The sequence below is a fragment of the Microcaecilia unicolor genome, chromosome 6 (assembly GCF_901765095.1).
Source record: "Microcaecilia unicolor chromosome 6, aMicUni1.1, whole genome shotgun sequence".
Classification (NCBI taxonomy): Eukaryota; Metazoa; Chordata; class Amphibia; order Gymnophiona; family Siphonopidae; genus Microcaecilia; species Microcaecilia unicolor.
The window spans coordinates 114,183,334-114,629,393 of NC_044036.1; the positions used below are offsets into that span (position 1 = coordinate 114,183,334).

A 446,060-nucleotide genomic window follows, 5' to 3' on the forward strand; every position below is an offset into this window, starting at 1 on the left:
TTTTACATCCGTAGCAAGATATGGCCTCCAAAATTGAACACAATATTCCAAGTGAAGCCTCACCAATAAGTTGTACAAGGGCATCAACACTACCTTTCTTCTGCTGGTTATGCCTCTCTCTATGCAACCTAGCATCCTTCTGGCTATGGCCACCGCCTTGTCACACTGTTTATCACTTTAAGATCTTTAGACTCTATCACACCAAGGTCCCTCTCCTTGTCTGTGTATATCAGTCCCTTGGATTTCTACTCTTCAAGTGCATCACTCTGCATTTCTTCACATTAAATTTTAACTGCCAAACGTTAGGTCTTTCTTCTAACTTTTGTAGATCATTTTTCATATTGTCCATTCCCTCTGGGGTGTCCACTCGGTTGTAAATCTTGGTATCATGAGCAAAAAGGCAAACTTTACCTTCTAACCCTTTAGCGATGTCACTTACAAATATATTGAATAGAATTGGCCCTCAGTACCAATTCTTGAGGCACTCCGCTACTCACCTTTCCTTCCTCCAATTGAATTTTGCTAACCACCACCGTCTGACATCTGCCTGTCAAGCAGTTTCTAATCCAGTTCACCACTCTGTGTCCTAACTTCAGCCCGATGAGTTTATTCAAGTCTATTATGAGGAATCGTATCAAAGGCTTTGGTGAAATCCAAGTAGATTACATCTAGTGCATGTCCTCAAACCAATTATCTGGTTAACCAGTCAAGGAAATCAATCAGATTTGTTTGGCAGAATTTATCATTGGTAAAACCATGTTGCCTTGGATCATGTAAACCCACTGGATTCCAGGCAGTTCACTATCCTTTCCTTCACAGTGCTTCCGATACTTTTTCAATGAACAAAGTGACGCTTACCAGACTGAAGTTTCCCATTTTTCTGACACACTTTTGTGAAGAGGGAACAAATCAATCCTGCAGAACCTCTCCCATTTCCAAAGATTTATTAAGCCAATCTTTAAGAGGACTTCCAGAACATCTCTGAGCTTCCTCAGTATCCTGGGATGGATCCAGTCCAGTCTCATGGCTTTGTCTACCTTCAGTTTTTCAAATTGTTCATAAACACTTTCTTCCCTGAATAGTGCAATATCTACTTTATTCTCATATGAACCTTTGTCAGCTGACTGTGGTTTTTCCAGGATTTTCTTCAATGAACACAGAAGTATTTGTTTAGCATGTTCACTTTTTCCTCATCGCTCTCCATATAGTGCTTCACAGCATCTTTCAGTCTTAAAAAATGAGTTGCATTCAGGTACAGTAGGTATGTTCCTATTCCCAAATGGCAGCATTCCCTTGTTTGGCAGCCAGACCCCTACTGGCAGTACCAAAAAAAAACAATTACTAGGGCTCCAGTGGAACCATTTTTGAAAATGGAGCTGCTAGGGCGGGAGCAACCAGGAATCATTCTTGTCCCCACCCCCACCCCCACCCCCTTTCTCCTAGATACCTTGATAGATGCCAGGGGTGTTCTGGGTGTTGTTGCACATGTTATGTGATACAATTGGCAGCAACCTGAGTGAGAAATTTTCCAGTGCTGAAATTATGAAATAAGCTCCCTGTCCAACTTTGCCAAGAATGAGATCTTTTAAGATTTCAGAAACATTTGAAGGCTTATTTATTCAAGATACCCTATCCTGATTTGGCTTGTAAATTATAGTTTTAGTTTTATTGCTATAAAGTGTTTTAGTTTGTGCATATTTGTTTTATTATTTAATATAAATCTATATCTGATAATGTGACTCCATGCTTGATCTTATTACATTGATTACCTATTGAGATATGTATTGAGTTTAAAGTATTATGGGGTCCCTTACTAAAGTGCATTAGATTTTGTATTTACTGTGATTTATCGGAGGAAATTATTGCATGCCAAGTGAAAAACTAACGAGGTACGAAGTGGACTAGTGGGGGGGGGGGGGGTGTACTGTAGGCGGATTTTCCAGATAATAAATTACCTGAAACAAGGTTTCCCAACAGAACTATCCGCAAGCAAAATATTCTGTTCTCTGTCTAGGGGAAGGGGGAAAACCTTGGCTATGGCCCTACATGCCACTATTTCGGTCAGAGAGAGAGCTGAGAAATCAGGCTGATATATATATTAGCTTTATTATGGATAATATAAAAAAAGATATACAAAATAAAAATTTGGCAAAGCTTTGGCTGAACAAAAATACTGGCAGTAATTCTTACAACTATATTCTCACACTACACACATTTATTACTGGTTGCTAGGTAAACTTGCACACTGATTAGAATGCATAACTATGTTACGAGGTAGTATGGTAATTAGCAGCTTCTTTCCCGACCAAGGTTATGACTAACACCAGCCTTATGCTCAGGTAATCACCACTCGCTAACCCAGACTAATAGGAGATAGATCACTGTGTCTCTCACCAGGCAACCTCCGGGGATGCCTCTCAGGAGTAGCACAGGTTACTTCCCAGACTCAAGCTGAGAGATCAGCGAGTCTTCGTCAGAGCCACGACAGGCACTCTGCAGCAGTCAGCAAAGGCACAGGTCACACCTTGCAGGTAGCTGAACCACACGGTACTCTTCCAGATACACAGTTCATCAGTTGGTGGACCTTCTTAGGTCACTGGTCTTCTTTCCACCTCCACCTTCTTCCAAGGATTCCGACTAACTAACTCCCCAACTCTTCCCGCTCTTCCAGCGCCTCTCGGTCAGGTGATACCAATTATCCTCTTGTACCGTCCTGTGCATGGGCAAGAAGAGTTCTTGTTTATTTTCTTTTGTGACCTTGGAAATGGTAACTTCTGGTGCCATGCATGCCTCCCTTCTCATCATCTCCGAGATAGAAGGGGAATAATTGGAGCACAGAGTGTCCTTGGCTTCAGCAAGCCTGTCAGTGATTTTCCACAAACTGAAGCTGACTCTGACACAGAGATGTGCAGGTCAGAGGTTTGCAGCAGCCATCTTCTAGTAACAAGATGTCATAGGCTTGTATAGGCCAAGACCAGCAAGGGAGACACAGGAACATACCCCTACAGTACCCAGCTTATAACTTGCAGTTACTGTGTTAAACTGCCCTTTATCATGCAGTACTCAGCTTGCAGTTACCCCTTACTTCTGTTAAAGTCACCAAACATTGTGCGTGCAAATTTAGGCATATGTCAAGTTTGCATGTGCAATTTAATTAAATAGCAAGCTAATTAGTGGCAATAATTGGATCCCTCTTATTCTATAGAATAACGGGGATCCACGCCTAATGCAGGTGCGTATCGTTGGTGCAAATGGCACGATCCTCAAGCATAAGCGCTATTCTGTAAACCACTCCTAACTTTAAGCACAGCTTATAGAATAGCGTTTTTTTTTCGGCACCAATGTTTTTGGCACCATATATAGACTCTAGCCCTTAGTGTGGAAGCACCTAGCACCTCCTATTTTGGAAGCAGTACGTGCTCCTGACCTAACTACATGTCAGTTAGTGCACAGTAAATGCAGTGCATCAAGTGCCCAATACTCTCCATTCCCATTCTCAACCCCTGCCCCATTCAGTTCAACCCCCTTCCAAAAAATGACCTTAATCAGTGACTTACTATGCACTAACTTTAAATATACCATGTAGACTATTACTGCATTTGTTGGGTTTTTTGGTTAAAAAAAGGATACTTTTTTTCAGAGAGGAGAAAAGGACAGAGGCTGTGCTCTTAAGCCCAAGATGGAGAATTCTGCTCTGCAAAGGGGGGTACAGAGAATACCTATAAGAAAAGGCGTATAGTAAATGTATTTATTTATTAGGATTTATTTACCACCTTTTTGAAGGAATTCACTCAAGGCAGTGTACAATAAGAATAAATCAAACATGAGCAATAGACAATCCACAATTCCAGGAATAACATGTATAGAATGTTTGTACGTTTGGGAAGCTTGCCAGGTGCCCTTGGCCTGGATTGGCCGCTGTCGTGGACAGGATGCTGGGCTCGATGGACCCTTGGTCTTTTCCCAGTGTGGCATTACTTATGTACTTATGTAATTACAGCAGTAAAAATATTCAAGTAGCAATAGAAAGTATGTATACTACTTACAATGTCAACACAATATGTAATAGAACTTTTTAATTGACAGTGTAAGGTATAAGCAAAGATGGAACATACAGATAGGTAACAGAGCAAGCGGAGTTAGAAAATAAGGTGACTAATTTAAAGAAAGGTGCACATGAGGTCAGAGAGATGGTTAAATATTATCTCAACTAGGGTAGCAGTGGACAAACATGTCCTGCTGCAGTATGTGCAGCCTGTGTCACTCCTTGTGTGTGTGAGTGAGACTAACAAATTAGTTACTTCTTCCATTAAAGGCCTGGTTGAAGAGTCAAGCTTTCACCTGCTTCCTGAGGTAGAGATAGTCTTGTGTTCAGCGGAGCCTTTCAGGGAGTGCATTCCAGAGTGTGACCAATTAAGTCAGAGAATGAAGATTGGACTGAAACCTGATTGTGGTAGGTATCTGACTGATTGAAGGAAATGCATCACATGCAGAGGATGACCTATGAAAACAGAAATTCTAAGGCTTACCAAGAAATCACTGCTAGCCTGAATTACATAATATAGATATAAAAACAACAAATGTAAACAGGGGTACACAAGTGTGTGTTGGTGTGCACTGGGGATCAGAAACATTCCCTGCCTGATATCAGTATATACTACTATTATTACTCTTATAAAGAACCAAACATACTAAAGACATGAAAAGTCCATAATATACAATCAATATTGCTTTGTTATCCAAGGAATTTCTTCTTCATTTTGCAGGAGCTGAAATGATACACAGACAACAACAACAACATTGAAAACATAGAAAGAGTCTGAGTTCTTAGACTTCTGGAGCAGACAGCAGCCCATAAAGGTCCTGTGCCTTTATGAATCATGAAGACCACACTCCAGCTCATTTTCAAAAGAGAAGGGCGCCCATCTTTCGACACAAATCGGGAGATGGGCGTCCTTCTCTCAAGGTCGGCCAAATCGGCATAATCAAAAGCTGACTTATTTTTTTTTTGTTACATTTGTACCCCGTGCTATCCCACTCATGGCAGGCTCAATGTGGCTTACATGGGGCAATGGAGGGTTAAGTGACTTGCCCAGAGTCACAAGGAGCTGCCTGTGCCGGGAATTGAACTCAGTTCCTCAGTTCCCCAGGACCAAAGTTCACCACCCTAACCACTAGGTCACTCTTCCACTTGGCCGTTCCTCAACTGCTTTCAGTCATGGGGATGACCAAAGTTCACGGGGGCGTGTTGGCAGTGTACCGAAGGCGGGACGGGGGCATGGTTAACAGATAAGTGTCCTCGGCCAATAATGGAAAAAAGTAGGGCGTCCCTGACGAGCATTTGGCCGACTTTACTTGGTCCAATTATTTTCACGTCCAAACCTTGAAAAGGTGCCTGAACTGACCAGATGACCACCGGAGAGAATCGGGGATGACCTCCCCTTACTCCCCCAGTGGTCACCAACCCCCTCCCACCCAAAAAAAAATTAAGAAACATTTTTTTCCAGCCTCTATGCCAGGCTCAAATGTCATACCCAGCTCCGTGACAGCAGTATGCAGGTCCCTGAAGCAGTTTTTAGTGAGTACTGCAGTGCACTTCAGGCAGGCGGACCCAGGCCCATCCCCCCCTTACCCGTTACACTTGTGGTGGTAAATGGGAGCCCTCCAAAATCCACCCGAAACCCACTGTACCCACATGTAGGTGCCCCCCTTTACCCTTTAAGGGCTATGGTACTGTTGTACAGTTGTGGGTAGTGGGTTTTGGGGGGGTTGGGGGGGCTCAGCACCCAAGGTAAGGGAGCTATGCACCTGGGAACATTTTCTCAAGTCCACTGCAGTGCCCCCTAGGGTGCCCGGTTGGTGTCCTGGCATGTGAGGGGGGGATCAGTGCACTACGAACCTTGGCTCCTCCCATGACCAAATGGCTTGGATTTGGTCATTTTTGAGATGACCGGCCTCGGTTTCCATTATCGGCGATCTCAACATTTAGGTCAACCATCTCTAAGGTTGACCTAAATGTTGAGATTTGGCCGTCCCCGGCCGTATTATCGAAACAAAAGATGGCCGCCCATCTTGTTTCGATAATACGTGTTTCCCCGCTCCTTCGCCGGGCCGTCCTTACAGATGGGCGCCCTTAGAGATGGGCGTCCCCGTTCGATTATGCCCCTCACCATTTCTTATAAATATCTTTATTGTCAAGGTCCTGAGTGGTGCCAGGTTTTCACTGATGATCCACAATACTCTGATAACTCGTTCTGTGACACATTGGTTTTGTGGTTTAACTTCTTCATGGTAATAATGCACAAGCAAAGTGGACATGTGATGCTGACCATGAATGATCAGAGGAATCCTCTCACTCTTACCTATTTCTGCATGGTTGAGTAGACCACTAATTCTCAATAGACCATTGTAATCAGCAAACTTGTAACTTGCTTTGAATTTTGGCTGGCTGTAAACAAAAGGACACTTACAAGTATAGGTACAGTTCTCATCTCTGCATTTCCCAGTGGCTCCTCACAGTCCCACATCACCCTCCCCTCCTCAGGCTCCCAGCTATTCTTCCTTTATGTGATGTTTAAATAAAGCTTGTGAAATGTAGTTTCCTTTCAGGGCTGCTAGTATGATATTTGATCGGGAGCTTCATTTCTTTCTGCTAATGGCATGAATATTTCTGTTAGGCAAAAAGAGCAGCCATGTCCTCTTTACCTCCACTGAAATGTTACAGAGGAGTCTTCCATGTGAGACACTAGCCAACTGAAGGACACCTTCATAAAGATAATGTCTGAGAGTCTAGAGTCCCAGCCAAGGCATATAGAAAAGACAGGTTGGATTTATAACTTGGAAGAACTGGATTTTACTATCTGAAATGCCATCTGAAAGCAATTTAGTTATACAGTGTGGTTTCTGATTGGTACTTGAATGACTGCCAGAACTTTATTTCTATCCTACTCAAAATGACTTCAAGGATCTCTGTTTCTGTCTGATTTCTTTCTTAACTCAGTCTGCCATGTGGAAATAAATACAGATTCATGCAGGTTATATCATATGGTGAGTCAGTCGACATGTGATATGTGTAGGCAACTAAAGAGCTGAGCAAATATCATGTCCTTTAACAAGTCGCTTGGTCCGTTACATGCTCAGTTGATTGATATCACATACAAGTAATGCGCCCTGTAAGGGGTCATTTTGTATGTGATATGTGTAGACAATGCTACATGATAAGTCATTTGGGGTGTGATGTGAATTCTTTTGAAGTCACAATGCCTTCTTTGGAGTGGGGGGGGGGCATCTTTAGAAATCTTCAAAGATTATGTTGTTATGTGAACGTTTGTAGGTCCCTTAGATGTACCAGCAAAGTTGAAGATAAGAAACATGTGTACTTTGGAAGTGTGTCAAAGAATCCAAGTCCCACTGTGCTGGGATTGAGGAGAGGTCCTATCATGATAAAGTTAACATCAGTTAGCAGAGATTCATGGATGGGCTGGTAGAAATACTATGAACTTAGGAAGGTATTAGGTTAACACCTGATTTTGAAGGGTTAGTAGAAAGGGTGGAGGCCTCCTATATTGAGTCTTCTTGAATCCAGTATTTCTGCCCAGTCCATTATTTATTTTAATAGATCAGGCATTACCAAGATCTTCAAGACAAGGGCCACATATGATATTTCAAATCACCAAGGGGGCAATTCTACAACTTGGCACCTGGAGCACAAATTCCATTATAGAATGCTAGCATAAGTTGGCAGACACATGTACATTTAAACATGCTCACTTATGCCAGGTCTATGGCAGGCTTAAAAGGACATGCCTAACTGCATTCACAGCGTTTTCATGAGAGACTGATCCCAGAATCTTGCTTGCTATGTTTTACCAGCTGCACCAGCCAGGCTGATTTTGAAATTTTACATCAGTTAGTGACCTACTGCCCCTGATGCAGCCATTTTGTACTGGTGAAACATGGCCATGTCAGGCATTTTATGCTGAAATTCTGGGAGCTTTTAAGTTATTAATAAAGACTATGTTTCTTACAAGGTCTGTCTTGTTTTATCTTTCATATTGGATTGGCGGACCCCCTTCCTTGACTAACTGCAGCACTTATATGCATAACGTACAGTGTACTGTAAGTGGCAGACACACATATGTCCTGCTCATGCTCCACCCATATGTACACCTCCTTGCATTTATGCAGTAAAGCAGTTGTGTGTGTGTGTGTATGTTAGCTGTTTTTTTTAATGATCTACTGTACTTTCTATTTTAATTATGGAATTCCCTTCTTCTATTTTAAGCATTTACACTCAGATTTACACTAAAATTTGATATACCAATGGGCAGTATATCAAATTTTAAATAAACTTGGAAACTTACCACTGTGCGCAAAGCTTACACATATGTGCGTATGTGTACAGTAGACATATGTATGTTAGTATTCTATAACATATGTACACAAATGGCACCTAACTTTAGGTGCCCTCTTATAGAATGAAGTGATAAGAAAACAGAGGAGGATAGGAGGGGTCCCTTCACAATTTGCTGAGTGGGCAGTGGGATGGGGGAAGACATGTCTGGTCTTTTTTTGAGTGGGGGGGGGGGCAATGCTTGGAAAGAGCAGAAACAGGAGGCAGGGTTCTCAGAGGGTTGGAAGGCAAAGTGTTGTCTCTGGGAACCCTTCCCCTGCCTTCCCTTTCCCTTACATTTCCTCCTTGAGTTGTGGCTAAGTGTGTGGGTGACACATTCTTTCCTCCCCCTTTTCCCTCCCTCTCCTTCTTTGCCTTCCCTTCACTCTCAGTTTCTCCCCCATATTCTCCTTTCCTCGCTCCTCCAATTCACTCTCACCTTTCCCGTCCCTCTCTCATCTCTGATCTTTTTTACAGACTACTAAATCAATTTCTGTGGCAAGGTAAAGTCCCCCGAAAAAGTGTGGAAGAAAGTGCAGGCACTTAAATAATTGATTGGTTTTAAATTACTAAACTTTAACGTGTATCATATGATGTTTCTCCTTATTGCCAGATCTCTCTGATTATTATCAGATATAGCATTGCACTTTGACCTCAGTGGCTATAAGCAGAGTCCGATTTAGTTTTTCCCTTTGTAAAGTTCTTGCCAGGGATGGATATTCCTAAACAATATAGACAAAATAAGATTATTTATGAAACATACTTGGTATTATGGGAACTAGATAGCAAATTACATGTACCTCGGAATAAGACTAACCGGATAGTTTTATGGTCTAATAATAAGTTCAAAATGAATAAAAATCCTTTATTTTAGAGGCAATGGGATTATAGGTCAAATTATGCAGGATGGTGTGCTTCTAACATTTCCATTACTGTCTCATAAATGTGCACTACAGCCGATGTTAATCACAATCTTCTTTGCCAGTAAGCCCACACAAAGTTCTCTCCTCTGTCCTTCCACAGTGGTGATGTGATTTTAAAGAGGAGATAAGAAATTTGTGTGAGCTTACCGGCAAAGGAGATTGTGAGTATCATCAGCATTCCCTCCTGGAGTGGACATGTTGGGAGCTGGGCATCTGACATCATCATAAGCCTCCACGTATTTCCTCTTTATAATCGACTCACCACTGCAGTGCACAGCCATGGGCACATGGCTGGGTGTGGTCTAAGGGTCACACCAGGCCCCTTGGGAGCTCCTTGGAGCACCGAGGAGCACCAAAAAATATAAGGAGATATTATATATTGTGGGTGATCAAGAAATTGCTCTGACTTTGCAGAATTGGTGACTCCTGCTTTTTGTTAATTTTGTGTACTATGGGAAAGAAAAGAAAGAATAAGACAGGTGGGGGGGGGGGGAGGATTCCACCCTAAAGTTAATCAATAGAAATAAAACAAAATAAAACATGGAAAATAAAATAAGATGGTACCTTTTTTATTGGACATAACTTAATACATTTCTTGATTAGCTTTCGAAGGTTGCCCTTCATCAGATCAGAAATAAGCAAATGTTGGTAGATGACAGTATATATAAGTGAAACATCAAAGCATTTCAGTGGCAGTCTAACAGGATGGGGGTGGATAGGTGAGAGACAGGGAGATATGCATGGAGACAGGAGGGTGACAAACAAAGCAGTACATTTCTATGGTTTATAATGGGCTAGAAAACCCAGATCTTTGTTAAATCCTGTCTGGTGGGTGTCAAAATATTTACTCATTCTGACTTCAAAGGTCTTACGTTCCTGTATTATTTTAAAGTTACCTTTCAGGATTCTTACTATGAAATCACCGGTACAGTGTTCTGGTTTTGAAAAGTGCCGCCCCACAGGTGTGACATCCTGGCTGGCACTGGCATTTTTCATATGGTGTCTATGTAAATTAAATCTTGTCTTTAGCATCTGGCTTGTTTCTCCAATATAGCACCCTTCGTCACATTTTTTACACTGAATGATGTATATCACATTGGAAGATGAACATGTAAAAGATTCCTTTATGATGAATATCTTTCCTTTGTGAATGACCGTGGCGCCCTGTGAAATGTTTTGGCATAGTTTCCAGCTGGATATATTGCAAGGATGTGTGCCATTCTCTTCTTTTGGAGTCTGTGTTGGGAGCTTACTTCTAATTAGCTTGTGTTTTAAGTTGGGTGGCTGTCGGAAAGCCAGCACTGGTGGGGATGGGAATATCTCTTTCAGTAATTCATCCTCCTGGAGTAGAGGCTGCAGATCTTTTATGATTTTTCTTAATTTTTCCAGCTCTGGGTTGTATGTCACTATAAGAGGGATTCTGTCTGTGACTTTTTTTTCTTTGTACTGTAGCAGATTTTCCCTGGGTGTTTTGAGGGAGAAGGCAATATTCTTGAAGATTATTTGGGGGTTGTAGCCTTTCTGTTCAAAGGATGCAGTCAGGATTTCAAGATGTCTGTCTCTGTCCCCTGGGTCAGAGCAGATACGGTGGTATCTTGTGGCTTGGCTGTAAATAATGGATCTTTTTGTATGTGAAGGATGGAAGCTGGAGTTGTGGAGGTAGCTGCATCTGTCTGTGGGTTTCTTGTATATAGATGTTTGTATATAGCCATCGCTGATTGAGACCGTGGTGTCCAAAAAATTTACTTTTTCTGGGGAGTAGTCAATTTTGAATCTGATTGTAGGATGGTATGTATTGAAGGAATTGTAAAATTGTTTCAGAGTTTCTTCCCCCTTGGTCCAAATCATAAAAATGTCATTGATGTACTGGTAGTATTTTAGGGGTTTTGTGTGGTATGTATTCAGAAATATCTCTTCCAGCTCAGCCATAAAGAGGTTGGCATATTTGGGTGCTGTCCTGGTGCCCGTTGCAGTGCCCATTATTTGTAGATAGATATCATTGTTAAAGTGGAAATAGTTTCGAGTTAAAATAAATTTGATTAATTTTGTAATAGTTTCTGGTGAGTATTGATGGTCCAGTGTGGATGTTTTTAGGAGCCTCCCACACACAGCTATGCCATCCGCATTGGGAATGTTGCTGTATGGTGATTCTAAACCCTAAAGTTGTAAGCCCCATGGATTAACATTTAGCTTCTGGCTCTAAAATCAGGGAATCTTCATTATCTCCTTCAATAGAGGGTGATTCATTGAGCCCTCCTGCCAGAACTCCACCTCCCCAGCTGACTTCTCTGGTTTATCCTATGGCTGAAAATGGGTTCACTCAGGAAAAGGAGCCCCTCCTTAGAGTCTATGCCTTTACCTAAAGAAGTGATTTTTCCATCTGAACTGGTTGCCAAGACTTCTGTGCCTGAGTCTGTAATTACTCTTAAGGATATTTGGACAGTTGGGTTTCAAACAGAGACACTGCTGAAAGATGTAGTGCTTCAACTTTGTTCATTTACCTCAGACGCTATCCTTAAATTTAAACAAATTGTTTCTAAAATACAGCTATCTACTTCTATACAAAATGTTGAAAATAAGATTTCTATTATCCAAGGTACTAGTACATCTCCAGTTAAAGATAGCCTCTATTTGCATCACAAATTGGAGGCTATGGAAAATTTATTTAGAAGTAGGAACCTCAGGTTCCTTAATTTTCCTATAACCCAATATTTATCATCAGAGATACTGATTAGGAAATATTTTAAAGAAGTTCTTGGCCTATCTAATTCTGGGGAAATCTCCCTGGTGAGGTGGTATTTGCCTAAGAAGAAAATGTCACAGGGTGCTCAGCAGGAAGATCTGATTGAAGGTGGCTCTTCAGAGAGTGTGAATTTGACAGCTTTTTTAGATGATTCCACTGATACCATCTCAACCAGGGCTACCATATTGGTTACTTTTATGAAGGTGATAAATCAGTGGTATTAAGAGCATGTTTTAAGAAAAAATGTATGCTTATTTGTGGGAAGACCAATCAAGTTTTTCCAGATGCAAAAGAAGGCCTTTTTGGCTTTGAAAAATAGGGTGGTGGCTTTGGGGCTACCTTTTTTCCTTGCTTCCAATGCAAGTAATTAATCACCTTCCTGGACAAGCAATATATTTTTTTCAGTTCTACACATCTTGAAAAAGTTTTGCAGGAGCATGAGACTTTAGGAACCTGTTAGTATTTTTTTTTCATCTTTGTAATTCCTAATGTTCAGCAAATATTTATGTTCTACAGTTTCCATGTTCTTTGTTTCTATGTTGTATATTTCTAAAAATGCAATAAAAGATATTGACCTTAAAAAAAGAATGGAAATTATACACACACGAAAAGGGCCACAAAACATTTAGTCCACACCAGAGGATAATTTTAGTAAAAACACTTTTATTTGGTGAAATCCCCCAAACTAAGTATATATCATGGTGTTCAGCCTGGGAAATATGAATCCCTATGCTGAAAGAAAGCTCAGACTGGAGCTGTGACTGCTCAGTCCACCTTCCTCTCAGGATGGGCCTTAAGATGCTGGCAATCAACACCAAAGATCTAGCATGGGCAGAGCAAGGATTCTTCACAGGTGCATTCAGGAAACTGGAAGTCATACAGAACATAATTCAATGACCCCCCACATAAAGGACATAGGCAATAGCCAAGTTCTGCCAACATGCATGCTGCAGAGCTAGAAATAAGGAGGTTTAATGACAGGAGATGGCATGACATCAAAAAGCTGAAGCCGGTTCCCCCAGCAGTCGCCATCTTGATATGTCCAAAACAAACTATCAGTTGCTGCATCCATGTTCGTTGTGCATTGTTATTTTATCTCAGTTATAGCCTCCGTAGCTTCAGAACCTGGGGACTATTCTGCGGACTGAAATATTGTAAAGACAGGGAGAGAAAACCAAAATCCCCACACATCCATTGGGAATAAAACTTCTGTTGCAACTCCACATCCGACTACTTCCCATGACTTGTAATCCTTACTTACCAGTCCCTGGCAGATAAGGGTCCTTTCCGTGCATTTTATTTGCACTTTGAGCTGCTGCCTATGCCACTGCTGTCACCAAGCCAAGCTGGGCCGGGCTGCAGGGGGATGCAGGCACTCGGGGGGCGGTGGCAACCAACAAGCTAGACTGGGTGTCTGAGTTACTATTGCAGCCCGAGGCTATTGTTGGCTGCAGAGGGATGCGGGTGCTCATGGGGTGGCAGTAACTGAGTTGGACTGGGTATCCAAGCTGCTGTTGCTGCAGCCCGAGGCTATTGTTTTTACGTAGAAATATTATTGTCACCATAAGCAAAAATAAAGGCATATAGCGCAGTACTGAAATCCACAATGCAGCATTACAAATAACAAAGCAAGCTCTGGAGCACTGACAAAATCATTAACCCTCTCTCCCTTCACAGACCCCTCAAAAACTCCCCAACCTCCCCCCCCAACTCCCCTTACACCCCCCCCCCCCCCTCCCAGTCCCCTCTGAACAGAAAGACTGCAAAGCCTAGGAGGTTTAATACAACATTATAAACCTCACAAGTTTGCAGTTGTTTTCAATAGCAATTACTATTGTTTTGGACAAACCAATACAGTGGCAAGCTCTACCCACTGTCATTAAACCTCCATGGCTAGAAATATGTATGTCCTTGGCAGGAAGCAAGATGGCTGGCAGCAGGAAATCCATGGCATAGAACTTAGAAAGAATAACAAGTAATCTCAATGGCTCACAGCAGCCCCTGCTGTCGGAAGGCAAGGACTGCCTATCAGGATCTTACTGCAAACAGCAAAAATAGAAAGTTAAGTTAAATAAAATCCCAATTCCTTTTTTCTCTTGCTGATTTGATCCCTGGCAGACCCTTTCTTGTTCTCCACTTTACTACTACTACTACTACTTAACATTTCTAGAGCGCTACTAGGGTTACACAGCGCTGTACAAAATAAACAAAGAAGGACGGTCCCTGCTCAAAGGAGCTTACAATCTAAAGAACGAAATGTCAAGTTGGGCAGTCTAGATTTCCTGGGTAGAGGTGTAGAGGTTAGGTGCCGAAGGCGACGTTGAAGAGGTGGGCTTTAAGCAGAGATTTGAAGATGGGCAGGGAGGGGGCCTGGCGTATGGGCTCGGGGAGTTTGTTCCACGTGTGGGGTGAGGCAAGGCAGAAAGGGCGGAGCCTGGAGTTGGCGGTGGTGGAGAAGGGTACTGAAAGGAGGGATTTGTCTTGAGAGCGGAGGTTACGGGTAGGAACTTAAGGGGAGATGAGGGTTGAGAGGTAAGGAGGGGCTGCAGATCGAGTACATTTGTACTTTAAACCTCTTTTGGTAACCTGGATAGATACCCCATCTACTTCTTTACTTCAAGGCTCCAGACTGGGTATCATGGACTCACCTGTATTCTCCTGCAAGACATTCTCACAGAAACATTCTCCAAAGATCACAATACCTTCCTTGAACTTAGACCAAGTTCATTCAATGTCAGTGCCACTGGACCTTCAATAAGAACAATTCCAAAATACTCCTCAAAGGTACCTCCAGGGAGATACAAAATAGGAAAAAATGATTCTCTTCCCCAAAAGACAGAAATTTCAAAAGTGTCTTAAAATACTTCTCAAAACACTCCGTATTTTAAAAATCACTCCTCTGGGTGCCAGGGATTCACTAGATTTCAGTTCCTCATATTCCTTCCTAGGGTTAAGACTGGATGTGTCATGTCGGTTCCACTATCCTCCTGAAGAATACTCAAAGTTAAATTGGTTCTTATCTTCCCTTAGATCTACAGCTCTTAAACTCTTCTTCTCTGGTTAAGTGAAGTCAGCCTAGGGAAGGACCTCTATAGTAAGTATATAAGACCTTAACCAGTTCCCCCCAAACCTTACAAAGATGCACCCACTGCCTAGTGATGGACATGCAGGCCCATCTTCCATTGCATCATTTTAAGCAAAGGTTACATTGGAGTAGGGACTCCAGAATTTTCCTCATTGTAGTTACAGAGGGACAATTTATAGGGTCCTGCTACAATCACATTCCCTTCCCTCCCCACATCCTCTGGCATAATTTCCTCTCCTTCCCTCCCACTATCTCCTGGCATCTTCAGCTTCCTTTCCCTACCTTCCATCCTCTGGCATCATCACTTTCTCTTCCCACTCCACCCCTATTCAAACATCACCCTCACCCCTTTGGGATTACCTCTGGCCAGTAGGAGAAATCAGACAAGCGGCATTTCATACCTGCTTCTACTGCTGTTTGCTCCTCTACCAACTTCCCTGTGAAGTCAAAACTGCATGGTGCCTGACAGAATCATGGCACTCACTGGCCCCACACAGGTTCAGTCTCAGAAAAACGTTGGCAGACGAACAGTCAAACTTATTTTTGCAGCTAGAAAGTGTGTAATCTTGTCCCTTGCCCCTGGGGAGGGGAAAACACTTCAGCCCTAGAGGCTGGAATAAGAGAGACAATCAGACTTAGGTATAGGCGTAACCAGTAAAAATCTTTATTGGTATCTCACTAAGCCAATACAAAATAATTGTTCTCTCTGGAGCAGGTTGTCACCCAGTAGCCAGACGCACAGATGGATACAGAGAGCAGGAATGCCTCAGCCATGCAGTCAGCTTCAGAATGTTGGAGGTGCGTTTTATTATATAGAATATATAGGATGAGTTCTAAAGATTATCAAGTTTCATATTAAATATGATCTTTCATAAACAATTATGTTCAAGCATGTCTAGCCAGTTAATAAGATGTAACGTAATATTGTTTATTGTATACTGAACAGATCCACTGTAAGTTATTACTAATTAATGTTAGCTAATCTTTTGATAACATACTGTTAAATGTAAACCGCTTAGAACTTGTCGGTAAAGTGGGTTATAACTGCCAAATTAAATTAAATTTATTCTGCATCCCTTCTGTATAATTCCTACCATTCTGCTTGCTTTTTCTTGCCACTGCCGCACACATTTATTTGTTTACTTATTTATTTGGATTTTGCTCACACCTTTTTCAGCAGTAGCTCAAGGTGAATTACATTTATGTACACGGGGTATTTTCTGGCTTACAGTTTAAGGGGCCTCTAGTGTTAGTATACCTTAGTAAACAGGACCCTAAGTTTTTACCTGAGACAATGGAGGGTTAAGTGACTTGCTCAAGATCACAAGAAGCAGCAATGGGATGTGAACTGGGAACCTCGAGATGTCAAGACCGGTGCTTTAACTGCTAGACCACTCCTTCACTCCACATAGCTGATGATGTCAACTTACTGCCCACAAATAATTCCAAGAGCCTTTTCCTAATATGGAACACAGCTTTTATTTATTTACAATTTCTTATCACTCACCTTTCCACAACAAAAGTATAGTCATATATATATATATATATATATATATATATATATATATATATATATATATATATATATATATATATACTCATTTAATATCAAATACATAACTTAAAACAATACAAAAAATAAGTCTCATGGGGGTAATTATAAGACGGTGCTTACAAAAATGTCCAAAACTACGCCTATTTTATAAAAGCACCTGTGTGGCTTTATAAAATAGACTTCCAGAACCAGCCTCAATAATGCACACATGCCTATAAGGAATTATACTCCTGCTTCAAGCCAGATCTAACTATGTGTGCATACTCTGTGCAACGGGTGGGGGTAAGTACTCCCCCTCGCATGGCCACGAGATAAGAACAATCTTACCATATGGCCATGGCTATTTTCAGCCTTTCTTACCTGCTGCGGCAAAAAGGGCCCCCGCCGCTAGCGCATGGCCATTTTTACCGAAGCTTAGTAAAAGGGTCCCTTAATGTAGATTCTTCGCCCATCTTTAGGCACCAGCATTTACACCAGCTAAAATGACAATGTTCTATAACATCACACCTAACTTCTAGGCACACCCCCAATCCACCCATTCGCCTCCCATGGCCACATCCCTTTTGAGTTGCATGCTAGAAAAGTTAGGTGCAGACATTTTAGAATAGTAATTAGGGCAGATGCATGTGCAAATGCAAATTGTTGCTAATTAACTCCAATTATTGATCTTTAATGCCTTGTTAATTCACCCAAATTTAGGCACCCAGAATCTGGGGGTTAATGTCCATGTCTTCAGTCTAAATGTGGTTTCTGCATGATTTGTGCTAGTACTTTATAAAATTGCAATACACACCAGTATCTCATCTTATATGGCAAAATTACATTGGCTTCCAATAGGTGAGAGAATTTTGTTTAAATTGGCTGGTCTGTTATTCCACATCCTATATAGAACTACTTCAGAAATTAGTGGTAAATTAGAAGTTGTAAAGTAGAAGTTGATTTTTTATGTAACATGATATAAATAAATTAAAGTCATAAATAAATAGTTACTTAATTTTCAATATTATTCAATGAATATTCATGAGATAGATTTGCATGTAGTGGAGGCAGTACATGCAAATCTCTCTCATGAATATTCATTGTGGGTATCTTGCAAGTGTGACTGGCTGGGATGCCTACAGGGCCAGGTTTGAGAACCACTGCACTACCAGATTAGAAGAATGTGTTCTTAACCCCAGTTCTTGAGACACATCTACTACTCAGGTTTTCAGGATACCCACAATAAATATGCTTGAGATACATGGAGGTAGTGTATACAATTTTATCTCATGCATATTCATTGTGGATACCCCGAAAACCTGACCAGCTGGATGTGTCCCGAGGAATGGGTTGAGAACCCCTGGTGTAAATGAAGCCCTGGAGTTTTCCTGTGTGTCAGTCACATGATCCTTGACATATGCTGTTCTTACTGCATTGCAATCATCCAGACAGGAACACAGAACTCGGGGAAGCCTTCCTGTTTCTCCTCACAAAGGATTCGCAGTCCACTCTTTTCTATGATACTGTGAAGAATGTGCAGGTCTCTAGTTACACTGCTGTCCAAGATGTCCAGCATACAGCCCTCTCGAGCCACATTGTCTTTCAGAACAATAATGCCATTATCCCGCAGTCCAAATTTGCATCTGATCAGGAACTCCAAGAGGTTTTTATCTGTCAAATAGCCTATGAGACAAAAAGAGAAAACCAGGGCAGCAAATAAATCCTAAGAAAGGGAATAAGAGGAAGGCAAGAACTAAAAGAATAAGGTCCATAATAAGGTAATAAAGTAGATGGAAGTTACATAGAGATGCCGATTTACCCTCTAATGTGGTATAAGTGGAGCTTCTTATTATAAATTTTAACGTATAAACATTGATCAAAAACATCCAATCAAAAAAGAAAAAAAAACACACCATTTCCCCCAATATTTTCTCCTCCCCCCCCCCCCCCCCCCCCTCCTTGGTTTGTCTTGTGTTCTGTACTGACGACTCTAACTTGACAGAGGTGTGAAAACACCGATATGCACCAATTTTTGTACCCTCACAGATCCTCTAATTAGATTAAAAATAAACTCCTAAATTTACAGGGCCCGATATTCATAAAAATGCTGAGTGCCTACATTTAGGCTCTATTTTCAGTCAAACTTAAAAGCTTAAGGATCCCTTTCACAAAGCAGCCATATAAGGTGGCCAGCGATGGCGTCAGCACATGGGATTGCTGCACACCAAAGACACCTTTTATCGCTGCGGGTAAAAGGATTTTTTAAAGAGGCAATAAAGAGCCATGTGCTAATTAAAAAATTGGCATGTGGCCATTTACTGCCAGAACCCTTACTACCTCCTATGTAGATACCGCCCTCCCCCAACGCTCTGCCCACGTATATACCCCTCCTCGCACAGATGCCATTTATGTGCCCCTTAAAGATTAGTGCTTAGAGCAAGTGTGTGCATAAGTGTGCCCTAAGCACTAAGGCACTATTCATGCACGCCTAACTGCAGGCACACAATTATAGAATTACCTTCATAGTATAATTCAATACTGAGATACAGAGAGGATATTATTTACAATACTGAAATACAGAAGAGCTGTTAATAGCCATGAAGCTCCATTTTACAGAATATGTCAAGGCAAGAACTGGAATGTCCAGGTCAGAAGTCCCATTTCAGAAAAATATGCATAGAAGTGACACCAATTAAGAAGAAAAGCCCCAAAAGGTAAAATGTAATATTTTGAGCTAAAAAAAAAAAACAGGAAGTTAAGCACTATTACCTCCCTATCTGTTCTGCCCTCATATTCATGGATCCAATAAAAAGGACAAAATATTTAATTGTGCAGGGACGTAATTATTATGCTAATCCGTATCCCAGGTAACCTTTTAATTCAACACAATTCAACAATGCAGCAACAGAATATCTCTTGATTTAATCTATACTCTGTTGGATTGTGTTGAATTAAAAGGTTGCTTTTGATAAGGATTAGCCTCATATTCATGGAGGCAGGGTGCATTGTTATATATATTTAATATGAGTATTAATTGTATTTTATTGCACTGTCTCTGTAATAGACATTACTGTGTACTGGGGCTCCCTCACCCCCTTCTATAGTTTGTAGTTCCTGTGATTGTCTCCTTGTGAGCTTTCCCTATTGGTCATTAGCTCTGAGCTAGGGCCAACTCTTGCAGGATGTGTGAGAGAGCCCAGCCTACCTTGCATGCTTTTGTGATAAGCAGCTTTCTAGGGGCTGATCGCTCCTTAATTTACTATAATTCAATCAAATATTTTTCATCATCTCACCAAGTTAGTCCCCTTTTATTTACCCTAAGTTTCTCTCCTTTATTTCCTTTGAGAGTTACAGCTTTTTCTCTCAGCTGGGCTGAGGTTCTGGCCAACCCCTTGCCTCTGGAGTGGTTAGATGCAGACTCTGTGCAGAAAGCAACAATTCTGTTTAAGCGACTGAAATGTAAATTGGATTTTCTTTGTTTATTCTGAGTACTACAATAAAGGTAAAGCTTCTATTTGGCAATGGTTTAAGCTAGCTGTTGAAGCTACTCTACACTTTGCCGAGAACAGCACACTATCACTAATTTTAATGCATTGCTGAAACTTTGGTACAACCTACAAGCCTCGGAGCCAGTAGAAGAGCCAATGGGGAAATTTTTAAAACATACATGTATTCCTATTGTAGATAAAGAAATGCATATACAATTTTTTGGTCCACCCATATTATGCCTAGACTATGCCCCCAAAAGCTTTACATCTCAACTTTCTCAAATTGTTGTTTGTATATATAGCCAATCTATAAGAGTAAATGCTGCTATTTCCATGTGTAGGTGCTTCTAAGATGACTTCCATGGTGTTATACCATAGCTCTGAGATCATGAAAGGGAATTAATGAATAAAGTGCTGTCCATCTACAATTTTCTGTTTTCAAGTGCATCCAATACAAAGATTTTCTTTCCTGGTGGCTCACAACTTTCTTATATAGTACATAAGTATTGCCATACTGGGAAAGACCAAAGGTCCATCAAGCCCAGCATCCTGTTTCCAACAGTGGCCAATCCAGGTCACAAATACCTGGCAAGATCCCCAAAAAAGTACTAAACATTTTATACTGCTTATCCCAGAAATAGTGGATTTTCCCCAAGTCCATTTAATAAAGGTCTATGGACTTTTCCTTTAGGAAGCCGTCCAAACCTTTTTTAAACTCCGCTAAGCTAACTGCCTTTACCACATTCTCTGGCAACGAATTCCAGAGTTTAATTACACGTTGAGTGAAGAAAAATTTTCTCCAATTCATTTTAAATTTATTACATTGTAGCTTCATCGCATGCCCCCTAGTCCTAGTATTTTTGGAAAGTGTAAACAGACACTTCACATCTACCCGTTCAACTCCACTCATTATTTTATAGACCTCTATCATATCTCCCCTCAGCCGCCTTTTCTCCAAGCTGAAGAGCCCTAGCCACTTTAGCCTTTCCTCATAGGAAAGTCATCCCATCCCCATTATCATTTTCGTGGCCCTTCTCTGCACCTTTTCTAACCTTTTTTGAGATGCAGCGACCAGAATTTAACACAATATTCACGATGCGGTCGCACCATGGATCGATACAAAGGCATTATAATGTCCTCATTTTTTTTCCATTCTTTCCTAATAATACCTAACATTCTATTTGGTTTCTTAGCCACCGCAGTACACTGAGCAGAAGGTTTCAACATATCATCAATGACGACACCTAGATCCCTTTCTTGGTCCGTGACTCCTAACATGGAACCTTGCATGACATAGCTATAATTCAGGTTCCTCTTTCCCACATGCATCACTTTGCACTTGCTCACATTAAATGTCATCTGCCATTTAGACACCCAGTCTCCCAAGGTCCTCTTGTTATTTTTCACAATCCTCCCACGATTTAATGACTTTGAATAACTTTGTGTCATCAGCAAATTTAATTACCTCACTAGTTACTCCCATCTCTAGGTCATTTATAAATATGTTAAAAAGCAGCGGTCCCAGCACAGAGCCCTGGGGAAACCCACTAACTACCCTTCTTCATTGAGAATACTGACCATTTAACCCTACTCTCTGTTTTCTTTTAACCAGTTTTTAATCCACAATAGAACACTACCTCCTATCCCATGACTCTCCAATTTCCTCTGGAGTCTTTCATGAGGTACTTTGTCAAATGCCTTCTGAAAATCCAGATACACAATATCAACCGGCTCACCTTTATCCACGTTTGTTCACCCCTTCAAAGAAATGTAGTAGATTGGTGAGGCAAGATATCTATCCCATGGTCCTCTGTTAATTGATCATTACCTCTTACCTTCTTTTGATCCCTTCCTTTCACATGATCTTTACATCATGTAACTCTATTAATCTCTTAGCCCTCAACTCAGCAAGAAGGGTGAATGTTCCCAGATTCTATATGTTTTTCCCATTTTATTTTCCATAAAATTAGAAGTCTTCCTTGTATTCAAGTGCCACTGTCTCTTCTGAGATCTTTTCATCACCAGACCTGGCTATTGTAATAGTTTACCTGATGGATTTTCTATCTCCTGTCTTTATCCCCTTTGATCAGTCTAAACTTGACTACTCAACCATATTCTTCAGCAACCTCACTGTTCATGGGTATCACTATTCTGGCTTCTAATGAATCTATGGTGTCACATCCAAATACTCAGGTTTACCTACAAATTTATCCACATTCTTGTCCCTTCATCATTCACCACTTCCAAGCCCATCAACCACCTCTCCTCTAGTCAGCTAATACCCAATACTATTGCCCTGTTTTCAAGCATTTTCTTTCCTGATACTTCATTTCTGGAATTGTCTCACCTCTGACATTCAAAATTATTTCCTTCTCTCCTCTTTCAATCACCATCTTAAAACCTCACCTCCATAACTCTGCCTTTAATCTGTGGCTTCTCTGAAATCATCATGTCATGCACTCAATACAACATATATATAATAGACTTTTAGGTGTCCTGAGTAAGTGCATTGAATAAATGCCTAATTAAAAAACAACAGTGAGTTACGGAAATGTTAGTTTTATAACCCACATTTAGAGAAAGCATGAAATATAAGAAATATTATCTCTGTCTGAAAATATATATGTGATTTATGTGTAAAGAAGAGCCTAAGCTGAATTAGTAAGAGGATTCTTTTCATCCGCTGAGAGAGCAAAATCAAAGGAAACTTTCACCAGTCTGCCTCAGTCTGCATTGACTTTAGAGGTATCAAAAGCCAGTGGGAAGGGGAGGAGAGGAGTTCCCCAGGGTCTGTCACAAAGCCAGACAAGATCATTTTTTATCAATTCCATATTTATGCAAGAAGGGTGAATGTCCCTGGATTCCACGCTTTGATGAATAAACTCACTGCCAGATGTTTCTCTGTATTGCAGCTGGATTCTTCCAACATATGATATAACAGAGTCCATTACTACCCGCAACTTCCTTTAGACTGCATTAGGCCCTTCTCTTCAAGCAGGGCATCCTAAGCAAAAATAAAGCATCAAAGCAATGGACAACTGGACATGTCTCAAAATGAAAACCATACAGTATTCCCAGATTATTTTCCATACAGAAAGTTTAAGGAAACTACGTACTGCAGAAAACATTTTTTCCCTGTAGCATACTTTGTAGTATTGTACACACCTCAGCTCACCTCTGTATACACTTTGTATTACTGTATTCTCCTCATCTCTATATACTCTGTATTACTGCATAAACCCCATCTCCCTCAGCATACCTCTACACACTTTGGGGCTCATTTTTGAAAGAGAAAAATGTCCAAAAAGAACTTTCTGCCTCTTCAAGCCTTTCATAGTAGAATTCTCTGTGCCTTTCAGTGACCATTGTCATTATTTATTTATTTACTTGTTGCATTTGTATCCCACATTTTACCACCTTTTTGCGGGCTCAATGTGGCTTACATTATGCCTTAATTGCGATCGCCATTTCCGGAATGAGAAATACAAAGTGGTATTGCATTAAAGTTCATAAATGATAGAGTAAATTATAGAGTAAGTTAGACAATCAGTTCATTTCCGGCATGAGAAATAAAGTGGTAGTGCGTTAACATTCATTAGTGACAGAGTGAATGGAGCAGTCAAGTGTAGAGAGTTCGGTTTTGTCTAGTTCTGGTAGAGTTTCGTCCCTTTACCTCTTCCTAGCCCCCTTCCTCTCTTTACAGTTCCACTTCCAGTACATCTCCCACTAGGGTTACCATATGGCTCCAGAAAAAGGAGGACGGATTGAGCCAGCCGGGTTTTACTTCCATTGCTTTCCATTGAAAGCAATGGAAGTAAAACCCAGCTGGCTCAATTACTTCCATTGAAAGCAATGGAAGTAAAACCCGGCTGGCTCAATCCATCCTCCTTTTTCTGGAGCCATATGATAACCCTACCTTCACTGCCTGCCAGTCAGCGTCGGACTCAGAGGCGAACGGTGCAGGCAGCGATTGGCTGGCAGCGTCATAGCTTCCCTCTGCAAGTCCCGCCTACAACTTCCTGTTTACGCATAGGCAGGACTTGCATAGGGAAGCTACGATGCTGCCAGCCAATCGCTGCCTGCACCGTTTGCCTCTGAGTCCGACGCTGGCTGGCAGGCAGTGAAGGAGGACGGCTGGGGGACGAAGAATCGCTGGATATGGGAGAGGTGAGGGCAGGGGAGGGACAGAAAATCACTGCACGTTGATGGGAGGGCAGGAGAGAGGCGGAGAATCGCTGGAAATAATGGGAGGGGAGGACAGGAGGAGAAAAAGGTGCCGGTATGCCGTACCGTTGCGTACCGGCACAAAAAAGCACTGGATAGAATCATTTTCTACCAGAAGAGTTCCAGAGGACTGGAAGCAAGCCATATTAAGACCAAAAACAAAAGATTTGACTAAGCACATGTCTGATGTAAACAACTACTACCCTATTTGCAATCTCCCATATTTGATCAAAATTGTAGAGAAAATAATCCAACACCAACTACAGGACTTCCTAACAAAAACAAATACGTTACATCCAAAGCAAACAAGTTTCCGACCTTATCACAGTAATGAATCTGCTTTGCTATGGATTACCACGACTATTTGCAGACAATTAAAGCAAAACAAATCAACTCTTCTTTTGTCATTTGAGCTATCAGCTGCATTTGATCTAGTGGACCATAGCGTATTTCTAACAAGGTTACATCAAATAGGAATCCAGGATTTGGCACTTACTTGGTTCGAATCATATCTTACACACCACTCGTCCATTGTTCAATACCAAGGAAAAAAACCTATGCCATTCACACCTGACTCTGGAGTACCACAGGGATCAATTTTATCACCCATGCTATTCAACATCTACTTGGCACCACTTCTTACACTTGCTCAGTCTCTTGGGTTTACACCATATGTGTATGCAGATGATATCCAACTGTTACATCACATTGATTCAACAGACATACAGATGATTTGCAACCTTAAATGTACCTTAACCCAGATCACTAACTGGTTAGAGCAAAACAAGCTGATTCTTACTCTTGCAAAATCAAAATGCATCCACATCTCTAATTCATCGAACAGAACCCTTGCACATCCCATCATTCTAAATACTTCTATTGTTTTACAAATACAGAACCCAAATGTTCTGGGGATCATTCTGGATGAAGCAGTCTCTTTTCAACTTCAGATTTCCAATGTAACTAAGAGCTGTTACTAGAAACTTAGACAAATATGCTTTATTTCTTCGTTTCTAGATCAAGCGGTGTGCAATACTCTCGTCCACTCCTTTGTAATCAACAAACTGGATTACTGTAACTTACTTAACACCGGCCTTAAATTGATAGACATCAGATGACTACAATTTGTGCAAAACACAATTATTAAACTAATCACGAGCAAAGAGAAATAAGATCATGTTACTCCACTACTGAAAGCAGCACACTGACTACCCTTATCCTACCACATCATATACAAGGCTTTATTATTGGTCTACAAAACTCATTCATCTGGTGAACCGCACACTTACTGACTCCATATGCAAATCAACAATCTCTCAGATCCTCCTCCCAAAATCTATTAATAACACCATCCTTTCAGGAAACTAGGCATGAACACATTTGGAAAACAATCTTCTCAGTCCAAGGTCCAGAACACTGGAACAAACTGCCACAATCACTTCACAATCACACATCGCTTCCGACATTCAAAGCAAAACTGAAGACTTCCCTTTTAATAGACACTTATTTATAATCCCTCTCCATCCCTAAAGGGATCAGACTGATTAACAGTACAGTTGTGAAATATCTCCTCACCCTTTTCCCCACCCTCGCCCTTTCCCCCACCCTCCTATCCTATCTACATTGTATTTCTACCCTCCTTTCCTTTCTGCCATGTTTTGTAATTGTCTGTCTTATTACTAATCTTGTACTTTAGAATGTAAGCTGCTCAGATACATACTTAATGGGTGGGATAGGAAGTCCTAAATAAACTTGAAACTTGAAAGGAGAAACCACCTTGAGGAGATCTGGGGTAGCATTTTTTATATCCAGCTGGTTTTCATCAATTGAGTTTGCAGCAAGAGGTACAGAGGAACCCAGACCATGTCCACTTGTTTTGGTATAGCCAAGGGGGTTTGTAGGATCAAGAAAATGCATCCTAGAAAATACCCTGGGAAGTCCATGCTGATCTGTGACACACTTAACTCTGGTGTTTCCTGAGGCAATAAGGAGGTACAGGGAGATTTGGGGAATTTTGTGTTTCTTCCCTTGTGCTTTTTCCCAAAAGTACCTATTTGAGGAGAGTAATTTTGTGGGATTATTATGTGGATTCCAGAGCATATGCACAGTAAACCACTTGACTAAGTAATAGTGAGAGGTTTGGAGAATATGTTGAGTTGTATTCATTTTTGAATGCCTTTCAGAGCAAGACAACCCAGGACCTATGTGAAGAGGAGAAGAGCCAGTCTGTGTGCAGGCTGGCATAGTGAGGATCCAGGAAGTAGTCAGCCTGAATACAAAAGCAGTAAGAAGTACTTGCTTGATTAAAGTGAACTTTAAATAGGACTTTGATTTAAAGGAACTAATCTGGGCTATTTTTCCCTTTTTGAACCAGTAGTGTTTTGGTGGTGTCTTTTCTGCATGCACTAGAGAATGACACGGGGACGGGGACCCGCAGTAACCGTGGAGATGGGGACAGGGACAGAGCTTGCAAGGACAGATCCCACAGGGACAGGGACAGAGCCCACAAGGATGGGGCAGGGATGGGGACAGAGCCCACAAGAATGGGGACAAACTTTGTCCCTATGTCATTTTCTACTTTGAAGTCTGTTAATGAACTGGACTGTTATTTATGTTTGAGTGATGCAGACAACGATATTTTGACTTTTTGGAAAAACAAGCAAACATGCTGGCCACAACTAGCAAAGAAGACATCTTCTATTGAAGGAAGGATTGTGGAAGACAGGAGAGCTAGACAATGCTTCATAGGGCGTATTTCTCCCCTCTAGGGTGTACAGATCGGGTTGTACTTTATATCCCTGGACATTTTAACAGGGTGGATTAGGATTCCTTGGGGTAGTAGTAATCAGCTATTGTTGGGGTTGGAAGGGTAGAAGGTGGTGATGAGATGGGTTATTATAGCTGCTCACTATTATTATTGTTTTCTATTTGTAATTTATACACAATAATTGCACAGCATATTATTCCTTTATATACTTTAATAAAAAGATTTAAATACAAAATCTTAATTGTTCGAGGCTTCTGCAGATGAGGACAGAGCCCATGGGGACAGAGACAGAACATGCGGGGACGGAGCGGGGACAGAGACAGGGACTGCGGGGATGGGGCGGGGATGGAGACAGAACCTGCGAAGATGGGGACAAACTTTGTCCCCATGTCATTCTCTAGCATGCACTATTACATTTGGCGGTTTTCACTAAAATAAATCTGAATTTTATTTTTAAAAAATGAAAAAAAAACCATGTAGCCTGCGGACTTGTCCTTGTCAGTGGTGTGGACTTTATTTTTGGTATTTTACAAGTCAGGCAGCAAGGGCCTTGGGACATTCTATGTCCCCCATCTACCAGGACTCACATTCACTTACATGTAACCCCCATGGTATGGCCACACAATTCCCATTAGAGACCACTGTTGCATTTATATTCTTAGCTGGCAACAAAAATCTATGAATAGCAATGAACCCAACCTTACCAGCAACCCACTGAATCCAGATAACATCATATTTCCCTATAGCTGGGCTGAAGTCTTGCAAACGGTAACAATATAATCTTTCCACTCTGTCAGCTTCTTCCTCTAGGTAGCTTTGTGCTTCCTCTAGGAAAGGCTCCATCATATCCACCAGTTCAATGTTACTGAAAACAGGCAGCAGAACGTTCTTGCTGACCCTTCCGATCCCAGAGCCGCAGTCCAGAGCAAAGTCAGTTCTTGCTTTCCCGGGACCCTGGCAATAACAAACAGGTTTCCAGATCACTTCTTAGCATTGTGCTGCTCACAGAAATGTTTTTTTTTTGTTGTTGCATAAGTAAAGGTTATTTAACAAAAATTTATTTTCATATATCAGAAAACACCACAGCTAACATTTTTCAGTCATGAAGTGAAACCTACAGGAACGATGAGAATACTGACCATTGGAGCCGACTCTGTGGGTGCTGTGGGTGCTTGAGCACCCCCTATATTGAGAAAATTCCTTGTATGTGTCCAGGGAGGGGTTATTTCCATTGGGCTTAGCACCCCCAATAATTTTTAAAAGTTGACTCCTATGATACTGGCCCATTATAGATGGAAGAAATAATAAAACAGACCCCCCCCCCCCCCCCCCAATATTCAAAACTATTTAAATAGTCCTCTTAATTAGCAGGCCTAACTTTTAACCGCTAAAAAGTTAACCAGGTAGCACTGAATATCGGCATAGCCAGTTAACATTTTAGCAGCCAAAATAAACCCGGTATTCAATGCCGGTTGCCAAAAATGGCCTGGCATTGAATATCCGGGTTTAACGCCGGTGGCAGACAGCACCACTGGCTGAATATCAGGCCCAACACCTTTGCATTTCATGTGAATATCTCTAGCAGCATCAGGACCTTCCCTGGCCAAGAATGTAGATGAAACAGCTAAGCCTCAAGTGGGTCATGGAGGACAGGCCATGGAGGACAGATTGAGCCAGTCCAGGTTTCACTTCCTTTAAAAGCAATGGAAGTAAAACAGGACTGGCACAATCTGTCCTCCATGGCCTGGAACCAGCTGGTAACCCTAGAAAAACATCATGAAAATATTTCCCCTGCACACCCTTCTTCTAATGCTCATAATATACTTAGGAAGATCCTCCAGACACTTTCCCAACCTTTAGTTTCCTATAATAACAGCAATAAGAACATAAGAATAGCCATACTAGGTCAGACCAATGGTCCATCTAGCCCAGTATCCTGTTTCCAACAGTGGCCGATCCAGGTCACAAGTACCTGGCAGAAACCCAAATAGAAGCAACATTCCATGATACTGATCCCAGGGCAAGCAGTGGCTTCCCCATGCTGTCTCAATAGTAGACTTTGGACTTTTCCTCCAGGAATGTATGCAAACCTTTTAAAACCCAGATATGCTAACACTGTTACCACATCCTTTGGTAACCAGTTCCAGAGCTTAACTATTCGTTGAGTGAAAAAATATTTCCTCCTATTTGCTTTAAAAATATTTCTATGTAGCTTCATTGAGTGTTCCCTAGTCTTTGTACTTTTTGCCAGAAAACTCTATTTCATAATCCAGAGGAAGGCAAAAAGGTTGCCATACTTTATAACTAAATTCTGCAGCATGATGAAAAATCATCCTACCCTGTCCCAGCTACAATGGTTTAGCTAAAGTCTGTTGATCAACCCTTTCTTCTAATATCTGTCTTGAGTATCACACCAACTCATGTTCTTTTCTTCCAAAAATATATCCAATTTTGGGGAGGTGAAAGAAAGAATTATTATTTAGCTGGAATAAACTTCAAACACATGCAGACAGGAGTTGCAAACTCCTGCAATTGAATACAAGCTACTAGTAGGGGATCAGACACCTGCTGTACTCAGATTAGATCAGAGCTTCCCAAACTGTAGGTTGCAAATTGAGTTTGCAGCTGTAGAAACACTGGTGAGTGCTTCACCCCAACCAAAAGGATAGCAGTAAAGCCCAGATCAGCTAGGTTTCCCACTGAGTGAAAAAAAGGCTACTGTAGGAGATAATTTGTACAAGGTTTCTATGTTGTCTTGTTTGATGCTTAGCTTTTTGGCTAAGAGAACTCAGTCAGCTAGAATAATTGAGAATGACAGTAAGAGCTAGAGTTCCTTCGCTATGAAACTACTACCAAGGGAGAAGACCTTTCCTCTAAAATTTTGAGCTATTGACAGATGACCACAGATATATGTTGGATTGACCCAGGGTATAATAGGGCTGAGAGGTAGCAGAACAATGAAAGAGCTCAGGCAGAAGAAGTCTGGACAGCCTTTAGTGAAAGGGGTCCAGTGGATGAGAGGCACACAGAACTGCTGGCCCAAGGAGGAAGTGGTCCAGCAACTGAGAGGCACCTGGAGCCATTTTTGGCAATTACAGTTGCGAAGCACTGTGAGTTGATTCAAGCCGGTTTGACTTGGACTGCATTCAAATGACATTAGTTGGATCTCTGTTTTTCATATGTGACCTTGACGCAGGCATTGTGATGCCAAAACACTGTCCTTGTTAGGTCTTTGAATAAAGAATCGATTCTTATTCCAGTCTTGAAGGCCCTTTGTGCAGTCTTTTTCAAGCATTCAAGGTCCAGCAGGGCCTATCTGAAAGGGACTTTTGCCAGGTTGGCCCCTGACCCAGGGATGCCCTGCAAGAGGGTGCTACATAAAGCTATAGCCTTACTGTAACTGCTGCCAAATATTCCTCAATTTCACTACTGACTGATAGAGCAGAGGAGCATAAACTGCACTGATAATACTGACAAGGCTCCACATTTCCTGAAGAATGTACAATGCAATGATAAAACTCTGGAATTTGTTGCCAGAGAATGTAGTAAAAGCAGTTAGCTTAGCTGGGTTTAAAAAAAAGGTTTGGATAGCTTCCTAAAAGAAGTCCATAAGCCATTATTAAAATGGACACGGAGAAAATCCATTGCTTATTTCTAGGATAAGCAGCATAAAATGAATTGTACTGTTTTGGGATCTTGCCAGGTACTTGTAACCTGGAAAAGACACTGTTGGAAACAGGATTCTGGGCTTGATGGACCTTCAGTCTGTCCCAGTATGGCAATAGTTATGTACTTATGATAACACTAAAAAGATGCTGACTTACCAAGGAATAACACACTGCACCCATAGCTCTGAAAAAAAAACATTAATTTACCAAAGAAGTGCACATTGCATTGATTACACTGAAAAAGTGCTAATTTACCAGAGGCACACATTGGCCCCGTAATTCTATAAAAGTCGCCAATACTTCTATATGTGCAAATATGGGTGCACACCCAATTTGTGCATACAATTTAATTGAATAACAAGCCAATTAGTGCCATAATTGGCTTTTTAACATGCAATTATTGGCACTAATTGGAATCAATTAAAATGTACACATGTAAATTTAGGCGCATCCCAAAAAAAGGAGACACAGAAATGGGAGGGTCATGGGTGGTTTGGGAGTTACGTGTGCAATTATAGAATAGGGGATTTCCGTATGTAAATTTAGGTGCATCCATTTCCACTAGAATGCTATTCTATAAACTGTGCCTAACTTTAGGCACGGCTTATAGAATAGCACTTAAGTGGGAGGTTTTGGCTCTGATTTGTTAGGCACAATTTATAGAATTCACTCCTGAATGGATAACACTGAAAAGGCACTGATTTGCCAACAGATTATATACTGCGTTGAAAACACCAAAAGATGCTGATGTGGCATCCCTCAGGGCAAACGTCTTTCCCCCATATTATTCAATCTATCAACCTATTTATGTCTCAGCTGGCAGTTCAACTGGCATCAGCAGGATTTCTTTCTTATATTTATGCTGATGATGACCAGCTTTTTTCCTCTTGATAAAACACTTTCATCAATTTCTGGGCTAACTGATGAAGAATTTGAAATTCTTTCTTTGTGGGCAGTTGCTTTTAAGTTAAATTACACAATGATAAAACCAAATTTTTGGTGTTAGGAAATTCACATAACCCATTTCTGGAAACATATTTAGTGATAAAGGGAAGTTTATTTCATTTGGGAAAACAACTCAAAATTGTTGGGGTCATCTTTGAGGAGAATTTAACATCTGAACCCCAGATTAAACTACTGACACACAGGGTTGTTTATTCTAAGGAAGTTGTGAAGAATTAGATCTTGTTTTAATTTCACAGCCTGTAAGCTGCTAGTTCAGTCTCTTATTGTATCGCACTTTGATTATTGCAACTCCTTTTATGTGGGTTTAAATGAGCGTCTTCTGTGAGAATTACAGACACTCCAAAATATGGCTGTTCGTCTGATATTTAGTTCTTCAAGATATGAATCTGCTTCCCCTTCACTGATGAAGCTCCATTGGCTTCTGGTGAAAGAGTGAATGATTTTTAAGCTCTGTTCAATGACTTTTTAAAAAAATTCTCTATGGCTTTTTACCAATGCTTTTGGCTAATTTAATTCATTTATCTTATAGGAATCTGACTTCAGCTAGTAGGTTGGCTTTGATACTGCAATTTCCTAGCCCAAAATGGGTAATTTATATGTAATGGAATGTTTTCCTATCTATCCCCACTGTGGTGGAATTCCTTGTCTTTATTTATATGGAAGATTTAGAAAGGCTCTCAAAATGTATATTTTTGAGTTTTTTTTAATAAATAAAAAAAGTCCCTGTTGAGCAGGGACTGTCTTTTTATGTTAATTTGTATAGCGCTGCGTAAGTCTAGTAGCACTATAGAAAAGTTTAATAGTAGTAGTAGTAGTAAATAATGCAGATTTGTATTGGAATTCTTTTTTGTGTTCTTGTTAACCTGTTATCCTGTAAATCCTGGGGCTGTCCAGTATCTTTTAGATTGTACACCACATTGAACTCATTTTTTAGGGAACTTGTGGGATAGAAGTAATTGTGATTGATGTACGAAAGGTGTATACACTATACTAATAACACTAAAAATGTCAGTAGGTAGGTGTATCTATAGGCAGCATAAACTGAGACTTACCCCTACAAGCCTCCTCAGAAATTCTTTTGAGGATTCTAGATCTATGTCCGAAAGCTCCAGGAAATTGCCCATCATGCCCTCTTCAGTCGCTGGCACATCCTGGTAAAAATTCTTTGCTCTGGCATAAAACTGCATTTCCCCATCAATAACTTCACTAGTTAAGGTATATAGTTTCACTACAAGTTAATGAAATGAAGAGAATTGCCACTAATTGATAAAGTAAACAAAATCACATGTCACTGAACTGGAGCAGGTGCAAAAGCTGTGAGTGGACATCGGAAGAACAGGATTCAACACCTGCCCCGTCTTTTCACTCACCTCGCTGGAGCATTCAGCCTTTGCCATCTCATTAGAAACATACAGGAAACCTAGAAGCAGACATCAGATCCCCATTCTCCTTCTCTCAGCTTCCATGCTGACAAATTAAGCTCAAAGGACTGCCTTTTTCACAGGTACTGAAAACCCTGCTTAGTTTGCTGTGTTTCACAGAAAGATGCTTCCAGATCACTGTGACAGTCAACAGGAGATACTGATGCAGTATATTGAGGGCTTCCAATTTTAGATATTAACTGATAAACACTGATAAAGCATCCCCAATGCAAAAATAATTAATGTAGGGGTTTGTTGGATTAACACTGGGAAAACACCCCTTTCATTAGTACTCTCTCGCCCCTCCCCTGGTTTGTCTTATATCCTCAGACAAAATAAAACATGGAAAAGAAAATAAGATGATACCTTTTTTACTGGACAGGTGATTCTTTACAACATCCGTAAAATCCGCCCCTTTCTTTCCGAGCACTCTACCAAAACCCTCATCCACACCCTTGTCACCTCTCGTTTAGACTACTGCAATCTGCTTCTTGCTGGCCTCCCACTTAGTCACCTCTCCAGTCGGTTCAAAACTCTGCTGCCCGTCTCATCTTCCGCCAGGGTCGCTTTACTCATACTACCCCTCTACTCAAGACCCTTCACTGGCTCCCTATCCGTTTTCGCATCCTGTTCAAACTTCTTCTACTAACCTATAAATGTACTCACTCTGCTGCTCCCCAGTATCTCTCCACACTCGTCCTTCCCTACACCCCTTCCCGTGCACTCCACTCCATGGATAAATCCTTCTTATCTGTTCCCTTCTCCACTACTGCCAACTCCAGACTTCGCGCCTTCTGTCTCGCTGCACCCTACGCCTGGAATAAACTTCCTGAGCCCCTACGTCTTGCCCCATCCTTGGCCACCTTTAAATCTAGACTGAAAGCCCACCTCTTTAACATTGCTTTTGACTCGTAACCACTTGTAACCACTCGCCTCCACCTACCCTCCTCTCTTCCTTCCCGTTCACATTAATTGATTTGATTTGCTTACTTTATTTATTTTTTGTCTATTAGATTGTAAGCTCTTTGAGCAGGGACTGTCTTTCTTCTATGTTTGTGCAGCGCTGCGTATGCCTTGTAGCGCTATAGAAATGCTAAATAGTAGTAGTAGTAGTAGACATAACTTAATACATTTCTTGATTAGCTTTCGAAGGTTGCCCTTCTTCGTCAGAGCTGACGAAGAAGGGCAACCTTCGAAAGCTAATCAAGAAATGTATTAAGTTATGTCCAATAAAAAAGGTATCATCTTATTTTCTTTTCCATGTTTTATTTTGTTTGATTTCTATTGATTACCTTTAAAAGTGGACTAACACGGCTACCACACCACTCTTATATCCTCAGAAAGTGAAAATCAACCTCAGATCCTCTTTACTTCCAACAATATGAAAATGTTCAAAGCACACAAAGTACACAAGTGAAAGATGGAGTCAACCCTTACGCTTTTATCCAAAAATAAAGGAGGAAAAAGACCTCAAAATGCTGTGGCAATCCTTGAAAAGGAACCCTGCTTCAGCTTTAGCGGTTATCATTGTACGCAGTAAAAAATGATTAATCATGGGTGTCAAAAAACCTCCTTTCATTAATATTTCATTATATATTTTTCTTGACAAGTGCTTGTTTTTTGGGACTATGAAATTGAAGATGTTTTGCACAAAGGAGGTTTTTTGAGACCCATGATTAATCATTTTTTACTGCGTACAATGATAACCGCTAAAGCTGAAGCAGGTTTCCTTTTCCAGGATTGCCACAATATTATGAGGTCTTTTTCCTCCTTTATTTTTGCATAAAAGTGTGAGGGTTGACTCCATCTTTCACTTGTGTGCTTTGAACATTGTCTTATATCCTCCACTCAGTTTTGTACCTTTACAGCATGGATGATTCCTAGGTGATACAAACGCACATTTTTGATTCCACCAGAAAAGCATTACTACTATGCTGTGAAAACGCCAATAAGCACACATTTTTGTACCCTCAAAACCCCACTACTTAGCTGGAAAATAAACACCTATATGCACAATTTATAAACACCTATGAATACAAGCTCTAAGTATAATTTAAAATAATGTTAATTCAGTAGCAACAGAAAATTTGGAATTGTACAAAACATTCTACTTAGGTAATAGTAAAAAAATACTAACAGGAAATTGTCGATTTAATGAGATTCTGGAGGGCAATAGCTCTATTTGCTACAGAACAATGTTTATCCCACCATGGCAATATTTCTAGATTCAGTTCAGATTTAAGGGTTTAGCTAAAATGATATTGCTGCAATATTAACACAAAACAGTTGCTTGCAAAATATTTTCTGTGGAATTTTTCCCCCTTTCCAAAGTTGCCAGAAATTAAGGGGGAATTTGATGAATTCATCCAGCAGTGTTATGGCCTTAATGCACCTCAACATGCATTAAGGGAATTAGCATGTGCTAAGGGGTCTTTTTACACAGCAGTGGTAAAAAGTGGCCTACGGTAGTGTGGGCACATCTTTTGGGCACACGCTGGGCCACTTTTTACTGCAGCTGGGAAAAAGGACATTTTTTAATGCACCGGGAAATGGGCGTGCGCAAAAATGAAAACTAGCGTACACCTATTTACAGCCTGATCCCTTACCACCAGCCATTGACTTAGTGATAAGGGCTTGTGCAGTAACCAGGGTCGGTCTTAGCAATTGCGGGGCACTGTACAGACCAGTCCAGTCGGGCCCCCACCCGCCTGCGCCTGCCACCATAAGCCATAATTTATCAGAGTTTAAAAGGAGGTTTAGAGCTCTTGAACCCCAACTTACCCCATACCTTGATGTGCATCCACCATGTTTTATAAGAGAGCAGAAGACAGCGGTAGTGATTTTCATATCCTGTCAGCTACCGAGCGCAGAGCCTCCTCGATGCTGCATCCCACCCTTGCAGAAGCAGGAAGTGACATCAAAAGGGAGTGGGACACAGCAGTGAGGAGGCTCTGGGCTCGTCAGCTGATGGGATATGAAAATCACTGCTGCTGCCTGATGCTCTCTTCTGAAATATGGAAGCACGTTCAGGTACGGAGCAGGGAGGTGTTCTGAGACAGGAGGACAGATGTGCCAGAGATGTGGGGCCCCTAGGAGCGCGGGGCCCTTGCGACTGCCCCTGTCGCCCCTGCCTAAGACTGGCATTGGCAGTAACCATGCCAAATTTGGAATTACCGCCAGGCGCATGCGCTACCCTTGCGATAGTGCTTTGACATGTGCTACCTACGCATTAGTCCTCCTGCAGCTTTGTAAAAGGGCCCCCTTAGTGCATGCTAATTCCTTTAATGCACATTAAGGCCATAATGCCGCTTAATGAATTTCCCTCTAAAGCCATTGGCAAAAGCTGCAATCCCCTGCAAGGAAACTGTGTGCATCTTTGGCCTGATATTCAGCCGGCATGGTGACCAATGACAGTGTTTAATTTATTATAGAAACAATGTATGGGTAGAGGATGAAATAATCACAAAAGATATAATTTAAATACAATCCACAATTAGAGTGTATTTAAATTATATCTGTAATGCAGCGCTACGTACATCTAGTAGCATTTTAGAAATGATAAGTAGTAGTAGTAATGCAAGCGGAATGGCTCTGCACAGCAACAGTGAAAGGTTCTCACCTAACGGATATTTCTCTAGCAGATACAGATAACTCTCAAAGAAGTCCGTGTGGATGGCCTTGTGCAGGATGAAAGACATGCTGTGCTTGCAAAGATCATTGTCCATCTTGTACCAACGTGATCGGAAGGCTAAATGGGCTCCCAGGAACTCCATGTCGTTCTTTCCTCGGGGCTTGGAACTATGCTGCTGCACCGAGAGACCCAAAGCTGTACCAGCGTACTGCTGGGGGGCTGCTCTGGTAACTCAGTACTCACAGATCATGTTCTTGTGTCTCGGGGGGGAACTCCTGGCATGTGTATAGAATATTCTTAAGGGAGAGAGAGTGAGATAAAGAGCCTTCAGTCAGCAGGTGCCAAGAGATCCAGGACCAGCCAAGGACATGGACAGGCAGCCACAGTGCTTAGCAAGGGAAAAAGAATCTCTTTCTGTTTAGGACTAGTTCAATGTGATTTTAAGAATGCAGTCTATTTTGGGATTACAGTATATATGTATTCCATGTGATGCCTTTTATATACGGCTTCTGATTTTAGGTTTTAACTGATAAATACAGATAGTGCATCCCTACTGCAAAAAAGTTAAATAGGTGTTTATCCAATATACTCTTTCAGTTCAGTTATGACTGTTTAATGTTAACTCATGTTATTATGGCACTCTTTCAGTTCCCTGTAAAATGACCATTTTATTGTGGATTCTCAGTTGATTGTACTGCACCTAGAACTTAACGGTTATGCGGACTATAAATGCCCAAATTAACTTGAATTAAATCTCTCCCCTTGCTTGCCTTGGATTCTCCTCAGCTGTAGAAAAAGTATGCATTTGATATTACTGGCAAAGATACCCAGCACTGATGCACTGATGCACTCTCAAAGAACCGCTAATTCGTTGGAAAATAAATACCTACATTTACAATTTATAAACACTGAAGAACAGAAGCACTACTTATATCAGACCAACATACACATTTGGTGCAAAGGGCACTTTAGCCAATCTAGGAATCACCCCACGGGAGTTCAGTGCACACAAAAGAACTCCAAAGTGTCATTTTAATTGCTTTGTGACAAAGATTAAGGAGGCCCTTTAATATCCAAGAACAGATTTAGCAGTTTAGAACGTACTCATTTTACCCTTCCTCTAGGCTACGTCTCTCAGACCAAGGCCCGACTGGAGAAGAGATTTAAACACCAAAGAACTTTGTATTTGATTCTGAAATCCCCTGGAAACCAATGAGATTCCTAAGGATGAGTAACACAGGACCATATGATTTCTTACGTGTTTGGAACCTGGCGGCTGTATTCTAAACCGGCCTCTACAATATATATATATATATATTTTTTTTTTTTTTAGTAAAGCCACGAAGCAGAGCATTAGCAGAGTCTATTCAAGATGTGGTGCCTGCATGTACAACTGTTGCCAGTGCTTTTTCTTCTAGAAAATCTCAAGCTTTCTGTAAAATCCACAGCTGAACCAATGACACATAAACTATACCCAAAGTCTGGCTTTCCACTGAAAGATCGTTCTAATTGCACCCCCAGGTTGCATATATACAACTGAGCTAGGGTGGCCCACTGTACACTTAAGAATCAGGCAGTGCAAGTTGACAATCAGACCAACTCACCCATAAAATTTGTTTTAGCAGGATTGAGTTTTAAATGTTGGTCCTGCAGCCATGCCATCGCTACCACCAAGCATCAGTTTAATGTACTGATGCCATCAGTAGATAAAGTTATATGTCATCAGCATGCACGTGGTACTTAGCCAAACTGTCACTGGAACTAAAGGACTCAAATATGCATTAACCAAGAGCAGCAGCAAGATGGAATCTTGAGGGACCCAACAATGGAGTTCCAAAGTTCCAGCTGCATCCCCCTCAACCATACCATTTGCTTATCAAAACAATACTACAATTAAATTCAATCCTGCCAGACAGCTTTAGTCTTAAATATTGCCATATCCCATTGACAGTATCTGTCTTAAAGCTCAGTTCTTCTTTTATATCTTCAGGATTTGATTTTAATTTGATTTATTCATCTGATATACTGCATTTACACCCAAAGGCACATCTCCTTGTGATTTGGACGCACTGCAGATGAATTTCATAGATAAATGTCTGCAAAATAGGTTTCAAAAATACAGATTTGGACATTTTGAGAAGAAATTCATCTAAATGCTGCTTTATGACACTTTTCGGATGTTTTTCTCTTTTGAAAATGAGTCCCTAAGTATAACACTGAATATAGATTTCAGAGCTTTACAAAACTGCAAATAGTTGGTCAGGCTTCTAACATCCTCAGATAGCTGATTCCAAAGCAAAGGTCCAGTGTAGGAAAATATTCGTTCATAGTAGACGTCAGCTTGATCATAGACAAAGGGAGAAGGTTTAACAAGGTTAATTGAGAAGATCGTAATTTCCCATAGATGGAACATACTTGTTGGTTAATGCAGTAACGTAACCAGGTACATCCAGCCAAAAGGCTTTATAAACCAAACATAGAATCTTGAAATAGATTTGGTTGGTACAGGCAGCCAGTGCATAGTAACATAGTAAATGTACGGTCCATCCAGTCTGCCTAACAAGATAAACTCATTTTACAGGGTATGTGATACTTTATATGTATACCCGAGTTTGATTTGTCCTTGCCATTCTCAGGGCACAGACTGTAGTAGGCTGACCAGCACTCTTTTTGTACTAAATGTTCTGAAGCTAATGTTGAAGTCCCTTAAAATTTACACTCAAGCCCATCCTTATCTATTCAGTCACGATCAGTGCAGCTCAGCCAAGACAGGAGTGATATGATCAAATTTGTTTTTACCTGTAAGCAGGTGAGCTGCAGTATTTTGTTCTAACTGTAGTCTCTTTAGAAGAAGAGAAATTCAGTAGTCCAATCTACTGGTAACTAGTGCATGTATCACTTTTACTAGATTTGATTTGGTTAAAACAGACCTTAAGTGTCTTATCATTCTCAATTGAAATTAACAAGATTGTTCCACTTTTGTGACTTGGAGATTAAATTTCAGTTGGTCATCACAAAGGAAACCCAATGTCATCAGTTCATACACAATAGTAACAGCAACTACCAGTTCTCCTTCATTCCAAAAATATATGAACCTTCATTCCAAAAGGTACATATAGTTCCTATGTCCAATTCCTTGCCATAAGCTTGCCCAAATAAATTTGTTTGTAGTTCTTTCTTAAATATTTTCATATTCCAAATAACTCTAGAATATATACCTAACCCCGTGCTTTTTTGGGTCCTGTCTTGCTGAAATGTTCTTTGTTATCTTAAGCTGCTTGTAATACATCTGTTTGCTGTTTCTGAACAAAAGGCAGTCAATCAAATCAGTAAATATTAAACAGTAAACCAAGAGAATCATACAATATCCAAACGTATGCGTCATTGCGGCAGGGCATACTTTTCCAGGCAACATGTGTTTTACATATTGTTAAGGGCATTTCAGTTCCAGTCATTTTTGCATGTGTTGCAAAAAAGATATCAAACATCGAATTTGATATCCTTTTCTTCACTATTGTTTTTCTCACTATCTGATCATTTTATTTGAGATAGATTGATAGACAGACATTCATTTGATGACAGACAAAATACAAGAAGAAATATTTTCAGGTACTATATAAATTCATTGAAGATTTAATTAACTTCACGTTTTGTTTTACAAATTGTATAGAAACACAGAATTATGGCAGATAAAGACCATATGGCCTATCCAATCTTCCCATTCCCACCAACTAGTAAGCTCTACAGTCCTCTCTCTCAGAGATCCTTTCTACTTGTCCCATGCTTTCTTGAATCCAGTTACTGTCCTCATCTTTACCACCTCCACTGAGTGCACAAATTTGTGAGCCCTTAATAGAATCTGGGGGCAAATTTATAAGCAGTGTTCTAAATCTACTGGTGTGCTGGAGCCGGCTGTTAAATTTTTAAAGCTCTTGCGAGCCGGTTGTTCTGGCAGGCGAGCCGGCTCCCAGGGGCGGCACAACCCAGCGGTAAGCGAGGTAAGCATGGCAAGAGGGCGCCACAAGCCATGCTGCTTACCTCACCTCCCGCCGCCCTGGGGGGTTTAAATCTTTGATTTACTTCCGTCGCAGCAGCCGCAGTGAAAGCCCTGCCCGTCTCTAGTCTTCCCTTCATTCCCATCAGTGTCCCGCCTTCTTCTGAAGTCATTTCCTCTTTCCACGAGGGCGGGACACTGACAGGAAACAAGGGGAAGGCTAGAGATGGGCAGGGCTTTCACTGATGCGGCCGCTGCGACGGAGATAAATAAAAGATTTAAACCACGCAGGGTGGCAGGAGCAGAAAGACGGATGGGGGGAGAAAAGGGCAGGCAGGAGGACATGGGAGCGGGAGGGCAGGGGAGAGAGGAGCATCGAAGCCATCGACGGACATGGATGGGAGGGCAGGGCCCATGGAGAGAGAAGAAATTGCTGGACATGGAGAGGAGGGCAGGGGAGAGAGGCGAATTGCTGGATATGGATGGATGGAGGGGGGCAGGGGAGAGAGGAGAATTGCTGGATATGGATGGATAGATGGATGGAGGGCAGGGGAGAGGACAGTAGCTGGACATGGGTGGATGGAGGGAAGGGCAGGGGAGAGTTGCTGGACATGGGTGGATGGAAAGGAGTCGAGGGGAGAGTTCCTAGGCATGGGTGGATGGAGGGGATGGCAGGAGAGAGAGGAGGGTTGCTGGACATGGATGGATGGAGGGGAGAGCAGGGAAGAGAGGAGAGTTTCAGGACATGGATGGAGGGGAGGGCAGGAGAAATTCTGGGCATGGATGAAGGGGAGGGAAGACAGGAAGGAGATGCACATGGCTGGAGGGGAAGGGAAAGAGAGAAGAAATGCTGGACATGGATGGAGGGGAGGGAAGAGAGAGGAAGTGAGATGAACATGAATGGAGGGGAGAAAGGAGAAATGCTAGACATGGATGGAGGACAGGGAAGGGAGAGAGAAGAAATGATGGACATGGAGGGAAGAGAGAGGAAGGAGATGAGATGAGGGGAAAGGAAGAGAGGAGAAAAACTGCACATGGATGGAGAAAATAGGCAGAAGCTGGATCCACTGGACAGTCAAGTCTGCAGAGTACCCAGCTTTTACTTATGGAGGGCAAGAAATGAAGAAGAAAGGAGGAAAGAAAAGAAATAAATGGAAAGGAAGCCCTGGAAACTGAGTCAAGGGAACAGATAGAGAGCAGCAGAATCAGATACTGGGCCAGCATGATCAGAAAAACAAAGTCACCAGACAACAAAGGTAGAAAAATCATTTTATTTTCATTTTTGAGGCTTGGTCGTAACAAAACATGGACTAAGTAAAGTCGCCCCAAGTACTCGTCAGGGATGCCCTTCTTTTTTCCATTATTAGTCGAGGATGCCCATGTGTTAGGCACTGCTACTACTATCATTTCTATAGCGCTACAAGGCATACGCAGTGCTGTACACCATACACAAAAAAGACAGTCCCTGCTCAAAGAGCTTACAATCTAGATAAGACAGGCAGACAGACAGACAGGCACGCCCCAGTTCGCTACACTTCCGACATGCCCTCGTGAACTTTGGTCATCCCCACGACGGAAAGCAGTTGAGGACACATTTTTTATCAATTCCATATTTATGCAAGAAGGGTGAATGTCCCTGGATTCCACGCTTTGATGAATAAACTCACTGCCAGATGTTTCTCTGTATTGCAGCTGGATTCTTCCAACATATGATATAACAGACAGGCACGCCCCAGTTTCGCCTTCGCTACACTTCCGACATGCCCTCGTGAACTTTGGTCATCCCCACGACGGAAAGCAGTTGAGGACACCCAAAATCGGCTTTCGATTATGCCGATTTGGGCGACCCTGGGAGAAGGACACCCATCTCCCGATTTGTGTTGAAAGATGGATGCCCTTCTCTTTCGAAAATAAGCCTGAAGGTCTATCAAATCAAAAGCCGCCGATAAGTCCAATTGCATTAAAGATATTTGAGTCCCTTTATCAAAAACCGGCCTGGCTTCAGTCAGTAGAGCTGCCAAAACTGCTTCAATAAATTGTGACCTAAACCCTGATTGCATAGGGTCTAGTTTTTGATGACACTCCAGGTAATCCTGAAGTTGTTCAGCTACCACGGCTTCCATCTTTTATTTACTGTTTGCAAATTGGCAACCGGGTGGTAGTTACTGCACTCATGCCTATCTAAGTTGGAATTCTTTAGCAATGGGGCCAAAATAATTTTCCCCATCTATTCTGAAAAAGTCCCTATTTGTAATGATAAGAGTTCTAACCAAAGAATCAGACAGATCTTTTAATAACTATGCTGAGCATGGGTCAAGTAGACAATTGCCCTTGGCAAATCTTTTTATATATTTTTCCATTTGAAGTTTAGTGACTGAAAAAAAAGTATCCCAACAATGATCATCAGGGACTGTCAGCTTCTACTGTTTGTTTAAAAAGGAATGCATCTATCTCATGCTGCTGGATCACAGAAATTGTTTCTATAATCTTTGGCATTTTACCTTGGAAAAAAGTAGCAAAATCTTGAGCTGTAGCATCTTATATCTGGTTGTTTAATCAATGGAGTTGTCAGATGTTTAACTAATCTAAACAATTCTGTTTAGTTGTATAGTACTTCCTCTTAGCCAATTCCAATTGTTCTTTATAATATTTAATCATGACTTTCCACTCTTCTTTAATATCTGTACTTCCTCTCTACTTCTTTTGATTTCAGCCATTATTTTTCATTTTTGAAAACGTTACAAAAATGATCAGTTTTAAATGTTAGTCATTTTTTTAATATCTTTCTTCAGTTTTATCAGTGTTTTTATTTACTACATAGCTGGAATTCCATTTTCTATAAACATTTTGTTCCTTTCAAATTATGATTGTTTTTTTTTACTTGAAGACTCTAAACATTGACCTTTGACCCTAACCCAGTATTTATAAGCCTGATGATCTCAAGCCTGGTTGATTTCCTGTGAGAGTTTGGATGGAGAATTGATGTGGCTATAAGTAACTTATAACTCTACATTTTGAATATTAAAATAGAGGCAGTCTCTCTTTGGTACCTAACCTACATAAATACCTTTTGCATATATTTTTTTAGATCTGTTATTATTATTATTATTGTTAGCTCCAAGGGGAAGTGTGTTCCAATTTTTCCCTCTAGGTAAGTGTCATAGCTGGTTCTTTTATTCACTATCTTAAAACTACATATAGAAACAGAGAAAATGACAGCAGATAAAGACCATATGGCCCATCCATTTCATCCACTAACTCTTCCTCCCCCTAAGAGATTCCATATGCCTTCCCCATGCTTTCTTGAATTCAGATACAGTCCTCATCACACCACCTTCACTGGGAGGTCGTTCCACACATGCATACTATTATGGAGCAGTATAACGAATCACAACACTTTGCCATACTTTTAAGCTCACATTGTTTTAATTGTACTAACAATTGTTTTAATGGTTGAGGCACACACATGCATGTTCATTATGATCTTTTTATCTATGTGTTTTTAAGTAATCAGTTGGTTGTTACAGGTTTCTGTACTGTATTTGTCTTATAAATTAACTGTATTGTAATCCTCAAGTTTAATAATTAGTGTTTTTTATGATTTTTTTTTAATTTCATTTATTTTTGTTCAAGTTATTTGCCCCTGATACAGCCTTTTATAGGTGAAATGTAGCCATGTCAGGCATTGTTATTTGATCTTTTCCATTTTAATAAATTTTAACACCTTACCATCTGGTTTATGTGGGAAGATCATTTTGGCATGATGCATGTGCTACAGTGAGTGTTAGCAGTAAATTTGAGAAACTGAGATCATACTGCACATACCCAGACTTAGGAGTCGGAGTCATTACTAGCATGGTATGTGTAAAACAAACCCATTTGGAGACATTGACCTTAGGAGAGATTTGGGAGAAGAGGGATCCAAATGTAAAAGCATCTTCTTTCTCTTCTTCCCCTTACTCACCTTTATCTTGATATTTCTAGGGACTTTGTCTTTTGTTGTCTTGGCCATTCGTGTAGTTCCTCTGAATCTTCTTTTCCAAAACTTAAGAAAGCAGTGACAGCAGGATTTTTTTTCACTTGGACTTCAGGCAAGAGTAAGTCTATTTTCTATGTATCCTCGGTGGTCCCTCCACTTCTTATGCCTCCACTCTTTTCATCTTGAGCATTGCATTCAATTCTGGTTGCCGTATCTCAAAAAAGATATAGCAGAATTAGAAAAGGTTCAAAGAAGAGTGACCAAAATGATTGAGGGGATGGAACTGTTCCCATATGAGGAAAGGCTAAAGAGGTTAGGGCTCTTCAGCTTGGAGAAAGACAGCTCAAGGGGTTTATGACTGAAGTGTATACAATCCTGAGTGTTATGGAACGGGTGGAGGTGAATCGATTTTTCACTCATTCAAAAAGTACAAAGACCAGGGGGCGCTCAATGAAATTACATGGAAATACTTTTTAAACAAATAGGAGGAAATACTTTTTCACTCAAAGAATACTTAAGCTCCGGAACTCGTTACCAGAGGATGTGGTAATAGTGGTTCATTAGCGTATCTGGGTTTAAAAAAGGTTTGGATAAGTTCCTGGAGGAAAAGTCCATAGTATGTTATTGAGATAGACATAGGGGATGCCTTGCTTGCCTTGGGATCGGTAGCATGGAATGTAGTTACTATTTGGTTTTCTGCCAGGTACTTGTGACCTGGCTTGGCCACTGCTGGAAACAGGGTACTGGGCTAGATGGATCATTGGTCTGATCTGGTATGGCTGTTCTTATGTACTCTTCCCTTTTCTTCTCCAAGCACCCTCCTATATATCTGCTTTCCTTACCCCCTCTCCTCTGCAGCCTCCTCCTCCGTTTCCTCCTCTGTCCTTCTCTCTTTTGATTTTATTGTAAGTCACTGTGCAGCAGATTCCCACTAATGGCACCTAAAATGACAAATAAATATTTCAATAGGAAAATTAACAAAACAAATACTATTATTCCAAGAAATACTCTCAACTCTCAAATTTATTTTGCTGGTTGTATTCCTTTTAACTAATGCAAGGCTAGTAACTTCAAATGTTTATATTTTTTCCTGTTGCCTTTGAATATTCCAGCTATTCAACTCAACAGCTTTATCAAGAGATTTGTATGCATTTTATGATATGATGGTTGATTTTTAAGGCTCTTCGGGGGATAGGGTCCCCAGTATTTAATGGGGTCCCTGCAGCAACATGAGCTGAGTCAGATTGTGGTTGAATGATTCATGCTATTTGGCATTGTCTGTTGCCAGAGATGTTTGTCTTATTTGGATGCAGGTAACTTGTTTTTTCCAGCGTAGAATTAGGGTTTTGGAATAAATTGCTGGGGGTACTGAAAGCAGTTCAGGATCTTGTCAGTTTTAGAAAGCAGCTGAAAACTTCACGGTCAATATTCAAAGTGAATTAAATGGTGTGCATAAAATTTTTGCTGGCTTTCTTAATGTGAACATAGGCTATCACCGCATATATATATATATATATATATATATATATATATATATATGTTGAATGATATTGGAATTTCAGGCAATGTATTAAATTGGTTTACTGGCTTTTTGAAACTGAGTCATCCAAGTAAATTGGGGGAGAAAACATTCAAGTGAATGGAGAATAGCCCAGGGAGTACCTCAAATCTCCCCACTTTTGCTAATTTTATTTTACATCTACTTGAGTGATTTGGGGAAGATATTTCAGTCAATGAAAATACAGTATTTCTCGTATGCTGATGACATAGCTTCTTGTTTCCCATGTGTTCTGATTCATCATCAGTGTATAGTGTGATAATTTGACAGGATTTATATATGGATGCCATTTCATCATTTGAAGATTAACCAAGATAAGACAAATATTTTGTGGATGGGGAATCGTAAAACAACCCAGGCACCTACTGAATACAGTATTAGCAGGTTCAAAGGTATTAATCAAATCAGAAATAAAACTTATAGGAGTGTCTCTTGACTCTGGGTTAACTATGGAGTCTCACATTAGTAGTACAGTACAGAATGCTTTTTTAAATTGAAGATGTTGTGAAGGCTGAAACGATACTTAGAAGTGACTCATTTTCAACTGATAATCCAGTCACTCATTCTTACTACACTAGATTATTGCATTGTAATTTTTATGGGTCTTCCTCAAAAGAAACTAGATAGGTTGCAAGCAGTTCAGAATGCAGTGGTCAAGTTATTTTGGACAGAAGAAAATATGATCATGTGACACCTTGTCTGATTCAAATTCACTGGTTGCCATTGCTGGACAGAAATGAATTTAAAATTCTAATTTTTTTTTTAAATTCTTTATGGTTTAAGTCCTGGCTATCTAAAATATTCTTTGACAATTGGAATTGGCTAAGAAATTTCCAATCTATCCATAATTTGAAACCAATTAGATCATCAAAAACTGTGGTAACAGTGGCATAGTCATGACTGTACCCAACCCACCCAATTTGGGCTCAGTTCACATGATCATATTTTCCGCAGAAGTCTTGCAAGGTCACTGCTTGAACTCTCTGCAGCCATTTTGAATCGGCGCCAGGAGAAAGACAGTCTGTAGATGCGCCAGGCAGAAACGAGGAGGCTCTTTCCTGCACCAAAGAGGTCACTAGACCACCAGGGCACCACACTAAGGTAAAGGAGGGAAGGTGAGGGGTAGGGAATGGAGTCATGTGGGCGGAGAGAGGCTAGAAATTTGGGAAGGGGATCTACATGGGGGGAGAGAGTGGGGAGGTCAAAGTGACAGGGGCGGGGTGGGGTGCGACAGGGGGTGGGGCAAGTGTCCTCTTCTTTTCTTAGTGCAAATATGGCAACCCTATGTGCAGCACAACTTTAAGCATATGTCATTTGAAGACTTTCACACATACCTCAGTAGCCAGCCAAAGTTGCTGAGTGTACGCTTGGGCTCAGACTCAGTCAAACTCAAATCCAGAAGTTCTTGAAAAGGAGATTATCTACTGCTGTACTCTAAGTAAGTCACTGTTTGATGTGTGTTCATTAACTATGATTAAATATTTCTTTAGCAAAGGTAGCAACCATTTTTATTTTTTCTGTCCTCTTTTTTGTCTCCGCAAATATGGTAACCCTGATCAGACTGTCAATCCCTGTACTGAATTATTATCGTCCCTTTTTCCTTAGCCTCTTCAGTAGGGAACTAAGACTCTAGTCACACCTGGGAGGGGCAACCTACTTCTGCTGTTCTGCTTGCTCCTTCCTCTGAGCAGGAAGGCCCGGATCCTTCCTCCTTGTACTTGAAAGTATTATGTTTTCCTCCAAAAGCTCGAGCTGAAAATGTTATTGGGTTATTTGCTATTTTCCCAAAATAGACCTCTCACTATTCAGACTTGATTGGCACCTTTCTGGAGCAGGGGTCCAATGCAAAGAACATTTTGACAGCTTGATACATATATGTACTGTATACTGTATGTCTATATCTGTCTATATATATTTAGGAATAGCAAGAGGTTAATGCTCCTGCTTTTGGAATGGTCATAATATCATCAAGTTCCCAAAGGAGTCAGGTGGCAGGCCATTAACCTCCTAGTTCTCAAATTTCAGTCAATTGGCCAAGAAATGACTGCCCTCAGTTCATAGCTCAGACCCTGGGTTTGGATCTTAACCAAAAAGACCAACAAGCAATCTAGATGACAGGAAATTGTGTATTTGAAGGGTAACATATTGTTGAAAATATTGGGAACAGTGAATATTCCACACCCTTTTAAATTCAGGGTGAGCAAAGCACTAAATTTGCCCTGCATGCTTTTAAGTGATCATTTCTTCAGGCTCATTTGAACATACTACTACTACTACTTAACATTTCTAAAGCGCTACTAGGGTTACGCAGCGCTGTACAGTTTAACAAAGAAGGATAGTCCCTGCTCAAAGGAGCTTACAATCTAAAGGGCGAAATGTAAAGTTGGGGCAGTCTAGATATCCTGAATGGAGGTATAATGGTTATGTGCTGAAGGCGACATTGAAGAGGTGGGCTTTGAGTAAGGATTGGAAGATAGGCAGCGAGGGGGCTTGGTGTATGGGTAGAAATTGTATCAGTAAGATAAGTCAGCACTACATACATGAAATACACACACAAAAAAAGCATTGTGGATGTGGAGGGCTGTGCAGGACCATTAAAACAGCTGAAGAAGGGGAGGAAAAAGGAAAAAGATGTGCACCCCATTTCAGAAAGGAGCTAAATGTCACAATTAAGATGTCCAGATCAGGATGTCTCAAGTGTCACTAGTATTTTAGAACAGAATCTGCTGAAGTAGAAGCTGTTCTAAATTTCAAGAGAAATGGGCATTTATGCACCAAGTGCATGCAGCATAAACATCCATATTAGAAAACAAAAAAAGCAATAAACCGGCTCATATACAGTTATGTTGTAGAATAGTAACATAAACATGTATGTGATTATCTTAGTCAGTTTAGAAACATAAATGTATATTTCCCTGACACTGGTCACAAAAGGGTCCTTTTAGTAAATTGTGGTAAAAAAAAATAGCCTTAGCGTCCCCTTATGTGGGTTTTCCCATTCTTACCACAGCCAGAAAATGACCAATTTTCCATTCTCTGAATTAATGGCCATGCACTAATGTTACCATTACCAAAAATTAGCGCATGAGCCATTACTATTTTGTAGCTGGTAAGGGCTCAAGCAGTAATCCCACACTAGTCAGTTAGTACATGGTAATGCGGTTGCGTTAATTCACACTATCACGCCTACTCCCACCCCCCAGAAACACCCCCTCTGAGAAAAATAAAGAACAATTTTTTAGCATGTAAGTTTTGGGCATGCCTTGGTCTTTTGCCACAGGACTCCTCAACGCATCCCACGATAAGCCACTTTAAGCTGTGGTTAGACACTTACCACAGCTTAGTTAAAGGAGCCCAAAGACTGTTATCCCTTGCTAGTTTGGCTTTTGGGGAGTATAAAAACCACTTGGGAATTGAGGGGGCAACCTCCTCTAATCCCTCCACTGCAGTGCTGCTCAATCGGAGCAGTTTGCCAAAACCTAAACAAGCTTGGTAACAGATGTAAATCCTGATACCGATCTGTTATGACATTGACATTTATTCCCCTTCTGAAATGGGGTATAAATGTGTATCTTCCAGGCATGCCCTAGGCCTGCCCAAAACTAAAAAAAATGTATATTAATAATACCAAATGTGCTCATAATTGAAATTGTCCATAAACAATCATATAACCATTGCACACATGGTTTTACATGTGACACACCCACGTGCCTTATTCCAAAGATAAACTGTGTCAATAAACATATAAACCAAAAAACATATTTATATATGAAACTTTTTTATTAACCAAGCTTTCTGTCATGGGTCCCGACATGGTCCATGTTTCGCAGCAGTTGTTTCAAGGAACCCACACTGTCAATAAGCTTGAACTGTTCGGTGTGAAAAAATTCTGAAAATAAAAACAAAATAGTTAATATATCAAAACATAATTAACTGATATATTCACAACTCTTATTTAAAGGCAAAGACAAATGGAAAAGGGAATAAAACACCTCTCATGCAGTCTGTCTCCCATGCTTACAGAGCTGCCGGAAGTGGGCATGGTCCTACTTAAAAACAAGAGGACACACTCAAAAAACTGGCAACTGCAACCAATAGGAAGGCCTAGAATGTCACAGGACCCATGGTTCATAGACACTATTACAAAAATGCCTACCACTCCATTTCCCTGTTGAGTCCCTCCGGTTCCACTGTATTCCAAAGACAAATCCATTTTTGTTCAAGTCTCCACAGCAATTGTGACATATGTCCTCTGCGTATCATCTCTGATGCCTCCAATACCAAAAAACACAAGTCCTCCAGATCATGACTGCAGTCAGTCCAATGCTGCAACAGGGGGGCATCCATAATCTTTCTGCAAAGTCTACTTAGATGTTCTATAATCCTGACACGTACTGGCATGTAGTGTGCCCCCCATAAACTTTTGGGCACAGCCACTTTATTAAATACACAACCCCACTTGTTGAACAGTCTCTGCATGCCTGCAAAGTGTGCCATCTCAAGATAACACAATACTGAATGTGGCTGGTCTCCAAAACATAAAACAAACAGAGCAGTACATACATCTCACCTGATCTTTCCCTTCAGGGAACCAAGATAAAGGCTGTGGGAACAGGCAGGATAGGGAGAAATGGATGGGGACAGAAGAGTGAGAGGGACAGATAGACTTGGGGGAAGGCAGGGAGAGATGGTGAAGGAGGGTGGAGGGGTGGAAAGGGGACAGAGAAAGAAGGCAGAGGGTGGAGGGGTGGAAGGTGGACATGGATAGATGGACGGGGAGAACAGAAGGGGTACAAGGTGGTCAGGAAGAGATGATGAAGGATGGAGGGGTAGAAGAGACAGGGAGAGATGGGGAGGAAGAGGAAGAGAAAGATGGACTCAGTGGAAGACAGAGGGAGCCGAAGGGGAGAGGGAAAATGGAGTTGGGGAGGATGGAGGGGAAATGGGGAAAAGAAAAGGGATTCAGGGGAAGGGACAGAAGTGGGAGATGGAGAGATGGATGGGGAGGGTGGGGACTGGAGATCGAGAGGGAGAAATGGACCTGGGGGAGGGCAGGAAGAGATGGTGGAGAGGGGTGGGGCTGAGAGATGGCAGAGGGTGGAGTGGTGTAAGGGGGACAGGAAGAGATGGAATTGGGGAGGGTAGAAGGGGGACAGGGAGTGATGACAAAAGGTGGAGGGGTGGAAGAGGAAGAAAAAGATGGACTCAGTGGAGGACAGAGGGAGCCAAAGGGGAGAGGGAAAAATGGAGTTGGGGAGGGTGGAGGGGAAATGGGGAAAAGAAAAGAGATTCAGGGGAAGGGAACAGAAGGGGGAGAGGGAGAGATGGATGGGGAGGGTGGGGACAGGAGAGCGAGAGGGAGAGATGGGCTTGTAAAGGGCAGGGAGAGATGGTGGAGGAGGGTGAAGAGGTGGAAGGGGGACAGTGAAATATGTAAGAGGGTGGAGGGGTGGAAGGGGGACAGGGAGAGATAGACTTGAGGGAGGACAGAAAGGGGACAGGAATAAATGATGATGGGTGGAGGGGTGGGAAAGGTAGAGATGGGGAGGAAGAGGGAAAGAAAGATGGACTCGGTGAAGGACAGAGGGAGCCAAAGGGTGAGAGGAAGAAATGGAGTTGGAGAGGGTGGAGGGGAAAGGGAAAGAGATTCAGGGGAGGGGACAAAAGGGAGAGAGAGAGAGATGGATAGGGAGGGTGGGGGCAGAACATCAAGAGGAAGAGATGGACTTGGGGGAGGTCAGGGAGAAATGGTGGAAGAGGGTGGAGAGGTGGAATGAGGACAGGGAGAGATGCTGGAGGGTGAAGGGGTAGAAGGGGCAGGGAGAGATGGGGAGGAGGAGGGAGAGAAAAAATTGACTTGGTGGTGGACAGAGGGGGCCGAAGAGGGAAAGGGAGAAATGGAGTTTGGGAGTGGGAAAATGGAGAAAGGGAAAGAGATTCAGGGGAGGGCACAGAAGGGGAGAGGGAGAGATGGATGGGGAGAAGTGGAGGACAGATGGACTCAAGAAGAGCAGAGGAACAGAAGGAAAGAAGAATGGGGAGAGGATGGAACGGGGAAAGGGAGGAATGGACTCAAGCAAAGCAGAGGAAGGGAAGGACTTGGGAGGGTAGTGGACTCAGGGGGAAGAAGGGAGAGGGAGATATATCAGAGGAGGGACAGAAGGAAGGGAGGGAGAGGTTTCAGATTCAGGAGGAGGGGTAGAAGAGCAGGAAGGAGAGATTTTGGACTTGGAAAGGGGTGTCACGTCTGTGGTCGTGACCACCCTCAGACTTACCCTATTTCTGGGAAACAGTGTCTGTGCTGGTTTCTGTCTACTTCTGAGTTGGCTCTGTTTCTGTCTCTGGGTGCTAGCCACTTCCAGCATGGCGCTGATTGCCTCAGTATACTGCACCTGTGTGGGTTTAACCTCTCTGTGCTTCAGTATACTGTTCCTGAGTTAGCTCTATCTCTGTCTCTGTGGGCTGGCTGCTCTAATGGCTTCACTACTCTACACTTGTGTGTATTGGGCCTCTCTGTACTTCAGTGGGCTGTTCCTGAGGTAGCTCTGTCTCAGGCTGGGTGGACTGGCTGCTTCCAGCCTGACACTAATTACCTCAATAGACTACACCTGTGTGGGTTAGGTCTCTCTGGGCTTCTGTATGCTCCTTGCCTGTGGCCTGAAGGGGTGACCTCATCTGTCAGGGCCTTCTTAAGGAACTGGTGTTTTGGTCTTCAGTGACTTTGCATTGCCAATGCCTACGCAGTGCCTTAGGTCCCAAGGTTAGTGTGCTGTTTGCACAGTTAGCTTTCCTTGTCTTTTCTTGTGGGCTTCCAGCCCTTCTGCTTTGCTAGTGACTATCACCTGTGGGCCTTGCCTTCTGGCTCAGGGTATTATTGCTCGTAGGCTTTCTGCCTAGTCTATTACTTACCTGTGGGCTTCTTGCTTTCCTGCTCTGGGTATTATTGCTCTGTGGGCTTTCAGCCCTTCTGTGTCTATTGTTCTGTGGGCTTTCATCCCTTCTGTGCCCATTGCTCTGAGGGCTTTCAGCCTTTCTGTGTATATTATTCTCTGTGGGCTTCTAGCCTTTCTGTTAGCCCTGTGCAGTGGCTCTGCTCCCTGTCTGAGGTTGGTTAGCGGCTGATGCTGCAGCCATTTCTCTCCTTTCTATCTGTTAGCAACTGTAGCTCCAGTCTAACCCTTCCTCTGGCAAGCGTATCTGTCATTCCCATTCCCTTGAGCTTAGCTTGTATGTAGCTCCTGTATCCTGCTTCTCAAGCCTGAACCCTGCTGTAGGACGTTGTTCCTGGATTCCTTGTTGCTTGCCTCTTCAGCTCCAGCCCAGCCACTCCAGTCCTGTCTACTTCAGCCCATCTTAGGGTTGCCTGTCTCCTGTTGGGTGGTTTTGCCTGCTGCTGCCACCTCCGTGACAGTGGCCCAAGAGCTCACATTTCCCCGAGAGACCTGACAAGGGGAGGCAGGTGGAAGGGAAGAAAGGAGAAAGAGAGAGCAGGAGGAGATAGTGGATTATAAGCGTGGAGCGAGGGATAAGGAGGGGAGATGCTAGGAATGGTGGATCTATATGGGAGAGACCATGGAAGGGTTGTCAAGGAGATGCGTGTGAGGAGGATAGTGCATACAGACAGTAGAAATATGGTTATGGGGAGCAGATAAATGGGAATAGGAGGATGGGAAATGTAAGTGCTAGGGGATAAGACAAGGAGATAAAAAGTTGATAAGTAGATTAAAAGTGAAAAGGAATAGAAATAGAGCAAGAGTGTAAAATTTGAGTGGACAGAGGCAGAAAAGAAAAAAAATGGAGGCGAGAGATTTAACAGAAAGATCAATATGTCAGAGACAGATGTAGTGATGGAATAGAGAGGAGAAATAAATGGACAGCAGTTGCTGGAAACAAAATTAGCAAAAAACAGGAAAGCAGAAAAGAGAAACTGAGACCAATGTGATGGAAAAATAAAATGCCCAGACATACAAAGTAGGAAAAGGTGTTTTATTTTGAATTTATTAACTGGAATATGTTAGCTTTGGGAAATGTGCATCGCAGATGTTTATGCGTTATGTTCAGTACAAAAGGAAATGCATTTGTTTTTCTTTTTCCAGTGTGGCAGTATAGGCTCAGCTTAACTTCTTGGGGTTCCCAGTTCAATATTTGTCATCATATTACTATCTCTAATTTGGGATCCTTTGTTCTGTATTTGGTGAGGGTGTGTCTGTGTTTTGCATGTGACTGAGGTGTGATATTTGTTTGTATATAATTTCTGTGTTGAGATCTGTAGCAAACCCACTTGTTCTGTTGTACTTATATAGATGTTTTAGTGTTTTAGGGTCCAGTGTAATATTTGTAGTGCTGCCTATTCATAGGTTATTCCTGGGGGAATTCTGTGCCACTGTGCAATGCAGAATTTGTGCAGAATTCTGTAATTGCTTTGCAGAATTCCACACAGGAAATAGAAGATAACAAAATAATTATCAGTTTCTGATCACCTTCCCCTTGCAGCACACACCCATAGCTGCTCGTACAAATCCACTCCTACCCTCCCGGCTTACCCTGTCCTCCCGTATCATGTTGCATAAGGAAGAAACAAGCGGCTGTGCATCAGTCCACTTCCTTCTGCTATGCTGGTCTGGGCTCAACTGCTGTGCACAGTCCTGTATGGTTCAAATAAGCAGTGGGCCCAGGTCAACAGTGGAGGAGGAAGTGGTCTGATGTGTAGCAGCTTGTTTCTTCCTTATACCACATTATCCAGGAGGAAAACACGGTGATAAGGAGGAAAGGAGAGAGAGAATGCAGAGAGGTAGGGTTAGGGACTAAGGGAAGAGAAAGAACTAGGGGGCAGAAAAAGCTATGGGAAGGGAAGGGGTTCAAGCTAAATCAGAGTGGAGAGGGTGGCACCTGGATAGCGATATTACTGGTGAAATTCGGCATTAACAAATTACATATAAAAATGCAAAATTTTAAAATATCATCCACAAATATTCCATTTGTGCCAGATTTCCCCTGGAGTAATAGGTAGGGTACTTGCTATTTGAATCATAGCATTAGTGCTACAGTTGTTTTAACATATTTGCTAAATGTATGTTGAATGGATTTTCTTTAGGTTTTGCATTTCACAATGTGCCTGGTACAGAGATTTATGTTGCTACTGCTCCAATGACATGGAAATGAAGAATATTTGTATAATGACTTCCATGGAGAAATATCCTAGTTATGATCTGCACTTGTTGGAGGGGAGGCTGGACTTTTGTGGATGTTACATTTAACTCATAAGAACTGCTATATTGTGCAAGACCAAAAGACCCTGAGGGTCATATATACAGTGTGTCACATATACGAGCAGTGTCCACCTGGGAACGAAGCAGGGAAGGCAGGAGGAGGCGAGCCTGGTCCTCTTATGAACACCGACGGGCGGCAGGAACAGAAAGAAGCAGCTGGGGAGCCTCGGAAAAAAGGTGCCGGTATGCCGTACCGATGCGTACCGGCACAAAAAAAGCACTGCTACTAATAAATAATTGAACATAAAAACACATGCGTAGTTTCACATGAGAACAATTACGCCTGCTTGGTGCCACTTTGCCACTAGTATTTTATAAATACATAGGGCTAGAGTCTAAGGGCCCTGTTTACAAAGGCGCACTAGCATTTTTCATGTGTGCTAACCGTGTAGATGCCCTATATATGGTGCCAAAAGGCTGGCGCCAAAAAAAGGGCTATTCTAAAAGCTGCGCTTAAAGTTAGGTGTGGTTTATAGAATAGAGCTTATGACTGGGAATCACATCTAACTTTATGCACACTCACTTGCACCAATTGAAATGTGATGCAAATGTACTTGCCTACATTAGGCACATATCCCTGTTATTCTGTAACAACGTGCGTTAATTTTTTAGATCGTGTGTACATATTAGGCACGGATCCCGCACCTAAATTAACATGCATAAATGCCAATTAAATCTTGTTATTAAGCCAATTATTGGTGCTAATTAGCTCATTATTCAATTAAATTGTGTGTGCAAATTGGGTGTCTTTTATAGAATTAGGGGGATAAGCACCTATGTGTCTTTTTAAAGTAGAGTAGAAATAGATGCCTACTTGGTCTATACACATAGGAGACCTTTTATAATATTATCCTGCTATAGGAAACGCTGAAAAAGAAGAAGAAGAAAGGGCTGAAAACACACAGGAGAGTCAAAAGAAGGGTGCATGTTTTCTGTGTAGAGCAAAAGGACACTTCAAAAACCTGAGATCAATTTAAAACAATCTCTAGTAGTTCTTTTTTCAATATAATTGCTCTGCTGAGCTCTGATTAAGAATCATAATTCCAGCACGGGCTGCATATGAAAGCACAGGAAAAGCTTTGATAAGGCATGGGGTATTTCTGCCCAAAACATCTGGTTTCTGTCCAGGGATGAAGAAAGGCCCTGCAGGCATCACTCTCTAACTGATGAAGTTTGATAGCAGCACTTAACAATCAGAAATGTATTAGTTATGATGTGATTGCATGTTAAATAAAATACTAGTATTTTTAAATCTCCTGGGAGTTTACTATGTATTTGAAGGCACTGCTTTCATTTCATGATCAGTGACTTAATGGTTTAGTCATCTTGCTTTTATCAGTTCTTAATTTCAATATAAAGATCAGGCTGTTGGACGCAGAAACAATTGTGTTGGTAAAATCAACCTCATTCTTTGTGAATACTTTTTCTCTCCTGAACTATATTGCATTTTCAAATCTCAGGCATCCTCAGGAATGTACGCACATGGTCATTTCCTTCCTGAAACTACACTGTATTTTATTATCTTAAGCATTCCTACAGGTATGTTTACATGCATACATTATTCCCCCAAATTAGACTGCATTTTCAAATCTCCGGCATTCCCAAGAGTGTGAGCATGTGTTCCTCTCCTTTCCCAAACTAGACTGCATTTTCAAATCATTGTGTGCACTTTTACATCACAAAAAAGCAAGTGACTCACATGCGCTTTCTGCCTGCGGAATCTTCAAAGTGAAAATATAAACTCATGAATAAGTACGGTCTTTGTGCTAATGCATTCTGAAAATTGCTCCCCTTGTGGTCTGTTTGTACAGTATGCCCTTCACAACATGAGACTGCATATTGCATATTGTTTATTTCTGTGTCCCAAATTCTTTTCTTGTGTTTATCCACATTAAATGTCCTCTGCCACTTTTCAGCCCATTTCTTTATGGTATTTCTGTCCTTTTGTAATATAAGTTAGTTCCCTGTGATATTTGTGGAGGGACATTTTCGATATGACGCCTAAGTCCGATGTTGGACATTTTGCACAAAACATCCAAAATCTGAATAGGAAAGAAGGTCATTTTCAAAAAAGAAAAATGTATATCTTTTTATTTTTTTAAATACTGTTTCGAACAAGATTTTGTGCTTTGGACATTTTATTTTTTGGTCCATTTTCGAAAAAAAAAAAATGAATAAGTGCAAAATGTAGAGATTCATGCCATTGGGATGTAGGAGAAGCAAGCATTCTTAGTAGACTGGTCCCCCAGACATCCCAGGAGAGCAATAGGGCACCCTAGAGGGCACTTCTGTGCATTTCATAAAAATGTTCCCAGGTACACATTTCACCTTTGCTCCCTAATCTTGTACCCTGAGCCCTCCAAAATCAACCCAAAACACACTGTCCCCTACTATACATCACTATAATAGCCCTTATGGGTGAAGGGGGCACATATATGTGGGTACAGTAGGGTTTTGATTACTTTGGAAGGAGTCACAGTTTTCACCACAAGTGTGACAGGTAGAGGGAGATAGGGACCTGAGTCCCCCACTCCATAGTGCACTGCACCGACCACTACACTCCAGGGACCTGCACCTGTATGCTGCTCTAATAGACCTGACTTAAGCATCTGAGGCCACCATAGAGGCTGGTTAGTCATATTGATTCACATTTTTTTTTTTGGGGGGGGGGGGGGTTGGAAGGAGGTCAGTGACCACTGGGGGGGTATTGGGGGGGGTCACCTCTGATTCCCTCCAGTGGTCATTTATGGCACCTTTTTGTGCCTTATTCATTCTGAAAACAGGTCTAGACCAAAACATCTTAGTTTTAGTCCTGGACATTTTTGTTTTGTTCCATTATGGCTGTAAAATGTCCAAGCGTTAGGTATGCCCTATTCCTGCCTTCAAAATGCCCCCTTGTGATTTGGACGCACTGCAGACAAAGTGCATAGATAAACGTCTGCAAAATAGGTTTCAAAAATACCGATTTGAGCGTTTTGAGAAGAAAAACGTCCAAATGGTACATTATGACACTTTTTGGACATTTTTTTCTTTTGAAAATGAACCCCATAGTGGAACAGTTTGGTGGTACACACAAGAACTGCAATATTCTTGCTTGCTTATTTATTTGTCCATATTACCAAAAAAAAAGTGTCAGTAATATGGAATCTGACCTTCATATAACCCAAACTTGTCATCTTCTTTCAACTGGAACATATGCTCCTAATTATGATTACAAATATTCTTCCCGTTTAGTCAACACCATGCCTACTTGCAGATGATACCTCTCAGCCCTTAATAAATCCTCAGTGGTGTACTATATCTAAAGCTTGGGTAAAATACAGATAAATGTTATCAGTCATAATTTGTTTTTAGGTGTTCATCATTTATAATTTTCAGTATTTAATGTTAGCTATTCTATTCCAGCGCTACCTAGATACAAAAACAGGTATCCCATCCCAAGCACTCTCTTTCTTCTCTTCCCCAATCAAATCATTAATACCAGCTTTCTTCCCACCAACTAATCCATCTCTCTCTTTCAAACTCCTACCACTTGCTTATTTCGTTTTTAGCACGTGTACAAAATTAGCGCTCGCTAACTGTGTAGATACCCATAGGAATATTGTGGGTGCCTACACAGTTAGTGTGCACTAATGGTTAGCGCGTTTTAAAAGCACTAATGCGCCTCTAGCGCGGCTTAGTAAAGAGGGCCCTTGATTTTGAGAGAGTAGGTCTTATTTCTTTCTTTCTCTCATCTATTCCCTGCCCTTATTATCCTCCCCCACTCCCCTCCCCATCCCAATCCCATGAACACTGTGGACTGTGAGATATTCTGTAGGATTGTCTCAATTGATTTAATCAATACATAATGATGGAACAACCTACTGCAGATAAATAAATAAAAACAGGCGTTTATTAGATTAACACCAGAAAACCAGCTCTGCCCCAGTATTCTCCCATCTCCACACCCCACCCCACCCCTTGTGCTTGCCCTGGGTCTTGCACACTATTTTCCCTTTCCTCAATGACAACTCTCAGCTGCATAAGGTCTTTATCATCTGTAGGCATAACTTTGCTAAATATGCAAGAAAAACATATTATTTAACAAGGACTGTGGGAAAACAATCATTTCAAACTATGTAAAAATAATAAACCATCTATCTGCAAAGCCAGAGCTCAGTTCCATTCTACATTCCTTCATTGTTCATCCTGAAACTGAAAAAGAACGTTCTGATGATGTCCTGGTGGCAGGAGTTCCAAGAAGGGAACTGGCAACATTTGTCAGTTTCGGCCACATATGGGATGTCTGTTGCCAGTAGTTAGTAAGAGATGAGTAGAATTCATTGTCTGAGCTCGATATATATGTATCCTCTTCATAGTAACATAGTAACATAGTAGATGACGGCAGAAAAAGACCTGCATGGTCCATCCAGTCTGCCCAACAAGATAAACTCATATGTGTATACCTTACCTTGATTTGTACCTGCCTTTTTCAGGGCACAGACCGTACAAGTCTGCCTAGCAGTATTTCCCGCCTCCCAACCACCAGTCCCGCCTCCCATCACCGGCTCTGGCACAGACCGTATAAGTCTGCCCTCCACTATCCTAAGTCTGCCCTCCACTATCCTCGCCTCCCAACCACCAACCTCTCTTCCCCCACCTGCTCCGCCACCCAATTTCGGCTAAGCTTCTGAGGATCCATTCCTACTGCACAGGATTCCTTTATGCATATCCCACGCATGTTTGAATTCCGTTACTGTTTTCATCTCCACCACCTCCCGCGGGAGGGCATTCCAAGCATCCACCACCCTCTCCGTGAAAAAATACTTCCTGACATCTTTTTTGAGTCTGCCCCCCTTCAATCTCATTTCATGTCCTCTCGTTCTACCGCCTTCCCATCTCCGGAAAAGATTTTTTTGCGGATTAATACCTTTCAAGTATTTGAACGTCTGTATCATATCACCCCTGTTCCTCCTTTCCTCCAGGGTATACATGTTCAGGTCAGCAAGTCTCTGCTCATACGTCTTGGAACGCAAATCCAATACCATTCTCGTAGCTTTTCTTTGCACCGCTTCCATTTTTTTAACATCCTTCGCAAGGTACGGCCTCCAAAACTGAACACAATACTCCAGGTGGGGCCTCACCAACGACTTGTACAGGGGCATCAACACTTCCTTTCTTCTGCTGATCACACCTCTCTCTATACAGCCTAGCAACCTTCTCGCTACGGCCACCGCCTTGTCACACTGTTTCATCGCCTTCAGATCCTCGGATACTATCACCCCAAGATCCCTCTCCCCCTCAGTACCTATCAGACTCTCACTGCCTAACACATAAATCTCTCGTGGGTTTCTACTCCCTAAATGCATCACTTTGCATTTCTTCGCATTGAATTTTAATTGCCAAACCTTAGACCATTCTTCTAGCTTCCTCAGATCCCTTTTCATGCTTTCCATTCCCTACCGGGTGTCCACTCTGTTGCAAATCTTAGTATCATCCGCAAATAGGCAAACTTTACCTTCTAACCCTTCGGCAATGTCACTCACAAATATATTGAACAGAATCGGCCCCAGCACCGATCCCTGAGGCACTCCACTACTCACCTTTCCCTCCTCCGAGCGAACTCCATTTACCACCACCCTCTGTCGTCTGTCCGTCAACCAGTTCCTAATCCAGTTCACCACTTCGGGACCTATCTTCAGCCCATCTAGTTTATTTAAGAGCCTCCTGTGGGGAACCGTGTCAAAAGCTTTGCTAAAATCTAAGTAGATTACGTCTATAGCACGTCGATGATTCAATTCTCCAGTTACCCAATCAAAGAATTCAATGAGATTCGTTTGGCACGATTTCCCTCTGGTAAAACCATGTTGTCTCGGATCTTGCAACTTATTGGCTTCTAGGAAGTTCACTATCCTTTCCTTCAGCATGGCTTCCATTACTTTTCCAATAACCGAAGTGAGGCTTACCGGCCTGTAGTTTCCAGCTTCTTCCCTATCACCACTTTTGTGAAGAGGTACCACCTCCGCCGTTCTCCAGTCCCTCAGAACCTCTCCCGTCTCCAAGGATTTATTAAACAAATCTTTGAGGACCCGCCAGAACCTCTCTGAGCTCCCTCAATATTCTGGGGTGGATCCCGTCCGGTCCCATGGCTTTGTCCACCTTTAGCTTTCCAAGTTGTTGATACACACTCTCTTCCGTGAACGGTGCTATATCCATTCCATTCTCAGGTTTACTTTTGCCAGTCCCTCGTGGTCCTTCTCCAGGATTTTCTTCAGTGAAAACAGAACAAAAGTATCTATTTAGCAAATTGGCTTTTTCTTCATCATTATCTACATAGCGGTTCGCTGTATCTTTTAGTCTCACAATTCCCTTTTTAGTTATTCTTCTTTCACTAATATACCTGAAGAAAGTTTTGTCGCCCCTCCTTACATTTCTAGCCATTTGTTCTTCCGCTTGCACCTTCGCCAGACGTACCTCTCTCTTGGCTTCTTTCAGTTTCATCCGGTATTCCTCCCCATGTTCCTCTTCTTGAGATTTTCTATATTTCTGGAACGCTAACTCTTTAGCCTTTATTTTCTCAGCCACTTGCTTAGAGAACCATATCGGTTTCCTTTTTCTCTTGCTTTTATTTACTCTCCTTACATAAAGGTTTGTGGCCCTATTTATTACTTCTTTCAGCCTGGACCACTGCCCTTCCACTTCATGTTCGTCCTCCCAGCCCATCATCTCCTTCCTCAGGTATTCCCCCATTTTACTAAAGTCAGCACGCTTGAAATCCAGGACTTTGAGTTTAGAGTGGCCGTCCTCCACTTCAGCCGTTATATCAAACCAAACCGTTTGATGGTCACTGCTTCCCAGGTGTGCACCCACTCGGACATTTGACACACTATCCCCATTTGTGAGCACCAGATCCAGCATCGCTCCCTCCCTCATGGGTTCCATCACCATCTGTCTGAGCAGAGCACTTTGGAAAGCATCCACGATCTCTCTACTTTTTTCCGATTTGGCAGACGGAACCTTCCAATCTACATCCGGCAGATTGAAATCTCCCATCAACAGAACCTCTTTTTTCTTTCCTAATTTTTGAATATCTGCGATCAGATCTTTATCTAGTTCCTCTAATTGTGTCAGGGGTCTGTAGACAACACCCACGTGGACAGAGGTTCTATCTTCTCTATTTAAGGTGATCCATATCGCTTCTTCTTTTCCCCAGGTCCCTATCATTTCAGTTGCCATGATATCATTCCTCACATACAGAGCTACTCCTCCACCTTTACGACCCTCTCTATCCTTCCTAAATAGATTATAGCCTGGTATGCTTGCATCCCATTCGTGGGAACCGTTGAGCCATGTTTCTGTGATTGCAACAACATCTAAGTCTGCCTCCAACATCAGGGCTTAAAGATCATGAACTTTATTGCTTAGACTACGAGCATTTGTGGCCATCGCTTTCCATCTATATTTCTTGGTATGTGTTTCAACATTAGTGATTTGGGGGTGTCTTTTCACTTTGGGTACCTTCATGTCTTTTTGTTCCAACTCTATTGCTTCATCGATCACTGAAGCTGTTTTCTATCTCTTGAATCAATCGCAAAAAAAAAAAAAAAATCTGCCTCTGATTCTTCTCATTGTGGCTGTTTTGTTGGCAGTTCAGCAATTGGCTGCACCTCGACTACAGCTTCATCTGCTGTCAGTGTTCACTGTCTGTTTATGACACTGTTGTGCCCTTTGACTGTGAGTGGAGGAGTGGCCTAGTGGTTAGGGTGGTGGACTTTGGTCCTGAGGAACTGAGTTCAATTCCACTGAGTTGACATGCACTGTTTGAGCGTTTTCTTCAATGAATGGTTGACTTTGTTCACTGAGTGAATGTAAGCATTTCTTTACGTAATGTCATAAGCTCGCCTATCTTACTAGGGAGGTCATTTGGATCAATTTCAGTTGGTCTTAAAGTTGACTCGTTCTCCGTATGAAACCTCATTGGCTCCCTATTAGAGAACGGATGTTGCACTTTCGAATCTAGGCTTCCCATAGATAAGTAAATATTAGTTACTTATTGTAAAATGCTTAGTTGGACTACCAATAGGTGGTATATCAAGAATGAAATAAACTTGAAAACTTGAAATATTATGGATAATGGCTAAATATCATGGGCTATCCTTAACTTGGGAAGACCCTCTGCTCTTGCTTCACCTGGCATTATACAGATTATGCTAGTGTGCTCTGCAAGACTTTTTGCCAGTACTATAGTACATCTGAAGTTTATACATTTAATTTAGCAGCTGTTGCTAGATTATAATTGTATAATAACAGGCCTAAAGCTCTTGTCCATCTTATACAAAACATAAGCAAAAATCTTCACTACTACTCACTTCTTACTGAGGTTGAACAAATTCAAGGTGGTTCCCAATCTTGGTGCTGGAAGACTACACACACTAAAATAAAGGAGCAGAGGTCTCCGACTATCACTGAGCAGTTCCCACCTGTTTACAATCCAACATATCAAATCAATGTTAGTTAGCTAGAATGCATATGGCTTGGTTCCCTCATCCCAAATGAAGATCAAGAAGAATTCTAGAATCAGCTAAGAAATGTTCTAAGAATCCTATATGCTAAAATCTGTCTCCAATAACTAATAGTTTCAGCCTGCAGTCTGAAAGACGAGAAACAAGACTTACCAGAACTGAATTAAATTAATCAGTCTCTCTCATAAGTACATAAGTACATAAGTACATAAGTAGTGCCATACTGGGAAAGACCAAAGGTCCATCTAGCCCAGCATCCTGTCACCGACAGTGGCCAATCCAGGTCAAGGGCACCTGGCACGCTCCCCAAACGTAAAAACATTCCAGACAAGTTATACCTAAAAATGCGGAATTTTTCCAAGTCCATTTAATAGCGGTCTATGGACTTGTCCTTTAGGAATCTATCTAACCCCTTTTTAAACTCCGTCAAGCTAACCGCCCGTACCACGTTCTCCGGCAACGAATTCCGTAGCTCTCCTTGGAGATAATTCACATTTTTTCACACGGAACCTCCTGGAAACACTACTTTCTCCAACTAGAAACAACTCTCAAGGCATCAGCTTCTGTCGTGTTTCTCTATGAGGCATAGGAGCCAACTTTTCACAATGATTGGGGTGTAAACCCAATGGAAATTACCCCTCCCTGATGCAATAAAACAGTTTGCTTAATATAGAGAGTGCTCAAGCGTTCTCAGAGCTGGCTCCTATGCTATGAGGTACTGCATGTCACTCCTGATTTCCATCTAATAATCCTCTACAGACAGGTGCTTGGAACTAGGGACTCTTACTAAATTCATACTGGATCTGTTATCCAAATCAGAGATAGTATGACCCTAGTCCCAAGACTACCTGTTTTGATAAATGTCTTTCAGAGGATTTGAAGATCTCTAGAGGGTTGATGAGTTCACTTTTAGGTTTGGAGGGGGGGGGGGGGGGAAGCAGGATCTTTGTGTAATAGTTCACTTCTAAAATGGACAAGCATAAAAAAAGAGTTTCTCTGGAAATAACTAGCATCAGAAGCTTATAAAAGATAGCAAGGATATATATACCACTTCATTCTTCCAATTTGCTGCCTCTCTCTCTCTTCACCTTGGTACATCGAGATGTCTATTCCACCCTGTTTCAGTGTGGTTGGCCTCGCAGTAACCATGGATGTAGCAACACTGGGTTTCATAATCCTTTTTGTCCCCTGTACCCATTCTCCCATGAGGTGGCATCAGGAGCACCATTTAATTACACATTCTGCTGCCATGGCACCAGTTCTGTGTATTAGTCATATATTACCACTCGTGACTCTGGACAGCTGGGGTTGATTTGAAAAATTTTAATACTGTGGTGGGAAGAAAAATATTTTAAAATTTGTTGTAACCAATAAAGTTTGATCTATTGAATGGATAAATGGTTCAAATGGTGAGATACTTATTGTGATTACTGTTTGGTATTAGATTGTGTGGTATTAGTCATGAGATCTGTGCTGCTCATATTGCAAGACTAGTCCCATGTGGCAGCAGATAGCATGCAATTAAATGCCGCCGCTTCTTCTGCTGCTGGCTGCAGAAGGGAGGTGTAAGGAAAAAAAGCAGAAGAGCTGCACTGCACTGCAATCCATTGCTTCGGGGATCAGGTAGTTTGGGTTACCTTGGCCTGCCAGGAGATGTTCATTGCAAAGGTATGTGAAACTGAAGTGGCAAAAAGGGGACAAGACTTTTTTGAGTGGGATCATGTCACCCTTTTTCTACCATAATGAAACTACTGCCACATTCCCACAGCCCTCCAAAGCAAATGCTCTCCTTCCTGTCATAGCCCTTGACCTCACAAAAAACTTAAGCCTCCCCCCATCCTTGGCTGAAACCTCACCCCATCCAAAATGCCTCTTTTCCCCTTCAGGCCTCCTATGCTCCTCATCCCCAGAATCTTCATTGCTTAGTTTTGAATGATTACCCCCGGACATGCTGTATGGTTGCCCCTACTTCATTTGTATAATCACTCAAAATGGCACTAGCTGACCAAGGTTCTCTTTTGCGCTTCATGTATCAGCAGGATAAATTAGGCAGTGCACCTGAATGTAACACACCTTGAGCTACTACTTAAAAAGGTATGAGCAAAATCCAAATTTGAAAAAAAAATGGAGGGAGTTTTCTGTAATGGAAGAAAGTGAGTGGGGGAGAGTCAGACAAACAAGACAAGAAAAGATAAGCCATGAACTGAATGACAGACTAATAAAAGAAAACTTATAAAAAAGAAAAAATAATTGAAGAAAGTCAAAGAAGTCTGACATAGAAGAGAGATAAGAACATAAGAATAGCCGTACTGGGTCAGACCAATGGTCCATCTAGCCCAGTATCCTGCTTCCAACAGTGGCCAATTCAGGTCACAAGTACCTGACAGAATCCCAAATAGTAGCAAGATTTATGCTACTGATCCCAGGGACAAGCAGTGGCTATCCCTATGTCTATCTCAATAGCAGACTATGGCCTTTTCTTCCAGGAACTTGTCCAAACCTTTTTTAAACCCAGATACACTAACTACTGATACCACATCCTCTTGCAACAAATTCTAGAACTTAATGATTTGTTGAGTGGAAAAAATATTTCCTCCTGTTCATTTTTTTATTAGTAATTTAAATATAATACAAACAAGAAATAAACATCTTGATAAAGTAAATAGATAGCAATAAAAAGTAGTGGAGAGTGGAAGCTGCTTGTGGAACCAAAAGAACAACAGCATGTACACAGTGACCCAACACAGCCGTGTTTCGGCACAAACATTGCCTGCATCAGGGGGCTGCACACACTTACACAGATTGAGTTTGTAATATGCTGCAAGAGTGAACACTGGTAAAAAATATTCAAACAACTGTTCTCAAGAGTACATGTTGAACATACAGCTCCTGCACAAATATTGATTTATCAATGCTGAACATGCAGCTCCTGCACAGATATTGAAAGTCTATGTTCAACATGTACCTTTGAAAACAGTTGTTTGAAGGTCTTTTACCAGTGTTCATTTTTGCAGTATAATACAAACTCAATCTCTGTAAGAGTGTATAGACCCCCAGGCAATGTTTGTGCCGAAACATGGCCATGTCATGTCACTGTGTACATGCTATTGATGCTGATAATAAAATGTCCTTTGACTCCACAATTGGATCCCACTTTCCACTATTTTTTTTATTGCTGACTTTCCTCGTGGGGATTTGTTTCCTTCTTTGATAAGTCTGTAAAGTAAATAGGTTTCAAACTCCAGCAAATATGTAAAAAAAAAAGCAGATTATTATAATAAGGAAAAGAAAAAAAAACAGCAATTAAAGAGTTGAAAGCCTCTTATAGTCCGTGTCACAAAATGCCTAGCCACCTGCCTGGGGTTACCTCGCAGCCACTTAGAGGGTCTATCCCCAGCACAGCTCAGGTCCGCCTGTACCTGCCACTTGTGCTATACACTAGCACCCTCCTCCCACCAACTGGGTCACAACTGCCTCTGGACAAGTCTCCCACTCTCAAATTATCCCCAGTGATTTCTAGGTTACTAGAGGCCACACTCCCAGTGGTCCTACAGTTCCCAGAAAGCACTCACAGACCTAACACACAAACTACCAGGATGCTTTATCAGTCCAGACAGCAGTGTCAACAAACTAAACAGGTTTATTGTCATAAACAGAAACAGAAAAAGTGCAATCAGCAAACAGTAACAGGTAACTGAAATATGGATCAATTATAAAACTATCTAAACATTTGCTTACTTTCTAAAAGGTACCTGAGGAAATCAGGAAATATGCTGCTCACAGATTATCAAATATAACTGATCACAGGGCTTCAGCAGAGACATTTCTCTCTCTTCCCCCTAGCTGAAAGGGGGGCAAAACCTAGTACAACCAAATGAAATTGAGCTCCTGGGCCAATCAGATCCTAGAACAACAAGTTTGATGGTATACTGCAGACTGCTTTCCAAAATGTTTAAACAAAGAAAACAGCCTTGGTTCTGCAGCAACTTCAAAACATAAACATACTCCACCTGCTGGCCATACTAGAGAAATACACTTCAGGAAATGCCCAATACACTTTACAGGCTTAAAACACACTGTTCTGTCACAGTCCCCAAATACAAGAGGAAGAAGACCACAGAAATTCTAGCAGGGATATATGTCGCAGAAAACTAAGGGCTCCTTTTACAAAGCTGCGCTACCAATTAGCATCATGCTAAATGTGAAGAAGCCCATTCTATTCCCATGGACTTCTTCACATTCAGCACACCACTAATGGAAGTGCAGCTTTGTAAAAGGAGCCCTAAGTTACAAAGGAAATAACAATGTGCAGATTTTACATCATCCTCGTCAAATCTAGCCAACACATATACTCAAGATTCTATGGAGTTCCTTTCCTCAATTTGTATAAGAAAACTTATTATCTACAAATTTTTTAAGTTGTCCTGGGCCATAGAATATGTACATTCTGTAGTTTTATCAAATATTTTGAAGGAAAATGAAGAAAAATGTCTCCAACTGCTTGACGAACTCTAGAATGAAGAGCCAGAAATAATTTCTGCCTCTCCTGAGTCTCTGCATACATCAGGAAAACACCAATTTTTTTGACCCAGGAATAAAGCTGTACAATTCTTTGAAACACATCTTCAACATCCAATAATGACGCTAAAGTCTCAGTTACATTTAAAATATCTGGAGATGTTAATTCCTCTTCTACATTAGACACTGTCCAAATAGGATCAGTTACTTGCCATTTCTTTGAGGGGAGATAATATACCCTATTAACAGGTGGTATTGCTTCACAAGGTATTTTCAATACTTCCAGCATGAAGTTTTTAAAAAAGCTCTCTAGGAAATATCATCTTAGGAAAGTTCAGAAATTGAAAGTTAAATGCTCACATTTGAATTTCCAGCAGCTCCAATTTTCGCTGCATACCATCACATCCATGCAAGATCTTTATTTGATTTTCCGGAGTCTATTTTAACCTCCTCCTCCATGCTAGAAATTCTCCCCTCCACCTCTTTCCCTCCTGTTCATTTTAAAAGTACTACCATGTAACTTCCTTGAGTGTTCCCTAGTCTTTGTACTTTTTGAAAGAGTAAAAATTAGATTTACGTTTACCTGTTTTACACCACTCAGTATTTTGTAGACCTCTATCGTATTCCCCCTCAGCTGAAGAGTCTTAACATCTTAAGCTTTTTCTCATAGGGGAGGAGTTCCATCCCCTTAATTATTTTGGTCACCCTTCTTTGAACCTTTTCTAATTCTGCTATAGCTTTTTAAAAATATGGTAACCAGAATTGCACACAATACTCAAGGTGAGGTCGCACCATGGAGCAATACAGAGGCATTATCATAGTCTTGGTCTTATTTTGCATCCCTTTCCTAATAATTCCTAGCATTCTGTTTGCTTTTTAGGCCGCGGTCACACACTGGGCGGAAGATTTCAGCATATTGTCCACAATGACACCTAGATCTTTTTCTTGGGTGCTGATTCCTAAGATGGAACCTAGCATTCTTCCAAATGTGTATCACTTTGCAGTTATCTACATTAAATCCCATCTGCTGTTTGGATTCACAGTCTTCCAACTTCCTAAGATCTTCCTGCAATTTTGCACAATCCGCATGCATTTTAACAACTTTGAATAGTTTGTGTCATCTACAAATTTAATCACTTTACTCATCGTTCCCATTTCTAGATCATTAATAGATCCCTGGGGCACTCCACTTTTCACCCTCCTCCACTGATAGAATTAGCCATTTAACCCTTCCCTCTGTTTTCTATTCATCAACCAATTCCCAATCCACAACAGAACATTGCTTCCTATTCCATGGGTTTTTAATTTTCTCAGGAGTCTCTTATGAGGAAATTTGTCAAATGCTTTCTGAAAATCTAGATACAGTACATCAACTGACTCACTTTTATCCATATGTTTATTCACACATTCAAGAAATGAAGCAAATTGGTGAGGCAAGACTTCCCTTGGTTGAATCCATGTTGACTCTGTTCCATTAAACCACGTTTGTCTATGTGTTCAATTATTTTATTCTTTTTAGTTTCTACTATTTTCCCCAGCACTGATGTCAGGCTTACTGGTCTGTAATTTCCTGGACCATCCCTGGATCCCTTTTCAAAAATAGACGTTAGATTGGCAACTCTCCAATCTTCATGTACTATGAACAATTTTAAAGACAAGTTACAGATCACTATCAACAAATCTGCAATTCCTTATTTGAGTTCTTTCAGTGCCCTGGGGTGTATATCATCTTGTTCAGGTGATTTACTACTCTTTAATTTGTTGATTTGGCTCAGAACATCTTCCAGGTTCATCGAGATTTCATTCAATTCCTCTGCATCATCACCCTTGAAAACTATCTCTGGTACAGGTAGATCTTTTAGGAGCCATTTTACTAAGGTGCGTAGGTGCCTATGCACATCCAATGCATGCCAAATTGAAACTACCACCCGGCTACTGCGTGCCCCAGGCAGTAACTCCATTTTTGACACACGTCCAAACACGGTGCTTACCTGGCAGTAATCAGCAGTTTACACACGCTGGTCGCTTACCACCCAGTTAGCGTGTGAGACCTTACTGCTAAGTCAAGGGGTGGCGGTAAGGTCTCAGGCCAAAAATGGACATGCACTGGTTTTAATTTTGCCGCATGTCCATTTTCAGCCACAAAAAAATGCCTTTTTTCCAGATGCGCTGAAAAAATGACCTGCGTGTGTCCAAAACATGTGCCAAAACAAGTGCAGGCCACTTGTAGGTGCGCCTTAGTAAAAGGGCCCCTTAATCTTCTTCAGTAAAGACCAAGAAAAGAATTCATTCAGCCTCTCTGTTATGGCCCTGTCCTCCCTGAGTGCTCCTTTTACTCCTTGATGATCTAACGGTACCACAAATTCTCTTGAAGGCTTTCTGCTTCTGATATTCCTGGAAAGTTTATTACTATAAGTTTTTGCCTCTGAGGCAAGTCTCTCTTCATATTCTCGTTTGGCCTTCTTTATCAATGCTTTGCATCTAACTTGCCAGTGCTTATGTTACTTCATGTTGTCTTCATTCAGATCTTTTTCCATATTCTGAAAGATGTTATTTTGGCTCTAATGCCTCTCACTTCTCCCTTTAACTATGATGGCTGTTGTTTGCTCTTCTGTCCACCTTTAATGATACGTGGAATACATCTGATTTGGGCTTCCAAAATGGTATTTTAAACAATGTCCATGTCTGATTTAAAGTTCTAACTTTTGCAGTTGAGCATTTCAGCTTTTCTTTTTTTGAAATTTAAAGAAGTATTGTAAGGAGTATGAAGGAAGGAAAAAGGTGGAGAGGAACCCCAGCTTCCTACAGGGGAAAAGAGAGCTGGAGGGTAGGAGGGAAGACCCTAGGGGGGCTCCGGTTTTGCCTAAGAGGGTCATACCAATAAGAAACTACAACTCCCAGAAAGCCCCAGGAGAACCCCGGGTAAGGAGAAATAGGGTGCAGAACCAAGAAGCTCCAGAAGAGGGCTGCCAGAAAAGGGGAAAAGCTGAGTCACCACCCTGGTGGAGGAGGTGGCTGAACCGGGTGGGGGGGGGGGGGGGGGGGGGGGGGGGGGGGGGAAAGGAAAAGCAGCCTAGCCCGGTTAATGAGAAAAAGAGAGATCAGCTGGAAAAGGGGTGGGGGGAGGAGAAAATGGACTGGGCTCCAGAGAGAGAGGAGGAGGAGGAACAGGAGGCCATGGAGCTAGAGGAGCCAGAGAATGTCTCAGAAGAACCGATGGAACTCTTGGCTCTGCGGCAGCCCGAGCAGGAGGTATAGTGGGAATGCCCGGGTCAAGCGGGAGGAGGTCAGGAGAGTAAGGCTGACCTAGAGGGTGGGACCCAAGGCTTTGAGCCCGCACAAAGCCTGGCTATATTGAACTGAGTGGAGAAAAGCCTGGCTGTATTTTGGACTGTGGTTAGCACAGCCTGGCTATATTGAACTGAGTTGAGAAAAGCCTGGCTGTAATTGGGACTGTGTTTTGAACAGCCTGGCTATATTGAACTGAGGGGAGAAAAGCCTGGCTGTATTTTGGACTGTGTTTAGCACAGCCTGGCTATATTGAACTGAGTTGAGAAAAGCCTGGCTGTAATTGGGACTGTGTTTTGAACAGCCTGGCTATATTGAACTGAGGGGAGAAAAGCCTGGCTGTATTTTGGACTGTGGTTAGCACAACCTGGCTATATTGAACGGAGTTGAGAAAAGCCTGGCTGTAATTGGGACTGTGTTTAGCACAGCCTGGCTATATGGAACCGAGTGGAGAAAAGCCTGGCTGTATTTTGGGACTGTGTTTAGCACAGCCTGTCTATATTGAACTGAGTTGAGAAAAGGCCTGAGGAATAAAGAAAAGTAAAGGAGGAAACGGAAGCTCTATGCCGGTGGAGTGGCAAGGCCTTCCTGGACTGGGCCAGATAAGAGACCTTTTACAGTATTTATTAAATGAGAAGAGTTATCACCAAAACAGAAATTCAAAGAAATACAACTTCATATACAAATAATACAGAACATCCCCAAAAAGAAAGTAAACATCATAAACCAGTGTTACAGAACATCTGTTAGAAAGTGAACAAAACAAAAATCTCTCATAAGTTTTCAAGTACACCGAAAAAAATTACTTCTACAGTATATTTTATTTTAGTTTTTATTAAAAGTACCCCCTTACCCATTCCCCCCAAAAACATTTTCCATACTTTATCACAGTTACTCTTTTGAAAATGAAATGCAGCTACAGTAGATTTCCTTAGTGACTGCACACCACCGTTATCTTTTGTACTAAGCCCTGCATTCCACAAAGCCTACATCTAAAGTAGCTCCCCGTCTTGTTGGTTCTTGGACCAGTTGCTCCAAGAAGCAGTCATTTATTACGTCTAGGAATTTTACCTTCCTAGCAGGGGACTATTAAGACTTGCAACCAGGGTTGCCAGCTGGGAAAAATTTTCCCAGCCTGAAACTAGCCGTAAACCCGCCCAAAAACCGCCCGTAGCCAATCCCCATCTTCCGCGTCACCGAACCCCGCCCCTCGCGCCACTAACCCCGCCCCCACATCACCTAACCCCACCCCGCGTCACTAACCCCACCTCCCACGTCACCAATTGAAGCCCCGGAAAAAAACGCCGAACTCGCACAGCGGCGACGGGAAAACCGCCCAAAAACCGCATCCTGCGGCCAGCGAAATTTTCCCGCCGCCGCTGGCGAAAACCCGCCCAATTGGGCGGTAAAACCGCCCACCTGGCAACCTTGCATGCAACAGTTTTATGCTTATTATGAACTATACTAGTTAAAATGTACATTCCAACCCCCCTGGCAGAAGTTAATAATGGTCCAGCCTGGCGTGTTGTAAGGCTATGCCAATAGAAGGCACTTTTTCCTGTCTGTGTGGTTAGATGAGTTGAGCAGAAGGCCACTGGCATTTTTAATACTTGTGTAGCAGAGAAGATAACTGCTTATAGTAGCATGCAGTACAATACCAGGCAGGCAGAATCAGTGTGTCAGCAGTAGGTGACATACGGGCTCAAAAGAGAAAAACATCCAAAATCAGCATTTTCGAAACCTATTTTTAGACGTTTTTCTCTGAAGTCCACCAGAAGTGCATTCAAATCTCAAGGGGGAGTGCCAGGGGCGTGTTCGGGGCAGAACTTGGGCATTCCTAAGACGTTTTTCAGCCATAATGGAACAAAACTGTCCAGGACTAAAACTTAGACATTTTGAGCTAGACCTGTTTTTATTAGGAATAAGCATAGGCGCCCGGTATAAGAGGCTTGGGGAGGCTAAGCCTCCCCAGCCAGAAGTGCAGCAAGGGCAGGGCAGACTGGACCACCCCGGGTGCAGCTCCCGCTGCCTTGAACATCTCCCTCCCTCCCTCCCTCCCGTGGACCGCCGCGATCATTACCGCCACCCCCCCCCCCCCCGACTACTGCAGTATCGCTCTCCCCCTCCGCTCCTGTCCTGTCACGTCGTCTTTGAATGTCAAGGATTCCTTCCGGTAGCAGCAGAATTGGCAATGATGTAAGTGCTGCTTTCAGCCTGCCCCGGAAGCACTCTCTGTACAGTTTCCCGCGTAGGAAGGACGCTGTCCAGAGAAGGCTTCTGGGGCAGGCTGAAAGCAGCGCTTACATCATTGCCAATTCTGCTGCTACCGGAAGGAATCCTCGACGTTCAAAGACATGACAGGAGCGGAGGGGGAAAGCGATACCGAACTAGTCCGGGGGGGGGGGGGTGAGCGATGCATCATGCCAGCCAGCTGCTAGACCAAAGGGAAAGGGGGTGGAGAGAGGAGGATGTGAGGTGCCACATCTAAGGGGAAGAGGGAGGAAGGAAAGCAATGGCAGGGAATAGGAAAAGGGGGGTGGAGAAAGGAGTGAGAGTGATGGGAGCAAGAAGGGGAGGGAAGAGAAAGGTGGGATGCATGAGGACATTGGAGGAGAGAGAGAGAAAGTGGAAAAGTGCAGGGGAGAGCCAGGGACATGCAAAAGAGCAGGGGAGAGTCAGAGAGAGATGGGGAGAGAAAGAGGGGACATGGAAGAGAGCAGGGGACAGGCAGAGAGAGATGGGGAGCGAAAGAGGGGACATGGAAGAGAGCAGGGGAGAGCCAGAGAGAGATGGGGAGAGAAAGGGGGGACAGGGAAGAGGGGAGGGGAGAGCCAGAGAGAGATGGGGAGAGAAAGAGGGGACATGGAAGAGGGCAGGGGAGAGCCAGAGAGAGATGGGGAGAGAAAGAGGGGACATGGAAGAGAGAAGGGGACAGCCAGAGAGAGATGGGGAGAGAAAAGAGGGGACATGGAAGAGAGCAGGGGACAGCCAGAGAGAGATGGGGCGCGAAAGAGGGGACATGGAAGAGAGCAGGGGAGAGCCAGAGAGAGATGGGGAGCGAAAGAGGGGACATGGAAGAGAGCACGGGAGAAGCCAGAGAGAAGATGCTGGATGGAAGAGGAGAGAGAGAGAGATTAGTGGAAAGATGGGGAGAGAGAGAGAGAAGCTGCTGGGGAGAAACTGGGGCAGACCCTAGCTGTCAGACGGAGAAATGCTGAATGAAAGGAGGGAGAAAGAGGGAAAATGCTGGAAGGAGGGGGCAGAAAGAGGGAAGACACTGGACTTAAGGGTAGGGAGGGAAAGAGGAAAGACACTGGAAGGATGGGGATAGAGAGGACATGCTGAATGGAAAAGGGTCGAGAGAGAGAACTGTTTAGAAGGAAGGGAGATAGAGGGAGACAATGGATGGAAGGAGAGGGAGACAATAGACGGAAGGATTGGGAGAGGGTAATGGGTAGAAGGATGGAGAGAGAAAGAGGGATGACACTGGATGGAAGGGTAGAAGAGAAGACATGGATGGATGGAGGGGAGGGAAGAAGGAGATGCACACGGATGGAGTAGAAGGGAGAGAGGAGAAATGCCGGACATGGATGGAGGGGAGGAAAGACAGAGGAAGTTCATGCACATGGATGGAGGGGAGACATGCTGGATTTGGATGGAGGGGAAATTGCTGAATTTAAGGGCTGGATTGGAACACTTTGAGGGCAGATGCTGAAACTGGAGAAAGGATAAGGACAGGGCTACAGATGGTAGACAGGACGCATAAGGACACAGGAGGATGGTGGACATGTTGAGAGAAAAAATATCAAATGGAAAGAAGACACTGGGACCAAAGAATAGAAAAACTAAATGATCAGACAACAAAGGTAGAAAAAAGTATTTTATTCAGAATTTATTAACTGGAATATGTCAGCTTTTGGAAATGTGCATCTGTGATATTTTGCATGTAAGTTTCAATTTTTCTAGTATTGCTGCATGCTGAGTCTGACTTCTTGAGGTAACTTTCCAGTTTTGCCTTCATATCTGTTGTGTCATGTGTTTTTCATGTGTAATCAAGGTGCAGTATTCTACTAGTGTGTAGTATTTACAGCCCTTTTTTTTTTGTTTTGTTTCAATAGGTTGTGTACTGGTGTTTTAGAGCCCGGTGTAATTACAGTGCTGCTTTTCCACGCATAAGGTTGTAGCTCATCCTGTCCTTGGAATTAGTGCTGTTATGGTTTGCTAAGGTTATGAGTGTGTTTTTGCACAAGTTTGTGTATAGTGTTTTGCAGTGGAGAGATTGTGTATTGGCATTACTGAGGTGGCACCAAAACATCGGAAAGGGTTTTAGAGCCTAAATCATGACACACTACCTCTTGAAGGATCTATATATAGTTGTTAATAAAAGGAGCTCATTGTGAACACTATCCACCCTAAAAGGGTGTTTTGTGGCTCTACATGAGAATTGTGATATTATGATCCCTTGTTTCATATTGTTGATGGTCTGCATTTTCTATATGGGTAGTATATTGGTGTATTAGGGTCTGCCTAGTGTTATGGTACAGTAAGGTTTGAGTATGTTTTTGCACAAATATGTGCATAGTGTTTTGCAGTTGAGCGATTGTGGTTAGTATATGCTTTGAGCAACCACTTTATTCTTTGACATATGATACATATCTAATATCTAAATTTAACAAAAGGTATTGTGACTATTTTATTTTTACTTATTTTTTTTTTCTGTGTTAATTGTGGCTATAAGCTCCGCCCCTGGCTCCACCCCTAACCCCGCCCCCTTTAGCCTCCCCAAACAGTTGGGCCACCGACCGCCTATGGGAATAAGACAAAAAAAAGGTGCCCTAAATAACCAGATGATCACTGCAGGGAATCAGGAATGACCTCCCCTTATTAGTGGTCACTAACCCTCTCCCACCCCCCAAACATGTGATGAAAAACATTACTTACCAACCTCTATGCTGGCCTGAGATGTTATACTCAGGTCCATTAGAACAGCATGCAGGTCCCTGGAGTAGTCTAGTGTTGGGTGTAGTGCACTGCAGACAGGTGGTCCCAGGCTCCTACCTCCCCCTACCTGTTACACTTGTGGAGGACACTGTGAGCCCTCCAAAACTCACCAGAAACCCACTGTACCCACATGTAGGTGCCCCCTTCACCTGTAAGGGCTATGGTAGTGGTGTACAGTTGGGGGTACTGGGTTTTGGGGGGGGGGGGCTCAGCACACAAGGTAAGGGAGCAATGGTGAGATGTGTTCCTGGGAGCATTTTATGAAGTCCACTGCAGTGCCCCCTAGGGTGCCCTTTTGCTGTCCTGTGATGTCAGGGGGACCAGTCTACTAAAAATGCTGGCTCCTCCAACATCCCAATGGTTTGATTTTGTGCGTTTTACACTTGGACATTTTTTTTGGACCAAAAAACAAAATGTCCAAATCACAAAACGTTGTTCAGAACAGTATTTTTTTTAAAACAAAAGATAAACGTTTTTCTTTTTTGAAAATGACCTTCTTTCCTATTCGGATTTTGGACGTTTTTTGCAAAACGTCCAAAGTCGGACTTAGACGTCATATCAAAAATACCCCTCATAGATATTCACAAAAAAAAAACATATTTGACTGTATTTTCTTTCCTTTTTTATATATTTTTTTCACTCCACTTGTTCTGCAATCTATTGAAAGAACAGAAACATAACATACATCACAGACCTGTGAGTCAAAACAATGTACAGTATCAGCTCTGGCAACTTCTGAATATATGAATGTGAGTCACAGATCAGTAGTCCGTATGTGTTCATGGAGCAGAGATCAGAGTTTCGACCAATAAAACTTAATAACTATAAGGAAAATAGCTTTCAGTTATAAGGAACCTTCATTGTGGAATACATTGCTACATAACATTAGTAGCATGACTGAAAACTTGGATGTTTGAAACTCATTTTCATTAGTCAATGGTATGACTGCCATCATGTTTTGCATAGTTATCTACAGCCCTGTTTACTAAGCCGCATTGTAGGTGCGCTAGTGTTTTTAATGCTCGCTAAAAATTAACACGCTAATGCTAGAGATATCCTTATATTCCTATGGGTGTCTAGAATTAGCGTATGCTAATTTTTAGTGTGCGCTAAAAACGCTAGTGCACCTTAGTAAACAGGGCCCTTAAAGTTTTTTAGTTTATTTTAATTGGCTATGTGCTTTATATTTAATGTGCACTGCTTTAAAACTTTTGTATTAAGCGGTATATCAAACCAATAAATCCAATCTAATCCAATCAATCTCTATTTTTGAATCAGTGGAAATGCTATAATAAGAAACACTTTTGCTATTTTCCCCACCCTTTGCTTCTCCCAGAATCATGCTGAGGACAATATTTTGATAGGGAGTTACCCAATAAAACAAAATGGTTTATAAAAATGAAACATTCACATTAATGGAAAACATATGAGCCAATTAAGTCACCGTGACATGGTATTACAGGCAAGAATCCATTTCCTATTTGGTTCTTATATACACGGTTGCATGCATTTAGACTTTGCTTTTATGTGGAGGCGGAGAAGAAGGTTGAAGCCATATCTGCAGCGAAGCAGCCGCTAACTGGAGCCAAAGCTACTTCAATAGCCACAGTACAACACTTCAGTTCCATTATAAACATATTAGAGAAACTCAAAACATCCCAGATACAATTAAAAAGTAGAAGAAGGGACAGAGGTTAAATATGCTGTAAAGTTATTTAATAATAGCAGCATATTACTGCAAGATGTTCTCTGAAGAACAGAAGTCTAGTATACCTCAGAAAGATTTAGGAAAGGAGGCCCAGATGTTGCTCATGAAAATCTGCCAAGATGCAATGGAGAGAAATGAGAACCAGGGCCAGTGTTAGGGGTTGGCAACCAGGGCAATTGCCCTAGGGTCCCTAAGCCAGAGGGTGTTAAAGCCTGCCTCAAGCTGAAGGAGGCCATTATTGACTATAGATTGGTTCTTCTGGGACCAACCAAGGCAACTGTCTTTAAATCAATCACCTTACTTTCTAACTCTTCCTACTTTCTTACCTATCTATATGTTACATCTTTACTTTACCCTTCACTATCAATTACAATGTTCTATTATGTATTGTGTTGACATTTGTAAGTAGTATACTATGCCATACTTTGTATTGTTTTCAAATAATTTTACTGCTGTAATTGCCTATTGCTCATGTTTGATCTATTCTTACTGTACACCGCCTTGAGTGAATTCCTTCAAAAAGGCGGTAAATAAATCCTAATAAATAAATAAGATGGGAAAACACCAGAAATATGATGTCTTTCTTGTAGCTCCTTCCCTTTGGAACACTTTACCCATTACATTTCAAAATTAGTTTAACCCACTTTAATGCTGCCCTGAAAACTCATTTTTGTCAATTAGCCTACAAGGACATCATCGGGTCCATGACAGATGACAGGCGATGGATGTGTTTGATGTAACCATATTTGTTTTGCAAGTCTTGTTATGTGTTGGTGTCATTGGCCTTGATGTGTATGTGTCTTTCCTATTTTTATTAGTGTTCTATTCTACTTTTATTATTATGTGTTATTTTTATATATTTTTTGTAAACCACCTAGACTTGCACGCATATTAGGCAGTATATAAAATCTCAGAATAAACAATAAACATAAGTTGTGCTTTGAGACCCCCTTCCCCAGTTTCTACCCTGGACTCCTGAATTTCTAAACACTGGCCATGATGGCAACTTGGAAAAGACAAAGGGGAATGCTAAGATACTGCCTCTAGGAGAGCGGAGTATGAGCCCTGTTGATTGTGATGGATGAAGCAAAGACTGGGTGACAGAGGTTCTGGCATGACATCATGAAAGAACTCAGCCTCTGCTAGTCAAACATGCATAGTTCTGCACAGGAATGTATAAAACCAAGATGCATCAGCCAAAGTTTACATATAAACGTGATTAACTGTCTTCTAAGGATACAACAGAGTGGCATACAATTACAAATAGAAATAAAAAGACAGAGATTAGAATATAAAGGAAAAAGTGACAAAGAAAGAAGAGGTACTTAGGCATATCCCAGAGACCTTTGAAAATGGCAGTCCTGTCACGTGCTAGTGTGCATTAAATATGTGACAAATACATGGGACATATGAGTCTTTTACCAGCCAAAACACAGTACAAGGTTGAGTTTTATGTATTCATCCTTAAAAAAGGTTATCCAAATGTTAGAAAAGAACAAAAAAAATCTCCACAGGGCTAATAGGGCTAATGTATGCTGACAAAGTGTGTAAGCTGGAACTATTTTCATTAGAAACAAGATGACTGAGGGAGGATTTTATTACAATGTACAAATATATAATAGATCCTTTAGGGATATTTGTATTCCTAAAACAACAAACAAAACAAGAGGTCATCGTCTCAGACTAAGGAGAAACAGATTTCAGCACCTTTGAAGACAGGGATTCTTTCTTCAGAGTACATGAATTATGGAATATATTAGCAGGGGAGAAAGTCATGCCTAGAACACTGAGGGTCAGATTTAAAGATTAAGCAAAAATACATCAAAGATAGTTTTAAAATATATAAACAGCAAAATTGTTGAGTACTTTATATGCACAGTTTCTCACAAAAACACAATTTCTACCACTCTACACAGAAATGTTTGTACAAATGTGCAAAGCAGAAACAAATTGGGTAGGTCCTGTGGCTCAGCCAAAGCTCCGAGATGCCAAATTTTGCTTATTAGGAGTGTGTCGCCCTCATTTGAAAGCTCTCTCACTCTCAGTATCTTCATTGGCTCATCAGAGTAGAGGTGTTAATGGGGACATAATCTGGTCCCCATCCCCAGTCAATTCTTTTCCATCCCCACCTTATCCCCTTCATATTGCTACCATCCCCTCACCATTCCCATAGTTTTCTTTCCCATCTCTCTACCCAACCCACATTTAAAAGATCTTCTAAATTCAAAGAAATCATAAAATGTATCCTATAACTTGTTAAAATATAACACAAAACAATATACATCATTTTGTTAAGTATGTAAGAAAACCATATTGCTATTATTATCATTGTTTTCTTAAATGTCAGAGTCCCTAATGGTCTTATAGTCCATCATTTCAAACTATATAAAAATAATAAATCATCTAAAGAGCCAAAGCTGGAGGAGTAGCCTAGTGGTCAGTGTAGTGGACTTTGATCCTGGGGAACTGGGTTCAATTCTTGCCCCAGATACAAATAAGTATCTGTATATACTATGTAAACCACTTTGAATGTAGTTGCAAAAACCACAGAAAGGTGGTATATAAAGTCCCTTACCCTTTCTACATTCCTTGATTGTTCGTCCTACAACTGAAAAAGAATATGAAGTGCTGGTGGGTATGCATAGTGACATAATCTGGTCCCCATCCCCAGTCAATATTTTTTCCATCTCCACCTCATCAATATCAATAATATAAACTGCAGTTTCCACCAAAATGGGCCAATCAATACATAAAACTAAAATACAAAGGTCAATTCAAATCAGATACAGTAAAACTCAATAATACAGGAATAACACAAACTTAAAAAACAAGTAATTATAATTCTTCAAACATCCCTATCATATTGCTACTCTCCCCTCATCATCCTCACAGATTTCCTTCCCATTGACCCCATCCCCGTGTATACCTCTACATCACAGCCTCAGTGCCAGTGCACTCATCCTGCTTACTGCTTTCATGAAAGAAAAGCCTAAGAGTAGAAAAGCCAAGGGGCCTAACCATTAGGAAGAAATAGGAGCATGCATGACTTCTTATGTACTGTCTCCCCCTGTCCTATCCCTTTTCCATGCACCTATAAGTACATGTGTTCTGAAACTTGTGTGCATACTTTTAGCCATTGAATGGAGGGTAATTTCCAGCCTAGAGAATCTACCATATTGTCTCCACTCTATACCCTTTAAGAGGTACCAAAGAAAGATAAATAATTTATGCTGCCTGTTTTCTGTAGTGGAGGAGTGGCCTAGTGGTTAGGGTGGTGGACTCTGGGCCTGAGGCACTGAATTCAATTCCCACTTCAGGCACAGACAGTTCCTTGTGACTCTGGTACAAATAAGTACCTGTATATAATATGTAAGCCACATTGAGCCTGCCATGCATGGGGTACAAATGTAACAAAACCAAACATCATGGTGGGATACTTTAAATCTTTTTCAGGACTGTTTGTGAGGCCAGGGCTGGGACCAGCAAGCTGGGAGGCCAAAAGGTACTACAGATCCACTCACTCAGCATATCCCTTTTATCCAATAAGTCAGTCCAGACCAGAGATTGCAAACTGTAACCAAAGGTTTACTTAAACCTTGATGAGGTAGGCAAAAACATAGGACAACTTCTTCAATGTCACCTATTTACAGTCATTACTAGAATAAAGGTGGTAGCCAACACTTACAGTCTTTTAATGGAACTTCTGATGAATACTCTGCCTTGGTAGGGATAAGTCCTTTGTGGCTGGACACACTACTACTACTACTACTACACTGACTCTGTCTCTAGGAGGAGCTATAGGGTAGTAATATCTTTCTGACAGTAGATCTCTCTCAGGGAGATGGGCTCTGGGAGCCTGCAGGTACCAAGTCCTTTGTAGGAATTCCCTTCCATGCTGGGAACTCAACCACTGGGGTTCTGTGATGTTTTTCCACTGCTTCTCTCTTCCTCCTCTGAAGAAAGTGTTGGGGGTCTGGTCTGGTTCCTACTCCAGTTCCACCAGGGAATTAGTACAGACCAATGGTCCATCTAGCCCAGGATCCTTCTTCCAACAGTGGCCAATCCAGGTCACAAGTACCTGGCAGAAACAATTAGTAGCAAACTTCCATGCTACCAATCCCGGGGCAAACAGTGGCTTCTCCATGTCCATCTCAATAACAGACTATGGACTTTTCCTCCAGGAACTTGTTCAAACCTTTTTAAACCGAGATACGCTAACCGCTGTTACCAGATCCTCCAGCAGCAAGTTCCAGAGCTTAACTATTCTTTGAGTGAAAAATATTTCCTCCTATTTGTTTTAAAAGTATTTCCATATAACTTCATTGAGTGTCCCCTGGTCTTTGTACTTTTTGAAAGAGTGAAAATCGTTTCACTTCTACCTATTCTACACTACTCAGGATTTTGTAGACCTCAATCATATCCCCCCTCAGACGTCTCTTTTCCAAGCTGAAGAGCCCTAATGTCTTTAGCCTTTCCTCATATGGTCACCCTTCTTTGAACCTTTTCTAATTCCGCTATATCTTGTCTGCTTCTCCTTCCACTATCCTTTTTAACGTTGTATTTTCCTTTAGCTTGAGGCCTTTTCCTCTTCCTTTTCTGTTCTCTCCCATTTTTTACTTTCTTTCTTTCTATTATATTTAGTTTGTGTGCCGCTTGGATATTTGCTTAAGGAGCGGGATAGAAAGTCCTGAATGAAACTTGAAACACAGTTTTCTCCAAAAGTGTGTCTCCTCATCCTACTGTCACTCAAGAAGGAAAATCAGGCCTGGTTTCTGGAAACTGTGAGATCTTTCCAAGTCAAAGGTTCACATACCTAATAATTGATAGAGACAATAGCGATCACTACCAAGCTGTTTCTAACAGGCAGAATCTGTATGCCCTCTACATTGTTTTCTTTGTTTGCAAAGCAATACAACACTTAGGGGACCTTTTACGAAGCTGCAGCAAAAGGGGGCTTGTGCTGGCGTCGTCACGTATGTTTTTGACACGCGCCAAGGCCCTCGTTTACCGCAGCAGGTAACAGGGAGGTCTTTCTTTTTTTTTTTTTTTTTTTAAAGAAATGGCCATGCAGCAAGGTGAAGCACTTGCTGCACAGCCATTTCGGGGGGAGCACTTAATGAGGTGGCAGTTAGGGCTCCCATGCTAACCCAGCGGTAACAGGGCTGCGCACGGAATTGCCCAATTACCGCCGGGTACACACTGCTGTTACAAAAATATAAATATAAATATTTTTGTAGTGCTGGAAATGGCGTGTGCTGAGGATGTGAACTACCGCTGGGCTGGTGCAGTAACCCGGCGATACTTCCATTTTAGCGAGCGGTAAGCCCATGTAGGGCTTGCCACCGCTTTGTAAAATGACCATTTAAACCTCATTCTTTGGAGCAATAGATCCACTCTTTGAGATAGTCCAGCCTTGACATCTCTGACAGTGCTGCGCGCTTTGGCACAGGACCAGTCAGTGTGGTGGAGGATGCAGATGAAGGCTCCTGCTACTGTGGTGGTTCTTAGCTCTCAACAAGCAGTGCTTTGGGCACGGCTCAGAGGATCCTCTGAGTTACCTAAGAGGGGAGAGTGGCACAGATTAAGAGAAAAAGGGAGCAAAGACCAACTCTCCACTCTCCCCCCCCCCCCCCCACACACACACAAATACCTACTGTAAATCGTTGTTTGTACCATTCTGAAATAATGCAAGTTTTGCCCTATCATTTCATGCGGTACAAAAATAATTGTGCATGTGTGATGAAAAGAAAAAGTAGGAAATTGCAAGGGAACATAATACTGGGGAAGGAAGACAAAGGTCTGATGAAAAATAACAGAAAAAAAGGGTGACCTTGAAGCATGAGCTCAGGCCAGGAAGAGATCAAGATCCTGCCAAACTGATTACACTTTGTTGGGCCCAGAAAAACAGAAGGCAGCAGAGATGAGGGCAGTTAGGAGCAAAGTCCTGCAGGTCAAATGACACCATGAACACAGAGGCAAGAAGGAATCTCTTCACTTGGGACCAGGAAGAGAAGTAAACTGTGAGAAGGCTGGATCTGGACTGCATAACAGGGGGAAGTTAGGTTTTGAAGGGGCTAACAGGTTTAACCTGGCACCAGTTAATTAGACAACATCTAATCAAAGTTTAACTAGAGATTAGACAGAGCTAAGCTTTTGATTACAGTTAATTGTTTGTCGCTGCAAGTAAACTCCTTTTAAAAAGCAATGTTGCACTCGATCCCATAGAAACAGGACTGTGGTACTCTTATCAAGTCCTCATGTCTGTCCCTAACTCTGTGTACACATTTTTGTAGAGAAATAAGATGTGTGATCAATTTTGAATATCAATTTATTGTTTATATACCACTATATCCCCGAAAGGCTTCACCACAATTTGCAACAGTTACTACAGAACATTCATATAATAAATGAGTCAGAAATGATGCATTTAGACTCTGGGGAAAAAGCGTAGTTAAACTCATCACTGGTACATTTGATTATATGTCAGGAGTGCTGTTAACCAATTAGAGGGGTGGATTTGAAAAAAGGGAATCCCAAGTATTTGGTGATTAACAGGCTGCAGACTTATTTAGAAACCATAACTAATTCTGCTGTTTTAATACCAAGCACAGAGGTTTTGATTAGGATCTGCATCTGAAGGGCATGCTTGCATTTTAACTCAAATGAGATTTTTTTATCCCTCTCCATTACTATGCACTAAGGTGATATATGCATAGCAGTCTGCTTCTTACGTTAGGATTATCACCTGCAAAGCTGAAGTTCTTGTGGGGGGGGGGGGGGGGGGAGGGGGGAGAATACTCTCTGAATGATTCTCTTCTGGGGGGCTCAGTTCTTCCCTTTCACCATGTCCTTCAAGAAGAAATGCATTTGGTGAGCTGGTACAGTAAGTAAACTCTGGGAATTTCAGGCCTAGCCAACCTTGAACCTTTAACCCATTGATTTGCTGGTCAAGAGCAGTGGCGTAGCTATGGGGGGCCATGGAGGTCTGGGCCCCCCCAAAATTTGCTCTGGGCCCCTGGTTTGGTTGGCAGGGGTCCCCAATCCCCGCCAGCTGAAGCCTTTATCCAGTGCTGGTCTCCGGCGTGCTTGTTTTAGTGAAACTGAGCATGTGCACGTGCTCAATTTCCTTAAAAACAAGCATGCCGGACGTGAAGGGAACAGAGAACAGGGCAGGCAATGTGGCAGCACCGGAGACTAGCGCTGGGTGAAGGCTTCAGCTGGCGGGGGTTGGGGACCTCTGCCAGCCAAGGTATGTGCGGCGTGGTGCTTCAGCTGGCGGGCATTGGGGACCCCCGCCAGCCACGATATGTACAGCAGTGGCAGTGGGGGATGGTGGACCAAAATGTGCCCCCCCCCACCTTGGGGTCCAGCCCCTTCCCACCTTGAAGTCTGGCTATGTCCCTGGTCGAGAGTTTGCTAAATTGGTTGCTAAAGATCTAGCAGAATCTCCCTGTGTATCCTCACTACACCCTTTTCCACTCTGGGCCTCTGCTGGTAAAACAGACTTCCTGGATCTGATTCCTAAGTGCCAGTTCATTCTTACCCATTCCTTGAACTGTATCATACTTATCTTGGACCTGATTTTGGCTGCTCCTGTGGCTTCAGTGACTGTTTTCAGATTGTTTGAATTTGGTTGCTTACTCCCTGACAATGCAAAAAATGGAAGAAGCAATCATCACAGAAAATATAGAAACACCAAACAGTGGAGATAACCAAAATGTCAAAGTGAAAAAAAAACTCCAGTGTGCATGCCAAAGTCCTTAAAAAAACAACTTTATTTCAGCTGTTCTTAGTCAATTTCTGTACAGGACTTGACATAGACTGTGTTTCAGCATAACTGTCTACATCAGGAGTCCAAACAAGTCTGCAGTGCCTATAATCGGGTAGCTAATAACCCTGTCCCAAAGACAACTAGGACAATTATTATGTGATTGGAACGTGAAATCACAAAGTCTCCCAATAAAAAGCGAAAACGGTGCTTGATGCAGACAGTTATACCGAAACACTGTCTGTGTTGAGACCTGTATAGAAATTGACTAACGTTGGCAGAAATAAAGTTCTTTTTAAGGACTGCAGCTTGCACACTGTTGTTGTTGGGGTTTTTTTTCATGTTGACATTTTGGTTATCTCCACTGATTGGTGTTCGGCATTCCTACTCCCTGACAATACCTTACATGTGAAGAGCGGAGAGACTCCTTTACTCAGTGTTCCCTTCCTTTCCCCCACAAGACTTGAAGATTGTGACCTTAAGAACTATAGGCAAGGGAAGAGATCCTCTGCTCTTCACTCTTCGGGTGTTAGATTTGGTATGGCCAGCCCCCAACGCTTCTGTAGGTAGGAGAATCTTCTCTCCTTCCTGCCACCAGAGGGAAACCTTGTTCACAGAAGAAATGCTGCTGCCAGTGGTGGGTGAGCGGGAGGGAGAGGACAGATGTAAGAAGGAGAGGACATAAAAGATTGTGGAAAGGGAGACACAGATAAAGGCAAGAGGGAGAGAAGAAGCAAACATAGAGAAAGCCTCTTTTTCTTGTGCCTGTCCCTGCTTCACAGAGGTGTATCTTTTGTGAAAAGCGGGAAATGAAGAGCCACCTTCTACTCTCTCACCCCCAGATCTGCCCCAGGGCCTGCACTTCCATCTCACCCTTAGTCTAAGGATTGGAATGGAGATAGAAAATAAGGAAAAGAGAGTAGTGAATAGTATAAGGACTAAAAGACAAAAGAGGATAGAGAGAAGAGGAAAGATACAAATAAAGGGGAAGAGAGAGAAAAAAAAAGAACAGAGAGTACAATAGAGAAGAAACAGAAAGAATAATATAAATAAACAGCACATGAGAAAAGAGGCTGGGAAACCTTATTTTTAGACCAAGAATTTTTATTCACTAATGCATATCAGATGCTTTGTGGGATTCTGTGAGCCTAAACTGCAAAAACATGGATTTTTTTAAAGAGTAGATACAACCAAAATGTGCTTTTATTTTCTTGGAATGTCCCCCACCTCACTACTCTGCTCTTTCCTGATTTCCCCTGGGTGTTAGTGATAATTGATTCCTTTTGATGCATTCACAAAGCCCAAGGAGGCTGCAATATTGTCAACCAAACTCTTACCATCATGATACATGTGATCCAACTCAGAGTTTCCAAAACCTAGAAACTAGAAATGCACAATTATGACATGGAATGAAGCTGTCAACACTGATAGAGCAATCTTATACAATGTGATAGCATCTCTCATTACCATTATTGCCACCAAGACCTGTGCAATCTAATCCCATTTGAATTTCAAGAAAATGAATTAATAGCTTTCACCAATGACCTCAATCTCACTGAACCAATATCAGAATAACTATATAGTGTCCGGAAAAAATGGGATTCCCAACATTTTTCCAGATAACCCCAAAATGCCTTACTGCAGCAGAAACTTCTGCCTGAAATTCGAGACATTTCTGAGTACTTTATTTTTCTACAGGATAGAGCTCCAGTGCATTGAACTCACAAAACAGTTCAGTTCTTAATGAAACCCCAGAATTCATTGAGCCAACAGTTCAGTGGTGTCAAAGATTTTGTGAATGTGTCAAGGTTGAAGGAGGACACTTTGAACACAAATTATGAATTAACTAAGAAAAAAACTATTATACTATACAAAATACATTATACATGTATTTTCAAAGGTCATACTACATGTTTAAACATTGCAAAGTATTTTGAAACTATGAAAGGGGTCCCATTTCTTTCTGGACGCCATGTAGTATAACAACATAGTTCAAGAAGCAGAAGCATATGTTTGAAGCAGATACCCTCACAGTTGAGGAAGCTCTGGGCTCCTCACTAAAGGAACAAAAGGTTAGAAGTCAAAATGGATTCTTGCTGAGAGCAGCTAAAAAAAAAAAAAGCATGGTCACTTGCCTGAAAACTCAACAACAGCCTAGGCCAAAATACGGTATCCACCAAAGAACCCAAGAAATTACTTAAATACCAAAATGGCCAGATTACTAATAGTTTTGGAGCATGCTACACACAAGGTGAATTTGTTCCCTCAAGAATGACAATGCCACCAGGTGAGATGATGTCTGTATAAGGGGTTCCCTAGGGACCCTAGCCCTAATTAGGTGCCTGTGCTTTCCCACAGGACAGCATAAATATAAATTACTTGAATAAAAAATATCATCTTGATTGCTACCCTTATTTTCATATACTCAAGTAGAGTAACATTAACCACAATCCTTTGTGGGTAAAATTTTCAGTGGTATGCAAAGTTCCCATGATAATTTTAAGGACACGTAAACCAACCAATTTGCAAACACAAGACACCTGCATAAATTTGGTCTGAATACTGGATTGTGTGGCTAAATAGTAATGTGTAACTCTACCTGTTGCAAATAGAGCATAACGTTTTGCTCATAAACAGCAAGCTATGCATTTTCCTGAAATTATGGATATGAACAAGTCCCTGAAATGCCTTCCACAACATCTCTTATAGTTGGATTAGGGCTGTTATGGTTTGAAGTTTGCTAAAATCTTTTTGCATTGTTTTGTCTTATTTTGCAAATGTCTAGCCCTATTTAAAAGCAGACTCTTAGCACCTATATATAATAGAAATGCTCAAGCCTAGTGGTCTCCACATCCCGTAAAGCAGAGCTTCCAAAACAGTGGGTCGGGACACCACATGGGGTCACAAAACCCACATTTGGGGTCATAACCTGGGTGGGCTCTCCATAAGTGCATCATTATTATGTACCTCTAGGGGGTCACACAATTTGAATTGGCTGTTATTATGAGGTCATGGCCAAAAAAAGATTGACAAGCACTGCAGTAGAGTCACCACACAAAGAAAAACCCATCTGATTCAAACAGTGTTCTCCTGGTACCTGTTACTATGTAAACTTGATTCTCATTCGTCATAGCCAGTGTGCAGCTTACAGGAATGCATTTGTGATAGCCCAAACCCCTTGGAAAAGAATATAAACCCTGAAATGTTGACTTAGTTTATTCCCACTTCAGCACTGTGTTGCAGTTTGAAACAAAAGGGAGAAAATTTACGACAAGAGATGCTTCTGTCTGAAATTTTCAGTAGTGAAATGGTGATTATCACATATACTCTTTAATATGTGAAACACAAGAGAAACTTAATGTGCTTGTTAGAAAATTGTGTAAAGTGTGGTATGGTGTTGTATTATGTGACTAAAGGTTTAGTAGTCCGTAGATGGTGGTGCCATAAATGTGATATATTGGGTAATCAGTACTGGCTGAAATAAATAGGTAAGCCTAATCTGAAGATTTATGCGTGTATGATATTGCCTTGTAAAGCACATGTTTAAAACTGGTTGTATTGGAATGAGTTAGTGAAAGGCTGTTATTGTTTGGTATCAGGACACAGAATTATGGTCGGACTTGTGAAAGTGAAACGCCGCGTCTTGCTGAGACTGCTGTAACAGTCATAGAGAACAATTTGTTTTACTTATGATTCTGTCTGCAGCTTGGATAAAATCTGATGCTCTCTGCTTCAATGACAGATTTTTCTAGTAACATTCCATAGACAGCAGACGCTAAACCATTAATATTGTTATGTTTGTATTTCCTGCACAGTTCTTGTGTTCTACAGCTTGCATGTTTAGTCCAGGCACTTCATCTCCAAAGATTCTCAAGGTCTCTGTAAGGTCCTTTTGTGTAGATGGATTTTTGCCATGCTGTTCATTATGCAATGAGCTGCCTTACTGAAGGCTGTTGAGCCCCTACGTCTTGCCCCATCCTTGGCCACCTTTAAATCTAGACTGAAAGCCCACCTCTTTAACATTGCTTTTGACTCGTAACCACTTGTAACCACTCGCCTCCACCTACCCTCCTCTCCTCCTTCCTGTACACATTAATTGATTTGATTTGCTTACTTTATTTTTTGTCTATTAGATTGTAAGCTCTTTGAGCAGGGACTGTCTTTCTTCTATGTTTGTGCAGCGCTGCGTACGCCTTGTAGCGCTATAGAAATGCTAAATAGTAGTAGTAGTAGTAGTAGTCATAATCACAATCTGACTATTTTTTGTATGGTGAGTTGTAACGACGATGGCTCCATTTTAGGGAATATGGAGTTTGTGATAGAGACCTGGAGGTTCAAGGTTTATACTGAAATTCTGTCCAACCCTACAGAAAATCCATAGTTTACTTCAACAAGAATTTGTTGAATGATGCTATCAATTATGATAGCATTTTTATGTAGTAGCTTAAACTAGCTGGAGGGAAAAGGCATCGTTATGTATAGAAAACCCTGGTGTCTTATATTGCTAATTTAAAACGTGTGGGGGGGGGGGGGGAGGGGTGTGTGATGTGGTGGTAGGCATAATGTGTGAATATGTCATAGAAACATAGAAACGCTTTGGCTTGCCCTCCTGTTACTACCCCAAATATTTCTGTCTAGAGACATCACTGCCATACCCCCTCTCCAGGCTTGCAGCAGCAGCAACCAAAACAATAATATGTGCAGGAGTCTTCCAGCATATGTGCGCAAAACTTGTGAAGACCCCGTTTGTCCTACCTCCTGACCATGGGAACTTTGTGACTGAGGGGACAGGACCAGCAGGGCACTCACAAGCTGCAAGCATATGGGCAAGAAGAATCTTCTGCATATATTGGTGTTTTGGTTGCTGCTGTGAGCCAATGGGCCTGGAGGCATGGCAGTGGGGGGGGGGGGCAGTGATAACCACAGCGGCAACAGCAGAAGGGAGGGAGGTAAGGAGGTTTGAGGGAAAATGCTGAATGGGTGAGTGGGAGGGATTAAAGAGAGTGTTGGACTAGGGGCAGGGGAGAGAGAGTGGGTGATGCTGGGTAGGTGGGTGGCAGGGGAGAGAAAGAGCTATGCTGGATTAGGAAGGGGAAGGAAAAGGGAAATGCTGAATGGGAGGGAGAGAAGAAAAGAGAAGAGGAAAAAACAGAAGATGCTGCATGGGGAGTGCTGATTTATAGGTTGCAGGGGGGGGGGGGGTTGGCAGAAACCCTATCACCAGCCCTGGAGGAGAGAGAGAGGGAGGAAGAGGAGGAGGAAGCTGTCCTGCCCTTGGCTCCCCCACACCAGCCAGCCAGCCACCACCCCACAGCCACCCACAGAAAAGGACAACCAGCAGGAGCTAGTGGTCAAAAACCCTGGCCAGTAGCAGATTCCCTACACCTCACCCCAGGGTCCAACACTGCAGGAGCCAGAGGAGGAGAAGGCGGCTGAGGACATCTATGCAGACATTCCCCTGCTGAAGGGGGATGAAGGGGCAGCAGAAGTGTCATTTCAGGCAGCACTCCTGTTAACACTGCAAGCAACCTCCAGTGGCACAGCTGCTAGGACAGATCCTGCTGCAGTTGACTGGGCAGCGCAGAGACATGCAGCAGGGTTTGCTGCACTCCAGGCCACTCTCAACAGCCTCACAGAGGCCATCATGAGGCAGCAGTAGCAGTAGGGGCTGCAGTAGTAGTAGTAGACCTAAGGAGGAACCCACACCTCTGTATTTCAATTGAAAAAAGTTTATTTTGTTCATAATTAATACAAAATTGTTATTTTTTTCATACCAAGCTGTACAACTCTATTATTATGAAATATGTGGCAATGCCATGCGATGCTTACAATAGCTGTGGTCACCACAGTCATAGCACATGGCTGTGGAAAGGAGACCTCAGATGATGGGGTGGGAGAGAAGGGATATGAATTGTACAACTGTGTCACAGTCATTCTAGATACTCTGCATTTACAGGTGCCCCTTCAGAATTCAGGCAAATGAAGGGTGAGGATATATGGGCAGTGTTGGGGAGGGGTGCTACCCCCAGATAACCCCAGGTCAGTGTCCAAGAAATGGCTGCAGCACCACAGTAGCCAGAAATATCATCAGAAGTCTGTGTCAACATCACAGCACCTGACAAAAGGAAAAGGTATGTGGGAGCTGCTATCAGGTTCCTCCACAGTGTGGGAAGGTATATATCACTGCAGTCTCCCCTCCCAGACCATGGCTGTACAGCAGCTGCAAGTGGGGCCTTTCCTTGCAGTCAGCATTAGGCCTCTGCTACCCCTACCTGCTTCTGGGGGCATCCGGGCACTCACGTGTTCAAGAGGTGACCGACCAGGAGGCACTGGGTGTGATGCATGCACAGAGCTGGCATGATGGTTCTATGTGCATATTCTAAGCCCCTGAGTTCCCAGGATGAAATCAAGGACTGCTTTATGGAGCAGCTGGTACAGGAGCCGACGAGAGAAGGAAAAATTCTAGACCTAGTCCTTAGTGGAACACATGATCTGGTGCGAGAGGTAATGGTGCTGGGGCCGCTTCATAACAGTGATCATAATATGATCGGATTTCATATTAGCTTTGAAGTAAGTATACGTGGAGGGGCATAATCGAATGCGAATGCCTATCTCCATGGGTGTCTATGTCCGAAAACAGGTACGTGAAGAGGCGGGACAGACCGTATTTTCGAAAAAAATGGACGTTTTTCAGCTGGGCGTTTGTTTTTTTTTAGCGATAATGGAAACTAAAAATGCCCAGCTCAAAAACGTCCTAATCCGAGCCATTTGGTCATGGGAGGGGCCAGGATTGGTAGTACACTGGCCCCCCTGATATGCCAGGACACCAACTGGGCACCCTAGAGGTCAGTGCGGTGGACTTCAGAAACAGCTCCCACATGCATAGCTCCCTTACCACGGGTGCTGAGCACCCAACCCCCCTCCCCCAAAACCCACTACCCACAAATGTACAACACTACCATAGCTCTTAGAGGTGAAGAGGGCACCTACATGTGGGTACAGTGGGTTTTGCAGACCTCCCATTTACCAGCACAAGTGTTACAGGTAGGGGGGGATGGGCCTGGGTCCACCTGGCTGAAGTGCACTGCGGTACCCACTAAAAGTGCTCCAGGGACCTGCATACACACAGGCCTCTAGGACTTGTTGCTGCTGTAGAACCTTGGCACACCAGTTGACACCTGAAGACTAATCTCTCCGAAAACGTCCTTTATCGGAATAAGCATGCTTACTCACAGTTAACTGCAGATCAGAGGTTGTGCCCCACTGGCAATGAGTCTCCCTGGTACTGAGATGAGCAGTAGGTCAGAGCTGGCAGAATGCTGTACAATGCCCTCTTTCAGCCACATTCAAGGTAAGAACTAAGTTCTCTAACGTGGCTAACACGTGAAAGGGATCTAAAACTGGCTTACAAAAATGGCCACTACCTCATGGACTACCGGAAACAAAACAGGGCACACTCTGACCCAGTAAGCAGGGGGAAAAGCACCATGGGAGTAGAGCCTACCAACTACCAACATCGTGAGCATTTGCCACAAGCTAGTGGAATCACGGAGCCCAATACCCTACACCCACATAACAGAAAAGGTGTCACACTCACCCGAGAGCCACATCAGAACCAGGAAAAGGCTGTCACAGGATAGAACACATTTTGCTGTCATGGAGGTGGGTACGGCATTTGAGGCTGGCATACAGGCTGGAAAAAAAGTTTTTAAAGTGTTTGTTTTGGTGGGAGGGGGTTAGTGACCACTGGGGGAGTCCGGGGAGGTCATCCCCGATTCCCTCCAGTGGTCATCTGGGCAGTTGGGGCACTTTTTTGGGACTTGTTCGTGAAAACAAAGGGTCCAAAAAAAGTGACCCAAAATTGCGGTAAAAATGCCTTTTTTTTCGATTATCAGCTAAAGACGCCCATCTCTCCTTGGCCGATAACCACACCCCAATTCCGCCTTCACCACACCTCCGACACGCCCCCGTCAACTTTACCCGTTTCCGCGATGGATTGCAGTTGGAAACGCCCAAAATCGGCTTTCGATTATACCAATTTGGGCGCCCACGGGAGAAAGACGCCCATCTCCTGATTTGGGTCGCAATATAGGCGTTTTTCTCTTTCGATTATAAGCAGGATAGGAAATCAAATACGTTAGCGTTTAACTTTAAAAAAGGAGGCTATGATAAAATGAGAAGAATTGTGAAAAAAAAACTTAGAGGAGCAACTGCGAGGGTCAAAAATTTACATCAAGCGTGGATGCTGTTCAAAAACACCATCCTGGAAGCCCAGGCCAAATATATTCCACGTATTCAAAAAGGAGGACGGAAGACCAAACGATAGCCGGCGTGGTTAAAAAGTGAGGTGAAGGAAGCCATAAGAGCTAAAAGAAAATCCTTCAGAAAATGGAAGGAACCGACTGAAAATAATAAGAAACAGCATAAGGAATGTCAAGTCAAATGCAAAGCGCTGATAAGGAAGGCTAAGAGGGACTTCAAAAAAAAGATTGCGTTGGAGGCAAAAACACGTAGTAAAAATTATTTTAGGTATATTAAAAGCAGGAAGCCGGCAAAAGAATCAGTTGGACCGCTAGATGACCGAGGAGTAAAAGGGGCGATCAGGGAAGACAAAGCTGTAGCGGAGAGATTAAATGAATTCTTTGCTTCGGTCTTCACCGAGGAAGATTTGGGTGGGATACCGGTGCCGGAAATGGTATTCGAAGTTGACGAGTCGGAGAAACTTAATGAATTCTCTGTAAACCTGGAGGATGTAATGGGGCAGTTCTACAAACTAAAGAGTCACAAATCTCCTTGACTGGATGGTATTCATCCCAGGGTACAGATAGAACTGAAAAATGAGCTTGCGGAGCTACTGTTAGAAATCTGCAATTTATCCTTAAAATCGAGCGTGGTACCGGAAGATTGGAGGGAAGCCAATATAACGCCAATTTTAAAAAAATGTTTCAGAGGAGATCAGGGAAATTATAGACCGGTGAGTCTTATGTCAGTGCCAGGCAAAATGGTAGAGACTATTATAAAGAACAAAATTACAGAGCAAATTCAAAAGAATGGATTAATGAGACAAAACCAACATGGATTTAGTGAAGGGAAATCTTGCCTCACCAATCTATTACATTTCTTTGAAGGAGTGAACAAAGATGTGGATAAAGGTGAGCTGGTTGATATTGTGTATCTGGATATTTAGAAGGCATTTGACAAAGTACTTCGTGAAAGATTGTAGAGGAAAATGGAGAGTCGTGAGATAGGAGGTAGTGTCCTATTGTGGATTAAAAACTGGTTAAAAGATAGAAAACAGAGAGTAGGGTTAAATGCAGTGGTGTGCTGGAGCAGGCTCTCACAGGCTCTCGAGAACCGTTTGTCAAGTTTTTAAGAATTTTGGGAGCCGGTTCTCCATGGCTACTTTAACAAATGGATCCCAAAATGTGGGCTTGGGCCCCTCCTGAATTCTCTTTTACTTTGCTGGCGAGAGAGAGCCCCCTGTTAACAATTTACCAGCATATCCCTGGAAATGGTCACTATTCTCAATGGAGAAGGGTAGTTAGTGGGGTTCCCCAGGGGTCTGTGCTGGGACCGCTGCTTTTTAACATATTTATTAATGAATTAGAGATGGGGGTAACTAGTGAGGTAATTAAATTTGCTGATGACACAAAGTTATTCAAAGTAGTTAAATCACGGGAGGATTGTGAAAAATTACAAGAGGACTTTAAGAGACTGGGCGTCTAAATGGCAGATAACGTTTAATGTGAGGAAGTGCAAACTGATGCATGTGGGAAAGAGGACCCCGAATTATAGCTACATCATGCACGGTCCCACGTTAGGAGTCACGGACCAAGAAAGGGATCTAGGTGTCGTTGATGATAAGTTGAAACCTTCTGCTCAGTGTACTGCGGTGGCTAAGAAACCAAATAGAATGTTAGGTATTATCAGGAAAGAATGGGAAAAAAATGAGGACATTATAATGCCTTTGTATCGCTCCATGGTGCAACCGCACCTCGAATATTGTGTTCAATTCTGGTCGCCGGGTCTCAAAAAAGATATTGTGGAATTAGAAAAGATGCAGAGAAGGGCGATAAAAAGGATAGGACGACTTCCCTATGAGGAAAGGCTAAAGTGGCTAGGGCTGTTCAGCTTGAAGAAAAGACGGCTGAAGGGTGATATAATAGAGGTCTATAAAATAATGAGTGGAGTTCAACGGGTAGACGTGAAGCGTCTGTTTACACTTTCCAAAATACTAGGGGGCATGCGATGAAGCTACAAAGTAGTAAATTTAAAACAAATCGGAGAAAATGTTTCTTCACGCAACGTGTAATTCAACTCTGGAATTCATTGCCAAAAAATGTGGTAAAGGCGATTAGCTTAGCAGAGTTTAAAAAAAGGTTTGGACAGGTTCCTAAAGGAAAAGTCCATAGGGGAAATATTTCTGGGATAAGCAGCATAAAATGCTTTGTACTTTTTGGGGGATATTGCCAGGTATTTGTGACCTGGATTGGCCACTGTTGGAAACAGGATGCTGGGCTTGATGGACCTTTGGTCTGTCCCAGTATGGCAATACTTATGTACTTATGAGTGGAAATGGCTACTGAAGCTACCAAGGCTTTTACATTGTGATTAAGTATCCCTAATCTGTTAGGGTCAAAGGATGCAAAAGCTGGGACTACTTCCTATGAGGTTTTGTACGCTCCATATAATACGCTAGAGCATGCTTGTAGTCTGAAGTATACAGTGCTGTTTCTCCAGGATTAAAGTGTGGCTTAGGGAAGAAGACAAGAAGTACAATGGACTGATTTAGGTGGAACTCCAATACCACTTTAGGGAGGAATTTGGGGTGGGTTTGGAGTACAACCCTATCATGGTAAAACCTGGTGTAAGGTGGGTCTGCAGCCAGGACTTGAAGTTCGCTTACTCTTCTGGCAGAAGTGAGAGCTATTAAGAACCTTATAGGTGAAGAACTTCAGAAAACAGCAATGAAGTGGTTCAAAAGGAAGTTTAATGAATCTTACTATCAAGGGATGAACACAAACTGGTCAACTTTGAAGTGAAATGCACTAATGGCACTCAAGTGTACTCTGAGTTAGTTTTGAGGTCAGAATCCGAAAGACGGAGGAGGTACTCCATAAGGGTAGGCAGAGAGCTCCTAGCAGGGTCGAGTGCCCTGGTTGCACACCAGAAGTAGGGTTACCATATGGCTCCAGAAAAAGGAGGACGGATTGAGCCAGCCGGGTTTTACTTCCATTGCTTTGAAAGCAATGGAAGTAAAACCCGGCTGGCTCAATTACTTCCATTGAAAGTAATGGAAGTAAAACCCGGCTGGCTCAATCCGTCCTCCTTTTTCTGGAGCCATATGGTACCAGAAGAAAAATCTTTTCCACTTGAAATGGTAACATTTCTGTGTTGAATGTTTCCTACAGACTAAGAATATCTTAGAGACTCCTTCAGGAAGGGTTAAGCAACGTAAATCCAGGGGTGTAACTATGGGTGGGCCTAGGCCCACCCAGGCAGTTGACAACTCTCCAGTCCTCTTCCTCTTACCAACCACATTTTTTTTAACGTGCGGAAGTGGGTAGGTGTAGGCGGTGGCCATTGTAGCACTACACGTCGGTACCGCTACTCTGTCGCTCACTCCCCGTCTGGTTTCACTCTGGAATCTGCTGCTTTGCGCTCCTTCTCCACAGTGCACATAACGGCATCGTAGTGCTGCATGGGAAAATCTGCTGGCTTTCATCGCCATCGGTGTCGTGTTCCTCACTGACCCCTTGATGGATGAATCAGCCTTTTTTGTTGATCTCCCGCCCCCCCTCTCCCCCGAGGCCTTAGCCTCAGCACTCCCTTGCAGCCCCACAACAGCGCACATGGAGTGGAGCACAGTGCTTTCTGAGTCTGCACCAGTGCCTGCCACCACCGAAGCCCAGCTACCCAGCCCAGGTAAAATATATTTTTAAAATTTTAATGTGTACAGTCTAATGTTGGCTGATGGTGGGGGTGGGCTCTTCACTGCGTAGGGCAAAAAAGATATATTTAATCATTAAATACACCTTTTTTTTCCCTAGGCAGTGAAGAGTCTACTCCCACCAAGAAAACCATCAACAATAAATTTTAATAGTGCCCAGGTTGGTGCCTTTGTGGGTTTTTGGATGGGGTTGGTCTTTGCAGTGTAGTGCCTTGGTTAAAATAAAAAAAAAAAAATTTTAATTTAATGTAGGTGGGTTTCTGGGTGGAGGTGAGCTCTGCAGTGCCCAGGACATTAAAAAAGGTCTTATATTTAATGCCTGTGTCCTTCAGGGTGGGGGTGGGGAGATGCCAGACCATGGGGAGGGATGGATGAGGGTAGGGCAGGGCTGATGCTAGGCTACAGGGAGGGGTGGGGGTAGGGTAGGGCTGATGCCTAGCTATGGGATGGATGCTGGGCTACTGGGATAGATTGGGGGGGAGTAGGAAAGGAAAAGAAGGGCAGATTCTGGGCTATGGAGATGGATGGGGAGGATAGTGAGGGGAAAAGCTGATGCCGGGTTAAAGAACAATTTATAATTTTTGGTCCATTATTCTGTAATTGATGAGGGTTGGTCTTTGTATGTCCTGCATGCGTCCGAGTAGGTGAGAGATTCTGCTGGCATGTGGTTTGTGTGGGGATCTATGAGTATGACTTGCCTGGCTTTTCCAATGGGATGTGTAGTGCTGTTGTGTATATTCACTGCTGCCTTTGTAAAGGTACTGTTATTGGAACTGGTGTTAAGGTTTACAACATAGGATCTGAGAAGCCTCTTTGCAGGATTTAGTGTTACTTTACGAAGTACCTGGCAGTGAAGGGATTTTGTTGCTATTACTGAGGTGCTATCAGAATTTGAATACATTGCTATAGGTCATTGCTGTAATTATATTGCAGGACCCTGTCATGCGCATTGAGATGTTTGCCATTATAGTAGATCTATGTCTGGTCAAATTTGATATGGCATAATGTAAATATATTTAAAAACATCAGGTTTTCCATTAAGTATGTCTGTGGTTCATGTCAATGCAGGCCAGCTGTTGGGCAGACTGCTTAGAAATTCATCATCGAGTGCATTCTAAGGCATTATTTTGCAGTATCTCAATAAACACTATTCATACCTATATGCACAGTGCCCACCTATATTAGTTATAGGCCCACCCAAAATGTCAGGTCTGGCTATGCCACTGCGTAAATCTATATTGTCAGGAACCAAGTCATCACGACTAGAGAGTGAGAGTCGATGTAGGAGGGACCCATCGTTCTGTGTTATTAGGGATGGAAAAGGCTCTAATGTCAATAGTTCCTTGGACAAATAACTCTAGGAGAAGAGGGAGCCAGATTTGACATTACCAGTAGGAAGAAATTAGAATTATGGTCCCTTGGTATCAACGTAGTTTGAGAAGAGTTTTCCCTAAGAGAGGTATGGGGGAAAGGTGTAGAGAAGGTCTGTTCCCCAGTGGAGCAAGAAGGCATCTGAGGCTGCACGGTTGGGAGCATAGATTCTGGAACAGAAGTGGGGATGCTTGTTGATCTGAGGAGAAGCAACAAGGGTCTAATGCTGGGTCCCCCAATGCTGGAATATTTGACAAACTACAGAGATGCTGAGGGACCATTTGTGAGGCTGTAGTACTCTGCTCAATTTGTCTGCCACAACACAGAGATGAGCAAGAGCACCGGCAATCTCAAGGGGACCATCCAGGGATTCCCACTCTGCCCTCATCAACTGGATGAGGGCCTTATGGAGCAGAAAATGCTTCAGGGCCCCAAGGGGCCCGCTATGGGAGGATTAAGCACAGTCAAAGCCCCTGCAACCTCATCTGAGACAAGACAGCTCCTCATGACAAAGGAGCCAGAACCCATGGGACTGCTCCTCCACAGCCTGCCAACATGGAGAGTCCTCGGAACCGGAGTTCATGGGGGACTGGGAACCCAAAAGGCCATCTGAGTCCTCCTCTGCTCCCTCTGAAGAATCTGGATCCTCCGGAATAACTAGATGTTCCACAGCACTGAGACCCCAAAACGGGGCCCCCTACCCTACCAAGAGGATGGGGGTTAGGGATAGGATTAGGTCCCAAGAGGGGACCTTTGCAGGGCCTGCTTAACCAATTGGGTCAAGCTCTGGAGCCAAAAAGCACCGGGGCTCATAGGGACCACCAGGAGCCCCACTGGGACTCCCTGCAGAAGGACCCATGGTGGATTGAAATGTAAAAGCTCATCATATGACCAGGGAATTATTCTCTGTATGACTGAATTGAGAGGGAAGAGAGGATTCTAACTGCTGCCAGTTTGCCCTGGCAGGAACACAGTGTATGAGAGGAATGTATCCATTTTAGCTGAAGGGTGGGAGGGAGCAACATATGTAAAATGCTTACTGAGAGAAAGACAGACAGACTGAATGAGAATGAGCTACATTTACACAGTACAAAAATAAGAAGACAGCACCTGTGTCGCCAGCATGCCCTACATGCTGGCCTGCCTGACTGTCCTGGGCTGGGGCTCCAGCATCTCTGCTGCCCAGGGTTGCCAGGTGGAAAATTTTTTTCCAGCCCGATGGAGCCCAAAAAACAGCCCAAAACCCGCCCAAACACAAACCCCGCCCCTGACACCCCCACCCCCGTGTCATCAACCCCGCCCCCGCTGTCATCAACCCTGCCCCCGCCGTCACCGGCCCCGCCTCCCACGTCACCGGCCCCGCCTCCCACGTCATCGGCCCCGCCTCCACGTCATCGGCCCCGCCTCCCCGTCATCGGCCCCGCCTCCCACGTCATCGGCCCCGCCTCCCACGTCACTAACCCCGCCCAAAACGTCATTAACCCCACCCAAAAACGTCACTAACCCCGCCCCCCCGCGGCCGAAAAAACCGCCCTGAAGGCCAAAAACAGCCCAAAAAACCGCAACCCGCCGCGGGCAAAAATTTCCCGCGGCGGGTCGCGGAAAACCGCCCAATTGGGCGGTAAAACCGCCCACCTGGCAACACTGCTGCTGCCCCCAGCTCTCTCTGGTGAACTTAAAGGGAAATTCCCTTCTTAGTTCTTTACCATAGCATTAGCCCCTGACAAAGGGTATAACAATTTTTTTTCTTTTTGAATATGTGCTGCCTAGAGAATGGCACGGGGACAAAATTTGTCCTCGCAAGCTTGGTCTCCATCCCCGCCCTGTTCCCGTGGGCTCTGTCGTCATCTGCAAAAGCCTCGAACATTTATTATATTTAAATCTTTTATTAAAGTATAAAATGGAACAACATTCTGTCAACTGCTATATATAAATCACAATTAGAAAACTATAACAAGAAACTACAATAACCTCCCCCCACCCCACCACCCTCTACCCTTCCAACCCCAACAATAACTGACTTCTACTACCCATGGACTCCTAATCCACCCTGTTAAAATGTCTAGGGGTACAAAATACAACCCATTCTGTATGCCCTAGTGGGGAAGAAATATGCCCTATGAAGAACTGCTATGAGATGAATAAGAAGTCATCAACAATCTCAGGATTCAGTCTAGCTCTCCTGTCCTCCACAGTCCTCCCTACAATAGAAAACGTCTTCTCAGAAGATATGCTGGTAGCAGGAATGCAAAGGATCCCCTGTGCAAATTTTGCCAGTTGTGGCCAGCACTTTTGCTTGTTTTTTTTCAAAAAACGAAAACACCATCATCTGTATCACTCAAATATAAATAACTGTCCAATTCATTAACAGCCTTCAAAGAACAAAGTTTGTCCCCGTCCCCATGGGATCTGGCCCTGTGCTGGACCCACAGGCTCTGTCCCAGTCCCCAACCCGTCCCTGCCCTGTCTCCGAGTTTACCGCAGGTCCCCGTCCCCATGTCATTCTCTAGTGCTGCTGAAATGAGCACTTTTGGAAAGACTGGGAGTTGAAAGGACAGCCTGTGGGGAGTATACCCAACAGGCAAGGGGGTAGGGGGATGGGGACCCGCACCTCTCAGGCGAGGCCCTGCAGGACCGAGCCAAAGCCTCACATCCCGCCCTCTCTGAAACAACTTCTTGCTTTCTTGAGGGCGGGATGCATAAAGACGTTCTGTGTTCTAACCGATTGGTTGTTCATGCCTTGAGACAGCGAATGCTACATACCTGTAGAAGGTATTCTCCGAGGACAGCAGGCTGATTGTTCTCACTGATGGGTGACGTCCACGGCAGCCCCTCCAATCGGAAACTTCACTAGCAAAGTCCTTTGCTAGCCCTCGCGCGCCCGCGCGCACCGCGCATGCGCGGCCGTCTTCCCGCCCGAAACCGGCTCGAGCCGGCCAGTCCAGTATGTAGCAAGACAATACACTTCAAGGGAAGACACAACTCCAAAGGGGAGGCGGGCGGGTTTGTGAGAACAATCAGCCTGCTGTCCTCGGAGAATACCTTCTACAGGTATGTAGCATTCGCTTTCTCCGAGGACAAGCAGGCTGCTTGTTCTCACTGATGGGGTATCCCTAGCCCCCAGGCTCACTCAAAACAACAACATTGGTCAATTGGGCCTCGCAACGGCGAGGACATAACTGAGATTGACCTAAAAAATTTACCAACTAACTGAGAGTGTAGCCTGGAACAGAACAAACAGGGCCCTCGGGGGGTGGAGTTGGATCCTAAAGCCCAAACAGGTTCTGAAGAACTGACTGCCCGAACCGACTGTCACGTCGGGTATCCTGCTGCAGGCAGTAATGAGATGTGAATGTGTGGACAGATGACCACGTCGCAGCTTTGCAAATTTCCTCCATGGTGGCTGACTTCAAGTGGGCTACCGACGCTGCCATGGCTCTAACATTATGAGCCGTGACATGACCCTCAAGAGCCAGCCCAGCCTGGGCGTAAGTGAAGGAAATGCAATCTGCTAGCCAATTGGATATGGTGCGTTTCCCTACAGCCACTCCCCTCTTGTTGGGATCAAAAGAAACAAACAATTGGGCGGACTGTCTGTGGGGCTGTGTCCGCTCCAGATAGAAGGCCAATGCTCTCTTGCAGTCCAATGTGTGCAGCTGACGTTCAGCAGGGCAGGAATGAGGACGGGGAAAGAATGTTGGCAAGACAATTGACTGGTTCAGATGGAACTCCGACACAACCTTTGGCAGAAACTTAGGGTGAGTGCGGAGGACTACTCTGTTGTGATGAAATTTGGTGTAAGGGGCCTGGGCTACCAGGGCCTGAAGCTCACTGACTCTACGAGCCGAGGTAACTGCCACCAAGAAAATGACCTTCCAGGTCAAGTACTTCGGATGGCAGGAATTCAGTGGCTCGAAAGGAGGTTTCATCAGCTGGGTGAGAACGACATTGAGATCCCATGACACTGTAGGAGGCTTGACAGGGGGCTTTGACAAAAGCAAACCTCTCATGAAGCGAACAACTAAAGGCTGTCCTGAGATCGGCTTACCTTCCACTTGGTAATGGTATGCACTGATTGCACTAAGGTGAACCCTTACGGAGTTGGTCTTCAGACCAGACTCAGACAAGTGGAGAAGGTATTCAAGCAGGGTCTGTGTAGGACAAGAGCGAGGATCTAGGGCCTTGCTGTCACACCAGACGGCAAACCTCCTCCAATGAAAGAAGTAACTTCTCTTAGTGGAGTCTTTCCTGGAAGCAAGCAAGATGCGGGAGACACCCTCTGGCAGACCCAAAGAGGCAAAGTCTACGCCCTCAACATCCAGGCCGTGAGAGCCAGGGACTGGAGGTTGGGATGCAGAAGAGCCCCTTCGTCCTGCGTGATGAGGGTCGGAAAACACTCCAATCTCCACGGTTCTTCGGAGGATAACTCCAGAAGAAGAGGGAACCAGATCTGACGCGGCCAAAAAGGAGCAATCAGAATCATGGTGCCTCGGTCTTGCTTGAGTTTCAACAAAGTCTTCCCCACCAGAGGAATGGGAGGATAAGCATACAGCAGACCTTCCCCCCAATCCAGGAGGAAGGCATCCGACGCCAGTCCTGCCGTGGGCCTGAAGCCTGGAACAGAACTGAGGGACCTTGTGGTTCACCTGAGATGCGAAGAGATCCACCAGGGGGGTGCCCCACGCCTGGAAGATCTGTCGCACCACACGGGAATTGAGCGACCACTCGTGAGGTTGCATAATCCTGCTCAACCTGTCGGCCAGACTGTTGTTTACGCCTGCCAGATATGTGGCTTGGAGCACCATGCCTTGACGGCGAGCCCAAAGCCACATGCTGACGGCTTCCTGACACAGGGGGCGAGATCCGGTGCCCCCCTGCTTGTTGACATAGTACATGGCAACCTGATTGTCTGTCTGAATTTGGATAATTTGGTGGGACAGCCGATCTCTGAAAGCCTTCAGAGCGTTCCAGATCGCTCGCAACTCCAGAAGATTGATCTGTAGATCGCTTTCTTGGAGGGACCACCTTCCTTGGGTGTGAAGCCCATCGACATGAGCTCCCCATCCCAGGAGAGACGCATCCGTGGTCAGCACTTTTTGAGGCTGAGGAATTTGGAAGGGACGTCCCAGAGTCAAATTGGAGCAAATCGTCCACCAATACAGGGATTCGAGAATCTTGTGGACAGGTGGATCACGTCTTCTAGACCCCCGGCGGCCTGATACCACTGGGAGGCTAGGGTCCATTGAGCAGATCTCATGTGAAGGCGGGCCATGGGAGTCACATGAACTGTGGAAGCCATGTGGCCCAGCAATCTCAACATCTGCCGAGCTGTGATCTGCTGGGACGCTCGCACCCGCGAGACGAGGGACAACAAGTTGTTGGCCCTCGCCTCTGGGAGATAGGCGCGAGCCGTCCGAGAATCCAGCAGGGCTCCGATGAATTCGAGTTTCTGCACTGGGAGAAGATGGGACGTTGGGTAATTTATCACAAACCCCAGTAGCTCCAGGAGGCGAATAGTCATCTGCATGGACTGCAGGGCTCCTGCCTCGGATGTGTTCTTCACCAGCCAATCGTCGAGATATGGGAACACGTGCACCCCCAGCCTGCGAAGCGCCGCTGCTACCACAGCTAGGCACTTTGTGAACACCCTGGGCGCAGAGGCGAGCCCAAAGGGTAGCACACAGTACTGGAAGTGGCGTGCGCCCAGCTGAAATCGCAGATACTGTCTGTGAGCTGGCAGTATCGGGATGTGTGTGTAGGCATCCTTCAAGTCCAGAGAGCATAGCCAATCGTTTTGCTGAATCATGGGGAGAAGGGTGCCCAGGGAAAGCATCCTGAACTTTTCTTTTACGAGATATTTGTTCAGGGCCCTTAGGTCTAGGATGGGACGCATCCCCCCTGTTTTCTTTTCCACAAGGAAGTACCTGGAATAGAACCCCAGCCCTTCTTGCCCGGATGGCACGGGCTCGACCGCATTGGCGCTGAGAAGGGCGGAGAGTTCCTCTGCAAGTACCTGCTTGTGCTGGAAGCTGTAGGACTGAGCTCCCGGTGGACAATTTGGAGGTTGAGAGGCCAAATTGAGGGTGTATCCTCGCCGGACTATTTGGAGAACCCACTGATCGGAGGTTATAAGAGGCCACCTTTGGTGAAAAGCTTTCAACCTCCCTCCGACAGGCAGGTCGCCCGGCACTGACACTTGGATGTCGGCTATGCTCTGCTGGAGCCAGTCAAAAGCTCGCCCCTTGCTTTTGCTGGGGAGCCGCGGGGCCTTGCTGATTCGCACGCTGCTGACGAGAGCGAGCGCGCTGGGGCTTAGCCTGGGCCGCAGGCTGTCGGGAAGGAGGATTGTACCTACGCTTGCCAGAAGTATAGGGAACAGTCTTCCTTCCCCCGAAAAATCGTCTACCTGTAGAGGTAGAAGCTGAAGGCTGCCGGCGGGCGAACTTGTCGAATGCGGTGTCCCGCTGGTGGAGAGACTCTACCACCTGCTCGACTTTTTCGCCAAAAATGTTATCCGCCCGGCAAGGCAAGTCCGTAATCCGCTGCTGGACTCTATTCTCCAGGTCGGCGGCACGCAGCCATGAGAGCCTGCGCATCACCACACCTTGAGCAGCGGCCCTGGACGCAACATCAAAAGTGTCATAAACTCCTCTGGCCAGGAATTTTCTGCACGCCTTCAGCTGCCTGACCACCTCCTGAAAAGGCTTGGCTTGCTCAGGGGGAAGAGCATCAACCAAGCCCGCCAACTGCCGCACATTATTCCGCATGTGTATGCTCGTGTAGAGCTGGTAAGACTGGATCTTGGACACGAGCATAGAGGAATGGTAGGCCTTCCTCCCAAAGGAGTCTAAGGTTCTAGCGTCCTTGCCCGGGGGCGCCGAAGCATGTTCCCTAGAACTCTTAGCCTTCTTTAGGGCCAAATCCACAACTCCAGAGTCATGAGGCAACTGAGTGCGCATCAGCTCTGGGTCCCCATGGATCCGGTACTGGGACTCGATCTTCTTGGGAATGTGGGGATTAGTTAATGGTTTGGTCCAGTTCGCAAGCAATGTCTTCTTCAGGACATGGTGCAAGGGAACAGTGGACGCTTCCTTAGGTGGAGAAGGATAGTCCAGGAGCTCAAACATTTCAGCCCTGGGCTCGTCCTCCACAACCACCGGGAAGGGGATGGCCGTAGACATCTCCCGGACAAAGGAGGCAAAAGACAGACTCTCGGGAGGAGAAAGCTGTCTCTCAGGAGAGGGAGTGGGATCAGACGGAAGACCCCCCAGACTCCTCGTCAGAGAAATATCTGGGATCTTCCTCTTCCTCCCACGAGGCCTCACCCTCGGTGTCAGACACAAGTTCACGGACCTGTGTCTGCAACCTCGCCCTGCTCGACTCCGTGGAACCCTGTCCACGATGGGGGCGTCGAGAGGTAGACTCCCTCGCCCGCATCGGCGAAGCTCCCTCCGCCGACGTAGTCGGGGAGCCTTCCTGGGAGGTGGCCGCGGTCGGTACCGCACGCGGTACCGACGTCGGGGACCTCAACCTGGGCGATGGGCCAGCCGGCGCCACGCTCGACGGTACCGGTGGCGCAAGCACCGCCGGTACCGGAGGGGTAGGGCGCAACAGCTCTCCCAGAATCTCTGGGAGAACGGCCCGGAGGCTCTCGTTTAGAGCGGCTGTAGAGAAAGGCTGAGAGGTCGATGCAGGCGTCGACGTCAGTACCTGTTCCGGGCGTGGAGGCTGTTCCGGGCTGTCCAGAGCGGAGCGCATCGACACCTCCTGAACAGAGGGTGAGCGGTCCTCTCGGTGCCGATGCCTGCTGGGTGCCGAATCCCTCGGCGACCCAGAGCTCTCGGTGCCGACACGGGGAGGAGACCGGTGTCGATGCTTCTTCGATTTCTTCCGAAGCATGTCACCGGAGCTCCCCGGCACCGACGAGGAGGACGTCGAATCCACCCGTCGCTTCCTCGGGGCCGAGACTGAAGAAGGTCGATCTCGGGGGGGCTGTACCGCAGGAGCCCTCAGGGTAGGCGGAGACCCACCCGAGGGCTCACCGCCACCAGCAGGGGAATGGACAGCCCTCACCTGCACTCCACCCGATGCACCACCGTCCGACGACATCAGCAGACGAGGTCCTGGTACCACCGACGTCGATGCAGCTATCCGATGTCTCGGCGCCGATGCAGAGGCCCGATGCCTCGATGCACTCGATGCAGGGGCGGCCGAGAAAGATGGTCTGGACGCTGACGACGTCGATGCACTCGAAGATCCCGGTGCCGATGCCGACGAAGAGCCCGAGAACAACACGTTCCACTGGGCTAGTCTCGCTACCTGAGTCCGCCTTTGAAGCAGGGAACACAGACTGCAGTTCTGAGGGCGGTGCTCGGCCCCCAGACACTGAAGACACGACGAGTGTCGATCAGTGAGCGAGATAACCCGGGCGCACTGGGTGCACTTCTTGAAGCCGCTGGAAGGCTTCGATGTCATGGGCGGAAAAATCACGCCGGCGAAATCAAAAGCCGAAATGGCGAAATTCGAAGCACCAAATTTAGAGGGAGAAAAAATCTCGACCGAGGCCGAAAAAAGGCCTACCCCGCCGACGAAAGAAAACTTACCGGGGCAAAAAAGCTGGAAGTACGGGGAGGATTTACACGAAACCCGGCGGGGGGTTTGCGGAGCACTTCCCGACAAGGACAAAGCTTTCCCGAAGGAAAAAAACACGTTCAAACAAATTGGACGCGCGAGGTCGACTTTCCGGGGCTCGACACGGCGAAAACACGACCGTACCGAGTGCGGACAAAAGAAGACTGGCCGGCTCGAGCCGGTTTCGGGCGGGAAGACGGCCGCGCATGCGCGGTGCGCGCGGGCGCGCGAGGGCTAGCAAAGGACTTTGCTAGTGAAGTTTCCGATTGGAGGGGCTGCCGTGGACGTCACCCATCAGTGAGAACAAGCAGCCTGCTTGTCCTCGGAGAAAGCTGATTATAGAGAAACTCTGGCCACAGTCAGTGTGATTGACTTTATATACATTTTTGAATCTTCAACTAAGTCAAAAGTTGTGTTTGCTTTTTTCATTTGTTTGCCATGGTTTGGGGTGGATCCATTAAAATTGAACATTCCTTGGAGTTTTAACAAAATTTTGTATAAAAGGGTTTTTTATGCCGATAAAGAGAATGAAACCCAGTTTTAAGTCCTTTCTACCCTGTTAATGTCTGTTGGGTAGAGGCATGGGTTCTGAGGCTTTTTCCCTTTCTTACTTTTTTGTACTCCATAGGAATATAGTGTTTGAATAGTACTTTGCATGAGAGCTATTTGGGTTTCTGCCAGGTACTTGTGACTTGGATTGGCCACTGTTGGAAACTGGATACTGGGCTAGATGGACCACTGTTCTGACCAAGTATGGCTATGCTTTTGTAACCCTCTAAACCATATGGATGTAAATGATAGTGGTGATTCTTTTCCCAGCAGTGGGGGTCAAAACATAGCAGCCAGACTCATATTTGGGAAACCAAAATATGAAAGCGCCAAACCCCTAAGAGAAAAACTGCACTGGCTCCCAGTAAAAGAACGAATTGCGTTTAAAGTCTGCACCCTGGTTCACAAAATCGTTCACGGGGAAGCACCGGCCTATATGTCAGACCTTATAGACTTGCCTACTAGGAACGCAAAAAGATCAGCACGCGCATTCCTCAATCTCCACTACCCAAACTGTAAAGGGTTAAAATATAAATCCACATATGCAACCTGTTTCTCCTACATTTGCACTCAATTATGGAACGCACTACCGAAGGCCATAAAAACAACACAAGACCTAACTATCTTCCGAAGGCTATTGAAAACTGATTTGTTCAAGAAGGCATACCAATAACATCTATCTTCAATACTAAACAATAAGACTGCATATGAACCTGAAAAACTGAACTCTTAATCACTTGACTGATTAACCTTTTTGCTATTAATGATCAAGCACTACCATTGTAATCCTGTGCCAAATATGATCCCCCTATAGTCGACGACCTAATGTATGTTACAATCCAATCTTTCACTTAGGAACCAATATGCATTACCATAACGTATTCTTCTTTACCATGTATGTATGCACCTTAATGCAATGCCTTTTGTAATTTTGCTATCCGGTAATGGCAACCGCCATTACAGCAAATGTAAGCCACATTGAGCCTGCAAATTGGTGGGAAAATGTGGGATACAAATAAATAACTAAATAAATAAAACAATTTGCATATCCCGCCCACTATAATGTCCTCTAGTGTGGGTTCAGGAACTACCTAGTTATCTGCTCTCATGTAGTTTATTCCAGCCCCTTCCTTTATTTCCCCAAATAGTTTATTTCAGTGGCAATAATCCTTCTTCCACCCAAAACTCCTGGGGGCGAGCGGTTTTCGGTTTGTACCTAAGGCAATACAAAATTGTACGTGATCTACCCAAGCTCACAAAGATTACCATTTACCAAAGCAATTTGAACCCTGGCTTCCCTTGGTCTCAGACCGCTGCTCTAACCATTTACGCACGCTACTCCTCCAGTCACACCCCCTAACACTCCTTCTTACGAAGCATGAGGTTACAATCGTCAGCTGAAGAACAGAAAATGGACAGAGGCAGCTAAAGTTGCTAAGTCAGCATCCGTTTCTCTGTTGTTTTGATTACAACTTTCCTGCAATACCCCCCAACCCCCTCATATCTAACAGCGTCAAGCACCTGACCCTCCGGTATCCCGTTGTGCGCAAGCGCAGTTCAACGCTGCTGAGAATTATTTCACGCTGCCGACGTCGACTCTCACTCTCTGTCAGCTTGCTCAACTTTCCGCAGCGTGAAATCACGACCAAGATGCCCAAGCGCGCGTGCGTTCCGGCCGGCACCGAAGGCGCAAACGCAGTAGAGACGACCGAGAATTCTTACTCGGAAAGACGGCGCGATACAAGGCGCTAGCAGAGCGCAGATCGCATGCGCGGGAGGTGGTTCGGTGAGCGCGGTGCAGTGTGGGAGGAGCCCGTGCTCTCCCAGGTAACTATAGTGTTGCTATTAGAGCAGTATCGGAAAGATTTTACCCCCTCCCCTGCCTCACCTTAAATAACGCACAGCATGCAGACGGAGGATGCCCGCTACCTAAAGAGGTAAAGTAATCTCATTATTTTTGTACGGGAGCGAGAACGGGCCGCCGGATCTGGGGCTGGGATACATGGAGGACCAGAGGGTGGGGATGGGGCTCGGCATGGGAGACCCGAGGGAAGGAGGACGGAAGGAGGAGGAGAAGAAGAAGAGAGTACAGTAGATTAGATGTAAGATAAAGGGATAGGTAAATTTGATGGGCGGGGTAGGAGGGCAGACAGAGAGGGAAATGGGATAGAAGGGTGGAGAGAAATATTGAGGTAGGAGAGGGGAGGATAAAGCTAAGAGTGGATGAATGGAAGAAAGAGGAATATATGAACTGGATGAGAGAGAAATAGGTGGTGTGAAGTGGATGGGATAGAGAAACAGAAGTACTGATGGGGGCATGAGGTGGATGGGACATTATCAGCAACACTGTGTTCTATCAATTTTGTAGGATTGACCAATGTCTTACAGCAAAAATAAATAAATAAATATATTTATTAATAACTTGTTCTACTGCCAAATACTAACGAACCTAAAAGTATCTAAGCAATATTACAATAAAATCACAACAGGAAAATAGAAAAGAATGCCAAATTCAGATAGGATATGAAAGACAAATGCACACCCATGGTGAGATTATATATATGTATATATATATGTATATATATATATATATATACTTTTTTCACAGAATTAATATATAAGTAATTTAAAATGTAATAACTCACAAAATCACAATAATGCTCAATATAAATAAGGAAATAAAAAATGGATAGCTCAAGTTTTTATAGAAGGGACATGAGTTCAAAGGTTCTATAACCCAGTTTGTAAGATTGTGATTTATTTTCATAAATTATGTTTTACTAGTAAAAAAGGCCCGTTTCTGACACAAATGAAACGGGCGCTAGCAAGGTTTTCCTGGGAGTGTGTATGTTTCATAGAGTGTGTGTGAGAGTGTCTGTGTGAGTGAGAGTGTGTCTGTTTCAGAGTATGTGTGTGTGACTGAGAGTGTGTGCGAGTGCGTATGTGAGGCACAGTGAGTGAGAGAGTGTTTCACACAGATACAGTGTTTGAGACTGTGTGTGTGAGACAGAGTGTGAGAGAGTATGTGTACGATACACATACTGTCTGTGAGATCGAGTGTATGAGATTGAGAGTGTTTGAGAGTGACTGTGTGACAGAGAGAGTGAATGTGATACAGTGTGAGACATAGCGTGTGTTGTAGAGAGTGTATGAGAGTGAGAGAGACACTGACTGTGAGTGAGAGAGAGAGAAATTGTGTGTGTGACAGAGATACCTCGCCCCTGCCTCTCTGTGTTGGGTAGACCCGCTCCCCCTGCCTCTTCCGCTGTGTGGTCGCAGGACCCCTCCCCCATGCTGTGTGGTGTGTCTCCTGCCCTTCTCACAGGTCTCCCTCCACCCCTCCTGTCAGGTGTCTTGATCCGCCTTTCGTCTTTGCTCTCAGGGCCCCCTCCCCCCCCATCTGTGGTGTGAAGAGCCGTTGTGGAGCTCATCCTCCCTATGCCCCCTCCCTCTCATGTTTATTTCCCCCCTCCTGTGTGGTGTGAGGACCCCCTCCCCTGTGGCCTGAGGACCCCTTACGCCTCTGTAGTCTGAGGTCCGACCCCTGCCGCCACGCCCCTGCCGAAGTCGCAACCGCTGATCCCCCCCCCCCCCCGACAGGGTGCCATCGCGCCTCCCCCCCTCTTCTTTCTTTCCATGCAGCTTCTCCCCTCTCACCTCCATCCAGCATGTCCCCTTTCTCTCTCTCTCCCTTACACCAACATCTTCCTTCGCTCTCCACCTTCTGTCCAGTCACAAACTGAACAGCTCAAGGGCACAGTGGGGCAAGAGCTGAGGCGGTAGAGACGTACGTCCTGTCAAGGTATTATTGTAGTGAAATATGGGGTTTCACAGTGCCGAGGCCTTATAGTGTGCTCCGCATGAGGTGGCACTGGTCTGTACCATCCTTCTGTCTCTCAGCAACTGGGCCCTGTCACCTCTCTCGCGATCCTACCTGACTCCACGCTGCCCTGCAGACACTCGGCTCCTGGCACTCTCCATCTGCCGTTGCTAAGCACTTGGCTGCTCGCTCTTCTGTGTCCCAAAGGCCGCCGCATTCAAAGTGAAGGCAACCACAGATACAGTCCCGTTTGAATCCTACCAACCGCACCCTGCAGCAACAGCACACGCCATTGGCCAGGAGTGGAGCCATGAAGCGTCAAAGGCGATTGGCTACTGCACGAACAGAGCGTTTGTGTATGAGGGTTTCTAGGCTATTACTGAACCCCTCCTCGTTACAGTGAGGTGAGCATCCTTGAAAGAAGAGAGTGGGGGATTTTTTCCTGTTGGATCATGAATGGGCGGGCCAGCAAGGAGGGTGAGGGAAGATGGGGTGAAAGTTCCTGCACGCCACGGGGGAAGGGATGATGGGGACCGGAATCGCTGTGCTGCTGCTGGCTGGACCTGACCCCAAATTGGGTGGGCCCAGGCCCACCCGGGGCCGCACGTGGCTACGCCCCTGGGACTCATGCGGCTAGTGGGGGGGGGGGGGGGATGTCTATGTTTGGCTGCTCCCTGATACTTACTCCGGTGCAGTGACAGCTGATGTCACTCCTCCCCTTTGGTTTGGAATCAGCTGTCACAGACGTCAGTGCGTTGTAATCTGTGTAGGAGACGACGTGTACGTTGTGAAGCTGACTGTGGGCGGGCACGACGTCACCGCGTTTTCACGCGAGGGCGGGGCACTTTAAAAGTGGCTACAGAGCTTCGAACTTACGAACCCTGAAGCCACAAAGTGTGCCTTAGAACGTTGAGGGTGCGTTTTATGTACAGATGGGGCGTGGCTGAGGGCGGAGCTATGAGTGAGGGTGAGTGTTCCTGATACCCTAGCCTACCAAGAGTCCTACCAAGAGTGCAGGAGTTCAGTACTTTACTGCCACGGAGTGAGCTTCAGAACATTCGAGGTGGGTTTTATTTATATAGATAATTTGAACGAAAAACTAGTTCTGAGGAAAATCCTTTCCATTTTAAAAGAATATATAAACAAATTAACTTTTACATATTTTTCAAGTCTGGCTTATTTTGTCTTTACTTTCTGTCATTTTTTTCTTAACCCAGCTATTGCAAACTGCCCCTTCCTCACTATCTCTACCCCTACCATGGAATTTTTAGTCTTCTCTTGCATATTTTGTTCATGTTCGTCTTTTCCTTCCAGTCTCCTCCACTTTTGTTTCTTATCTGCCCTTGCTGGGTCTATGTTCATCCCTATACAGTTTTTCTTCTTCATGTTTTCTCCTCCCTTCCATTGTCTGTTCTTTCTCTTCCCCATGGTAGTTGTTTTTTTTCTCTCTTCTTCATCCTGTCTTCTCATCTCTACCTCTCAAGTATCTTCCCTACCCAGTTTTTTTCTCTCTTCTTCATCCTGTCTTCTCATCTCTCCCTCTCAAGTATCTTCCCTATCCAGTTTTTTCTCTCTTCTTCATCCTGTCTTCTCATCTCTCCCTCTCAAGTATCTTCCCTATCCAGTTTTATTCTCTCTTCTTCATCCTGTCTTCTCATCTCGCCCTCTCCACATACCTTCCCTTTCCAGTATTGTCTATCTTCCTCTTTCCCATATCTCCTGTTCCCCACCCAGTTCTCTCTTCTGTTTTCTTCCCATTTGCTTTCTCCCCCTAAATCCCCTGGCTTGCAGCCACTCTGCTGATCCTGTCTTCAGCCGTCCTCACAAAGAGACTGGGCAGGATCAGGGTGCTGTAAGAGAGAAGGAGTAGGGAGCATGAGTGTTTGTGTCAGCTGTGGCTACAAGGAAAGGAGCCAGGGACAGAGTGAATATTGGCTGTGGGAGGGGGTGCAGCAGCCAGGGCCATTTGTCATGATCCTGTAGCCTAAAGTGTTTACTATTACTGTAGAATCTTAGAAAATTGTGGTGTCTGAATATAAACCCTATTTGAATTGGTTGATTTAGAACAGCATAACAAAGTAAATCATGAAGAAGTCACAGGTGGTGATAGCTCTGGGTAAAGTGTGTTCTACTATTCTAAGTTCCACAAAATGCGACTGTGACCCCTAAACACCTCCTTAGCATGTCACTGCATGGAAATGCCCTTAAAGTTCCTTGAGGTCAGCTGTTTGTAGGTGTTGTATCCCATGATGATTGATTGGTATCCTTGATATGTCCAGTTTTCTTGGTGTTTGTTCCTCCATGGACAGTGATCTTTGCTCACCAAGGTATCTAAGCACTAAGGCTTTGCTCCTTTGTGCTTAGATATCTTATAAAGATATTGGTTACTGAACCAGCAAGCAGTATTACCTTAATTCTGAGACCACACAAGTCAGTTAAAATGGGTATGTTTTCAGCTCTTGTTCTGAGTCAGTGACCTTGAATGATCAGAAGCAAATGTGTGTACTATAGGCCAATAGCGCCGTATTAGCGCCTACATTTGCTCCCACCTAACAATCAGTGCTGGTGAGCGCATGTAACAATGCGCTTGTCAGCTTTGAATGCAATGAGCATGCAAATGCATCCTAAACAGTGCATTACCTATTCGTCTCCAATGCTCAGCGGGCAGCGTTCCAAATATTGGCGCTGGTCCCGTAGCAAACCTTACGCCAGCTCACAAGAGAAAACAATTTTTTTACTATTTAAAAGAGCCGTGCATACTAATTTACTATAATGGCATTTCCAGGCTTAATTAACTTTTGTTTTATATTGGTTATAAAAAGATTTCCAAGAAGACTTAGCCACACAGTCCTATTTTTTTCGCCATTACCTCTCAAGACAATGAAGGCCCTGCTTTAAAATGCTCAGTTCTTCTGAAAACCCTGGAGACTTCCTTACCATGCTAACGTTTTTAGTAAATTCTGGAGCTATCCTGTCTAGGATAGAAATAACAGTTGCATCCCCGCAAGTCTTTAACGAATCAGTGTTTGGCCCAGTTGATGGCAACAAGGTCACCATTTCTGACCAGAAACAGGCTGCATCTATCTTGCCTATAATTAAAATCAATTTTAAAGGCCTTTTTACAATTGGCTTGGATAAACAAATATTCTTAGTAAACCTCAACTGAAAATGGTCTGACCAGGGATTAGGTTTCCAGGAAAACATATCTACCATGTTTGAGGGATAAGATGCAAGAAAATCCAAAGAATGTCCCTTCATTCACAAAGAGAATTAACTCACAGGAATCTAAAAAAGATCTAAAAGATAAAACATCAGAATCAGAAACTTCTCCAGATGCAAATTTACATCCCCCTAATATAACCACCCTTGAAAATTGACAAACAGCATACAAAATAATATAAAACAGAGCAGACTCTGCTTTGGCCCAGGATCCTGGGGGATGATATATAAATAACAACCGTACTGAGCTACAACCCATAGAAGAGTCATCCCACAAAAACTACATAATTCCAATTCAAGAGAGCTCCCAGAATTGATCACACAACATCCAAAAAACTCTTAAAAATCAGTGCTAACCCACCCCCTTTTTTACCTGCCTCGGTGAGTGAAGTACATCCGATAGCCAGGGGGGCATAAATGAGGAATTACTGGACTATCTGTTTTAGTCAACCAGGTTTCTGCATAAATAGAACGCCTAAATCTAAGGAGATGAACAAATCATCCAATAATAAAACTTTGTTATTATTAGATCACACATTGACATGATTGCTGGAACAGGGGTAAAGATGTGCCCCAGCATTGGGGAAGAATCAGCCCTCACCAGATTAGATAGCACATGGTTCCCAGTCAGTTGATGATTAACAAATCGCTTTGATTCCCTCTCAAATATATGGGTTTTCTCCGGTTACCTATAACCACATTGATACTATGAGGGCATACCAAAGCACAATCCAACAAACTTGTGTCATAAAAATTAACATATTTATGCTTCAGTTTCCTGTCATTAGTGACCCATTCTGGAATTGAAGTATATTCAGCCACACTAGTCAGTTGCCCATTAAAAATCCCCAAAGGGTCAAACACAAAAGTAAAAACCAACTCATGATTAAAAAACCCCAAAATATAAGTCAATAGATTCAGTAGCTCACAGAGTGGCATAATAAGAGGTGTACTAAAAAGCAGAACCCCAAGGCCCTTGATCTTAAAGTAGCAAATACCTCAGGTTACAGCGTTGATTAAGTAAAGGTTGCTGATGTCTGCCAGCGACACCAAGATATTCTCAAAAGGTCCAAGATATTACCTGAATCCTGATATAATTTACTGGTCAGTCTTTGCTGAGTTGCTGCGCAAAGGAGCACACCTTCGGCTTGTGCCTTAGGCGACGTGCTGAGTGGCCGCGCCGTTAGGTGCTAGGTTTAAATAGCGCTGTGGATGACATCAGAGGAGGGGCAGAGCAAGCTCTCACACCTGGAACTCCAGTGCAGGAATGGCACAGCAAAGACTAAAAAAGCAGCAGTACTTGGTCAGGTGGAACACACTGGATGCCCACAAACAGTTTGGATGGAACAGCTCAGATGGACCGTACCCTAGGGTTACAGATCATGGGAGACTTAAGCCTATACATTGAATCTCCAGACTCCACTACTGTCTTCCTTGATATTGCAGTTCTAGGATTCACTCAGGTGATCAAATCTTCAACCTATAAAAAAGGGCCATATGCTAGACTTGGTGTTTTGCAAAGAGGTTAGGGTAGTAAGTATATGGTAGAGGGTAGCCACATTGGGTTCTGAAAGTATCTGTTTAGAGTAGTAGTTTTGTTTAGCAGATTGCAAAGCTATCTTATAGGGTACTGCAATGGCTCGGTAAGCTTCCAGAGACACAGGAGAATGAGAGTGCCGCCACTGACGTTCGGCTTGATGTAATTGTCAATGAAAATGAAGCAGGTATGGGGTGAACCAAGGTACCCTACTAGTTGCAACAGCCAGGGGTTGTCAGGAGATAGCTGGTACTAAGTGATCCAAGCCTATGTGAAGCAAAGCCCGTGTTTTGATCCTGTCCTCCAGGGAGAGATTAGAAAAAGTATGTAGGTCGAGTCCTGAGGATGCGAGGAGGGATGCAGCATTAACTTGTTGTAGAACCCTTTCCACTGTGGGTTTAGTGAGAGTTCACGGTGAGACAGTGTGGGAAGAGTAGGAAAATGTTATTAGAGAGTGGTCAATCCAGGGGAGTGGGAAAATCCAAGGATTAATTTGAGAACAAATTTGTGATGGACTGGTGACCATGGCATCCAGAATGTGCCTGCCAATGTGGGTTGGCCCCTGAACATATTGTTCAAGACTGAGTTCATCAAGTAAATGAAGAAAGTCTTGGGCTGTCCTAGAAAATCATCAAGGAGGAGGTTAATGTCACTGAGAATGATCCAACGGGGAGCCTTGAGGCTACAGTTACCAGTGGGGGCTGATATAGTACACAGAGATCTAGTGGGGGAAGGGAGCTTATGCGGAAGGACAAAGATTCTAGGTGCAGGTGGCAGCTAGGTTCAAAGTTATTCAAATGCAGATGAGAGGTGTAAATAATTGCAATCCTCCCTGTGCATCCAGAAGTGTGGTTACTCATGTAATTCATGAAACCAGGCAGAGTGATAGAATTGAGGGAGGCAATATCTATAGCAGTCAGCCAGGTTTCTACCAGGCAAAGGATAGATAAATTGTGGGTAACGATAATATCATGAACTAAGTGAGGTTTACCATGAAGTGCATGAGGATTTAGAAGACCAATATATAAAATCTGCAAAGGAAGAGGATCGTTTCTTACTACAGCCGGGAGCGGATGTAAAAGGGAGAGATTTTTGTGTGAGATAGGGGCAACCTGGTTACGCGGGGCTAGAGGCCTACGCCCCCAGAGCACAGGAATAGAGTATGTTATGCAAATGGGAAGAAAGATTAGAAGAAAAAGAAGACTGAATAAATCCGTTTAACCAGAAGAGTCATATCATATCCTGCTGGTGAGTAGAAGATGAAAGCGAGTGCACATGAAGGGGCATGCACCGCTAAGGGCTAAAGATTTAAAGGGTCTAACTGCTGACGTCACTTCCGGGAGGCGGAGAGATCAAGCTGACCGGGAGGGAATCACTTGCACAGTACTGGAGAGTGCCTGAAACACATAGAGCAGTAGCAAACAGTTTACAAAGAGTCAAATACACAGAGTTCAACAGCAAGAAAAATTATTAGGTTTCAGTTTGCTGTTTCCAAGTTTCTCATTTATTGTATTTGTTTATATTTGGTCATTTTACTATTATGCTGTTAACAAAATTGTAGGTTGTACGTTAAACCATACCCACTGTGCACCACCTTGGTGAATCTCTTCATGAAGGTGGTTAATAAATCCCAATCAATAAATAAATAAATTTAGATCCAGGATTTTCAATAAAGGTATCTCAAGAGACAACCATTAGTCTGCAGTATGATTCATTTCTGTTGTAGTGGAGAGGTATGCTGTGTGCTCTCTCGTTCTCAAACTGCATCACAAACTTGAGCTTCAGAAGTTTTGGCTGATTGTTCCCAGGACCTTCCATTTCTCTTGGAATCTCTAAAAGTCACATTACTCCTTATTCTATAATTTTGTGCCTGTTGTTAGGTGCCAGTGGCACACTGTATGTTATAAAGTAATAGCACATGCACATCGGAGGTGCTGTTAGTTGACAGTTATACTCATAAGTGCTAGGTATTTACCCCTGAAATCTCTATATGGTGCCGGGATTTCAAAAATTTATATGCATGTTAATTAGCTTAGAAGCCATTTAACTGCAGTTAGTTGATATTAACAATTTATTTTATTTATTGGAATGTATTAACCACCTCTATGAAGAGATTCACCCAAGGCAGTGTACAGCAGGTATAGGTTAACATACAACTTACAATTTTGTTAAGAGCATAACAATAGTAAAATGATCAAATACAGGCATACATACAATCAATGAGATAAAATGGCAATTCGTGCCCTAGTCTATAATCCCACATGCCCTTAGATCCCTTAGCACGCAATGGCGATCAACCTAGAGCTGATTTTTTTTCGGCACCAAAATTTTGACACCATTTATAAAATACCTTCCTTAGGGCCTCTTTTACTAAGGCACTCTAGGGTTTTAGCGCGCGCTAATATTTAGGGTGCGTTATATGTTAGAGATGTCCATTTATTCCTTGGACTTCTCTAATGTTTAGCGTGCCCTAAATATTAGTGTGCGCTAAAAACACTAGCACGCCTTAGTAAAAGAGGCGCTTAGTGTGTACTACAAGAGGAGTGTACACATGGGCGGACTGTAGGTGCCAGGCGTAGGTTGCCAGGCGTTGTGTGAAGCTTATAGAACATTATCAGTTGCACATGCTGCCTGGTGTACATAGGTGTGCCAGCTTACACCAGCCATTGACCTGTTGTAAATGGCTGCATGCAACTTTGTGCTAGCATTCTCTAATCGCTTAAGAACACCTTGAAGCCTTTATAGAATTGGTGCTAATTAGATTGTAAGCTCTATTGAGCAGGGACTGTCTCTCCATGTTCAAGTGTGAAGCGCTGCGTACGTCCGGTAGCGCTATAGAAATGATTAGTATTAGTAGTAAGTGTGCCCGATTGTGGCACCTGCATCTTGTCACTAATTTATAGATTGCCCCCATTGTTTTTTTTCTCTTATAATTTTCATCTTGGAATTCCTTTTCTATTCAGCAGCAGTTTAGACTTTTAGCAATACCTTCCATCTAGGATATCCTTTGTCTAATTTTTCTAATTCTTGAAATGCAGAGAATTGTTCCGTTTAGAAAGTCGCCTCTATTAGAATTTCTTTAGTTATACCATAGTTCTCTGCCATTAGTATCTTTAAGGATTGCAGTGTCTTAATGATCATATAGGGGGAGTTTCCGTTTTTATGCTAACAGCCATTCACTGTGGTGGTGGTGGAGTGTCCTATATGATTTATCTTTGAGTTAAATCTTGGGATAAATATTTGGAAGAGAGAGCGATTTTGCTTGCAGGGTGTAGTTATTTCTTGGCTGTTTCCTCCGTAAAGGGATCTTAGCACCCCATGGTTTTCTTAATGATGAGAGACTGTACTAGATGCTGTGGGTAAACATCTAACACACTATGGGCATTTCCTTGCTATTCAGCACTATTGCTTGGACAGCTCCTGTAACAGTCACCTGTATCAAAATTAATAGCAGTTTTCACATTTTTGGAACTCTAACCCAGTTAAGTTTTTGATTCTGTCTAGGCATCAGTGTTGTGTTTTGTAGTAGGGGAAACCAGAGCTTGGGGCTCTCATTAGTAGGATATGTCTCTATCCACTTGCAGGGGTGATGCACTCAAGTGGGAGAAGTCCTAGTAGACTTCTGGCTTGGGAAGCTTCTCTTCTTTGTTCTCTACCATTAGACAAGTTGGGTGTGTTCATAGAAATGTGCAGAATGATAGCAGATGAAGAGCATGCAGCCTATGTAGTCTGCCTATCCATACTGTCTGCTAAGCTCTGCAATCTCTTCCTCTCTTGAAGTTTTTTTTTTGTGTGTGTGCTTGTCTTCAAGCAGTTTTCTTGTCTCTTCCACCTCCACTGGAAGGCTGATTCATGGATCCACCATACTTTCCATAAAGACACATTTGTTTAGATTACTCCTGAGTCTCAAGTATAAAATTGCTTGATTTGTTAACTAAAGAATTTCATAAATAAAACAATTAAAACAAAGAGATTACTCCCCCTTATTCTAGAGTTTGTTTCCTGTGTGTTTACATTTCTCTATCATTTCTCCTCTCTCCTGCTTTTCTTCAAAGCATAGATATTGAGATACATAAATCTGTTCCTATATGCTATATTGCAGACCATTGATTAGTTTGGTAGATGTCCTCTCGGCTGATTCCATCTTGTTCATATCGTTTTAAAAAATATACATCCAGGTACACCAAGCATTTAATGACATCAAATCAATTTTATCCCAGTGTGATAGCATGAGCAAGAGTTGGGCATGGGGTCTCCACCAATCACAGCCACACAAAGGGTTAAAAGTAAAACAAAAGCTCTTTATTAACATTTAACAAAGTATGCTGAAGTCTATACATTTGGCAAATTATTATTGACTTTAAAGAGACTTTCTTTTTCAATCTTCACAAGGGCCTGTCAGGCCCACACTCAGTGTTCTTTTGACTTCAGTATTAAACAAACCCAGGCCTGACTGGCCAGGTCTCAAAGGATGACATCTTTCACAGGGTTCCAAGATAGGGCTTTTCCTACCTTAGCCAGTCTTCACTTTTACAAGGTAAGGTATGCTTGAGGGCTCCTCCTGTCTTCCCCAGGTCTCTCTGGCCATCTCTGCTCATTTGTGGGTAACAGCCTGCCCAATAAAGCTACAATAAAATTCTACAGTCACCTTCCTTATGTCTTCTGTTTTACTGACCTGACTGGCACCATATTAGAACATATACTGTACTTTTAATTTTCCCTATGCCTTGGTTTCAGAAAATTAGCAAACAGTTCTTGTTAAATCCAGCATAGTATTTCATGTTATTAAAGAAAATGTCTTGCAGGTCTGTTGACTGAGATGAATGTTGTGCTGGAATTTAAGTTTTTAGAATTGAGGGATAAGCACTTTATCGTTAGTTCAAATAAGCTGGCTCTCCAGTCTCTGTATTTCAGTGTCTGAATGCCTAAGCTTGTGAGTTTTCTGCTTATTCTTTGCAACTGGGTAGCTAATAACACCCCTCTGATATGATTTAAATGCATCCCAAAGAATACTGAAATTCTACTGTCCATTAATAAATTGGGAAAACTATCCTCAGTTTTTCTTGTCTCTGATGCATACAAATTCAACGTAATTACCCATCTTCTATTCTGATACTTCTGCATCCAGGGTTTTTGCAGAAAGAATGGCTACCTCATTCTTATTTCTTGTGGGGGAGAAAACAGGTTCCTATATCCGGGCCCGTTTTAATTTGTGCAGCTCGGTAGTAGAGAGAACCATTTCCTGCAGAAACACATAGTTTATAATGCTTCAGGTGTGTCAAGACTTCCTTTCACTTAATTACATGATTCAGCCCTTTAACATTCCAGGATACAACTTTAACTGAGCCAGCCATTACCATAATTCGCATTACAAAGTTTACCATCCTGTACCTTGTCTTTTGTACTTCACCACACTTCCAAAATGTTATCATCATTGACCTCGGTCAAACTTCTCAACCCCACCTGAGTTGACTGGGAGAGATTCCTTATCCTCTTTCCCAGCAATCAGAAAGTAACCAACTCATGGTCTGACCAAGGCATTTCCACTCCCCTTACCACTTCAATATTTTTTCCAGTCACAAAACCCTGCTTAAAAAATAAGAGTCAACATTGAAAGGCCGTCAATTGCTGAAAACCCAAAGACAGTATCAAGAATAGCAGTTCTGCTGAATGTGCCTGAATCATATTTACATTAACATCTCAATTCTATTTATATTTCACTAAAGTTATTGACTTATGCTAACAAATAATCTGTCAGTTCAAACACACTTGAGGGTTTCTTTCCTGGAGGGCGTTAAACTAAATTAATTGACTTCGGATTTCTTGTATGTTTTTCACAGGTTTGTGTTCATACATCCTCATCCTACTACTCTCTAACCTGCGCTAGCGCCGACATAGCCCATTCACTTTGGATGGACTGTGTCCTTATTGCCGTGCGGCAGCTGCTAGCATGGCTTAGTATGCAGGTAAATTAGCAGGGAATAAGGCTGTATTCCCTTAGCATTATCCTACAAATTCATAGGATCAGATTTATAGGGATCACCAACAGTAGAATTTGATTTTTCTACTCATTCAGTCTTGAAGGTCATCCTGAGGAAGCATGTGTTGATCTGTGAAACATTTTGGAGTGGTTCTATTTCTATCCTCTCTGGGCTGAACTGGACCTACTTGTACTGCTTTGAAATAAAAGAACTTCAGGCTATCCTGAATGAGAGAATTCATGCTTGCTTTGCTTGGCCTTTGGCAGTCTCACGGTTCTCGAGCGTGAGATGCCCTGCAGTGAGAGAATGAAGGCGGACTGCATGTCTCCAGACTTGTATAGTCTAGGTTTAAGTCTTTAATTCAGTGCTTTTGATTGATTTCAGGAAGGTGAAAGGAGGGAACATAGATGTTCATCCGACGGAGAAAGCCCTCGTCGTCCACTATGAAGTTGAAGCAACAATCCTGGGAGAGATGGGGGATCCCATGCTGGGCGAAAGAAAAGAAAGCCAAAAAATGTAAGTCAGTCAAACTGTCTTCCCCCCCCCCCCCCCCTCTCTCCTTTTCAGCATTAAATTTAGGGAGTAATTTTAAAACGACTTGCATAAGTGGCAATTGCCAGACTTTCAAAGCAAAGGGTGGACATAATTTTTACATTTTCTATTTGGAGTATATAGTTTATATACACATATTTGCAGCTGCCTTGGAGCAGTGTAAATTGTGCATTAGCATTTGTTTGCAAATTGAAGATACTAGTTAGAGCACTAACAATGGCATCTGTTTTGGATATAATTGATACTTACCTTAGCTCTATATTTGGGATGTGCTACATTTGTGAATATGAAGCATTGTTTTGGTGTTGGTGTGGTTTACCTTTTATAAAATAGACAAAGGACACACATTTGAAAATTATTATGTATGTTCCATTATAAACTTGAACTATTAATGTTCAAAAAATATAAATATTACCATTTTGGATTACTGTACATTAATTATTCCCTGTCCAGCTGTAAACATGTATATCTTGGAGGAAAGGAGAAATGGGTGATGTGATACAGACGTTCAAATATTTGAAAGGTATTTATCCACAAACAAACCTTTTCCGGAGACGGGAAGGCGGTAGAACTAGAGGACATGAATTGAAGTTGAAGGCGGCAGACTCGAATAATGTCAGGAAGTATTTTTTCATGGAGAGGGTGGTGGATACATGGAATGCCCTCCCACGGGAGGTGGTGGAGATGAAAACGGTAATGGAATTCAAACATGCGTGGGATAAACACAAGGAATCCTGTTGAGAAGGAATGGATCCATGGAATCTTAGCAGAGATTGGGTGGCAACACCGGTAATTGGGAAGCAAAACCAGTGCTGGGCAGACTTCTGCGGTCTGTGCCCTGATTGTGACTGAATAGATATGGATGAGCTAGAGTGTAAATTTTAAGGGGCTTCGATGTTAACTTCAGAAATTTTAGTACAAGAACAGTGCTGGGCAGACTTCTACAGTCTTTGCCCTGATAATGGCAAGGACAAATCAAACTCGGGTATACATATAAAGTATCGCATAGCATGTATAATGAGTTTATCTTGTTGGGCAGACTGGATGGACCATACAGGTCTTTATCTGCCGTCACTTACTATGTTACTATGAGTTGCATTAAACAGTGAGCATAGGCAGTGTCAGTGCAGTCCTCGCTTTTTGTATTCTAGACTGCCTGGTTTCACTAGTTTGTGTTCACAGCTGTAGTTGTGGAGTTATGTATTTATTTATTTTTTTTATTTGTTGCATTTGTATCCCACATTTTCCCACCTATTTGCAGGCTCAATGTGGCTTACATTATACCGTAATGGCGATCGCCATTTCCGGATGAGAAATACAAAGTGGTATTGCATTAAAGTTCATAGCTGATAGAGTAAGGTATAGAGTTAGTTAGACAGTCAAATATAGAAGTTCATTTCGGCGAAATGTAGTGGTAGTGCGTTAACGTTCATTAGTAACAGAGTACATGAATCAGTCAAGTGTAAAGAGTTCGATTTTTGTCTGGTTTTGGTAGAGTATCATTGTTTACTATTTAGGATGGATCATTGTGGATCATGTACTGTTGAACTCAGTGCTTTGTGCACTTTGATTCACAAATATGGCCTTCGCCCTTCTCCATCATATGGTGAAGCTGGTCTTTGTCATCTACATTATTGTGACCATAGTCAAGCAAGCTCTGTCAGTGGGTATACATCCACACTGAATGTGGATTTTGGATCGTGATGATTTTTCCACTGCCTTCTAGTACCTTTTCAAAATTGAATACTGGGCTACACAAAATTATCACTTTGTTGTAGCCCTCTTACGTTTTTATTATTGTTTTATAGCTAGTCACTTTATTTTTAGTACAGAAATAAATGTTAGAAAACAAATATAGCTGATAGTACTTTATTGAACTAGTTTAATATATTTCTCAATATCCTTTAGAGATAACATCCTTTCCGCTACTCAGAAGAGAATGACTAAAGAATGATAATATTTATGCAAAAGTGAAACAAAGCATTCTAATGATGGTCTGGAAGGGGGGTAGGGGTAAGTGGTAGGTGATAAGAAAGTGGCATGTAGTATGCTTTTTAATGGCTCATAATATATGGGAAAGCTCAAGTATTTGAGTGTTTTTTTTTTTTTTGTCTGTCATTAGGTCTTGTGGATAGTTTTGGAATTTCATTGAAGAAGTGGTCTGGTCCCGCAGTATGTCATTTGGAGATATCTCGAATTGATTCTTATCTTTAATATCTGGTCTGTCTCACAAGTGTAGCATCCCTCTTACATTTTTGTACTGAATCATTTATACTACTCAGAGTGTTGGTAAATACAATGACAAACAACCACTTCAGTAACTATTTACTAATTATAATGGCAAAAGATGGTAACTGACAAGAAAAAAGACCTTGGAGCTTTCATAGCTTTGCACCACTTGCACAGGTTGAGTTGAAATCACTAATCCAAAATACTGCCATTAAATTGCTTCATATTGCTTTAGCTCAAACACAGAACCTCATTTTTAGAAAGGACATGGAGATGGGATTTGAGACATCCATGTCAGTACATGCACAGTTCCCTCTACATTTTACAAAGGCTCTGCCAAGCGCTGAACCTCTTGTTAAATACTTGTAAAGATATTTAGGACTATATATCCATGTTTAGCATGAGCATCCTGTCATCAATATATCCATGTTTAGCATGAGCATCCTGCCATCAAAATCCCCATAATGGCTCCCCCCCAACAAGATTAATCCTCTGATTCCCACCCCAACGGTCCCATCTCTGGATCTTACTGGAGGACTCTGATAGTATAGTGGGAACAGGAGCCAGCCCGAGTTGCTCCTAGTCTTGTGGTTCCGGTTTCAAAATAGTACCCGTAACCAAAGTTTCCTCTAAGTAGTGGCCTGATGTGTGCAAAAAAATTTTTTCTCGTGAGGAACAAGTTTTAAAAACCAACAATTTTTGAGCGCCAGTATTAGCAATGCATTTCTGTATATAGCACCAAAAAAAAAAAAAAAATTGTGACCAACCATGTAAAATCTGTGAATGACACTCCTAAAATGTTGTAATTGCTCACGAGCTCCGCTTAGAGGGAACATTGCCCGTAACCCATAACCCTTAGCCGTTTTCCTGCAAGTACTACTGCAAGGGGTCAAGCAGCCCAATAAGGGCTGTGGATTCAAAATGGCACATGTAGGGATCATGAGCACCATTTTAAACCAAAAGCCAGATAGACTGGGATTTCACCTGCTCCCACTTCACCACCAAGGATCAATTGTCAGGGGGCTCATTGGAGGATTGATATTGTATGGGGAGAGGACCCTCAGGTAGGGTATTGATATTGGGGGATGTTGGCGTGCAGGCCTCAAACTTTGAACCTGTCCCTTCAGGCAGGTACTTATGCCTGCCATGGGGCAGGTGTAAATGCTGATATCTAGGTTTTTGTCATATCTACATGTATTCTTCTTTTAAAATGGGGAATGCACTCCAATTATGTTAGACCACCCAAACCATTCCCTCTCTATGCCCTTACCACCCACCTCTCTGTCACCTAGACATGTTGTGTATAAGTACATGTAGATGGTGCCCTTCTAAAACCACATGTACGACAAGCTACATGTTTAAAAGCTGCTGTTTACACCAGGGGGATCCTTGTAAAATAAGGGTCCATGTTATATCCCTTCTGGCTAGTCATAGCTGGCTTCTTATAAGATTAAATTTGAACTTCTTATGCTAGCTTATCAAGTTATTTATGCTGGTATTCTCAGTTACCTTTCACATTTACTCAAACTATACATGTTATGCCATTCATGTGTTCCTGCAGAATCTGGGTGCAGCACACCTTTCATTCTGCCCCATCTGTCATAAAATACCTTGCACAAACAAAAAAAGCAACACTGGGCCTTCAAGACTGAGTCAACAGGAGTATTTTATTGATAAATAACCCGACATGGGCCGTGTTTCGGCATTAAATAAAGCCTGCCTCAGGGGTCAAGGTTTGGATGTAAATAATATAAACTGTGTATGCATCCAGTACCTCCGAACGGGAACGGAGAAAATCTTTAAAGCCAAGCGTGCCTTACAGAAATAACAGCCGCAATATAGGAAAAACTCCTGCATATAGCCTTGTATTTTGCAAAATACAAGGCTATATGCAGGAGTTTTTAAAGATTTTCTCTGTTCCCGTTCGGAGGTAATGGATACATGCACAGTTTATATTATTTACATCCAGACCTTGACCCCTGAGGCAGGCGTTATTTAACGCCGAAACACGGCCCATGCCGGGTCATTTATCAATAAAATACTCCTGTTGTCTCAGTCTTGAAGGCCCAGTGTTGCTTTTTTTTGTTTGTGTACTTTCTATGTATGCTGGTTACCCTCTCTGTTTGGCTTATAAAATACCTTGCTGCATAATAACCTCAGGATGGACCTGTTTTCAATTTAGGGATATGATTACTAAGGTGCGTTAGAAATGTATAGGTGCGTTAAAAACAGTATGGGCGTGTTAGCGTTTAACGCGCGTTAATCATTAACGCACATTAGCAGCACTAATGCGCCTATAGTGCACTTTAGTAAACATAGGCTTTAGAAAGTTATTCTAAAAACTTTTTCTGTGTCCAGAGTTAACTCTTCAAAGACCAATGCGGCCAGCTCTGTGCGCTCTTCCCTTCTTTCTTTCTTTCTTTCTTTTTGTTTCTGTCTTTTTTTTTTTTTTTTTTAATATCCTGTCACTTGTATTGCACAAAAGCTGATTAATTGAATTTCTAAATAAAGTTAAATATTCCATTTTTTTCTACAGTTCCTTTTCTATTAAAATTGGGACTTTGAGCAGTTTGCAACAAAAAATTAAAATACAGTGCAATTAGTACAATAAAAACAATAAATAATCACTAATACAGAATAAAAGGTCTCACAAAGTAAAACAGTCAATCTGTAATAAACACTCTCTCTCCCCAGAGTTATACATAATTAAATGGCATACAAAAAAAATCTCAAAATTAGGCTCCTGAAAAACCACAATAGCAGAAAATGAAGAATATCTGTCTGCCAAAAACCCTGGTCCTCTTTGTCATGCCTACAGTGTATGACCAGTAATCTGTTTGTATGCCTAACTGTTAGCAGTTTGGATGTTGTTTTTCTAATTAAGGGGGTCTTTTACTAAGCTGTGGTAGCATTTTTAGCTTGCAGTAGAAATCAGCTGGCGGTAAACACCGAGACACCTATTATATTCCTATGGGTGGCTCAGCGTTTACTACCAGCTGATTTCTACCTTGAGCTAAAAATGCTATCACGGCTTAGTAAAAGACCCCCTTAGCGACTCAAAATATATTAGACACCTTCAGTTTAAGCTGGACCAGCTGGAATGCTGGTGTTCTCCATTGTTCTGGTTACTGGCTAGCTCTCTTCTGTCCTGTTCTGCCCTTCCTCCTTTCCATTTGGTTTCCCCATAGTTTCTAGTAGAGAATTGTGATTGATGTGTTAGTCCACTTGGATATATGAAAATAAGGGTCTACCAACAAGTTCTTATTGGACTAAATTAATGTATCTTTGACAAGCTTTTGAGAGTTATCCTTTCTTCATCAGGCCAGTGAAGAAACAGTTGTTAGATCATTAAAGGAGCTTAAAGGAAACTTCAGGAATACCTAGGAAGGGAATATTTTTCAATGTTATAATACTTTGAGCCTGACACAAAAAGACTCAATAGAGACATTGGCTTTCTTATCCATTAGCAGTTATAGGGTCTTTAAAACTTAATGTTACTTTCTTTGTCACCTCTGTCTGTCCCCCCACCCCCTTTCACTGAGCTATAGTAACATATACAGACAATGTATTACTATTTCTTCATTGATCTGACAGAGAGGATAACTCTCAAAAGCTTGTCAAAGATAACCTTTTTATTGAACTAACTTAATGTATCACCTATAACTCTGTTCTTGACCCTTACTTTCCCATAACCTGTGGATATTTGTTGCTTCTGCTCTGGGTTCACTAGCCCATCTTATTTTGTAGTCTCCATTTTGAGCGTCTCATGGTCCTATGTAGTTAACCCTGTATCTCCTGATTGATTTGTTGAGGACAATGCTTTTAAGTAGTATTGGGCATGGTACATTGTAGAGTATTGTACAGTGGAAGTTCACCATGTAAAGTACGAGTTTGGAGGCAGGCTCAAGTATGATTTGATGATAGTATAAGAGATCCATAGGCAGGACTGACAACTAGATTAAAAAGCTAATAAAAATAGTATTTTCTAATCTGTTTCCTGGATCCTGTTTATCCTTTAAATTTTAAGGTGAAATGGAGTTTGCAAGAGAAGATGTGTGTTAGTACCTTTTTATGTTCCAACAATTTTTATTGATGCCATTCCGTTATAACATTCACAATTGTATCTGCAACCATTACAGGCATATCAAATTAAACCATATACAATTCAACGTTGAACCTCATCAACAACTTTTATATTAACTGGCCCTAGCCTTCCCTCATCCCCTTACCCAAACAAATTAGAAATTTTGCCGCTACACAGTGGTCTCCAAGGGCCTTGTCTCTGATAGCCCTCCGAGATCCCTCAACCGCTTATTGTTGTTTATTCAATAATTTTGGTGGTATCCCCTGTAACTTAATCATCTATTGCTTACATCTCTTTCCAACCATTATATTAACCTTTTATTATTAAACATTGAGTTAACACATTCCGCTGTACGAGTCACAGCAATACTGTACAGGCAACGCCCTTTCCCCTAAACCATACTTTGAGACCAACGTTCTGCAGGGAATGCCCTAAATCTGTGGTAACCATCCCTCCCTTACCTCTAAAACTCCCCCCTCCCCCCCTCCTACCCTCCCCCATCCCCTCCCTTGTTCCCAACCAGGTCAAGTGTCTGTCAAAAATTTCCTTCTTTATGGGTTAATTAACATATTATGCCCTTTCGGACTAAGAATTTGCAAATAAGGTGACCATATCTGGAGAAAAAGCTTTCTGCGCCTTGGTGACTGTCTCACCTCTCTGGCCTCCCAGGACGCCAGAAGGTGTACTTGGTTTCTCCAGTGCCAGAAGGCGGGAACTTCTGGAACAGTCCAATATTGTAAAACACATTTCCATATCATCATGCTGATCAATCCATAGACTGGTGGGTTGTGTCCATCTACCAGCAGGTGGAGATAGAGAGCAATCCTTTTGCCTCCCTATATGTGGTCATGTGCTGCCGGAAACTCCTCAGTATGTTCTCTATCTCAGCAGGTGGTGGTCACACACAGCAGCAGCTCTGGCTAGGTCTCCAAGCCTAATTTTTAGGTTTTGTTGAGTACCTGGGGTTGAGGGCTCTTCTTGAGCAAGTGCAAACCTGGTGGCGCCAGGTCCCTCCTTTTCTCCCCCCTCCCGCTGGCTCCGTTAAAAAAAAAAAAAAATTTTGGACGTCCTTAAGGGCGTTTATTTCAATGTTTATTTAAACGTTTATTGCAGCTACTCACTGGGACACCAGTTCGTTACAGCTCGGAGCGAGAAGCAGGTAATTTTTACCTTTTTATAGCGGGCAGGGGGTTCCCCGATCGATCTCCACATGGCCTATGGCGTCAGAGGGCGAGGGCACGAAGAATCGCTTCCCGGACCGCGTGTGCGCTTCTAGCGGGGATGCGGGGGTCTTAAAGTCTGATTCGCCCTTGTTGGGTGTCAGTTTGGAGGCCGGTCAGTGTCCCGGGTCTTCCTCCGGTGCGGCGGTTTTTCCTGCCATAAACGCCCATCCCCCGCTGCTCGCCTCCGCCATCTTGACCGGCCACTCTGCTCGGACGGCTTCTTCTTGGGCCGCCCTTGAGCTGGGAGACGTTAATGCCATGGCCGCCCTTGATTTGGGCGACGGCAAAAAAGCGGCCAAAGTTAAGCGCCGTTCTTCCTGCGCGGCTCATTCGCGGAGTGTCGCGCCGGATGCCATCTTGGATGCGCAGCATGTTTCTCCCCCGCTCTTCCGAGCGCCGGTTGAGGGTGCGTCTAGGGCTGTGGCCCAGGCTGCTGAAGTGCACAGTCTGGGGGGTTTCTCCCCCGAGTTTATTTTGCTGCTGCATCAGGCCTTCCTTATGCAAAACGCTGCCCCTGCTCCCTTGTCCGATAAAGGGGTTGAGGCCCCCGGAAGGGCGTTTACAGGCCTTAGAGGACTCTGTCTCCTCTGATGTAGATGAGGGCAGCGTATCTGAGTTCTCCCAACGGTCCTTTGGGGATTCCTTGGAGGAGACGGATTCCCGCTCGGATGGAGCGGATGACCCCTCTGCAGCGCGGATCTTTCGCTCAGAGGATTTGCCCAACCTGTTAGTGCAGGCCATGAGCATTTTGAACATTAGATTGTAAGCTCTTTGAGCAGGGACTGTCTTTCTTCTATGTTTGTGCAGCGCTGCGTATGCCTTGTAGCGCTATAGAAATGCTAAATAGTAGTAGTAGTAGTTTCCTCTCCAGAGGACGTCTCTCCCTCAGCCCCTGTTGGCTCTGCCATTATGCTGGGGACGAAGCGCCCGCCTAGAACCTTCCACGTGCATGATGCCATGCACACCTTAATTTCGGCTCAATGGGATGTCCCGGAAGCGAGCCTCAAAGTGGCTAGGGCTATGTCCCGCCTCTATCCTTTGCCTGAAAGTGAACGGGAGGCCTTTCTTTGGCCTACCGTGGATTCTTTAATCACTGCGGTGACTAAGAAAACGGCGTTGCCGGTGGAAGGTGGCACGGCCCTAAAGGACGCCCAAGACAGAAGATTGGAGGCAGCCTTAAGGTCGTCCTTCGAGGCGGCTGCCTTAAGTTTGCAGGCCTCAGTTTGCGGCTCCTATGTGGCCAGGGCGTGCCTGACGATTGTGCAGCGGGCTTCCCCCTCGGATCCTTCCTTGAGGGCTGATTGGCCGGCCCTGGAATCGGGCTTGGCTTATTTGGCAGACTTACTGTATGATGTCTTGAGAGCCTCGGCTAAAGGTATGGCTCAGACAGTCTCTGCACGGCGGTGGCTTTGGCTGAAACATTGGTCTGCTGACCATGCCTCTAAGTCCCGCCTGGCTAAGTTGCCTTTTAAAGGCAAGCTGCCCTTTGGGGTCGAGCTGGACAAAATTGTGACCGATCTCAGCACGTCTAAGGGCAAGAGGTTACCAGAGGTCAGGGCTCGGGCCAGTGCTCGCCCCGGTATCTCCAGAGGACGGTTTCAGGAAGCCCGTCGGTACCGCCCGGGCAAGTCGGGCTCCTCTGCCCCCTCTTCCTTCAAGAGGAATTTCTCCCCCAAGCAGCATTCCTTTCGCAGAGACCGCCGTCCCGGAGGTGCGCCCTCCGGTCCTCCCCCAGGGTCTAGTGCCCAATGACGGGGTCCTGGTCCATGGCCCAGTGCAGATTGGAGGACGCCTGTCCTCGTTTCTGGGCGAGTGGACCAGGGTAACTTCAGACGCTTGGGTGCTGGAAGTCATCAGAGACGGCTACAAGCTAGAGTTCTGCCGACCCTTAAGAGACGGGTTTGTACTCTCTCCCTGCAAGTCTCCGGTCAAAGCTGTGGCAGTGCAGCAGACCTTGGACAATCTGATCCGCCTGGGTGCGGTTGTTCCGGTGCCAGAAAATCAGCTTGGCAAGGGACGTTACTCCATTTACTTTGTGGTACCAAAGAAAGGAGGTTCTGTCCGGCCTATCCTCGACCTCAAAGGGGTCAATCGGGTCTTGAAAGTTCGGCACTTTCGCATGGAGACTCTCCGCTCTGTTATAGCGGCAGTGAAGGCAGGGGAGTTCCTGGCATCCTTGGACATCAAGGAAGCATACTTGCATATTCCCATCTGGCCGCCTCATCAACGCTTTCTGCGTTTTGCAGTCCTGGGCCGACACTTCCAGTTCAGAGCCCTCCCGTTCGGGTTGGCTACTGCTCCGCGGACCTTCTCCAAAGTAATGGTGGTCATCGCGGCCTTCCTACGAAAGGAAGGAGTACAAGTCCATCCTTATCTGGACGACTGGTTGATCCGAGCCCCCTCTTATGCAGAGTGCGGCAAAGCTGTGGACCGGGTGATTGCTCTTTTGAGCTCCCTGGGGTGGATCATCAACTGGGAGAAAAGCCAGCTGCGCCCGACTCAGTCCCTGGAGTATCTGGGAGTTCGATTCGACACCCAAGTGGGCAGAGTGTTCCTGCCGGACAATCGGATTGTCAAACTTCAGGCTCAGGTGGACCAGTTCCTAGTAGCCTCTCCGCTTCGGGCTTGGGACTATGTGCAGCTGTTGGGCTCTATGACGGCCACGATGGAAGTAGTGCCCTGGGCCAGGGCTCATATGAGACCACTACAACACTCTCTGCTGCAGCGCTGGACTCCGGTGTCGGAGGATTATGCTGTGCGCCTTCCCTTGGACCCAGCAGTGCGCAAGGCGCTGAGCTGGTGGCTGAAGACAGACAATTCTGCAGGGATGCCTCTTGTGACCCCGGAGTGGATTGTCGTCACGACGGACGCCTCTTTGACGGGCTGGGGAGCCCACTGCTTGGGAAGGACAGCGCAGGGGCTCTGGTCTCCTGCAGAGGCAAAGTGGTCTATCAACCTCCTGGAACTCAGAGCCATTCGGTTGGCGCTTTTGGAGTTCCTCCCGGTACTGGCGTTGAAGCCAGTACGGGTCCTGTCGGACAATGCCACGGCTGTGGCCTATGTCAACCGCCAGGGAGGTACCAAGAGCGCCCTTCTAGCCAAGGAAGCCATGAATCTATGCCAGTGGGCGGATACGAACCTGGAACAGCTGTCAGCGGCCCACATTGCCGGAGTCATGAATGTCAAGGCGGACTTTCTCAGTCGCCATACCTTGGATCCCGGAGAGTGGCAGTTATCGGCTCAGGCGTTCTTGGACATCACGAAGCGCTGGGGCCAGCCGAGCCTAGATCTGATGGCGTCATCGGCCAATTGCCAAGTGCCGCGCTTTTTCAGCAGAGGACGGGACCCTCGATCTCTGGGAGTAGATGCTCTTCTCCAACAGTGGCCGACATAGGAGCTTCTCTGTGTTCCCGCCCTGGCCCATGTTGGGCAGGGTACTAGACCGGGTGGCAAAGCATCCGGGCCGAATAATCCTGGTGGGTCCGGACTGGCCCAGACGTCCCTAGTATGCGGACTTGATCAGGCTCTCAGTGGACGACCCTCTGCGGCTGCCTGTGGAGCAGGGCCTGTTGCATCAGGGTCCCGTGGTGATGGAGGATCCCTCCCCCTTTGGTCTTACGGCCTGGCTATTGAGCGGCAGCATCTGAGGAAGAAGGGTTTCTCAGACAAGGTCATCGCCACTATGCTGAGAGTGAGGAAGCGCTCTACTTCTACTGCTTACGCCAGGGTTTGGCGTACCTTTGCAGCGTGGTGTGAAGCAGGCTCACTTTCTCCCTTCACTGCTCCAATTTCTTCAGTGCTGGCGTTCCTGCAAGAAGGTCTGGAGAAAGGCCTGTCGCTCAGTTCCCTTAAAGTCCAGGTAGCGGCTCTGGCTTGCTTCAGGGGCCGCCTGAAGGGTGATTCCCTGGCTTCGCAGCCAGATGTGGAGTTAATCACCTGCGCCCTCCTCTGCACTCAGTAGTGCCTGCGTGGAATCTCAACCTGGTGCTAAGAGCCTTGCAGAAGCCGCCTTTTGAACCCTTGTCGAGGGCATCTCTGAAAGACCTGACGTTGAAAGCAGTCTTTTTGGTGGCTATCACTTCAGCCAGAAGAGTTTCCGAGCTCCAGGCACTCTCATGTCGAGAGCCTTTTCTGCAGTTCACTGAGGCAGGAGTGACTATTCACACAGTGCCTTCCTTCCTGCCCAAGATTGTTTCTCGCTTCCATGTGAATCAGCAGCTCTGTCTCCCTTCCTTTCGTAGGGAGGACTACCCAGAGGAATACTCTGCTCTGAAATATCTGGATGTGAGACGAGTCATCATCAGATACTTGGAAGTGACCAATGATTTCCGGAAATCGGATCATCTGTTTGTCCTGTTTGCAGGTCCTCGTAAGGGTCTGCAGGCTGCTAAGCCTACAGTGGCAAGATGGGTCAAGGAAGCCATTGCAGCGGCTTATGTGGAGGCGGGGAAGGTGCCGCCTATTCAGCTGAAGGCTCACTCCACTAGAGCTCAGGCGGCCTCGATGGCAGAGGCCGGGTCCGTCTCCTTGGAAGAGATATGCAAGGCAGCAACTTGGGCATCGGCCCATACCTTCTCCAGGCATTACCGCTTGAATGTGGCTGCTCGGGCGGAGGCCCGGTTTGGAGCTTCAGTGTTGCGGTCAGGGATTTCAATGTCCCGCCCTGGGTGAGTACTGCTTCGGTACATCCCACCAGTCTATGGATTGATCAGCATGATGATATGGAAGGTAAAATTATGTATCATACCTGATAATTTTCTTTCCATTAATCATAGCTGATCAATCCATAGCCCCTCCCAGATATCTGTACTGTTTATATTCTGGTTGCATTTCAGGTTCAAGTTTAGTCTTCAGTTCCTGTTCAGGAGGACTTCGTGTTCAAGTTTTTTTTTCAATTGGATTCTTCAAGAGTTGAGACGAGTTTGTGTTACAGTGAGCTGCTGCATTCCTCTCCCCTCCGTTTTACGGGGCTGGATTGAGACATAAATTCTGCCGGCGCTCCCTCCCGCTTCGTGCGGCTGTAGGGCAGCTTTGTACCCCTCCCGCTTCGGCGGTGTTAGGGTCAGTCAGCTCCTCCCGCGGTTGCGGTTGCAGGATAAGCCAGATCCCCCCGCATCGGCGGGGTGGTGTCCCTCCCCCGCTCCGCGGGGATGAGCTGGACGGATTCCCCTCCCCCACTTGTGTGGGGATGAGCTGGGTTAATTCCCCTCCCCCGTTTCGGCGGTGGTGAGCTGGGCAGAGTGTCCCTTTGTGGGTGTAATTCTCCTAAGTGCTGAGTCCTGCGGATGGAACTTGGATATCGACATACTGAGGAGTTTCCGGCAGCACATGACCACATATAGGGAGGCAAAAGGATTGCTCTCTATCTCCACCTGCTGGTAGATGGACACAACCCACCAGTCTATGGATTGATCAGCTATGATTAATGGAAAGAAAATTATCAGGTATGATACATAATTTTACCTTACGACCTACCAAGCTCAGTTTCCTACATAGCAGACCTGCGTGACGTCCCAGGGGAGCAAAGGCTCTAGGTCTATCCAACAGAAACTGCTCTTCCGTACCCAGGATCTTATGCCCCAGTCTAATCAAAAAACTTACCCTTTGCCAGAAAGTTCTTACCGCCGGGCATTTTCATATTGCATGATAATACGTACAGGGCCTCTCCCCAAACTTCAGACATGTCGAATCACCTTCTCCCGCTATATGGGCTAACTGGGCTCTCGCCATATAACCCCGCAGGATCACTTGGTATCCACATTCTCTCAGTCGTTCATCCATCACCAGTGCCCTGATACCGTGCAGCGCAGCCCTCACGTCCCATGATGCAAGCGAGACCCCCAGATCTGTGTTAGTACCTTTTTAAATTCCAGGTAGATTTGAATTGTGGCTCCTGATTGACTGATAGGTTGAAAGATACCAGCTGCTTCTTGTTAATGAGGAAACTATGTTGATTGATTCCTGTAGCATTCGACTGAAGTGCTTGAATTCCAACACTGACATTGCTTCCCTGGCTCGCAAGGTGGTGGAGGAGTGCAAGCTCATTCATCCTTCTAAACTGGCAGAGGTGGAGCAGCTGTTGTATTACCTTCAGAATCGCAGGGACTCGCCTTCAGGGAAAGGTAGGGCTGTGTGCAGAAGTGAAGTGCATTTTAGCAGGAGGGACAAAGATGATGTTCTCCCGCTGCCTTACTCACTGAGGTGTCGGTACTTCCATACATTTTGGAAAAATCTTGGAGTCGTTGACCATGTTTACTAATAACTCATTCTCCATGGTTTTACCACAGAAAAGAAAGAAAAGAAGACTAGCAAGCCTAAAGATCCACCCCCTTTTGAAGGCATGGAGGTAAGGTCTGTTCCTCAAGTCAGTCAGCGTGCCGTACAGATCTGTGTACCCTGTGAAATATGGTTTTACTGGTGGGGGCGTACTTTGTATCTGGGCACCCAGTATGATAGAAACGGTAGGATGTATCAATTCCAGAAAGGAAATGCTATGCTCCATGGGGATATTATAGGTTAGCAGTACTGTGAGGTTCATCTCTTCTGACTTAAGAAATATTATATTGTGATTGTGCAAAAAGAAGTGAACTAAAGAGTTCATTCTGGTTGAGGCAATAGGAGCACGTGTCTGTTTCCCCGGAGAGGTAATTTTCAGAAGCATTTCTGCAGGTAAAACAAAAGCTTTATGTGTGGAAATGAGCTGTTATAAAACTGCTGCCTGCTGAATGGATAAATGTAAGCATTTATATCCTTTATGCACGTAAGTTTACTCAGACTGAGTGGTGGTATTCCTGGGAAAAGGGTTTTCACTTGTGCATATATCTTCAAAATACAAGTGCATGCCCATAAATAAACCTGTGTGTGCTAAAGAGCAAGTGTAAATGTGAGTTTCCTTTTCTTCCATAACCAGACCAGTCCAGACTGAATTATGTAGACAGAAAATCCATTTGGTTTGTTTACATGAAACATGGATGACAATGGGCACCAGAAATTGCAAAAATATTGGGTATGTGAAGTAGACTATACCTCCTCTGGGCAACGAAGAGTAGGAGTGGCAATTTTGCTTGGCAAGACTCTTTTGGGTGCAGTGGAGAAAGTTGTTAAGGATCTGGAAGGCATAGGTGGTAACCATTTTCTGTTGCACCTTTCGCAGAAGTGTATGGCATTTGGGGATATACCTCTTATTCTATGTGGTGATTTTAACATGGTGATGGATCCTGTTGTTGGTTAACATCCCTATATATCACATAATGATGGAAATTATTCAATGCTCTCAGTGCACAAGTGCTGTTAGAAAAACTTTTGTTTTTAAAGTTTTTTTTATGTGCTCCTAGGTATTCTTAAGGACTGTCACAAACCGAATCGTCTTTATCTTGTCCATTGGCCGCTAATCATTGCACATATTTTTCCTATTTGCGTGTCAAAATGTGCAGTCTTATAAATGATATAACAATGATCAAAAAACGTAGCTTAATGGTCTTAGAGCCTAAGACCATTAAGCTAAGTTTTTGACTTATCTAAACAGATGCTATGTAATTGGATGAATCTAGCCTTATCACTGTTGGGTAGAGTAGCCCTTTATAAGATAGCACTCCTCCTGAAGTGGCTATATTATCTAGCAGTCTGCTCCACTGTACATTTAGCCACCTGATAAAATCTTTTTTGACAAACATTGGAGACAATTTTTATGGTATAGTAGGAAGGCTCGGGTGCGATGGAAAATATTGAGACATGCCCATACAAGGTGGGAGGTGGGGGGTGGGGGGGGGGGTTAGCTGTTCTGGACTTGGATTGTGTTTTTTAAAGCCTGCCACTTAAGTCAAATCTATGACTGGCTAAAGGACACAGACCACTGTTTGCTGGGTGTGGAACAGGGTTTGTCTAGCCTATTACAGCTTAGTTACATACTTCTCACCCCAGTGTATTATTTGTCACAGACAAATATTATTTGTCGATTTACCCTGGCAAAGTCTATGCAGAAACCATGGAAATGGATTCATAAGAAAAAGAATATGAATTGGTGCTGTTCTAGGTGGTTGGTTGCCCATGATAGGAAATGCTGGATTTCCAGCAGGAATGTCCTCTGGAGTATTTTGTCAGTGAGAATAGCGTGGGTTCATCTTGCTTAGGCATTTGGTGGGGGAAAATGGGAAAGTCCAACCCTTTCCTTCTCTGAAAGAATGGTACAGCATTCAATTACTGGGCAGGGACTTGGTCTAGAGACCTGGGGGGAAATTATAGAATCAGACCATCGGTATGCCATTATTTCAAAACCACCAGCCAAAGAACTGCGTGCTGCTCTTCAGGAGCAGAACTATGTCTTTCGTGCATTTATATCCCCACGCCAGGCAGAAAAATAAGCAATTTAATAGCGATATGCATTTATTTGATGTGACATGAGAACTATCAACGACACTTCCTATGTTTCATGTCATTTTTAATTCTGAAACGGGGAAAAAAAACCCTCAGACATTTCAGATTATCTCCTATGTTGTGACGAGTTAGCATTATTAACATTGCTTCCTGAAACAATAGGAAAATAAAACTAATTAAACAAAATGAAACAAAAAGTCTTTCAAATGACATGGGAAATTAAATACTTGTAGCTGTAATACCTTGTCAATATATGCTGCTATACCCTCCCAAAAAGACTGGAGCTTTTACAGCAAGACCAATAAGTGAGACCCCACCTCCTCACATTTGAGACAAGCACTAGAGTCTGCAACACCCATTTTCCTGTGTCCAGGTTATTCTTGCTGTTTACTACTTTGGGAGAATTTCTTTAAAAAAAGGCAGTAAATAAATCCTAATAAATAACTAAATACTTATCAACTAATCAAAGTGCAGTTCCTACCACCAAAAGCAAAGGTTTTACATGAGATGAAAGGTAATATGTGAAGGTGCCTAACTTTCCTTGTGTCACATTTGCAGATTGATGAAGTAGCCAATATTAATGATATGGATGAGTACATAGAGTTACTGTATGAGGATATTCCTGATAAGGTGCGCGGTTCCGCACTCATTCTGCAGCTGGCACGCAACCCAGACAACCTGGAGGAGTTACTGCGAAATGGTGAGTGCAAGCTAGACTGGGCACCACTCTGCCAATAGCACAGCTCAGACGAGGTGGGGACAAGGGCAGTCAGGTGGTATTTGGTTGACAATTATAGAAAAGGCTGGGACCATCCTATCACTGTGGGGAGGGTGATCTGAAAGCAGAGCAGACAGAGAGAGGGAGAATGTAGGAAGGGCATGCTCGGGTGCATATGCTTAAGGATAAGAGCATCTCTTATTTTTTTGTGGGTGTCGTCGTCGATAACACACTGAAACCTTCTGCTCAGTGTGCTGCTGCGGCTAGGAAAGCGAATAGAATGTTGGGTATTATTAGGAAAGGTATGGAAAACAGGTGTGAGGATGTTATAATGCCGTTGTATCGCTCCATGGTGCGACCGCACCTTGAGTATTGTGTTCAATTCTGGTCGCCGCATCTCAAGAAAGATATAGTAGAATTGGAAAAGGTGCAGCGAAGGGCGACTAAAATGATAGCGGGGATGGGACGACTTCCCTATGAAGAAAGACTAAGGAGGCTAGGGCTATTCAGCTTGGAGAAGAGACAGCTGAGAGGAGACATGATAGAGGTATATAAAATAATGAGTGGAGTGGAACAGGTGGATGTGAAGCGTCTGTTCACGCTTTCCAAAAATACTAGGACTAGGGGGCATGCGATTAAACTACAGTGTAGTACATTTAAAACAAATCGGAGAAAAGTTTTCTTCACCCAACGTGTAATTAAACTCTGGAATTCATTGCCGGAAAATGTGGTGAAGGCGGTTAGCTTAGCAGAGTTTAAAAAGGGGTTGGACGGTTTCCTAAAGGACAAGTCCATAAACCGCCTGGATTGGCCGCTGTCGTGGACAAGGTGCTGGGCTCGATGGACCCTTGGTCTTTTCCCAGTATGGCATTACTTATGTACTAACCTATTGACCTAAGAGGTTTAGTGATATGAGTGGTTCCTTTTCTTTTTTTTCTCCCAGAAACTGCACTGGGAGCTTTAGCAAGAGTATTAAGGGAAGACTGGAAGCAGAGTGTGGAACTTGCTACAAACATTATTTATATTTTCTTCTGCTTTTCTAGGTAAGTTATCTATAATAAGCCTTCTTTTGCCACTGTGTCCCCTCAATATTATTTTTATTCTTCTGTGGATATTTCCTACTTCCCTATGCCTGATTTCCCTATTTTACTATTCCTCCCTGCCTACCACCACTCCTCTTCCATCTCTGTTGCGAGCTCTGATGGGTGTGTTGTCATGGATGCAGAATTATGATTGTGTGATCATAACTTTAGTTTTTATGTTTTGTCAGAGAGAATTTTATTCATGTTTTGTCCAATTTGCATTTTATTCATTTTTAACAATTAGAAGAAAATGCAAACTCTCCAAGTGCTATCAAAACAGAAAAATGGAGCCTGATCACATAGTATGAGGAAAAGCAAAGCAAAACAAAATATATATAATCACTACCAGCTCAAAATATATCAATATATATGAGAAGAGAGAGAGAGAGATTTTAAAATTTAAAGAAGAAAACAGGTCAAGAGCAATTTCCTCAGTTCGCCCATTTACAATTTTAAAGCATTTAATTACATCAGGTGGTATGGGGGAGGGGAGTTAAGATATTCCTCTCAACATTCCAAGTTTTACTCCTCCTGTGCCAGGGACATTTAACCCCTAAAGCAACCTCAGTGAATCAGAGGGCACCCCCTGTCTGGAGTTATGCTGTTTGAAAAGATATTATGACTGACAGTACAATGCATTTGGCAAGATAAATTAAATAATTTTAATATAATTTGTGGTGCCTTTTGAAGACATTGCTGTGAGTCAGAAAAGTGCTATGGGACCCACCTTTGATGTTTGGTATTTGAACTGGGACATCCTTTTTTCCCCAAAACATTTTGTTGAAAATTTTAACAAGTATTTTGTAGAGTGGATTTTTTGACCTATGATTCAAAATGTTTACCTATAGAACCAGATGGCCAAGTGTGTGAAACGTTTATACTGAGGTCTTTTTTACCACTTTTTTGTTGAGTTGATTTATTAAATTATATTATATTATTTTGTTTAGGTAACCCAAGTTCAATAGCATTTTTATGAGTAGCTTTTGATGTGATGTTTGACTTTCTGCTTATTTCTCCTATCGTAATATTTAGAAACATTACGTCAGGCCTATATTCCTTTAATTTGGGCTCCACCCTGATGACCGTAGATGCCCAGTGTGTGAGCTGACCATTATTTGTCCTAGCTGGAGGACTGAGATGATTCTGTACCCATCTTGGCCCAGTAACAAGGGCAGTTTGCATCATCGGTTACTGTGCAAAATGACCTTTTTTTTTTTTTTTGTTACATTTGTACCCCGCGCTTTCCCACTCATGGCAGGCTCAATGCGGCTTACATGGTGCAATGGAGGGTTAAGTGACTTGCCCAGATTACCAGCTTTATTTATTTATTTGTTGCATTTGTATCCCACATTTTCCCACCTATTTGCAGGCTCAATGTGGCTTACATTGTTCCGTCATAGCGATTGCCATTTCCGGAGTGAGAGATACAAGTGGTATTACATTAAAGATGCGATGAAACTACAGTGTAGTAAATTTAAAACAAATCGGAGAAAATTTTTCTTTACCCAACGTGTAATTAAACTCTGGAATTCGTTGCCGGAGAAAGTGGTGAAGGCGGTTAGCTTAGCAGAGTTTAAAAAGGGGTTGGACGGTTTCCTAAAGGACAAGTCCATAAACCGCTACTAAATGGACTTGGGAAAAATCCACAATTCCAGGAATAACATGTATAGAATGTTTGTATGTTTGGGAAGCTTGCCAGGTGCCCTTGGCCTGGATTGGCTGCTGTCGTGGACAGGATGCTGGGCTCGATGGACCCTTGGTCTTTTCCCAGTATGGCATTACTTATGTACTTATCATGATTGACATAGTACATTAAGCAGTCAGGTATAAAGAATATAAAATCTATTCTCATTTCAGTTGTAATATTGACCCAAAATAATTGTAGAGGTGGCCCAAGATCTTCTGGTACTGTGCAGAAAGCAGTAACCCAGGTGTCTGGTTTTGTGTGCTTTCTTTATTAGCAGTCCTTCTCCTTCTGTCCCCGACTGCCTCTGCTCAAATACATGCCAGAATATCATCCCAAAATCCCGTTCTGTTTGAGTGTTTAGAAAATACTTTTGGTGTATATCTGAAGGAATAAAGGAAATTAATAGAAACGAGGTTATACAAAGATATAACAAAATAAAATTTAGGGCCTTTTTTATTAAGCTGCGCTAGCGGCAATGCTGATGAAGCCCATTTACTTTGAATGGGCTCCGTCCAGATTGCCGAGCGGGAACCGCTAGCGTGACTTGATAAGAGTGCATTCAATTATTTTTGTTTTTATTTCAGTACTACTACTACTTAACATTTCTAAAGCGCTACTAGGGTTACGCAGCGCTGTACAATTCAACATAGAGGGACAGTCCCTGCTCAAAGAGCTTACAAAGTATATTCCCTGATCACTTGGAACAATGGGAGGATATACAGAGCTATGAGTGACGCATACACAGAGTAGATCACCAAATAGAAAACAGAGACGTAACCAGAGCCGGAATTGGCCACATTTTGCCAAATAGCTGATACTAAGCTACCTAATTTATTCATTTTTGGTTGCTGCTAAGACTGCTGGTACTTGGATTATATGAATTTTACTTAAATTGTGGCTTTGGATTTTAGATTTGCCAGTTTTCTTTACTAGAGCGAAGCAAGTGTGATTTGATTCCCCTCTAGGTAGGTGCCATCATCTACTTCATCAAATACATTGTTTGAGTTAGATCCTTTACAAAAAAGCACACTGCATGGAACACATGTACTGCTCTAGTATGTCACTATGAGGACATTTGCTATTATATAAGCATGTAGACACTAGACTCTGCTGTGTGGTTTTTGCATGTCTCTGTCACTAATGTCTTTGGCTGTATTCTTGAAGGATCTGTACTCGTCTGACTGTTTGTGTATTTCAAATTAATTTTTAAGCAGTTGTGTCACTGTTGTTTTAATGTACACTGTGAAAACTTTGCTTGTACTGTTACATTTTGACTAGAATGTCACTACACAATCATGCTAATATTTTATGTTATGATCATGCATACTTATTTTCTAAAAGTTTTTATGATTTATTTCAGATTTTGTTTAGTTATTTATCTTTAACAACTGCCCCTGATGTAGCCGTATACGTATAATGTGGCCACGTCAGGCTCTGGTTACATTTGTGCATTAGTTTTGAAATTTACTTCCACTACATCTACGTCTTCTGTTTGGTGATCTTACTGTGTGTATGTGTATTCCCTGGTGCAGCCTTAGGGTGAAACATGGCTATTTTAGGTACTGTAGGAATTATTTATGGATGTTGAATTTGACAATAATGGACTTTGCCTATATCCAAGGTTACTTCTTTTTTTAAAAATGTTGTTTACAGTTTGTCATTTCACTGTTATGCTATTAGCACAACATAAGCTGTACCTGTTGTCCACCACGTTGAGTGAATTTTTTTATAAAGGCAATTGATAAATCCCATTGTGCCTGACAGGGTTCCCCCCCATCGAAACTTAATTGAGCAGGTCAGCTAGAGGGACTGCAAAATGATGAACAAACCATTGATAAAATTTGGACATAAAGCTATCTAGCTGTCTACCCCTTCCTCACATAGCAATCTCACAAACCATAGGCTCTCTTCTTTACCCCACATTCATATTGTATTACCCCCTTAATTACTTTACCCCCTTATTCACACCAATGAGTTCCACGCCCCAGCTTCTTTGCATTCAGCTGCTGTAAAGTCCAGGCCCTGAAGTCCAGCTGGGAGTTCTTTTTACCAAAGGTGAACAAACTTCAGACACACAACGTCTCTCCTCCTTCCTCGTCTGGAGCTCCTTCAGGCTCATGCCATAGTTTCCTCTTGACCTGCTATTTGCACAGAAGTGATTTTATTTTATTTATTTTTTTGACTATGCAGGCTCCAGTCTGGGTAGCCAGGACAGTTCAGCCTCCTCCATGGCCTGGATCACCTCTTCCCTCTCACACAGCCTATGTTCTGCCACTGACACTAAAGGCCATCTCAAAGGGACAAGTTCTTTGTACCTAATGGGTTTTTTTTTTCTTTTCTCTCAGCTTCGTTGTAATGTGCTGCAGATCTTTTCTTCCCGGGCTGGTGGGGGGAAATATCCACAGAGTGAGAGTACCACAGAAGTGACCCCATGCCTCTGACTTTGCTTGTAATCAGTTCTTTGGTGGTATAGCTATGAAAACAAGTATTATGCTTTTAGGCAGGTTTGTTTATTTATTTAAAACAATTAACAATAAAAACATACATAATATAAAAAGACCACCAATAGTAACAGTCAATAAAATTTCATATAGTCGATACATCATTAACATAGACACAAGAGCTGTTGAGATAATCAATCCCTAATCATTCATATATGCTTTCATAAAACAAAAAGCCTTCAACAGTTTTTTAAATTTCTGAAAACCTACACAAAGTCTTAAATAGCCTGGCAGACAGTTCCACAAACAAGCTCCAGCATAGAAAATGCACAATTTTTTTTATTGCAGGCAAACAATTTGCAGTTGTTTCTTCACCGTAGAGTGTAATTCTCATTGCGACGCATACATGAGTAAAGAATCCACAAAATATTGTGGAACTTTACCATAAATGCATTGATGTATCAAAGTCGGAATCTATTATTGTACATGAAATCTCACTGGTAACCAGTGTAAGCATCTCAAAGTGGGAGAGAGATGCTCAAACCTCTTTACTCCAATCAAACGTGCTGCTGCGTTCTAAACAGTTTTAGTCGTGTTTAGACTTAAGTAAAGTGAATTACCAGATGTTGCACTACTATATGAAAATTGTATGCTGGTGTCATTCCTTTTAGTTTACTCAATACTCGTAATTGAAAAAAAGCAGTAGAAATCACATGATCTGTGTATGCTTGCATATTTAATTCACAGTCCAACATTACACCCAAAGTTCGAACGACAGACTTGAATCTTACTTCACCCAAGGCCCAGTGCACTCACTCTGGTTTGACAGACAGTGCCTCCCCTACCCGCTTTAATGTCGCCAGTATGACCTTAAATTTCTGTATAACATTTTTTTTAGTCAACATCAGTTTCAGGGATCCCCCAATCAAAAATTACAGCACTGGTTTTGAGGTGCTCAGTTTTAGCCACCACCTCACTGTTCTTGTTTTCTAAATTAGCCATCTGTTTCTCTAAGTCTCAGTCGCCTCTGCATGCTCATCAGCACTTGCTTTAGCTTCATCCAGATGCCAGCCCACCGCTATGACGTCTGCCCTGAGATCTGATGCCATTGCTACGTTCTTCACCCGAGCAGCTGAAATGTCACCCTTGATAGCAAGTAGCCATTCTGTAGCTATCCCAAGGGAAATTAGGTTTGCATCTGTCTCCCATGGCACCCACTCTCTCTCTCATGGTTGGGCTTCCTGTCATGTTCAGGCTATCTCGTCAAACCGATTCCCGCCAGATTAAGAAAATGCTGTTAATAAAGGTATCGCTACAAAAATGGGTGAGATATGCTTCGGCAAAGCTTGGATTTAATGGAGTTTTTTAGGGGCCCTGCAGGGCACATGACTCATGCAGCCATTTGAGCTGATGATAACACCCCTCTCATTATGACAACATTCCTAATCGTTTTTTTCAGTTGCTAGCAATGGCCACTATGATCTTTAATGTTTTCTGTGTTTAACATTCGCTGTATGTCATACGTGCTGGTAAAGGACTTGCTTGGCAGCTACATTTCAATATCTCTTAGGTAAAAGTGCTGGCTGGTTTGCTGTCCTGCATGCAACACTGGTGTGATCTGTTCCTCTCTCTGCAGCTTCTCTCAGTTTCATGGCCTAATCACACACTACAAGATTGGCGCACTTTGCATGAACATCATTGACCATGAACTGAAGCGCCATGAGCTTTGGCAGGAAGAGCTCTCCAAGAAGAAAAAGGCTCATATCCTTTGTGTCATATATATGTGGTGGATGAAAGTGGCCTATATACTAAAATGGATTACAGCTAATGCAGTATTAATGCACTTTAAAATGTGTTTAATTAGCTTTAACGTACTTGTGCATTAATCTGTGTTAATATTAACACTGAGTTAATGGGACTAATGAGATAATGTTAATGAGTTGCATAACATGCAATGCAGTTAATTAAAATGGGGTTAATCAAATTGCTTTATGTGCTGTGATTTGCATTAACTTCCCTCTCTCCGCCCCGTGCTTAAGTTAAAACTTACCTAGAGCTCCCTGAGGTGTAGTTATTATTGAAGTTTTTTTTTTTCGTTATTGCATGAAGTTGTCCACGATATAATCCCACCTTCCATAACTCCTTACTACTACTACTTAACACTTCTAAAGCGCTACAAGGGTTACGCAGCACTGTACAGTTTAACAAAGAAGGACAGTCCCTGCTCAAAGGAGCTTACAATCTAATGGACAAAATGCGCAGTCCTTCCTCCTAGATTGAAAGAATCCCCTTCAGAGTTGATCCCCTCTTTGCTACTCTGAAAGATATAGTCTATGCAGACTGCCCAAACCCTTTTTTGTCCCCTTGCTTATACCATATATAGCTCAATAGCAGTTTATGGGGACAGAGAGCGCTTTGTTGACACAGGCCCACATGAGGATAACTAGTAGAGTACGATATAGTTGGTTAAGCTGGAGAGCAGTAGTGATTTTGTGCATTTTTCAGTTGCTTGTGAGCTTTAGATAGGATCCTGACCTGGAGGATGGGAAGGAGAATTTGGGAAAACCTTTCATTCTGATAGGGTGGAGTGCAGTTGCAGGGCCAGAGAATTAACTTACAGTGGATGAGGTGGGAGGATAAAGGAATGACATATCAGGTCTTGCATTACAGGTGGTAATACCACATCAATGTGTTAATCTGCCACAGAATACCAGCTTTATGCCCTTATGTACATTGACCATTTAGGAGGCAGGTCTATAAGTGAGCCTCTCCATTTAAGTCTCCAAGCCAAACAACAAGAGCCTATTATTCAGTGGCATTTGGGTGCTCAAATTCCATTATAGAATGATAGTGTAACCCGTATCAGTGCACCTTATATTTTTTGGACCCGCAGTTATACAAGGCGTACGCAGCGCTGCACAAACATAGAAGAAAGACAGTCCCTGCTCAAAGAGCTTACAATCTAATAGACAAAAAATAAATAAAGTAAGCAAATCAATTACTGTGAACGGGAAGGAAGAGAGGAGGGTAGGTGGAGGCGAGTGGTTACGAGTCAAAAGCAATGTTAAAGAGGTGGGCTTTCAGTCTAGATTTAAAGGTGGCCAAGGATGGGGCAAGACGTAGGGGCTCAGGAAGTTTATTCCAGGCGTAGGGTGCAGCGAGACAGAAGGCGCGAAGTCTGGAGTTGGCAGTAGTGGAGAAAGGAACAGATAAGAAGGATTTATCCATGGAGCGGAGTGCACGGGAAGGGGTGTAGGGAAGGATGAGTGTGGAGAGATACTGGGGAGCAGCAGAGTGAGTACATTTATAGGTTAGTAGAAGAAGTTTGAACAGGATGCGAAAACGGATAGGGAGCCAGTGAAGGGTCTTGAGGAGAGGGGTAGTATGAGTAAAGCGACCGTGGCGGAAGACGAGACGGGCAGCAGAGTTTTGAACTGACTGGAGAGGGGAGAGGTGACTAAGTGGGAGGCCAGCAAGAAGCAGATTGCAGTAGTCTAAACGAGAGGTGACAAGGATGTGGATGAGGGTTTTGGTAGAGTGCTTGGAAAGAAAGGGGCGGATTTTACGGATGTTGTAAAGAAAGAAACGACAGGTCTTGGCAATCTGCTGGATATGAGCAGAGAAGGAGAGAGAAGAGTCAAAGATGACCCCAAGGTTTCGAGCTGAGGAGACAGGGAGAATGAGAGAGCCATCAACAGAAATAGAAAACGGGGGGAGTGGGGAGGTGGGTTTAGGGGGGGAAATGAGAAGCTCGATTTTGGTCATATTTAATTTCAGGTGGCGTTGAGACATCCAGACAGCAATGTCAGACAAGCACGCTGAAACTTTGGTTTGGATGCAAGGTGAGATATCAGGGGTAGAAAGGTAGATTTGGGAGTCATCAGCATAGAGATGGTAGGAAAAGCCATGGGATGAGATTAATGAACCAAGGGAAGAAGTGTAGATAGAAAAGAGGAGGGGACCAAGAACAGAACCCTGAGGTACGCCAACAGGCAGAGGGATAGAAGTAGAAGAGGATCCACCAGAAGTCCGGTTTTACTAAGCTCCCATTTTTCCCCAGAGACCTTTAGTAAACTATTAAGAAAGGTGTCTGCTAAATAGAAATTCAAGAGCCAGCACTGACTATAGGGATGTTTGTGTTCTTATAATTATTTCCCATCTTCATTGCAGCTTCTATATGAGATGGCGAATCTGTGTGTGTTTCCTGTGTGTAACTTATTCTGCTGTCATCTCTTAGGATGAACAGAAGCTATATGCTGTGATATGCTAAATTTAACATTTCTCTTCTCCTGATGCCAGCTGTTCATCTTGTAAGAATGCATATTAGGCTTAAATTGAGATTAGAGGAGTTGGCCGAGAACCAGGGAAGTGAGGGTTCAAATCTCACATCACACCTTGTGTCCTTGGGAAAGTCACTTAAGTCCCTTAGTTACAAACATAGACTGCAAGTCCTCCACATACAGAGAATGCCTACTGTACCTGAATGTGGCTTGTCTTGAACTACAACTGGAAAGGTATGAGCTAAAGTAACTAAAAAAAAAAAGTTGCCACCTGAATATTGTAGATTTTACATATGCTGCTGATAATTTCCATTACACACAGAGTTATCCAGTTCTTTCCTAAAAGATGACCAAGCACTGAATACTGAAGGAAAATACAGTTACTTTTAATTTCTTAAGGAACACTGATGGTCAAAGCTGCTTTTTCAAAAAATTAAAAATATTTTGGGCTGTAACTGCTTTTGGCTGTTACCATCAGTCTTGAAGTGGTTTACTATAATAACAACTGTGTTTTCTATCTTTTCCTTGTTCTGAGAACACCGTGGATCTTTCCAGTAATTTCCAGCAGCAGAGTGAGCAAGATCAAATTGAGCCAGCATGACTTTAGGGAGGCTACCACAAGGATATTTCCAATCTGAAATACTTTATAAACACAGCTGCATGGGTATACTGCAACTGCATATCTTACAAAGGACGCACAGTCTATGTGGAAAATTATGGCTCTGTAATAGGAGGGTCTCTATCAGCCTGTGCAGCTTGTATGAAATAAATGACTGCTAAAATGCTTCCTTTCTTTGTGAAGTTACTGAAAACAATGAGTGTTTAGAAATACAGAAAATGATGGCAGGTAAAGACCGTAAGACCCTTCCATACCATCTACTATCCCTTTCTCTCCGTTAGAGATCCTGTGTGCCTTCTCATGTTTTCTTGGTCAGAAACAATTGTTCTCCATTGGGAGGCCATTCCACTCATTCACCACCCTTTCTGTGAAGAAGTATTTACTATACCCTTTCATCTTCATCCTAAGCCAGAACTTCCTTTCAGTTGAACGAGACTTGTCTCCTGTGCATTTGTTACAAGAAAACACATTTATGCCTTGGTGGTATTTAAATCTCTCTCTCTCTTCCGCCTTTCTTCAAGAAATCTTAAGTCTGATCCTACGAGGGTAATTTTGTATAGGTCACCAGCATTTAAGGGTGAAAATGCATAAGAAATGGTGTGTGCTAAATGCTGTTCTATATGGCATCTGGGCACTCAGAGATTATACAAAAATTTTTTTTTGTGACAATCAGAATGTGTTGAACACACGGCATTACAGATTTCGTTTTATGCAATGGTTGCCGAATCATCATTGGTCAGATTTACATTTTTTTTCAGAACACTTTGTATCAAATTGGTTTCTTCTTCAACTGCATTGCACAATATTTAACTTCTTATCATATCAGCTTTAGTACTGAAAATGAGATTCGGACTTGCTGTCGACATGGCCAAGTTTCTATCCTTCTTCATGGAAGCTTTCCGAGCATATCGAATCAACTCTTTGACATTTAGGTGCGAGTATTTATGCCTGGTCTACAGCAGATAAAAATGCGCCTTGAATCTTAATGGATATAAGGTGAGCTATTAGTACCAGAATAGAATAGAAACAAGTGATAGCAAGTTCAGAGATCAGGTTTTATGAGAATTTCCTATAGTCCTTGACATAAGATTTACATTGAATAATATGGAGCAACTGATTTGCTATTAGTGATCTGGAATCTTCTGTCTAGTGTTGTCAAAAGTAAAAGTTAATTGAAAGTATGTAGGACATATTTTTAGGGGAAATGATATTGGTAGATATGAGGCTATAGCTATTGAGTATGGGGAAAAATTCTAATCCAGCTGTATTAGGAGTTGGAAAAGCATTTGTAGCTCAGTAACTTTGATCTGTGTTCCATGCTTTAAATGTGTCGAACTAGTTGAATGCACTGACTTACTGGAAGACCAAGTGCAGGAATATCTAGGCAAAGTTGAAAGTTGCATTTCTGCCCAGTGGCTTATCAGATTTTTCTGTTCTATTCTTGCACTTGGATACTGCCTCATTCCCAAAAATGAGGATACAAAGCAGCTTACATCAAAATTAATTTATTTTAGTTCATACATTTTCGGTAGTAGCTCAAAATAAGTTACATTCAGGTACACTAGGTATTATTTCTGACCCCAGAGGGCTTATAACCTGTTTGTACTGGCAATGTAATATAATGCATACTACAAACCTACAATATCTCTTCTCTCACTATGGAAGTGAAAAGCCACATGATATAACTAAACACTCCAAATCAGAACAGAAAAAGCTTACTATATATTATCATAACAAAATAACAGCAATTATAATACAAGCAAACACATTCAGTAACAATAAAATTGATTTATAACAAGCTCAGACTAGGTCCATGAGAATGTGCCATCAAGTGAGGAGAAGGAATCCTCAGCTGCCATTAACCCCCAAATTCTATAAAAAGTGCTAAAAATTCCATGCACAATTTAATTGAATAATGAGCTAATTAGCTCCAATAATTGGCTTTTTAAAATTTTGCTATTAAGTTGTAAGTACATTACAAAAGAAAATCCAAACCAAGAAATAGAAAAAACTTCTTTACATCAATTTAAGGACTAGATCACATTATGAGGATCATATACTGAAACATAATCTGAAAGTAATTATATAACTAAAAATCTCCACAGAGGGCAGAATATATATCATCTATCTTTGACTTGTGTTCGAAAGAGGTGGTATATCAAATGAATCAAATGAATAAACGATAATTTAACACTCCCAATTCCAACAACCTAAACCTATTCAGTTACTTTGCTGAAGAACTAGTTTATCCTTAAGAAAATGTTCTAAATGCATAAGGTCTTAAAACACACAAACGTATTGCTTCCATATGTGACCAAGCATTTGCACGGACATCTTAAGAAAAAAGTGAAACCTACAGCAAGGACTTTAGGCTTTAAAGACAAAAAAGCCTTCAGCCTCTGCTGTGTCTGCTGTGCTACATCAGGAAAAAATAGTTACTACCTGGCCAAGAAAAGGAACACTCTCCTTAGAAAAATAAAGTTTACAAAATGCTTTCTTCTCAATCTCAGTAATAATTGGCTTTTTAACAAGCAATTATTGGCAGTAATTAGAATTAATAAAAATGTACACATGTAAATTTAGACATGAGTCAAAAAAGTGGGCGTGGAAATGGGAGGTTCATGGGCAGATCGGGGACGTTCCTTTCAGTCATACACGTAATTATAGAATAAGGTGGGATCCATGTCTAATTCAGGCATGAGCATTTGCATTACATTTCAATTGGTGTAAATAGCCATGCCTAAATGTAGTTGTGGTTCCTTGAGCATAAGTGCTATTCTATAAACCACGCCAACTTTAATCATTGTTTATAGAAGAGCGCTGAGCAGGATTTTTTCCATGCTGATTTTTTTAAGGTGCTATATATAGAATTTTTAGTCCTAAATGTTTAGAATGTGAGCATTGTGTTTTCAATATTCCCCTGCTTTGCCACAGGTATTTTCCTTAACTGCGCTTACTCGATGAAGATCTAGAGAATCAAACACTAAAAAAGGAGTATGAGAAAACATTCAAGAAGTACCAGGGGCTGGTTGTGAAACAGGAACAGTTACTGCGAGGTACTGTGCAGCATTCTGAGGAGGTGCCGCTCATAAGCAGTTCATTAGGGTTTAACCCTCCTGATAAGGCAGTCAGGCTTTCTCATGTAATTGGTCTCCACAACCTGCAATGGCAAAATCTCCCTTACTAGAAGCAGCAGGAAGGTATGTTTATAAGACTAAAGATGAGGAGTGTTTGGTGGTGTCTTAATCTCCTTTTGACACAGAGAAAGAAGAAAATGTAGATAAATGTAGCATTTATTTAAAAAAATGGAGTCTCCAACTGGTAATTCTGTGTTCAGAATATTCCTGTATAGCTAGACGTGTCACCTTTTTATCTGAAATATTGAATCTACCTTTAGGAAAGATACAGTAGAGCAATCTCTTGTTTTATAGCAGCTCAAGTAACTGAATCTACTTTTTGAGGCATAAATTTTGATGTATGAAATGAAGACTTGTTATAAGAGAAGAACAACATGAACAAAGAACATGAAAAGAAGTAAATCAAAAGTGACTGATAAAATGCTGATCAACTTTATTTATTCATTCATTGGAATTTATTGTCCGCCTTTATGAAGAGATTCACCCAAGGCGGTGTAAAGCAGTTGTAGTTTAACATAAACAACTACTACTACTTATCATTTCTATAGCGCTACAAGATGTACGCAGTGCTGTACACTTGAACATGAAGAGATAGTCCCTGCTCGACAGAGCTTACAATCTAAATAGGAAAGACAAACGGGACAAATAAGAGATAAGGGACTAACTAATGTGAGAATGATAAAATACGGGTACTTAACAAGTGAGTAAGGGTTAGGAGTTAAAAGCAGCATCAAAAAGGTGGACCGTTAACCTAGATTTGAAGACGGCCAGAGATGGAGCTTGACGTACTGGCTCAGGGAGTCTATTCCAGGCATACAGTGCAGCAAGATAAAAGGAATGGAGTCACAGAGTTAGCGGTGGAGGAGAAGAGTGCAGATAAGAGAGCATCTACTCAGTGAACAGAGTTCCCGGGGAAGAGTGTAGGGAGAGGTAAGAGTGGAAAGGTACTGAGGAGCTGCAGAGTGAATGCACTTGTAAGTCAATAAGAAGAGTTTGAATTGTATGCAGAAACAGATAGGAAGCCAGTGAAGTGACTTGAGGAGAGGGCTATTATGTTAACAGCATAACAATAGTAAAATAACCAAGTATAAACATAAATACAATAAATGAGGTAAATTTGAAAACAGTAAATTGAAACATAATATAACTACCACGAAACAGTATCAAAAATATACACGTTTAACACCACTGGAATTCAAATACCAGAGAGATAATACAATGTTAGCATAATACTAATTTTTAGGTTGATCTAATGCTGTTGATAGAAGAAACACACTGCAAATGCAGACTTCTACATATGTAGAAAAATTTGTAGAGATACTACTTATTGTACAGGAATATTGTAGAGGTACATTCCTGGATTTACTTGGTTTCTAAAGGAAGACCTGGGAAAATAGGTTCTAAATATGGAAGTCTGATAAATAGAAAAATCAGAGGGACATCTCTTCTGCACATTGAAAAATTGTTGTTGCATGGGTAGTTAGCACTACCAGGATTTAATGCTATGAGCCATCAGAGTTTTCTTCTAACCAGCAGTACTTGACAGGTCTGTAGGAATATTGCTTGTAACACTAGTGCTAATTGTGTGCCTGAGTCTGAAGAATTATTTGGCTGTCTTTTGAACTGGGCTAGTAGCCCACTGGATCTTAAGATTTCATAGTAAACAATTCCTGCTACATGAAGCTTACAGTTAAATAAAGACAGGCAAAACTTGTATGGGAGGAGTCTTTGAGATAAAACAGAGAGGCCAATTGCAGAGAGGAAAGTGGATGGAAGATGCTGTTCTTGCAGCTGCTGTGGTGGGAAGGGGTAGACCATTACATTTGGCCCCTGGGATATAATGTAAATTTGGACAATGTTTATGACTATTGAAAGATTTTCCTTTTCCAGTTTTCCATGTTCTAAATAAGCAAATGCATTGGAAAACTGTTAATCTTCATAGTTTGACAAATATATATAGAACGTTGTTAAATATTGATAAAGGTTCATTCACAAGAAATTGTAAAGAGATTTCTGCTCACAATTTAAATTTTTGGCTCACAACCCACCATTCCTTAGAGGGAGCGTTGCTGATGGTATTCTATAAGTTGTGAGCATTACTTAATGGCATGCCTATGACACGCCCATGCTCCATCCATGGTAATGCCCCTCTGCAGTTATACAAATTGGATGCACTGTTTATAGAATAGTGCCTTGCACTTACGTAACTGCCAGTTATTAGCGCTAATTGTGCACGTAAATATTCTATAAATGTGGCACGCTATTGGTGCCAGCTTATAGAATGAGGGAGATTGTACATACATAATTTTATCAGAACATTGTGCAAATTTCTCACTTGTATTGCAAGATGTGGAGACCTAATTTGATATAATGCCCCTCTTCTTACCAATTTTCCTTATTGCCTTTGTTATAAAATACCTATTTTTTCAGTTGTTTTCCAATTTAACTATTGCAGTACTGTTGAGTTTGCGTTTTATGTTCAATCATTAGATTTGTACCAAGGCTTTCAGCTGGGCTGAATCTTTCTACAATTGGTCTCTACCTTCGTATTAATACTGTGCTTTTATTTACAAAATTAGAGTGCATATGCCTTCCTTGACCCCCTTCCCCCCATGTGTCTCTTGTCCGATAGTTGCACTTTATTTGCTACTGAATCTTGCTGAAGATACTCGAACTGAACTGAAGATGAGAAACAAGAACATTGTACACATGCTAGTGAAGGCCCTGGATCGAGAGAACTTCGAGCTGCTCATCCTGGTGGTGTCCTTTCTCAAGAAGCTCAGTATATTTATGGAGAACAAAAATGACATGGTAGGTCCTGCAGAGCATTACGTGACTGCTGAGGGAAGGAGAAGGCTGTGCTGACAATAAATTGGTCTGTAGTCTACTGTGATGCTGCTGAGGGAAGGGAAAGGAAGGGTCTGAGATTTCATGGAAAATTTTTAGGGTGATCTAATGCTGTTGATAGAAGAAACACACTGCAAATGCAGACTTCTACATATGTAGAAAAGTTTGTTATTGGAATGGAGCCTTCAGGACCAGCATACATAGTTAGGATACTTGCAATATTTATGCACCCTGTGTCCTCTTTCTCGTCTTTCTCATCTATGATAGTGATTGTTTACTCCAAATTTACTGGCCTTTACTTTCTCATAATAATTCTACTACTAATAATCTCTGTTAGTTTTGGTCCCCAGAAGTCAGATGTCAGCTTCGGCTTTCGTCTGGTTCTGGGCTCTTTTCTTTGGTCCTGGGTCCACTTCTCAGGGGCAGTGGGTTTTGTAGCACAATAGTACAACACAGGGCTATGGCTTGGACAAAGGTATTTTATATAGAATAAGGCTTACAGCACTTAGAGCAGAAATGTATTACATCTCCTTCTGTGTGTCTCAAGATCTTTGTTCCTCTGATTCGGTATTTGTGTCAGTTCATGAATGAGTGTCTGTCCTTCTGTCGGGCTGAAGGGAGGGGTGTATCCTGTGTCTGAATGTGGGGATATCTGAAGGTGTGTGTGTGTCTGAGTGTATGTGTTTGTCTGGAGGGGGGGGGGGGGGGTAAGTGTCTAGGTGTGTGTGTGTGTCCTGTGTCCCTCTCTGGGTTTAAATATCTGAATTCTTTTTTCCCAGCACCAGCCTGTTATAATTTGGTTTGTTTGATCTGATGTCTCCTGATTGATTACCAGAGAGGTGTGGATTCCTTTGAAGGTCCAGTTCTCAAAGATAGCTTTTCTGGCTACCCTTTGTCAACTAATCCATCAGACTAATTAATCCTATCAGTTAGAGAGACATCATATCTACCTACAGTGACATCACCAGGGATCACACCAGGAGGGGAGGAATGTCAGAGCTGCTTGCATTGTTTCCCAGAGGCCTCTAGTGAACTCTCTGGGTAGGCCCTGACTCTTCAGTTAGGCTTTCAGGTTGGGCGCTGCACAGCAAACTATAATGCGGACAATCTCCATCTCCCCTGCTTCCAACATCTTGACAAATGTGTCCTCCTTATTATACATATCCTTCCTTATCCAGGTCTTCTTTCTCTGTTCTAAGGATAATGGAGGACTTGGGAAACATCTTCCCACTCCCTGGGATAATGTCTCTGTACATTTTTGCAGTTAATCGGTGGTGCGTTTCTCACTGCTAATTTTGCCTGATTCTCTCTAAACCTCTCAATCATTTGCTTTGCGATACTTGGTCTTTTACTTTTTATTATGTGAGCTGTCTTGGATCGCTCTGATTTTTATTTTGAAAATCAGTGTCCTCAATTGCTGCATTCTTGTATTGACTTCTGGTAATTTTTAGAATCTAAGCTACTAGAGATATCTCCATGGCATTGCTAATGTTACTTTGTGATGGCTTTTTCTGTTTTCTTTCACTCTCTTTATGATGGGAATTGTGAAAGTCACCATTTCTTTTATTTTATTTATTTGTTACATTTGTATCCCACATTTTCCCACCTATTTGTAGGCTCAATGTGGCGGAGAGGCCTTTGCAGGCTCCAGTATGAACAAATACAGGGTGATGATGTGGTAAGATCAAGTTCATGTGGCACAGCCACATTAGGGAATTGGAGAACGGAAGAGTTTTGTGTTATGTCCATTACGTGCTTTAGTTTGGTTGTGTTGCAGAGATTAGGCATTTAAGTTGGATCGGTAGGGTATGCTTTTTTAAACAGGTTGGTTTTTAGTGATTTCCGGAAGTTTAGGTGGTCGTAAGTCATTTTCAAGGCTTTTGGTAATGCGTTCCACAGTTGTGTGCTTATGTAGGAAAAACTAGATGCGTAAGTTGTTTTGTATTTAAGTCCTTTGTAGCTTGGGTAGTGCAGATTTAGGTAAGATCGTGTTGATTCAGATGTATTTCTAATTGGTAAGTTGATCAAGTCTGTCATGTAACTTGGGGCTCCTCTGTAGATGATTTTGTGAACCAGGGTGCAGATTTTGAAGGCGATGCGTTCTTTGATTGGGAGCCAGTGTCGTTTTTTGCAGAGGAGTTTTGCGCTTTCAAATTGCGTTTTACCAAATATAAGCCTAGCTGCCGTGTTTTGAGTGGTCTGAAGTTTCTTTATGGTTTGTTCTTCACATCCCGCATAAATTCCATTGCAGTAATCTAAGTGGCTTAGTACCATCGATTTGTATCAGGTTGCGAAATGTTTCCCTCGGGAAGAATTGCTTCACTCGTTTGACTTTCCACATTGAGTGGAACATTTTCTTTGTTATGGATGCCATTTGGCTCTCTAGTGTTAAGTTGCGGTCCATTGTAACGCCGAGGATTTTCAAGCTGTCTGAGATAGGGTGTGATCTGGGGTGTTGATACTTGTGGGGATGCCCACGTTGTGTTGGGATGAGAAGATGAGACTATGAATTTTTTCTTTATTGAGTTTTAGTTGAAATGCATTTGTCCATGAATCCATGATGTTCAGGCCGAGCTTGATTTCGTTGGTGATTTCTATCAGTTTGGTTTTGTTAGGAATGTATATTGTGACATCGTCTACATAGATGAAAGGGTTAAGGCCATGGTTGGATAGGGACTTGGCAAGTGGAGTCATCATTAAGTTGAATAGGATCGGTGATAGTGGTGATCTTTGTAGTACTCCACAGTCTGCTTTCCACTGTGATATGTTTGAATTTGATTTTACTTGATATGTTCTTGTGGTTAGGAAGCCCTTGATCCAGTTAAGTAAGTTTCCACCAATCCCGAAATTATCTAGTAATCTTATTAATAAATTATGGTTTACCATGTTAAATGTACTAGACATGTCGAATTGGAGGAGAAGGATGTTTTTGCCTGTTGCTATTTCCTGCTTGAATTTGGCTAGAAGAGTGAGTAATACTGTTTCCGTGCTGTGGAGGGGGCGAAAGCCTGACTGTGATTCGTGTAATATTGAGAATTTGTTTATGTAATCTGTAAGTTGTTTGATTACCATGCTTTCCATCAGTTTGGCCACCAACGGGATAGTAACATAGTAGATGACGGCAGAAAAAGACCTGTATGGTCCATCCAGTCTGCCCAACAAGATAAACTCATATGTGTATACCTTACCTTGATTTGTACCTGCCTTTTTCAGGGCACAAGACCATACAAGTCTGCCCAGCAGTATTTCCTGCCTCCCAACCACCAGTCCCGCCTCCCATCACTGGCTCTGGCACAGACCATATAGGTCTGCCCTCCACTATCCTCGCCTCCCAACCACCAACCTCTCTTCCCCCACCTGCTCCGCCACCCAATTTTGGCTAAGCTTCTGAGGATTCATTCCTACTGCATAGGATTCCTTTATGCATATCCCACGCATGTTTGAATTCCGTTACCGTTTTCATCTCCACCACCTCCCGCGGGAGGGCATTCCAAGGATAGATGCTACTGGACAGTAGTTAGTGATTTCATTTGTTTTTTTCTTGGTATCTTTTGGTATTGGGGTGAGTAGGATACTACCATTTTCCTTAGGGAAGAGGCCTTGCTGATGCATGTAATTTAGGTGGGATGTGAGGTTCGCTATGAAACGGTCAGGGGCGGATTTCATTAGGTAGCTGGGACAGGTATCTAGTTTACAGTGAGTGTTGGAAAACCTACTAATCGCCTGGGTAACTGTTTCGACAGTAAGGAGAGCGAAGTTTGACCAGGTCCGATCTGCTGGGTATTCTCCAATGGTTGGGACCACTTCATTAAGGAAGTTTTCAATGTCGGTGTGGTTCTGAGGTAGCGTTTTGCGTAACATAGTAAGTGACGGCAGATAAAGACCTGTATGGTCCATCCAGTTTGCCCAACAAGATAAAACTCATTTACATGCTATGCGATACTTTATATGTATACTCGAGTTTGATTTATCCTTGCCATAATCAGGGCAAAGACTGTAGAAGTCTGCCCAGCACTGTTCTTGTACTAAAATTTCTGAAGTTAACGTCGAAGCCCCTTAAAATTTATTTATTTTATTGCATTTGTATCCCACATTTTCCCACCTATTTGCAGGCAAAATGTGGCTTACATAGTTTTAATAGCATAGTCATTTCAGGATATCAGATACAGTTAGTATTGTGTAAAGATTAAGTAGGGAAGAGAGAGGAAAGAAGGGATTGATTAGGGTAGTTATAGAAGGTGGACTTTCATAACTGAGTAGGTTGGTGGGGTGGTTTAGTGAGGTTATCGATTATCGGTTCTCATTGTAGGTTTTGTTGAAGAAGTGTGTCTTCAGAGCTTTGCGAAAGGTGGTTATTTCGTTGATTGTTTTCAGGTCTGTAGGTAATGCATTCCATAGCTGTGTGCTCCTGTAAGAGAAGGTAGTGGCATGCACCAGCTTGTATTTTAGTCCTTTACAGCTGGGGGGGCGTAGGTTGAGAAATTTGCGGGATGATCTTGTGGCGTTTCTGGGAGGTAGGTCCATGAGGTTTAGCATGTGTATTGGGGCATCTGCGTGAATGATTTTGTGTACAATTGTGCAGATCTTGAATGCAATTCGTTCCTTGAGTGGGAGCCAGTGGAGTTTCTCTCTTAAGGGTTTTGCCTCTGCCAACAACTTTGTCTGGGAGCTCCATGCCCTGTAAGTTTTCTTTTTCTTTCACGTTCTCTGTGCTTGTTGGCTACCCTGGCAGAAACAGTTAAACGCCGCTCCTCGTGTGATAGGTCCCAGTGGGTTGGAAGGGCCACAGGCAGTTATTTTGGCAGGCTGTGTGGTACCTCCCTCGAAGTGTATGACCATGGCCACTGCCTTGAAGTGCCAGTACACTTTTTTTCTTGAAACCTGTTGCCACGACTGTGTCAGTTGGCGGGGAATTTTTCTGCGGGTGCCTTGCAGAGACTGGATATGTCTGCATTCAGGGATTTAAGACAGGACTCCTTAGATACACCTCTTTCCTCAGAATTTGTTCTTTTAATGCATCAGGCATTTTTATTAGAGACCTCTATCCTTCCAGCCCACTGTTTTCCCCATCCCCACCCTTCTGTGGTTTTGTCTGACAACAGCCTAAACGGGCCCATCTGGAAGTTAAGAGGGAGGTGAATGAAATTTCTTTACCCTCAGAACTTGGGTCAGATATTTCCCCTCTCTGTGGCTTAAAGGTCAACCTGATTACTTGGTATTTTGCAACAGACTGAAAACCAGGGCTTTTTTCAAGGGGGTACTTGGGGGTACTGAGTACTGGCACCTTTTCCATTGTCTGCTAAATTTCACCCATATACCCTAAGTTTTAATGAAAGAGCTCAGGCTCTACACACCTTGCCTTGTCATAGGTTCTCTGACTGGTTGCAGGGGGGCCTGGTTATTGTGGGGTGGGTCCCTGAGTGATCATCCCACCCCCTGAAGGGTGGCCTAGCATTTGAGTACCGGCACCTTTTTTGCTAGAAAAAACGCACTGCTGAAAACTATCCTCTTTGAGAGATTTCTATTCAATGATGGGAATGTGTTAGACTGTAATTGGTCATCAGTGGTTTATTATTTGGTTCTTATTTGTGCTACTCTGCTCTTACTTGATATTTTGTTTATGGTATTGTAAACCTTGCCTGTCGTTTTATTTGTTGTAAGCCATATTGAAGAGTATGTTTGGGATAATGTGGGATATAAATGTCAAAATAAATAAATACCCCTCGCTGTCTGACCTTTTGGAGGAAAGTGAGCTTCCTTCCCTGATTACAACATCTTTGGAGGTTTTTAACATCTCTTCTCCTGAACCCCTCAGTTCAGAGGCGACCTCTTATCTATTTATTTATTTATTTATAGCATTTGTATCCCACGTTTTCCCACCAATTTGCAGGCTCAATGTGGCTTACATTTGCCATAATGGCGGTTGCCATTTCCGGGTAAAAGAATTACAAATGGTATTGCATTAAGGTGCATATGTACATAGTAACATACATGGAACATAATATATATGGAACAAATCATGATTTATATATATACCATGTGCATACATATATGGTAAAGAAGAATACATTATGGTATTGCATAAAGGTTCCTGAGTAATAAATTGGATTGTAACATACATTAGATCATCGACTATAGAGAGATCCTATTCGACATAAGGTTTAAAGTGGTAATGCTTGATCATTAATAGCAAAGAGTTTAAGCAGTCATGCGATAACAGTTTGGTTTTGTATAGATCGTGTATAATGTTATTATTTAGTATTTAAGATGGATGTTTATGGTATGCCTTCTTGAAAAGATCTGTTTTCAGTAGCCTTCGGAAGATGGTTAGGTCTTGCGTTGTTTTTATGGCTTTCAGTAGTGCGTTCCATAGCTCTGTGCAGATGTATGAGAAACTGGTCGCATATGTGGATTTATATTGTAGCCCTTTACAGTTAGGATAGTGGAGATTGAGGAATGTGCATGATGATCTTTTTGCGTTCCTAATAGGCAAGTCTATAAGGTCTGACATGTAGGTCAGGGCTTCCCCGTAGACAATTTTGTGGACCAGGGTGCAAACTTTGAACGCGATTTGTTCTTTTAGTGGGAGCCAGTGTAGTTTTTCTCTTAGGGGTTTGGCGCTTTCGTATTTTGCTTTCCCAAATATGAGTCTGGCTGCTGTGTTTTGAGCGGTTTGAAGCTTTAATGATTTGTTCTTTGCATCCAGCATAAATGGCATTGCAGTAGTCTAGATGACTTAGCACCATTGATTGTACTAGGCTACGGAATACTTCCCATTGGAAGAAAGGTTTGATTCTTTTAAGTTTCCACATTGAGTAGAACATTTTCTTTGCTGTATTTTTCGCATGGTCTTCAAGTGTGAGATTTCGGTCAATTGTGACTCCCAGAATTTTCAGGCTATCTGAGACCAGAAGTGTGTAGTCTGAGGTGTTTATGGTACTGGGTTTGTTTGTGTTGTATTGTGAGGACAGGATGAGACATTGTGTTTTTTCTGCGTTTAGCTTTAGTTGGAATGTGTCCATTGATGAGTTCATTATTTGGAGGCTGTGTGTGATTTCATTTGTGATTTCGGTTATGTCTTGTTTGAACGGGATGTATATCGTGACATCATCAGCATAGATGTACGGGTTGAGTCCTTGGTTGGATAGCGATTTGGCTAAAGGTGTCATCATTAAGTTAAAAAGGGTTGGTGAGAGCGGTGATCCTTGTGGTACTCCACATTCAGGTTTCCACGGTGTTGACGTTTTAGAGCTGGAAATCACTTGATAAGTTCTTGCTGTTAAGAAACCTTTAAACCATCTTAGTATGTTTCCTCCAATCCCGAAGTAGTCTAGGATGTTTGGGAATATTTGGTGGCTGACCATGTCGAACGCGCTGGACATATCAAATTGTAGGAGTAGCACATTGTTTCCAGTTGCAATTAGTTGTTTAAATTTGGTTATGAGAGTGGTTAGCACTGTTTCAGTACTATGGTTGGATCAAAATCCTGACTGTGATTCATGTAATATTGTGAATTTGTTTCGGTAATTGGTGAGTTGCTTGGTTACCATACTTTCCATTAGTTTTACTATCAGGGGGATGGATGCTACTGGTCGATAGTTGGTTGTGTCATTTAATTTTTTTCTTTAAGTCTTTGGGTATGGGTATAAGTAATATATTTCCTTTGTCATTGGGGAAAAGTCCGTGTTGTAACATGTAGTTCAGGTGTGACGTAAGGTCTGTTATGAAGAGTTTGGGGGCGAACCTTATTAGGCTGCTGGGGCAAATATCCAGTTTGGAGTGGGTTTTGGAGAATTTGTTGAGTGCTTGAGTGATGGTTTCTTCGGTTAGCAGATCGAAGTCATTCCAGGTTCGGTCTGCTGGGTATTCACCAGGAGTAGGGTCCAGGCAATCCATAAATGTTTCGTGATCAGTGGTATTGAGTGGTAATGTGGATCGAAGTTTTATAATTTTCTCATTGAAGTATTTGGCAAGTTGGTCTGCTGATGGGGTGTCTGTGCTGGCTGTGGTAACCGGTGTGGTGTCTATTAGTTTATTCACGAGTTGGTAGAGTTTATGTGCGTCTTTGTAGTCTGGTCCTATTTTGGTTTTGTAGTATGTTCTTTTGGTTTGTCTTATTGTATATTTGTATTTTCTTTGCATTTGTTTCCAAGCTTTGAGTGTATGTTCATTTTTTGTTTTTTGCCATGCACGTTCGAGTCTCCTAACTTGTGTTTTTAGTTTTTTCAGTTCAGAAACCACCTAAAATGTTTCATAGTCATGTTGGTATGTGGGTGGTTATCTTAGTGCCAAGTTTCCAAGTTTATTTAAAATTTGCTTTATGAGCGGCATATCAATTTGAGCGGTTAGCAATAATAATAAAAACAATAATCTTAAGAGAAAAGAATGCTTTCATAGACAGGAAAGAGAGAGAAGAAAGCACACACTGAGCCCGCAAATAGGTGGGAAAATGTGGGATACAAATGCAAATAAATAAATAAATCATATCAGCAGATACAAGAGAGCCCACACAGTGAATTGGGAATCACTGAAAAAAGGAAGGTGGCTTACCAAAAGCAGCTGTAAATTAAAAAAAAAAAAAAGTGTTCAGTTATTTCTTAAAAAGTGGTAAGGATGTTGCTAGATGTACATCTAATGGCAATGTATTCCATAAATTTGGACCAGGAACGTGAAATGATTTAATGTGCAATAAAGTAGAAGTGACTACCCGAAACAAGGAAACTGCAAGTTGGTTCTGTGAAGCTGACCTTAACGTTTTTACTGGAACGTAGGGGACCAACTGACTTGAAAGATAAGGAGTTTGAAAGGTGATTGTGTTATAAACCAAAAGAAGATTCTTAAAAGTTATCCTGTAGTTAACAGGGAGCCCCAGTGCTTGTCCATCAACAGGGGGGTGATATTATATTTTGTAGAATTTGTCAATTTAACCGCTAAATTTTGAACTGATTGTAAACATTTAATGTTGGGTAGTCGCAGACCATGATATGATATATTATGGTAATCCAGTCAGCTAAGCACAGATGAATGGAGCAGAACTCAAGCTGAAACAGAGAAAAGATGGCAAACTGAATAAAGAATTGAAGTTTGTAGAAACTTCTATTTATAACAGCAGAAATCTGGGGCCTCAAATTTTGGTCCAGTATGACAGTGGGATACCCCTGATGCTGGTTTTGTGTGGCCAGGGCTATGTCTCAGCTTTACCTTCTTCCTTCTCAGGAGTTTAGAGTTCTTGCAGTTGTCTGAAAGTATACTCTTTTGTCATTGTAATAATCAAGAAATTACTCTTCCTGTGGAGGGTGAAACAGCTCTCAAGGACGTCCAGGATCAGAAGCTGGAATCCTCCCTTAAGCTGTCCTTTGAGGTGGCAGCTTTGTGTTTACAGACCACAGTTTGTGGCTTCTACATGGCCCATGCTTACTTGAATTGGTTTCAGAAAGCATCTATGGATGAGGATTTGGTGCAGTCCCTGCGTTCTCTGGATGCCAGATTGGGGCAGATGCAGCCTCCAAATCCAGACGCTTAGCTGCTTTTTTGCGGGAAGCTTCTCTTTGGTAAGGATTTAGAGAAATTTGTCAAAGATGTAGGTGAGTCTAAAGACCTGCGCTTGCCAGAGGATAAATCTAAGGCTCTGTTTCATTCATCTCGGCCTTGTGTTTTATTTCGGTATTCAGGGAAGTCTGGCTCATTTCAGAGGTCATGCTTACAACAGAAGCAGCAGTCTTTTTAAAACGTCCCTCAGCTTCCAAGGCCAGGGTGGCGCCAGCCGCCTGTGCTGCCCAGTGATGGGTTGCAGGTCCATTCTTCATGGGTCCTCATTGGAGGAAGTCTCTCCATCTTCCTTTGAGGAGTGTGCCAAAATCGTGTCAGACTAATGGGTTTTAAATATGATCTGAGATGGCTACAAATTGGAGTTTGCTTGTCCTGTATGTGTTGCATTATGCAGATAATTTGAAAATTGGCCATTATAGCTCTGAACAGTCTTTATGCCAGATTGTTCACCACATCATCAGTTCGTAATCCTCAACTTTTTGAGTGTTTGAGTTACCTGGTTTTCTGTTGTGAAGTTTCATAACTCACTGGACATTCTGTTTCTTTATTTCTGCATGACTTAGTTCTGAAATCATTTCAGATTTTCCTGGCTTTCTGCTGTTTGTTTTCTAACCGTAATTCTTCTTATGTGAACATCATACTGATTTTCTGCAATTCTGTCTTGGTCTTTTCAAACCTTACAGATTTTAAACATTAATTTCAGCATTGCACACTCGGTCATCTGAGGTTCTCTTGCATTTCCCTCGTGTATCTCTCTACACGTTTATTGCTGGGTCCTTTGGGCATATATAAATTTTGATTATTTTTTGTGTTCTGTGATTGTGTTTTGGCCTAAATTTTCTCACCTTGTTTTTTCAGTATTTCTGGAAAGTATGATTCTTTTTTGTCTGTCTGTGAGGTCAGTATTTCTTTTTTATTTTTAATCCAGATTTGAATATATCTCTCTATATAAAACGCACCTCCAACGTTCGAATGAAGCCTCTGTTCGCCAAAAGTGAAGGGGTGAGATCGCATTGTGTCTGCCCACGCCCACGCGTTCAAACGTGATGACGTCGAGGGCGGAGCAATGACACTCATCCAATCGCAACGTTCGGCAGCGAAGCGTCAGGGACAGGAGGCGGCGCTCTCAACGTCTAGCCTTCCTTCGCTGTTTTCCGCCTTCTTCTGACCTCACGGATGACCGTCAAAAGAAGGCGGAACACAGCGAAGGGAAACCTAGACGTCGGGAGCACCGCTCCTTCCCTGACGCTTCGCTGCCGGAACCGCACGGAGGTACATTTAAAAACAAGAAAAAAAAATAAAAACCATGTTGGGGGGAGCGAAGAGGGTGGCCACAAAAGAAAAACAATGGGAGCGGGAGGGCAGGGGAGAAACGACACCATGGATGCGAAGGGGGGGGGGAAGAAGAGGGCGGCCCAGGCTGGGACATGGGAGAGAGAGGAGCATGGATGCAAGGGGGGGTCATGGAAGGGAGACAGGGGACTTGCTGGAAAAGGATGAATGGAGGCGGCAGGGGACAGAGGAGCATGGATGGCATGGATTGGGAGGGCAGGGCTCAGGGAGAGAGGGCAATTGCTGGAAAGGGATGAATGGAGGGGGCAGGGGACAGAGGAGCATGGATGGGCATGGATTGGGAGGGCAGGACTCAGGGAGAGAGGGAAATTGCTGGATAGGGATGAATAGAGGGGACAGATGGGCATGGATGGATATGGATTGCAGGGCAGGCCTCAGGGAGAGAGGGCAATTGCTGGATAGGGAAAAATGGAGGGGCCAGGTGACAGATGAGCATGGATGGCCATGGATTGGAAGGGCAGGACTCAGGGAGAGGGGAATTGCTGGATAGGGATGAATGGAGGGCACAGATGGGCATGGATGCATATGGATTGCAGGGCAGGCCTCAGGCAGAGAGGGGAATTGCTGGATAGGGATGAATGGAGGGGCCAGGTGAAAGAGGAGCATGGATTGGAAGGGCAGGACTCAGGGAGAGGGGAATTGCTGGATAGGGATGAATGGAGGGGACAGATGGCCATGGATGGATATGGATTGCAGGGCAGGCCTCAGGCAGAGAGGGGAAATGCTGGATAGGGAAAAATGCAGGGGCCAGGTGACAAAGGAGCATGGATGGGCATGGATTGGAAGGGCAGGACTCATGGAGAGGGGAATTGCTGGATAGGGATGAATGGAGGGGACAGATGGCCATGGATGCATATGGATTGCAGGGCAGGCCTCAGGGAGACAGCGGAATTGCTGGATAGGGATGAATGGAGGGGCCAGGTGACAGAGGAGCATGGATTGGACTCACACTTTCACTCTGACTCTCAAACACTCACTCTCACATACACTCTCCCAAACACACACTCCGAGGAAAACCTTGCTAGCGCCCGTTTCATTTGTGTCAGAAACGGGCCTTTTTTACTAGTTTCTCAATAAGAGGCATTCTTGTAAATAGCATATCATACAAGGAAAACACATATAAGGAAAAAAAATAACTCATCCAAATAGCAATACTTTACAGCCCTGTCATGGTTGTGGCCGTGCCATTATGTTCAGACCTACTATTTCTCTGTATCTAGCTCTGTGACCTCTCCAGTCTACCTTTTTCCCTGTTGTTCTTCCTGTTAGGCGAGCCTCGCTTTGCTGTCCCTGAAGCCAAGCCTGTCTTTGGTCTTCCTGTTTCTGCTTCATTTCCTACTTGTGACATCATCAGCCTACTCCTTTTTAAGGACCCAGGGAGCTTTCCTGTTTTTCCTTTGCAACAGGTCTATTTTTCTTTTTCTTGTTGTACTGTTGTTTGAGTCTGAGGAAACTGGTCTTCTTGCTATGCTGTATCTATGGGCACAGCCCTGAGCCCTGCGTGAGTGGTTTTGGTTTGAATCTGTATGGATTATCTCCCTGTTAGGTTTGCTCTCAAGCAAAGCCCTCTTCTGTTTCTCTGTGTGTGTTGTTCTGCTTTAAACCTGTATGGATTACTAGCTTGTTAACTTTGCTTCCAAGCAAAGCTCTGTTCTGGTTTGAATCTGAATAGAGTCCTTCCTTGTATTCTAGGTTCTCCAGCAAAGCCTGTTTTGTTGCCTTGTATGGTTTCCCTTGTTACCTTCACTGTTCAAAGAGCCGGTTGTTGCCAGCCCAGCTGCTTCCCTTGATTTACCTTGCTCCCATGCAGCTGGGTTGCTCTGTCTCTGCCTGCCTTTCCTTTCCCTTCCTGGCTGAGTTCTGGTAAGAACATTGGTTTTTTTTTTTTTTTTCCCGTTGTTTGCTTTAAACCTTTGACTGCAGTGTAAGCCCTGCTTCTTTCTGATGTGTTTTAGAAGCAGCCCTTCCCGTTAGCCTGCTTTAACTCTTTGCTGTGTTTATCTCCTGATTCTTGTGAGCATTGCTCCTTATCTGATCTGTGTATGTAAAGGCAGCTTTCCCTGTTAGCTTACTTTTCCCTTTGTGTCTAGTGTCTGTTATTTGACTCTGTGGCACAGCCTTGTGTATTCTTATGAGTGGTTTCCCTTTACTGTTGAGTCCTGTGTAGCCAGCCCTGTGTATTCCTATGAGTGGCTTCCCTTTTCCCTGAGAGCTGTATGGTACAGCCTAGAGTGTATTTCTATAGTTGGCTCCCCTTTACCCTTGAGTGCTGCGTCGCCAACCTTGTGTATTTCTATGAGTGGCTTCCCTTTTTCCTTGAGTGCCTAGTGGCACACCCTTGAATATGCCTTTGAATGGCTTCCCTCTTCCTTGAGTGCTGTATGATACAGCTTAGAGTGTTTCCTCATGAGTGGCTTCCCTTATCCTTGAGTTCTGTATGGCATAGTGTTCCTTTGTGTGGCCTTGTCTTGAGTTTTTCCTGTGTGCTTTCTGTTTGAGTTCTCTTTGTAAGATTTCTGGTTGTGTTTGAGTGGATTGCTTGTTTGTTTAGCTGTGACTACTAGCGCATTCTTGAGCAGTCTCTGTGTGACATGAGTGGGCCATTCTTCCGGTTAGCTGTGTCTACTAGCACAATCCTGTGCATCCCCTCTGTTTGAGTGGGTGGTTCTTCTGTTTGCTGTGACTACTAGCTCAGCCTTGAGCTGACTCTGTGTGGCATGAGTGGACAGCTCTTCCGTTTAGCTAGGACTACTGGCTCAGCCTTGAGCTACCTCTGTGTGTGATTTCTGTGTGACTTGGTTAGGATTATTCATTTATAGCTGTGGATCTAGCACAGCCCTGAGTGTCCTCTCTGTTTGGTTCTGTTTGTGCTTGAGTGGGCGGTTCTTCTGTTTAGCAGGGACTACTAGCCCAGCCTTGTGCTACCTCTCTGTGTGATGTCTGTTTGACTTGGTTAGAACTATTCATTTACAGCTAGGGTTCTAAGCCTAGTCCTGTGCTGCCTTCCTGTGTGGTTTTCTTATCTTTTACTTGTGGTTTCTACCATGTGAGTCTAAGTGGGGTTGTCTTTTTCCCCTTCAGTTTCTTTGTGCCTGTGTGTAGGGTCTTTTGACCCCTTGTTTGTGGCTCTGTTTAGTGCAGTGTGTGTGCACTGCTTGAATGGTACTTGCTCAAGAGATTCTGTTCTGTTTCTTTTCCCTTCCCTCTGGTATGATTCGGTTCCAGTTCAGCTGTGAGGCCCGTACACTTGGACTCTGTATGAGTGGGTTCCGGATTGGCCGTGAGGCCCACCTGAGTGGTCTGTCTCCTTTTTCTGGTGGTGCTTGTTGTTTGTCTTGAGTGTGCTGTGTCTATTTTCCATGTCTGGTATCCTGTTTGTATTCAGTGCCTGGTTCGCCTCTGTTCTGCACCCTCCAAGATGACTTGTCTGCTGCAGCCCAAGGGCTCACCATCCTGGGTTCCGTGATAAGCCCTCTATAATAATGGGTGAGCAGAATTCCACAATTCAAGGAAACCAAATCTAAAAGAAAACACGGGACTATATGATGAGGTTGCTAAATCTGTATCCAGTGCATATCAGTTACAAGGGAGTAAACCCCGTCTGCCATAATATACTCAGTATATCACTGATGTTAATTTATTTCAGTCTACAATGCTGGTTTATGATGACATCCAAAATGCACCATACTCTGTGACTGAAAGACTTATGCCTGTGTGCATCTATGAAGGACTCTTGACTGTGACCCTGACATATGTGGCTAAATCCAAAGGCATGTAGTAACCTTGGGCAAGGACAATTGGTTATTCAGCTCCAGACTGCTTGGAGCCCCAGAATTGGGGAAATATCCAAAATGATGTCAAAGACATTCTTGTGGTTCACCATAAGTATAACAATAGAGCACGGACTAATCACCTGCCAAGACTGCATCATGATTTCAAGGCCACTTCTGATAAGAACTTGTATAAAGATGCACCTACAGAAAGCACAAGGATTATCATCTACTGCACTTACCCAGAACACCAAAAATATCTACACTCTACATCACATGACCATGAAGCAGGCCATATTAATCTCGCATGTGGGTGTCTTCCACAGAGCCTGATGTGAAAAACGCTGCCCAGAATACTTTCCCTTTAAGATCTTAAGGCAGCGGGCAGGGGTCCAGCACAGTGCCCGGCGTCAAGGCAGGTGGAGACCCACTCGATGTACATCCACTACCAGTGTCGGCCACAGGCCTGGTAGCCATAGGGATCGACTCTTCCAATGTCTGTGCAGATACCAGTGCCGATGTCAACGATTTGGACCTAGCTCCAAAAATCTTCTCTCTTTGAGCCTTTCTGGACTTCTGGGTTCTTTTCTGCATACGCAAACAACACAATTTAGATGATTATGGTCTGGCCCCAAACACTGGATACGCAAGGAATGGGTATCAGCTCCAAAGATGGTCAGATTGCACCAGGTACAATGCTTAAAGCCACTGGGAACTTAGATGACATGGAAGGGAAAATGGACGAAGTGAAATTAAATGGCTCGTGATGAGATAATAAAATGAAACTTAATAACCACTAAGTTATAGGCTTTAATCACAATCTCTAACACATCAAATATATCGACAAAAAGTAGACCGTTCGTTCACTGTGTTTTCTCTTATTGTGAAGTCATGTAGAGAGGTGGGGGAAAAAAGTCTCATTAATCACCTGGTCATGTAAAGACCTTTACGGTGTTGAGTCTGATCTTCAACAAAAAAAACCCCTCCATCCATTTCCTGTGACTTAACTTGAAGTGTTTCAAAATAGGTGCATGCAACTCTCATGAGAGAGACTTGCATGCACTGCCTCCACTGCATGCAACTCTCAAAGAGTATTCATTGTGGATGTCCTGAAAATCTGACTGGCTGGTTAGCCCTCGGGTCAGGTTTGGGAACCACTGTCCTACACCATCACTTTAATTTAGTCTGTGAGTAGGGGAGGAGAATTTCAAAAGTTGGGGTTTGGCTAATTTTTTTTTTTTTTGTTACATTTGTACCCCGCACTTTCCCACTCATGGCAGGCTCAATGCGGCTTACATATTGTATACAGGTACTTATTTGTACCTGGGGCAATGGAGGGTTAAATGACTTGCCCAGAGTCACAAGGAGCTGCCTGTGCCTGAAGTGGGAATCGAACTCAGTTCCTCAGTTCCCCAGGACCAAAGTCCACCACCCTAACCACTAGGCCACTCCTCCAGATGGACAAACTGTTTGAATGCTGACTTTTTGGGAGTTAACTAGTTTTAAAAATCCATACTCCTCCTTTCCCTTACCATCACCACCAGCATAGACTGGATAAATTTTGTCCAGCTATCAAGTTGGCTGGGCAAAATTCATTCAGTGAAGAAGAAAAGTATTTAATTAATCTGATTTGAATTCAGCCTGATAGCTCTAAATATCAGTTAAACTTCCAAACAACATTGATTGTGCTGTAGGGCTGACTTAAAGTTAAGCTGAATATCTTTACCCAGTTAACTTTAGCTGGTTATTTTCAGTGTCACGTTAATCAGATAAAAGTCATCCAATTAACCTTTCTGTAATGACACCACTCACTACGCTGATATTAATCAAAAGTGCCCAGGTTCCAGACAGTGTTGGATCCAATAATTGAAGCAAAATGACATGTTGGTTTCCCTCTGATTATTGCATTAAAGAAAAATTCTCACAAATGCCTTGAATGTTCTTTTGTCTAGGTAATTTTTTTTTTTAAGCACGTATAAGGTGAATAATTTTGACATGCAGCCTTGTCCACACTGAGGGTAATTACGAATATAAGAATAGCCATACTGGGTCAGACCAATAGTCATCTAGCCCAGTATCCTGTTTCAAACAGTGGGGCCAATCCAGGTCCCAAGTACCTGCCAGAAAACCAAATAGTAGCAACATTTCATGCTACCAATCCCAGGGCAAGCAGTGGCTTCCCCCATGTCTGTCTCTATAGTAGACTATGGACTTTTCCTCCAGGAGCTTGTACATACCTTTTTAAAACCCAGATAGGCTAACTGGTGTTAATACCTCAAGGTGAGTTTGCACCATGGAGCAATACAGAGGCATTATATTATTCTCAGTCTTATTTACCATTCCTTCCTAATAATTTCTTGCATCCTGTTTGCTTTTTTGGATGCCGCCGCATACTGGGCTAAAGATTTCAGCATATTGTCTACAACGACACCTAGATCTTTTTCTTGGGTGCTGACACCCAAGGTGGACCCTAGCATCAGGTAACTATGATTCGGATTATTCTTCCCAATGTACATCACTTTGCATTTGTCCACATTAAATTTCATCTGCCATTTGGGGGCCCAGCCTTCCAATTTCCTAGGTCTTTCTGCAATTTTTTCACAGCCACATGTGTTTTAACAACCTTGAATAGCTTTGTGTCATCTGCAAATGTAATCGCCTCACTTGTCATTCCGATTTCCAGATCATTTATAAACTAGTAAAAAGGGCCCATTTCTGACACAAATGAAACGGGCGCTAGCAAGGTTTTCCTCGGAGTGTGTATGTTTGAGAGAGTGACTGTGTGTGAGAGAGAGAGTGAATGTGCGAGTATGTGTGTGTGAGAGAGACAGTGAGTCTGGGTGTGAGTGTGTGTGTGAGAATGAGAGTGTGTGCAAGTGTGTATGTGAGATACAGTGTGAGGGAGAGAGAGAGTGTGTTTCACACAGATGCAGTGTGCGAGAGAGAGAGAGTGTGGACACAGACTCTCTGTGAGACTGAGTATATGAGACCAAGAGAGTGTGAGTGACTGCGTGACACATAGAGAGTGAAGGTGATACAGTGTGAGACGGTGTGTGAGAGAGAGAAAGACATTGAGAGTGTGTGTGTGTGACAGAGATACCTCCCCCCCCCCTCTGGTGTTAGGCCCCCTCCCTCTCTCTGGTGTCAGGCCCCCCCCCTCTGGTGTCTGAGCGTTACTGTGCAGGACGCTGAGCTCTGGCTGTGCTTCAAGGAACTGACATTCTATTTAATAGAATGCACCTCCAACATTCTGAAGCCGAGAAACCTCGTGTGGTTGGTCACTTCTGCTTGTGACGAACCCAGAAGTACATGATGGCAATTCAGGAGATGGATACAGAGAGCAGGAATGCCTCAGCCATGCAGTCAGCTTTAGAATGTTGGAGGTGTGTTATATGATATAGGATATGTTAAATAGCACTGGTTCCTGTACAAATGCCTGTAGCACTCCACTAGTCACTCTCCTCCATTGAGAGAAATGGCCATTTAACCCTACCCTCAGTTTTTTTGTCCAATAACTAATTTCTAATCCACAACAGAGCATTGCCTCCTATCCCATGGCTTTTTAATTTTCTCAGGAGTCTGTCATGAGGAACTTTATCAAAAGCTTTCTGAAAATAAAGATACCCTACATCAACCGACTCACCTTTATCAATTATTCACGCCTTCAAAGTAATGAAGCAAATTGGTGAGACAAGACTGGCTGAAACCATGCTGAGTTTGTCCCGTTAAACCATGTTTATGTGTTTTTCTATAATTTTATTCTTTATAGTAGTTTCCATTATTTTGTATGGAACTGATGTCAGGCTTACAAGTCTGTGATTTCCCTTCCCTATCCTTCCTACACCATACCCCTCCCTATCTCTTTATCCTATCTTCATTACTCCTTCCCATGTTAACTTACATATTCTCAAATACTTTTATTACTATGTTACATTACAGTTTGTAATATTCTCCTTACTGACTCTTAGCAATTGTAATTTTGTTTACTATGTAAGCCACATTGTACCTGCTTTTGTGGGAAAGTGCGGGGTATAAATGTAATAAATAATAATAATAAATAATTTCCTGGATCTATTCCTGGAACCCTTTTTAAAAATAGGTGTCACAGCTACCCTCCAATATTCAGGTACTACAGGCGACTTTAACAACAGGTTAGATTTTAGATTGTAAGCTCCTTGAGCAGGGACTGTCCTTCCATGTTTAAATTGTACAGCGCTGCGTAACCCTAGTAGCGCTTTAGAAATGTCAATTAGTAGTAGTAGTAGTTACAGATTTCTAACGGCAGATCAGCAGTTTCATGTTTGAGTACTTTCTGTGGGCTTGAATGCATGCCATCTGGTCCAGGTGAGTAAGAGTTCATTTCAGGAAATAGTTTTGAATATTGCCTGCCAGTATATGTAACTCCTCTGTTGGTTAACGGATGCACCTTTTGGATTCTGTGGACAGATATTCACAAGAGGCTTTTATTTTACATGCATCATCTTCCCCTGTTTGGGCTGCATTGCATCATTGACTTTGGTAACCTCTCTTTGCTCTCAGAAGAGCATATTTAGTTTGTAAAGAACCTTTCCCTCTGGCATGCTTCATTTGGAGCCAATCTTGCGTATCAAAATCTGCATCGTTACTTTACTGGTTTTCAGACTTCTCCATCAAATTGCTGTGCACTGCAATTTTCTTCTTTCTCCCATGCTTTTACCACTGTAAGTGGAAGTAGGTTTTCCTACTATGCCCCTAAAATCTCAGCATGTCTAGCTTTCATGTGATTGGATTCTGTTGTGAAATTTCCATTGAAAACTCATTTTCCTCCCTTTATGTTGCCTTCCTGTTGGTTTAATCAGAATTTTTACACTTCCTAATATTCAATCGCTCAGTCAACTTCACTGTATCTTTCCTATTATTTTAACCTTTTGACATTTATTCTGTTTAGTTGTCTTTTCCACAATTAAATTAAAACAGTTGGAATATGTTTGTATGAAAGTTCCTATATAAAATCAAACTGAGCAATCCACTAGTTTTGGAATTTTATATGCGCTCTAAAATGTTTGTATTCTGGTTGCCTGGAGCTGTGTGTGACCAGTATCAGCTGTTAAGGCAGTGATGGTTGCTTAAAGGCTAGGGGATGCATTATTTTTGTCTCCACATAAGTTATCCCTCTTTAGAAAGACAACTAAGTTAAACCTTCTGCCCTTAATGATGAAGCAGTGTAATATATCTGAATTACCCCAACCTGTTTACCGATGCTACTTTACTGTACTTGCCACTGTAATAGTACCCTTATACTGTATTTGTTCACACTGGAGTCTGTAACCACCTCTCTGGAACTATGTAAGCCACTTTGAGCCTACTAATAAGTGGGGAAAGGTGGGATACAAATGTAACAAAATAAATAAATAAATATGTAAATACAGACTTGAAAGTCTCCCGCTTTAGCGGGCCATCTGCACTCCCACTAGGAAAGCTTAAACTCATGCTCAGTCTCAGCTCACAGTTCTGCCCATCTTTCCTCTTCCCCCTCTTACATCTTCCCTTCATGATACCCCTCTGTGGCCTGCCCTCTCCACTCAAATATTCCTTTTGCACCTCCTCCTTAATTTCTACCGCAACAGCATCAGTACCGTAAAGAAGAGCAGCACTGCGGAGCTTCATTCTCAAGTGTGCTGAAAGTCACTGTTGAGTCCCACTCCCTTGATACACATTTCCTGTTGCCATGTGGGTGGGTCCCTGTAGTGGCTTTCCACGTGCTTGAGCGTCCTTTACGGTACAATATTGTTGCAGTAGAAATTAAGAAGGAGCCAGGAAAGGAACATTTAAGGAGAGAGAGCAGGCCACAGAGGGGTGTTGTGAAGGGGAGATGCAGGATCACATGGGGAGGGGAGAAGGAGAGGAAGGATACTCTGACCATGTGGTGGAAGGGCAAGGAAGAAAGGATGCTTGATAAGAGGAGGGGAAGGAGAGAAAGAGATATGCTGGACCATATTGGAGGGGGGGGGGGGGAGGAGGAGAGAGGGGAAAGATGCCAGACCATGTTTGGGGGGAGAATGGACAAGGAGTGAATAAAGACAGGAGAGATGCTGGATTGGGGAGGGGAAAAGAGAGAGAGAGATGCTGGACTATGTTGGGGAAGAGGGGGAGGAGGACAAGGAGTGAATAGAGAGAGGTCTCTCTCTCCTCCTCCCCCCCCCCCCTCCCAAGTCCCACAGGGGAGGCTGATGGTGGTAGATGAAAGGGTGGGAGAGGGTCTGATGCTAGAGGATAGGGAGAAGGCGACTGACCTGAAAGATGTTTAAGGATGGGAGAAAGCAACAAAGGGGGAAAGAATGGTGAGATGGGTGGAGAGGTGGTGTTAAGAGATCAGAGGGGCAGGGGGCCTAGGAAGCAGTGTAAGAAAGAGGTCTATGCAAAGGCAGGGAGAATATGAAAATGGAGATAAATTGAGTTAGGATGGAAAATAGCCTGATGTCAGGAAGGGTTGAGTTACAGGGAAGGAGCTGGTGAGGGAAGATAGTGTCAGAGAAAAGTAGATGAGGACTTTGGGAAAGGATGGAAATGGGGGACTAGGAGTGAGTGAAAGACAGTGGGAGAATAGGCTGGGACAGGAAAGAGAGAGAGAAGAGACCGGACAAGGGGAGGCTGGGAAGGGTGTAAATTGGGAGATGGAAAGATGATAAGTAGGTGGGTGTGAAAGAAGGCAAAATGAGCCTATATTGTTAACTCGGAATAGATAGAAGAGGATGAGAATGAAAAAAAAAGAAAGATATCATTGTTCGACAGATGTATAGAAAAAGGGAAAATGACAGGGAGAGAGAAGAAATGTAAAGGGATACTGAAAACAGGAATTTGGAGAGAATCACACAAGGAAATGGAAAATAAGACTAGAATTAACCTGGTCAGAAAAATTAACTCAGACAGCAAAGGTAGTAAGGAAAAAATTAAGTTTTTACTGGAATATATCAGCTTTGGAAAAAGTGTATTTTTCCATTTTTGTATTTTGTAGCAGAGAAGGAAACATTTCTGTTTTTCTTTAGTGGTTCTGCACTGCTTACAAAGTCTGGTTTTCTTAGAGGTTTTGATTTCAGTTTTTAATTCCCTGTTTATTTCTAATTTTTGGCTCCTTATATTTTCTGTTGGATGAGAGTTTATCTGTATTCTGCATGTGTGACAGTGGTAAAGGATTCTAAAAGTGTGCAGTTCTTGTGTAGGAAACTGAACCCTTCAGCTTGTCCTGGTTTCCCAGTAGTAGTATATGGTGCTTTAGGGCCTAGTATATTTACAGAGCTGTCCTACATCTAACAAAAGGAAAGCGACTGATAGGGAAGCTAAGTTACAGGAAGAGTTGAGTAGAGATGACAGGAACAGGAGAAATGGTTATCTGTAGTTCTTCTCATCCATCCCTGTTGTCATCAGTGTAAATAAGATAGTTTCTGGAATGAGCATGATATAGAGGTGCACCAAGGGGTGGAGCCAGGAGACAGTGTGTGGGGCTGGGCGTGGGGCATTCACTAAAAATGTTCCTCAAAAATTGGATCCCCTTGGCAGCTCTGTAAATTTGCTTTTCATCTAAAGATTGTGTTAATTTTTGCTTCCTGCCGGGATGATGCTGAAATCTACCAATATGAAGTTGTAGAAATGGTGCAGACAGCACCCCAGAACTGGACTAGTTATTGCCTGTCTCTTCATTCTGCCTTCTACCTCTTTTCAGAAAAGTAAGTTACATGAGGAGGAATGTGTAGAATTAAAAACTCACACTATCTCAAAAAACAATGGGCCCAATATTCAAAGCGATTTAAATGGGCAGGATGATGATCATGATGGTTATGATGATGATGTCTACATATAACTTGCTTCTATCCTGCCTGCTCAGAGGGCCGGCTACTGTTATTCAGCAGCATCTAACTGGACAGTGCTGCTGAATATTGGCACTAGCCAGCCATCTTGGAACCAGACAAGAGAGGGGAGGCGCTGACAGCCTACAAGTCCCCAATAAAAACTCACATTTTATCCACATTGCAAGTTTCTTGGCTTATCCTTCTAGGCCAGCGGTTCTCAAACCTGTCCTGAGGGCTCCACAGCTAGTCAGGTTTTCAGGATATCCACAATGAATATTTATTAGAGAGATTTGCTTGTACTGTCTCCACTTAGCGCATGCCTTTGTGTGGTTCCTGAAGTGGCATTTGAAGCTGATATCCAATTTTGATTGTCTTAGCTGAGTAGGAGCCTTGCTACTTTGCGAGTAAGTTGATTTTTGATCGAATATGGCTTTATTTGTTTATTTTTTTATCTTGGGAGGAAACTATGAAAGTATAAATGTTGGGTGTGGGGTTTACCTACTGCACCTTATTTTAGTTCATACCCATCTAATCCTGTGATTAGGCAATCAGGCAAATACTTGCTAGACTGTTCTTATTATAGTGAATTCCTTCAAAAAGGCGGTAAATAAATCCTAATAAATAAATAAATATGTCTAGATCTATTGTTATGTTAACAAGAAATAGAAAACAGCGTCTATATAAACAATGATCTAGGCATATTCATAAAAAGGGGAATGAAAGATATCTTAAACAGGTCTCTTTAGAAAGTTTTCAAAATCCTGATTCTGTTCCTATTCTTTATTATGTGAATGCTCGCTCCTTCAGGAACAAGGTTAATATTATCAGAGATGGATAGTTGAGGCTCAACCTGGTTTTATGTTTTTTTCTGAAACATGGTTGTTAATGAATAATGATCCCATATTGAATGACCTTTGTCCATTAGGGTATAAATTTTTGTCTTTGGGTCAACAGGTGTCACGTCTGTGGCCGTGACCACCCTCAGCCTTACCTTCTTTCTGGGGGTCAGCAGCTCTGCTGGCTTCTGTTTGTGTTTGTCTTGTCTCTAGTCTCTGGGCTGATTGGTTCACTAGACCTCACCTGTGTGGGCTATGCCTCTCTAGGGAGCCAGCATCTAGGATGGCTGCCACTAGCTCTGTGCCAGCTTCCAAGATGGCTCCTGCTTGTCTTTCCTGTGGGCTCACTTCCTATGTGTGTCAAGCCTCTCTTTGGGGTCTGTGTACTTCCTGCTTCTGCCCTACTGCTGGTGACTCATCAGTGAGAGCCTTCATAAGGAAGTGCTGTGCTTGCAGTCGAAGCCTTTTGTATAAGTGTTATGTTCTTAGGCCAGGTCAGGTTAGTAAGTGTCTGCTGCACTACTGCTTAGCCTCTCTCTGGGTTCCAGCCCAGTTTCTTTCTGTGTGTCTGTTGTCCTTCCGTGGGGGGTCTTCCCTGCCACGGTCTGTCTGTGGACTGCGGGTCCTTCTTGAAGCCTCTGCTCCAGGCTTACCCTGTGTTGGGGTGAAGCCTCTGTTCCTGGCTTACCCTGGGTTGGGGTGAAGCCTTTGTCCGGGTTTGTTTTCTGTCTGTATGCGAAGCCTCAGCCTTTGTGGGTTCCCCAGTCAGTGTGTGGAACGGCCGTGGCTTCAGACCCTTGGCCTGTTCTTCCTGGTTACTCTGTTTGCTGTGCTGCCTGCCCAAGACCCTTGGCCTGTTATTCCTGGTTTGCTCTCTTTACCCTGAACCCTGCCTTGCCTAGCCTGTGTGCCTACCCTGCTTGTATATCCTGAGGGTATATCCTGTATCCTGTATCTGTCTGACTAGTGTGTATTTCCTGGGTGATTATTCCTGAATCCTGTCTCCACCTAGCTAGAGAGTTTACTCTGTGGGTATTCCCGGATCCCCGTTCTGCTTAGTGTGTATGCTGCCCTAGTCCTTGCTCCTGCTAGCTTCTGTACGCCTTGTGTTCCTTGGTCTGTCTTCTGGGTCTTGCTAGTGGCTGTGCAGCAGCACACTGTCTGAGTGTAGTTCCTAGTCTAGTCTCCCTCGTGTATCCCAGACCCAGGGTGGGTCCTCTGGATCTTCAGTTCCTGCCTTATCCTGCAAGTCCTGCCGGCCGCCTGCACTTCGGAGCTCAACTCCGGAGGAACGGTGGCTAGGTGCAGGTGAAGCTGTTCCTGTCTCATCTGTTCTAGTTGCCTGCCTTGTACTACTCCAGTCCAGAGTTCCAGTACTGCTCTTCTGTGTTTCCAGTCCCCAGGTGGTCTTGCCTGCCGCTGCTGCTCCTCGGCAGTAGCCCAAGGGTTCACGAACTCCAGTCCTGCCTCGAGGACCTGACAGAATGCCAAGGCCCTCGAGAACGCGACAACAGGGTAGAGGAGAGGTGGGATTGGCATGGTATATAGGAATTTTTAAAATATTTCCTTGGAAGAATCCTTTACCTCTTCATTTTTAGAGATCTTATGTTGTAAAATTTATGATCCTTCCTTAATAGGTTTATTATCCTGTATACTATTCTACTGTTTCCCAGGTAAATGGACAGGTGTAAAAGATGATTTTTATGACTATAAGGAAAAATATGCTAAATTCCTCTTATAATTTACTCTTGGACGATGTAAAGTTACATTTGGAACAACTGGACAATAATAAGGGAGAATTGAGGACATTTTTAGATGATCTGAATCTTGTATTACCCACGTTACAATCTACTCATGAAAAAGGACACCAATTGGATTTTATCTATTTATTTATTTATTTATTTGTTACATTTGTATCCCACATTTTCCCACCTTTTTGCAGGTTCAATGTGACTTACATAATACCGTGAAGGTGTTCGCCAACACTGGTAGAGAAACAAATACAATAAGGTGTTGTGTTCAAATAAGGTTTGTGTGTACAGACACATTTAGGAATCATGAAGAGGAACAGAAGAGTTAATTTATGACATTACGAGCTTTGGTTTCATTGTGTTTAATTTTTCAGGCGTTTAAGTTGGGTCGGTTGGGTATGCCTTTTTCAACATGTTGGTTTTTAATAGTTTTCGGAAGTTTAGATAGTTATACGTTGTTTTCACGGCTTTTGGTAGTGTGTTCCATAATTGTGTGCTTATATAGGAGAAGCTGGATGCATATGTTGATTTGTATTTGAGTCCTTTGCAGTTTGGGTAGTGGAGATTTAGGTATGCTCGTGTTGATCCGATTGTGTTTCTGGATGGTAGGTCTATGAGGTTGGTCATGTATCCCGGGGCTTCGCCGTAGATAATTCTGTGAACCAGGGTGCAGATTTTGAAAGCTATACGTTCTTTTATAGGGAGCCAGTGCAGTTTTTCTCAGAGGGGTTTGGCGCATTCGAATCGCGTTTTTTTCAAATATGAGCCTGGCTGCCGTATTTTGAGTGGTCTGCAGTTTTTTTATGAGTTGTTCTTTGCACCCTGCATAGATTCCGTTGCAGTAGTCAGCATGGTTTAGTACCATTGATTGTATCAAATTACGAAATGTTTCCCAAAGGGAGGAATCGTTTCACTTGTTTGAGTTTCCACATTGAGTGGAACATTTTCTTAGTTGTAGATTTCACTTGGCTCTCAAGTGTAAGGTTCCGGTCGATCGTAACGCCGAGGATTTTCAGGCTATCTGAGATGGGGAGGGTGTAATTCGGGGTGTTTATATTTGTGAGTTTGTACGTATTGTGTTGGGATGAGAGGATAAGGCAGTGTGTTTTTTCTGTGTTGAGTTTTAGTTGAAATGCATTAGCCAATGAGTTCATGATCATGCTGAGATTGATTTTGTTCGTGATTTCGGTCAGGCCATGTTTGTAAGGAATATATATTGTGACATCATCTGTTTAGACGAATGGGTTAAGGCCTCGATTGGATAAGGACTTGGCTAGTGGGGTCATCATTAGATTGAATAGGATTGGTGATAATGGGGATTCTTGAGGTACTCTGCAGTCTGCTTTCCATGGTGATGATATTTTTGAATTTTGATTTCACTTGGTATATTCTGGTGGTTAGGAAGCCCTTGATCCAACTGAGCATGTTTCCACCTATCCCGAAGTAGTCTAGGAGTTGTAAAAATATATTATGGTTTACCATATTGAATGTACTTGACATGTCGAATTGAAGGAGAAGTATGTTTTTACCTGTTGCTATTTCCTGCTTGAATTTGGCTAAGATAGTAACTAGTACTGTTTCGGTACTGTGGAGGGGGCGAAATCCTGATTGTGATTCTTTGTAAAATTGGGAATCTGTTTATGTAATCATTCAGTTGTTTGGTTACCATGCTTTCTATCAGTTTGACAGCCAGTGGGATAGATGCAACTGGGCGATAGTTTGTAAGTTCGTTTATTTTTTTTTTGGTATTGGGGTGAGTAGGATGTTGCCTTTTTCCTTGGGGAAGAAGCCGTGTTGGAGCATGTAGTTTAGGTGGGATGTGAGGTCTGCTATGAAGCGGTCGGGGGCAGATTTTATAAGGTAGCTGGGGCAGATATCCAATTTGCAGTGAGTGTTGGAAAACCTATGAATCGCCTGGGTAATTGTTTCGACGGAGAGGAGAGTGAAGTTAGTGCAGGTTTGGTCCGCTGGGTATTTGCCCGTGATTGGGTCCAGACCGGTGATGAAGTTCTCAATATCAGTAATGTCCTGGGGTAGTGTTTTGCATAGGTTTACAATTTTTTCGTTGAAGTATTTGGCGAGTTTATCTGCAGATGGGATGTCTGTATTCGTTGTGTTGACCGGGGTTGTGTCTAGTAATTTATTAACTAGTTGGTATAGTTTCTTCGTATCTTTGTAATCTGGCCCTATTTTAGTTTTGAAGTAGGACCGTTTAGTCTGTCTTTGTGCTTGTTTCCATGCATTGAGTGTGTGTTCATCTTTGATTTTTTTCAATGCTCGTTCAAGTTTCCTGGATTGTGTTTTTAGCTTTTTCAATTCGTCATTGAACCATGGTATTGAGTTATGTCTTTGGGAGATTCTTGTTCATAGGGGTGCTAATTTGTCTAGTATACTTTCGCATCTTTTATCCCAGTCTAAGAGGTAGTGTATGGAGTCCATTTGTGCTGACCATTCGTTGTTGTAGATCTGTTGCCAGAATATATTCGGGTCTATTTGGCCTCTTGTGCTGTAGGTTGTGTGTTCTTGTATGAGGTGTGAGCCCTTCTTCCTCCATTTTAGGGATAGGTTTAATTTGTAGTGATCGGACCATGGGGTTTCTGTCCAGTTAATGTCTGTTATTATTAAGTTTTGGTCTGTGGACAGTTTGTGTGCGATAAGGTCAAGTCTGTGCCCTGTGATGTGGGTTGCCTGCATGTGTGGCCATTTGAGATCTCATAGGTGGAAGAATTCTATGCATTCTCGTGCGTTGGTGGAGTTTGTGTCTTCTAGGTGGAGGTTGATATCTCCTAGTACTAATATATTGGAGTTGGATACACAGGTAGTTGAGATGAAGTCCATGAAGTCTGATTGGCTTTCATTCCATTTGCCTGGTGGTCTGTAAAACAAGACGCAGTTTAGATGATCATGCAGGAATTTGTTTGGATTCTGATGGAGGCAATTTCGAGTTGAGTTGTTATGGATTCGACAGTAGTTTTGGTGGTAAAGTGGGATCGGTAGATTAGTGCTATGCCTCCGCTTCTCTTTACCTTCCTGGTCCAGTGAATGATTTTGTAATCTGAAGTGCAAAGATTAAGGATTATGGGGTCCTTTTGATCATGGATCCATGTTTCATTGATGAAAATTAGGTCGAGTGGTTTTGTTAACTACGGATCTGGCGTTGATGTAACCCACCTGAATTTTTTGGTAAGGGGCTTCCGTGTTTGGTATTTTATGGATTTTATTTTAGGTGTCGATTCTTTGGTAGTGTGTGACTATTATTTCCTTTCTTTCTGTTCTGTTGATGTTCTCCGCATGTGGATAATCTTCCTTTGTTTTGGTTATTATTTTCATTTTGATGAGGTGTAGAGAATCTGATCCGTCTTTGATGGTTGTGTCATAGGGGTATGATGTTCTTTTCTAGGAGTGGGACGGTTAGTGTTTGGATCAGGGATAAGGAGTAGGTTACTAGGTGTAGGTTAATGGTGTTCATTTCGGGATCAGTTCAATTTGATTTCTTGTTGGTTGTGTTCAATAGGGTGTGTGATAGGGCTTGGTACTTGGGATGGGATCTGATGTTCTGGTATTAGGTGTTTGTGTAGTTTAAGGATTGCCTTGGCTCATCAGTTGCTCCGGGTCCTGTGTCATGCTGGTGAACAGGGGGATGGGAGGTGAAAGGGTAATATTCTGGGCTAATGTGCTTCTTTGAGATGGCTCTTGTCGGTTAATTGCTTTTAATTGTGACAAGTCAGTAGCATTGGGTTGAGCAGTGGCAATCAGTACTCTCGTGATGTCTCGCTTATCAGAGGATTCTGTTACTGATTAGATACAGATTTTTTTTTTTTTTTACTCACAGTCACATGTTCGGGGATGTTGGCTCAGGGTGTTGAGACTCCATGATTCAGCATGCTGTGTCGGTGGATAGAGGTAGGATTTTGAGGAGAGACAGCTATTTTACTAAGCAGGAGGAAGGTTGAACAGGTAGGGTAGATTGGCTAGGTGGTTGGATCGTGCAATATCTCTTCGGGGGGTGTGGGCACTGGGTTCCTTATCAGCGGCTGCAGAACGATGGCGGAGGTGGAGTCGGAGGCCGGTTGCAGCCTAAGTCACCCTTCGGCTGTGCGGTCTCACGAACTCGTTTACAGGGTGCCCCTTCGCTCTGGCACTGTTCATCGGCATTATTGCTTTTGTGATGCGACGCCGTCTGCTGGGTCTTTGTGCTCACTAAGGTGCTGCAGCTGTTGTTCCGCTGGGTAGCTCTGCCGACTCAGCGGTGGATGAGGGGGGAGAGCCAGGCGCGCGATCTCCTATTCTCTAGATATTCTGGGTCAAATTACTTTCTCCAGACCAATTTGGCCTCATATTGTTTGGTCTGACCACTTTCTGGCATCTTTTAATATCAACTGGTGGCCTTCTTCATCGAGAAATTTGAATAGGTTTAGTCCAGCAGTTAGGTCCTGTAGGCGAAAAATTGATCAGATTCACTTTTGGAATATTATTGTTCCCAAGATTCCTTTAATGAAAGATGAACAGATTTCTTGGATGAATAATTGGAATAGGAATTATTTAACTGTGTTAAATGAAATAGTTCCTATGTATGAGAAGAAAATTAAGAAACCAAGTAATAGGTGGTATTCAGAAGACTTGCTAAAATTAAAGCATGAATGTAGACTATTGGAGAGAATATGGAGGAAGGAGAAATTGACTCTGAATAAGATTAACTGGAGGAAGGGAATAAATATATATAAGAAAACTATAGTTCTTGCTCAGAAAGAGTATTATTCTACTATTATTGCTAGAGATGTATCCAATGTGAACAAATTGTTCCTACTACTACTACTACTATTTAACATTTCTAGAGCGCTACAAAGTGTACGCAGCGCTCTACAAACACAGAAGAAAGACAGTCCCTGCTCAAAGAGCTTACAATCTAATAGACAAAAAGTAAAGCATTTAAATTTAAAATATTTAAGCAGTCAAGCACAAGAGAACAGTCACAGAAGGACTGAAGATGTTGAAGGGTGGTCAGTGTGATTAGGTGTAACTCTGGTTGGAGTAGTAGTAGTAGTTCCAGGTAGTAAATAATTTGTTTGATACATCGCACATTCATGAGAAGACTGGAGAGCTTTTACCTTGTGCTGATCAGCTGGCTGATCGTTTTAAAACAAAAATTGAGGTTTTTTTTGCTTCTTTGCATAATGACACTATTATGAAAAGTAGAACAAACTATACTTGCTATTATGATGATAATTGGCCAGCAGATTGCTCTTGGGATGCTTTCTCTAGTGTTTCAAAGGAGGAATTGAATTCTTTATGCATTAAGTTTGCTAAATCACACTGTTAACTGTTCTACTCACTTAATGAAAACAGCACCTAAAATTTTTAAGGAGGCCCTGCTCCGCTGGATCGAAGATTCGTTTGCCTCTGATATTTTTCCAAAAGAGTTCTCTGAGATTATTCTTACTCCAATATCGAAAAACCCTTTAAATTCAAAAGGAAATTTGGACAGTTATAGACTGGTAGCTTCAGTATCTTATTTTGTTAAGATATTGGAGGCTTTGGTGACTAGACAGCTGGTGAGTTATCTTGAACAGTGAGTTATTGCACGTGTCCCAGTCCAGGTTTTGGGTTAACCACGTACACAAACTCTAATGGTCACACTCTTGAACCATGTTAAATCTTGAGTAAAGGTCAAAAAACGCTCTTTATGCAACTAGATCTTTCTAGTGTATTTGACTTGGTTGCTCATGAGGTGTTACTTGAGATCTTCGATGGTTTTGGCATTACTGGTAAGATGCTGTCATGGATCTGGGGTTTCCTGATATGTAGATTCTACAGAGTGAAGATACAAGGGTTGCTTTCAAAAGGCTGGGTTCAGCCATCAGGAGTCCCTCAGGGATCTCCCTTATCACCCATTTTGTTTAATGTGCTTATGTGTCCGTTGGGTAAATTGTCTGGAAAAAGAAGGTTATCAAGTTTATATTTATGCAGACGATATAACAATAGTTTTTCCTTTTATGGTAGATCTTAAAGAAGCACACTATCTTAAATTAAATAGGGAGAAAACTAAGGTTTTTTTGTTGGGGACTAAGCAGAGTTCAAATTTGGATTTAAAATTCAATATCGATGGCGATTTCTATTCCCTAGAATACTCTGTTAAGATTCTGGGTGTCCTGTTAGATGAGAATTTAAGTATGGAAAATCAAGTTAATTTCTTAGTACAAAGCTCTTTCCACATGATGAGAAAGTTGAAGAGTTTTAGAAAATATCTGCCAGAAGATTTATTTGGATTGGTGGTACAGTCACTCATTCTGAGTAAATTGAATTATTGTATTATTGTCTATTGTCTAGGTTTGTCTAAACACATCTTTAGAAAAATCCAAACTATTCAAAATGTGGCTGTTCGTTTGATCTTCTCTCTTAAAAAATATGGTCATGTTACTCTGTTTTTTTTTTTGTTATATTGCACTGGTTTCCAGTTGAAGCTAGGGTACTTTTTAAATTAGCGTGTTTACTATATGATTGTTTTGCCCTTATTCTTCAATATATGCTATGCTGCTTCAGTCTTAAAATATAATAATTGTAAACCATCTTTTTTCCTCCTTCCTAGTCCTTGGGGAATTATTTCAAATAAATTGTTTACTAGGCTGTTTTCTTATCAAGCTGCTTCTCTATGGCCAGTTTTGTCACCTATTGTAAGCTGTATACCTAGTTATGCCACCTTTAAGAAGAATTGAAAGACGTTTCATAAACATGTAATAAGGAAACAGTTATATTGTAATGTACACAGTAATATAATTATTTACTGTTAAATCTTAGATGTCTTATTAATCTAGTATCTTGGTTGTGATCCACTATGAACTATTTTTTTGGTATGAGCGAGCTATAAATGAGCTAACTGTAAATGTAGACCAGTTAACTTCATTGTCTTGTGCTGATCAGCCTTCATCAGGCGTGGTACTGTAGGTCCATATAAATTCACAATGCATTAGAGGCCATGTGGGGCCATCGAAGTAAGGGAAAGGGCTACCTTAGTACTTTCAAGATATGAGGACCCTAAAGCCAATCTGCCAATGTCCTATGGTGCGCTGCTTGATAATATTGATAATAGCAGGAGACTCCCATAATCCCCCCGAGTCCGCAACTGATACAGTACATCCCGTCGGACCTGGGGCATCCTTCTCCAGATATAGGCAAAAACCTTACGCTGTAAACCCTGAAAGAACTTCTCTCTCCTTGTCGCCAAAGCACTGCAACTTGAGTAGTATAAGTTGATTTAGGGTGCAAAATGGAGAGTTAAATCTATAGTTAAATCGGGTTTATAAGAGGGTGTCTGGAGAAGCACTAATCACCGTCTGCTCCAGGTCATGGCATCACATGATCTCCTTTATAGAGTAGGATTAAATGGTCAGTATTCTCACTGGAGAGGGTAGATAGTTGGGTTCCCCAGAGATCTATGTTGGAACCACTGCTTTTTAACATATAAATGATCTAGAGGTGGGAATAACTAGTGAGGTAATTAAGTTTGCTGATGGTACTGTTAGGGGAAAAGTGTACTGTGCTATGTTGTAACCCCTTTCCAAAGCTATGCTTTTTACCCAGAGGTGATATTAAAAGGAAGAAACCTTTCTCTATGAAAATTAAGAACTTTATTTAGGTGTCAATTAGAAAGAATCACAATGTAAAATTAGTGGTACAAGATTAAGGTTTGTAAAATGACAGGAAGCATGGCTGGATCAGTTATTGCACGTGTCCCAGTCCAGGTTTTGGGTTAACCACTGTACAGAAACAAGCTAAGCACACAAAACAAATGAATTATTAGCAGAGTCAATCCTAGCACAACTGAAAGGAACATCAGCTTCTAGGTCATGTTGATTGTTTGCATAGCTAACCCATATACTCACCAAGCTTGTTACTCTGAGATGATAACAAAATTCAGGCTAATAACACAGGAATTAAGGATTCTCTGCTTTTCCCTGGATGCAAGGAAATCAGACAGTCATACTTTCTTCCCTCATCTACTCACAATCATGCAGGTTTTCTGCACCCCCCCCCCCCCCCACCACCACCAAAAAAAAGACACCTTTCCAGTTCTCATTTTTTTTATAATAAACTTAAATAATGGACCCCAGTGGGAAGCTCCACTCCTGTTCTATGTGTCCTAGGGCATCCGATGATGTGGCAGTAAATGGTCCAGGGAGGAAAATGTTTTCAGACATCTCGTCAGTTTACCATTGTTCACTGTCACAAATCGCCTAGCCACCCACCTGGGGTTACCCTGCAGCCACTTAGAGGGTCTATCCCCAGCACAGCTCAGGTCCAACTGCACCTGCCGCTTGTGCTCTACACTAGCACCCTCCTCCCACCGACTGAGTCACAACCAACTCTGGGTGAGTGTCCTGCTTCCAAATTCTCCCCAGTGATTTCTAGGTTACTGGGGCCACACCCCCAGTGGTCCCATAGTTCCCAGAAAGCACTCACAGACCCAACACACAAACTACCAGGATTTTTTATTACTCCAGACAAGCAGAGCGAACAAACGGAACAGTTCTGTTTATTCTTAGAACCGTGGACAAAAAAAATGTGCAAATAGCAAACAGTAACAAATAACTGAAAAATGGATCAATTAGAAAACTAGCTAAACATGGGAAGATCAGGACATATTATTCACCGAGCCTCAGTAAAGATCTCTCTCTCTCTCTCTCTCTCTCTCTCTCTCTCTCTCTTTCTCTCTCTCTCTCTCTCTCTCTCTCTCTCTCTCTTTCTTCCTGACTAAGACTGAACTCAAAACTAGTAAAATCCAAATAAGATGAACTCCTGGGCCAATCAGAGCCCAGTCAACAAGATTTGAAATATATACTGCTTCTTGCTTCCTGTTTGTGTCAAACTAAAGAAAAAAACATTCCATTTTCTGTAACAGCTTTAAGCATAAACATGCACCATCTGCTGGCCAATTAGGAGAAATACACTTCAGTCATAATTAAAACAGGCAAATATCCAATACATTTTACAGGCTTAAAACACACTGTTTCTGCACAGTCACTTCCAATGTCTTCACTTTGCACCCCCCTTTTCAGAACCTTCCATTGGTCCAGTTCATCACTCTCATTAGCTTATCTTGGGGCACTCTGAGCTGAATATCCTTCCCAAGGATCTGGGTCAGCCTGGCCTCTTCTACATATACTGCCTGAGTAAATGCAAATGTCACTTGCATGAATGCAAACTTGGCCCCAGTTTATCCCGAACTTAACAATAACATCCAAAGATGAATTAAGGAACCAGCTTTGCCCTGTGTCCTGTGGCTTGTCACTGTATAATCATCTCAGAGTAATATGGCTCCCCTGTCCTCTAATTAAAAATCCTATCTTAGCCTAAGTATTCCATGAGATCTTTAACAATTTTTTTTCCTAACACTGCAAAGTTATTCAAAGTTGTTAAATCACAAGAGGATTGTGAAAAAATACAAGAAGACCTTACAAGACTTGGAAGACTGGGCATCCAAATGGCGATGGCATTTAATGTAAGCAAGTGCAAAGTGATGCATGTAGGCAAGAGGAATCCAAACTATAGCTATGTAATGCAAGGTTCCATACTAGGAGTCCCCGCCCAGGAAAAAGACCTAGGTGTCATTGTTAATGATACATTGAAACCCTCTGCTAAGTGTGCAGTGACCGCTAAGAAAGCAAATATATTGTTAGGAATTATTAGGAAAGGAATAGAAAACAAAACTGAGAATATTATAATTCTGTTGTATCACTTCATGATGTAACCGCACCTCGAATACTGTGTGCAGTTCTGGTTACCACATCTCAAAAAAGGTATAGTGGAATTAGAAAAGGTACAGAGAAGGGAGACGAAAACGATAAAGGGGATGAGATGACTTCCCTATGAGGAAAAGTTAAAGAGGATAGGGCTCTTCAGCTTGGAAAAGAGATGACTGGGGGAGATATAATAGAGGTCTATAAAATATTGAGTGGAGTGGAACGGGTAGACGTAAATCGCTTGTTTACTCTTTCAAAAAATAGAAAGACTATGAGGCATGCAATGAAAATACTAAGTAGTAAATTTAAAACAAATCTGAGAAAATAGTTCTTCACTCAACGTGTAGTTAAAAACTGAAATTTGTTGCCCGAAAATCTAGTAAAAGCTGTTAGCAGGATTTTATAAAGGTTTGGATAATTTTCTAAAAGAAAAGTCCATAAGCCATTATTAAGATGGACTTGGGAAAATCCATTGCCAATTCCTAGGATAAGCAGTATAAAATCTGTTTTACTCCTTTGGGATCTTGTCAGGTACTTGTGACCTGGATTAGCCACTGTTGGAAAGAGGATGGACTTGATGGACCTTCGGTCTATCCCTGTATAGCAATGCTTATGTTCTTATATAACTGACTGCAAATATTTCAACAGGCCCTAGAACACTAATACCTATGGGAGGTACATACTGGAAAATGAAACAAGCTGATTCCCCCCCCCCCCCCCCCCCCTATCTACAGGAAAATTGACCACAAATTGGAAATTGGAATTTGCAAGCAAAAACTGAATTGGAAACTCTGAGTCCATATGCAGTACAATACTGGAGAAAAGAGAAACAGAAATTAATTTCTTCTTGTCCTATTGCAAAATAGAAAAAGCTCAGAGATGTTCATTTCCCAAAGCTAACAGAAAATCAAACTTCCAGCAAAAGAATGAGCAAGAAAAGCTCATATTATCAGGGGAAAGCAGGAGAAGCAGCAAATTAGCTGCAAAATTTGACATCCTGCCAGACCACCAAAAAATGTGGTATGGCCAGCAACTGTAAGAGCATAAGAAAAGTCATGCTGGGTCATACCAAGGTCCATCGAGCTCAGCATCCTGTCTCACATATTAGCTAGTTCAGGTTATAAGTACTCAACAGGTCCCAAAAAGTTGATCTACTTCTCATAGCTCATTTCCACTGATAAGCATTGGTTCTCCCAAGTCTGCTGGCTGGTAAATTTTTATAGACTTTTCCTCCAGGAGCTTGTCCAAAGTCTTTTTGAATCCTTCTCTGTTAGTTGTCTTGGCTACATTCTCTGGTGACAGATTCAACAGTTTAATTATGCACTGTGTGAAAAAAAACAAATCTAAGATTTGTTTTCAATCTGCTGGTGGTTAGTTTCATAGAGTGTCCTCCTGTTTTAAAAACCATTCCCTATTTTACTGTTCCACCCCAGTCATGTTATTATAAACTTCTTTTATATCCCCTTTTCCAAACTGAAAGCCCATTTCCATTATTTTCTTTTAGAGATGGGGTAACCAGAATTGTACACAGTATTCAAAATGTGATTTCACCATGGACCTATATAAAGGCAAAATGTTGTTCTCAATTTTGTTCTCCATCCCTTTTCAAATAAGCCTGACATTCATGTGCTTTTTTTTTTTTACAGTTGCAATATACATCACTAGAGCCATGGAACTCTCTATTTCTCTTCTTTCCTTATATCTTCTTGCTTTATTACTTACAATATTACTTTGTGGTGGCATGTCCATATTTCTAGAGCACTAAAATGTCTTGAATGGAATTGTATATAGCAGTTGTGAGCACCAAAGTTTGATTTCACACTACTGCTCGCTTGAAGTCCATGAGTCTTCTTTCTCATGCCAGCCTGTGACCTCGCAGATTCACCTCTGCTCTCAGTCAGGCTCTGTATTGACACTCCCTCTAACTTTGGGCAAGTCACCTTGGGCTTGATGCAAACCTGAGTACTACTGTGTATCAGCTGTGAAGAGTAATTTATGCCTTTGTAATTCCTGAATCATTGATAAGCTTGCCCAGTTTGGGAGTCAATTAAAACACATTTTGTAGCCAACAGCCAGCTGAAATAACAGCTGAGGTTGGAAGCTGTTGGATTAAATTTGAACCCGAAACAGCTGTTTCAGTATCCCTCAGTACTTTAATTCTAATAGACCTTTGTAGCATCTGTTTTGACTTTTTCTCTCCAAAATCAAAACTAGCTGGTCCTTATTTACATTCTCCCCAGCTGTTGCTTTTCTACCACTTTGATTTTTCTCATCTTGGACATCTCCACCTTCATTCATCACTCCCAGCTATTAAAGGCTTGTTTTCTTCTATAGTTCCTTCTCTTCCTTTTCATTTGTTACATTCTCCCTTTTCTCAATGTCTTTCCTTCCATTGTTTTCTCCCTTAAGGAAGTTTACTTTAACCCCCCCCTCCCTTGAATCCTACTGGTTATCATCTTGTTAAATTACTGTTGTGCATATTATGATCTTGAAAAATCATATATTTGACTTCTATATATTTTTTGCTGTCATCTTTTTTTTTTTTATTGCACTTTTAGAAAATAGCATGCAAGTTATACACTTAAATAAGCAATATGGAACCACGAGTATATTCCTAAGAAAAGGAGAGCAATATCAGGAAAAGCAATCATTCCTTCTTAGACCTCAAAAATAAGAGGGGAGTGGAACATCAAGACAAGGAGATCATAATAAAGAAAAATAACTAAAGAAAAGGCATTATTGTGAAAATAGAACCCTTCCCGTTAAAATGCCATGCAATATCAACTATATTGGGCCTTTCCTGTGACAATGTTTTCTAAATCTAAGAAAGTTCTCAATTGCTCTGACTGAAAAAAACAATTTATACCCAAATACCTTATCAGGCATTTGCAAGGGTACGCTAAAGGAAAAGATGTCCCCAAAGTCAATGCTTCTTACCCCATAGCTAAAAAAGCTTTCCTTTGCTCTCAAGTTCGCCTTGTTACATCAGGATATATCCACACCTTTTTGCAGTAAAAAAAGAACCTGAGAATTCCGGAAATACAACTTCATAACTGCATTCAAGTTCTGCTCAGAAACAAATGATACCAGCAATATTACCTTTTCCGAGTCCTCGGTAACAGGTGATTCAAGTATTGCTGATATATTAAGATACTCGGTTCTTGGAATTTTAGCCATGATCTCTGGCTAGTACCCTGACAACAATCTTGAAGGAACATAGTAATCCTTATTTAATGAAGGAATAGCTTCAGCAGGAAAATTTTAAATTTCGATTAACTATCTTTTAAACACATCCACGGGAGTAGTCCAAAAAAAACAGAGGTTTAATCTTCTATTATAATTCTCAATCAGTTCAATCTTTCTGTGTATAATAAATTTATCCTTAATTATAGCTAAAGATGTAGCTTGCAAAGTTTTTACCTCCTCTTAAGAGATGTAATCTGGCCAGAAAACTCACTTTGTTTCATCCATTTTCTTAATTAAATCATCAGATTTACTCACAAGTGTTGAAACTTGGAGATTCCAAGATGGCGCTGTGAATGGACGCACCTGTGTTTGCTCCTGGAGGCTGCTGTGTTTGTGAGTTTTCCTCGGTGCCTCTGTAGCCTCGTCACCGATGGGGAAGCGGAGGGGGAAGGTAAAGGAATATCCCTCGGTTCCTGTGACCTCCTCGATGATGAAACAAACAACCCTGCAATTTCCCAGGCAGCAACCGGGTCCTCAGGGAACTTCGACCCCCTCTGCAGCTCTCGGCCCTTCGGAGTCGATCGAGAGTGGAAACGGGCTTCCCTGAGCCCTGTGGAGCGAATTGCACCTCCCCAGCCTGGAGGAGAGTTGCTGGCTGTTCAAACAGAGACAGACGCCAAAGTGGCTCAGCTGGTCCTGTCTGAGGGTGTGACTGCAGCAACGGAGATAGATTCTCAACTTCGGGAAACATTACTACAACAGGCTTCAAAGGTATTGCCTCAAGCTATTGTTTCCAAGTTAGCTCGTGCTGATAGTCTATCTAAAACTCCACCTGTGGCTAGTGGAGTGATTAGACCAGCAATTGTGACGCTGGAGTCACTATGGGATATGGTTTACAATATCCAAACCTCTATGCAAACTACTTTAAAGCAGAATTCTTCTGATATTGACGTTCTTTCTGAGGCTGCCCTGCTTCAAGCACAAGTGACTGCACAGCAAACCCAGAAATTGGAACATGTGGATATCAAAATTCAAGAAATGGGATCTATAGAAACAGCTCTGGTTAAAGACAATAATTTCCTACATAAACGACTTGAATACTTGGAAAATCAGACTAAAAGACTTAACCTTAGGTTTCTTAATTTTCCCAAATCGCCGTTAATTTCTCCCTTGGAGATGGTTAAAAAATATTTGGTGGACATCCTAGGAATGGACAAGGACTCACTCCCTCCCATTACACGGGCTTATTACATCGGGAGTATTGGAGTGGGGGTAGGAAACAACCCCCCCCCCCCCCCGTAATAGGGGAAGGAATGAATCGGTGAGTTATCATTGTATAGGTTATATTGCACTTGCTGTTGTAATATTGTTGTTGTTTGAGATGCCTGTACCTGAGGCCCTGAGATAATAAAAACAGTTAAAAAAAAAAAAAAAGAACCTTGCCCACGGAACCTCAGTCTTAATTAAATTTAACTGAATTTTTGGAAAGTTCTTTAGAAGTAATAACTGAACGAACAACCCTCTTAGTAACTTTTGCATTTGAAATGGACAGAAATAATATATTTCGATTGTACTTTAGATCTATGACTGCACAATTTCTTGGTGCTAAGATACAAATATTTCCTAATTTAAACAAGGATATGCAAAAAAAGAAGACGGGAATTCATGGGGTTGAAACCAAGAATCATCGCTTTGGATGCAACTTTTGTATTAAAATTTGCATGTAGATGTCTAATATCCTTAAATTTGATTAATTATGGGTTGTTTTTTTATCTGAAGAACATACAGAAATTCATAATATCTAAAGAAGGGGATGGTGGGTTTACCCTGAATGCTCAAACAGGTTAACTATGCTGAAAATCGTTTGCAGGTGTTTAGCGGTCCCCCTGTCTGATTTCTGTTAAAAGTTCCTTAATTTTATTTCCTTGTATCTTGTCTCAGTAATGTGGACAAATTTAGAAGTTTATTTTCCTCACCTTGATTAAAGGGAAAAATGATCTTATTTACATTTTATCTTTATTTCAATGCATTTATGTAATGTGAATGTAATAATGAAACTTATAAATAAATAATAAGACAAGAACAAAATTACGGAGCATATTCAAAAGCATGGGTTAGTGAGACAAAGCCAACATGGAGTTAGTGAAGGGAAATCTTGCCTCACCAATCTACCAGATTTCTTTGAAGGGGTGAACAAACATGTGGATAAAGGTGAACCCGCTGATATTGTGTGTCAGGATTTTCAAAAAGCATTTAACAGAGTACCTCATGAAAGACTCCTAAGGAAATTGGAGAGCCGTGGGATAGGATTGTGTTCTGTTGTGGATTAAAAACTGGTTAAAAGATAGAAAACAGGGAGTAGGGTTAAATGGTCAATATTCTCAATGGAGAAGGACAGATAGTGGGGTTCCCCAGGGGTCTGTGCTGGGACCGCTGCTTTTAAACATATTTATAAATGATCTAGAGATGGGAGTAACTAGTGAGGTAATTAAATTTGCTGACGACACAAAGTTATTTAAAGTTGTTAAATCACAAGAGGATTGTGCAATATTACAAGATGACCTTACCAGACTGGGAGACTGGGCATCCAAATGGCAGATGATGTTTAATGTGAGCAAGTGCAAAGTGATGCATGTGGGAATGAGTAACCCAAACTATAGTTACATGATGCAAGGTTCCACATTCGGATTCACCGACCAGGAAAGGGATCTAAGTGTCATAGTTGATACTTTGAAACCCTCTGCTCAGTGTATGGCAGTGGCTAAGAAGGCAGATAGAATGTTACGTATTATTAGGAAAGGAATGGAAAACAAAGATGAGGAGGTTTATAATGCCATTGTATTGCTCCATGGTGTGACTGCACCTCGAATACAGTGTGCAGTTCTGGTCACCGCATCTCAAAAAAAGATATAGTGGAATTAGAAAAGGTACTGAGAAGGTTGATGAAAATGATGAAGGGGATGGGACAACTTCCGTTTGAGGAATGGCTGAAACGGCTAGGGCTCTTCAGCGTGTTGAAAATAGTGATCTATAAAATTGAGTGGAGTGGAACGGGTAAACATAAATTGCTTGTTTACTCTGTCCAAAAATACTAGGACTAGGAGGCATGCAATGAAGCTACAAAGTAGTAAGTTTAAAACAAACCGGCGAATTCTTCTCTCAAGGTGTAAATAAACTCTGGAATTTGTTGCCAGAGAATGTGATAAAAGCAGTTAGCTTAGCAGGGTTTAAAAAAAAGTTTGGATAGCTTCGTAAAAGAAAAGTCTGTAAGCCATTATTAAGATGGACTTGGGGAGAATCCAATGCTTATTTCTAGGATAAGCAGCATAAAATGTATTGTACTGTTTTGGGATCTTGCCATGTACTTGTAACCTGGATTGGCCACTGTTGGAAACAATTATAGGCTTGATGGACTTTCAGTCTGTCCCAATATGGCAATACTTATGTACTTATCATGTTGGTTATTGAGGCTGCACCTCATTATCTGTTCTTGTTTTTCCACCTTGTTCCTCTCTCTGCCTCATCTAGTGCATACTGGTATAGTAGTTGTCACCTTTGCTATCTCCTTTTCTTTTCTACCAAACATGTCAACTCAGATTAAAATATTTTGGCCTCATCTTCCCAACATTCATTCTATTCGTCTGCTCCTTTTGGTTTGCACTATTAAAATTCTTATCCAAGCTCCTTTTGGTTTGCACCATTAAAATTCTTATCCAAGCTTACTTCTCCATAAGAAGATTATTGGAACTTCTTGTCGGCAGACCTACTTTACTCCTATCACCTTGTGTTTATAGTCCTTACTTCTAACATGTTGTCTGTTCCCCTTATTCCTCTGGCATCCTGTAAAATAAATGTTCAACCATTTTATGTTTACTTTGCTTGAAAGATGTATGGCAGTGTTGGCAGTTTCTAGGTGTTTCTGTTGTTCCATAACTTTACTTTGGCTTTATTTACAGGCAGAAATGGATATCGTTGAAAAATTGTCTACAATGATCCCATGTGAGCATGAAGACTTACTGAATATCACCCTACGATTACTGCTCAACCTCTCCTTTGACACGGGCCTGAGAAACAAGATGGTGCAGGTTGGACTGCTGCCCAAACTCACTGAGCTGCTCGGTAAGTTGAAATGCATTTCATGTACTTATCCTCCCAGATAATAGGCCAGGGGTGGCAGAACATAATATTGATGAGCGAGGCCAAACAAACCAGTCTCCAGCCCCACCCCCAAACCCTCTAGTTGCTGATGTCGTGATGGGCAAAATATTGTTGGGGCCATGGACCCTGTGGCACACTCTATTGCACTGCCTATGTAATAATGAGCAAGATTGGAGGGACAACTGCAGGATCTCATTGAGCTGTGGCCATACCACTTACTCAACCCTCTCTGCGTGCATGTGCTACAAGTGGAAAAATATGCACTGGCAAACAAGGAATTACTTACAGGATCTCACTGTGTTGTTAGTGTCTCTCGTAGTGTCCTGTGCCAAAGGCTGTAGAGCAGGCAGTGTAAATGCATACACCATTACCAGTTTAGTTCAACAGTTCTGTTGTCATTGTTCTTTGGCACTTTATCAAGCAATTCAGCTATGTAACAGAAACACTCTGATGTAATTACAACCTTCCCCTGCTTGATCAATCAAGTCCTGTCACACAGCACTGTGTGTGCAGAACACAAACTTTATCCTGTACTTACAGCCTATATCCCTGCTAGATCCATCTAGTGATAGAATAGAGATGGTTAACATCCAGGATCCCAGTGTTCATCCTGTTCCAAGATTCATCTGTGGCATGATTAAACAGGGAAATGAAAAATATTTAAGCTTTCATTTTTACTGAGTAATGAGAATATCCATCTCCTTATGCCTAACCCAAATGTAATTACAAATGGTAAAATATGAAGGAAAATGATTGAAATTTAATTAGCTGGTTCTGCAGTTTGTTCTTGAATGCACTGATTATACCCTAAATAAAGGCCAGCCTATAATCAAGAGCTTTGAAACTAGTTTGACTGTTAACTAATTGCATGTCCGTGGTACTTTTGGTTTTGTGATTCAGTCCTAAAGACCGAGCATGGTCATTGCTGACTGTATTTGGGAATCTGTGGGATAATACCTTAAAGCCCTCACTTCTCTCTTTCCCTTCCTGGAATTTGAAATGTATGTGGAAAGGAGCCTATTACTACCTCTCTGCAGTTGTCCTCAGATGGTTTGAACTGAACAACCAATGTTTTTCAAACTCCTTTGTAGGACAAAAAGTGAATTGAAGATGGAATATCAGAATGTTACTTAGATTCTAAAGTGCATTTTATTTTATTACTAGTAAAAAAGGCCCGTTTCTGACACATATGAAATGGGCGCTAGCAAGGTTGTCCTCGGAGTGTGTATGTTTGGGAGAGTGTATGTGAGAGTGAGTGTGTGTGAGAGAGAGAGTGAAAGTGCGAGTGTGTGTGTGTGTAAGAGAGAGAGAGTGTGGGTGTGAGTGTATGTGTGAGAATGAGAGTGTGTGCAAGTGCGTATGTGAGACACAGTGTGATTGTGAGTGTGTTTCACACAGATTCAGTGTGTGCGTGAGAGAGAGTGTGTGTGATACTGAGATGCTCTGTGAGACTGAGTGTATGAAACCAAGCGAGTGTGTGAGTGATTGTGTGACTGTCAGATGAGTGTGTGTGTGTTTGTGGTGTGGGTTCATGAAGCACTTGCAGAAGAGAGAGTGAGTGTGTGTGTTTGGGGGGGGGGAGGTTTGAGGTAGCAGGGCCAAATGATAGTGAGTGTGTGTGTGGGGGGGGGGTGTTTAGGGACGGCTGCCAGATTATTAAGTGAGTGTGTGGGGGGGGGGGGGGGGCAGTGGTTTCAGGAAGTGCTGCCAGATGAGTGACAGAGTGTGTGTGTGTGTACGGGATTTTAGGATGCGCTGCCAGATATGAGAGAGTGGTTTTGGGGGGGGAGGGGGTTCAGGAAGCGTTGCCGTAGTTAGAGAGTGTGTGTGTGTGTGTGTGTGTGTGTTGTAGGGGTGTCGGGGTCTGTGTTTGGGGTTTCAGCAGGGAAGAAGAGAGGTTTGGGGGTTGGTTATGGAAGCGCTGGCAGTTGATGAGTGTGTGTGTGAGGGTGTGTTTATTGTGCGTTTCCACATGAGAGAGTGTGTGTGTGGTGGGGTTCAGGAAGCGCTGCCAGATGAGAGAGTGAGTGTTTGTGTGTGTGTTTGGGGGGGGGGGGGGTGTTCAGGAACTGTTGCAAAATGAGAGTATGAGTGTGTGTGGGGGGGGGGGGGGGGCAGGGGTTTGAGGAAGTGCTGCCAGATTACAGAGTGAGTGTGTGTGTGCGTGTCTGTGGGGGGGGGGGGTGCGTTGAGGAGTTGTGGCCAATTGAGAGTAAGTGTTTTGTTTTGTTTTTTGGGTGGTGGGTTCTGGGACCGCTGCCAGATGAGTGATTGATTGTGTGTGGGGGGTGGGGGCTGGGGTTTCATGGAGCGGTGCCTGTTGTGAGAGTGTGTGTGTGTGTTTTTTCTTTCATTTTGAGTGGGGGATTGTATTGTGTTGAATTTCGAAGGAAGCAGAGGCTGCTTTCTGGGGTTGTTTGTTGTATTCCGTCTCCGCTTCCTCCGCGTGATGCACCCGCCGCGCGTTGCTCCCCCCCCCTCCTGCCGCCATTCCAGCCTACCGTGTCTTAGTTTTGCTGGCGGGGTACCCAAAATCCCGCCAGCAGAAGTCCTTTGTCGTGGGCTCTGCTGAGTGCCGCTTGATGTTCTGCATCTAGGCTGTGCAGGGCGGGGTTATGTGTGTCTTATGTCATGCACGTGCATGACGTCAGACGCACATAAGCCCTGCCTGCAGATCACGCTGGATGCGTTCTTGTGGGGTTTCGGGTTCCCCGGCGCCGGCGGCAAAGGTACACGTCGGTGGGTGGGTAGGGTTGGGGGTTCCTTCATGTGGATTGTGTTGCGTGTTTTTTTTTTTTGCAGGATTTTCGTGGGTGGCCTTGGGGGGGGGGGCGCGGGTGTGTTTGTTGCACCTGCAGCATGTGTTGGCTGAGGTTTTTTTCTTTTTTTTTTGCGGTTTGTCGTGTCTGTGTGTGGCTTTGTGGGGGGGGGTGCGGTGCGGGGGGTGGGTGTTGCACATCCTGGGGGAGGAGTACTGCTCCCCCTGCTTGTTTGTTTTTTGTTTTTCCTTGACTTTTTTTTATTTTTAAACGCTCCCTAAAGGTTCTTTTTGCTAAGGTTTTGAACTCACGTCATGACGTTTGACGTGAGGGCGGGGCTCCGAGTCATAGTGGGATGGCTTCACCACCATGAACTTACGAACCCTTGTGCTGTGAGTTCAGAAACCTTTGTCCTCAGATCGTTCAGGGTGCGTTTTATTATAGTAGATGATATAAAATCAGGATCGGAACAATCCCAGGTATTGGGTTACTTGAGAACCTGAAAATTGATGTGAGAGCATTTGTGCAGTATTGTGGATAATTGTGGGAACATGTTTTATAGCTACAGAGTGGCACCTATGTTGCTTGTATAAAATAGCTACATTTTTTTCAAATTTGTGTAGGTGTCATATTATAAAATTACTTTCCACATGACCAGAGGGGTGAAGGTAAATGTGAAAAAGCAGAGCTCCAAAATTAGAGCCCTGGAGTTTCTTCATTAATACAGTTCTGTTCTAGTTATAAATTAGAAAGCCAGTGTTGACTAATTAGGTGTCTTCTGATCCCTCCCAACCTTTGCCCCTGTGTAATTCCTTTGCTGCATTTGGGGCATTATGATGCTCAGAAAAGAAGTACTGAGATGGAGCCAGAGGCGAGGAATGTAACTCAGTCTAAAGGAAATACCCCCCCCCCCCCCCAAAAAAAAAAAACAATGACAAAACGGCTCAAAGCAGAAAATTCTTACTGCTGTGAGACTCCATTATAAGAGGCATTAACTCAGAAACACAGTTCAAGGGTCTCAACCTAGTGAAATGCCTTCCAGGATCCTCTGCTACCAGAAGTATCAACCAGATACTGAATGTGGTCTGAGAAGAGAGTAAGGATTCCGATATTGATATTGTGATCCACCTTGGGGACAAAATGACCTGGTCAGTAATTTATTTTACATTTGTATCCCACCTTTTCCCACTTATTAGTAGGCTCAAAATTGCTTACATAGTTCCGGAGAGATGGTTACAGACTCTGGTGGGAACAAATACAGTATAGGGGTACTATTATAGTGACAAATACAGTAAAGAAGTATCGGTAAATAGGTTGGGGTGATACAGACAAAATGTTAGGGTGTGATCATGCGTTGGGGTTGAAAACTGTCCGTTTCCTGATTAAAATGCCATATTTCATTATTCGGTATTTGTCAGATACCGTGGGGTATGCCTTCTTGAACAAGTGAGTTTTTAGGGTTTTTTTTTCTGAATTCTAGATGATTATTCGTAGATTTCAGGCATTTTGGTAGAGAATTCCAGAGCTGTGTGCACACAGAGAGCGTTCCAGAAGCTTGGGGAGGGTCTTAAGTCTTTGATTCAGACTGCAGCTTTTTCTGAAGTTATTCCTACATATGGTAAAGGAGAGGAAAGATTGTGTAAAACAGAGGAGTTCAATAAGTGGCTTGAAGCTTGGTATAAAGAAGAAGGTTTTAGATATATAGGAGGATGGGGCAGTATATAGAAAAACAGCGTGCTGTACTGTACCGATGGCCTACACCTTTCTGTGACAGGAAAAGGGATCCTTGGGGAGAAGTTCAGTCAGTCTGTTTCTAGACATTTAAATTAGAGGACAAAAGGAAGCAAAGGAATTCAGAAAGTCACTCCTAAAGAAAAACATGACAGCAGTTGGGAAGGTAATGTTAATATAGAAAACCATCTGAACTCAATGACACCTGGAAAACAATGAGCACAAATGCTCTTTGCAAGCCCTGATGTTTGAGGAAAACTTGAATTTTGGTATTACAGAGGAATGGTTCAATGCTTCCCATGAATGGGATGTGACCATACTAGGCTATTGTCTTTTTAGGAAGGATAAGGAGAGCTGAAGAGGTGGAGAAGTGGCACCCACGCTTCCTACCTCTCTCTCCCCCCCACCAGCAGCCTACTTTTCCATAGTTAATATTTGGAGGAGGAAGGGAATAGCACTCTCTCCTCTTTGGGTGCCTTCTCAAAATGGCAGCGTTCCACTCTCCCCGGTTCATACTGAGATGCACTGGGTGGGGCTTAATCCTTATATTGAAGTTAAGCCCCGCCCGGTGCATCCCAGGATGCACCAGGCAGGGCAGGACGCCGCCATTATGGGAAGGCGCCCAAAGAGGAGGGAAAGAATCTCCCTCTTCCAACTACTACTACGGAGAGGTAGGCTGCCGGGGGGTGGGGGGGAGGGAGGAAGGGTGGACTGACTGGCTGGCTAGCTAGATAAACAGCGGGCTTTTTTGTTCGATGTGGGGGGGAGCTAGTGGGGTTTTTGTGTTTGGGGGTGGAGGGCCTGAAAGTCCACCAGACCTCTAGGTCTTGTGTTGGGGGTGGGGAGGGGCATGGACTTAGATTTGACAGGTCCAGAAGAAAATCCCGGACCTGTCAAACCTCTTCAGTGGGTCTCCCCATTCGTCACTCATTGGTAAACCATTGGTAATGCCAGCTCCGATCTAGCGTAGGGTTTGCAGCAGGAGCAGCGCCCTTGTATGGCGCGCTGCCCACTGATCATGAGGGGGGAATGCGTGAGACCTTTGTTTGTATGCATTTGCATACAATTAACGTTCAGAGACGGTGAACGCGTTATTACATGCACTCACTGGCTGTGATCATTAGGGGGGACAAAGGCAAACACTATTGGCACCTGCAACCTTGTCACCCCAAGGTGATCATCAGCCTATAGATTCGATAGAGGGTGGTGGTAAACGGAATTTGCTTTAAGGAAAGGAAGATGAGTAGTGGAGTGCCTCAGTGGTCGGTACTGAGGCTGATTCTATTTAATATATTTGTGAGAGACATTGCTGAAGGGTTTGAAGGAAAAGTTTTTCCTTTTTGCAGATGACATGAAGATTGCCAATAGAGTGGATGCCCTGGAGGGAGTAGAAACCATGAGAAGAGATCTCCAGTAATTAGAAGAATGGTCAAAGGTCTGCAGTGAAGTGCAGAGTGATGTACTTGGTGCAGAAATCCAAAGGAGATTTACCAGATAGGAGGGGAGATTGATGAGCCCTGCTCAGGAGAGGAACCTTTGGGTGATGGTGTCTGAGGATCTGAAGGTGACGAAACAGTGTAACAAGGCGGTGACCACGGCCAGAAGGATGCTAGAGTGCATAGAGAGGGATATAACCAGAAGAAAGGAGGTGCTGAATTGATGCCCTTGTACAAGTTGTTGGTGAGGCCCTACTTGAAGTATTTTGTTCAGTTTTGGAGGCCGTATCTTGCTAAGGATGTAAAAAGACTTGAAGCGGTTCAGAGAAAAGTGATGAAAATGGTATGGGGTTTGCACCACAAGACATATGAGAAGAGACTTGCGGACTTGAAGATGTATACCCTGGAGGAAAGGAGAGACAGGGTTGATATGATACAGACATTCAAATATTTGAAAGGTATTAATCTACAAACAAATCTTTTCCAGAGATGAGAAGGTGCTAGAACTAGAGGTCATGAATTGAGGTGCAGGCGGGCTGACTCAGGAATAATGTCAGGAAGTACTTTTTCACAGAGAGGGTGGTAGATACCTGGAAGGCCCTCCTGTGGGAAGTGGTGGAGATGAAAACAGTAACTGAATTAAAAAATGCATGGGATAAACGCAAAGGAATCCTGTATGGAAGGCCTGGAGCCAAACAAGCTTAGTTGTGATTGTTGGCAACACCAGTAATTGAGAAGCAAAATCAGTGCTGGGCAGATTTCTGTGGTGTGTGCCCTGAAAATGGCAAGGTTAAATCAAGGTCAAGTATGCATATATGGTATTACATTATACCCTATGCTATGAGTTTATGTTGTTGAGCAGACTGGAAGGACAGTACATATCTTTATCTGCCGTCATCTACTATGTTACTACACCTTAATTATTTTGACATTGCTCTCATACTTTTTAAGTATTACGTTTAAGTGGTTCTCTGTCTAAGGTAATACACAATAAAACCCCAAGGCTGCTACTCTCGAAAGAGAAGTTAAGAAAACAAGATGCTTCAGGCTAGCCAAGTCCTGATAATGCTCTACAGGGCCAAGCTGAACTCACCCAGTGGTGTAGGCTGGCTAGATCTGATTTCCATAATTGTGGGTCTAAATTGCTGTGCTGATAATGAAGCTGGTCATTCCCGTGCTCCCCAAGAAGAAACATTTTACTGTATAATAAATCAGAGTGTCTTTTGGTAATTGTTCCAGAAACTGAAACCACAGTGAATTCTGAAACCAGCATATTTTCCAGCCCAGCAGCTCCAGCTGTTTTAAAGCTGCAGCTCCTTTCTGAGATTCAGATATTTTTACACACCGTAGAATGTGCTGTATCAGTAGTAATTCCTTGCCCATTGCATTTTGTTAAACAGGAGGTGCCCACATTTGGAACTTAGAAATGAATTGTATCTCAGGCATTCCTCTGTAAGTGCTGTCATTTTTGTCTGTGGTTTGTAAATTTAAGAGTTGCATCATTAATAGTATGTGCTGATTAATTAGTGAAATTCTACCAGTTTTTAATTAATCAGTGTCTGATTCTGCAGTATGCAAAATGATTTGACACTGGACTAGTATATTAGGAGCAGGAAATGTTCAGGCTTTGCAGCTGAGATATCACTGATGCTTACAAATTCTAAGTGTCTATTCCATCTTCAGCCTTTAGGCTCTTTTATGTGTTGGACAAACACTTGGGCAGTGTTAAGTTCTATCCCCATGCTAAGTTCCATTCCCACTGTACCATTAAACATTTGATTTTCAATAATTCACATGGAGGGGAATTTTCGAAAGGACGTCCAAGTCAGAATTAGAACGTCCTGCTCATAACGTCCAAAAAACCCCATCCATCTCTCAGCCATTTTTGAACACGAAAAACATCTGAGTTTTCTGTTCGAAAGTACTTGAAAACATCCAAAATGAACAGGTTAGGGTGGTGGGGAAAAAAAACAGAGACAAGGATGTCTGGCAGTATTTGTACAAAAATGGCCACACAAACATCCTTTCAGAGCACAGGGGCAGCCTAGTGGACAGTGCAGTGGACTTTAATCCAGGAAACCAGGTTCGTATTCCACTGCAACTCAGTTTTAAATGGTGAGCCCTCCAGAGCCCTCACCTAACTGTACCTGAATGTGCACCATCTCAATAGCCCTCACGGTTGTAGGTGTGTTTAATATTTAGGTACAGTAGGTATATTTGTGTTTCTGGAGGGCTCACAATTTAAAAGAAAAAAAGAGAGTTGAAGTGGAATTTGAAACGGGGTCCTCTGGTTTACAGTCCATTGTACTGACCACTAGGCTACCCTTCAGACCGGGTTGCCATTGTTTTCAGAATGCCCATAATGCCTAGTTTTCCTTTCCAGTGTCACTTTCAGGAGTGAGGGAGGGGTAGAGTAATCGCTGGGGGATTAAGGATGGTTATGCTTTAATCCCTCCAGTGCTCAGCTACTTGTGATTGAAACAGGTCTAACTTAGGACACCCTTCTTTTTTTGACATGGACGTTTCTATCCATTCGATTATTACTGTTCAATGTTTTAAATTTAGGTCCTTTCTAGTCCTGCCCTAAACATGCGCACAACATGACGATGGTGCAGGGAGGAGGGTTTTAGATTTGTTAGGAACTGGGTAACATTCTGGGGAAGGGGGAGCCTATTCCGAAAGGATGGGCTCCACCTTAACCAGGGTGGGACCAGGCTGCTGGCATCGGCATTTAAAAAGGAGATAGAGCAGCTTTTAAACTAGAAATGGGGGGAAGGCCGACAGTCGCTCAAAAGCGCATGGTTCGGGAAAAGGTATCTTGCAAAGATACCTCACAAACAGGGAAGATAGGGTTTCTGGATAGTGAGGTTGCACAACAGACCATGGTAGACCAGGTGCCCTTAAATACAACTAAAGATCAGACAAAAGATGTCAAATCAATAGTGTCAGGTACTAAGCATCATGCAAATAAGAACAACAAACATACTCTGAAATGTCTATATGCAAATGCTAGGAGTCTAAGAAATAAGATGGGAGAGTTGGAATATATTGCACTAAATGAAAAATTGGATATAATAGGCATTCTCCGAGGACAAGCAGGCTGCTTGTTCTCACTGATGGGTGACGTCCTCGGCAGCCCCTCCAATTGGAATCTTCCTAGCAAAGTCCTTTGCTAGCTCTCGCGCGCCCGCGCGCACCGCGCATGCGCGGCCGTCTTCCCGCCCGAAACCGGCTCGAGCCGGCCAGTCTTCTTTCGTCCGCACTCGGTACGGCTGTGTTTTTGTCGTGTCGAGCCCCGGAGAGTCGACCTCGCGCGTCCGTTATCTAAATCGACGTGTTTTTCTTCGGAAAAGTTTCTTTTTCGTTCGGAAAGTGCTCCGGAAACCCCCTTGGGTTTCGTTTGCCCCTTCCCGTATTTCCAGTTTTGCCCCGGTAAGTTTTCTTTCGTTGTCGGGGTAGGCCTCTTTTCGGCCTCGGTCGAGATTTTTTCTCCCTTAAAGTTTTGGTGCTCCAAATTCGTCATTTCGGATTTTGACTTCGCCGGCGTGATTTTTCCGCCCATGACATCGAAGCCTTCCAGCGGCTTCAAGAAGTGCACCCAGTGCGCCCGGGTAATCTTGCTCACTGATAGGCACTCTTCGTGTCTTCAGTGTCTGGGGGCCGAGCACCGTCCCCAGAACTGTAGTCTGTGTTCCCTCTTACAAAGGCGGACTCAAGTAGCGAGATTAGCCCAGTGGAACGTTTTGTTCTCGGGCTCTTCGTCGACATCGGCACCGGGGTCATCGTGTGCATCGACGTCATCAGCGTCCAGACCTTCTTCCTTGGCTGCCAGTGCATCGAGTGCATCGAGGCATCGGCCCTCTGCATCGGCGCCGAGACATCGGATAGCTGCATCGACGTCGGTGGTACCGGGACCTCGTCTCCTGATGTCGTCGGACGGTGGTGCATCGAGTGGAGTTCAGGTGAGGGCTGTCCATTCCCCTGCTGGTGGCGGTGAGCCCTCGGGTGGGTCTCCTCCTACCCTGAGGGCTCCTGCGGTACAGCCCCCCCGAGATCGACCCCCTTCGGTCTCGGCCCCGAGGAAGCGACGGATGGATTCTACGTCCTCCTCGTCGGTGCCGGGGAGCTCCGGTGACATGCTTCGGAAGAAGTCGAAGAAGCATCGACACCGGTCCCCTCCCCGCGTCGGCACCGAGAGCTCTGGGTCGCCGAGGGAGTCGGCACCCAGCAGGCATCGGCACCGAGAGGACCGCTCACCCTCTGTTCAGGAGGTGTCGATGCGCTCCACTCTGGACAGCCCGGAACAGCCTCCACGCCCGGAACAGGTTCTGACGTCGACGCCTGCATCGACCTCCATGCCTTTCTCTGCAGCCGCTCTGCACGAGAGCCTCCGGGCCGTTCTCCCAGAGATTCTGGGAGAGCTGTTGCGCCCTACCCCTCCGGTACCGGCGGTGCTTGCGCCTCCGGTACCGTCGAGCGTGGCGCCGGCTGGCCCATCGCCCGGGGTGAGGTCCCCGACGTCGGTACCGCGTGCGGTGCCGACTGCGGCCACCTCCCAGGAGGGCTCCCCGACTACATCGGCGGAGGGAGCTTCGCCGATGCGGGCGAGGGAGTCTACCTCTCGATGCCCCCATCGTGGACGTGGCTCCACGGAGTCGAGCCGGGCGCGGTTGCAGACGCAGGTCCGTGAACTTGTGTCTGACACCGAGGGTGAGGCCTCGTGGGAAGAAGAAGAAGATCCCAGATATTTCTCTGACGAGGAGTCTGAGGGTCTTCCTTCTGATCCCACTCCCTCTCCTGAAAGACAGCTTTCTCCTCCCGAGAGTCTGTCTTTTGCTTCCTTTGTCCGGGAGATGTCTACGGCCATCCCCTTCCCGGTGGTTGTGGAGGACGAGCCCAGGGCTGAAATGTTTGAGCTCCTGGACTATCCTTCTCCACCTAAGGAAGCGTCCACTGTTCCCTTGCACCATGTCCTGAAAAAGACATTGCTTGCGAACTGGACCAAGCCACTAAGTAATCCCCACATCCCCAAGAAGATCGAGTCCCAGTACCGGATCCATGGGGACCCAGAGCTGATGCGCACCCAGTTGCCTCACGACTCTGGAGTTGTGGATCTGGCCCTAAAGAAGGCTAAGAGTTCTAGAGAGCATGCTTCGGCGCCCCGGGCAAAGACTCTAGAACCTTAGACTCCTTTGGGAGGAAGGCCTACCATTCCTCTATGCTCGTGGCCAAAATTCAGTCTTACCAGCTCTACACGAGCATACACATGCGGAATAATGTGCGACAGTTGGCGGGCTTGGTTGATGCTCTTCCCCCTGAGCAAGCCAAGCCTTTTCAGGAGGTGGTCAGGCAGCTGAAGGCGTGCAGAAAATTCCTGGCCAGAGGAGTTTATGACACTTTTGATGTTGCGTCCAGGGCCGCTGCTCAAGGTGTGGTGATGCGCAGGCTCTCATGGCTGCGTGCCGCCGACCTGGAGAATAGACTCCAGCAGCGGATTGCGGACTCGCCTTGCCGTGCGGACAACATTTTTGGAGAAAAAGTCGAGCAGGTGGTAGAGTCTCTCCACCAGCGGGACACCGCATTCGACAAGTTCTCCCGCCGGCAGCCTTCAGCTTCTACCTCTACAGGTAGACGATTTTTTCGGGGGAAGGAAGACTGTTCCCTATACTTCTGGTAAGCGTAGGTACAATCCTCCTTCCCGACAGCCTGCGGCCCAGGCTAAGCCCCAGCGCGCTCGCTCTCGTCAGCAGCGTGCGACTCAGCAAGGCCCCGCGGCTCCCCAGCAAAAGCAAGGGGCGAGCTTTTGACTGGCTCCAGCAGAGCATAGCCGACATCCAAGTGTCAGTGCCGGGCGACCTGCCAGTCGGAGGGAGGTTGAAAGCTTTTCACCAAAGGTGGACTCTCATAACCTCCGATCAGTGGGTTCTGCAAATAGTCCGGCAAGGATACACCCTCAATTTGGCCTCCAAACCTCCAAATTGTCCGCCGGGAGCTCAGTCTTACAGCTTCCAGCACAAGCAGGTACTTGCAGAGGAACTCTCCGCCCTTCTCAGCGCCAATGCGGTCGAGCCCGTGCCATCCGGGCAAGAAGGGCTGGGATTCTATTCCAGGTACTTCCTTGTGGAAAAGAAAACAGGGGGGATGCGTCCCATCCTAGACCTAAGGGCCCTGAACAAATATCTCGTAAAAGAAAAGTTCAGGATGCTTTCCCTGGGCACCCTTCTCCCCATGATTCAGCAAAACGATTGGCTATGCTCTCTGGACTTGAAGGATGCCTACACACACATCCCGATACTGCCAGCTCACAGACAGTATCTGCGATTTCAGTTGGGCACACGCCACTTCCAGTACTGTGTGCTACCCTTTGGGCTCGCCTCTGCGCCCAGGGTGTTCACAAAGTGCCTAGCTGTAGTAGCAGCGGCACTTCGCAGGCTGGGGGTGCATGTGTTCCCATATCTCGACGATTGGCTGGTGAAGAACACATCCGAGGCAGGAGCCCTGCAGTCCATGCAGTTGACTATTCGCCTCCTGGAGCTACTGGGGTTTGTGATAAATTATCCAAAGTCCCATCTTCTCCCAGTGCAGAAACTCGAATTTATAGGAGCTCTGCTGGATTCTCGGACGGCTCGCGCCTATCTCCCAGAGGCGAGGGCCAACAACTTGTTGTCCCTCGTCTCGCGGGTGCGAGCGTCCCAGCAGATCACAGCTCGGCAGATGTTGAGATTGCTAGGCCACATGGCCTCCACAGTTCATGTGACTCCCATGGCCCGTCTTCACATGAGATCTGCTCAATGGACCCTAGCCTCCCAGTGGTATCAGGCTGCTGGGGGTCTAGAAGACGTGATCCACCTGTCCACGAGTTTTCTCGAATCCCTCTATTGGTGGACAATCTGGTCCAATTTGACTCTGGGACGTCCTTTCCAAATTCCTCAGCCACAAAAAGTGCTGACAACGGATGCGTCTCTCCTGGGATGGGGAGCTCATGTCGATGGGCTTCACACCCAAGGAAGCTGGTCCCTCCAGGAACGCGGTCTACAGATCAATCTCCTGGAGTTGCGAGCGATCTGGAACGCTCTGAAGGCTTTCAGAGATCGGCTGTCCCATCAAATTATCCAAATTCAGACAGACAACCAGGTTGCCATGTACTACGTCAACAAGCAGGGGGGCACCGGATCCCGCCCCCTGTGTCAGGAAGCCGTCAGCATGTGGCTCTGGGCTCGCCGTCTCGGCATGGTGCTCCAAGCCACATATCTGGCAGGCGTAAACAACAGTCTGGCCGACAGACTGAGCAGGATTATGCAACCTCACGAGTGGTCGCTCAACTCCAGAGTGGTGCGCCAGATCTTCCAAGCGTGGGGCACCCCCTTGGTGGATCTCTTCGCATCTCGAGTGAACCACAAAGTCCCTCAGTTCTGTTCCAGGCTTCAGGCCCACGGCAGACTGGCATCGGATGCCTTCCTCCTGGATTGGGGGGAGGGCCTGCTGTATGCTTATCCTCCCATTCCTCTGGTGGGGAAGACTTTGTTGAAACTCAAGCAAGACCGAGGCACCATGATTCTGATTGCTCCTTTTTGGCCGCGTCAAATCTGGTTCCCTCTTCTTCTGGAGTTATCCTCCGAAGAACCATGGAGATTGGAGTGTTTTCCGACCCTCATCACGCAGGACGAAGGGGCTCTTCTGCATCCCAGCCTCCGGTCCCTGGCTCTCACGGCCTGGATGTTGAGAGCGTAGACTTTGCCTCTTTGGGTCTGTCAGAGGGTGTCTCCCGCGTCTTGCTTGCTTCCAGGAAAGATTCCACTAAGAGGAGTTACTTCTTTCTGTGGAGGAGGTTTGCCGTCTGGTGTGACAGCAAGGCCCTAGCTCCTCGCTCTTGTCCTACACAGACCCTGCTTGAATACCTTCTGCACTTGTCTGAGTCTGGTCTCAAGACCAACTCTGTAAGGGTTCACCTTAGCGCAATCAGCGCATACCATTACCATGTGGAAGTTAAGCCGATCTCAGGACAGCCTTTAGTTGTTCGATTCATGAGAGGTTTGCTTTTGTCAAAGCCCCCCGTCAAGCCTCCTACAGTGTCATGGGATCTCAATGTCGTTCTCACCCAGCTGATGAAACCTCCTTTTGAGCCACTGAATTCATGCCATCTGAGGTATTTGACCTGGAAGGTCATTTTCTTGGTGGCAGTTACTTCAGCTCGTAGAGTCAGTGAGCTTCAGGCCCTGGTAGCCCAGGCCCCTTACACCAAATTTCATCATAACAGAGTAGTCCTCCGCACTCACCCTAAGTTCTTGCCAAGGGTCGTGTCGGAGTTCCATCTGAACCAGTCAATTGTCTTGCCAACATTCTTTCCCCGTCCTCATTCCTGCCCTGCTGAACGTCAGCTGCACACATTGGACTGCAAGAGAGCATTGGCCTTCTACCTGGAGCGGACACAGCCCCACAGACAGTCCGCCCAATTGTTTGTTTCTTTTGACCCCAATAGGAGGGAAGTGGCTGTAGGGAAACGCACCATATCCAATTGGCTAGCAGATTGCATTTCCTTCACTTACGCCCAGGCGGGGCTGGCTCTTGAGGGTCATGTCACGGCTCATAATGTCAGAGCCATGGCTGCGTCGGTAGCCCACTTGAAGTCAGCCTCCATTGAAGAAATTTGCAAAGCTGCGACGTGGTCATCTGTCCACACATTCACATCTCATTACTGCCTGCAGCAGGATACCCGACGCGACAGTCGGTTCGGGCAGTCAGTTCTTCAGAACCTGTTTGGGCTTTAGGATCCAACTCCACCCCCCGAGGGCCCTGTTTGTTCTGTTCCAGGCTGCACTCTCAGTTAGTTGGTAAATTTTTTAGGTCAATCTCAGTTATGTCCTCGCCGTTGCGAGGCCCAATTGACCATGGTTGTTGTTTTGAGTGAGCCTGGGGGCTAGGGATACCCCATCAGTGAGAACAAGCAGCCTGCTTGTCCTCGGAGAAAGCGAATGCTACATACCTGTAGAAGGTATTCTCCGAGGACAGCAGGCTGATTGTTCTCACAAACCCGCCCGCCTCCCCTTTGGAGTTGTGTCTTCCCTTGAAGTGTATTGTCTTGCTACATACTGGACTGGCCGGCTCGAGCCGGTTTCGGGCGGGAAGACGGCCGCGCATGCGCGGTGCGCGCGAGAGCTAGCAAAGGACTTTGCTAGGAAGATTCCGATTGGAGGGGCTGCCGAGGACGTCACCCATCAGTGAGAACAATCAGCCTGCTGTCCTCGGAGAACACCTTCTACAGGTATGTAGCATTCGCTTTACTGAGACCTGGTGGAAGGAGGATAACCAGTGGGACACTGTCATACCGGGGTACAAAGTATATCGTAGTGATAGGGTGGACCGGACTGGTGGAGGGGTAGCATTGTATATTAACGAGAGCCTTGACTCAGATAGATTACAAATTCAGCAGGACACAAATCACACCTTTGAATCATTGTGGGTTGAAATTCCATTTATAAAAGGGGAAAAAACGGTGATAGGAGTGTACTACCGTCCGCCTCGTCAGGATGAGCAGGTAGACACAGAAATGATAAAAGAAATCAGAGACGCGAACAAAATGGGCAATGTGATAATAATGGGTGACTTCAATTATCCAAATATAGACTGGGTAAATGTAACATCGGGACACGCTATAGAGATACAATTCCTTGATGAAATCAAGGACAGCTTTATGGAGCAACTGGTGCAGGAGCCGACGAGAGAAGGAAAAATTCTAGACTTGGTCCTTAGTGGAGCGCATGATCTGGTGAGGGACGTTATGGTACTGGGGCTGCTTGATAACAGTTACCATAATATGATCAGTTTTGATATCGACCTTGAAGTAACTGTACGCAGAAAGTCAAATACGTTAGCGTTTAACTTTAAAAAAGGAGACTATGATAAAATGAGAAGAACGGTAAAAAAAAAAAACTTAGGGGGGCAACTGAGAGAGTAAAAACTGTACAACAGGCGTGGACGCTGTTCAAAAATACCATCCTGGAGGCCCAGGCCATACATATTCCGCGAATTGGAAAAGAAAGACGGAACTCCAAAAGACAGCCGGCCTGGTTGAAAAGTGAGGTGAAGGAAGCTATTAGGGCTAAAAGAAACGCCTTCAGAAAATGGAAGAAGGAACCGTCTGAAAATAACAAGAAGCAGCATAAGGAGTGTCAAAGCAAATGCAAGGTGCAGATAAAGAAGGCCAAGAGGGATTACAAAAAAAAGATAGCACTAGAGGCAAAAAAACATAGTAAAAAATTTTTTCGGTATATTAAAAGCAGAAAGCCGGCAAAAGAATCGGTTGGGTTGCTGGATGACCGAGGGGTAAAAGGGGCGATCAAGGAAGACAAAGACGTAGCGGAGAGACTGAATGAATTCTTTGCTTCGGTCTTCACCGAGGAAGATTTGGGTGGGATACCGGTGTCGGAAATGGTATTTCAAGCGGACGAGTCGGAGAAACTTACTGACTTCACGGTAAACCTGGAGGACGTAATGGGGCAGTTCGGCAAACTGAAGAGTAGCAAATCTCCTGGACCGGATGGTATTCATCCTAGAGTACTGATAGAACTGAAAAATGAGCTTGCGGAGCTACTCCTAGTGATATGCAACTTATCCTTAAAATCGAGCGTGGTACCGGAAGATTGGAGGGTAGCCAATGTAACGCCCATTTTTAAAAAAGGCTCCAGGGGAGATCCGGGAAATTATAGACCAGTGAGTCTGACGTCGGTGCCGGGGAAAATGGTAGAGGCTATTATTAAAAATAAAATTACAGAGCACATCCGAGGACATGGATTACTGAGACCGAGTCAGCACGGCTTTTGTGTGGGGATATCTTGCCTGACCAATTTACTTCAATTCTTTGAAGGAGTAAACAAACATGTGGACAAAGGGGAGCCGGTTGATATTGTGTATCTGGATTTTCAAAAGGCGTTTAACAAGGTACCTCATGAAAGGCTACAGAGGAAATTGGAGGGTCATGGGATAGGAGGAAATGTCCTATTGTGGATTAAAAACTGGTTGAAGGATAGGAAACAGAGAGTGGGGTTAAATGGGCAGTATTCACAATGGAGAAGGGTAGTTAGTGGGGTTCCTCAGGGGTCTGTGCTAGGACCGCTGCTTTTTAATATATTTATAAATGATTTAGAGATGGGAGTAACTAGCGAGGTAATTAAATTTGCTGATGACACAAAGTTATTCAAAGTCGTTAACTCGCGACAGGATTGTGAAAAATTACAAGAGGACCTTACGAGACTGGGAGACTGGGCGGCTAAATGGCAGATGATGTTTAATGTGAGCAAGTGCAAGGTGATGCTTGTGGGAAAAAAGAACCCGAATTATAGCTACGTCATGCAAGGTTCCACGTTAGGAGTTACGGACCAAGAAAGGGATCTCGGTGTCGTCGTCGATAACACGCTGAAACCTTCTGCTCAGTGTGCTGCTGCGGCTAGGAAAGCGAATAGAATGTTGGGTATTATTAGGAAAGGTATGGAAAACAGGTGTGAGGATGTTACAATGCCGTTGTATCGCTCCATGGTGCGACTGCACCTTGAGTATTATGTTCAATTCTAGTTGCCGCATCTCAAGAAAGGTATAGTAGAATTGGAAAAGGTGCAGCGAAGGGCGACTAAAATGATAGCGGGGATGGGACGACTTCCCTATGAAGAAAGACTAAGGAGGCTAGGGCTATTCAGCTTGGAGAAGAGACGGCTGAGGGGTATATAAAAAAATGAGTAGAGTGGAACAGGTGTATGTGAAGCGTCTGTTCACGCTTTCCAAAAATACTAGGACTAGGGGGCATGCGATTAAACTACAGTGTAGTAAATTTAAAACAAATCGGAGAAAATGTTTCTTCACCCAACGTGTAACTAAACTTTGGAATTCATTGCCGGAAAATGTGGTGAAGGCGGTTAGCTTAGCAGAGTTTAAAAAGGGGTTGGACGGTTTCCTAAAGGACAAGTCCATAAACCGCTACTAAACGGACTTGGAAAAATCCAAAATCCCAGGAATAACATGTATAGAATGTTTGTACGTTTGGGAAGCTTGCCAGGTGCCCTTGGCCTGGATTGGCCGCTGTCGTGGACAAGATGCTGGGCTCGATGGACCCTTGGTCTTTTCCCAGTATGGCATTACTTATGTACTTATGTACCCCTTTGCTGTTTGGATGAACTGCAATGTAGGACGTCCAAATTCTGCCTTTCGAAAATTGCGATTTGGATGCATTTTTTGGCCATTTTGAGAAGTCCATATGCTTTGAAAATGAGTGCCATAAACTCTCTGCCTACTTTCTTAGTGTTTCTGTGTTTGCTTAATTCTGTTTTCCATCACAGGCACTGTGTATGCTGAGATATTGATTCCACTGAATGTGCCCCCTCAATATTGACATCCTTGGTCATGAAACCTATCTTTAGTTTATCTAGTGGTTTTTAAAATCAGTGTGTCTTCAGTATCACTATAATGCTACTACTACTACTACTACTACTATAAATCATTTTTATAGCGCTACCAGTCGTACACAGCGCTTCACAATTGAACATCAAGAAAAGACAGTCCCTGCTCAAAAGAGCTTACAATCTAAATCAGGACAGACAGAACCAATAAGGATAAGGGTAGGACAGACAGAAGGACACATAGGGAAAGGGACTATTGCGGAGAGGAAGACAAGATAAAGGTTACGAGCAAGTGACAAGTTAGGAGTCAAAAGCAGCTCATCAAACAGGTAGGCCTTTAGGCCAGATTTGAAGGCGGCCAGGGATGGAGCTAGATGTAATGGCTCAGGAAGCCCATTCCAGGCATAAGGTGCGGGGAGACAAAAGGAACAGAGTCTGGAGTTAGCGATGGAGGAGCAGGGTGCAATTAGGAGAGATTTGCCTAGTGAACGGAGTTCCTGCGAAGGAGTGTAGGGATGAGATGAGGGTGGAGAGGTACTGAGGGGCTGCAGAGTGAGTGCACTTATAAGTCAATAAGAGGAGCTTGAATTTTATACGGAAACGGATAGGGAGCCAGTGAAGTGACTTCAGGAGAGGGGTGATATGGGCATAACGAGTTTGGCGAAATATTAGTCATACAGCAGAATTTTGAACAGATTGAAGAGGAGAGAGGTGGCTGAGTGGAAGATCTGTGAGAAGCAAGTTGCAGTAATGTAAGCGAGAGGTGATGAGAGTGTGGATGAGGGTTCTGATAGCGTGTTCAGAAAGGAAAGGGCGAATTCTGGCGATATTATAAAGGAAGAAACGACAGGTTTTAGCAATCTGTTGAATATGTGCAGAGAAGGAGAGGGAGGAGTCGAAGATAACCCCAAGGTTACGAGCAGATGAGACTTGAAGAATGAGGGCTTTATTAAACTCCTCAAGTGACACTGTTTTGTGTATGTGGAGTTTTTTGTTAGCTTATTTTTTTTTAAGGTGGCCAGTTCTGTCTTTCTGTAGAGTTTTGCAGAGTCACAGTAAATTTGTACTCCTTCTCCACCAGGATTCCCTTTAAAAATTAGTAGCTTGGCAGGAGCTGCAGGTGCAAACTTCTCCACAAGGAAATATATTAAAAATACACTCTCCAGGCATACCTTCCATGTGTAAACACTAGTTTACCCCTAGCATATCTGTTTGAAAACTTTTCCCTGGAGTTTACTAAATTATCATTTCTCTTAAATAAATTGAGATATGAAAAAGAAATTGCACCACTATTGCTATGAATTTTGTTTTCCTTTTTGGCGAGGAAGGGGGTGTAGCAGGAATGTAGGGTTGGAAGTGTGTGTGTGTGTGGGGGGGGGGGGGGGGGTGCTAAATAAAAATGTTGTTGTTCCCACTACTGCTGTGTGTGCAATTTTGTCTTTGCTGTAGTAAATGCACTAATTGTTCTGTTATTTGCTGATGGCAAAAATAAAGATATTTAAAACATAAATTTCTTTTTTTTTACTCCTGAGTCTTTCTTGTCCAGCTCCATTCAGTGAACCCTTATTCTAGAATTTCAAACAAAAAGCACTTGACTGCTGTGTACCAGACCTGTTTACCTATCCCCCGTTTCTTGTTCTAAGCTATACTCTGCTGTGGGTGAATTTCTTCAAAAAGGTGGAAAATACATCCTAATATTTTGCATTTTGGGGTCCTTAATTTTTACTTTATGGAACTTGCGGTGCAGACTCTCACTATTTTGATGGGTTTCCTCTGCATTCCTTCTGCTCTATATAGATGAACATCTTGAAGTCTTGCTGAAAATTACTCATCTATCCAGATAAAAGTATGCCCAAGCTTCCACAATGTACATACTCTTAGCATAGGTCATGGCAGCAACTGAGGAAGGCATAACCTGAGCAGTGATTATCAGCAACTGTGAAAAGCCAAGAACACAGTACTTCTAGTACTAGGAGTGGGGGAGTAGCCTAGTGGTTAGTGCATTGGACTTTGATCCTGGGGAACTGAGTTCGATTTCCACTTCAGCTCCTTGTGACTCTGGGTAAGTCACTTAACCCTCCATTGCCCCTGGTACAAAATAAGTACCTGAATATATGTAAACCGCTTTGAATGTAGTTGCAAAAACCTCAGAAAGGTGGTATATCAATTCTCATTTCCCTTTCCCTTTAAGCAACATACTGGTTACAAGAGCCAAATTATGGGATGGTAATCAGCTTTGATGATAAGGATGGAAACTTGCTCAACAAGACAGAAAGGCACTGGTGCCTTTTCTTCATAGAGTCAGTTCCTCAGCCTCCAAGTGACAGCAAGAGTTAAGACTTTGAGATAAAACAGGAACTAGTCACAATCAAGTGCACAGAAAGCAAGCAAGAATACTTAGGTTTGTGAGAGATTCTGAAAACCGATGTAATGACTCATGGAAGCTAAGCAGTGAAGTTTACCAGTGGTGGTGACTATTTAAAAGGCAGTTCAGCATGTTGGCCATTATGAGAGTCATCACTAGAACATCTGATGGAGGAGATTGCACAGTGATCTGATGGGACCCTTCCACTTGCAGTGATGGTATGTAGCAAAGTACATTCTTAGTATTGTTGATAAAGCACAAGATAAATGCATGGAGTGTTCTCATGGGACAAAGGAAGTGTTCTAAGGAAGTTTGAATGAATGTAGAAGCCTGAGAGATTCGCATACTGAAGAATATTTGTGCTAAAAATGTATTTAAGTTCTGTTCTAAGGCCTGAAATGCATTCAGTGGAGCACACAGGATTGTATATGACCACAGTGCAGTGTACATCTCGCAGAAGAATGAAGTGGTAGAACCTATTAATCATATCCTGGTTAAGCTGGTCGGGAGAAAAACCCACAGCAGCAGTCTATCCAAAGCAGCTCAGATGGAAACGTATGGCATCATACATTAGGAAACCTGTTGATAAACAAATAAGTTGGAAAGACTTGTTTCAGCAAATGCTGTGTCTGTATCATTTGAGAGCCTGTAGTTTGAAATGTTTATATTCTCAAATAGAACAGGGGTCCTAAGATGACTGGTAAAGCCTACAAGGCACAGTCATGGGATACACCTTGAAAGGATGTGGTTGAAGGGTGTGGGTGCCCAAATAGCATGTTGCTGAATCACAGGAATGTTCCTTCAAGGGAGATGTGATGTGTTGGGCCACACATTTTCAAGAAGACCTGCCTTCTATTAAGAACTTTAGTGATAATGTGATGAAGTAGAGGAGATTAAGATGAAGTCAAAGATTGTAGCGAGGATGGTTATGCAGACGACAATGATGAGGACAATATCCCACATGTTGAGTCTGACAGAGAGGAGTCAGGAGATGATGCAACCTGCAAATATTCAAGAAGCAGTAAAGTGATCATCCTTCCAAAGAAGAGAGGGAGACCTGCTTATCCGACATTGCTGCATGGATGTCCAACCGCCACCTGAAACTGAACATGTCCAAGACCAAGCTTATCGTCTTTCCACCAAAATCCACTTCTCCTATTCCTCCTCTCTCGATCTCAGTTGATAACACCCTCATCCTCCCCGTCTCATCTGCCCGCAACCTCGGAGTCATCTTCGACTCCTCCCTCTCCTTCTCTGCGCATATCCAGCAGACAGCCAAGACCTGTCGCTTCTTCCTCTTTAACATCAGCAAAATTTGCCCTTACGTTCCCGCCCGAAACCTCCGCTCACAGGACAAATCCCTCCTCTCAGTACCCTTCTCCACCACGCCAACTCCAGGCTCCGCCCATTCTGCCTCGCTTCACCCTATGCTTGGAATAAGTTTCCTGAGCCCTTACGCCAAGCCCCTTCCCTACCCATCTTCAAATCCTTGCTCAAAGCCCACCTCTTCAATGTTCCTTTCGGCACCTAACCTTTATACCGTTCAGGATATCTAGACTGCCCCAATTTGACTGCCCCTACTTGACTGACTGTACATTTGTCATTTAGATTGTAAGCTCTTTGAGTAGGGACTGTCCTTTTATGTTAAATTGTACAGCGCTGCGTAACCCTAGTAACGCTTTAGAAATGTTAAGTAGTAGTAGTAGTAAATACCCCGCAAAATCCAAGGTGTCTCTTCCAAAAACTTGATTAAGTGATAAACCCTCCACAAACACAGTGTTCTAGAGAGACTGGAACTTTGAGCTTCCAAATCAGGTTTCTAACAAACTGCAAGTGCACAGCTCTCAGAAGAAAGAAGAATGAAGAAGACAGCACTGGTTTTCCTTATGAGCATGGGCAAGTTGCTTCAGGTACAACTTAGATTGTAAGGCCACAGGGTCAGGGAAATAACTTGTGTACCTGTTTGAAATGTGCTGTGAGTTTGAATTAGGAAAAGATAAGTAAGATGTAACAGTCAAGCAGCCATTACTCATGTGAAGTACCTTGAAGCTAACATCAAACCCCACCCCCCCCCTGCAAAAGTTGCATTCCCACAGGTATGACAAAACTTATTTTCAAAGAGGAGCTTTGTGTAAAACTTCCATTTGAAGGGTTAATGAATAATGGCTTCTATGTGCCTTTATAAAATAGACTCCAGATCCAGGTCCAATCGCACACCAGTGTCGACCAATGCTGAAGAAGTTGTAAATATGTGTGTATTCTCTATGGGGATAACTTTACACCCATAAAAATGCCTTTAAAAAACTTATATGGCCCCGTATGCATTCTTTTACATGATCTGCAGGTAGGCATCCCCAAGGAGCTTAATTTAAGCAGAGAAGTAGAGTTGCAATATATTCACGTATCTTATAAAACACACAAGTGTACACTTACCCCCTCATTCTATAACTTTAGCACCTAATTGTAAGCAACATTTGTGCACTAAAATTATAGAATAATAGCACTTAGCACATAAATGTGCACTTGCATGTATGTGTAAGTTCTAGTTGGGCACTAAGCGATATTTTATAACCAACGTGCAAAACTCTTTTTGTGTGTAAATGCAAGGGGCATACCCATAGGAAGAGCATAAGTATTAGGGTCTGGCTCCAGCCAGACCTGAGAGCAAGGTCTGTCAGCCTCAAACAAGAAGCAAAAGTGGCTTACCTCAGCCAGGTCACAACTCTTAACCATAGGTGGTGGTGGTGTACACTGGGGCTTTGATTCCTTTTTCTATCTGGACCTGCTTAACCTCAGTCAGGCCCTGTCTTATATACTTCCTGATTTAGTCTGTACATCTCCTCCCGATTCACTTCCTCCTGGATGGGACTAGTGCTCTTAAGGTGGCTCAGGCAGTCTAAGGGATTGTTCTTAAGGATGAGGGGCAGAGTTCTAAAATAAACCCCGTCACAGGCACCCATATGTCTTTATGAAATAGACAAAAGATAGGCCCAATTAAAGTATTACTACTAATTATTTCTATAGCACTACTTGACGTACGCAGCACTGTACACTTTATATGCAGGTACTTTCTCTGTCCCTGGAGAGCTCACAATCTATGTTTTTGTACGTGGGGCAATGGAGGGGTTAAGTGACTTGCCCATGGTCTCAAGGAGCTGCAGAGGCAGTCGAACCCAGGTCACTAGGCGCAAAGCTCACTGCACTAACCATTGGGCTACTCCTGAGTCTGCTAGTGAAGTGACCATTAGAGTCAAAGGGATCCCTATGGAGGGGGGGGGGGGAGGGAATGTAGAACAAAGATACAAATTCAGAAATACAATAATACCATTTGTATTCTGCTCATTGTGTGTTTCTCCTGAGGACACGGTGAAAATGTCTACAAGCATTGGGGGTAGTTTTTTAACAGGGCACCTGAGCTGTGAAGGCATAGTTGCCCCTGGTGTAATAAGCCTACATATGTGTCTTTGTACTTTTTAAAAAATAAAATATACTATCCGAAACTCCTGCACAGTTACAGTTGCTCCAAAGCAGGCACGACTTTTTTTTCTGCATGTATCTGCGTGAATATCTGTATATTCCACCCCTGTGAATATTTGTGCTTATACTGTGTAAAACTAGGCATTATGCCTTTAGAGCCATACTTTTTTGCATGTGTACCCCTGGGCCACTTTAAAATATTTTATGCAGAAAACAAGGCTTAAAAAATTACCTCTAATGTGTCTGACCAGTGCCTATTAACACAGTTGTGTCGTGTTTTGCACTCTGTGGTGGACATGGTGTGCGGTAAACTTATCCAAGTTTGAGCAAGCCTGTCATATGCTTGTTTTGTAACTAGTTCACACCTGAGCTCACTCATGTCCACATTACATTATATCTTGCTAAATATATAAAAAGACTTGAAGGGGTTCAGAGGAAGGTGACTACAATGATACAAGGTTTGTGCCAAAAGATGTGTGAGAAGAGACTTGATGACTTGAATACATGTACCCTAGAGGAAAGGAGGTATGATGTTTAAATACTTCAAAGGAATTAATGTGCAAACAAGTCTTTTCCAGAGATGGGGCAGATACAGAACCAGAGGACACGAACCAAGGTTTCAGGGTGGTAGATTGCGGAGTAACCTAAGGAAGTACTTTTCACAGAGATAGTAGTAGGTGTCTGGCAAAGATGAATCAGTTTCTAGTACACACATTTTATATCACATTCATATCATATGCCATGAGTATCTCAGAGAGGGAGGGGATGACATCATACATTTAAAATTTGCAAGTAAACGTTGATAGCAGCATTGCTAAAGTGTTGGTTTAATCACATATGGACAATAAATGTGACTGTGGTGTGGACAAAATACAAAACTTTATTGTGGCAGTGTTTAGTCATTAAAGAGTGGAACCTGCACAGAGTTCATGTGCAGTTCTGACCACCTTGATGGGCAGACTGGATCAATCATTCAGGTCTTTATCTGCCGTTATTTATTGTGTTACTCTGTTAGTCTTCTCAAGTGAAGCATTGCAGAAATCATACACTTGATTAATCAGTATCCTTTTCTGAGAAACTAAAATTCTTTTTCTTTCTTTCTTTTTTAGGTAATGAAAACTATAAACAAATAGCAATGTGTGTGCTGTATCACATCAGCATAGATGACCGTTTCAAGTCTATGTTTGCATACACGGACTGTATACCGCAGGTATCCACCTTTTGTGTGCTGAATTGATAACAGAAGTAGAGTGTAACATTGTACTTGGCCTTATTAATCTCTCTACATTTATTTCCCACCTAACAACCAGATGCTGAAGACAAGTTATTGCTGGTTATTCATTCTGGGCCATGTTTATTCTTCAGCATTGAACATCCAGTTTATGCAGCATTGGCTAACACAGGGCTGGTTACGTTGATATTCAGAACTTAACCGGCCATGAGTTACCACATAAAGATAGGACTGTGTTTTATACTGTCCCATTTATGCAGTTATCCTGGCCGGTTAAGTGCTGACTCTGCCCCCAGAATAGCCAGCTTTCTCTTAGGCACTAACTGCAAATTTTCAGCGATTAAGTGCTGCTGAAAATTAGCGGATAGTCGCAAACAATTGATTTAACTGTTCAGCAGCAGGTTAAATTGCTTTGAATATCAACTAGATAGTGATCATTTATCATTTATTAAGCTTGATATACCGCTTTAGTTGTTAGACAAATCAAAGCAATTAGCAATAAAAATAACAATATAATCATTAAGAATGAATTCCATAAATGAATAGGAAAGTAACATGCACTCATGAGGGAGAGGAGAAACCATCCACACTTTGGCAATCACGTGCTCGTTCTCACCATTTTCCACACCCCAGGTAGGCGATGATATATGTGTACAACTTAGTGGTTCTTAAGAGCCTGCTCAAAAAATAGGTTTTCAAATGGAAAGTGGTATAGGATCAGTTTAATATAGCATTAAAAACCTTTTAGCACTTCCTACATCATGATCCATGCAGTTCATCCATGTTTAGAGGGTAAGTTTATACTTGCAATAAACTGAGGGGGTCCTGCATGACAACGGCAGGCAGGAAGTGGTGCACATGCGCAATGAGACTTTCCCAAAAGTGGTGGTGAAAAGTTCCCACATGGGCTCTATTGGATAATGTCGCCCCATATGTGAGGATTCCTATCCTGCTGCCCTGTGAGGAAACCTACTATTGGTAAGTATCTGTGTTCACCCCTTGACTAAATATTTGGTAGAAGCCCCTTTTGCAGCCATGAGTCATTTAGGATAAATGTCTACCAACTTTGCACAGCAGAATGGTGGCCCATTCTTCTTGTCATAATAACTCATGCTTTTTTCATGTTGGCTTGGTATCGTACGTGAACTGCTGATTTGTCTTGCCATAGATTTTCAGTTGACTTCATATCTTGTGCTCAGGGCCGGTCTTAGCAAGTGCGGGGCCCTATGCAGACCAATTTGATGGGGGCCCCCTACCTCCGCCCCCACCCTAGCTCCACCCCCACCCTAGCTCCAGGGCTGGCCACCCCTCCCTCCGAGCTCCAAGGCCCCCAGCTCCAGGGCTTGTCGATCCTGCACAGTCAGTGCCAACTGAAAGCCATGTCTTTTTCACAAACACAGATACACCCTAATCCACTATAGAATAAGTAGTAATATTTAAACTTTCTATTTAGACAAAAATTAAACTGAACCCCCAAGATGCCAGACTCTGCATACAATGCAACACCACAGAAACAGAAAATGTCCCCTAGTATTATGCAAAATATAAAGACAGCAGATGTAAATTTGAAAAAAAACTAACAAATACCAATCACCAATTTACAAATTAACAAATATAGAAAATAAAATAATACCATTTTATTGGACTAATACATTTAGCTTTCAGAGGCCAAAACATCCTTCCTCAGGTCAATACAGTATAATACTGTTACAGTATCCTATCCTGACCTGAGGAAGGGGGTTTTGTTCTCCGAAAGTTAGCCAAAATGTATTAAAATTAGTCCAATAAAAAGATTACCTTGTTTACATGTTCTATTATAAAGGTTTCAGAATTCTCTGCAGTGCACACCTTGGACTGTAAGAGAGCATTGGCCTTTTTACGTGGAGCGGACAAAGTCCTATAGACAGTCCGCCCAGTTGTTTGTTTCTTTTGATCCCAACAGGAGGGGAGTTGCCATCGGAAAACGCACAATCTCTAATTGGCTAGCGGATTGCATATCCTTTACTTATGCCCAAGCTGGGCTGATTCTGAAGGGCCATGTCACGGCTCATAATGTTATAGCCATGGCGGCGTCAGTGGCTCACTTGAAGTCAGCTTCTATTGAAGAGATTTGCAAGGCTGCAACGTGGTCATCAGTCCACACATTCAGATCTTACTACTGCCTTCAGCAGGATACCCGACACGGCAGTCGGTGCTGCAGAATCTGTTTGGGGTTTAGAATTCATTTCCAGCCTCCTAGGCCTATTTCTGTTTTGTTCCAGGCTGCGCTCTCACTTAGTTGTGTTTCTTTTCAGGTCAATCTTTATGTCCTCGCCGTTGCGAGGCCCAATTGACCAATGTTCATTGTTTTGAGTGAGCCTGGGGGCTAGGGATACCCCAATCGTGAGAACAAGCAGCCTGCTTGTCCTCGGAGAAAGTGAAGATACATACCTGTAGCAGGTATTCTCCGAGGACAGCAGGCTGATTGATCTCACAAACCCACCCTCCTCCCCTTTGGAGTTGTTCTAGTTCTCTGTTTTGCATTTTATTAAACTGAGGAGGGCACGCTCGCGCCGCGGGTGAGAAACCGTTTGCTCATGTGCGGTTCGCTCTGCCCACGCGCCGGTGCGTTCTGGAAGGTTTTTTGTTTGCTTGGGGATTTGCTGGTCTCCTGGGCCATCACGGACGACGACCCAATCGTGAGAACAATCAGCCTGCTGTCCTCGGAGAATACCTGCTACAGGTATGTATCTTCACCTTACTCCTCATTGGAATTTATGAATAGCCTCCCCTTATAACAGTCTAGCACTAGCATTAATATGTTTCAGAGAAGAAAGATTGTCACTTCGCTTTGACTTTCAACGAGAAATTTTATGTACTTATTTTGTCATCATACTTGCATATTATTTTTAAACAACATTTAATTATCTTAAGCTGTGTTGATGTTACTGACATTTTAGAGTTACTACCTAGCAATTTTTGTGTGTTAAAAATATTGGAGCTAAAGCATAGTAAAATAACATTATTTAAATGATACAGTTAACAATGTGTCAGAATTTCACAGTCACTGTGAATCCTCAGTGTCCACCCCCAGCCTAACTCAGGCCTTCAGTCGCTTTGGGAAGTTAACAGCCTTGTTGATCAGTCACTGTGGCATGCTGTCTCAGATCATCTTCAGCGCATCCTTGAGTTTGGCGATTTTGTGGCTTTTGGTGGAGCTTGTGATAGGCTTCCAACATTGCTACCCAGACAAAAGTCTACATTTGTTAACTTTGTTAGCCACATTGAGCCCGCATAAGCTGGGAAAATGTGGGATACAAGTGAACCAAATACTAATACAATACATCACTGTGATGTTATGTGATGATTTTTTTTTTTTTCAAAGAATGGTAGTTTTATAGTGCAAGCATTTTTTTTAAATGCAAAAATTGCTGGGTAGTCATGCAAAAAAGCACTATGTTTAAAGATAATCTCCTTCCACTTGGCACATAAATGTAGATAGTAATAACAAATAAAGCTGGTAAATATCACATTGAAATTCCAAGCGGTTGCTGAGAAAATAGCAAAAAGAAATCATGGAGGTTACTTTTTTTTGCCTCACCCTGTGTGTATATATGTATATGTATGTGTGTATGTAATAAACACAGTATCCAGAAAAAAACAGGACCCCCCCCCCCCCCAACATTTTTCCAAATAACCCAAAAACAAATGTAGTATTATTAGAAAAATTATTACTTTTATTGACAGGTGTTACTGCGAGATGCTCTAAAAACTGGATCATCCATGTTTTCAAAATGATGTCATTCAGGAAGTGACCATTAAGAACCATTTTAGCAAAATGGCATTTAGCGAAGAAGATAAAGTTGCGATTACATTTTTGAGACAAAATAAGGCATACATCGCAAAGCATTTGTTAAGAGAGTTTCCTAATAAAGGTTGGACTAATGCATTTTCAAAGCTCATACTAGATGTTTAAACAATTACTGTTCCTCTCTCTTCCCTCTCATCCATCCATGTCCAGCTTTTTTCCTCTCCCCCCTCCATGATCCATATCCAGCATTTCTCCTCTCTCCTCCCTTCCCTCCATCCATGTTCATCTCACTTCCTCTCTCTTTCCTCCCCTCCATCCCTGTCCAGCATTTCAACTGTCTCCCCTCCATCCATGTGCATCACCTTCCTCTGTCTGCCCTCCCCTCCATCCATGTCCAGAATTTCTCCTCTCTCTGCTAAATCCATGTTCATCTCCTCCTCTGTCTTCCCTCCCCTCCATTCATGTCCAGCCTTTCTACTTCCCTCCCTCCCTTCCATCCTTGTCCAGCATTTCTCCTCTCTGCCTTCTCCTCCATCCGTGTGCATCTCCTTCCTCTGTCTTTCATCCCCGCCATTTCTCCTCTCTTCCCTTCCCTCCACTCCATCCATCCATCCATGTTCAGCATTTCTCCTCTATCCCTCCCCTCCATCTATGTGCATCTCCTGCCTGTCTTCTCTCTCTTCCATCCAGGTTCAGCATTTTTCCTGCTCTCCCTTCCATCCATGTCCAACAACTCTCCTCTCTCCCCTGGCCTTCCCTCCCATCTATGTCCAGCGATTCTCCTCTGCCCTCCCCTAACCATCCATGTCCAGCGATTTTCCTTTGCCCCTTATCCTCCCCTTCCATCCATGCGCAGTGACTCACCCCAGCCTCCACCTGCCCCCCTTTTCAGCCCCCCAGTTCCAACCCCCAGCGCTGGCTCACCTGCCCGCCCTCGGCTCCCCGATAGCCTTCCTTTCCTTCCTGCTGCCGCCCTGCCTTTAAATGTTTTATTTTACCTTGAGTCGCAGCGCTGGCACTGAAAGCAGCAGACTCGGCTCGCTTCCAGCCTTCCCTTCCCTCTCAGTGTCCTATCCTCTTCTGATATATTTCCTGTTTCCGCGAGGGCTCGCACTCCCACAACAACCGGCTCTCAAGATGCCAAAAAATTTAACAACCAGGTTTTGCGAACTGGCTCCAGCACACCACTGTGAGTGTGTGTGTGTATATATATATATATATATATATAAGGAACTATGCAGCACTCACATAGATGTATGAGGAATTACCCTGTTGCCCTGCTTGGATCTGTAAGCTTTGTAGGTTCCATCTATTTGAGAGGAAATGTCTGTCTAGGTTAGATGTACTGTGCATCACCTTCAGCCTTTTCTTTAGGCAGTAATTAAGGATTTGATAAAAGCCATTGGAAAAAGATGACTGATTTTGACCTGACCATGTGCTTTTTTTTTTTTTTTCTTTTAACATTTGCAGCAAGCCTGAGGGCTGCATTATCTGAGGGAAATCGTCCTGGAGGTCAAGAGTTAATGGTGTTATTCTAGTAACAGTGAAAAAGAAAGCATTAAAAAGTTCGATCTTATTTACCCTCTGAAATGTATGTTTTGTTTAAATAGGTGCAAATGCCATCCAGATGCTTATAAAAACCATTTGTTGCAAATAGCACAGCCAATCAAACTGCATGGCTTTGAGGTGATGTCATGGTGCTGTTCCACATTGGTTCCATCATGTCACGTCATGCAGATTTCTCCAAGACTGCCCCTGTTTCTCAGGGCACATGGTCTTGCTTGGCCCCCTCTTTGATGTGCTTGCTAATTGTGGGGAATGCTGGGGTACACCTTCTATGACAGTGCCCTTTGCTCCTGTCCACCATTATCTGCCTGAGCAGGGAGAGAAGGATCTCACTTCAAACAGCCAGAGTCAGGAGCAGAGATTCCTGTGGTAGGCAGAGCTGTGGCATAATCAGTCCAAGATGTGAAGGGGGGGATCATAGAGAGGTGTATGTGAATACAGAGCGCTGGGGGCTGCCCTCCAGTCCCTGGTAAATAAGCAAAGTCAGGTGCCAGAGAGTCTAGACATAGTGATTTCAGTGCAGGCTCAGTGGTATCTGATACTCGGTATGGGACTCAGTGATTGAAGGCCGGGGCCGCCTTGCTACAGATGCAGCAGCCCTTTAATGCCTTCCTCCTAAATCAGCAAGAGATGACAGTGGGGTGACTGAAAGCAGAACAAATTTCATTTTAATATTTCCTATCGGGCAGCAATCCTGCTTGCCTTTGAAGTGCCACGGGCAGCAATCACATTAAATAACAGAGAACAGGCTGCTGTGGGACTCAAGACAGAACATTTTCTTTTAATTAACTTACTTAATTGAAATGGAAACGAACTCTTCATTTTACAAGCAACTAATTCTCTGGCGAAAACATATCTCTGACATCTTAAAAACATATCACATTTCCCTGGATCTTTGCTTTTTGCTTTTTTAAATGCGGATGGAAACTATTTAATTTTAGAAACTACGGAAGTGATTTTGGAAATGTTATGGGGTGGGAGTTGGGAATTTGAGCTTGGGAGAATTCAGAAAAAAAGATATACCCTCTGTTTACTGTGCAGTAATTTGTGTGCACAGAGTTAGTACTTTCTTCACCTAATCGTTTAATGTTTATATTTTCAGCTGCTCCCCTTTATCCCTGGGAGCAGCTCAGTGTGAAAGTGCCACAAATTGCCTTGGAACTAATACATTATAATTTATATTGTCCTAAATTAGAATGCCTTACAATATATTCTGTACAGATAGGAGTCCCTTTTCCAGAGAGCTTGCAATCTGGAGAGGGTGCATAAGGCAGTGAAGATAGTTGTGTGCCCTCTGTCACAAGGCATGTCAGTGGCAGAAGCAGGATTTGAACTTGAAGTCTCCTGGTTTCCAGCCCTTTATTCTAAGTACTTACCCCTTAATTCTATCTTTGCAGGTATTCCTAACGTCCAGCTTAAGACTCCAAATATTGCAAAACTCCTCTACTTGTTTCTTCTGTTCGGCGAAACACGTTGATCATGTTAGCCAGCTATTTCTTCATCTCCAGTAGCTACCCTTCCCCTACAGAAGCTTCTTTAAGATCCTCTGTCTTGTTTATAGGGAATATCACACTGGTCTCCCCTCCTTCCTCTTTTCACTCACCATCCCATATACCCCATTCAGACTACTCAGGTCTCTTGATTCTCATCGTCTGGTTCTCCTCACCCCCCCCCCCCCCTTTAATTGCTCACCTAGAATCTACCAGGCACTCTGTTTATTTCCCGGGCCCAAAACTTTGGAATGACCAACTTCTTCTATAAGATCACAACCCTCGTTTAAGGCTTTTAAGTCTTTACTTAAATCCTTCTACCTCACTCGAGCTTTTTGGCCTCCAGCACTAGAAACAACTCTTTCAGCTGCAACTTTTTGTGTGTGTGTATGTATGTGTGTGTGTGTGTGCCTGTGCTTGTAACGTTTTACAATTTTATTATTGTGAACCGCATGTTCAATAATGGCAGTATATAAAATCTAATAAACATAATTTTATGCTTAACGCACAAAGTCACGCATGCAAGTTATAGAATGTCAGCTGCTCAAGTAACTTAATAGCTTAAATAGCTGCTAATTGGCATTGGTGACTAATTGGATATAATTTTAGTGTTAATTGGCACTAATTAGCAGTAGTGTGCATAACTGCCGTTAGTCGATATTCTATAAATTGCACATGCAAAATTCAGAGCGTGCAACTGCAAGGGGGCATGCACCTGGGAGGGGTATGGGCGGGTCAGGGTTGTGCCAAGCATACTTGCTTGGGTTATAGAATACAAGCATTTACAGGCCTATCTATCTACAGTTAGGTGTGAGCATTTATGCCAGCTATTGAGTTAGCACAAGTGTTCACACCTAAAGTTAGGCACATAAATGTAGACTTACACTAGTATTCTTAAATAGCAATGCTGCGCCGAATTGCCATTATAGAATTCGTGTTTAGCTCACATCATCCTGACACCTAACTTTAGGCGGTCTATAGAGAATTACCCCCTAAGCCAGTTGTGTTCTCAAGTTCATGTGTATGTGATGTCACAGGTAACAGCGCCTATCTAAACTCCTGTGATGCTGTTAGGGGAGATAATTGTGACTCTTGAAACCGTGGTTGTTCTCTGAGTCACAGAAGAATTTTCATAGGTTTCAGAAATGATGACTTTACAGAGGTAGTGTGACTACTTCTTCCACTCTGCTTACTTTGGAAGGGCAGAGCAGTGGACAGAGGGTGCAGCTTCCCTTTCAGTGAACTCTAACTTAGAGCCCCATTGCAGGCTTTAAAGCACCATTGGCAGAGCTTGCCTTTCTTCGGTTTTTCATGGGCCATTAATTACTCCAAGAGAACAGGAAGCAAGCTGCAGGTTTTTTCAGCTATTAGCTGAGGCTGCTTCTGAAAATGTGTTGAAAGAGTCTGTCTTGGGTGAGAAGTACAATCATTTAAATTGGTTTATTACGCTCCCCTACAGGGAAGAAATATGAACTGACTCTAATCTGAATAGTTACCTCTCTTTTATAGTGTGTCTCTTTGATCTCATAGCTTGCACCCCAAAGAAGTCCAATATAAAACAGTAGTTCAGATTAATAGGGCAATGATTTAATAAAGTTCTGTGTTATAGACTCAGTGATATTTCTTCATACTGAAATGCTGTGTTTATGCCCTTTAGTCTGATGGTCCCTCAGATCTTATGAAGAAATGTTTTTTTGTTTTTGGATTTATTTTGTGTGTTTTTTGCTGTCTTTTTTTTTTTCCTTCATTGTTTTTTGGGTTCTTGTATTAGTAAAGTGTCAACGTTTCTTCCGTTCTTTAAAAATCTTGGGGCAAATATTCAGATAGATATTTGGATGTTAGTACCATACAATATAGCTAAAGATATTTTAGAGCTTGTTGTTTCTTTATCTGGCTTATCAAGAAACTTGTAACCAGAGACCAGCTGAATAATGCCACTATACAGCTAAAGTTTAAACCCACCCTGCCACTCTCGCACTGGCTAAAGAAGGGACAGGATCCAAAGCGACATATGTACATAACAGCAGGTGAAAGCTAGAAAAGGGAAGGGATAGTAAAGTATGAGAGGGAAAGGGAAGAGTGCATGAGGTGAGGAGAAAGAAAGGAATGCAAAGAAAGGGGAAGGGTGAGGCTGAGTCGCACACAACATACATCCCTGTAATCACTTCCCCCGCCACGTCCAGGGACCAGTGCAGAAAGGCTCACAGTAGAGCTGCTGCACACAGAGCGTAATACCACGCCATGCAGAAAGCTGATGGTATGCAAATTTTATACGTGGAAAATTTGTAGCTAATGGGGTAGAACTTGCTGGACATATGTGCAGAAAGATTTCACAGTAAGCATGGGTTTTTGTGCACATGTTCAAACAAAAGCCAAAAGTGTCATCACACATCAGAGCCTGTTCTGCACCAAAATATGAGCCTCACAAAAATTGCTTGCACATAAAATTTTTGTGAGGCTTATATTTAAGCGCAAAAGAACAGGTGCCGAAATGTGCTTTCACTTTCGGTATTCATTTGACACATGCCTGTTACCTCTCGTTTGCCTTTGAGACTTGACAGGACCTTCCTTCTAGTCACAAATAAGACAAGGCAGTTTAAATCTCAAAAACGGACATGAAATCCTTTCCATAAGTTGATGTATGCTGCCCCATGTACTGGCAAAAAAATAATAATCTCACAGTATTCTTGCATCAAAAGCCCTTGTTTACCTCTCTGCGTTGCCACGGAATATTCAGTGGCCTCATTAGTATTCATTTTAGTGTAATGTTCAAAAATGTATTGTGCTCGTGTTAACACACACACTCAATTCTTCTCTGTATTTGTCGGACGTATGACCCACGGTAACCATGCAGTTAGGCTCACAGTAGGTTTCTGCATCATAGTAACATAGTAACATAGTAGATGACGGCAGAAAAGACCTGCACGGTCCATCCAGTCTGCCCAACAAGACAACTCATGTGTGCTACTTTTGTGTATACCCTACTTTGATTTGTACCTGTGCTCTTCAGGGCACAGACCGTATAAGTCTGCCCAGCACTATCCCCGCCTCCCACCACCGGCTCTGGCACAGACCGTATAAGTCTGCCCAGCGCTATCCCTGCCTCCCAACCTCCAGTCCCGCCTCCCACCACTGGCTCTGGCACAGACCGTATAAGTCTGCCCCGCACTATCCCCGCCTCCCAACCTCCAGCCCCGCCTCCCACTACCGGCTCTGCTATCCAATCTCGGTTAAGCTCCTGAGGATCCTTTCCTTCTGAACAGGATTCCTTTATGTTTATCCCACGCATGTTTGAATTCCGTTACCGTTTTCCTCTCCACCACCTCCCGCGGGAGGGCATTCCAAGCATCCACCACTCTCTCCGTGAAGAAATACTTCCTGACATTTTTCTTGAGTCTGCCCCCCTTCAATCTCATTTCATGTCCTCTCGTTCTACCGCCTTCGTATCTCCAGAAAAGGTTCGCTTGCGGATTAATATCTTTCAAATATTTGAACGTCTGTATCATATCACCCCTGTTTCTCCTTTCCTCCAGGGTATACATGTTCAGGTCAGCAAGTCTCTCCTCATACGTCTTGTTACGCAAATCCCATACCATTCTCGTAGCTTTTCTTTGCACCGCTTCGATTCTTTTTACATCCTTAGCAAGATACGGCCTCCAAAACTTAACACAATACTCTAGATGGGGCCTCACCAACGACTTATACAGAGGCATCAACACCCCCTTTCTTCTGCTGGTCACACCTCTCTCTATACAGCCCAACAACCTTCTAGATACAGCCACCGCCTTGTCACACTGTTTCGTCACCTTCAAATCCTCAGATACTATCACCCCAAGGTCCCTCTCCCCGTCTGAACCTATCAGACTCTCGCCACCTAACACATACGTCTCCCGTGGATTTCTATTCCCTAAGTGCATCACTTTGCATTTCTTCACATTGAATTTTAATTGCCAGACCTTAGACCATTGTTCTAGCTTCTTCAAATCCTTTTTCATGTTTTCCGCTCCCTCGGGGGTGTCCACTCTGTTACAGATCTTAGTATCATCCGCAAATAGGCAAACTTTACCTTCTAACCCTTCGGCAAGGTCACTCACAAATATATTGAACAGAATCGGCCCCAGCACCGATCCTTGAGGCACTCCACTACTCACCTTTCCTTCCTCCGAGCTAACTCCATTCACCACCACCCTCTGGCGTCTGTCCATCAACCAGTTCCTAATCCAGTTCACCACTTTAGGTCCTATCTTCAGCCCATCCAGTTTATTTAAAAGCCTCCTGTGGGGAACCGTGTCAAAAGCTTTGCTGAAATCTAAGTAGATTACGTCCATAGCTCGTCCCTGATTCAATTCTCCTGTCACCCAATCACAAAACTCAATGAGATTCGTTTGGCACGATTTCCCTTTGGTAAAACCATGTTGTCTCGGATCTTGCAACTTATTGGCTTCCAGTGCTCATAACCACACAGTTCTCCCCCATCCATTTGCTACACACCCATTGCTACTGAATAAAATTTAGTCTTTCTATCACTAATACAATTTAGTATGTACCAACCACCCATAATCAAGAGTGATAGAAGACAAGGCTACGTATATGAGAAATACAGCTTCTTTATTTCTTTTTCAAATACAGATACAATTAATAATTTCTCATGGGAGAACAGCTCTGCTATACAAAGGTATTATCTGAACCCGTCTCTCCAAAGTAATGATCTGGATCAGCTGTTTATATATTTTTATGTTAGACAATGCTTCATATAACTTTAGCACTTATCTTCCTCAGAGATCACCATCTATTTTCCCTTAAGTTGCTAATCCACATTCTCCTGTTTATTTACACTGGCCTCCCTCTCATGGCTGCTTGCACGCAAGAATGTCTTATCAGATCATGAGTCTCCGGCTCACATGCTTATCAACTTTAGCATTTTACTCTGTCCAGTTTCAAAGTGCCCTTTCGCTTTGTTTCAGGATGCACACCTGTGCTCATTATTTACATCTTCCCCCTTGAAGACCTTTTGAGAGTAAGGGCTTCACATGGTTAAAATGAGGTGTATTCCCAATAGTTAGTGCCCTGGCCGTAGGCTGTCTTAGATTGCAAACCACTTAAATTCCATTGGCTGGAAAAGATCCGTCTTACCCGTTCTGGCCACATGACCTCATGTATGGGCACTGAGAAGCATATGGGCCTGGATCGTACATGGGGAGATTAAGGATACAAGTCATGTTCCATATCCACATAGAAAAAGCGTGAGCAGGGATCGGGCTATAGGTGACAAAGTGGTTATAGTGAGATGTAAGTTACCCCTCTTTAACCTTCCCTGGGCCTTATGTTACTTACAATACCTTACCCTCTAAATGATCCTAGAGAGGAAGACAGTAATACAAAATAAAGTGTATCACAAAGAAATTAAACATTATCTCCAACTTTTTCAATTTCTGCGCTAATGCGTAGTCTTTTATACAGAACATATGCATGCCCTACAGGTTCTCTCTTATTCAAGGCAATTTCGATTAACTGTTGCACCAATCTCCTAATACAGGGTATTATACAGCAGCCAAGAAGTACAAATACAGCAATAATGATTATCAATGTGGTCAAACCAGATAATATGAAAGTTTTCCATAGCATGGTGAACAGTGTATAAGCAATTAACAGTAGCAGTGCATAAAACAGCTTGTGATGTAAGGAGAATATAAGAAAAATAAAATCTTTGGAAAAGTCCATAATGTGTGGTTTTAAAATGTAAGCAGTTAGAAATCAGGTAATTCAAAGTCACTTAAAATTTTATTGATCTGATAAGTAGACAATCTTGGCATCAGAGAAATTTATAGGTCAGTGTAGGTTCTGGTATTGTGAAGTAGCAGTCTGTATATGGTTGAGAGGCTTACACAGACAGGCATCATGTTGCATCCAGAAGACTTCCACTTAGAGCATCTCATAGTTTCCAGCAAGTTAAATAGTCCATATAATCATAGGAGCCAACTTTTCAAAATGATTGGGGGTTCTGAATTTTTTTTTAACTGGTGGTGCATTCCCCCCCCTGCCCCCCCCCCCCTCCACCTCCTTTCGAGTTCCAGGCCCACCTCCCTCCCTCCCAGCCCCTCCGAGTTCCAGGCCCACCTCCCTCCCTTCGAGTTCCAGGCCCCCCTCCCTCCAAATTTTAAAAGTCATCTGAAAACCCACCTTTTCACTGCTGCCTTTAGATTGTAAGCGCTTTGAGCAGGGATTGTCCTTCTATGTTAAATTGTACAGCGCTGCGTAACCCTAGTAGCGCTTTAGAAATGTTAAGTAGTAGTAGTAGTGCTTTTAGCTCCTAGCTGCCCACTACTCAGTTGTCCCTTACTTCCTTCTCACCCATTACTTCCCTCACCGGTAACTGTCTTGTCTGTCTGTATTATTTAGATTTTAAGCTCTTTTGAGCAGGGACTGTCTCTTTGTGTCATATGTTCAGCGCTGCGTGCGTCTGTTAGTGCTATACAAATGTTAATAATAATAATAATATACAGGCAAATATGCTGTGGCTGGCCCCTACTCGACCTTATATGTATTTTTCAAACGTTTTCATGTTCACCAGAGATCCTTATAAAGAATTTTTGAACACAGCTGACATGGACATCTCTTTATTCCCTTCTCCAGTCTAAAATGGGCTTATTTATGTCTACACACCTAAATAAATAACCTTACCTACGTTGTCTAGGTCTGGGCTGGCACCTTTCCCTGTACCTCGTCCTCTCTGGCTCGCTCTCAATCTCTGCCCTTCAATCCGGGCCGCCGGTAAGCACACTCGTGACCCAGTGACCACACAGCAGCTGCCTTTGCGCTCCCGAGCTTTCCCTCTGCTGCCTGCAGCATCCCGCGATTCCCGCCTATGCGGGACAGGAAACTGCTGCACACTTGGGGCGGGCCCAGAAGTTGAAGCTGTGCAGGGCGGGCCATGGCAGGGAGCATGCAGGGACTGGAGCGGGAGCCGGCCCGGGACAAGGGAGGGAGAGGACAGGAGGACAGAGGACATGATCACGCCATCACGCGCGGTACCACCAGCCTACCCCACCACTGCCTAAGTTCGTGCTTCTTCGGTGACGGCGGCTCCAGGACCAGAAGCTCCTCTGTGCTCTGCCTTTCTGTTGCAGCACGATGATGATTGATCATCCTGCCTATGTGGGACCGGAAACTGAACAGAGCAGAGCCAGAGGGAAAGCTTCCGACGGCAAAGGCAGTGTCTGCACACGGAGAGTCAGTCCAGACGGAGCATTGAAGGAAGGAGCCAGGTAAGAGGCGGAGCGGTACAGCAGGGCAAGGAGTCGGGACAGACGGTGCAAGGAGGGAACGGTCACGTCGACGTCGTCACGTGCCACTGCCAAATTATTGGGGGTGCTTGAGCACCCACGGAGTCGGCGCCTATGCATATAATAGTTGTCCAATTCATTAGTAACATGTCATTAACAAGAGTGTTCTCAGATTTCATTCTTTGTACAGTTCAAGGTATATGTAGGATATTAAAAATCAATGGCCATACTAGTTTGACCAAAAAAAGGATGTCAGAAGTCATATACACTACTTATAACCACTGTCTACTTACTCATTATACTTTCCTTTTCACTAATGACATCCCCTCATCCACTCGCCTACTTACTCAAGGACCTCCTCATTAGTCCCCTGTGCACTCAGTTTCTGAATCCTCCTTTGATTTGTCACCTATCAACTCGGATCCATTCATGCACTTAACTTTTATGACACTCATAATACTCCTGTGTACTGATAGTCCCCTGCCAGTTGTAATCATCATCTATTCACTGCTCAGTTGCTGCTTATCAATTTTCCACCTACTCTGATCCAATCAAAATACACATTTATGCCTCAGTTGGGCAGTCTTTCCATGGAAAATTCTTTTGCACCATGGTTAAAGCATGCACTTTTGATCAAATTAAAAATTGGTGTTATATTGGCTACCCTCCAAACTTCAGATATGTTAGAAATTATTTATACTAGGTCTGAAACTGCATTCCATCTGGTCTAGATGATTTTCTACTTGTTTGATTTATCTTGTTATGTCTTCTGAGTTCACTGAGATTTATTTTGGTCTTTCTGAATCAGCAATGTTAATTTTTTAAAATTATTTTAACACTTTTTCTTTTTACACAAGGTAAAGGAAAATATACAAAATAAGTACAATAATAAATTAAATCAAAGAAAAACAATTGTAGCTAAATACCATTTCTGGTATCAGTTTATATCTTCCTCAGAATAGACTAGCAGAGAGTTCATGTGGAGGAGCATTTTCTTTTTTTTTTTTTTTTTTTTTTTCATTTTCCTGAAATTTTATTTATTTTATTATAAACAAGAATACAAAAATACAATCATTTTAATATTAAAAAAAAAGTTGGTGCGCTCAGTGAGGATAAAATGAGAAACAAAAGTATAAGTGAAAAAGAAAAATAAGCTGAAAAAGAGTTGTTTAGAGGCCTCTACAATAGGAAGGAATTCATAAACAATTGAATAAGTACAAGTTATAATGAAGTGTAAGATAAAGTTATGTAACATATTTGGAAAATTTGAGATATTTATTTAACAAGGACCTTTTTTCTTAATTGCACTCTTAGTTTTGAGTTTATGGTATAATAAAACTGGCTGTCACCAAAAATGAGTATTTAGCAAACTTGCTTGTTTCCAAATAGCTAGGACAAGCTTTTGTGCAACAGAAATTAAAATATCAAATAACTGTATTTGGTGATCATGTAGTTGGTCCTGGATTGCTTTCGATTTAAAAATAACAATTGCTGCTGAGTTAGGCCTGTCAAGATGAAAAATTGTTTTAATAGTAATCCATATTGATTGCCAGAAAGATGGTATAAGAGCACAGTCATAGATCATATGGATTATGGTTCAAACTTATGATTTGCAATGCCAGCAGTGATTTGAAGGAACTAAACCTGCAGCACATAGTGTTCTTGGAGTCCATACAGCTCTGTGATAGAGGAAGAACATTGATTGTAGAGTATTGGCTGAAGAGTGGTCGCAGAACTGTTAGAGATGATTTTTTTTTTGTTTTTTGGTTCTTCATCTATTTGGCAGTAGACTTCTGCTCCCCAGTTATGTATGATGGAGTCTTTGTCCTTATAAATTGTATTAATAAACAGCTTGTATTATGGACTTTTTCGAAGAGAGTCTGATTAATGTTGGCATATTAGTGTGAAACGTTTCTAGTACATTCAATTTGGTTAGTGATGCAGTTGTAGCCAGCGAAAATAATTAGTAGGGGCAAGAGAGAATTTAGTCAACAATGAATTGAAGGGTAATTTACATTTAGTGGCAGTATTGCAGATAACTTTTAGTGACCAAACACCTTTAATAGTGTGTGAGGGTTTGTTCTAATTGGAACCAGAGGGACATATTCAGTACAGTTAGGAGATAACCATCTGTATCCTTGTTGTATAATAAAGGATTTGTGATATAGCGCAAAATCTATTTTCATACATTTTAATATTTTAATGTTTTGGTACATGGATATTGAATTATAATATTTTTTTGTAATAAAAACAATTGGAAATAAGAATATTTTTGTCTGGATTTGGTGTTCTTGTGTGGAGTTTGATTGTATTATATTGAAGTTATTAGGTTCATTATTTTTCCATAAGGGATATTTAGATTAATCATATAATGAAAATAGAGTATTTACTTTAACATATTCGGAATGTTAAGCTTATAACAAGACAAGATGAAATATGCTTAATAACCGAGCAATGAAACAGACAAGCAGTTAGTATATATAATGTATGTGTATAAGAACCTTTTGAGGGAACAGACAGTTTGTGTGATAGTGAGCAGGTCCAGACATTCAAAGTTGCAGCTGAATAAGAGCACCTTAATACTCAGGACATTCCTTGAGATTGAAAGCAGTTGAGATAATGTTGGAGTTGTTCAGGCGAGTCAAAGACTTAGGGGGAGTTATAGTAATTATCATGTGTGCTGGATACTGGAGCCTAAAACTTGCTCCAATGGATTTGAGGTGAGCTCGCATATCTAAGGAGGATTTGCTATTCCATGCTGTTGTTTTCGCCAGGTCAGGAGTTGAAGAGCTGGGTTGGTGCGAGCAGCAGTTAAAATTTCAAGAGTGTGTTGAAACCGCAGTAGTTTGGCGACAACAGGTTGCATTTGTATTTGGCCTCCTCAAGAGGAGGATCAAAAGAGAGATTAAGCAGAGCTGGAATCCACTTTGTCAAGAAATCTATCATGTTAGCTCCGTCAATGCTTTCTCTCAGGCCTAAAATCCTGATGATGTGCTGAGATCTGTTGGAAAGGTCAAGCTTTTTCCAAGTCAAGCTTTTTCAAATGTTTAGATCAGACATCTTGGTGCTGTGCAGTCAAAAGCACCGTGTGGTCAACTGAACACTCTAAATCCTTAACCTTCGTCTGAAAGGCTGCCAGGGATTCAGTTATTGCAACTACTTCATTTTTAAGTTCACAAGTTGTTTCAAAGTGCCTACATGAAAGTTCACGGAGTGCTCGAAGTTCATCTAATATCAGGTCCAATACAGTAACAGGGCACTTAACCGGCGCCATTTTCTCCAGGGTTGACAGATCATGTTTGGAGTGCTTGGCACTTGAGAGAGATCCTTGCGGGTTATTTTTAGGCAATTTCGCTGATGATATTGTGAAGGAGAGAATGCAGGAGAGTTCTCGCAGTAGATATAAATCATAAACTTTGCACGATTATCAGTCTGAGTCGCTATTAATCTTAAATTAGGGAGACAGCAATTGATTCAGATGTCCATGTTCGTCGATGGCTCACTAGTGCCCTGGTGGAGCATTAAAAAAAAAAAGTCTAAGTCAGAATTAGGACAGTTAACTCATTACATCCCAAAAAAGTCCATCTTAGAGCCATTTTCAAACAGGAAAACATCTGGGTTTCCCTTTTGAAAATGGTTCAGGTATGGATGTTTCTGCACAGATGATGCCTAAAAAGAGGAGCCATTTTCCAGATTGACACATCCAACTTATAAATACCAAAGTACAAGAATGTCTGGCATCATTTTGAGAGAAATGGTCACATAGACATCCCTAAAGATCAGTAGGTCAAGTAGGTCAGCCTAGTGGTCAGTGCAGTGGACTTTAAACAATGGTACCCAGATACAATTCCCACCATAACTCCTTTATGTTTTATTGTGATCCCTTCAGGAACAGAATCATTTTGCACCCTGCAAGTGCCTCCTTGTACTGCTCTAATTTTACAGCCTGCCTCACTGACACAGACTGCTTAATAATTACTGTGGATTCTTTTGGATTCATATTAGGTAATGAGACTTTTATTAGAGGTTCATGTTAAACAGAGAGTCATTATTGTCTAAGATACACATGATTAAAATATATACACAATGATTAGGTTATATAGCTGAGGAGAAACAACAATACCTATAAAAGAAACAATCATTACATCACTGGTCACTACATCCAAGCAAAGCCAGCAGTCTCTAGACCAGAAAAAGCAATAATAAACTATACATCACTGGTTACTACATCCAAGCAAAGCTAGGAGTCTCTTGACCAGGAGAATAAAGAAAGATATTATACATACATCACTGGTCACACATCACCCAGGCTTTTTGCATCAGCTGAGAGAAGCCCCTTTTTTAGCGAAGCCGGAGTCTCGTGACCAGGAGCAGTCTTTGTATGCGATATGTCTACCCATAGATGATCCTCCGATTTCACTGTTAAAAGCTTCCCTTTTTATTAAGCTAAAACTCATTTTCAGAGCCAAGGAAAATTACAAGAATGTGCATGAGAATTTAGTCACATGCTCTTGGTTCAGATAAACAAACCATTGGCCAGGTGGCTTATCTCCTGAACCTTAAACATGCTCCATCTCCCTCCTGCACATACCAAATTAATTAGAGCCGTGTCTTACCTTCTTCCACATTCCAAGTCATTTTCACACAAACAGAATTACTTTTAATCAAAAATACAGACTCCAAGTGCACTGTCGGTCACTCAGACAGAGTTGAAAAGCAATCTTTAAAATCCTTTACACTCCTATATTTAAGTACAGTAGGTAATTTGGTGGTTTTGAAGGGCTCACAATTTCTACCACAAATGTACTAGGTAGAGTGGGATTTGGACCTGGATCCTCTTGTTCACAGTCCATTGCTCTTACTGTTAGACTACTCCTGGGTGCTACTTGTTGCTCTGTTGGTATGCCCGTAATACCTGATGATGTCATAGTGTCTGGTGTATCTTTTCAGTTTCAGTTCTTAAGGGTGTGGGAGGAGGGCAGTATCTACTGGGAGATTAAGGTGGGGTCAAGCCTTAATCCCTCCACTGGTCAGCTGGTCATTCAGAGCTTTTTTTTTTTTCACTTGGATATGATTGAAGCAGGTCTAGATAAAATTGTACTTGTTTGTAGACTTCTTCCATTATTGCTGAAAGACATCCTAATTTTGGGCCTGCCGTAATTCTGCCCAAAACACGCCCCCTTGCTATTTAGACAAACTCAGTGGAAAATATCCAAATTCTACAGTTAAGTTAAATTGATTACATTATGATCATTACTGCCAAATGGCTGCAACACTTATCTCTCACACCAAATCCTGTGTTCTACTAAGGACTAGGTCTAAAATAGCTTTTCTTCTTTTTAGTTTCTGACCTCAGCTGCACCATAAAGCAGTCGGTTATTTCATTTAGAAACTTTAACTTTCTGTAGTATGTCCTGATGTGATGTTTATCCAGTCAATATTGGGATAATGTTACTGTGCTGCCAAATTTGTTAACTTCCCTAATTTCTGTTAACATTTCATCTTCTGTCTGTTCGTTCTGGCCAGGTGGATGGTACCCCCATTGCTATTCTCTTTCACTTGATACATGGAATTTCTATCCATAAATATTTAATTATATATTTTGTTGTCTGTTTGACTTAATGCTCACTATAAAACATAGGAGCACCACCCCTCCACCACTTTCATTATTACTGTTTAAACTGCTTGTTCTCTCGGCTACGTTTGGTTGCACAGTGTTTTCAATTCAACATCCAAGTTCTTGGTTGGCTTGCTGGATAACCTTAGGAAGCGTTATGTACCATACAGTGGTTCTGGATATCAGATATTTTGGTGAATCTAGTATCTGTAAAAATAAAGTGATAATTGCTTCTGCTGCTGTTTAAAGAATAGTATTCATGATTTAGCTTACCAGGCTCAATAAGAGAGAAGCTGTGAAATGCAGACTGACCTTAAACAAGTGTAGTGTTTCCCAAGTCGGTCCTGGAATACCTCCTTGCTGGGCAGGTTTTCAGGATATCCACAATGAATATGCATGAAAGAGATTTATATATAATGGAGATAGTATGTGCAAATGAATTTCTTGCATATTCATCGTAGATATCCTGAAAATCTGACTGGTAACACCGACAGTGCTTTGTTCTAAACTGAACTGTAAGCTCTAAGGATGGGTGTGGTGGCTGCGGAGCAGGGGTGCTAAGGTGCATCTTGCATAGATTGCGATTCTAGCTTGGAACACTCCTGCTAAGCTCTCCCTGTTCTCCATACTGAACTACCAAATCAAATTTCATTGAATATTGTATACCTATTCTTACATAGAGCCACTGATCTGTGCACTGAAAAGAGGGCATCTGATTGAGTGTGCTATAATGACCTTGAATTCTGTCCCTACTGTTCATGTTACCTAGTGGCACTGAGATCTTATTCTTCATGGGTCATTATGTCCTGGAATTTTGGTCTTTGTGTTACAAGTTACATAGAGGCATATTTTCAAAGCACTTAGACTTACAAAGTTAATAATATAGAACTTTTCCTACCTGAGCACACAACTGTGGAACGCACTACCAAAAGCAGTAAAAACCACACTCGACCACTTGAATTTCCAGAAAGCACTAAAAACAGAACTGTTCAGAAGGGCATACCCCACCGACCCAACATAAAAAACCTGGACATTTGCGACACAACGTAACCAAAGATCGTAACGGACATATCCTAACTCTTCCTTTCCCTCACTAAGTTTTCTCCCCAATTATCTTTACCATACATGTATCTCACTGTACCAAAATATCACCTTGAAACTACTCACACCTTGTATTTGTTCACACCGGAATCGGTTAACGCCGATTACGGTACTATGTAAGCCACATTGAGCCTTAAAAGAGGTGGGAAAATGTGGGATACAAATGCAACAAATAAATAAATAAACTTAAGTGCTTTGAAAATGAGCCCCATAGTGACTCAAGATTGGGCCTCTAATGCTTTATTTATTCTGCTTTTTGGCAGTTGATGAAAATGCTTTTTGAGTGCTCCGAAGAACGCATTGACCTGGAGCTCATTTCATTCTGTGTTAATCTGGCTGCTAATAAAAGGAATGCACAGCTCATCTGTGAAGGTAAGTGTCTCCTGCAGTCCAGTACGAGGTCCCATACACAGCTCTGCCAGTACACTGCTGTCCCAGGACGAGAAGACTGGGGATGAGTATAAGGAGTTTGGGAGACATGGTTTAAGGTATAATCATCTTCAGAGCAGGAGTTGTGTGGGTGGGCTTATAAGATTAAGTTGGGCTGTTAGGGTAAGCTTGCTTGAAGAGATGTGTCTTCAACATTTTTCTGAAGGGTAGATAATCGTTAATAGTTTGGATGGATCTTGGTAGAGCGTTCCAAAGCTGGCTGCCCAAAAATGAGAAACTGGATGCATAGGAGGTTTTGTATTTAATTCCTTTGCAGTCTTGGAGGTGTAAATTGAGGTAAGTACGTGAGGACATTGATCTGTTTCTGATTGGGAGGTCGATCAGGTCATTCATGTAGCTAGGGGATTCTCCGTATATGATCTTATGAATCATTGTATAGACTTTGAAGTTTATTCTTTCTTTCTTTTTTGTTTGTAAAACCCAATAAAACATACATCTCATTAAACGATAAAACTGTGAAGTTTTTACATTCTCTAGAAAAGTAAATGAAATCATCTTCCCCTGCATTAATATTTTAACAACTGACAATATCCATCTGACTTCAAATGAAAACCTTGTCAATCTTAGTATTGTCTAAGTAATCAGTCTTTTGCCAATTTCTAATAACTTACGTAATCTTTCTGTGGCAAGCTATTCTAAAACTTTGCCCCCTCATTTCACAATGGTGCTTATTATTAGGCAGTAGAGGAAAAAAGAAGAGGAATCTCTTGCAGATGGTGTCCAAAGAGACTCCTCTTCTTTTTTTCTCTACTGTTTTATACGTGGTATACCCTATCTGTGGAGGTTTTTGTCTGTTGTGCACATGTAGTTTATAGAATAGTAGCAATAATTAGCATGTAAACACACAAGTGCAAGGTGTGCTAAAGTTGCCTGGTGTGTAACTGTGAGGGGAATGTGGGTGAAGAATGGCTAGTCATGGGTGTGTCACCAAGTGACATGCAATTGCAATGCACACCTAGATGTTCCAACTTACACTAGCCATTGATCTACCATAAGTGGACTTACCTATATTTTGGCACACCAGTGTGGCTAGTATTTTTTAATGACTTAGGCACACCTATGTGCCACTATAAATTGGGGCTAAGAGCTCCCCATTATGGTGTTTACATCTTGGCACTGAGTTATAGAATTGCCCCCTTGGTACTGTACTTGAAAAAGCTTTATTCCTCAGGCAGGGCAAAGGGCTTCCTGAAATGCTAGTAATCCACTGTGAGGGTCAAAGTACATGTCCTGTGACATAAAATCACAGTCTGTTCTCTAATTTGTTCACCATTTGTTAAGCTCATGCAGTTTCCAATAAAGGGAGGACCTACATTTTCTTTTTCAGGAAATGGCTTGAAGATGTTGATGAAACGAGCACTAAAATTCAAGGATCCATTGTTGATGAAAATGATTCGGAACATTTCTCAGCATGACGGCACAACCAAAAACTTGTTTATTGTAAGTATGATCTGTGTAATATCTCAGGACCCTTTGTTTTGTGCCATCAGGATCTTTATCTTGAGTGCTGACTGTATGATAACTTGATGCTCCCTGCCTTCCTTGTCCTGGTAACAGACAATGTAATATCTAATTGTCCCATGACTAGGATTCTTACCCCAGGAACAGATATTGTAATAATTTTTAAAACCCTCTGAGATCAGGATTCTTCTCTGCAGCAGTGTCTCCGAATGGGTTAGTTTTGCACATACCATGACAGCAATGCATTTCACTCCTAATTGTCAGGGTATGTGGAGTATGATATCAGTCTCTCAAATTTACTGCTAATTCTTGCTTGTTGTAGTACCTTTCATATTTAAACATCTCTAAAGGTGGGACAGGTGAGATACGATACAGATGTTTAAATACTTGAAAGGTATTAATGAATAAACAAAGTTTCCAAAGTAGAGAAGCTACAGAACAAGAGGATATGAATTGAAGTTATAAGGAGGCAAACTTAAAAGCAACATAAGAAAATACTTTCACAAAAAGGGTGGTGGATGTCTGGAATTTTTATTTATTGGGATTTATTAATTGCCTTTATGAAGAAATTTACCCAAAGTGATGGAGAGCAGTTTAACATAAAACTTACAATTTTGTTAGCAGCTTAAAAATAAGAAAATGAACAAATATTAATGCATTCAACAAGAATGTCTTCCTAGTGGAGGTGGTGAAGTACGAAAAGAGTGACAAAATTCAGAAGGGTGTGGAATATACACAGAGGATCCCTGTATAGCAAGAGGGGCACCCGACATAATAGCCCTGATTTAAAAAAAAACCCAACAAAAAAGCCCCGACAAAACAGCCTTGTAACAAAATAGCGAGAAATCAGTCACTAACAAAATAACCCTTGACAAAATGGCCCCTCCCACAGAATAACCCTTGACGAAATAGCCCCCTTAACAAAATAGCCCCCTAGAAAAAAATAACATCACAAAAAAAGATGATAAACTAAAAGTGAAAGAAATCTTCACTGATAAAGGCTCTTACCAGCATTGCATTGTATAAAGCATATATAAATAAACAAAATTCTGTAGCTACCAATTGGTATTCATGATCTGTTCTGCTGTTTAAGGAAACTATTCTTCCATTGACATGCTAATTTAAAAAAAAAAAACAAAACAAAACAATATTGTCATCATTTTCATAGCCTTACCAACCTTATCCTGTTTGGCAAGGTAAGATAGGAAGAAAAATGCAGTGCCATATTCTGGGCAGCCTGATCGGGCCCTTTTGTTGGGGGGGCTAATTTGTCAAGGGCTATATTGTGCGCAGGCCGTTTTGACAGTGACTTTTATGTCAGGGACTATTATGTCGGGAGCTTTTTTGTCAGGGCTATTTTGACTGGGCACCAGCTAGAGGATGGAATAAAAGCAAACATTTAAATGACTTTCACACTTCAAAAAAAAACACAGAGGGAGTAACCCGATGTTAGGAATGGCAAACAGTTAGTCAGTCTTTCCATTTGTAGGTTTAAGTTAATATCTTCTTTAACAATTTATGTGTCTGGTTTTGATCGAAATATATATATGTGCATTTGCCGTTTGTTTTCCTCATTTGTTAATCTAATTAATTTAACTAGCTTTTTCTCATGTTTTTGAATTCTAATGCTTCCTTCTCTAATGGTACTGGTGGATTCTCACTCGTTTCTTCTATTTGTTGGAATGGTCATCCAAATTGAGGAACAGAAACCAAGTCTAGACACTTACCTTCATGTTTTAACATTTTTTACTTATTTGGGGCTGTTGATGCTGTTAAGTAGGCCAATGGCAGTAGCTCTGTATGTATAATATATTTCTGAGACCCATTCTTCCTTTGGCTTCTGGAGTGTATGGTCTTCGCATACACTGATTCTTATAAATTACTTCATGAGCATGGAGGTATTTTCGAATTCATATCCAGTTTTTCAACGTCTTTATGAGATCGGTCTACAATTCCAAAGCTGTAGGAGAGTACAGAAATTGCTAGCTGATTATAGCTTGTATCTTATTGAAAAGTGCTTTAACAGCACAAAGTATCAGTTTTAATCTCTTATAATATTTGTTTCTTGTAGTAATTTATGGTAGATTGTTGTTCTTTCCTCCTAAGTGTTTATATACACTTTCCTGTTCAAGTTTTTTTTCCCATATGATCCTGCTAAACCAGTCCAGATTAATGGATTATGTATCCCAGCCAGTAAAGGGAAGTAGAGAACACTGACTTTCAGTAATGCCATCACCAGTATAAGGAGTGGTATAGCACTGGAACCTGCTAGTATTCTCTGCCCCCAGCAGGTAGTTGGAGCTTGGTCTGGTACAGCAGGATTCTGGTATATGACTTGGCTCCCTGGGTGCTAACTAAGGTCTGTGATCGACATGGGCTCTTAGGGGATGATTGAGCAAGGAAGGAGAGCCCCTGGTCCAGAACATCGACCCACAGGTCCTAGTCCTGGAGGGCTATGGCATCTGTAGCAGTGTGGCCCTAGGGTTTACCTGCTTGGGGGATTGAAAGTAAGTTATTTGGGGGCCATAGAAGCTCTCTTGCTTCTCCTTCCCTTTCTCCTCTTTACTGAAAGTTTGTATTGGCATAAAGTTAAAGAAAAACATGAAAAAAGAAGGAAAATAGCACTAGCAATGCAGCAAGATCTGATGGATAATTTGATCAGACCACCCTTCACACCCTTGTCACTTAGATTCATCTTTCTCCACCCAATATCTCTCGGGTTGCCTTTTTAAAAATAATTCTAGACAACTCTCAGTTTGATACTCCTTTTTGTCACCTTCCCAGTCCACAGATGTTAGGTTATTATGGGTTCCACCCTCCAGCTTGGTTCCAGTCCCTTACCACTAGACTCCTCATTAGATATTAGGCAGGAGGAATCTCTTCTTGGGGAAAGCTTCTAGTTTCTGCAGTTCTCCTGAGACTTTGGGTCCAGGCTAGTACCACAAGCTCCCACTTAGGAATAGTTCTGCCGCCCTTGAAAAAAGTTCAGGATAGTGTGCTTTCCTTGTCCTTCTTTTTATCTCTGCAGTTCTAAGGGTATCACCCTCATATGATCTGTAGCTTTCTTCCTTGTTTAGATCTAAGTCTGCTTCTTGGGAGGCAGAACGAAGGGGTACAACAACTGCCGTTCATGGGAGTATCTTTTACTGTTGTCCCGAGGTCTCGGTGACCCTTCAGGGACCAGCTCCAACAAGGCCTTGAACTGCTGAATGCAGATCTGCTTTGCTACTGGGCAGCAAAAAAGAGGAAAGAGACACTTTTCCTTCAAAACTGGGGCCTTAGATTAAGTAAACCCACTTAACTTCTCCCTGAGCACATCCCAATTGTGTGCCTAGCTAGAACAGTCCTAGGTGTTTATCCCTTTATGCTTCTTCCTTGGAATTGTTACCTCCTCAAGGGCATGATAATATTCACTTTATTGCAAGGGAATTGATGACACCTGAGTTACACCAGCATTTTCCGAACCTGTGCAAATGACTTCTCCACCAAAACCAGTTGGGTTTTTAGGATATCTTCTATCAAATGTGCATGTAAGAAATCTGCAAACATTAGTCACCAATCTTTTTTTTTTCTGCCTCACAGGATTATGTGGGAGACTTGGCAGCTCAGATCTCCAATGATGAAGAGGAGGAGTTTGTAATTGAGTGTCTAGGAACACTTGCAAATCTGACTATACCTGACTTAGACTGGGAGCTTGTGTTGAAGGAGTACAACCTAGTGCCATATCTGAAAGATAAGCTCAAACCAGGTGAGTACACTGTAATCCTCAAAGACAGCCACACAACATTCTTTGTGCCTTGTTCCTCCCCACTCACAGGGCTCAAGTGATCTCATCTTATAGAAGAACAAGTAGGGAAAGTATGCAGAGCATGACTCATGGAATTTTTTCTAACCCCTCCATATGTATTTGTTTTGGTGTAGTTGTGTCTATATGTGCCTTTGACTTAAGGGAGAGAGGGGAGGGGACATTTGGGATGGGGTAGTTCTGGGTTGTAGTTGAGGGGAAATTGGGGTTGGCTTTGGGGGGTGGAATAGGTGTTTGGAGGAATAATGGGAGTTATAGGATAGGTGGGGGAGCTGAAGGTGATGGGGTTGTTTGAGAGTAGGTGGCACTGGTTTTGGGGTGTAGTTTTGTGGGGTGGGGTAATTGGTAGGTAGTTTGGGGGGAAGTTATAGGAGCATTTAGTTTTGGGAGATGGGGTGATTGGTTGATGCAGTAGTTTTGGGGAGTGGGTTGATGATTGGGAGGGGGTAGTTTTGGGAGGTACGATTATTGGGGAGGTTATGGGAGTTGATAGGTAGTTGGAGGCGATAGTTTTAGGATTTATTTGTAGGGAGGTAGTTGGAAGTTTGAAAGGAGCAGTTCCCTAACTCATAAGAACATAGAAACATAAGCATGTCATACTGGGACATACTGAAGGTCCATCAAGTACAGTATCCTGTTTCTAACAGTGGCCAATCCATGTTGCAAGTACCTGGCAAGATCCCAAAAGAGTAAAACAGATTTTATGCTGCTTATCCTAGAAATATTGTCAAACTACAGTGGCGGTTTTCTACTATAACCCGTTATACAATACCAAACTTAGTAGAATTTTTCAACAGGAGTGTCTTATATCTTGCAGATATATATGTGTGACACGCTAGTGCAAAAGGGAAAGTCTCATATTTTTTATTTATTTTATTTATTTATTTATTGCATTTGTATCCCACATTTTCCCACCTTTTTGCGGGTTCAGTGTGGCTTACAATACATTATGAAAACTGGAAGTACATTTTGTTACAGCTCAGTAATGGATTGCATTATGAAGCGTTATGAAAGACAAGTTTTGTAACAAGGAATATAATAATGGAAAAGATCATTGAGACATTGGAGGGAAAGAACGGGAAACTAAAAGGGGCGATACATTGGAGGGAACCCGCGGGAAACAGGAGGGGCGGTATATAATAACAGGCAAGCATTTGGTATACATTTTCTGTGAGTAAGGTATGAGTGAGGTAAGTTTGCGGGAGATGAGAAGGTGGGGTAGGGGATGGGAATTCAGAGTGGCTGTAGTGATGCATTGTTGAACAGTGAGTGCGGTTTTATGTGTTTTGGTCCTTTCCGTAAACTTCCTCAAAGAGGTGGGTCTTCAGTAGTTTGCGGAAGGTTTTTTGCTCATGGATCGTTTTCAGGTTGCGTGGCAATGAATTCCAATACTGCGTGCTCATGTAGGAAAAGGTTGACGTGTGCAGTGTTTTGTATTTCAAGCCCTTGCAATTAGGGAAGTGGAGGTTGAGGAAAGTTCGGGATGATCTTTTGGCGTTTCTTGGTGGTAAGTCTATTAGATCCGACATGTAGGCTGGGGCTTCACCGTGAATGATTTTATGGACTAATGTGCATACTTTGAAGGTAATGCGTTCTTTAAGTGGGAGCCAGTGTAGCTTCTCTCGTAAGGGTTTTGCACTTTCATATTTTGGTTTTCCTAAGATGAGTCTGGCTGCTGTATTCTGGGCTGTTTGGAGTTTTCTCAGTATTTGCTTTTTGCAACCTGCGTATAGTGAGTTCTCCGAGGACAAGCAGGCTGCTTGTTCTCACGACTGGGTGACGTCCGCGGCAGCCCCCACCAACCGGAAATAAGCTTCGCGGGACGGTCGACACGCAGGGCACGCCCACCGCGCATGCGCGGCCGTCTTCCCGCCCGTGCGCGACCGCTCCCGCCAGTTACTTTTTTTCCGCGACTGAGAGAGTTGTGTTTTCCCCTCTCTCTCGTTTCAGCCGCCGGATTTTTTCGACCGCGTTTACGCGGATCGTCGCTTTTGGCCTGTTCGGCCTCTTCTTCTTCTTCTTTCTCTTTTATTTAAAAAAAAAAAAAAAAAAAAAAAAAAAAAAAGAATTTTGCGCGTGTGGAGCACGCGCTCCTTCTTTTCCCTCGCTTTCTAGCGGGGACGCCTCGTTGCGGCCTAGTGGCCGCTCGGTCGGTTTCAGTTTTCGTGGTGTGATTTTAGCCACCATTGCCGACTTTGACTTCGCCGACGCGATTTTTCCGTCGATGTCCTCGAAGGTCCCGAGTGGATTTAAAAAGTGTGGTCGCTGCGGCCGGCCGATCTCGCAGACCGACACCCACGCTTGGTGCCTCCAGTGCCTCGGGCCGGAGCACAATCTCAAGTCGTGCGTTTTGTGTCTCGGTCTCCGGAAACGGACTCAGGTTGCGAGGCAAGTTCTGCGGGACCGTCTTTTTGGAACTTGCGCCGGCCCCTCGACGTCGACCTCGACGGCATCGGTATCGAAGACCGGTTCTTCGGTACCGGTATCGATGCCCGAGACATCGGCACCGATGGCAGCGACCCCAGGAGAACAGGTCCCGTCGGCCCGCCGGTCCGCCGGCGAGAGTGGGGTAGAGAGACCGCGTGGGCAGTCGGCCCCGGTCACTCCCTCAACTCGTGAGCCACGGGACCGAACCCTGTCGGACCCGGTACCCCGAGACCGAGGGGGATCGACCTCCTCCTCCTCCATGCCCTCCGGCACCGGTGACGTGCACCGGAAAAAAGACAAGAAGCGCCGTCACCGGGAGCCCTCGGTGCACCCTGAAGAGGAGTCGACGCCGAAGCGTCATCGCAGAGAGGAGAGATCTCCGTCGGTGGTGGAGGTACCGACGCGTCGGGGTTCCGGCACCTCGGTGCCGTCTCCTGGCCCCCAGCAGCTTCCGGCACCGACACCCTTACCGGCCCCACCGCCTTTCCCGGCAGCGGGCCTGGACGAGTGCCTCAGAGCCATCCTTCCGGGGATCCTGGAAGGGCTGATGCGCCAGGCTGTGCCGGCGCCGGGGGTGCTTGCGCCCTCGGCGCCGATGACTGTGGCGCCGGCGAGCTCTAGCCCGGCGCCGGGGCAGTCGACACCGCCGCCGCTTGCGGGGCCGGTCTCGACAGCCACGCAGGTGGAGTCCCCGTCGACGTCGATGGAGGGAGCTCCGTCCCCGCCGGCGCGGGAGTCCACCGCTCGACGACACCGAGACCTCGGTGCCTCGACGTCGAGCCGGGCCCGGTACCGGACTCAGCTACATGAGCTAATGTCCGATACCGAGGATGAGGACTCGTGGGGGGAAGAGGAGGACCCGAGATATTTCTCCTCAGAGGAGTCTACGGGCCTTCCCTCGGACCCCACGCCGTCACCGGAGAGGAAGCTCTCACCTCCTGAGAGTCTCTCCTTTGCCTCCTTTGTGCGGGATATGTCTATAAGCATTCCCTTTCCCGTGGTCTCTGTGGAAGGGCCGAGATGCTCGAGGTCCTCGACTATCCATCACCACCTAGAGAGTCCTCCACGGTACCGCTGCACAATGTCCTGAAGGAGACGCTGCTCCGGAACTGGGTGCGACCACTAACTAATCCCACCATTCCCAAGAAAGCAGAGTCCCAGTACAGGATCCACTCTGACCCAGAGCTCATGCGGCCCCAGTTGCCCCATGACTCAGCGGTCGTGGATTCTGCTCTCAAGAGGGCACGGAGTTCGAGGGATACCGCCTCGGCGCCCCCGGGGCGGGAGTCTCGCACTCTGGACTCATTTGGGAGGAAGGCCTACCAATCCTCCATGCTCGTGACCCGCATCCAATCTTACCTGCTCTATATGAGCATCCACATGCGGACCAATGTGCAACAGCTGGCGGACCTGGTCGATAAGCTCCCGCCGGAGCAGTCCAGGCCTTATCAGGAGGTGGTCAGGCAGCTGAAGGCGTGCAGAAAGTTCCTGTCCAGGGGGATTTTTGACACCTGTGACGTGGCATCTCGTGCTGCGGCCCAAGGTATAGTGATGCGCAGGCTCTCATGGCTGCGTGCCTCTGACCTGGACAACCGCACCCAGCAGAGACTGGCTGACGTCCCTTGCCGGGGGGATAACATTTTCGGTGAGAAGGTCGAGCAGATGGTGGACCAACTGCATCAGCGGGAAACCGCTCTCGACAAGCTCTCCCACCGGGCGCCTTCAGCACCCGCCCCCACGGGTGGGCGTTTTTCCCGGGCACGGCAGGCTGCACCCTATTCTTTTGCAAAGCGTAGGTACAACCAGCCGGCCCGAAGGCCTCGCCAGGCACAGGGACAGCCCCAGCGCGCTCGTTCTCGTCAACAGCGTGCGCCTAAGCAGCCCCCTGCGCCTCCACAGCAAAAGCCGGGGACGGGCTTTTGACTGGATCCACGGGAACATAGCCGCCCTACAAGTGTCCGTACCGGACGATCTGCCGGTCGGAGGGAGGTTAAAATTTTTTCACCAAAGGTGGCCTCTCATAACCTCCGACCAGTGGGTTCTCCAAATAGTGCGGTGCGGATACGCCCTGAATTTGGCCTCCCTGCCTCCAAATTGTCCTTCGGGAGCTCAGTCTTTCAGCTCCCTTCACAAGCAGGTACTTGCAGAGGAACTCTCCGCCCTTCTCAGCGCCAATGCGGTCGAGCCCGTACCACCCGGGCAGGAAGGGCAGGGATTCTATTCCAGGTACTTCCTTGTGGAAAAGAAAACAGGGGGGATGCGTCCCATCCTAGACCTGAGAGGCCTGAACAAATTCCTGGTCAAAGAAAAGTTCAGGATGCTTTCCTTGGGCACCCTTCTGCCAATGATTCAGAAAAACGATTGGCTATGTTCCCTGGATTTAAAGGACGCATACACTCACATCCCGATACTGCCAGCTCACAGACAGTATCTCAGATTCCGCCTGGGCGCACGGCACTTTCAGTATTGTGTGCTGCCCTTTGGGCTCGCCTCTGCCCCACGAGTGTTTACAAAGTGCCTCGTGGTGGTGGCGGCGTATCTACGCAAGCTGGGAGTGCACGTGTTCCCATATCTCGACGATTGGCTGGTCAAGAGCACCTCGGAGGCAGGAGCCCTCCGGTCCATGCAGTGCACTATTCAACTTCTGGAGCTGCTGGGGTTTGTGATCAATTACCCAAAGTCCCATCTCCAGCCTACTCAGTCTCTGGAATTCATAGGAGCGCTGCTGAATACCCAGACGGCTCAGGCCTACCTTCCCGAAGCGAGGGCTACCAATCTCTTGGCCCTGACTTCGCAGACCAGAGCGTCTCAGCAGATCACAGCTCGGCAGATGTTGAGACTTCTGGGTCATATGGCCTCCACAGTTCATGTGACTCCCATGGCTCGTCTTCACATGAGATCTGCTCAATGGACCCTAGCTTCCCAGTGGTTTCAAGCCACCGGGAATCTAGAAGATGTCATCCGCCTCTCCACCAGTTGCCGCACTTCACTGCTCTGGTGGACCATCCGGACCAATTTGACCCTGGGACGTCCATTCCAAATTCCGCAGCCCACGAAAGTGCTGACGACGGATGCATCTCGCCTGGGGTGGGGAGCCCATGTCGATGGGCTCCACACTCAGGGTCTGTGGTCCCTCCAGGAAAAGGATCTGCAGATCAACCTCCTGGAGCTCCGAGCGATCTGGAACGCACTGAAGGCTTTCAGAGATCGGCTGTCCTGTCAAATTATCCAAATTCGGACAGACAATCAGGTTGCAATGTATTACGTCAACAAGCAGGGGGCACCGGATCTCGCCCCCTGTGCCAGGAGGCCGTCGGGATGTGGCGTTGGGCGTGTCGGTTCGGCATGCTCCTCCAAGCCACGTACCTGGCAGGCGTAAACAACAGTCTGGCCGACAGACTGAGCAGAGTCATGCAACCGCACGAGTGGTCGCTCCATGCCAGAGTGGTACGCAAGATCTTCCGAGCGTGGGGCACCCCCTCGGTGGACCTTTTCGCCTCTCAGACCAACCACAAGCTGCCTCTGTTCTGTTCCAGACTTCAGGCACACGGCAGGCTAGCGTCGGATGCCTTTCTCCTCCATTGGGGGACCGGCCTCCTGTATGCTTATCCTCCCATACCTTTGGTGGGGAAGACCTTACTGAAGCTCAAACAAGACCGCGGCACCATGATTCTGATCGCGCCCTTTTGGCCCCGTCAGATCTGGTTCCCTCTTCTTCTGGAGTTGTCCTCCGAAGAACCGTGGAGATTGGAGTGTTTTCCGACTCTCATTTCGCAGAACGACGGAGCGTTGCTGCACCCCAACCTCCAGTCTCTGGCTCTCACGGCCTGGATGTTGAGGGCGTAGACTTCACTGCGTTGGGTCTGTCTGAGGGTGTCTCCCGGGTCTTGCTTGCCTCTAGGAAGGATTCCACTAAAAAGAGTTACTTTTTCAAGTGGAGGAGGTTTGTCGTGTGGTGTGAGAGCATGGCCCTAGAACCTCGTTCTTGCCCTGCACAGAACCTGCTTGAATACCTTCTGCACTTATCAGAGTCTGGCCTCAAGACCAACTCAGTAAGGAATCACCTTAGTGCGATTAGTGCTTACCATTATCGTGTGGAAGGAAAAGCCATCTCTGGAGAGCCTTTAGTCGTTCGATTCATGAGAGGCTTGCTTTTGTCAAAGCCCCCTATCAAGCCTGTTGTGTCATGGGATCTCAACGTCGTCCTCACCCAGCTGATGAAACCTCCTTTTGAGCCACTGAATACCTGCCATCTGAAGTACTTGACCTGGAAGGTCATTTTCTTGGTGGCAGTTACTTCAGCTCGTAGGGTCAGTGAGCTTCAAGCCCTAGTAGCTCATGCTCCATATACCAAATTTCATCACAACAGAGTAGTGCTCCGCACCCACCCAAAGTTCCTGCCGAAGGTGGTGTCGGAGTTCCATCTTAACCAGTCAATTGTCTTGCCAACATTCTTCCCCAGGCCGCATACCCGCCCTGCTGAACGTCAGTTGCACACATTGGACTGCAAGAGAGCATTGGCCTTCTACTTGGAGCGGACACAGCCCCACAGACAGTCCGCCCAATTGTTTGTTTCTTTCGACCCTAACAGGCTAGGGGTCGCTGTCGGGAAACGCACCATCTCCAATTGGCTAGCAGATTGCATTTCCTTCACTTACGCCCAGGCTGGGCTGACTCTTGAGGGTCATGTCACGGCTCATAGTGTTAGAGCCATGGCAGCGTCAGTGGCCCACTTGAAGTCAGCCACTATTGAAGAGATTTGCAAGGCTGCGACGTGGTCATCTGTCCACACATTCACATCACATTACTGCCTCCAGCAGGATACCCGACGCGACAGTCGGTTCGGGCAGTCGGTGCTGCAGAATCTGTTTGGGGTGTAAATCCAACTCCACCCTCCAGGACCCGAATTTATTCTGGTCAGGCTGCACTCTCAGTTAGTTGTTCTTCGTAGGTCAATTTCTGTTGTTTCCTCGCCGTTGCGAGGTTCAATTGACCTGGGTTCTTGTTTTGAGTGAGCCTGAGAGCTAGGGATACCCCAGTCGTGAGAACAAGCAGCCTGCTTGTCCTCGGAGAAAGGGTATGATACATACCTGTAGCAGTTGTTCTCCGAGGACAGCAGGCTGATTGTTCTCACCTTCCCTCCCTCCTCCCCTTTGGAGTTGTGTATTTCATATTTTTTGCTAGTCATTCAACTGGCGGGAGCGGTCGCGCACGGGCGGGAAGACGGCCGCGCATGCGCGGTGGGCGTGCCCTGCGTGTCGACCGTCCCGCGAAGCTTATTTCCGGTTGGTGGGGGCTGCCGCGGACGTCACCCAGTCGTGAGAACAATCAGCCTGCTGTCCTCGGAGAACAACTGCTACAGGTATGTATCATACCCTTTGCAGTAATCCAGATGGCTGAGAACGAGGGATTGCACCAGGCTACGAAAAACGGATCTTGGGAAGAATTGTCTTATTCTTTTCAGTTTCCACATGCAGTAGAACATCTTTTTGGTTGTGTTGTTTGCCTGAGTTTCGAGTGTTAGGTGGCGGTCAATAGTGACTCCAAGGATTTTTAGCGTTTCTGAGATTGGAAGGTTTAGTGTTGGTGTGTTTAAAGCGGTGAATTCTTTCGTGTTATATTGGGACGTGAGTATCAGGCATTGAGTTTTTTCTGCATTTAGTTTCAAGCGAAAAGCATCTGACCAGGTGTTCATGATGTGTAGACTTAGGTTGATTTCATTGGAGATTTCTTTAATGTCTTTTTCGAACGGGATGTATATAGTTACATCATCGGCGTAAATATATGGGTTGAGGTTGTGGTTCGATAGGAGTTTCGCCAGGGGGATCATCATTAGGTTGAAAATGGTTGGTGAGAGGGGTGATCCTTGTGGTACTCCACATTCGGGTGTCCAAGCAGCAGACGTGGTTGAATTTGATGTGACTTGGTATGATCGTTGAGTTAGGAACCCCTTGAACCAGTTTAGGACATTTCCTCCTATACCAAAGTATTCAAGTATGTGTAATAGGATTCCGTGGTCGACCATGTCGAAGGCACTTGACATGTCGAATTGTAGGAGGAGTATGTTGTTGCCGGTTGCAATCATTTGTTTAAATTTAGTCATGAGGGTAATCAGTACTGTTTCTGTGCTGTGATTCGTCCGGAATCCTGATTGGGCATCATGCAGTATTGAGTGTTTGTTTAGATAATCTGTGAGTTGTTTAGTTACCATTCCTTCGGTTATTTTGGTTGTTAATGGTATGGATGCTACTGGTCTGTAGTTGGTTAATTCGCTTGCGTTTTTCTTTGTGTCTTTTGGTATTGGGGTGAGTAAAATTTTTCCTTTTTCTTTAGGGAAAAGTCCGTTTTGTAGCATAAAGTTTACGTGGTTCGTTAGGTCTGTTATGAATTGTAGAGGAGCTGATTTCATAAGGTTGTTTGGGCATTTGTCTAGTTTGCAGTGGGATTTGGCGTATCTTTTTAGAGTTTTCAAGATGAGATCTTCTGATATTAACTCGAAGTCGGTCCAGGTTCTGTCTGCTGGGTATGTTCCGGCTTCTGGGTCTAGGCAGTCTAGAAGTGTGACGTATTCGATAGGGCTGGTGGGTATTTTAAGTCGTAGTTGTATGATTTTCTCTTTGAAGTATTTCGCAAGGTTGTCAACATCTGGTATGTCTTTGCTGTTGTTTGTAACTGGTGTGGTGTCTAGAAGTTTGTTCACAAGGTAGAAGAGTTTATGTGTGTCATTGTAGTTTGGTCCTATTATTGTTTTGTAGTATGATCTTTTAGTCTGTCTTATGGTGTATTTGTATTTCCTCCGAAGTAATTTCCAGGCATTTAGTGTTTGTTCATCTCTCTTTTTGTTCCATGCGCGTTCTAGTTTCCTGACTTGTGTTTTAAGTTTTTTCAGCTCTTCGTTGAACCATGGATTTGCTTTTTTCCTGTGTGATGTTCTAGTTTGGATTGGGGCGATTTTGTCTAATGTTGTTGTGCATAGATCGTCCCATTCTTGGAGGAATTGGATGGTGTTAGCACTTGTTGTCCATTCGTTCTGGTAGATCTGTTGCCAGAATGTTGTGGGGTCTATTTTTCCTCTCGTGGTGTATGTTGTTCGCTCATGTTTATTGATTGTGTTTATGTGTGTTTTTCGCCAGTAGAGAGAGACAGTTGCTTTATGGTGGTCTGACCATAGTGTGGGTGTCTATGTAGTGTCTGTAAGTATGATATTTGTATCATATGGTCACCTGGGTGATTTCATAACACCTATAAAGATGTGCCCCTATTTCGTGACAATTGTAATCATTGACTGACCCCCTCCTACCACTATTTTCGGTTTTTCATTTCTTCAACTTTTTTTATAAGATTTAAATATTTTTTTTAATGTTTTTGAAATTATTCTCAATAAATCTTCCTAATTTCTGTGTCTCTTAGCTCATTAATTACTTCTTTATTTTGAGACATTCATCCACTCCTTCACGAGATAATATTTCTCCGAGGACAAGCAGGCTGCTTGTTCTCACGACTGGGTTGACGTCCGCGGCAGCCCCCACCAACCGGAAGAAGCTTCGCGGGACGGTCGGCACGCAGGCCACGCCCACCGCGCATGCGCGGCCGCCTTCCCGCCCGTGCGCGACCGCTCCCGCCAGTTACTTTTTTTCCGCGACTGGAGAGAGTTGTGCAATTGCCTCTCTCTCCGTTCAGCCGCCGGATTTTTCGACCGCGTTTACGCGGATCGTTGCTTTGGATCCCCGTTCGGTTCCTCTTTCTTTTCTTTCATTTGTATTGTTAAAAAAAAAAAAAAAAAAAAAGATTTTCGCGCGTGTGGAGCACGCGCTCCCCTTTTCCCTCGCTTCCAGCGGGGACGCCTCGTTGCGGCCTAGTGGCCGCTCGGTCGGCTAATTTTTTCGTGGTGTGATTTTAGCCACCATTGCCGACTTTGACTTCGCCGACGCGATTTTTCCGTCGATGTCCTCGAAGGTCCCGAGTGGATTTAAAAAGTGTGGTCGCTGCGGCCGGCCGATCTCGCAGACCGACACCCACGCTTGGTGCCTCCAGTGCCTCGGGCCGGAGCACAATCTCAAGTCGTGCGCGCTGTGTCTCGGTCTCCGGAAACGGACTCAGGTTGCGAGGCAAGTTCTGCGGGACCGTCTTTTTGGAACTTGCGCCGGCCCCTCGACGTCGACCTCGACGGCATCGGTATCGAAGGCCGGGTCTTCGGTACCGGTATCGATGCCCGAGACATCGGCACCGATGGCAGCGACCCCAGGAGAACAGGTCCCGTCGGTCCGCCGGTGAGAGTGGGGTTGAGAGGCCGCGTGGGCAGTCGGCCCCGGCCACTCCCTCAGCTCGTGAGCCACGGGACCGAACCCTGTCGGACCCGGTACCTCGAGACCGAGGGGGATCGACCTCCTCCTCCTCCATGCCCTCCGGCGCCGGTGACGTGCACCGGAAAAAAGATAAGAAGCGCCGTCACCGGGAGCCCTCGGTGCACCCTGAAGAGGAGTCGACGCCGAAGCGTCATCGCAGAGAGGAGAGATCTCCGTCGGTGGTGGAGGTACCGACGCGTCGGGGTTCCGGCACCTCGGTGCCGTCTCCTGGCCCCCAGCAGCTTCTGGCACCGACACCCTTACCGGCCCCACCGCCTTTCCCGGCAGCGGGCCTGGACGAGTGCCTCAGAGCCATCCTTCCGGGGATCCTGGAAGGGCTGATGCGCCAGGCTGTGCCGGCGTCGGGGGTGCTTGCGCCCCCCGGCGCCGATGACTGTGGCGCCGGCGAGCTCTAGCCCGACGCCGGGGCTGTCGACACCGCCGCCGCTTGCGGTGCCGGTCTCGACCGCCACGCAGGTGGAGTCCCCGTCGACGTCGATGGAGGGAGCTCCGTCCCCGCCGGCGCGGGAGTCCACCGCTCGACGACACCGAGACCTCGGTGCCTCGACGTCGAGCCGGGCCCGGTACCGGACTCAGCTACATGAGCTAATGTCCGATACCGAGGATGAGGACTCGTGGGGGGAAGAGGAGGACCCGAGATATTTCTCCTCAGAGGAGTCTACGGGCCTTCCCTCGGACCCCACGCCGTCACCGGAGAGGAAGCTCTCACCTCCTGAGAGTCTCTCCTTTGCCTCCTTTGTGCGGGATATGTCTATAAGCATTCCCTTTCCCGTGGTCTCTGTGGAAGAGCCGAGGGCCGAGATGCTCGAGGTCCTCGACTATCCATCACCACCTAGAGAGTCCTCCACGGTACCGCTGCACAATGTCCTGAAGGAGACGCTGCTTCGGAACTGGGTGCGACCACTAACTAACCCCACCATTCCCAAGAAAGCAGAGTCCCAGTACAGGATCCACTCTGACCCAGAGCTCATGCGGCCCCAGTTGCCCCATGACTCAGCGGTCGTGGATTCTGCTCTCAAGAGGGCACGGAGTTCGAGGGATACCGCCTCGGCGCCCCCGGGGCGGGAGTCTCGCACTCTGGACTCATTTGGGAGGAAGGCCTACCAATCCTCCATGCTCGTGACCCGCATCCAATCTTACCTGCTCTATATGAGCATCCACATGCGGACCAATGTGCAACAGCTGGCGGACCTGGTCGATAAGCTCCCGCCGGAGCAGTCCAGGCCATATCAGGAGGTGGTCAGGCAGCTGAAGGCGTGCAGAAAGTTCCTGTCCAGGGGGATTTTTGACACCTGTGACGTGGCATCTCGTGCTGCGGCCCAAGGTATAGTGATGCGCAGGCTCTCATGGCTGCGTGCCTCTGACCTGGACAACCGCACCCAGCAGAGACTGGCTGACGTCCCTTGCCGGGGGGATAATATTTTTGGCGAGAAGGTCGAGCAGATGGTTGACCAACTGCATCAGCGGGAAACCGCTCTCGACAAGCTCTCCCACCGGGCGCCTTCAGCACCCGCCCCCGCGGGCGGGGCGTTTTTCCCGGGCTCGGCAGGCTGCACCCTATTCTTTTGCGAAGCGTAGGTACAACCAGCCGGCCCGAAGGCCTCGTCAGGCACAGGGACAGCCCCAGCGCGCTCGTTCCCGTCAACAGCGTGCGCCTAAGCAGCCCCCTGCGCCTCCACAGCAAAAGCCGGGGACGGGCTTTTGACTGGATCCACGGGAACATAGCCGCCCTACAAGTGTCCGTACCGGACGACCTGCCGGTCGGAGGGAGGTTAAAATTCTTTCACCAAAGGTGGCCTCTCATAACCTCCGACCAGTGGGTTCTCCAAATAGTGCGGTGCGGATACGCCCTGAATTTGACCTCCCTGCCTCCAAATTGTCCTCCGGGAGCTCAGTCTTTCAGCTCCCATCACAAGCAGGTACTTGCAGAGGAACTCTCCGCCCTTCTCAGCGCCAATGCGGTCGAGCCCGTACCACCCGGGCAGGAAGGGCAGGGATTCTATTCCAGGTACTTCCTTGTGGAAAAGAAAACGGGGGATGCATCCCATCCTAGACCTGAGAGGCCTGAACAAATTCCTGGTCAAAGAACAGTTCAGGATGCTTTCCTTGGGCACCCTTCTGCCAATGATTCAGAAAAACGATTGGCTATGTTCCCTGGATTTAAAGGACGCATACACTCACATCCCGATACTGCCAGCTCACAGACAGTATCTCAGATTCCGCCTGGGCGCACGGCACTTTCAGTATTGTGTGCTGCCCTTTGGGCTCGCCTCTGCCCCACGAGTGTTTACAAAGTGCCTCGTGGTGGTAGCGGCCTACCTACGCAAGCTGGGAGTGCACGTGTTCCCATATCTCGACGATTGGCTGGTCAAGAACACCTCGGAGGCAGGAGCCCTCCGGTCCATGCAGTGCACTATTCAACTTCTGGAGCTGCTGGGGTTTGTGATAAATTACCCAAAGTCCCATCTCCAGCCAACTCAGTCTCTGGAATTCATAGGAGCGCTGCTGAATTCCCAGACGGTTCAGGCCTACCTTCCCGAAGCGAGGGCCACCAATCTCTTGGCCCTGGCTTCGCAGACCAGAGCGTCTCAGCAGATCACAGCTCGGCAGATGTTGAGACTTCTGGGTCATATGGCCTCCACAGTTCATGTGACTCCCATGGCTCGTCTTCACATGAGATCTGCTCAATGGACCCTAGCTTCCCAGTGGTTCCAAGCCACCGGGAATCTAGAGGATGTCATCCGCCTCTCCACCAGTTGCCGCACTTCACTGCTCTGGTGGACCATACGGACCAATTTGACCCTGGGACGTCCATTCCAAATTCCGCAGCCCACGAAAGTGCTGACGACGGATGCATCCCGCCTGGGGTGGGGAGCCCATGTCGATGGGCTTCACACCCAGGGTCTGTGGTCCCTCCAGGAAAAGGATCTGCAGATCAACCTCCTGGAGCTCCGAGCGATCTGGAACGCACTGAAGGCTTTCAGAGATCGGCTGTCCTGCCAAATTATCCAAATTCGGACAGACAATCAGGTTGCAATGTATTACGTCAACAAGCAGGGGGGCACCGGATCTCGCCCCCTGTGTCAGGAAGCAGTCGGTATGTGGCGTTGGGCGTGTCGGTTCGGCATGCTTCTCCAAGCCACGTACCTGGCAGGCGTAAACAACAGTCTGGCCGACAGACTGAGCAGAGTCATGCAACCGCACGAGTGGTCGCTCCATTCCAGAGTGGTACGCAAGATCTTCCGAGAGTGGGGCACCCCCTCGGTGGATCTTTTCGCCTCTCAGACCAACCACAAGCTGCCTCTGTTCTGTTCCAGGCTTCAGACACACGGCAGGCTAGCGTCAGATGCCTTTCTCCTTCATTGGGGGACCGGCCTCCTGTATGCTTATCCTCCCATACCTTTGGTGGGGAAGACCTTACTGAAGCTCAAGCAAGACCGCGGCACCATGATTCTGATAGCGCCCTTTTGGCCCCGTCAGATCTGGTTCCCTCTTCTTCTGGAGTTGTCCTCCGAAGAACCGTGGAGATTGGAGTGTTTTCCGACTCTCATTTCGCAGAACGACGGAGCGTTGCTGCACCCCAACCTTCAATCCCTGGCTCTCACGGCCTGGATGTTGAGGGCGTAGACTTCGCTGCGTTGGGTCTGTCTGAGGGTGTCTCCCGGGTCTTGCTTGCCTCTAGGAAGGATTCCACTAAAAAGAGTTACTTTTCAAGTGGAGGAGGTTTGTCGTTTGGTGTGAGAGCAAGGCCCTAGAACCTCGTTCTTGCCCTGCACAGAACCTGCTTGAATACCTTCTGCACTTATCAGAGTCTGGCCTCAAGACCAACTCAGTAAGGAATCACCTTAGTGCGATTAGTGCTTACCATTATCGTGTGGAAGGTAAAGCCATCTCTGGAGAGCCTTTAGTCGTTCGATTCATGAGAGGCTTGCTTTTGTCAAAGCCCCCTATCAAGCCTCCTACTGTGTCATGGGATCTCAACGTCGTCCTCACCCAGCTGATGAAACCTCCTTTTGAGCCACTGAATACCTGCCATCTGAAGTACTTGACCTGGAAGGTCATTTTCTTGGTGGCAGTTACTTCAGCTCGTAGGGTCAGTGAGCTTCAAGCCCTAGTAGCTCATGCTCCATATACTAAATTTCATCACAACAGAGTAGTGCTCCGCACTCACCCAAAGTTCCTGCCGAAGGTGGTGTCGGAGTTCCATCTTAACCAGTCAATTGTCTTGCCAACATTCTTCCCCAGGCCGCATACCCGCCCTGCTGAACGTCAGTTGCACACATTGGACTGCAAGAGAGCATTGGCCTTCTACTTGGAGCGGACACAGCCCCACAGACAGTCCGCCCAATTGTTTATTTCTTTCGACCCTAACAGGCTAGGGGTCGCTGTCGGGAAACGCACCATCTCCAATTGGCTAGCAGATTGCATTTCCTTCACTTACGCCCAGGCTGGGCTGGCTCTTGAGGGTCATGTCACGGCTCATAGTGTCAGAGCCATGGCAGCGTCGGTGGCCCACTTGAAGTCAGCCACTATTGAAGAGATTTGCAAGGCTGCGACGTGGTCATCTGTCCACACATTCACATCACATTACTGCCTCCAGCAGGATACCCGACGCGACAGTCGGTTCGGGCAGTCGGTGTTGCAGAATCTGTTTGGGGTGTAAATCCAACTCCACCCTCCAGGACCCGAATTTATTCTGGTCAGGCTGCACTCTCAGTTAGTTGTTCTTCGTAGGTCAATTTCTGTTGTACCCTCGCCGTTGCGAGGTTCAATTGACCTGGGTTGTTGTTTTGAGTGAGCCTGAGAGCTAGGGATACCCCAGTCGTGAGAACAAGCAGCCTGCTTGTCCTCGGAGAAAGGGTATGATACATACCTGTAGCAGTTGTTCTCCGAGGACAGCAGGCTGATTGTTCTCACCTACCCTCCCTCCTCCCCTTTGGAGTTGTGTGTTTCATATTTTATTGCTTGTCATTCAACTGGCGGGAGCGGTCGCGCACGGGCGGGAAGGTGGCCGCGCATGCGCGGTGGGCGTGGCCTGCGTGCCGACCGTCCCGCGAAGCTTCTTCCGGTTGGTGGGGGCTGCCGCGGACGTCAACCCAGTCGTGAGAACAATCAGCCTGCTGTCCTCGGAGAACAACTGCTACAGGTATGTATCATACCCTATCAGGCGGTATTGAAAAAGTATCACGGCTATGCTTATCAATTCTTAATATCTAAGAGATTATCACTTATCTGTGTGTCCAGGTGCTGGTATTGCTCCAGCAGGTGCCTATTTCGCTCTATGTGGCTTTCTCAAGAGATAATCGCACTCAGGACCTAGAAAGATAAAATACACATCCATTACTGTATCCGTCCGATATTACCCTGACTTGCATAAACCTCGTTACACATGGCTCACAGTCTTCCAGCCTCCTCTTCGCCTCATTACTCTTGACAAGTGATCATGGCAGCATCTTATACACAGTGCTGCCCTGTATATATCCGGTTTCTGGCTCTACATACATCATCTCGGAAGGTGTTTCACATAAAGCACCCCCAATGAATGTATGTATTGAGCCCCTTTGGTTCCAGGGTGTCTAAATGGAAAATCCAAAAGGTTTCACGCTGGAGTAATTTTCTGTTCCGATCTCCACCCCTGATAGTTGGTATAATATGGTCAATCCTAGAAATAAGCAGTGGATTTTCTCAACTTGACTTTCCTTTTAGGAAATTATCCAAACCTTTTTTTAAACCCTGCTAAGCTAACTGCTTTTACCAAATTCTCTGGCAGCGAATTCCAGAGTTTAACTGTGTTTCATTGCATCTGTTTCTATTCTGCACAAGTTGAACTGCATCTCCCACTGACTTGCAATGGGACATTTTTGAGGGGATTTATTCCGCTGAAACCCCCCAGTCCCTTCTGGCCCATTTTCAAATCTGATTATATTTTCACCATTATTTTTCTGCATGCCAAATTTGATCCCATTTCATTAAATTCTTAGAGAATTATTTTGCCCACAGACAGACATTTTGAACCCTTTATGTATAATTATTTCCAGCTTCTTTTGGACAGGAAAGAATAGTAAAGAAGCTAATGTCTAACACAAATGTGAAATACAGCTGTGGTTTTTTTTCAGGTCATGTGATTGGTTCCAGAGCAACCTTAATGATAAGGTAACTAGTGATATCACAACTCATTTTTATCAGTACCCCCCAAAAAGAAGAAAATAATTGACTGTAGCTGTAACAGCATTCGAATATGACATGTAAATTGTCAGAATCTCTTTCCCAGGTTCTATGAAGGCATTCATCTAATGTACACTGTCAGAATCTAGTTACACCTTTCCTGGGTTTACTTTTATTTTCTGTCAACAACCAGGATCAAGTCAGGAACACAAGTGAGTGACATCATCACATTTTGCTGGAAGGGAGTGTTTCTCCCAGATCTTGGAACTACTTGTAAAAGTGTGATCATGTGCTGCTAGCTCTTCCTGTGCACAGTGGTGTCTCAATTTTGCGTTTTGTACTGAATGGATACAAGAACAAAGGTCTCGCAGTATTTCTTGAGGTATTTTTTTTTACCTCTACATCTTTCAGTGTTCTGTATTGTCATTGTTCAATTTTCTTTATTTCTTGTGTAAAGAGAATGGCTTGATTAACAAGGATAGGTATGAAGTAACTGAGGAGGGGGATGAGAATTTGACTTGATGTGGGGATTTACTCTGGTGAATAAGAGGGTGATTTGGAATATGTTAACATACTGTTTTATGGTTCTGTGGAAGGAGATAGGGAAATGAGGAGTGGTAGAGGTGTTTGTTGAAATTCTGTACTATATAAGCTGCTTGGGGTCTGGTGGATAGATGTGGTTGATAAATGGAAGAAAGGAATAAACTTTCAAAGAAGAAATTTTTATTTTTTAATTTAGTTTGTTCCTCTTGTCATGTCGCCAGAGTTGGGGTTTTGATCCTGCCCACTGTGTGGCCAAAAGATCCAGAACTCTGACACTCATTCAAAGTATCTGTTATTCCTAGGCTTCAACCATAATCAAGTGGAATACAAACATTATTCTTTCATGTGTCCAAATCTGGAAGGTTTTTTTTTTGTTACATTTGTACCCCGCGCTTTCCCACTTATGGCAGGCTCAATGCGGCAGGCAATGGAGGGTTAAGTGACTTGCCCAGAGTCACAAGGAGCTGCCTGTGCTGGGAATCGAACTCAGTTCCTCAGTTCCCCAGGACCAAAGTCCACCACCCTAACCACTAGGCCACTCCTCCAGGTTCACGTCATTGCAGAAGGAAGAGAACGGGGCTTTCTTCACAGAGATTTTATTTATTTATGGGATTTATATCCTACATTATCCCAAACAAATTTGGGTTCAATGTGGCTAGCAATAAACATTTGCAAAAAGTATAATACAATTAGTAATTGCGTGAGTAATAATAATACAATACACAAACTTCACCACTATTGAATAACAAGAGCCAGGGTTCCAAGCATTCCCTAGCGCTAACAATTACAAATGTGAGTAAGAGATTTACTAAATAAAAATGCTTTCTACAACTTAACAAAATAAGAGGTAATTGGTAGCGTATCTTAATGGATTAGGCAGAGAATTCCATATCTTCGTACCTTGATAGGTAAAGCCTGCATTATAAATAGATTTATAATTAAGCTTCTTACAACTTGGGTAATGAAGGATGAGAGAGTCTCTAGATTTAGGAAAAGCATTTCGTTAACAATTCCATCAGGTTTTGCATGTAGCAAGGTAATAAACCATGCAAAGGTTGATAAACAAGTACACAAAGTTTAAAGATAATCTGAGAATTTATTGTAAGCCAATGTAATTTAGCTAGGAGAGGAGTTGCCTTGGTATAACGAGGAACTCTGCAAAATATGGGCAGCAGTGTTCTGCGCTGCTTGAAGTTTCTTGACTAAAGAGTAGTTTAAACCTGAGTAAAAGGCATTACAATAGCCAAACTTAGAGAGGACTAGTGTTTGAACTAAAGAACGGAAGATTGAAGTCGGAAAGAAATTCAAGCAGAGACTCTTCAGTGGCAATGTCCTCTACTTCATGGCACAGTGACTTTGACTGTGGTGCATGGCTCCTATGAGGTTTTCAGGCCCCTCATGCAGCCACCTTCTGAGCACTTGCACAAGCCCGAGGAAACGGTGTCCTCTTTGATCCCTTCTAAAGTGCAGTTTTCCTATTGTAAATACTTTGATATCAAGTCTTGAAAGGTGGTATGTCAAGACAGTGTTCTTCCCAAAAGCAAACTGAATATCACATAACAAAAAGCACCATTTAAAGTTTCATTATAGGGCAGCCATAGAGAAAATCCAGTCATTTTCCTTATATTAACAAGTACTTCTTTAAGCTTATTTTTCTTACTTTGGCCTGATATTCAAAAAAAAACCCGTTCTCCTAAATTTGTGCTCTGTTCTCAGCTGAACGTAGGAGCCTAAGTTTTCAGCTGAAAAATCATTTAATTTAGGAGCTAAAAAGTTATGCTTATAAATTGTCTTTCCCGTTTTTTGCTTAAGTTGAATTTATTTTTTCCCAACTTCACAAGATCTTTCGTTCCCTTTTCACTTGTAATTATATATAAATTTAGTCATGCCATTCATTTGCCTAGAGGTTTATGAGCCTAGTGCTAAAAATCAATGCTAAATTCCTAACTTTTTTTCCTCTGCCCTAAATCCACTCCTGTTACCATCCACTTTTTATACTCCTAAATTTAGGATTCAGTGAAATTTTGCATATAAGTTTAGACACTCAACCCTACTAAATTTTCAAAGAGGCCAGTTTAGGATTATAACTCAAAATTAGGAACATGAATTATTTGAGTATTAGGTACATTGTTTCCTTTATTTATCGTGAGGAATTTCCCATTCAGCTTCAATCTCAACCTAACAGAATAACAAAGTATTTTCACCATCCTATATCTTTTGCAAGACCCCTGTCCTGCACTTCCATGCTGCAATCCAAATACATGAACAATTATACAGGCACATTCTAAGTTGTGAATGTTTGGATTATAAGGAATGTTTTCTCCATTTCAGGGTCTGAAAACTAAATACAAATGTGATGATATGCCCCAGGCTATGGGGGTGTCGAGGGAGTTCTGGTTGCTCTTTTCCATAGTGATGGAGTCTAGGATTTAGATGCAGGTGAAGCAGACCTTTCAACAATTTACACAACTCTAGATATTTCCCTTTGGAGTCTATTGCTAAATCAATTATGTTCAGATTATTTCTTCTGAGCTATTTTCCAGACCTTTGTTTTTAATGTTTGTGTAATGATTTACTTAAGCTAAAAATTTGCTTCATTCATCTACATTGGTTTCTAAGTCACCAAACTGGCAAGGTCGTTGACTCACCTCTTCATCTAGTCAAGTTCCAGACTATAGCATCCATGATGCTGTTTTCCATTATAAATTCTGTATGGCCAACCTCCGACATGTGCTCTTCATTTTGATTCTGGAGCTACGATGAAGGTCGATCGGAGCACTGATGATAATAATGTTTCCCCCTTTGTAGCTAGCTTTTAAAATGTATTACACATGATGCTTGTGATTTTTTTTTTTTTTTTTCAAATCTCGTGGAGGATTTTCTGATTGTGTTTGGCATATTTCAGCTTTATTATCTCCGGTTTATTCCACATAGTATCAAATCACAGCCAAGAATCTCCTGAAGAAACTTAATCTTGACCCCCCCCCCCCCCCCCCCCCCCCCCAATGGACTGTGCTTTAAGTTGATTTGGATTTTCTTACTGCCTTTATTGATTTTATTAAAAAAGGAGAACATTTCTAGAACAACATAATTAACATTTGTAAAAGAGCAAAGCATCACTGCTCACCTTTTAACAGGTTACTTCCTTAGATAGCAAGCTTGATCAGAGATATAAAGGTGTGATGTTATTGCATACTGCTGGTAACAGCTCTCCCATTTGGCCAATCATTTGCAGATAGGCTCTTGCTATAACCATTGTGGAAATTTGAATGTTATATAAACGTGAAGCATCAGAGACTGCAATTTGTCTCTCAACAGAAAAGCTTTGTCTTTTATTGTGCCCATATTGCCCTTGAGAATGAAATCCTGTTTGTATGATGCATGAGCAAGTTCTGAAAGTTGGTGATAAAGCATACACTCTGGAGGAGCAAGTTTTGTCCCTGATAGCTAAACCTAGTGTGACAGATCTCTGACTTGAAAGGAGTGGGGGGGGGGGGGGGGGGGGGGGGGCTAGCCAACAGGAACCCTTTGGTTTGCAAACAGACAGTGCAGAACATAATATTGTAAAGACTAAGGTAAATGTAATTTTTGTACCTCCAAATTTGTATCTAACACAAAGGCAGCAACAATATAGATCAGGCAACTTTACACATGGGGTATATAAATTAGACTTTATAGTAACCAAAGAAACAACTGTATTGATGGTAAATGAGATACATCCTGGAAAGTCTACGTTACGGGTGTAAGGGGTGTGCTGGTAAAGTTTTAACAACAGGCTCTTTCTCCTGATGTAGCCGGCTCTGCAGTTGGAAGGGCCGGGGGTGGCCGGGTGGGGGGGGGGGGAGCAACACTTGCCTCTCTCTCCTCCCTCCCTTTGTGCAGGCACGCTAGGCATACCTTTGCTGGCAACCAATAAATGGACTGCCACCACTCCCAACATCTTGATCTGAGCAGCATGCTGTAACTTCTCACACATGTTGGAGAAGTCCCAGCCTGCTGCTCAGAGCTGGAAACAAGGAGCTGGGAGCAGCAGCAGTCTATTTACTTGGCTGGCAGGGCTCAGCATCCCCACCAGCAAAGTAAAAGAGAATTCAGGAGGGGGCCTAAGCCCACATTTTGAGAGCCAGTTGTTAAAGTAGCCATGGAGGGCCCTACTTTAACAACCGGCTCCCAAAATTCTTAAAAACTTAACAACCGGCTCTTGCGAGCCTGTGAGAGCCTGCTCCAGCACACCACTGGGTGTAGAACTTCTAACCCTTTGTCATTCTTGTAGGCCCTTAAGAAGGTCAGTTCAATAATGACAAACATATTTTCTTTTGATATTTTTATATCAGTATTGCCTTTGATCCATATTTGTGTTGGTCCATGACAGGATACAAATTTTGAAATATCTTTAGAAGACCTGTTTAAAACCATTTAACATTGTTCCTCCCTTGCATTCTTATTTCACCTATATAAACAAATGTTTACATTTTGGTTTAAACCAGGCTGTATATTAAAATTGGAAATCAAATCATGTGTGATTATGGGGATGTACTTTTCCTTTTTGAAAATAGCATTCTGTTTTCTTAGATTTTATGTATCATTGTATATTTTATTTGTAAACCACTTTGATCTCCAAAGAGTAAAGGCGGTATATCAAGTTTTAATAAACATAATATTTTTAAGAAAATTATTTAAAAATTGTTCAGAATATTGATTTATTTGGTCTATATCTTATGTAAGAATCAACAAAAGAAGTTAGAATAGATGCATATTCATTGGGGAAATCCTGAAAACCTGACTGGGTTGTGGACCTCGAGGACTGACATTGTGCACCCCTGGCCTACTGCCCTGTAACTACTGTGCAATATTTTGCCTCATACTGACTGGAGGAGTGGCCTAATGGTTAGTGTAGTGGGCTTTGATCCTGGCAACCCGGGTTCGATTCCCACTGCAGCTGCTTGTGACCTTGGGCAAGTCAGGTACAAAAACTTAGATTATGAGCCCTCTAAGGACAGAGGAAGTACCTGCATACAATGTGTACAGCGTAGAGTATGTCTAGTAGCACTATAGAAATGATTAGTAGTAGTGTCTTTAAGTATGCTGGATCAAAGCATCTCAGAGTTACATTTTTCATACCCAGATCATTTTATAGTCATAAGTCAGACTATGAAGTATGTGGTGTGGTTTTGACCGCTTGGTTCACTGTACACCACAGATGTTCCTATTCTCCCAAAACTTACAGCTCGGTATATCTTGTTGCTTGATTAAGCCTCATCTCCTCCTTTGAGTGCATTCAGAGTAGGGACAACTGCATTGTGACATTGACCCATTAACCTCCTGAGTTTTTGCTGCTGTTTCTCAGGTTCTGCAGAGGATGATCTGGTCTTGGAAGTGGTAATAATGATTGGCACGGTGTCTACTGATGACTCATGTGCTGCTCTACTGGCTAAGTCTGGGATCATTCCAGCGCTCATCGAACTCCTGAATGGTATGTAGATGACTCTATGTGTTTGTGCATATGTGAGATAGAGGGAAAAGGATGCATACTGCTGATAACAGAAATAGTTATACTGCTTATGCCTTTATAATAGGGCATTGTGTGTGTGGGTGTCCCTTTTCCTTCAAGAGGTTGTAGTAGAGCCCCCAGTGGCTCATGGTCCGCACTTCTCTTGTGCTTTTGATACCCTTTCCTTTCCTTTTATTTCATGTAAATAAATAGGCAATTGCTGCTCAGTTGTAAACCAAAAGGTTAGATGCCATCTTTGTCCTTCCCTGGTTAGTGCATTTAGGTCCCTGATCATGTAGTTTGAAATACAACAACGTGCACACAAGACAGCTCTCTATAAATGATAAAGTGTTGATATTTCCAAAGTTGAAGCACATTGTGTTGTCAATGAGATTTTGAAAACTGTGCCAGAGAACTAGTGTGTTTGCTGTTTTAGCCTTCTTCAGTGTGAAGAATTAAATGACCCATTTTTTTAACTTAATTTTTTTTTTGCCAATCATTAGCATGGGGTATGTGGCACCCTGCCTGTCTCCCGCCCTCTTTTCTTCTCCTCCTGGTCCAGCAGAAACTCTGGTTTTCTGTCTTCCTCTCTCGCCCCTCTCTCTGGATGAACAACAGGTCTCCCTTTCTGTTCCTCCCCCGGGCTGTCTTAACTTGCCTAGAATGTGGCAGTGCAGGGATTCAGCCAGCTGGCCTCAGGGCCTTCGCTAGGCCATGCTGTGCCTCTGATGATGCAACTTCCTCTTTCCTCAGAGGACGGCCACAGCCTAGCGAAGGCCTCGAAGCTGGCTGGCTTAATCACTGTGCTAATGCTACTGGCAGCATTCCAGACAAGTTAAGACAGACCAGGGGAGGGACAGAAAGGGAGAGGAGCTCCTGCTGGTCAGTGGGGCAGAAAGAGAGAGCTGCTGTTGCTTCCTGCAGGGGAGGGAGAGAGCTGCTGCTGGTTCCTGCAAGGGAGTGAGAGGGAGAGAGCTGATGCTGGTTCCTGTGGTAGGGGGATGAGAAGAAGATGTGCTGCTGGACCCGGGGGGGGGGGGGGAGAGGTGACAGAGAGAAGTACTACTGGACTTGTTGGGGGGGGGGGGAGATGAGAGGGAGAGGTGCTGCCGAACCTGTGGGAGGGAGGAGAGGGAGAGGTGCTGCTGGACTGGAGATGTAGGAGAGAGAGGAGAGATGCTGCTGGGTTTGGAGTGGAAGAGGGAAAGGTGCTGCTGGACTGGGGGCGGAGGAGGGAGAAGGAGAGGTGCTGATGGACCTAGGTAGGGGAGTTGAGAGAGAGAGGTGCTGCTGGACCTGTGGTAGAGGAGAGGGAGAGGTGCCCCTGGACTGGGGCTGCAGGAGGGAGGAGAGCACTTGGAGTGAGGGGAGAGAGAAGGAGAGGTGCTGCTGCACTTGGAGTGGAAGAGGGAAAGGTGCTGCTGGACCTAGGTGGCAGAAGAGGGAGAAGGAGAGGTGTTGCTGGACCTAGATTGGGGAGGAGAGAGGGGGAGGTGCTGCTGGACCTGGGGAGGAGAGTGCTGCTGCTGAAGAAGGGAAGGTGCTCCTGGATTGGGGGAGAGGGAGAGCTGCTGCTGGACTAGAGGGAAGCAATAGAGAGAGGAAGGGATGTAGACTTCAGGGGGAGAACAAGGAAGAGAGAGGGGGACATACTAGCCACAGGATGGGGTGGTGTGGGCAGAAAAGAAGAGCAAGGTGAGGGGAAGAGGCACAAAGGAGAGATGCTGGGCATGGAGGAAGCATAGAGACAGAGACACAGGGGAGATGCTGGACAGGATGGGTACGGATGCAGAGGATAGTGGACATGGGGAGAGAAGATATGTCAAGGACAGGAGACCCAGCAAAAGTAGGGGAAAAAGCAAAGAAAAGCCAAAGAGAGACTCTGGGATCAAAGCGAATGGAAAAATAAAATGCTTAGACAGCAAAGGTAAAAAAATATATATATATTCAGAATTTATTAGTTGGAATATGTCAGCCATTGGAAATGCACATATCTGATATCTTGTATTTCAGTTTCTATTTCTCTAGTATTGCTTATGTGCTGAGACTGACTTCTTGAGGTTTCCAGTTCATTTTTTTGCCTTCATATCTCCATTATTGATCTGTGGTCTCTTGTTTCATATTTGTTGAGGGTTTGTTTGTGTCTGCACGTGTGACCATGGTGGTTTTCTGCTAGCATGCAGTTTCTGTGTAGCGATCTTGTAGCAGTCCCATTTGTCCTGTTTTCTCACTAGGTAGTGTATTTGTGTTTTAGGACCTGGTGTAATATTTACAGTGCTATTTTTTCATGATTAAGGTTGTTGCTTTTTGAGTCCTAGGAGTTAATTCTGTTATGTTATGGTATGGTAAGGTTCAAACGTTTTTTTGTTACATGTTTGAGCATAGTGTTTTGCAGATTTGGGATTGTGTGTTGGCCTTACTGAGATGATATCAAAACTTTAGTATAGTTTTAGTTTGTCATAACATCAGATAGGTCTTTAGGCATTTTGTAATAGTTGATATCTGTTGAGGTGCAAGAAGAGCCTGTTGATCTTGTAACTCAGTCTCATGAAACAGCAAAATCAACAAGCTCTCAGAGAGGGAGGGGCACACAGGCTGAGGGCAGGTTGGATGTGAGAGAGTGGAAGTCTGGCTGAGGCAAATGGTACATGTGAGAGAAAGGGGCAGACTTGCTGAAGGCAAGTGAGTTGTGAGAGTGAGAAAGTGTAGGGCAGACTGGTTGAGGGCAGGTGGGATGTGTGAGAGAGAGAAGGCAGAATGGTGGAGGGCAGGTAGGATGTGTGTGTGAGAGAGAAGGCAGAATGGCTGAGGGCAGGTAGGATGTGTATGTGAGAGAGAGGGGCAGACTGGATGTGAGGGCAGGTGGGAAGTGGAAGAGAGAGAGAGAGAGAAGGAGGGGAGGCAGACTGGCTGCAGGCCTGTATGGAGATGTAGGCATCATCTTGGAACAGTTTTTTCAATCCGCTTTTATTCAATTACTGCCTCTGGCCACTCTGGGACCTTCCCTCTGCCACACTGAAACATTGCACAGTGAGGGCCTGGGAAATACTGTGATATTGGCAGATGAAGAAAAGAGAATACCCACAGTTAACAAAAGTGGTTCTTACAGAACTTCTTCCTTTTGCTTCAGGGTACTTATGCCAACTTCTCTCATCGAATAGTTCTCAAACGTAAAATGAGAAACCATTTCTCTCTGGAAAGTGACCTGATTGTGGAAGTTAGTACACTGAGATTCAGAATGCTTATTTCATCCAAAAAGCCCAGATCTCCCATTAAAATTGTGAAAGATACTACATTTTAAGACGGTCCACATTTTCAGTTTAGGTGGCTATGGTTGCATTCCTTGTATGTTCTGATGACAGTTTCCTCTTCTGTATCATTACTATGTGCTATTTATTTTTAATTTTCATTTGGTATGTTCATAGTAAGGTGCTTTGGTTCATTAGAGCCTATTTATTTAAAAAACAACAACAACAAAAGTACTTCATAAAAGTGGAGAAATTGCCCATAGTGACCAATCAGATTTCATATTTCATTTTCCCAGAGAAAGATGAAACTGGATTGGTTACGATTGGCAACATTTATGGAGCACTTCTTTTCTCCTGTTCTTATAAATAGGTTCAACTCAGTCTATATAGTGGGGTGTTACCTAGGTCAGTCGGTTGAGAGTCAAAGATTAATTAGGTACTCAAAAAATCTATTACTTCAAGCAAGTATTCTTATCTTAAAGAGGAAAAGGCCTCGAGAAACCCCTTGACAGCTGAAAAAGTCAAACTGGGGTTGGACTTCCTCATCATCGGCCCAAAAACCTCAATGTGCAGACTTTATTGGCTGAAGAGTATTTAAACAAAACTTAGCTCAAGGACGAGTCAGTCTCTGTGCTCCCTTGTTGATTAAGACCGTGTGTGTGTATGTAGGAAAAAAATAGTTAACAGCTCCACTAAATTAAGGAGGGTAGCATCTACAGGAAAAAAATCAATAGGGAATTAAAATAAAGATAAGAACAAACTCCATAATTAAATCTTCAGCCAAGTACCAGTGTAAACTTGTAGAGATGAACTCAAAGCTTTCAAACCTTCTTTGTACTTCAAAAATTCTAAGAGCTTTTTGGGTTAAAAATAACAAACAAACAAAGATTTATCCCCAAAAAAGAACAGAACAATTACAAGAAAATTTTAACTAAAAGGAAGCAACAAGGTCTAGGCTTCATAGCCATAAACTCCTGCCACCTTCTATGTGTTGCCTTTGACAGATCAGGAAATATATGAATTGCAGATCCCCAAAACGGCTCTTGAATGTGTCTGAAGAATAAGCACAGAACAAAGTTATGGTCCATTTCCAATGTAAATGTCACTACCAAAGCCCCGCTCTGATTTACAACTTCAAGTGAAGATTCTAAAAATTTAGTCAAGTCCAGTGTTTTATGCTCATCTCCCTGACACAGATATATAGTAAGCTCTAACAATAGGATGCATTGTTTGTTCTCTTAAATTTTCCCTAAGATATTTCCTCTACATGTCCACTGAGATAACAATGGCGACTTAGGAAAATTAAAAAATCTTAAGTTATTACACCTTTGTTGATTTTCAAACTATTCCAGCTTATGGTACACCATGCGTTTTTCTTTGACTATCATGGCATTAATTTCTTCCATAGAAGACAATTTCATTTCTAAAGCATTAACTTTGGTGGGTAATTGATCTAACTGCATTGAATGAGCAGCAGTCACTTGAGAATTCACATTAACTTTATCCACGTCTATCAGTAGTTACAAATAAGAAGAGTCACCTACCTGAATAGCATCCCACAAGGAATCCAAAGTCACGAACTATTCCCCCCCAAATCTGAAGGGAGCTTTTCCAGTCATCCACTTACTTCTCCAAAAGGAGCTACACTGCTGGCCATTCCAGCAATAAATTTTGGAGAAGACTTCACCACAGGACATAATTACATAAGTATTGCCATACTGGGACAGACCGAGGGTCCATCAAGCCCAGCATCTTGTTGTTCAGCAGTGGCCAATCCAGGTTACAAGAACCTGACAAGATCACAAAACAGTACAATACATTTTATGCTGCTTATCCTAGAAATAAGCAGTGGATTTTCCCCAAGTCCAAATTTAATAATAGCTTATGGACTTTTCTTCTAGGAAGCAATCCAAACCCTTTTTTAACCTCGCTAAGCTATTGCTTTTATCACAGTCTCTGACAACGAATTCCAGATTTTAATTACACGTTGAGTGAAGAAATATTTTCTCCAATTTGTTTTAAATTTACTGCTTTGTTGCTTCATTGCGTGCCCCCTAGTCTAGTATTTTTGGAAAGAATAACAAGTGATTCAATGCTCCCCGTTCCACTCCACTCATTACAATAATAATAATAAAATATAGACCTCTATTATATCTCTCCTCAGCCATCTTTTCTCAAAGCTGAAGAGCCCTAGCCACTTTAACTTTTCCTCATAGAGAAGTCGTCCCATCCCTTCATCATTTTTGTCCTTTTCTGTACCTTTTCTAATTTAATTATATCTTTTTTGAGATGCGGTGATTACAATTGCACGCTGTATTTGAGGTGCGGACGCACCAAGGAGTGATACGAAGGTATAATTATAACTTCCTCATTTTTGTTTTCCTTTCCATTGCTAATAATACCTAATATTCTGTTTGCTTTCTTAGCACTGAGTAGAGTGTTTCAATGTATCATCAACAATGACATCTAGATCCCTTTCCTGGTCGGTGACTCCTATTGTGGAACTTTGCATCACGTAGCTATAGCTCAAGTTCCTCTTTCCCATATGCATCACTTTGCACGTGCTCACATTAAACATCATCTGCCATTTGGATAGCCAGTCTCTTTTAAGGACCTCTTGTAATTTTTCACAATCCTCTTGCGATTCAACAACTTTGAATAACTTTGTGTCGTCATCAAATTTAATTACCTCCCATCTCTAGATCATTTATAAATATGTTAAAAGGCAGTGGTCCCAGCACAGACCTCTGGGGGAACCCCATTATCTACCCTTCTCCATTGAGAATACTGACCATTTAACCCTACTCTGTTTTCTATCTTTTAACCAGTTTTTAAACACAATAGAACACTACCTCCTCGACTCTACAATTTCCTCTGGAGTCTTTCATGAGGTACTTTATCAAATGCCTTTTGAAAATCCAGATAAACAATATCTACCGGCTAACATTTATCCACATGTTTGTTCACCCCTTCAAAGAAATGTAATAGATTGGTGAGGCAAGATTTCCCTTTACTAAATCCATCCCTTCACTAAATCCATGTTGGCTTTGTCTAATCCATGTTTTTGAATATGCTGCATAATTTTGTTCTTTATAATAGTCTGTACAATTTTACCTGGCATCGATGTCAGGCTAACTGGTCTATAATTTCCTGGATCACCTCTGGAGCCTTTTTTTAAATTCGGTCTTAGATTGGCCACCCTCCAATCTTCCACTACCATGCTTGATTTTAAAGATAATTACATATTACTAACAATAGTTCTGCAAGTTCATTTTTCAATTTTATTCGTACTCTGGGATGAACATCATCCGGTCAAGGTGATTGCTACTCTTGGCATTCAGCAATGCTGCCAGATGAAGTCCTTCAAGATTGCATTGGAGCAGCAAGGCTTAGCAAAGCCCTTCTAAACTTTGTGCCACAGAACCATTGGGACCACCTAAAACCATCAAAATCTTTTCACGTGGCTGAACTCCTTATGATTCCAAGACTGTCTGAACCAATTGGGGAAGCTCAGCAGATAGAGGGGGTGGGAAGGGAACTGGGGGAGGGGGTCCTCTGCTTTACCTTTCTTTTCCCCATATTAACGGCGGATGTGGTCCCTCTTCACAAAAGTGGTGATAGGGAAGAAGCTGGAAACTACAGGCCGGTAAGCCTCACTTCAGTTATTGGAAAAGTAATGGAAGCGATGCTAAAGGAAAGGATAGTGAATTTCCTGGAAGCCAATAAGTTGCAAGATCCGAGACAATACCAGAAGGAAATCGTGCCAAACGAATCTCATTGAATTCTTTGATTGGGTAACTGGAGAATTGAATCATCGACATGCTATAGACATAATCTACTTAGATTTTAGCAAAGCTTTTGACACGGTTCCCCACAAGAGGCTTTTAAATAAACTGGATGGGCTGAAGATAGGACCCGAAGTGGTGAGCTAGATTAGGAACTGGTTGACGGACAGACGACAGAGGGTGGTAGTAAATGGTTTTCGCTCGGAGGAGGGAAAGGTGAGTAGTGGAGTGCCTCAGGGATCGGTGCTGGGGCCGATTCTGTTCAATATATTTGTGAGTGACATTGCCGAAGGGTTAGAAGGTAAAGTTTGCCTATTTGCGGATGATAGTAAGATTTGTAACAGAGTGGACACCCGGGAGGGAGTGGAAAACATGAAAAAGGATCTGCAGAAACTAGAAGAATGGTCTAAGGTTTGGCAATTAAAATTCAATGCGAAGAAATGCAAAATGATGCACTTAGGGAGTAGAAACCCACGAGAGACTTGTGTTAGGTGGTGAGAGTCTGATATGTACTGAGGGGGAGAGAGATCTTGGGGTGATAGTATCTGAGGATCTGAAGGCGACGAAACAGTGTGACAAGGCGGTGGCCGTAATGAGAAGGTTGCTAGGCTGTATAGAGAGAGGTGTGACCAGCAGAAGAAAGGAAGTGTTGATGCCCCTGTACAAGTTGTTGGTGAGGCCCCACCTAGAGTATTGTGTTGTGTTTTGGAGGCCGTACCTTGCTAAGGATGTTAAAAAAAATTGAAGCAGTGCAAAGAAAAGCTACGAGATTGGTATGGGATTTGCGTTCCAAGACGTATGAGGAGAGACTTGATGAACCTGAACATGTATACCCTGGAGGAAAGGCGGAACAGGGGTGATATGATACAGACGTTCAATATTTGAAAGGTATTGATCGCAAACAAATTTTTCTAGTGATGGGAAGGCGTAGAACGAGAGGACATGAAATGAGATTGAAGGGGGGCAGACTCAAAAAAGATGTCAGGAAGTATTTTTTCACAGAGAGAGTGGGCTGGAATGCCCTCCCGCAGGAGGTGGTGGAGATTGAAAACAGTAACAGAATTCAAACATGCATGGATATACATAAAGGAATCCTGTGCAGAAGGCATGGATCCTCAGGAGCTTAGCCGAAATTGGGTGGCAGAGCTTGGTGGGGGAAGAGGGGTTGGTGGTTGGGAGGCGAGGATAGTGGTGGGCAGACTTATACGGTCCTGTGCCAGAGCCAGTGGTGGGAGGCGGGGAATAGTGCTGGGCAGACTTGTACGGTCTGTGCCAGAGCCGGTGGTGGGAGGCGGGGCTGGTGGTTGGGAGGCGGGGATAGTGCTGGGCAGACTTATATGGTCTGTGCCCTGAAAAAGACAGGTACAAATCAAGGTAAGGTATACACATATGAGTTTATCTTGTTGGGCAGACTGGATGGACCGTGCAGGTCTTTTCTTCTGCCGTCATCTACTATGTTACTATGTTTTCCAATTACTGATGTTGCCACCTAATCTCCGCTAGTCTTCTTTGGATCCATTCCTTTTAAACAGATGCCTTTGTGTTTATCTCACACATTTTTGAATTTCATTAAAGTTTCACCTCCACCACCTCCTGCAGGAGGGCATTCCAGGTATCTAACACCCAATACTTTCTGACGTTATTCCTGATTTGGCCCCCTTCAGAACCTCAATTCATGTCCACTAATTCTACCACCTCACCACAGACACCCTAGAACACATAGCAAATAAGAGGTATTGATAATTATCAATAATTATCTACTATTTCATAAAAACCTAAAAACATATCTTTAAAAAAAAATTAATCAAGAAAGAGTTCAAGAAACTGAGGTTGTATCTTTCTGAATGAAATCTTAATGTCTAAGAAAGCACAAAGGCAGACGGTCTGCAAACTCCAAGATGGAAAATAAACGGAGCAGATCGTTGACAAAACAAAACGTAATTTATTAGTAAAAACCAATGGAATATACACACACAAATAGCCCGACACAGGCCGTGTTTCGCCCATCAGGGCTACTTCAGGGGCTACAAAAGAAATATAAATAAAAAATATAAAACATATATATTGTTTGTTGTATTATCAACCACATATATAAATAGACATGTATATATATACACAGCATACACAAACATCTACATTGGTATAAAATATGGATGGATATATATAGAATATGAAAATAAATAAATTATATATGACATCAATATCCCACCAGAAACTTTACCAAAAATCGCAAATTAAGTACGGTAATATAATATTTCAAGTAGAGTATTAACTGACACTGAGAAGAATGTTCTAAGTAGAGGTTGTCCTTCATACCTACCCAAGATATAATGCATTCAAAACTAGAGTGGAATTTTTCAATTTATACGGAAATTAAAAAATCATGGAGTTCTTTTCAAAAAAAACATCAGACTGTAGTGATCACTTCAATTGTCAAGAACAATAGCAGATGGCTTCCACCCAGTAATACTCATCATTTGATTGAGACCTATGAACAGTTGTACTCAATGATATAGCACCATTAGAGAAACAAGGTACGAAAAGATTTTTTTTATAATCTAACCAAAGAAGAAAGTGCTGCTGTCAAGGAATTACAAAGAGATCATAGCATTGTTATTAAACCGGCAGATAAGGTGGAGTCTATAGTTGTAATGAATAGGGAAAATTATGTTTATGAAGTTTCACAGACAATTGAATGATACTACCTTTTACAAAGTTTTAAACGAAAAATCCCACAGAGAGCATCCGAATGAAATTTCCACACTAGTTAAATTAGGTAAGGATGCGCAATACCTAACAAAGAAGGAAGCTGACTTTCTATTTGTAACAAGAACCCGTTATAACCGACTATATACATTCTACCTAAGATAACATAAATCCCTGTCCAGATCCCCAGGCAGACCTAGAGTATTCAGCCTTGGCTCACTACTAGAACCACTATCCCATTTTCATAGATAAATTTTCTACGTCCTCTAGTTTATAAGATTCCATCATACTTGTTGTTTTGTGAAATCTTATTGTTAAATGTAAGCTTATAAATCTTTGTGAATATAATCCTGTTCATTAACTGTAAGCCACATTGAACTGAAATTCATTTTTGGATAATGTGGGATATAAGAACAAATAAATAGCACGGAGCTTCATAGATGGGCTATCTCTACTTAAAAACAAAATGCCGGTAATGCTGTGCTCTCATGGTCGTCTCTGGGGTTGTAGTAGATTATCTTGAGACTGTATTAATTTATTTATGACCACCTCTAGATTTCCTCATCTTTCATTGGCTTAAGCATAGGGACCTCAGATCATAATTTGGAGAAATATTTTCAGTTTCACTACTCATTTTTTCTTAGAAAAACAGTAGTATCTAAGACAGAGAAATGGACTACACACTGGCTTTTGAATCAAGATGTAGCAGGATGAGCTGACTGTGTTCTTTCTTCCATCACAAGCTCAACAAGAAGACGATGAGTTTGTTTGTCAAATTGTCTATGTCTTCTATCAGATGGTGTTTCACCAGGCAACAAGAGATGTTATAATCAAGGAAACGCGTATCCTTTCATGTTTGAACACTATTTAAAGGTCATAAATATATATAACTATCTTGCCTCACATCTTAAGTGGAATTAGTTTTGATGCTTCTCATGTCTGAATGGTGATAACTTTTTCATGAATATATGTATATACAATAATAAAACGTGTCTCACAAATAGGCCTACAATAGAGCCATAAAAATGATCATACAACAAATACACTTCTCCCTCTGTATAACGCAGTACTTGAGAACCATAACCAGTACCACCTAATAACGAAGGTCACATTGTATTGAAAGACATATCCATTTATGTATGTATTAGGTAACCAATACCTGATCAATTTAAGACTCAGTACAATTTTTTAAATCATTTTAATCAATGTAAATCGAATTTTCAGTGGCAAAACAGTTTACAGTTTAATCAGACTTTCTATACCGCTCATACTGACATGCAGTACAGAATATTAAGAAAAAGAAAATAAAAGGAACTGCAGCATCCACAGGACAGAGAAGAAAAACATTCACACAAAAGGTGCAGATCCAATCGACAACCAGAGAAAGGTAGTAAGTACAAATTTCAACAAAAGCATCTTAAAAATTTGTTACCAAAGGATCGAGGCAGCGGAAAGAGAGTGACACTACACCCTAGTGATTTACCAATCAAATGCTTGCTCAAATAGATACGTTTTGATAGCCATTTTGAATTCCTTAATAGAGGAAAATACTGCGGACAGAATGGTAAATTGTTCCAAGATGCAGGGGACAGTAAAATAAAAAGCATTATGCCTTGTAGATTAGAGGTGTGCCTGTTTAGGGCCAGGAAGGACCAATCAATAATCATTTATAGAATGTAGGACATTGATGGACTATAAGGGATCGTAAGAGTGGCCAAATAATCAGGGAGCTCACTTTAAATGCTTGTACATGATTCTTTGTTCTATAGATAACCAATGTTTTTCTTTAAGCATGGGGTAAAAATGATCATATTTTTGGCATGATACAGTAACTTAACCACTATATTCTGGGTTGATTGCAATTCTTTCAGTGAACGTGGCAAACCTGCGTAGATGATGGAGTAATCAAGTTTGACACTAAGCAGCAACAGAGTGAGACTTTGAAGCCTATCTTGGTCAAAAAAATGCCAAATTGAACGCAGTTGACAAAGTTTGAAAAAACAGCTTTTACATAGATGCAATATTTGTGAGGCAAATGAGTTTGGCATCTAGAAAGACCCCCAAATATTTAAATAATAACAGAGTAAATGATGGCAGATAAAGACCTGTATGGTCCATCCAGTCTGCCCTAACAAGATAAACTCAGTTTACGTGGAGGGGCATAATCGAACGCGAATGCCCATCTCCTTGGGGCGTCTGTGTCCGAAAACGGGTATGTGAAGAGGTAAGACAGACCGTATTATCGAAAAAGATGGCGTCCATCTTTCGTTTCGAAAATACGGTTTGGACGGACCAAATGCCATGGATTTGGTCCCTTCTGAGATGGGCGTTTTTTGTTTTTTTTTTGCGATAATGGAAGCTAAAAACGCCCAGCTCAGAAACGTCCCAATCCAAGCCATTTGGGTCGTGGGAGGGACAAATGTACAACACTACCATAGCTCTTAGGGGTGAAGGGGGCAACTACATGTGGGTACAGTGGATTTAGAGGCCTCCCATTTACCACCACAAGTGTTACGGGTGGGGGGGGGGGGGGGCGCCCTGGGTCTGCCTGCCTGAAGTGCACTGCAGTACCCACTAAAAGTGCTCCAGGGACAGGACTTGTTGCTGGTGTATAACCTTGGCACCTGAAGACTAATCTCGCTGAAAACATCCTTTATTTGAATAAGCACGTTTACTCACAGTTAACTGCAGATCAGAGGTTGTGCCCCACTGGCAACAAGTCTCACTGGTACGGAGATTAGCAGTAGGTCCGAGCCGGCAGAATGGTGTACAATGCCCTCTTTTCAGCAACATTCAAGGTAAGAACTATAGTGCTGTAACGTGGTAACACATGAAAGGGATCTAAAAGTGTCTTACACAAATGGCCACTACCTCATGGAATACCGGAAACAAAACAGGGCACACTCTGACCCAGTAAGCAGAGGGAAAAAGCACCATGGGAGTAGAGCCTACCAACTACCAACACCGTGAGCATTTAACACAAGCTAGTGGAATCACGTGAGCCCAATACCCTACATCCACCACAAATGCATGCTAATGTGACTCTGCATTGCCCTTAACAGAAAAGGTGTCACACTCACCCGAGACCCCACATCAGAACCAGGGAAAGGCTGTCAGAGGATAGAACACATTCTGCTGTCATGGAGGTGGGTACGGCATTTGAGACTGGCATACAGGCTGGGGAAAAAAGTTTGTAAAGTGGGTTTTTGTTGGTGGGAGGGGGTTAGTGACCACTGGGGGAGTCAGGGGAGGTCATCCCCGATTCCCTCCGGTGGTCATCTGGTCAGTTGGGGCACTTTTTTAGGACTTGGACCTGAAAAAAAAGGGTCCAAATAAAGAGGACCAAATTCTCATCAAAAACACCCTTCTTGTTTCGATTATCAGCTAAAGACACCCATCTCTTCTCGGCTGCTAACCATGCCCCAGTCCCGCCTCCGAACGCCCCAATGATCTTTGTTCATCTCCCATGACGGACTGCAGTTGAGGACGCCAAAATTGGGTTTCGATTATACCGATTTGGGCGCCCACGGAAAACGGACGCCCATCTCCCAATTTGGGTTGAAATATGGGCGTCTTTCTCTTTCGAAAATAAGCTGGATAGTATGCAATACTTTATATGGGAAATAGGACTTGATATATCGCCTTTCTGTGGTATTTTGCAACTACATTCAAAACGGTTTACATATATACAGGTACTTATTTTGTACCTGGGCAATGGAGAGTTATGTGACTTGCCCCACAGTCACAAGGAGCTGCAGTGGGAATCGAACCCAGTTCCCCAGGATCAAAGTCCGCTGCACTAACCACTAGGCTACTCCTCCACTCCCATACCTGAGTTTGATTTGTCCTTGCCATTCTCATGGCACAGACCAAAGAAGTCTGCCCAGCACTCATCTTGTACTAAAAGTTATGAAGCGAATGTCGAAACTCCTTAAAATGAATTCTTTGCTTCGGTCTTCACTGAAGAACATTTGGGAGAGATACCGTTACCAGAAATGGTATTCAAAGCTGACGAGTCAGAGAAACTGAATGAAATCTCTATAGACCTAGAGGATGTAATGGGGGCAATTTGAAGAGTAGCAAATCTCTGGACTGGATGGCATTCATCCCAGAGTACTGATAGAACTGAAAAATGAACTTGCGGAGCTTTTGCTAGTAGTATGTGATTTATCCTTAAAATCGAGCATGGTACCGGAAGATTGGAGGGTGGCCAATGTAATGCCGATTTTTTAAAAAGTTCTGGGGCCGCTGCTTTTTAACATATTTCTAAATGATCTAGAGATGGGAGTAACTAGTGAGGTAATTAAATTTGCTGACGACACAAAGTTATTCAAAGTTGTTGAATCGCAAGAGGATTGTGAAAAATTACAAGAGGTCCTTACAAGACTGGCTATCCAAATGGTAGATGATGTTTAATGTGAGCACGTGCAAAGTGATGCATGTGGGAAAGAGAAACCCGAATTATAGCTACATAATGCAAGTCACCAACCAGGAAAGGGATCTAGGTGTCATCATTGTTGATACATTGAAACCCTCTGCTTAGTGTGTGGTGGCAGCTAAGAAAACAAATAGAATGTTGGGTATTATTAGAAAAGGAAAGGAAAACAAAAATGAGGATATTATAATGCCTTTGTATCTCTCTATGGTGCGATTGCACCTCGAATATTGTGTTCAATTCTGGTCGTTGCATCTCAAAAAAGATCTAGTGGAATTAGAAAAGTTACAGAGAAGGTCGATGAAAATGATAAAGGGGATGGGAAGATTTTCCTATGAGGAAAGGCTGAAGTGGCTAGGGCTCTTCAGCTTAGAGAAAAGATGGCTGAGGGGAGATATGATAGAGGTCTGTAAAATACTGAGTGGAGTGGAACGGGTAGATGTGAATCGCTTGTTTACTGTTTCCAAAAATACTAGGACTAGGGGGCACACGATGAAGCTACAAAGTAGTAAATTTAAAACAAATTTGGTGAAACATTTTCTTCACGCTAGGTGTAATTAACTCTGGAATTGTTGCCAGAGAATGTAGTAAAAGCAGTTAGCACGATTTAAAAAGGTTTGGATGGCTTCCTAAAGGAAAAGTTCATAGACCATTATTAAAATGGACATGGGGAAAATCCACTGTTTATTTCTAGGATAAGCAGCATAAAATGTACTTTTTTGGGATCTTGTAACCTGGATTGGCCTCTATTTGAAACAGGATGCTGGGCTTGATGGACCTTCAATCTGTCCCAGTATGGCAATACTTATGTACTTATGTAAGTGCCCTAAATCAGAGCTCATGTTCAAGCTTACCTGATCCTCATGGCACCAAACCAAATTTTATAAAGTTGTCATATTTGCTATTCATTGGCCACTGGCCGCGTAATTGTGAAGTGCCAGGAAACTAAAATGTATAGTATTAAAAATGTAGAGATACAGGAGAAGAGTATATGGACCATAGCAGGATTTATTACATAAAGGAGTAAAACAAAACCGTTCTTTCTGTTCCCCCAGAGCACATGTCCAACCTGTCCCCATCTCTGTCCCCCCACCCCTGTTTCCTGCAATATTCTCTTTATCCTCCTCCTCCCTTTTCCATGACTGCATATTGGATCTGTGTATGAGTGATTCTGTTGTTCCTATCCTATAAATTATTGTGGTTCCCTTTCTACTTTCTTGCTCTTTTGGTTTTAAAATTCTACTCCGCTGTGACCTGTGAGTTGGCTAACAGCGGTATAACAAATGTAAATAAACTATAAATAAAGTCAAACTGTCTATCTGCCTCCTTTTGCCCATTGTACACTGCAGCCTCTTTTTGCTCCCTTCTTACACTGACACATACATCCAGCCCATCCCTCTGTCTTGTAACCCCCCCCCCCCCCCAAAAAAAAAAAAAAAAAACACAACTGGCGAGACTGTCCCTTTCTCTTACCCCTTTCCCAATACAAACTGCCACCTCTTTCTGTCCCACAAATTCAGAAGAGTAGCAAATCTCCGGGAAATTATAGACTGATGAGTCTGATATCCTGACTCTACTTTGTCTTCCCATAAGTCTTCACAATGTAACCCATAATCGTACTGCAACAAATTGTATTTTCATCATTTACAATGTATTGTAAGCCACACTGAGCCCGCAAATAGGTGGGAAAATGTGGGATACAAATGCAAATAAATAAATAAATGACGTCAGTGCCGGGGAAAATGGTAGAGGCTATTATTAAAAACAAAATTATAGAGCACATCCAAGGACACGGATCACTGAGACCAAGTCAGCACAGCTTTTGTGTGGGGAAATCTTGCCTGACCAATTTACTTCAATTCTTTGAAGGAGTAAACAAACATGTGGACAAAGGGGAGCCGGTTGATATTGTGTATCTGGATTTTCAAAAGGCGTTTGACAAGGTACCTCATGAAAGGCTACAGAGGAAATTGGAGGGTCATGGGATAGGAGGAAATGTCCTATTGTGGATTAAAAACTGATTGAAGGATAAAGAGAGTGGGGTTAAATGGGCAGTATTCATAATGGAGAAGGGTAGTTAGTGGGGTTCCTCAGGGGGCTGTGCTGTGCTGGGACCGCTGCTTTTTAATATATTTATAAATGATTTAGAGATGGGAGTAACTAGCGAGGTAATTAAATTTGCTGATGACACAAAGTTATTCAAAGTCATTAACTCGCGACAGGATTGTGAAAAATTAGAGAAGGACCTTACGAGACTGGGAGACTGGGCGGCTAAATGGCAGATGACGTTTAATGTGAGCAAGTGCAAGGTGATGCATGTGGGGAAAAAGAACCCAAATTATAGCTACGTCATGCAAGGTTCCATGTTAGGAGTTACGAACCAAGAAAGGGATCTGGATGTCGTCGTCAATAATGCACTGAAACCTTCTGCTCAGTGTGCTGCTGCGGCTAGGAAAGCAAATAGAATGTTGGGTATTATTAGGAAAGGTATGGAAAACAGGTGTGAGGATGTCATAATGCCGTTATATCACTTCATGGTGCGACCGCACCTTGAGTATTGTGTTCAACTCTGTTCGCCGCATCTCAAGAAAGATATAGCAGAATTGGCAAAGGTGCAGCGAAGGGCGACTAAAATGATAGCGGGGATGAGACAACTTCCCTATGAAGGAAGACTAAGGAGGCTAGGGCTTTTCAGCTTGGAGAAGAGACAGCTGAGGGGAGACATGATAGAGGTATATAAAATAATGAGGGGAGTGGAACAGGTGGATGTGAAGCGTCTGTTCACGCTTTCCAAAAATACTAGGACTAGGGGGCATGGAATGAAACCAACAATGTAGTAATTTAAAACAAATCGGAGAACATTTTCCTTCATCCAACGCGTAATTCAAACTCTGGAATTTGTTGCCGGAGAACGTGGTGAAGGCGGTTTAGCTTAGCAGAGTTTAAAAAGGGGTTTAGACAGGTTCCTAAAGGACAAGTCCATAAACATGTCCAGGAATAACATGTATAGAATGTTTGTACGTTTGGGAAGCTTGCCAGGTGCCCTTGGCCTGGATTGGCGGCTGTCGTGGACAAGATGCTGGGCTCGATGGACCCTTGGTCTTTTTCCCAGTGTAGCATTACTTATGTACTTATGTACACCTATAGCCAGCATGTTCATCTCTGTTTCCCCCTACACACCTACTGCAAGCCTGTCCCTACTCCCCCCCCTTCCCCTCACCCAGTGCACACTACCACCTTTTTTTTGCCCAATCTCTACATGCACATACAGCCATCCCGTCCCTCTCATTTGTCCCCCTTACCCCCAATACAACATGGCCATCCCATTCCTCTTTTTTGTCTCCCCCTCCCCCCATGCCACCAGCCACATTGCCACCTCATTCTGACTTCCCCCACCTGTCCCTCTCTCTGCCCTCCCAACCCACTCTCTGCCTGTTTCTCAAATGCAAACTACAACCTCTTTCTGCCTGAAACACACATTATAGCCAGAAAGTCTTTCCTCCACGCACACACATATAGCCAACTCCCCCTCCCGTGAACACTACCAGCCTGTCCATCTCTCTGCCACTTCTCACCCAGTTGTCATTGCCACCTCTTTCTGACCCCTCCCCAACACACAAACCAGCCAGCCCATCCCTCTCGTCCCCCCCATCATGCACACGGCCATCTCACACACCTACAGCCAACATGCCCCTGACCCCCCCATATATACTGCTAGCCTGTCCTCTCTGCCTCCTCCCCCTCCCCACACACACAGCTAGCACATCCCTCAAAACCATTACATTATTACATTATTACATTATACAGAGACTTATGTTCTGCAAATACCAGCAGTTTATTATGGATTACAAGAACAAAGAGCTAGGGCATATGACCCAAGAATAACATTATATAGTCATAGTAGTTAAAAACAAACATCTACCTAGTCAAAAAAGTTTTAAACAAAGTCTTCAGCAATTTGTTAAAATTTAAATAGTTTCTGTCAGTTCTTATCAATAAAGGTAATGAATTCCAGATTGACAATGCCTGGTAGTAAAAAGAAGATAAAGAACATGTAAGTTGCTACTACTGATATTTAAGACTCGCTCCCATCGAAACCCGCTTTATTTGACCTTTTTATTATTGCCCTACTCTCTGCAGCGGATAGTTCACTCCTTTCAAAATCGGCTGCTTCAGATACCCCCACTTTCCATCATCCACTCTTAGAAATAAGCTATTTAGTGCGCAGGGACCTTGTGGAATTCCCTCCCATTAGATCTGTGGTTTAAAGTTATCTGTTTTTCCAAGCATTTGGACCCTAGGTGTTAGGTGACTGCTTGATGGAGGGAAATAGTTTAATATGTGGTAGAATTGATCTTTAACTTTCCTTTCCTTTATTATTGTATTTCGTTTTCTTCTCATTGTTTGAGATTGTAAAAAGCGTTGATAGGTTTTCTCTTGAGCGGTATATTAAGTGTGTAATAAACTTGAAACTTTTAAATCTGATGTTTCTGATAGTGGGGAAGCGTGACAATGATAAAGTACATGTTCTATAAATTGATCATCCTGACAATAAATTTATAATTTCCAACATATAAGATAATCACTTTATCTCTTCCTTTCCCAGCTTCCTACAAAGGTAGCACCCTTTTTTTCCTCTCCCCTACACATCACACAGGCAGCACTATCTTTTCTCTGTAAAATTTACCATATAAAAACATTTCAGATTCTGGTGAATTCTCACTAACAGAACATAATCCTTTTCAGTACCAGCTGCAGTGGACTTTGATCCTGGGGAACTGAGTTCGATTCCCACTGCAGCTCCTTGTGACTCTGGGCAAGTCATTTAACCCTCCATTGCCCCTGGTACAAAATAAGTACCTGAATATATGTAAACCGCTTTGAATGTAGTTGCAAAAATCTCAGAAAGGTGGTATATCAAGTCCCATTTTCCTTCCCTTCCCTTTATTCAACTCTACAAAAAAGTCACTCAGGACATTGAGCAAATCTACCATGCTGCACTAACTTCCAAAACAAAGACCCTACCTAAGAAAATGCAGTGCTCTAAATATTACAGTGGGCTCTAGAACATCAATACATCTATTGGGAAAACTGAACAATCCAAATTACTATAGACCCTCCCTCACCCCACAATCCAGCAGATGTCCCTGTCCTTCCCTCCTGCAGGTCTTGCACCTTTCACGCTCCTCCACCCTGGTCCCTCAAATCTATCTCCTTCGCCAACTGTAGCGGTGATACAAACAATAGAAAGCAGGGTGGAGACTCTGGATTCTTTCCTGTTCTATGTTTGACCCTCCTGTGACGCGGGTTCCTGTTTAAGCAGGGGCTGAGCACGGCAGAAGAAAGGTTCCAGGTTTGGCTGCAGACAGAGTGTATTTATCGCTGCTGCAACTTGCGAAGAATACAGGTTTGAGGAAATGGAGAGAAGGAATGTGAACGGTGCAGGACCCACAAAGGGGAAGGAGAGGGACATCGATTGGATTCATGGGGTGCCATGAGAATTAATGGACTCGCACTGGGGAAGGAGGGAGAACTGCTGGACTGGCAAGATGGGGAGAAAGTATGAGAGAGAGAGAGAATGTTATTTCATTAGATAGGGCCTTCTAGTTATTCCAATCTGTGGGAGTGCACAGCAAGACGAGACTTTGCAGATTCAGCTGACCTAGGATTTTGCAAAATCCAGTTTGAGGTGCTTTTATGATCACTCTCTTAGGAGCCCCTTTACTAAAGGGTTGCCACACGGCAAATCGGAACTGCTGCTGGCCTAACTCAGTCTTCGGCACTAGTTCGTCCCCAGCGCGCAGCATTTCTGCTGGTACTGTAAATTCATGTAAATTATTACTGCAAGGGGTTACCGCTAGGTTAGTATGTATATGATATGTTTTCCTTCTGATTTGAAAATTTTTTTCTCATTTGTGATGGTTTTCCTTTTATTTCTACGATGTTTTGCTTGTGAAATTATATTGTAGAATTTTTAAAAAATGAGATAAGAAGTATATGGTCTTAGAGATGTATGCTCAAAATTCCATCCATTTTATAAAATAAAGCTATCACCTATTAAGCAGAAAGCATAACTGACAAACAGTACCACCCTCAATTTGATAAATTGTATATTGCCTGTTAGTCATATTTTTAGCTCTTCAGGTAGAAAGTTCCCATTGTAACTGTCTAGTCTAATCAATAATTGTACATTATAAAATATTTGTGGAAACTAGTCATGGTGAGTTGTTGAGCAGTGTCACATGACCATGTGTTGAACCCCTTCAATGCATAGACAGAATATCTTGAATCTCTTGGCAGTGAAATAGAGGCATGAAAGTATTTACTAGCTTCTGTGTAACTGAGATGTGGAGAAATAAGAGAAGCACTGTCCAGCAGTTTCCATCACCAAAAGCCAGTTGGTGATTGTTAGTAAAAAATGAAAATAAAAAAACCTGACTACTCCAAAGTTCAGCTCCTTAATATATTCTGTGCAGAAGCTCCAGCATACCTCATTGACCTAATGCATGATAAAAACACAGAGATCCGCAAAGTCTGTGACAACACCCTGGATATTATAGCGGTAAGTCATCGGAGTGGGTCTACAATATACTTCTCAGTAAGATGGTTCTGTCGCAGTAATAAACATGTTAATTTTTCTCTTTGTCATCTTTTTCATGGGTGTGTGTGTGTGTTATATATGGAGTCCCGTTTTGCACAGGATGTGTAAATAGGAATTGGGATATACAAGTTGGGATGTTCACTGTACCCTCAATATTTTACAAAAGGCTCTGTTGAACGCAGAGCCTTTTGCAAAACGTATATATCAGGATGCCAGCAAATAGAGATATATTTGCCAGCACATACGGCGGGAACATTGATTAACAAAAAAACCCCAAATAATATATGTGTGAGTGCCAATCTAACAATGTATGCATGTATTCGCTGACATGTTTAAGTGCTGAATTTCACAAAACTACACTACAAGAGGAGCCAATTAAGAAGCTGAGTGGAAAGGTTATTCCTGACAGAAATATGCCTGAACTTCTAATGGTAGGAAAGAACCACACTTAACTAATCTAACCAATAACAGGATGAATGGAAGATAACCAGTTTTATAAAAAATTTCTGTACAAAAGAAGTAGAAAGCAGGGAGGCAGCCCTACACTTAGCCAAACCAGAAGGTTCCCTCAAGGACAATCTGAGCATCAACATCTACAACGCTACAAAAGGCCAAGCATACACTGGTAACAAAGTACAAAGAAACCTTGTGTTCACTCTCCTATAGCCCTGTACTGTGTAACCCCAAAAGCTCCTTTAGTATTTTATGTTAAGGAAGATTGCAGCACTAGTGAATGAGAGGAGAGGCTCAACAGGAAAGGGCAGTGTTGTGCGTGCTTGGGGCCCTAACACATTATCACATTTAATGTAATTTAATTTAATTGGATGTTTTATACCCTGCTTCCATCTAATAAAATTTTGAGATGGTTTATAATAAAACATTTCATTAAGTAATATAAATTTAAAAAACAGCTAACTAATACAAGTTTTAACAGTGCTGATTTGGCAAAATACATAGTAACCATTATTTAAATCACAACCTCATCAATGGGATTCTTCTCTTTATCAAACTTCACCTTTTGAAAAAGCGCAAACAATGTGTCAGCTTATATGATATATAGGCCACTCATTGAAAACTCTAGCCATTAGGCTACTCCTCCACTTCTTAACAGAGTGAAGGAGTAGCCTTAATGGTTAGAGCAATGGTCTGAGAACCAAGGAAACCAGGCTGAAGTCCCACCGCCACACTTTGCTCCCTGTAATCTTAGAAGAATCACTTATTCCTTCATTGCTTCTTGTACAGACTTTAAACCTCTGGGGATAGGAAAACTACTTACTGTACCTGAATATAACTCACATTGAGCTGTTTCTGAAATGGGCATGTATTAAATCCAAAAACCCCTCACAACCTTGCTCAATCCATTGGGTAAGCAATCAAGTTCATGATCTTTTATTCTTAAAATATAGTGATCTTTTTACAATCTTAATATGTTAAGTTGTTCTTTCCAAACTTGAAGTGCCATGCCTTTTCAGTGTTCAATTTCTTGTAAACACTAATTTCAGAATGAAAGCAAGTTTATGTTCAGCATATAGGAAGATAAATCATATAACAGTACTTGATCAAGATGTATAAGGGGAGTAATTGTTGCAGAAAATGAAACTGTCATATTTGTTTTGCTAAGTAGTGCAAGCCTAAAGACTTGGCATGAAACTGAATTAGCATGCAACTGAATTATTATAAACTGCCCAAGCATGGGCAGAAGGCTTGCAGAGTGGTTGCATGTTTACAGAATGAAGGCAGTCACCAAGAAGTTTAATTTAGGAGGACATTTCGAGGACTTTGAACCATCTTGTTGTTAGAGAAGAAATATAGCTTTCATAATTTTGGAGTTGAAACTCTGGTGACCAAAAATAGGACCAAATTCATTCTTAGAAATATCTAGGATGCACAGAAAGATACCAAGCTCTGGATTGCCAGAAATATCACTGCAACTATAAAAATTCCAAGAGAATCATTACAACAGGAACTGCAAGAGAAGGGAATACAGCTTGCTGACAACAGGAGCCTAAAATGGTGGTCCTTATTGGGTTAGACTTTTACTGGAGAGTCATTTCAGTTACAGTTCAAAGGAGGGGGATGAGATCTTGCTTCCATTGAAAATCTTATCTGGACATTAGAAAGACCAGTGTAAATGTGGAGAATGATCCCAGATGTTAGTCATGAAATCAACACCAGAGAAGACATTGCTTACAACCAGCTCTGTTCATTCTGGAAGACAGAATATCTAGGTATTGCTAAAGGCAAGGAGGTATAACAGAATCTGATATGGAGGCTCTGCACTGCAATGAACAGGGCAGATACAAAGTGGGATTTAACTTGGTGATCCATAAGTACATAAGTACTGTCATACTGGGACATATCGAAGGGCCATCAAGCCCAGCATTCTGTTTCCAACAGTGGCCAATCCAGGTTACAAGTAACTGGCAAGATCCCAAAACAGTACGATAGATTTTATTCCGCTTATCCCCAAGCTAAGCAAACCTTTTTTAAATCCTGCTAAGCTACTGCTTTTACTACATTCTCTGGCAACGAATTCCAGACTTTAATTACACGATGAGTGAAGAAACATTTTCTCCGATTTGTTTTAATGTACTACTTTGTATCTTCATTGTGTGCCTCCTAGTCCCAGTATTTTTGGAAAGAATAAACAAGCGATTCACGTCTACCTGTTCCACTCCACTCATCTTATAGACCTCTATCATATCTCCCCTCATCCGTCTTTTCTCCAAGCTAAAGAGCCCTAGCTCCTTGTGACTCTGGGCAATTCACTTAACCCTCCATTGCTCCTGGTACAAAATAAGTACCTGAATATATGTAAACCACTTTGAATGTAGTTGCAAAAACCTCAGAAAGGCGGTATATCAAGTCCCCTTTCCCTTTCCGTAGTTGCTTTCCTCATAGGGAAGTCATCCCATCCCCATTATCATTTTTGTCACCCTTCTCTGCACCTTTTCTAATTCCATTATATCTTTTTTGAGATGCGGTGACCAAAATTGCACACAGTATTCGAGGTGCAGTCGCACCATGGAGCAATGCAAAGGCATTATAATGGCCTCATTTTTGTTTTCCATTCCTTTCCTAATAATACCTAACATTCTATTTGCTTTCTTAGATGCTGCCGCACACTGAGCAGAGGGTTTCAACGTATCATCAATGATGACGCCTAGATCTCTTTCCGGTTGGTGATCCCTAATGTGGATACTTGCATTATGTAGCTATAGTTCGTGTTCCTTTTTCCCCATATGCATCACTTTGCAGTTGCTCACATTAAGCTATTTGGATGCCCAGTCTCCCACTCTTGTGAGGTCCTCTTGTAATTTTTCACAATCCTCTTGCGATTGAACAACTTTGTGTCATTAGAAAATTTAATTACCTCACTAGTTACTCCTATCTCTAGATCATTTATAAATATGTTAAAAAGCAGCAGTCCCACCATAGACCCCTTGGGAACCCCACTATCTACCCTTGGAGAATACTACTACTATTTAACATTTCTAAAGCACTACCAGGGTTGCGCAGCTCTGTACAATTAACAAAGAAGAACAGTCCCTGCTCAAACGAGCTTACAATCTAAAGGACAAAAAGTGCAGTCAATCAAGATTGAGGCAGTCTAGATTTCCTGGATAGAGGTACAATGGTTAGGTGCCGAAAGCGACATTGAAGAGGTGGGCTTTGAGCAAGGATTTGAAGATGGGTAGGGAGGGGGCTTGGCATATGGGCTCAGGGAGTTTATTCCAAGCATAGGGTGAGGCGAGGCAGAAAGGGCGGAGTCTGGAGTTGGCGGTGGTAGAGAAGGGTACTGAGAGGAGGGATTTGTCCTGTGAGCGGAGGTTACGGGTAGGAGCGTAAGGGGAGATGAGGGTAGAGAGGTAATGAGGGGCTGCAGATTGAGTGCATTTGTAGGTTAGTAGGAGAAGCTTGAACTGTATGCGGTACCTGATCGGACGCCAATGAAGTGACTTGAGGAGAGGGGTGATATGAGCATATCGGTCTAGGCGGAAGATAAGATGCGCAGCAGAGTTCTGAACGGATTGAAGGGGGGATAGATGGTTAAGTGGGAGGCCAGTGAGGAGTAGGTTGCAGTAGTCAAGGCAAGAGGTAATGAGAGAGTGGATGAGAGTTCGGGTGGTGTGCTCAGAGAGGAAAGGGCAAATTTTGCTGATGTTATAGAGAAAGAAGCGACAGGTCTTGGCTGTGTGCTGGATATGGGCAGAGAATACTGACCATTTAACCCTACTCTCTGTTTTCTATCTTTTAACCAGTTTTTAATCCACAATAGAACACTACCTCCTATCCCATGACTGTCCAATTTTCTCTGGAGTCTTTCATGAGGTACTTTGAAAAACCAGATACACAACATCAGCCAGCTCACCTTTATCCACATGTTTGTTCACCCCTTCAAAGAAATGCAATAGATTGATGAAGCAAGATTTCCCTTCACTAAATCCATATTGACTTTGTCTCATTAATCTATGCTTTTGAATATGCTCTGTAATTTTGTTCTTTATAATAGTCTCTACAGTTTTGCCCGGCAACGACGTCAGGCTCTCCAGTCTATAATTTCCCAGATCTCCTCTGGAACCTTTTTTAAAAATTGTTGTACTTGTTACATTGACCACCCTCCAATCTTCCAGGCCCATTAAATGAAATATGGATTTCTCTCCTGGCTCGGATTCCCGAGTGTTTGTTCGATGGGGAGCATTAGCATATATCAACTTCTGACAGACAACGGCAAGCTGAAACCTTTTTTGGAGTTACAGACTGACTTCAGTTCTGTCATTGTATATGTAATTTTGATTGGGGAAACTTATTCGAAGATGTTCAAGATACTCTTAATACTGCACTCACTTTGGGCTTTCATCATAGATATGTACAGGATATGACAGATGACTTGGAATATACTCACCTGGCCCAGGTGTGGTCCGCAAAACTCATGGTGGACCATATCACAACGCAGGTGAAGGATTGCTTGCTTGGAGTCCAATGTCATTTTGGCAATTTGCTGTGGGATTTGCAATTTAAGTTTGTGTTACGTTTGCATATTTCACCCTATCTTGCTTATAAAGCTACTCTCTGTTCATCGGATACCTGCCCCAAATGCCAGTATTCCCTGGCTACTTTAAGCCATATATTTTGGGACTGTCCTGGAATTCAATTCTTTTGCCTGCAGATACTCCATAGTGTGGCTATGAAATGGTCTAGACGAGTCCCACTATCACCAAGACTTTTATTTGATATATACAAGATTTCTTCACCTACTGTGCCAAGGATAGGGGGGGGGGGGGGGGCTCCTTTGCCAAGCAGTGTTGATGTGGAAGAAAGTTTTTCTCCTTTACTGACGCAAACTGGTGGCACCCATATGATTTCTTTATTGTCAGTGGAATGCTTGGATATTTTGGACATTTATTCTGCTCAGGGAGAAAAATTTCAACGTATTTGGGAGAGATTTGGGGCAACGTAACCTGCAGCATGCAGTAGAAATCTTAATTATTGATATTAGTTTTGGTTTGAATGAACATGCAAAGTCAGCCTCACAAAACGGTGAGGAGGGGTAGGGATATAGGGTGGGTTTCGTTTTCATTCTCTGTATCTAATGGTTTTTAGCGTATTTGGGTTCTGGGACTAGCAGCGTGTGTTCAGCTCTGTTGCTGTTTCAGCTTGTTAATGCTGGTCACTGCTATGTTTAACAAAAATGATTTATAGGTATAATAATTAAAATAATAAATACAATCAGATCAAACTCACCAACCACTCAACCTCAAATAATATACACAAACAAATTAGCAATACATTTCCAGCCCCCTTTGCCTCATTCTTGCGTAGTATCCATCTTCATTTCATTGCTTGGCCAAAAATATTGTGCAGTCATCTTATTTAACTACCTGTTTAGCAATCTTAAGATCATCAGATGCAGTCACCCCCAGATTCTCCTCTTCTATTGTTTACAGAACTTCACTCACTAATATTGTGCCACTTCCTTAGGGTTTTGCAGCCTAAATGCATGAAATGCTGAACTGCTGCCTCATGTTCCAGGATGGAAGATTTTGATATGATCCACAAGACGACAAACCTTACCAAATGATAAAAGAAATCAGAGACGCGAACAAAATGGGCAATGTGATAATAATGGGTGACTTCAATTATCCAAATATAGACTGGGTAAATGTAACATTGGGACACGCTACAGAGATACAATTCCTTGATGAAATCAAGGACAGCTTTATGGAGCAACTGGTGCAGGAGCCGACGAGAGAAGGAAAAAGTCTAGACTTGGTCCTTAGTGGAGCGCATGATCTGGTGAGGGACGTTATGGTACTGGGGCCGCTTGATAACAGTGACCATAATATGATCAGTTTTGACATCGACCTTGAAGTAACTGTACACAGAAAGTCAAATACGTTAGCGTTTAACTTTAAAAAAGGAGACTATGATAAAATGAGAAGAACGGTAAAAAAAAAACTTAGGGGGGCAACTGAGAGAGTAAAAACTGTACAACAGGCGTGGACGCTGTTCAAAAGTACCATCCTGGAGGCCCAGGCCATACATATTCCGCAAATTAGAAAAGAAAGACGGAAGTCCAAAAGACACCCGGCCTGGTTGAAAAGTGAGGTGAAGGAAGCTATTAGGGCTAAAAGAAACGCCTTCAGAAAATGGAAGAAGGAACCGTCTGAAAATAGCAAGAAACAGCATAAGGAGTGTCAAAGCAAATGCAAGGCGCAGATTAAGAAGGCCAAGAGGGAGTATGAAAAAAAGATAGCATTAGAGGCAAAAAAACATAGTAAAAATTTTTTTCGGTATATTAAAAGCAGGAAGCCGGCAAAAGAATCGGTTGGGCCGCTGGATGACCGAGGGGTAAAAGGGGCGATCAAGGAAGACAAAGACGTAACGGAGAGACTGAATGAATTCTTTGCTTCGGTCTTCACCGAGGAAGATTTGGGTGGGATACCGGTGTCGGAAATGGTATTTCAAGCGGACGAGTCGGAGAAACTTATGTACTTATGTCCTCTACTTGGCTCACTTTTATTACATAGAGCAGTGATTTAACCTATTGTGATGTCATAGTGGCTCATTCCACCAATAAGAGCCAACCTCATTAGTGATGTCACAATGGCTTGATTGTATAGAATGTTTGTACGTTTGGGAAGCTCGCCAGGTGCCCTTGGCCTGGATTGGCCGCTGTCGTGGACAGGATGCTGGGCTCGATGGACCCTTGGTCTTTTCCCAGTGTGGCATTACTTATGTACTTATGACTTCACGGTAAACCTGGAGGATGTAATGGGGCAGTTCGGCAAACTGAAGAGTAGCAAATCTCCTGGACCGGATGGTATTCATCCTAGAGTACTGATAGAACTGAAAAACGAGCTTGCGGAGCTACTGCTAGTGATATGCAACTTATCCTTAAAATCAAGCTTGGTACCGGAAGATTGGAGGGTGGCCAATGTAACGCCCATTTTAAAAAAAGGCTCCAGGGGAGATCCGGGAAATTATAGACCGGTGAGTCTGACGTCGGTGCCTGGGAAAATGGTAGAGGCTATTATTAAAAACAAAATTACAGAGCACATCCGAGGACATGGATTACTGAGACCGAGTCAGCATGGCTTTTGTGTGGGGAAATCTTACCTGACCAATTTACTTCAATTCTTTGAAGGAGTGAACAAACATGTGGACAAAGGGGAGTCGGTTGATATTGTGTTTCTGGATTTTCAAAAGGCGTTTGACAAGGTACCTCATGAAAGGCTACAGAGGAAATTGGAGGGTCATGGGATAGGAAGAAATGTCCTATTGTGGATTAAAAACTGGTTGAAGGATAGGAAACAGAGAGTGGGGTTAAATGAGCAGTATTCACAATGGAGAAGGGTAGTTAGTGGGGTTCCTCAGGGGTCTGTGCTAGGACCGCTGCTTTTTAATATATTTATAAATGATTTAGAGATGGGAGTAACTAGCGAGGTAATTAAATTTGCTGATGACACAAAGTTATTCAAAGTCGTTAAATCACGACAGGATTGTGAAAAATTACAGGAGGACCTTACGAGACTGGGAGACTGGGCGGCTAAATGGCAGATGATGTTTAATGTGAGCAAGTGCAAGGTGATGCATGTGGGGAAAAAGAACCCGAAATATAGCTACGTCATGCAAGGTTCCACGTTAGGAGTTACGGACCAAGAAAGGGATCTCGGTGTCGTCGTCGATAACACACTGAGACCTTCTGCTCAGTGTGCTGCTGCGGCTAGGAAAGCGAATAGAATGTTGGGTATTATTAGGAAAGGTATGGAAAACAGGTGTGAGGATGTTATAATGCCGTTGTATCGCTCCATGGTGCGACCGCACCTTGAGTATTGTGTTCAATTCTGGTCGCCGCATCTCAAGAAAGATATAGTAGAATTGGAAAAGGTGCAGCGAAGGGCGACTAAAATGATAGCGGGGATGGGACGACTTCCCTATGAAGAAAGACTAAGGAGGCTAGGGCTATACAGCTTGGAGAAGAGACGGCTGAGGGGAGACATGATAGAGGTATATAAAATAATGAGTGGAGTGGAACAGGTGGATGTGAAGCTTCTGTTCACGCTTTCCAAAAATACTAGGACTAGGGGGCATACGATGAAACTACAGTGTAGTAAATTTAAAACAAATCGGAGAAAATGTTTCTTCACCCAACGTGTAATTAAACTCTGGAATTCGTTGCCGGAGAAAGTGGTGAAGGCGGTTAGCTTAGCAGAGTTTAAAAAGGGGTTGGACGGTTTCCTAAAGGACAAGTCCATAAACCGCTACTAAACGGACTTGGAAAACTCCAAAATTCCAGGAATAACATGTATAGAATGTTTGTACGTTTGGGAAGCTTGCCAGGTGCCCGAGGCCTGTATTGGCCGCTGTCGTGGACAGGATGCTGGGCTCGATGGACCCTTGGTCTTTTCCCAGTATGGCATTACTTATGTACTTATAATAGCCCTTCCATCATATCACTTACTAAAACTCTGGCCCACTACTGTTTAAACCTCTTTCCTTGGCATCAGCTCCATTTGGTACTACCCTTTGTTCCCCCCCCCCCAGTCACTTATTGGTCCATCAGAAACATACAGGAGACAGTCTACTGCAGGAGTAGAACAGAGAACCAAATGAGGTCCATTGTCAAGTCCCTTGGTGGTTACTGACTTTTGGAATTGGACCAGAGCTTTTTCTATGCAGATGCTGTTGGATGCATTCTTTTACTTTTGACATTGGAACTCATTTTTCTTTTAAACACAGGTATTGCAGTACATGCTTTGAAACTGTGAATGTACTGTGGAAACCTATATGACCCCTGGTGAAGGTTTTTCTGAATTTTGGCCAGGTTGGGTCCTGTTTCCATGAAAGTTGACATTTGGATAACCTCTTGCTGTATTTGTCCTTCCTTGGGTTGCTGCTGCTGTTTGGGGTTGTCAGTTATTGGTCCATGCCAAGTGCATTCAGTTTATAACTTGTCTGTGCGGAACTGTTGTCAGATGTCTTGCTGAAATCCATGTACTCCACATCCCTAACTCTCGTTACCCAGTCAAAGAACTTGATCAGACTTAAGTGACGTGATGTTCCTGTAGTAAAACCATGTTGCCTCAGGTATTGTAATCTGTTGGATTTCAGAACCTGCAGTTTCCTCTTTTTTATTTATTTTTTTTTTTTGCACTTGTCACGTCTGTGGTCGTGACCCCTCTCAGACTTACCTTATTTCTGGGGGTCAGCTTCTGAGCTGGCTTCTATCTGTCCTTTCTGAGTTAGTTCTGTCTCTGTGTGCTGGCTGCTTCCAGCATGGCTCTAATTACTCCACTATACGGCACCTGTGTGTGTTGAGCCTCTCTATGCTTCAGTATGCTTTCTGCCTGCTTCTTGGTTTGTGCTCCCCTCGCCCTCTGGTGACCAGAACCAGTGGCTACCATGGACTGTCTTGCTGTTCCTGCCCGTTCCAGGCTTCAGTCCGGTCTGGATCTTCCAGGCTGCCAGACTTGTCTTTCTTGTTTGTGCCTGAACAGCACCCGTGGTTGCCTTGAGATTGCTGCATCTGAGCCTCAGGTGCTGATGGGCTTTATTAATCACCTAGAAACTTCTGTGTTTGCCTTTGCATCGTCTAAGGTCCCTGGTATGTGGGTGTGCTCTGTGCACTTCTGCCTAGTCCAGTTTTATTCTGAGTTCTTGCCTGGTTCTTATTTGTGTGTAGTTAGCTTTGGTTTTATTGTTTAGTTCCTAGTCTTGTTTCTGGTCTGCATTTCCTTGTCTTGTGTCTGTGTTCTTTATTAGTGGCTGCTTGGCAGCTTTTAGTCTTGACTCCCTCCTGTCTGTGTTTCTGTCTTAGTGGCTGCCTGGCAGCTTGTAGTCTTGACTCTGTTGTGTGTTTCCTGCTGGTATCCAGTTCCTGCCCAGTCTGGTAAGTCCTGCCGGCCACCTGTACCCAGGGGCTCAACTCCTGGGGAAGGGTGGTCAAGTGCAGGTGAAGCCTTGCTCCAGTCCTAGTATTCTTGCCCAGGGTGTTCCTGCTTTGCTTATCCCTGTCTGCAGTCCCTGCTTTGTGTGTGTGTTAGCCCAGTGCTGGTTGGGGTGGTTTGCCTGCCACTGCCACTCCTTGGCAGCGGCCCAAGGGCTCACAAACCTAGTTGCTGCTGTGAAAGCCTGACAGCACTGAATCTATGAATTTACACATTACAATCAGGCTAACTCCTGTAGTTCCCTGCATACTTTTTACTTCTTTTGTGAAGTAGCACATCTGCTCTCCTTCAGTCCTGTGGGACTTCTCTAAATTCTAAAGAAGTTGGAAAAGGTCAGACAGCAGAGCTCCCAGAACTTCTGTAAGTTCTGCCTCCGATGTATCCTGCCCAGCTCCATTGCTTTGTCTACTTTTAGTTTAATTAGCTGTTTATGCATAGTTTATGAAAATTATTTGAGGTTTACTTCCATTCCTTAGTGTCCATTTTCTGTCCTACTAATGGTCCCTCTGTGTACATTGAACAGAAATATTTAAGTAATTCCTCTTTTTCCTCATCAGCCTCTACATATGCCTTCCCTTCACCTTTGGGTCTCACAATGTCATTTTTGCACATCCTTCTGCCACTAATGTATCTTAAAGTCTTGCCCTCCCCCCCCCCCCCTCTCAGTTCACCTTATTAGTAATTTTTCTTCCATTTGCATCTTTATTTGCTGACCAGTTTTCCAGACTGTCATAGCTTTCAAAGATATTGGGGATAATATTCAGCCCACGACAGCAATTTTTAAGCCACTGGTATCCATGGGCACAGTGGAGCCGGGATATTCAATGCTGATCCATGTCTGAGCTCCAGTATTGAATATCCAGGTATGTGTAGTCACCTGGAAGGCACTGGCCAATATTTAGACCAGTGCTTATTTAACACTGCAGATAGGACTGCCTTTTTGCTGTCCTAACTTATCTGCTAACTTAGCTGTTTAGCAGACTTGTAGAGCAAATCGGAAACACACCAGCTCCAATAGGACTGTGTAGGTGCAAACTATATTATTTATGGTAGCACTCTGGAAAATTAGGATTTAGTGTCACATCCCCCTGACTGAGCAAATCTCAGTCCTTAGCTCCTGGATACAATGACAAACAACTGACACAGGTCCCAGGTAATAAAAATAAAAGCCAATTTATTTATAACCAAGAATGAAAATATAGTTAAATAGAATGTAAGAGTTTTGTATAAATGCTAGGTAGCTTGGAATGAAATTGTAGACAAACATTCTTTAAACGTTGTCATATAAAAAATGTTTCAGAGTAAGCACACTCCCTAGGCCCTCAAAATTGGACCACCTGCTAATTACCCACTAGAACAACAGAGCTTATTTATACAACCTGAAGGTGGGATGGAAGTGTATGTCAGAAGGTGGTCATGCTGGCCAGGAATGTTTAAGGGGTTCTAACAATGAGATGAGTAGTTCAGTGGAGTACATGAGCTGATGAAACCATGAGATGACGACAGCTCAGGATCTAGTGATAGCCCCAGCTAGTTCTTGACCCTCAGAGGTGCTCTTTTTATATTGTTCTGATAGAGACACTATCTGTAAAGATTAGATAAATGATTTGGTTCTTATCTGGATCTCATGTATTTTGATGTCATTCTGGAAACTTTCTTGGAACTCAGGCTCCGAAGGGGCTGGGGTTGACTTGACCAGAATTTCTCGTCTCTGAACAAGAGGTTCCTTTCTTAATGGTTACCCACTTCTTGCATCAGCCAAAGTGGGTCACAAGCACCTTCCTGCTGAAGTGCAGGCCTTGGCAAATATTGAGACAAAAGTTCATTCTGCATCTGTAGTATGGAGTGCCATAGGCTGTTAAGCTTTGCATTGTAGATAAGCAGCCCCTACAGACAGAATATTGCCACTAACCACTTAAGTACTAGTTCTGCCCACAGACCACACCCCTCTGCCAGTTAGATAGTGTAGGAGTGGTTAGTCCAGCACTGTCCAGTAGCACTTATTTGAATATCATCAGATAGGCACAAGCGAACTAACCAGACTGGAGACTCTTCTGTTCGGTTAAATCACTTTGGCTATCAACCCTGTTGTTTCCTATTTTCCTTTTTCTGTAATTTTTTGTAGTTAAAAATGCAAACTTTTGTATTTTTCAAACCCAATGGCTTGAAAATCTGTCCAAGGACATAAAAATAATAGAGAAACAGTCTCCCTAAAATAATCCAATGCATTTCTAAGGAAGAGGCAGTTCAACAGCTGCAACATAGAATCATTGATAAATTGGAAACACAGCAGTTATGGAATTGTTCCTTTCAAAAACATTCTTCTACCTCTTCTTTCCCAGTCACAGATACACAAAACAAACACAGTTGTATACACACACACATACCCTAACAGGCCCAAACAACAACAAAAAAAAAGATAATATACAGTACCGCTACAGATGCATGGGTACACATAAACAGACAGACAGACAGATACACACACAGTTTGGAATTGATTCTATGAGGTATGCTCTGTGTGCTTTCCCTGCCACCCCCTCTGCAGCCACACCCTATGTATGCTGGGCTGTTAGTGATTCAGATAAGTATTTAATTTTCTTTTTTGTAAATTAGTGTGAAACCAAGTGACTTGAACCATGTAGGTTTTTTAATGGTTACCATGTAAGGTAATACCTGGGGTCTGAACAGTCTAGTTTGCTACTGGTTGCTATACATACATCCTTCTAGTGTGCCTTTTGTCTTGATACAGCTTTGGCATTTAACAGTGACATATAGTAGTTAGATATATTATCCCACTTGTTTTCATTTTATTATTATATTCAAACCATTACAATGTTTAGGAACCAACCCATTCAAATCACCTCTTCCTGAATCCCTCCCAGTCAGAGATATGAGACCACACAGATATCAACATGCCTGCACACATGTTGCCAGTTCTTCTTGCAGAGTATCCAGGTTCTCTCTGCTTCTAGATGATAACCACACTTGGGATATCCCAGTCATATTGGAATTGTATAACAATAGCACTTCCACTTGAATAACAATTTTGTGAATATTTTCAGTTGTATCTCTGTTTCTTCTGTCTGTGAAGAAGGTCTGTGTATCTTAACCAGTATAAATAGATACTCAAATCCTTCTTTCAGATTAACCCACAGTGCCATCTCCTTAGCTCAGAAGTTTTGTTTCTTTGATATTATTTTTTTGCATATATTTATTTTAATTTAAATCTGGCGTTTATAATCTGCTTAACCATCAAGTTCAAGGTAGAGGACAAGCACACATTATAAGCAGTTAGAGTCACAAGGAGCTGCAGTGGGAATCAAACCTAGGACACCAGGATCAGAGCCTGCTGCAGTAACCATTAGGCCACTCGTCTCTCTTCCTAGCCTTCCTGAATTAATTATAGCTAGTTATAACTGTATCCTAGTTATGGTTGTGTTAATACCATGTCTCTGTTAATGTCACAAATCCAAGTCAGCTTCTGTGACAGAACAGTGTATTTTAACCCTGTAAAACTACCTTAATTATTCTTTAAGTGTATTTCTCTAGTTGGCCAGCAGGAGGTGCATGTTTATGTTTTGAAGCTTCTGTAGAACCAAGGCTGTTTTTCTTTCTTTAAGCCTTTTTGGAAAGGCAGTCTGCAGTATACTTTTAAAACTTGTTGTCAGGGCTCTGAATGGCCCAGGAGCTCATTTCCTTTGGAGAGTACTGGCTTTTGCTCCAGTCTTAGCCAGGGAGAAAAGAGAGACATCTCTTTGCAGAGGCTCAGTGAATTATATGTCCTGATCTTCCCAGGTACTTTTTAGAAAGTAAAACAAATGTTTAGTCAGTGTTATAATTGATCCATATTTCAGTTACCAGTTATTGATAGCTGATTGCACTTTTTTGTTCATTGTTCAATATTTTTAAGACAAGGGGTCCTGCATGCTGAAAAATGGCTTATGCTGAAAAATGGCTTGCAGTAGTGTAGATGCAGGTTTTGGGCGTGCGCCGATCCATTTTTTAGTTTGCCTGTTAAAAAAAAAAGGCCTTTTAAAAATTTTTGCTGAAAATGGATATGCAGCAAAATTTAAATTGCTGCGCGTCCATTTTGGATCTGAGACCAGCCATTGACCTAGTGGTAAAGACTCACACGGTAACTGGGCGGTAATGACCTACGCGCCAAAATGGAGTTACCGCCCTGACTACCATGTGGCTCTTGCGGTAATTTCATTTTTGGCGTGCATCCAATATGCGCGTTTGAAAAAAAAAAAATTTTCGGGTGAGCGTAACGGACGCACACCAAGTGACATTTCCAAAATCCATAACAGATGAGAGAATCTTTTAGGTATGATGAAACTTTGACTGTTGCCATTAACACACATTAATGGCAAAAACGTATCACAGTTTAGTAAATGAGCCCCTTAAATGAAACAGAGCACAGCAGATAGATGGCTACAAAGAGACAGACTGACAAGCCTGTAAAAGTTAGTAGATGCTTTCATAATTAATAACTCATGCTAAAAAGTATCCCTCCAAATTTGCAAGTTATAAAGAAAAATAACATTTTCCCTGGCTCCTAGAAGTTTGGGCTGGAGTCTAATGTTTCTAAATATTTGTCCATCCCTGTTAATAACATTTTGGAGAAAGAGAAAGGAGGAAAGAGAAATGTATATTTTCCCATCTATGCTACAGTGATTCTCAGTAATTCTAGCAATGAATTTTGGCAGACGTAACCAGATCTTTCCTCTTGAGCTAATGATTCCTTTTCCTTGCTCTGTTTAGTTCATAACTGGCCTGTAACTTTGTTTCTCTGTGTTTTCTGCACTGCATGTTGCTTCTGTTCTCCAGGGTAGTTTCTTTGCTTGCCATACACATTTCTCAGCTTCTAGGAAACACTCTTGTGGTTACTGCTGTACCTCACCTGATTGCCAGAGCCAACAGGAGTGTCTTCACAAAAGATAGCTGGCATCATTAAGGTGCCATGCTCAGTCAGGAACAGCTGAACCAAATGCTCTTCGGCTAACACTGAGTGAATTTAGGTTTCTCAGTGGAAGGCAAAAGAATCTAATGAAATATCAGTTTGATGTTCTGAAAAAGCAGTGTGGAACAGTGTGAGAGAAATGGAACGAGTTGTGTAAGTGTTTTCTTTTCTTTTCTTTTAGCAGTGAATTCACCTTCCACTTGTCTATACTAAGAGGAGATCAGGGAGTAACTTCCACATTAGTGCTGGAATCACTAATCCCACTCGCATTGGGACTTTTGCTCCTGAATTTTGGAGTCCAAATCTAACTAATGCTGGATTAAATTTACATGACTGGAGTTTTGTAATCAGATCCTGAAGTGGGGTTTTATATTTTCACCACTTTCATTGAGAAGTTTCAAACAATGCAAGGAATAATAAAGCTCTGTTAAGAAAAAGGATAGTGTAATGTACAATATCCCCTTAACCAGTATAAAATTCAGAAATCTGAAGACACAACATTGATCATTCCTAAGAAAAGTAATAGTACACAAAGGAATTTGTTAAACATAAAGGAAAAGGATACTTAATCACAAGTTTGTCAAACCAGGAATCGTTCTCTTTTTAAAGTGTACTAATAGGCTTTCAGGTCTACATAACATTAGGGGGTCCTTTTACTAAGCTGTGGGAAATAAGGCTTCAATTGCGGTGGGGGCTGTTTTTCCCACGTGCCAGGCCCCCCCCCCAAAAAAAATAGCCATGGAGCAAGATAACTCTTACCATGTGGCCATGTAGGTGGGGTGGGTGGGGAGCACTTACCGCCACCCATTATTGTGGCAGTAAGGGCTCCCACAGTAACCTGGTGGTAACTGGGTAGTGCGCTGTGCTATAAAAAAATAACTACCGCCAGCAATCGCATTGGGCCAGCAGTAGTCTCGAGTTAGCGTGCAGTAAGCCCGCAATGGGCTTACCAACGCTTTGTAAAAGAGCCCCTAGATTATTTGTCTTTGAGCTCATATATGATTCCATACATATTTCAAAGATTCTGGTACTACATAATTAAGCGGAGATTTAGTAAAGCAATTCCATACATTAGCAAGATCACACTTAGCATATAATAAAATATATTAATTAGGTAAGTTCGCCTATTGACCTGAATACAACTGCATTTATCCAGTGACCCAATAACATAATTAAGAGCTCTATTGGAATTAAATTGTGAGTAATACTGTGAATCCAGGCAATGTCCTTGGCCAGATAGATTTGAGTTAATGGACATGATCACCAGTTGTGAAAAATTTACCCTTTCCACACAGGTACATAGAAAATGATGGCAGATAAAAGTCATATGGCCTATCCAGTCCATCCATATCATCTGCTATCTCTTCCTCCCCCCCCCCCCCCCCCCCACACACACAAGAATCCCACATGCCAATCTCATGCGTTCTTGAATTCAGATAAAGTCCTTGTCTCCACCACCTCCACTAGGAGATTGTTCCACATACCCATCACCCTTTCTGTAAAGAAGTATTTCCTTTGATTGGTTTTGACTTTATCCCCCTTCTACTTCATCTTGTTCCAGAGCTTCCTTTCAGTTTAAAGAGACCTGCTAAAGTACATTTCTTTATCATTATTCCTTTTTTAAATGAAAACCTTGTCTTCCAAGGCAGATTTCCATTTCCCGTGAGCATTCACAGTCTAATAAATCAGTGTTTGGGGCATCCGGGGCCAGTATGTAAGAGTTGCCAATGCCCTAACTGAATTGTTTTTTCATAAGTCAGGGTTATGAGCAACTCTCACAAAGGGGTATGTAAGGTCCCTGAGGGGTTGGGCAGCAGTCTTCACTTGGGGATGGGGTCCCTTTACAGATTCCACAGGAGTTCTGAGAATATAAATAGGTGTATGAAAATAGTATTAGACAAGGGAGGTTCTGTGTATGGAAACAAAAATTTCTCATTATAGCATAAATTATATGATTTTTGAACATGATTTTGAGCAGCACTGTCAAATATGTTATTATTAGTGGCACAAATATGGTCTGTACTGCTTAGTAATATTGATAGAGATTTATAATGAGGAGACTTGTTTGATTATATTGGATTGATGAAAGCTTGGAAGCAGAGCACTGAAGTTCTTTCTGTGTCTCTTGTTCTACCTACAATTCTCCTCTCTCTCTCTTCCTTTCTAGGCATATTCTGAGCAGGCATATTTGTAGTAATAAAACTGGTGAGCAGCAAATGAAATACCAGTAAGCTCAAAAGTACTTTATTCAAACAATAATCATAAAACTTTTAAACATTAACTGTAAAACTTCTTAGGTGGTCAGGTTTACAATTGACCACTCTATTTCCCCATCAGCTGATTCATTTTACATGCTGCTTCTTACCATATGTTGTAATGAATTCTGGGAGCTCAATATAAGTAATAAGACTTTTTCAGGTGCATCCCTTCAGATGGATATTTGTTTCACAGGTTAATTGTTCACTCACCCCTGATGCAGGCACTGGATGCTGAAACATGTTGGGCTGATAGAGAGGTGAGGGAAAAGACTGGACAGTTCTGAACGTAAATAGCCCAAAAGTTTTGTTACTGATTGAAATATTTTATGATTACTGTTGAGAAAAATACTTGTGAGCCTTTTGGTATTTCATCTTCTGCTCATTGGTTATATTAGTTCCTGCTGTGGCTCTTTTTTGCCTCGATTGACTTATCGGAGGTACATTTGTAGTCCTATATAATAATTCTCACCATCAACATTCTAATGTGGACTGCCTGTGTCCGTGGCTCCTGAGCTAAGCTCCGAAGCCCGAATGACATCACTCACAGCTGATTCCAAAGCAAGGGGAGGAGTAGGGAAACACGCGGAGCGTGTTTCACTACTCCTCCCCCTGCCTGTGAATCAGCAGTCAGTGCACCGCTCCCTGCCACTTCGGAGCAAGTGGCAGGGAGCAGCGTAATAAAAAAAAAAACTGCAAGCGCGGCACCAAAACCCGCCTCCCCTCGGCACATCAGCAAATCACCCCCCCAAGCACATCAAACACCCCCCTCCCCCCACCCGAAGCACATCTACACCTCCCACACACACACACACACGTCACTCCCTCCCTCCCTCCCTGTTCAAGGCCCCCTCACGCCCCTCCCACCGAGATCCACACTGCACCCTCCCTCCGATTTCAACACCCCCCGTTCCGCGTTACTGACCCCTGGACCCCCCAGCCGTGACACTCTCGACCCCCCCCCCTTTCCTCCAAAAACCCTCCCCCACTGCCGTCGCGTACCTGTGCTGACGGGGGACCCCAACCTCCGACAACCGAAGTCCTCTGCTTGAGGAATAATCTGATCAAGTTTCTGTGCGTGCGTCTGATGTCAGACGCACGCACAGAACCTTGATCAGATTCAGGAAGCAAAGAACGCTGGCGCAGACAAGAAGGGGACTTCGGCTGTCGGGGGTTGGGGTCCCCCTTCAGCACAGGTACACGACAGCGGTGGCAGGGGAGGGTTTCGCCGGAAAGGGGGGGTCGAGAGGGTCGCGGCAGGGGGGTCCAGGTGTCAGTAACGCGGAGGGGGGGTGGAGTCTGGAACTCGGTGGGAGGGGTGTGAGGAGGCCTTGAACTGGAAGGAAGGAAGGGAGGGAAGGAGGGGGGCGTGACTCCCGCAAGGGACAGAGCGAGACAGCGAGAGAGGGTTGGGGAATTACCTTGCTAGCGCCCGTTTCATTTCCTACCGAAACGGGCCTTTTTTACTAGTAACATAATAAATGGCAGCAGATACCAATCTGCCCATTTGACTTTTGCTTTGGGTAGAAAAGCGTGTCAGTTTCCAGGCTTAAACCAATATCGTCTCCAATCTTCCTCTTTGTTATTTTTAACAAATCTCTTAACCTTATTCTTACCGTTGTCCTCTAAATCTGTTCTCAGCATGTTTAAATTTGACTTGGCCTCCATTGCTTCTTCCAGGAAATTATTTCAAACCTTGTCTTTATTATTATCTTTTTTTATTATTCTTTGTCCAGACTGCCTCCTATTTACTGCCACTGAGCTATGTAGTAATCTAGATAGCTGCCAAAATAGTGAGACAGTTGTCCAAAATGTTCATCTACCCCTGATCGCCACTGATGACTCCTCTATGCAGGTTAGTCAGCTTCTTTTTTTTTTTTTTTCAAGCGCAGTACAGCCATCCTGCCATTTTGTCCTTTGGCTTGTATTCTCCGCTGGTTGGCCCTCTAACATTCCATATCTATCTTCAACGCTTCTCTGATAGTAATAATCTATGTCTTTTGGCGTGATTTAATAATCTATGCTTACTGTTAACCTTTTATTGTTAGTCAGTGCTGTTTATTGCTTGTAAGCCACATGGAACCTGAGCCAGTTTGAGATAATGTGAGGTATAAATATAAATAAATATGTCTGACTGAGTAACCATTGACACCCTCTCCTGTTTCTTCTAGTTGTTATCTTACACATATCTTATTTCTTGTGTGTCTCCAGCACATGTTTAAATTGTCATTCTGTACCTCATTCTTTACACTCTTAAGTTGAAAATGTTGAGTGGAAGATCAGTAAACTGATCAGTGCAGCGTACATGATGACATGATCTGAGCTTTGCTGTTCAGTCACTATCCCTGCACCTTCTCTCCTCCTAGCAGCCCTGGCTGTGTGTGTGAAGTGTGAATCTGGGACACAAACTTCTCTCTCTCTGCACATCCCAGACTGAGAATCTGCTTGACATCTCTTGTTCTCTTGACTTATCAACATTTTTATCTTGTTTCAGATGTTGGTAGTTGTGTCTGAAGTTATTGTTAAAATTAACCAAACAGATGGGGGTTGGGGAGGGGTGGGATTATACCTTATTGTGTATAGTATTAGTTGTTCGGTGAATAATGGGAGGAGTTGTGGACTGTATGTATCCCGCATCTGGCTATAAGAGTACAAACCCTCCATGACTGATTGTCCTTTTATTTTTAGGATGAGCAAGTGGGGGGGGGGGGGGGGGGGAGAGGGATTGTTATTTTGTTTGTATAAAAGTGAACTTTATTTGAAGAAATGTTGTACACGTTTTCTGTGCGTAATAAAAATGTTTAAACTTAAAGTTAACTAGATAGTTTTGTTCAGGGGTTGGTATATTTAGGGCACTAGGTCAACAGTAAAGGTCTAAGCTATATAGAATCAATTCTGGCATGCTTAAGGATTAATTCTAACCTGATGGACCCTTTGAGCAGGAGTACGATGAAGAATGGGCAAAGAAAATTCAAAGTGAGAAGTTTCGCTGGCACAACTCTCAGTGGCTAGAGATGGTAGAGAGTCGGCAGATGGATGAGAGTGAGCAGTTCTTGTATGGTGATGATCCCATTGAGCCCTACATCCATGAAGGGGACATTCTGGAGCGGCCAGACCTCTTCTATAATGCTGGTAAGACTTAGATTTTAAGCCTTTGTGAGCAGGGAAATAACCTACTGTGCCTATATGTAACTTAACTTGAGTAATCGGTTTTAAAATCCAGTCTGAATCTATCACAGATCTTATTATCATTTTCATACCTCCTCTCACAACTATAATAGTAAAAAAGCTGCTGTTGAACTTTTGCAGAAATTTACGCTAAACAAAAGGGGGTAATTTTGTAAAGACTTTTCCTCCTGGAAAGCCTGTTTTACACACAAAAAAACGTTTTTTTTTAAATTGTGCGTTGGTGTAAGAGCATAAAAAGTAGGTGCTTGGCAAGAGTGCAGCTGCTTTTATGTGATCTCTGCAGACCATAATTTGGATGGAACAGATACGTAGGAAAAGGATCTAAGGTCATAGTTGGTTATACATTGAAACCTTCTGCTCAGTGTGCAGCGGCAGCTAAGAAAGCAAATAGAATGTTAGGAATTATTAGGAAAGGAATGGAAAACAAAAATGAGAATGTTACAATGCTTTTGTATCGTTCATGTTACAACCATACCTCGAATACTGTGTGTAGTTCTGATCACTGCATCTCAAAAAAAGATATAGCAGAATTAGAAAAGATGCAGAGAAGGAAAATGAAAGTGACAAAGCAGATGGGACAACTTCTGTATGAGGAAACTTAAAGAGACTTAGAGGCCTTTAGCTTGGAGAAGAAGTGGCGATAGGGAGATGAGATGGAGGCCTATATGGCTGCCGACTAGGAGGACATGGGAGCTACCAGCTCCACGGACAAATTTGGAACTTGGTCAGAACAGGCTAGATTGGACCTAGCCCGGGCATGCACTCAGGTGGTGATCGACCGACACCTAACTCCAACCAAAGATTTCCAGACAGGATCCAGAAAAAAGGAAGGTTGGTGTCACCGGCAAACCTCCTCGAGCACGCTGCAGGAAGGGGGAGACCCGACATCGGACCAGTGCTAAGCGACACTAACAGACCCCCAGGACGTTGGAGGTACAGCTGTACATAGGCTACCTCCATGGTACAGCAAAGAGAGGGAGCAATGTACACACAAAAGTCCAAAACAGCAAAAGAAAGCACCAAGAGCCTTCAAAATAGGGACACAAATGCTTTAATCATACTCCATTGGAGAACAATCTTCAAAAAATGACCTGACACGGACCGTGTTGCAGTGCACAGCGCCTGCGTCAGGGTCGCAGAATTAGCGGGAGCAATATTCAGCAGCAATGTTTGCTCAACAAGAGTTGTGAAAAGTATATACAGCGGCAGTATTTGCTCTTCTGCACATATACTCAAATGAAAACGTTCTCCCTCAATGTTAGGGTCCAGTGAGTTAACAGGTTATAAAATCATGCATCTCAATAGAGCCAAAAAGAAAGGAGGAGGGGTCACCTTTATATACAAAGCCTCCTTCACAGTAAAGCCTATTGCAGAACACAGATTTGCAGCAATTGAAATTCTAGCATGCAGAATCACAAATGAAACACTATCTGGTCCATTATGCTGCATATTCTTTTACTGCCCCCCTGAAAGCTGGGCTAATGCTCAAGACGACTTCATAGACTTCTTATCAAACACCTGCACAAACTTCACAGATGTCCTTCTCCTAGGAGATATCAACCTGCACCTAGAGGATCTTCATGACCCTAATACTACAGACTTAATCACCTTCCTTAACCAATGGAGCTTCAAACCACCGTGCCACATCATCGCTCACCAAAGGCCATCATCTAGATATACTAGCTTACAGGCTGTCAACAAATAACCATATCCTAGCGAATCATAATTGGGAAGAAGTGCTATGGTTAGTCCACAGCAAACTGACACTCACCCTTCAGTGGAAAGAAAACAGCAAGAAACGGGAACAAAAAACGCCACACAAAACTAGAGGGAAGGTGGACAACAATAATTTCTGGTCAACGGCACAGAATAAAGAAACAGAAATAATACCTAATACCACTCATTTCCTGAGTAACTGGGATGAATTAAGCAAAAATACACTAAGCAAAATAGCACCACTCAAAATAAAAATAAGAAGCAAAAAAACAGTCCCGCCCCTGGTTCAAGGATGAACTACTAGAGATGAAAAACCTCTGCAGGAAACTGTAACGAAGCTGGGCTAAAAACAGAACTGAATAAAATTACTTGGAGAAAAGCTCTAAGAATGTACAAACACAACATAAAGAAACTAAAGCAGAATTCTACAACACATATGTACACCCAGAAAAGATCAACACAAAAAAAGTATATGAACTCATGAACAACCGGCTAAACACCCAAAACCTACTGACATCAAATGAATCGTCGCCAACAGCAGAGGAGCTCACACAACACTTTGAACGAAAAATAACAAAAATAAGATCAACCCTTGCTGCACCACAGACATCCCTCACAGAATTCTTAGATGAATACGAAACCAACAATGATCATATCCAGGCAGACAGAATCTGGTCATTCTTTAAAATACCAACAATCAAACTAGTCAAAACAATGTTAACAAAGTATGCACGTGCTAAATGCCAACTAGACAGCTGCCTGAACTATATGATGAAGAATCCACCGGGATTGGTTCATCCAACGCTACACAGTACACATAGAATACATGTTCATGAACGGTCATTTCCCCATGGATAAGGGTAACATACTCACCCCAATCCCTAAAAACACCACAAACAAGATCAATGATATCTCAAACTACAGACCAGTGGCTTCAATTTCACTATTGACCAAATCAATGGAGGGTCTAGTAGCACAACAGTTAACAGAATATTTGTTGCAATTGTCACCACTCCACAACTCCCAATCAGGGTTCAGACCACTACATAGCACGGAGACCGTCATAACCTCACTAATAACAAAATTCAGAAAACTGATATGCCAAGGCCAGAAAATACCACTACAACAATTTGATATGTTGAATGCCTTCGATGTAGTAGACCACCACAATTGATCTTGTTTTTCATCCGTTTGGATACAGAAAGTGAAAGTGCCTTGTTGCTTTGTAGCTTTTACTATATGAGATGTGGGGTAAGGAATAATATATTGTAGGGGAATATATTTGAGTTATTCCCCAAGTTTCCCACCTCATCACTGTGACCCCTGATGCAGGTGCTAGTCACCGAAACACGGCCCGTGTCGGGTCTTTTTGTCAAGGCTCATTCATTAAAGAACTGTGTTCCATTTTTAAAGGCCCGTGGTGCTGTATTTTTGTTTGGACTTTAGTTTGTACTTCGTTCCCTCTCTTTTGTTATATTCTTGAGAATGAGATCATATATAGTAAAAATGGCCAACCAACTTTCAGCCCTCTAGATCCCAGAATTGTGGAGTGCCACAAGGCTCACCAATATCACCTATACTATTTAATGTTATGATGGCACCACTCAGAAAGAAACTGGAGAACATAATATCACAGAGATATCAGAAAGGGTAAAAAAAGATATGGACCTCATGGAAGGCTGGGCCAACACATTTAAACTCAATCAAAACAGAGACAAAACCAAATTACTGGTACTATCCAGCCTGCACAATGCCAATTCTTAGCAAAATCTCACAATCAACCAAACAGCATACCCTATTGAACAACAATTAAAAATACTAGGAATCATTCTCGATAAACACCTATCTCTTGAGTTTCAGCAGTGACATCAAAGTTTCAAAACTCTATGGAAACTGAGAAGGATAAGAGACTATTTTCCCAGACATGCATTCCGTCTTATATTTCAGTCACAGCTAGACTATTGCTACACAGCGTGCGTTGGATGCAAAGATAATGTACTAAAATCTCTGCAGACCGTCCAAAACATGATGGCAGCAAGACTTATATTCAAAAATTCAAAATAGAAGAGAGTAACTCCACTGCTTATATTGCTACACTGGTTCCCAATCAAAGCTAGACTATTCTTTAAAGCTAGCACTTTAATCTTTAAAATACTGTTTGGCATGTCTCCTGACTACATGTTAAACCTGATTGAGCTATCATCAAGAAACACAAGCCCAGAAACCAGGAGTTACCTATTACTTCACCTACCCAACTGCAGAAACATCACATACAAATCCATCTGCACTGGTGGATTCAGCTACCTGGGCTCCAAGTGGTGGAACTCAATTCCCAAGGTCATAAGAAGCATCAACAATTACCTCCAATTCAGAAAAGAACTAAGAACTTACCTTTTCAAGAAAGTTTATGGTTAATCTCATATGCAGAAATGTTCCACAGTATATGTAATCGAATACTAATACTGTAATCCCTTAATAATTGTAAGCCACATTGAACCAAAACTTGTTTTTGAATAATTGTGGGATATAAGAATAAATACTGTTTCCAAAAATACAAGGACATGGGGGCACACAATGAAACTACTAAGTGTTAAATTTTAAAAAATCAGAGAAAATATTTCTTCACTCGACGTGTAATTAAACTGTGGAATTTGTTGCTAGAGAATGTGGTAAAAGCAGTTAGCTTAGTAGGATTTAAAAAAGGCTTGCATAATTAACTAAAAGAAAAGTCCATAAGCCATTATTAAAATGGACTTGGGAAAATCCATTTCTTATATATAGGGTAACCAACATAAAATCTGTTTCACTCTTTTGAGATTCTGCCAGGTACTTGTGACCTGAATTGGCCACTGTTGAAAACAGGACACTGGACTTGATGGACCTTTGGTCTGTCCCAGTATGCCGGCACTTACATTCTTATGTCTTTAATGCGTATGTATTGTGCACACACACATTTACATCTGTTTCATAATAGGTATAAATTTGTGTGTCAGCATTTTTGCACTATTAGAATTGGTTCTAGTAACCTATTTTATTTTGTGCTTATGTTACCTTTATAAAATATTTCTGTAAGGTCCAAATAGCTATTTTTCAATGTGGGGAATTTAAATGTAGCACCTTTAAATTCTGTTATTGCATTGGGATAGGCTAAAGAAACCTTGTCTTTACCCATGATAACTTCTTAATTTGGTGGACCTTCAGAAGGTGAATATGTTATTGAACTATCTTAATACTAAGATGTCTCTTTCACCACATACCGTCATCAGTCCTTGTTATCCTAAAAATTATCTTCATTTGGGGTAAATATTCAGCTTGTGGTTGTCAGTGTTTATTGGGCCTCTGCCATCATTATGCCTAGGTATTCAATGCCAGGACATGTCAAGGCACCAACATTGAATATCCAGGTTTATGCGGCCAGGTATTTGTTTATTTGTTTGTTGCATAATATCCAACATTTTCCCACCTATTTGTAGGCTCAATGTGGCTTACATAGTACCGGAGAGGCGTTTGCAGACTCTGGTGTAAACAGATACAAAGTGATGTTGTGGTAAGATAAAGTTCATGTGGTACAGTCACATTAGGGAATCGTACAACGGAAGAGTTGTGTTATGTCCGTTATGTACTTTAGTTTTGTTGTGTTGCAGAGATCAGGCATTTATGTTGGATTGGTAGGGTATAGCCTTTTTAAACAGGTTAGTTTTTTCCTGACGTTTAGGTGGTCGTACGTAGTTTTCAAGGCTTTTGGTAATGCTTTCCACAGTTGTGTGCTTATGTAGGAGAAACTAGATGCGTAAGTTGATTTGTATTTGAGTCCTTTGCAGCTTGGGTAGTGCAGATTTAGGTACGTTCATGTTGATTTGGATGTGTTTCTAGTTGGTAGGTCGATCAAGTCTGTCATGTAACCCGGGGCTTCACCGTAGATAAATTTGTGAACCAGAGTGCAGATTTTGAAAGCAATGCGTTCTTTGATTTGAAGCCAGTGTAGTTTTTCATGGAGGGGTTTTGCGCTTTCAAATTGCGTTTTTCTGAAGATGAGCCTAGCTGCTGTGTTTTGAGCTGTCTGAAGTTTCTTTAATGTTTGTTCATTTATTTATCTGGAAACGTGTGATAGTCAGCACTTAACCACCTAAGTGAAATCAGATAAAGATAGGACTATTTATTTATTTATTTATAGCATTTATATCCCACATTTTCCCACCCGCGGGCAGGCCCAATGTGGCTTACAACAGTAAAGGGCTGAAAAAGGCATATATTAATTTGGCATAAACAATCAAGTACATGGAAGTAGGAGTGATCAATATATATTTTACTATACTATATTAGTAGTATTTGTACTATATTTGATGCGGTCCAATTTGTTCAGCTAACTTAGGGGCCCTGCAGTAGTTCTGCCTCAAGGGTGTGCCATTTCCAGCAGCACTAACCCGGCAGTTATTGGGCAACGCCATGCGCTTCCTGGTTACCGCCGGAGCCCTTACCATAAGTGCTGTACTCCCCCCCCCCCCCCCCCCCCCCCCCCGCATGGCTATACAGTAAATCTTACCGCATGGCCATTTTCTTTCAGGAACTTTTTACCCGCTGCAGTAAAAAGGGCCTTGATGTGCTGAAAATATGTCCCCCACCACTACCGCAGGACCCTTTTCCCACAGCTTAGTAAAAGGACACCTTAGGTAGTTAAGTGCTGAATATTGGCATTTAACAGCATAAATGTGACTCTCTCCCCAGACCACCCATAAAATAGCTAATATTAGGTTTAGCGGTTAGTGCCACAGTTTATCAGCGGATAGCTCCACACAAGCAATTTAACTGGCCAGGAGCCTTTCCTGGCTAGTTAAATCACTTTGCTTATTGATCCCATTTATCTTCAAATATTGGTTAATATGACTATTCTTTTAATAATTTCTATAACACAAAATTTACCCTTGAAATATTCCAAAGGACCAGTTGGATGTCAAGATAGTTCACTAAGATATTCACCTCCTGATAGTCCACCAAAAAAAGATGTTAACTTGGGTGAAGAAACTTTTTTAAATTCTGTTGTTGCACTGTGATATGTTCTGGGTGTTGCTTTTATAAAACAAGCACTTTTTGGAGTTCTTTCTTAGGCATCTTGTTATAAAATTACCCCAATATGTATACTCACATAACCATGTTTATCAAAAGTATGTAGACAAAATCATTATATGAGTGCTAGCTTTTTTGAAACAAAAAAAAAAGGATTTGTGACATAATTATTGGCCCTCCCAAATTTTGCTGTATTAAAATGCATTGGGTGCTAAAATGTGTGTGTCTCAGAATGCTTTGGGGGGCTCTGTGGTGTTTGTCTGCCATTCATGGACATACTCCACTGGTCCAGTGGTGGTTGCCACTTGAAGGCTATGGGACCCTGTGGTCTTTGGATAAGTATCTGTGGCACTTCTGTTATATCAAATATTTTGAGCTGCAACAGTGAGTAGAGGAAACAGGCTCTGGGGTCACTGCTCATGGTGCATAAACTTAGATGTGATGCCAAGCTATGGCTTGGCTGCCAACGGCAGCACTGGAAGAACAAACAGAGTGAGGTCAGAAGAGAAAGTCAGCAGGGAGCACAGGAGACGCTCCTGCTGCTTCTGTCAGTGTTGAAGGCCTGAGTAAATGTGGCTGTTTTGTCAAAAGCCTAAGGTTGCTGTGGAGATATGGTGCCTATAAATTTGCATCAGGAAGGAGAGGAGAAAACAGTATCTCCGATCTGACCAAGTAGAAGGCCCCTGCACATTTCAGTGTGAGCCTTCTGACCTAAGCATACTTCTCTCCCCCTCAGATTAGGAAGAGTGGAGAGGAGGATGAGTGTGCCTGGGACCAATTGGGGAGGGGCTTAAGGTACTTGTACGTAAGTCAGATTGGCTTGGAGGGAGGAGGGGGGCAGAATGATAACTGTGCCTGGATCACATTGGGGAGCAATGTTCCTTTTAAGCTGGGCAGGCACGCACTTGTTTTGGAACCCTTGTACAACTTTATTTAACTCCCTTGCAGGGCTTCAGTCACTGCATTTGTCACTGGTGGTTACTGTTTCCAGAGTCAAATGGAGTTACGAGCCCCAACTAAGCTCTGTACCAAAGCACCTTGGGCCCTCCAGCTATGCCAACAGCAAGAAAAGTGTACTGCTGTCCACAAGGTCAATCTCTTAGGCCCTTCTCTCTTCCCTGTTGCTCAGCTCAACATATTTTCAGCAGGCTGGGAATGGCAACACCCCACCCTCTTCAGTGAGGAGGCTTCCAGTATGGTTTTCCCCCTCGGGGAACTAGCATAGGTCCCTAGGACGCCCCCTGGCTACCAAGATGGGTATTTAATTTATTTATTTATTTATAGCATTTATACCCCGCTCTTTCCCGCTCGATAGTAGGCTCAGTGTGGCTTGCAATGTATAGGTACAGAGTATCACATGGATAACACAATTTGAGGGTACAAAGTATCAAAGAGGTAATACAATGTATGGGTAAAAAGTGTCACTTAGATAATACAGTTGTGTAGAGAAGGGTAAAAGGAAGAGATGTGGGGGAAGGATTGAGATATGTTTAATGTTAGTGGTGTGGGTCAGAGTCATAACTTAAGTTGGGTTGTTTGGATAGGCTTGTTTGAAGAGGTATGTTTTCAGCAGCTTTCGGAAGCTTAGAAGTTCGGTTGTAGTTCGGATGAATCTTGGTATGGCGTTCCAGAGTTGATTGCCTAAAACTGAGAAGTTGGATGCATAGTAGGTTTTGTATTTGAGACCTTTGCAATTAGGCAGGTGAAGATTGAGATATGTTCGCGAGGATTTGGACCTTTTCCTGGCTGGAAGATCGATTAGGTTGGTCATGTAACTTGGAGATTCTCCGTGGAGGATCTTGTGGATCAGTATGTGGACTTTGAAGTGTATTCGTTCTTTAATGGGGAGCCAGTGGAGTTTTTCCCAGAGAGGTGTTGCACTTTTGAATCGTGATTTACCAAAAATGAGTCTGGCTGCCGTGTTTTGGGCGGTTTGGAGTATTTTTAGAATGTGGGCTTTGCAACCCATGGAGATACTATTGCAGTAGTCAGCATGGGTGAGTACTGTTGATTGAACCAGATTGCGGAATGTTTTTGGGGGGAGGAATGGTTTTACTCTTTTCAATACCCACATCATGTTGAACATCTTCTTCGTGATTGCTTTTGCATGAGTTTCTAGAGTTAGATGGTTGTCTAATGTTACTCCTAGGATTTTCAAGTTGTCAGATATTGGAATTGTGATGTCTGGGGTGATTAGGGTGGTTGGGAGTGGATTGGAGTGTCTTGAAGAGAGGATTAAGCATTGAGTTTTTTCTTTATTCAGTTTCATTTTAAAGGCATTGGCCCAGGAGGCTAGGATGTTCATGCCAGTGAATACTTTGTCAGAGATTTCAGCAAGGTTGGAATGAAAAGGGATGAATATGGTGACGTCATCAGCATAAATGAAAGGGTTTAGGCCAGCATTGGATAGGGATTTAGCAAGAGGGATCATCAGAATGTTGAAAAGGATCTGGGATAGAGGCGATCCTTGAGGGACTCCACATTGTGTGGTCCATGCAGATGATATTGATGAGGTTGATTTGACTTGGTATGTTCTGGTGGTGATGAAGCTTTTTATCCATTTAATGATGTTTCCGCCTATCCCTAGTTTGTCCAGAAGTTTTGTAAGGATATTGTGGTCTACCATGTCAAATGCACTTGATAGATCGAACTGCAGAAGAAGTATGTTGTTGCCAAATGAGATTTCCTGTTTGAACTTGGATATTAAGGTGAGTAGTACTGTTTCAGTACTGTGTGCAGGTCGAAAACCCGATTGTGACTCATGAAGTATGGAGAATTTTTGTATGAATTCGTTGAGTTGGGAGGTCACTCGATTTTCCATTATTTTGGTTAGGAGAGGGATGGAGGCCACAGGTCGATAGTTAGTGATGTCTTTCGCTGGTTTTTTGGGGTTTTTTGGTAATGGTGTGAGTAGAATATTGCCGTGTTCGGAGGGGAAGGAGCCTTGTTGAAGTAGGAAATTTAAGTGGGTGGTAAGGTCCGTGATGAATCGAGCTGGGGCATTTTTTATTAGATAATTGGGGGATGGGTCAGGTGACAGTGAGATTTGGAGAGTTTGGATAATGCTGTGGAGATTTCCTTCATAGTGAGGGGGGTGAAGTTTGTCCAGGAGCGGTCTGCCGGGATCTCTTCTGGGTTGGGGTCCAGTTCGTCTAGGAAAGTATCAATGTTTGCGTTGTCATGTGGAATTGAGTTGCATAGATTAATGATTTTGTCGTTGAAATGTTTGGCCAGTTGGTCAGCGGATGGGCAGTTTGAGGGTGAAGTTGTAACTGGGGTCATGTTGATAAGGTTCTTTATGATTTGGTATGTTTTTTTATGTCTGTTTCGGTGGCTGTGATTTGTTTTGTATAGTATGTTCTTTTGGCTCGTTTAATGTCGTTCTTGTATTTCTTTTGTGTTTGTTTCCACACATTCAGGGTAAGATCATCTTTTGATTTGTTCTGGTTTGTTGGTTTTAGTTGTTTTAGTTCCTCGTTGAACCATGGTGAGGGTTTTTTCTTTGTGCGTAGAGTTTTGGAGTGTAGTGGGGCGATTTCATCCAGAGTGAGTTTGCATCTGTGTTCCCATTGTGTGAGAAAGTGGTTTGAGTTTGGATCAGTTGACCAGTCGTTATCGTAGATTTGTTGCCAGAAGGTTTCCTTGTCAATTCGTCCTCTGGTTTGGATTGTTATAGGGTCAGGTGGTTTGGATTGGTCTTTTTTCCGCCATTGTATGTAGAGGGTTCCTTTGTGATGGTCTGACCAGGGGGAAGCTGTCCAGCTAATATTTGATGATATGAAGGTTTGGTCTGTTGAGTATCTGTGTGTAATGATGTGGAGTGAGTGTCCCTTAGTATGAGTTGGTACTGTTGGAGGAAGGTTGAATTTGCATAGTTGGAGGAAATCTATGCATTCCCGAGTGTGGGCAGAATTGGAATCTTCTAGATGTAGGTTTAGGTCTCCTATTAGTAGTATGTTGGAGTTGTTGACGCATGTATTTGATATAAAGTCCATGAATGTGGTTTGATTTTGGTTCCAGTTGGGAGGTCTGTAGAACAGTATACAGGTTAGGTGTTCGTGTAGTGTGTATTTATTTAACACATTTATACCCCACATTTTCCCACTTAGTTGCAGGCTCAATGTGTATCTCTCCCCCCCCCCCCCCCCCCCCCCCAATCTACCTTCTTGTTGGTGGGAGTCTTATTCCTAAGGGCCATTCTACTAGATCACTGCCCTCTAGAGGAAGTCTTTGGAAGGGCTGGCTTCTCTTCCACTAAGGCAGCACCACTCCAGGTTTTTGAGCTGGTGCTGTCAGTGCCTTCTGGGACATGTAGTAGGCTTTTCTCCCACTCTTGTGACAAGTCCTGGCTATTACCTTGTCACATTATGTGACGGAAAAGCCATTGTAGTATGTGTGAGTGTGTATAACTGAACACAGAGGCAGAGAAGAGAGAAATGAAGAAACATCAATGATAAATATAGGGAAGGAAAGAACAAAAACAGGAGGAGAGAAAAGTGGAAAGGAGACCCTGGAAAAGAATGTAAAGAACAGCAACAGGAGGAAAGTAGAAAAAAGATTGGGACCAATGTGATATAACAACTAAAATATCCACACAAAAAGAGTAGAAAGGAATCATTTCATTTTATTTTTAGTGATGGGAATATTCATTTATTATATCTTTGTGTTATGCTTAGTATGAGAGGAAATATATTTATTTCTCTTTCTCCAAGGGTTTGAAGCAGGAGACAGATGCTGGAGAGAAGGATAGATGGAAGGGGTGGAAGAGCAAAGGAAGAGGATGCTGGGGGAATAAGGGCAACAGATGATGGGGGTGGGGGAGGGAGGCAGAAGGAGGTGGATGCTAGAATGGGACAAGGATGCAAGAGGATGGATGGATGCTGTAGGGGTAAACAGACAACAGGGCAGTTGCTGGGGAAAACAGAAATGGTGAGCTGTCAATGGCAAGGGATAAGAATAGGATTGGAGGCATTATACCCCGGATTCTATATATGGTGCCTAGATTCCGTTCGGAGATACGCACATAACTTAATTGGCATAACAAGGTAATGTGCTTAAATTTAGGTGCTACAATATTGGCTAAGTGAATTCTATACACTGTGCCTAAATCATATAGAATACACTTAATTCTGCGTGGATTTTTTTAGGCGCCATATATAGAATCTGGCCCTACATAGATGAAGGCTGATGTTGAGATGGAGGAACAGAGGAAAGAGGTAGAAACAATGGGAATCAAAAAATGGGAGACAAAAGGAATTGAAGATTAGAAAAGAGGAAAATGAAGAAGATGAGTAGAGTAGATGAAAGCTGAAAGAAGCTATTGAGAAGAAATGGTAAGGAACAGAAAAGTAATGAAAGCTGAGAAGAGGATTGAGGAGAAAGGAAATGAGAGAGAATTAACCCATTAGTGCCCAACGTTCCCATATGGGAGCTTATTATGGGAACATTGGGCACTAATGGGTTAACTTGGGTCTTCTGGTGGTGGGCTGGTGGCTTGTAGGGGATATCTACTCATATCATGGGAAAAATTAAATGAAACATGCGAGGAGCAGGATAGACAGAAAGTGCCTGAGTTATGGGCAGCTAACATCCAGAAAAGGTTTTAGGTATGCTCAAGTGGTTGGGCAGAACGAAGGAAGCATGAAAGTGCTCAGTTCATTTGCAGGCTGGGTGGAGAGTAAATGTGCAGGATAGAGGTGATGGAGTTGGGTTTGGGAAAGGCTTCTGTGGAATTTGCAGCAGTGTCAGCTAGTTTTCTTTCTTTCTTTCTTTCTTTCTTTCTTTCTTTTGTATTGAACTTTTAATTAGAACCATTCAAAACGTTTACATCATTAACTGGATATATACAGAAACATACCAGGTGTCAACTAGTTTTAATATATCTTGTGCTCTAAAAATAAACTGTTTCCAGGGCCAATAATTACTCTAAACCAATTTTGCACGCAGAAGGGTAGCACTCATATGAAGAGCCCTATCAGCACATCCTTTGGTAATTCGGATTGTGTGAGTATGTTTCTATTTTTGCATAACTGCCACTATAGCCTCCTTCCTTCTTTACTTTTATGCTAAAGGATGCTGGTTGCTTGGATAGTGGGCTAATAGCTAAACAGTTGGGATTTGTAGCAGTGATGGCTATAAAAGTAGTGATATCAACGGATAAAATAAGACCATTCCATTAACTTTTCTAATATGTTCCCTTATCTCTCTGCCCTTTTTTTTTATTATTTATTATTTTTTTTTTATAGAGGGTCTGATTCCTTCTGATGGAGCTGTGAGCCCAGATTTCTACCATGATTACCATCTGCAGAATGGTGACCTAATAGGACAGCATCCTTTCACCAGCAGGTAAATCTTTCCATTAAAATCCTTCATTTCCGAGCAGTTTGTGAACTGGTTACAGTAACTTTCACCTTCATGCTTAAGATGTGGACTAATTTACCAGCTCTGGATTACAAAGGACGTGTTCTTAATGACACAGTGTATTGGATCACCCCAACAAGTTATACTCATGGACCTGTGCGATGCAGTCAGAGGGAAGAAACTGTTAACACCTTTCCAGTTAGAGACGACTACTACTACTTCTTTTCATTTCTAAAGTGCTATTAGAGCAGGGGTGTCCAACCTCTGTCCTCAAGGGCTGCAGTCTAGTCGAATTTTCAGGATTTCCCCAATGAATATGCATGAGATCTATTTGCATGCACTGCCTCCATTGTATGCAAAAAAACTGATGTATATTCATTATGGAAATCCTAAAAATCTGAGCTGGCATACGCAAACTGAACACACACAAATAAGGGACAATCCCTGCTCAACAGAGCTCACAAACTGTTCAAGACAGACGAACAGGACAAATTAGATTAGGGAGTTTGATTTATTATGGGAATGATTAAAACAACATGGGTATTAAACAGGCAAATAAGGAGTAAAGATTTAAAAGCAACTTCAAAAAGGTGGGCTTTTAGCCTAGATTTGAATAGTCAGAGACAGAGCATGATGTACCAACTCAGGAAGTTTGTTCCAGGCATATTGTGCAGCATTGTAGCCTATACGTTAACCGCTCTGGGAGGCCCAATCATAGGAACCAACTTTTCAAAATTATTGGGGGTGCTAAGCCCAGTGGAAATAACCCCTCCCTGGACACATACAAGGAATTTTCTCAATATTGGGGGTGCTCAAGCATCTACAGTACCCACATAGCTGGTTCCTATGGGCCCAAGCATAGGTCATTACAGTAGTCCAACTGTGATGTTAGAATGAATAACTCATAAAAAATTTTAAATCAAGAATGGACAAAGCCTTCTTAACGATCTTAATTTCAGGAAGGCATGACGGACAATCTGAGTTTGAGACTCTGAACCAAAAACAGAATCTAGTTTTATTAGTAATTTATTATTCTGTAAATTTGTAAGTTGTCTAGTCCAGGCTTTTATTTGAAAAATGTAGACTAGGAAGCTCATTTTCAAAGCACACAGGCTTACAAAGTTATATAGGTTACTATGTAACTTTGTAAGTCCATGTGCTTTGAAATGAGCACCTATATGTTAGTAAATTAACACTCTTATAATACCCTTCAAACTTTTACATACAAAAAAAATGCAATATACCTAATAGACCATGGGCCTTGTTTCTCAACCATTACAAAGGAACTAAATCCTCCATCAACCCTCTCTGTAAATTGGATGCAACCCAACAAATTCACCTTGGTCTGCTCCATGGCATTTGATCTTGTTTCTGTGTGAATTATTATTTATTGGCATTCAACTATGGAATGCATTACCTAAAACTGTGAGAATTATTCATGATCATCTGAATTTCAGAAAATCTCTTAAGACCAGTTTATTTGGAAAGGCTTACCCTAATGGACCCGTCTTACATCCATAATTCCTGGAATACAACTTATTTATGGACCTCATGGATTCTATTACCATCCCCCTCTTTTCCCTTGCCCCTTGTAATTACTATCCTTCCTATTCACCTTAATATACTTCGCTTGTTTGTTTACCAGATTGGCGATTGCCTTTACAGTCTGATGTAAGCCACATTGAGCCTGCCAGTGGGTGGGAAAATGTGGGATATAAATGTTATAAATAAATAAATAAATTGATTGAGCTGGAAAAACTAAGCCACTAGGATGAGTTACTGAAAGAGTCTTGTTCCACTGGTACTGGCTTTCCAACAACTACCTAATCTTGAGTTTAAAAAAACATTGTAAAAAGTAAGCTTCTGACAAATTCAGAAAGAAGAGAATGACACAAGACCTTACAAATATACCACACTGCACAGCGCATCAGTACCTATCATAGGACTCCCATGATTTCCGACAGGGGAAAGACGTCCAACAAGATAAGACGTAGTATATATTATTCATTGCAGAAAATTGATGAATGATTCTACATTAGGGAACCAGACCAGATATCAAAAGTAAAAATCAACTCTCATAAATGTAAGATCCCTATGCCAAAATGTAGACTGAGGTGACACCTCTGTGAGGGAGCATTCTTTGGCAACAAATCACTGCACCAATGACTTTATGAGAAGGATACTGAAAATAATCCAAGAACATAAGACTTTTGAAGTTAAAATGATCGGAACTGGCACAAAAGGATGTAACAAGGATCTGGGCTTTCTGACTCATTATGAGCTATTAAGCCCTTTCAAAAAGCTATAGGGCTGGGGAGGGGAGAAGTACTGGAGGTATGATCACCCATCAACCTCCCCTTCATGACCCTCTGTTTCCCCTTCAGTCTGTCATTGGAATGGTTTCTATCATTCTCTTTCTTTCAGTAATGATATTTTTTGCTCTTTCTGTTCTTACTGACAAAAAGGGGGGATGTTTATTAAATTAATACAATGTAAAGGTATCATCTTTAAATATGCCATTTTGAGTGTACACTGACTTATGTCCCACAAGAAAGGTGGTATATATCAAATAAAAACAAAGGAGTTGATATTCAAAGCTAGTTAATTGGATAAGAGAGCCTCTTGCACGGTTAATTGACACTGAGGGAACCCAAAGGGGTATATTCAGCAGCACTGACCTGGACAGTGCCTCTTTATATCCCCTCTAACCGCTAAAGCTGGAGTCGGAGAGGAGTCGGCATTTAACCAGCTAAGTGCCAATATTCAGTCCTTAACCGGTTAAGTTAACTTTCAAAATAGGACCACATAAACAGCAGTCCTGTCTTTGGCCAGTTTAACTTAACCAGTTAAGTGTCCACACAAATCGGGATATTTAATATTGGTAGCCAGATGTGGCCTGACATCAAATATCCAGACATAGTTTTGGTTGACCGTCACTTTCTGAATATTGACCCTAATCATAAATAATGTTAAAATTTGTGTGTGTATTTGTCAGCTTTTAATTCTCTGCGTTTGTTAACCTTGATTTTTCTGCATTTAAGTGGACTCCTCAGCAACCACATTACTGAGATGACCAAAAGGCTTTTTAAACTGACTTGCATTAATCTGTTTAAGAGTCTGCAGAATATTTAAATCTATGAAGAGAGGAAAACAAATGAGAACCAAACCTCTTGAAAGAGAGGTTTCAAGGAGGCTTTTGGTTTCAGGAACCAATAAAAAGAATGTTATTTCTCTTTCTTTAAAACGTGATAAAGCTGCTTACAGCAGTATCCGAGACAAAAAAAAAATCACAAGGAAATATAATAATGTTCGAAACAAGACAGATCCAAACCACTGGAGTTGCTCTGACAGCTCATAAAGCCGAGAGCAGTTTTTAACTGGGCTCTGCTTTACATTGGCAGAGTGCGTTTTCCTTGCAGGAAGTAGCCAGAGGGTTTCATTGCTTTCCAGACTGGCTTTGATCTGCCCGCTCTGTCACTTCTCCAGTTACACAGCCTTAAATCTGCACAGTTAATGAGAAGAAAATTTCCTCCTTTGTCACTGATCACATGCTGTTAGAAGCCAAACCACAGCCAACGGAGCCTGGCAAGACTGAACTACGAGGTCCAAAACGTATTTCAGTTGCTTTCGTTTAGTTGTGCTTCCAGTGCATTTTAACATGCTTTTCTTTTTCCTTTTGTGTTTAAATGACCTGCTTTATTAATACAAGTGACTGCATGAAATATTTAAGGCTGTAATAAACTAAACTATGTGTTTTGCATAGTTTGGAGGTGGTGTCAAACTGAGATTTTAGAATGAAAACTACGGTTAAGGCTTCTTCAAAATGAATTTATGGCACTGCATTTAGTGTGGTGAACAACATTAAAAGGGGATTTTTTGAAGCTTTTTCCACATGTAACGCCTGTTTTATGCACAGTAAAGGGCTTTTATACAATTGCACATGCACAGAGTGTGCTTGCTTTTACCTGAATTCTGGGTACTCTCGGTAGTATGGCTTGAGGAAAGGAGGAGTTGTAATGTACATTCATATTTTCTAAAGTACACAGGTACATGCCTACATGTATTCCTTTTTCTTTACATTTTTACATCCAAATGTGTGCTTGGACATTTGCACACTAGGGAGACTGATTCTGGGAGCCAGTTTTATAAAGGCTACATAGGTTCTGATGTGCCTTTATAAGTTAGGCTTAAGATAAGCGCATTATTGGACTTTTTAGAAATTACTCCCTGGCTGTTGGAATGTAGAAGTAGCCTAATGGTTAGAGCAATGGGCTGAAAACCAGCAAAGCCCAGTTCAAATCCCACCGACACTGTTTGTGACCTTGGGCAAGTCACTTAACCCTCCATGCCTCAGTTACAAAACTTAGACTGTAAGTCCTCCAGAGAACAGAAATACTTTGCATACTTGAATATTACTGAAAAGGCATGCAATAAATCCAAATAAAATGAAACTGTGCTGCACTCATTATTTAAAGACTGGCAGAATAACTATTATGACTAGTTTGTTCATTCTCTTCAAACCATCACACCAGTCCAGTAGCGCAGGCCCTGGCCTACTTGCCTTTCCCATTCATCCCATCTACCATGCACAAACCTAAACCTAGTGACCCTAGCACAATCAGTCTGTTCTTTGGTGAGGATTATGCAACTATTTTTTTTTTTTTACTTTATTGGGGAGATGTCTACTGTTAAACTACATATAGGGCTTGTGGCTAGCATGAACTATTCCCCAGAGAATGGATTCAGGGTGATTGCATTGTACTGCTTTCATGGTTTTCCCCATGAAAGACCATAAATAATCATTATAGTGAAATGTTTGCTTTCTTAGCATTCTTGGCAGTCAGTAGTGGCACAAGGACCCAAAAGGCTGTCAGCAAAAGAGGCCATAAAAGTAAGGAACACTAACAGATAAGTCCTGTGTGTGAAAATGGACTGCATTGCACTTCTTCAACATTCCTCTATACTGACAGACTTTACGTATTTCTCTGCTGAGCTTTTGACCTGTTTTTAAACGTGGCTGCTTAAACAGGACTCGAAAGCTCAAAAGTGTTCTTTGAATGAAGGACCATCTACAGGAGGAAGCTGAAGCCATCTTACCAAAGGCCTTCTTTTTACATTCATTTTCTGACAGATTCTTCTTCAATACAATGGTAAAGATCTGTCTCTTCCTTTAATTCTGTTCTTTCCTCTGCTCTGGATACTCTCACTCCTCTTATTCCCCGTTCCGTAAGTCATAACAAACTCCAGCCTTGGCTGACCTCTAGAATCCACTACCTATGTTCCTGTGCCCGATTTGCTGAATGCCTTTGGCTAAAATCCCATGCCCATGCTGTCTTCATACAGTTCAAATTCTTGCTGACCTCCTTCCAGTTTGTTCTTTCACTTGCCAAACAAGACTACTACATCCATTTGATAAACTGTCTTGGCTCAAACCCTTGACATCTCTTTGCTACACTGAACTCTCTACTCAAAATGCCTTCACCTCCAGCTCCCCCCCCCCCCCCCCCCCCCCCCCACCACCACTTCACTTTCTTCCCAGACTATGGCTGAGTACTTCCATGACAAGGTTCACAAGATTAACCTTTAGTTATCAACCAATTCACCTCCACCTTTCTTTCCCCCAGCCCATTCTGTCAACCCTCCTTCAACCCCTGCCCCACCTTCTCCAAAATCATTGAAGAGGAAACGGCACATTTTCTTTCCTCCTCCAAACTGACTACCTGTTCCTCTGATTCTATTCCCACCCATCTACTCAGTCCTGTCTTGAATCTTGTTGACTTTTTTGACTGGGAGACCAAAGAACTGGATTAAGGACATGTGCTAGATGTGATCTACTTGGATTTCAGCAAAGCCTTTGATACGGTCCCTCACAGAAGACTGATGAATAAGCTAATAGGACTGAATTTAGGACCCAAAGTGGTGAACTGGATTGGAACCTGGTTGACCAATAGGCGGCAGAGGGTGGTGATAAATGGAATCTGCTCGGAGGAAAATAAGGTGAGTAGTGGAATGCCTCAGGGGTTGGTACTGGGGCCGAATCTGTTAAATATATTTGTGAGAGACATTGCTGACAGGTTAGAAGGAAAAGTTTGCCTTTTAGCAGATGATATGAAGATAACCAATAGAGTGGATACCCTGGAGGGAATAGAAACCATGAGAAGAAATCTCCAAATGTTAGAAAAATGGTCAACAGTCTGGCAGTTAAAATTTAACTCTAAGGTACCAAATTAAATCTGGTTTCTAAATGGTGATAAAATATTACTATATTACTAACTTTTGAGAACGAAGTGGAGTTACAAGCTGAATAAGGAAAGGTTGATGAGAACGAAGTGGAGTTATAAGTTGAATATGGAAAGATCTGACACATTGGGATTGCAAGCACAAGAATTTGATTTTGGATCCTTCTCCCTCAAGCACTGAGTGACATCAGTTTGGAAGCACCTGCTCTGCAGTTAAGTCAAGAATTTATTTGACAATTTGAAATCTGTGACTGATTTAGAACTGACTTTAGTAATTAGGCAGGCAGGGCGGGACTCAGTGCAATGATGGTTGGAGAAATGTATTATAGAGGAGGTGAATCCTATAGCACATAATGCACTTGGTCTGAGCACTTTATTTATATAAAAATAAATTAATATCTAGTATTTTAAGTTAGAACATAAGCAGTTTCTTGATATAGTAATAGTTAAAATGTAATGCCAAAAAATTCAGAGTGATGCACTTGTGGTGCAGAAATCAAAAAGAGATATACCAGATAGGAGGGAAGAGATTGGTAAGCTTGGGTCAGGAGAGGGATCTTCGGGTGATTTATTTATTTATTTATAGCATTTATACCCCGCTCTTTACCGCTCGATAGCAGGTTCAGTGCGACTTACAAGGTATGGTACAGAACATCACAGAGATAAAACAAAGTATGGTACAACGTATCACAAAGGTAAACCAGTTATAGAGAGTAGGATAATAGGACGAGACGTGGGGGAGAGGATTGGAGTATGGGTGGTGCTAGTGGTGTGGATTAGGTTCGAGATTTAAGTTGGGTTGTTGGGGTAGGCTTGTTTGAAGAGGTAAGTTTTCAGCAGCTTTCGGAAAGGTAGATGTTCATTGGTTGTTCGGATGTGTCGAGGTATTGTGTTCCAGAGTTTGCTGCCTGTAACGGAGAAATTGGATACGTAGTAGGTTTTGTATTTGAGGCCTTTGCAATTGGGAAGATGAAGATTGAGATATGTTCGAGAAGATTTGGACCCGTTCCTGGCTGGTAGGTCGATCAAGTCGGCCATGTAGCTTGGAGATTCGCCATGGAGGATCTTGGTGGATCATTGTGTGGGCTTTGAAGTTTATGCGTTCTTTGATATGGAGCCAGTGAAGTTTTTCATGTAGTGGTGGTGCACTTTCAAATCGTGATTTGCCAAAAATGAGTCTGGCTGCTGTGTTTTGGGCGGTTTGGAGTTTTTTCATGATTTGGGCTTTGCAACCGATGAAGATGCTGTTGCAGTAGTCGGCATGGGTGAGTACTGTGGATTGTACTAGATTGCGGAAAGTTTTCTGTGGGAGGAATGGTTTTACTCTTTTCAGTACCCACATGATGGTGTCTTCTGAAGATCTCAAGGTGATGAAACAGTGCGACAAAGCGGTTGCCGCAGCCAGAAGGATGCTAGGCTGCATAGAGAGGGGTATAACCAGCAGGAGATGTTGATGCCCCTGTTCAAGTCATTGGTGAGACCCCACTTGGAGTATTGTGTTATCTTGCTAAGGATGTAAAATGACTTGAAGCGGTTCAGAGAAAAGCGACGAAAATGTTAGGGGGTTTACATAGCAAGACGTACATGGAGAGACGTGAAGGGGCATAATTGAATGGGGAACGACCATCTCTAAGGGCGCCTATCTCTAAGGACGTCGCGGCGAAGGGGCGGGGAAACCCGTATTATCGAAACAAGATGAGCGTCCAACGTTCGTTCCGATAATATGGTTGGGGACGCCCAAATCTCAACATTTAGGTCGACCTTAGAGATGGTCGTCCCCGGTTTTCGGCCATAATGGAAACCAAGGACGCCCATCTCAAAAATGACCAAATCCAAGCACTTTGGTCATGGGAGGAGCCAGCATTCATAGTGCACTGGCCCCCTGACATGCCAAGACACCAACCGGGCACTGCAGTGGATTTCACAAATTGTTCCCAGCTGCATAGCTCCCTTACCTTCGGTGCTGAGCCCCCCAAAATCCACTCCCCACAACTGTACACCACTACCATAGCCCTAAGGAGTGAAGGGGGGCACCTACATGTGGGTACAGTGGGTTTCTGGTGGGTTTTGAAGGGCTCACATTTACCAGCACAAGTGTAACAGGTAGGGGAGGGATGGGCCTGGGTCTGCCTGCCTGACGTGCACTGCACCCACTAAAACTGCTCCAGGGACCTGCATACTGCTGTCATGGAGCTGGGTATAACTTTTGAGACTGGCAATTTTTTTTTTTTTTTTGGGGTGAGAGGGGGTTGGTGACCACTGAAGGAGTAAGGGGAGGTGGTCATCTGGTCAGTTTGGGCACCTTTTTGAGGCTTGGTCGTGAAAAAAATGGACCAAGTCGACCAAATGCTCGTCAGGGACGCCCTTCTTTTTTCCATTATCGGCCGAGGACACCTATCTCTTAAGCACGCCCCACTTCCGCCTTCGCTACGCCTCCGACATGCCCCAGTGAACTTTGGTCGTCCCTGCAACAGACTGCAGTGGAGAGTGCCCAAAATCAGCTTTCGATTATGCCGATTTGGGTGACCCTGAGAGAAGGACGCCTATCTCCCGATTTGTGTCGGAAGATAGGTGCCCTTCTCTTTCGAAAATGCCCCTGTTGCTGACCTAAACATGTATACCCTGGAGGAAAGGAGAAACAAGGGTGATATGACAGATGTTCAAATATTTGAAAGGTATTAATTTGCAAAGAAACCTTTTCCAGAGACAGGAAGATGATAGAACTAGAGGGCATGAATTGAAGTTGAAAGGGGGCAGACTCAAAAATAATGTCAGGAAGTATTTTTACACAGAGAGGGTGGTAGATGCCTTGAATGCCCTCCCGCGGGAGATGGTGGAGATGAAAACGGTAACAGAATTCAAAAATGCGTGGGACAAACACAAAGGAATCCTGTTTAGAGGGATCGAATCTAAAGAAGCTTAGGGGAGATTAGATAGGAAAGCCAATGCTGGCCTGACTTCTACAGTGTGTGCCATGATGGAGGCTGAATTAGATTTGGATGGGCCAGAGAGGAGCCTTTCTGGAACTTTGGCAACAGCTTAAGAAATTTCAGAACAAGGCCAGTGCTGGGCAGACTTTTACGCTCTATGCCCTAAAAATGGCAAGGATAAATCAAGAACAGTTATACATACCATATGTAATGAGTTTATCTTATTGGGCAGACTGGATGGACCATACAGGTCTTTATCTGCCGACATCTACTTTGTTATTCGTTGTAGGTAAAATCAAATAGCTCTTGGAGTCATCTAAATAAGCTAATATTTTATTATAAAAACTTAATTTTACAATCACTGGATCTCAAGAATAAATAACAAAGTACAGAACTGCTAATAGTTATTATAAATAATACTTATAAGCAATGACCAATTGCTTCCTGTAGATTGTAGGGGGACAGGGAGTTAAATAAGTCCATGCGCACAATTGAATTATGTTGATGGTGATAATTTCTCCATGCTTCCTTTTCAGCAGCAGGTCTGTCAATCACAGGCCACATATGCAATTTGGACAGAGTCTCTAAGTTTTCACTTAGGATACTTTATGGTTTGCAAGGAGATGTCTCTCCAATTGTTTTGGTACAGCATGATAAAAACAAAAATGTTATTATTATTGGCTACATGCATATAGGAGCTATAGACAGTTCTCATTAGTTTTCTTTTGCTTTTGCAGCAGTTAGCACTTTACAGAAGTTAACACAAGTTATTCTCTCGACATGTAGGATTGTATTAAAAAGGACACACAAGCCATATTAGAGACATCCAAGTTGGGATGTCTACAGTTAGGCAAGTATTTTAGAAAAGATCTATATAGATCCCCTTCTAAAATAAACATCTGCATGGATGACCCTGTGGCAACTGGCAATGCCATCTTTAAAGAACACCTGTTATAAGTAAGCAACTTTTCTTTTGTACGTTAGTGTCAGAATATTTCAGAAAAACCAAAGAATCTCTGTGGCCGGATATAAGTTAAAGTCAAACCACCATTTCTCAGTAGCATTTTCTGAAGAGACCCACCTTGAGTCCTGGTTTTATTTGGGGTTTCCGATTGTGGCTGTCAGTAGATACCCCCAACTATTAATACTGCTGCTTCTGATTCATATTGTCTCATAGTTCACTGAAGGAGAGGAAGGGATTGGAAAGCTTTGTAACTGGTGTGGATGGACAGACTGGACAGGCTATATGGACTTTACATGGCTATGAGCCCATCAGATAGCTGGGTGACGTCTTCTTTATACATCCAATTACAAAGAAAAGTTGTTGTTTTTTAATGGAAAATAAGTTGATATCTTTGTATTGGACTAACTGGAGCAGCCTAGTGATTAGTGCAGCATACTTTGATCCTAGGGAACTAGGTTTGATTCCCACTACAGCTTCTTGTGAGTCTGGGCAAGTCACTTAACCCTCCATTACCCCAGGTACAAATAAGTACCTGCATATACTATGTAAACCGCTTTGAATGTAGTTGCAAAAACCACAGAAAGGCAGTATATCAAGTCCCATTCCCTTTCCCCCTTAGTATTGTCCTAATTTGAGGAAGGTAGTTTTGGTCTCACAAAGCTAACCAAAAAATATGTTGTTAGTCCAATAAAAGGGTCTTCCCTTATTTCCCATTTTTTTAATTTTTATTTATTAATCTTTAGGGTGGACTAACATGGCTACCACACTATTTTATCCAAACCAGAAAATGTATGTGGGGGAAGGGGAGGTTTTGCGTGTGCATACCACTTTGAGTGCTCTGAATTTCCTTCAGCTTCTTGCTTTTTTTTTTTTTTTTTTTTGAAGACACAAATGCTGGAAAAAAAAATCCTTTTCATCAGTATTTCCGTTCTAAAGTTTGGGAACTTTATCCCACATTTGGTGTGTGCTTCCCTGTGCCTCAGAAGGATAAACACATGGAAGATATGAACTGCCATGTGTAGGCCATCGTCCATCATAGCAGCAGACGAGTCATCCAAAAGGTTTTGCATGTTGCAGCGTTCAGTTTAAAGTTAAATTTGCATTGACGGTGCTGGCAGAACAATAGGAAAAAAAGAAATATTTATTCATGGACAGCTGCAGATGTAAAAGACGGTGAAGAGGATGAAGGGCCTGGCATGATTCTGCTTAGAAACCAGGAATGATTAGCAAAGGGTTAGAGAATGAATCAGTGATGGAAATTAGAGACTAGTTGTAATGCTTAGTGTTTGGGTCAGGCAGTTTAAGGTGCTTTTGGACCTGTGCTGCAAAGCCCTCTATGACTGTCACACAAGAATGTATTTATAAGCATTTGTGTATTGACGTTGTGGAGGAGTGGCTTAGGGCTGTAAAACAGGGAAGCCAGGGTTCAAACTTTGGACAAGTCCCTTCAATACCTATACCAATACAACTTTTGTTACCTGCTATATCTCCTAATAAGGGTTCAGTGTGGCTTACAAATGTGGTACAATCCAATCCTTTAAATTACTTCATCCAATACAAAACACTCAAAACAAATATTAGTAAAATAATTAAAAGTCGAAATGCTGCAAAAGTACAATTTAAACATTCCCAAACAAAATTGCTTTTAACTTCTTGTGAAAAAAGTAATTTGCTTCAACCCTTCACCCTCCATTGTTTCATGTACTAACCTGGGGGGGGGGGGGGAGGAAGTAATTTTATAACAGAACACACACAGTAAATTGAAATCCTTGCTTGCTTTTCTTTTGAAAATGACCTCAGGGGATTCATGTATGTAAGTTTACACCTGATTTTTCCAGGCACAACTTTCTCTGGGCTAATTTATGCATATATGTGCATACTTTCAAAAGTATGTGGGCACTAGGCAATGTGGATGTTCTTGTCTCATTGGCATGTGTCACTGCTACTGACTGGATGGACTTCTTTAAAGGGGTAGAGGGTGGGAGGAGTGAGGGGGGCCATGGGCCACCTAGATAAAACCGTGGGCTATGTCCCTGATATGAAGGAATGCAAACCACTTCCCACAAGATCACCTCTGCTCTGTTTAGGTAAAGTACTGTGTACAGGCTGAATAGGTATAAGTTTACATTCATATTAGGGATGCAGTTTTATAAGAACCCATTTCTGAGTATAAAACATTGCATTTCTTTTCATATTTCTTATTTATTAAATTCTTGATATACCACCTTTCTGTGGTACAACCAAAGCGGTTTACATGCAGGAATGGCTTTTAAAATTGCCTTTTAGATTGTGAATTGTAACTCCACCTGGTGTGTTGGAAAGCTATCTTCTATTTAGGAGGAAATTAAAGATGTGGCTTTTTGAAGAATTGTTGACAAGATAATAATATATTTTGATAAATATTGTGGAGAGCTGTATGATAACCCATTGCACAGATTGGAGGATTCAATTTTATCATTAGGTAATGTTATTATTTTGAGCGTGGTAGATGGTATTTGTTATGTTAGATGTATAATGATTGGAATTTGACTTTGTGATTGAAGGAAAGGGATTTTTAGATGATTTGTAAAAGAACTGCATGTTACTTTTATGTTCTGCTACTTGTGTAGATTCCATATTGGGTAAGGTGTGGGATATAAACCTCAAATTAAATTAATTCTAAAATCCAAATCTAAACATCTAGGGCCTGATGTTGAAAGTGAATTGGTCATTTGCAAGCACATGATGGATGCATAACTTGCTTGGTCCTGGATTATTGGCATCTATACGTATAATACTGACTCCTTTAACTCACTAAACAGCCACATTTTATGCATCTAAAAAAGGGCCAACATTGGAGTGTGGCAGTTCTAAAGTGGGCACCCCTATGCCATGCAGTGAGAACCTATTCTGTAGCGCCATCTGGGCCCCCAGATCCTGTCCTAGAGTACAGGTATCAGTGTGCCTGCAGTTACATCAGCCATAGACGTGGCTTTAACTGCAGTTGTGTAAATGCAGCAGGGGATATGTGTACCTGACAGTAGACTGTAAGTTACATGTATAAGTAGGAGCCCTGCCTATACTCCACCAATGTATATGCCCCCTTGCATTAATGCACTATGCCACTTATGTAGAATAGCAAGCAGGTTCCTTGCTGGCACTTTTGCAGGTGAGTGTACACTTACACAAGTGCTAAGTATTCTCTATATTTACATGCACAGTGGGTGTATAATTACGAATGCCTGGTTCATAGAATTACCCTTTTAATGGCATTATTTGGCTGCTAAACAGACAAGTTGTGTGTTTAAATTTAACCATGCAAAATAGCAGCTCTGACTTTAAATATAAGCTGCATCATGGTCACTGATCATAGTGCTATGGATTAAATGAGTAAAAGTTAAATGCTGGTCACTGGATATCAGGTCCTTAGACTCCGTCACTGGAGAATTGTGTAAATATATTGTTAACCATGTAATGGTTCTGTACTATGTTGAATACCAGACCCTTAGCTCTCTGCAGCCTCTGCAGTATGTGCATGCATTCCAAACGTTTCTCAGGACTGTGCTGAGTGCACCCATCCAGGAATCCTCATGAGGCTGTGTACCCATGAGGTAGTACTGCACGTGAAAGGTTCAAGAGTGGAATCTGGGGGTGAGCATATCTGATCTGAAGGGGCTGAACATGTAGATGAGTGACAGCAAAAGCCAGAAGGCTGCTAAGGTACATAGGGAGAAGAATGGCGTGGAGGAAAAAGGAGGTGATAATGCCTCTATATAAATCTTTGGTGAGACCTCATTTGGACTACTGTGTGCAGAGCTGGAGACTGCACCTTCAAAAAGATATAAACAGCATGGAGTCTGTCCAGAGGCCTCCTACCAAATGGTCAGTGATCTTTTTGTCATAAGGGATATGGAAATATGATACACACATTTAAATACCTTTTGCTATAAATGTATAGGAAGCAGACATCTTTCAATGGAAAGCTTTTGAACTAGAGTTCATAGGATGAGAGAGAAAAGGGATAGACACAGGAGAATCTAAGGGAATGTTTCTTTACAAAGGGTGGTGGATAACGTGGAACAACCTCTCAGTGGAGATGATGGAGATGAAAATGGTATCTGAATTCAATAAAACTTGAGACAAGTACAGAACATCTCTGTTGTAGAGCTTACTTGGTATGGATGGGAAGACTAGATAGGCTGTGTAGTCTATCTGCTGTCAGGCAATGAATTCTCACGAGCTGTGCTGTGCAGACACTTTAGCTTGGAGGAAAAGGTTTGCTGTAGAGTGAAATCCATCCTTCCAGGGTAGAGAGTTGCACAGGGACAGAAATTTCACCCATCCCACTGGAATCTAACCTATACCCACCTGTACTTGCTAAGATTTATTTATTATTTATTTATTTATGACATTTATATCCCACGTTATTAGCCCAAGTAGAACTCAGGTTCAATGTGGCTTACATAACAATTAGAAAAGCATGAGTGGAGTTGAATGGGTAGATGTGAAGCGTCTGTTTACGCTTTCCAAAAATACTAGGACTAGGAGGCATGCGATGAAGCTACACTGTAGTAAATTTAAAACGAATCGGAGAAAAATAACCCCGCCCCAAAATGCCTATGACCTTCCCTTTGCTCTGTGTAAATTTTAAGTGGATACTCCCCAATTAAATCTAATTACGGCCAATAATTGTTAAAAAGCCAATTATTGGCACTAATTGGCTCATTCTATTAAATTGCACGCGCAAATCGGGGCTTGTCTAAATTTGCGCACTCAGTTTTGCTATTTTCTCTTGTTACTTGTGCACAGTTTGAGTAAGCATGACTTTTTTTTTTTTTTTTTTTACACATTTTCAGAGTTCCTGCCTCAGAGGATATTTAACTACATCTACATTGACTTAGGATCCTAAATATACCAGACTTATTGAGAAGTTAAAATGGCTCTCCCAGTTGTCAGCCCATACTTGCAGTTCCTGGGACTGGAGGGTAATAATCTTTGGGGCTGCCATTTGCAAGCTCTTACAATCCCCAGTAGGCCTCATTGGTCACATACAAACAACCAAACTTTAGTTTTCAGTTTCGGTTTTGGCCGAAACCAGGTGATAAATTTTGGCTGAAGTTTCTATTTCGGCAGAAAGTGTTTAGACAGTTTCAGTAGCAGTTTTGGTTTCAGCTGAAACTGAAAAAAGGAGTTTTTTGGTCAGCCTCTAATTCTGGTTTTCGCCAGAGATTTTGACTATACTCTTCTTCCATCCCTGTGGGAATCCAGTGGCAACTTCTTCCATCCCTGTGGGATTCCCAAGATCCCCCATGCATTTCTTTATTCCAGGGAGTAGGAAAATAGAGGAATAAATCCTTGTAATTCTTCCCCAGTAGATATTTCATTGTTTAGGGTTTTTCTGTTCATGCTGGGATGATATATAAGTTCATTACATTTAGAAACAACAAAGTGGATTATAAAAAGGACTGGAAACACATTTCTTGGGACTCAAGGGGAATTTGCTTTTCATTCTCATACAGTTCTTTTGTTTATACAATGAAAATGTTCTCCAACTAGCTGGTGTTAGGGACCTGTGCAACAGATCCTGCTTCCTGGCCTTAAGCTAGTTGGAGGGTGTGGAAAATGTTACTACACCATCAGTTTCTTGCTAGTGGTAAATCATTTTTTTTTAATTGTACAAGCAGAAACATACTAACGAGTCATAAGTAATTAGTATTTCATTCATCCCATACTGTCTTAATCAGTGCCTGAGCACATTTGGAAATGAATGATAAGTTGATACTCCTCAAAATTGCAACTCATGGGATCTGAACCTAATCACATTCACGTTTATTTAAAAAAAATTTTTTGATTTGCTGAGCACATAATGGAAACCATCATTTCTTCTTCTCAATTTAAATGAAGTTTGAAATGTTTTTGATTTAGTAATCCCTGCTTTGCAGTATTCTCTGGTGAAGAAAGAGCACCATCTTGTGGCCCCAATCTAGATTACATCTTCTCTTATAGCAATCTCTCAACAGACCAAAATTTGCTTCAGTGTCAGATGGGCAGGAAGATGAGATGTGAATGGGAAGGGAGGAGGAGGATAGAGATAGACCACACACAATGGAATTTCTAATATGAGGCTTTCAGATTAATATACAGGTTTGCATTTTATTTGGAAAGTGGAACTGAACTAAAATTTATTTATTTATTTAGATTTATGTACCGCCTTTTTGAAGAAATTCACTCAAGGTGGTGTACAGCAAAAGTAAGTCAAACATAGGCAACAGACAATCACAGCAGTAAAAATATTCAAATAATGATATAAGGTATGTCATAGTATGCTACAGTACAATGTCAACAATATTCAATAAAAAGACAGCATATGGTGTAAGCAAAGGTGAAATATATAGATAGATAAGCTAGAATAGCAGGAGTTAGAAAATAAGGGGATTAATTTAAAGAAAGCTACATATGAAGTCAGAAAGGTGCTTGAATATTATCCCAGCTAGAGTACAAATGAATAAGCATGTCCTGCTACATTATGTGTAAACAAGATAGTTACTTCTTCCATTAAAGGCCTGGATGAAGAGCTAAATTTTCACCTGCTTCCTGAAGTAGAGATACTCCTGTGTTAAGTGAAGTTTTTCAGGGAGTGCATTCCAGAGTGTGGGGGCTACTCCAGAGAAGGCTCGATGGCAGGTATCACATTGTATGATGCCTTTTGGAGAGGGTGTGGTTAGGGATGCTCTGTGGGAGGACCTTGGGGTCCTTGGAAGTGTGTAGTTCTTGAAGATCAGACAGAGAATATTAAATTTATCCCTGTATTGTACTGGTAGCCAGTGAAGTTTTCATTAAAATGATGTGATGCAGCATTCTGAATCAATTGGAGCTGGTGCAAACCCTTTGTAGTCAGATCAGTGTAGATTGCATTACGATAATCCTGTTTTGGTGTTCCATGGCATGCAGAACTGTGACAAGACTTGCCTTCTCAATGTAAGGAGAGAGGCGGCATAGTTGTCGCAAATGATAGAAGCAGCTCTTGAAGGGTGTTTGGATTTGGGAGATCAGCATAAGTGTTGAGTCTAGCTGTTTTCCAAAGTTTCTGACTTGTGGTTTAAGGGGGGATTTGTATTTCCCCAAAGAGATTATTTTGATCAGGTATGTGCCCTCTTGTGTTAGGGACCCATAGAAGCTCAGCTTTACTTGAGTTCAGGCAAAGTTTGTTCTTTTTAGCCATTTTGAATTGCTTTTTAACAGTTTATTCAGGGCTGTGGGTAAGTCAGGTTCAGTGGGTATGAGTAGCTATATATCATCTTTATAGATGTAGAACTGAATGTCCATTGACTAAATCAGCTTGGCTAGTGGCTTGAGGTAGATATTGAACTGAGTAGGTGACAATACTAATCCTTGTGATCTATCAGGTCATTGTCCATGGTGGTGATGAGGTGCTATTGAATAGTATGAACTGTTGCCTATCTGGTAGATAGGATCTGAATCAAGCAAGTACTGTGCCGTTGATACCTATTTCTGCTAGTCATGCTAGCATGATATCATGATCCACCGTGTTAAATGCTACTGAGAAATCCAACAGTACTAACACTGAGGCAAATCCCCTGGCTCGGTTTCTCTGAAGAAGATCTAGTAGGGATACAAGGACCTTTTCTGTTCCATAACCAAGTCTGCATCTAGATTGACATGGATCTAGCCAGTTTCTCTCTTCCAGCTAATCATTGAGCTGAATACAGACTGTTCTATGAGCTTTCCTAAAAATTCAGGTGTTAGATACTTTCAAGCCTATCCCATTGAAGTTTGTTCTTCTTTAGCAAAGGGCAGCCCATTTTAGACAGGCTATTGAAGTCAGAATTGAGATATCCAGGTCAGGATCGTTCAAGTTTCACTAATATTTTAAAAAAGAATCTACTGACATTGAGGCTGTTCTGAATACAGTCCATATATTCACTGATGCAGGAACTCTGGTGGAACCACAAGCAATAGTGTTTTAAGAACAATGACACTTTTGTGTTTTCTGCGGGAGAACCTACTCCAATTGGTCCCTGCCGCAGGTGTAGAAACGCCGAAACACAGCCCATGTCGGGTCTATGTAATAAAGTACTCTCGATTGTTCTACTCTTGAAGACCCATTTGTGCTTCTTTTTTGTGCTTTTAGACCCTCTTGCTATCCAGCTGTTCTAAATACAGCAGAAATGGACATTTATGTGTTAAGTACAAACAGCATAAACATCCATTTTAGAAAATGAAATAAAATACTTCCACAGTTTGAAAATCAGCATATGAACGTGTTTGTGCCGGCACATACACCAGTTTAGAAATATAAATGTGTATTTTCCCAGTGCTGTCACAGAGACTGGTATCCCTTGGCTTGGGAGGGGGGACAAAAAAAACACTGGGTTATCAACGGAGCAGCCTTCCCTAATTCCACCAGTGAAGTGCTGCTCAGTTGGAGCAGTTTGCCAAAACCTAAACATGCTTGGTATCAGGTGTAATTCCCAGCCTCAATCTTTGTCATGCCCAAAACAACCCAGACCATGCCCCCTTACCATGTGCATGCACTTGAATTTGAGGCGTTAAGGAAAAATTTGATTGTACCTGCTACTGTTCTTTCCTTTATCCCCTCCAAATTGGTTCAAGTACTTGGGTTATGCACTCCTACCAGCAGATGGAGACTGAGAACTTCTGAGAGAGCCTATAACTGTCCTGTACAGTCCTTAGCTAGTCAGTGTTTCTCTAACAAAGCCCCTTAAAACTCTTTTCCCTATATTGACCATTGCACCACTATCCAGTAATTGGACAGGAGCCAAAGGATTCCATTCTTCTCTGATATTTTTTATTTTGAACAAATGAGAACAAACAGAGAAACAAAAGAAAGTGAGAACACTCATTGCTCCCTTAAATACTGTAGAAAACAAAGAATCTACCTTCTCCTTCCACTCCCATTTGCCAAACGGAACTAGCCTCTCCCCGCCCCCCAAATAGGTTCTGAACCAGTCTGCAAGGAATAAAGGAAAGAAAATTAGCAGATAAGATCTAATTTCTCCTTCCTTAGCATCCCTTCAGAATAGCTGAGATGCATGGGAAGTACCAAAGCAGTTATCATGGGTAGGCATCCACTAAGCCTGCAGCTAAAACTCCTATGTACTGTCTAGCCTGAACAACCACATAATAATGCTTCACAAACGAATGTAAAGAATTCCAATCAGCCGCCCTACAAATTTCCAGCAGGGGAATAAAAGACTGTTCTCTGCCCACAAGGCAGCCTGCCCTCTGGTCGAATGCATCTTAAGAGGCACCGGGCACCATTTAAGGATATACATCGAAGCAATGTCCTCTTTGATCCACCTGGCTGTTGTTCCACAGAACTACTAAACACCCTCAAAAAAGGGGAGGTATACTAGGTACAATAACTGGTAATAACTCACCCTACAAATAGTGAACTGAAATACGCACACTATAACAAAAGAACAAAATTAAATTGAAATAGTAGAAATTCGTCAGTAAGGAATTGCCTGAGCCCAAGAGCTTAATATGAAATTGCCATATACAGGCTGTTCAATGTGCTGTCCTTGCATCACAAAAATTTCCACATGCTCAAAAAAGAAATCCTGAGGTTTAGAGCAGAATGAAAATTCAGTATCTTTACAATGAAGCAATCTCCAGGAATCAACTAATCTTCATAAAAGGTGACACAGAGCAACTGTTGATTTTAAAGGTTTTGATTAGTGGAAAATTTCCTATCAAGTGCATCATCAAGTGGGGGGTTCATGTCTCCTGCCATTATAACAGTCAGAACCCGCTAAAGCAATTTGTGTATTCAGTTGCTGGAAGGCTGATCCAATTTTGGGGCATATACATTCATAAAAATATAGTTTACTGGTTGATTTTTTTAAAATAACACCCATCGTCCCTCAGCGTTCAGTGCGTGAGATATAACTGAATACTGTAGATCTTTAGACAATATCACTTCATTTTTCCTGCCATGGGCAAGTGAAAAGAAACACTCCTTTACCCATTCCTGTATTAGCTTCTTAGCCTCATGTGCCAATAGATGGAATTCCTGGATAAAAACCACCAATAAGTTCAAGTGTTTGAAATATAATAACAGCTTTTCCAAGCAGAGGGGGTTACATTTTTTTACCTCACCCTTTATATTCTCAGATTTTGTATTTGGTTTGATTCATAGATCCTAAACTGCTTTCCTACCTGTATTTCCTTTTCATTTCCCTAGAAAGTTTGATAACATAGCTTTAATCTGTCCTTTTTAGGAGAGGAAAAAAACAAAACAAAAAAAAAGAGACTTTCCTTCCTTTCACCATCTAAGCTGCTTGGTCCTAAAACTGTTTTTTTTTTTTTTTTCCTCCAACTGAATACCACAAAACTCCAAGAAGTGAAGAGAGAAATATGGATGGTGAAAGCGTAGGCAGAATTTAAAAATGCTAGAAACATACAGAGAGGTGATAAGACGTTTTCAGGTATATTGGGGACACGAGGAAGCCTAAAAATGGAACTGTGAGACTGAAAGCTACTGAGAACCAATATGTGGAGAGTGATGAGGAAAAGACAGACATACTAAACAAGTACTTCCTTTGTGTTCACATAACAAAATCCTGGAAAAGGATCTCAGCTGACAAACGCATTTGTGGGAGTGGAATAGATATTGCACTGTGCATTGAAGAGAATGTTTATGAATAATTGGGCAAACTAAAAGTGGACAAAGCCATAGGGGGCAGCTAAGATACACCCAAGGATATTGAAGGAGCTGAAAGAAGTTCTGGTGGGCCCTCTTAAAAGATTTGTATAATGGATCCTTGGAGACAGGGAAAGTTCCACAGGATTGGAGCAGATGAGGTCCCACTCCACAAAAATGGTAACAGAGAAGTGGGAAACTACAGGCCAGTGAGCCTCAATTCGGTGATAGGAAAAATAATGGAGGCAGTGCTGAAGGAAAGGGTAGTAAAATTCCTAGAGTTCAAAGGCTTATAAGATCTGAGGCAATATGGTTTCCTAATGGAAAATCATATCAAATGAATCTGATTGATTGTATGATTAGGTGACCAGAGAACTGGATCAAGGTTATACACTAGGTATGATCTATTTGGATTTCAGCAAAGACTTTGACGTGTTTCCTCATAGGCTTGTGAAAATTGAACAGGCTGAAGTTAGGCCCTAAAGTGGTGAACTGAATTAGAAATTGGTTGACTGACAAATGACAGATGGTGGTGATGAATGGCATTCACTCAGAAGAAAGAAAGGTAAGTATTGGATTTCTTCAGGGATTGGGGCTGATTCTATTCAATATATTTATGAGTGACATCACTGAAGGATTAGAAGGAAAGTTTGCCTTTATGTGGATGACACAAATATTTGCAACAGGGTGGATACCCCAGAGGGAGTGGACAACGTGTAAAGTGGCCTGAAAAAAATTGAAGAATGGTCTAAGTCAGTGGTTCCCAAACCTGGTCCTAGAGACACCACAGCCAGTCAGGTTTTCAGGATATCCACAATGAATATTCATGAGAGAGATCTGCATTTGTACCCCCTGCTTTCCCACTCATGGCAAGCTCAATGCGGCTTATATATTGTATACAGGTACTTATTTGTACCTGGGGCAATGGAAGGTTAAGTGACTTGCCCAGAGGCACAAGGAGCTGCCTGTGCCTGAAGTGGGAATCGAACTCAGTTCCCCAGGACCAAAGTCCACCACCCTAACCACTAGGCCACTCCTCCACCCCCCCCCCCCCTGAAATCCACTCGCCGCCTCCCTCACAAACCCCCTCCCACACACAACGACCCACTCTCCAAACGTCAACGATAATGGCGCCGCACACACCCCCTGAAATCCACTTGCCGCCTCCTTAACAAACACCCTCCCACACACAACTACCCACTCTCCCAACGTCTCCGGCACCGCAAACAACCTCCCTCCCAGTTCCACCCCCCCCTGAAATCCACTCGTCACCTCCCTCACAAACGCCCTCTCACACACAAACTCTAAAATGGAAAATCAACATCTCTCTCCCTCTCTCAACCCCCCCCCCCCCCCCCCATGGAGAGACAGCATCTCTCTCTCTCACACACACACTCCCCCCACCCCACCCCCCTTAATACACAAACTCTAACAAGAAAATTCAACATCTCTATCTCAATCACCCACACATACCCTCTGCCCCCCCAACTCGCCCCCCCCAAAAAAAACCCCACAAACACATACACTGATGCGGAACAGCGCTACCCTCCCCCCCCCACCCCCTCCCCCAAAATGGCACCGCTGATTGGTCATGCAACTCACACACTCCCAACCAAAACAATAACCAAGGCCCCCCCACACCCCTACTTCCGGTATAGGGCTAAGGAAAGGGAAGTACAGGGGAAGAATGGCAATTTTCCCCCCATACAAACGTTCTCACACACAGACGCCGCTACCCTCTCCCCCCCCCCCCCCCCCACCACACACACACACTCCCCCCAACCACCCCCACAACATCATACACAAACTCTGCCATGGTGAATCTAGATCTCTGTCTCACACCCACCCCCCCACCCCCAACTAAGTACACAAGATCTACCATGGAGAATCAGCATCTGTCACTCACACCCATTCACACAACCAAACTCCCCACCCCCCACACCACCATACACACACTCTGCCATGGAGAGACAGCATCCCTCTCTCACTCACACACACACACTCCCCCCCCACCCCCCTTAATACACAAACTCTAGCAAGGAAATTAAACATCTCTCTCTCTCTCAAACACCCACACACACCCAAAACCCCCCCAACCCCCCCCCCCCCCCAAAAAATACAAACACATACACTGAGCGGAACAATGCTACCCTCCCCCCACCCCCAAAATGGCACTGCTGATTGGTCATGCAACTCACACACTCCCAACCAAAACAATAACCAAGCCCCCCCCCCCCCACACCCCTCCTTCCAGTACAGGGCTAAGGAAAGGGAAGTACAGGGGAAGAAAGGCAATTGTCCCCCATACAAACACTCTCACACACAGATGCCGCTCCCCTCCCCCGTATATCATACACAAACTCTGCCACACTCCCCCCCCCCCCAACACCCACATCATACACAAACTCTCCAAGGGACAATCAGCAGACATACATTCCTTCCCCCCCCCCCCCCCAACATCATACACACACTGTGCCATGCAGAAACAGCATCTCTCTCTCTCTCTCTCTCTCTCTCTCTCTGTCTCTCTCTCTCTCTCTCTCTCACTCACACAAACACACTCCCCTCACACCCACCTTAATACACAAACTCAAACAAGGAAAATCAACATCTCTCTCTCTCTCACTCAGACACACACACACTCCCCCCAACCACCCTTAATACACAAACTCAAACAAGGAAAATCAACATCTCTCTCTCTCAGACACACACACACTCCCCCCAACCACCCCCACAACATCATACACAAACTCTGCCATGGTGAATCTAGATCTCTGTGTCTCACTCACACCCAAACCCCCCCCCCCCCCCCAACTAAATACACAAGATCTACCATGGAGAATCAGCATCTCTCACTCACACCCATACACACAACCAAACTCCCCACCCCCCCAAGCCAACATACACACACTCTGCATGGAGAGACAGCATCTCTCTCTCTCTCTCACTCACACACACACACACACACTCTAATTCCCACCATGCCTTAATACACAAACTCTAACAAGGAAATTAAACATCTTTGTCTCAAACACCCACACACACCCACAGCCCCCCCCCCACCCCAAAACACACACACTGATGCGGAACAACGCTACCCTCCCCCCCACACCCCCAAAATGGCACCGCTGATTGGTCATGCAACTCACACACTCTCAACCAAAACAATAACCAAGGCCCCCCCACACCCCTCCTTCCAGTACAGTGCTAAGGAAAGGGAAGTGTCCCCCATACAAACACTCTCACACACAGACGCCGCTACCCTCCCCCCCCCCCACATCATACACAAACTCTGCCACCCTCCCCACCCACCTACCCCCTCAACACCCACATCATACACAAACTCTCCAAGGGACAATCAGCATCTTTCTGTCTGACACAGACATACATTCCTTCCCCCCCCCCCCCCCCCAACATCATACACACACTGTGCCATGCAGAAACAGCATCTCTCTCTCACTCACTCACACCCCCCGTAATACACAAACTCAAACAAGGAAAATCAATCTCTCTCTCTCTCTCTCACTCTCACTCAGACACACACAGGGGGTGAGCGGCAGCGGCGACGACATGGGAGGGGCGTGGCGTTGTGGCGAGAGCGGCAGAACAGGGGCTGGCACTGGATAGGGGGAGGGGGGACCCTGCCACACACTTGCACCCAGTCTCAATCTCTCTCTGTCACACACACACACACTCGCACATTCACTCTCACACACACTCTCTCAAACAAACACACTCCGAGGAAAACCTTTCTAGCGCCCGTTTCATTGTGTTCAGAAACAGGCCTTTTTTACTAGTTAATATATAAACTAAACATTTTCAGAGATATGAAAGCAGCAGAATTAAAGGTCATGAGTTGAGCTTGCAGAGTGGTAGACTTAGGAACAACATCAGGAAATTAATTTTTCACAGAAAGGGTGGGGGATGCATGGAATGTCCTCCCAGAGGAGGTGGTAAAGACAAAAACGGTGATGGAATTCAGGAATATATTGAATAAATGCAGAGGATACCTGTATAGAAAAAAAATGAAATCCAATTAAAACTTGACCTCATAGCTAGAGCAAACTCTGACAGCTGCTTCAGAGGCTGGCAAGTGGTACTAATGCCATGCACTTCTACAGTCTGGGTCCCATGAATCAAGTTCAGGGCTAGAGTGGACTTCTATGGCAACTCTAGTATTTGAGAAGTAGAACTAGTGCAGGGCAGACTTCTACATTCTGTGCCCCAAATTGGCAGGGAGAGATATGATATGTGCATACTTCATCTCTCACATTCAAAGCATAAGCTATGATTACAGGTGCTGTGTATTTCGGGGCGGGAGGGGGGGTAGAATCATGAACCATAATATCAATGTTAGTGAATAAATAAGTGGAGGGGAAGGGAGGGGAAGACAATCATGGTTGAATGCACAGCATCATAGTGTTATGTTCCAAGATTGCATTGTATAGCTGCTCATATGAGGTTGGCAAGACAAGTTTCTCACTACCCTGGTTTTGAGGCCAGTGTGATTCTTTTGTATTTTCGGATAACAAATTTGTATAAACTACAGAGACACACGTTCACACAGGAAATAGATGCAATAAGTATCTTTAATATGGTGCCAGAGTAGACAGCTACACAGCTTCTGGTTACAGGTAGAAGATATTCATGGCAATCTTACCTCCCGTGCACAGGGAGGGGGGGATGAAGGGTCTGGACTGCAGAGCGGCTAAATCTCCACAGAGCAAAGAGATGGAATTTCAGAGCAAAAAGACAAAGGACAGGAAAGAAAAGCTCTATAGAAGATCCTCAAAAAATACCAGATCATAGTGAGGTTATACTCTTGCTTTGCCCAACCCAAACAGGGCAGAGTCTGTCCAGGATAACCAATCAGAGCACGTGCATGCACACAGAACCTGGCCAGGGTAACTTGCACGTGCACAGAAAGGAATGTTTCTCTCCCTCAGTTACTAACTGATAAAGGGGGGAAGGAGGTGAAGACCTCTGGTTGTGGCAGGGGAGATTTAGTGATATAGCAGTGTAAATATGGGCATGTCAGATAAGAAAAACAGATATGAGGCCAAAGGTAAGGCCTTCGATACCTAGGGAGAGATAAGCAAGTTTGTTCTACATCAGACCGTGCAGGTCTTTTTCTGCTGTCATTTACTATGTTACTATGTTATATCACAGTGTTTAATTATGAAGACGTGGAACATGCACATAGTGCCATGTACAGCTCTGGACATCTTGCTTGGCAGATTGGATGGACCGTGTGGGTCATCTTCTGACAACATTTACTATGTTACCTCTTCTGCATTTAGTTCTAACTTTCTCATTTTTTAATGCTTCTATCATTTGTATGCAGACATTTCAAAGTGTGTTTTTTGTTTGTATCTACAACCTGATTAGCAGCTGACAGGACTAATTTGGAGTCTTTAAACTGTCTGCTCTTCCCTTACAGGCAGCTGGCTTACTTTGTCTTTAGTGCAATCTCTGTATCAGTATGCCCCAGCTTCCCTGTTTTGATAGTATCCTTCAAATATACTCTACTCTGAACTATGCTCTCTTGAGCAGTAGTTAGCTTTCCCCCAGGTTCTAGTTTAAAAGTTGCTTTAGCGCCTTTTTAAACATTGGTGTCAGCAGCCTGGTTCCACCCCAATTAAGGTGGAGCTCATCTTTTTGAAATAGGTTCCCCCTACCCCAGAATGTTGTCCAGTTCCTAACAAATCTAAATTCCTTTTTCTATGTACAATCTCATTCATGCATTGAGACTCCAGAGGTCAGCTTGTCTCTTGAGTCGTACATGTAGAATGGGGAGCATTTCTGGAAATGCTAAACACCCCCCCCCCCTCCACACACACACACACTTTCCTATGTTATTGGTACCAATATATGTCAAGATAGTTTCTCCCTAGCACTGTCTAAAATCTTATCTAGGTGATACATAAGGTCCACCACCTTCACAACAGGCAGACAAGTGACCAACTAATCCTCATGTCCACCAACCATCCAGCTATCTACATACCTGATGATCGAATCTTCAACTAAAATGGTCATCCTAATCCCCCCCCCCCCCCCCCCCCTCCTAGGGAGAAGCTCCTGGAAACATATCTTCAGCATGGAGTTTATTTATTTATTTATTGCATTTGTACCCCGCGCTTTCCCACATATAGCAGGCTCAATGCAGCTTACATAGTAAAAAAAAGTTACTAGAATTGCAAAGTCTTAAAGGAGATTATACGAATTATTGTAAATGTAATAATAGGGTACAGGATAAGTAAATTGAGCATTTGAGCGTAGAGGGGAAAGAAAATGTTGATTAGTACTAATACAGTTCTGATGATGAATCTTTATGAAGAATTTTTTATATAAGTCTTGTTGAATAAGTTAGTTTTCAGCGATTTCCGGAAGACTGTCAAATCATATGTTGATTTTAAGACATTCGGTAGTGCAGATGTATGAAACATTTGATTCCCAGAACATCCCTTCATATACTGAATTGATTCCTGAAACTCAGGGCCACCGATAGAGGGGGCAAGATTCTCCCGGGCCCAGCCTGCAAGAAGAACCCGGCGCCATGGACTCTCCCTCCCTCCCTCTCTCTCTCTCTCTCTCTCTCTTCTGCTCCTGACAGTGATCGCTTCTCCTTTATAAGCTGGGGAGGAGCAGACCTAGGGCTTCGGGTCCTGTGGTTTGGCTGGTGGAGATCCCCAGGCCCCGCCAGCAGAAGAAGCTTTCCTGCAGTGCTTTTCTTCACTCCGCGGCATTGCCTGCCCTGCAGCTGCTTTTCCCCTGACATCAGTCATGCGCGGTTTTGATGAAATTGAGCATGTGTGACGTGAAGGGAAAAGCAGCTGCAGGGGCAGGCAATGCGATGGAGTGAAGAACAGCGTGGGAGGAAGGCTTCTTCTGCTGGCAGGGGGGTGGTGGCGATCCTGGCCCTGATGCGGACCCAGCTCAGTCTCTTGGCGGCCCTGCTGAAACCAGAGTGAACTGTTTTATGAGTATTTGTGTAAGACACTTTAATGTTTAACTTCTGTGTATGAAAGACCCAACATATATATATATTTTTTATTATTATTATTATTATTATTATTTTGTAGTGCCCTGTTTTGACATGACAAGGGTAAAATCAGCTACAGGTCATTATAAAGTCTTTTTAAAATTAGCAATGGGATGTTATCAAGAAGTATATGAACTGCACAATATGATCCAGTTGCACTTTCAAACTGATTTTGGCCTTGTGATGGTAGGTGAAAGGTATTTTATTGTCCTGGATGTCAGATAAGGGAGGGGCCAGGGATTGTGCTGTATACAAAGGCCAAATTCAGCACGGCAATATTTAGGACTTTTTTATCTTTATTTTTTTTTTGCTGGTCCCATGCTAATTTTTTCATTAGCACATGGGACTTACAAAAAAATTAACATGAGAGCACTTACTGCCTTCTGTTTAGGAGGTGGTAAGTGCTCCCACATTAACATAGCATTATCCAGTTAGCACTTGTTAAGTACAATGTGCTAGCTGATTAATGCTTCCACACCCATTCTCTGCCCATCACACGCCCCCTCTAAAAATTATTTTTGTAAAATATTTATCTCACACTTAGCACATGCAAACAGGTAAAATACCTCAAAATAAATATACTGAGTTTTGCGGTAGCCTGTTTTTCATGTGCTAAGCACATATTAGGCCTTAATGCCCTTTAGTAAAAGGGCCTCTTAATGTGTTTTGTGAACACATTGCACGTCCCTTCTATGTGATGCGCATTCTTGTCACAGGAAATGGGAGATATATAGAACAGTCTTGTAGTTAGAGAGCAGTGGGAAATGGTCAGAGAATTGAAGAGAATGTGGGATAGGCACAGAGAAAGACTCATCGGCAGTGGGGAAAGCCAGCGTAAACCTAGGTAGCGTGTATTCTATTGCAGTAAGTAGATTGAATTGGACAAATGTGATGGCCTTGTGATGGTTCTTTCATGTGGTACACTGTATTTCTGCTGCTTTGAAGGGCTGCACTCATGTGTTTATCCTGAATGCAGTTCATTATGAGCACTGTTTTAATAGCAAATTTTCACCTCTGATTTCTCTCTCTTTCTTTCCAGCATTGGGGTTGATGGTTTTGGTCAGCCTGTGGGAATGCCTGGGCGCCCAACAACTGCATATGGATATCGCCCAGATGAACCATACTACTATGGATTTGGAACACGATAGTTCTGGTGTAGCTCCTTAGTCGGGCATAAGGGCAGTAACTGCATGCTGTGCATGAGGGTTGCTTTTCTTTTTTGTTTTTTGTACTTAGATGCAAACTTTCTCCCCTTATCTTCCAACCCGTGACTACTTGCAAGCCTCACTCAGTGGCTCTTTTTCATAGTTGTATTTATTTTGTTTTTGTACAGTATTTGTCCAGTGACTTAAAAGCCAGTAGTAATCTGACAAAAAAAAAGCACTTTGTAGGTAGCAAGAGGCAGCAGTTCATGAATTTCTGCACAAAGCTGAGTAGTTCTGCTAGATCATGGCTCCTCAATGCATTTTCAATGGTGTCCTCATGTTTCTGTAGTTACTAACCTGTGGCTTATTTAAATGTAATTTCCATAGGAAATACCCCTTACTCCTTCCTATACTGGAAACTTATCAGAACCCGTTCAGTTCTTGAGGCCACCTCACACTGCAGTGCTGTGTCCAGAGATATACCCAAGTCCCATGGCAGATTATTCACTTGGGACTACTAGGTATTCTTAATTAAATTTATGAAATTAGAGAGAGAGAGTTCACTGAGCTCAGAATCACATAGAACATTCTCTTTAGTCTCCAAACACACTATTACATGAAGATTAAACTCTAAGAAGAACTTATCACACTTTACAGAGCTAAAACAATTCTAGCATCATTGGTGAACTTTTGATACTCAAAAATGTACCTTGTAACGACAGCTGTTTTTTTCCTGTGTGCGACTGCTTATAAAACAAAAAAAAAATGCAAAGCAAAGAGCAGAAAAGTACCTGACACTGAAATGATAGCATCAAGTAGATAACATTCAAGAACAGTTTTCCTGCCTCTACCCTAAAAAAATTAACTTGAGGAGTGGGACATTGGATAAATTATTCAAAAGATATAAAAAGACAGTTCCCTTTTGGCCCTTCCCCCTCAAAACATCCATGTGCCAATACTGAGCACAAGCAAAAGGGTTTGAGTTTCAAGTTTTTAACCAGCAGAGAGCAGTTTTCCTAAACCATTTCCCCAGGAAAAGTCTGTATATTGTTTCATAGCAAAGGGGGGCATTCCTAGCGTTCTGTGTAGGTCATGGGGTGGCATTTTCCAATCTACACGTTTTATTTCCTATGGGATACATTGCATCATATGCAAATCTGCACAGATACTCTGTCGTTGGAGCAATTTTCACTTATGCTGCTTTCACTTTGAAAACTGTGCAGAACCTGTGGGTAAAGCTTGTTCGTGGATGTCATAGCAGCATGAGCAATTTAACACATGTCCCTGTACTGTGTTTGCTGCATTAGCACACGTGTAGAAAGAGAGGCCACCAAACAGGATAGTCTAAAAGCTTCTGTTCTGTTCTATACAGAATATTTTGTTGTGAACTAGATAAAGAAGGTCTCAATCCTCTTGTTTAAACAAGTCTGGTTGTGTAGCTCTCCCAAACCATCTGTGTGGTATAGTGGTTCCCAAACGTGTCCTGGGGGGAACCCCCAGCCAGTCAGGTTTTCAGGATATCCACAATGAATATTCATGAGAGAGAGAGTTGCATGCATCTCTCTCATGAATATTCATTGTGGATATCCTGAAAACCTGATGGACTGGGGGTTTCCCCAAGTCAGCTTTTTGAACCACTGGTGTGTGGTATCATGCCCTCCAAGGTTCATTCTTGTTTAGTGTTAGATGTGCATGTTTCCAGTGAAATTCTTGCAATTGAATGTTGACCCTGCTCCATATGAGCTTTTGGCGCCATCCACCCGATGCATGGATGTTTGGAATCTCTCCTTACCAGGGGCAATTTACAAACTTCCACTAGGCAGTGTTTTCACTCATTTCAAGTTAAGGTGAAGGTGTCCTTAGCTATCCCTCTGAAGGTAAAGCAAAAAAAACAAAGAAAAAGTATGCTTAATTAGAGTAAAAGCTGGAATATCAAACTGCTGTACAACCCTTAAAATATTAACTATATAGGTTCATGGAAGAACTCTGCTTTTCATGCTAAGGATTCTTTCCCCACCTCTTCCTGCAACTCAAGTTGCATAAAATATAGCACACTATGGGGTAATTCTGTAACAGTGCGTCCGCGTGATGCCTATTTTAGAAAGGCAAGTAGGTGCCTACTTACCTTTATAGAATACCAGCTTAGTGGATGAAATACTGTGCCTTTAATTTAAGTATAAGCACTTAGCCAGCTATAGAGCTATGTCAAATGCACGCTATGTAAGATACATATTTACAGAATTGCATGGAGGTGGAATTTTGGCATTTATGTGCATGTATAACAGTATTCTAGACATGTTAGTGCCTACTTTATAGAATTACCCCTATATAGACTGCAGGCTGTGTGGGAAAGGCATGAGGGCAGAGAATACAGCAAGGTGCATGGGTGTTACAGCTTCTGGTAAAGGCAAGCTATGTGCATAGATTTTTGCAGCACTGTGTTGCTTGTCTACTGTCCAACCTCTGTATGTGCTCCTTTGCTAATGTAAAACAAAGCTGGGATTCTGTTTTCTTCCAGGCTGTTTGTCTCCCTGTAGAGATAAGGTGGGTTGGAAGATCACGGGGTCCATATAGGAGCTGTGGAACATAATGTTATGGTATAACACATTCTACTGCTGCTTTGTGCTGCTTAAAATGGTGGTTTTCAAGATAACAGCAATGCATGATGGACTCTAAGACCTGCAAAGCAAATGATTTGATACAGAGGTTTAGATCAATTAAAAAAGAAAAAAAGAAATATCAGCACTAAACACATGGATCTACATACAGTGATGTGAAGTTAGTGTTTGTATGTGAAGAAATCCCAGTATTACATATACTTTGTTACTCTGATATGTACTGTGTCTGTTAACAGTCACCAAATAAACACTGGATCCTCTTTCCTGAATGTGTCTGTATCATTTTCATTCAGATCATGCATCCAATCCTTTACTCCTAAAACTGATTGACCCACAAACAGATCAAAACTTTCTGTTACAAAAACATTTTGGTTCTTCCAGATGGGCTTCTATCATACATAGGGCCGGTCTTAGGCAGCGGTGATAGGAGTGGTCGCACAGGGCCCTGCGCCTCCAGGGGCCCCACGGCGCTCCCTCTCTCTCTCCCTGCCATTGCAGCGATCTGACTCCTTGCCTGCCCTCCCGGCATGTACCCGAAGCCACCCTGGTGGTCTAGTGGAGTCTTTGGGGTAGGAAAGATCCTCAGTCTTTCCTTCCTGCTGCCACCGCTGACTCCCTTGTTGCCGCTTCGCTGTTTTAAAATGGCTGTCGAGACTTCCACTGAAGTCTTGCGAGGCCGCCTTTGGAAGTCTCGGCAGCCATTTTAAAGAAGATGCAGCAGCAAGAGGGTCAGTGCTGGCAGTGGGCAGGAAAGACTGGGGATCTTTCCTTCCCAAAGACTCCACTAGATCACCAGGGTGGCTTCAGATATGTGCCAGGATGGTACCCTGCAGCTTGAGGGAGCGGAGAGGATTTCTGGAATAGGTGGGTGGGAGGGAAGGGGAGGATACTGTAAAAAAAAAAAAAAAAAAAAATCAAGGTAATATCTGTGTCATCTGGAGAGGCTACTTAAAGGGACAGGGAGGGGAGGATACTGTAAAAAAAAAATCAAGGTAATATCTATGTCATGTGGAGGGGCTGGTTAAAGGGATGGGGAGGGGAGGATACAGTAAAAAAAATAAAGGTAATATCTGTGTCATTTGGACGAGCTAGTTAAAAGGACACACTAGTACTATTATATTCGTGCAGAGATTTTTTTTTCTCCTGGTAAAGGGCCACTAATCATGTTACGAGAATTAGGTGCTCAATATTCAGACTTTCTATCTATTTATTTATGGCATTTTATCCCACATTAAACATGAATTAGATTGAAACCTGTGATCTTTTAAAATCTTTTCTTTTTCTGTGCCTACATCAAAAGAAAAAAAGATGGCATGCGGGAACTTGCTCCTTTTGCTTTGTGGAGTGCAGTGGTATATTATAAAAATGCACTTGCCTATTTTTTTATTATTATTATTATTATTACTGTTTCACAGAGAAAGTATTAATTAATGATGGAAGGGTTTCATTTGTGCAGAACTGTCCAGTGTCAGTCTAAGGGGCTAGGTTTACTAAGCGGCGCTATGGGCACGTTAGCATAAATGGTGTACGCACGATAAACGCTAACATGCCCATAGAAATGTATAGGCGAGTTAGCGTTTAATGCGCCTTAAGTTTACAGGTGTGTCAAAAAACGCTAACGCACCTTAGTAAACATACCCCTAAATGTGCCAACATTGTCCAGTTCAGTACACTATTAGCAGCCAAGTTCATACAAAGTTAATTATGTTCAGTGAAAAATAAATCTGTTGGCTCAGGCTGCTTGCTATGTGAATATTCAATCACTTTCATTATTGCTACCAAGTATTACAACAAGAGGCAGGGCTAGGTGGGACCACTGGAACCTTACCCAACCCTGCAAGAATTTATCCCATCCCCACCCATCCCTGTAAGAATTTAACCTGTCCCCGCAAGAATTTAATGATAGATTAAAAAAAAATTCTGGTCGGCTCTCTGTCTCTGGATTCGAGCTGTAGCTCTGCAAGCAAGGAAGGAACAAAAGTTGAAACTTGGAACACTCTGGTCTATACATGTAAGACTTGTCTCTTATTCACTGGCACTGTATGCTGAGAGGACGCCACATGCACACGCCAGTAGGTCAGGTGACATCTGATGCTTGTGCCTCTGTCAGAGCCGAGGTCTGTGCATCAGCCTGGGAGCAGAGAGGATTAATAGTAACATAGTAAGTGACAGCAGATACAAACTTGAATGGTCCAGTCTGCCCAATAGGCACACTCATTATCCATTCATAATTAAATCAACAATGAATGTGATATTATATACTTGTTTATGGTCTTTCTTTGGTGTTTCTGGGACATAGACCATAGAAGTCTGCCCAGCCCTATCCTTACGTTCCAACTGCTGGAGTTGTTGTCGAAGCCCACTCCAGCCTATTTGTCTTCTCATTTGCGGGAAGCAGACCATAAAAGTCTGTCCAGCAGTGTCCTCATGTTCCACTAAAGTTGCTGTCTAAGCCCTTTCCAGCCCATCCTAAACCAGCTTGCCATATATGAGACACAGACCATACAAGTCTGCCCGGTATCAGCCCTAGTTCATCACAGCCAGAGTCAACATCTAAGCTTCACTTGACACATCCACACACGTGACCATTTAAGATTAGGTTTTTTAATTAGAGGTCCTCTGTGTTCATCCCATGCCTTTTTTAATTTTGTCACCATTTGTGTCTCTGCCACCTCCTTAATGGAGACATTCCACATCTATGCTGTTAAAGCAAGGAGGAGAAGACAGCACTCAAAAAACTCGGTACTCAGTAAGTGAGAGGCTGGCGCAAGTGCAGCATACACTTTCACTGGAACCCCGCAGGAACAGCTTCCGTCCCCATGGGAACCCCACAGGCACAGTTTCTGACTCCACAGGAACTGTTTCTATTCCCACGGGAACCCCACAGAACTGCTTCCATCCCCACATGAACCCCGTTCCCATGCAAGTCTCTATTTGGGAACCACTGCTTTAGCCCCTTCCCCAGATGGTGAGATTCTCTGTAAGTTCTTTGGGGGGGAGGGGGGATTTGTTTGGGGTTTTTTTCTTTTTTTTTTTTGGGGTAGAGCTCTCTGAGTCTTCAAGTTCAGAGTCCCTTTTAGGTATAAATTTCCCAGGATGCAACCTTGTTGCTGGTTCCTTTATCCTTGTAAATTTTTCCTAGGACTCTCCTTGGTCTTCACTTATTGTTTATTAAAACCTTGCTAGGGAATGGATGTGGAGGGGCATAATCAAAAGGGACGCCCAAGTTTTCCTGGGGACGTCCTTGCAGACCGGCCCCGTGAAGGGGCAGGGAAACCAGTATTATCGAAACAAGATGGGCGTCCATCTTTCGTTTTGATAATACGATTGGGGACGTCCAAATCCTGAAATTTAGGTCGACCTTAGAGATGGTTGTCCTTAGACTTGTTTTTTTTCTGATTTTCAGCGATAATGGAAACCGAGGACACCCATCTCAGAAACGACCAAATCCAAGCCATTTGGTCATGGGAGGAGTCAGCATTCATAGTGCACTGGTCCCCCTCACATGCCAGGTCATCAACCGGGCACCCTAGGGGGCACTGCAGTGGACTTCACAAATTATTCACAAGTGCATAGCTCCCTTACCTTGTGTGCTGAGCCCCCCAAAACCCACTGCCCACAACTGTACACCAGTACCATAGCCCTTAGGGAGGAAGGGGGCACCTAGATGTGGGTACAGTGGGTTTCTGGTGGGTTTTGAAGGGCTCACATTTACCACCACAAGTGTAACAGGTAGGGGGGGATGGGCCTGGGTCCGCCTGCCTGAAGTGCACTGCAGTACCCACTAAAACTGCTCCAGGGACCTGCATACTGCTGCGAGAGACCTGAGTATGGCATTAGAGGCTGGCACAAAATATTTTTAAAGTTGTTTTTTGAGGGTGGGAGGGGGTTAATGACCATTGGGGGAGGTCATCCCCGATTCCCTCCGGTGGTCATCTGGTCAGTTCGGGCACCTTTTTGAGGCTTGGTCGTCAGAAAAAAAGGGACCAAGTAAAGTTGGCCAAGTGCTCGTCAGGGACGCCCTTCTTTTTTCCATTAGGGGTCGAGGACACCCATGTGTTAGGCACGCCCAAGTCCCGCCTTCGCTACTCCTCTGACACGCCCCCAGGAACTTTGGTCGTCCCAGCAACGGAAAGCAGTTGGGGACGCCCAAAATTGGCTTTCGATTATGCCGATTTGGGCGACCCTGGGAGAACGACACCCATCTCCTGATTTGTGTGGAAAGATGGGCGTCCTTCTCTTTCGAAAATAAGCCTGATATATAACATTTAATGCAAGTTCTCTATCATTGTTTTTCTAGTATATTATACAACTGTTTCACTGCTATTTGTTTCCTTGAAATTGATTGTATGTTTTTGTAAATAAAGCCAAGAAAGAGCAAAAAAATTTTTTTTTTTTTTTTTTTTTTGCTAAACAGCCTTATCTGTGATCTTTGTAACTAGCGCTCTTGTAAAGGCATTGGTGGTCTAGTCCCTAATCAGTTTCCTTCAGAATCCAGTGCAACAGCTTTATAGGCTCTGTTGCTGTTTCTCTTTCCCCATCACTGAGTTGGTAGCCAGACTCAAACTCCCCCTTACTTCAGTAGTGCAGTGGCCAAGGAGTAGGAGCCAAAGGGAAGAAACTTCCCCTGGGTTTGGCATTTATATTACCACAGTTTTGCTTCTACCATTCTCAATCCATGCAGAAGGGCCATCCCTTTGTTCCAGAATAGTTAGGATTTAAAAAAAAAAAAATCAACTCCAGTATCCTGCTATAGCAACCAGATGTCTCTGTGGATCTATAGGGAGCAAAGCCTGAGTGTCTCTATACAATAGAATACAGTATGGTACTTGTAGACTGTAATTACAGAATATTGTTCATTGCAGACAGCAATAAAGAATAAATGAATCAATAATTGTTATGTGATATTTCACTCTAAAACAATAGTCTAAACTTCCAAGAATCTCTGAAACCAAAAAGGTTTTCAATTTGCTTTGTATATCCGTATAATGTCAACCCTTAGGTCAACCGGAAGTAGTTTCCAGCTCTTGGCAACATGACAGGGAGAATAAGAGATTGAAAAATCTTATGGATTTAAGCTTACTGGTTGAAGGAAAAGAGACCAGGAGTTTCATGATAAAATTTTCGAGCTTGAGACCAACCTAGCCACTGTGTTCTGCAATGTCTGCAAATGCTTAGGGGTCCTTTTACTAAGCCACGGTAAAAAGTGGCCTGCGGTAGTGTAAGCGTGTGTTTTGGCCATGCGCTGAGCCAGTTTTTACCCCATCTGTAAAAAAGGGCTTTTTTTTAATGGGATGGGAAAAGGACATGTGGTAAAACTGAAACCAGTGCGCACCTAAAACTGGTCTGAGCCCTTAATGCCACCCATTGATCTAGCAGTAAGGGCTCATGCACTACACGCATGGTGACCTGCCTGCGCACGCCAACTGCCAGTTACCGCTGGAAATGCCATGCATGGGAGGAAATCATCCAGGCATTGTGGGTGCGCGGCAAATCTGAAATTACCACCAGGGGGCACGGTAGCCTGGCGTAGTTTCATTTTGGCACGAGTAGACTACTACTACTACTTAGCATTTCTATAGCGCTGCTAGGGCCTAACACACCTTTGTGAAAGGGCCCCTTAAATATTTTCACAGATGGCCCAGAATACAAGACATTACAGTAATCTACCTGAGGTAGTACAACAGCATGAACTGCTATTTTAAAGTGATCAAATAAAAGAAAATGTCTAACCATGCATAGCTGCCTCATAAATATAAAAACCATCTTCAGGAATATGATCAAATTCTAATTAAGTACCATAATAAACTCATCCAAAAACACTAAATTATATACCTTAACTTTGGCTTAAATCATATAAATCGAACTACAAGTACTGTGGTTCAGTGAGGAATGCAGGTAATCATTCTTCTTCATCCTCCCCAGTTATGATTCATAAATGAAAACAAGTTTTATCCCCTCCAAAAACCATCAGACTCTTATTTGACAGTTAGTAAAAATGAGTGTGTGACCTAATTATTCGTGTCAACAGTATGATGCCCTGTCAGAACGGAAACTAGCAGGCAGGCTTTTAACTTGTGACAGAACTAGAGATAGCTCTCTCAGCTGTTTTTAAATTTATGTATGTATTTTTTAAACAATTCAAATACAGTTATACCCTTCTACTTATACAAAGCAAAACTATTTTTAGGATCATGAGAGGACCGATAATTAAGAGAAATATCAATGGGCTTATTCTTCCCTGACATTAATCTATCTAACTTCTTCATAGGTCCAGTTTTTAATATTGCAATCTCTGATATATTCACTTTTGTTTTATGTATCAAAATCCACTTGTATCTTTGTTTTCTTCATGTGATATACCATACTGTAAACTTATAATGCAATTATATTACTTATTTCTGTAACATTTTTTCAGTGGAACCAGCTTTTAACATAGATCCATGTTTCGCCTACTACATCAGGGGAGTTGGTCACCTAAAGAGTAAAACTCTTTTAGCATTCATACATCACTTCTGTAATAAACAGCTTTGATAATCTAGAAATTTTATTTTATGTACACTGAGGTTGCTGGGACAAGTACCTATGAATACATGGTTACTCATACTAGATCAGAGGTGTGCAGCCTTTCACCAGATTTTATGTGTCCAGTGAAATTATGGGACCTATACACAGAAAATGTAATTAACCAGAGTTTTGTCAATTTTAAATGCTGTATTTTGCAAATATTTACAAAATAGCCACTCTAGCAGTTTGTTTTTATTGTTTTTAGTTAAATAAATAACTAAAGCAAACATTTATCACAGAAGCTCTGTGCGTTTCTGGTTTCAATATTACATAATTTTGAAGCCCTGACATTCATGCAGTCCTCAATGTATAAATGTTGTTCACTCCTGAACTAGATGTGTATCCCAATATATGTGTATTCCCTTTGATGCCGAATTACAAATGGTTCTCCAAAGACAAGCAGAATGAAATGTCCACACTGATGGGTGACATCATCCAATGGAGCCACTTAATGGGAACCAGCCTCCAGCAACTTCCAGAAGCTGTGATGGTGGTACACCACAGATGTGTGTGCTGTCCTGTCTACCACCATCATGTGGGACCAAGCCAGTCTCTTTTCTTCAACAGAGCAGTGAGGTCGTATTTCATCATGCTCCCCTCAGCTCACATCTGTTCTCCTTTGGAATATTTTTCTCCTGTTTATTTTCATGTACATGCTCATGTGAAGCCAGCACCTTACTTCTGTCATAGTGTCCCTAGTCAGGTTTTTGGCACTTTTTTTTCCCCCATGGCTCACTTGGCTTTCTTAAGCATCAAGCATCCTGGTCGGGATATGCTTTTCAAAATTGAGCGGTTTGATTTCACCTTGGTCATTTTTCCCAACATGTCCCTTAATACTCCCAGTGGTTTTAAGACATGCAGAGGGAGCTCTCTGCACCCCTCCAGTGTCGTGCACTCGGAGCGGACTGCCCTGCCCTTGGTATGCCACTGACCCGAAAATATGTAAACCGCTTGGAATGTAGTTGCAAAAACCTCAGAAAGGCAGTATATCAAGTCCCATTTCCCTTTCCCTCCACCTTTTAAGACACTGCCTATCCAGCTGGATGGTGATGGCACAATGAAAGCAAGTTTTATCCAGTGAAGACTAACTCAAAATAACCTGTTCCTTAGCTGGGGCCTAATATTATCACATAGAAAATGTGACCGTACCATGCCTCTGTGGTTATCTTGAAAATATTATATAACCTTTGGATGCATGACTAGGCTAGGGACATAAATATTTGTGTATTTAAAATGTAAACTTCTACAAGGCAGATGCAGATGTGATTCCACGTGCCCCAATGAAAGGACTGTTTAATTCTACGTCCATTGAATTTCACCAAGCTTCCCAAAGCAGATTACAACAGTTAAGCTGAACGACCTATCAAGAAACACGATATCCTTACTGAAATCTCAACATCTCTAGTGTAGAAAAATGAGCACAGAGGTTCTAACTGTTGTTTCTACCAGCTATAATAATTTTTAAAGCTGTTTTAGTGCTATTCGATTTAAGCCAGCCCACATTGAGCCTGCAAAGAGGGGGGGAAATGTGGGATACAAATGCAACAAATAAATAAATAAAAATATTTATATCTACTGTAGATACGGGAAATTTTCAAATAAATAGCTGTCAAGTAAAAACACAAATAAAATCTTTTGTTCTCCACCTTTTAACTAAAACAGCTTTAGACTTTTTAAAGATGAACCACGCATTTATTTTTAATAATCTTTTGCTATTGTTTTGGGTGAACTAAAGCTCCGCCTACTGGCTTCAGCCCGTATAATGGACTAATAGGCACACTTCGTCTCCTGTTTTCTTCAAGCTCCTCCTTGCAGTCTGCAGTACCGAACGGGGTGGAGTCGAGTGCGCATGCGCAGCGGTTGGGCGGGTTGGCGCATGTGCCCTTCACTATTCTATGGTCCGTCGCGGAGGAAGATTGTCATTGAATGCTGTGCAGGGCAGTGAATCGACCGTCGAGTGTGGCTGGCGCCTGGGCTCTGGTCAGCAGGGAGAGGGGTGGCCCGCGGGTGATGGGCTCGGAGAGCAGTGCCCTGCGGAGTTTCACCTTGCAGGAGCCGCCCTGCCCCTTGGCCTCCGGTGTCTCCCTGTACCGCGCCTTACTGACGGACGGGCGGCCTGCCTCTGTCTTCGTGTATAGCCCCGATAAGAAGGATATGGTTATCAAAGCGGCCCAGGTATTGCCTGCCTATCTCTCTCTCTCTCCCCCCCCCCCCCCCCCTCCGTTGCATAGCCCTAGGCGGACAACCCTCCAAAACTTGTTCCAATTCCAACTCAGGTAGAATTTGCCCAGTACGACTGACTCGCTTTTCCTCCCTTCTCTTTCGCTGTGCTAGTCCTTGCTGGCCTCACCACTTTATTTTGCCTGGGCTAACGCTTTTGGTGCCTCGGGGAGGTGGCAGCAGGCTCTGCTTGTTATATGGGTAATTAGTGTACATCCTCTCATATACCAGTGCTTGACAAGTTTTATTTAAATGTAGAAGCTAGCAGATAATTATCTGCTTCTCCCTTTCTGAAGCCCGGTTGGGGTTTGCATCTCCTCTGGGGTATGCTGCAGCGCATTAGGACTTCACTTACTAAGCTATTTCACCATGTTCTAGCAGTGTAAAAGAGTTAGTAAATAAGGTCCTTAATGTGATACTGCACAGTACTGACAGAACCCCCACCCTCGGGTGGGCTGTCTGCACAGTATAGGATAATCCCACTGATAGCTGCACCTGAGGAATTTATCTCTAGCCTTCCTTCATCTGTCACTGTGGCCTCCCATCAGTAGTAGTAGGGGGGAGGGGCAAGAAGGGAAAGGGAATTGGGACTTGATATACCTTCTTTCTGTGGTTTTTGCAACTACATTCAAAGCAGTTTACATATTCAGGTACTTATTTTTGTACCAGGGGCAATGGAGGGTTAAGTGACTTGCCCAGAGTCACAAGGAGGTGCAGTGGGAATTGAACTCAGTTCCCCAGGATCAAAGTCCACTGCAGAAAGAGATTAATGTGCAGTGTATCTGTTTGAACCAGGAGATGCAGGAACAGTTTGTAGATCTGATCTCAAACTCGTTCACTGTGAGCTCACCAGCAGCACAGCATAGCACAGAACAGTGCAGTTGGAAAGAAGGTATGTATTTGTGCTTGAGGCAGCCTAGGACCCTTGGAGGGCACAAAATATTGGGTGCCAGGGTCCAATTTCTAGGCACCGTGGTGATCTGTTGCCCAGGATTTATCAAACCCTGGCATACATCATGGCGCTGATATAAAAAGTTATGTGTTTAAACTGTGTGCTGAGCTTTAGAAGTCAGTTTCATAAAGCAAGTGCTGAAACAAAGTTTTACACCAGATGTTGTAAACTAATGGTATGCGAATAATCTGAGTGGGAAAATAAAGAAGAAAAGTGCGCCCAAGTTAATATGCACACGCTTTATGTTGGCCGCAGAGATCAATATTTAGCGCAGGCTTTAAGGCTAGAGTGGCCTATGGGTGTATAAACATTTATGCACATAGGTTTTTTGGACCTTGGGATTATATTATTTTATAGGGTTGTGTGTATCTCTGGTGAATGTTTCTGTGTGTTGTCTTATTGGTATGAAATGAGGCTTGTTCCTTTTATGATGATACATCTAAATGTTTCATAGTGTCCAGTGGTTATTTGTGGCTATAAAGTAAGTTAATGGTGAAAGCTGTCTGACAGTGAAGATGTGTTGTAGGGCTAAGTGACTTGCCAGGGTCACTAGGAGCCGCAGTGGGAATCACTGGATTTAAATGAACAGTGCAGCAATGTGTATGCATTTCTTTTATAATGACTTTCTTGGGCACTACAGGAGTGCCCAGAACATGCACTAAGCCGCCTCCGCTTTAATACATCAGCTATATGCAGCATGCATCCTATATAGTGCGCACAGAAGCTATGAAACACTGCCTTCTATCTGTTTTAAATGCTCTTTTGCACATGGTTTATCATGCGTACCATAAATATTATCTAAACATACATTCTCATTTTATCATTCATTCATTATCTCAGCTGCAGGCTGTGAAAATTTCTGTGATGGCTTTTGCTCCTAAATGAGGAACAGATAATGTACATTGTAAATGAATGATGAAGTCCGTGAATATATGTTGTGATTGTCAACAGATTGCAGTTATATGCAACACATTAGGATACTCATGTCCACCCTACATTTTTTTGAGGGTGGTGGGATATAATACTTTTACCTTTATGAAACTGTTTGACTTTTTCAAAACTTTGTTTTGAAGTATCTAAAGACTTTGCGCCATCCTTGTTTGCTGAGGTTCTTGTCCTGTGTGGTGGAGACAGATGGAATTCATCTGGTCACAGAGAGGGTACAGCCCCTGGAAATGGCTCTGGAGAATCTTTTCTCTGAGGAGATCTGTGCTGGAATCTACGACATTCTGCATGCACTGGTATTTCTGCATGACAGAGTAAGTATCTGTTAGTTATTTTTTTCTTGTCTCTACATCCATTTTCTGAATCAATATGCTGACATAACAGCTGCATTTTTTCTTAAGACTCCTACCTCTCTGGATACATATAAGAGCAGGGTACATGGTTATTTTTGTAAGGCATAAAGCTGTTCAATGGAATGTCATCTGCTCTGCTACATACATAGGAATGAATGCTTAATGCCAATAAACATGGCAGCACCTACTTCCCTACGTACTGCACGTCACCTGGGGTGAACAAACATGTGGCTAAAGGTGAGCCGGTTGATATTATGTATCTGGATTTTCAAAAGGCATTTGGCAAAGTACCTCTTCCTTGTCATCAAGCAGATTCAGCCATTACAGATGGGTTGTGTCCATCAACCAGCAGGGGGAGATAGAGAGCACACTTTTTTCAGTGCCTCATACCAGCTTGCTCCACTGCCTCTCTCTCCTTCAGTAATCTCTATCTCCCCTAGCAGAGTGGTTGTAGCATCTTCGAGCTCCATCAAAAATCTGCCTGGAGGTTGCTCCTGTGCTTTTGCCAGTTGTTTGCCGGGGTGTTGGAGACTGTAGCAGCTTCACTTTAAAGGCACATAGGTTCGCCCTTTCCCTGCCTTACCCATACCTCCGTGGATGTGGACACATTGCTTAGCTTTCCCTGTCTTTCCCCACCAACAGTGGATGCAGGCACATAGGTTCGCCTTTCCCACTCACCTGAGCCTCCGGAGTTCTATTTACCTCTGCTTTCCTCACAGCGTAAAAAAAAAAAAAAAAGGAACAGAGGTTTTTCCTTGCCTTTTTCTGTGGGACCGGAGCTGTGATACTCGGTCCAGTGAGGTAAGAGTGTTTTCTGACTCCTCCGGGGTGGGCCCGCGATCGGGGCGATATTGGCTGATATGAGAGCTACTAGCCTCGGCAGAGATCCGGGTGCCCAGGGTGAGTTTTTCTCCCCTGATTTTGTCTTATTAATGCATAAAGCATACATGCTTAAAAGAGCTCTCCCACAAAGCCCTGCAGGGGCCTCTTCTAATGCCCCCCCCCCCCCCCGGTGGATTCTAGCCTGGGTATCCCTCTGAGGCGTTATTCCCTGATAACTGGCAGAATATGAAGCGCAGAAGGGCTCATTCCCCTTCAGAGAGTGCTGCACCTCCATTCCCCCCCCCCCCCCCTCGTGGTCGGGCTGTGAGGATTCGGAGGACTCTGGCAGGCCTTCATGGTCTGAGGAGCCAGAGTCTGGTGCAGAAGTGACTCAGGATGTAGACGATCCCTCCGCGGTGAGGATTTTCCACCGTGATGAGCTGCCAGCGTTATTTCTGATACCCTGCAGGCTCTCTCTATTGAGGACCCTGACAGTGGCTCAGCCTCCTCTGTGAATCCTAGGATGGCTAGTGCCAAAAAGTCTGCTCGAGCCTTTCCTTTGCATGACTCCATCCAAGAGCTTATTTTGGCTCAGTGGACTGACCCCGAGGGACCGTTGAAAGTTTCCAGGACTATGGGGCAATTATACCCTCTGAGTGAGGAGCATATGGCTCGCTTTTCTATGCCTAAAGTGGATGCCCTAGTCACAGCTGTGACAAAGAGAACTACCCTCCCTGTTGAAGGAGGTGTTGCCCTGAAGGATATTCAAGACCGTAGACTGAAATCAGCACTTAAACGGTCATTTGAACTTGCAGGTCTCACTATTCGGGCATCTGCATGCAGTTGTTATGCTGCTAGAGCCTGCCTGGCATGGTTGCAACAGGCAGTGGAACAGCCCGGTGATGGAGCGGAGCCCTTTTCAGATGTGGCTCCGCGGATGGAGTCGGCCTTGTCCTTTCTTGCTGACGCCCTTTATGATATGGTCAGAGCTTCGGCTAAACACATGGCAGTAGCAGTGGCAGCTCGCCGTCTTCTTTGGCTACGGCATTGGGCGGCGGACATGGCCTCTAAGCAAAGGTTGGTGAAGTTGCCCTTTCAAGGCCTTCTCCTGTTTGGTGAGGAGTTGGAGAAAATTGTGAAGGGCCTGGGTGAGGCTAAACCCCAGCGCTTGCCTGAAGATAGGCCTCGGCCTTCCTCTAAGGGTGCTGCGGTCCACTCCTCTTACAGACCTCGCTTCCGTGAAGCTCGAAGGTACCGCCCGGGGCGTTCTGCTGGGTTCAATTCTCGTGCCCGCTTTCAGCAGAGGAACTCCTTTTGCTCGGACAAATGTTCCGCAGCCGCTGGCTCAAGGCCTGGAGTTCAGGGGCGACCCTCTCGATGGTGCGCCGGCCCTCTCCTCGAGTCCTGTCAACGGAGGACGTCTTTCCCTCTTTGCCGAGGAGTGGGCCAACATTTCCTCAGATCAGTGGGTTTTGGACCTGATTAGAGACGGTTACAGAATAGAATTCCACGCCCCTGTAAGAGATGTGTTTGTGGAGTCCCAATGCGGTTCTGCTGCCAAACGGGCGGCGGTAGAGGAGACTTTGCAAGGTCTGATTCAGATAGGGGCCGTGTCCCCGGTACCTCCCGCCGAACACGGCTGCGGCCGCTACTCTATCTACTTTGTGGTGCCGTGAAGAGGAGGGTCTTTTCGCCATATTCTGGACTTAAAAGAATTAAACAAGTCCCTGAGAGTGCGGCATTTTCACATGGAAACCCTGCGCTCCGTCATTGAGGCGGTACAGCCAGGAGAGTTTCTCATGTCTCTGGACCTGAAAGAAGCTTACTTGCACATTCCAATTTGGCCCCCGCACCAGAAGTTTCTGAGGTTTGCGGTGATGGGAAAGCATTTCCAGTACCGGGCCTTGCCTTTTGGCCTCGCCACAGCTCCCCGCACCTTTTCGAAGGTTATGGTGGTAGTAGCTGCCTTTCTAAGGCGAGAGGGTATTCGGGTTCACCCGTACCTGGACGACTGGCTCATTCGAGCAAACTCTGCTGCAGAGAGTCAGCATGTAACAGCCAGAGTGGTCTCAGTACTTCAATCTCTGGGCTAGGTCGTCAATTTGGCCAAAAGTCACCTGACCCCTTCGCAGTTTCTAGAATATTTGAGGGCCAGGTTCGACGCAGCCTCGGGGTATGTGTACCTACCCGAGCAAAGGCGGTGCAAGCTTCAGAATCAGGTCCGTCTGCTGCTGAAGATGCCCCGCCCGCGAGCTTGGGACATTGTCCAGCTGCTTGGATCGATGACGGCCACCGTGGAACTGGTGCCCTGGGCGAGAGCGCACCTGAGACCTCTACAGTATGCTGTACTCCAAAGATGGTCTCCAGTATCTCAGGATTACCAATGCAGACTCTCTTGGCTCCCTGCGGCTCGACTCAGCATGGAGTGGTGGCTCTCAGACAGCATGCTGCGGCGAGGAATGCCGCTGGCGCTCCCCGATTGGTGCCTAGTGGTGACAGATGCCAGTCTGAAAGGCTGGTGCTCACATTGCAAGGGGAAGCATGCCCAGGGTCTATGGACACCCGAGGAGTCGGAGTGGTACATCAACCGCCTAGAGTTGAAAGCGGTGTTTCAGGCGCTTCTGGCCTTTCAAGTGACCCTGGAAGGATTGGCTGTCAGAGTGATGTCGGACAACACGACAGCAGTGGCCTACATAAATCGACAAGGCGGCACTCAGTGCAGAGCTCTAGCCGCGCAGGCCGAACAAATTTGCCACTGGGCCGAGCTGCATCTACAGTTTCTGTCGGCAGCTCACATTTGCAGGTCAGAGCAACGTGCAAGCCAATTATCTAAGCAGGCATCAGATCGATCCAGCAGAGTGGGAACTTGCAGACGAAGTGTTCCTGCAGATATGTGCCAAGTGGGGCAAGCCCGTGATGGATCTAATGGCGACAAGCTCCAATGCCAAAGTCCCGTGCTTCTTCAGCAGACTGAGAGATCCTCGCGCGGCGGGGTTGGATGCCTTGGCTCAACCCTGGCCTCCGGGCCTACTGTATGTGTTCCCTCCGTGGCCCTTGCTCCTGCAGATTCGGCTGCATCCAGGAGAAGTGGTTCTCGTCGCCCCGGATTGGCCCAGGAGGCCTTGGTATGCGGACCTCCGACAGATGCTCGTAGAGGATCCCCTTCAGTTACCTCTGGTTCCCAACCTGTTGTCACAGGGTCCGGTGACCATGGAGGACGCCGGCTGATTTGGTCTTATGGCCTGGCGATTGAGAGGGCGCAATTGAGAGGCAGAGGCTATTCCAATAAAGTAATTACCACTCTCCTGCAAGCCCGCAAGCGTTCCACTTCCGTGGCTTAAGCCAGGATTTGGCACCAGTTTGAAGTCTGGTGTGCTTCCAGAGAGATCACACCCCTGCGGGCTCCTGTCTTGCCGATTCTGGACTTTTTGCAGGATGGTGTATACAAAGGCTTGGCCTATAATTCCCTGCGGGTGCAAGTGGCAGCATTGGCCTCCCTGCGTGGCAAGGTTGAAGGCGTGTCTTTAGCTGCTCATCCGGATATGGCACGGTTTCTTAGAGGGGTGCTTCAGCTCCGTCCTCCCGTGCGTGCACCTTGTCCAGCTTGGAACCTGGGGCTAGTGCTGAAGGCCCTTCAGGGTGCTCCCTTTTGAACCGCTTCGGCGTGCTTCAGAGAAAGATTTGACACTGAAGGCCGTCTTGTTAGTGGCCATTACTTCGGCGAGACGGGTGTCAGAGCTCCATGCGCTGTCCTGTAGAGACCCTTTTCTGCAGTTTTCAGAGTCCAGGGTCACGGTTCGGACCATGCCTTCCTTCTTGCCTAAGGTGGTTTCAGCGTTTCACCTAAACCAACCTATTTTCTTGCCCTCCTTTGTCGAGAATCTTTTGGGCAATTGCACCTGTTGGACGTGCGCAGGACTCTGCTGCAGTATCTGCGAGTTACTAACTCTTTCAGGACCTCTGATCATCTGTTTGTTTTTGCTATCAGGTCCTCGCAGAGGGTCTCCAGAGTCTAAAGCCACTATTGCCCGCTGGCTTAAAGAATCTATCTTTTCAGCTTATTTGCTTGCCGGCCGGCCTCCGCCTGATGCCTTTAAGGCGCATTCCACTAGAGGAATTTCCTCTTCTTGGGCTGAAACTGGAGAACTCTTTCTTCAAGAGATTTGTAGTGCAGCAACATGGGCTTCTAAGCTCTCTTTTGCCCGACATTTCAGGCTGGATGTGGCTGCCAGGAGGGACGCACATTTTGGAGCGCAAGTGCTGGCGCGTGGTGTGGCTTGTTCCCACCCTATCTAGGGATTGCTTTGATACATCCCATCTGTAATGGCTGCATCTGCTTGATGACAAGGAAGGGAAAATTAGGTTCTTACTGTGATAATTTTCTTTCCTTTAGTCATAGCAGATGCAGCCACGATCCCTCCCTGTCTGATGCTATCTGCTGTAAATCTGTTTCAGGTTCTGTTCGTGTTTCCTGGAGATTCCGTCCTTGGGAGAAAGTCAGAAAACAGGATTCTTGTTCAATTAAAGGAGGATGACTTAATTCCCTCCAGTTTCATGTTTTGGAGGATGAATTTATTCCCTCCGGGAGGATGAGTTTATTCCCTCCAGTTATGTCTCAGTGGAGGAAGAGTTTATGCCCTCCGGGAGGATGTTTCATTCCCTCCATTCTGAGTTAATGCCCTTTGTTGTAGGGCCATCGTTCGCTGTGAGGAAAGCTTATGTTATTCCCATTGTGGTTTGCCATACTGCTTTGGAAGCTTCAAATACTGAAGAGAGGCAGTGGAGCAAGCTGGTATGAGGCACTGAAAAAAGGGTGCTCTCTATCTCCCTCTGCTGGTTGATGGACACAACCCATCTGTAATGGCTGCATCTGCTATGACTAAAGGAAAGAAAATTATCACGGTAAGAACCTAATTTTCCCATACCTAATTACATTTTGTGGTGCTGGGACATCACATCCAGTTCAGGGCTTTGCCCTTCGATCTCGCCATGGCATCAAGAACGTTTACGAAGGTTGTGGTGGAGGTGGCCTGCCTTTGGCGCCAGGGAATCGAAGTTCACCCCTATCTCAATGACTGGCTCATTCTTATTTGGACAGCATGGCAGCGATGGACAAAGTTGTCCACCTTCTGCAGTCATTGGATTGGGTGATCAATTTCAAGAAGAGCAGATTAACTCCACTGCAGGCACTGGAGTATCTGGGCATTGTATCCGAAACAGCAAGGGACAGGATTTTCTTCACGGAATGCAGTAGGTCGAATCTGATTCAACAGATTAGTCTTCTCAGTCAAGGCAGGCCCAGGGTCTAGGACTGTTGCCCAAGTTCTGAGGTCATTGACAGCGGTGATGGAAGTGGTGCCATGAGCTAGGGCTCTTTTGCAGCCATTACAGGAGTCTCTTCTCAGCCACTGGTCCTCTTCGTCTTCCTTGGATGCTGGTTGCCAGGCGGCATATGCAGTGGTGGTTGTTACCCAGATATTTGACCATCGGAGTGCCTTTTCCAATAACACAATAAGAGATAGTGACCATGGATGCTAGCAAGTTGGGTTGGGGAATTCATTACAGGTTCCATCTGGCACAGGTTACTTGGATGGAACAGGAGTCTCAGTGGTCGATTTAAATCACTTGGAGCTCAGGGGTAGTGCAGAATGCTTTACGCGACTTCGCTCCATTTCTGGCAGGGGGCCCGATCCGTGTTTTCTCCAACAATTCATGAGTTGGGTGGGGAAAAATCTTCTTTGCTTGTCGGCAGCTCACATCACTAGGTCCTTGAATGTAGAGGTGGATTTTCTCAGCAGGCACTCCTTGGACCTGGGAGAATGGGAATTATCCAGCCAGGGTTTTCAGCTGATAGGGCACTGATGAGGTTCTCTGCTCCTGGACTTGGCAACAAAAAGGAAGGCCAAAGTGCCCAAGTTCTTCAGCTGTCGGAAAGAACCGGGCTTGATGGGGATCAATGCCCTACTGCAGCCCTAGATGGAGACACATTTACTGTATGTCTTCCCTTCTTGGCCTATGGTAGGCCGCGTGTTGAAAAGGATCGCATTGCACCAGAGTCAAATAATTCTCATAGCCCCAGATTGGCTGTGGAAGCCGTGGTATGCAGACCTGATTCAACTGCTGGATAGGGATCCTCTCTGTCTTCCGCAGTTACACTGCCTACTGAAGCAAAGTCCAATGGTCATGGAAAATCCGTGCCCCTTTGGTCTTAAGGCTTTGTCGTTGAAAGGGCTCGGTTGAGATGAAAAGCTTATTCTGATTCGGTCATTGCAGCCTTGCTTCAGGCTCAGAAATGCTTTATATCCATGGCGTATGTGAGGGTGTGGAAAGATGTTCGAGGGCTGGTGTTCCGAGAGCAGACTTTCTTCTTTCTCTGCTCAGTTTGCACACATCCTAGCATTTCTTCAGGCAGGTCTTAAGAAAGGATTGGCGTTAACTTCTCTTAAATTTCAGATTGTGGCTTTGACTTTAGGGGCCGACTACAGAAGATGTCTCTTGCGGCTCACCCGGATATTGTTCAGTCCTTGTGGAAAGTGGGCCATTTGCGGTCTTCCTTTTGTACACCATGTCCTGAGTGGAACCTTAGTTTAGTCCTTCGGGTTCTTCAGAAGCCTCCTTTTGAGCCACTCTGGAAGGCCTCTTTGAAAGATCTTACGCTAAAGACAGTGTTCTTGATGGCGATTGCGTCGGCACATACTGTTCAGAGCTTTAGACTCACTCTTTTTTTTTTTTAATTTCTTTATTTATCGTTTTAAATAAATTTACAAGCCATTTTCATACTTGAATAGGAAATTCAGATATAAGAAAAAAGAAGAAAAGTTACTTCATAAACTTAAACATAAAGCAAAAATAATATATCTTATTTAGTCCACCATTTAGAAGGGGCAGGAGCCAATATAAACTCAGGAGAGAGAAAAATAAGAAAACATTAAAGAAAGACTTAGCAGATTATCTACTGTATTATTAATATATTCTCGTCCTAGAAACAGCACTGTTAGAATACAATATACATCATGACAATTTCTTCTGATCTATAAATTGTTTCAAGTGAACAGGATTAAGGAAAACATATTTAACATCCAAATATTTTATGTTGCATTTGCATGGATAGTTTAAGTTAAATGTGGCTCCCAGCGCCAAAGTAGCTGATCTTAATGCTAAAAAGTCCTTTCTTCTGGTCTGTGTGGATTTAGCAACATCTGGGAATACCCAGATTTTCTCTCCATAAAAAGGGATTTGTAGGTTTCTCAAAGCCAATTTTCTAACCAAATCCAAATCTTGCTGAAATACGAATGAGACCAGAAGTGTTTGTCTATCCGTTGTTGAAGATAAAGAAGTTTCTAAAAGTTCTGAAACATTCATATCTCTTTGAGGTTGTTGAGCAAGCGGTAAATCTTCACTTACTTTTTTAACAGGTAGATAATAGACTTTATTCAAAGGCGGAATATTGTCAGAGGTAAATTTTAAATTTTCCGTCAAGTACCTTTTAAATACATCCAAAGGAGAATATACTGAAGTACGAGGAAAATTTAACAATCGAAGGTTTAATCTTCGATTGTAATTTTCAAAATATTCAAGTCTATTATGAATCTGAAGATTATCCTGAATCAATTTTGTAGTTATTTCTTTCATTTTCCTAGAATCATCGTTTAGAAGATTTATTTTTTCATTTGTCTCAGTACACATGGTAGTAAATGCAACATTTAAGTTCTGAACGTTTTCTGAAAGTGTATCAATCTTGCCTGATGAAGTTTTCACAGTGTTGTCCAAACGCTGGAGCGCTTCCCATATCGCCTCCAGTGTCACCTTCGCAGTTGGGGCTTTAGATATCATAGGCCTCTCTTGCTGGGCTACAATGCCCTTCAACTCCGTTGTCTGGGGAGCTCCAGCAGAAACTATGATTTGCCGGCCCAGTGGTGGATCTGTTTCCCCGACTTCCGGGGTCAGCATTCCACCCTCGAAATCGAGTACTGCTGGCTGCAAAGGCGGGAAGAGTATCGGGGGAGACAACGACGTGTCAATTCCCAGGCTATCGGCGTCTCCTAACGCCGATAGATCAGCGGGACCTCCCGAAACTTGCATAGTGGGCTGTCGCATGAGAAACCGTTCCATCGTCTGCTGGTCGGGCGTTGAAGTTAGGGACGGCTGGGCACGCGCCCTAACGGTCCCTTTTCTCTTAGTATGTGGCATTTCCAAAAGGTTTGAGGTAAGTTTTCCAAGAAGAAATCACTAAGAAAAATCGTAACGTTCCAGCAGCGTTGGACTAGTTGCTAACGCGAACTGCTGGTACTGCCGCCATCTTGCTCCTCCCCTCCTCTTAGACTCACTCTTGTCGGGATCCCTTTCTCTGCTTTTAAGATGCGGGGGTCTCCCTGTGCATGATTCCTTCCTTTCTTCCAAAAGTGGTATCAGCATTTCATCTCAAAAAATCTGTGGAGCTTCTGTCCTTTCGCAGAGATGTCAAAGATGCTCAGTATTCTTCCTTGAAGCTTCTCGATATGTGCAGAGTCCTCATTAGATATCTGGAATTCACGGATGAGTTTCACAAATCAGACAGAGTGTTTGTGCTTTTTGGCAAGCACAGGCTTGGCCTCATGGCATCCAAGCCCAAGTTGCTAGATAACTGAAGGAGACTATTGCATAAGCTTATTTGCTTGCATGAAAGCTGGCTCCTCAGGCATTGCAGACTTATTCTACAAGGCATACAGCGACATCCAGGACGGAGACTACCTTACTGTATCCGGCGGATATTTGCAAGGCGGTGACATGGTTGATGCTGCATACCTTTGCCAAGCACTACAGGGTGGACATTTTTTTGGCTTCAGTCCTCAGGGCGGCGGCTGTGCCAAGATCCCACCCGCTCCAGGGCTGCTTTTAAACATCCCACAGGGTCAGGAATAGTGGGAAGCTACATAAGTACATAAGTATTACCATACTGGGAAAGATCAAAGGTCCATCAAGCCCAGCATCCTGGCAAGATCCCAAAAAAGTACAAAACATTTTGTACTGCTTATCCCAGAAATAGTGGACTTTCCCCAAGTCCATTTAATAATGGTTTATGGACTTTCCTTTAGGAAGCCGTCCAAACCTTTTTAAAACTCCGCTAAGCTAACCGCCTTTACCACATTCTCTGGCAATGAATTCCAGAGTTTAATTACACGTTGAGTGAAGAAAAATTTTCTCTGATTCGTTTTAAATTTACTACATTGTAGCTTCATCGCATGCCCCCTAGTCCTAGTATTTTTGGAAAGCGTAAACAGACGCTTCACATCTACCCATTCAACTCCACTTATTATTTTATAGACCTCTATCATATCTCCTCTCAGCCGCCTTTCTCCAAGCTGAAGAGCCCTAGCCATTTCAGCCTTTCCTCATAGGGAAGTTGTCCCATCCCCTTTTCATTTTCGTCACCCTTCTCTGCACCTTTTCTAATTCCACTGTATCTTTTTTGAGATGCGGCGACCAGAATTGAACACAATGTTCGAGGTGCGGTCGCAACATGGAGTGATACAAAGGCATTATAACATTCTCATTTTTGTTTTCCATTCCTTTCCTAATAATGCCTATCATTCTATTTGCTTTCTTAGCCACAGCAGCAGCAGCACACTGAGCAGAAGGTTTCAATGTATCATCAACGACGACACCTAGATCCCTTTCTTGGTCTGTGACTCCTAACGTGGAACCTTGCATGGTGTAGCTATAATTCGGGTTCCTCTTTCCCACATGTATCACTTTGTACTTGCTCACATTAAACGTCATCTGCCATTTAGACGCCCAGTCTCTCAGTCTCATAAGGTCCTCTTGTAATTTTTCACAATCCTCTCATGATTTAATGACTCTGAATAACTTTGTGCCATCAGCAAATTTAATTATCTCACTAGTTACTCCCATCTCTAGGTCATTTATAAATATGTTAAAAAGCAGCAGTCCCAGCACAGACCCCTGGGGAACCCCACTAACTACCCTTCTCCATTGAGAATACTGACCATTTAACCTTACTCTCTGTTTTCTATCTTTTAACTAGTTTTTAATCCACAATAGAACACTACCTCCTATCCCATGACTCTCCAATTTCCTCTGGAGTCCTTCATGAGGTACTTTGTCAAACGCCTTCTGAAAATCCAGATACACAATATCAACCGGCTCACCTTTATCCACATGTTTAGAAAGAGCGACTATAGTCTTTCCCACTATTCCAGAGGCCCACCCAAGGTTTCTGAACTGTTGGTGTGAAGTAATGGGTCAAATAATGACTATCACCTTGCATGTTGCACACTACATATCTCTTATTCTCTACAGTGTATCCAGAGATTAGAGGTCCACACATGTTTGCTCATCTTGTTAGTGTTAGGTTAGCGAGTTATTTAAGGTTGTTGTGTTTTATTCAAATTTATCCTTACTGCTTGTCTCCGTAAATACTGAAGAGCTCAACTGGATGCCAAGAGAGAGATGTCTCAGCTCAGTTTTTCAGTTCTGTGTTTCCATCTGCTGGTTGATGGACACATCTATCCCCCACAGATTCTGGAATAGTGGGAAGGACTAATGGAAAGAAAATGATCAGTAAGACCAAATTTCTCCTTAATTAAAACTTGCATACACATCTTTAGGTGCCAGGATCCGTGCATAAATTTTACACATGGATCCGAAAAAGGGGTGTGGCCATGGTAGAGGCATGGGAGGATTGGGGCATTCCTGGAATTTGCATGCAGTTTTGCTGAATAAGGGGAGATCTGTGCCTAATTTAGGCACAAGAATTTACACCAGGTTTTAGTTGATGTAAATACTCACACCAAACGCTAATCTATAAACAGTTCCCAACTCTGAGCGCCGTTTATAGAATGATGCTTAGTGCTAGTTTTTATTGGCACCCAAATATTGGCACAAATAAACAATCTGCACGAGTGTGTAGTTATAACAAAGAAACTATCAAACACATCACTCCAATATAGTGTCACACTGGGGATTCAGATCTGAAAGACAAAATATATTAAATTTTAAAAAATAGCCTCAGTATAACAGGGAAAGTCTGTGTTTAAAAAACAGAAGGGAGGGTAACACAATTTAACAATTTTACCCTCCCTTCTGTTTTTTAAACACAGACTTTTCTCCCACTTCTTTAGAATTTTTGAAATATTCTGGGAGTTTTTCTGTGTTTTTTTTTCGAAAGGTGGTGGAAGCCTGTGATGTTATTTTGTACAGTGGAGCATAAAAGTCAGGCTCCCTGTTATACTGAGGCTATTTTAAAAAATTTAATATATTTTATCCTTCAGATCTGAATCCCCAGTGTGGCACTATACCCAAATATTGGCACCATTTATAGAACTGAGTCCTATATGCAGTACTTTCTCCGAGGACAAGCAGGCTGCTTGTTCTCACTGATGGGTGACGTCCGCGGCAGCCCCTCCAATCGGAATCTTCACTAGCAAAAGCCTTTGCTAGCCCTCGCACGCCGATGCGCACCGCGCATGCGCGGCCGTCTTCCCGCCCGAAACCGGCTTGAGCCGGCCAGTCTTCTTTTCTCCGCGCTCGGTACGGTTGTGTTTTACCGTTCGTGCCCCGGAAAGTCGACCTCGCGCGTCGTTTTTCGACATTTTTCTGTGAAAAATCCAGAAATCTTTTGGATTAGCCACTTTCGGTTTTCCTTCCTCTACTTCGAGTTTTTTCGCCCCGTTAAGTTTTCTTTCGTCGTCGGGGTAGGCCTTACTTAGGCCCCGGTCGAAATTTCCCTTCTTTTTTCTGTGCCAAATTTCGCCATTTCGTCTTTTGATTTCGCCGGCGTGATTTTTCCGCCCATGACATCGAAGCCTTCCAGCGGCTTCAAGAAGTGCACCCAGTGCGCCCGGGTAATCTCGCTCACTGACAGGCACGCGTCGTGTCTTCAGTATCTGGGGGCTGGGCACCGCCCTCAGGCCTGTAGTCTGTGTTCCCTTTAGCAAAGGCGGACTCAGGTAGCGAGGTTGGCCCAGTGGAACATTTTGTTCTCGGGCTCTTCGTCGGCATCGGCACCAGGGGTATCGAGTGCATCGACGTCTTCAGCGTCCAGACCTTCAACCTCGGCGGCCAGTGCATCGAGTGCATCGAGGCATCGGCCCTCTGCATCGGCGCCGAGACATCGGATAGCTGCATCGACGTCGGTGGTACCGGGACCTCGTCTGCTGATGTCGTCGGACGGTGGTGCTTCGTCTGGAGTGCAGGTGAGGGCTGTCCATTCCCCTGCTGGTGGCGGTGAGCCTTCGGGTGGGTCTCCCCCTACCCTGAGGGCTCCTGCGGTACAGCCCCCCCGAGACCGACCCTCTTCGGTCTCGGCCCCGAGGAAGCGACGGCTGGATTCTACGTCCTCGTCGGTACCGGGAAGCTCCGGTGACATGCTTCGTCCCAAGAAGTCGAAGAAGCATCGTCACCGGTCCCCTTCCCGTGTCGGTACCGAGAGCTGTGGGTCGCCGAAGGAGTCGGCACCCAGTAGGCATCGACGCCGAGAGGACCGCTCACCCTCTGTTCAGGAGGTGTCGATGCGCTCCACTCTGGACAGCCCAGAACAGCCTCCACGCCCGGAACAGGTTCTGACGTCGACGCCTGCATCGACCTCCATGCCTTTCTCTGCAGCCGCTCTGAACGAGAGCCTCCGGGCCGTCCTCCCAGAGATTCTGGGAGAGCTGTTGCGCCCTACCCCTCCGGTACCGGCGGTGCTTGCGCCACCGGTACCGTCGAGCATGGCGCCGGCTGGCCCATCGCCCGAGGTGAGGTCTCCAGCGTCGGTGCCGCATGCGGTGCCGGCTGCCGTCGCCTCCCAGGAAGGCTCCCCGACTACGTCGGCGGAGGGAGCTTCGCCGATGCGGGCGAGGGAGTCTACCTCTCGACGCCCCCATCGTGGACGTGGCTCCACGGAGTCGAGTCGGGCACGGTTGCAGACACAGGTCCGTGAACTTGTGTCTGACACCGAGGGTGAGGCCTCGTGGGAAGAGGAAGAAGACCCCAGATATTTCTCTGACGAGGAGTCTGAGGGTCTACCTTCCGATCCCACTCCCTCTCCTGAAAGACAGCTTTCTCCTCCTGAGAGTCTGTCTTTCGCTTCCTTTGTCCGGGAGATGTCTACGGCCATCCCCTTCCCGGTGGTTGTGGAGGACGAGCCCAGGGCTGAAATGTTTGAGCTCCTGGACTATCCTTCTCCACCTAAGGAAGCGTCCACTGTTCCCTTGCACCATGTCCTAAAAAAGACATTGCTTGCGAATTGGACCAAACCTTTAACTAATCCCCACATCCCCAAGAAGATCGAGTCCCAGTACCGGATCCATGGGGACCCAGATCTGATGCGCACTCAGTTGCCTCATGATTCTGGAGTTGTGGATCTGGCCCTAAAGAAGGCTAAGAGTTCTAGGGAGCATGCTTCGGCGCCCCCGGGCAAGGACTCTAGAACCTTAGACTCCTTTGGGAGGAAGGCCTACCATTCTTCTATGCTCGTGGCCAAAATTCAGTCTTACCAGCTCTACACGAGCATACACATGCGGAACAATGTGCGGCAGTTGGCGGGCTTGGTTGATGCGCTCCCCCCTGAGCAAGCCAAGCCGTTTCAGGAGGTGGTCAGGCAGCTGAAGGCGTGCAGAAAATTCCTGGTCAGAGGGGTGTATGACACCTTTGATGTTGCGTCCAGGGCCGCTGCTCAAGGTGTGGTGATGTGCAGGCTCTCATGGCTGCGTGCCTCCGACCTGGAGAATAGAATCCAGCAGCGGATTGCGGACTCGCCTTGCCGTGCGGACAACATTTTTGGAGAGAAAGTCGAACAGGTGGTAGAGCAGCTCCACCAGCGGGACACCGCATTCGACAAGTTCTCCCGCCGGCAGCCTTCAGCCTCTACCTCTACAGGTAGAAGATTTTTTTGGGGAAGGAAGACTGTTCCCTACTCTTCTGGCAAGCGTAGGTACAATCCTCCTTCTCGAGAGCCTGCGGCCCAGGCTAAGCCCCAGCGCGCTCGCTCTCGTCAGCAGCGTGCGACTCAGCAAGGCCCCTCGGCTCCCCAGCAAAAGCAAGGGGCGAGCTTTTGACTGGCTCCAGCAGAGCATAGCCGACATCCAAGTGTCAGTGCCGGGCGACCTGCCAGTTGGAGGGAGGTTGAAAGCTTTTCACCAAAGGTGGCCTCTCATAACCTCCGATCAGTGGGTTCTCCAAATAGTCCGGCAAGGATACACCCTTAATTTGGCCTCAAAACCTCCAAATTGTCCACCGGGAGCTCAGTCTTACAGCTTCCAGCACAAGCAGGTACTTGCAGAGGAACTCTCCGCCCTTCTCAGCGCCAATGCGGTCGAGCCCGTGCCATCCAGGCAAGAAGGGCTGGGATTCTATTCCAGGTACTTCCTTGTGGAAAAGAAAACAGGGGGGATGCGTCCCATCCTAGACCTAAGGGCCCTGAACAAATATCTGGTCAAAGAAAAGTTCAGGATGCTTTCCCTGGGCACCCTTCTCCCCATGATTCAGGAAAACGATTGGCTATGCTCTCTGGACTTGAAGGACGCCTACACACACATCCCGATACTGCCAGCTCACAGGCAGTATCTGCGATTTCAGCTGGACACACGTCACTTCCAGTACTGTGTGCTACCCTTTGGGCTCGCCTCTGCGCCCAGGGTGTTCACAAAGCGCTTGGCTGTAGTAGCGGCAGCACTTCGCAGGCTGGGGGTGCACGTGTTCCCATATCTCGACGATTGGCTGGTGAAGAACACGTCCGAGGCAGGAGCCCTGCAGTCCATGCAGATGACTATTCGCCTCCTGGAGCTACTGGGGTTTGTGATAAATTACCCAAATTCCCATCTTCTCCCGGCGCAGTGACTCGAATTCATAGGAGCTCTGCTGGATTCTCGGACGGCTCACGCCTATCTCCCAGAGACGAGAGCCAACAATTTGTTGTCCCTTGTCTCGCAGGTGCGAGCGTCCCAGCAGATCACAGCTCGGCAGATGTTGAGATTACTGGGCCACATGGCCTCCACAGTTCATGTGACTCCCATGGCCCGCCTTCACATGAGATCTGCTCAGTGGACCCTAGCTTCCCAGTGGTTTCAGGCTGCTGGGGATCTAGAAGACGTGATCCACCTGTCCACGAGTTTTCTCGAATCCCTGTATTGGTGGACGATTTGGTCCAATTTGACTCTGGGACGTCCTTTCCAAATTCCTCAGCCACAAAAAGTGCTGACTACGGATGCGTCTCTCTTGGGATGGGGAGCTCATGTCGATGGGCTTCACACCCAAGGAAGCTGGTCCCTCCAGGAACGCGATCTACAGATCAATCTTCTGGAGTTACGAGCGATCTGGAACGCTCTGAAGGCTTTCAGAGATCGGCTGTCCCACCAAATTATCCAAATTCAGACAGACAACCAGGTTGCCATGTACTACGTCAACAAGCAGGGGGGCACCGGATCTCGCCCCCTGTGTCAGGAAGCCGTCAGCATGTGGCTCTGGGCTCGCCGTCACGGCATGGTGCTCCAAGCCACATATCTGGCAGGCGTAAACAACAGTCTGGCCGACAGACTGAGCAGGATTATGCAACCTCACGAGTGGTCGCTCAACTCCCGAGTGGTGCGCCAGATCTTCCAAGCGTGGGGCACCCCCTTGGTGGATCTTTTCGCATCTCGAGCCAACCACAAGGTCCCTCAGTTCTGTTCCAGGCTTCAGGCCCACGGCAGACTGGCATCGGATGCCTTCCTCCTGGACTGGGGGGAGGGTCTGCTGTATGCTTATCCTCCCATTCCTCTGGTGGGGAAGACTTTGTTGAAACTCAAGCAAGACCGAGGCACCATGATTCTGATTGCTCCTTTTTGGCCCCGTCAGTTCTGGTTCCCTCTTCTTCTGGAGTTGTCCTCCGAAGAAACGTGGAGATTGGAGTGTTTTCCGACCCTCATCACGCAGGACGAAGGGGCGCTTCTGCATCCCAACCTCCGGTCCCTGGCTCTCACGGCCTGGATGTTGAGAGCGTAGACTTTGCCTCTTTGGGTCTGTCAGAGGGTGTCTCCCGCATCTTGCTTGCTTCCAGGAAAGATTCCACTAAAAGGAGTTACTTCTTTCTATGGAGGAGGTTTGCCGTCTGGTGTGACAGCAAGGCCCTAGATCCTCGCTCTTGTCCTACACAGACCCTGCTTGAATACCTTCTGCACTTGTCTGAGTCTGGTCTCAAGACCAACTCTGTAAGGGTTCACCTTAGTGCAATCAGTGCATACCATTACCATGTGGAAGGTAAGCCGATCTCGGGACAGCCTTTAGTTGTTCGCTTCATGAGAGGTTTGCTTTTGTCAAAGCCCCCTGTCAAGCCTCCTACAGTGTCATGGGATCTCAATGTCGTTCTCACCCAGCTGATGAAACCTCCTTTTGAGCCACTGAACTCCTGCCATCTGAAGTACTTGACTTGGAAGGTCATTTTCTTGGTGGCAGTTACTTCAGCTCGTAGAGTCAGTGAGCTTCAGGCCCTGGTAGCCCAGGCTCCTTACACCAAATTTCATCATAACAGAGTAGTCCTTCGCACTCACCCTAAGTTCCTGCCAAAGGTTGTGTCGGAGTTCCATCTGAACCAGTCAATTGTCTTGCCAACATTCTTTCCCCGTCCTCATTCCTGCCCTGCTGAACGTCAGCTGCACACATTGGACTGCAAGAGAGCATTGGCCTTCTACCTGGAGCGGACACAGCCCAACAGACAGTCCGCCCAATTGTTTGTTTCTTTTGATCCCAATAGGAGGGGAGTGGCTGTGGGGAAACGCACCATATCCAATTGGCTAGCAGATTGCATTTCCTTCACTTACGCCCAGGCTGGGCTGGCTCTTGAGGGTCATGTCACGGCTCATAATGTTAGAGCCATGGCAGCGTCGGTAGCCCACTTGAAGTCAGCCACCATTGAAGAGATCTGCAAAGCTGCGACGTGGTCATCTGTCCACACATTCACATCTCATTACTGCCTGCAGCAGGATACCCGATGCGACAGTCGGTTCGGGCAGTCAGTTCTTCAGAACCTGTTTGGGCTTTAGGATCCAACTCCACCCCCCGAGGGCCCTGTTTGTTCTGTTCCAGGCTCCACTCTCAGTTAGTTGGTAAATTTTTTAGGTCAATCTCAGTTATGTCCTCGCCGTTGCGAGGCCCAATTGACCATGTTTGTTGTTTTGAGTGAGCCTGGGGGCTAGGGATACCCCATCAGTGAGAACAAGCAGCCTGCTTGTCCTCGGAGAAAGCGAATGCTACATACCTGTAGAAGGTATTCTCCGAGGACAGCAGGCTGATTGTTCTCACAAACCCGCCCGCCTCCCCTTTGGAGTTGAGTCTTCCCTTGTCTTTGTCTTGCTACACATGAGACTGGCCGGCTCAAGCCGGTTTCGGGCGGGAAGACGGCCGCGCATGCGCGGTGCGCATCGGCGCGCGAGGGCTAGCAAAGGCTTTTGCTAGTGAAGATTCCGATTGGAGGGGCTGCCGCGGACGTCACCCATCAGTGAGAACAATCAGCCTGCTGTCCTCGGAGAATACCTTCTACAGGTATGTAGCATTCGCTATATAGAAAACCAAGCTGAACACCACAAAAAGTGGCTGTATTCTTGAATAGTAGTCTATATACAACTTACACTAGTTGTTGTTAACAGATGTTTTAGGTTTTGTGTTTGTTTTTTTTGTTTTGTTTTTTAATTTCTTCCTTCCCTTTTCAATTCTAGGGAAACTCTGCGCATAACAATATCAGTTTGTCATCTGTCTTTGTGAGTGAGGATGGACACTGGAAACTTGGAGGCATTGAAATGATGTGTAAGCTCACAGAAACACCACCAGAGGTGAGATGCTGGGGAGCAGGAGGTGAGAGTAACCAGGGAAAGCAGAAACAAACATTTTAGGGGTAGTGCTTGACAGTGAACTAATTAACCAGAATTCTGAACACAACACACAATTCAATCAAAGGGAGTGCCAGAAAATGCAGTGAAAAATCAGTCTAGATGTTAACTTTTGCCTCTTCTACTTAGTTTTAAAGTGAGTAAGTTAACCAGATATGTTATCTCCCTCCCATCCTCTGTTATGTGACTACTTAGGGTATCTAGATCTTTTCACTTCCTATGTCCTCCAGCATCAGGAGTTGTTTGGTATGTCATTTTCACCATCTGCTTTCAGATAGGAACCTAGAGCATTTACAAAAATCTTTCAACCCTTCTTCATCCCCAGATATACACTTCTGTTGTGCCTTTAAGGAATGGGAGAGCTCCACTGAATTCCTGTTTCCTCACTTACTGGAAGTTTCTAGGAAGTTTAGAGAATATTAACTAGTGAATTTACTACTAGAAAGTGTGAGCAAGTTTCCTGATGAAAAGCTAACAGATTTTTTTCCCCTTTTCATCTTTTTTGGTGACCTTAGTGTTGCACATTCTAATAAAGTTATGAGCAACCTGTGCAGGTCTGTTTCTATCTTCTGAAACTGTACACATTGCATCTGTGTGGACCCAATAGAGGCTGACTAACATTGGTTTCTTGGTTAGTCTGCAGAGTTTGGGATCCTTCCTGAAGCCCATGGGCACGCTCGGGATGCTTTCGACTTTGGGAAGTTGGTTGAAAGTTTGCTGGCATACATGGATGATCAGGGTAAGTTTCTGCCTTCTCCGGTAGCTGTGACCTGCAGTGACCCTGCAATCTTGCTGCCTATTTGCTTTTTATATGACATACTCATTCTGTAGGTAATGCTCTATGATGTCATTCAGTTCAGTACACATGGTCAGAGGGAATCAGCACAGCAAAAAGTGAAGTCAGCCATGAAACAGGAAGGAAACAGCATTATTAAAGACAACACGGACCGTGTTAGAGTATAGCCTCTATCAGGAGTCTGCATAAAAATATATAAACATCCATAAAGAGCAAATCAATACAAAATATACATAAATATTATGTAAACATTTAAATAAAAATTAAGACATAAATGTGACAAAATAATATATCGTATCTCTAATTTTGTGTACATTTTCACTTAAAAGAAACATCTAAAAACTAGTAATGTTGATGTATTATTCCCTCAACACTTATTATAGGTTCGGAGTGAATCACAATTCAAGTTTAACCAATCGATAGGACTGGGAGCTTACATTTGTAAAGTAGAACAAAGTTAACATAACATAAAATAACAGTATCATATCAATGTTTAACTAGATTACACAAATCTTCTAAATAACTGTGTTTAGAAGTTTATGAAAAATCAAGTAACATGATTGAGATTTCACCAAAATTGATAAAGGATTCCAAATTTGAGAGGCTAGATATGAAAATAAAGTTGTAAAATATTTCTTTGAACATAAACCGCTATGGGGGAGATTCTATATATGGTGCCTAAAAAATCAGCACTGAAATTGGTACCGACTAAATGTATTCTATAATCAGTGCCTACATTTAGGCGTGTGATTATAGACTACATACACTTAGTTGATATTTTGCGCCTAAATCTACACGGATCCATTTACACCAACGAAAACATGGTGTAAATCCCATCACGTAGATTTAAGTGCACTGGGCCATATTCTATAACTAGGCGCATACATTTTGGAATGCCCATAACCATGTTCTGTTTTGCCTACGCGCATTAGAAGTTCATCACACATCATTATAGAATACGCTTAGCGAATTGTGTGCCTAAATTCTAATCCGTGCCAATTAGTGCTCACTATTTCTTGTTAAGTGCTGTTACTAGTGCTCATTAGCTTGTTAACCTTAAGTTTCGTACGTTGTTATAGAATCCATGCCAATCTAGGCTCGCTATATAGAATCCGAGGGTATATGATGGGGCAGAGTGGTTTAAATTATTGCGGGTGTTATACTTAAATCATTATATTGATCACTGAAGACATAGTGCCATTCCCTTCAGAATCTTATGAACAAAACAGCAAAGCTTGTAAAGAATTCTGGCCTCCACTGGCGACCAATGGAGCTTTTCATAACATGAGGAAACTCTGTCAAATCTGCCCAACCCACATATAAGACAGATTGCTGTATTTTGGATAGTTCGAAGTCTTCTTACTAGATTTTCGTACAACCAAGATATATAATATTGCAGTAGTCCAGCTTCGTAAGGACTAATGATTGCACTAGCAGTTGAAAAGACTTTAAGGTAAAGTATTCACGAATATGTCTTAAATTACTCATCGGTCAGAAGTGAAATAATTCTTTATCATAAATTTAATATTTAATACAAGCAATCAACTTGATACAGAAAATAAGTAGGTGAACGTGTATTTTAAGGAAGAAAAAGAAGGTATCAAAAAAATTAAGGAAGTTTATATCCTCTTCTAGACCTCCAAAAAGTGAAGGGGAGCAGTTGTTCAGTAATGGGGGAAAAAGCAAAGGTACTTATCTGTAGAAGGTGTTCTTCAAGGACAGCAGGCCTTATATTCTCACAAGTGGGTAACGTGGTCCCGCGTTGCCTGTTCCGGAGCTTCTAACAAGCTCAAAACAGAACTTTGTGGATTGTGAGAGACGCTCCACCGCGCATGTGCAGGTGCCTTCCCGCCCGCTGTGAGGGTGCGGTTCCCGCAGTTAGATACTACAGCAAAAATGAAAATGTAAATAGGAGAAAACTCCAAGGGAAGGTGGTCGGGTTTGTGAGAATATAAGGCCTGTTGTGTTTGGAGAACACCTGCTACAGGTAAGTACCTTCACTTTCTCTGAGGGCAAGCAGGCCTATTTATTCTCACAAGTGGGGAATCCCTAGCATCCAGGCTCACTATAAATAACAAATATTGGACAACTGGGCCTCGCAGCGGTGAGAACATAACTCAGATTATGAGAGTGCAACCTGGAACAGAATAAAAGGAACCTAGGGGGGTGGAGTTGGATTCTAGACCCCAAACAGATTCTGCAACACTGTCTGCCCGAACTGACTGTCGAGTCAGGTATTCTGCTCAAGGCAGTAATGAGATATGAATGTGTGGACTGAAGACCACGTTGCAGCCTTGCAAACTTCTTCAATGGAGGCTCACTGCAAGTGGGCTACTGATGCAGCCATGGCTCTGACATTGTGAGTCGTGACATGACCCCTCCCCCCCACGGTCCCCAGCCTGGGCATAAGTGAAAGAAATGCAATCTGTCAGTGTGTGCAGAGAACTACATTGTTGTGATGAAACTTAGTATAAGGTGCATCCACTACTAAGGCCTGACGCTCACTGATTCTACGAGCTGAAGTAACAGCCACCAAGAAAATGACCTTCCAGGTCAAGTACTTCAGATGGCAGGAATTCAGTGGCTCAAAAGGAGATTTCATCAGCTGGGTGAGAACGACGTTGAGATCCCATGACACAGGCGGAGGTTTGACAGGGGGCTTAGACAAAAGCAAACCTCTCATGAAGTGAACAACTGGAGGCTGTCCAGAGATGGGCTTACCTTCTACATGGTGATAAGCACTAATTGCACTGAGGTGAACCCTTACGGAGTTGGTCTTAAGACCAGACTCGGAGAGGTGTAGAAGGTATTCAAGCAGGGTCTGTGTAAGGCAGGAAATAGGATCTAAGGTCTTGCCCTCACTCCAGACGGCAAACTTTCATTTAAAAGAGTGACACCTCTTAGTGGAATCTTTTCTGGAAGCTAGCAAGACCCGGGAGACAACCTCTGAGAGACCCAAGGAAGCAAATTCTAGGCTTTCAACATCCAGGCCATGAGGGCCAGAGACTGAAGGTCGGGATACAGAAGAGATCCCTCGTTCTCAGTGCTGAGGGTCGTAAAATGCTCCAATCTCCATGGATCATCTGAGGATATCTCCAGAAGAAGAGTGAACCAGATCTGCCATGGCCAGTAAGGTGCAATTAAGATCACGTTCCCGTGGTCTTGCTTGAGTTTCGGCAAATTCTTCCAAACAAGAGGGATGGGAGAATACACATACAGAAGACCCATCCCCCAAAGTAGGAGGAAGGCATCTGATGCTAGTCTGTCGTGAGCCTGAAGCTTGGAACAGAACTGAAGGACTTTGTGATTCAGGTGAGTGGCAAAGAGATCCACCGAGGGGGTGCCCCACACTTGGAAGATCTTGTGGGCAACGCCTATGCTGAGAGACCATTCGTGTGTTTGCATAACTCTGCTCAGTCTGTTGGCCAGACTGTTGTTCTTGCCTGCCAGATAAGTGGCTCGAAGGAACATGCTGTGCTGGCGAGCCCAGTGCACCTCCGGACGGTCTTCTGACACAGAGGACGCGATCTGGTGCTCTCCTGCTTGTTAGTGTAATACATTGCAACTTGGTTGTCTGAGTACAATATGGTAAGATAGCTGATCTCTGAAAGCCTTTAGAGCGTTCCAGATCGCCCAAAGTTCAAGAAGGTTGACCTGAAGACCTGTTTCCTGAGCTGACCAGTCTCCTTGAGTGTGAAGCCCATTCAGATGAGCTCTCCCAATCTAGGAGAGATGCATTCGTTGTCTTCACGTTTTGAGGCTGAGAAATTTGGAATGGGAGTCCCAGAGACAAATTGGATTGAATGGTCAACCAGAATAAAGAGTGAACAAGGTCTGGGTACTCTTGGGTGACATCTTCTAGACTTCCCATGGCTTGGCGCCACTGGGAGGCTAGGGTCCATTGGGCTGATCTCATGTGAAGGTGTGTCATGAGTGTCGCATAAACTGTGGAAGCCATGTGGCCCAACAACCTCAACATCTGCCAAGCTGTGACCTACATATGAGTTTATCTTGTTGGGCAGACTGGATGGACCGTGCAGGTCTTTTTCTGCCGTCATCTACTATGTTACTATCCAGCTTATAATCGAAAGTGATCGCCGGCAATTTCCCGACATAAATCGGGAGATGGCCGGCGATCTCGGAAAAGCGGCGAAATCGGTATAATCGAAAGCTGCGTTTTTGACAGCATCGCCGCTTTCCCGTTGCCTCGCCGGCGAAAGTTCAAAGGGGCGTGTCGCTGGCTAAGCGAAGGCGGGGCGTGGGCGTGGCTACCAGATGGCCGGCTTTCGCCGATAATGGAAAAAAACCCCCCCAGCGATAAGCAGTATTTCGCCGGGTTTACTTGGTCCTTTTATTTTCACGACCAAGCCTCAAAAAGGTGCCCCAGCTGACCAGATGACCACCGGAGGGAATGGGGGGTGACCTCCCCATACTCCCCCAGTGGTCACCAACCCCCTCCCACACTAAAAAAATAAAATTAAAAACCTTTTTTGCCAGCCTGTATGCCAGCCTTAAATGATGTACCCACCTCCATGACAGCAGAATGTGTTCTATCCTTTCCCTGGTTGTGATGTGGCTCTCGGGTGAGTGTGGGTGTAGGGTACTGGGCTGTACTCCCATGGTGCTTTTCCCCCTGCTAACTGGGTCAGAGTGTGCCCTGTTTTACTTCCGTTAGTCCATGAGGTAGTGGCCATGTTTGTAAGTCACTTTTAGATCCCTTTCATGTGTTAGCCACATTAGAGAACTTAGTTCTTACCTTGAATGTGACTGAAAGAGGGCATTGTACAGCATTCTGCCAGCTCTGACCTACTGCTAATCTCACTACCAGGAAGACTCTTTGCCAGTGTGGCACAACTTCTGATCTGCAGTTAACTGTGAGTAAACGTGCTTATTCAAATAAAGGACGTTTTCAGCGACATTAGTCTTCAGGTGTCAACTGGTGTGCTAAGTTTATACAGCAGCAACAAGTCCTGTCCCTGGAGCACTTTTAGTGGGTACCGCAGTGCACTTAAGGCAGGCGGACCCAGACCCATCCCCCCCCCCCCCCCCCCCCACCTGTAACACTGGTAATGCACTGTAATGCTGGTAATGAGAGCCCTCCAGAACCCACTGTACCCACATGTCTAGGGTGCCCAGTTGGTGTCCTGGCATGTCAGGGGGACCAGTGCGCTACAAATGCTGGCTCCGCCCACGACCAAATGGCTTGGATTTCGCCGGGTTGGAGATCGCTGATAGTTTTTTCCATTATCACTGAAAAACAAACCCGGCCATCTCAAACCCGGCGAAATCCAAGCCATTTGGCCGGGCTAAACCGTATTATTGAAAAAAAATGGCTGGCCATCTTTTTCGATAATACGGTTCCGGCCAGCTGTAGCGCCGCCGCCACAATAGATCGCCGGCGACCTATTTGGCCGGTGACGTTCGATTATGCCCCTCCACGTTACAGAGAGGCTTGAACCTGAGAAGCCAGGGTGGCTAGAGTGTCTGCTCTTGGTTCTGGGAGGAAAGCTCGAACCTTCTGCATATCGAGCAGTGCTCCAATGAACTCAAATTGTTGGACAGGGTGAAGATGGGACTTGGAGTAGTTTATAACGAATCTTAATATCTGTAACACCCAAATAGTCCTCTGCATGGACTCCCGAGCACCGTCCTCTGACTTGCTCTTTACCAGCCAATCGTCGCGATAAGGGAACACATGTACCCCTAGCCTGTGTAGCAACGCTTTGACTACTGCTAGGCATTTGGTAAAGACCCCGGGTGCTGATGCAAGGCCAAAGGGTAACATGCTGTACTGGAAGTGACGTGTTCCTAGCCGAAACCATAGATACTTCCGGTAGGCTGGAAATATCGGGATGTGTGTCTATGGTCCAGAGAGCATAGCCAACCATGCTTCTGAATCATGGGGAGAAGGGTGCCCAGGGGAAATCATCCCACCAGTTGGAGGTTATAAGGGGCCACCTTTCGTAGAAAAAGTTCGGCCTCCTTCCAACCGGAAGGTCATCTGGTACAGACACTTTGACATCGGCTATGCTGTACCGGAACCATTCAAAAGCTCGCCCCTTGCTTTTGCTGGGGAGCAGCGGGGGCCTTAGGCACAAGCTGTTGACATGAACTAGCTCGCTGGGGTTGAGCTTGAGCAGACTGGCAAGAGGTTGCAGCATACCTATTCTTCTGTGGGTAGTAGGTATCCTTTCCTTACTTACCAAAATACCTCTTGGACGAGAAGGCAGGTGCAGAAAGTGTCCAGTGGGCGAGAGAAGAGATGGTATCAGTATGTTTTTTGATTTGGTCAGCGATCTCCTCAACCTTCTCTCCAAAAAGGTTATCCCCTCGGCATGGAGCATCATTCAATCTCTGCTGATCAGAATGTCCTAAGTCAGAAACACGTAGCCATGAGAGTCTGCACATTGCTCTACTCTGAGCAGAGATCTTGGATGCCATATCAAAATTGTAATAGGCGCCCCTGGCCAAGAACTTAATGGCACTCCTTTTGCTGCTTGGCCAATTGGTGTACTGACTCAGCCTGCTCCGGAGGGAGAGCTTCTGCGAAGTTCAGCAACTTACGTACCGAGTCGCACAAGTGAACGCTTGTAAAGAGCTGGTAAGACAATATGGGACATGAGCTTTGAAGCTTGGAACATTTTCCTCCCAAGAGTCCAAGGTTCTAACTTCGATGCCTGGAGGTGCTGAGGCATAGTCTCTCTAGTACTCTTGGCCCTTTTGAGAGCAGATTCCACCACCGTGGAATTGAGGCAACTGGGGCCTACTAAAACCAGGTGTATTTTGGATCCAATCCATGGTATCTATCTTCTTTGGCAGAACAGGAACTGAGAGAGGGGACTCCCAATTCCTTTCGAGGACTTCCTGGAATACCTTTTGGAGAGGGACAGTCACAGCCTCCCTAGGAGGAGACATTTAGTTCAGTACCTCAAGTGTCTTAGCCCTGTGCTCGTCCTCCATTTCTAAAGGAAATGGAATAACCACAGCCATTTCCTAAACAAAAGATGGAAATGAAAGGCTCTCTGGAGGAGACTTTTGCCTTTCAGGTGGAAGGGAGGGTTCTGAGGGGATGCCATAGGACTCATCCAAGGAGGAGTACCTTGGATCCTCCTCTGACTCCCATGATTGTTGCTCATCAATGTTGGACAATACCTCTCTATGGGAGTGTCAACACTGAGCCTGCCTTGACGTAGAGGAACCATGTCCCTGACAGGGGCGTTGAGGAGCCGGCTCCCGCCTCGACTCTGTCGAATCTTCCTCCACTGACGTGGAGGGGGTGCCGGAGGCTGCACCACAGGCTGCACCACAGGCTGAGGGCTAAGCGGGGCCACAACGGGAGGTGCCGACACACACCATTGTATGAGGCCAACCAGCAGTTCAGGTAACAAGGCCCGAATATGCTCATTGAGGGTCGACATTGGGAAAAAGCTGGGGTGCCAGCTCAGACAGGTTGCAGATCCGCTGGGGTCGAGACGGGAGACGGGTTTTGGCTGCTCAGAGACCAGCACATTGGCACTTCTTGAATGGAGAGGGAGCCTATTCTCTTGATGCCCTGGAACTCCCAGCACCATGTGTCGAGGAAGACCAGTGCTGATGCTTCTTAGCCTTCGCCTGAAGCTTGGCACCGAGACTCCTTGGTACCAACGAGGATGACGTTGAATCCTCACGTCTCCTTGGGTTTGGGTCTTACACTGGCCATTCCTGGTGGCCCTGTCCAGCAGATGGCGTTGAGACAGGTGGAGACCCACTCGACACACTACTGCTCCCAGTGTCCATATGTCTTGAAGCATCCATAACTGGGACCTATGCTCCTGATGCCGATGCAGTCTTTGACATTGAAGTTGACGCTTCTGACCCCAATGTCAGTGCAAATGTCAAGGACTTGGGGACCTGGCTCCAAAACTCTTTTCCCGTTGAGCCTCTCTTGTGCATACGCAGACAGGACACAACATGGCTGTAGTCAGGCCCTAAGCACTTAAGACACCATGAATGGGAGTCTGCACCAGAGATGGTTCAATTGCACCGGATACAGCGCTTAAAGTCACTGGGAACTTTAGATAACATGGACAGAAAAACTGCAGCGAAATCAAATGGCTCGATGGTGCCAGAAAAAGGGGCAAGGCACCAAGAAGAAAGATGGAAAAAACCCGGTCAGAATCATGGCCTAAACGTGGCCTACTGACTGGAAAATAAAGGAAACTTAGAAAAAAAAAAAAAATGGCAAAATAGCTAAAAAAATATTAAGGGAAGAGAGGAAAAGGGAACCCGAAGACAGGCAGAAGAAAAAATCTTCCAAAAATAGCCGAAAGGCACAAAAAAAAGCTCTTTGATCGGGTGTGAAGAGATACAAAAAAAAAAACACAGTGCCTCTTCACCGTGGTAAAAAAGAACTGTGGGAACTGCGCCCTCGTGGTGGGCGGGAAGGTAGTCTCGCATGCATGGTGGAGAGTTTCTCGCAGTGGCGTTCCTAGCCTGGCTGACACCCGGGGCGGATCGCCGATGCGCCCCCCCCCCCCCCCGGGTGCATTTTTACCTGCTGGGGGGGGGGGGGGGTGCCGCGCGCCTGTTAGCTCCGAGTCCGCTCGTTCCCTCCCTGCTGCTCCCTCTGCCCCGGAACAGCCCCCCACTTTGGTACGCCACTGGTTTCTCGCACTCCACAATGCTCTGTTTTCAACTTGTTAGAAGCTCCAGACTGGGCAACACGGGACCGCGTTACACATTTGTGAGAATAAATAGGCCTACTTGCCCTCTGAGAAGTATTTATAGGAAAATTGGCAATAAAAACCGATATGCAGGTACATAACTAAGATGCTTGTCTACCTGACAGACTAATACACTTGTACTTCAAGGGTAAGCACGTCACCCGATCGGATAGGAAACTTATTATCAAGAAAATTTTTTAAGTTCACCTGGGTCACGAAAACATAACGTTCATTTTGCAACTTTATCAAACCCTTAGAAGCCAAATGCAAAAAGAATTCTCCTTTTACTTGTATAACTCTAGTAAAAAGGGCCAGGAAAAGTTTACGCCATTCCTGGGTTTCTCTGGAAATATCTGGATAATACCAAACTTTGGACCTTTTTTTATCAAGCCACACTAGCGGTTCCCACGTGGCAATGCCAATGGAGCCAATTCAGAGTGAATGGAGTTTGTTGGCATTACCGCACCGGGAGCTGCTAGCACAGCTTGATGAAAAGCCCTTTGTGGCCCAAGAATATGACAATTAAATTATCTGGAGGTGACACATCTTCCTCACCAGCAGAGTCTAATGCCTAGCATTTCTTAAAAAGACAGATAGTAAATCTTATTAATAGGAGGCAGTGTTCGGCTGGGTATTTTCAATGTCGCTAACATAATTTTTTTTTTTAAAGTTCTCTTCATGAGACTTTTGAAAGTTCAGGGAGGGTAGATTACATACCCACAGCTGGTTTTCAGTCTGCTCCAACTTACACTGCAGGCCTCCACAACTTTGGAGCATTTTAAATTGACCTTCGTGAACTTTTTTCACTCTTTCCTCCATACCAGAACACCTCCCTTCTAGACTTTAAGTCCATCCATAGCAGACCTTCGGGTAGTTATTCTCAACTTGGTCCAAATGACTTCACACTCTTATCCAGCTTGGTTATTGTCTCCCAAATTAAAAGCAGAGTGATCTCTGCCAGCGCCACTGATAAAACTCCAACTCTGTTACTCAAGTACATAAGTACATAAGTACATAAGTAGTGCCATACTGGGAAAGACCAAAGGTCCATCTAGCCCAGCATCCTGTCACCGACAGTGGCCAATCCAGGTCAAGGGCACCTGGCACGCTCCCCAAACGTAAAAACATTCCAGACAAGTTATACCTAAAAATGCGGAATTTTTCCAAGTCCATTTAATAGCGGTCTATGGACTTGTCCTTTAGGAATCTATCTAACCCCTTTTTAAACTCCGTCAAGCTAACCGCCCGTACCACGTTCTCCGGAAACGAATTCCAGAGTCTAATTACACGTTGGGTGAAGAAAAATTTTCTCCGATTCGTTTTAAATTTACCACACTGTAGCTTCAACTCATGCCCTCTAGTCCTAGTATTTTTGGATAGCGTGAACAGTCGCTTCACATCCACCCGATCCATTCCACTCATTATTTTATACACTTCTATCATATCTCCCCTCAGCCGTCTCTTCTCCAAGCTGAAAAGCCCTAGCCTTCTCAGCCTCTCTTCATAGGAAAGTCGTCCCATCCCCACTATCATTTTCGTCGCCCTTCGCTGTACCTTTTCCAATTCTACTATATCTTTTTTGAGATACGGAGACCAGTACTGAACACAATACTCCAGGTGCGGTCGCACCATGGAGCGATACAACGGCATTATAACATCCGCACACCTGGACTCCATACCCTTCCTAATAACACCCAACATTCTATTCGCTTTCCTAGCCGCAGCAGCACACTGAGCAGAAGGTTTCAGCGTATCATCGACGACGATGCTCAGCGTGAGCCAGGGAACCTACTGTAAGTACAGCTGAGCCGGCTTCTTCGGCCAAACTTCCCTGTCCAGCTCCTACCACCAGTGTTTGTCCAGTCTCCCAGTCTACCACTGCTCCAGTGTCACTCGGACAGGGTTTGGGACAGCATCACACCCATCTGGACTGGAGAGCTAACTGCAGTAGACTGTCGCAGTATTCAAGCAGGGTGGACTGAGAGACCCACTTTCCTCAAGGCGTTACAGGTATTCCTGCACCTTTGGGCGAGCAAGGAAACCTCAGGAGCTCCTTCATCATCCCTCCAAACCGAAGCAATGACAACTGACCAGGAGAAGGGGTACTCAGTAAAATATTTCTAGCTTCCCTCCCTCCTCTTCGGCATAATTGCAAAAATATAAGCTCATTTTCCAACAGTGCTCAGGAGAAGTCAGTCTTTAATAACCTGCAACATCAGCCATCTTGGACTGCCTCCCAACATGAATAAAAGTGAAATAGAATGCTTCTAAGGTAATTAAGGGCATGTGAGACAGAATAAATAACATGATAACTAAAGGAAGATACCATCCAGCCAGTGGTGCAGGCATGCAATGCTTCCTGTGATACAGAGAGCTCACAAGTTAGAATGAAGTACATAAGTACATAAGTAGTGCCATACTGGGAAAGACCAAAGGTCCATCTAGCCCAGCATCCTGTCACCGACAGTGGCCAATCCAGGTCAAGGGCACCTGGCACGCTCCCCAAACGTAAAAACATTCCAGACAAGTTATACCTAAAAATGCGGAATTTTTCCAAGTCCATTTAATAGCGGTCTATGGACTTGTCCTTTAGGAATCTATCTAACCCCTTTTTAAACTCCGTCAAGCTAACCGCCCGTACCACGTTCTCCGGCAACGAATTCCAGAGTCTAATTACACGTTGGGTGAAGAAAAATTTTCTCCGATTCGTTTTAAATTTACCACACTGTAGCTTCAACTCATGCCCTCTAGTCCTAGTATTTTTGGATAGCGTGAACAGTCGCTTCACATCCACCCGATCCATTCCACTCATTATTTTATACACTTCTATCATATCTCCCCTCAGCCGTCTCTTCTCCAAGCTGAAAAGCCCTAGCCTTCTCAGCCTCTCTTCGTAGGAAAGTCGTCCCATCCCCACTATCATTTTCGTCGCCCTTCGCTGTACCTTTTCCAATTCTACTATATCTTTTTTGAGATACGGAGACCAGTACTGAACACAATACTCCAGGTGCGGTCGCACCATGGAGCGATACAACGGCATTATAACATCCGCACACCTGGACTCCATACCCTTCCTAATAACACCCAACATTCTATTCGCTTTCCTAGCCGCAGCAGCACACTGAGCAGAAGGTTTCAGCGTATCATCGACGACAACACCCAGATCCCTTTCTTGATCCGTAACTCCTAACGCGGAACCTTGCAAGACGTAGCTATAATTCGGGTTCCTCTTACCCACATGCATCACTTTGCACTTGTCAACATTGAACTTCATCTGCCACTTGCACGCCCATTCTCCCAGTCTCGCAAGGTCCTCCTGTAATCGTTCACATTCCTCCTGCGACTTGACGACCCTGAATAATTTTGTGTCATCGGCGAATTTAATTACCTCACTAGTTATTCCCATCTCTAGGTCATTTATAAATACATTAAAAAGCAACGGACCCAGCACAGACCCCTGCGGGACCCCACTAACTACCCTCCTCCACTGAGAATACTGGCCACGCAATCCTACTCTCTGCTTCCTATCTTTCAACCAGTTCTTAATCCATAATAATACCCTACCTCCGATTCCATGACTCTGCAATTTCTTCAGGAGTCTTTCGTGCGGCACTTTGTCAAACGCCTTCTGAAAATCCAGATATACAATATCAACCGGCTCCCCATTGTCCACATGTTTGCTTACCCCCTCAAAAAAATGCATTAGATTGGTGAGGCAAGACTTCCCTTCACTAAATCCGTGCTGACTTTGTCTCATCAGTCCATGTTTTTGTATATGCTCTGCAATTTTATTCTTAATAATAGCCTCCACCATCTTGCCCGGCACCGACGTCAGACTCACCGGTCTATAATTTCCCGGATCTCCTCTGGAACCCTTCTTAAAAATCGGAGTAACATTGGCTACCCTCCAGTCTTCCGGTACTACACTCGATTTTAGGGACAGATTGCATATTTCTAACAGTAGCTCCGCAAGTTCATTTTTTAGTTCTATTAATACTCTGGGATGAATACCATCAGGTCCCGGTGATTTACTACTCTTCAGCTTGCTGAACTGACCCATTACATCCTCCAAGGTTACAGAGAATTTGTTTAGTTTCTCCGACTCCCCCGCTTCAAATATTCTTTCCGGCACCGGTGTCCCCCCCCAAATCCTCCTCGGTGAAGACCGAAGCAAAGAATTCATTTAATTTCTCCGCTACGGCTTTGTCCTCCTTGATCGCCCCTTTAACACCATTTTCGTCCAAAAGTACAAGCAGTTTCAAAATAATGTGTATTATTTTTATACCAGAATTACTAATTTGTGAGTTCTGTGTACTACAGGAAGCATTGTATGCCTGCACCATTGGCTGGATGGTATCCTCCTTTTTTTTTTTTTTTTTAATCTTCCATCACTTAATGACCTTAGACACATTATTGGAATATTTCACATTTAATTGTATTTATCAGTTTTTTACATTTTAAGTGAAAATGTGCACAATTAAAACTTATCGAGATGATAATTTTGTCACATTTATTATATTTTAATTTTTATTTATATGTTTACATATATATATAGACCCCTGACACAGGCTATACGCCGAAACACAGTCCATGTTGGGTCTTTAATAAAGCTGCTTCCTCCCTGCTTTATGGCTGACTGTGACAAAGTTTGGGTCATCTGGTAGTTTGTCTCCTTTAGGGATGGATTCAAATTCCTCATAGTCCTCACAGCTCTTATGCAAGCATGCAACAGGCTTCCTCACTGAACTTAAAAGAGCAGCACTGGCTTTGTTCTGCAAAATTATCAGCTTACCTCTTCCTGGGCCTATATCTGGCCCATTATCTGGGCTGAAGGCAGTAGGCGGAGCTTGCTGCCATATTGGCCACAACAAAACAATTGCTCTCAGTATTGAAAGCAATAGGAAACCTATGAGGTTTATATTGTTTTATATTAAACCTCCTATGTTTTGCATTCTAGGGGGTTGGGGGGGAGGGGAATGTAAGGGGAGTTGGAAGGGGGTTTTGGGGCGTTTTTGAGGAGTCTGTGAAGGGGACAGGGTTATATTCAAATGCTTTTGTCTGTGCTCCAGAGCTTGCATGCTTATTTGCAGTGCTGTATTATGGATTTCAGTGTTGTGCTATATGCCTTTATTTTTCCTTTTTATATAGAAATATCTTTATTGTCATCATAAGGAAAAATAAAGGCATTTAGCGCATCACTGAAATCCACAATACAGCATTGCAAATAATAAAGCAAGCTCTGGAGCACTGACACACACAATTTGAATATAACCCACTTCTCAACCCTTCCCCCCCCCCCCCCCCCCTCCCCCCGCAACTCCCTTACATCTCTGATCCCGATCTCCTAACAGAGAGAATGCAAAACTTAGGAGGTTTAATAAAACCTCACAAGTTTGCTATTCTTTTCAATAGCGAAAGCAATTGTTTTGTTCTGTCTGATATGGCAGTGATGGAGGGGTAGGAGCCCCTTCAACTTTTTGACGTCGTGCAGACTCCTGTCATTAAACTTCCTTGGGTAGAATAATGGCATGATTACAGTACAAATGTAAAAAAGTCAGGTAATTCCATTTTATATGCGCTAAGACAATGACGAGCAGGGGTTACCAGCCTCTGTCCCCTATGTCTAGCAATAATATCGTGGTGTCAACTAGAAAGAACACGTATTGCATATGAACTGAGCTGCCTGCTAACTCTTTGTTTCTGCAGATCTTGTCTCGAGTTTTCAGGGCACAGTGTGCAGTTCCCTCCTGAACCCTGACCCTCTGTGCCGGCCTCCTCTGAACAACTTATTATCCCATGAGTTTTTCAGGTGAGCATCATGGAACAGCATTTCACTACTATGACAGACAGTGTATACCTGCAATAATATCCTAGTGCCTCACAATTAGGGATCCGTGAGTGATGGACACAGTCTATACCAGCAATGATACCCCTGTGCCACACTATGGAAGGTCTTGGACACGGTGTATTCTTGGAGGTGTAGTACCTGATGCCTCGCTGCTGAGTCCATGAGTGTGGAAATTGGATGTTCTAGTTTCCCTATCTCTATTCCTTTTGCAGTGCTAAAAGACCTATTTACCTTCCATTTCTTCCTCAGTGGGGATCCTCTGTGCGTACCCCATGCTTTCTTGAATTTTGTCACTGTCACTTTCCCTGGGGTAGAACTGGAGCTGGGGGAGAGGTAATATCTGTTGCCTTGTGGCCCGTGGGAGGCACCCTACTTTGTGTTAATTTTTATAACTGTTATTTTTACATTTCAAGAGTGCTTCTTCCTGGCTATAAAAACACAAAGCTGTATTACATGGAGGGAGGAAAGGGGAACATCAGAGAGGTACTTGTTCTGCACAGGTGGACTCTTAGGAATACTTTGCTTTCTTTCTAGGATTGATTTCCTAGAAGTTGTAAATTTCTTAAAAAGTCTGACTTTAAAGACCGAAGAGGAGAAAAATGAATTTTTCAAGTAAGTGGTGATGGCACAGAAGGAAGTGTGTAATGTTTCTGTTCTGTGCACCGCTGTGGATGCACTATGATTGTACAATGTTAGAAGAAGCAGAACTAGATGGCACACTGTCTTCTGCTCTTACTCAGAAATGCTATAAAACAAGGTGTTAGACCTTAGAGTGCATGCATTGTGGTATGGTGGCCGCTGTTGTGAGAGCCAGGAGCTGTTTCCATCCTCTTTCTATATTGTTGTTCTCCAGCTATACTGGGAGCTTTTGTGAATGGATGAATTTTTGCTTGTAGCCATTAAAGTGATTTGAGCTGCTTGTGATATTAGTTTTACATACGCCTGTCTGGCAACAGGGCCACTGTGACTATTTGGAAATGTTTGGCTTTAAAGTGGCTATTTTAAATAGAATAAGTGCATGACCTGATGCTGATTTGCATCCACATGAGTATGATTGTTTGTTTCCTGTGAGCAGGTTTCTCTTGGATAGAGTTTCCTGTCTGTCAGAGGAGTTAATTGCATTCCGGCTGGCACCCCTTCTGCTCAATCAGCTGGTTTTTGCTGAACCAGCAGCAGTGAAGAGCTTCCTCCCTCACCTACTTCGCCCAAAGCACGGTGAGTATTTGGAGCAGGAATTTTACTGGGGTTCTGCTTGTTTCTCTGCAGTTTTATTCTCATACAGTCCAAAACTTTGAGTTTCTGGTGACCAAAATCTTTGCTTGTTTCAGCTGCTTAGAATAAGAATGCGATGCTTTTTGATACAGCTTGGTTATCAATGGTTTCAATTTTTTTTTCACTATAAAAAACTGGAGCCAAGTGCTACAATTGGTATCTTTCCTGAATGTTCATCTTTTTTTCCTGCATTTAAGAAATTAAAAATACGAGGGGCCCTTTTACTAAAGCTGAGCGTGTGCTAAGCTTTATTTAAAGGACCCCTAAAAAACATATACCCCTCTGTATACTAAGCCGCATGGTAATGTTGTCATAGCCCATTCACTTTGAATGGGCTGTGTTGGCATTGCTGTTTGGCTTAGTACACGGGGGGGGGGGGGGTATTTTCTATTTTAAAAAAAAACCATAATATAGGGGGTTCTTTTACTAATCTGCAGCCAAACCTTTGCACAAGCATTTCTGGGTGCTAAGGCCATTTTTACTGCAGCAGTACAATGGCCAATTTTCTCTTTTGTATTAATGGCCATGCGCTAGTGTTGCTCATACTGTAAACCTGCTCTAACTGATTAGCACAGGAGTGCCCACTCTGCCCGACACGTCTCCTCCAAGAAAAAATAAATATTTTTTTAGTGCACACTGATTTGGCTGTTACCGCAGGACGCCTGAGCATATCCCGTGGTACGCCACGTTGGTGCACTTCATAGTTACGCTTGGGTAGCTTATGAGCCCTTACCGCTAGGTCAGACTTAAATAGGCACGTGCTAGTTTTAATATTAGCACATGCCCATTTCCCGGCCCATTAAAAAATAGACTTTTTCCTAGCCACGGTAAAAAATGGCCCAGTGCATGCCTAAAAGACATGCCCACACTACTGCAGGCCACTTTTTACTGCTGTTTTGTAAAAGGACCCCTTGTTGCATTACCATTGTGCTTTTACTCTTGACTGTTTGTTTGTTTTTTCTGCTGTCTGGCAAGCTCTGCACTCTGTGCCTGCTGTCACTAACTGCACCAAAGAAAGCCCCACTTCATAGGTGGGTCAAGGGCACTATTTTTGGATGTGCATTGAAGGAGCAGGATGTGTTCTTGGGGCAACTCCAGGTTGATGTTCCCCAGGATATCCTTTGCTTATCACTTCCTCTTGTCAGTGTTTTGTTTGCCTGACGGAGTTGTTTTCAGGCCTGCTACTACTCTTGGCATCAAAGCTAGCTGTGATGTTCATCTCTCAGCCCATACTCATACATTGTGGTCATTGCTTACTTTAACTCTCCATGGTATTTCTGAATAAAGTTTTTAATTTGATTGCTCTGCTGTTTCTAAGTCTTCTGTCTCCTCACCATCACTGTCATTCTTGTCCCCTTCCAGCCTCATATTGTGTCTACTTAATTGTAGACAAGTTGTTGCTATCCATGATCTACTCTCAGATTCTGCAATTGATTTACTATTTGTCTTCTGTTCTACGTTCTACTGCCCTCCAGTGCTGTATCGAGGCTGCCTGTCTCTCCATTTTGGAAACCCTGAACTATTGTCCCAACCTTCTAATACTGGGTGATTTTTCAGCTTATATGTCAATTTCCCTTCCAGACCCTGACAGATACTTTTTCTCTGATCTGATGTTGAATTTCACCAGTTTGTTCCCTTTCCCACCCACTCTGATGGTCATACTTTGGATCTTATCCTAACAAAGGGGGTGGTCTTCCTCATGAATATATAACTTGTTGTCTGCAAAGGTGCTGTAGGCTGACTATTACTTGATCACTTTCAAGTTTATTGCTCCTCGGCCTATTGTAATGCAAATTCCTGTGTTCACCTATCCTAAAACTTTGGTTGCATCAACCTATTGCTCTGCCCTCACTTGTGTATACTGAACATTTTGGGTTATTGCCGTTGCCAAATGGTCTAAAATTTGGGACTCAGTTGTGCTCGGCCATTTCGCCTTCCAGACCTCAAAATTCTCTTGCAATTTAACAACTTTGAATAGCTTCGTGTTGTAAACAAATTTAATTACCTCATTAGTTACTCCCATCTCTAGATCATTTATAAATATGTTAAAAAGCAGCAGTCCCAGCACAGACCCCTGGGGAACCCCACTGTCTACCCTTCTCCATTGAGAATACTGACCATTTAACCCTACTCTCTGTTTTCTATCTTTTAAACCAGTTTTTAATGCACAAGAGAACACTATCTCCTATCCCATGACTCTCCAATTTCCTCTGGAGTCTTTCATGAGGTACTTTGTCAAATGCCTTTTGAAAATCCAGATACACAATATCGGCTGGTTCACCTTTATCCACATGTTTGTTCACCCCTTCAAAGAAATGTAGTAGATTGGTGAGGCAAAATTTCCCTTCACTAAATCCATGTTGACTTTGTCTCATTAATCCATGCTTTTGAATATGCTCTGTAATTTTGTTCTTTATAATAGGCTCTACCATTTTGCCCAGCACCGATGTCAGGCTCTCCGGTCTATAATTTCTCGGATCATCTCTGGAACCTTTTTTAAAAATCGGCATTACATTGGCCACCCTCCAATCTTCCAGTACCATGCTTGATTTTAAAGATAAAATTACATATTACTAACAATAGTTCTGCAAGTTCATTTTTCAAATATATCGGCACTCTGGGATGAATACCATCTGGTCCAGGTGATCTGCTATTCTTCAGTATGACAAATTAAGCCATTACATCTTCCAGGTTTATAGAGATTTCATCCGATAGAGCCCGGTATGGACGCTGACTAACATGTACGTTAGAAAATTCTAGTAGCTTCTCACTGTGCACATGCGGGTCCTCCAGTCTTAGTTTTCCGCTGTGCTGAGAGGGTGCATTCCTGTGTTCTCTCCCTCTTGCAGTGTTTTGAGACTTGCTTGTCTTTTGTTGGTTTCTGCAGTATTTTTTCTTCTTTCTTCTGTTTACATTTTTGCTCAACCCCTCGTATATTATGAGAGTTTTTGGCTTTTCAAGTATTTGTTTTTCGTGTGTGGCTGTGTGATTAGGCTACAGCCCATCCTCAATTTGAACACTGACCCCTTTTTTTGTATTTTTAATGTTTTCAAAGCTTTATTGAAAAAAGATGCAAGCACTACAAAGTCAATATCAATAATAAAGTCAACAACCAACCCCCCCCTTCCAGAAGTGCATCACAAATAGTTAAGTTTGAGATACCAGAGTTGAAGTGGATCTCCATATTTCATAAACAGCTAAACTTTAGAAAAAACATCTAACCGTCCATGCCTCATTGTAGTCAGCTTGGACATTTGAAAAACAAAATCCAGTTTTTAGAGAACTTGAGACATAGATGGCATCGATTTGTTGTTGCCAGGATTGGGCCAACACCAATTTTCCAGCAGTAAACACCTGCATTGCCAGCTTGTGCTGCTCCACTCTAACCTCCAGAGGCTCAAGATATAAGAGGCAGAAATTTGCCCATTGAGGATAGGGTTTATGTAAAATTTATTGGACCAGTTCCAATATAGAGGTCCAGTAAAGCTGAGCCTTTGGGCAAGTCCTCCAGATATAATAAAATGTGCCCAGATTGTCACTGTTTCTCCAACACCAATCAGATGCTTGAGGATACATCTTGAGCAGCCGTTTAGGGGTATAGTACCAGTGATAAAAAAATAACACTGCCCCTTTTGTTTCATGGTTCAGGATTGAGGAGTTTAATTTAGCCAAGATTATTTTTTCAGTGTCACAGAAGACCCCCCAGTGACTTCGTGTATCAAGTGTAGACACTTGATTCTTGCAGAGAGGAGAGGATCAGCGCTGTGGCAGCAGGCAAGAAAGAGTAGGGATCTTTCCTGTCCCAAAGAAGCCACTAGACCAGGGTACCTCGAGGTATGTGCCGGGAGGGCATCCTGCGCTCAGGGGAGGGAAGGCACTTTTGCAGGGATCCTGCAGGATCTAGGTCCATCCCCACAGGATTTCCGCAGACCCAGATCCATCCCCGCAGACATGGAGGGGATTCACGCAGTACCCGCGGGAATCCCGCTATCCCTGCTCCCGTGCAGCTCTCTACTAACCACCCTCAGATCTGCATACCGCTGTATTTAGAATGTCCAGAATATCTGGAGCTGTCAGAGCCTGGTATTCCTTTTCCGTTTCACTTTCAGGGGAGAGGGAAGGGGACAGTAACCACTGAGGGATTAAGGAAGTGTTATGCCTTAATCCCTCCAGTGGCCAGCTGCTCAATCAGAACACCCTTTTGTACCATAGACGTGTTTGAAACAGGTTTAACTAAGGACATCCTTCTGTTTAGACTTTGGACATTTTCCTTCCCTTCAGTAATTGCTGCTGGATGTCTTGATTTTAGGCCCTCCCCTAGTCCTGCCCAAAACATACCCAGAGTACTCCCCCTTGCTATTAGGACTTATGGCAGTGGACGTCCAAATCCTGTCTTTGCAAAATCGGGATTTTTGGGATGTCCATTTGCTTTGAAAATAAGTGCCTTAGTGTATTTATTTTATATATACCAGGTGTTTGGGACCAAATCATTTTTGTATTACGCTGCAGTTAATAGATTGAGTTTATTTTAATTTCATATTTACACTTTTTGATATATAGTTTTATTGCCCTTTTGTATCAGTTAGTATAGTATATCATTGTTTTTATTTCCTCTTATTTTTATTCCCCTTTAGCAATAAGACATATGCTGTTTTGCGAGTGCTGTGTTGGAATCTGATTTCAGAAAGATATTGAATGTGTTTGATTTTACATACTACTGCTATTTGTGTGCCTTTTTGTCTTCAGCTGCGATGCTTCTTTTACATTGGTAAAAAAGTCTGGCCCGTCATACAATCTTGTCTTACACTTTGAGGGGCATAATCGAACGCGAACGCCCATTTGTAAAAACGTCCATCTCCGAGAACGGGTCCGTGAAGGGGCGGGCCGAACTGTATTTTCGAAAAAAATGGACGTCCATCTTTTTTTTCGAAAATACATTGGATTAGGGCGTTTTTGTTTTTTAGCGATAATCGAAACCGAAGCGTCCCAGCTCAAAAACGACCAAATCCAAGGCATTTGGTCGTGGGAGGGGCCAGCATTCGTAGTGCACTGGTCCCCCTGAGATGCCTCTATGCCAGCCTCAAATATAATACCTAGCTCCATGACAGTAGTATGCAGGTCCCCAGAGCAATTTTACTTTAGTTGGTGCTGCGCGGGACCCATGCAGAGAGGAAAAATCGGAAGAAAAAAAAAAACAAGCAAGCAAGTGCAGTCAGGGACGTCCAAATTAAAAGATAGTAAAAGGGGGAATTGAACCAGCAACCTTTTGATTACAAGCTCAGTGCTCTAGCCAGTGCACCACTGATTAGACGTCCTTCCCTTTCCATTAAGTTTCTCCAAGTTTCTGTCAGCCAATCACAGCTCATTTAGCTGACATCTGTGTCAGCTAAACAGCGGTGATTGGTTGACAGAAACTTGGAGGGACTTAATGGAAAGGGAAGGACATCTAAGCACCTGAATAATGTGGCTCACTGGCTAGAGCACTGAGCTTGTAATCAGAAGGTTGCTGGTTCGATTCCCCCTTTTACTATCCTGGTAATTTAGACGTCCCTGACTGCACTTGCTTGTTTTTTATTTTTTTCTTCCGATTTTTCCTCTCTGCATGGGTCCCGCACAGCACTAACTAAACTAAAATTATTTCGGGGACCTGCATACTGCTGTCATGGAGCTGGGGATGACATTTGAGGCTGGCTTACAAGTTGGAAAAAAAGTGTTTAACATTCGGTTTTTTTTGGTAGGAGGGGGTTAGTGACCACTGGGGGAGTCAGGGGAGGTCATCCCCGGTTCCCTCCGGTGGTCATCTGGTCATTTAGGGCACTTTTTTGGGACCTGTTCGTGAAAAAAACGGGTCCAACAAAAGTGACCTAAATTCTCTCTGAAAACGCCTTTCTTTTTTCCATTATCGGCCGAGCACGCACATCTCTGCTCAGCCGATAACCACGCCTCAGTCCCGCCTTCACCACGCCTCCGACACGCCCCCGTCAACGTTATGCATTCCCGCGACGGAGTGCAGTTGGAAACGCCCAAAATCGGCTTTCGATTATACCGATTTGGGCACCCACAAGAGAAAGACGTCCATCTCCCGATTTAGGTCGGAATTTGGGCGTTTTTCTCTTTCGAAAATAAGCCTCTTCGTGATATCAGCTTGTCAGTTTACTCGTAAAATGGTTTTGTACATTACTATTTGTTTTTTTGTAAGTGCTGTGGTTTTTATATTCCTTGTGTTCAATATATTTTTAATTTATATGTTTGTATTTTTGTCATAGTTTGTCTTACATTTTTATATATATTTGTTATAATTGATCATAATTTATCATTTTATAGGACCCCGATACAGCCATTATGTTGAAACACTTTGGTGTTGAAACACTGCCGTGTTGAGTCAGTTAATAAAGATTCTGCCATCTAGACCTGTTGTCATGCCTCCATTTTTTGCAGTCTCTGCTTTATGTTTTTGGTGGTATCTGCAAAGGTCTTTTCTTTCTTGGTTTGCTGCTGCTGCTTGCCTTTAGTCCCACCAGATCAGTCCTGGCTCCCGGCCTAGTTCAGAGAGAGTTCTTCAATAGCTTACCTTGCTTCTTCACAGTTGCTCTTCATTTTCTTCTTGTTGAATCTTCTCAACATTTTGGGAGAATATAAGCCTTTCTAAAGGTTTAAAGGAAAGTTGTATTGGTGTCTGTAGGTTTCTCAGGTTTCATTGCTTTGTTAATCAAACACTGAAGTGCTGGAGCTGCACAGTGCCCTTACAGTGCACAGCACACTTCTGTTTGTTTCTGTCTCCACCTGCTGGTCGATGGACTCAACACCCCCAAGTTCTGGACTGATCTGTTGGTACTAAAAGAAAATTAGCAGGTAAAATCTAATTTCTCTTTGCCCATGGAAAAGGCTTTGTTGAATATGGGAATACCAGGTCTAGAGGGAGCACATGATGAGCTGGACCTTACAGCAGCTGAGATGGTCTTGGCTACACACTTGGAAGCAGGCGGAGGTGATCAGTGTAGTAGGTATAAGGAAAACGCCAGTGCTTTTGTGAGATGTTTAGGCTGATTGCACTTTTGTTTTGTTACATTTGTACCCTGCGCTTTCCCACTCATGGCAGGCTCAATGCGGCAGGCAATGGAGGGTTAAGTGACTTGCCCAGAGTCACAAGGAGCTGCCTGTGCCAGGAATCGAACTCAGTTCCCCAGGACCTAACCACTAGGCCACTCCTCCGACAACATAAACTTCAACAATTTGAAGCTATATGGGAAAGCTACTTAAATTGGTTGCAGGTAGAAGGGGATGAAGAGGGAAGGTGAGCAGAACTGGTTAAAGGCTTTGAGGTTGCTTGATGTTGATAGTGCAGGGGATGCTATGAAGTGCTGACAGGGGATCATTTTGGATAACCAGGGAAGGGAGTTGGGGAACTGAAGAGGAATGGAGGTACGGAAGAGGAGTCTGTGGCTGTCTGTGGAGGGAGGGGCGGGCAGGGGAAATATATTACTGTCTGACGTGTTCATTGTTAAGTTGGCAAGTGAAAGGAACAGCTGTGGGCCAGGTGGTTGTAAGTTGATGTGCAAAATAAAAGTATTAAAAAAAAATTTATGCTAGTTTTCCTCATCCTTGCAGTCTGGATTCTGACAGGGTGATGCCACCAAGACTGTCTTGTTCATGAATTAAATGCATGGTATACTGGACAGAGGCAGGGTTGCCTTTAGCTGTCATTATAGGTCTCTCTGCAGCTTTTGACCTCATGGACCATGCCCTTCTACTTAATTATAAGACTATTCAATTTTGGGTTAGCTGGGATCATCTTTCAGTGGTTTTCCTCTTTTTACAAGGACATACCTTCTCTGTGCTTTCTGGCCTCACTTCATCATCCTTGTGCACAATACCTTATGGGGTTCCACAGGGAACCATGGTTGCTCCCTTAATTTTTAACATTGCTTTAGCAAATGTCATCCAGGATAAGGGTGTTGGTGCTTAATTCAATGCACATGACATCCTCCTGGTTGCCTATGTTCTGATCTATCTCCATTGCAGCAGTGCCTTAATACTGTTGCCTCTTGGTTATGAACCAACAGACTTATTCTAAACCTTCTTAGACTATCTTGCCTATCACTCGCCCCCTCTCTTTTCAGCTCCCCAGTCACTGTAGGGGATTCTTTAACTATCTAAGGGTGGTTAGTGATTATCAACTGTCCACCCCCAGGTATCCTCAGTTGTGCAACCATTTTTTTTAACTCTGTCCACACTTAGATGATGCTGTACAACATACCCCAGTGCATGCTATTATCACAGCACACCTCGATTACTATAACATTGTTTATTCTGGTGATAGTACTTCTGAGATTTAGATGACTCTAGACTGTTCAAAACACAGCCATTAGGCTGCTTTGCTGGGCACACAAGTTTGGTCATAGCACCCTACTATTTTTCCAGCATTACTGGCTTCCCATTAAATTTCAAATTCAATTTAAATTTTTAGTATTGGCCCATAAAGCTCACTGTACTTATAATGTGTCTTATTTTGCTTTCACAGTTGTCTTGCATACCCCTGCCCACTTGTTTCATTTTTCACATGACTATAGGACTTCTACTACCTTTTATCAAGGGCCAGTTAGAATCAACAAGGCATGTTGTGTTTTGCAGCATCTTCTCTATGGAACAAGCTTCCTAGCCCACTTAAGAGCTGAGGTCTAATAGGCGTAGCTCTCAAAATATAGCTTTTGTCATCCACCTTTGCTGTGTAGTAGGGGCAGGTTGGGTGGTGGTGCAATTGGGTCCATTCAGCCTATATATCTTTGGGCTTCCTGCACTATTTCTCTATAAGCTTCTCTTTTGTCTTCCTGTTGCTTTTCTGCCTTATAATGGAGTTCCCTTTCCCATCCATTATTTAGATTGTAAATTCCTTGGTGTTCTTTTACAAAGGAGGGTTTTGGCAGTGCCATTATCATAAACATATTTTGTAATTATCCAATTATAGTACTCCAGTGGTTAAATGCTAAAAGCTTTATTTTAGTTTAAAAAAAAATTACAGTAAAGATAATGTTTGAAAGAGACATCAATGATTTCCTTATCCCATCAATGTGATTGTTGTTGTATTATATTGTAAGCCACATTAAGCCTGCAAATAGGTGGGAAAATGTGGGGGTATAAATGCAGCAAATAAATAAATAAAGCCGAGAATGCACTTAACGTGTGTATGGTTTTTCTCCCAGAAAGCATAGGATGTATAATTCCCCTTCAAGCTTAACCAGGTGTTTTTGTCTTTTTGTCCTTTTTGGATGTACTTTCCTCAGATAGCAGTCAGAGATGCCAGACAGAATGCCTGCTGTCCCCAGCTCTCTTTCAAACTCATGTGATTCCAATCATCCTGAAGCTGTTCAAAGTACATGAAGAGCATGTGCGAATGGTGCTTCTCAGTCACATTGATGCCTATGCAGACCTCTTCTCTCAGGAAGAGCTGAAAGTTGTCATATTGCCACAGGTGGGTGAGTCACAGCCTTAATGTATGTTTCCCTGTTGTACTATATTAGTATAGAGCTGAAACATGTCACTGCCATGGGGGAGGGGGGAGGAAGAAAGCAACAGCCTCACTGGGGCTTTTTTTTTTTTTTTAATTATGTTGTAATTGCTTTTAGGGGTTTTTTTTGGCAAAAAAAAAAAGAAAAGAAAGATGACACGTGTCATTGTCAGAGTGGAGGGAGAAGGCAGCTACAACCTCACAATGCATTTTCTCACTGTACTCTCGGTATGGAGCTGAGACATCAGATTGGCAGAGGGCAGCTCCAGTACTGGATCACTGTCCAGCTATATATATATATATATTGCAGTAAACATATGTACAGTACTGTTTATTATATGTACAGTATACAGTCCCCTTTAACTGGCGTTATACAGTCTCCATTGACTGATGTTAGGCTTACTTGAAGTAATCAGTCATAGTCCTCTGTACACTCTTGTGTCTGTGAGTTCCATAGACTACGGACTGTCAAAGCACTGACATCCAGTGGCCTCCAGATAGGCCCGCACAGTGTTGAGACTCTCCAGCGCTCTTGCAAAAATGACAGGAGGTTGCTGAATTTCGTCAGTATGTGCCTCTCTGCACATTTCATCATCTGTTTCATCATCAGCTGTTGCCTGTGTGTAGGTGCATATCTCGACATCAGTGCTGTCGTGAGCTGTTTGCAGGCTGGGATGTCAGTAGCCTGTTCATCTGACGTGTTTGCAATAGCTGCATCTGTTTTGTTCCTCTCCACATCCATAACAAAGCTTGCCCGCTTGTAGCAGTTCACAATGCTTGCCTGTGTAACGTGATGCCGGGCTTCTTTCTGCATATGTAGGGAATCCAATAGTGATAGATTACGAGCCAGTTCAGCAGCACGTTTATCCTTGCCAGTCTGGTCATCCATAATGCTCATCAGACGACGTAGCACAAGGGCCTGATAATGTTGTTTGAAATTGGCTATTTTGCCCTGATCCAGAGGTTGGATCAAAGAGGTAGTGTTTAGTGGCAGGAAGACCACCTTGACGTTAGCCTGACATCATCACTGTGTGCAGCAGAATTATCACAAAGCAACGAAATCTGTCGCTTTTGTGTCCGCATTCTAGTGTCTAACTTCTTTAGCCACTGCTTCCAAATTTCCCCAGTCATCCATGAATTTGCGTTGGCCTCCTATGACACTGGAAGTCGCTTAACATTCTTGAAACAACGGGGCTGTTTGCTCTTTCCAGTGACGAGTGGTTCCAACTTCTCACTCCCATCCATATCGCAGCAAAGGAGGATCGTCAGTCGGTCCTTCGATGTTTTACCACCTGTAGTTTCGGCTTGTTTGAATGCAAGTGTTCCATCAGGAATCCCTCGCCAGTAGAGACCGTTTTCGTCAGCATTGAAAATGTCACGAGGTGCAAACTCGTTCAAGATGATAGGAAGAAACAACCCAATTTTTAGCACCAAAGTCATCAGCGTCTTGTTTTTCACCGTGCTGTTGAATTTTATGTTGTTCCTCTCCTTCCATCTTTCCAACCATCCAACAGTGGCTTTGAATTCAGTTAGTCCAAGACTTTCAGCTAGCTGACTAGCTTTCTCCATAAGCAATGGACCACTGACAGGAAACTGTCTGCTCCTGACTTGAGAAAACCACCGAAGAAGAGCATCTTCTACCTCCTCAGCTTTTCCTGCCCGTTTTCGTTTCCGGTGTGGATTTGTATTGTTTTGCCAGTCTTCCAGAAGCTGGTCTTTCTGCTTCAAGATACGTGAAATTTGACTGGGATTGACACCATATTCTTTAGCAATAGATGCTTGACTTTGTTTTCTAATTTTTTAAGAACTTCTATTCGTTCAGCCAGTGTTAAAGTTTTACAATTGCGCGACAACGACTCCAGTGTACACTCTAACAACATTCTTTCGCTTATTCTGCCTGTGGCAGTTAAAGGGGTGGTAAATTTGAAATCTTGTTGGTTGTCATGTGCCAATCGGCTTCCATATTCCGTGCGCGCGCTTATGCGGAGTCTTTCCTGCAGAGGAGCAGTCTTAAACCATGCATATAAGTGAATCTTGCATAGTGGTGCGCTAAACCGAAGCTTGTCACCATAGGGCCCATAGAAATTGATGGCACCAAAAGCGGGACCGAAGTATGGCATGCAGTTAAACAGAGCATGCGCTTATCCGACGTGCACTGTATGTACATATATGTATGTGTGTATATATATATATATATATATATATATAAGCTTATTAATAGAGATTGCATGGTGTTCATTTTCTACACTGGTTCCTCTGTTACAGGTATTGCTAGGCCTGCGAGATACCAGTGACCCTCTGGTAGCAGTAACACTACACAGTCTGGCAGTACTGGTTTCCTTTCTTGGACCAGAAGTCGTCGTGGGTGGTGAAAGAACCAAGATTTTCAAAAGTACAACCCCAGGTTTTACAAAGACTGCGGACACTACCCCAGAAGGTAAAAATTTTCACAAAGCTCTGTTATTGACAGATGCTGAACAAGAGACGTAATACCAAATCAGAATTCATAATGAAGAAATTGGAATGGATCTGGTGCTATTTAAATTTAAATAGGAAATTTGAACTGCTTTGCTTTACCAATGATAAGGTGTGTTAAATCCAGATAAATGAAAATTAAATGGGTTTAACAGCATCTAAAGAAAGCTCTTTAAAACTAACAAACTGAGGGAGATGGAAGAAATCTCAATCTCCAGAGCACAGTAGACAAGCTAAAATTAGCAACCTAACCAAAACATTATAATCAGCATGTATGTGCCTTGGAGGAAAGAGATGGGGTACAGGTGAGCTGGCAAGGGAAACCTTTAAGTACTTTTAGAGCGGTGGTAATGCACAAGATGAAAACTTTTTTCAGTGGAGAGACTGTCCTGTAACCAGGAATCATGCTATCTGGCTTCATGGGGGTGCACTCGGAAAAGGCATAAGGAGGTATTGGGTGCATTGATGGCTCTTCTGGAGCAGGTAATGGAGAGTAAAGCTTTGAAGGGTGTATGGGATAAGCCCAGATGATCCTTGATTTCAAACAAGTGAAAAGCTGGCAGAATTAGGGCCTAGCAACACATTTACCTTTCTTAAGGTTTTAAAGACATACTTGTTTGCTAAGCAAATTTAAATTTTTATAGTCATTGAGATTGAATTATACTGTCGATTTAAGATGTTTGTAATTTTCCAATATGAAGAATTTCTTTATTATGGTAGCCGCTTAGAATCTAGATGGAACTTAGTGGACTATAAGACCTATATAGTTTAGTATTTACATGCCCTGCTCAAACAATTCAGGAAGGCGGTGCCAAATTGAACAATAGAGTGGATAGTATGAAATGTTAGAAATCTAGCAGAAATGCAGGCATTGTATTTAGGTTTGTTCAACAGGCTGCTCACTCCTCATGTTGACAGGTTGGTGGCGACAGGATTAATGATAGGCTGTTGGGACACTTGCTATTTTATTTATTTATTTGTGCTTGCTAGACCGCTCTAGCCACCAGGGAGGAGCAGAAAGTGTACATACTAAAATAACAGAAAGGGAAATGAACTCCATTGATGATAGGAAAGTAATACAATCACTCAGAGAGGTAAAAGGAAATAGAGAGGGAGAAGGTAAAAAGACTAGGAGATATCTCTAGCCAGAAGATCCAGCCATACTGTATCCCGAAAGGCTTGCCTGAGAAGCCAGGTTGGTTTTAATCTTTAAAAGATAAGTCACTCCGAAGAGTGAGAGGGGGAGATTGTTCCAGACAAAATGGGCAAGGAAGAAAAAGGCACAATGTCGGGTAGATTCTAAAGAAGTACGTTTGGGACCAGGAAGAACTAAGCGATGGTCATTACGTGAACAAAGAAACCTAGCTGGACCCTAGGGAATAGTAAGACTGGATAAATAATCGAGGGAGCCTACCCTATAAGCTTTGAAAGTTAGTGTGATTTTGTAGGTGATACAGTATTCGGGAAGCCAGTGGTGCTTTATTAACAGTGGAGTAGAGTGGTCAGTACGACGGGCTTTACACAATAATTTGACAGCTGTGTTTTGGAAGGTTTGTAATTTTTTTAAAGTAGTACATGGTAAACATGCATAGATGATACTGGAATAATCCAGCCGAGAGGTGAAGAATGAGAGCCTAAGTGAGTGAAACTTATTGTGGTCAGAAAGATGGCGAATGACTCGCAACTGTTGAAAAAGCTTAGATAAATGTGCAATCTGGGGTAGGAATGAAAGAGAGGAATCCAAGATAACCCCTAAATAGCAAAAATAGGAAACTGGGGTGATACAAGTAGCCAAAAGAGAGAGAGAAGAAAAGGGTGGATTAGAGGAACCAGAGAACCAACAAGTGACAGTTTTATCAGCATTGAGCACAAGATGGTGGTCAGACAACCACTTTGCAACTGAATCAAGACAGGATGCTCGGGTGCATAAGAAAGGGATGACCAGCAGGACAAAAGAGGTGATTGTGCCCTTGTATAAGTCTCTGGTGAGGCCCCATTTAGTGTACTGTGTGCAATTCTGGAGACTGCACCTACAGAAAGCTATAAATAGGATGGAGTTGGTCCACAGGGTGACTACAAAATTGGTAAGTGGTATGTGTCATCAAATATATAGGAAAAGGCTTATGAAGCTCAACATGTATACACTGGAAGAGAGGCCTTAGAGAGGGGATATGATAGAGATTTTTAAATACCTCAGTGTCATTAATATACAGGAGGTGAGCCTTTTTCAAATGAAGGAGAACTCTGGAATGAGAGGGCATAGGATGAAGTTAAGAGAAAACAGGCTTAGGAGGAATCTAAGAAAATACTCTTTCACGGAAAGGGTGGTTGGATGCGTGGACTGGCCTCCCGGTGGAGGTCATGGAGACTAGGACTATGTCAGAATTTAAGAAAGCGTGGGACAGGCACGTGAGATCTCTTAGGAAAAGGAGGAGATAGTGGCTACTGAGGATGGGCAAACTGAATGGGCCATTTAGCCCTTATCTGCCACAATGTTTCTAGGACTGAAGAAATTGTGGGGGAGGAAGAGCAAGTCTGATAAAGAAAAAGAATGTCATCTGTGTAAAAATAGGCCAAGATACCGAAAGGCTGAATTACTACTAATCATTTCTATAGTGCTACTAGACATACGCAGTGCTGTACACATGATATGCAGGTACTTTCTCTGTCCCTAGAGGGCTCACAATTTTGGGCAATGGAGGGTTAAGGAGCTGCAGTGGGAATCGAACCCAGGTTGCCAGGATCAAAGTCCACTGCACTAACCATTAGGCTACGCCTCCATTCCTAAGGGTTGCCAAGGGGCTTAAAATCAAGTTAAACAGCAATGGAGACAGAGTAGATCCCTGATGGACACCACAGTGAGACCTAGAAGTGGGGATGATTACATGAAAAGAACGATCAGAAAGAAAGGTGGTGAACCAGGAAAGAATAGCCCCAGTTAGTGGTTTTGGTTATTGTGGGATCTTGTACTGAGACATGAGGGAGTGGGGGAGGGATGCTAGATGGGGGGGATCTTGCTTGCTTATCTATTTTAGGAGGGTGGTGTGCTAAGAAGGGAGGAGACAAAATGGTCTCAGATAAAGAGTAATATATTAAAAGCAATTGGCGTTCATGACTGGCAGCTGTGAGTATGGGAAGGAGTAACTGGGCAGACTAGATGAGTCAGTTGTACTTTTTTGCTGTCACGTCTGTCCTGTGTTACCAGGAGGTGCTGGGATCATATTGGGCACACAGTAGTGATAAAGGGATGCCATAGGTCCCTTTATGGACATTTTCTACTTTTGTATTTGTCTTGTATTGGGTGGGAAGATTTGGGGGTGGGGGAGAGTAAGGATAATAGCATTTAAAACAAATGTTGTTAATGTTTTGATATTGTTTTGTACCTTGGGCAATTTGATGAAATGCATTATTCATTTATTACATTTAATTAAACATCTTTAAACTACAGTGATAATGGAATCTACAACTAGGCTATTTGCTCATATTTTTCTCTCCATTGCCCCAGGTACAAAAACTTAGATTGTGAGACCTCTAGAGACAGAGAGAGTACCTGCAATGCATATAATATGTATAGCGCTGCATACGTCTGGTAGTGCTATAGAAATGATTAGTAGTAGTATTAGTAGTAGTACTTCAGGTAGTAGTTGTACAGGTTTTGAGAGAAGTGATCTCTGGTAGAGTGGATTGACAGATGTAGAGAGAACCCCATGGGCTCTGTTAGAAGATCCAATTCTTTTGGGATTCAGAATGTTCTAGGTTCAAAATAGATGCATTTGGTTTTGAGAGCACTTAATTGAAATGTGATTTCTGTTTGTATAATGGTCCATTTCTGCCTATTGAGCAGCATTGGCAGCATCTAGCCTCTTGTAGATGAGACCTTAGCTAGCAGGGTTTTCTCTGTACTTGTAAACTGGATCAGATTGAAATATATTTGTATCGTGAGAAAATCTTTTTTCAAACCAGGAAATGCCATTAGAATATAATTAGGGATTTGGTGAGGGTTAAAGAGGAGATGAGAGAATGACCTGGAGAGCTTCCCCGGGTTTTGCCCTTGAGAAAACTATGTATCATTCTTTTGTTCAGTTTTTCTCACATAATAGGAATGGCTTTTAGGTTGCTGGATCTCTGCTGCACAGGTGGCACTGTTGCCTGCTTTTGTTTAGTCAGCTGCCTAGTGACCTTGAGCACCACTCCTGTAGCATGCTGCTTAAAAGTGATAAAAGTTCATGAAGTAGAATGCCATGCATGCACACAAGAGGTTTAATAGACAGGAGTGGAAGTGAGCCTATCTAGTCCACTGTAAGCAAAGAAGCCAAGTAGGTTAATCTCTGTTTCCACTCCCCCACGCAGCCGTCATCTCCTTTACTCTCAAAACAAAGCAAGCAAACCTATGAGCTGCTGCATCCACGTTGTCGTTCTTTATTGTTGGTCCATCTGTAACAAGTCTAAAACTGTTTCAGTTGGATAGGCAGTGCCTTAAAAGATGGAGGATAAAATATTTTTTTCTTTTTACTTATTGGACATCTTTTTAATTTATTTGAAAGCTTCTTGTATGTAGATATAAATATCATTAAAATAACAATTGAACATCACTAAAATAGCTTAAAATATTATAGCTGGTAGAAACAGCAATTATAAACTTTGTATTTTGTGCTCGCTTTTCTACACTAAAATCTGAATAAATTAATAAATACACTGTATACAATACAGATGGCCAAATTTCAGTGAGGATATCCTGTTTCCTGACGGGCTCATCTTAACTGTTGTAATCTGCCTTGGGAAGCCTAGTGTTATAAAGATGATGGAATATATTGAAATTAAATCGAAGTAAAATTAAACTCTCCTTTCATTGGGGCACATGGAATCACATCTTTATCTGTTTCGTAGACGTTTACCTTTTAGATACACAAATGGTTTATTCTGTTTTGAACATGTTTCAGGGGCAAGTGGTTTTATAAGTCAAAATAAATATTTTCTTTTATACATCTCTCTTTTGTTTAAACATAACTATATGGCCTATAAGCCCCTAAAGCAGTCCATTGGTTTTCTTATATTTTGTTCTTGTGATGACTTTTATACTGTGCCAAAACTGAAAACTCTTACCTCTTTCTGGTCGATTAATAAAAGGAGCTCATTGTGAACACTGTCTACCTTTAAAGGTTGTTTTGTGGCTGTACATGAGGCATTCTAATGTTGAATAAATAAGTGTATGTTTGTGTCCCTAGTCATGCATCCAAAGGTTATATAATCCTTTCAAGATAGCCAGTTAATAGTTTCTTATTAGTGGATCATAATCACTGAGACATGATATGCTCGCATGTTCAATATGGTAATACTAGGGCCCAGATAAGGAACAGGTTATTTTGAGTTAGTCTTCATTGGACCAAACTTGCTCTCCTTGTGCAATCACTATCTAGCGAGTAGGCAGCGTCTTAAAAGGTGGGGGATAAAGGATTTTTTTTCTTACATTTAAATCGCACATTATACCAAGCAAAGTCGGGTTCAATGTGGCTTACATTTGAAAATACAATGAGACAGAATAATAGAATTCAGTTATATCATGGGAGCAAATAGATGGATATGTCTGAAACATTTAACAAAGTTGAGATTAACATATATTATCCAACTGGGCATTTAAAAGTTTATCCTTTAATGATGCCAAATGTTCAGAAATCATAGCCATAAGTATAGGTGGTTATTCAAAGATTATCACTGCACACACCAGAACAGGTATCCATCACATTGCAAAAGTAAACAACAACTTCTACAGAGTACATCCAAAATTTAATTTTTATTTCCATCTTCCAAAATTCTAGACAGCAGATGTACAGATCAGCAGGACCCAAAGCAGGCCAAAACAAATAAAGTCAGAAACAACACAGTTTATGCCTAATTGTTCAACCACCCTTAGGATTAACCTTTGGGCTTAAAAAGCAAAACCATGTGCATGTAAGGTCTGGATAAAGAAAACAATCAAAGTTTAAAACAATTGCCCATAATATGTAATATGTGGTAACAATAATTATACAATGATGGAATATTTACATAGCAAGTAGCTTGTGGCAACAGATTTATTTTTCACTGAACATAATTAACTTTGTATGAACTTGGCTGCTAATATTGTGCTGAACTGGACAATGTTGGCACATTTAGACAGACTCTGGACTTCTGCATGAAGGTAGCTCTGCCCTCATTATTTAATATCTTTCTTTTAAATAGTGATAAACAATATTAAGTGCATTTTTACAATATACCACTTGCAATCCACATAACAAAAGGAGCAAGTTCCCACAAATCATCTTTCTCTTTTGATCTAGGCACAGGAAAATAAAGATTTTAAATGCTTCCAGGTTTCAACCTAATTCATGTTAAATGTGGGATATAACTGCCATAAATAAGTAGAAACTCTGAATGTTGAGCACCTGATTTTCATAACATGATGTCTGTTTTAGTGACCCTTTACCTGGAGAAAAAAATCTCTGCACGAATGTAACTCATGCAAGGGTGTCCCTATTAGCCAGTTTCTCCAAATGACTGATTACGATTTATAACAAATTACTACTCAACCTATGAAATGTTATTCTGTTATTATAGTTCCTCTATGTACATCCATATGCTGCACAAGCTGGCATGTTTGAAAATATAAGTGAGATTAAATAAAAATGCTACCAATAATAAAGAACGACAACATGGATGCAGCTCACAGGTTTGTTTTGAGTGTACTAGAGATGACAGCTGCATGGGGGGGGGGGGGGGGGGGGGTGGAAACAGAGATTAACCTAATTGGTCATCACTTGATCTCCTGTCTATTAAACCTCCTTGCACCCACACATTCTCTGATTGGGATCTAAGTGATCTGATTCATGTTTTGGTTTCAGAGATTTGTGTTAGAGCCTGTGCTGCAATGGAAGAAGCTAGTATGTACTCTCTATATTCCTGGCTCCAGACATCCCAAAGCATAAACTTTCACAGTAAGGAAGGCAGAACCCGGATGTAGAGCTTGTTCAAAGAGGTGGGGGTTAGAGGCTGGTTACTAGGCAGCAAAGGCTTTCAACACTTCCTATATGTTATGAGGACAGTTGTATATTATAAAGCTGCTCAGTCAACAGTCATGCCTCCTACAGCTTTTATATAGGGTCAGTGTATGCGGTGCAACAGCAGTGACCTTATATGGATAGTGGTGGAAATTTTCTCCTGGGTATATTTTAAGTAATAGAATACTTATAGATGTAAAATACATAGGTGGTGGTGCAGAGTGACACTTCTGTAATAAGGAAAACTCTTGGCAACATATGAACATGTATCAGCTGCTTGTAATGTTTTGAAAAGCTTATTAATGCTTTAGTCTTTTACTTCATGCTCCATTTTCTCTTCCCTTGTAGACTCGCCTATTCATATAGTCAGTAACCTGACACCTGCGATGACACAGGCTGTAAAGAATAACTTATCCAATTTGCTACCGAAAGGCACACTTTCTGGGAAAATGTTTTTCAGTGGTGAGGAGACTTTGAAGAAATGCTTGGAGGAAACAGAGACTCTCAGTTCCTTACAGACAGGTAAATCTGTGGCAAATTCTCAATAATCCTCTAAAGAGCTGTCTAATTTTTATTGTTTGGTATATGAATGGGACCAAATGATTGATCTGAATCCTGCTGAGATGATCTGACTTGATGCCATCATAGGCAGATGTTCAACACTGTTTTCAGAATGCAGCACTTATATAGCAACTGGCCAACAAATCTACAGGAGTTTGCATTAACATAGAGGTGAATTTTCAAAAGGATCCAGCTGGCTACGTTAAAGCTATTTAGACCATCTTTGAAAAGTGACCAGGACATTGGTTGTTAGCTCCCCAATTTTATCCAGTTGAATTCTGGGTGGGTCCAGAGGCTATATTATGTTGGGGAAAGAAAGGTGGGCTAGTGCTGATATTTAGCACCATTCACCTTCATGATTCTGTTGGGGGGGGGGGGGGGGGGGTAAGGTGCCCTTATATCCAGACCCTTCCTCTCCCTCCAGATTTCTGAAATGGAGGGGGGGAGGGGGGACCTGTACCATAGCAGCAGGACCTCTTCCCTTCTGAAGCATTGAAAGTGAAGAAAATGATCTGGGGGTAGTGGACCCCATTGCCTCCTTATTCTCTGTACTTGGAAAGTGTCCCCATTGCAATGGGATTTCCCCATCAGCGCTTCCTGCTGTCCCTCCTTCCCCCTTCCAGAAAAAAACAAAAACGATAGTCAAAGAGCTGCTAAATGGATTTATCTGCCTGTAATCGCTAGAATTACTGTAATATAAAAAAAGGGAAGTATCACTAGGTATCAAACAACCACTAGAAAAGCACAGCAATGTGTTTGAAAGAGAGAGATGCTCTTCTGCCATGCTGTCACGGAGCCAATTTCACCACAGCACCATTCAACGCCAAGCATTTCTACTCCCCACGTGCAGTCGGCATCGGAAGCAATCTTCCAAGCATTCCTCTTCTCATAGGAACCATCGTCATAACGTGTCTCATGGATCACATTCCTCCAGCAGATCTCTCAGGTCAGAGGCCTCAAGCAGGCATCATTCCATCTCTGCCTCTCCCCCATGCCTACACGCTCATTCTACACACTGTCTGCAGAAGTACTATTATTACTGCGCCAATTCCTGGATCAGCAGTTCATATAAAATTCTATCTCCAGCACTGCACAAGAGTTTCCCTGTAATTGATGATCTGCTTCGGTTGTCACCTCCTCAGCGGAAGCACTCCTGGTCAATTTCAACTTCAGAATCCATGAAGGCAGAAACGCAGTCAGTTTGAATCATTTCTTAAGCACTCGGCTCGTAGGTCATGCGCTCCTTCACCAGCCTCTTCTTCACTGTCAAGCCGTGGGACACCTGGGCTCCTGTCAGACCCTTTGCCACTGGAGCCAGTAAGGACTTCCCAGCCAGAAGATACTTCCTACCTGAGGTTCTTGATGAAGATGGTTAAATCATTGGAGATTCCAACATCATCTAAGCCCGATCCCAGAGCCAACAGCCTTAGTGTCATAAAGTGGATACACATTATTTCTCTCCTGGTCCGTGAAGTTCCACTCGACCATCATAAAACAATTTGGTCCACATCTATACCTTGAGACCAGCAAAGAGGAGCCTAGACACCAAATATAATATCCAGGATGTAATAGGCCATGGAAAGCAACAGTTATCTCACCATTCAATAGTAGTATGATCAGCAATGCGCAAGCATAAAAGCTCCCAAGACAATTCAAACTTCCTTCCAACAAAAGATCAAAAATTATTAGACATCATGTGGAAGCAGACCTACCAAAACATGATACTCAGCATTCGCATTGCTGTACACCAATTTCATTATACTCAATACTGAGCCAAATTGATAAGTTAAAGAGTGATAAATCAACTGGACCAAATGGTATACACCCCAGGGTATTGAAAGAACTCGAACATGAAATTGCTGATCTGTTACTAGTGATCTGTAACCTGTTGTTAAAATCATCTATAGTACCTGAAGACTGGAGGGTGGCCAATGTGATGCTGATTTTTAAAAAGGGTTCCAAGGGTGATCCAGCCCGACTTCAGTGCTGGACAAAATAGTGGAAAATATTATAAAGAATAAAATTACAGAACATGTAGACAAACATGGTTTAATGGGATAGTCAGCATGGATTCAGCCAAGGGAAGTCTTGCCTCACCAATTTGCTTCATTTATTTGAAGGCATGAATAAAGGTGAACCGGTTGATATAGTGTATCTAGATTTTCAGAAAGCTTTTGACAAAGTACCTCATGAGAGACTCCTAAGAAAATTAAGGAGTCATGGGAAAGGAGGCAGTGGCCTTCTGTGGATTAAGAATTGATTATTAGACAAAAAAACAGAGGGTAGCTTTAAATGGCCATTTTTCTGAATGGAGGTGGGTGAATAATGGAGTGCCTCAGGGATCTGTACAAGGACCGGTGCTATTTAACATGTTTATAAATGATCTGGAAATCAGAATGATGGATGAGGTGATTAAATTTGCAGGTGACACAAAACTATTCAGAGTTGTCAAAATGATTAGTATTGGCGACTAGTGGAGATTCATAGTTTATTCTGTTCTCTCTGTTTTTTGCTTCAGTGAGTTTTTCTCCCTAAGAGATAAGTGCCCTGTTAGGGGGTGGTCCATCTATGTAGGCACCCTGGGCTATTGAGGTTTCTTTTTTTTCTTTAACATTTCTTTGTCTGCAATCCCTTGGGTTACTATTGGTTTTTATGATCAATATTGGATGTTGTTATAATTAGTAAAATCATGTCGTCAGTAAAATAATACAGTTCATAGGTATAGAAACCCACTGTTTTGTCACAGAGAGTATGTGGTTTAGGGGGGGGGAACCTTGGGGGATCACAGGATTGAGTGGGATGGGCTTGATGGGAGGGAGAGAGAGCTGAGGGGGTGGAGAGGGCACGCTGAGGGGTGGGAAGAGAACACTTTGGTTGGAGCAAGAGAGAGTTGAAGAGGGGATATCAGGCCTTTAATGATAGGGGAATTCTGCACCAAAAAAATTAAAGCATGCACAATTTTAAAATATTCATAGAATTTTCAATATTTTTGTACAGTCCTTCCCCAGGAGTAAACAGTATTGAACCTGTATAGCATTGGCCTTGTGTTGTCCACTTTCTTATACTTTCTGTGATCATCTTTCTTCACAGGAGAGAAGGTTGTTCAGTCATTTCTCAACCTTTCCAAGAATGAAGTCACTAGTTTGGAAAGGGACAACTGTACTCTTTTGAATAGCTTTGAGAATCCGGTTGAAGAATGGCCAGATTGGAGTGAGTCGGAGGAGGTAGGAGCGCAGAAGACTTTGAAAATACAGACGTGTATTTCAGGACAGGATGTGATCTCTGGGACTCCAGCCAGGAGCAGTGCAGGAGACCAGACGGAACCATGGATATGTTTAAAAGCTTATCCTAACAGTCCGAGCAGTACAAGCTCAAACAGTATCAGAGAATTGGAGTCCCTGGCTGCCACGCTTCAGCTGGGCAAGAAGTCCAACACACTAAAAGTAAGTGCTGCACCCTGTAGCAGTAATAGCTGGGAGCAGCCAATCACGGAGGAGAAAAACAGCTCAAATTTACAGACTCAGATGTCCTCTGAGAAAAGGTTTGGCAGCAAACTTGGTTTGGGAGAAGAATTTACTATACAGGTGAGGAAGAAGCCTCAGGACCCTGAAATGGACTGGTTTGCTGATATGATTCCAGATATTAAACCCTCATCAGCTCTTCAGATTTTACCAGAACAGAGGACTGAACTGGTGGAAAAAAGGAATATGGAAATGCTGTCATTTTCCTCCAGATTTGCTGCTGAGGTTACAGAGGTAAGCATGCAGGCTTTCCAAATGATTTCTAAGGAATTAAAAATCCCCCCCAGTTAAATTTACTTTCCTTCTACTTTCATGCATGCTTGCTTATTGCGCACGGAGTACTGTGGACCGTGTAAGTTATTTTTATCATAAAGAATATGCAGCTCCTTACCGTAGGCTGGATTTTGTTGAATATGTGGGGCAGCAGAGCCAAATATTTGGGAGCTCTGTTTTCATCATTTTAGCCATCTAAACTAGCCCTTCTGAAAAGTGACTAGGACTGAGTTCCTAACTTTAAGAATCTAAAATATAAGCAGTTATAGGGGCAATGAAAGAGTTAGGTGCTTAACACTGTTTTTAAGCTCTAGGCACCTAACTTAAACCCCTATTTACTAAGTCGCGTGGCAATGCCAACACAGCCCATTCAAAGTGAACGGGCTGTGTTGGGATTGGTGCGGCCTAGTAAACAAGGGGGTTAGTTTGTCAGCAGATTTAAGGAACTTCCTAAATTTATGTTCCTAAAACCTCATTTAAGTGACATGCTGAGTATTTTTCAAAATTGAGCCCCTTTGTGCCCAGATCTTTGGAGGCACTGAATGCCTTCCAGTGGCTGTTATGACACTGATGAATTAAATATCACTTCTAGATTAGTTTGATGACATTTACAAAAAGTATTTTCAAACAGGCAATTGAAGAGGCCAAAACACTGTCTCTTGTGTAGAGTTTAGGGCTTGAGTGAAGTTTGACCAGTTGGTTCTTAATGTTTTGCTCCCCTTAAACCATTCACTGTATTGTAGCACCATCTTACAGCCTTCTTATTTTTATGCTGCTCTTTTATTACAGGTAGAAGCAGGAGGCTGGAGTGGAGATGATGACCTGAACTGGGAAGAGGATGAAAACAACTGGTGATAATAATAAAGGCACAATTTCTACCCTTACAAACAAGTGACTAGGCCACTCTGTTGTTGCCACTCCCAGGATGTTTTCTCCTTCCTTTTCACAACCAGCATATGATACAGCAGATTGATTTCCTGAAGGCAAACAAAATGAGAGGAATTGCAGTATCACTGCTGGTGCTAAGCTTTTATCCTAAAGCCATAATCACATCTTGGTATTTGAGGGATGGAGAGACATGGGATCCTTGGTTTGTTTGCCAATATGAGTCTGTCTTGGGAGTCTGAGAGTTTGTTAGAAACAGTTATTAATTTGGAAAACTAAAAGACAGTTGTAAGGAGCTATTCTCTTGTAGTTTTTTTTTTTTTTAATTGTGGGTGCTACAGTTGTTTACAATCAGAAATTAAAGGGGTGAAAGTGCTCCTTTTATCTTTTTAAATGCTACTTGTAAAGATTCTGGAATGGCTGTACAATTTACTAAGAACAATTAATTTATTACTGTTTTACTGAGAAGTGAATGGGTGTATAGTATGACATGTAAACAGAGCACAGTGTGGACGAGAAGATGCATCCTGGCTATTAATGTGATCTAATCCACAAGCAGCCAGTGCTTGAACAATACAACTTGTGTTCAGGAGATTATCTGTATAGTTGAATGTAATGCTAGAGTTTGTCAAATATTAAAAATGCACTTAAATTATTGCATATATTATGCAAGCCTAATTTTATTACACACACACACACATATATATATATTTAAAGGAAAAATCTCTATATACAGTATATACCTACTGAAGGTCAGAATCTGTTTTCAATTTAGAGATACCATTGACCTCAATAAAAATGTTTAAATTTCATTAAAAGTTTTAAATTTTGGCCTCTTTTTCCCTTTTTCTTCATTCCTCGTTCGATCAGTTCCATTTTGCTTATAGTAGTTCTTCTAGAGCATCTTGTGTTCTAGAGGCATCCATCCGTGAAAAGGGATAGAGCTGTCCTGCAGGTAACTGTCCATTCGATTTTGTTTCTCAGCAGTATTCCTAAGAGCAAGAGTCTGCTTCTCAGTACAGAGCATCAAACATTCTTCCATAGGCACACTAAGCCATATCTGGCATTACAAAAATATATTTTTGTAGCACCAGTGTATACCCGGCGGTAATCACTGCCCAGTTACCACCAGGTTGGGGCTGGAGCCTTTAACCCACATCTCAATGGGTAAGCAGTAAGGGCTCTCCCAGCCCCCAAATGACCATGCGGCAAGTGCTTCACTTGCCGCACGACCATTTCTTAAAAAAAAAAGAGAGACCTACCTTTTACCAGCTGCTGGAAAAGGGGGCCTCGGCGCATCAAAAATGGCACCGATGCCAGCGCAGTCCCCCTTTTGCCGCAGCTTGGTAAAAGGAGTCCTAGGTTTCTTACAAATCATACGAGTAGCCATATTCTGAACCAGCTGTAATCTTCTTTGCAAACCAGATGTAATTCCAACATATAATGAATTACAGTAATCCAAACAGGACTATACATAATAATCTAAATACAATTATCTTGGGTCAAAATCACAAATTGATGATGTTCAAAAAGTGCATGTACAGCGCTCAATTGTGTGAGTTTAAAAAAACATTTTTATACTACACTGTTCACTTGTGGTTGAAAAGAAGGGAATCTAAAATTAATCCCAAAACTTTTGAAGAAAATTCAAAAGAAAGTGAAACGAGACACACAAGCTGGAAAAGATTGAATTTGAGTTCCAAACCAAAGAAGTCTAGTTTTAGATTCCAGTTGAAGCTTAATTCTTCTAATAGCCCATAATTGGATCTTAAAAGGTACAAGCTGTAATTTTAGAAAGACTAAAACCTATGATCAAATTGATTTTAAAGATAAATATATCATTTGCATATGAATAAAGGTACTTGCCCTTGTCCAATACCACTGAACTCAAGGTATTTTATTTTTATTTTTGTTACATTTGTACCCCGCGCTTTTCCACTCATGGCAGGCTCAATGCGGCAGGCAATGGAGGGTTAAGTGACTTGCCCAGAGTCACAAGGAGCTGCCTGTGCCGGGAATTGAACTCAGTTCCTCAGTTCCCCCACCCTAACCCCTAGGCCACTCCTCCTCCTCCTACTACTATTTAGCATTTCTATAGCGCTACAAGGCATACGCAGCGCTGCACAAACATAGAAGAAAGACAGTCCCTGCTCAAAGAGCTTACAATCTAATAGACAAAAAATAAGCAAATCAAATCAATGTGAACGGGAAGGAAGAGAGGAGGGTAGGTGGAGGCGAGTGGTTACGAGTCAAAAGCAATGTTAAAGAGGTGGGCTTTCAGTCTAGATTTAAAGGTGGCCAAGGATGGGGCTCAGGAAGTTTATTCCAGGCGTAGGGTGCAGCGAGACAGAAGGCGCGAAGTCTGGAGTTGGCAGTAGTGGAGAAGGGAACAGATAAGAAAGATTCATGGAGCGGAGTGCACGGGAAGGGATGTAGGGAAGGATGAGTGTGGAGAGATACTGGGGAGCAGCAGAGTGAGTACATTTATAGGTTAGTAGAAGAAGTTTGAACAGGATGCGAAAACGGATAGGGAGCCAGTGAAGGGTCTTGAGAGGGGTAGTATGAGTAAAGCGACCGTGGCAGAAGACGAGACGGGCAGCAGAGTTTTGAACCGACTGGAGAGGGAAGAGGTGACTAAGTGGGAGGCCAGCAAGAAGCAGATTGCAGTAGTCTAAACGAGAGGTGACAAGGGTGTGGATGAGGGTTTTGGTAGAGTGCTCGGAAAGAAAGGGGCGGATTTTACGGATGTTGTAAAGAAAGAAACGACAGGTCTTGGCAAACTGCTGGATATGAGCAGAGGAGAGAGAAGAGTCAAAGATGACCCCAAGGTTTCGAGCTGAGGAGACAGGGAGAATGAGAGAGCCATCAACAGAAATAGAAAACGGTGGGGGTGGGGGGGGGGGGGGGGGAGGTGGGTTTGGGGGGGAAAATGAGAAGCTCGGTTTTGGTCATATTTAATTTCAGGTGGCGTTGAGACATCCAGACAGCAATGTCAGACAAGCACGCTGAAACTTTGGTTTGGATGCAAGGTGAGATATCAGGGGTAGAAAGGTAGATTTGGGAGTCATCAGCATAGAGATGGTAGGAAAAGCCATGGGATGAGATTAATGAACCAAGGGAAGAAGTGTAGATAGAAAAGAGGAGGGGACCAAGAACAGAATCCTGAGGTACGCCGACAGGCAGAGGGATAGAAGTAGAAGAGGATCCACCAGAGTGAACACTAAAGGTGCGGAGGGAGAGGTAGGAAGAGAACCAGGAAAGGACAGAGCCCTGGAATCCAAGTGAGGACAGGGTATTGAGAAGTATGCTGTGATCGACAGTGTCAAAAGCAGCGGAAAGATCAAGAAGAATGAGGATGGAATATTGACCTCTGGATTTAGCTAGTAATAGGTCATTGGAGACTTTAGTAAGCGCAGTTTCGGTTGAGTGGAGAGGGCGAAAACCAGATTGTAGTGGGTCAAGAAAAGCATGTGAGGAGAGAAAATCAAGGCAGCGGCGGTGAATAGCACGCTCAAGTAATTTGGAGAGAAAAGGAAGGAGGGAGATGGGTCGGTAATTAGAGGGACAAGTAGGGTCGAGTGAAGGCTTCTTAAGGAGAGGTGTGACCACAGCATGTTTAAAGGCAGCAGGGACAGTCGCAGTGGAAAGTGAGAGGTTGAGAATGTGACAGATAAAAGGAATAAGGATTAAGAAGGTGGGTGGGAATGGGATCAGAGGAACAGGTGGTACATTTTGAGGAAGAAAGGAGAAGTGTAGTTTCCTCAATAGTAACTTCAGGAAAGGAGGAAGGGGAAGGAGAGAGAGGGGAACGGACTAGTGGAGGGAGAGGTGGTGAGGTAGAGAAAGCAAGGTTTATCTTTTGAACCTTGTTGTGAAAGAATTCAGCAAGGGTCTGAGGAGATAATGAAGGGGGAGTTGGGGGAGGGGGCACCTTGAGGAGAGAGTTCAATGTGGTGAAGAGAAGTCGAGGATTAGAGCCAAGAGAGTTGGTCAGTTGGATATAATAATCCTGTTTGGCACGTAAAAGAGCAGATTGGAAAGAGGTCAGCATGAACTTAAAGTGTAAGAAATCAGCAAGGGCCTGAGATTTCCGCCAGAGGCGTTCGGCGGAGCGGGTACAGGAACGTAGGTAGCGGATATTAGAAGTCAGCCAAGGTTGGGGTTTTGTACGCCTTACAGGGCGGGTCATCAAAGGTGCAAGAGTGTCTAAGGCAGAGGATAGAGTATTGTTGTAAAAAGAAACAGCCTCGTTGACAGACGTGGATGGTGCCACAGTAGAGAGGAGGTTTGAAACATGGGAGGATAGAGATGAAGGGTCAATATCGTGAAGATTCCTAGATAAATTAGATAAGATAGGACGGGACTGGGAGGGAGGAGATTTAAGTGTGAAAGTTATAAGATGGTGATCAGAGGAGGGAAGATCAGAGGCAAGGAAACTAGAGGGTGAACAGTTGGAGGAGAAGATGAGATCAAGACAGTGACCATTTTGATGAGTGGGGGAGGTGGAGCATAGTTGGAGATTAAAGGAGGACGTTAAAGCGAGTAACTTGGAAATATAAGAGTTGGAAGGATCATTAGCAGGAATATTAAAGTCACCAAGGATGAGAGAGGGGGAGGAAGGATCATGGAAGAAGGCAAGCCAGGTGTCAAAGTCACTGAGAAAGGATGAAAGGGACTTATCAGGGGGACGATAAATGACTGCTATTCGAAGAGGCAGAGGAGAGAAAAGGCGGATAGAGTGGACTTCAAAGGAGGAAAAACAGTGAGATTGAGGTGGAAGAAGGGGTTGAAATCTGGAGGAGGGAGAGAGAAGTAGTCCAACACTGCCCCCACGGCCAGCAGGGCGAGGAGTATGTGAAAATAGATAACCGCCATGGCACAGGGCTGCGACTGAAGCAGAGTCATCAGGGCAGAGCCAGGTTTCTGTTACGGCGAGCAGATGGAGGTGACGCGAGATAAAGAGGTCCTGGATATAGGCGAGTTTGTTACAGATAGAGTGGGCATACCATAGGGCGCAAGAGAAGGGCAGAGGAGGGGCATAGAGAAATAGAGATGAGGTTAGAGAGGTCGCGGTGAGATCTGTAGAGTTGGGATAATAGTTGGTGAGGGGGGCCAGGATTGGGATTGATGTCACCGGCTGAGAGTAAGAGAAGGAGTAAAAGAGAGCGGAGGAGAGTAGGAGAGGTGTGGCCACGAAGGCGAGAGGTATTTAGGTGGAATGGGGAAGGCAAAATGGACGGAAGAAAGAGGCGGAGATTAAAAGCCAAGAGGGAGGAAGAGGGTAGGAGAGAAGGTGAGGTGATGAAGTCGATGGATGGGCAGTGAGTTCCTGTAGCGGAGAGAGGTAGGGGGGTGAGGGAAAAGATTAGGAAGGGACAGGGCTAGGAAGAGAATGTGAATAGGGGCCATAAATGACTGAGGTACTTTAGCAACTGGCCCTGAGTGGATCGGAGTGGACCTGGGTGTCACCCCGGAGAAGGCTGTAAGGATATGCAGATGAGCTGCAAGTCCTCCACAGCACCTGAAAGGCAGTCGGTGGTAGAGCTGGGCACCTCTCAGCTGAGGAAAGGCTTACCAGGGGTTAGGCAGAAGCCAGCATTCCTCCCCCTGAGGGTCGCCTGATCCAGGCGACCCTCAGGGGGTACTCATAAAGATATTAAACTCTATAGGAGACAAAGGGGAACCTTGAAGGATGTTGCATTTTGGAGACCAAAACTGTGAAAAAATACCTCATATCTTCACTGCATATGACCATGTTTGAAGAAAAATTTGAAACTATTTTTAAAACGGTTCCTTCTATCCCCAGCCCTGTTAATGAGACCAACAAAATATCATGGTCTACCATATCAAAGGCTGCCAACAGATCAAATTGCAGAAGCACAGCCCTTCTACCTTTACTAAGAGCATACTAAGTACATAAGTATTGCCATACTGGGACAGACCAAAGGTCCATCAAGCCCAGCATCCTGTCCAACAGTGGCCAATCCAGGTTACAAATACCTGGCAAGATCCCAAAAAAGTACAAAACATTTTATGCTGCTTATCCCAGAAATAGTGGATTTTCCTCAAATCCAATTTAATAATGGTCTATGGGCTTTTCCTTTAGGAAGCGATCCAAATTTTTTTAAAACTCTGCTAAGCTAACCGCCTTTACCACATTCTCTAGCAACGGATTCCAGAGTTTAATTACACGTTGAGTGAAGAAAAATTTTCTCTGATTCGTTTTAAATTTACTACATTGTAGCTTCATCGCATGCCCCCTAGTCCTAGTATTTTTGGAAAGCGTAAACAGATGCTTCACATCTACCCGTTCAACTCCACTCATTATTTTATAGACCTCTATCATATCTCCCCTCAGCCGCCTTTTCTCCAAGCTGAAGAGCTCTAGCCGCTTTAGCCTTTCCTCATAGGGAAGTCGTCCCATCCCCTTTATCATTTTTGTCGCCATTCTCTGCACCTTTTCTAATTCCACTATATCTTTTTTGAGATGCGGTGACCAGAATTGAACACAATATTCGAGGTGCGATCACAGCATGGAGCGATAAAAAAGCATTTTAACATCCTCGTTTTTGTTTTCCATTCCTTTCTTAATAATACATAACATTCTATTTACTTTCTTAGCCACCACCGCACACTGAGCAGAGGGTTTGAACATATCATCAACGATGACACCTAGAATCCCTTTCCTGGTCGGTGACTCCTAGTGTGGAACCTTGCATTACATAGCTATGGTTCTGGTTCCTCTTTCCCACACGCATCACTTTGCACTTGCTCACATCTGCCATTTTAGACGCCCAGTCTTGTAAGGTCCTCTTGTAATTTTTCACAATCCTCCTGTGATTTAACGACTTTGAATAACTTGTGTCATCAGCAAATTTACCTCACTAGTTACTCCCATCTCTAGGTCATTTATAAATACGTTAAAAAGCAGCGGTGCCAGCACAGACCCTTGGGGAACCCCCACTAACTACCTTTCTCCATTGAGAATACTGACCATTTAACCCTACTCTCTGTTTTCATCTTTTAACCAGTTTTTAATCCACAATAGGACATGCCTTACCTTGGTGGCTAAAGTCAGTAGCAAGGTTTTGGTACTATGCATCGGATGAAAACCATGTTGGTAAGATAAAGAACTTACCAACAATATAGGCTATTAACTTGAGACTATATATCACGAAACACCTAGCCACCTGCCTGGGGTTACCTTTTGGCCACTTGGTTCTATCCCCAGCACAGCTCAGGTCCGCCTGCACCTGCCACTCATGCTCTACACTTAGCACCTTCCTCCTACTGACTGGGTCACTCACAACTGCCTCTAGGTGAGTCTCCTGCTCTCAAATTATCCCCAGTGATATCTAGGTTACTGGAGGCCACACTCCCAGTTAGCATTCACAGACCCAACACACAAACCACCAAGATTCTTTATCAGTCCAGACAAGCAGGGTGAACAAACAATTGTGTTTATTCTCATAAATATATTGAACAGTGGACAGAAAAAGTGCAATCAGCAAACAATTACAGGTCACTGAAATATGGATTATGACACTAACTACACATTTGTTTACTTTCTAGAAAGTACCTGGGGTCATCAGCACATACAGCTGCTCACCAGTTATCAAATATAACTGTTTTACAGGGCTTCAGCAAAGAGCTTTATTTATTTATTGCATTTGTATCCCACATTCTCTCTTCTCCTGGGCTGAAACTGGGGGAAAAGTCAGTAAAGTCCAAAAAACTCCTGGGCCAATCAGAGCCCAGAACTGTCAAGTTTAAAAAAAAAACTGGTTACACCACTACAGGCATTTCCTTTATCTGTGTGCTAACTAAAAGAAAGAGGTCAGTCCTGTGTAACAGCTTTTTATGTCAAAAAAAGGCAACACTGGGTCTTCAAGACTGGGACAATTAAAATTCTTTATTGATGACCCGACATGGGCCGTGTTTCGGCGCAGAACAGCGCCTGCTTCAGGAGTCTAATAATAGAATGCAAGAATAAAAACCACCACATAAATATACATAAACAAAAACAAATTATTTTAACATTTAGATTGCTCAGATAAATAATAATTAAATAGAAAAAAAACATAATTGTATATAAATAGTAAAAACATAGTGTTGTAGAAGAGAGTAGTACACACTCATAGTAACATAGTAGATGACGGCAGAAAAAGACCTGTACGGTCCATCCAGTCTGCCCAACAAGATAAACTCATATGTGCTACTTTTTGTGTATACCTTACCTTGATTTGTACCTGTCCTTTTCAGGGCACAGACCGTATAAGTCTGCCCAGCACTATCCCCGCCTCCCAATCACCAGCCCCGCCTCCCACCACCGGTTCTGGCACAGACCATATAAGTCTGCCCAGCACCATCCCCGCCTCCCGCCACCGGCTCTGCCACCCAATCTCGGCTAAGCTCCTTATATTGCATATTAGGAATAGGGATAATAATTATGATAATAACAATAAATTGACATTAAAACATAAATAGCATTTCACAAATAATTGAAGTTAGAAATGTGTCACATAGCAATTTGAACAAGGACATATATGTATCTTGTGTAGTTTACTGAATTATGTTGGTTATTTTTCTGTGCTTTAAATGCGATCTTGTTGATGACGTCATCACGTTAGTGTTGTTCTTCATGCTTACCGCTTTTTGGCGCCTTTTTACATTCAAATCCTTTGTTCGGCGTTCCTCCCACTTTCACTTTCGCTTTTAGCATATGAGAGAGCTCTCCGTAGAGCAGCATCCTCGCTACTGCAGGGAATGGCGATTTTTATACTTCATGCTGGGGTAAGCTAATACCTTTACACCTATATACATTAGCGCTTGCCGTTTTCATTTATTTAGCTGGTACATATGTTTTCGCGGTGGACGCCCTTCTGTATTAAAATAATTTGTTTTTATGTATATTTAGGTGGTTGTTTTTATTCTTGCATTCTATTGTCAGACCCCTGAAGCAGGCGCTGTTCTGCGCTGAAACATGGTCCGTATCGGGTCATCAATAAAGAATTTTAATTGTCCCAGTCTTGAAGGCCCAGTGTTGCTTTTTTTGTTTGTATACTTTCTCTGTATGCTGTATTACCCTCTCTATTTGTGCTATGCTCATTTTTTATGTCCTCATTTTTTATGTCCTCATTTTTATAATGTCCTCATTTTTGTTTTCCTAATACCTAACATTCTATTTGCTTTCTTAGCTGTCGCCGCACACGGAGCAAAAGGTTTCAATGTATCATCATCGATTCTGCTCTTTCAATTATCAGATATCCGATGTAGTAAAAAAAAAGTCTATCACCTGTGGCAATTACGTTCTATCAGAAATTCTATAGAAAAAGACTCCTTATGTATCTTAGCCTATGCCTACATTACAACGCATTTTTATTACTGTAATATAATTTATGCAGGCATTACTAAGTCTAACTTAATGTTTACAAACAATTCAGAACAAGGCCGCTCGTGTTATCTGTCGAGCTTCAAAATGCAATAGGGTCACAACTCTATTGCGTCGTCTTTACTGGATCCCGATAGACTTAAGAGTAAAATTTAAGGTTCTCATTTTGACATTTAAAGCGCTTCATTCAGCTACCCCATCTTACCTTGCAAGCTTAACTATTCCTTACACACCATTGCGAATGCTCCATTCACTCACAGACAATAGATCAGTGACCCCCTCCACCCTCAAGGCTAGATGGGAATCCACCCGTGCTTCTGCCTTTTTCATTTTATCTCCAGCATTGTGGAATTCCCTTCCAAAATCAATTAGGTTAGAAGAATTGTACCCTCTTTTCTGTAAAACTCAGAAAACTTACTTTTACCAAACAGCTTTTGAAATATAACATTTTTGAGTAGGAAGACCACACAAGTATGAAAAATGCTTTCCACTATACGAGACACAAATCATTAGATAATTGTGTATGACAGATGTAATGATTGTCTGTTATCTTCCGTATGGAAGTTCTGTCTGTGCTGTCCTATCATATTATGGATTTCCTAGCTTAAACTACATTGTATGTTATTGTACATTTTCGATGTGTAAACCGTTCTGGCTTGCTATGCAATAAGTGACGGTATAATAAATAAATGATAAACGATGACGCTTAGATCCCTTTCCTGGTCAGTGACTCCTAATGTAGAAACTTGCATTATGTAGCTATAGTTCGGGTTCCTCTTTTCCATATGCATCACTTTGTACTTGCTCACATTAAATGTCATCTGCCATTTTGATGCCCAGTTTCCTAATCTCTTAAGTTCCTCCTGTAATATTTCACAATCCTCTTGCTATTTAACCACATTGAATAACTTTGTTGTCAACAAATTTAATTACCTCACTGTTACTCCCATCTCTAGATCATTTATAAATATGTTAAAAAGCAGCGGTCCCAGCACAGACCCCTGGGGAACCCCACTAACTACCCTTCTCCATTGAGAATACTGACCATTTAACCCTGCTCTCTGTTTTCTTTTAACCAGTTTTTAATCCACAATAGAACACTACCTTCTATCCCATGACTCTCCAATTTCCTCTGGAGTCTTTCATGAGGTACTTTGTCAAACGCCTTCTGAAAATCCAGATACACAGTATCAGCCGGCTCACCTTTATCCACGTTTGTTCACCCCTTCAAAGAAATGTAGTAGATTGGTGAGGCAAGATTTCCCTTCACTAAGGAGAAATTAGACCTTACCTGCTAATTTGCTTTCCTTTAATCCCTCCGGACCGGCCCAGGATTGGACTGATGGGTTGTGCTCGCCTTCCAGCAGGTGGAGACTGAGAAAAAAACTGTGACTCTAGAGAGCCAATAAGAGCCCTGGTCTTGTGACCCTAGCCTCAGTATTTGAATAACAAAGCAGAAAGAAGAAAGACCCAACACTCTGTGCCTCGAGGAATTCAAGCAGCCAGAAAGCACCATTGAAAAATGTGCTTCAACGGCTCACCGACAACTCTCACCAGAGCAGCGGTATGGCTTTTCGTATACATATGGATAGGCAAAGTATTTACAGATTTATACACATCTTTAAGTGATAATTTGGAAAATAGCTTATGCACTTCTAATACGTGATAACTGGCAAAACAGTTCTGTAAAGAATTCTGAACACAGGAACTTTGAACATAGAAATAAAGAACACGGGAGGGGCCTGGGCCGGTCCAGAGGGATTAAAGGAAAGCAAATTAGCAGGTAAGGTCTAATTTCTCCTTCCTTAGCATCCCTCAGGACCGGCCCAGGATTGGACTGATGGGACGTAACAAAGCAGTAGTCCTACGGGTGGGACCCCAGCAAGCCCGCAGTGAGTACCCGCGATGCAAAGACTGCCTCCTGCTGACAACATCAAGTTTGTAATGTTTAGAAAAAGAATGGAGAGAAGACCAAGTCGCCGCCTTACAAATCTCCGCAGGAGGCACCAAGGAACACTCCGCGCACGACGCTGCCTGCACTCTAGTAGAATGAGCTTTAACAGCCTTCGGGACTGCCTTGCCTGCCAAGAGGTAGGCTGAAGCTATCATTTCTTTAATCCACCTAGATAACGTGGGCTTAGAAGCTGACAAACCCTTACGGTGACCAGCAAAAAGAAAAAGATGATCCGAGCGGAGAAAATCCTCAGTGACTGCGAGATATCGTTTAAGCACTCTCTTACCATCCAAAGTACACAATTTCTTCTGCCCGTGCATACCTGAGACCGATCCCAGAACAGGAAGAAAAACCGACTGGGACAGATGAAAACGAGAGAGTACCTTAGGCAAAAAAGAAGGAAACGAAGGACCACTCGCTCTTTAGAAAACTCTAGAAATGGATACTTGCAGGTAAAAAGCTTGCAACTGCGAAACTCACCTAGCGAACGCAATAGCCACCAAAAACACTGTCTTTAGGGTCAAGTCCTTCAGAGAACAAGTTTGCGACGGCTCAAACGGAAGCCCCGTGAGAGCCAAAACCACCAGATTAAGGTCCCAAGATAGAAAGATCGATCTGACTGGTGGCCGAAGAAGGCTAACTCCTTTTAAGAAACGGACGACCTCGGAAAGACTAGCCACCGACATACCCCGAATCCGACCTCTGAAAACAGGACAAAGCTGCCGTCTGCACTGTAAGTGAAGAAAGAGACAGTCTTTTATCAAATCCTTGCTGCAGAAAATCTAACATCTGAGCCACGGAGGCTCGAAAAGGAGCAATCCCAGCATCTGCACACCAAGCCTCAAAAATTCTCCAGGTGCGAATATAGCTGAGAGAGGTGGAGCGACGACGAGACCGAAGCATGGTGGAAATCAACGGAGCTGAAAAACCCCTCTTAGCTAAACGGGCTTGTTCAAGAGCCAAGCCGTAAGACAAAATCGAGCCGGGTCTGGATGCGAAACCTGCCCCTGAATCAGCAAGGACTTGTGTACTGGAAGTCGAAGAGACTTCAGCCGCTGAAGATCCGCGTACCAAGAACGTCGAAGCCAATCTGGGACCAACAGAATTACTGGTCTCCCATGTTCCTCTATCTTCTGTAGGAGATGACTTAATAGAGGCCACGGAAGGGACGCGTAAAGAAGTTCGGAGGGCCACCGCTGCAAGAGGGCGTCTACCCCTTCCGCTCTTGCATCTCTTCGGCGACTGAAGAAGTGAGGAGCCTTTGAGTTGAGACTGGAGGCGAACAGATCTAGAACTGGAGCGCCCCAAAGATGTACTATCAACTGAAACACTCGATCGCTGAGAGCCCATTCGCCTGGATCGAGCGTGTGACGACTGAGAAAGTCCGCTTGAATATTGTCGACTCCTGCTACATGCGAGGCTGATATGGCAGTGAGATGAGCTTCTGCCCATACCAGGAGACTCTCCGCCTCTCACCACAAGAGACGGCATCTTGTTCTCCCCTGGCGGTTGATATAGGCTACTGCCGAGGCGTTGTCTGAGAGAACTCGGACTGCTTTGCCTACTAGGAGAGAACTGAAGTGCTGCAGAGCGAGTCTAATCACCCTGGTCTCCAAGAAATTGATGGAATGAGTTGCTTCCAGCGGTGACCAGAGTACCTGGGTCCATTTGTCAAGACAATGAGCTCCCCAGCCTCGAAGACTAGCATCTGTCGTCAAGGCTACCCACTGAGGAGACTACAATGGCATTCCCTTGGTGAGATTCGACATCTGCATCCACCCAAAAGAGAGATGCGTTCCCGGTTGCGAAGAGACAATCTCATCAGAAGAGAATCCCTCTGAGAGGACCACCGGGAAAGAAGAGACCACTGAAGAGACCTCATGTGAGCCCTGGCCCAGGGAACCACCTCTATAGTGGCTGCCATGGAACCGAGAACCTGAAGATACTGTCGCGCCGGCGGAACTTTTTGGTAAAGTAAATCCAGAATCTGAGATCGAAGCTTTAGAATCCTGTCGTGCGGGAGAAAAACTCGACCCCGCGCCGTGTCGAAGGTGACTCCCAAATACTCCAGAGACTGAGATGGAACCAAACGACTCTTGGCTACATTCACCACCCAACCTAGAGACTGCAAGAAATCCACCACTCAGTGCGTGACCTGAGAACTGTCCTGATAAGACTTTGCTCTGATCAACCAGTCATCTAGGTATGGATGAACAAGGATCCCTTTCTTCCTGAGTGCTGCTGCTACTACTATCATAACTTTGGTGAAAGTGTGCGGAGCTGTCGCGAGACAGAAGGGCAGGGTGCGAAACTGGTAATGCCGAACTAGAATCGCAAAGCGCACGTATCTGTGGTGAGCCTGCCAAATAAGAATATGTAAATAAGCCTCTGTCAGATCCAAGGCCGTTAAACACTCTCCTGACTGAACTGCCACTATGACTGACCGAAGAGTCTCCACAGGAAAACTTGTGACTCTGAGAGCGCGATTGACAGCTTTTAGGTCTAAAATAGGACAGAAGGGTGAGTGCTGCTGAAAATGACCGGTTAATGCTTAAAGCAAGAACTAGCTATTTTTGGGGTGTTCTGGGGGGGGGGGGGAGGGGGGTGACCAAGGTCACTGCATGAATAGGGCTGCATACGCCAGCCCTATCTTTGTGGCGTCCCACAGCTAGTTAAGTGCTGAATATTGCTCTTAACCAGCTATGGTAGCTCTCTCCGGTCAGTAATTATTATTATTTTTTTTTTTTTTAGTATAGGATAAACCATTTGCTCAGTATTGACATCTGATTCACCGGTCTTTAGTTTCCTGGATCTCCCCATTCCTTGTATCATGGTCATTTTGAATGATAGGTTACAGATTATTAGTAATAGTTGAGAACTTTCATCGTAGCATATAGTAAATGACAGTAAGACCTGCATGGTCCATCCAGTCTGCCCACCAGTTACTGATTATCAAAGCATTATTGAACCAATAATCCAATAGTAGTATTAACAACATTTTACTCGCTGAGTTCCATTACACAATGTTTTCCCCTCCCCCACTGAGATGTACCAGACCCAAACTCATTTGATATGAATGTGGTATAAAAATAGGCATACTTGCTCCTGATCCGTCCTTGCCATTTTCAGGTCTTGGACTGAACCAAAAGTCTGCCCTGCATTGGCCCTACTTCCACCTACTGGAGTTTGCCATGAAAAACCACTCCATTCCACCTTGATAGAAGTTCGTCCGGCATCGACTTTACTTCGCCAATGCTGGAGCTGCCATTTAAGCACTACTCCTGTGCATCATAAATGAACTTACAGCTGTTGATGTGTTTAAGGTTTTATATATATATATATATATATATATATATATATATATATATATATATATATATATATATATATATATATATATATATATATATATATATACTATCTTCTTTTCTTTGTGGAATTCTTAGTCTATATCCCACACATTTTTGAATTCCATCACTATTTTTGTTTCTACCACCTCCACTGGGAGGGTATTCCAGGCATACATCATCCTCTCTGTGAAAAAAAATATTTCCTAATGTTACTCCTAAGTCTACCACCCCACAACTTCAAATTATGTCCTCTAGTTTTACCACTGCTCTGTCTGTGGACTACTGGACAAGTGCTCAAGGAGAATAAACTAAAATAAAAACTAAACAATTTACCTGCCAAATGTCATACCTATACTAGAAACCTTTGAGGCGATGATTTGGAGCTACTATGGCGCTTATTTTAGAAGCTCTATTCATGTACTGGACGTCTGGAAATGGGTATTTAGATATCCACATTGCATAGACGTCCAGAGAACAATTTTATAAAACCAGAATGTGGATGTCTAACTCTGCCATATGAAAAGGGGGGGGGGGGGGGGGGGGGTGGCCTAG

The 446,060-nt window shown here is 43.3% G+C and overlaps 3 protein-coding genes across 4 annotated transcripts; 2 read left to right on the forward strand and 1 right to left on the reverse strand.

Moving 5' to 3' along the window:
• Positions 1 to 18,009: 18,009 nt before the first annotated feature.
• METTL11B (methyltransferase like 11B) lies at positions 18,010 to 36,984 on the reverse strand. Its single transcript, XM_030207269.1, has 4 exons — positions 36,831 to 36,984; positions 32,843 to 33,018; positions 27,861 to 28,110; positions 18,010 to 18,360 (listed from the first exon to the last, which is right to left on the reverse strand). Exons 1-4 carry the CDS (start codon positions 36,982 to 36,984, stop codon positions 18,104 to 18,106), a joined length of 837 nt encoding a protein of 278 aa, XP_030063129.1. The 3' UTR covers positions 18,010 to 18,103.
• A 73,680-nt stretch (positions 36,985 to 110,664) lies between these two features.
• KIFAP3 (kinesin associated protein 3) lies at positions 110,665 to 360,508 on the forward strand. The gene is made up of 20 exons (XM_030206053.1): positions 110,665 to 110,864; positions 123,869 to 124,000; positions 137,540 to 137,694; positions 137,860 to 137,918; positions 140,504 to 140,645; positions 141,607 to 141,706; positions 147,510 to 147,634; positions 153,730 to 153,828; positions 156,542 to 156,720; positions 198,721 to 198,883; positions 224,186 to 224,286; positions 245,418 to 245,526; positions 246,932 to 247,044; positions 250,648 to 250,813; positions 273,719 to 273,844; positions 284,345 to 284,443; positions 294,513 to 294,598; positions 315,249 to 315,438; positions 328,521 to 328,620; positions 357,516 to 360,508. Exons 1-20 carry the CDS (start codon positions 110,833 to 110,835, stop codon positions 357,622 to 357,624), a joined length of 2,385 nt encoding a protein of 794 aa, XP_030061913.1. The 5' UTR covers positions 110,665 to 110,832; the 3' UTR covers positions 357,625 to 360,508.
• An 8,178-nt stretch (positions 360,509 to 368,686) lies between these two features.
• SCYL3 (SCY1 like pseudokinase 3) lies at positions 368,687 to 431,143 on the forward strand. 2 transcript variants are annotated; one of them, XM_030205951.1, is made up of 12 exons: positions 368,687 to 368,981; positions 371,052 to 371,237; positions 389,771 to 389,884; positions 390,578 to 390,680; positions 405,146 to 405,248; positions 405,822 to 405,899; positions 406,363 to 406,502; positions 415,841 to 416,028; positions 418,330 to 418,501; positions 425,922 to 426,095; positions 429,225 to 429,889; positions 430,718 to 431,143. In XM_030205951.1, exons 1-12 carry the CDS (start codon positions 368,733 to 368,735, stop codon positions 430,781 to 430,783), a joined length of 2,238 nt encoding a protein of 745 aa, XP_030061811.1. In that variant the 5' UTR covers positions 368,687 to 368,732; the 3' UTR covers positions 430,784 to 431,143. The 2 variants fall into 2 exon arrangements, with proteins under 2 accessions (XP_030061811.1, XP_030061812.1); XM_030205952.1 differs by lacking the exon at positions 405,822 to 405,899.
• Positions 431,144 to 446,060: the final 14,917 nt, after the last annotated feature.

Coding starts and splice junctions, on each gene's coding strand:
- METTL11B (XM_030207269.1), bottom strand. CDS start 36,984: ATGGAGTTCCTGGGAGCCCATTTAGCCTTCCGATCACGTTGGTACAAG. Junction 33,019..36,830: donor GCTAGAGAAATATCCGTTAG/GTGAGAACCTTT, acceptor ATTAACTTGTAG/TGAAACTATATACCTTAACT. Junction 28,111..32,842: donor TTCTGAGGAGGCTTGTAGGG/GTAAGTCTCAGT, acceptor TGTTATTGCCAG/GGTCCCGGGAAAGCAAGAAC.
- KIFAP3 (XM_030206053.1), top strand. CDS start 110,833: ATGCAGACGGAGGATGCCCGCTACCTAAAGAG. Junction 224,287..245,417: donor ACACGGACTGTATACCGCAG/GTATCCACCTTT, acceptor GCTTTTTGGCAG/TTGATGAAAATGCTTTTTGA. Junction 315,439..328,520: donor AGACCTCTTCTATAATGCTG/GTAAGACTTAGA, acceptor TTTTTTTTATAG/AGGGTCTGATTCCTTCTGAT.
- SCYL3 (XM_030205951.1), top strand. CDS start 368,733: ATGCTGTGCAGGGCAGTGAATCGACCGTCGAGTGTGGCTGGCGCCTGG. Junction 389,885..390,577: donor TCACAGAAACACCACCAGAG/GTGAGATGCTGG, acceptor TTTCTTGGTTAG/TCTGCAGAGTTTGGGATCCT. Junction 426,096..429,224: donor TCTCAGTTCCTTACAGACAG/GTAAATCTGTGG, acceptor CTTTCTTCACAG/GAGAGAAGGTTGTTCAGTCA.